The 427,500-nt window shown below is 41.7% G+C and overlaps 5 protein-coding genes and 1 long non-coding RNA gene across 10 annotated transcripts in view; 2 read left to right on the top strand and 4 right to left on the bottom strand.

Annotated features, from left to right (window-relative positions):
• Nucleotides 1-4,184, bottom strand: part of cherp (calcium homeostasis endoplasmic reticulum protein) — a 91,292-nt gene extending 87,108 nt beyond the window's left edge. For all 3 annotated transcript variants that reach the window (XM_063032573.1, XM_063032574.1, XM_063032575.1), the window contains exons 1-2: nt 4,046-4,184; nt 1,391-1,561 (exon numbers count right to left, since the gene is read on the bottom strand). In XM_063032573.1, coding sequence (XP_062888643.1) covers nt 1,391-1,561; nt 4,046-4,070 — 196 coding nt within the window. In that variant the 5' untranslated portion in view covers nt 4,071-4,184. The remainder of the gene's footprint in view (nt 1-1,390; nt 1,562-4,045) is intronic.
• Nucleotides 4,185-24,046: 19,862 nt separating this feature from the next.
• slc35e1 (solute carrier family 35 member E1) lies at nt 24,047-83,964 on the bottom strand. Its single transcript, XM_063032239.1, has 6 exons — nt 83,587-83,964; nt 65,578-65,648; nt 64,574-64,711; nt 44,628-44,753; nt 32,430-32,675; nt 24,047-28,762 (listed from the first exon to the last, which is right to left on the bottom strand). Exons 1-6 carry the CDS (start codon nt 83,915-83,917, stop codon nt 28,517-28,519), a joined length of 1,158 nt encoding a protein of 385 aa, XP_062888309.1. The 5' UTR covers nt 83,918-83,964; the 3' UTR covers nt 24,047-28,516.
• A 24,502-nt stretch (nt 83,965-108,466) lies between these two features.
• crsp7 (cofactor required for Sp1 transcriptional activation, subunit 7) lies at nt 108,467-278,025 on the bottom strand. Of its 2 annotated transcripts, none has more exons than XM_063032571.1 (3): nt 277,609-278,025; nt 157,201-157,275; nt 108,467-111,751 (listed from the first exon to the last, which is right to left on the bottom strand). In XM_063032571.1, the coding sequence occupies exons 1-3, from the start codon at nt 277,669-277,671 to the stop codon at nt 109,961-109,963; spliced, it is 1,929 nt and encodes a 642-aa protein (XP_062888641.1). In that variant the 5' UTR covers nt 277,672-278,025; the 3' UTR covers nt 108,467-109,960. The 2 variants fall into 2 exon arrangements, with proteins under 2 accessions (XP_062888641.1, XP_062888642.1); XM_063032572.1 differs by lacking the exon at nt 277,609-278,025 and adding an exon at nt 262,238-266,790.
• Nucleotides 278,026-278,191: 166 nt separating this feature from the next.
• On the top strand, nt 278,192-292,797 carry LOC134337425 (uncharacterized). Of its 2 annotated transcripts, none has more exons than XR_010015986.1 (3): nt 278,192-278,361; nt 278,822-278,943; nt 290,388-292,797. It is a non-coding gene; the product is annotated as an uncharacterized LOC134337425 (long non-coding RNA). The 2 variants fall into 2 exon arrangements; XR_010015987.1 differs by having other exon boundaries at nt 278,822-279,077.
• A 2,048-nt stretch (nt 292,798-294,845) lies between these two features.
• Nucleotides 294,846-347,686, bottom strand: smim7 (small integral membrane protein 7). Its single transcript, XM_063032414.1, has 5 exons — nt 347,382-347,686; nt 333,285-333,326; nt 322,562-322,614; nt 301,047-301,137; nt 294,846-299,330 (listed from the first exon to the last, which is right to left on the bottom strand). Exons 1-5 carry the CDS (start codon nt 347,405-347,407, stop codon nt 299,315-299,317), a joined length of 228 nt encoding a protein of 75 aa, XP_062888484.1. The 5' UTR covers nt 347,408-347,686; the 3' UTR covers nt 294,846-299,314.
• Nucleotides 347,687-363,426: 15,740 nt separating this feature from the next.
• Nucleotides 363,427-412,293, top strand: tmem38a (transmembrane protein 38A). Its single transcript, XM_063032413.1, has 6 exons — nt 363,427-363,679; nt 385,461-385,617; nt 389,207-389,391; nt 391,902-391,989; nt 392,512-392,629; nt 411,070-412,293. The coding sequence occupies exons 1-6, from the start codon at nt 363,556-363,558 to the stop codon at nt 411,298-411,300; spliced, it is 903 nt and encodes a 300-aa protein (XP_062888483.1). The 5' UTR covers nt 363,427-363,555; the 3' UTR covers nt 411,301-412,293.
• Nucleotides 412,294-427,500: the final 15,207 nt, after the last annotated feature.

Here is a 427,500-nt window from a genome sequence, read left to right as displayed (position 1 = left end):
GTTGCATGCTCCATGGCAAATATTTCCATTCTTACAAAGAGAAATCAGAACAGCATTGAATTATGACGTGATCTTGCCAAGGCCGTGCATAATTGTAGCAAAACATCCTTGCATCCGTACTTAAAAACCTCTTGCAATGAAGGTTTGCTGAACTTGTACATTTGCTTACAAGGACACATATACATGGACACCCAGGATAACTGGAATATGTTGGTCCAGCAACATATACCAATCAACACTCCTAACTTCCTATTTTCCACGTCATACTGTATCTACCTTATGTTCATCGTATCTACGATACATTTATTGTTTGGTAACATTGATCATCAGGTCCCAAAAATCCAATCTTTTTCACACATAACAAGACGACTCATTATTTTGCTTGACATTTCTTCAAATAAGCCAAATCAAATTACCATCAATTCACTGGAGTCCTTAATAGTTTAACAATTAATCTCACTCAAAAATTATTTCTTTCATTTTTTCAAGAGTAAACAGTATTTGGAGGCATATTTCCTTATCAAAAATGACTGCATGGAGGCCATCTGGCCTGAAGGAAACCACAATACTAATAATTAAAGGTTCAAGTACTCAAGTATTGGAAACAAGTACAATTACCAAGAATTAAGGAATATACATTGCACACTGTCATCATCATCAGGTGCCATGCCCAGTTTGAGCTTTTACTGCCATGGCCCACACACTCCTGTTTCGGGTCGAGTGGGTCAAATCATTGGTATTCATTTCCAGTTCTCTGGCTGCTGTCTCCATCCTCATTTGTCTTTGTCTTCCTCTTGCTTTCTTCCCTTCACTTTCCCATAATTACCCTGCATTCTAACTCCTCTTTCCTAATCACATGTCCAATGAAGTTACGTTGCCTTTTCATGATCTCATACATTATTTCTCTTTTTGTGTTTGCTCTGTTCATGACATCCTCATTAGATATTCATTTCGTCCATGATATTCTTTGCATCCTCCTCAAAAACCACATCTCTGCTGCTTCAATTCATTTCCTCATGTTACTAGATATTGTCCAACATTCTGAGCCATATAACATAATTGGATAAACGTAACATTTCAGTACTTTGAGGTGGGTTGTCATGCCTAGCTTAGTGTTGGTCAGTATACTCTTCATTCTCGTAAAGGTGTCTTTTGCCATCCCTATTCTTCTTTTGATGTCCATGTCGCACCCGCCATCTGATGTCATCCAGCTTCCTAAGTAGCAAAAGTTCTGTAATTGTTTTATGTCTTCCCCGTTTATTCTCAGCCTGCAAATAGGATTCTCCTTCTTTTTGGATATCACCATACATTGTCTTTTTGCAATTGACAGATAGACCCATTTTTGCACACTGTACTGTAGTGAAAATGCAAACATAATTTTTATACTTACATTGCTGCTCAATTGCTAGTTTGTACTGGTAATAATTATAATATTCCCCTCCAAACAGAAAGGAAAACTTGGGATTTTCTTTCTGTTTCTCCATTGTCATCTTCTCGAATTCTGGACCATTGCGGGCCACAAACTGTGCCAGTTTGTCGATGACATTTCTTAACTCCTGGTCTGCAACAATAAAAACATTATCAGCTACAAACTGTATCCACATCTTAAATTTAAACCCAACATCTGTGAGCACAAAAAAGACAGACTGCTAGAGGAACTGTGGGTCAGCCATATCTATGGATGGAAATGGACAGTTGATGCTTTGGATTGAGACCCAGCAGGATTTCTGACATAAGACCAAAATCAGGCTTGATTTCCTAACACACCTTTGGTGCCCTTTTTGTATTTGATATTGGTCCAAAGATAATTATCGTGTCTAGTCTATCATGGTCACCAATGCTCCCGGTGCGGCTTCCTCCACATCGGTGAGACCCAACATGGATTGGGGGACTGCTTTGTTGTGCACCTTCGCTACATACTCAACAAGCAGAATTTCCTGGTGGCCAACCATTTTAATTCCAATCCTAATTCACATGTTGGTCCATGACCTCCTCTACTGCCACAATGATGCCACTCTCAGGTTGCAGTAACACCACCTCGCATTCCATCTGGATAGCCTCCAACCCAACAGCATGAACACTGCTTTCTCTATTGTCTGGGAAGTTCACTCCCTCCCCTTTTCTCTTTGTCCGTTCCTCATTCTGAAGACACACATTTTAGGAACAGCTTCTACCCCTCTCCCATCAGATTTCTGAATGGACAATGAACCCACCATGTACACTACCTCACTATTTTTCCCCTTTTGCACTAGTTACTTATATTAATTTTTAAATGTACATTTCTTATTGTAAGTTAGGTTTTTTTAGATTATGAAGACATGTGGTCCTCTTTAATTGTCATTTAGTAATGCATGCATTAAGAAATTATTTTTAAATTATGGATTGCATTATTGTGAATCCAACATATCCATGCAGCGATAAAGGCGGCTACATTTCATTAGGAGTTTGAAGAGATTTGGTGTGTCAACTAAAACACTCAAACACTTCTATAAGTGTACCATGGAGAACATTCTGACAGACTGCATCTTTCTGGAAGGGGAGGAGCTGGCAGGGGGCTACTGTACAGGACTGAAAGAAGCTACAGAAAGTCATATAATTACTCAGCTCCATCTTGGGTACTAGCCTTTGTAGTACCCAAGACATCTTCAAGAAGCAATGGCTTAGAAAGACAAGATCCATTATTAAGGACCCCCATCACTCCCTAGGGCATACCCTTTTCTCATTGTTACCGTCAGGAAGGAGGTACAGAAGCCCGAATACACACACGCAGCAAGTTAGGTTCAGCTTCTTCCCTATGATTCCTAAATGGGCATTGAACCCATGAACACTACCTCATCTTTTCTGTTTTTGCACTATTTTAATCTACTCAATACACATATATACTTACTGTAATTGATCTACTTATTTATTTCCTCTTTCTATATTATCATGTATTGCATTGAACTGATGCTAAGTTAATAAATTTCATGACACATACTGGTTTTGATGTACTGCTGCTGAAAAACATCAATTTTCCCAACATGTGCCAAAAATATTACTGATTCTGATAGTAATCTTAATGCAAATCTAAAAGGTAACTCTGACTTCCTAACAAAACGTTTCTACTAATTTAAAAAAAAACATTTGAAACACCTTTATGCCTTCAAAAGAGGCTGCACAAACTGGAAACAATGATTTTTTTAAAAAAATCTGTGTAGTATGTGAGTTAGGGTCCTGATGAAGGGTCTCATCAGGAAACATCGACTGGTTAGATGCTGCCTGGCATGTTAAGTTCCTCCAGCATTTTGTGTGTATGAGGGCTGCAAATAAATTACATATTTGGATTGATCAATATTAGTTGAATTGTAGATGACTTAACTCAGTGCACCATTCGTACGTTAACAGACTATTGTTTCTTGTAAAATTGAAAATCAGATTGGATAGCACATTTATGGTGAGGCGGGCTAATGGTTTGAAACGAAACTCAAGTACAAGATTAATACAACCTTGGTCCACAAGCTGACATAAACGGAACCAACCGAACTGTCGTACTAACAGATAAGGTTTACATTTCACTAATGCCTACATTAGTAGTTACCCATGAACCAAGCATACACTGGGCTGTGAGTGCGGTAAGTATTTCTGAATGGATTCCTTCCCTACACTTCGATATTTTGTTACTGAACCCACGCCCCACCACCGACCAACACACACACAAAGCTGCAGGAACTCAGCAGGCCAGGCAGCATATATGGAAAAGTCGATGTTTCGGACGGAGACCCTTCATTAGGACTGGAAAAAAAGATGAGGCGTCCACCACCGGGGCACATTTCGATATTCTTATTGTCCCCCACAGAGCAGCACTTGCGCAGGCAAGAGCTCAAAAAAACACAAACATGCGCAGAGCTGGCCGACGGGGCTCTGCACGCATGCGTACTAACAACCACGAACCGCGCTCGGCCAATGAGACGGCCCATGGCAGGGCCCGGACACCACGACAATGAAACTCACCGCGTCCACAAGCAACAGTTCGGTTGGTTGTGAACCAATACGTTTCCACACTTACCCTCTGGAGGGACCGGTATGTCCATGACTGTGGGCCGCCCTCACTGCACGCTCCCACAAACAGTTTTCAAACCACCATCTCACACTTGGAGACCCCGCGCACCTAGCGCAGCGGCGGCTAACCGGAAGGGAAACTGGTTGACGGCAGGGAGCGCGCGACAGCGGCGCGTTCGCCCTGCGCATGCGGTCTATGGCCGCGCGCGCTGGGCGGGTTTCTGCGAGCGGACGGCCCGGCGTACGACGATGGTGGAGAGGTCGGTCGGGAAGCGTGGTAACCCCTTGGATCGCGGCACCACATCCAAATCCCACCGGCTGCTGGGAGTCCGCACCTTCCCTCTCGGGAGCAGGAATAACATCACTTTACAAGTCAGGCTCTTGTCCGCATCACGAACATAACTGATAACGAGCTCTTTAATTCTTCTCGATGTCTGCTACTTCAAGTATGACTAGTGACCTAAATTGGGATTTCAAAATAATGAGAGTTTTTGATCGTGCAGGGAAGACAAGAAATGAAGGAAGCAGATAATAAACAGTCACTGATCAATCTAGTTAGAACTAAAGGAGAAACTTCTCTATCCAGACTATAATAAAAATAATGTGACTGATCGACACAGTGCAGTGGGGGCAGCTCAATGTATCTGTAAAAAATGAGTAGATAAGCTTGTAAGAGAGAGGATTTATGTACAGTATGGAAAGAGGCCCTTAAACCCACCAAGTCCATGCTGACATCAACTACCCATAACATTAATGATACACCAGTCCCATTTTATTTTCCCCATATTCTCATTAACCCTGGCAAGTAATGATCACCTATGCATTGAGGTTAATTTAACATGAGCAATTAATGCACCAACCCAACAGCACAGCTTGTTTGATCCACTGATCAATCACCTTCCGTAAGTCCAGCTCAGCATGTGCTATAAAGCTTCAGAGCCAATTAAATGCATCCGCTGTCGGATTGCAGAGAATATGGGAGTGATTTTGCATGTAACCACAAGATTCCAATTGGAATGGAGCTTCTTTAGGGAACAAATGACAAACTAGTGAACCTCTACTCCAGAAGTAAGATCACTCCAACATCAGTCACTGAGCTGAAGCACAGTCGGCAGTTATGCACAGTCAGAGTCCAGGCTCCAAATTTTCATCGAAGCATTCACAAGATACCCAGATTGGTTTCTGCCAACCTGCCTCCCCTGTACACAGTGTTTCTCAAAAATGAAAATCCATGATTTGATGCTGAGAAGTATGGACCGTTTACCACATATTAGCAGTCACCTCTCAACAAATTCAGTCATCAGTGATGAAGTTCACCTGCACCACAGCACAGGCTCCTATCTCCTGCCTGATGGTAATAGTGAGAAGGCAGCATGGCCTGGATGGTGGGAGTCCTTGATGATGGATGCTGTTTCTTATGGCAGCACTTTTTGTTCAATGTGGGGAGGGCTTTGACTGATAGTCTGGGCTGTATCCACCACTTTTGTAGACTTTTATATTCTTGGGCATTGTTGTTTCCATACCAGGCCATTATGCGACCAGTATAATATTCTCCACTATGCATCTAAAGAAATCTGTCAAAGTTTTAGATGACATGCTGAATCTGCACAAACATCTAAGAAAGAAGAGATGCTGTGCCTTCTTTGTGATGGCACTTATGTGCTGGTCCCAGGACAGGTCCTCTGGTATGATAAGGTCAAGGAATTTAAAGTTTCTGATCCTCTCCACCTCTGATCCCCAAATGAGGACTGACTTATGGGACTCTGGTTTCTTCCTCCTATAGTTATAATAAGTTCTTTGGTTTTGATGAAGTTGCATGAGTTGTTGTTGTGAGTTCAACCAGATTTTCAATCTTCCTCATATATGCTGATATATCACCACCTTTGATTTAGCCAACAACAGTGATGCAAGCAAACTTAAATATGGCACTGAACTTAATTACGTAGTCATAGGAGAAAATGAGTAGAGCACGGGGTGAAGATCCGTTATTTGGTATTCTGGATGAAGTAGTAAATTGGATTCAACATTAGCTTAGCAAGAGAAGCAAGAGAAGCCAGAGACTCGAGTAGATGGTTGTCTCACTGTATGAGGTGTTGCACTTGGGAGGACAAACCAGGATAAGACTTGCACACTGAATGTCAAACAAAGGGATCTGGGAATATAGATCCATAATTCCTTGAGAGTTGAATCACAGGTTGATGGGATCGTAAAGGGAGCTTTTGGCACATTGGCCTTCATAAAGCAGAGTACTTACTGAATACAGGAGTTGGGATGTTATGAAGTTGTATAAGATGTTGGCGAGGCCAAATGTGGAGTATTCTGTTCACTCTGTTTATCCACCTATAGGAAATGTGTAAATAAGACTAAAAGATTGCAGAGAAAATTTACAAGGCTGTTGCCAGAACTTGAAGAACTGGGCTTTAGGAAAAGTTTGAATAGGTAAGGACTGTGTTCCCTGGAATGCAGGATAATGAGGGGTATAGATAGCGTAAATGCAAGCAGGCTAAAGTTGGGCAAGACGAGAACTAGAGGTCTTAAGTTAAGGGTGAAAGATGAAATATTGAAGGGGAACCTGAGGGAGAACTTCACTCAGTGGGTGGTGTGAGTGTGGAACAAGTTGTCAGTGGAAGTGGTGGATGAGGGTTTGATTGTTACATTTAAAAAGAGTTTGGTTAAGTACATAGACAGAAGGGATATGGAGGGCTATAGGCCAGGTGTTGGTCGATGGGACTAGGCAGAATAACAGTTCAGCATGGATTACATGAGCTGAAGTGCTTGTTTCTGTACTGTATGATTATGACCTGACCTGCTGAGTGTTTCTACATTTCCTTGTTTTGTTTTGGGGACAGTTTTCTGAGAGTCAGGATGAGATTACCAAGTTGCGGGGGGGGGGGTGGAATGTGTGAAAGGTAGGTTGATCAAACCAGGAGAGAACTATAAACTTACAATAAACCCACTGACTTACACAGCCAATTTGACTACACCTCTTCACAGCCTGTCACTTGTGAAGATGACATCTTTCTCCCTGTTTCTTGTTCTCTACCACATTTGCTCTCAAGGCGACGCTTAGCATTTCTAGATTTCTGAAATGTCTCTAGTTCTGGGAAACATGGCTTCCCCTCTGTTGCATTTCCTTTGTTTCTCAGAAATCTAGTTTCACCCACCTCCCTTCAAACAGAACACAGATACAGTTCCTCAGTCATCATCTTTGACACTGCCAGCCGCCAGATCTATAACATCATCCTTAGATATTTCCACATGCTGCAACAAAATTCCACCACTAATGACATACTCTCCTCTTAATTCCTTTCCGCCTTCTACAAGAACAAATCCCTCCGTGACTTTCTTGCCTACTGATCCCTCACCACCCACCACTCCCTGTCCCATGGCACTCCCTATAGCCACTGCACCCCCAATCACCATTTCTGTTCCCTTCTCCCTCCTGGTTCCATCCACCTACTACCCATACATTATTCCTGGATCCCTAACCACCAACCACTGCCCCCCCCCCACTACCCTTCACCACTCCCGTAATAATTCCCAATATTACTTTCTTTACTAATCAAAGTCCAGCTCTGATAGACTTTGTGTTCCCGCTTATCTCCCTCCAGCAGCTCTCTCTGCCTCCAGACCAACCTGCCTATGTCTCATCCTCACCCCTCCCCTACCTAGCCCCATCTGCCCATTGTCTTTCAGTTCCTCAGTCAACCTGGTTCCTATTTCAGCCCTCCTTCTCTCCTCTTTATACTGGCTATCTTCCCTCATCATCCTCAATTCTGATGCAGGGTTTCCACCTGAAACATTGACAATCTTTTCCCACCCACCATAGATGCTTGGCAAACTGAAAGCTCATAAGGTGGATAAGTCACCTGGACCAGATGGACGACTTCCCAGGGTCCTGAAAGAGGTTGCTGAAGAGATAATGGATGCATTGGTTATGATCTTTCAAGAATCACTTGATTCTGGCATGGTCCCGGAGGACTGGAAGATTGCAAATGTCACTCCACTCTTTAAGAAGGGCGGAAGGCAAAAAAAGGAAATTATTGGCTAGTTAACCCAACCTCAGTGATTGGGAAAGTATTAGAGTCCATTACTAAGGATGAGGTTTCGGGATACACCCTATCCTCATTATATGCATCTTCAGACAATACGGATTCGCAGTTATGCAAGGCTGTTGGGACAAGAAGCACTGCTTTCCCGCCAATACTAGTCACGTGCGCATGTCTCATAGTCTCATTCCCGCCAGTCTCGCATTGGTTTTGGCAGCGTGATATTGTTAGCTTTAATGCAAGTAGGGGATGGTTTTCTAAGTTTGTTAATGGTCACAGGCTTCACAACTTAACTGTGTGTGGTGAGCAAGCTAGTGCTCACAACGAAACTGCTGAACGCTACCCTTTGCAGTTGCGGGCTATGATAGCTGAGTTAGGCATCACACCAAAGCAGGTGTTTAATGCATACAAGACCGGGCTTTTTTGGAAGCGTATGCCAAAATGCACTTGCATAAGTAAGGATGAAAAGACTGCGTCAGGTTTCAAGACAGTAAAGGATAGGATTCTCATGATGAAGAAATAAGTGTGGATGACCTTCTGCGTTTAACTCAGACTGAAGGTGAGAATGATGAAGAAGAAAGTGTCGAGTTGCAGGTGAAGGATTTTACGGTGAAGCAACTGGCAGAATTTTTTAAGGCTGCAGAACACTTGGCACGAATGGCGATGGGCATAGACCCAAGTTTAGAACGGAGTCAGCATTTCAGCCATTCCCTGCAGTCAATCCTTCTTCCCTACAAGCAAATTTATGCTGAAAAACAAAATGCTGCCAAACAAACAGCCCTCACCACTTTCTTCAAACGGGTGTCATCTCCTGCTGCCGGCAGTTTTGAGAGTTCTGTGAGTCTTCCTTCACCCCTTGCCGTCCTTGATGATCCTGATGACCCACAACCATCCACCTCATCCATGTAAAGCTGTCCGACACCACTGCACAACCACTCATCTCCTGGAGCCAACACACCTGCCACTGTTGGTGAGTACTGTACACCCTAGTATGTTAACTTTCTATGATTTATTACGTTGAATATTACCTTAAATTGATGAAATATAATACAAACATTGCCTTGTGGTACTGCTTTTGTGTCATATTGGTATGAAAATGTGAATAAATTACAGATAAAACATATTTAGGAAGCCCTCCAGAGCACATCCCTATTTTCTCCATTTAAATAATTATTCACATTATGCGTTTTCCATACTATGCATCGACTGCAAGGAACGTATCCCCCGCATATAATGAAGATAGGGTGTACTTGGAGACTCATGATAAAATAAGTCAAAGTCAGCATGGTTTCTGCCAAGGGAAACTTTCTGACAAATCCTGTTAGAATTCTTCAAGGAAGTAACAAGCAGGGTGGACAAAGGAGAGACAGTGGATGTCATTTACTTGGATTTTCAGAAGGCATTTGATAAGGTGCCTCACATGAGACTGCTTAATAAGATAAAATCCTGTGGTGTTACAGGAAATATACTGGAATAGATAGAGGAATGGCTGATCGGCAGGAAGCAGCGAGTGAGAATAAAGGGGGACCTTTTCTGGTTGGCTGCCAGTGACTGCTGGTGTTTCTCAGGAGTCTGTATTGGGACCACTACTTTTCACATTGTTTGTCAATGATTTAGATATTGGAATTGATAGCTTTGTGGCAATGTTTGCAGCTAATACAAAGAGAGTTGAAGGGGTAGGTAATGCTGGGGAAGCAACGTGATTACAGCAGGATTTAGACAAATTGGAAGAATGAGTAAAAAAGGTGGCAGATGGAATATATGTTGGGAAATATAGGATAATGCATTTTGGTAAAAATGGGGAGAAGGTTCAAACATCAGACATTCAGAGGGACTTAGGAATCCATGTGCAAGACTTCCAGAGGTTAATTTACAGTTTGAGTCTGTGATAAAGAAGGCAAATGCAAACAACAGGAATTCTGCAGATGCTGGAAATCAAGCAACACACATCAAAGTTGCTGGTGAACGCAGCAGGCCAAGCAGTATCTGTAGGAAGAGGTACAGTCGACGTTTCAGGCCGAGACCCTTCGTCAGGACTAACTGAAGGAAGAGTGAGTAAGGGATAAGGCAAATGCAATGTCGGCATTTATTTCAAGGGGAATAGAATATTAAAAAAAGGAGATAATGCTGAAGCTTTATAAAAAAATTACTCAGGCCTCACTTAGAGCAATGTCAACAGTTTTGGGACCCTTATCTCAGAGAGGATGTATTGTCATTAGAGAGAGTACAGAGGAGGTTCATGAGGATGATTCTGGAAATGAAGGGGTTAACAGGTGGGGAGCATTTGGCAGCTTTGGCCCTGTACTCATTGGAATTTAGACGAATGCGTGGAGCTCTCATTGAAACCTACCAAATATTGAAAGGACTAGATAGGGTGGACGTAGAGGGGATGTTCCCTCTGGTGGGGGTATCCAGATCTAGTGGTCACAGCCTCAAAATTGAGGGCCATCCTTTTAGAACAGAAATAAGGAGGAATATTTTTAGCCAAAGAGTGGTGAATCTGTGGAATGTACTGCCACAGACTGCAGTGGAGGCCAAGTCCTTGGGTAAAATCAAAGCGGAAGTTGGTAGATTATCGATTGGTCGAGGCATCAAGGGATATGGTGAGAAGGCGAGTGTATGGGGTTGAATGGGATCCAGAATCAGCCATGATGAAATGGCGGAGTGGATGATGGGCTGAATGGCCTTACTCTGCTCCTATGCCTTATTGTCTTATGCTTTTCAATTAAGTTCCTCCGGTTTGTTTTCTGGTACTGAAAAAGTTGGCTACTTATCAGTAGCACAGTAAATAAAGCCCAGCATTTCGTGAGCACTACTGATGTTGCTATTTGAGTTTTTTTATTGCATCTATGCTTTTCATTGACCTTGACCTGACTTGTCAAGCACCTGCTGCAGCAACCTGTGGATTCAGCTACCTCAGAACTGTCAGATTTTAGATGAATTGGCTGGTGGACCTTATGCCGAATGATCATTAATATGGATGAGAGCAATACAAAATATTTGGGGTTAAGAATCTCAATTAGACCTCATATCCCACATAGCCATCTGTTTTTCTTTCAACCACGTGTCTGTCTAAAGCAGGAGTGTCAAACTACCAGTAGGAGGGCTGGACGGCGTGCGGGATGATTTGGGGGAAAAAAGTATATTCACGACCATTTATTATGTATCTGTACGGCAGCCGCTCTCTCTCCCACCGCTGTCTGTGCCATCTGCTGCGCCGGCAGCTCGTTGTGTGTACTTAGAAAACAACAGGCGGCAGTTCACCACCCGCCGTGCATAAGCACCTACCACCCTGCACTGAAGACCACCAGGGCCCCACTTACGTCGTTAGACACAGTATAAACACACAGGGTACTCAGGTAAGTAACACCTGTAGCAAGGCTGAGACCGTTTGCTGCTGTGGTTCAAAATGCTTTCCAAGAAAAGAAAAGTTGACATCGAAGATCGGATATTCAACGATAATTGGAAAGATGGTTTTTTCTTCTGTGAGGTCAACGGCAAACCTGTGTGTCTGATACGCTCACAACAAGTGGCTGTGGCAAAAGAGTACAATATCAAACGACACTATGAGACGTCACACAGAGAAAAATATTACAAGTACGCAGGACGACTCAGAACGCAAAAGGTAAACGAGCTTGAAGCGGCTCTGATAAAACAGCAATCAGTGTTCACCAAAAGTCGAGGGACTCATGATGGAGCTGTCAAGGCCAGCTATATTATTGCCAAAAAATAGCTGCTGCGTTGAAGCCATACTCAGCGGGGGAATTCATCAAAGCATACATGCAGACGGTGGCTGAGCTAGTGTGCCCTAAGAAGAGACAAGCTTTTGGTAATATCAGCTTGTCAAGAAATACTGTGGCTGAGAGAATCGGGGACCTTGCAGGAGATTTGAGGTCAACTAAAAGACAAAGTGAAGTCATTTATTGCCTTCTCTATTGCAATTGCAGGAATTCTGGAATTTTCATTGTATTAAACACCAAGAAGCGTTATGTAGCAGGAGCCTGAAAATGGACTATGTCATAGATGTAGTAATCAAAACGGTTAATTTTATTAGAGCCAAGGGACTCAACCATTGGCAATTTGACACTCTTTTGGCCAAAAGTGATATTGGACACGGCCTACCCTACCACACTGAAGTCCACTGGTTGAGCGGAGGGGTTGTGCTCAAATGTCTTTTTCAATTACGTATGGAAATTGGACTATTCATGAACGAGAAAGGGAAGCCAGTGGCAGAGTTGGATGATCTAGAATGGCTTCATGATCTTGCATTTTTGGTGGGTATAAACGGGCAGATTATTATTTAAATGGGGAAAGAATTCAAAGTTCGGAGATGCAACGGGACTTGGGAGTCCTCGTACATGATACCCTTAAAGTTAACCTCCAGATTGAATCAGTAGTGAAGAAGGCAAATGCAATGTTGGCATTCATTTCTAGAGGAATAGAGTATAGGAGCAGGGATGTGATGTTGAGGCTCTATAAGGCGCTGGTGAGACCTCACTTGGAGTATTGTGGGCAGTTTTGGTCTCCTTATTTAAGAAAGGATGTGCTGACGTTGGAGAGGGTACAGAGAAGAGTCACTAGAATGATTCCGGGAATGAGAAGGTTAACATATGAGGAACGTTTGTCCGCTCTTGGACTGTATTCCTTGGAGTTTCAAAGAATGAGGGGGTACCTCATAGAAACATTTCAAATGTTGAAAGGCATGGACAGAGTGGATGTGGCAAAGTTGTTTCCCATGATGGGGGAGTCTAGTATGAGAGGGCATGACTTAAGGATCGAAGGGTGCCCATTCAGAACAGAAATGCGAAGAAATTTTTTTAGTCAGAGGGTGGTGAATCTATGGAATTTGTTGCCACGGGCAGCAGTGGAGGCCAAGTTATTGGGTGTATTTAAGGCAGAGATTGATAGGTATCTGAGTAGCCAGGGCATCAAAGGTTATGGTGAGAAGGTGGGGGAGTGGGACTAAATGGGAGATCAGCTAATGATAAAATGGCGGAGCAGACTTGATGGGCCGAATGGCCGACTTCTGCTCCTTTGTCTTATGGTCTTATAACAGAGCACATAAATGTGCTTAATGTTAACATGTAAGGCTGCAACAAACTTGTTCCGGAATACTACGACAGCATTCGTGCCTTTCAAATTAAATTAGGCCTATGGGAGAGGCAACTATCCCAGAGCAACCCAGCTCATTTCCCCTCTTTGCAGTCTGTGCATGTCGCTCATGGGAATAATGACAACATGGACAGGTACAAGGACAAAATATCATGGCTGAAAAGTGAGTTTCAGAATCGTTTCCAAGTCTTCACTCAGCTTGAGAAGGAATTCTCACTATTTTGCTCGCCATTTGCCGTCAACGCAGCATCAGATGTGCCAGCGGAACTCCAAATGGAACTAATTGAAATTCAGTGTAACTCGGCTTTGAAATATAAATTTGAGACTGTGGGTCTGGACTTATTCTATCAATACCTGGGACCGATGTACCCCAAGATGACAGACTTTGCCTCAAAGAACCTTTGCATGTTCGGGACAACACATCTCTGTGAGCAGGCGTTCTCCATAATGAACATTAACAAATCCAAACTGCGCTGGCAGCTGACACACAGACATCTAAATGACATTATGCAAATCACAACTGCCCAGAAACTGGTCCCTGATGTTGACAGGCTGGTTAAAGCCGAGAGATGCCAGGTGTCTAGAAGCAGCAAGTGAAAAATGAGTGACACTGTTCAATGCACTGCGACATGTAAGCAAAATGCATTATGAAATATTGAGCGTCGTAATATTGTGATTCATTCATTTTCTGACTATTCTATTATTGTAAATGTGATCACTTCAATAAAAATTAGAGGCTAACTGTGGTCATTTTCTGAGTTTGATTGCTGGAGGCAGGCTAATAAAAATTAGGTGCAGTTGTGTAGCCTACATTTACAATTTATTTCGTTAGGTCTACATTTGTGTCTGCTATTGTTCGATTTCAGATGGTTTATTAATGAAAAGGGTGTGGCTCCCAAAACAATCTTAGCCAAATAGCATTGTTTATTCTCTCTCTCTTCACAACTTTCTTGTAGCCTACGACTGTAAGTTAATACCAATCATAAAAATAATGCTTGCGAGGCAATCTCCTTCATAAGAAACGAAATTCGTAAAGTGAAACACTTTGTGGTTATAGCAGAGACAGAGACACGAGAGCAGGTTGAAAAAACGAAGGCAACGAAAGCTGTGGGAGCATGCATGCGCACTACTGATCCAACCCGCATGAAGTCGCATTTTGCCCAATCTGGCCCGTGATCTAAAATGAGTTTGACACCCCTGGTCTAAAGTATCTATCTCTGATATCTCCAGATTCTTTCCTCCCAATACCTTAAAGTTATGCCCCTCCATGTGTTAGCCATTTCTACCCTGGGGAAAAATCTCTGACTGTTGCTGAATGTGTTGCCCTTAAGGCATTTATTTGACTTTGTTAAATTTCTGCTTTAAGTAATTTGTTTGTAACTATTTTGTAGTTGGGGTTAAAGGTTGATAACTACATTGCAGTTTAACAAAGGTAAAGTTCATTGTCTGTGGTCTGTTGCGGCGTGTGGTGACGTCACCTCCGGTTTTGCTGCATCCTGGGGATAACTTCCGGTTCAGAGAAGGTGGAAAGATGGGGGCCGTGCGTGTAGCGTGATCGTGAAGAGCTCCGTGTCTACCCACAGAGAATCATTATAGAAGCAACGCTGTAAGTTCATATGACAGTATTTGAATTAAAAATATTAACGCGGAATCTGTTAAAGGAAGCGGCGGTTGGAGTGGCGTGCGTGGCAGCTTTTCAATTTCAAACGCGGGGTCAGCTCGAGTCCAGCGGCGGTTGACACGTCCCCTCCCCTGTCCTGGCCGGCTGAAGACACTCGCTAAAAGAAGAGCACGCATGGTCTCAAGAATGAAACAGACACTCTATATCTCCCCCTCCCCCACCCACTTTCAAATCTCTTACTAACTCTTCTTTCAGTTAGTCCTGACGAAGGGTCCCGGCCCGAAACGTCGACTGTACCTCTTCCTAGAGATGCTGCCTGGCCTGCTGTGTTCACCAGCATTTTTTGTATGTGTTTTCTTTCTTTTCCAATCTTTTTATTAATATCAAAATGTTAAACATAATATTAATACAAAGCTATTGGGATTACATTGTTAATAATTAGTATATAAAAATATAAACTCAGTTAATACATGGATATTAAACCTCCCAAAATCTTAGAAAATACGAATATAAGAAAAAATGCAGAAGTAGCATAGAAAAAGAAAAAAAACAAAATACCCCCCCAAAAAAAAACTAAACTAAACAATACTAATCAACTAAACTAAAGAAAAGAAAAAGACATGGCCTGTTATGTTATGTCAAATAGGACCATTAGTGTCGTTAACTCCGCTCCTCTCGACATGTATTAAAAAGAATTAGAATAGGTTTGGAAAAGGTCAAATTACATCATATGGAAGTGATGAATAAATGGCCTCCAAGTCTTTTTGAATTTAATAGAAGGATCATAAATGACACTTCTAATTTTTTCTAAATTTAAACACAACATGGTTTGAGAGAACCAATGAAATGTGGTGGGAGGATTAATCTCTTTCCAATTCAGCAAAATGGATCTTCTAGCCATTAATGTAACAAATGCAATCATCCGACGAGCTGAAGAGGTTAAAGTACGTGTTGCTTGAATTTCCAGCATTTGCAGATTTCCTCGTGACTGTATATGTTTGTATTTTTTTATCAACAGTTTTCACCATACAATGTAAATGTGGAAGAGTGAACAGTAAATGGTTAACCATACTGCGACTCTGTCTTCATTGGCTCCGGTTTAACTTGGTGTTTAGTCAGAGTTTCAACACACTGCTCGAGAACACTACAGTGAAAAGGCGGAATCATTAGATGTTTCGACAAGTGGTACGATGGCTTCACGATCAAGCACCAAGTCGTTTGCATCCAGCGCCAAGAGCAGTAGGATGTGGACAAGTGTGGCTGCCCTCGCAAGAGCTAAAGCAGAAGCTGCCAAGGTGCGAGTGTCATACACTAACCAAGAAGCAAAACTGAAAATGGAAAAGGCTGCCAGAGATGCGGAAAGTATCACAAGAGACGCACAAAACCAGATGGAAAAGGCTGCCAGAGAAGCGGAAAACCAGTTGGAAAAGGCAAGGATAGATACAGAGTTAGAAGTGATGACGCTACAACGAGAAGCTGATGCAGCCGTGGTGGAAGCACAAGTGTTGGAAAACGCTGAAGAAATGCACGTTCTAGATGAAACAGGAAAATCTATATCAGGAAGGGCCAAACTGGAATGCACCAGCGAATATGTCCAATCGCAAATTGACCTGCAGATTCATTCTCCCTCTCCATACTTGCCTGTTGGTGTCCCATCTCATGTGAAGTCACAGGGAAGCTTCGTTGCATCGCGTCCACCTGGGGAAGACAACTCACAATTGCAACCTTGCCACAAACTCAAGTATGAAAGGGCTGACTACAAATACTTCCCAACACCAAACTTACCAGATCCGGCGAGATCAGAGACAAGGGCTGAAGTCAGAACATCAAATCCCATCATGAACGTACATGCCCAGTCATATGTCCCCCAACATATTCCCCCAGCTAGCACGCCAACTGCAGCAGAACCCTTGGCACAGTATTTAGTGCAACGAGACCTCGTCAATTCAGGACTGTACCAGTTTGACGATAAGCCTGATAATTACTGTGAGTGGTACCCCTCATTCACCAGTGCCACCGGCGGAGTCCAGCTCACAGCAACACAAGAGTTGGACCTTATGACTAAATGGCTGGGAAAGGAATCAAGTGAACAGGTGAAAGGCATACGCTCAGCGAATGTCAACAACCCCAAGCTAGCCTTACACAAAGCATGGGAGAGACTTCGGGACCGCCCTGAAATTATTGAAACGGCGCTATTTCAACGGCTGGACAATTTTCCTAGGGTGTCAGCCAAGGACCACACTAAATTACAAGAACTCGAAGATTTACTCATGGAGATTGAAGGTGCTAAAGGAGACGGCTATTTAACTGGCCTGTTGTATCCAGATACTTCACGCGGAATTGGACCAATTGTGGACAAGCTTCCATTTGGGCTGCAGGAAAGGTGGGTGTCTATTGGCTCAGAGTACAAGGAAGAGAACGGTGGTTGATTCCCTCCCTTTGAGTATTTTAGTAGGTTTGTGTGCAATGAGGCGAAGAAGCAAAACAACCCTAGCTTCATGAATCAAGGTAGCACCACACCTCACACCAAGCCAATCAAATACATTTTGAACAACTTTAACATCAATAAACCCGTCTCAGTGCATAAAACCGAAGTCTCCGCAATCAACGATGACCCTAGCAAGAATTGTCCTTTCCCTCAAAAAATGCAGAATGTTTAGAAACAAACCCTTTGATAAAAGAAAGGCCCTTCTCAAGGAAAAAAGAATATGATTTAAGTGCTGTTCCTCTACCTCCCACCTCGCTAAAGAGTGTACGTTCCCCGTAAAGTGCTCGGAATGTAACAGCACTAATCACAATGGGGCCAAGCATCCTGGCCCGTCACCGCAAACTGTCACTCCCACAAGAGGATGGCGAGGAGGGAGAGGATCACTCCAATACAGCTATCATCAGCTCGAGCTGCACAGAAGTTTGCAGTCCACGTCAGTCGAGCCGTTCATACTCAAAGATCTACCTTACTAAGGTAAGCCCTAAGGGAGCAAAAGACAAGGCCATCAAGCCTATGTAATTCTGGACGACCGGAGCAACCGCTCACTAGTCAGACCAGAGTTCTTCGAATTGTTCAGCGTAGAGAGTAATTCATTCCCATACTACCTCAGAACTTGCTCCTGCATCGCAGGAACATATGGCAGGAAGGCAGAAGGCTTCCAGCTCAAGTCGCTGGATGGCAAAGTTGTCATCTGTCTCCCTCCACTCTTAGAGCGCAACAAGATCTTGAATAACCGATCCGAGATTCCGACGCCAAGCGCAGTGCTGTACCAGCCCCATCTCCACCACATTGCCAAGCTCATCCTAGAACTGGATCCGGAAGCAGAAATACTCCTGCTACTCGGAAGAGACATTCTTAGGGTGCACAAAGTCAGGCAGCAGGTCAATGGAGCACACGGTGCCCCCTTCGCCCAGCATCTGGATCTGCGCTGGGTGGTGATAGGGGAGGTGTACCTTGGCAATGTACACAAACCGACAGTTAACACGCTCAAGACTAACGTGCCAGAGAGTGGCCGCCATTCAATTTTTCAGCCCTGCACAAGTGTTATGTGTATCAAGAAAGCATAACAAAAGCACAAGCATGGTGGAGTAACTGAGAAGACACTGAGACAGTCAGTCTTCGCCCAAACTGAGCACGAAAATAAACTTGCTCCATCAGTGGAAGACACCATCTTCTTAAAAATAACGGACACAAAGGTCTTTAGAGACAAAGCAGACAATTGGGTCGCCCCACTACCGTTCAGAGAACCATGCCAGCGTTTGCCAAACAACAAAGAGCAGGCAGCCATGGAGACCTTCCCACCCGATGACTGTGCTCCAGCGATCAAGGACCTAGGTCTAGGCGGAGAAACTATACCCACACAAAGGAGTTTGGGTCTCCTTTGGGAGATCACGACGGACACATTCACGTTCTCCGTGCTGACCACGAACAAACCATTCACCCACCGTGGAGTTCTCTCCACTGTCAACAGTGTTTTCAATCCCCTAGGTCTACTGGCGCTGGTTACGATCCAGGGAAGAGTCCTCCTCAGAGAACTTACCTCTGAGCTCTCTGACTGGGACACTCCACTACCAGAAGATAAGCTAAGCAGGTGAGAAGCTTGGAGAGGTTCACTTCAAGAAACAGCTTCATGTCCCACGTAGGTACACTGTGACCTCACTCACCGAGGCCGCGCACAGAGAATTGTGCGTGTTCTCGGATGCAACAACCAAGGCCATCAATGCTGTGGCCTACCTGAAAGTAGTTCGGAAAGATGGTCAAGATGAAGTTGGATTTGTAACTGGTAAGGCGAAGCTAGCACCTCAGTCTGAGCCTACAATCCCAAGGCTTGAACTGTGCGCACCTGTCCCAGCTGTGGAAATGGCAGATCTTATCCAGGACGAGCTAGACCTAGAGCTAGATGCCACCAAGTTCTACACAGACAGCCAAGTAGTGCTCGGCTATATCTACAATGAATCAAATGTCTCTACGTGTACGTTCACAATAGAGTTCAATGCATCCGCCTGTCCTCAAAGCCCGCACAATGGCATTACAGAGGAAAACCCTACAGACCACGCATCGAGATCCTTACCTGCATCCCGTTTGGCGCAGACTTCCTGGTTCACTGGACCCTCCTTCCTGCATCAGCCACCAGCAGAACAAAACACAAACAAGCGAGACATTTGAGCTGATCGAACCCGAAAGAGACTGGGAAATCCGGTTGCCAATACAAACTTGTGCCACCTACCTGGAAGAATCAATACATACCACTGACCGCCTTCAGCGGTTCTCCACCTTGAACTCCTTAGTGAGGGGAATTGCATTCCTCATCCACATCACCAGATCCCACAAACACTCACCCCAAAATAGAAAATGCAAAGGATGTCACAAATGTGGCTTACCTCATACTATGGACGAATTGGCCCAGGCAAAGGATGTCATCCTTAAAGCAACTCAAAGGGCAGCCTTTGCAAAGGAACTGTTAGCCCTCCAAGCTAATAAACCAATACCAAAGAACAGCCCTTTGAGGAAACTCAGCCCGATCCTGGAGAACGATCTCATTTGCGCTGGAGATCTAGTCCTGCTCAGGGACAAGCAGATCACCCACAACTGCTGGCCAATGGCCAGAATCACTGCCACATTCCCTGGAAGGGATGGACATGTCAGGAAGGTTGAGTTAAAAACTACTGACCAAGGTGATGTGGAAACTTACCGGTTGCAGAGGTCGTTCTACCTAAAGACTGATCTAAAGACTAAAGTTCAATACCATGTTCATAGTGACCTCACAAAGGTCAGGCAGGGAGTGTGTTGCCCTTAAGGCATTTGTTTGACTTTGTTAAATTTCTGCTTTAAATAATTTGTTTGTAACTATTTTCTAGTTGGGGTTGAAAGTTGAGAACTACGTTGCAGTTTAACAAAGGTAAAGTTCATTGTCTGTGGTATGTCGCGGCATGTGGTGATGTCACCTCCGGTTTCGCCGCGTCTTGGGGGTAACTTCCGGTTCAGAGAAAGTGGAAAGTTGGGGGCTGTGCATGCAGCATGAATATGAAGAGCTCCGTGTCTACCCACAAAGAAACATTATAGAAGCAACGCCGTAAGTTCATATGACAGTAGACATGTTGAATTAAAAATATTAACGCGGATTCTGTTAAAGGAAGCGGCGGTTAGAGCAGCGCGCATGGCGGCTTTTCAATTTCAAACGCGGGGTCAGCTCAATCCCAGTGGCAGTTGACACGTCCCCTCCCCTGCCCTGGGCGGCTGAAGACACTCACTAAAAGAAAAAACCACGCGTGGTCTCATGAATGAAACAGACACTATATGTTCGTCTTTTATCAACAGTTTTCATCATACGATGTTAATGTGGAAGAGTGAACAGTAAATGGTTAACCTTACTATGACTCTGTCTTCATTGGCTTCGGTTTAACTTTGTGTTTAGTCAGAGTTTCAACACACTGCATGAGAACACTACACTGAATCAATGCCTCTTGTATCATCTTGTATACCTTTATCAAGTCACCTCTCATCCTATTTAGCTCTAGAGAAAATACTAGCACACTCGACCTATCCTCATAAGGCACGTGCTTTAACCAGGTATCTTCCTGGTTAATCTCTACACCTTCTGTAAAGCTTCCACATCCTTACTATAATGAGGTGATCAGAACTGAACACAATATTCCAAGTGTGGTCTAACTGGAGTTTTATTGAGCTGCAGTATTACCTTGCAGCTCTTGAACTCAAACCCCTGACCAATGAAGGTCAACAAACCATATGCATTCTTGACACTGTATCTACTTGCACTGCAACTTTAAGAGATCAATGGACATGAACCCCAAGATCTCCTTGTACCACTACACTGTTAAAAATCCTGCCATTAACCCTGTATTCTACATTCACATTCAACCTTCCAAAGTGAATTACTTTACATTTCCAGATTGAACTCCCATCTGCCAGCTCTGCATCCTATAAATGTCTCTTATAACTTTCTACTCTATCCACACCACCACCAATCTTCGTATTATCTGCAAACTTACTAACACACCCACCCAAGTTATTTATAAAAATCAGAAAGAGCAGGGGGCCCCAGAACAGATCCCTGCAGAATACCACTGGTCACTGACCTCCTGACAATGAGGCTACCATGAGGAACCTTGTCAAATGCCTTAATAAAATTCATTTACTGTACTCCACATCCACTGCTCATGTTTTGTCACCTCCTCAGGGAATTCAACGAGGCTCGTAAGGCATGACCTGCTCCTCACAAGGCCATGATGACAATCCCCAATCAGACTATGCTTCTCAAAATGCTCAAAAATCCTGTCTAAGAATCCTTTCCAATAGTTGGCCCACCACTGACATAAGACTCATTGATCTATAATTCCCAAGGTTATCCCAATTATCTTTCTCGAACAAAGGAATACCATTTGCCACCCTGCAATTCTTTGACACTTCTCCTGTGGCCAGTGAGGATGCAAAGATTTCCAAAAACATTGCAATCGCTTCCCATAGTAACCTGAGAAATATCCTCTCTGGGTCCAGGGACTTGCCTCTCCAAAAGTTTTTCGTATGTTCCTCTACACCCTCTTTCTAATGTCAACATATTCCAAGATATCAGCCTGTTCTACAATGACTTCACATTTGTCAATGCCCCACTTACTGGTGAATACTGAAGTACTCATTAAGAACCTCTGACTCCAGGAACTCGTTTCCTCTCTTATCCATGATTGGTCCTACACTCACTCTAGTTATCCTCTTCTTCATGTACCAGTAGAGCATCTTGGGGTTTTCCTTAATTGTACTTGCCAAGGTTTTCTCATGTCCCCTCTTGCTTTCCTAACTCCATTCTTGAGCTCCTTCCTGGCTACCTTGTAATGCTAGAGCCCTGTCTGACCTTGCTTCCTAACCTTAAGTATATTCCCTCCCCCCCCCCAACTAGATGTTCCTTCACCCATTCTTTCCCTGCCTCGAATGGAACAAACCTATCCAGAACCTCATGCAAGTGCTTCCTCAACTCATTATTTTCAGTGTGCATTTCCCTGAGTACATCTGTTCCCAAGTTCTTGCATCATAATTTGTCTTCTCCCAAATACTTTCCCATACTATTTGCTCCCATCCTTGTCTACAGTTGATGAGAAATGTTCCAAGGGAAGAAGAGATAAAATAGCTTGTTATTGAGGTAATAGAAATTGAGAAGGTGCCTGAATGCATTTTATATTCCATGACGAAAGGGGAAGCACTGAGGGCATGGCGATTTTATAAGATTGAAAACATGAGGATTAAAACTTGATGATGGCTAATGTTGGGTTATTTCCAGCTAATGCTGAGATGTTACAGAGCTTAAATTCTACTTCTTTTGATGCACTATTCCATATTTTGTCTACCTGGAGTCTGAGGAAAAGTTGGACATGAACATTTGTAAAATTAATTTGGCTGTCCATGATCTATAGTTTTCTTTAAAGTTTGAAGATCATTTTAATTTCAGAGTCACAGTATGGATGTAATGTAGAGTTAATAGAAAATTACAGCACAAACTACAATGCTCGTCTTGCTTCAATTGGTCTATGCTGGTATTTCACAAGCCTCTGTACAGCTGAGTCCATCAATCCTAGCAGCATGTCCTTCTATTCCTTTAAGTATTTATCCAATTTTCAATCATGATACATGTTATTCAATTCAAATACTCAAGAAAACTAAATCTTCATAATACGATAAAACCTTAAATTTATTCATCACCATTTTACATTCATAACACTGGGTTTGAATCCCCATTAGAGCTATCTCATTCCTTACATTCAGCTATTCAAGTTTCATAAGCCCTTTATCAGATCTTTCCTCAGCTTGCCCTTTTAAGAACACGAGCCCATTCTTGACATAACTGTTTGATTATGGTATAACTTGTATAAATACTAGAAATAAAATGTAAATATATAACCTGTTTGTATCTTGGAATCAAGCTGAAAAAATGGAGTTTGAAATTCAGATGATAACTAGTTAGAAACTTTCACAACATATTTTAGATAAATTAAAATCAGAGCAAAGCAAGTGCAGTGTTTTGCCCACAAGCAATAGCACCTATCCAGTGATTCTCCGATGTAACCCCTTCACCACAAATTGCCTGTTGTATTGGATTGAGGGTATTCAAATAAAAGACTCACGGCAGTGCTGACTTCACTTTTCACTTTATTAATTAACACATTTTCTTCCATTAACACTTGTTAAATTAAAAATAGTCTGTAGGCAGACATGATACACTAGTGAGCATTGGCGCGCGCGCGCACACACACACACACACACACACACACACACACACACTTCACTCTCAAGGGCTTCCAGCCACTGAACTTGAGAAACAGTAGGGAAATCTGTTGTAATATTTAGAGCCTTAAATGTCTTTATTATCACACAAAAATAATTAATACAAACTACATCTATTACAGTAAGACTGAAAGCTAAACATGAAATTAAAAAGGGGAATATCATAACAAAATATTTAGTTTCAGATTGGTTGTACTGGTGAGCTGCATTTGGACATGCAGCCTGTAATGAGGGGGATGGTGATCAGTTTGCAGTGGAGAATTAAATCATGCATTTATCTCACTAAATCCCAGGTCAAGCAACACACATCAAAGTTGCTGGTGAACGCAGCAGGCCAGGCAGCATCTCTAGGAAGAGGTACAGTCGACGTTTCAGGCCGAGACCCTACATCAGGGCCGTCCTGACGAAGGATCTCGGCCTGAAACGTCGACTGTACCTCTTCCTAGAGATGCTGCCTGGCCTGCTGCGTTCACCAGCAACTTTGATGTGTGTTGCTTGAATTTCCAGCATCTGCAGAATTCCTGTTATTTGCGTTTTAAAATCCCAGGTCAATTCACTTTCAGGGCAAGACATTCAACACCTTCATTACTAACTGTACTTACTTTGTTTGCTAATTAAGGCAGTTAGTTTAAGGACAAAGATGTCGGAGTGAAAATATACACAATATGGCCAGAGAAGGATAGACGCATTCCATGAGAGAGGGAGAAAAACCTGCATGTCAGAACACTCTGGCATCCTTGGAAGCTTTGTTTCTGTAGTACCGGCATTATATCAGATGCCTATATTGTTATGAATAATTATTTTAATGTAAAATCAACACCTCTGCTAGAAAAACAAGCAAGCAAATCACTGAATTCCCCCCAAAATACATTTTAACTTCATTAGAAATTAACTTAATGCTGCGAGTCTAAACTAGGTCCAAGAGAAAATTCACTTAATTCTGTAATTCACATTAGATTATGAAGCATAATTTTCACTGTGACAAAAGAGAATACGAACACTTTTACCATTGTTTATACTAATGGACAAAAGTAAAATTTTGAACAGCAATGAATTGCACAGCAACACACTGTCCTTAAAACAAATATAATGATTTCCTTTTTAAACAAAGGATGGGTGACTTGTCTAAGGGGAGCAATTTTTCTGTTAATGTTATTTGATTAAAAAGTAAATCTCTAGATAACAGCAAGAAAATGAGTAAGTAGCACACCAGATTCAAACTTTATTCGAATTAACTTGTTACATAGCCTAAATTCATGTACCCCTGAACTCCTTTGTGTTCTATTCTCTCCAAGTTAGCAAGTAACCTATGTTCCCTTTTGCTACTAAGATCCCCAAATTTCTAAATTTCCTATACTCGTTAATTCTTCATCCCATATGTACCTGCACCTCTTAAGATTATTAAACTTCCATTATCCAGCTTCAAAAAACGTTTGCACTTGACTGGCTACATGAAACTTCACAAACCAATTGCTTTCATGTTCAATTAGAAATACCCCAATTTCCTATATGACTTTTTAAATTATAGATTTGCATATCTTATATGTAAAACCCCATTCCAAGAGAAGTAATCTGTCCAATTTTTAAGCTAATTAGTTTTACACATTTCAGTGACACAGCTGTTGAGAATATTAATTACACCTGCATACAACTAGTACACTACCCACAATTAAACCCTGAGAGGTAGATTTAATCTCAAATGTCTACAGTATTTATAAAATAAATATTGCACAACATTTAAAAAAGGCTATTTAAAGCCAGATAAATCAGTCTTATGTGCTCTAAAGAGACAAAAAATGTGGAGATGTGGATGAAATTAAACTACTGTCAGAACATGAACTATGGATGGGCACAATCCACTATCTTTATAGCTGGCAGTGCAGCCATCAGTGGGAGCTGAGCAGATCTTTAAACCATTTTATTCCATCTTTAAACCTTACAGCTGTGTTAAGCTTTTGTGTTAAAACTCAGATGTATTTGTTTTAAAACTGGTAACAGAGGTCATTTTATCAGATCAAATGAATGTTTCTCTAGCATTCAATACAGGCTGCACTATTGAGAACTGCAAGTAGTTGAACATATGGGCATCACTTCAGAACCAAGCCAAATACACTGTAACAATTAATGATATTCTGCAGCTGCAGTATGCATATACTTATAGATCTTGAGTTTGCAGTACACATGTACCTTTTAGATAAAGGCATCTCATGTATTTTCCAAAATACTTTACAATTACTTGAATATTTTTGAAGCAATGGAATTTAGTCAATTTGAGGAATAAACTTCTTCCCCTTTAAGGAATAAGCTGCATAGTTTAAACAAAGAGCACAGTCTTGGCAAGACAGGATAGAAATTTAAACATAGCAATGGAATTCAGCATGAGAATTACCAATAAAAATGTTTCAATGAACTCCCAAAATGAGTTCTACTTCTTAGATATACTGCAAAATAAGATTCTCAGTGACAACCTGGAAGAGTTTCAGTGAATGATGTGTAAAACAGGCTTAAATAGGACATTTTAACTTCAAATGCTCCCCACAGTTTATATTCAGTAAGTTATAATGGGAATTGGTTTAATTATCGTGGTGATGCAGAGCGCTATCACCATCTTTGCTAATGCTGAAGCCATACAAACTTCAGGGCACAAAAAGTGGAATGCAATGCAAAATGTTACCTAGCTGGATTTTAACTAATAACTTAAAAATTATAAAAACAGACCTCTGGACCTCTTCCATTTATAACATTGAGAATTTCGTTACACATTATTGCATGGTCCTCCCCTTTGAGGAATGCACCTGGACCCTGCACCCTGCACATACACTGCAATTACCAATGTTCACTTTTGGCATTAAACTGTTCAGGGTGGGCAGTAATTGGGGGAACAGGAAAGTGTGAACAAATCATTTTCAATTATAAGATGATTTAATATGCAGAAGATACAAAGAAAGGAAGACAGTAACAGTCCAAGAAAAATAGTGACATAATGTGAGCCCCAGTGGAAATGGAAGCTATTCTCAAATCTAAAGGAAACAGGAACCAGTGAAGAAACAAGCACCAAGAGGATTGTATGATGAACAAGTACAGAAAGCACTTCCCTTTTATTTGGTAGTACTGATGTGACTATTTTTCATTCATTAAAGCATTTATCTCTCTCTTTGGGCACAACAAACTGCTGCATGACACAAGTCAATCCAAGACCAGCAATTTAGCCAGCTGATACATATTTAGTTACTGCCAATTTTTTTTAACTGTAACTAATGATTTTGCTTTACAAAAGAGCAAAACAGAATGGATGAATATTTGGGTACATGTAACTCTGACACAGTAGAACCAATTCTTGGGTGATTATGAACAATAGTGTATAAAACTGCATCTGTACAGAAATGACAGGTTCCTGTTCTATGTACGCTATTCACAAGAAGAAATACACTGAAAATAACTTGCAGCTTACTTCTGCACCATCTTCTTGTAAATCCTAATCTATCGAATTTTCAACATTTTAAAGAGATTTGTTCCCATCTTGGAGCCTGCACACTTGTCCTGAACACTGGCTGCCAGCATCAATTGTAGACTGACACCTCACGATTTCACCCGTACAAGCACACATTTCCCAACACAGCTGTCTACAATTTTAAATATTACAAATTACTGGGTTGTCTGAATATAGAAAAGATTTGCATTCACCCAGTGCTTTGTGCCTTTTCAAAGCTCCCCCCCCCGCAAAAAAAAACTTTCCACATTTATTGTTGTGATGTAGGAGCACAATAATCAGCTTGCATACAGCGAGATCCCACGAACAGCTGTCCTAACAAATACAGTAGGTGATATAAAAATCTGTTTTGGTAACTTTGGTTGAGAAACATTGGCCCAGGCATTAGGAACAACTCCCATGCTCTCCTTACATTCAGCAATCAAAATTACAGGGCTTTGCAAAAAAAATGTTTCTGTTCTTGAGCTCTCTTGTCATTGTAGCCAATTGCAGCTCAGATTGTATGCTGAAAATTCTGAAGTGGGCTTGAGCCTATGACCTTCTAACTCAGCTCAGCTAATCTGTTAAAACTTGATTATGGGGGACAACAATATATGATCTGTAGTTCAATCACCATATGCGTCTGTTTATTTGACTTGCTTGCTTAAACTTGGGATGCTAAAGTAGATTATTATGATTTAGAGTTAGCATGATCAGAATCCAACTAATCTATACTGTAAACACCAGCAGCTTATCAAATCAAGTCTGGTTACCAGGGTGTCTATTGTTAACAAACACCAGCCTGGGTATTGAACTAGCATGCACATTACAGAGGTAGACCTTAACAATGATGTCATACCTTCCCTCCTCCCAAAGCACACACATATTTACATACAGCATGGAAGATACTGGAACTAATTGATCAATACTTGCCAATTCACCAATCACTGACAGTCAAAAGATCATTATCTATATAAACGGAATATGATTGACAAAAAGTCACCCCAAAAGTATCATTAGATGAAGATTTGGTCAACTGTATTGCATTTAAACACAATTCTGTCATGCAGAGACTACAATGGATCAGATGGCCAGGGCCATTAATCGTTCATTACCAATCCAACATCTAATCAATAGGCTTTGCGGCAGGGAATCAACATAAGCAGAACCCTTCTTCATGTGAAGTAATCATTTCACACTGGTTTACCATCCCGCTCTTAATCCCCATGATATCCGGCCTGAGTGAATGCTGGAAAAAGAGTAGAATTGCAGAGAATATAACACACATCTTCATCAAATCCAAGTTACAGTCTTCTCTCGAATACCAGAAAATTAAAATAATAGGGCCTCAGATGAGGTCTCTTGATAAAATCTATCGGATAACCAAAGGTTTCCAACAGTGCACAGAATAAGTTACGAATGAAGTTGTACGCCTCCATTCACAAGTCTTAGACATCGAATCGATTGGACACATAGGTGGCTCCAGCGTTGCTCTGTCGGTTGTACTGTGACTGTTCTGCCAGCAGACCAGTCCGTCCGTACTGGTACTCAGAGTGCTGTGGGTACAGTGCCGTCCCATTCAGCTGTACCTTCTGTTCATCAGACAGTTCTTGATACTGATTAAGGGAAATAAGATCCCCTGAAGTTACTGGGAGCAACTTCCTCTTGGCCTCTTGATTGGCATCATATTTAGCCTGTTGAGTAAAGAGACAGAATATGACCAGGTATTGTTTAAGGATACTAAATTTTAGGTAGTTGAGTATTGATTTCTCAGGATAACGAACTATTTCTCTTTAGTAACACAAGGTGACTAAAAAAATTAAAGCAGAACATCCAACATTACAGTCTCTGGTTTACAGAAAGACAAATGTAATCAAGAAATGGGAGGGAGAGGGAAAATTACGATCCAGTCACTGGTAATCCTTAAGTGCTTACATCTTCTTGTGGTTTTCCTCCAAATATGCACAGGACAATACAAGAATCATATTCATTTATCACATGTGCACCAAAGCATACAGTGAAATGCATCATTTGTGTTGACAACGAACACAATCTAAGCCACATATCATGCCCACAATGCTTGGCAAAATAACACAGAACACAAAAGAGAACAGAGAAAGCAATAAAACATCAACTGCACAACAAGCCCCAGTGTACATCGCCACTGGTCTCATCCACAGCACTCATCAATCCATCATCCACAGATGTTCTTGGTCACATGCCCTTCGCACACGGAGTAGAGGCCTCAAACTGGCCTGACCCATAACTCCTCCACCTCCCTGTCACCAAATCCTCACTTGATCCTTAACTCCTCTCTCTGTCCCCAAAACAATCCCTAAAACTTAAAAAAAACAATTAAGTCTAAGTCTGAGCAAAGACCTCAATGGCACCACAGCTCAGTGCCATTTTGACCCGAAGACACCGAAGATGCTGGAATCTAAGCTGGAGCAACACACAAGATGCTGGAGGAACTCAGTGGATCAGGCAACATCAATGGAGAGAAATTTCTGTTTTAGTCCAGAATGAGAATCAGTATCATCACTCTCATATATTATGTAAAATGTGTTGTTTTGCAGCAAGTTTTTACCTGAAACATCGACTAGCCATTTCCCTCCACAGATGTCTGACCCAATGAGTTCTCCAGCACCTTGTCTGCTGTTCAGGTGTGATAATATTGACCTGTCACCCGCTGTCACCCTATATTTGAATAGCTTGGTAGAACTGTGTCTAACTTGCAAGAAAAAGTTTGTGAACCCTTTGCAATTACCAGTTTTTCTGCATTAATTATTTATAAAATCTTCATCTAAGTCACAACAATAGACAAGTACAATCTGCCTAAGCTAATACACATGATCATTCACAGTCCAGGCTGTAAAAGTACATGAAGCCTTGCAGATAATAACTAGTAGAACCTCCTTTAGCGGCAGTAGCCTCTACCAAACTTTTCCTGTAGGTCAGACTTGCAGAAGGAATTTTAGACCATTCCTCCATGCATACAAAAGTGTTTCAATTTATCAATATTTCTGGGCTACCTTGCATGAACAGCCCTCTTCAGGTTATGCCACAGCATCTCAATTGGGTTAAGGTCTGGACTCTGACTTGGCCATTCCAAAAACATATTTTCTTCTTTTTACACCATTCTATTGTTGATTTACTTGCGTTTTGAATCATTGTCTTGTTGCGTCATCCAACTTCTATTAAGCTTCAGGTGACAGACTGCTACCCTGACATTCTCCTACAAAACGTCTCGATACAATTTGGAATTCATTGCTCCCTCAATGATTGCAATCCAGGCCCTGAGGTAGGAAAGCAGCCCCAAATGATGATGTTTTTTCCACCATGCTTCATAGTTGGGATGAGGTGTTGGTGTGTAGTGCCCCTTTTCCTCCAAACATAGCAATGTGCATTTTGACCAGAAAGTTTAACTTTTGTCTCATCTGTCCACAGAATATTGTGGAACATCCAGGTGGTCTTTTGCAAACTTGAGATGTGCAGCAATTTTTTTTTGAGAGCAGTGGTTTCCTCCATGGCGTCCTTCCATGAACACCATTCTTGTTCAGTGGTTTGCTTACAGTGCACAGATGAACAGAGACTTCAACAAGTTCTACAGATTCCTGCAGGTCTCTTACTGTTACCCTCGGATTCTTTTCCACCTCCCAGAAAGCTGGAGGAACTCAGCAGGGCAGGCAGCATCTATGGAAAAGAGTACAGTTGACATTATGGGCCGAGACCCTTCATCGGTACTGGAAAGAAAGATAAGGTACAAACTGGCGGCGAAGACATGTTCCCAGGAAGGATACGTGGCTGTGGTAGTGGGTCTGGGTGAGCACATACTCAAAGAGTCAGAGGGCAGCAGAGATCATGGTAGGGAGCAGTTAGAGCGGGTTTCTGTGAACTACTCAAGGAAAGATTTAAACTTCTTCAGGCTAGGCATCCCTGCAAGGAATTTTTTCCAGTCCTGATGAAGGATCTCAGCTCGAAAAGTCGACTGTACTCTTTTCCATAACTGCTGTCTGGCCTGCTGAGTTCCTCCTGATAGAGTAGAGGGATAAGTAAGTACTAAGAACAATGATTAGCTAATGATCAATCACCTTATAAGCAACTTAGTTTACTGTTGTTGGACAAGTCAGAAAGAAACCTTACCCAGCAACAGGTCCATTGTCTCTGAAAATGTCAGATAAAAGTTCAAATAAGGAATTATCTGCTCATACCAAAGCATCTTGAGGCATAACTAAATATGTGTATAAGAATGATTGAAGGGACATCTCAAGGTATAACTAAATATGGGAAGGATAGCGTAATGCAGTAATAACTAACAAATGATGATTTTACATCTAATGGCATGTGACTGAAATTATTCTAATATTGTCTTAACTTGTAATCATAAGATTTCCTGCATACGTGATCAATGTTATAAATTGTGGAGAATTGTGATTCGGAGGAGGGCAGTGTCCAGACTGGCTCTTTGGGACATCAGTCTGTAACTTCCCCCGTAGCATGCTATGAATAGAAAGTAAAGTTTGATAAAATTTTGCTTGGTTTATTGTGTTCTTGGTATTTGCGCCCTTGCATCAGGCCAATCTGCCATGAGACTCCACTATTGTGTGTGTGTTGCTTGCATTTACAGCATCTGCAGATTTTCTCTTTTGTCCTTTTCACCTCCTTCAGCATGTTGTGATCTTTGCAGGACGCCCACTCCTAGGGAGAGCAGCAACAGTACTGAATTTCCCCATTTGCAGACAATTTCTCTTACTGTGAACTGATGAACACTCAGGTCTTCAGAACTGCTTTTGTAGCCTTTTCCAGCTTCATGCATCTCTACAATTCTTCTAAGGTCCTCTGAAAGTTGTTCCCGCAAGGCATGGTGCACATGAACAGATCTTTCTTGAGAAGAGCAGGCTCTTCTCAAGTCAGTAACGCAACCTTGTGTGTCTTTTTTATAGAGCAGGGCACCTTTACAACCCACACCTCCAATTTCATCTCATTGATTCGAACACCTGACGCCAAATAGCTTTTGTAAAAGGCATTACCCCAGAGGTTCACATCCTTTTTTGACCCTACACTGTGATTGTTTAAATGGTGGACTCGTATTGACAAGGAATAGTACAATGGTTTGTGTGTTATTAGTTCAGGCAGATTGGTGTTTGTTTTTTAATTGTGACTTGGATGAAGATCAGACTGCATTTTAAGAGTAATTAATGCAGAAAATCAAGTGATTGCAAAGAATTCACAAACTTTTTCTTCCATCTATACATGTACCAAAGAGGAAAAAAAGATTAGCTCGTCTAAATAAACAAGAATAGGAATTAGCACAGTAAAGAGGAATCCCATTTTAATAAGGAAAATAGCACAAAGACTGACCTTGTTATAGGCAAACACCCCGACAATAGCAGTCATCATCCCCACGATATTGGTGGCAGTAACTGGGTTTTGCAACATGAGTAGAGACACTGTAATCACCATGATTCTCTTGGTAGCATTGGCCACTGAGTAGCTAAGTGGGCTGATGAGGTTCAGGATACTGAAGGCAACCATGTTCTGAGCAAAGTTACAGAAACCACTGACAATCAGTAATACGAGTGTCCAATGCCAGTGCGAGGTATCTGTCTGGAAAAGAAAGGCAGCAGCTTGATGATCACTAACTCACACAAGTGAAAACTATGCTTGTTAGCTTTCTCCTAACTTCCTAGCTTTAACTTTTAAAATTCATGTTCTTTCCTCTCCCTGCTGTTGCAATATGCAAACTAGATGATAAATGGTGCACATAGGTGGTCCCAGGAAATTCCTCCAAACTTCCAGTGGGTAAAGGTCTGCTCTCCAAGAAGTACCTTGCAGGATTCTAGGAAAGCATACATTGTGTTACAACTACAGCGATCCAGTCTGGCGAGGAACAGACGTACAGAAGTGATACAGATTAGCTGGTTGAGTGGTGCCACAATCACCACCTTGCACTGCATAATCTATCCTGGGCCCAACACATTGATGCAAACACATAGCACTATAGTGGCTATAGTTTGAGAAGATTTGGTATGTCACCAAAGAATTGCAAGATTTCCACAGATATAGAGTGAAAAGCATTCTGACTGGTTGCATCAGTGTCTGGTATGGAAACTCCAATGTGTAAGATTGAAGGAGGCTATGGAGGGTTGTAGACTTAACCAAATCAATTATGAGTATAACCCTCCCTACTCTGAGGACATGTTCAAAAGGCAATGCCTCAAGAAGATGATATCCATCTGGTGAGGGTCAAGTACAACTTGTTCCCCTCTGCCATCAGATTTCTGAATGGTTCATGAACCATGAACATTATCTCAACAGTTTAGGAACAACTTGTTCCCCTCTGCCGTCAGATTTCTGAATGGTTCATGAACATTATCTCATTTTTCCTCTTTTTGCACTATTTATTTACTTGTTTTTTTGAAACTCATAGTAATTTTATGTACTATACTGCTGCCACAAAACAAATTTTATGACTTATGTCAGTGATAATAAATCTGATTTGACTCGGTAGAAAGAAAAGATCTTTTCGCTAACAGCCTGTAAAGAATATAGGGACTGGGGAACAATTTTCAGGAGTGAGGCTGAAGATTTTGGTAAGTAAGCACATCCATGTCATCAGGTGATTTAGGGGATGAGTGATGACTACTAGTAAAATATTTTAAAGAAATGGAATATAATGGGAACATAATGGGAAAAGATGTGAGAAGTTTACCAGGTTAGAAAATTCAATGTCACTCCAGAGGGTGTAAAATATCTCAGTGGAAAATGTCCTCCTAGTTTATGTTGTACTACTCTACTGCAGTGAAAAAGGTCAAAGACAGACAGGACAGAATAGGAATGGTAATAACTAAAGAGAATCGTTTCCCATTACAAGACCATAAGACCACAATATATAGGTCATTCAGCCCATTGAGTCCGCTCTGCCATTCCATCATGGCTGATTTATTAACCCTCAAACAACAGGAATTCTGCAGATGCTGGAAATTCAAGCAACACACATCAAAGTTGCTGGTGAACGCAGCAGGCCAAGCAGCATCTATAGGAAGAGGCGCAGTCGACGTTTCAGGCCGAGACCCTTCGTCAGGACTAACTGAAGGAAGAGTGAGTAAGGGATTTGAAAGCTGGAGGGGGAGGGGGAGATGCAAAATGATAGGAGAAGACAGGAGGGGGAGGGATGGAGCCGAGAGCTGGACAGGTGATAGGCAGAAGGGGATACGAGAGGATCATGGGACAGGAGGTCCGGGAAGAAAGACGGGGGGGGGGTGACCCAGAGGATGGGCAAGAGGTATATTCAGAGGGACAGAGGGAGAAAAAGGAGAGTGAGAGAAAGAATGTGTGCATAAAAAAGAGTAACAGATGGGGTACGAGGGGGAGGTGGGGCCTAGCGGAAGTTAGAGAAGTCAATGTTCATGCCATCAGGTTGGAGGCTACCCATACGGAATATAAGGTGTTGTTCCTCCAACCTGAGTGTGGCTTCATCTTTACAGTAGAGGAGGCCGTGGATAGACATGTCAGAATGGGAATGGGATGTGGAATTAAAATGTGTGGCCACTGGGAGATCATGCTTTCTCTGGCGGACAGAGCGTAGATGTTCAGCAAAGCGGTCTCCCAGTCTGCATCGGGTCTCACCAATATATAAAAGGCCACATCGGGAGCACTGGACGCATATTATTCTCCGTAACTTCCGCCACCTCCAACGGGATCCCACCACTAAGCATATCTTTCCCTCCCCCCCTCTCTCTGCATTCCGCAGGGATCGCTCCCTACACAACTCCCTTGTCCATTCGTCCCCCCCATCCCTCCCCACTGATCTCCCTCCTGGCACTTATCCGTGTAAGCGGAACAAGTGCTACACATGCCCTTACACTTCCTCCCTTACCACCATTCAGGGCCCCAAACAGTCCTTCCAGGTGAGGCATCACTTCACCTGTGAGTCGACTGGGGTGATATACTGCGTCCGGTGCTCCCGATGTGGCCTTTTATATATTGGTGAGACCCGACGCAGACTGGGAGACCGCTTTGCTGAACATCTACGCTCTGTCCGCCAGAGAAAGCAGGATCTCCCAGTGGCCACACATTTTAATTCCACATCCAATTCCCATTCTGACATGTCTATCCACGGCCTCCTCTACTGTAAAGATGAAGCCACACTCAGGTTGGAGGAACAACACCTTATATTCCGTATGGGTAGCCTCCAACCTGATGGCATGAACATTGACTTCTCGAACTTCCGCTAGGCCCCACCTCCCCCTCGTACCCCATCTGTTACTCTTTTTTATGCACACATTCTTTCTCTCACTCTCCTTTTTCTCCCTCTGTCCCTCTGAATATACCTCTTGCCCATCCTCTGGGTCACCCCCCCCCCCCCCGTCTTTCTTCCCGGACCTCCTGTCCCATGATCCTCTCGTATCCCCTTCTGCCTATCACCTGTCCAGCTCTTGGCTCTATCCCTCCCCCTCCTGTCTTCTCCTATCATTTTGCATCTCCCCCTCCCCCTCCAGCTTTCAAATCCCTTACTCACTCTTCCTTCAGTTAGTCCTGACGAAGGGTCTCAGCCTGAAACGTCGACTGCGCCTCTTCCTATAGATGCTGCTTGGCCTGCTGCGTTCACCAGCAACTTTGATGTGTGTTGCGTTTATTAACCCACAACCCCATTTCCTTCTCCCCATAACCTTTGACACCCTGACAAAGCAAGAACCTATCAATCTCTTCTTTACCCAATGACTTAGCCGCCACAGCTTTCTGTGGCAATTCACAGGTTCACTACCCTCTGGCTAAAGGAACTCCTCCTCATCTCTGTTCTAAATGGATGTCTCTCTATTCTAACACCATGTTCTCTGGTCCTAGACTCCCACACTATAGGAAACATACTCTTCACATCCACTCCATCTGGGCCTTTCATTATTCGATAGGTTTCAATAAGATCCCCCCTTCATTCTTCTAAACAACAGCAAGCAGAGGTCCAGAGCCATCAAACACTCCTCATACTTTAACACTTTCATTCCCAGAATTATTCTCGTGAACGTTCTCTGGACTCTGCCTAATGCCAATGCATCTTTTCTTAGATAAGGGGCCTAAAACTGCTCCTAATATTCCAAGTGTGGTCTGACCAATGTGTTATAAAGCTTCAGCATTACACCTTTACTTTTATATTCTAGTACTCTGAAATGAATGCTAACATTGCATTTAACTTCCTTACCACTGACTCAATCTGCAAGTTGGCCTTCAGGGAATCCTGTACGAGTACTCCCTTTGGACCTCTGATTTTTGAATGTTATTCCCATTTAGAAAACAGTCTATGCCTTTACTTCTTCTACCAAAGCGCATGGCCATACAACGATATTCCATCTGCCACTTCTTTGCCCATTCTCCCAATCTAAGTCCTGCAGACTCCCTGCTTTCTGCCCTTCCATTCATCTTCATATCATCTACAAACTTGGCCACAAAGCCATCAGTTAGGTCATCCAACTCATTGACATAAGTATAATTTGAAAAGAAGTGGTCCAAACACCAGTAGTTACTGGCAGCCAGCCAGAAAAGACCCCATTTATTCCCACTCTTTGCCTCCTGCCAGTCAGCCGATCTTCTATCTATACTGCTTTCTTCCCTGTAATACCATTGGCTCTTATCTTGTTAAGCCACCTCATGTGCAGTGCCTTGTCAAAGGGCCTTCTGAATATCCAAGTGTACAATATACAGAGACTCTCCTTTGTCCTGCTTGTTATTTTCTTAAAGAATTCCAACAGATTTGTCAGACAAGATTTCCCCTCAAGGAAACCATGCTGACTTTGGCCTATTTTATCATGTGCCCCCAAGCACCTTGAAATCTCAACCTTAAAGATGGACTCCAACATCTTCCCAACCACTGAAGTCAGGCTAACCGGCAACTGGCAATGACTCACTTCTTTGGACTCTGTCCAAATTTTTCAAATTTTCACTCTCAAATTTTTGGCATCCTGATAGTGTCTTCTCCAGTGAAGATTGGCACAAGATACTTAAATTTGTCAAACATTTCTTTGTCTCCAGTTACTACTTCTCTAGCATCATTTTCTGGTGGTCTGATATCCACTCTCACCTCTCTTTTACTCTTTATATTCTTGAAAAACTTTTGGTGTCCTCTTTCATATTGTCGGCTAGCTTAACTTTATGTACCTTTCTTACCTATTTCCCTTAAAATAGTTTGTCACCAGTCAGCACTCAAACTCAATACTTTATCTCTCTTTAGCAATATCCAAATACAAATCCTCCCATGTTACAGCACAGTTTCACTCCTGTGAGCTGTTTGTAACCTGATTAATACAAGTTTAAGATCAGGCTTTAGGAAGGAAATTAGGAAAGCAAAAAAGGGTATGAGATGGATTTGGCAGGCAAGGTTAAAGATAATCTCAAAAGGTTCTTCAATTAATTAGAGTGACTAGGGAGAGACTTGTTCCTCTTAACAACTACGTATGCAGCCACAGGAGATGCCTGACATTTTTAATATCTATTTCTCCTCAGTGTTTTCTAATGAAAATATCATGGATGGCAAAAAAATGAGGGCAAAAGCAACTGAGCTCTTAGATGATAAGCATATTATAAGGAAGATGTATTTTCAGCTTTGAATTGCGTTAAGCAAATCCCCAAGCCCTGATGAAGTCCACCCCGGGCCTTAAGAGAGGGCCTGTGAAGAAATTGTAGAGGACCTTGCAGAGATATTTATTTCATCATTAGCCATTTGTGAAATTCCAGAAAACTGGAGGGTGGTTAATGTTTTCCACTGTTAAGAAAGGTACAAGGATAGGCCAGGGAACTACAGGTTGGTGAGCCCGACTTCAGTTGTTAAGAAGCTATTGGAGGGAATTCTGACAGACAAGATCACTTGGATAGTCAAGGCCTAATTAGGAACAGTCAAGCATGGTTTGTGCGTGGGAGGTCATATTTGATGAATCTTTCAGAGTTTTCCAAAGAGGTAACTAAGGGGATTGACGAAGGCAGGGCAGTGAATCACAAAGCTGAGAAAATCTGTAGATGCTGGAAATCCAAAGCAACACACAAAATGCTGGAGAAACTCAGCAGGACAGGCTATGGAAAAGAGTAAACCAACGATGCTTCAGGCCAAGACCCTTCTTCAGGTCTTGAAGAAGGGCCTCAGCCCGAAACATCGACTGTACTCTTTTCCATCGTTGCTGCCTGGCCTGCTGAGTTCCTCCAGCATTTTGTGTGTGTTGCACAAAGCACTGAATGTTGTCTGTATGAACTTTGACATGGTGCCGCTTGGCTGGCTGATCTGGAACATTAGGTTGCATGGGATTCAGGGCAGCGAGTGAAGTGGATTCAGAAACAACTTGATGAGAGAAAGCAGAGGGTGGGGCCAGCTGGTGGCGCAATGACATTGGCGCCAGACCCGGGAGCGGAGGTTCCCGGGTTCGGAACCAGCCGGGTCCGCTCCAGAGTACGCTTTCCATCTGTGCCGGGTTGAGTGTCAAAATCGCAACTTGACCTCATAAAAATAAAAGGGAAAAATACTGCGAAAAATGTCTGTGTGGGGAGTGGCACACCACACAGTCTCTCTCTCGCTCTGCGCCTTGTAAAAGCCATGAAAAAGACATCATCACGGATGCACGCACACACAGATGCACAGACTCGCACGCACACAGGCACACACCAAAAAAAAAGAAAGAAAGAAAGCAGAGGATGATGGTTGAAAGTCAATTCTCCAATTGGAAGCCCATGAGGATCTCTGTTATTCATTTTTTATGTAAATGATTTTGATATGAATATACATGGTACAACTAGTAAGTTAAGTTAGGAGGTCTTATTGATAGTAAAACAGGTCACAATGAATTGCAAAGAGATCTTGATCAGTTGGGGAGATGGGCTGAGCAACGGCAAATAGATTTCAACTTAGGCAAGAGTGAGGTGATTTCATTGTACAATAAATGGCAGGGCACTGACAAGTGTTGTGGAACAAGGGATACAAGTGCACTTTTCAATGAGGGTGGCTATGGAAGCATACATAGTGGTGAAGAAGACATTTAGCATGCTGGCCCCCATCTGTCAGGGCGCAGAGTTTACTAGTAGGGACACTATTTTGCAGTTATATAAGTCATTGGTGAGGCTATACTTGGGAGGGTTGTGTACAGTTTTGCTCACCCTGTTAAAGAAAAGACATTGTCAAACTGGAGAGGGTGCAGAATAGATTTACAAGAATGCTGCCCAGCTACAGGGCCTGAGCTATAGGGAGAGGTTGGGCATGTTGGATGTTTATTCCCTGAAGTGTGGGAATGTAAGCAGTAACGTCATAAAAGCGTAGAAAAAACATGAAGAGCATTGAAAAGGTAGACAGTTATGATCTTTTCACCAGGGTTGGAAAGTACAAAACTAGACGACACAGATACAAGGTAAAAGGGGAGAGATTTAATAAAGAACTCAGAGGTAAATTCCTTACACAAAAGGTAGTGAGTATTTGGAATGAGTTGCCAGAGAAAGTGATAAGGCAAGTATAACTGCAATATTTAAGAGCCATTTTGAAATGTATATGGGAGTGTCTTGGAGGTTTATGCACTTAATGCAGGCCACTGAGACCTGCTATAGTCGGCATGGATTATTTGCACTGAAGGCCCATTCCCATGTCACTCCACAACTCCAGGTGGAAATTAGGTGTGGTTAGTCAGGATTCATGATGCAAGAGTTCATGATACAAAAAGGTTCCTTAAGGTTGTTATAGCTGGGGTGATAGTGGGGACAAGCTCTCACTACCTATTAAATGCTCCCAATGGCATGTGTCTCAAATAGCCTCTGACAACCACCAAGTCCGGCTCCTGGCCTTCACATGTGGCTTAGCTACTAAGCCCGGTGGAACCATTTTTACTGTCAGGCAAAGGGGCAATGACGGGTACTAGAGCCTTAAATCCAGTCGATTCACACAGAAGGGGCTCGTCAGCCGTGGTTGGCAACTCAGCAACTCACCAAGGAGAAGAAAAACCCTGATCTCAAACTTCCGCTGCCTTGCAGCTATACCCACTCATGAAGCGGTCTTCAAGAGTAAACCCTGAGGAGAAATATGGACCTGGAGACCTAAGGCAGTCCAACGTTGAACTCAATGCTAATTAGAAACTCATGCAATACCACTGGTGCCATTCCTTCGGATTTAGCAGCTGCCTGGAGAGGGGAGCCTGCTACATGAGCAACAGCTTGCTCTCTGTATCGTACTGCCCTGGTTTGTGTACTGGCTTGCGTATTACATAGATAGCTAAGTCGCAACATCCATGGTTGACTCCAACCAATGGAGGGCCCTTCCTGGGCAATTATAAGATTACTTAATGCAAACCAGTTTAGATATTTTTGCTATGTACACAGTGTGCTCAGTGTTTTAGAATGCAGCACAGAAATGTGATAAGCCCACCAGCAGAGCTATGTTCTCAAATTCCAATTTCTACACTATTTTAAATCTTTCTCCAATTTCCCTTAACACATTGCTACCATCTCTGCCACTTAACCTCTGGTGAATAAAATTTTATAAGCTGTGGTAACTAAAGCAAGCATGAAAATTCTTTCGATTTTGCTTTATATATTTCTCATGATCATTGTCATTCTTGAATATTCACTCAAAGAACTCAAGACTCTGAGAAATTTGCAGGCCAGGCAGCATCTCTAGGAAGAGGTGCAGTCGACGTTTCAGGCCAAGACCCTCCGTCAGGACTAACCAGCAACTTTGATGTGTGTTGCTTGAATTTCCAGCATCTGCAGAATTCCTGTTGTTCTCTGAGAAATTTTATTAGTTTACCCTGACTTTGCTCTCCTCCACCAAAAAGAGCCATAATGCTTTTGTGCCTCCACCATTATTTAGATCATCATTCAAATAACTCCTTGGTGTTCTTTTCACACTCCTCTAACATATTTCCAGTTATGGCTTACACAGAATGGCACTAAACACTCCAGCCATACCCTAATTATTCACTGCAATCTTGTTAAAGCTCTAATGAACTTCTGTACAAATTCCTAACATATTCTTTCTGTAATGGTCTTTTCCACCTGCACTCATTGCTATATCCAGACAAAATTTACACTGTAGGGTGTGTTTGCTGTTTACCTAAGAGCTCATGTCCAGTAATATACAAAGCCAATGTGTACGATGACATGAACGCAGCAGGCCAGGCAGCATCTGTAGGAAGAGATTTTCAGGCCGAGACCCTTCGTCAGGACTAACTGAAGGAAGAGTGAGTAAGAGATTCGAAAGTAGGAGGGGGAGGGGGAGATCCAAAATGATAGGAGAAGACAGGAGGGGGAGGAATGGAGCCAAGAGCTGGACAGGTGATAGGCAAAAGGGGATACGAGAGGATCATGGGACAGGAGGTCAGGGAAGAAAGACAAGGGGGGGGGGACCCAAAGGATGGGCAAGAGGTATATTCAGAGGGTCAGAGGGAGAAAAAGGAGAGTGAGAGGAAGAATGTGTGCATAAAAATAAGTAACAGATGGGGTACGAGGGGGAGGTGGGGCATTAGCGGAAGTTAGAGAAGTCGATGTTCTTGCCATCAGGTTGGAGGCTACCCAGACGGAATATAAGGTGTTGTTCCTCCAACCTGAGTGTGGCTTCATCTCTACAGTAGAGGAGGCCGTGGATAGACATGTCAGAATGGGAATGGGATGTGGAATTAAAATGTGTGGCCACTGGGAGATCCTGCTTTCTCTGGCGGACAGAGCGTAGATGTTCAGCAAAGCAGTCTCCCAGTCTGCGTTGGGTCTCGCCAATATATAAAAGGCCACATCAGGAGCACCGGACGCAGTATATCACCCCAGTTGACTCACAGGTGAAGTGTTGCCTCACCTGGAAGGACTGTTTGGGGCCCTGAATGGTGGTAAGGGAGGAAGTGTAAGGGCATGTGTAGCACTTGTTCCGCTTACACGGATAAGTGCCAGGAGGGAGATCAGTAGGGAGGGATGGGGGGGAAGAATGGACAAGGGAGTTGTGTAGGGAGCGATCCCTGCGGAATGCAGAGAGAGGGGGGGGAAGGAAAGATATGCTTAGTGGTGGGATCCCGTTGGAGGTGGCGGAAGTTACGGAGAATAATATGTTGGACCCGGAGGCTGGTGGGGTGGTAGGTGAGGACCAGGGGAACCCTATTACTAGTGGGGTGGCGGGAGGATGGAGTGAGAGCAGATGTACGTGAAATGGGGGAGATGCGTTTAAGAGCAGAGTTGATAGTGGAAGGGAAACCCCTTCCTTTAAAAAAGGAAGACATCTCCCTCGTCCTAGAATGAAAAGCCTCATCCTGAGACACTTCTCACACTCTTAAACTTTTCGATGATTTTAAGTTCCCTGGCCCCCACCGCTTTATTTTCACCATGGATGTCCAGTCCTTATATACTTTCATCCCCCATCAGGAAGGTCTCAAAGCTCTACGCTTCTTTTTGGATTCCAGACCTAATCAGTTCCCCTCTACTACCACTCTGCTCCGTCTAGCGGAATTAGTCCTTACTCTTAATAATTTCTCCTTTGGCTCCTCCCACTTCCTCCAAACTAAAGGTGTAGCTATGGGCACCCGTATGGGTCCTAGCTATGCCTGCCTTTTTGTTGGGTTTGTGGAACAATCTATGTTCCGTGCCTATTCTGGTATCTGTCCCCCACTTTTCCTTCGCTACATCGACAACTGCATTGGCGCTACTTCCTGCATGCATGCAGAACTCGTTGACTTTATTAACTTTGCCTCCAACTTTCACCCTGCCCTCAAGTTTACCTGGTCCATTTCCGACACCTCCCTCCCCTTTCGAGATCTTTGTCTCTGTCTCTGGAGACAGCTTATCCACTGATGTCTACTATAAGCCTACTGACTCTCACAGCTATCTGGACTATTCCTCTTCTCACCCTGTCTCTTGCAAAAAAAAAAAAAATCCCTCCCCACTGATCTCCCTCCTGGCACTTGTCCGTGTAAGCGGAACAAGTGCTACACATGCCCTTACACTTCCTCCCTTACCACCATTCAGGGCCCCAAACAGTCCTTCCAGGTGAGGCAACACTTCACCTGTGAGTCGACTGGGGTGATATACTGCGTCCGGTGCTCCCGATGTGGCCTTTTATATATTGGTGAGACCCAACGCAGACTGGGAGACCACTTTGCTGAACATCTACGTTCTGTCCGCCAGAGAAAGCAGGATCTCCCAGTGGCCACACATTTTAATTCCACATCCCATTCCCATTCTGACATGTCTATCCACGGCCTCCTCTACTGTAAAGATGAAGCCACACTCAGGTTGGAGGAACAACACCTTATATTCCGTCTGGGTAGCCTCCAACCTGATGGCATGAACATCGACTTCTCTAACTTCCGCTAAGGCCCCACCTCCCCCTTGTACCCCATCTGTTACTTATTTTTATGCACACATTCTTCCTCTCACTCTCCTTTTTCTCCCTTTGACCCTCTGAATATACCTCTTGCCCATCCTCTGGGTCCCCCCCCCCTTGTCTTTCTTCCCTGACCTCCTGTCCCATGATCCTCTCGTATCCCCTTTTGCCTATCACCTGTCCAGCTCTTGGCTCTATCCCTCCCCCTCCTGTCTTCTCCTATCATTTTGGATCTCCCCCTCCCCCTCCTACTTTCAAATCCCTTACTCACTCTTCCTTCAGTTAGTCCTGACGAAGGGTCTCGGCCTGAAACGTCGACTGCAGCTCTTCCTACAGATGCTGCCTGGCCTGCTGCGTTCACCAGCAACTTTGATGTGTGTTGCTTGAATTTCCAGCATCTGCAGAATTCCTGTTGTTTGTGTACTATGACATTACAGCTTGATGCAGTATTGCAATTGTTCAGAACTATATTCTTACCAAAGGATTGAAATGTATTCCAGTGAGAGATCTGGCTTGTACCAGCAGCAGGAATCCACAAGCCTGTTGCCAGGCTGCTGTTCTAACACTCAGGTTTCAGGGGGCAGGGAGAAGATCCAATGGGTGATCTTTCCACAGATGTACATCCTTCACTGGTAAAAATGAAGAGTGAAGATAGAGCAAGAGAATGCCCATCAGTCCTGTGATGTTGAAACACTCTGCAGTTTTACTACTGAAATAAGCTTTTCATTACTTAAGACAACAGAGTGTTGATACAGAACAGTTCTGATATCATCTTTGCTCAAAAAAGGAACGTTTTTCTTTTGCTTTTCAGGGAAAAGATGCAGAAGATCCTGTGCTTCAGTAATGCATTAGCATGCAAAGAATCTGACTTTCTTTCTTACTCAGGTCCAATGTACTGATCTCAATAAGTCTTCCTCTAAATTAAGTTCAATCTCCTGTCAGTCCTAAGCTTGTTATCTTATCCCTGGGGGTCTAATGTCAAGGATTTTCTTTTATCACCTTATTGTGTTTCTTCAAAGTCAAAGGTAGCTAGGGAACTCAGGTTTCTTTAGTCATCTCACATAGGCCTTCACATTTTGAAACAATCTATGGTACCATTGTTCAACAGGAAAAGCTGAAATACAGATCATTTTGCAGCAAATTTTACAGCTACGTAGGCTGATGTTGAATTCTTACATAAACTGGAAACACAACTTGTTGCCAACTGCACAGAGACTTTGCATAAAGATGGCACTCACAACTGAGCTGTTAACAAAAAATGCAGAGAGATCGACAAGGATCCAAGTTGGAATCATAAAGATTACAGCATAGCATCCAAGGATATAGAGAAGTCGAAGGTGATGCATCCGTGTGTCCCTCAGCACCTGTAGGCAGAGCAAAGGTCAAAGACATTAAGTGTGACCTGCAAATGAGCATATAGATTAGGGCAGGGGTTATTTTCAAAATCAGAATTAACCATTACATTAATGCACCTTAATACTTGCGTTACTCTATTCTGTACAAATTTTTGTTTTTTATTACTTTATACACCCTTATTACTAAACGCAAGCTATAGCATTCCATTTCACACCAAGCCAATTTTCCTTGTTTCACTCTCCGTAAACATGAAGTCATTAAAAAAAATCTGCTTAGCCACTTACCACCCAACGCTTGCCAATCTACAAACCCCATTTCAAAAAAAGCTGGGATATTTTCCAAAATGCAATAAAAACAAAAATCTGTGATATGTTAATTCACATGAACCTTTATTTAACTGACAAAAGTACAAAGAAAAGATTTTCAATAGTTTTACTGACCAACTTAATTGTATTTTGTAAACATACAAAAATTTAGAATTTGATGGCTGCAACACACTCAACAAAAGTTGGGACAGAGGCATGTTTACCATTGTGTTACATCACCTTTCCCTTTAATAACACTTTTTAATCGTTTTGGAACTGAGGATACTAATTGTAGCAGATTTGCAATTGGAAATTTTGTCCATTCTTGCTTGATATAAGACTTCAGCTGCTCAACAGTCCATGGTCTCCGTTGTCTGATTCTCCTCTTCATGATGCGCCATTCATTTTCAGAGTCAATGGTACCTTCACATACATGCAACTCACCTATGCCGTGGGCACTGATGCACCCCCATACCATCACAGATGCTGGCTTTTGCATTTTTCACTGATAACAATCTGGATGGTCGTTTTCATCTTTGGCACAGAGAACTTGACGCCCCTTTTTTCCAAAAACTAGCTGAAATGTGGACTCATCTGACTACAGCACATGGTTCCACAGTCTTTCAGTCCATCTGAGATGAGCTCGGGCCCAGGGAACTCGCCAGCGTTTCTGCATAGAGTTGATGTATGGCTTCCTCCTTGTGTAATACAGTTTCAAGTTGCATTTCTGGATGCAGCGATGGACTGTGTTGAGTGACAATGGTTTTCCGAAGTACTCCCGAGCCCAGGTGGCTATAATTGTCACAGTAGCATGACGGTTTCTTAGGCAGTGCCGCCTGAGGGCTCGAAGATCACACACATTCAACAGTGGTTTCCGACCTTGCTCTTTACGCACTGAGATGTCTCTGAATTCTCTGAATCTTTTCACAATATTATATACTGTAGATGTTGAAAGACCTAAATTCTCTGCAATCTTAAGTTGAGAAACGTTCCTTTTCTACTTTTATACCCAGTCATGATACCTCACCTGCTACCAATTAGCCTGCTTAATGTGGAGTCTTCCAAACCGGTGTTACTTGAATATTCTATGCACTTTTCAATCTTATATTAACTCTGTCTTATTTCAACTTTTGTTGAGTTTGTTGCAGCCATCAAATTCTAAATTTGTGTATATTTACAAAATACAATTAAGTTGGTCAGTAAAACTATTGAAAATCTTTTCTCCCGTACTTTTGTCAGTTAAATAAAGGTTCACGTGAATTAACATATCACAGATTTTTGTTTTTATTGCATTTTGGAAAATATCCCAACTTTTCTGGAAATGGGGTTTGTACATATGCCCAGGTAAATATTGCAAAAAACATTTAAACCTAATTTTGGTTTCAAGTCTCTCATTGCGGCCCTTTCCTTTCTCTGTAAAAATCATTAACTTTATAAGCTGAGATATCTGCAGTCTTCTACATGGTCTTTCGTTGACCCCAGAATTAGTTGTTTACCATCAACTCCATGCTTTCACCTTTCAAGACTGTAAACTTATGGAATATCCGAGTTAAAAATTTCCATCGATCTAATTCATTTTACATATTTAAAATGTTTCTTTTCATTCTCTGACCAAGTACCTTCTTTGGAAGGTCAATTCTGTTTAATAATGTTCTGCAAACATTACCTTGCTTTACTAAACAGATTACGTCATATAGAACGCAAACACGAGGAAATCTGTAGATGCTGGAATTTCAAGCAACAGACATAAAAGTTGCTAGGCCAGGCAGCATCTCTAGGAAGAGGTACAGTTGACGTTTCGGGCCCAGACCCTTCGTCCTGACTGACGATCACCTGCAACTTTTATGTGTGTTGCATGTCATTTAGAAGTTGCATTTGTTGTAACACAATGAAGAACAAACATATTTGTACAAAATGTACTTGTGCAATATTTTTGTTTATTTCACCTCTTGGAAACCAATCTAACTAAGCTTGGCCAAGGGACTGCTCCATCAATTAACCAATCAGCAACAAAGAGCTCAAGTATAATATTGTAATATTTTCAACCAGCATGTAATTAATGGAAGGAAAATAAATGTTGCACTGCAGTGACAGCTGAGTACGAATGCTCCCCATTGCGTCAGCAATTTATAGTGCTGCCACAAAAAAACTGCTTGATCTTGAGCTTTAATTGATTAATCATATCATAAATGTGCATCAGACGCAAATCTTCAGGAGTACCACTACACTACTATATGAAATATCTATTATTTAGCAATGGTCAAGAATAGTAGAAAAATAGGAAATAACTGGAAATACTCAGGTCTGACAGAATCAAGACTGGTAGTTTGTTTCCCATAGGGCAGTGACAACTTTCATCCAATGATCACCATTGTACACCTTCCAAAATCCACTACAATAAATATTAAAATCCTTAGTACAACCACCATAAAATTTGAACTAATTCAAAACTCTGTGCATATCCTTTCACTTCTTTGTCTGTATTCCCCTTCACCACTTAACTCCGCTGCAAACTTTACCCTATTTCATGCGATTCAGCTTTGAACTTTCCTTGAAAAATTCTGGAGTTTTGGGATATTTTTGACTGAAGCTGGATGAACTTCGGATCATTCGGGAGGCAGAGGCAGAAATAGGCAAGAGTTTCAGGGAGACAGTCACCACCTAAAAGTCAGGAGGCAGGTAACTGGGTGACTGTCAGGAGAGGCAAGGGGGATAGACAGAGCAGAGCACCCCTGTGGCCATTCCCATCAACAATAAATACACTGTTTTGGATACTGTTGGTGGGGACGACCTACCAGGGACAAGTTGTAGTGGTCGCGTCTCTGGCACCCAGACTGGACTCTCAGCTCAGAAAGGAAGGGGGGAAAAGAGGAGAGCAGTAGTGATAGGGGAGTCAATAGTTAGGGGGACAGATAAGAGGTTCTGTGGGAGAGATTGAGAATCCCCGATGGGTCTGTCACCTCCCTGGTGCCAGGGTCCGCCGATATCTCGGATTGAGGTCTTGGTATTCTCAGGAGAGAGAGTGAGCAGCCAGATGTTGTGGTCCACGTGGGGACCAATGACATAGATAGGAGTAGGGATGAGGTCCTGAAGAAGGAATATAGGGAGTTAGGAAAGAAGTTAAAAAGCAGGACCTCAAGGTGGTAATCTTGGGATTACTGCCTGTGCCACGAGACAGAGAGGGTAGGAACAGGAAGTTATGGCAGATGAATGCATAGCTGAAGAGTTGATGCAGGAGGCAGGGGTTCAGATTTCTGGATCATTGGGATCTCTTCTGGGGAAGGTCTGACCTGTACAAAAAGGGTGGGCTGCACCTGAACTGAAAAGGGACCAATATCCTGGCGGGCAGGATAGAGCTGTTGGGGAGGGTTTAAACTAGTTTGGCATGAGGGTGGGAATCAGAATGTGAGTGCAGAGATTAGGGTAGAAGGACAAGGCCATGATGCTATGTGTTCTGAGTTGGTGAGGAAAGACAGGCAGGAGACAAAACATAAATATGGCCAGTTAGAGGGGTTGAAATGTGTCTATTTCAATGATAGGAGCATTAGGAATAAAGGGGATGAACTTAGAGCATGGATCTGTACGTGGAACTACGATGTTATGGCCATTACTGAAACTTGGCTGGAGGAAGGGCAGGATTGGCTGATGTAGGTACCGGGGTTTAGGTATTTTAAAAGGAATAGGATGGGAGGTAGAAAGGGGGGGGGGGGAGTAGCATTACTGGTTACGGATAGTATCACGGCCATAGAAAGGGAGGACACTGCAGAGGGAGTGTCCACTGAGTCGGTGTGGGTGGAAGTCAGAAATAGGAAGGGATCAATCACTGTACTGGGAGTAGTCTATAGGCCCCCAAATAGCCCTCGGGACACCGAGGAGCAGATAAGCAGGCAGATTTTAGAATGGTGCACGAAATACAGGGTTGTAGTTATGGGTGATTTTTACTTCCCCCATATTGACTGGCACCTCCTGACTGCAAGGGGGATAGATGGGGCTGAATTTGTCAGGTGCGTTCAAGAAGGATTCCTGACACAGTATGTGGACCGGCCGACCAGAGGACAAGCCATACTGGATCTAGTTCTGGGTGGCAGACCTCTTGGTGGGGGAGCATTTTGGTGAGAGTGACCTCAACTCCCTTAGCTTCAGCATAGCTATGGAAAAGGATGAAAACAGACAAAATGGGAAAGTGCTTAACTGGGGAAGGGCTAACTATGAAGGGATGAGGCAGGAATTAGCGAGAGTAAATTGGAAACAGATGTTCAAGGGTGAAAGCACAGAAGTACTGTGGAGGAAGTTTAGGGGCCACTTGTGCTGGGTTCAGGATAGGTTTGTCCCACTGAGACAAGGAAAAAATGGTAGGAAAAGGGAACAGTGGCTGACGAAACACGTGAGGCAACTTGTCAAGAGGAAGAAGGAAGCATATGTTAGATATAAGAAGCAGGAAGCAGGAGGGGCTCATGAGAAATATAGGGTAGCCAGGAAGGAGCTTAAGAAAGGAGTTAGGAGAGCTCGAAGGGGGCATGAGAAGGCCTTGGCATGTAGGATTAAGGAGAACCCCAAGGCGTTCTATGCGTATGTGAAGAACAGAAGGATGACAAGAATGAATAAAGGATAAAGAAGGCAACATGTGCCTGGAGGCAGGGGAGGTTGGGGAGGTCCTAAATGAACTTTGCTTCAGTATTCACAAGTGAAAAGGACTTGTGAAGACTCCGCCTTCCACCTGTGGACATGTAAGACACAGCGTCTTTCTGTCTGCCTTTAATTTCTCCCTTTCCCGCTTACTTTGAAATCTTAACTTTATTCAGTCGGATCTGTCAAAGTGATAATTATAGTTATGGCTACCTTGAGAAGCACTAAAAAGAATCCTGATACAGGTAATGGTAAATCTAAAAAAACTGACCAAGCTCCTGAAGAGCCAGCCTGGGTTAATAGATTAGAGACTCAAATGAGCTCTATCGTCGCTGAACTAACTCAACTAAAAGGAAGTCTTCTCCCTTGGGAGGGAAAAATTGATCCTTTGAGCTTGGATCTTAAAGAAGTAACTCACAATGCAGCTGATATTTCTTCTCATCTGGAAAAGGCTCAACGACGAATTGATTTGGAAGCTTGTTCTCGTCAGAACAATATTTGAATTGTTGGATTGAAAGAGAAATCAGAATCTGCCGACATACTGGACTATGTCGCTAAAATGTTTCAATCTCTATTTCTTGAGGCATTTTCACAATTACCCGACATTGAAATAGCTCATAGGGTTGGAATTCCGGGACAAGGTAAAAACAGACATATTATCGTGCATTTCCTTCGTATTCGAGACAAAGACCGTATTATTAAACTGGCAAGAAAACAAAGACTGTTTAAATTACAAGGCTCTGAAATTCATTTTTTTCAAGATTTTCTGTGTGAAATTGTTCAGAAATGTTCTGGATTGGCGGCCGCAATGCGAATGGCCTTTCAAAAACAGATGCATCCCTTTTTTCTGTATCTGGCTAAATTAAGGCTTTTCGCTAAAGACTCTGGGGTTCGTATCTTTGAGGATCCAGCCGATGCACTGCATTTGATTAATTCTCTCCCGGATGAGTCTGAAGCCTGAAGTTTAAAAGACTTACAATCATTCGATCGTTTTGCGATATAAGGAATGATGAGATTGGAAGAATTGAGAAGTACAGAAAGTCTTGGTATTAAAAAGTAGTTTTATCTTTGAAATAGACTGGTTTGGACGGTTTTAATTTTAGAAGATATCTTATGGGATCTGTTGGAAGACTGTAGAAATTTAAAATCATTTAGCATTTCTTTCTACACACATCAAAGTTGCTGGTGAACGCAGCAGGCCAGGCAGCATCTCTAGGAAGAGGTATAGTCGATGTTTCAGGCCGAGACCCTTCGTCAGGACCCTTCGTCGAGACCCTTCGAAGAGTCTTGGCCTGAAACGTCGACTGTACCTCTTCCTAGAGATGCTGCCTGGCCTGCTGTGTTCACCAGCAACTTTGATGTGCGTTGCTTGAATTTCCAGCATCTGCAGAATTCCTGTTGTTAGAATTTCTTTCTGTTTGCTACATCTATAAATTAATTGTTTTTTTTTGCTTTGTATGTTTTTGTTAAGAACTTTTAACTCACTATTTGGGTTTTTTTTTTAAACGTTTTATAGATAGATGAAATAAATTAAAGATGGCGATGTTTTCTCTTCTGTGCAAATATTTCAAGAATTTGTTTTGGAAGTGTTTTTTCTTATCTAATGTTATGAAGGTTACTTTCTAAATTGAAGGTCGTTTCTGTTAACTGTTTTTTCTAATTTAATTGTAATGGGTTGTATGTCGACTGTAATGAGTTGTATACTCGGGAGAGGGAGACAGATTACCTTTTTTCATCTGTACCTTTTATTTAGGCAGATGGAGTTCAGAATTGCTTCTAATGCATTCCTTGGGGCTTGCGTCGATTGATATCGACTTATTTCTGGGCTTTGTAGGTTGGGTGGGTTTTTTTTCTTTTTCTTTTTTATTCCCATTATGGAATTCCGGAGCGTACACAAATTGTTACCATTGTTGCTCATCACCGTCATTCACGACTACCTTCTCCTGACATGTGTTTAATTGCTTTCGTTAGATATAAAGTTTCATGATGTTATTTAAACAGTTAAATGTTTTAAATTGTAATGTCCATAGTTGGAATCATCCTATTAAGTGTAAGAAAACATTTAAAATTATTAATCTATTCCAACCTGATATAATTTTTGCACAAGAGACACATGTCAGGTTAGGTGATAAAAATTGATTTTTTAAAATTTTGGACGGATCTTCAGATTCACGCAAACTCTCAAAGTAAAATTAAGGGTGTTTCCATTTTATTGATTCTAATATTCCCTTTAATCAGGAGGATATTATATCTGATATTAATGGTAGATTTTTGATTGTTAAAGGAACAATTTACAATAAGAAAATGGATTTGGTTAATATATATGGACCAAATGCTGATGATCCTTCATTTTTTAAAGATATTTTCGCTCTGTTACCTGATCTAAATGAATATATGTTATTAATGGGTGGAGATTTTAATACTTGCTTAAATCCCCTATTAGATAAATCATTATCTAGACATCAACTCCCTAATCACTCTACATCACTTATTAATTCCTTTTTAATTGATTATGGTTTAATTGAAGTCTGGAGACATATGTATCCTACCGATAGAGAATATTCCTTTTTTTCACATGTTCATAATTAAATATTCAAGAATCGACTACAGCTGTCCCCCGCTTTTCGAACGTTCGCTTTATGAAACCTCACTGTTATGAAAGACCTACATTAGTACCCTGTTTTTGCTAACAGAAGGTGTTTTCACTGTTACGAAAAAAGCATCGCGTGATAAAAGGCAGTGCACTGCACGCCCCAAGCAGCCGCTCTCCCCCGGATTCGGAACTGCTTTGCTTTAACATGTGCTTGTGAGCAGCTGTTTGCAAGATGAGTTCTATGGTTTCGGAAAAGCCTGAAAGAGCTCATAAGGGTGTTACACTCAGCGTAAAACTAGACATAATTAAGCGTTTCGATCATGGTGAACAAAGTAAGGACTAAGTGAGTTTGGCTTGTGGAAGTTGACGAAGATGATGTTGAAGGGGTTTTGGCATCCCATGACCAAGAACTGATAGATGAAGAGCTGATGCAATTGGAAGAGGAAAGGATAACAATCGAAACCAAATGAGTAATGGTAAAGTATGACTTTAATTTTGAAAGGGTACGTCGGTTTAGGGGATATTTGCAGGATGGTTTGAGTGCTTATAAAGAACTGTATGAAAGAAAAATGCGTGAGGCTCAGCAGTAAAGCAAGCCTTCCACATCAGCCACAGCAGACGACGAACCTCGACCTTCGCCATCGAGGCGGGCAGTCATAAGAGAAGATGACCTGCCTGCCCTAATGGAAACAGATGACACCCCAGTGTCCCACCACCCCAACACCCAGGCCGCGGACAGATACCGACTCGCAGAGAATGCAGCAGTAGCCGGGAGACACACAGCACATCTTTAAGAAAAAAGCCGAAATAAACATGCTAATTAATTAGGTGCCGCCCGACACCTGACTGTCAGCCCAGATCAGAGGCAATGCAATTGTTCCCTTTAAATGTTCCTGTTTTTATGTATAATGATATTCCATTTAGAATTGTGAACTCTTTTAAATATTTGGGTATTATCATTACAAGGAGGTCAGGCGGGAGGAGAAGATGGCAGCGTCCAGTGAAATGATATCGTATCTGTTAAATAGGGGCCGTGGACAATTCTGATTTGATGAAGATAGACGTGAGAAGCAGAGAAACATCTGGAGAAACTTCTGGTATACCTGGTTCACTGCTGTTGTTACTGTGCGATTGAGAATCTCCGAAGGGTAGGCCCCAAAATCCCGGCTTTGCCTGCTGCTGGCAACCGAGGCTGAGGTCGAAACGCTTGGATAGAGATGGTGCTCGGTACTCGGTGTCAGAGGGCTGATCAGAGCTCGAAGTTTTCTGACGACTCAGAGTTGGACTGTGGTCGAGCATGGCAGGGAGATGTGGGATTTTCGAGAAACTTTGAACTTTTTTACTGTGCCATGGACTGTTCTTCATCAAGTTATGGTATTGTTGCACTGTTGTAACTATATGTTATAATTATGTGGTTTTGCTAGTTTTTCAGTCTTGGTCTGTCCTGTGTTTTTGTGATATCACACCGGAGGAATATTATATCACTTCTTAATGCATGCATTACTAAATGACAAGACTGTGTGTCCTCATAATCTAAATCTAAATCTACAAAAAAAAATAAGGATCTTTATAAAGCTAATGTAGTTCCTATGAAACAATTATTTTCTAGATGGAATCCTCTTACACTTTAATAGGTCGTATTCATGCCATGAAAATGATGATTTAACCTAGATTTTTATATATTTTTCAAAATACACCTATTTTTCTAACTAAAAATTTTTTTGATCAAATTGATTCTACTATTTCGTTCTTTATTTGGAATAACAAAAAACCAAGAGTTAACAAGTTTCATTTACAAAAATCCAAAAAAGATGGTGGACTTGCACTACCTAATTTAAGATTGTATTATTGGGCTGTTGATATTTGACAACTATGTTTTTGGTTATATTGGCTCAATAAGAGCCAAAAACCAGCTTGGAATGGTTTGGAATTTAAAGCTATTAATCAATTTTATATAACTTCATTATTAGGAGCTCCATTATCTTTACAACTTGCTAAAATTTCCAATTTAAATCTCTACCCTGTTATTAAACAGTCCTTACGGATTTGGTTTCAGTTTTGCAACTCTTTCAATTTAAAAACAATTTAAATTGTCTAGCCCTGTATTTCGAAATTTGCTATTTAAACCTTCAATTACTGATCCCATTTTTCTTTTATGGAGAAATAAAGGGATCTGTTCTTTTACAGATTTATTTAGTGATGGTTGATTGATGACTTTTGAAGATTAATTAGCAAATATTCTCTCATACACATTTCTTGCAATATTTTCAGGTTAGACATTTCTTACAAAAATATGTTTCTACGTTTCCACATACGCAAGAATCTTATTTGTTGGATACTATTTTGAATATGAATCCTTTAGTGAGAGGTAATTGGTAGAATTTATAATTTATTTTTACTACAAGAAGATAACCTCTCACTAAAGATTAAACAAGACTGGGAGAGAGTACTTAATATGACTTTTGTTAATGAAGATTGGTTGCGAGTTCTGAAAATGGTTAATTCTTCTTCCATATGTGCCAATCATTGTTTAACTCAATTTAAAATTGTTCACCGTTATTATTTAACAAAGGAGAGACTATCCAAAATATTTTCTAATATAGATAATTATTGTGATAGGTGCAAACATGAAGTAGCTACTTTGTTACATATGTTCTGGTCATGTCCCTCATTGGGGAACCCTCATTGAAATCTTTTTGGAAATCTTTATTTTCTACAATTTCTAAAGCTTTGAAAATTAATTTACAACCTAATACATTGACTGTTCTATTTGGAATAGTTCCGCATCATATTCGGGTATTTCATTTTCAAACCAACATGTAATTGCATTCATTACATTGTTGGCAAGAAGGGCTATTTTATTGAAGTGGAAAAATATATCTGCTTCTACACTAATTCAATGGTTTTCCCAAGTAATGTTATGTCTTAGTTTGGAAAAAATTAGAAGTAGAACTTTTGATCCCCGATTCGATTTTGAGAGAAGGTGGGGCTCTTTTGCTAAATATTATCATTTAATTTGAATTAATTTATATTGTTTCCTTCCAATTTTATGTTATATAAATGTGATTTGGCCATTGTTGTTTTCTTTTTCTTCATTTTTATATATATAAATGATTGTAAGATGTATTGCTCTGGGAGTTGGTTCCTAATGATTTGTTTCTCTTTTTTTTTTGTTTTGTAGTTAGTGGGGTTTTTTTTTCAGTTAGTTGGGGCTCTCTTTTTTCCTTCTTTTTCTTATATAATTTTTTTTTCTTTCATTAGCATGTTTTTTTCTTCAGCTTTATTAATTATATATATACTAATTTGCTGAACTTCTGTATTTTATAGTTGTAGAAAATTATATATCAATAAAAAGATTTTAAAAATGAAATGAAACAAGTGAAAAAGACCTTGATCAGTGTGAGGCTGAAATAGAACAGGCTTGTGTGCTGGACAATGTGGAGATTAAGGAAGAAGTAGTGTTGGATCTTCTTAAAAACATCAAGATTGGTAAGTCCCCAGGGCCGGACGTGATATACCCCAGATTGCTGTGGGAAGTGAGAGAAGAGATCGCTGGAGCAGTAGCTATGATCTTTGAATTCTCTTTGGCTGCAGGGGAGGTGCCTGAGGATTGGAGAATGGCAAATGTAGTTCCCTTGTTTAAAAAAGGTAATAGGGAGAATCCTAGGAACTATAGACCGGTGAGTCTTACGTTGGTGGTCTGCAAACTATTGGAAAGGATTCTTAAGGATAGGATCTACGAGCATTTGGAGAAGTACAGTCTATTCAAGGATAGTCAACATGGCTTTGTGAAGGGAAGGTCGTGCTTCACGAGCCTAATTGAATTTTTTGAAGAGATAACAAACGAAATTGATGAGGGTAGGGCAGTAGATATGGTCTACATGGATTTTAGCAAGGCATTTGACAAGGTCCCCCATGAGAGACTCATCCAGAAAGTCATGAGGCATGGGATCAGTGGAACCTTGGCTGTTTGGATAAAAAATTGGCTCACAGGAAGAAACCAGAGGGTAGTAGTGGAAGGAAAGTATTCTGCCTGGAGGTCAGTGACTAGTGGGAGTGCTGCAAGAGTCTGTCCTGGGACCTCTGCTCTTTGTGATTTTTATAAATGACCTGGATGAAGATCTGAAGGATGGATGAGCAATTTTGCGGATGACATGAAGATTGGAGGAGTTGTGGATGGAGCTATAGGTTGTCGAAGATTACAAGAGGATATAGACAGGATGCACAGTTGGGCAGAAAAGTGGAAGATGGAGTTCAATCTGGATAAGTGTGAGGTGATGCATTTTGGAAGGACAAACCAGAAGGCTGAATACAGAGTTAATGGTTGGTACTTCAGAGTGTGGATGAACAGAGGGACCTTGGGGTTCAAATCCATACATCCCTCAAGGTCGCTGCCCAGGTTGATAGGATAGTTAAGGAGGCTTATGGGATGCTAGGCTTCATTAATAGGGGTATTGAGTCCAACAGTAGGAAGGTCATGTTGCAACTCTACAAATCTCTGGTGAGACCACACTTAGAGTATTGTGTTCAGTTCTGGTCACCTCATTATAGGAAGGATGTGGAAGCTATGGAGAGGGTGCAGAGGAGATTTACCAGGATGTTGCCTGGATTGGAAAACAAGTCTTATGAGGCAAGGTTAGCAGAGCTGGGAGGCTCCTGGTGGAGGCTAAAACATTAGGGGTATTTAAAGAGCCTCTTGGACAGGCACATGGATGAAAGAAAAATAGAGGGTTACAGGGTAGAGTGGGTTTAGTATTTTTTTTAAAGGAATATATGGGTCGGTACAACATCAAGGGCCGAAGGGCCTGTACTGTGCTGTAGAATTTTAGTGTCTAGTGTAAATAAAGCACACAGGAGCAACGTACACAAGTTGTTACTAAGGGAATCTACATTAAAAGCAGAATCAGATGTATTATCACTGACACAATGTGAAATTAGTTTTGCAGCAGCAGTACAGTGCAAGACATAAAAGTTACGACAAATTACAAAAATAAATAAATACTGCAGATGATAAATAAATACTACTGTTGATTAGTACTGATGGTGTGGTGTCAAATACCAAGCTGCAAACAATAAACAGTAGACTAACATATGTTTTGTTGTTGTCTAAGTGCTCCAAAGCCGAGTGGAGAGCCAGAGAGATTGCGTCCATGGCAGATGTTGTGGTGGTGAGCAAACTGAAATGGGTCCAGGACCATGTCCAGGCAGTAGTTAATGCTGGCCATGACCAAAGCACTTCATCACAGTAGAGGTGAGTACTAGAGTGACTGTCATTGAGGAAGCTCACCATGTTCTTCATTGGCAGCAGAACTATTGCTGCCCTTTCGAAGCAGGTGGGAAGCTTTGATTGCAGCAGTGGAAAGTTGAAATCGTCCATGAACATTCTAGCTAGTTGGTTGGTACAGGTTTTGGTACTGCCAGGTATACTATCAGGGTGTGACACCTTGCAAGGGTTCACCCTCTTGAAAGATGTTTGACACTGGCCTCCAAGACAGGAATCACATAGTTGCCTGATATTATGGGGATTCAAAGCAAAAAAGGCATTGAGCTTGTCATGGAGTGAAGCATCACTGTCAATTACGCTGATAGGTTTTGCCATACAGAAAATAATGGCAAGCAAACACTGTCATGGCCATCGCGCATCTAATTGTCTCCAACTTCACATGGATTTGCCTTTTTGCTCTAACGATGGCCTTCCATGGGCTCCTGGACTTCTTGTAGAGTTTTTCTGGGTTGCTGGTCTTGACTGCCATAGATCTTGTCCTCAGTAAACTATGAATCTCCTGGTTCGCTCAGGGCTTCTGGTTTGTAAAAACTTGGTATGTTCTCAAAGGCAGGGGTCCCCAACCTTTTTTGCACCGTGGACCGGTTTAATATTGACAATATTCTTGCGGACCGGCCGACCGGGGGGGTGTTGGGTGTTCAAATAGGGTTAAACTCACCTCAACATGTCTTTTACAGTTAGGGTTGCCAACTTTCTCACTCCCAAATAAGGAACAGAAGTAGCACTCAAATACGGGGCACTTGTGTTTACCCCGAGAAAGACTACCCTGAAGGCTTGCGCGGGCACCTGTGTGCATATACGTGACGTGTGTATGCGCGCACGTGCCGATTTTTTTTTCCACAAATCGGTTTTGGCTTAATCTTCCTGACTACACTGTACATACATTATTTCTACTTTATATAGGCTGTGTATTTATCATATCATTCCTGCTTTTACTATATGTTAGTGTTATTTTAGGTTCTATGTGTTATTTGGTATGATTTGGTAGGTTATTTTTTGGGTCTGGGAACGCTCAAAAATTTTTCCCATATAAATTAACGGTAATTGCTTCTTCGATTTATGCTATTTCGGCACGAAAGGTTTCATAGGAACGCTCCACCTTAGCGGGGGGAAATACGGGACAAGGGCGGTCCCGTATGGGACAAACCAATGTAGCCCAGTATACGGGATGTCCCAGCAAATATGGGACAGTTGGCAACCCTATGTTCAAGTTCAACAGTGTGTGACAGGGAATGAGGAAAGGTGTAGCTGACTCATATCGTTTCCTCGTGGCCCGGTAGCACATGCTTGTCGGCCCGGTGGTTGGGAACTGCTGCTCAAAGGCACACAGTTGTCCATTCACACCTTTATAAAGTTAGTGATGACTGTGGTATATTCATTCAGATCAGAAGATGAATTCCCCAATGTAGAATTCATGCTTTCGTTGTGGAAAAGACGTATATAGGATAGGGGCAAAATAAACAGGTGGATGAGTTATATACATGGAAACAGGCCCTTTGACCTAACTTATCCATATCGACAAAGATGCCCATTTCAGCTCATCCCATTTATTCACTTTTGGTCCATCTCCAAGTCTTTCCTATCCATGTACTCATCGGGGCCTTTTCTATTATTTGGAGATACAGCACAGATCCAATGAGCTGCCACGCCCAACAACCAATTTAACACTAGCCAAATCACAGGAAAATTTACACTGACCAATTAAACTACTAACCAGAAGTGTCTTTGGAATGTAGGAGGAAACAGGAGCACCTAGAGGAAACCCACACGGTTCATGAGAACGTGCAAACTCCTTACAGGCCACAATGGAAATGAAATCTGAACTCTATCTGTAATAGTGTCACACTAACCGCTACACTACAGTAGCACCCCAAACATCGAAACATATAGTGAAATGCATCATTAACGTCAATGTCCAAAGATGTATGGACAGTCTTGGTCATTGACGCATAGAAAAATAGAGGGCTATGGGTAACCCTAGGTAATTTCTAAAGTACATATATGCTCGGCACATATTGTGCGCTGAAGGGCCTGTATTTTTGCTGTATGTTTCCTATGTTTCTATGTGCTGGGGACAGGCCAGAAGTATTGTCGTGCTTCCAATGCCAACACAGCATGCCCACAACTTACTAACTCTAATCCATGCATCTTCGCATGTGGGAGAAAACCAGAGAACCTGGAGGAAACTCATGCAGTCATGGGGAGAGTTCCTTACAGACAGTAGTGGGAACTGAACCCAGGTGTTATTGCTGGCGCTGTAAAATGTTATGCTAACCACTATACACTACTGTAATGGGACAATAATGTTATTGTACCTGCCCAAATTATACTACCTTGCACGAGGTTCTGAATAGGTTTCTTCCTTTGAGGTAGGAAAGGATGGTGGGGTGAAGGAACCGTGGTTGACAATAGAAGTGGAACATTTAGTCAAAGGAAAGAAAGAGCATACTCAAGGTTTAGTAATCAAGGATCAGACAGGGCTCCAGAAAGTTACAAAGCAGCCAGGAAGGAGCTGAATAATGGACTTAGGAGAGCTAGAAAAGAGCACAAAAAGGCTTTGGTGAGTAGAGATTAAGGAAAAATCCAAGACATTTTACAAGTATGTGAAGTACAGGAGTATGAATAGAGTGAGAGTAGAACTGACCAGGAGTAGAAGAGGAATCTTGCCTGAAGTAGGTGGTAGAGGAGGTCTTTAATGAACACTGCGTGAGTATTCACCAGTGAGATGGACATTGACCAATGTGAGGGCAGTGTAGAACAGGCTAATTTGTTGGAACATGTCGACAGCAAGCTAGAGGATGTGCTAGAACTTTTAAAAAACATTAGAACATCATTTTTCCAGTGGCGCCATTAAAAAGGCAACTCGTGCAAGCAACTCCAATATAAATCTTCAAGTATTCCTGATATAAACTGCTACAGCTGAAATCCACAGCTATAGCCATGGACAATACAGTAAGCGACATGGGTATAAAAAATCTATTGCTACTCAATGACGATGAATCTTTGATGGTAATCTCCAATCACAAATGCAGTTCCACTTTAAGACAGCAGAAGAGGATACCGTGCTGGATTAAAAGTTATTTAAAGAGAAGAGGGTTCTGACTGCCACTACAGCCCGTTCAGTTGGCAAACGCACTATCTCAGGGAAATAAAATCAAAGACCTCAGAGCAAGGAAGGACATTCTTGCTGTTGAGGGAGTGCAGCGTAGGTTCACAAGGTTAATTCCTGGGATGGCGGGACTGTCATATGTTGAAAGATTGGAGCGACTAGGCTTGTATACTCTGGAATTTAGAAGGCCGAGAGGGGATCTTATTGAAACATATGAGATTATTACGGGAATGAACTCACTGGAGGCAGGAAGCGTGTTCCCGCTGATGGGTGAGTCCAGAACCAGAGGCCACAGTTTAAGAATAAGGGATAGGCCATTTAGAACGGAGTTGAGGAAAAACTTTTTCACCCAGAGAGTGGTGGATATATGGAATGCTCTGCCCCAGAAGGCTGTGGAGGCCAAGCCTCTGGATGTTTTCAAGAAAGAAATGGATAGAGCTCTTAAAGACAGCGGAATCAAAGGTTATGGGGATAGGGCAGGAACTGGATACTGATTGTGGATGATCAGCCATGATCACAGTGAATGGCGGTGCTAGCTCGAAGGGCTGAATGGCCTACTCCTGCACCTATTGTCTATTGTCTAAGATTGCTGTACCAAAGGGACATCTGGTACTTTTGTGTTTGTTGTTTCGCAGAGTTTTGGCTATCCCTTAGCATTCTGGATGCAGCAATACAGCTCACTGCCTTCGTGATTTACTGCCTAGAGGACTGCTGAGTCTTTCAAAGGCAGAGGAGGTGAGTATGCTTTATGATTAACTCCTCATGGTACACAAACATGGCAGTCCCATCCCAGTCCTGCTCACCTGACCTGGAACATCTAGCGATCAAGTCTTGTCTACTTTAATCTGATAATCAACATTGGCGCACCTCAAAGATGTGTGCTTAGCCCATTGCTTTACTCTCTCTATACCCATGACTGTGTGGCTAGGCACAGATCAAATGTCATCTATAAATTTGCTGACAACACAACTATTGTTGGCAGAATTTCAGATGGTGAGAAGCCGCAGAAGAGCGAGATAAATCAGTTGGTTGAGTGGTGTCGTAGAAACAACCTTGTACTCAGTGTCAGTAAGACCAAAGGATTGATTGTGGACTTCAGAAAGGGTAAAATGTAGGAACACACACCAGTACTCAGAGGGATCAGAGGTGGAGGGAGTGAGCAATTTCAAGTTCCTGAGTATCAATATCTCTGAGGATCTATGCTGGGCCCAACAAATGCAGTTATAAAGAAGGCATGAGAGCGACTATATTTCACTAGGAACTTGAGGAAATTTTGTATGCCACCAAAAACTCTCGCAAATTTCTACAGATGTACCATGGAGAGCATTCTAATGGCTGAATCACCATCTGGTATGGTGTTTGGGGGCAGGGGGAAGAGGGGCACTGCACAGGATGGAAATAAGCTGTAGAAAGTTGTAAACTAAGAAAGAGAAATTATCAATTTACAATTATCTTTGTGTCTTTACTAGCCACAAGAGTAGTATCAAATTTTTGGAGGGAGGCAAATGTTATTCCTTTGTTCAAGAAAGGTAATAGGGAGAACCCTGGGATTTATAGACCAGCGAGCCTTACATCAGTGGTGGACAAACTACTGGAGAAGATTCTTACAGACAGGATTTATGAACATTTGGAGAAGCATAGCCTGGTTAAGAACAGTCAGCATGGCTTTGTGAGGGACATTGTACCTCATGAACCTGATTGAATTTTTCAAGGAAGTGACAAAACAAATTGATGGAAGTAGAGCACTGGATGTGGTATACATAGAGTATAGAAAGGCATTCAGCAAGGATCCCCTGGTAGGCACATTCAGGAAGTCAGGAGGCATAAGATCCAGGAAACTTGGCTGTGTTGATTCAGAATGCAGAAGGTGATAGTAGATAAGACTGTATTCTGCCTGCAGTTCGGTCATCAATGGTGTTCGACAGGGATCTATTCTGGGACCCCTGCTTTTTGTGATTTTTATAAATGACTTCCATGAGGAAGTGGAAGGTTGGATTAGCAAGTGTGCAGGTAACACGAAGGTTGATGGTATTGTTCATAGCATGATAGCGATTGTCATAGGTTATAACAGGATAATGATAGGATGCAAAGCAGGGCTAGGAAGTGAAAGATAGAGTTCAATCTGTACGAATGTGAAGTGATACATTTTGGAGGCAGAATGCAATTCGCAGGCTTAGTGGCAAGATTCTTAGCAGCGCAAAGTAACAGAGGGATCTTGGGCTCCATCTCCATATAACCCTCAAAGCTGCACAAAATGATAGGATGGTTAAGGCAGCATATGGTGTGTTGGCCTTCATTAGTCAGGGAATTGAGTTTAAAAGCCACGAGGTAGTGTTATAGCTCCATATAACTCTGGTTAGACCACACTTGGAGTATTGTGTTCTGTTCTGATCACCTAGTTATAGGAAGGACCTGGAAGTTGAGAGGATGTAGAGGAGATTTACCAGGAAGCTGCCTGGATTAGAGAGCATGTCTGATGAAGAGAGGACAAGTGAGCTAGGGCCTTTTTCTTTGGACTGAAGGAGGATGAAAAATGACTTAGAAGTGTATAAAATGATAAGGAGCATTGATACAGCCATCGTCTTTCTTCCAGGGTGGAAATGGCTAACACGAGAGAACATAATTTTAAGGTGATTAGAGGGAAGTGTATGGAGTAGCAGGGTAGTTTTTTTTTTAAAACACAGAGTGGTGGGTACGATGTTAAGGGTGGTGGTAGAGGCAGATATATTAGGGACATTTAAAAAACTCTTAGATAGGCGCATGGGTGAAAGAAGAAAAATGGAGGTCTATGCTGAAGGGAACCATTAGATTGATCTTGGAAAAGGTTAAAAGATCAGCACAACATCATGGACTGAAAGCCCTATACTATGCAGTACCGTCCTCTGTTCTATTCAAGATGAAGAATCTACATCTCTCATACATTGCAAACTTTTATAAGGTCAATCCTCATCCTATCCAATCTCTCCTTAAAATGTTAGCTCTCCAGCCCCAGCAACATGTACAAACCTTTTCTACACACTCTCCAGCATTGCCTAGCTTACCATCATATAGTGACCAGAACTACACACAAAAAAAAACCCATATGCCTTCTTCACCACCATGTCTAACTAGGTCAACAGTTTCACTTAACTACAGCACTTCCCTGATTTAACTTCCCACAATGCAGCATTTGCACTTGTCAGAGTAAATCTTGTCTGCCACTCTTTTGCTCGCTCTCTCGGTTGATCAGGATCCCGTTGCAAGTCTCCTTCACTGTGCACTATATAACCAATCTAGGTGCCATCCACTAACTTACCTATCATGTCAACTACATCCTCATCCAAATTGTTACATATAGCAAACACAGGGGGCAAGCACCGATCCATACAGCACACCACTGGTCACAGTCCTCCAATCTGAAAAACAACACTCCACTCTTACCCTCTGACTCCTTCCACCAAACCAATTCTATATCTAATTTGTTAGCTTGCCCTATATTCATATTATCTTATGGGCCAGTCTACCATGTAGGACTTTGGTAAAGTTTATATAGACAATACTGTATCTACTGCCTTGTCCTATTCAATCTTCTTGGTCACTCAATAAAATTTGTGAGGCATGATCTTCCACACACTTGTCCTGCCGAAGGGTTTCAGCCCGAAACATTGACTGTACTCTTTCCCATAGATGCTGCCTTGGTCTGCTGAGTTCCTCCAGCATTTTGTGTGTGTCACTGTACTCAACCTAGTTTAATATTTAACCCGCATATGTGAGTGCAATCCAGTTCTTTTACTTGTGGTCATGGGTCTCAAAAGGGAGAAAATGTAAATGTAAAAAGCAGGAATCCAGTCCTCCAAAAATAATTAGAACTATTGTACCTTCACCATAACTGGATAAATGCCAAACAAAAAAATTCAGAGCTTTTTTTTTACCTTTTTAGAGAAGATGTTCTGAAGAGAAAAGCAGAGGGTGGCAGCAAGTGCACTAACTAGTCCCCAAATGTCAAAGGAGAGTTCAGTCACTGTTGCCAAGAAAACTCCAGATATGATTGGGATAAGCGACATGTAGACCTGCCAGAAAGGGAAATTACAGTTAGTACATGTAAAATCAGATTTTTAAGGTTAATTAACCCAAAATTTTTCTCCATTGAGATCTGCATCAGCTTTTGTTTAATGAAACAAAATAATAATGAAACTGCATTAAGGATACAAGGTGGCTAAGAAAACATCAGTTCTGATTGCAAGACAAATTTACACAAATTGGTTTTGTGTAAGCTGGCTGCCGTGTTTCCTTTATCATAGCAATGACTGCATTCAATGTATTTTATTGAAGTTATCAAAGAATCACATTAATATTGGTCTCATCTTCAAAACTTGAACCAAAGAAGAATGGTGGAGCAAATAAAACCAACTAAACTCTGTGCTCTGAGAACTGAAGGTAATTTCTTCCAGGCTGGAAGCATTCCCACAGCATTAGGAAAGACCATCAGACATCGGAGCAGAATTAGGCCATTCGGTCCTTTGGATCTATTCCACTATTTCATCATGGCCGATCCATTTCCCTTTCAGCCCCATTCTCCTGGAAGAATGGATGGGTTCCTGTCACTGTTCGCTTCAGGTTAGCCCCGAAGAAATTTGGACTAGAATGCCTCCCATTCTCTAATGCATGTTAAACCAGTCACATTGTTGTGATTGCCAGAAATGTCAGGCTCTTCTCAGTAAGAGAAGCACAGATTTGAGAAAGGGAAAAGAGATCACGTTTATGAGCAAAGATCTTCCTCCAGAAAACCACAGTTCTGAAAAAAAATTTAAAAATCTAAATTAGGAGCATTTGGAATATGTTTACGATTTGAAGCATAACGTGCAATATATTGTCCCATTTTTAGCTCTTGATTATCCCCCAATGAGGGGAAAATAAAAACACAAAATACACATACCTTCATAGTTTGCTTCTCCTTCATGATGATACGGGACAGAAACACCACCCAAATAGGCATGGTAGCCTTAACTAAGAAGGAAAACAAAGGGAGAAGATTAGAAACAATTCAATGCTACCCCACAATTAAAATATAAGTGAACGATATTAGATATTTGTGCAAACTATCTGAAAAGAGTTTAAGATTACAACACAATACTTACTGAGTCTAGCTCATGGCGCTTTATAAACACGAAAAGTTGAAGATATTCATTTGGTCTGTTCTCTGAAGTTAGCCTTATGATGGTGCCTGGATTACCAGCATGTAATATCTACTTGATGGAGCAGTGAGTTATTTACCTTAACTGTACAAGTCAATAAACTGGTCATACTGCTGTAAAGTCCTCTCCCATTTCTTTCACACACTCCTTCAACAAGTCCATTCCTGCAACTAAGACTGCTACATTAGGTTCCTTAGACTTCCCCTTCCTTCCCCAACACAGTGGCTTAAACTTCCTCTGAAGCTACCCACATCCAACTTGGGCAATATAGAAAAGCAGGAAAATGTGATTGATTGTGGAATCTTTTTGAAGGTGGTCAAAATTACAGAGAATGTGGAGACAAGTGGAAGGCAAGGGAACCCTATCAGAAAATGCATGAGACGTATTCGGGAGCTTTGATAAAACTGATGAAGGGGAAACCACACATAGAAAGAAGGGACACACATCAAAGTTGCTGGTGAACGCAGCAGGCCAGGCAGCATCTCTAGGAAGAGGTACAGTCGACGTTTCGGGCCGAGACCCTTTGTCGGCCCGAAATGTCGACTGTACCTCTTCCTAGTGATGCTGCCTGGCCTGCTGTGTTCACCAGCAACTTTGATGTGTGTTGCTTGAATTTCCAGCATCTGCAGAATTCCTCGTGTTCGCGTTTTTAAATAGAAAGAAGGGACACATTTCAGAGGCACCTGTACAGCAAGTCTCATAATTGGAGCAAATACAACAGAGGAACTGGGAGAATGAAATAGAGGATGCAGGGTAGGATGAAGAGCAGTCAAGGTAGTTGTGGGAGTTGGCAGTCTTTAAATGGCTGTTGGCGGTTAGCCTATTTCCTAAGTGGAGATGGTGAGATCCAGAAAAGGGACGACTCAAGAGTACAGTATGGCCCAATAGGCATTAGCTATGTCAGAAGACATATCTAACATAATACATACCTTCTGTATTGAGACTTATATAATTATACAGCATGGAAAAAGTTCATTCGGTCCACCATATCTATGTGGATGAATGTTCACCCATCCAGCTGGCCCATTGACTTCTGTACTTAGGCAATACAAGTGCTCATCTGGACACTGAGTGCTTCCACCACTTTCTCAGACATTGTATTCTAAGAACTCTCGGGGTGAAAAAGGTCCCCATCAAATCACCTCTAAATTTCTTATCCATTACCTTAAATCCAAGTTCTCAAGTTCTACCTACCTTTTATATGAGGAAATATTTATTGCAGTCCACCTTCCCACTTTCATGATCATGTTTCCTCTGCTCCACAGAAATTAGCCTCTCCACAAAATTGTACCTCTCTTTCTCAGGTAACCAATTTCCCCCGGGATCAATAAAGTATGACTATGACTATGTCTATGACTAACATCCTGGTGGTTTTCACCTTCACCCACTCCAGCACTCTAGTAATCAGAGGTATAGATAGGGCAGACTGCATGGATTAAGTCTGACCAATGTTTTATGATATTGCAGCATAACCTCCTTCTCACTAATGAAGACTAATATCCATATTACCTTCTTAACCTTGATTACCTGTGCTTGCATCTTCAAGGATCTTTGGACTTTTACATCAATGACCCTGTTGTTCATTACTCCATAGGGTCCTACCATTTATGGTCTATTTCCAAGCCTCATTGGTACTCCCAAACTGCATCACCTAACATTTATATAGATTAAATTCTATCTGCCATCTCTCAGCCCATTTCATTAATATCACCTTGTAGTCTAAGACTACCTATCAACAACTCCACCAACCCTAGTGTCAACTGTGAGCTTACTATCATCCCCACTCCCCCCTTCCCCCACACAAGTGACCACGATAACATCTGGAATAAAAAGAGATGAATCCCAAGTGTTATATTTAAATAATGCAGATTGGAACATATACATTGCTGCATTATCCTTACAATTCTCATATCCTAATACAAATGAAAAGAAATGCTATAGATGTCTCAAGGCAAATACATATAAATCTATTTATTAATTTTTGGTAGGATTACTTGGAAAAGCTTTTGCTTGAAGTGATTACATATTAACTTATTATTGATCTATAGTGTCTCTGAAAAGCGGAGGTGGTGGAGTACGTCTCATGATTAACTCTTCTTGGTCCACAAATATATCAATGCTGTCCCAATTCTGCTCACCAGACCTGGAATATCTAGCAATTAAGTGCCGTCCTTTTTACCTACGATGAGGGCACTCAGGGGTCATTTTGGTAGCAGTTTACGTTCCACCTCAGGCCAATGTCAATCAGGCTTTAGATGATCCAAGCGATGGGATCAACACGCTTGAAACAACACACCCTAGCACCTTCACCATCGTTCTGGGAGATTTTAAGCAGCCCAGTCTAAAAAAATCACTAAGCAATTACCATCAACAGATCACTTGCAATACCAGAGGAAACAACATACTGGACCATTGCTACACCACCATCAAAAATGCCTACCGTGTTATTCAACACCCTCACTTCGGGAAGTCTGATCACCTGGCTGTACTTCTACTCCTTGAGTATAGGCAGAGACTGAAGACTGCAGCACCAGCAGTGAGGACCAAGAGGTATGGACAAGGGAAGTACAGGAGCACCTACAGGACTTCTTTGAATCGGTGGACTGGACTGTATTCATGGATTCATCTTCAAACCTGGATGAGTATGCTGCAGTTGTTACCGACTTCATTAAAACCTATGTGGATGAGTGTGTGCCTATGAAGACTCACTGTACATTCCCAAACCAAAAGCCATGGATGAACCAGGAGGTACATCATCTGCTGAAGGTTAGGTCTGTGGCATTCAAGTCTGGCGACCAGGCCTGTACCAGAAAACCAGGTATGATTTGCACAGGGCTATTTCAAGGGTGGGGAAACAATTTCTAATGAGGTTGGAGGCAACATTGGATGCGTGACAACTCTGGCAGGGTTTGCAAGACATTACTTCCTACAAAGCGAAACCAAATAGCATGGATGGCAGCGATGCTTCACTACCAGATGAACTCAGTGCCTTCTATGCACGCTTTGAAAGGGAGAACACAACTACAGCTGTGAAAATCCCTGCTGCACTTAATGACCCTGTGATCTCAGAGGCCAATGTTAGGCTGTCTTTAAAGAGAGTGAACACTCACAGGTGGAAGGTCCCGACTGAGTTCCTGGTTAGGCTCTGAAAACCTGGTGCCAAACAACTGGCGGGAGTATTCAACGACACTTTCTCACTGCTATGGCTGGAGGTTCCCACTTGCTTCAAAAAGGCAACAATTATACCAGTGCCTAGGAATAATAATGTGAGCTGCCTTAATGACTATCACTCAGTAGCACTCACATCGACAATGCTTTGAGAGGTTGGTCATGACTAGAATAAACTCCTGCCTCAGCAAGGACCTGGACCCATTGTAACTTGCCTATCGCCACAATAGGTCAATGGCAGATGCAATCTCAATGGCTCTTCACATGGCTTTAGACCACCCGGACAACACAAACACCTATGAACAGCATCCTGACATTGACTATAGCTCAGCATTTAATACCATCATTCCCACAATTCTGATTGAGAAGTTGCAGAACCTGGGCCTCCGTACCTCCCTCTGCAACTGGATCCTCGACTTCCTAACTGGAAGACCACAATCTGTGCGGATTGGTGATAACATCTCCTCCTCTCTGACAATCAACACTGGCGCACCTCAGGGGTGTGTGCTTAGCCCACTGTTCTACTTTCTATATACACATGGCTAAGCATAGCTCAAATACCATCCATAAATTTGCTGACGATACAACCATTATTGGCAGAATTTCAGGTGGTGACAAGAGGGCATACAGGAGTGAGATATGCCAACTGGTGGAGTTGTATCGCAGCAACAACCTGGCACTCAACGTCAGTAAGACGAAAGAGCTGATTGTGGACTTCAGGAAGGGTAAGACGAAGGAACACATACCAATCCTCATAGAGGGATCAGAAGTGGAGAAAGTGAGCAGTTTCAAGTTCCTGGCTGTCAAGATCTCTTGAGGATCTAACCTGATCCCAACATATCGATACAGTTATAAAGAAGGAAAAGTACCCAGGACGTCTTCAAGGGGCTATGTCAGAAAGGCACCGTCCATATTAAGGACCTCCAGCATCCAGGGCATGCCCTTTTCTCGCTGTTGCCATCAGTTAGGAGGTACAGAAGCCTGAAGGCACACACTCAACATTTCAGGAACAGCTTCTTCCCCTCTGCCATCTGATTCCTAAATGGACATTGAACCCTTGGACATTACCTCACTTTTTTAATATATAGTATTTGTTTTTTTCCACAATTTTTTATCTATTCAGTATACATATACTATAATTTAGTTATTTATTTATTATTATTTTATTTTGAGTTTTTTTCTTCTGTATTGTGTATTGCATTGAACTGCTGCTGATAGGTTAACAAATTTCATAGAAACATAGAAACATAGAAAATAGGTGCAGGAGTAGGCCATTCGGCCCTTCGAGCCTGCACCGCCATTTATTATGATCATGGCTGATCATCCAACTCAGAACCCAGCCTTCCCTCCATACCCCCTGACCCCTGTAGCCACAAGGGCCATATCTAACTTCCTTTTAAACATAGCTAATGAACTGGCCTCAACAGTTTGCTGTGGCAGAGAATTCCACAGATTCACCACTCTCTGTGTGAAGAAGTTTTTCCTAATCTCGGTCCTAAAAGGCTTCCCCTCTATCTTCAAACTGTGACCCCTCGTTCTGGACCTCCCCAACATCGGGAACAATCTTCCCGCATCCAGCCTGTCCAATCCCTTTAGGATCTTATACGTTTCAATCAGATCCCCCCTCAATCTTCTAAATTCCAACGAGTACAAGCCCAGTTCATCCAGTCTTTCTTCATATGAAAGACCTGCCATCCCAGGAATCAATCTGGTGAACCTTCTTTGTACTCCCTCTATGGCAAAGATGTCTTTCCTCAGATTAGGGGACCAAAACTGCACACAATACTCCAGGTGTGGTCTCACCAAGGCCTTGTACAACTGCAGTAGTACCTCCCTGCTCCTGTACTCGAATCCTCTCGCTATAAATGCCAGCATACCGTTCGCCTTTTTCACCGCCTGCTGTACCTGCATGCCCACTTTCAATGACTGGTGTATAATGACACCCAGGTCTCGTTGCACCTCCCCTTTTCCTAATCGGCCACCATTCAGATAATAATCTGTTTTCCTATTTTTGCCACCAAAGTGGATAACTTCACATTTATCCACATTAAATTGCATCTGCCATGAGTTTGCCCACTCACCCAACCTATCCAAGTCACCCTGCATCCTCTTAGCATCCTCCTCACTGCTAACACTGCCACCCAGCTTCGTGTCATCCGCAAACTTGGAGATGCTGCATTTAATTTCCTCATCCAAGTCATTAATATATATTGTAAACAACTGGGGTCCCAGCACTGAGCCTTGCGGTACCCCACTAGTCACCGCCTGCCATTCTGAAAAGGTCCCGTTTATTCCCACTCTTTGCTTCCTGTCTGCTAACCAATTCTCCACCCACACCAATACCTTACCCCCAATACCGTGTGCTTTAAGTTTGCACACTAATCTCCTGTGTGGGACCTTGTCAAAAGCCTTTTGAAAATCCAAATATACCACATCCACTGGTTCTCCCCTATCCACTCTACTAGTTACATCCTCAAAAAATTCTATGAGATTCGTCAGACATGATTTTCCTTTCACAAATCCATGCTGACTTTGTCCAATCATTTCACCGCTTTCGAAATGTGCTGTTATCACATCCTTGATAACTGACTCCAGCAGTTTCCCCACCACCGACGTTAGGCTAACTGGCCTATAATTCCCCGGTTTCTCTCTCCCTCCTTTTTTAAAAAGTGGGGTTACATTAGCCACCCTCCAATCCTCAGGAACTAGTCCAGAATCTAACGAGTTTTGAAAAATTATCACTAATGCATCCACTATTTCTTGGGCTACTTCCTTAAGCACTCTGGGATGCAGACCATCTGGCCCTGGGGATTTATCTGCCTTCAATCCCTTCAATTTACCCAACACCACTTCCCTACTAACATGTATTTCGCTCAGTTCCTCCATCTCACTGGACCCTCTGTCCCTTACTATTTCTGGAAGATTATTTATGTCCTCCTTAGTGAAGACAGAACCAAAGTAATTATTCAATTGGTCTGCCATGTCCTTGCTCCCCATAATCAATTCACCTGTTTCTGTTTGCAGGGGACCTACATTTGTCTTTATCAGTCTTTTCCTTTTTACATATCTATAAAAGCTTTTACAGTCCGTTTTTATGTTCTCTGCCAGTTTTCCCTCATAATCTTTTTTCCCCTTCCTAATTAAGCCCTTTGTCCTCCTCTGCTGAACTCTGAATTTCTCCCAGTCCTCAGGTGAGCCACTTTCTCTGGCTAATTTGTATGCTACTTCTTTGGAATTGATACTATCCCTAATTTCTCTTGTCAGCCACGGGTGCACTACCTTCCTTGATTTATTCTTTTGCCAAACTGGGATGAACAATTGTTGTAGTTCATCCATGCAACCTTTAAATGCCTGCCATTGCATATCCACCGTCAATCCTTTAAGTGTCATTTGCCAGTCTATCTTAGCTAATTCACGACTCATACCTTCAAAGTTACCCCTCTTTAAGTTCAGAACCTTTGTTTCTGAATTAACTACGTCACTCTCCATGTTAATGAAGAATTCCACCATATTATGGTCACTCTTACCCAAGGGGCCTCTCACGACAAGATCGCTAATTAACCCTTCCTCATTGCTCAAAACCCAGTCCAGAATAGCCTGCTCTCTAGTCGGTTCCTCGACATGTTGGTTCAAAAAACCATCCCGCATACATTCCAAGAAATCCTCTTCCTCAGCACCTTTACCAATTTGGTTCACCCAGTCTACATGTAGATTGAAGTCACCCATTATAACTGCTGTTCCTTTATTGCACACATTTCTAATTTCCTGTTTAATACCATCTCCGACCTCACTACTACTGTTAGGTGGCCTGTACACAACTCCCACCAGCGTCTTCTGCCCCTTAGTGTTACGCAGCTCTACCCATATCGATTCCACATCTTCCCGGCTTATGTCCTTCCTTTCTATTGCGTTAATCTCTTTTTTAACCAGCAACGCCACCCCACCTCCCCTTCCTTCATGTCTATCCCTCCTGAATATTGAATATCCCTGAATGTTGAGCTCCCATCCCTGGTCACCCTGGAGCCATGTCTCTGTGATCCCAACTATATCATAATCATTAATAACAATCTGCACTTTCAATTCATCCACCTTATTACGAATGCTCCTTGCATTGACACATAAAGCCTTCAGGCGCTCTTTTACAACTCTCTTAGCCCTTTTTAATGCTTGCCCTGGATTTGTCGGCCTGCCACTTTTACTTTTCCCCTTTGTACTTTTTGCTTCTATGCTCACTTTACACCCCTCTGTCTCTCTGCACTGGTTCCCATCCCTCTGTTGTGAACTAACCTCCTCACACCTAGCCTCTTTAATTTGATTCCCACCCCCCAACCATTCTAGTTTAAAGTCACCTCAGTAGCCCCCGCTAATCTCCCTGCCAGGATATTGGCCCCCTAGGATTTAAGTGTAACCCGTCCTTTTTGTACAGGTCACACCTGCGCCAAAAGAGGTCCCAATGATCCAAAAACTTGAATCCCTGCCCCCTGCTCCAATCCCTCAGCCACGCATTTATCCTCCACCTCATCGCATTCCTACTCTCACTGTCGCGTGGCACAGGCAGTAATCCCGAGATTACTACCTTTGCGGTCCTTTTTCTCAACTCCCTTCCTAGCTCCCTATATTCTTCTTTCAGGACCTCATCCCTTTTCCTACCTATGTCATTGGTACCTATATGTACCAGGACCTCTGTTCTTCACCCTCCCACTTCAGGATATCTTGGACACGATCAGAAATATCCCGGACCCTGGCACCAGGGAGGCAAACTACCATCCGAGTCTCTGGACTGCGTCCACAGAATCACCTATCTGACCCCCTTACTATCGAGTCCCCTATCACAACTGCCCTCCTCTTCCTTGCCCTACCCTTCTGAGCTACAGGGCCAGACTCTGTGCCGGAGGCAGGGCCACTGTCGCTTCCCCCGGGTAAGCTGTCCCCTCCAACAGTACTCAAACAGGAGTACCTGTTGTTAAGGGGCACAGCCGCCAGGGTACTCCCCATCACCTGCCTTTTCCCCTTCCTCCTCCTAACCGTGACCCACTTGTCTGCCTCCCGTGGCCCCGGCGTGACCACCTGCCTTCCACTCCTCTCTATCACCTCCTCGCTCTCCCTGACCAGACGAAGGTCATCGAGCTGCAGCTCCAGTTCCGTAACGCGGTCCCTTAGGAGCTGCATCTCGATGCACTTGGCGCAGATGTAGACGTCCGGGAGGCTTGGAGACTCCAGGGCCTCCCACATCCGACACCGAGAACAGCAAACTGCCCTCACAGTCATAATGCCCCTCTCCTCAAATAGCAACAGAAAATGAATGATACATACCAGTGATACTAAACTTGATTCTGATTCTAAAATGGAAGCAAGCATTTCAAAAGGAGATACAAAGCTATAGTAAAATTAATCAGTGGTCTCTAGTTGCTTAAAATGTGCAGATTTAGTTTTAAGAAAAGCTTGGGAAATATTCTCACAAAACTACAAATAACTTGCCTTGATGGCCCATTCTATCAGGGAGGATGTGGCAAAAAAATATGGAATTACAATTATTTAAACTTATTCCTGATTAGAAGATTTTCTACAAAACTATTCTACCTGGATTATACTTAGTGAGCATAAATTGAGCTTCTGTTAACAGGAAAGCTTCTTCATGTTTTAAAATCAGTGGAACGTATTGGCACTTCATGCCCAAACATTGAAAATAAATATGAATTGTACCTCACTTTTCCAGATTGGTTTGGGGCTTTCCAGGTGGAGGTAGTGGAGTGAGGGAGAAGAGAAAGAAAAGTCTAAATCACCTGATCTTTCAGGCCAAAAGGGTGAACATGACATTACTGGTTACAAGATGAACAGAAGAGTTTTAGATGACCTTCAGTTTACAGAGTGTAGATGAAGGAAGTTGGTCAAGACTGCAATGTAATAGTCATACCTGGAGTTACAGAGCTGTTGGGATTGGTCTTTTTTAATGTTTTTATAAGATATTAGATGAATTAATGCAAGACTAATTTGTATTTTTAACAAACTTTGTATTTTTTTACAATAGGTGGTGTTTTGTCCCCACTTACTGGCAGAAATGTGATATAGCAGTTACATAACGGTTTGTCACCTTTTCATTTTCAATTGGCGAAGTGTTAGCACATGATCCATGCGCTATGATTGTGTAGCCTTTGATTGGATTTTCTTACCCAAGGAATTTGTCTTATATGCAGTATAAGTGTCAATTTTTGGAAAAAAGCGACATCTTTTAAGAGACTCTTAGACAGGTACATGGAGCTTAGAAAAATAGAGGTCTCTGTGGTAGGGAAATTCTCGGCAGCTTCTAGAGTAGGTTACATGATCCGCACAACACTGTGGGCCGAAGGCCTGTAATGTGGTATAGATTTTCTATGTTTATATCTTTGCTCCTTTGTTCTCTGTCAACTCCTCACTTAGTGTCACATTCTTTTTAATCTGTTCCTTTGTTTAAATTTCAATTAAATGATCATGAAGAATAATTTTTCTACACGTACTTGGACTCCTAAACAAACCTGGGGAACAACCTGGAGATCTGACAGAGCCTTCATGAACAATTTGGTCATAGGTTATCTGAGACAGAAGTGGGGTTTGGTGATGTTATGGAGTCATCAATGCTTTGTTAACTATGAATGCACTGGCATGTCTTATGAATGGCAAAGAGGACACATCTTTCCTACTAAAAACACCACTCAGTGATGACACTGAACGACTAAGATTTTGCTTCCTAAATACTTCTGGGTGTATCTTATGGATCTGGGCTACCTATCACAGAAATCACCATAATTCCCCATCACACCACCATTAAAAAAAAAATTACCTATGTTTGTTATTTCAATTCATAATTCAAGTCAATTAAAATCTTGCCCACAATGTAAGCTGAGAAGTTTTCTATCTTGTCCAGGTATGCCTACGTATATTTAGGCAGGGCAAATGCTGCATGGCAGGACAGGGTTTAGAAAAGCTGTAAATTTCTGTGAAGAATTTCAATATTTGAGACAGATATTTACCAGAATAACTGATGCCAAAATTTTAAGGAAGGTATTTTTGTTGGCCCACAAATCAAACAGGTCATCAATGACAGGCACTTCGAAAAACTCCTAATGGGATCGGAGAAATTCACATGAAAAGCATTCAAGGATGCTGAAGGATGTTGAAAATTTTCTTGGCAAATACAGAACACCAAACCATGAGGGCTGGTTGACAACATGCTTCAAGCATAGAAAACCACGAAGTGCAATATGTCAGTAAAGATTCACTTTCTACATTCCCACTTAAACTTCTTCCCTGCAAAGCTTAGCACTGTCAGTGACGAGCATGGTGAAAGGTTTCAGAGCAACTGGAATCCATCCATACTGACTGATTACTGTTGGACATTAAGCAAGAAGCCTTAGACACTGAGCACAAATGAAAATCTTCAATAAAACATTATACAATTAAACACATTATATTCAATAAAAGTTAATTTCTTGTTTCTCCAAATTTCTATGTGATACAAGTAGTCTGAAATTGAATTTGTGCTCAGCTTCAAGTGGTCTCTCATAAACAAAAAAAAAATTCTGAGGAACCAACATTTACAAAAAAAATTGTCGCCTAGTGTGATTTGTTTTTACAGATGGGATGAAAACAAAAGATACTAATTTTTATTAAGCTACTTCTAAGGCACTCATGATATCACTGGGAAATAAGCCCATAGCATACAATATAACGAACAGTGGCTACTGAACAGATGAAACTAAAATAACATATGCAAAATACTGGCCGAGAGCTTTCATCAGGACTGGAAAGAAAGGGGAGAGAAGTGAGAGTAAGAAGCTGGAAGGAAGTAGTACAAAGTGGTAGGTAATAAGTGAAACGAGAAGGGGAGGAGTGAAGTGAAGAGCTGGGAAGTTGATTGGTGAAGAAGAGAAAGGGATGGAGGATAGAAGACCATGGAAGAAAGGGACACAAACATCACTTCCTTGAACTTCTGGTAATTCCACCCCCCCCCCCGGCACTTCAACATTACTATTTCCCTCTCTCACCTTATCTCCCTACCTGCTCATCACCTCTCTGGTGCTCCTCCCCCTTCCCCGGTCTTCTATCCTCTCCCATCGAATTACCCCTCCTCCAGCCCTTTCTCTTTCACCACTCAACTTCCCAGCTCTTTACTTCACCCCCTCCCCCACCTACCACCTGCCACCCTGAGCTTCTTCCTCCCCTGCCCCCACCTTCTTACTCTGACTTCTCCCCTTCCGTTTCAGTCCTGAAGAAGGGACTCAAACCGAAATGTTGACTGTTTACTCTTTTCTATAGATGCCGCCTGGCCTGCTGAGTTCCTCCAGCATTTTGTGTGTGTTACCCTGGATCTCCAGCATCTGCAAATTTTCTCATGTTTGAGATGTAACTAAAAAATCTGCACGCAAACAAATTGAGGACAGCGCAAGGAAAATGTGTGGAGATACCTGGAATTACTTTAATGGTCAGTTAGGCCATTTACTCAGAAAATAAATTACGAAAACAAAGAATTTGTATTTATATAAAACAGGTCACACAGGATTTCCAAACACATATATAGCATGAGCTCACAAACAACAATACAATATTATTTTTATGGTGCTAGTTAAAGACAGTGCATGTTCTTTTATACAACTATCTAATACATCCCATTCTAGCTTTCTTTATGCTCTACGGCATACACTGTGGAAGATAATTTCCTACTGTTAGATTAGGATAATTATAGTCTCAGGGAAACTAGATAACAAACTAATAGTTTTTGCTAATCTCTATGCTCCGAATATAGATGGTCCTGGATTTTTTGAACATTTTTTTTCCTTTTTACCAGACCTGAATTTGTACTCTTTAATCTTGGGAGGGAATTTTAATTGTTGTCTTGACCCAGTTTTAGACCGTTCATTTTTGAAACGATTGAATATTAGAAGATCTGCCTCCTATATTCAATCTTTTCTAATGAAATGTGACATTATTGACGTTTGGCGGTTTTTTATACCCATCAAGTAGAGAATATTCCTTTTTTTCCTCATGTTCATCATACCTATTCCAGGATTGATTTTTTTTTATTCATTTGATACCCTCTGTTCAATTTTGTGATTATAAAGGAATTGCTGTTTCAGATCATGCCCCCATTTTTTTTAACCTTTAAATCTTCTGGGTGTTTCTCGATCGAACAGATTTTGGCGTTTTAATCCAATTTTACTTCGGATAAGGCTTTTTTTTTACAACTTTTAGAGAGTCAAATTTCTTTTTTCTTTGAAGAGAATACACTAGATGGCACTTCTAGCCTTATTATTTGGGGTGCTTTCAAGGCTTATATTAGAGGCCAAGTTATTTCCTATACAGCAAGTATTGAGAAAAAAGCTAATAAGGAGAGAACTGATTTAGCTAATCAACTGAAACATTTAGATCAAAAATATGCTTCTGATCCGGATCCCGTTTTGTATAAAGGACATGTGGAAGATAAAACTAAATATGATCTGTTCTTAACTTACCCTGTTGAAACTCAACTTTTAAAAGAGAAAAGTCAATTTCATGTTCATAGTGATAAAACGGGAAAACTTTTGGCTAATCAACTTAAAACTTTAACAGTTAAATTAACGAAATCTCCAAAGCGAATGGTGATAAAACTTCTGATCAATTAGAAATAAATGATACTTTTAGAGAATTTTACTCTAAACTGTATAGTTCAGATTCCCCTAAAGCCAGTTTTGCTATGACTAATAAATGGGTTTTGGATCAACCTTTTTCTTCCGAGGAAATTGCCCGGTTGTCCATTCTCTGAGTTCAGAAAAGGCTCCCGGTCCTGACGGAATTTCTGAAGAGTTCTACAAGGCTTTTGCTCCTTTGCTTATTCCTCACTTTCTGTTCTTTCTGACTCTTTTAAATTAGGTAGGTTGCCACAATCTTTTTATGATGCCTCTATTTCACTTATTCTCAAAAAGAATAAAGATCCAACTGATTGCTCTTCCGACAGACCTATTTCTTTACTTAATGTTGATGCTAAAATTTTATCTAAACTTTTGGCTCATAGGACGGAAAACATTCTGCCTTATATCATCTCTGATGACCAGGCCGGATTTATTAAAAATCGTTATTCTCTTTTTAACATTCGTTGTTTACTGAATGTTATTTATTCTCCCTCTGAAGAAACTTCGGAATGCGTGATTTCTTTGGATGCTGAGAAAGCCTTTAACTGGGTTGAATGGAATTATCTATACTTCATACTTTATTGTCGCCAAATAATTGATACTAGAACGTACAATCATCACAACGATATTTGATTCTGCACTTCCCGCTCCCTGGATTACAAATCGATAGTAAATATTAAAAATTTAAATTATAAATCATAAGTAGAAAATAGAAAAATGGAAAATAAGGTAGTGCAAAAAAACCGAGAGGCAGGTCCGGATATTTGGAGGGTACGGCCCAGATCCGGGTCAGGATCCGTTCAGTAGTCTTATCACAGTTGGAAAGAAGCTGTTCCCAAATCTGGCCGTACAAGTCTTCAAGCTCCTGAGCCTTCTCTCGGAGGGAAGAGGGACGAAAAGTGTGTTGGCTGGGTGGGTCGTGTCCTTGATTATCCTGGCAGCACTGCTCCTACAGCGTGCAGTGTAAAGTGAGTCCAAGGACGTAAGATTGGTTTGTGTGATGTTCTGCGCCATGTTCACAATCTTCTGCAGCTTCTTCCAGTCTTGGACAGGACAACTTCCATACCAGGTTGTGATGCACCCTAGAAGAATGCTTTCTACGGTGCATCTATAAAAATTAGTGAGGGTTTCAGGGGACAGGCCAAATTTTTTTAGTTTTCTCAGGAAGTAAAGGCGCTGGTGGGCCTTTTTGGCAGTGGACTTTGCTTGTTGGACCAAGTCAGGTCATTTGTGATATTGACCCCGAGGAACTGAAAGCTTTTGACCTGTTCCGCTTGCACACCACCGATGTAAATTGGGTCGTGCGGTCCGCTACTCCTTCTGAAGTCAACAACCAATTCCTTCGTCTTGCTGACGTTGAGGAATAGGTTATTGTCTAAGCACCACGCCACCAGGTTCTTAATTTCCTCTCTGTACTCTCTGTATTTAAAATATTAGAAAAATTTAAATTTGGCTCCAATTTTATTCAATTGATTAAATTACTTTATGCATCTCCCACTGCACAGGTTCTTACTAACTCTCAGAGTTCTAAACCATTTAATCTCCAACGTGGAAACTGACAAGGATGTCCTTTGAGTCCTTTGCTTTTTGATATGGCTTTAGAGCCTTTAGCCATCGCGTTTCGTGAATCTGTTGACATCTCAGGTATTTTAAGGAGGGGTATAAGGTGTCGCTTTATGCTGATGACCTTTTGCTCTACATTTCTAATGTGGAGTCCTCTCTACCCTCAGTACTCTCTTTACTTTCTGAATTTAGTCAGTTCTCAGGATATAAGAGGATGCTGTCCAAGTTGCATGCCATCTTGGACAATGTCTCCCATCCACTACATAATGTACTGGGTGGGCACAAGAGTACATTCAGCCAGAGACTCATTCCACCAAGATGCAACACAGAGCGTCATAGGAAGTCATTCCTGCCTGTGGCCATCAAACTTTACAACTCCTCCCCTGGAGGGTCAGACACCCTGAGCCAATAGGCTGGTCCTGGACTTATTTCCTGGCATAATTTACATATTATTATTTAATTATTTATGGTTTTATTACTATTTAATTACTTATGGTGCAACTGTAATGAAAACCAATTTCCCCCGGGATCAATAAAGTATGACTACTATAAACTTAATCTTCATAAGAGTGAACTTTTTTCCTTTGAATAATTTGGTATCAGTCAACTCTGACCTTCCTTTTAAAATTGTAAGAAATCAATTTACGTACTTGGGTATAACAATTACTAAGAATTATAAATTTCTTTTTAAAGAAAACTTTAACACTCTTTTAGAATATGTTAAGAAGGTACTATCAAATTGGTCTCCCCTTTCTTTATTGCTGATTGGACGTATTAATTCTATTAAAATGAATATTTTGCCTAAATTCGTGTACTTATTTCAAGCCCTACATGTCTTTATTCCTAAATCCTAGTGGGAGGGGGAGATCCAAAATGATAGAAGACAGGAGGGGTTGGGATGGAGCCAAGAGAGGGACAGTTGATTGGCAAAAGGGATACGAGGCTGGAGAAAGGAGAGGATCATGGGACGGGAGGCCTAGGGAGAAAGAAAGTAGGAGGGGAGCTCAGAGGATGGGCAAGGAATTATAGTGAGAGGGACAGAGGGAAAAAAAAGAGGAAAGGGGGGGGAAATAATAAATAAATAAGGGATAGGGTACGAAGGGGAGGTGTGGCATTAACGGAAGTTAGAGAAGTCAATGTTCATCAGGATGGAGGCTAACCAGACGGAATATAAGGTGTTGTTCCTCTAACCTGAATTGGAGGAACCTTCCAATTTCAAATCTTTTACTATCCCTTCTTTCAGTTAGTCCTGACAAAGGATCTCGGCCCGAAACGTCGACAGTACCTCTTTCTATAGATGCTGCCTGGCCTGCTGTGTTCACCAGCACTTTTTGTGTGTGTTGCTTGAATTTCCAGCATCTGCAGATTTCCTCGTGTTGGCCTATAATTTCCTTTCTTTTGCCTTCCTCCCTTCTTAAAGAGTGGAGTGACATTTGCAATCTTCCAGTCCTCTGGGACCATGCCAGGATCAAGTGATTATTTAAAGATCATGACCAATACATCCGTTATCTCTTCAGCAACCTCTCTCGGAACTCTGAGATGTAGTTCATCTGGCCCTGGTGACTTATCCACCTTAAGACCTTTCAGTTTGCCTAGCACTTTTCCCTTTGAAATAGCAATGGCACTCACTCCTACTCTCTGACACTCATGAACCTCTGGTACACAACTAGTGTCTTCCACAGTGAAGACAGATGCAAAGTACCCATTAAGTTCATCTGCCATTTCTTTGTCCCCAATACTACCTCACCAGCATCATTTTCCAGTGGTCAACTCTCACCTCTTTTTTATTCTTTATATAACTGTAAAAATAATTTGGTATCCTGCTTTATATCATTGGCTAGTTTGCCCTCATATTTCATCTTTTCCCTTCTTATAGAATTTTTAGTTGCCTTTTGTTGGATTTCAAAAGCTTCCCAATCATCCAACTTCCCACTCACTTTTGCTAACTTATATGCCCTTTCCTTGTCTTTTATGCAATCCTTAACGTCCCTTGTCAGCCACAGTGGCCTACCCCTGCCATTTGAGAACAACTTCTGTGGGACATATCTATCCTGCGCCTTGTGAACTATTCCCAGAAACTTCAGCCACCTCCGCTCTGCCATCATCCCCACCAGTATCTTCCTCCAATCCACCTGGGCAAGCTCCTCTCTCATGCCTCTGTAATTCCCTTTATTCCATTACGATACTAATATATGTGACTTCTGCTTCTCCCTCTCGAATTGCAGTATGAATTCAATCATATTATGATCACTGCCTCCTAAGGGCTCCTTAATGATGAGCTCCCTCATAAGATCTAGGTTATTACACAACGCGCAATCAATGATAGCCTTTCCCTGAGTAGGCTCAAGCACAAGCTGCTCTGAAAAGCCATCTCATAGGCATTCAACAAATTCCCTCTCTTGCAATCCAACACCAACCTGATTACTCCAATCTCTTTGCATATTGAAATCCCCATTACAATTGTGTCATTACCCTTACTACATGCCTTTTCCAGCTCCCTTTACAATCTCAACCCCACATCTTGGCTACTATTTGGAGGCCTATATATGATTTCCATGATGTTTTTTTCACCTTTGCAGTTTCTTAACTCCATCCACAAAGATCCAACGTTCTCTAACTCAATGTCACCGGTTAACGTCACACCAACCAATCTCTAATTGCACCATGAGTTCACCTACCTTACATCCGAATGTTACACACAGCACCTTCAGTGGTGCATTCTTCGCCCTTTGGAATTTTGCCTGAGGTACAATATAACTGTTTGCTGTGTCTGCATTTGTACCTAATCATCAGCTTGTCCTTCCTTACATCCATATTACACCCATCATCTACTTGTAAACTTGGTGACTCATCCTCAGCTCCATCATACTGGTTCCCACCCCCCTGCCATATTAGTTTAAAATCACAGACAAGTTCATGGTGAAAACAAAGATTGGCTGAACACACCTGCTCATAAGCAGAGCACAGACAGACTGAACACAAACAGAACACAGACAGGGACACAGTGAACACAGTAAGATTGATTGTACACACTGGCAGGCACACAGCAAACACAACTGACAGAACAAAACCTGCTTACACTTACAGACACACAGTGAACGGAGACAGACTGAACATACCTGCTCACAGGCAGGCGAACACAGACAGACTGACTGAAAACACATACTCACAGGCAGAACAGACAGACTGAACATACCTGCTCACAGGCAGGCGAACACAGACAGACTGACTGAAAGCATACAGGCAGAACAGACAGACACACAGTGAACAGAGATGCCGAACACACCGGCTCATGTGTAGGCACACACTGAACAAACACAGGTAAACTCAAGACACACACACCCATTGACATCGACACGCAGGCACCCCGCTCCCTACCTGTATGCGCGTACGACACGGGTACCTTCCAAATGCTGATGTGGGCCGACACCGAAGCGAAGTACTTGCCAAAGGCAAGCGGCAGCACAAGGCGCACGAAGTAGCGAGGCGGCAGCTCGGCGGCCGGCGGGATGTTCCAGGCACGAATCAGCGGTGGCATGAAGACGCAGATGGCGAGGATATGGAACAGCGACACGGTGACCGGGTATGGGAACTTGTTCAGAATCATCTTGTTGATGACGTTGCCGCCGGAGCTGACCGTGTACCAGCACAGGCAGAGGGTAAAGATCCGCACCCCTTCCCGCAACACCGACCTCCGCCGCTCCGCCATGTTGCTCCGCGACGCTGGCGCCGCGTCACCACGTCCGCGCGCGGAGGGGCGGAGCCGAACCGCCGGTTACCACGTCCGCGCGCGGAGGGGCGGAGCCGAACCGCCGCATCACCACGTCCTCGCGCGGAGAGGGCGGAGCCGAACCGCCGGTTACCACGTCCTCGCGCGGAGGGGGCGGAGCCGAGCTGTCGCGTCACCACGTCCGCGCGCGGCGGGGGCGGAGCCGGACCGGCCGGTCAGCTGCTGTCTGCCGAGAGTGAAGTTTGAACGGCCAGCAGCGTAATCGCAGATCAGCAATCAGCGGCTGGCAATCCATATCCGCTGGGTAATTTATATCCAGCAATGTGGAAATAATAACTGCACGAGTGAAGACCGTAATTCATAGGAGCAGAATTAGGCCATTCAGCCCATCAGGTTCCATCATGACTGATCCCGGATCTCTCGCAACCCCCTACACCTCCACCTGCCTTCTCGCCGTATCAGACCGATCAGGAAACGACCAACTTCCGCTTTAAATATACGCGCGGACCTGGCTCCACCGCAGTCTGTGGCACAGATTCACTACTGGCTAAAGAATAAGTTTGATGTTGATCGGGGTGAGCTTGTCTCCGTTCCTCCTGTATTCCACGATCAGCTCTTTTGTGTTTTGGACACTGAGGGAGAGGTTGTTATCTTGGTCCCACTGTGTCAGGGTGTCAACCTCTCCTCTGTAGGTGATCTCGTCACCGCCAGAAGTAAGGCTAATCAATGTCGTGGCTTCTGCAAATGTGATCAGCAGACTGGACTGTGTGGGGCAGCACTGTGATGGGTGTAAACTAGGGAGCAGAGGAGGGGACCCTGGGCGGCTCCTGTGTTCAGGGTGAGAGGGGCAGAGGTGAGGGAGCCCATCCTTACCACCTGTCGGCGATTCGAAAAGTAGTCTGGGATGTACTCAAGTTCTGCACTGACAATGCAATATCTGATAACCTTGTTTCATTCAACATACTATATTCGCCTCCTTCCATCAATCCATTTTTATCATTGTCATAGATTTTTTTTGGGGGGGTGAGCATTCTCAGCTCATTCAAATTTCCAACTTCTTTAACTTTGGTCCATAACTATCGTAGCCATTTCAGCACTACTATCTTGCTTGTTACCCACTTAATTAGAGGTACAAGAAAAATGCAGCTTTCACTCCCTTAAAAATCTTTATTCTTAGGAAATCAATCCAATTCCCTTTATTCCTTCTGATAAAGTCCCCATCCTCAATTCCTCAAGCCAAAAGACCATTTAGTAACATATAAATGTATATTACATTACATTGTTCACTACTAATCAAAACTGTCTATGGTTCAGAATCAGGAGGGGAAAACTATTACCTTTCATGACCAACCGTTCCATTACAAGCTTCTTCATTCATCAAACTCTGATTGACTACTGCTCCACCTTCTGTTCCATAATTCCAAACAAGTTCATCTTCAAACTACTTGACCATACTCAGCATCTCCCTCCATAACTGAGATACTCAGCATCTCCCTCCATAACTGGACTAATAGTCTGCAATCAGTGAACATAGGCTGCAACAGTCCACCACAATTATCATCACACTGGTGTCTCACAGATTATGTCCTTAGACCTTTTCTTTACTCCCATTAAATTCACAATTGTGTAGCCAGACTTTACTCCCTAAAAACTTGCAACTATGTGAATAGATTCTGCTCTAACTCCATCTGCAAGTTCATAGTTATAGAAACATAGAAAATAGGTGCAGGAGTAGGCTATTTGGCCCTTCGAGCCTGCACCGCCATTCAGTATGATCATGGCTGATCATCCAACTCAGAACCCTGTACCAGCCTTCCCTCCATACCCCCGATCCCTTTAGCCACAAGGGCCATATCTAACTCCCTCTTAAAGCCAATGAACTGGCTTCAACTGTTTCCTGTGGCAGAGAATTCCGCAGATTCACCACTCTCTGTGTGAAGAAGTTTTTCCCTCATTTCGGTCCTAAAAGGCTTCCCCTTTATCCTCAAACTGTGACCCGTCATTCTGGACCTCCCCAACATCGGGAACAATCTTCCTGCATCTAGCCTGTCCAATCCCTTTAGAATTTTATATGTTTCAATAAGATCCCCCCTCAATCTACTAAATTCCAAAGAGTATAAGCCTAGTCGATCCAGTCTTTCATCATATGAAAGTCCTGCCATCCCAGGAATCAATCTGGTGAACCTTCTTTGTACTCCCTCTATGGCAAGAATGTCTTTCGTCAGATTAGGGGACCAAAACTGCACACAATACTCCAGGTGTGGTCTCACCAAGGCCTAGTACAACTGCAGTAGTACCTCTCTACTCCTGTACACAAATCCTCTTGCTATGAATGCCAGCATACCGTTCGCCTTTTTCACCACCTGCTGTACCTGCATGCCTACTTTCAATGACTGGTGTACAATGACACCCAGGTCTCGTTGCACCTCCCCTTTTCCTAATCAGTCACCATTCAGATAATAATCTGTTTTCCTGTTCTTGCCACCAAAGTGGATAACCTCACATTTATCCACATTAAATTGCATCTGCCATGAATTTGCCCACTCATCTAACCTATCCAAAGTCACCCTGCATCCTCTTAGCATCCTCCTCACAGCTAACACTGCCGCCCAGCTTCGTGTCATCCACAAACTTGGAGATGCTGAATTTAATTCCCTCGTCTAAGTCATTAATATATATTGTAAACAACTGGGGTCCCAGCACTGAGCCTTGCGGTACCCCACTAGTCACTGCCTGCCACTCTGAAAAGGTCCCGTTTATTCCCACTCTTTGCTTCCTGTCTGCCAACCAATTCTGTATCCACATCAATACCATACCCCCAATACCGTGTGCTTTAAGTTTGCACTCTAATCTCCTGTGTGGGACCTTGTCAAAAGCCTTTTGAAAATCCAAATATACCACATCCACTGGTTCTCCCCTATCCACTCTACTAGTTACATCCTCAAGAAATTCTATGAGATTCGTCAGACATGATTTTCCTTTCACAAATCCATGCTGACTTTGTCCGATGATTTCACCGCTTTCCAAATGTGCTGTTATCACATCTTTGATAACTGACTCTAACATTTTCCCCACCACAGATGTTAGGTATTAGCCTAATTATAATTCCCCGGTTTCTCTCTCCCTCCTTTTTTAAAAAGACCGGTTACATTAGCCACCTCCAATCCTCAGGAACTAGTCCAGAATCTAAAGAGTTTTGAAAAATTATCACTAATGCATCCACTATTTCTTGGGCTACTTCCTTAAGCACTCTGGGATGCTGACTATCTGGCCCTGGGGATTTATCTGCCTTTAATCCCTTCAATTTACCTAACTCTACTTCCCTACTAACATGTATTTCCCTCAGTTCCTCCATCTCACTGGACCCTACAATTTCCGGAAGATTATTTATGTCCTCCTTAGTGAAGACAGAACCAAAGTAGTTATTCAATTGGTCTGCCATATCCTTGTTCCCCATAATCAATTCACCTGTTTCTGTCTGTAAGGGACCTACATTTGTCTTATCCAATCTTTTTCTTTTCACATATCTATAAAAGCTTTTACAGTCAGTTTTTATGTTCCCTGCCAGCTTTCTGTCATAATCTTTTTTCCCTTTCCTAATTAAGCCCTTTGTCCTCCTCTGCTGGACTCTGAATTTCTCCCAGTCCTCAGGTGTGCTGCTTTTTCTGGCTAATTTGTATGTTTCTTCTTTGGAATTGATACTATCCCTAATTTCCCACAGGTGAACTACCTTCCCTGGTTTATTCTTTTGCCAAACTGGGATGAACAATTAATGTAGTTCATCCATGCGATCTTTAAATGCTTGCCATTGCATATCCACCGTCAACCCTTTGGGTATCATTTGCCAGTCTATCTTAGCTAATTCACATCTCATACCTTCAAAGCTACCCTTCTTTTAGTTGACATCACTTAGTAAGTGGGATCTTAAATAATGCTGAAATGGAGCACTGGATGGAGATAGCGAGATCAGTGACAGAGTGTCAAGAAAACATCGCTCCTTCAGTGGCATCAAAACAAAAGTATTTATTATTGACTTCAGGAAATGGTGTGTAGCACATACCAATGCTGCTGAGGTGGAGATGGTTGAAAGCATCAAGTCCAAGGTATAAATATCACCAATAGCTTGTCCTGGCCCAGCCATACAGACGCTAAGGCTAATAAAACACATCAGCACCTCTACTTCCTCATAAAGCTAAGGTAATTTGTGACGGGGTCCTCAATTACCCCGATGAACTGTGCTTTTGAAAAGAGAGAGAGAGTTACTGAACACCGACATCTTGTTTTTAAGAGAGAGAGAGAGAGACAAAGACTGCTCACAGTTTGTTTATACTTTCCCAAGGACATTACCCGCTTGGAAATTCTTACAGACAGAGAAGGGGAGACCTGTTTGAGTGGCAGGTGGTATTCAGCACAGGGAGATAAATAGAGGGTCAGATGATAGACCTCAGACACATGGTTTTGGACACTGAATCAGCTTTGTCGTGCCCACAGTAAAAGTGGGGATCAATCAGGCGGATCGATCAGTGGCTCTCACAGTGTGAACAGGGCGTGACCGGTGGGGAGTTATTTGTGTGTCCAACCCTCGCCTGGGTTGATAGCTCCACCACAGAAGAACGGTCTCCTTTGTTGTGGTCACAGTCGGTGACTTTTAAAGGATTTCAGAGGACAACGGGAAGATCGACAGCGTCAGCTCACCTGAAGACTCAAATCTCTCTCTCTCTCTCTCTATCTCTATCTCTCTCTCTCTCCATCACTACTCAACTCAATACCACGAACTGAACTGAACCTAACTCATAAACAACAGGAATTCTGCAGATGCTGGAAATTCAAGCAACACACATCAAAGTTGCTGGTGAACGCAGCAGGCCAGGCAGCATCTCTAGGAAGAGGTGCAGTCGACGTTTCAGGCCGAGACCCTTCGTCAGGACTTTTATGAACCTAACTCGTCATCGCAAGACTGTATTTAACAGCAGTACCAGACTCCAAGGTGTTTTCCGTTTCTGGCTGCTTCTTTAACCCGTCACGGGTCCCGATCAAAATTGGGGCCTGCGTCTGTGATATGAATAAATTGTGTGGGGGTCTTGTTTGAATTGATTGGGGAAAATCCCTTTTGATTTGCTTGTGTGGAAAAACAGCAGAAATGGACATTAGTTTTGAGAAGTTTCTATTGGAACCAACCCTTGAAGCATTGGATGATGCTAAGAGGGATGTGCTGTTGGGAATCGCTCAGAAGTTAGGACCAAAGGTGAGCAGTAACATGAGGAAAGCTGAGAAGCAGACGGTCACAGCCCAGCATTATAGAGCTCAGGGAACGCTTGATGAGGAGGCGTTAGAGTTATCTGCTGAAGGTAAGGTACTTACTGAGGCTGAGCTTCAGTTGCAATTGAAATTGAAATTAAAACAGCTCAAGGCTGATGAAACAGAAAGGCAGAGGATCCATGAGGCCAGAGAGGCAGAAAGACAGAGGCAGTTCGAGAGGGAGATGTGGCAGCTGAGAAGTTTAGTGTCAGACCCTGATGATTTTCACAGCTCGGAAGGGCTTGATTTGTTTGATGAATTTAAAAGTTGTGTCCCCTATGATGTAAGGGCATACCTAGATGAAGAGGATGCCGCCACCCTGCGGGAGTCTGCTAAGAAAGTAAAGTTGTTTTAACCCACGAGGTTGAGTTTACTCCAGATGAGAGTTACCCAGAGAGTAGCTGGGAGGTTCGGGGTGACTTTGAATTTGAAACTGGGACAAGTGATGAAAGCCCAGAAGAGGCAGCTGTCTCGATTGCATGTGTTCAGGTTGTTGAAGTACCTGTGAGTTCACAGGGTACTGAACCTTGTGTTGAAACTCAGTTAAGGTCTGAGGTGTCTGACTTGGTTGGAAAGGAATGCAGTTCTTTTGTGTCAGATGGTTTTGGTCCAGTGTATAAGGGGTTAACCTTGGTACCAGTGGAAATTGAGGATTCTCAGTCACTTGTATTAGACAGTGATCTAAAAGTTAGTGATGAGATAAAAACTAACAAGGTAAGTGTTACTGGAAATAATGGGATAAGTATTGTTCCTGGACTTTTGAATAACGTACTGTGAAAGGTTGGATTGGTTGCATGACCTTTGACCCTGCTTGCAGGACAAAGGCCTGCTGAGGACGCATGTCCCCCTCTGTTGAATTTTGTTTGGACATTTGGAGGTAAACACCTGCAAGGTTATGATGTTATTCATGATGATTTTGTTTAAGTTTGGGGTGTGGAGAGACAAAACTTGAAGTGTTGTTGTGACCAGGAGGGATCACTGGTAGTTGATGTTATGGAAACAAGTTAGAATGAAGGTCGTAGAAATAGGATAAATGGATTATTTGGCCTCTTCCACAATGTACACATGATAGTTATAAGTCTGGTGATGGTCCTAAGTTTAGTGAACAATGTGGGGAGGTTGACCCCTCTCCAAGGAAAGGGTGATTTAACAATTCGACTAATGAGGAAAGCTGTTGCTAATGAGCCACACAGAAAGGCTGATGTTTATCCCACATGCGCAATTACTCGAAGCATGTTTAGGAAGTCTGCTGAGGCCCATGATAGCAAAACCAGAGGTTTAAATTATGATGATGTGTCACAGACTTTTCTACCTTCCAGATTCCAGCAGGACTTAGAGGGTAGTAAAGCTGATGAGAATAAGGAGGATGAGGAAGGTTGTCCTTATGGAGGAAGGAATTTATAGAGGAGCAGAATAAAGATCCTGAAATTGTGGCTTTAAAGGAGACAGCTCTCACAGAAGAGGAGGTTCAGAGAGAGTCAGTGGGATATTATCTTAAAGACGGGGTGTTAATGAGGAAGTGGAGACCAGCCATTGTGCCTGCAAGTGAGGTTTGGGCTACTGTGCATCAGGTAGTGAGTCCGAAAGTTTACAGGGTTGAAATTTTAAACATGGCTTACAGTATGCCTTTAGGTGGACATTTTGGAGTGAGAAAGGCAGTGTACGGGATTATGAAGGAATGCTACTGGCCTAATTTAAGGGAGGATGTTGTGAATTTTTCAAGTAACACCACTTAAACCAATACCTGCTTTTGCTGAACCTTTTTTCAAAGAATGATCAATTCTGTGATTAGAGGTTTAAAAAACACAGGGACTTATGTTGATGATTTAGTGGTCTGGAATGACATGTGGGAAGAGCATATTGCAGTGGTAGAAAAACTGTTTGAATGGCTGTCCAAGGCTAATCTTACTGTGAACCTCGATAAGAATGAGTCTGGCCATGCCACAGTTACATATCTGGGCTATGTAGTAGGCCAGGGCCAACTGGCTCCTGTACAGGCCAATGTTCAAGCTATTGCTGAGGTTCCCATTCTAATGGGCGAGAAAGCTTTAAGAAGATTTTTGGGAATGGTTGGGTATTATTGTAAGTTTTGTAAGAACTTTGCTGACATCGCTGTCCCCCTAACAAAACTCCTAGGGAAGAGTGAAAGATTTGTATGGAGTGATTTTTGCCAGGAGGCATTTGAATGTCTGAAAACCATCCTGTGTTATCATCCTGTGCTCAAGGCACCTGATTTTTCCCAAGCCATTTTCTATAGCAACAGACGCTATTGACGAAGCTGCTGGGGCAGTACTGTTACAGAAGGGAGTGGATGACATTGAACACCCAGTAGCCTATTGCTTAAAGAAATTTAATGGACACCAGAAAAATTACTCAACTACTGAAAAGGAATTGCTGGCACTTATTCTGGCTTTACAACATTTTGAAGTCTGTACTGTATTTGTCTTGCCCAGAGACCACTTGTGGTTTACACAGATCACAATTTGTTGGTGTTTCTAACTAAGATGAAAGATAAGAATAGAAGGTTATTAAATTGGAGTCTGATATTGCAAGAATCTGACCTGACAATCAAACATGTGAAAGGTACTGACAACATTATAGCTGATTGTTTATCCAGATGTTAAGTTGGAAATCGTACACGTTTTGCTCTGTCTTCTGATGATTATATATGTAACACACATAAAAGTTGCTGGTGAACGCAGCAGGCCAGGCAGCATCTCTAGGAAGAGGTACAGTCGACGTTTCAGGACTAACGAAGTCCTGACGAAGGGTCTCGGCCTGAAACGTCGACTGCACCTCTTCCTAGAGATGCTGCCTGGCCTGCTGTGTTCACCAGCAACTTTTATGTGTGTTGCTTGAATTTCCAGCATCTGCAGAATTCCTGTTGTTTGATGATTATATATGTATTGTTTCAAATTCTGAAATTTCCAGTTAAACAAAAATTTTGCCTTCGTCAAAATTTTTTCTCTGAAGGAAGGGGGTGTGAAGGGGTCCTGAATTACCCTATGAACTGTGCTTTTGAAAATAAAGAGAGTTATTTAACACCGACATCTTCTCTTTAAAAGAGAGAGAGAGAGAGGGCAGGGAGGGAGGGAGGAGGGAAGACTGCTCACAGTTTGTTTATAACTTTCCCAAGGACATTGCCTGCTTGGAAATTCTTACAGAGAAGGGAGGAGCTGTTTGAGTGGCAGGTGGTATTCAGCACGGGGAGATAAATAGAAGGTTAGATGATAGACCTACAGACACATGGTTTTGGACACCGAATAAGCTTTGTTGTGCCCACAGAAAAAGAGGGTTTTGGAGGATTGATCAGGCGGATCGATCAGTGGCTCTCACAGTGTGAACAGGGCGTGACCAGTGGGGAGTTATTTGTGTGTCTAACCCTTGCCTGGGTTGATGGCTCCACCACAGAAGAACGGTCCCCTTAGTTGTGGTCACAGTCAGTGACTATTAAAGGATTTCGGAGGGCAACGGGAAGATCGATGGCGTCAGCTCACCTGAAGACTCAAATATCTCCCTCTCTCTCTCTCCATCACTACTCAACTAAATACATCGATCTGAACGGAACGTTCCTCATCATCGTAAGACTATTTATTTACCCCTAGACTTGAAAAAGCTTGATTTTCATATATTTCCACACTTACTGATATACTTACTTAGATGTAATCATTGCTAATCTGTTTGATTTTTCCGCATTTATTTTACTGTATTGCGCAGTTACTAATAGCAATACTGGACTCCAAAGTGTTTTCCATTTCTGCTGGTTCTTTAACCCGTCATGAAGTACGTGCCAAATTCAACATGTTGATCCTTTCCATTTTTTAAATAGATGTAGCATAGGAAGCATACAATTGAGATGCATCACAGCTTGGTATGGTAACTGCACTGCCCAAGACACAAGAAATTACAAAGCTGTGGACACAACTCAGTCCATCACAAAAACCTAGCCCTTGACTCAGTCCACACTTCCTACTGCTAAGGATCTAACATAATCAAAGATCCCTCCCACCTGGCCATTCTCTCTTTTTCCCCCTTTCCTTCAAAAGAAGATGAATAACACTCCTCCCTGTTTAACATAGAACCCAACTTGAAATAGAATACTTCTCAACTATCTACACAATATACAACTACCACACAGCACAGTAAATTTTAAATTGACCTATTCAGGCCTAAAAATTTAACCTCTGTGAAGCATTTCTTACTCTTGTGGAATAATGTCTTTCATGGCAAGAGGGATCACTCTGGTAGGTAAGACTAGTGGCTATGAAAACAATCTCAGGTTCCAGGGCTTCCACCATAGTGGTTGTAGGAGTTGACCCTGGGACTGTAGGAAGTGCAGGCAAGATGGCACCAGCGAATAACTATTCCTTGGGCGATATCTCCCAGATAACAAATCTCTTCAATTATTTCACTTTTCCAACATCTTTTATTTGTTTTTTTTTGTCTTGTTTGTGTTATGGAAACTGTTTGAGCCTGTGATGTACAGTCTGGAACTTGACCGAAGGATCTAATGCTATGCTGTGTCTGGAGAGCTGCCTTGTGGAGATTAGATGTGGGGCTGAGAAGTACAGGGAACACAAACTGACTTGTGAAAAAGACCAGAGACAAGGCCACTTATAGGAGGTTTGTCAGGCAAGTTTTGTTTTATATAGAGTTGTCTTCCTGACAGAATGAGGAAGATCGAAGCATTGAGGTGAATGTAGAGGGGGTCAGCGATCGCTCCTGATGGGGGCCACTAGGGAAACAACAATCAGCAGCCAAATCGGTGTGTTCTTTTTACAGAAGGACTGAGTTTGTGTGTACGCAGTTGAAAAGACGTTTCTGATAAGCTGAGATTTATGTGATTATTACACTTCTTTATGTTGGTTTCCTTCAGCTTTTAAGTGTTTTCTTTCTTATAGCCAATTGTCAGGTGGGTGAAGAGTTTATTTGTGTGTGTGTGTGTGTGTGTGTGTGTGTGTGTGGTGGGTGTTGAGGGGTCTTGATGCTACTGTCGCTGTACTTTTTGAGTGAGGGAGTTGGAGATTGTTATTGTTGCTGTTTTCTTCCTGCGGGTCACTGGTTTAGGGATTGTTATTGTTGCTGTTTTTTGGCACGTGAGGGGGTCTAGGATGGTTATTGTCATTTTTTTCTGTGGGGAGGGGGAACTTGATGCTATTGTCGCTGTTTTTTTCTGTGGGGAGAGGGGTGTGTGATTTTGGGGTCTGAAAGTTTTGTTTCTTTTTTTTGTGCTGGGGTGGGGGGAAGAGTTGATGTCTTTTCTTTCATAATCTCCATGGTCTTTCTGTATTTCATTGCTATCTGGAAAAGACAAATATCAGAGTTGTATTGTACAGGTATACTTTAACAATAAGAATGAACATTTGAATCTTTGAGGTAGTTCTGACATCTCTGGCCACCTTTCTTCTCGAACAATTGACTCCACTCTCTTCAGCTGATCATGTGTTAACTCCAGATGATAGCAGATGTAATCTCCACTCGATTGGGGAGTGGTCCAGTTCTGTCTCTTTCCGAGTACCCACTTCTGATCACCTCTGTAGTCCCTTGCCAGGACTGCTTGTCCAGGAGTAAAACATCAAATCACCTTGTTTGAGGAGCTCCCAATATGTCTCAGCTGTTTGTCCTGCATACTGCTTCTGAGATTGGGTTTGAGGAGATGCAAGCATGAATGCGAGGAACGACCCAGGAATAGCATAGCTGGTGAGTTGTTGGTTGTGGGATGTGCTGCATTACAATCCGCGAGAAGGAATTTGATGAGCTTTTGGTTCATTGTTAGCATTGTGTGTTCTGCTGACATTGCTCGTTGTGCATTCTTTAGACTCTGGATGAACCTTTCAGTGAAGCCATTTGTAGCTGGGTGCTACAGTGTAGATGAAATATGTCATATTTCATTCATTTTCAGGAATGATTGAAACTGTTCCCCCACAAACTCTAGTCCATTGTCATTTACTAAGTGTTCTGGAACACCACTCTTTGAGAAGAGGCTCTTCAACACAAGTGTGCAAGGCTGTAATGGAGACCATTGGGAACACTTCTTGCCACTTTGTAGCCACATCCACTCATACCAAGAAATTTGAGCCCATGAATGGTCCGGTGAAATCCACATGCATCTTCTGCCAGGGTGCCAGCCATTCCCATGGGCAGAAAAGCGCAGCCCTTGACATCTTCCAGCCATGTTGGTATCCCACACAGTGCATGGCAAGCTGCTCAATTTGCTGATCTCTATTCCAGGCTACCAGTCAAAGCTTCGAGCCTATACTTTCATTTTAACTACCTTGCTCTCAGTGTCAGTAAGACCAAAGAATCGATTGTGGTCTTCAGAAAGGTCTGGTGGGAACACACACCAGACCACAGAGGGATCAGCAATGGAAAGATGAGCAATTTCAAGTTCCTGGGTGTCAACATCTCTGAGGTTCTATCCTGGGCTCAGTATATCGATGCAGTTACAAAAAAGCATGACAATGGCTATATTTGATTAGGAGTTTGAGATGATTTTGTACGTCAGCAAACACACTCACAAATGTCTACAGTTGTACTGTGAAGAGCATTCTAACTGACTACATCACTGTCTAGTACAAGGATGGGCACTGTACAGGATCGAAATAAGTTGCAACGAATTGAGAATTCAGTCAGCTCCATTATGGGCACTAACCTTACCACCAGACCATCTTCAGAGAGCGACGTCTCAAAAGGGCAGCATCGATCATTAAGAACCCCTGCACCCGGAATATGCCCTCTTCTCATTGCTAACATCAGGGAGGAGGTACACGAGTCTGAAGGTACACACAATGATTCAGGAATAGCTTCTTCTCCTCTGCCATCAGATTTCTGAATTGATGTTGAACCCACGAACACTATCTCATTACTTTTTTTTCTCTTTTTGCACTTTAATAAATTTTACAGTATTTTAGTATTTTTATTATGTGTTGTGATGTACTGCTGCCATATAACAACAAATCTCAAATATCATAGCATCGGCCAGTGATATTAAACCTAATTCCCTTCCTTGATGGTAGCAATGAGGAGACTGGGTGATGGGGTTCCTTCTTGAGGTCCCACCTTTTGAAGATGTCCTTGATGCTGGGGAGGCTATTGCCCATGATGGAGCTGGCTGAGTTTACTACTTTCTGCAGCTTTTTTTTCCAACCCTGGCAGTGGCCCCTCCATAGCACGCGGTGAAGCAACCAATTAGAATGCTCTCCGTGGTACACCTATAGAAACTTGTAAGTGCCTTTGGTGACATATCAAGTCTCCTCAACTTGACTTGATGGAGCTTCCCAATCTGTAACTTTATCACGATGAACATTGACTTTTCTAACTTCCGCTAATGCCTCACCTTCCCCTCGTACCCCATCCGCTATTTATTTATATACACGTATTCTTTCTCTCTCTCTCCTTTTTCTCCCTCTGTCCCTCTGACTATACCCCTTGCCCATCCTCTGGGTTTTCCCCCCTCCCCCTTTTCCTTCTCCCCAGGCCTCCTGTCCCATGATCCTCTCGTATCCCCTTTGCCAATCACCTGTCCAGCTCTTGGCTCCATCCCTCCCCCTCCTGTCTTCTCCTGTCATTTTGCATCTCCCCCTCCCCCTCACTTTCAAATCTCTTACTAACTCTTCCTTCAGTTAGTCCTGACGAAGGGTCTCGGCCTGAAATGTTGACTGTACCTCTTCCTAGAGATGCTGCCTGGCCTGCTGCGTTCACCAGCAACTTTGATGTGTGTTGCCTGTAACTTTATACTCATTTTTGGTATATTATGTCTTCACTTTTGTTTTTATAGTGATTTCCCCTTTCAGCCACAGTTGCATCACCCTCCCTTTAGAATAGTTGTTTATCGTTGGAATGTATTTCTCCTGCACCTTCTGCAACTGCTAGAAACTCCTGCAATTGCTCTTCTGCCACCATTGCTGTAGGGATCCCCTTTCAACCAGCTTTGGCCAGCTTCTTTCTCACGTCAACACTCACAACACGCTGCAGGAACTCAGCAGGTCGGGCAGCATCTGTGGAAACGATCGGTCGATGTTTCGGGCCGGAACCCTTCCTCAGGACTGTAGAGGGAAGGGGCAGAGGCCCTATAAAGAAGGTGGGGGGAGGGTGGGAAGGAGAAGGCTGGTAGGTTCCAGGTGAAAAACCAGTAAGGGGAAAGATAAAGGGGTGGGGGAGGGGATAGGCAGGAAAGGTGAAGAAGGAATAGGGGAAAACACAAAGGGTAGTAGGAGGAGGCGGAACCATGAGGGAGGTGGTAGGCAGCTGGGGGAGGGGCAGAGTGACATAGGGATACAGGGAGGGAGGGGGAGGGAATTACCGGAAGTTGGAGAGTTCTATGTTCATACCAAGGGGCTGGAGACTACCTAGATGGTATATGAGATGTTGCTCCTTCTCGCTCATGTCTCTGTAATTCCCTTTACTCCACTTTAATACTGATACATCTGACTTTAAGCTTCTCTCTCTCAAACTGCAGGATGAATTCTATGCAATATGCACACAAAATTCTGGAGGAAACCAGCAGATCTGGCACCATCTATAGAAATGATTAAACAGTTAATATTTCAGGCCAAGACCCTCTACAGGACTGGAAAGGCAGGGGTAAGATACCCCTTTATTGTGCTAAGGAGGACTAGCCAGAAGATGATGAAGGCAGGTAAGTGGGAAAGGGGCTGGAGAAGGAGGAATCTGATAGGGGAGGAGCGTGGATCATGGAAGAAAGGGAAGGAGGAGCATCGGCGAGGAGGGAATAGGCGGGTGAGGAGAAGAGGTAAGAGGCCAAAGTGGGGAATAGAATTGGAGGGAAGGGGAAGGATGGAGAGGAGAAATTGATGTTCATGCTATCAGGTTGGAGGCTAGCCAGATGATCTGTTGCTACTCCACCCTGAGACTAGCCTCCTTGTGGCAGAAGAGGCGGCATTCAGAATGGGAATTGGGATAGGAACTAAAACGGTTGCCTACCGGGAAATTCTGGTCTTGGAGGATGGAGCAGAGGTCCTTGATAAAGCAGTCCCTCAACTTATGGTGTGTTTTGCCAATGCAGAGGAGGCCGCATCCGGGGCATCAAATTCAGTAGACAACCCCAACAGATTAGCACATGAAGTGTTGTCTCACTTAGAAGGATGTTTGGGGCCCTGAATGGAAGTAAATGGCAGGTGTAGCATTTCTGTCACTTGCAGGGGTATGTTCCCGGATGGAGATTTGTGGGGAGGGTTGAATGGACAAGGGAATCATAGAAGGCATGATACCTGCGGAAAGCAGGGAGTGAGGGAGGGGAGGTAAAGATGTGCTTGGTGGTAGGATCCCATTGAAGACACAACTCCATATAAAAAAAACACTTGCCTCACAAACCAACTATAAACTTTCCCCCTCTCATCTTGAAAACTATGCCCTCTGGTGTTTGATATTTCCACTCTGTGGTTGGGGGAGGGGGAGACTACCTACCAAATGTATACCTTTCTTATCAACTATTGATTTACTCATCAATGTCCTACTTGAACTGAGCTTTTCATGTTATATGTCAATGATTTGGATGATGGATTTGATGGCCATGTGGACAAGATTGTGGACAATATGATGATAGGTGGAGGGGTAAGTAGTTTGAGGAAGCAGGGAGACCGCAGAAGGACTTAGATCGGGAGAATGGACAAAGAAGTGGCAGATGGAATACAGTGTCAGGAAGTGTATGGTAATGAACTTCGGTAAAAGGAATAAAAGTGTAGAATATTTTCTAAATGGGGGAGAAAAGTTTAAAACCAGAGGTGCAAAGGAACTTGGGAGTCCTTGTGCAGAATTTCCTAAAGGTTAGCTTGCAAGTTAGGTTGGTGGTAAGGAAGGCAAATGCAACGTTAGCATTCATTTTGAGAGGACTAGAATATTAGAGCATGGATATCATGCTGAGGCTTTATAGGGCATTTGTCAGACCACAGGGAATATTGAGGGCAGTTTTGACCCCCTTATCTAAGAAAAAATTGTGCTTGCATCAAAGTCCAGAGGAGGCTCATGAGCAGTGTTCCCTCTAAGATGTGAACTGAAATGCTCCAGCACATATAGCCTTTGTTGCCATGCAACTGGAGATCCCTTTTATATAATGTTAGTATAATTTTGAAATCTGTTAATATAATTGAGAAATGCCCCATAATTATGTTAACAATTATAATCCATAAATTTTCTAAATAATAAATGTCTAGTCAAAACATAATACTTTTGCCATTGGGCCTGTCAGCTGTTTTGACTACCTGACGTTGTTTACTTGTGTTGTGAGTTGTGGCGTATGATTGACGTGCGCACTACAAAATAAAGTTTAACGTGCTGTGGAGTTTTCAGGCCACGTACACACTTCCTGCTCAGAGTAATGATTGGTCCACCAGCTGTAAAAAAAAATTTGAAGGAACATTGTGCATGGGAGTGGTTCCCAGGAATGAAAGAGTTAACATACGAAGAACATTTGATAGCTCTGGGCCTGTATTCACTCAATCTTTGAAGAATGAGGGGGCAATGACTCATGCCGGTGATAATAAAACTGATTCTGATTCAATCTCATTGAAACCTATCGAATACTGGAAGGCCAAGATAGTGGATGTGTAAGAGGTTGTTCCCTAGTGGATGAGCCTAAGACCAGAGGTACAGCCACAGAATAAATGGATGCCAAATTAGAACATAAGGAGGAATTTCTTTAGCCAAAGGGCAGTGAATCTGTGGAATTCATTGCCACAGATAGCTATGGAGGCCAAGTCATTGAGTAAATTTAATAGGTTCCTGATTAGACAGGGTGTCAAAGGTGATGGGGAGAAGGCAAGAGAATAGGATTGAGGGGGATAATAAATCAGCCACAATGGAATGGCGGAACAGACTCAATGGACCAATTCTGCTTCGACATCTTATGGTCTTAAGAACATAGAATAGTACAGCACAGTACAGGCCCTTTGGCCCACAATGTTGTGCTGACCCTCAAACCCTGCTTCCCATATAACCCCCCACCTTAAACTCCTCCATATTCCTCTAGTAGTCTCTTAAACTTCACGAGTGTATCTGCCTCCACCACTGACTCAGGCAGTGCATTCCACACGCCAACCACTCTCTGAGTAAAAAACCTTCCTCTAATACCCCCCTTGAACTTCCCACCCCTTACCCTAAAGCCATGTCCTCTTGTATTGAGCAGTAGTGCCCTGGGGAAGAGGCTCTGGCTATCCACTCTATCTAGTCCTCTTAATATCTTGTACACCTCTATCATGTCTCCTCTCATCCTCCTCCTCTCCAAAGAGTAAAGCTCTAGCTCTCTTAATCTCTGATCATAATGCATACTCTCTGAAACAGGCAGCATCCTGGTAAACCTCCTCTGTACCCTTTCCAATGCTTCCACATCCTTCCTGTAGTAAGACGACCAGAACTGGACACAGTACTCCAAGTGTGGCCTAACCAGAGTTTTGTTAAGTAGTTACATGTTTGAAAGAACAATTTCACTTAATGGATTCATGACATTTTTTTTGCAGGTATAAAATATCTAACTCATACTGGTCTTGCTGATATGCAAGTGTTACCTACAGTATTGAATTCACTCTCCGCAATATATACCCGTATTTGACATTTTTAACCTACAATTTCTCTTACAGCCTCAAGTGGCCAGTGGTGGTATTCATTTGTTTAATACTTTGTTAGCCCTGTTGATGTATGTAGCACATTCAATCTGAGCAGCTGCCTCGATCACACCTATAGCCACCATCTATCGCATATCCCAGACAACAGAGACCAAAAGACAGAAATTCAGAAAAGCTTTCCACATAACAAGTGAACACTTCATAAACATAATGGTAGTTTCATGTGAAGAAATCAGTAAATTCTTCTAAAATTCATCTTTATTTTCACATGTGGTTAAATAAATGCTGTAAAACATACAAAAGGTAAACGTGTGTGTTGACTATCTCTCACACAGTAAATTTCAGATCTATGCCATATTGCCTTCATTGTATCACAGCAGTAACTAAATTTACAAATATTTTTAAGGCTGTAAAATGCTTTTGGATGTCCTGAGATCACGAAAGAAACCATATAAATGCAAATGATTCTTCCCTTAAGTTTAGCTCGTCATCAACGAGAAATATTTGACTTTGTCTAATATCAAAGCTCTCTTAATGTAAATGCATTTGACCAAATTCTCACAGGTCTGATTACAGTTTGTGTTTGGCCACAGTATTTCTGGCAAGAGGGAGAATGAGAATGTTTTGTCATCTCTGATGACACTCCTGTTCCAAGTATCCTGAAGGGAGTTTGGCTAGCAAAAAAAAACAGGAATTCTGCTCAAAAAGATCATTTCTGAGACAACCCAACAACTTAATAACTCTCAAGTCAAATGCTGTAGTTTCTAAAACAATTTCACTGTTTACAAATATGCCCATTTAGATGTTCCTTCAAAGGCTCTTCTATTACAGGTGGTCTCATACCTCAGAGCAGCAAAGGACCCAAGTGTTTCTTTTTGTGTTCAGGATCTCTAAATGGAGATTTCTTGAAATGAAAATGGGGCCAGAACAGTCTTCCTATTTTATTTTCCTATCTTTATGACATATCGAATAGCATTTTAATATATTGTCGCTGTGAAAAAAATTAGATAACTATGTAGAAATCAAAGAATATCAAACAAATTTCAAGTTTCTACTGGAAACTATCTTTGGAGTTCTTGTAGATAATTTGCAACACAGAAACAGGGCAGTCCTTTCATCTAACATGTGTATTTATGGTCCACACAATGTTATCTTTTTCCTTCATTAAAAAACATCACATCCTTCTGTTTTCTTCTCTAATCAAGTACTTACCTACCTTCAGCTGAAACGTAGAAGCACCTCATCTACACGATGTGGTTCCACATTCTAAGTATATTTCTGGAAGAATTATCTCCTGTACCCCTTGTTGACTTATTAGTGACCACGTTATGCATTAACCAATTTCCCCCGGGATCAATAAAGTATGACTATGACTATATGATCCTTAATTAAACTCTTTTTTAGAACATATTCTAGATTTACCTTTATCAAACTTTTATAAAGACATTATCCTTAGTTTCTAAAACAATTGGGATTGCATCTACAATTTTGTTGTTCTTTCCTCTGTAGCTACAACCCAATTTAGAAGGATCCTGGTAGATCTTGTCAACTGCATTTAAATTGCTTTTGTAACATGGTACCAAGGAAACTTGACAATTAATCACACAGTTATGAAAGATGATACACAGTGCAGTAATGCTTGAGTAACCTCAACAAAAGATATCTAAAAATGCACACTTATTGCTAAATAACCAGTAACTTTATTTTTTCTTCCAATTCTTAATGAATTCCCTGTAATAATTTTCAAAGCCAACTTCACTTTGTCTTGGCCAAGGACTATCAAGACGGGTAGCTTTCTTAATCTTAACTGTGTAAGTCCTGTTGAACACTTACAAATGACTAAATGGAGAACTTTTCTTACAGAAAAATACTTATCTCTGCCTCTAAAGAATGCATGGGAAGACGGAGTACCCTGTTCCGAATAAAATAAAATGCAAAAGCTGGAAATCTGAAAGAAAAACAAAATGCTGGAAGCACTGAGTAGGTCAGGCAACTGTGGAAAGCGTTATTTTATATTTTCAGTTAAGTTTCAGCCTACTGTGAGTACTGAAAACTAGAACTTTAATAAGTGACATTTTGATCCTATCCAAAATTTACATTTGAAAAGGCTGCAAAAAGAAATTTACTCAGCTTTAAAAAAAGCCAGTGAGATACAGGGTGGTATCATTGATATTGTTTAAGTAGCTGATACCTACATTTAAAAATATTACTGCAAATGCTGAAACAAAAACAAATAACACACATAAAAATTGCTGGTGAACGCAGCAGGCCAGGCAGCATCTCTAGGAAGAGGTACAGTCGACGTTTCAGGCCGAGACCCTTCGTCAGGACTAACTGAAGGAAGAGTGAGTAAGGGATTTGAAAGTTGGAGGGGGAGGGGGAGATGCAAAATGATAGGAGAAGACAGGAGGGGGAGGGGAGAAGACAGGAGGGGGAGGGATGGAACCAAGAGCTGGACAGGTGATTGGCAAAAGAGATATGAAAGGATCATGGGACAGGAGGTCCGGGGAGAAAGACAAGGGGGGGGGGACCCAGAGGATGGGTAAGAGGTATATTCAGAGGGACAGAGGGAGAAAAAGGAGAGTACTTGCCCATCCTCTGGGTCCCCCCCCGCCCCTCGTCTTTCTTCCCGGACCTCCTGTCCCATGATCCTCTCGTAATCCCTTTTGCCTATCACCTGTCCAGCTCTTGGCTCTATCCCTCCCCCTCCTGTCTTCTCCTATCATTTTGGAACTCCCCCTCCCAAATCCCTTACTCACTCTTCCTTCAGTTAGTCCTGACGAAGGGTCTCGGCCTGAAACGTCGACTGCACCTCTTCCTAGAGATGCTGCCTGGCCTGCTGCGTTCACCAGCAACTTTGATGTGTGTTGCTTGAATTTCCAGCATCTGCAGAATTCCTGTTGTTTACAAAAACAAATAGATGTTTTAAATAATAAACAAGAGAAACTCCAAATGCTGGAAATCCAGAGCATCACACAGAATTGATGTTGGTTTTGTCCTCCTTGAAACAACAAGGGCTCCCTTCCTCACCATTGTTGCATTCACCCTCATCTCCATTTCCCGAACTTTCCACCTTTACCCAATCTTTCCACCACCTTAACAGGGATAGAGCTCCTCCTGTCCTCACTTACCATTTATGAGTCTGCACATCTCCAGAACTTCTGCCATCTCCAACGGGACCCTATCACCTAAAGTATCTTTACCACCCCCCACCCTCTCCGTAGGGATCAATCCCTCCATGATTTCCTTATTCATTCATCCTTCTCCCTGGCCATATCCCTACAAGCAGAAGTGTTATACCTGCCCATTTACCTTGTCCTTCATCTCCATTCTGGGCCCCGAACAGTCCTTCAAGATGAGGCAGCACTTCACCTGTGAATCTGTTGGGTCGTATGCCATGTCTGGTGCTCCCAATGCAGCTTCCTCTACATTGATGAGACCCGATGTAGACTGAGGGACCATTTTGTCAAACACCTTCTGGGTAGCCTCCAAACTGATGGCATGAAGGTCAATATCTCCTGTTTCTGGTAACCTTTCCCCATCCTGGCAACCCTCTTACCTCTTTTCTGCTCACATGTCCATCACATCCCTTTGCCCCTCACCTTTCCCTTTCTCCTATAGTCCACTCTCCTCTCCTATCAGACAACTTCTCCAATCCTTTATCTTTTCTACCTGTCACCTCCCAGCTAATTACTTCATCCCCTACCTCCTCTCAGGCTTTTCCAACTATCACCTTCCAGCTAGTACTACTCTTCCTCCCCCACCTTCTTCCCCCTTCCTTTCCCGTCCTGATGAGTGGTCCTCGCTGAAGCATCGACTGTTTACTCACTCCCACAGATGCTGCCTGACCTGCTGAGTTCCTACAGCATCTGTAGAGAAAGAATCAGTCTTAACATTTTATGTTAATTATCTTTTATTAGAAACGAGGAAGGTCAGTTTTTTTTTTAAAGATGCAGATATATTGTATTGGATGGAAGGCAGGAGCAACAAAATTCTGAATTTAAATAATCTTAAAACTCCTCTGGACAAAATATATTGTGTCTATCAGAAATTAAGAGAGAAGAACTTGAGAAATTCAGGAATAAAGGCAGACCATTGAGAATGATCCTTGAGAATGTTCTATGAGAAAGGAAATTATACACCAGTTAGCCTGACCATCATGGTTGGGAAGATGTTGGAGTCGATTGTTAAGGATGTGGTTTTAGGATACTTGGAGGCATATGATAAATTAGGTTAAAGTCAGCATGGTCTTCTTAAGGAAAAAACTGACTGATGAATCTATCAGAATTCTTTGAGGAAATATCGAGCAGGATAGACAAAGGGATAGGTGGATTTTGTACATTTGGATTTTTAGACCTTTGACAAGGTGCTGCAAGTGAGGTCCATGGTATTACAGGAAAAATATGAGTATGGGTAAAGCATTGGCTGATTGGCAGGAGGCAAAGAGTGGGAATAAAGGGAACCTTTCCTGATTAGCTGTCGGTGACTAGTGGTGCTCCGCAGGGGCCGGTGTTGGTACTGCTTCTTTTTATGCTACATATCAATGATTTGGATGACAGAATTGATGGCTTTGAGCCAAGTTTGCGGGTGATATGAAGGTAGGTGGAGGGGCAGGTAGCAGGGTGGCTGCAGAAGTACTCAGATAGAATGGGAAGAAAGATGGCAAATGGAATATGGTGTCAGGAAGTGTACGGTCATGCACTTTGGTAGAAGGAATAAAAGCACAGACTTTTCTAAACAGGGAAACAATTCAAAAAATCAGAGTTGCAAAGGGACTTGAGAATCCTCATACAGAATTCCTTTAAGGTTAATTTGCTGGATGAGTCACCAGTGAGGAAGGCATTCATTTCGAGAGGACTAGAATTTAAAAGCAAGGACATAGGTGAGGCCTCACTTGGAGTATTGTAAGCAATTTTTGGCCTCTTATTTAAGAAAGGCTGTGCTGACACTGGAGAGTGTTCAGAGGAAGTACACAAGAATGATTCTGGGAATGACAGGCTTATCGTATGAGGAGCGATTGATGGCTCTGGATCTTTACTCACTGCAATTTAGAAGAATGTGGTGGTGGGGGTAAATCTCATTGAAAGGTATTGAATGTTGAAAGGCTTAGACAGAGTGGATCTGGAGAGGATGGTGGGGGAGTTTAGTACCAGAGGGAACAACCTCAGAACAGACATCCATTTAGAATGGAGATGAGGAGGAATTTCTTTAGCCAGAGTGAATCTGCAGAACTTGTTGCCACAGGTAGCTGTGGAGGCCAAGTCATTGAGTGTATTTAAAGTGGCAGTTGATAGGTTCTTGATTAGTCAGGGTGTGAAAGGTTACAGGAAGGAGGCAGGAGAATAGGGCTGAGAAGGAATTTGTCATTCATGATGAAGATGCACAGCTGACTCGATGGGCCAAATTGAATAATCTGCTCTCAAGGCTCATGGAGATCACAGTTTGTGACCCAGCTCCACAAATAAGTCATTATCCTTCACAGCAAGATCCTCTCTATTTGCCCCATGCTCAACTTAATACCTTAAAATTTTTGAACAATTTATCCTAAATCATCTGAATTCCAGAGACTACAAAACCAGTTTGCATAACCTCTCAAAATTAATCAATTGAAGACAAGATAAAAGAATAGTGAATAGAGGTTACCATATATCCTCATAATAATGTTAATTGGAAACAAGGATTGAAAAGAAAGTAGTTTTGATGAAGAGAAACTGTTTACAAAGAGGCCTGGCAATCATTGAATCAGCTTGGGAGATGTAGTGCTTTAAAATTATATACTCTACCTGAAAGTGAAATGTAGCATTAGCTATATATAAAAAAAGGCTGGAGAGAAAAATTGAATAGATTTTTCAAAAAATGGTTAGGGATTATAGCTAATCTCCTTGTGTGCCATGTAAATTTGTTAATTCACTCTTTCTCAATTCCTCCCCTAAATCCCTATTATTGTCAGCTTCAGTCCTCACAGCTTAAAAAAAACTGCAATATTAATATTTACTTCTCTACTACGTGTCATTGAGTGCTCTTTTGATATTCACTCTATTTCGGACAAAAACCAGTTTGTTAACCAGTAACATCTTCCATCTTCAGTCTTAAGTCAAACAAGAGATGGAAGACCATAAAAGAAACCATCAATATTTGTGTCTATTTTAGGGAAGGGAATCATTATATTGAAATTCAAAACTCAATTGAGACATGCCAATTTACAGTATTTAGTAAATTCAATAGAAAATGAAACTACAGTGTTGGAACAGGCTGCTCTGTATCAAACAGTTTCCTCACAAAGATGCAACAAACCACTCATCACCAAAGGGATCTCCCGTGGCAAAAAAAAACCAAACTGAAACATCTGCTCTGCTGTTTGTGATGTATATAAATGACCTGGAAGAAAAGGGAGATGTGTGGGTTAGTAAGTCTGCAGGTGGAACGAAGATTGGCAGTATTGCAGAAAGATTAGAAGACTGGCAAAAAAACCACACTGGATATAAATAAATTACAGATATGGATGGAGAAATGGCAGATGGAGTTTAATCAGGTCAAATGTGAAGAGACAAAACACTGTTAAGGGCAAGATCTTCAGTCATGTTGATGAGCAAAGGGATCTTGGGGGTTCAATTTCATTGCTCCCTGAAAGTGGTTACACAGGTTGACAGGGTGATTAAAGCGGCATATGGCATGCTTGCATTTATTAGTCAAGGCATGAGTTTAGAAGTCAGGAAGTTATGTTGCAGCTTTATAAAACTAATTAGGCCACATCTGGAGTATTACATACAGTTATGGTCACCCCATTGTAGGAAGGATGTTGAGGTTTTGGAAAGGGTGCTGAAGATTTTTATCAGGATGCTACCAGGATTCAAGGGCATGTGCTATAATTAAAGGATGCACAAACTTGGGTTGCTTTCTCTGAGCAATGGATGCTGAGGAGAGATTTGATAGAGGTTTATAAGATTATGGAAGGCATAGATAGAGTAGACAGACAATATCTTTTCCAAGGGTTGAAATGTCTCTTATCAGAGGGCATGAATGTAACGTGAGAAGGGTAATTTTAAAGGAGATGTGAGGGGCAAGTTTTGTTTGTTTGTTTGTTTTTAAACACAGAGTGGTGGGTACCTGGAATGATAGTAGAGGCAAATACATTAGGGACTTTTAAGAGTTGTTTAGATAGGCACATGAATCTGGGGAAAATGAAAGGATATGGACATCATGTAGGCAGAAGAGATTAGTTAGCTATTTGATTACTAATTTAATTGGTTTGGCACAACAATGGGGGCTGAAGGGCCTGTTCCAGCACTGAACTGTTGTATGTTCAATGAAATGGACATGATTGAGCTCTAACATGACTCAATGCCAACATTTTAAGAAATTATGTAATTAAAGTAATTCCAGGGACAGGACAGTAACAGAATCAAAATGAAAAGCATTGAAGCTTTAAAATATCAGTGGGAAGATGAATAACAAACAAATTTGACTGCTTACCCTATTAAAACTGAAGGACTGAATCAGATTTGTGTCTCGGGTGCCCCATTAGGTTTTGTTTACCACTAAGATAGCTTTATAACTGGAACTAAACCTATTCACAGTTTTAGTATGAATAACTAGATGACTTGTTAACTGATTACCTACCTAGCTCTGGTTGTATAGACCACCAGTAACATATCATTCAAGTACAATGGATGGAATACAGAATTTTACTAAATTACTGTTCAGCACCACTCAGACCTCTAAAACATGAGAACGGGTGCCTTTTAATTAGAGGTTGAAACAGGAACAAGAACAATGCAACTAAAGTTCGGACCAGCAATGTCACAAAAAATTAACTTGACATGTTCACATTCATGTCTATTCAGATGAATCCACTTCAGAATTAAATACAGCATTGATCATCTGTTCGAGAGGTGATTTTTGCAAGTATAATTTCATCAGAGAAGTCATTTTGAATAAAAGGGGGCAAACTTCTGTGCAAATTTTTTTTATTGTTTCCACATTTATATCACAATGTGTCCACTTAAAAGGACCAAATAGCAAAGTCATTCCTTCTGTATTGTGCAGAACACAGAAGTCTAATTTCTGTACATTCACTAAGGCTTCTTGTTTTGCAGTTGTGGTATGATGGATTCCATAAGGCAAACAATATCTAAAGGAATGGTAACAAGTATATCTCCAGCATACAAACGATTCCTTTTGAAATTTTGTGATTTGTAAATCAACTTCTCACAGTACAAAGTTGCAAACTAGTAGCACCCTCTTTATTTTGTCCACTTTGAGATTTGGGGAAGTGAGAACATTTGTAGAGATCAAGCAAGAGAGCAAAGCAGAGAACAAAATTACATTGTTAATGTTTGAATTTTGTAAGGTGGCTAAAAAACTCATTTTTGACTTAGTAAAATAGATTTCTTTTCAAACATTTTTAAACCTAAATTATGAAGACCCAAGGATTTTATTTTAAACAGAAGATGACAGCAACTACCAGCATGTGAAGACCTTTGGAATGTTTGGTATGACATGGTACTGTGCAAACATTCACAGTCTGACTTGATTTTCACGATAAAAATTATGCTCAAAAAATGTGAGTAAATAAGAGAAACCTACAGTTTTTGCACATTTGTCTCACTGCCAAATTAAAGTGTTTTGTTTTTTTTTTAAAAAAGAAATAAAATAAATAGATGTATACTTTTTAAGGTAACATTATTCATTTAGTTTGGATGCCACATAAAGCTCCTGTAACTGCCCCAAAGACCATCTCCAGCCTATTGTCAAGTGCTGGATCCTTTATCAAACCTCAACTTTCTTCCACAAACTGTTCCTCACTAAGCTTGTCGACCACCCATTAAAACCTGTCCCAATCCCTAAGGGGAGTTGCATATACATCAGAACTAACCATTCTTTCCTTTTTCTTTCTCAAACTCCTCCTGTGCTTCTTTCCCTCCTTTGCAATTTTGGTTAAAACACTGATAGCAGCAAACTGCAGAAGAGAGGGTACTGGGGTTGGGTGGGGGCAGGGGTTCTTACACCGATGGGCTGAGAATTAGAACCTTCAGAACTGTATCTTGCAACCCTGATATATTTGCTCATCTTTAGTAAGTGGGAACCACTTGTTTACCATCAGATGATCTTAAACCTTAAAAGCAAGCCAAATGGGCACTAATGCTCAGTCCAGACAGACATATGGCAGTATATGCAGCTGTCCCTGATCACCTTGAGGGTCCAAAGATATGCCCTGCGTCCAATCATACCAATTGCCCTGGTTGTCCCAGCAACCATTCACACCAGCCCAGTGTTGCTCATGTATTCGCTGAACATCTGAGTCTTTGATCGCTCTACTGACCCCAGGAAGTTCTGAGGGAGTGTCTGTAGGTATCAATACATGGACCTCACGGGCCTCTGTGCTAGTGCTATACCTGTGGCTTTCGTGCTGTAGAAATTCAACAATGTGACCTCCGGGTGGCTGCACTCCAGAGGACGAAAGGAGGCAGCTCTGTCTCGATAAGTATGATTGAATAATTTCATTTTTTGATAATTCTTTCCAGTTAGTTTGATCTAAAGTAGTTTGCAAGTTTACTCTCTGTTCTTGGACCACTTCAGTGGTTCGATGGGGCTCAGCTGGAACTGAGCTTTCAGCCTGAGATGAATCCTTATGTATTAAAGGTTTGATCTGTCCTGTAGCAGGATCAAATGTAATTCTACGTTCTTTCAACCGTACAGGCTTTACACTTTCATCCTTAACTTGTCCATCTAAGTTCACCTGATAGTCTCTGGGCCTGTATTTTTTCTTGGATGACTTTTTGTTATCGTGACCAAAGAAGGAACACTCACTAGCAGGCAAGTCTCCCATAACAGCATCCAAGTCAAGATTCTGCAAGGATTCTCCGCGATGTGAAGTTGATGAATTAGGACTATGTGAGGAATACACCAAGTCCTGCGGCTGTGGGGAAGAATGGTGCTGAAGTTGGTTTTCAACAAGAGTCTCTGAACCAGGTGTCTCTACTAGCCGATCTAAGAGGCTTTCAGTCTCTGTTAGGTGTAAGCTTTTTACCTGGGATGGCAGAGGTGGTGTTGCAGCTGCCTGCAATACAGGAGATGACATCTGAACATGTTTCTTGGGCAGGTGAGACACTGTCCTGTCAGAATCAGTACCTGCTTGAGCCAAAGTCCCTGTAAAGCTCTGAGAAGGACTAGCAATAGAGCCCTTGGGTGCATATGTTGAGGAAGGTTTGGCTGGCATTTCCTGTTTAAGAGTCCTTGGGCTAAATGATTGACAGCGTGGGCTACTGGGTCGATAACGCCCCACAGGATCATCAGTTTTTCCATGTTGCTGTAGAATAGCAGTCTTTAGCAACGTGGAAGTGCTAGGGTTTCTTACAAGACCTGGAGAACTGGTATGTGGTTTCACAGCATTGACTGGTATCTTGCTATGCTTGTCATTTTCATAAGGTGCCTGAGGGTCTGTTCGGCTTTTATCTGGGACTGCATGGGTGTTTGAAGGTATTGTGTCAGGAGGGCTTGGGAAGTTTTCAGGACTGCTGCGGATTCCATTGCTTGGTGGTGATGTAGAGTTCTGCAACTGTTCACTATTGTGCTTTGGGACTTTGGATGGTGGCCCCTTCATACCATCCCCTTTCCGTTTCCGAATACCCTGCTTGTCACCAAAGAGAGAGTAGGACTTGTGCACATCGTTCTTATTTTTCAGATCTGGTACCGGCTTGGCCCCTCCGACAGCAGTGCTGGTGGCCAAAGATGGCAAGTCATGCTTGAAAGCATGTGCTCCCCCATTAGCTGAACCAGGGGAATTGGACAGTGCTCTGGGCACAGACTCGATCTGCCCGACAGGCTCAACCAGCAATTTTTGCCAACTCCTTAGCAGTTTCTTGGCACGCTTTGCAAGCTCCTCATTCTTGGTCTTCTTCCGTACATCATTGATGAGTTTCCCCAGCCTCGTTTCCTGGAAGGGCAAAGAACTGGACGTTAGCAAGTAAAGGCTTGAATAACTACGCATACATAATTTAACAAGAATTCTATCATTCCTTTTACTCTCTTTTTCAGACTTCTCATGAAAAGTTAAGAGTAAGCATTTTTTTCTTTAGAAATCAGTAAGCACTCTTTGCAGCCAAAGGTCTCAACCATTCTAGCCTCTTAGCTGCTTATCAACTCCCCTTCTCTATCAGATTCCTTCCTCACCAGCCCTTTATCTTTCCTACCCACCTATCACTTTCTAGCTATCATCCTTCCCGTTCCCCCACTTTTTTTTATTCTGGCATCTTCCCTGCTTCCTTTCCAGTCCTGAAAAAGGGCCTTGGCTTGACATGTTGACTTTTATTCATTTCCATAGAGGCTGTCTGACCTGTTGAGTTCCTCCAGCATTTTGTGTGTGTTAACTTGCAATTATTGTCAAAATGCCATCAGACTCAGTACACTGGTCAAGCCCTTTTAGTTGGTTACTTCAATTTATTTTTGTCTTGAAATTACACATCTTTGAATAATCTGTAACAATTTCATTGTCCATCTTATATTTGAGAAATAGAAATGAAACCTTGTATCCTTTTGTCATCCTTTGCACCTCTTTTCTCTGTCTACATTGAGGAATGTGATATTTTTATGAATAAAGCAGTTTTCTTTTATGTTAAGAAAGCCAATCCTTCACAAACAGTCTCAGACAATGCACAGTATATTTGCTTAGTTATAACTAAAATCATTGGCCCGTCTATATTAATCCCATTTCTCAGCGCTTAGGCATAGATATAGAGAGTCTCTTTCCCAAGTTAGAAATATCAAATACGAGAAAGCATTACTTTACAGTAAGAGGGAAAGAGTTTGAGGGAGGTGTGCGAAGCACAGCTCTTTTTCTTTACACATAGGGTGTGGCTGGGAACACACAGCTGTGGAATGGTAGTGATGTTTAATAGCCAATTAGATAAACACATTCAACTTGAAGGGAATCGAGTTATGGATCATGTACAGGTAAATGGGATTAGTTCCACTTGGCGAATGGTTGGCACAGACATCACAGGTCAAAGGGCCTGTTCCTGCAATGTACTGTTCTATAACTTTTCTGTGCCTTGGTGATTCAAATACTCATCTCATTACTTCCTAAGTGTTTTGAGTGTACCTGCTTCTACCATGTTCAGAGGCAATGCACTGTAGACTCCAACCATCATCTTTACATCCACCCCCATCCCATTTAGATCCCCTTATAATGGCAAAGTTAGAATGTGATTTAACTCCAATAAATAGGATCAGCAAAATACCAGCAATTCCAAACCAAATGTTTTGTCCATGAGCAAAATGCAATGGCTTATTTGCAACTATTTGCATGTACACATCCATGAACATTTTCTCAAATCCTTCGTAAACATCTTTCAAAACTAACAATCACAAAATCTGCAGATGCTGGAAATCCAAGCAACACACACAAAATGCTGGAGGAACTCAGCAGACCAGGCAGCATCTGAAACACCGAGTCCTGAAATGTCGACTGTTTACTCTTTTCCATAGATGCTGCCTGGCCTGAGTTCCTCCAGCATCTTGTATATTGCTTCAAAACTACCAATATGGTTGCAGTAATCAAGAATGTCCTGAGATCTCCATTTATGCACATCAGCTATTGATGTTCTCTGCCCACCCTTCAATTTTTCATCCAAAGATTTTTACTAGTGTTATTCATTTGTGACTTCAAATGTAAGGCATCAGCTTTCATTGTAGTATTTCCAATTAGGGATGAGTAACTTTAAAAGAGGCTTAAATGTGGACCTGTACCCACTGCAATTTGCCTATCGCCACAATAAGTCAACAGCAGACACAATCTCAATGGTTCTTCACACAGCCTTAGACCACCTGGACAATATAAATACCTCTGTCAGGATCCTGTTCATTGACTATAGCTCTGCACTTAACACCATCATTTCTACAATCCTAATTCATAAGTTACAGAATCTGGGCCTCTGTACTTCCCTCTGCAATTGGATCCTTGACTTCCAAACACAAAGACCACAATCTGTGCAGATTGGTGATAACATCTCTTCCTTGCTGACGATCAACACTGGTGCACCTCAGGGGCGTGTGCTTACCCACTATTCTGCTCTCTCTATACCCATGACTTGTATGCTAGGCATAGCTCAAATACAATCTATAAATTTGCTGATGATACAATCATTGTTGGTAGAACCTCAGGTAGTGACGAGAGGGCGTACAGGAGTGAGATATGCCAACCAGTGGAGTGGTGTTGCAACAAAAACCTGGCACATGTCAGTAACACGAAAGAGCTGATTGTGGACTTCAGGAAGAGTGAGATGAAGGAACACATACCAATCCTCAGAGGGATCAGAAATGGAGAGAGTGAGCAGTTTCAAGTTCCTGGGTGTCAAGATCTCTGAGGATCTGACCAGGTCTCAACATATTGATGCAGCTATAAAGGTGGCAAGCCAGCGACTATACTTCATTAGGAGTTTGAAGAGATTTGGTATGTCAACAAAAACACTCAAAAACTTTAGCTCTAAACATATCTGCAGAATCCCTTAGGATTCTCCTTCACCTTATCTGCTAGGGCAGCCTTATACCTTGTTTTAGCCTTTCTGATTTCTTAAGTGTTCTCTTGCATTTCTTATATTCCGTAAGCATCTGCTTTGTTCCTGCTCGCCTATATCTGCTATGCACTTTTGTTCCCTTCCCAGGGCTTCAATATCTCTTGAAAACCAAGATCCCCTACACTTATTATCTTTAGCTTTTATTTTGACAAGCACATTCAAGCTCTGTACTCTCAAAATTTTGTTTTTGAAGGCCTCCCGCTTACTAGGTACACCTTTGCCAGAAAACAGCCTGTCCCAATCCACACTTGCCAGATCACGTCTGATACGATCCAAACTGGACTTTCTCCAATTTAGACTATCAACCTGTGGACCAAACCTATCTTTTTGCACATTTACTTTAAACTAATGGCATTGTGATCACTGGATGCAAAATGTTCCCCTATACAAACTTCTGACACCTACCCAGTCTCATTCCCTACACAGCAGATCCAATATTGCACACTCTTCTTGGGACTTGTGTACTGATGAAGGAGACTTTCCTGAACACATTTGTACTGTCTAGTCCTTTTACAGTAAGGGATTCCCTGTCAATATGTGGAAAGTTAACGTCACCTACTATAACAACCTTATGCTTCTTACAACGGTCTGTGATCTCGTTACAAATTTATTCTAAATTCCTAAGACTTCTGGGTGGTCTGTAACATAGACCTATTAATGTGGTCATATCTTTCTTACTTCTCAGTTCCACCCATAATGTTTCTCTATTCGAGTTCTCCAGTCTATCCTGACGGAGCACTGCTGTGACATTTTCTCTGACTAGTAACGTCACCCCTTCTCCTTTAATCCCTCCCGCTCTGTCATGTCTAAAACAATGGAACCCCGAAATATTGTGCTATCAGTCCTGCCCCGCCTGCAACCAAGTTTCACTAATGGCTACATCACCATAATTTCATGTGTTCAACCATGCCCTGAACTCACCCGCCTTTCCTATGATACTTCTTGCATTGAAATATACACAGCTCAGGAATAGTCACCATGCTCAACCTTTTGATTCCTAACTTTACCAACTTCTGACTCTGCAACTTCTCCACAAACTGTTTTGACATTCTGGTTCCCATGCCCTTTCAACTCTAGTTTAAAACCCAAATGTGCAGCGTTAACAAACCTTCCTACTAGGATATTCGTTCCCCTCCAGATCAGGTGCAAATCACCCCTCTTGTATGGGCCCCACCTTTCCTGGAACAGCACCCAAGAATCCAAAAATCTCATGCCCTCCCTCCTACACCACTCCTTAGCCACATGTTAAACTGCATAATCTTCCTAGTTCTGACCTCACTAGCACGTGGCACAGGCAGTAATCTGGAGATCCTGCTCTTTAACTTAACACCCAACTCCCCAAACTCTCCAAGCAGAACCTCATCACTCATCCTACCCATGTCATTGTTATGTACTTGGACCACGATGTCTGGCTATTCACACTCCCACTAAGAATGCTGAGGACTTGATCCGAGACGTTCTGGACCCTGGCACATGGGAGAAAACATATCATCTGGGAATCTCTATCTAGCCCACAGAACCTCCTGTCTGTTCCCCTAACTAATAAATCCATTTTAAATAATCCATTTCTAATGATCCAGCTTCTGCTACCCACCAGTTCAGAAAATTCCAGACATTCACCACCCTTTGAGAAGAAATTTCTATGTACCTGAGTTTTCTTACCTTGTAGTTACGACCTCTTGATTTCCATATGAAAAATATCTCAACATCTACCCTGTCAAACCTGCTTGATTGAATGATGTTATCCTTCAAGTCTTCTCAATTGCAAGGGACAAAATATTCAGCCTCACCTCTCTTGGCAAGACAATCCTCTCATTCAAGAACTGAGCCTGTGAGTGTCCTTTCACAGCGGTCCCCAACCACCGGGCCGCGAAGAAGCTATATGATTTGGCGATATGAGTCAGCTGCACCTTTCCCCATTCCCTGTCACGCCCGCTGTTGAGCTTGAACGCATGCAAGGTTATTACCCGCGCGTCATCCGTTTCAGCACGGGAAGGAGATCACCTCCTTGAGCTTGCAAATGACGACGGGCTGGAAAATATGTTTTACATAACATCTCTGCCGGCATTCTGGATCAAAGTCAAGGCTAAAAATCCTGAGATAGCCACGAAAGCACTTACAACGTTGCTTCTATTTCCAACATATCTCTGCAATGAATGCAACGAAAACTAAACTGTGGAATAGACTGGACATAAGGAACCCCGTTCGAGTATCGCTGTCTCCCATCACCCTTCGATAGGACCGTGTTGTTGCAGGAAAACAAGCCCAGGGCTCCCACTGATTCAGCGATATTGGTGTGTTGCAATGATTTTATATGTTCATACGGGAAAAACGTGCTGCGTGTTTAATATCCAAACGTTACTTAAAATGTTATGATGCTATTGACTTATAAGTGACTTATATAACCATATAACAATTACAGCACGGAAACAGGCCATCTCTGCCCTTCTAGTCCGTGCCGAACGCTACTCTCACCTAGTCCCACCGACCTGCATTCAGCCCATAAACCTCCATTCCTTTCCTGTCCATATATCTGTGCAATTTTTCTCTGAATGATAATATCGAACCTGCCTCTACCACTTCTACTGGAAGTTTGTTCAACACTTACTTCAAGCTCCCCTGATAATTGACTTATCGCTATATTCACGCGAGGAAAATATGCGCTGTGTGTTTAATATTAAATTTGTTAGATAAACCCCTTTAGAAACGAAATTGAGTGTAATCGCCACTTATCACCGATATTCCGGTCGCGATTAACACCCCCCCCAAACAGAATCGCCAAAAACAATTCGTAGAAAGAAATCGTACACGTATGCCAAATCATGCATGCGCACTGGTGCCCGCGCAAGGCTTCATGGGTCATTGTAGTCTTTCTTGGGGTAAATCCAGAGCATTTGACTGCTACTCTTGTCCGTTGGCAACCCTACTGCCACCCCCCCCCCAACCCAGTCGGCCGGTCCGCAAGAATATTGTCAATATGAAACCGGTCCGCAGTGCGAAAAAGGATGGGGACCCCCGTCCTTTTAGATGAGGGGTCTGAAACTGTACACTGTATTCCAGGTCAAGACTTAAGAATACCCCGTACACTTACCAATGGTTAAACTTCTATCCCCTTGCAATGACATCCAGAATGATGTTAACCTTGTTAACCACCTGTTAACCTGCTTGCTAGCTTTTTTGCAAACATGTATTAGATAACATCTGGATTACTCTGTACTCAACCATTCGTAGTCTCTTTCCATCAAGGTAACAAGCTGCCTTTTAATTTCTGTTACTGAAATGCATGATCTCATGTATTAAAATCCATTTGCCAGTCTTCTGCCCATTCACTCAATTGCAGAATCACAACATCCTTATCATAACATGTCCTTCCACTTATCTTTATTTCATCAACATTCTTGGAAATCTTACATACTCGGTCATACTGACAGCGGTCTACATTCCACCCCCAGGTGGACCTGGAGTATGTTCTGAACATACTGTATACCAACATCAGTGAACTTGAGACCAGGTATCCAGAGGCTTTGCTCATTATAGCCGGGGACATTATTCAGGCCAACCTCAGAAAGGCGCTGCCAAAGTTATACCAACATGTCTCCTGCCCGACTAGAGGCCCGAATATACTTGACCACTGCTACACAGCAATCAAGGATGCCTACCGTTCCGTCCCACAACCGCACTTTGGAAAATTGGACCATCAGGCCATACTCCTCCTCCCAGCTTACAAACAGAAACTGAAGCGGGAGGTCATGGTGTCAAAAGTGGTGTCGCGTTGGACGGAGGAGACGGATGAGGTCCTCCGTGCCTGCTTTGAATCGGTGGACTGGTTAGTATTCAAGGACTCGGCAGATAACCTCGATGGGTATGCCTCAGCTGTCACAGACTTTATTTGGAAATGCACAGAGGACTGTGTGTCTCGCAAGACGATCAGGGTATTCCCTAACTGGAAACCTTGGATGAATTATGAGGTCAAGTCCCTTTTGAAGGCTAGGGCTGCAGCTTTTAGGTCTGGGGATACCAGTCGCTACACGGAATCCAGGCGTGAACTCCGGAAAGCCATTAGGGGAGCCAAAAGGCAATATCGAGCCAAATTGGAAACCCAGGCTAACCAGAGGGATGCCGGTAGACCTCGGCAGTGTCTAAATGAGATCACTGGGCGCAAAGAAAAGGCTGGGAATATCAATAACTGTGGCGCTTCGCTTCCTGACGAACTTAAGGTATTCTATGCAAGATTCGAACAGAAGAGGAGCGTCCTGCTCCCTCCCGATGAACTGGACCTGGTGGCATCGAGATTCATCGTCACCGAGGAGGACGTTAGAAGGGCCTTCGTGGAAATAAATCCAAGGATGGTGTCCCAGGACGGGTTCTCCGGGCCTGTGCAAGCAAGCGAGCTGGAGTGTTTGCTGACATCTTCAACTGTTCCTTGCTTCAGTCTAAGATCCCCTCGTGTTTTAAGAAGGCAACGATAATCCTGGTGCTGAAGAAGAGCAAGATGGCATGCCTGAATGACTATCGACCTGTGGCCCTGACATCAATTGCTATGAAGTGCTTCGAGCGATTGGTTATGGCACACAGCCTACCGGTCAACCTCGACACTTTGCAATTCGCCTACGGAGCAACAGGTCAACAGCAGATGCCATCTCTCTGGCCCTACATTCCTCCTTAGAACACCCGGAGAATAAAGACGTATATGTAAGGCTCCCTTTCCTTGACTACAGCTCTGCCTTTAATACCATCATTCCAAATAAACTGATTCCTAAGCTCCGGAACCTGTGCCTTAGCACTCAGATCTGCAGATGGATCTTCAACTTCCTCACAGACAGGACCCAGGCTGTAAAAATAGGGGACAAGCTCTCTACAATCACTCTGAGCACCGGTGCCCCACAAGGTAGTGTACTCAGCCCCCTGCTGTACTCACTGTACATCCATGATATAGAGCCAAGTTTCCATCAAACTCAATATATAAGTTTGCTGATGACACAACAATTGTAGGCCGTTATTTCAGGTAATGATGAGTTTGAGTACAGAGAGGAAATTAAGAACCTGGTGGCATGGTGCGAAGACAATAACCTATCCCTCAACATCAGCAAGATGGAAGGAATTGGTTGTTGACTTCAGAAGGAGTAGTAGACTGCACGACCCCATTTACATCGGTGGTGTGCAAGTGGAACAGGTCAAAAGATTTAAGTTCCTCGGGGTCAATATCACAAATGACCTGACTTGGTCCAACCAAGCAGAGTCCACTGCCAAGAAGGCCCACCAGCGCCTTTACTTTCTGAGAAAACTAAAGAAATTTGGCCTGTCCCCTAAAACCATCACTAATTTTTATAGATGCACCATAGAAAGCATTCTTCTAGGGTGCATCACAACCTGGTATGGAAGTTGTCCTGTCCAAGACTGAAAGAAGCTGCAGAAGATTGTGAACAAGGTGCAGCACATCACACAAACCAATCTTCCGTCTGTGGACTCACTTTACACCGCACACTGTCGGAGCAGTGCTGCCAGGATAATCAAGGACACGACCCACCCAGCCAACACACTTCTTGTCCCTCTTCCCTCCGGGAGAAGGCTCAGGGGCTTGAAGACTCTTACGGCCAGATTTGGGAACAGCTTCTTTCCAACTGTGATAAGACTGCTGAACGGATCCTGACCTGGATCTGGTCTGTACCCTCCAAATATCTGGACCTGCCTCTGGGTTTTTTTGCACTACCTTACTTTCCATTTTATATTTATGATATATAATTTAATTTTTTAATATTTACTATTGATTTGTACTCCAGGGAGCCGGAAGCGCAGAATCAAATATCGTTGCGATGATTGTACATTTTAGTATCAATTGATTGGCGACAAGTATAAAGTACTGTCATTAATGCACATCAAAAATAATTGCAGACCAAGAACTGCATCACTAGTTACCACTGAAAAGAAGCCATATATTCCAACTCTGTTTTCTATGAGACAGCCTATTTACAATTTATTCTAACATGCTTTCTTTGAATCTGTGTCTTTTTAATTTATGCACCAGTCTCCTGAGTGGCACCTTGTCAAATCGAAAAATATACCACATCTGCAGATTCCCTTCAGATCAACACTGTTACATCCTCAAAGAATTTGAGCAAATTTGTTGACCATGATTTACCTTTCCTAACCAATTAGGCACTTTCTCTCTGACTATTGGCTCTAGCATTTTGTGAATAATACTGTTAAACTAACTGGCCCACAGTTCCTTGCCTTCTGTCTTTCTCCTTGATTGAATGAAAGAGTCACTGGCTATGTTCCAATTTCTGGTACTCTTCTGGAGTTTGGCAATTTATAATAAACTACAACCAATGTCTTCACTATCTTTACAGCCAGTTCCTTTGAAATTGACTGTGCAGTATAGCAGGTCCAGGTGAGTTGGCCATCTTTATCTCTGAATTTCTCTGATATTTTATCCCTTGTAATTGTGATTTTTTGAAGTTCTACCATGTCATTTAAAATTTGCATATCTGATATCTTAATATTCTTCTTCGGTTGTCCATTGAAATCCGATGACGATGTCCACTCCTTTAATGGTGAGATCTTTGATGACTATACAGTCCTATCCTGGACCCACAAGTTCTATTGCAGGTGGGACATGTATATGTGGTACTGGTGGCAACCATGGCTGCATTTTTCCTGACTCTCTTCTGCTGTCTTCTGGTTGTTCTTTCCATCTCCAGAATATGAACCCCGTCCCTACACAGCTGTCGCCAAGTGGTACGGTCAGCAGCAACATCCTCCAGGTCCTCGGATCTGATCTTGCACTTCCTTAAAGCATTCTTCATCTGATCCTTATAGCGCTTCTTTGGCCCTCCAGCTGAGCGTCGACCATGATATAGCTGGCTGTATAGCACTCTGTGGGGTAGCCGACATGGGGCATCCTTATCACGTTGGCGCTGGGTGATCATGGCCTCAATACTTCTGTAGTTGGTCTTTACAAATATTTCAGTGTGAGGCACCCACTCACACCAGGTAATTCCCAGGATGCGCTAGAGGCAGCTTATGTGGAAGCACTCCAAGGACTTGATGTGATGGTTGTAGCTATAAAGGAGCATGGTGACACAGACCACTTGGTATACGGCGACCTTTGTGAAGGGACGAAGGCTCCTGTTCTGAAAGACTCTACGCTGAAGTGTGTGGGTGGGAGTAGCAGTAGCGCAGTAGTGCTTGTAGTTAGTGCATGCTGTAAGCCGCACAGTGCTCCCTGCTTACAGCTACTGCCGCTGGCTAGCCTTCTTAATAGAGGGTGAAAAGAAGAACCAAGTGTGTAAGCCTCCTCCTGCCAGTGCAGAGCCTCTCCACCACCAAAACTCCTGCAGTGCCTCCTCGGGGCCACACACGGAAACTGGGTATCTTACGGTCCCAGGCTAAACTACAGGGGACTCGGAGCAGCAGGGAGCCCCAGAGACGTGGCGTGGAGGCCCACCACTGTGTGGACACACCCTGGCGCCCGTCAACCACTGTCCCAGCTATGGGCAAATAGCCCCACTGCCTTGTGGTAAGTCTGTTGAGACAAGGCTAAGGGAGCACACCCTGACAGAAAAGCAATGCGCTGGCGGTGCGCAATAGACGGGCCTTAACAGACCAAGGACCCAGCAGCCTCCTGCAGCCAAGATGTGGGACCGGTTGTCCTGGGATCACCTTTACCACCAGGATTTACCTCACCATAGTGAAGATAGTACTACCGGGGACGGCGCGCCCCCAGTGGCACTTTAAAATCTTCCTTGCACAGGTCTCCACCTCTGACTACGGTGTACAACACCTGGACCTTACATATGGTTGAGTCTGATGGCGATGGGGCATCTGGCAACGGGAGCAGGTACGAATGGACTGGGAGCTTCTAGTCAGAACCCTGCACGGCAGCGGCACAGGGTATTTGGTCGCTAGTAGCTGGGACTGAGTGGCAGCTGTTTTCGGCAGACCCCTGTGCGACTGAGCAGCCCTACTTTGGGACTGCACTGCTCACCCCAATTGGGGAAGGGCCTAGAAAAGGTGGCCTAAAAATTGCCCATTCAATCACTCACCTGGATAGGTTAGCGCACCTATCGGGTTATTCCATTACTGCGGTCGAAATAAGAAACAATACAACCTAAAACTGGCAACATGGAATGTAAGGACTCTTCTGGACTCGTATGGCTTCTCTGACAGACCTAACCGGAGAACAGCCTTGATGACTGCTGAGCTGAGGCACTACAACATTGACATTGCCGCCCTGAGTGAGACCAGGCTCCTGGATGAAGGCTCTTTAACAGAGGAAGGGGTTACACCTTCTTCTGGAAAGGTTTCCCCCCAGGTGGACACATCTCCACGGAGTAGGATTGGCCATCAAGAACACCTTTCTACCAAGTCTCACAGAAACACCTGTTGGCATTAGTAAAAGACTAATGACCCTCCGTCTCCCCCTGGCAAAGAAACGTTATGCCACGCTTCTCAGTGCCAATGCACAAACTTTCCCATCTGAGAATGAGGCCAAGGAAGGCTTTTATCAGACACTGGACGAAGCTCTTTGCCGGATCCCTAAGAATGATAAGATCCTTTTGCTTGGGGACTTCAACGCTAGGTTGGCACAGAACAACAGGATATGGAGTGGAGTGCTAGGTAGGCATGGTATTGGCAAGGTGAATGCAAATGGCATGAAGCTACTTACTCTTTGCTCTGAGCAAAACCTTACCAAAACCAACACCATCTTCCAGCAGAAGGCAAAATATAAGACCTTGTGGATGCACCCTCGCTCTAAACATTGGCACACGATCAACTTCATCATTGTGAGACGTAGTGACATCAAGGATGTTCTCATCACCCGTGCCATGAGAGGTACAGAGTGCTGGACCGACCACCGTATGATTGTGGCCAAGCTCTATATGAAAGTGCGTCCCCCCTTGCGGCTGCCAAAACCCAATAAAAAGGGGCTAAATTGCAACCGCCTGAGAAACACAGAAGCAAGAAGTGAGTTTCGACGCATCCTAGCTGAGAAACTAAGAGAGCTGGAACCTTGTCTGAGCTCAGAAACTACCATGGAACAACAGTGGACCTATATCAGCTCTGTGCTCCATGAGCCAGCAGCCCAATCCATCGGCCATAAGAACAGGAACCACCAAGACTGGTTTGACGATAACTCAGACATCATCCACAACTTACTTAAGGACATGCACAAAGCACACCAGGCAACTTCAGACAACCCTTCATCCACCAGCATCAGGCAGCATTGGCAGGCAGCTTGGAGGAAAGGGCAAAAGGCAATACGGGCCATGCAAATTGAGTGGTGGACTGAAAAGGCACATGAAATCCAGTCCTTTGCTGATAATAATGACATGCATAATTTTTACAATGCTGTCAAAACAATCTACGGCCCAATAAATTGATAAGTTACTCCCCTGAAAAGAGCAGATGGTGTAACACTTCTGAAGCATCAGAATACCATTCTGCTGAGGTGGGCTGAGCATTTTAACACTCTGCTTAATCAGGACTCTGACGCAGACTCCACCATCCTGGACGAACTGTCTGAACTTCCTCCTATTCACGACCTCAGTCTACCACCAACCTTCCAGGAGGTTCTATCAGCTGTCCATTCCCTTAAGAACAACAAGTCCCCTGGCACTGACAATATCCCTGCTGAGTTACTGAAGAACGGAGGGTCCATGTGTATGCGCACCCTCTACCAGTACATCACCAAGACCTGGACTGATGAGAACATCCCACAGCAATGGAGAAATGCAAACATCATTGTCATTTATAAGAACAAGGGTGACAAGGCCAACTGCGGCGATAGTAGGGCATATCACTTCTTTCTGTTGCTGGAAAAGTCCTGGCTAAGGTGATGCTTCGGAGACTCATCAGCACCACCAAGTCAATGCTGCCTGAATTGCAGTGTGGACTTAGGAGGAACAGGTGCATGGTCGACATGATCTTCACAGCCCGGCAGCTTCAGGAAAAGTGCCGGGAGCAACATCAGGACCTGTTTATGGCCTTTGTCGACTTCTCCAAAGCATTTGACACTGTGCAAACAGAGCTCTTATGGGATGTCCTCCTCAGGTTTGGCTGTCCCTATAAATTTGTTAACAGATTTAACAGGTTCACCAGATTGATTCCTGGGATGGCAGGACTTTCATATGATGAAAGACTGGATTGACTAGGCTTATACTCGCTGGAATTTAGAAGATTGAGGGGGGATCTTATTGAAACGTATAAAATCCTAAAGGGATTCGACAGGCTAGATGCAGGAAGATTGTTCCCGATGTTGGGGAAGTCCAGAACGAAAGGACACAGTTTGAGGATAAAGGGGAAGCCTTTCAGGACCAAGATTAGGAAAAACTTCTTCACACAGAGAGTGGTGAATCTGCGGAATTCTCTGCCACAGGAAACAGTTGAGGCCAGTTCATTGGCTATATTTAGGAGGGAGTTAGATATGGCCCTTGTGGCTACGGGGGTCAGGGGGTATGGAGGGAAGGCTGGGGTGGGGTTCTGAGTTGGATGATCAGCCATGATCATACTGAATGGCAGTGCAGGCTCGAAGGGCCGAATGGCCTACTCCTGCACCTATTTTCTATGTTTCTATCCTCCGCCAGTTCCACGATGGGATGACTGCTCGGGTGACCATAGGAGGACAAGAGTCCGAGCCCTTGTACGCACAGGGGTGAGGCAGGGGTGTGTGCTAGAGCCAGTGCTCTTTAACATCTTCCTCTTGTGTGTTACCAAGCTTCTCCACCACGAGATTGAAGATAGCGGCAGTGTGGCAGTGGACGTCAGATTAGATGGCAACCTCTTTGATATCAGGAGGCTCCACGCAACCACCAAACTCCGCAGAGAGAGGGTCCTGGAGCTGCAGTATGCAGACGACTGTGCTCCTGTGGCCCATACTCCGGAGGATCTTCAGCCTGTCCTTGCTGTGGCGGTGAGAGCGTACAGCAGGATGGGGCTGACTGTCAATACCATCAAGACAGAAGTGGCTTGCCAATGGAGTACCAGTGTCCCACCCACTCTACCTGCCTTCACTGCTGGTGATGAAAAGCTGTCAGTAGTGCCATCTTTCAAATATCTGGGCAGCATCCTCTCTGAGGATAGCGGCATTGACAATGACATCCGGAGCCGCATTAAACAGGCATCAACTTCCTTTGGGAGACTTCAGCATAGAGTCTTCCAGAACAGGAGCCGTCGTCCCTCCACAAAGGTCACCATATATCTTAATATTAGCATGGTGAAGACATGCTAAAAGTTTATTCAGATCTACCATTTCTTTGCTGTTATTAATTCATCAACCTCGCTTGCCAAAGGCCTCACATTTACTTTAGCCTATCTATATATCCATAGAAACTTTCACTATATTCAAGTTTTCTCTCAAAATTAATTTTCGCCCTTGTTATGAGCCCTTTAGACTCTTGCTGCTGGATCCTTCGGATTCCCAGTTCTCTGATCTAGAACTAGCCTTTGATACTTTATTCTTCTTTGTTAAACAGACTGCAACCCCCGTACATGGAATCTTTCATTTTTATTGGAAAACCAGAGCATTATATCTGTTTGAATATCTGTCACTGTTCCCTCTACATGAGATTCAGCTTGGTATCCACACTTTAGACAACTCCTCCCTCAAACCGTCATAACTGCCCTTCCTTAAATTGAAAACACTGATTATGGACCTATGGTTTACATCCTCAAGCTATATGTTCAATTTTAATCACAGCAGTACTGCCAAAGGTTCCTTTAAGCACAAAATCCCTCATTAATCTTTTTCCATTACACAAGACTAAATCTAAAACAGCCAGTGTTGCTGTAAAAAGCAATCCTTGATATTTCAAGATTCTTTCTCTATGATACCCTTGCCAGTTTGGTTCATCCAGTCTCCAAGACTGGGGAGTCAACCCCTCCCTCGCCAACTAGATTCTTGACTTCCCGACCAACCGACCACAATCAGCAAGATCAGGCAGCAACAGATCCATCATAATTACCCTCAACACTGGTGCCCCACAAGGCTACGTCCTTATCCCCTTCTCTGCTCCCTGTGTGGCCAGATTCTGCTCTAAATCCTTCTACAAGTTTGCAGATTATACCACTGCAGAAGACTATCTCAAATAACCATGAGTCAGATTACAGGAAGGAGAAAGGGAGTTTAGTAACATGGTATCATGACAACTTTTTCCCTAATGTCAGCAAAACAAAGGGCTAGTCACTGACTTCAGGAAGGGGATGGTACACATTTCAATCTACAAGATGTCTGTGTTTTGTGTATTTGTGATTTTAGCTACTTGCTTTGTACAGCACTTTGGTCAATGTGGGTTGTTTTTAAATGTGCTATATAAATAAACTTAATTTGACTTGACTTCATAAATAAGAATAACTGGTAATATAATAAGGGCAATAATGGGACAGGCCCTTGATACAGCTGGAAAGGGAACTCCCCTCCGAAGTATGTGTGAAAATTTACCTGAATCAGAGGGCGATTTACGAAGATTAAGTTTTGCACTTACTAAACGTTTGGGATCTGATATTTGGCCCCCCGGGGGGGGGGGGGGACTTGGGATATAGAGTCATGTAAACAAGTGGTTAATTTAATCTGGAAAAGGAACTGGGGAAGAAATGGAAATTCCTGATTAAGGAATGGAAAGATAAAGCGGATGTAAAATGGAATAATACTTTACTGGCCAGTTGGAGGAATAATGTATGGGATAGAGGAATAGAGGTATGTACGGCAGAAGGGACTCCCAAGAGTAGGGAGACACTGAAAGCAGAGTGTGAGTGGGTAGATGGGCGATGAAAGAGAGACCAGGAAAGGCAGCGTAAGCAGGCAAAGGCTGATATAGACAGACAGAAAGGATGAGAACATAGAAACATAGAAAATAGGTGCAGGATTACGCCATTCGGCCCTTCGAGCCTGCACCGCCATTTATTATGATCATGGCTGATCATCCAACTCAGAACCCTGCACCAGCCTTCCCTCCATACCCCCGATCCCCGTAGCCACAAGGGCCATATCTAACTCCCTCTTAAATATAGCAATGAACCGGCCTCAACTGTTTCCTGTGGCAGAGAATTCCACAGATTCACCACTCTCTGTGTGAAGAAGTTTTTCCTAATCTCAGTCCTAAAAGGCTTCCCCTTTATCCTCAAACTGTGACCCCTCGTTCTGGACTCCCCAACATCGGGAACAATCTTCCTGCATCTAGCCTGTCCAATCCCTTTAGGATTTTATACGTTTCAATCAGATCCCCCCTCAATCTTCTAAATTCTAACCAGTACAAGCCTAGTTCATCCAGTCTTTCTTCATATGAAAGTCCTGCCATCCCAGGAATCAATCTGGTGAATCTTCTTTGTACTCCCTCTATGGCAAGGATGTCTTTCCTCAGATTAGGGGACCAAAACTGCACACAATACTCCAGGTGTGGTCTCACCAAGGCCTTGTACAACTGCAGTAGTACCTCCCTGCTCTTGTACTCGAATCCTCTCGCTATAAATGCCAGCATACCATTCGCCTTTTTCACCACCTGCTGTACCTGCATGCCCACTTTCAATGACTGGTGTATAATGACACCCAGGTCTCGTTGCACCTCCCCCTTTCCTAATCGGCCACCATTCAGATAATAATCTGTTTTCCTATTTTTGCCACCAAAGTGGATAACTTCACATTTATCCACATTAAATTGCATCTGCCATGAATTTGCCCACTCACCCAACCTATCCAAGTCACCCTGCATCCTCTTAGCATCCTCCTCACAGCTAACACTGCCGCCCAGCTTCGTGTCATCCGCAAACTTGGAGATGCTGCATTTAATTCCCTCATCCAAGTCATTAATATATATTGTAAACAACTGGGGTCCCAGCACTGAGCCTTGCGGTACCCCACTAGTCACTGCCTGCCATTCTGAAAAGGTCCCGTTTATTCCCACTCTTTGCTTCCTGTCTGCTAACCAATTCTCTATCCACATCAATACCTTACCCCTAATACCGTGTGCTTTAAGTTTGCACACTAATCTCCTGTGTGGGACCTTGTCAAAAGCCTTTTGAAAATCCAAATATACATATCCACTGGTTCTCCCCTATCCACTCTACTAGTTACATCCTCAAAAAATTCTATGAGATTCGTCAGACATGATTTTCCTTTCACAAATCCATGCTGACTTTGTCCGATGATTTCACTGCTTTCCAAATGTGCTGTTATCACATCTTTGATAACTGACTCCAGCAGTTTCCCCACCACCGACGTTAGGCTAATCGGTCTATAATTCCCCGGTTTCTCTCTCCCTCCTTTTTGAAAAAGTGGGGTTACATTAGCCACCCTCCAATCCTCAGGAACTAGTCCAGAATCTAACGAGTTTTGAAAAATTATCACTAATGCATCCACTATTTCTTGGGCTACTTCCTTAAGCACTCTGGGATGCAGACCATCTGGTCCTGGGGATTTATCTGCCTTTAATCCCTTCAATTTACCTAACACCACTTCCCTACTAACATGTATTTCGCTCAGTTTCTCCATCTCACTGGACCCTCTGTCCCCTACTATTTCTGGAAGATTATTTATGTCCTCCTTAGTGAAGACAGAACCAAAGTAATTATTCAATTGGTCTGCCATGTCCTTGCTCCCCATAATCAATTCACCTGTTTCTGTCTGTAGGGGACCTACATTTGTCTTTACCAGTCTTTTCCTTTTTACATATCTATAAAAGCTTTTACAGTCAGCGCTGTGGGAAAACTCCGAGGCCTCATCGGGATCCCGAGCCCATGTCTGGCATACCGACTCTTTTTGATGATTTGGAAGATACTGATAGGGATGAGGAGTGGGGGTGTTACCCTAGACTGCCACTACCCCCCTTACCCCTCTCACAACCAACCGCTCCACCCCCACCACCATACCGGGCCATTGAAGGATTGAATGTGGCAGAGCGAGTAAAGATAAATCCCAGAAAACAAACCCTGAGGGGATCCTGGCCAGGAGATTCTGGAGAGGGGCAGTCTGAACTTTGTGATAGGCTTGGAGGAATCCAACTGAATCCCCAACAGCAGTGCCCTATTAGGCAGTTTCCCAGTCCCCGAGCGGATGAGGGGAGCAACCAACCACCAACAATTGAAGTATATGTCCTGTGGAAGCCTCAGGAAATGATAATGATCATGAATCAGGCCCCAGACAGAAAAGAAAAACCAACATAGTTTGCTCAGTAGGTCTGCAGTACTATACAAATGTATAATGCGACCTTGCAAAATTTATTCAGTCTCTGCTGCATGATGAGGGGTGGAAATGGAAGGCAGGATCAATATACCAAGTCTGTCAGGAGTTACAGGCGGGAATCCATAATAAGAACGAACAGACAGACCAGATTAAACAAATGATATGGATTGGCCTGACAATGATCAAAATTGAATACGACAAGCTTTGACAAATTGTTGAGACCCGGTTTTCGAATCCCGATCGACCCCGGAGGGAACTAATATTAAAGGTGAAAATGTTCAGTGGGAAGGACACGAGCGGGCTATATCTGGGGGGAATCAGAAACGGGAACTGAAGCAAGGAATGCACATATTCACGTCCCCAGCCACTGGGGTGTGATCTAGCAGAATGAGACTTGCTCTGTCCATTGGAAGTTGAGATTCTATGCACGGACAAGGGTGTCACCCTGGGACAAGCGAACAACCGACAGCTTCCCCAGTTACCGACGCCACCCCCCCCCGCCCCCAGTGGTGGGCACTTAATTTGGACTCCACTTCGTTTGAACCTCCTCTGCCAGAGGCAGGCCCTCAGGTGACTCTCTGCTATGATCCTACAAGGTGCTCAACTGAGGAAAGCCAGTATTATGCACCCCTCAAGGGACAAAAGTTCCCAGTCATGGTGATTGGAGAGGTTAAAGGAAGAGAGGGCAGTGTATTACTGGCCAAAGTTCCGGATTTCCTTTGGCGACAGACAGTACTGGTGGTTCCCCATACCACTGTTAGGCTTTGCCCTGGGTTCAAGCCAAAGACCCTGGGTTCCTTGCCTACACCCTGACGAAACAAGCCTCCAGCGCCAAGGGAGACTAGCAAGACTTGGCCACGGGCCAACTCCGATACTGAAAGGAGTCAAAGGTGGGGACGGGACATCTGGTAAGACACTCATTTAATATTGACCGAGCCCAAGAAGTTGTACCCCATCTCTGGGAAATTTCAGGCCATGAAGTCGGCCGCACCAAGTGCCCCCCTTTCCGGATCACCGTGAAAGGAGGACAGACTCTTCCATCCCTTAAGCAATACCCCCTCAAGCCCGAGGCGATGTTTTATGAGGATGGAAGCTCTTTTGTGGATCCAGCAGGGAAACTATTCGATAGTGTCGGACAGTGAAGCAATTGAGCAGGCCTCTTTTGAAACAACACACATAAAAGTTGCTGGTGAACGCAGCAGGCCAGGCAGCATCTATAGGAAGAGGCGCAGTCGACATTTCAGGCCGAGACCCTTCGTCAGGACTAACTGAAGGAAGAGTGAGTAAGGGATTTGAAAGCTGGAGGGGAGGGGGAGATGCAAAAGGATAGGAGAAGACAGGAGGGGGAGGGATAGAGCCGAGAGCTGGACAGGTGATAGGCAAAAGGGGATACGAGAGGATCATGGGACAGGAGGTCCGGGAAGAAAGACGGGGGGGGGGGGAGGTGACCCAGAGGATGGGCAAGAGGTATATTCAGAGGGACAGAGGGAGAAAAAGGAGAGTGAGAGAAAGAATGTGTGCATAAAAATGAGTAACAGATGGGGTGAAACAGCTGTCTCCACCCAGAAAGCTGAGCTGTTTGCTCTGACTCGTGCCTGTATCCTAGCAACAGACCAAAGTGCGAACTTATAGACTCCCATTATGCATGAACTACAGAACTTTGGGGATTTCCTGACTTCTTTTGGCTACCCCATTATAATGCTACCTTTGTAAACAACTTACTCACCGTTCTACAGCTACCTTGAGTTTTGGCTATTATCGAATGTGCAGCCCATACTGGGGAATCTGATGAGATATCTAAGGGCAATGCTAGGGCTGATGCAGCAGCTGGACAGATAGCCTTGAATCCAACACTTTTAGTCCCCTCGGGAACCCAGCAAGCTCCTATTAGACAAAATCTAAGTACAGCGCAAGCTACTGTCCCAAATGGGTTGCCACCTTGAACCTCAGACCAGTTTATGGGTGAACCCTGCAGGACAGGTGTGTGTTCCCTCTGTATTCTTATCTATCTTGATAGAATATATAAATAATTGTACACACTCGGGCAAGGAGGGAATGATTAATATCTTGGTGGTGCCCTGATTTCCAGCAAGCAGCTAAAAAGCAACCCACAGCAAGTAAAAAAAACGAATGCTGGAAAGGGAATGCCTTGTGTTTCTGGAACTACCCCCTTGCCTGGTGGACCTTTTTCTTGTTTACAGCTTGATTTTATAGAACTACCTAGAGTACATTGTCGTAAATATTGCTTGGTAATAGTAGATGTATTTAGCAGATAGACACTATACCCACTACTAATACTGTTGTAAAAGTATTATTAAGAGAAGTGATTCCCTGTAATGGATTACCCGAAGCAATAAGCTCAGACAATGGACCTCATTTTATTGCTAAGATAAATGAGAAAATTTGTAAAGAACTGGCAATAAGACAGCAATTTCACTGTGCTCATCATCCAACAGCAGCTGGTATAGTGGAACGAGCAAATGGAACCTCAAAGAATAAGCTACTGGACTAACCTGCCTTAAGGTTTTACCTCTGGCATTGTTCCATATGAGAGTTACACCCTTGACTAAAACTGGATTATCCCCAGTAGAAATCATCTATGGAAAGCCTACACAGGGGTTAATTTGTCCCTTCACTGTTAAAATAGATATGCATACTCTAGGGGAGAAAATGGGAAAATATTTGTGTAAACTACTAAAATTTTCCAAAGTTTGCATTCACAGATTCGCCAGGCCCACCAAGAGGACGAGGATCAAGCTAACGGGGACTATCCCACTGTTAATCCTGGAGTCTTTGTCTTGATAAAGAATTGGGACAGAAAGAAATTGGACACTCGGTGGAAAGGACCCTATCAGGTGCTGCTGACCACACCCATGGCCGTGAAGGTGGAAGGGCGACCCAGGTGGATTCATCGAACCGCTGTAAACCCGTTGTTAAGGAAGTAGGAGAAACGAAGGGGAATAATATCATTATGACTGTACTAATGTTACTCTTTGTACCACGTACCCCAAGTCTCCAAACAAATACTTTCCTTTCTCTATGCCACACACATGCAGAACAAATAAGGCAGTCGGCTTGTTGGGTACAGTATGTGCTAGGTTACCCCAGCATGCGGAGTCAGGAATGCCCTTGGAAGGAGTACCTTTGAATAGTAGTGAGGTGTTATCTGTGAGATTTACGAATTCTTTGAGTAAATCCTCAGACCGATTTTTGGATCAACGGTGGATATCAGGATGTAAAACAACCCAGAATTGTGGGTGTCTCTGTTTTAAGGTATAGCATTTGCGTATACCTACAGAAGGGGTTGACAGATCTCCTGTAGAACTTGCCCATACCCTGAGTAAGGTAAATGGGACCCGTTATTGCCGTACTGGAGGAATAGAGGAAACGTTTTTGGGAAATAGCTCTTGTACAGAAATTAGGACTGATCCCCCTCTGTACTCTGTTAATGGAACTTATTGGGTATGTGGTAAGAAGGCATATCCATGGCTCTCAGGACCTTATGATGACAAGGGAACTATCACGGCGAGAAATTGGACGGGATGTTGCTACTTAGCTTACGTAGTACCCTCTATATATTCATTAGCCGACATTTCTCATCATACTCAGCTGCAGCAAAATAGGAGAGGAATTACAGAAAGCGAGAGATTTTGGATGATAGCTTTTCCTTTCTATGGGACAGCCCGAAATTTGTGAGATGTCATCAAGTTGGCTGCTGCACTAGAGGAGTTGGTGAATAATACTGCTAAGGTTTTAACTGATGTCCAGACCCAGATTAAAGATTTATCTACTGAAATAGTAGCTCTGAGGATGGGAGTTTTACAGAACAAGATGGCATTGGATTTATTGCTAGCAGGGAAAGGAGGGACATGTGCTGTCATAGGAAAGGAATGCTGTACTTATATTCCAGATGAGGCTTCTAATATTACAGATCTATCTCAGCATATCACTCAGGAAATCCAGAAAATTAAGGGAATTGGAGAAAAGATGCATGGGTTTACCGATGGTAAGGGAACCTGGCCATGGCCTTTTGACATTTTTAGAGACTTCTGGGGAATGCTTCTGCACGTAGCTATGATAATAGTTTTAATTATAACCAGAGTAATTCTTATAAGATATGTTAGTCCCCTTTTTATAGCTTGTTGTAAACGTGATGGGTTACTTTAAATTTTATCATCAAATGCTAAAAAGGAGGAAATGATAAAGTTGTTAAGTTTTCCACAAAGGACATCTCCTGACTTTTCACATCTTTTGGATCCGACGAAAGGCGGTTGCTGATGGTGATAAAACAGGACATTCCTTACATTCCTTTCTTAATTTTGATGGAGTCTCTTACCTAAGTTATTAAGTTTTGGCAACACACATCAAAGTTGCTAGTGAACACAGCAGGCCAGGCAGCATCTCTAGGAAGAGGTACAGTCGACGTTTCAGGCCGAGACCCTTCGTCAGGACTAACTGAAGGAAGAGTTAATAAGAGTTAGTCCTGACGAAGGGTCTCGGCCTGAAACGTCGACTGTACCTCTTCCTAGAGATGCTGCCTGGCCTGCTGCGTTCACCAGCAACTTTGATGTGTGTTGCTTGAATTTCCAGCATCTGCAGAATTCCTGTTGTTTGCGTTATTAAGTTTTGCTCTATTTGAGTAGCTGGAATGTCTATTGAACTGATTGTTCTTTTGTACCGGTGACCTTATAAATTGTAACAATTCTGGAAATCGAGCAGTGGACTTGCTGAACTGCCGGAGGGATGAGAACGCTTCTCTCCTGATTTCACTTGCTAGCTGAGCCCGAAGAAATAAACTGGTGAAAAGATAAGTAATGATCTTTTTGTGCTGTTGTTATTTGGTCCGGCGTTTTTTTAAGTTTACATGCCAAGTTAAATTTTGGACTTCTTTCACTTGTTTCTCTTACCTCACTATTCATAATTGCAACCCAACCAATATCACATCACTACCCACTGCCTGTATATTATGATTTATCACTGCTCATTACCTTCATTGATTCATATGCTTTCCACTTCCTCATCCAAATAATTTATAAAAATCACAAAGAATACAGGTTCCAGTTCAGATCCCTGCAGAACACTGACCTCCATCGACAACCACCCTCTGCCTTCCAAAGGCAAGCTAATTCTGAATCCACACAGCCAAGTTCCCCTGGATCCTATGCCTCCTGATTTTCTAAATAACCCTACCTCAGGGAAGCTTATCAAATTCCTTAATAAAATCCATTTCAACCACATCAACTGTTCTGTCTTCAACAATGTTTTATCACCTCCTGGAAGAATTCAACCAGGTTTGTGAGGCATGACCTACCCCTAACAAAGCCATGATAAGCATCCCTAATCAGACTATGCTTCTCCAAATGCTCATAAATCCTGTCTCTAAGAATCTTCTCTAATAATTTTCCCACCACTGAAATGAGACTCATTGATCTATAATACCTATACTCTTTCTTGAACAGAGGAATAACATGTTCCACTTTCCATTTCTCTGGTACTACACCCATGGCCAGTAAGGATGCAAAGATCATCACCAAAGCGCAGCAATCTCTTCCCTTGCTTCCAGTAGTATCCTAGGGATATCCAATCCTGCCCAAGTTTTATCTATCCTATTGTTCTTCAAAAATTCCAACACAAACTTTTTCTTAACATTGGCATGTTCTAGCATATCAGCCTGTTGTATGCTGTCCTCACAAACATTTAAGGATTCTCTCGCTAGTGAATGCTGAACTATTCATTATGGACCTTCCCTCCTCCACTTAGGATAAGTTTCCTCTTCTATCCCTGATCGGTCCTACTCGCACTCTAGTCATCCACCTGTTCTTCACGTGTGTAGAATGCCTTGGGGTTTTCCTTAATCCTACTTGCCAAGGTCTTCTCATGCTCTCTTCTAGCTCTCCCAAGTCTGTTCTTCATCTCCTTCCTGGCTACCCTGTAACAGCCCTGTCTGATCCTTGCTTCCTAAACCTTCTTTCTGCTTCTTGACTAAACATTCCACAACTCTTGTCAACTATGGTTCAAAGTTCAAAGTAAATTACATACACACACACACATACATATACATATACACACACATATATATATATATATATATATATACACACACACACACATATATATATATATACACGATATATAATTCTGAAATTAATTTTACTGTGGGCATTTCAATAAATCCATAATAGAATCAATGAAAAACCACACTAACTTGGGCTTTTAATCAGTGCGCAAAAGACAACAAACTGGGCAAATACAAGGGAAAGAAATAGTAATAATAAATATGAGAACATGAGATGAAAAGCCCTTGAAAAAGAGTCCATAGGTTGTGGGAACATTTCAAAGATGGGGCAAGTGAAGTTATCTCCTTTGGTTCAAGTGCCTGATGGTTGAGGCATAATAACTGTTCCTGAACTTGATGGTTTCAATCCTGAGGCTCCTGTCCCTTCTTCTTAGTGGCAGCAGCAAAAACAGCATCACCCAGGTGGTAGGGCTCATTGAAGATGGATGCTGCTTTTCTGTGAAAACGCTTTATATAACTGTGCTCACTGGTGAAGAAAGCTTTATCTTTGATGGACTGGACTATATGCACTGTTACAGCAATTTTTGGGTTTAGCACATCTAGCAAATGACTTCAGCCACCAAACTTCAAATCTGAATGTACACCAGATTTAATTTAAAACGCAGCTCTGAACAATGGGTTCCTAAAAGCCTTGAATCACAGACACGACAATACTGATTAAAATTCATTCAGATGTCTGGTATGGGTGCGAATCGGGAGGTGTAAAGCGCATGTGTAGTTTCAAAGAAAGCATTGTGGATGCATTGTAAATATGGAATTGTCCTTTAATGTTTAGGAGATAAAATAGCGGGTAGTGTGGGCCAGCCAGACCTTTCCACTGAAAGTGTCTCAATATGATGTCTGTTGTATCTTGTTTTGTCAAATAAATAAGCTGCTTCATATCTACCAGTACTTATTTCCGGTAACTTAATTCCTGCAACAACATTTGGTGTCGGAACTGGTATACCTTTGTGTGACCCATCATGTGGCCAGCAATCTCAGCAGTCTAAGTGGGTGAGCACTTTTAAAATTAGCACTCCCACTGGAATCTGTTTGGGTTGGTGGTACACAGGAACGCCGGGCATGACATACACAGAGATCTGAAGTGGTGTGTGTATCCATGTCCGTTTATACTTATACTTCATTGTCGCCAAACAATTGATACTAGAACATACGATTCTGGAAGAGACCAAAATCTGTGTGTTAAATTTCATGAGATGGAACCCCCAGTTGAGAAGTGTCATTATTGAAGGTTCAGAATGCCAGTGGCTACATTTTAGCATATGCATTTTGCGAGATTGTGTGAGTGTGATGCAAAGAAATGCAGCAGGCATCATGAGTTCAGGCGCTCAAAAGTGGCAGACTGTGAAGTATATACTCTGCTGTTTTAAGTACGTGTTGTTTAATTGTTAGTCATCATTTATATTTTGCGTAGTGCGAGAATTAGTGCGGCGATATTATGAACCTCCTATGGACCCTCTCCAATGGCAGCATATCTTTTCTTAGATAAGGGGCCCAAAACTGCTCACAATATTTCAAATGTACTCTGACCCATGCTTTATAAAGCCTTATACACAACATCCACCAATTCTACTTTGTCTATCTTGTTATTTCCTCAAAGAATTCCAATAGATTTGTCAGGTGAGGTTTTCCCTTAAGGAAACTTTGCTGACTTTGGCCTGGTTTATCATGTGCCTCCAAGTATCCCAAAACCACATTGGAGAGGGTCCAGAGGAGGTTCATGATTCCGAGAGTGAAACAGTTAATGTATGAGGAACATTTGATAGCTCTGGGCCCCTAGTTGCTGAAGTTCAGAAGAATAAGGGGAGATCTACAGGTACAGAGGAGATGTCAGGGGTAAGTTTTTTTTTTACGTAGAGAGTGGTCAGTGCGTGGAATGGGCTGATGGCGGCAGCGGTGGAGGCGGAAATGATAGGGTCTTTTAAGAGACTCCTGGATGGCTACATGGAGCTTAGAAAAATAGAGGGCTATGGGTAAAGTCTAGGTAGTTCTAAGGTAGGGACATGTTTGGTACAGCTTTGTGGGCCAAAAGGCCTGTATTATGCTGTATGTTTTCTATGTTTCTATCTCATTGAAACCAATTAAATATTGTAAGGTCTAGACAGAGTGGATGTGGAGAGGATGTTTCTGTTAGTGGGTGTGTCTAGACCAGAGGGCATAACCTCAGAATAAAGGGATGTCCATTTAGAACAGAGATGAGGAGAAATCTCTTTAGTCAGAGCATGGTGAATCTGTGGAATTCATTGCCACAGACTGATGTGATGACCAAGTTATTGAGTATATTTAAAGTGGAGATTGACAGGTTCTTGGTTAGTAAGGGCATCAACAGTTATGGGGAGAAAGCAGGAGAATGGGGTTGAGATGGATACTAAATCAGCCATGATGAAATGGCAGAGTAGACTCTGGCCAGGTGGCCTAATTCTATTCCTTTGTCTTATGGTGGGAAACTAATCAATCTCCTGGTATACTCACATTCTTATCTCATAGAATGAGAACAGTTCCAACAGTGCTTAAGTTCTCATCCTCACCATTTTTTTCCAATTATGTTGGCAATGATGTTAAAGCCATCAGTGTGACCAAGCTTCAATAAAATTTGTTGTTTTTTGTTTCTATTTAATTCACTACTCACATCAACTACATGGTTCTACCAAGAGAGGGCACTACTGCACTTTACTAGAATAATTGTTGCAAAGCAAGAAAAACAGAAAAAAAAATACACCTCTATAGTTTCCCTAACCCAAAAAATCCTAACATTACTAAACGGTGACAGATAGCTTCTTCAATGATTAAAGCTAAATGGATGTCACAAAAGAGATGGGTGAAAACATTCATGTGAACTCTGGGTTGCTGGGCTATCTCAGCCCTAAATTCGGACCAAGTGAACAAATATCAACAGATGACCAGTACTGGATGAAATGCAGGAATTGTGGACAGGAAGCACTAATGCATGTGGTTTGTGTTAAATTGCATCATTGACATTTGTTACTAGAAAAGGGAATAATATAGATATATCTGCTGGGAAAAGAGAAAGGGGTAAATGAAGAATTTCAGGAAATAACAGAGCAGTAATAACACAAAGACGAGTACTGGCCTCACTGACTGACAATGCAATCAAAATAATATAGCACAGGAGCAGAGGAACATCACATTTGCTACAAGGTAACTGTTTTAGCATAGCAAAGAATGAATTAAAAATTCAGAAAAGTGAAGCCAAGTTAAATCATAAAAGGAAAAAATGCAGATTGAACATTAATGGAAAAGTAATGACAATCTTATTTCTGAAATAGGAAAAGATGTGGGGTAGAGAATGATTGATCAGTGAAGGGCTTAGTTTCAAAATCAAGTTTATTATCACTGACACAAGTCATAAAATATGTTGCTTTCTGGCAGCTGTAAAGTGCATAGAAATGACTAAAATTACTGTAAGTAAATAGTGCTCATGAAGAATAACAATATCACTGTGGAAAGCTTGCTATTTCCTGCAAGCACATATCCACAACACAAACTTACGTTTGTACATGGGGGAATGTGACTGAGGAAAAAAATGATTGAGCAATAAGATGAGAATGAGGGGAAATGCAATGCTAGAAATACAATAGAAAAAATTCAAGAACAAAAGGGGCAAAGAACTAGAGGAAGACAGATTTGTGGGAAGAGAGGGAGATCGAGTGAACTTTGTCTACTTAAGTCTGTTCACCCATCTCTCCCTTCCTAACCTTCTCTGTGACCTTTTCCCCTTTCCCAATTCTGACAAGGGTCTTTGACATGCAGCATTAACTATTTCTTTCTCCCCGATACTTGCAGTGTTTTTCTAGCATTTTCTGTTATGTCAGATTTCCAGCATCTACAGTTCTTCACATTTGAATATCTAATCATCATTTACAAGGGGAAACAACTGTTCTTGTTTAACGCCTCACCAATCATATAGACTAACTGTTGTGGATAAATACATGCAATGCATCTCTGGCACATCCAGCAGTCAATGAAGTGTTCAATGCAATTCTGTATGTTAATAGATTATCGTGGACTTACAAAAAAAAACCTAAGAAATCCATTGGGATTGGCTTCATGAAAAAGGTTGAGGAAAGAAGTGCCACGACACATCAAACGTGGTCACTGCCTAATCTAAACAATGAGAGATAAATTCCACAGGGGCCAGTCTACCAGAAGAGATGCAGAGCAGAACCCAACTTTATAGACATGCTTGGCTGATGACCCTAGTTCTAATTACAAATAGCTAAGGTACTTGGACACACGAGCGGAACTCAACTATGGATCTGCAGAAGCACACAGCTGTTTTGATGAAGTTGCCCCAAAATTGCAGATCAATAGTTACTATCCCAGTACTTGGCTTCATCAGAGGCATTTTGCCTCAAGATACATGGTTCTCAGTCACATCTGGGGTCAGCTGTCTTGGTCTAATTCAGACCTCAAACAGCGTACCATATGCCAAGAATCCACTACCTCGTCTTGCAACCTGCCAGTCTTCTACTACCTAAAACCACCAATAATTTCCAATTCCTCCACTTCAAATCTTTTTACGAGGAATAACCAGTTTTTAAGTTGAATAAGTACTCTCTCTTCCCTGAGCAACAAATTATCAGTCACTGCACTCTGTGGAGCTCTGATTCAATGCTATAAAACAAAGTTTCAACTGGGTAGCAATGATCCCAGCCTACATGTTTCTGAGCTTGGACTATCAAGAGCAGGCACTTCAAAGCACTTGAGAGGTAGCACAAATACAATCACTGTAAAATCTCTTGGCAGAATAAGCACACCACATCCTTTCCCATGCTAACATTTTCAGCAATGAGGGCCTAATTTCATTAAATTAATTTGTAAGGGCAGGCTACATTCATTGCATCCCTAATATTCAACTGAAACAGACTTAACTCTGAGATCTAGTATGGGAAGATATCATCAGATAAAGGAAAAGATTCAATGACATTATCAAAATCTCTGAAATTCTGCAGTTGCTCTAACTCCAAAGACCTTAACCCATGATCTTTCAAAGTGGAGAAACAGCAACGGAGATGGTACTGATAAACTTGAATGGAGGAACCACAGAAGCCAAACACAAGCAGCAGTAGGTGTCCTCCGCCTCTCAAGCAACCCACCTATCCACAATCCCTCTTGGATTCCTCCTGGCCCACCTACTTGCAAAATCTGTAAGGCCTACATTGCCTTCATTGGTCATCTAAAACTGAAATGGAACCAAGTAATCTAAAAACTTGAAATAGAAACAGGTCTGCCCTGATCTTTGGGAGAAATTAGGGAAAGGGATACCTCAGCCAGAACCAGGATTTGTTTCTTTAATTTTTTTTCAATACAATTACCACATACTTCTAAACTTGACAGCATGTCCTCCCTGATTAATATTTTCCTGAAGGACAATTCTCTCATTCCAGGAATCAATCAGGCCAACCTTCAGTACTCTATTGCAAGTATATCCTTTCATGGGTAGGGAGACCAGGCACGTATACAGGCTTATTTATTATCTTTTTAATATTGTTTCTCAATATACAAAGTATGCACACACCTCTAACCTTCATGGTTTCATTTGTTTGCACATAACCCATTTTATTTTACTGAATTCTATGTCATGAACATCTTCCCTAAAGATCCTTAATTGTTAAGATTATAAATACCCCTTTTGCGTTGTACTAAAGATACACAATAGTCTGTTACCCCATTTGCCCCTCAATACATTGACCTAGAAAACCATTTCATACATGCTGTGTCTACATATAGAATTCGTCAATGATTATTGCGTTACCAGTATTTCATGCATCTCCCATTTCTACAATGCTCTATATTACCACTACTGTTAGGCATCCTACAAAATACCACAAAACTCTTTAAAAAAAAGAGAAAATCTGCAGATGCGGGAAATCCAAGCAACACACACACACAAAATGGTGGAGGAACTTAGCAGGCCTGGCAGCATCCATGGAAAAAAGTACAGTTGACATTTCGGGCCAAGACCCTTTAGCAGGACTTTTTTTTCCATAAATTCTGCCTGGCCTGCCAAGTTCCTCCAGCATTGTGTGTATTACCACTAAACTCTTACTCACTCTATTCCCTCACCACCTCATTTTCTAAGCTATGATCCTTCCTCTCTACTGTCTTTTTTGCAATTTACACCAGTAGGGCTACTATCAACCCGATTACAAATTTTGCATGCTCAGATAGAAAAACTCAATATTTACCTTTGTTTGCTGCTCTGACTTGGCGGTATCTCATGTTTGCATGCTATGCTGCTTTCTGTTATGAATATTCATTTCATTATCCTGCACTATTACCTCATGTTTTGTCTTTAAATTTTCAGTTTCTCCTTACCAGAACTCTCCTCCAACTATGCAATTTAAAACCTAAAACCATGCTATTTTATTTGTTGGTCCTAATCTAGTTCAAGTGAAGACTACCTCAATAGGTAGTTGAGCTAGGGTTGCGCATCTGCTTCCAACGTTCATGGTATTTAGTGCGCATGCGCCGGTTGTGCATGCAGCCTGTTACAGCCGTTCCGACCAGTATTCTTACTTTTTAACTTACATTATTTTTTTTCACGGTAACATGTCAAAGCTGCACCCTCTCTAACATGCTGGTAGAGAGAGTTTTATTTGGGTTTTTAGCGCTGCAAATAGTTACATTCTGACACGTCTCATTAGCGGGACAGAAGCATGGTCGCATTGTGTATTCCAGGGACCAGCTGATTGAGCGTATGCCGGCCAGTTTAGCGAGCAGAGCGGCGGACACCCCTGCTGAAATCTGGAGGAAAACACACAGAGGATGCAGAGGGGGATCACAAAGTCGAGGAAAGAGGACTGGGTCGAGACAACAGAGACTTATGGAGAAGAGGAGTTTGGTGGGTAATAAAATGGATGAGTTCACGGAGCTAGCCAGGCATCAGAGAACATTTCGGGAGTGCAGTGTTATGTGTTTCACTGGAACGGGGCTGCACGAGGACATACCCGATCAAAACTTCTCCATGGAAAGCTTCTAGACCGTTTGGGCTGACTGGAAGTGCACTGAGAGCGGTAAGCGTAAAGGAGTTGGGTGCTTACTGTTCTGGTTAACAACAGATGGTGCAATCTGGGTCATATTACGATCGAGGAACATGTTTGTAGACATGGATATTGAACTTTTTGCTGTTGGACTTCAGCCATATTCCACCGAGATACAACACTGGGCGGCACGGGAGGTCGTTCCTGCCTGTGGCCATCAAACTTGCAGATCCTCCCATGGAGGGTCAGACACCCTGAGCCAATAGGCTGGTCCTGGACTTATTTTCCATCTGGCATAGTTTGCATTTTGTTGTTTGATTGTTTGTGGTTTTTGTATTGCTATATTTATGCTCTATTCTTGGTTGGTGCGGCTGTAACGAAACCCAATTTCCCTCGGGATCAATAAAGTATATCTATCTATTTAATCCTGAGCATTTCAAAAGTTATATTTTATAACAATTACTTCCAGTTGCAAGATGTGCGTTAAACGAACAGTAAAATGTTTTAAACACAAGAGCTTATTTTACATTTCTAATTTGGCTTAATGTTTAATATCGTTACTGTTGTGAAATAGTGTTTATAAAGTTACTTAAGGAACTATCCTGTTTAACTACTTAATACATGTGGTAATGTCATGAAATAGAACATGATTGTCAATCAAATGAAAAATGATACTAACTGCAGAGAATGTGTGGATTATGGTTATGTTACAATTAAAGGTAACACCCGGAGGTTGGAGCAGAACGTTTATCGTGTACAGTGCAGATGAATAGATCTACTTGACTTGTAGTCACCTGGAAACAATGAACACGTTCAAGTACACAAGATTAGTCAAGATGGACAAGCCCACGAAATCGACCAATCATGTGATGTTACAAAGTGGATAGGCCAGGTTACATTCCACGCAGCACAAAAATCAGAAGGCCAGCTACAAGCTGAGTTGGAACCATGTTAAGTTTGAAGCAGACAGATACAGGCACAAAACATTAAATTAATCCAATCACAAATTTACTTTGACCAAAATTTGCCAAAAAATATTAATTAATTCTACGAGAAATGCACTAATGAGGAATGATTTCAAAGAAGGTAAATTTTGCAAAATAATAATGGTCAAAGGAAAGAACAAGAGGAAAACATCACTGAATTAAGTAATATTAAATTGGAGCAGACCCGATGAGCTGAATGGCCTAATGTCTTATGGTCTCATTGGAGTAAGGTACGCTTTGGTAGCAAGGGCAGGACTTATAACACATAGGATATAGGGTTGAATTATTGAGGATAATTGATGAACTAATGCTAAAGATAAAGGAAAAATGGTATAAAAATATGGAGTATGAGAGTAAAAGAAAATGTTAACCAGAAAAGAGAAGCTGCAGTCAACCGCACAGGAAGAGAGCATACCCCAGAGGGCAAGTTTATGTTTTCAAGGAAGACAGTGATGATAATCATTGATAATTATTTTCTACATTGGATGCAGCTTATTTTATAAGTCTATTACACTTATTAACAATATTTCTGTACCGAGTAGTTTGTTGTAGGCGTGAAAGTTTCAAACTAAATTGGTAAAATGGCAAATTGGTACACCCATTTTTTTGCTTCCTACTTGCTTTTATCCACAGACCTGTTTGTTACAGTTTGTATATTAAATATTCCCAACTTTTACTATCACATCAGTCTCTGCTGAAAGCAGTCCCAACACCAACCCCTGTGGAACACCAATAATTACTGGTAGCTATTCAGAAAGGACTCTCTTTATTCTCACTCTTTGCCTCCTGCCGATCAGCTAATGTTCTATCCATGCTTGCATCCTTCCTGCAATTCTATGGGCTCTTATTTTGTTAAGCAGCCTCATGTGCGGCACCTTGTCAAAGGCCTTCTGAAATAGTATACGACATCCATCGATCTCCTTTGCCTATCCTGCTTATTATAATAATCATAAATTAAAAAGTAAAGCAAAAATAGCTGACTACATTGGAAAGATAAATACATTAGAATGCACAAAGATAGCCAATGAAAAGCAAGTACCAGTTTTACTGAGTGCATTGGGTGGAAAGGCATATAGTTTGCCAGAAGTTTGACTGCTCCAACCAAGCTAGCTGAAATGAGTGTTGTTGGTTTTATGAATGTAATGCAGGAACATTCAAAACTGAAACCATCGTTGATTACAGAACACTTCAGGTTTCATAAGCACAAACACAAGGAAGGGGTGTCCATTTCAGCTTACGTGGCTGAACTGAAGAATTGATCTGAGCATTGTCTGTTCAGTGATGGGCTTAATGATGCACTGACAGATTGTTTAGTTTGAGGAATCTTACAAGAAAGCATTTAAAACTGCTGTATCAATGGAAACAGCATCCAGAGACGCAACTGAGTTGCAAACAGAAATTAAAATAAGCACAAACAAAATTGCAACATCTAAACAGAAACCTATTTGGCTGAACAAATTATGTTATCATTGTGGCAGGGGCTCATTTACACCAGACCAATGCGGGCTTAAATGCAAAACTTGCAGCAAATACAGAGAATCTTGCAGAAACTTGCATTCACTTCAAACAAACTAGAATATAAAAGCAAGGATGTAATGCTGAGGCTGTATAAGGCACTGGTGAGGCCTCACTTGGAGTATTGAGAGTAGTTTTGGGCTCCTTATTTAAGGAAGAGTCTTTTAAGAGACTCTTAGATAGGTACATGGAGCTTAGAAAAATAGAGGGCTATGTGGTAGGGTAATTCTAGGCAGATTCTAGAGTAGGTTACATGGTTAGCACAACATTGTGGGCTGAAAGGCCTGTAATCTGCTGTAGATTTCTATGTTCTAAGGATGCACACAAAGAGCATATCAGGCAGACAAAAATAACTGGATTGCACAGGGAAGAAAAAGATAAAAAGTTGCAGTTTCCAAAAGAAAGCCCTAATCTGCATGCTGTTGATGAAAAATCTGATAATGATGACATTGACACAGAACTGAGTAGCCTTGAGATATAAAATGTGAAAACTAATGAGAGACAAGCAATATGGCTTATATCATAAGTGAACGACAAATTAGTTAAAATGGAGTTGGTCACTAGCTTAGCTGTTTCAGTCATTCCACAAAATGAGTTTGAACAACATTTCAAAGATACTGAACTGAAGCCTGCAGATATCTAACTAAAAACTTCTCAAGGACGGTGATCCAGAACACTTAATCAGTGACACTGGACCAGTTATGGAACAGTTTCAGTCATTCCTGAAAATGAATGGAATAAGACATATTACATCTTCAACGTACCACCCAGTTACAAATGGCTCGTCCAGAATCTAAAGAACGCACTGCAAGCCGTGTGAGCAGAACACACTACACTAACATTGAATCTGAAGCTTGCTAATTTTCTCCTTGCACATCTCAAAGCAGGATGGTCTACAATCAACAACTCACCAGCTATGCTGTTTCTGGGCTGTCCCTTCTGTTCACACTTGGATCTCCTCAAACAAGAAGGTTTGGTGTTTCACCCCTGGACAAACAGTCCTGGCAAGGGACTACAGAGGTGATCAAAAGTGGGTACAGAAAGATTAAGCACAGAACCGAATCACCCTCCTACACAGAGATTGTGCCTGATGTTATCTACAGATGACACATTGATCAGTTGAAAAGAACAGAGTCAATTATTAGAGAAAAATGCACCCAGAGCTGTCAGAACCACTTTGTGCAATCCCAGAGGCAACTTGTACTCAGAACCTGAGGATGTTTCACAGACTTTCAGAGACACAAGAATGAAATTTTCCACAGCGATTAAAATCTTTATGTCTGAATGGGACAATTCTGAATTAAATTGACTTTGTTTTTTTACATCCTTCACATACATGAGTAAAAATCTTTACGTTACATCTCTGTCTGAATATTCAATGTGCAAATTACAGTAATTTGCAATGTACAGTCAGATACACAACAGAACAGTCAATATAGTTTAGAAATACAACTGTTTCAGCATGAATTAATCAGTTTGATGGCCCGGTGGAAGAAGCTGTCCTGGAGCCTGTTGGTCCCGGCTTCAATGCTGCAGTACTGCTTCCCAGATGGTAGCAGCTGGAACAGTTTGTGGTTGGATTGACTTGGGTCCCCAGTAATCCTTCGGGCCCTTTTTACACACCTGTCACTGTAAATGTCCTGAATAGTGGGAAGTTCACAATCACAGATGCGCTGGGAAGTCTGCACCACTCTCTGCAGAGTCCTGTGATTGAGGGAAATACAGTTCCCTTACCAGGCAGTGATATAGCCAGTTAGTATACTCTCAATTGTGCCCCTGTAGAAAGTCCTTAGGATTTGGGGACTCACGCCAAACTTCTTCAACTATCTGAGGTGAAACAGGCATTGTTGTGCTTTTTTTAAAAAAAAAACACAAACAGCTAGTATGTACAGACCAAGTGAGATCCTTGATGATATGTATACTGAGGAACTTAAAGCTGTTCACCTTCTCAACTCCAGATCCACTGATGTCAAGAGGGGTGAGCCTGTCTGTTCCTCTTGCAGTCCACAACTAGCTCCTTTGTTTTTGTGACATTGAGGGAGAGGCTGTTTTCTTGACACCACTGTGTCAGGGTGAGGACTTCTTCTCTGTAGGTTGCCTCATTATTATTTGAGATTAGGCCAATCAATGTAGTATCATCTGCAAATTTAATTAGCAGAATGAAGTTGTGGGTGGCAACACAGTCATGGGTGTAGAGAAAATAAAGGAGGGGGCTTAGAACACAACCCTAGGGGGGGGGGTTTCTGTGTCGAGGATCAGAGGGGAGGGAGCGCACTCCGACCACCTGACAGGAAGCCCAGGACTCACCTGCACAAGGCAGGGTGAAGGTCAAGGTCTCTGAGCTTCTTGTCAAGCCTACTATGCTGTTGATGTCTACATAGTATTTGTATTGTAGTGTCCGTGCGTGTGCGTGTTTTTCGTTCAAATAGTTTTATGTTTTGGAATTATAAAACTTTAACACCTACCATGGGAAAAGGATTAACTATTTACTCTATCCATGCCTCTAACAGCTTTATAGACTTTTTATCAGATCATTCTTCAGCCTCCAGGAAAACCAAGCCCATTGTATCCAAACTCTTTCATGGCTTTTGCCCAATATTCCTTCAAGTTTGTTTGATATGAATCTATCTACTAGTTGGCAGCAGAAAGAATAGTCCCAATGTTGCTTCTTAACACTAAGCAGATGGATTCTTGGTCCTGATTGTTTCAGGATATGCTTCTTCAGCACCTTACATTGTTTTTCTTGATCCTGTCACTTTCCCATCTTTATTCCCTTAAATAATTCACAATATATTCCCAATAAACTAAATTGTAAAGGGAGGTTAGACATTTTGAAGTGTATTGAGAAGAATTTTCTTTAGATGTTTCTCATCCAACAAGAAGGCAGCGTTGTTTGGCTGGGTTTCAGAAAATGAGCCAGTGGTGCTAAAAAGATTGTGAACCCTGTAGAATTTTCCCTATTTCTGCATAAATAGATAAATAGATAGATATACTTTATTGATCCCGAGGGAAATTGGGTTTCGTTACAGCCGCACCACCAAGAATAGAGCATAAATATAGCACTACAAAAACCACAAACAATCAAACAACAAAATGCAAACTATGCCAGATGGAAAGTAAGTCCAGGACCAGTCTATTGGCTCAGGGTGTCTGAACCTCCACAGGAGGAGCTGCAAGTTCGATGGCCACAGGCAGGAACGACCTCCCGTGCCGCCCAGTGTTGTATCTTGGTGGAATATGGCCGAAGTCCAACAGTAAAAAGTTCAATATCCGGTCTACAAACACGTTCCTCGATTGTAATATGACCCGGATTGCACCATCTGTTGTTAACCAGAACAGTAAGCACCCAACTCCTTCACACTTACCGCTCTCAGTGCACTTCCGGTCAGCCCGAACGGTCTGGAAGCCTTTCATGGAAAAGTGTTGATCGGATATGTCCTCGTGCAGCCCCGTTCCAGTGAAACACATAACACTGCACTCCTGAAATGTTCTCTGACGCCTGGCTAGCTCCGTGAACTCATCCATTTTATTACCCACCAAACTCCTCTTCTCCATAAGTCTCTGTTGTCGCGACCTGGTCCTCTTTCCTCGCCTTTGTGATCCCCCTCTGCATCCTCTGTGTGTTTTCCTCCAGATTTCAGCAGGGGTGTCCGCCGCTCTGCTCGCTAAACCGGCCGGCATAAGTGCAAGCAGCTGGTCCCTGGAATCAACAATGCGACCATGCTTCTGTCCCGCTAATGAGACGTGTCAGAATGCAACTATTTCCAGCGCTAAAAACCCAAATAAAACTCTCTCTACCAGCATGTTAGAGAGGGTGCAGCTTCGACGTGTTACCGTGAAAAAAAAATACAAAAAATAACGTAAGTTAAAAAGTAAGAAGAAAAAGGTAAGAATACTGATCTGTAACAGTAACAGGCTGTAACATACTGTAATACTGTAACAGGCTGCATGCACAACCGGCGCATGCGCACTGAGATAAGACCTAAAACTAGATGAAGAGAAACCAATTAAATAAATAACACAAACCATAATATTGTTCATTTATTTATTTAAAAAAATCCAATATTACATGTATTTGTTGGTAAAAGTATGTAAACTTCTGGGTAATGCCTTCTACAAAAGGTTATTTGGAGTCAGATGTTCCAATCAATGAGATGAGATTGGAGGTGGGGGTTGTAGAGATGCCCTGCTCTGTAAAAAAACGAGACACACAAAGTCTGCTTTGACCAAAACAACATTCGGAGGACCTTTGAAGAATTGTAGAGACACATGAAGTTACAAAAGGCTACAAAAGCATTTCTAAAGACCCGAGTGCTAATCAGTCCACAGTAAGAGAAACTGTCTACAAATGGAGGAAATTCAGTACTGTTGCTACTCTCCCTAGGACTGGGCGTCCTGCAAAGATCACAACAAGAGCACAACATGCAATGCTGAAGGAGGTGAACAAGAACTCGAAGGCAACAGCAAAAGACCTGCAGAAATCACTAGAACTTGCTAAAGTCTCTGCTCATGAATCCACTATAAGAAAAACACTGAAATGGAATGGTGTTCATGGAAGTTAACCACAGATGACACCACTGCTTTCCAAAAAAAAACATAGTTGCATGTCTTAAGATTGCAAAAGACCACCTGGATATTCTACTACACTTTTGGGACAATGTTCTCTGGACAGATAAGACAAAAGTTGAACTTTCTGGCAGAAATGTACATTGCAATGTTTGGAGGAAAAAATGGCACTGCACATTAATACCAAAACCTCATCCCAACTGTGAAGCATGGTGTAAGGAGCATCATGGTTTGGGGCTGCTTTGCTGCCTCAGGGCTTGGACGGCTTGCAATTGTTGAGGGAACAATAATTCAAACTTGTATCAAGACATTTTACAGGAGCATGTCAAGGTAGCAGTACGCCACCTGAAGCTTAATAGAAATTGGATAGTGCAACAAGAGAATATTCTGAAAGACAACAGTCAATCAACAACAGAATGGTTTAAACAGAAGAAAATTAGTGTTTTGGAATGGGCGTGTCAAAATCCTGACCTTAATCCTACAGAAATGCTGTGTAAGGACTTGAAGCAAGCAGTTCATGCAAAGAAGCCCACCAACATCCCAGAGTTGAAGCAATTTTGTAAGGAGGAATGGCCTAAAATTCCTCCAAGCAGATATGCAGAACTGATAAACAGTTACTGAAACCATTTGGTTAAGGCTATTGCTGTCCAGTGACTGAAAGCAAACGTTCACTAATTTTTTCCAACAAATACATGTAATATTGGATAATTTTCTCAATAAATAAACAAGTATAATGTTTTTATGTTATTTATTTAATTGGGTTCTTTTCAATCTAGTTTTAGGACTTACATGAAGATCTGATCACATTTTGGTCATATTTATGTAGAAATAGAGAACATTCACAGATGTGCTGGGAGGTCCCTAGCACCATTGTATATGTTTCTCATCCAATAAGGAAGGCAATATTGTTGGATTAGGTTTCAGGAAATGAGCCAGGGTAAAAGGAGAAAGTGGGGGAACAATTAGTATAGAACAATCATAATATCACAAGATATAGAATAGCTATGGAAAATAATAACAATCAATTAAAGAGCAGAAATTTTAACAAGATGAGAACAGATCTCACTTAAGTGAACTGTAATTTTAAAAATGGAAAGTTTTTACAAGTGTGAATGGTTTATATACAGGTCAGGGCATATTCCCATAATGGAAAAGGACAGAGAAAGAACTTGCTGGATGGCAAATTAAAATAGAAAACAGAACAATGCATTGACAAAAACCAAAATCAGATTGATTACAGAAAGTGCAGGGGAATGTTAAAGAAAATAGAGGGAGACAGTGTATGAATGGTGACAAACATTAAAATGCATCACAAAATATTGTAGAGATACAACGTAAAACTAAAACCAGATGCAAAGAACACAAGTTATTCAAGAACTTGCTTTAACAAAGGCATGTTATATTTTTCACTGCTATCATGACTTAACCACCCTGATGAGAATCAAGAATGCAGGAAAACATGAAGGAGATAGAGACAGTTAATGCCCACTGGAAAGAACATTCTAAATAATTTCTCAGCAGTTACACATATTCATGACTCCATCCCACAGCAACCTATTGGATTCCAGCTTTACCACCACCATGGGAGAAAGCTATATCAATGTTAAGGTCTAAAACTCAGCAGAGAAGAACTTCAGACCAATTAACAGTCTCCTCTCTCAAAGCAAGACTTGTCAGAAAACGTCAGAGGCTGTAACCTTCACTATCTTTAAGAAAGAAAGAACTTATTAACCAGGGAGGGTTCCCCATTGTCTGCTACTGGGCATGCCATCTTCAGGGTTCTCAACTGTCACCTCTCAGATGATCGAATTTTACTCCCTGAATTGCAGCATGGATTTCATCAGTCAGTGACACAATGAACATAATTTTCACTGCACAAAAAAAAATCAAGTGATCAATGATACACAGCCTTCTCTGATCTCACAATAACTTCTGTCTCTCAATAAAGAAGGCTGCCCTCAGATTTGCACTGAATCTACAACTGCTACATGATGGCACATAAGCTGTGATCTCACCCAGCAAGTCTGTAACACAATATAATTCAGGGTGGCGATGAACGAGGTTGTGTCACTGGGCCCCACTGCTTCTCTCAATATCTACCACAATTTTGTATGTCCCTCTGACAAGATTCTCACTGGAGTAGACACAATTAAAGAATAAATGAGAAACTGTTCAACATGTCACTTCCAGTCCAAAACCAAGGTCATTCTAATCTCAGTCACAGCTGGAGAATACATAATGATGTCTGCGTGCATATAGTTGGAGGCCAAATTATGTCAATGTCGACATATTTACAGAAGCACATGAAAGAATATGCCTTGTTTAAACAAAAACCCACAAAACAAGATTTCCTAACTTGCACAACTTTACATCTCAACAGCAAAATTCATGAACATTTTTGGAAAACGTAGACCAGCCTCACATGCCTCATCACCTTCTTTCTTGCAAGTGGCAGTGACTATTTGGCAAAAGCAGATACTTGAAGATGAAATATACTACTGACTTCATTGCACCAGATGAGTCTTTGGCTGGCTTCATAAAATTGTGTCGATGCGTACCTCAAATCCAACATGATGCTCATAATCTATCAAATGGACGTGACCCTTGTGTGCTTCAGTGACATGTGACTGATGAGGTACTCTCATAGTCATACTTCATTAATCCTGGGGGAAATTGGTTTTCGTTACAGTTGATCCATAAATAAAAAACAGTAATAGAACCATAAATAGTTAAATAGTCATATGTAAATTATGCCAGTAAATTATGAAATAAGTCCAGGACCAGCCTATTGGCTCAGGATGTCTGACCCTCTAAGGGAGGAATTGTAAAGTTTGATGGTCACAGGCAGGAATGACTTCCTATGATGCTTCAGCAGGTGGTAAGAGTGGGCTCCCTCACCTCCACCCCTCTGACTCTCAACACAGGTGTCCCTCAAGGTTGTGTACTAAGTCCCCTCCTTTACTCCTTGTATAACCATGACTGTGTCGCCACCTACAGCTCTAATCTGCTAATTAAATTTGACGATAACACTACACTGATTGGCCTAATCTCAAACAATAATGAGGTAGCCAACAGAGAAGAAATCACCTCCCTGACACAGTGGTGTCAAGAAAACAACCTCTCCCTCAATTTTGCAAAAACAAAGGAACTGGTTGTGGATTACAGGAGGAATGCAGATGGGCTAACCCCTATTGACATCAATGAATCTAGGGTTGAGAGGGTAAACAGCTTCAAGTTCCTTGGCATCCACATTACCGAAGACCTCATGTGGTCTGTACACACCAGCTGTGGAGTGAAAAAGGCAAAACAGCACCTCTTTCACCTCAGACATTTGAAGAAATTTGGTATGGGCATGCAAATTCTAAGAACTTTCTACAGGGGCACAATTGAAAGCATCCTGACTGGTTACATCACTCCCTAGTATGGGAAGTGTACCTTCCTTAATTGCAGGATTCTGCAGAGAGAGGTGCGGACAGCCCAGCACATCTGTGGATGTGAACTTCCCACTATTCAGGACATTTACAGTGACAGATGTGTAAAAAGGACCCGAAGGATCATTGGGGACCCGAGTCACCCCAGCCATAATCTATTCCAGCTGCTACCATCCTGGAAACGGTACTCCAGTATTAAAGCCAAGACCAACAGGCTCTGGGACAGCTTCTTCCAATAGGCCATCAGACTGATTAACTCACACTGACTCCAGTGTATTTCTATGTTAGATTGACTGTTCTATTTATTATAAATGATTAAAAATTACTATGATTGCATAACGTAAAGATTTTTACTCCTCATGTACAAAGCCCATTTCCAGAAAAATATTTTCCAAAATGCAATAAAAACAAAAATCTGTGATAAGTTAATTCACGTGAACCTTTAACTGACAAAAGTACAAAGAAAAGATTTTCAATAGCTTTACTGACCAACTTAATTGTATTTTGTAAATATACACAAATTTAGAATTTGATGGCTGTAACACACTCAACAAAAGTTGGGACAGAGTAAAAATAAGATTGAAAAGTGCACAGAATATTCAAGTAACACCGGTTTGGAAGACTCCACATTAAGCAGGCTAATTGGTAGCAGGTGAGGTATCATGACTGGGTATAAAAGTAGCGTCCATCAAAGGCTCAGTCTTTGCAAGCAAGGATGGGTCGTGGCTCACCCCTTTGTGCCAAAATTCGTGACAGAATTGTTAGTCAGTTCAAAAGGAACATTTCTCAATGCAAGATTGCAGAGAATTTAGGTCTTTCAACATCTACAGTACATAATATTGTGAAAAGATTCAGAGAATTCAGAGACATCTCAGTGCGTAAAGGGCAAGGTCGGAAACCACTGTTGAATGTGCGTGATCTTTGAGCCCTCAGGCGACACTGCCTAAGAAACCGTCATGCTACTGTGACAATTATAGCCACCTGGGCTCGGGAGTACTTCGGAAAACCATTGTCACTCAACACAGTCCGTCACTGCATCCAGAAATGCAACTTGAAACCGTATTATGCAAGGAGGAAGCCATACATCAACTCTATGCAAAAACGCTGGCCAGTTCTCTGGGCCCGAGCTCATCTCAGATAGACTGAGGGACTGTGGAACTGTGTACTGTGGTCAGATGAGTCCACATTTCAGCTAGTTTTCAGAAAAAACGGGCGTCGAGTTCTCTGTGCCAAAGATGAAAACGACCATCCAGATTGTTATCAGCGAAAGGTGTAAAAGCCAGCATATATGATGGTATGGGGGTGCATCAGTGCCCATGGCATGGGTGAGTTGCATGTATGTGAAGGTACCATTGACTTTGAGGCGTATATTAGGATTTTAGAGAGACATATGTTGCCATCAAGGCAACATCTCTTCCCGGGACGTCCATGCTTATTTCAGCAGGACAATGCCAGACCACATTCTGCACGGGCTACAACAGCGTGGCTTTGTAGACACAGAGTGCATGTGCTTGACTGGCCTGCTGCCAGTCCAGATCTATCTCCTATTGAAAATTTATGGCGCATCATGAAAAGGAGAATCAGACAACGGAGACCACGGACTGTTGAACAGCTGAAGTCTTATATCGAGCAAGAATGGACAAAATTTCCAATTGCAAATCTACTACAATTAGTATCCTCAGTTCCAAAATGATTAAAAAGTGTTATTAAAGGGAAAGGTGATGTAACACAATGGTAAGCATGCCTCTGTCCCAACTTTTGTTGAGTGTGTTGCAGCCATCAAATTCTAAATTTCTGTATGTTTACAAAATACAATTAAGTTGGTCAGTAAAACTACTGAAAATCTTTTTTCTGTACTTTTGTCAGTTAAATAGATGTTCACGTGAATTAACATATCACAGATTTTTGTTTTTATTGCATTTTGGAAAATATCCCAACTTTTCTGGAAATGGGGTTTGTATATGAAGGATGTAAGAAATAAATTCAATTCAATTTAAAGGCTAGTCGTCACCTCCGATGAACTGGCTACATTAATTAGATGGCTGACATCACAGTTCTGAAACAGGCATTACCATATAGACAGAAGAAATGATTCAAGGATGTTTTCAGTGCGTTGTTGGATGAGTATAATGTCTCCCCTAAATTCTTCAGCGATGACTGGACAAAATGGTGGGGGTGCATTCAGGATGACACGAAATATTCAGATTCCTGTGGCTGGAGCAAGCAATGTGAACAACAGGAGCACACCACCTGTCTTGCGAACAACAGCAAGCCTCATCACCATGCACCCACCACATACACTCCACCCACAGAAAGCCAAAATCTGGAGCAGATGTAAATAATTCTTGACACTGAAAGACTGCCAGAGAGGAAAGACTGATGAGTTTACATAACTGCTCATGGGGAACATTAGAAGAGGCTATTTAAACAGTAACAATGATGGCAGCAAGTCTAATTTTGGAGTTTTAAAAAAATGCTTCTGACTGGAGATATCAAGTGTACACAACTGCTTCAGTAGTTTATGAAAGCCTTACCTGGTGAAGATCTGGTTACAAATTGACCTCTGTACCAACCTACATAAGCCATCATTACAGTTTTGACAACCATGCCCCTCAGAGAGTTCCCATGAAAAGACATGACAGCATCAACTACACAGCTCCACCATAAACAACTATCTCAAATTGTCACCGACTTGATTCTGTGAACTTTACACGAATGTAAAGTTAGTGGATCCACTAACAAGAACTGTTACTCAGTTTGTTATGAACAAGAGTACAAATCTGTTTTCCATCTTAGCCCACATTTCAGTCAAAGCTGCTTGGGCCAATAAATAGATGCAAGAGCATTTCGGTTTTACACAGGTCTTCATCGGGTTACTAACGAATAAGTATACCATACATATGAGTAAATGTTTGGGAAACTGTAAAATGGACAGGGATATATTTCCTGGTTCTTGCACACATCTTTTGCCAATCGAGAATATGGCATTTCTGTCTTCTCTTCCACCTACCCCTCAACAAAGGTGCTGCGTTTAGCCAAGCAAAGCTGGGAATGCTAAACAGACAAACCACTCAGTGAGGTGGCTGACAGCTGCTCTCCCGCATTTCCTTGCTCTTCTGTCATAACTTTTTCTGTGATCCTCTCCCACACAGCTTTTTGTTCATATCTGACTTATGAACAGAGTTACAAATAGTTCTCAGGAACAGAACCCTGTCATAACCTTGGGACTGCTTGTAAACTGAAACAACCGACTTTAAGAAATTTGAGAAACAATTTTGTGGAAAATTCTGTTCATTTCATTCCTTAACCTTGTTTTAAAGACAAGTGATTAAGCTAGAAGTGTTAAAAGCCAAAGAAATATTAACTTAAATCATACACGCAATAGCACAACAGCTCTGAAAGTGCTCTCCTTTAAAGTCTTCCACCTTCCCATCACTTCTGATCCTATCCAAACATAATTGAGCCACAGTCATTGACAGATACGGCACAGGAACAGGACTTGCAGTGCAAGCTGACCAAGATGCCCCAACCAAGCTCGTCCCATTTGTCAGCTTTTGGCCCATAATCTTCTAAACCTTTCCAATGCTTGTACCTGTCTAACTATCTTTTAAAAGTTGTTATTGCATCTTTCTTAACTACTTCCCCTGGCACCTGATTCCACAGCACAAAAAGGATTTTCCCTCAAATTCCTCTTCTCTTTCCCCTTCACCTTATGCCTATGCCCTCTATTTCTTGATAACCCAACTCTGGGAAAATGACAGTACATTCACCCTTTCTATACCTCTCATGATTTTATACACCTCTGTAAGAATTACTTTTCAGTCTCCTACGCTCGAAGGATTAGAGTCCTAGTTCGTCTAACATCTCCATGCAACTCAGCTTTTCAAGTCCTGGTAGCATCCTGGTAAATCTTCCCTGCGCTCTTAATAACATCTTTTCTTTAGCAGGGTGACCAAACCTGAACACAATAATCCAAGTGTGGCCTCACCAGCATCCTATACAACCACACCATGACCTCCCAATTCAATGCTTTGGACTTATCTGCCAGTACTATTTACCTCGAGGGCTTCTTTGGTAATGGGATACTTCTCCAAACTGGAGATCACATCCAGCACCGCCACCATGTTACGGATCTAGAAGACAAACAAAACAAAAAAATCGTTAGTGGCTTTCCATGTTAAAAACAATTGATATTAATGCTCTAATTTCTCTAAGATTACTAAAGGGTGTAACCATAAAAGCAAACAGAAAGTTATATATGGTTGAGAACCCCCAGTTCCTGGGAGTAAACACCACAATAGCCTTTCATGACCCAACCACATGGATGACATAGCTAAGTAAGCTCACTCAGGAGGCTGAAGAAATCTGTCACGTCCCAAATGAGCCTCAGCAATTCGCATAGATGCGCCAAAGAAACGATTGTACCAGGATTCATCACGATTTGGTACAGCAAATGCTCTGCCTGAGACCGTAAGAAATGGCAAAGTTGTGGACAGTTCAGCACATCACAGAAACCAGCTGCATTTTTGTGTACTCTATACCTCTTAGTGAAGCAGCCAACATAATAAAAAATACCACCCCCCCCCACCCATCCTGGGCATTCTCTCTCCTCCCATCGGGCAGAAGATATAAAAGCTTGAAAGCTTGTACCACCAGGTTCAGGGGCAACTTCTATTACATTGTTTTAAGACTACTGAACAGACATGGATTCATTACTTCACAGCTCACCTTATTGTTTATTTGTAATGCACTCCATGCAGTTGTTAAAATTTATTCTGTATTGTTATTCTCTAACCTTGCTCCACTCAAAAGCACTGTGTAATGATTTGGTCTGTATGAACAGAATGCACTGTATGAACACTGTATGCAAGTTTTTCCAATGTTTCTCAGTACCTGGGACAATTACAAACCAATTCCAAATATTGTCTGCTTGCAGTCCACTTTCGCAAAAATTGTAATGCTGTATTCTGCATTGTTATTGCCTTTCATTAGTATAAACTTGACATACTGATATGATGAAATAACCTGCATGGATGGCATGCAATATCATGTTTCTTACAGTATCTCAGTACATGGAACAATAACACATTTACCAAAATTAACATGCAAATCAGAACTAAGTTAACTGCTTGCCAGATTTCAAATCAAGTGTTCTTAATCACAATGAAGTAAATTGACCACAGCTGAACTTCAATTATTGAGACCTGCTCTTTGCTAGGAGGTAGCAAAGCAGATAACAGCTAATTAGAAATGAAGGTTCACTGATTTGAATCATGGATGACTATTATTAGCCAACTATCATTATTAAGTGGCTATGAAAAAATATCTTCACACTATGAACATCACCTATGTTTCAGAGGATTACCATGCAGCATGCATTCCTGTCAATTCCATTTTTGAATATTTTTTCCAATCATCTAGTAACTCAAATCAAGTAACTTAAGCAAAACAACATGTATTTTTTCATTATTTGAATTAAGAAATTTTAAATTCAGAAGCTATACACAATTTATTTTTGTGTTCATATGACAATGTTGAATGTTCAATCAGTAATTCACCGTAAATTAAGTAATTAAGGCACAGGAATAGCAAACAGCATATATAGCAAGAGTTTATTCTGTGTGTTGACGCGTGGCCAAGTGGTTATGGCATTTGTCTAGTGATCTGAAGGTTGCTAGTTCCAAGCCTTGGCTGAGGCAGCGTGTGCATCCTTGAGCAAGGCACCTAACCACACATTGCTCTGTAACGACACCGGTGCCAAGCTGTATGGGTCCTAATGCCCTTTCCTTGGACAACATCGGTGGCATGGAGAGGGGAGACTTGCAGCATGGGCAACTGCTGGTCTTCCATACAACCTTGCCCAGGCCTGCGCCTTGGAAACCTTCCAAGGCGCAAATCCCCGGTCTCATGAGACAAATGGATGCCTATTACTATTATTATTCTGAGCACATTGGCCAACATAAATGTTTATTCCAAAAATTTAGAAAATCATCAGGTTAGTGTGCAAAGTAGATACTGAAGCAGGCTTAGCCTTGAAGTTGTAAACACACTTCTTAATGATCTCAGTGACACACACCAAGAATGGGAAGGGAGACAGAGAAGTAAAGAGTAGTCTGTCATATGCACACACTTCTCAGGAGGAGGAAGCTACTGGCCTCAACATCATCAAAGCCAACTCGAGCACTGAATGTACATTCTTTCACAACTAGGCCGTTGTTTCTAAAGTGGCTCCATTAATAAATATCCATACGGGTGTGATTTTCTTTCTATGCTCAAATACCAAAGCAGTCTAGATAAAACACTCAGTAAAAAAAACACAAGGAAAACTTTGATGCTCTTGGTACTTGGAATAGTTTAACTTCACCAAACCAATTTAATGATAAGAAATACAAAAATAGCTGGCAGAGCAACTGCACAATTATGCGAGAATAGATACTATGCAATGGTTTCTCAGAAATGTTGATAAAATCATTTTATGATTCAAATTTCACTAAGAGCCAGCTTCACAAGCATTGAAATACATAATTAATGAGAAGATACGATACAACTGATCACCAAAAGCTCAGAAAATCTTTAAACACAACAATCACCAAATATAAAAAGTGCATGCCAATGAATGGTGATCAGGAATGAAAGGTGGTGGTGGTAGTATCACACCCCTCAGTTTAAATATCACAGAACCTATCAGTCAAGAGGGCAAAGGAAGGTGACAATGCACAAGGCAGCTAGAGAGGTTCTGAAACTAGCACTAGAAGAGTCCCTGCCCTAACATTTCATGGCAAAAATCTGAGATATACAGAACAAGCCTCCATGAAAAAGACTTCCTTCATGAACAAAGATGCAGTGTAAGTTCAAACAATAAAAATGCTTAAATCCCTCAGAGGGATCTCTATATCACAGCATCTTAAAGTATTAGATATTGACAAATATTATGACAAGATACACAGTTCTGTGCAACATTCAAATAAATTTATTCCACATGATATACCTGAACAGCTAGGGAGTGGGGAGTGGAGGAGGGAGATAGATATTTGGGCATGGAACAGCAATGTATCTATCCCTGAGTTCTCTAATTCATTCCCAGGGTGCTCTCCCTGGAACAATTATAGGTTGTGGTGAATGGTGTACATAAATGTTCTGTTTACTTAAGCTGCTGTGGGAAATCTGGAGATGCAAGTCTCAACATGGTTTACCTTAGTCTCACTCTTTCACACACATACAATAAATAAAGGGCTCATGTGTTACCTATCAACTATGGAAAATTCTGTCCAAATTACATTTTGTTAGTGTATTGTCCTGGGAGTAAAATGTTTATCTCCATTCTCCAAACCTGCATTTCAGATTGATTCTTTTTATTGTCTCATACCCCTTTATTCTATTCCATAACTAGTAAATGTTGCTGGGGTAACAAAAACATTCACTATTGAACTCAGAGGATATTTTAACAAAGTAAGCTTGATATGATTTGATCATATCTAGAAATATGCCCTGCATCGGGTGAAGATCATAGGCAACGCTTTGCTTGGTGAGCTATGAATCGAGAGAATCAACTTAATATACCATGGCTGAGATTAATAATGGGCCCTTGAATGTCGGGTATATACTAATGCCTGCTGAGATAATTATCCACCCTAGTATTAGGATAAATTTAACTGCTCTGAATTGCATTAACCATACACAATACTTAAAAGGGTGTTAGAAGCAAATTTTTTAAGACTTGCTAAGTATTTAGAGAAGAAACCACAGGTCATTGAGAGAAAAAAAAATTTAATTACTTGAAGGGCTCTAAAAGCAGGCAAAAACTAATAGCAGCTTCCTATATTGAAGGTCAGAACTAAAGCAGGTTGCTGGAGCGTGTACCCTTTGCAGTGCCATTGTGTCGCTCCATTAACCAACATGTCTTTGCGGAGGTGAAAGGAAACCCCAGTTCACTGGGGGGGGGGGCGGGGGCATGAGTATACAAGTGGCTAACACACAGAAAATGTGGCCAGGATAAATGAGTCAGTTTCAGATTGACAACTTCTGGTTACATAGCCCCCTACTTTTACTGTGAATGTATCCAAATTTCCTAATGACAAATGATGAGAACAGAGTCTGCAAAGAAATAGATGGGCTGTGAAAGAACAAGAAATTGGTAAATGGAGCAAAATGTAATGCACCCCAATTTAGACAGAAGAATGAAAAAGCATAATTATTTATATGGACATTGACTACAAATTGGTGTTATACAAAAAGATCTGCAGTCTAGCACGTGAAGCACAGTTTAAAATGTAGCATAAAATTGATAAAAGTCAATGGGATGCTACCCTTTATTGCAAGTAGGAAAGAGCCTAGGGTAAGTTCACCAAGTTAATTCTTGGATCAAAGGGTTGATATATTAAGAAAGTTTAGGTGGATTGAGTTGATAATCATTGGAGGATAGAGAATAAGAGGTGAAAATAAAAACAAAATTGCAGATGTTGGAAATCTAAAACAACAAAAAAAATACTGTTTATACCTAGCAGGTCAGCCTGCACTAGCAGGAATGACACAGTGTTTAAGACTGGAGAAACAAAACTTAATTTGCAGGGAGGGTGGAGGAGGGGAAAGGAACCTTTTCTTTCCATCTTTTCTCTTCTGCCATTTAGGTTCCCAAATGTTCTTTACAGGTGAAGCAGAGATTCATCTAGATAGGTGGATACTTTATTGATCCCAAAGGAAATGAAGTGTAACATTACAAGTTCACAGATATAGAAGAGAAGTAAGAAGAATAAATAAAAATAAGTTATCTTAAACAGTCTAACAGGAGGGGGTCATCACTTCCCCAGCTATAGGTTGACTCATTATGGCCGAGGGCAAGAATGACCTCATATAGTGTTCTTTGGAGCAGTGTCATTGTCTTAGTCTAAAAGTGTTCCTCGTTTCAGCCAAGATGGCATGCAGAGGGTGAGAAACATTGTCCAGAGTTGCCAGGATTTTTCCACAGGGTCCTTTGTTCTACCACAGCCTCCAGTTGTCCAGTTTTACTCCCATAACAGAGCCAGACTTTCTATGGAGGCTGTTCGCACCACCTGCGTTGATGCCATTACCCCAGCACACCACTGCATAGAAGATTGTACTGGCGACAACAGACTGGTAGAATATGTGCAGGAGAGGTCTGCGACGCTGGCCATTCTTGTACACAGCCCCTGTGTTGGTGCTCGAATAAGTTTGTCATCCAGGTGCATCCCCAGGTACTTGTAGATCCTCACCATCAATAGTAACAGGGAGCAGTGCAGGGTTGGTCTTTCTAAAATCAATCACCATCTTTGTCTTACTGATATTGAACTGCACGTCTCAGCTTGCACTATTTGACAAGGTCCTCCACCAGGGTCCTGTATTCTTCCTTCTGTTCTCCCTTTATACACACAAACTACTGTTGAGTCATCAGAGAACTTCTGTAGATAACATGACTCAGTGTTGTATCTAAAGTTGAGGTATACTGCAATGTGGAGACCACATTGGAGAAATCAACCACAGTTTTGGTCATCACAATGGAAATGCAATCCTGAGCTTCCTGTTTTAATCCTCCATCCTACTTTCATTCCGACCTATTGGTTGCAACCACCTGTAGTTCTGCAGTAAGGCCCAATACAAGCTAGAGAAACAATACACCTTATTTTCCATCTGGGCACATTACAGCATTTTGGATTCTATACTGAATTCTAAAATTTCAGCTAACACAATTTCTATTTATGTATCTATTGTCCATCTTTGACATTGCATCGCTTGATTTTAACCCCCTCCCTTTATTTTCTTTTCTTCCAAGAGTAGAGGAAAACCTAACTTGTCAGATGTTTTCCCCATCTGCATTTCACAACTCCTACATTCTTTTAGAACACAGAACATTACAGCACAGTACAGGCCCTTCAACCCATGATGTGTTGACATTTTAAGCTACTCTGAGATCAATCAACCCCTTCCCTTCTACATAATCCTCCATTTTTCTGTCATCCATGTACCTAGGAGTTTCTTAAATACACCTAATGCATCTGTGTCTACCACCACCCTTGCAGGGCATTCCATACACCCACCATTCTTGTATAAAGAGCAGACATCTGCTTAGCCTTTCCACCAATAATAAAATTATATTCCCTTGTATTAGCCATTCCTGCCCTGAGAAAAAGTCCCTGGCTATGCACTCTATCTATACCTCTTATCATTTTCTATGCCTCTCAAGTCACCTCCCCTCCTCCTTTGTTCCGAAGAGAAAAGCCCAACTTATCCTCATAGGACAGGCTGCATCCGGGTACATCTCAGTCAGAATTGAACAGGTGAGGTCTAACTAGGGTTTTAAAGAACTACAATATTACCTCATAGCTCTTAAATTCAATCCACAGATTTATTAAGTTTAACACACCATACGCCTTAACAGCCCTATCAACTTGCACAACTTTGAGGGACCGATGGATGTCAACCCCAAGATCCCTCTGAACTCCCACAGTATCAAGAATCCTGCCATTAGAGTAGGTCTGCACAACATTGTGGTCTGAAGGGCCTATACTGTGCTGTAGTTCTGCCTTCAAATTTGACCTTCCAAAATGAATCACTTCACTGTTTCAGGTGGAACTCCATCTACAATTTATCAGCCCAGCTCTGCATCCTACAACAACTCCCCACACTATCCACAACTCCACTAAACTTTGTCTCATCTGCAAACTTACTAACCCAACCTTTCAGTTTCTCATCCAAATTAATAATAAAATTCACAAACAGCAGGGGTCTCAGAACAAATCTCTATAGAACACCACTGGTCATGAACCTCCAAACAGAATGCTCTCCATCTACTATTACCCCCTGCCTTTGTCGGCAAGCCAGTTCTGTATCCACGCAGCCAAGTTTCCCTGAATATCATACTTTCTGAATGATTCTACCATGGGAAATCTTATCAAATGCCTCAACATATACACCACATCCACTGCTCTACCTTCATCAACGTTCTTTATCACATAATCAAAGAATTAAATCAGGCTCATAAGGCATGACATGCCCCTCAAAAAGACATGCTGACTATCCCTAATCAAAGCATGCTTTTTCAAATACTTGTGAACCCTGTCTCTAAGAACCTTCTCCAATAATTTGCCCAGTGAAGTAAGACTCGCTGGTCTATCATTCCCAGGGTTACCCCAACTCCCCTTTTTGAACAATGGAACAACATTTACCACCCTCCAATCATATGGAACAATGAGGATGCAAAGATCATCGCCATAGACACAGCAATCTCTTTCCATGATTCCTGCAGCAACCTGGGATACATCTGCCTGGCCTTGGGGTCTTATCTATCCCAACGTTTTCCAAAGTTTTATGCGGGCTGGTTTTTTGAACCAACATATCGAGGAACCAACTAGAGAGCTGGCTATTCTAGACTGGGTATTGAGCAATGAGGAAGGGTTAATTAGCAATCTTGTCGAGAGATGGCCCCTTGGGTAAGAGTGACCATAATATGGTGGAATTCTTCATTAAGATGGAGAGTGACATAGTTAATTCAGAAACAAAGGTTCTGAACTTAAAGAAGGGTAACTCTGAAGGTATGAGATGTGAATTAGCTAAGATAGACTGGCAAATGATACTTAAAGGGTTGACGGTGGATATGCAATGGCAAGCATTTAAAGATCGCATGGATAAACTACAACAATTGTTCATCCCAGTTTGGCAAAAGAATAAATCATGGAAGGTAGTGCACCCGTGGCTGACAAGGGAAATTAGGAGTAGTATCAATTCCAAAGAAGAAGCATACAAATTAGCCAGAAAAAGCAGCTCACCTGAGGACTGGGAGAAATTCAGAGTCCAGCAGAGGAGGACAAAGGGCTTAATTAGGAAAGGGAAAAAAGATTATAAGAGAAAACTGGCAGGGAACATAAAAACTGACTGTAAAAGCTTTTATAGATATGTGAAAAGAAAAAGATTGGTTAAGACAAATGTAGGTCCCCTACAGACAGAAACAGGTGAATTGATTATGGGGAACAAGGACATGGCAGACCGATTGAATAACTACTTTGGTTCTGTCTTCACTAAGGAGGACATAAATAATCTTTCAGAAATAGTAGGGGACAGTCGGTCCAGTGAGATGGAGGAACTGAGGGAAATACATCTTAGTAGGGAAGTGGTGTTAGGTAAATTGAAGGGATTAAAGGCAGATAAATCCCCAGGGCCAGATGGTCTGCATCCCAGAGTGCTTAAGGAAGTAGCCCAAGAAATAGTGGATGCATTAGTGATAATTTTTCAAAACTCTTTAGATTCTGGACTAGTTCCTGAGGATTGGAGGGTGGCTAATGTAACCCTGCTTTCTAAAAAAGGGAGAGAGAAACCAGGGAATTATAGACCGGTTAGCCTAACATCGGTGGTGGGGAAAATGCTAGAGTCAGTTATCAAAGATGTGATAACAGCACATTTGGAAAGCGGTGAAATCATCAGACAAAGTCAGCATGGATTTGTGAAAGGAAAATCATGTCTGACAAATCTCATAGAATTTTTTGAGGATGTAACTAGTAGAGTGGATAGGGGAGAACCAGTGGATGTGGTATATTTGGATTTTCAAAAGGATTCCCCTAATCTAAGGAAAAACATTCTTGCCATAGAGAGAGTACAAAGAAGGTTCATCAGATTGATTCCTGGGATGGCAGGACTTTCATATGTTGAAAGACTGGATCGACTAGGCTTATACTCGCTGGAATTTAGAAGATTGAGGGGGGATCTTATTGAAACGTATAAAATCCTAAAGGGATTCGACAGGCTAGATGCAGGAAGATTGTTCCCGATGTTGGGGAAGTCCAGAACGAGGGCTCACAGTTTGAGAATAAAGGGGTAGCCTTTTAGGACCGAGATTAGGAAAAACTTCTTCACACAGATAGTGGTGAATCTGTGGAATTCTCTGCCACAGGAAACAGTTGAGGCCAGTTCATTGGCTATATTTAAGAGGGAGTTAGATATGGCCCTTGGGGCTAAAGGGATCAGGGGGTATGGAAGGAAGGCTGTTACAGGGTTCTGAGTTGGATAATCAGCCATGATCATACTGAATGGTGGTGCAGGCTCGAAGGGCCGAATGGCTTACTCCTGCACCTATTTTCTATGTTTCTATCAACACGCTCAGCTTCTTCCTAACTAACTTGTAACCCTCTATAACCTTATCTGGTCCTTGCTTCCTTAACCATAAGTAAGCTTCTTTCTTCTTCCTGACTAGTTATTCCACATATCTGTCAATCATGGTTACTTCATGCTACCTGCATCAAAGGGGCAAACCTATCCAGAATTCCAGCAAGTGCTCCCTAATGAACCTCCACATTTCTGTTGTGCGTTTCCCCAAGTACATTTGTTCTAATTTATGCTCCCCAGTTCCCACCTAATAGCATAATTTCCCTCCCCTAATTAAATATTTTCTCACACCATCTGCTCCTTCCTCTCTAAGGTCAGGGAGTTGTGGTCACTGTCTCCAAAATCTCCCACTGAGAGACCTGACACCTGACCTGGCTCATTGCCTAGCACCAAATCCAATAGGCATCTTCTTTTGTCAGCTTATCTACATACTGAGTCAGGAATCCTTCCTGGACACACCTACCAAATTTCATCCCATCCAAACCTTTTGCACCAAGGAGGTGCCAATCGATATTAGGGAATTTGAAGTCCCCTATGACAACAAATCCCATCTTTGCACCTTTCCAAAATCTGTCTCCCACCTGTTCCTCAGTGGTTGCTATTGGGAGGTCTATAGATCATTCCCAGTAGATTGTTGCATTCCTGTTTTTGACTTCCAAACACACCAATTCAATAGACGTTTTCTCCACAATGTCCGCCATTTCTGCAGTTGTGATACTATCCCTTATTAGCAATACTACCACCACCCCAGCTCTCATCTGCTTCCCTGTCGCTTTGGAAACATCTAAACCACAGAACATTCTGCAGCCAATCCTGTCCTTGTGATAGTCAAGTCTCCATAATGGCCACAACGTCGTTGTTCCTTGTATTGACCCAAGCTCTAAGTTCATTCCCATTGTTCCTCATACTTGGATTAAAATAGACACTTCAATCCTTCCCACTGACAGCAAATTTTGTAGTATCAACTGCCTAACCTACCTCATAGACTCTTGATTTGATAATTTGTCTATGTTCTTGCACTCTGCTCCTATTCGCTTGGTGACCAGTGGTGTTCTGCAGGGAACTGTTCTGGGACCCCTCCTCTTTGTGATTTTTATAAATGATCTAGATGAAGAAGATGAAGAAGATGGTTTCGCAAGTTTGCTGATGACACAAAAGTTGGGAGTGTTGTTGATAGTCTGGAAGGTTGTCAGAGGTTACAGCGGGACATTGAAAGGATGCAGAACTGGACTGAGAACTGGCAGATGGACTTCAACCCAGATAAGTGTGAGGTGGTTCATTTTGGTAGGTCCAATTTGAAGACAGAATATAAAATAAACGGTAAGATCTTGGCAGTGTAGAGGATCTGAGACATCTTGGGGTCTGTGTCAATAAGACACTCAAAGCTGCTGCGCAGGTTGATAGTGTTCTTAAGAAGGTGTATCGTGTATTGGCATTCATCAGCCGTGGGACTGAGTTCAAGAGCCGTGAGGTAATGTCACAGCTGTACAAGACCTTGGTCAGACCCGACTTGGAATGCTATGTTCAGTTCTGGTCACCTCACTACAGGAAGGATGTGATACTATAGAGAGGGTGCAGATGAGATTTACAAGGAAACTGCATTTCCAACATTTTGCTACTTTGACTTAAGAATGAGAGGTGATCTTAATGAAATAAAGAGGACGTGGTTCCTTAAGGTTGTCATAGATGGGGAGAGGTAGTAGGGATAAGCTCCCAGTACCTATTATATACTCCCAATGGTGTGGAGCTCTAATAGCCTCTGAGAACCAAGTCCAGCTCCTGGCCTTCATGTGTGGCTTAGTTACTAAAGCCAGTGGAATGGTTTCTAACAGGCAAAGGGGCAAATGCAGATAACTGGGACCTTAAAACAAGTCACTTCAGGTAGATGGGGCTTGTCAGCCCTGGTTGTCAACTATTCCAGAAGAAAAACTCTGATTTCAAACCTCTGTTGCCTGGCGGCTATACCCACTCACATGCAAGGCTTCAGGAGTAAACCCTGAGATAATATCCAGAGTTGGGGTCCCTAAGTCAGTTCAACACAAGGCCATAAGACATAAAAGCAGAATTAGGTCATTCAGCCCATCAAGTCCACTCTGCCATTTCATCATGGCTGATCCTGGAACCCATTCAACCCCATACACTTGCCCTCTCACCATATCCCTTGATGCCCAACCAATCAGGAATCCATCAACTTTCTCTTTGAATATACCCATGACTTGGCCTCCACCGCAGTCTATGGCCAAGCATTCCACAGGTTCGCCACTCTGACTAAAAAAATTCATCTATACTTCTGTTCTAAAACTTCACCCCTCAATTTTGAGGCTGTGCCCTCTAGCTCTGGGTACCCCCAACAGAGAAAACATCCTCTCCAGATCCACCTCATCTAGTCCCTTCAACATTCGGTCGGTTTCAATGAGATCCCCCTGCATTCTTCTAAATTCCAGTCAGTACAGGCCCAAAGCTGCCAAATGCTTTGTTAACCCCTTCATTTCCAGAATAATCTCCGTAAACCTCCTCTGGACTCTCTCTGCGATGACAATATATTCCTTCTGAGGTAAGGGACCCAAAACATTAGCACTTCAGCGTTATCTCATTGCGTTTACATTCTATTCCCCTTGAAATAAATGCCAACATTGTATTTGCCTTTCTTTACCACAGACTCAACCTGTAAATTAACCTTCTGGGAGTCATGCACAAGGATTCCCAAGTCCCTTTGCACCTATGATGTTTGAATTTTCTCCCTGTTTAGATAATTATCTGCATTATTCCTTTTACCAAAATGCATTTTCATACATTTCCCAACACTGTATTCCAGCTGCCACATTTTTGCCCATTCTTCCAATTTGTCTAAGTCCTACTGCAATCACATTGCTTCCTCAGCACTACCTGCCACTCCACCCATCTTCTTACCATCCGCAAACTTTGTCTGTCAGTGATTTAGATGGTGGAATTGATGGCTTTGTGGCAATGTGAAAAGTAGCAGTTCCAATACTGACCCCTGAGGAACACTAGTCACTGGAAGCCAAACAGAAAAAAGTCCCTTTATTCCCACTCACTGCCTCTTGCCTGTCAGCCATTCCTCTATTCCACAGCAGTTTCTTTCCTGTAACATCATAGGATTTTATCTTTTTAAGCCGCCTCATTCGTGGCATCTTATCAAATGCCTTCTGAAAATCCAGGTAAATGACATCCACTGCCTCTTTTTTATCCACCCTGAAGAATTCTAACAGATTTGTCGGGGAAGATTTCCCTTGACAGAAACCATACCAACTTCGACTTATTTTGTCATAAGTGTCCAAGAACCCCCAAACCTCGACCTTATTAATAGACTTTAACACTTTCCCAACCACTGAAGTAAGGCTAACTATAATTTCCTCCCCCCGCCCCCACTTTCTGCTTTCCGTAGGGAATCACTCCCTACGTGACTCCCTTGTCCATTTGATCCTCCCCACTGATCTCCCTCCAGGCACTTATCCTTGCAAGCGGAACAAGTGCTACATTTGCCCCTATACCTCCTCCCTCACTACCTTCCAGAGCCCTAAACAGTCCTTCCAGGTGAAGCAACATTCACCCGAGTTTGTTGGGGTCATTTACTGTGTTTGGTGCTCCCGATGTGGCCTTCTGTACATTGGTAAGACCCGATGTAGATTGGCGACCGCTTCGCCAAGCATCTACGCTCTGTCCACCAAAACAAGCAGGATCTTCCATTGCCAACCCATTTTAATTCCACTTCCTATTCCGATATGTCCATCTATTGCCTACTCCACTTTCGTGATGAGGCCACACTTAGGCTGGAGGAACAACACCTTATATTCTGTTTGGGTAGCCTCCAACCTGATGGCATGAATATTGATTTCACAAACTTCCAGTAATGCTCCCCAAATTCTCCATTTCGCAACCCCTTTTCCTTCCCTCACCTCATCTCACCAATTAACTTTCCAGCTCTTTACTTCATCCCCCTCCCTCCAGGTTTCACCTATCACCTGGAGGTTTTTGCTCCCCTCCCCCCACCTTCTAAATCTACTCCTCAGCTTTTTTTTCTCCAATCCTGCCAAAGGGTTTCGGCCTGAAACGTTGACTGTACTTTTTTCCATAGATACTGCCTGGTCTGCTGAGCTCCTCCGCCATTTTGTGTGTGCTGCTTAGATTTCTAGCATCTGCAGATTTTCTCTTGTTTGCAACTGCTCTATATCCTGTTGTATCCTTTGGCAATCTTCTACACTATCCACAACACCAATCTATGTATCACTGCAAATTTACTGACCACCCATTCATGTTTTTATCCAAGTAGTGTATGTATATGTATATACATATAGATACATACATATATACAGGTGTCCCCCGCTTTACCAACGTTCGCTTTACGAAACCTCACTGTTACGAAAGACCTACATTAGTACCCTATTTTCACTTTCAGAAGGTGTTTTCACTGTTACGAAAAAAAAATTCAGCGCGCGATAAAAGGCAGCACGCCCTGAGCAGCCGCTCTCCCCCGGATTCTCGCCGGCATTGCTTAAACACGAGCCTGTGAGCAGCCATTTGCAAGATGAGCTCTATGGTATCGGAAAAGCCTGAAAGAGCTCGTAAGGGTGTTACACTTACGGTAAAACTAGACATAATTAAGCGTGTTGATCGTGGTGAACGAAGTAAGGACTAAGTGAGTTTGGCTTGTGGAAGGTGATGAACATAATGTTGAAGAGGTTTTGGCATCCCATGACCAAGAACTGACAGATGAAGAGCTGATGCAATTGGAAGAAAAAAGGATAACAATCGAAACCAAATGAGTAATGATAAAGTACGACTTTAATTTTGAAAGGGTACGTCGGTTTAGGAGATATTTGCAGGATGGTTTGAGTCCTTATTAAAGAACTGCGTGATAGAAAAATGCGCAAGGCTCAGCAGTCAAGCAAGCCTTCCACATCAGCCACAGCAGACGACGAACCTCGACCTTCGACATCGAGGCAGGCAGTCATAGGAGAAGAGGAGCTGCCTGCTCTCATGGAAACAGGCGATGAGATGACACCCCAGTGTCCCACCACCCCAACTCCCGGGCCACGGACAGATACCGATTTGCGGAGAATGCAAAGGTAGCTGGGAGGCACACAGCACATCTTTAAGGAAAAAAGCCGAAATAAACATGCTAATTAATTAGGTGCCGCCGACATGTAATTGTCGGCCCACATCAGAGACGACACAATCGGAAATTGGCACTGATCTGGGCTGACAATTACGGGTGGCACCTAATTAATTAGCAGGTTTGTTTCGCCTTTTTCCTTAAAGATGTGCTGTGTACCTCCCGGCTACCGCTGGACCCCTGCGTTCTTCGCGACAATGTATTGCTCAGCGGCCTGGAGGGTGGGGGCCACTGCACCACCCAAGCTCCGACGACTCAGTCTAACACACCATCATCAGTGTGCTCGGCGCTGAACCAATTCCCGTAAGTGATACTACATTGTACATACATTATTTCTACTTTATATAGGCTGTGTATTTTTACGTGTTATTTGGTATGATTTGGTAGCTTCATAGCTTAAAGGTTACTGGAGAGCGCTTGCGTGTGTTTTTGCCAACAGCGCTTGCGTGAGATTTTCTGCCGACGGCGCTTGCGTGAGATTTTCGCTCCGGAGAACAGTTCAGTAATGATTGTGGAAAAGTATTTCTACTTTATATAGGCTGTGTATTTATCATATCATTCCTGCTTTTACTATATGTTACTGTTATTTTAGGTTTTATGTGTTATTTGGGATGATTTGGTAGGTTATTTTTGGGTCTGTGAACGCTCACAAAATTTTCCCATATAAATAAATGGTAATTGCTTCTTTGCTTTACGACATTTCGGCTTACAAACTGTTTCATAGGAACGCTCTACCTTTGGATGGCAGGGGAAACCTGTACACACACAAAAACCACAAACAGCAAAGATCCCAATAAAGATCTATGCTAACACTAGTCAAGGACTTCTGGCCAGATTAAATCCCTTTGACCACTGTCCTCTGTCTGCAATGGGTAAGCCAATCCTGAATCCAAATGGCCGAAACAATTTCAATCCCATGCATTTTGATCTATTGGATGACCCTTTCATGAAAGACCTTGTCAAATACTTCATTAAAAATTCATGTAGACAATAACCACAGCTCTCCATCAATCAGCTTTGTCATCTCCTCAAAAATTCAATCACATTATTCTAGTAACTTTTATCTTAGGAACTAGATACAGGAAAATTGTAAAATTCTTTTACGGTTATTTAAGGCAAATTATCAACCCGACCATTGCCTACACCATAATTTTAAAAAGTCAAGCCAAACTTATCTAATCAGTATTTCTTAAGCAAAATATAAGTTGAGCCAAATTGTGCCCAGCTCAAAATTTAATGACTGCAATCTTCTTTGTGGTAGATATTCACTTAAAATATAGAAAAAAAAGGCACTAATTACTTAAAAAAAAGAACCTTTCTCATTATCATTGGCGGTGTAGATAAGTCATCCAAGACAAATATTCCAAAGGATTTAAATAAGGGATGAACTTGAACCAAGTGTCAGCAATCTCAAGAAATGTTCAAATCATCAAAATCTTGACAAAATTTCTAGGAATGAAGGGTTTTGAACAGGTCTTCAGGTCTGAGCAAAAGTAATCCAGTTTTAAATTTCTTTATATAATTCAAGTTTTTATTATTATTTATTCTTATTTTACAAAGCAGCACAGCATATCATAGAGCAGATACAGTACAGCATACGTACACAGCCATCCCATGACAGGAAAACAAATAAAACTTGGAGACAGAAAGAAGTTCTAATTTAAGTTTAAATGAACATACAACCAAAATTGATCCCACACGTCTTGCACTTATCCCTCACTGTTAATTCTTCCCAACATGTGTTCATATGATGAAATCTTAATCATTTCCTCAGTCCATTCCTTCACAGTGGGACATCTGGGTTTTTTCCAGCTTTGCAATATAATTCTTGCAACTGTGATGAGACCCACCTTTAAAATAGTGAACTTGTCATTGTTTACATTCGGTATCATTGTCCTATCACCCAAGAGACAAAGCCGTGGACACAAGGGCAGTGTGGAACCCAACCAATTCCCCAACAAATCAAGAACTTCACACCAAAATGGACGAATCATGGAACACTCCCAAATTATGTGAAAATATGTGTCCACCTCATTTTTACATTTCCAGCATAAATTATCAACAATCCCCAGTTTGTAGAGTCTAGTTGGTGTCCAATAATATGTGTACTATGTTATACTGAATAAATTTCCTTCTCACTTCCCTAATGTCTACCCACATTTGATAAAATATTTGACCATTCATTATTTTCAAGATCGCTTCCAAGATTCTTTTGCCATACTGCTTTGAGATTGTTACACGATTCACCCACAGAGTGCTTGAACTTTTTATAAAACACTGATGCTTTATGAACTTCCTGTGGTAATGTAAAGTTTTCAGTTAGAGTTACTTTAAAGTTACTTAGAGTTACTTGTTGGGTTAGAGTCACTGTTCTTAAATATGCTACTAAATGCAATGTTTTATTTGTAAATACTTCCAAAAATTCCCTTTATCTACAAAGTTATATTTCCTCTGCAAATTGACATATGATATAAAAATCCCATTCTCACAGAGATCACCTACTGTATTTACACCTTTAATCTTCCATTCTTTCCAGGACACCATTCTTTTCCCATGCATATCTCAGGGTTATTCCAGAGCAAGTAGTATAACTGGTTTAAATGTGACGTTCTACAAGCTTTACGAATTGTACTCCACACACTCCTTGAGTGAAGTAATATAGGATTTAGATTAGGCTTGTTTCCCACATGTTGTGAGAAGATGTTAAGGGGAGAATGTGGTCCAGCCAGGCTCCGTTCTATAATTACCCAATCTATATCAACATCAGCCCTGTCCCAATGTTAAGCTAATCTGGTCATTTCAAAGGATAATTTATATGCCCTGACGTCTGGTAGACTGAGCCCACCCATGTCCCTGGACATAAACATCCTACTCATTTTAATTCTGGGCTTCTTCTTATCCCATAGAAAATCACTGATCATTTTGTTGTATTGCTTGTAGATCAAATCTGATATATTTAAAGGAAGCATCATAGAAAGATAGTTGACCGAGGTGCTATGACCATTTTAACTACATTGACTTTACCCCAGAGTGACAGTCTCAGAGCCCCCCACTTATCCAGATTATTTCTTATCCTACTCAATAATGGATCATAATTTAAAGTAATTATTTCATCCAAATTCTGACTGAGTTTGACCCCTAGATACTTCATTCCAACTGGCACCCATCTGAAATTAAACTGAAATACTGAATTTAAATAACACAATTTTGACATTGGCGTAGCCTCAGATTTATTGCAGTTGATTTTATAACCAGATAGCTCAGAATATAATTGAATTGTTTTCATTAGTGGGGGTAAGGAATTAGGAGGGTCACTAATCAGTAATAAAATATCATCAGCTTATGCTCCTTTCTGCCTCCCTTCACCCCTCCAATATTTGGATCTACTCCAATCATGATTGCCAATGGTTCCAAAAAAATCGTAAATAACAGTGGGGAGAGGGGGTAAATTTCTCATCAATCTCCTTTTAAATGTGCCCTTCATCGATTATTAGAACTTCAGTACAAATGTCCCCCGCTTTTCGAACGTTCGCTTTACGAAACCTCACTGTTACGAAAGACCTGCATTAGTACCCTGTTTTCGCTAACAGAAGGTGTTTTCACTGTTATGAAAAAATCAGCGTGCGATAAAAGGCAGCGCGCGCCCCGAGCAGCCGCTCTCCCCCGGATTCGGAACGGCTTTCTCGCCGGCATTGCTTAAACACATGCCTGTGAGCAGCCGTTTGCAAGATGAGTTCTATGGTATCGGAAAAGCCTGAAAGAGCTCATAAGGGTGTTACACTTACGGTAAAACTAGACATAATTAAGTGTTTTGATCGTGGTGAACGAAGTAAGGACAAAGTGAGTTTGGCTTGTGGAACCTGACGAAGATGATGTTGAAGAGGTTTTGGCATCCCATGACCAAGAACTGATAGATGATGAGCTGATGCAATTGGAAGAGGAAAGGATAACAATCGGAACCAAATGAGTCATGATAAAGTACAACTTTAATTTTGAAAGGGTACGTCAGTTTAGGAGATATTTGCAGGATGGTTTGAGTGATTACAAAGAACTGTATGATAGAAAAATGCGCGAGGCTCAGCAGTCAAGCAAGCCTTCCACATCAGCCACAGCAGACGACAAACCTCGACCTTCGACATCGAGGCAGGCAGTCATAGGAGAAGATGAGCTGCCTGCTCTAATGGAAACAGACGACGGAATGACACCCTAGTGTCCCACCACCCCAACCCCCAACCGCGGACAGATACCGATTTGCGGAGAATGAAGCGGTAGCTGGGAGGCACACAGCACATCTTTAGGAAAAAAGCCGAAATAAACATGCTAATTAATTAGGTGCTGCCTGACACGTAATTGTCAGCCCAGATCAGAGGCGATGCAATCGGCTATCGGCTGTGTATTTTTACATGTTATTTGGTATGATTTGGCAGCTTCATAGCTTAAAGGTTACTGGAGAGCGCTTGCGCCATGTTTTTGCCGAGAGTGCTTGCGTGAGATTTTTGCTACGGAGAACAGTTCAGGCAATGACTGTGGAAAAGTATTTCTACTTTATTTCAGCTGTGTATTTATCATATCATTCCTGCTTTTACTATATGTTACTGTTATTTTAGGTTTTATGTGTTATTTGGCATGATTTGGTAGGCTATTTTTGGGTCTGCGAGCACTCACAAAATTTTCCCATATAAATAAATGGTAATTGCTTCTTCGCTTTACAACATTCCAGCTTAGGAACCATTTCATAGGAATGCTCTACCTTCAGATGGCGGGGGAAACCTGTAAATATTGTTTAATAAACCTGAAGGGTTTTGGGACATTTTATCACGGTAATGGCAAGTCCCAACAACAGGAGTTACAGAAGCATTCAAACATGAAAGGGCAATTCCTTTAAATTGCAGATATTGGGAAAGTGAAATCCAGTGCAAGCAGTAAGAATGGAAATGAATGACAAACAGAATCACAACACTGGGATTCTGAACAGAGCTTTATGGCAATAACTTCTGGAAGGGTCACAGCTAGACATGATAAATAAAATGAATAAAAGTTTCTGACGTAACTGGACCAAGGTAACAATTAGGCATAATTAATGGAATCACACACATTTAGCAATTGAGCAAAGAAAGCAAAAATGAATGTGCTAAAAAGAATGCAGAGATTGCAAACACTTGACATTGGTCAGAGAAGTGAATAGAATTAGTGCACAAGCACAAAGTTTGAAATGGAGCAGAACAATGCTCTTCCAGATGTATAGAAGGAAAAAAATGTGAGATTTCAGATATTCATATGTATGGCTATGTAGGACAAATAGAGGGCTATATGCTAGAAAAATTCTAGGCAGTTTCTTGAGTAGGTTACATGGTCAGCACAACATTGTGGGCTGAAGGGCCTGTAATGTGCTGTAAATTTTTATGTTCTATGTAACTCCAGCCATTGCTACTCCACTGTTATCCCTGCTTATGTTTCCTTCCAATCAACTTTGGCCAGCTTTTCCCTCATGCCTCTGCCTCTGTAGTTAGCTTTACTCAACTGTAATACTGACCAAGTTCAAGTTCATTGTCATCCGACTGCACATACATACAACCAAACAAAACATAACACAAATAGCAGTGGTCCCCAACCACCGAGCTGCGAGGGGAGGATATAATTTGGCGATATGAGTCAGCTGCACCTTTCCTCATTCCCTGTCATGTCCACGGTTGAACGCACGCGAGGTCATTACGCACGCATCATCCATGTCAGTGCAGGAAGATAATCAACTCCTCGAGCTTGCAAATGACGACGGGCTGAAAAGTATGTTTGACATAACATCTCTGCTGGCAGTCTGGATCAAAGTCAAGGCTAAATATCCTGAGATAGCCACGAAAGCACTGAAAACGTTGCTTCCATTTCCAACATATCTCTGCGAAGCAGGGTTTCCTGCAATGAATGCAACTAAAACTAATTGCGGAATAGACTGGACATAAGGAACCCCCTTCGAGTATCGCTGTCTCCCATCACCCCTCCATGGGACTGTTTTGTTGCAGGGAAACAAGCCCAGGGCTCCCACTGATTCAGCGATATTGGTGTGTTGCAATGATTTTATATGTTCATATGGGGAAAATATGTGCTGTGTGTTTAATATCCAAATGTTACTTCTTGAAATGTTATGATGCTATTGACTTACAAGTGACTTATAATTGACATCATTATATTCATGCAAGGAAACTATGCAGTGTGTCTAATATTAAATTCGTTAGAGAAACCCTGTTAGAAATGAAATTGAGTGTATTAGCCACTTATAAGTGACTTATAGTTGATTTATCACCTATAGTCCGGTCGTGATTAACACCCCCCCCGCACCCCCAAGGTTGCCAACTGTTCCACATTAGCCAGGACATCCTGTATATTGGGCTAAATTGGTTTGTCCCATACGGGACTGCCCTTGTCCCGTATTTCCCCCCACTAAGATAGAGCATTCCTATGAAACCTTTCGGGCCAAAACAGCGTAAAGCGAAGAAGCAATTACCATTAAAATTATATGGAAACAATTTTTGAGTGTTCCTAGACCCAAAAAAACCTACCAAATAACACATAAAACCTAAAATAACACTAACATATAGTAAAAGCAGGAATGATATGATAAATACACAGCCTATATAAAGGAGAAATAATGTATGTACAGTGTAGTTTCACTGAACAGAATCACCAAAAACGATTTGTAGGAAAAAATCGGCACATACACGCATGCGCGCACAGGTGCCCACGCAAGGCTTCATGGTCATGGTAGTCTTTCTCGGGGTAAACACAATGTATTTGACTGCTACTCTTGTTTGTTGGATATCACTTTCCTGGTTTAAAAGCACATTGTTAAAATATCATTATAGAATTACATCATAGCTTAAAAGCAGTTAGATATTTTAAATTCATCCTGCACAAGAAATTTATAAAGCACTATTTGTAAAATTTATGATGGAAATACAGCTTCACTCTTACAGAGATACAAATGTAGTGCAGAGGTTTGACATTACGTCCAAGTATTGACTGAAGCTTTGTAAAAGCCTAACTTGTTAAATGATAATCAGCAGGGAGGTTAAATAACTTGGAGATTTTCTCAGGTAATTAATAACCTGAAAATATAGCTGCATCATACATTTAATGTTTCAAAAAGACATTTTGACATGACTACATACAGAAAAAAATAATTTGTCAACATTGATTTTATTAATAAAAACTTCAGAGTGGAATGGAGATAACATAATTCCCCAAACTTCAAAAGTTCCCTCAAGTAAAGCAACAGGAATAAAGAAAAATGTTTCAAGCAACGATGGTCAAACTTCATTCTTCTGCAATTATCTGCCTAAGGTTGTAATGTTTCATGCAAAGTTTATAATGCTGAGAGGAGGGCATTGCAGATCAAGACATGAATTATTGTAAGCACAGGTGTAAACAATTAAGTAAATAAGTGCCATGTGAATAAAATGCCAAAATGAAGCATGCGTACAAGATTTTAAATGAATGAGATCATAGGTACATCCCTGAACCTCTTACTAATTAGTGTCAATTGAATGTTAACTTTGGCTCATTATACAAAATACAAATATGCTGTACTATTGCCAGAAAAAAAAATTTATTTGAGTACTACATGCATGACCAGCAATAGTCTTTGAAGACCTTTAAAGCAAGCAACCAAAATAATTCCAGACATCAGGATTCCAAGAAGAGAAAACTCCAAGAAAGGACTTGTTACAGTTATTGACTGGTGATACTTTTATTGACAGAGAGCATGAGAATTTAAAAGCTATCAGTTTGCCCATTTCTGACTTTGCCAGGAAGAGCTTACATCTCCGACATGCCTGCATTGGCCAAGATATTTCTTGGTTTCTTCAGCTTAAGCCAGGTGGTGTTGTATGCCAGTTGGGTTTCTGGCAGCATGAAACAGTAGTTCCATTCCAGAACACCCTTGATAAGCTTTAGAAGTTGGCAGCTATCAAAGCTACCAGGATTTCATGTAAATGGCTGAAAATGAGTCATATTCAAAAATATTTGAATTGAGGCAAGCAGTTAAAATACAGAAGTATATCCAGTAATTGAAAACAATACAAAAAGTCAAATAACAAAATGTCAACCCCCCCCCCCTTACTTTTGTCCTCCTAATCTCCAGTCCATATAGAAATTACTGGGATCTCAGATCCAGTGGCAGGGACAAATAATGAATTAATTCTTCCAAACCTAGCATTTACTCCCTGACACAGAGCAACTACAGGACTGGAATTTTTAACCCAACTACAAGAGGTTCCTGCAAAATCAACTTGCAAATTTGGACCATTATTGCTAAGAGTCAACGTTTAAAAAACAATAAAATCATTAATAGCAGGGGCTGTATAGCAACAGACCAGATATAACTGCCTCTAGAATGATAGATCAAGAAAGTATCAGTGCAAGATCATGAAAGTATCAGTATATAAATCCAATCAGTTAAGCTTGTTAGGATCACACACTTTAAGGAAGCATTCCGTAGTACTTGGAAAAACTGTTTTTCTGGAATTCGAGCTACAAACTTTGCAAACAGGAGCAGTTAACATATTAGGGATCTAGAAGACAGTAGTATCCCTTTAAGTTGGTAGCAGCCTGATTTCAGCATTGGCTGTAGACAGAAGGCTGTGAATGCATACAGGTATATAGCAATGCACAAGCTTATCATTTGATTTTCCTCAAAAATATATGTGGCACTTGCTGAATGATATTTATTCATTTACAGATGCAGAGTGGATACAAGCCATTCTGGTCCAATTAAACCCTCACAGTCATGGGGAAAAAATATAAACTCCTTACGGATAGTGACACAATTGAACCCAGGCCGATGGCGCTGTAATAGTTACGCTAACCGCTACTTTATCATGCTATGAAACAAAAAAGCACTAGGAATACTCAAGCAGGCTGCATCTGTGTAGACAGAAACAGTTCCTTTCCAGGTCTATGAATTTATCAAAATTACTTTTGAAAATTTGCTATCTGTCTGAATGTGGACATGGTTGTGACAAGGAATGCTATATATTTTTACAGAAATATATACAAGCTCTTCGTGACAAAGTCAAAGGAGGCATGCTGCTTGTCCATTAAGGTTAAGGACATGTCCGAACTGCAAAATTAGTTTTGAGTCGGGGCAGGGGAGGAAGAGATCTGGTTGTGTAATGGTAGCGTAGTGGTTGGCATGATGCTATTATAGCTCGAGGCATTCGGAGTTTGGAGCTAATTTCTGTAAGGAGTCTCTGTACGTCTTCCCTGTGGAATGTGTGGAATTCCTCCCACAGTCCAAAGATGTACTGGGTAGGTTAACTGATCACCGTTAATTGTTCCATGATTAGGTTAGGCTTAATCAGGGTTGTGAGGTGGCTGGGGTGGCTTGGCTCAAAGGGCTGGAACGGCCTACTTCGTGTTGCATTGCCAAATAAAGAAATAAGCTCTGAATTAAGTTATGGACAAGGGCATGAGCCAGTGTTCAAATTAAATTACAATACAGTACAAGGTAGAAACATTGTATTATACGAGCCATTCACAAAATGTCACTGGTTTGATGACTGGTTTGAAATTTATAAGACTTGACTAGAAGAACCCTAATCCCTACAGTTTAGTAACACTATTACCACTTTGCCTCTAAATGGACTTCTTGTTCTAATTGTGTTCACTCTTGTAAAAATTATATACAATTTGTTTAATGTGTCTTTCTTGGAAATGCTGTTAATATGATTCTTTGCACCCATGCAGCTGTTGCAAGTTTTACATTGTACCTGTACATACACATACTTATGCATATGACAGTGGACAGGTGTCCTGACAGTTTAGGGCTTTGAATTAATAAATGGGAGCAGGCCTCAGTTAAAGAAAACAGTACATACCAAAAGGAAAGTGCTGAAGACCGAAACAGCAAAGGAGGAGTCTGGATAATTATATTCAACAAGGTACATTAATTACTGGTACACTATTGGTAAACTAGCTCAATTTGAGAAAAAAAACTGAAGTTTTCCTATTAAGAGCTTTACAATTGAATCCACTAATTATTCATTACATAGGGAACAAATTATTGACACAAATCAAGACAAATGAAAATAAGGCTAGGAATTAAAATAAAAATGCTATTCATTGTTTAAAATGATAAGCAACAAACAGGAAAGAGCTACTCTTGCCTTTTTTTACACTTATATATCTGAAGAAACTTTTGCTATCCTCTTTATTATTGGCTAGATTATGCACCTGTGGAATGGTCTGCCGCAGACTGCAGCGGAACCAAAGTGGAAGTTGATAGATTCCTGATTTGATGCCCTGAGAGGCCAGGGGTATGGAGTTGAATGGGATTCGGGATCAGCCATGATGAAATGGCAGAGCAGACTCAACGGGCTGAATGGCCTAATTCTGCTCCTATGTCTTATGGTTTTACTTTCGTATTCTATCTTCACCCTTTTAATGACTTTTTTTAAGTTGCCTTCTGTTGATTTTTAAAAGCTTCTCAATCCTCTAGTTTTCCACTAATTTTTGCTCCATTATAAGCCCTCTCTTTGGCTTTATTGTTGGCTTTGACTTCTCTTGTCAGCTAGTTCTGTCACCTTGCCTTGAGAATACTTCTTCCTCTTTGAGATGTATATATCCTGTGCCCTCCAAATTGCTTCCAGAAATTCGAGCCATTGCTGCTGTGCCATCATCCCTGCCGGTGTTCTTTTCCAATCAACTTGGAGCAAAGCTCAATGCATCAGCAACATATACTTTGGCTATAGTATGAGAGACTGACTCGGTGAAGCAGTCTATTTCTGCATGCAGTATCTGAGGAATTGCAAGTAGAGTTCAATTTAATCTATTTTCTGCATTAATTGACTAACTTAAAAAAATCGATCAACTTGACTGGAATGGACCCAGAAAATGCTAAACACCCCAAACAGAGTATTGTGATGTCTGTAATCGGTACACATTACCTAGTAAACAGAGATAAAAAGATTCAAGGAAGTGCCAAAAAAGTATTAAAAAAAGCAACATTCCTACTAACTCCTAAGAATTCTTGTACTGTGACCACTTAAACAGGAGAAATTAGGAAAACAAAGATGGGGGGGCCAGAGGAAATTTCAGAAAGAAATTAAAATTAATCATGAGCTAAAGTTGTCATGTCCTATGGTCTTATTTATAGGGAGAAGGCAGGGGAGTGGGGCTGAGGAGGGGGAAAAAGGATCAGCCATGACTGAATAGTGGAGCAGACCTGACAGGCCAAATGGCCCAATTCTGCCCCTGAACCTTACAGTCCAATTAAAACTGTAATTGAAGAGCTGCATTGCAAGATGTTCAATACGTACAGGTGGCCCCCATTTTCCGAACGTTCGCTTTATGGCACCTCGCTGTTATGAAAGACTTACATTAGTTACTTGTTTTCGCTAACAGGTGTTTTCACTGTTACAAAAAATGCAGTGCACGCCCGAACAGCCAAGCTCCTCCCCCGGAACTGCGTTCTAGCTGGCATTGCTTAAACACGTGCTTTATCTCTGTTTATTTTGTGCATCCGTTAGCAAGATGAGTTCTAAGGTAATGGAAAAGCCTAAGGGCTCATAAAGGTGTTACACTTAACATAAAACTAGACATAATTAAGCGTTTCGATCGTGGTGAACGAAATAAGGACACTGTCCGCACGTTGAACTTGCCTGCGTCTACCATTCGCACTATTTATATGCAGAGAGAAAGAATTTTGAAAGCTGCCGGTGTTACTGTTGGTTCTTCTTGTAGCAAAGTGGTCTCTCTTAGTCAGCATCCAATAATGGATAAAATGGAAAGTCTATTGCTTGAGTGGATTGATGGATGTACAAAGCGTGGTGTTCCATTAAATTTTCTTATAATTGAGAAATCAGTCAGTCTTTTTAATAAGCTGAAGCAGAAAGCACAGGATGATGGTGATGAAAGTGTTGCGAAAGTGGAATTTAAAGGTAGTCATGGGTGGTTTGATCGGTTTCTGAGGCGAGGGCAGCTTCATAGTTTAAGCAGTGGTCCCCAATCTCCGGGCCGTGGACTGATACATTGCCGTGAAGAATGCAGTGGTGCAGCGGTAGTCAGGACGCACACAGCACATCTTTAAGAAAAAAGCCAAAATAAACAAGCTAATTAATTAGGTGCCACCTGGCATATAAATGTCAGCCCAGATCAGAGTCGATTGCCGATTGCATCAGGTGGTTATTCGTATGAGCAAGTGTTTAACTGTGATGAAACTGCAATTTATTGGAGTCTTCCTGATTCTGGTAAGTGCAACTACACTGTACATACATTATTTCTACTTTATATAGGCTGTGTATTTTTATGTGTTATTTGGTATGATTTGGCAGCTTTGTGTAAGTGAAAAGGGGGTTAGAGTACAGGATAGGAAGGGTTAAATGGTGTATATGACCTGGAAAATATAGCAGGGGCGGGAACGAGACAACAGAACCGGGCACAGTTAAGATGTTGCAACTGCATGCTCATTTCTTAGAATAGAAGCGCTTACTGACCTGTACCTCTGCACGTGAAGCTATTGTGACCATGATGAAATTGCTAACCACAAAGCTTTGAGCATGGACAGGGGAAACAGGTGCTAACTGAAACCTTTTTCTCTGGATATAAATGTAACCTTGTACTCGTGCTAGGCAGTTGATTGCCAGACGCTGCAGATGTGTACAGTGGTTACCTCTCCTCGGATCAAATTAAATAAAGAATTGATCGAGCAAAAACGTGGCCTCTGAGTGTTTTCTCCAACTGAATAACGAATCGGGAAGGACAGCTTCATAGCTTAAAGGTTCCTGGAGAGAGTGTTTCTGCCGAGAGTGCTTCCGCGAGATTTTCACTGCGCTAGACAGTGCTGTAGAAAAGTATTTCTACTTTATATAGGCTGTGTATTTATCATATCATTCCTGCTTTTATTATACATTACTGTTATTTTAGGTTTTATGTGCTATCTGGCATGATTTTGTAGGTTATTTTTTGGGTCTGGGAACGCTCAAAAAATTTTCCCATATTAATAAATGGTAATTGCTTATTCACTTTACGACATTCCGGCTTACAAACCGTTTCATAGGAACGCTCTACCTTTGGATAACGGGGGAAACCTGTATTTGTAATTCCTTCCTGCAGCAGTGCTTTCAATATGAGAAACACATCATTAAGCCATAGATAAGCCACAAAAATAGTCATCTGCAACAATGACTGTGGGTCAAACTGAATGCAAGCACTTTTCTGGGTGTGCCCACAATACTCAAGCTTTTCGTTAAAGTTTGAGTTGGTGTACATAATTTCATTGCTGCACCATTGCAAAACCTTCACGATACTAAGCAGCAGCGTTCTTGCAATCTCCTACTGAAACCTGCTGACAGCATCTACCAAGCCTAAAATTTCTATTACTAAATAATGATCATTGACAGGAGATACACAAAACCAAAAGACGTACAAGTTTCTCTCCAAGTTGTGTACTATCTTGACATGGAAATCAATGTTCTATCATCCTAAAAAGTCTCAACTCAGCAGCACTTTATGACAATGATGCTTTGTCAAGACAACAGTGAACTATCAATCTGTTAAAGCAATGAAAATACAAACGTGTTGTAGGTTTGCCAGTGAAATCCATACCTGTAATTGAAAAGGCAGCTACTTCACAACAAACTATGTACTTAGGTCTTAAATATTTCACTTGTCACTTTTCCTGCAATAGGTCCACACTTTACACCTTAAATCTGTGCAGCACAAGTTTATTCCAACCAGGATATTCTTATTTTAGTTTCAAGTTGCTAAGAACTTTACATTTAGCAGAAATAAATGCATTTAGCCAAAATCTTGCAATCCTAAAATGGAGATTAAATGGAGAGTAAAAGAGTGAAACTACATTTCATTTTGTTGACAGAAACACTAAAATATAAGCTGGTTGTTTTCATTGAATCAAACAACTGAGTTGGATAGAATGTCTGTGTTCTAAATTACATCAACTCTGCTGACTAGGCAGTTGGGTAGCTGGTGACCACTTGCATGCAATTGGTTAAAGATCATTGGGTTGCAACAGTACCTTGTAAGGAATTAGCAAAAGTAGCAACTGTAAATACGCTACAATACCAAGAAGGGAGTGTAAATGTTCTATATACAGCACTGGCTTTCACTAATTTAATCTGTTCCCCACACTATATTTGTGTTTTTGTAATACATGCACTTATTGAGCATTTAATTTTAACCGTAATATTTCATGGCACATTTGATGTACTACAGCACCTCAACCCATCTAGTTCTTGCTGACCTGGACTTCAGCCTAGGCTCAATCATCTGCACCTGGACCATAACCCTTCAAACCCATCTCATCCATGCACCTATCCAAACTTCTATAAAATGCCACAATTGAACCGAATCTACCACTTCTGCTGGCAGTTCATTCTGCACTTGCACCACCCTTTGAGTAAAGAGGTTCACTCTGAATTAATTAGTTCCCCCTCAAATCCCCCCTAAATATTTCATCTTTCACCCCAAATCACTGACCTCTAGTTCTAGGCATAGAGAATTTACCCTATCGATACCCCTCATGAATCAGAATCAGGTTTATTATCACTGGCATATGTCGTGAAATTTGTTAACTTAGTAGAAGCAGTTCAATGCAAGACATAATATAGATGAAAGAAAACACAGAATAAAATAATAAATCAATTACAGTATACTTAAGATTGAATAGATTAAAACTAGTGCAAAAACAGAAATAACACATCAAAAAAGTGAGCTAGTATTCAAGGGTTCAATGTCGATTTAGGAATCGGATGGCAGAGGGGAAGATGCTGCTCCTCCTACCTGATGGTAAGAGCGAGTGCTGGAGGTCCTTAATAATGGAAGCTGTCTTCTGAGACACCGCCCTGAAGATGTCCTGGGTACTTTGTAGACTAGCACCCAAGACAGAGCCGACTAAATTTACAACTCTCTGCAGCTTCTTTCGGTTCAGTGCAGTAGCCCCCCTGCCCCCCCCCCATACCAGACAGTGATGCAGCCTGTCAGAATGCTCTCCACTGTACATCTATAGAAGTTTTTGAGTGTATTTGTTGACATACCAAATCTCTTTAAACTCCTAATGAAGTATAGTCGCTGTCTTGCCTTCTTTATAGCTGCATTGATATGTTGGGATCAGGTTAGGTTCTCAGATCGTGACACCTAGGAACTTGAAACTGCTCACTCTCTCCATTTCTGATCCCTCTGTCAGGATTGGTATTGGTTCCTTTGTCTTACCCTTCCTGAAGTTCACAATCAGCTCTTTCATCTTACTGACATTGAGTGCCAGGTTGTTGCTGTGACACCACTCCACTAGTTGGCATACCTCGCTCCTGCACACTCTCTTGTCACCATCTGAGATTCTACCAGCAACGGTTGTATCACATCAGAAAATTTATAGATGGTATTTGAGCTAAGCCTAGCCACACAGTCATGGGTATAGAGAGAGTAGAGCAGTGGGCGAAGTACACACCTGAGGTGCACCAGTGTTGATCGTCAGCGAGGAGATGTTATCACCAATCCACACAGATTGTGGTCTTCCGATTAGGAAGTCGAATCCAATTGCATTGGGAGGTACAGAGGCCCAGGTTTTGTAACTTCTCAATCAGGATTGTGGGAATGATGGTATTAAATGCTGAGCTATAGTCGACAAACAGTATCCTCACATCCGTCCTGACGAAGGGTCTCGGCCTGAAACGTCGACTGCACCTCTTCCTACAGATGCTGCCTGGCCTGCTGCGTTCACCAGCAACTTTGATGTGTGTTGCTTGAGTATCCTCACATAGGTGTTTGTGTTGTCCAGGTGGTCTAAAGCTGTGTGAAGAGCCATTGAGATTGTGTCTGCCGTTGACCTACTGTGGCAATAGGCAAATTGCAATGGTTCCAGGTCCTTACCAAGGCAGGAGTTCAGTCGGGTCATGACCAACCTCTCAAAGCATTTTATCACTGTAGATGTGAGTGCTACTGGGTGATAATCATTAAGGCAGCTCACATTATTCTTCTTAGGCATAAATCTTATACACTTCTTAGATCCCACCTTTGCACTCCAGAGAATAAAGTCCTAATCAATTCAAACTTTTTCCTGTAACTAAGGTCATCAAGTCCTGGCAACATCCTTGTAAATGCCATACTAGATCTAGTACGAGGTAATGAACTGGGTCAGGTCACAGATCTCTCAGTGGGTGAGCATCTGGGGGACAGTGACCACCGCTCCCTGGCCTTTATAATTATCATGGAAAAGGACAGAATCAAAGAGGATAGGAAAATTTTTAATTGGGGAAAGGCAAATTATGAGGCTATAAGGCTAGAACTTGTGGGTGTGAATTGGGATGATGTTTTTGCAGGGAAATGTACTATGGACATGTGGTCAATATTTAGAGATCTCTTGCGGGATGTAAGGGATAAATTTGTCCCGGTGAGGAAGATAAAGAATGGTAGGGTGAAGGAACCATGGGTGACAAGTGAGGTAGAAAATCTAGTCAGGTGAAAGAAGGCAGCATACATGAGGTTTAGGAAGCAAGGATCAGATGGGTCTATTGAGGAATATAGGGAAGCAAGAAAGGAGCTCAAGAAGGGGGCATGAGAAGGCCTTGGCGAGTAGGGTAAAGGAAAATCCTAAGGCATTCTTCAATTATGTGAAGAAAAAAGGATGACAGGAGTGAAGGTAGGACCGATTAGAGATAAAGGTGGGAAGATGTGCCTGGAGGCTGTGGAAGTGAGCGAGGTCCTCAATGAATACTTCTCTTCAGTATTCACCAATGAGAGGGAATTTGATGATGGTGAGGACAATATGAGTGAGGTTGATGTTCTGAAGCATGTTGATATTAAGGGAGAGGAGGTGTTGGAGTTGTTAAAATACATTAGGACAGATAAGTCCCCGATGCCTGACGGAATATTCCCCAGGCTGCTCCATGAGGGGAGAGAAGAGATTGCTGAGCCTCTGGCTAGGATCTTTATGTCCTCGTTGTCCACGGAAATGGTACCAGAGGATTGGAGGGAGGCGAATGTTGTTCCCTTGTTCAAAAAAGGTAGTAGGGATAGTCCGGGTAATTACAGACCAGTGAGCCTTACAACTGTGGTGGGAAAGCTGTTGGAAAAGATTCTTAGAGATAGGATCTATAGGCATTTAGAGAATCATGGTCTGATCAGGGACAGTCAGCATGGCTTTGTGAAGGGCAGATCGTGTCTAACAAGCCTGATAGAGTTCTTTGAGGAGGTGACCAGGCATATAGATGAGGGTAGTGCAGTGGATGTGATCTATATGGATTTTAGTAAGGCATTTGACAAGGTTCTACATGGTAGACTTATTCAGAAAGTTAGAAGGCATGGGATCGAGGGAAGTTTGGCCAGGTGGATTCAGAATTGGCTTGCCTGCAGAAGGCAGAGGGTGGTGGTGGAGGGAGTACATTCAGATTGGAGGATTGTGACTAGTGGTGTCCCACAAGGATCTGTTCTGGGACCTCTACTTTTTGTGACTTTTATTAACAACCTGGATGTGGAGGTAGAAGGGTGGGTTGGCAAGTTTGCAGACAACACAAAGGTTGGTGGTGTTGTAGATAGTGTAGAGGATTGTCAAAGATTGCAGAGAGACATTGATAGGATGCAGAAGTGGGCTGAGAAGTGGCAGATGGAGTTCAACCCGGAGAAGTGTGAGGTGGTACACTTTGGAAGGACAAACTCCAAGGCAGAGTACAAAGTAAATGGCAGGATACTTGGTAGTGTGGAGGAGCAGAGGGATCTGGGGGTACATGTCCACAGATCCCTGTAAGTTGCCTCACAGGTGGATAGGGTAGTTAAGAAAGCTCATGAGATGTTAGCTTTCATAAGTCGAGGGATAGAGTTTAAGAGTCGCGATGTAATGATGCAGCTCTATAAAACTCTGGTTAGGCCACACTTGGAGTACTGTGTTCCTATAGGAAGGATGTGGAAGCATTGGAAAGGGTACAGAGGAGATTTACCAGGACGCTGCCTGGTTTAGAGAGAATGCAATAAGATCAGAGATTAAAGGAGCTAGGGCTTTACTCTTTGGAGAGAAGGAGGATGAAAGGAGACATGATAGAGGTGTACAAGATAATAAGAGGAATAGACAGAGTGGATAGCTAGCGCCTCTTCCCCAGGGCACCACTGCTCAATACAAGAGGACATGGCTTTAAGGTAAGGGGTGGGAAGTTCAAGGGGGATATTAGAGGAAGGTTTTTTACTCAGAGAGTGGTTGGTGCGTGGAATATACTGCCTGAGTCAGTGGTGGAGGCAGATACACTAGTGAAGTTTAAGATACTACTAGACAGGTATATGGAGGAATCTAAGGTGGGGGCTTATACGGGAGGCAGGGTTTGAGGGTCGGCACAACATTGTGGGCCGAAGGGCCTGTACTGTGCTGTACTTTTCTATGTTCTATGTAAACATGGAATGGGAAAACTGACAATACTTTTCAAAAAATGACTGCCGGAAAGTTGAAAGGCCGAACTGTTGCTTTAAGAGATGAAACTAGGACTGCAACTGATTACAGAGAAGTATCAAAGATTGACACACCAATACAATAACAATTGCACAGTGTCAAAAGTGTAGTCTTTCAAATGAGATGATAAACCTAGGCCAACTGCTCACTTGCATGATACAAAAGGCCTGACAGCATTTCTCAGCTGAAAAGGAAATTCTCGTGTTCAATAATGCTACATAAACTGGCAGCTATATGCCCTCCAAAAATACTGCATCGGCTATGCAGTATTTTGGGACCTCAAGGGAATGGAAGGTGCCATATAAATGCCAGAGAGGTTTTACAAAAAGACGTGTTTTGGAAAAGTGACATACAGTATGTAGATAAAATTTTCTATTCAAATCACTGTTCCAAAAGTACAAAATGTAAGCTAAAATTTCTCAATAACTGATGCTGAAAATTAATTTTTTAAAACAATGCTTCTACATAGCAACAGTACATGCACTAAAAAGTATCAATTTCCATTAGTCATTCAGAACAGCATAACTAACTTCCTTTAGAGTTCACAGCATTCTTACTGGTCACATCATCACCAAGGATATCTTCAAAAGGCAGTGTCTCAAAGTGGCATTCACCATTAAAGACCCTCACCTACCTCTTTTCATTATTACCAGCACGGAAGAGGTACAGCACCCTGAAGACACACATACAATATTTTGGGAACAGCCTCTTGCCCTCTGCCATCAGATTAATGAATGCTCTATGAACACTGAAGAACTGCAAAGTACTGCATAATATGAAAAAGAATCTAGCGCTTTCCCAGCGTATATGAAAAATAAACTCTTCTCATGTTTCCAGCCAAGTACAGGTATCTATTTTAACCGATGTTTTGATGACAAACTCTGCCACCTTCATCAGGGATAATGCCTAGGCATGTCTAGTCCGGTGGTATATACACCCCTGCTCTTCATCTCTCCTGATTGTTTAGCCCTCATCCAATCCGGTTTCTACTGTGCTACCTTGCTTACCATTGAATTCCAGTTCTTACTTAGAAAGAGACCTTCGTCTTTGTTAAAATTCTTTTTTTCTAGTTATATATCAATGGTTTCCTTCACCAGGCAGTCCCAAAAACCATTGGTCAGTGGGTTGAGTTGCAGTGTAGAAGATGGACAAAAATCGATAACTGATAACATGTTGGTCATTAAGTGGCCTTTAAGGTTCCAAAGCATATGGTAACATGGCCCAAGATGACACAATTTCAATAGAAAGGCAGAATATATGTACTTTGATGTTTATGTGTATTGCTATACCATTCAGAAATCAAATTATGACAATATTACTCAAATAGTCTGCAAACCTGCAAGTAATTACTTTAGCGACGCAGCTAATACTTGTTACCTGTGACTTTGCAAGATAAAACTTGGGTCTTTTTTTCTCAATCCAATAGGTTTTAATTTTCCTGTGGGATTTTTCAAACGCCATTTTAAAGTCCAGTGGCTTATAACAAATGTTATTTCCTAAAAAAACCATTAGCCAAACTTCAATTTCCAGAGGTTGTTCGATAAGGTGCCACATAAAAGACTTACCCATAAGATAAGGATGCATAATGTTGGGGGTGATGCATTAGCATGGATAGAAAATTGGTTAACCAATAGAAAGCAGAGAGTTAGGATACATGGGTGTTTCTCTGGTTGGCAATCAATGGTGCACAGTGTGCTGCAAGGGTCGTAGCAAGCCCCACAACTATTCGTGATATACATTAATGATCTGGAAGAGGGGACCGAGTGTAGTGTATCTACGCTTGCTGATGACACTAAATTGAGTGGAAAAGCAGACTGTGCCGAGGATACAGAGAGTCTGCAGAGAGATACAGATAGGTTAAGTGAGTGGGCAAAGGTCTGGCAGATGGTAAATGCGAGGTCATCCACTTTGGAAGGAAAAATGGAACAGCAGATTATTATTTAAATGGTAAAAGATTGCAGCATGCTGCTGTGCATTCGGACTTTGAAGTGCTTGCATGAATCGCAAAAGGTTGGTTTGCAGGTGCAGCAGGCTATCAAGAAGGCAAATGGAATGTTGGCCTTCATTGCTAGAGGGATTGAATTTAACAGCAGGGAGGTTATGCTGCAACTGTATAAGGTACTGGTGAGTACTACATGCAGTTCTGGTCTCCTTACTGGCTTTGGAGGCAGTGCAGGGGAGGTTCACCAGGTTGATTCCAGAGATGAGGGGATTAGACTATGAGGAGAGATTGAGTTGCCTGGGACTGTACTCACTGGAATTCAGAAGGATGAAAGGATGAGAGGAGATCTTATAGAAACATAAAATTATGAAAGGGATGGATAAGATAGAGCCAGGGAAGTTGTTTCTACTGGTAGGTGAGACTAGAACTAGGGGACACAGCTTCAAGATTCGGGGGAGTATATTTAGGATCGAGATGAGGAGGAACTGCTTTTCCCCAAAGAGTAGCGAATCTGTGGAATTCTCTGCCCAATGAAGTAGTGGAGGCTACCTTAGTAAATAAATTTAAGACAAAGCTGGATAGATTTTTGTATAGTTGGGGAAATAAGGGTCATGGGGAAAGGGCAGGCAGGTGGAGATGAGTCTATGGTCAGATCAGCCATAATCTTATTAAATGGTAGAGCAGGCTCAACAGGCTGGATGGCCTACTCCTATTTCTTGTGTTCTATGCCTTCCTAAAGGCTGATTTATGCTCCGATTTGTTCCTCAGAAATCTCCCTTCTAATTTTCCCGCTACATATTTAGCTGTCTGGCCTAAGTTTACTTGGTGTACTCCAGTGCCACATTTGTAGTTTTCCAGTGCTCCAGTACTACATTTATAGCCAAAAGAGAATTTTAAAATTATAGTTAAAGCCCATGCTAATTTTCTTATGTTTCTTTTAAGAGTATGGAACATTTTATGATCTTGTCTGCTGATTAACTGATTCATTATTGTTAATATCCTTAATATGCTTTGTCCATTAATTCTTCCTCAATTTTGTACCATTGTCCAAGAAGACAACTGCCAAGTATTCATTTAGAATTATGAATATCATCCACCTCCACACTACCCTTTGCTTGTTATATTCCCATCTTTATGAAACAAGCTTATCTTGCCTTTGAATGTCAATTATTTTTAAATATGCAATCCTATATGCTTTTTAAATCCATTTTGTAAATTTCACCCAGCACCTTTCTATTGGGCTTCACTTTCTAAATTGCTAAACTCTCAGAAACTGCTTTTATCTCCATTCTACCACTTTACATTACTGGGCTACTTGACTATCCCTACTGTACCTCCACTGAACGCAGCCCACTACCCTGATGAATTCACCTTAAATTAACAGCTTTTACCTTTTGCAAATCACCTCTCAAAATGTAAAGTTGGCTTCATCCCAATTTATAACTTCTAACCTATATCTATTTCCCATAATCATCAAACATTCTGACAAGCTTCTACAAATAAATATTGAAAAGTATTCTGACTGGATGCATCACGGTCAGACCATGTCCTCTTCAACACCACCATCAAGCAGGAGGTACGAGGGCCTGTAGACTAATATTGGGGCAGCAGGTAAAAAGGTTCAAAGCTTTTACCCTACTGTCACCAGGTTCATGAATCAATGTGATAAACTTCAATACAACCTTGCATGATATTTTCTATCCCTCAACTTAATAAGACCATAAGAACATAAGAAATAGGAGCAGGAGTAGGCCATCTACCTGCCCCACCATTCAATAAGATCATGGCTGATCTGTCCGTAAACTCAGCTCCATCTACCTGCCCTTTCCCCATAACCCTTAATTCCCTTATTATGTAAAAACCTGTTTCTTAAATATATTTAGTGAAGAAGCCTCAATTGCTTCAGATAAACTTGCATTATAGTTTATTGTCATGCATAATTTATATTAATTTGTTAACTTGTTTATCATGTACTTTGCTGCTGTTTAAAATGTGGTAATTATACCACACGCATGCTTAAGACAATCTACTTGAAATTTAACTTGATATGCCAACTTTTACAGATTTTGCGCTCTCTCTGCCATCCTCTCTATTTGTCCAGGTTAATACCTTATAACTTTGTTTAGTACTATCCCTCTTATTGGGTTAAATTAAAAATCTCAGGTTCATTTCAAGAATTCTACACCTTCATTCTTATCCTGCTCCAGGTGATATCCTTTCAAATTTGGAGCTCTGGGGCACCACCGTATCTTCAAATTATGGCCTCAGTATTTGGGGAAGGGAAATATGGAGAGAAGAGAAAGTGGGACAATGGCATCTGCAAATAGCAGAAGAGCTATTAAGCAGAAACAGGCTCCGTTACAGTAAGTTTCAATCTGTGTCACAGCTAGTTGGACATCTTGGGTTTTTAACCTAAAAGTGAAAGGTTATACTAGCCAAGGTTAAAAAAAGTACAATGAACAGGCAAAAAGAGAGAGAAAGGAACAGAGTAAGTAAAGAATTCAACGAAGGTACCTGAATCAAAATAGAAGACCAATGGATGGGCTACTCATGAGAATAGGTTGAGTGTACTTGGCCTTTTCTCCTTGCAGCAACAGAGTATGAGATGTGACCTGACAGAGGTGCATAAGATGATGAGGAGCATTGATCGTATGGATAACCAGAGGCTTTTTCCCCAGGGCTAAAATGGCAGACACGAGGGGTCATAGATTTAAGGTGCTTAGAAATAGGTACCAAGGGGATGTAAGGAGGAAGTTTTTCCACACAGAGAGTAGTGGTTGTGTGAAATGCACTGCCGACAGCGGTGGTGGAAGCGAATACATTAGGGTCCTTTAAGGGATTCTTAGATAGGTACACTGATCTTAGAAAAATAGAGGGTTATGCACTAGGGAAATTCTCGGCAATCTCTAGAGTAGGTTACATGGTTGGCACCACATTGTGGGCGGAAGGGCCTGTAATGTGCTGTAAATTTCTATGTTCCATGTCTATGATCATCCTGTCAACAGTGATGAATATGCCAGATCTGAGACTTACATAGAAAAATGCACTGAGGATGCTTCCATGATTAAACACTACACAAATCAGAAACCACAGCTGACTGCAGGGTTTGTGCACTGCTTAAGGATCGGAATGCTGCCTTCAGATCGAGGAATAAGATGTCTCTAAGGTCAGCAAGAGCCACACTCTCCAATACCGATCAGGAGGGCAAAGTGAGAGTACTCACAGAAAATTCGGACACTTTTGTGACATCAGGGACATTTGGCAAAGTATACAAGCCATAACAGATTACGAGTCCACCCTGGGTACTAACAGCAGCGACTTTTCCATTCCTGATATGCTGAATGCCTCCTATGCACAATTTGATGCACTGAATGATGTGATATTGAGGAAAGACCTTTTCCCCGAGGAAAAGACACCCTGAGCTCACAGCTGAGGTGAGGAGGATCCTAAGCCACAGTAAACCCATGCAGAGCAACAAAAACGTACATGGTCCGGTGCTGAAGGATTGTTTGGTCCAACTAACACAGGTCTTAACCGACATCTGTAATATCTTTTGTAACAATCTACTGTCCCTGCAGGGTTCACGGCAGTCACCATCATTGTGGTGTCCAAGTGACAGTAAATGGCCTAAACGATTACTGCTCAGTGGCACTGTCCTTAATCGTGAAGTGCTTCCAGTTACACTGGGCCCTTTCCAGTTCGCCAACAGCTCAAACTGGTCTACTGATGATGCCACAGCCATGTGTCTCCATTCCATCCTGTCCAACCTAGAAAACGATGCCTCATATGCCAGAATGTTGTTAATTGATTTCAGCTTGGCAATTAACACAATCATTCCTCAAGCTGGTGAGTAAACTGAAGCTGGTTGGGATTCAACATCCCTTTGTGTAACTGCATCTTGAACTTCTTGATGGAAAGACCTCAGTCAATCCAAGTTGACAGCAATATCTCAAGCTCCATCAAACAGAGCACTGCCACAAAGCCATCCATTCCATCAACCGGATCATTAACACATAACATGAAAAGTAGCAGACTCAAACCGATCCCTGCAGAGCATCACTAGTCACTGGCACCCACTAAGAAAAGGCCTCCCTTCATTCCCACTTGTTTTTTCCTCTGGCCAGTCAGCCAATCTTCTGTCCATGCTAGGCATCCATTAGTCTTGCGAGGCCATGGATCTGCGCCTGGAAGGTCTCCACTCTCCAGGGCGCAGGCCTGGGCAAGGTTGTATGGAAGACCAGCAGTTGCCCATGCTGCAAGTCTCCCCTCTCCATGACACCAATGTTGTCCAAGGGAAGGGCATTAGGATCCATGCAGCTTGGCACCAGTGTCGTCGCAGAGCAATGTGTGATAAAGTGCCTTGCTCAAGGACACAACACTTTTCCTCGGTTGGGGCTCGAACTCATGACCTTCAGGTCGCTAGTCCAATGCCTTAACCACTTGGCTACATGCCCATGCTAGTATGTTTCCTGTAATACTATAGGCTCTGTTTAAAAGCTTCATGTGTGGCACCTTCTGAAAATTCAATTAAACAGCATCCACTAATTCTCCTCTCTCTATTCTGCCGGTGAATTCCTCAAAGAACTTAACAGATTTGTCAGGCAAGTTTGCCTCTTAAGTACTGGCTTTTTGCTATTTTAATCGTGCATCTCCAAGTACCACAAAACCTCATCCTTGATAATGGACTCGCACATCTTGCCAACCACTGAAGTCAGGCTAACTGGCCTATAATTTCCTATCTCTTGTCTTGTTCCCTTCTTAAAGAGTGGATTAACACTTGCGATTCTCCAGTTCACCAGAACTGCATGATTCTTGAAAGATCACAACTAATTCCTTCACAATCTCTTCAGCTACCTCTTTCAGAACCCTGGGGTGCAGAGACCATTTATCTTGTTCTCTACCCATCATCATTTTATAAATCTCAGCTTCCTTTGTTCCAGGGAAAACAGTTCCAACCTATCCAGTTTCACCTTATCAATCAAGCCATCCACTCTGACAATACTCGTGAATTTTTTCCAGCGATCTTTCTAGCTTAATTACATCCTTCCAATATAGTATGGCAACCAAAAATACACACAATATTCCATGTGCAGTCTCACCAACATTGTGTACAGCTATTAGCATGATGATCCTATCCTTGTACTCAATGCCCTGAGCAAAAAAGGAGCGCAACTTGCCTTCTTCCTCCAAGAGGGCCATAACTTTGTTGTAATTTGGAAGCTACCATGACTTGAACCCAGAGAACTATGTTGGGTTTTATGTCAGAGTTTTATGCTTTGGCTCTTGGTAGGGTCACCCGTGCCAAACAGGTCAAAGGGTAGAGGCCAGGCTAAGAGTGCTCCACCGGTCCTCCAGGTTTGGAGGTTCAGCTCAGAGCTAACAATTCTGACTGGTAAAACATTTCTCTGACATTCAATATACCTTTGAAACTTTAAAAATTTGTTATGAAGACAACAATGAAGAATCTTTCATCACCCAAGTTCGACCATATTCCTGAGTCTCCACCCGGAACTTGCATGACTAACAGTTGTGAAAACTGAGAGGAAACTACTGATACAATGAAGGAAACCTTGAACACTGCCAGAGATGGAGAATCTTGATTGCTGCCTTAAATGCCAGCAGTGTAATGGCAATAAGTATATGCCTTCTTCATCTTCCTGTCTACCTGCATTGCCACTTTGAAAGAACCCACTGGCGAAAGGTTCAAGAACCAGTGGCATAAAATAAAATTATGATGGTCTTGATTAAAAAAAATACATTGAGTGGTCGGTGTCTGATTTGCACTGCTAAGGGTATAGTACAATACATTCAGCACCTACGTGTGCAGCTGTATCAAGCTGTGCATAAGGCATGCACAAGCACAAGACATTAATTGTGCCAAGGCTTTCTCTGCCCCTGGCAATTAAAAGGATGGCCAAAATGATGTGAAATATTTCATACAACTTGACTTTGACATACCACCTTTAAAGAACCTGTCAAAAGTGTGGACTAGTGATCTGCATGGAATAACTGAGACCCTTCTTGAAAGGTTATGGAACACTTGACTAGATATTTTTCCAGCAGAACTGTCAAAGTAATTTGCAAGAATACTCTAATTGGAAGTTCTAATGATAAGCTTTTAGACTTTGTTTCAGCTTGGCAAAAAGACCGTTTTGTCAAATACAGAGTCTAGATTGCAACACTACCCCATGTTGACTGCATGGACATAAAAATTGAGCAAAAAAAATGCAGCAGTATCATCCCATGCAACTACACAATACAGCTCAATGAGCTGCTCCCAAGGATGCAGACAGATAATATTCTAACTGCTGTATTTATGAGTTCAATGAAAGTCACCAACTCATCCAAAACTGGGTATTCCCAAGCCCATGACTGAATGTTGGACACTAGCAAATACCAGGATCCAGGATTATGTTGCAAGATGCATGGGCATTTGATGCAGCTGCTCATAGGCTGAATAAGGAAAAGTTTATTACATGACAAGCAGATGAACCTTTGGACTGGTTACAGTGAAATATATGTGAATAACATAGTACTAATATAAAGTCAATCTACTAAGAATGAAATACATTGCACAGAAAGAATAAAATAGAATGCAAAACAGTACACAGGAACATGTCCTTTGGCCCACAATGTTGTGCCAAAATAATTAAACTAATGATAACTATTTAAAATAATCCTTTCAGTCTGCAGATGGTACATATTCCTCCAATCTCTGCATACTTATGTCCCTAAGAGACTTTTAAATGCCTACCATATCTATCTTCACCACTCTCCCTGGAGGTCATTCCAGGCACCATGTAAAATTTTGCTCCACATATCTTTGAACTTGACCCCTCTCACCTTAAATACATCCACTCTGGTAGTAAACATTTTAACCCTGTGAAAAAGATACTGACTGCATACTCTACTTATGCCAATATCTTATAGACTTCTATCAGGTCTACCCTTAGCCCCCATCACTCCAGAGGGGGAAAAAATACAAGTCTGTCCAACCTTTCCTTATCGCACATGTACTCAAATCTAGCAAAGCGGTAACACTCTTCTGTACTCTCACCAAAGCCTACACATCCTTCCTACTGACCAGAAATGAAGTCAGTGCTCCAAATGTGGAGTAACCAATGTTTTAGAAAGCTGCTCCATCCTGACTCTTGAACTCAATGCCTTGACTAATAAAGGCAAGCACATCATCCATCTTCACCACCATATCGACTTGTTCCACATTTTAATCCAAACTTAATCACACACATGTAATGAATGTTGGTACGTGGCCAAGTTGTTAAGGCGTTGGTCTAGTGATCTGAAGGTTGCTAGTTCGAGCCTCAGCTGAAGCAGCGTGTCGTGTCCTTGAGCAAGGCACTTAACCACACATTGCTCTGCGACGACACCGGTGCCAAGCTGTATCGGCCCTAGTGCCCTTCCCTTGGACAACACTGGTGGCATGGAGAGGGGAGTCTTGCAGTATGGGCAACTGCCGGTCTTCCATACAACCTTGCCCAGGCCTGCGCCCTGGAAAACTTCCAAGGCACAAATCCATGGTTTCACAAGACTAACGGATGCCTATATATAATGAATATTATGCTCTGACAAGCATAAAGCTACGTTTCCTTTGTTAGCATGATTAAATTACGTTGCAAGTGTATTTTTAGTTTCCTTGAGTTATATAGGCTGGGGGCTTTTTCTCAGTAGAGCACAGCTGAAGGATAATGGGATATCAAATCCCTTACTAAAATCCATGTAGACAACATCCACAGCTCTACCTTCATCAATCTCTCTCATCAGCTTATCAAAAAACTCAGTCAAATGGGTATGACACGACTTGTCCTGCATAAAGCCAAGCTGGCTCTCCCTAATTAGGCCATGGGTTTCCAAATGCACATATATCCTATCCCTAAGAATTTTCTTCAGCAATTTCCCTATAACTGTCATGAGATTCACCAGTCTATAGTTCCCAGGATTTTCCCTTGCTCCCTTCTTAAATAGAAGTACATTAGCCACTTGCTGGTCCTCCGGGACCTCACCTGTGCCTGGAGATACTGGTCAAGGTCCCAGCAATCTTGTCTCTTGCTTTCCTCAATAGCCTAGTGTAAAGGCAAGTTTTTCCACACAGAGGATGGTATATTCAATGAGTTGGCAGTGGAAGTGATAGAGGTAGGAACAAATGCTATGCTTAAAAGGAACTCAGACGGGTAACATGGATAGGGAAGGTTTAATGGATTAGTGGGCAATATGAAGGCAAGATGACATGGAGTTCAGCTGATTTTTTTTGTCACAGTCACAGCTCAGAAATGGGGCATTTTCAAATTTTAATTCAGGAAAGGATTACAAAACTACAGCACAGAAACAGGCCCTTCAGCCTACTCTAGTCCATACTATACTATAATTCTGCCTCATCCCAAAATAGCACCTGGACCACGGACCTGCATACCTCTCCCATCTAAGTACTCGTCCAAATTTCTCTTAAATGTTGAAACCCAACCCGCATCCACCACTTCTGCTGGCAGCCCATTCCACACTCTCACCGCCCTATGACTGAAGCTTCTCCTCTGGCTCACCTTTTATCAACCTATCACCTTTGGCTCGAGTCTCACATAACCTCAGTGGAAAAAGCCTGCTTGCATTTACCTCTCATTAATTTTGTATACCTTAACCCACTCTTTCATCATTCTCTTACACTACGAGAAATAATGTCCTAATCTATTTAACTTTTCCCTGTAATTCATGTCCTCAATTCCTACCAACATTCTTGTAAATGTTCTCTGAATTCTTTCATTCTCATAGGTAAATGATCAGAACTGCATATAATACTCCTAATTAGGTCTTATCAATGCTTAATACAACTTCAACATAACAACCCAACTCCTGTACTCAATACTTTGATTTATGAAGGACCATATATCAAATGTTCTCTTAACAACCCTATACACCTGTGATGCCACTTTCAAGGAAGTATGGAGCTGTATTCCCAGATGCCTGTTCTACTAAAACTCACAGTCAGATTTAATATCACGGGCATATGTTGTGAAATTTGTTATTTTACAGCAGCACCATGTAATACATAATAAGTAAAAGAAAACTCTATAAATTACAATCAGAAATATATTTTATAAAATTAAATTAAAAATCAATTTCGTGTACATGGCTTCATTGTTCATTCAGAAATCTTTTGGCAGAGGGGAAGAAGCTCAACCTAATATGCTCAGCGTCTCTCTTCAAGCTTCTGTACCTCCCTCCTTGACAGCAGCAGTGCCCTGGGATGTTCTGGATGACGGAGAGTCCTTTATGATGGATGCCACCTTTTTGAGGCATTATCTTTTGAAGGTGTTCCCAATGGTGGGGAGGCTAGTGCCCATATGGAGCTGACTGAGTTTGCAGCTTTCTGTAACTTTTTCTGATCTTGTGCGGTTGCCCCATCATACCAAACAGTGATGCAACCAGCTAGAGTGCTCTCCACAGAACACCTGTAGAAATTTGCTAGTCTTTGATCATACCAAGTCTACTGAAACTCTGAATGAAATATAGCCACAGGTAAAGCTATTGTTTAGGTGATCCAAGGCAGAGTGGAGAGCCAATGAGATTGCATCTACTGTATACCTGTTGTGGCAATGGGCAAAGTGCAATGGGTCCAGGTCCTTCCTTAGGCAGAAGTTGATTCTGGCCATAACCAACCTCTCAAAGCACTTCACCACATTACGTGGGAGTTTAACAGAGTGAAAGTCATTGAGGCACCTCACCCCTCTCTTCTTGATTGTCATCCTTTTGAACCAGGTGGGAACCTCCAACTACAGAAGTGAGAGATTGAAGATGTCCTTGAACACTCCCGCTCAATTGTTGGTAAAAGTATTCAGTGCCCTACCAGGTACACAATCAGGGTCTGATGCTTTGACAGGGTTCACCCTCTCGAAAGATGTTCTGAAGAGATCACAGGGTCACCACACACTGCAGGAATTCGCAGAGGTATAGCATTATTCTCCTTTTCAAAGTGTGCATTAAAGGCATTGAGGTCATCTGAGAGTGAAGCAACACAACCATTTATAATGGCTTTGAAGGAAGCAATGGCCTGCGAACCCTGCCAGAGCTGATGTGTATCCATTCTGTCTCTAATTTCAATGAGAGTTGTTTTCTCACTCTTAAAATAGCTTTCCATAGGTTATACTTGGACTTCTCGTATAGTTCTGAACCACTAGTTTTGAATGTCATAAATCTAGCCCTCTGCAGACTACGAATCTACTGGTTCATCCAAGGCTCTTGGTTCAGGTATGTCTGATACTTTCTTATCCACACAGATCTTGATGAAGTCAGTGAATATTCATTCAGATGCAAAGATGAATCCTTGAGCACTGTTCAGTCTATCGACTCAAACTGGTCCTGTAAGCATTCTTCCGCACCCCCCGCTGAAAAATACCCCATCCTCACCACTTGTGCTGTGGTCTTTAGTCTCTGCGTGTACACTAGGTGACTGGATTTTCCAAAGTGTGGGCATGGGATGGCATGGTGGTAATGGTCAAGTGTATTAGCTCCTCTGGTTCCATAGGTAATACCGTGGTGGTAGTTGTTTAGAGACTTCAAGCTGGCCTGGTTGGAAACCCCTGTAATGACAGGGAAGTTGCACTGTGTGCACTGTTTCGTGACTGCTCATCGTTGCGCTCAGCTCCTCCAGTGCTTGCCTGAGGTTGGCAAGAGGTGGAATGCAAACGGCCTGCTCACAGGCATGTGTTTAAGCAATGCTGGCGAGAATGCAGTTCCGAATCCGGGAGACAGCAGCTGCTCAGGGCACGCGCTGCCTTTTATCGCGGGCTGCTTTTTTCGTAACAGTGAAAACACCTTCTGTTCGCAAAAACAGAGTACTAATGTAGGTCTTTTGGAACAGTGAGGTTTCATAAAGCGAACGTTCGAAAATCGGGGGACACCTGTATCAATATTAGTAAAAAAATTGTAAATACAACTCCAGATCTAATTGACACCGATCAAACAGGTTTTGTAAAAGGCAAATCCAGGACAATGTGAGATAGGCCCTTCATCTCATTGACCATATGAGCAAAAATAACCTGGAATCTGTAGTTATTAGCCTTGATGCTGAAAAGGCCTTTGACTCGGTACGATGGGAATATCTCTAATTGGTACTCAAGCGGTTTGGCTTTAATAATCAGGTAATTGGATGTTTGAAATCTTTATATTCTTCCCCTACAGCCAGAATTGAAATAAATGGGCATTTATCTAAAACAATATTTCTTGCAAGGGAATGTTGACAAGGGTGCCCCCTAAGCCCCACGCTTTTCGCTCTTTTTAATCGAGCCATTGACCCAGGCGACTAGAGAAGACAAGATTATAACAGGTGTACTGATCAAAGATACAGAATATAAGATTTGTCTACATGCGGACGACATTCTCGTGACTCTTACCAGTCCCAATGCAGGTTTGCCTAAATTATCATCCCCGCTGAAAGAATTCGGTTCCTACTCTGGCTATAAATTAAATTTACATAAAACCCAAACTTTAAATTTTAATTACGAATCACAAGAAAACATTTACAGAATGAATAAATTCCAATGGAAAGGTAATATTATTAAATACCTCGGAGTGCAAATACCTGAAGACTTGTCTACTACCTACGAACATAATTATATTCCCATAACAGCTGATATTAAGGCAGACTTAAACAGATGTTCACTGCTGCCAATGAATATGTATAATCGAATAGAAGCCATAAAGATGAACGTATTACCTAGATTGCTCTTTCTTTTCCAATCATTGCCTGTTGAAGTACCTTTTAAGCAATTTAATGAATGGAAAAGACTGATTCAACATTTATTTGGGGAAAACAGAAACCAATTAGATTTCAGACATTACTGCTGCCTAAGGATAAAGGTGGATTTGCTGCGCCTTGCTTTGAGGACTATTATAGAGCAGCACAGCTGCGCAGTCTGGTCTGTTGGTGTGACCCTAATTGTGAGGTGAAGTGGAAGGATTTAGAGCAAAGTCTAATAAATATTCCTCTCCAATCTTTACTGGGGAATAAAATACTCCAAAAGAAGCATTTAAATAAACTGACTAAGTGGTCAACAGTCCCTCTAAACATCTGGTATAAAGAATTTAAAGACCCAAAATTTGAAAGAAATGTAAGAATACTACGTTGGGTGGCACATGATACAGAATTCCTTCCAGCACAATTAGATGGTAGATTTATACATTGGACAAGGGAATCACCTCATACAGTACAATATCCTCCATTAAGGGTTTGGAGTCCTTTCAACAACTCACAGAAACGTATCACTTAGAGAAACAAGACTTCTTTAGATACCTTCAACTAAGACAATATTTTAATAAAAATATTAAAACTATTGGAGAGAAAGGGGTTAAGTCTGATTAATATATTCATTGATGTGTATAAAGGTAATATTAAAAAGAAACTGATAACTAGGATTTACTCCATTTTACAATCTAACACAATGTATGTTAAATCAAAATGGGAGAAAGAAGCCAACATAAAATTGACGAAAGATGATTGGTTAAACATACGCAGAACACATTCGACTGCTTCAAGCCCAGGTCTGTGTAGGGAATTCACCTGGAAGAATACCTTAAGATTTTTCATAACGCCAAAAATAAAGTTACAAAGAAACAGACCTGAACAAGGTCAATGTTGGAGAATGTGTGATATCATGTTGGCTAATCACTTTCATATTTTCTGGGAGTGTCCAAAGATTTTGTCTTACTGGTTAGATGTGGTAACAGAGATAAGATCAATAATCAGCCCAGAAATTAATTTTAACTTTAACATTATTTATTTGGGTAATGTACCAAATGGGCTCAAAAAGCATGAAAGATATTTGTTACAAATACTACTAGCAGCCAGTAAGAAAGCGATTACCAGGAAATGGCCAAGGAAAGAGTCTCTTACAGTCCTGGAATGGATAGAAATAGTTCCAAGAAATTTATGTTATGGAATGATTGACTTTCTCTCTGAGACATGCCACTAAAAAATTTGAAAGATACTGGGAAAATTGGACATTTTATTTGAACCTGAAATGACTTCTTCACTGTACATTTATTTGAAGAACTTTGTTTTCAAATAAATTTATTTCTTAAATTTTTATTTCTTCCAATGAGGGAACCTGCAGAATGGACCTTAAAGTCATGGATCTTAAGGTCCCCTGAGACTTTGAAGGACAATTACGGACATAAGAGTTTGGTTAACCCAATGTACCCCATTTCTCTATTCATTTTTTCTATTATAAGTTATGGATTTTACTTCACCTATGATGACCCTGTTTGTTTGTTTTTATCCTGTTTGTTCTGTTATTGGCAAAACAATAAAAATAAAGTTTAAACAAAAGACCGAGCTGTCCTGCCTTTGTGGAGAATGGTGACTGCTGCATCCGAATTGGTGGGGTCGAGCCACATTTCCATGAATTACACGGAAATCCCTTATATCTCTTTGCACTGCAATCTTGCTCTGAGGTCTTCAGTTTTATTTTCCAGGACTGTACATTTGCCAGCAGGATAGTTGGGAGAGGGGTTTTTAAGCCCTCTGCATTTCAATCGCACTTGTAGCCCAGCACACGTACTCTGCTTGTTTTCTTGAAGGAGAACTGCGCAAGTAATCTGTCATCCAGCGCCCGCTGATTTTGAGGATCCATGGTTTTTTTTCAAACGTTTTAAAATGATGTTGTTTACTGTAGTATCCATGGCTGTTTGTGAATTTCAGCTGCACTAAATGGGAATATTTGACGATTCCCACTGAGCTGCAAGCAAAGTGTCACCACCTATTGGTGCCACCTAGTTCACCCTTGTCAGTCCCCTACCTTTCACTGTGCAAGTCCTACCCCTATTTTCCTTGCAAAGTGCAACACCTCACACCTGTCTGCATTAAATTCCATCTGCCATTTTTCAGCTCAGGGCTAAGGACATTTTAAGTACCTCTACCAGGGCCCCAGCAATTTCTGTGCTAGCCACCCACAAAGTCTAAGGAAACACCTTGTAAAGCCCTGGAGATTTATCCATTCTAATTTGCTTCAAGACAGCAAATACATCTTCCTCTGTAATGTGTATATCGTCCATGACCTCACTGCTGTTTTGCCTCACTTCTATAGACTCTGTGTCCATCTCGTAAGTAAATGCAGATGCAAATAACGCATTTAAGATCCACTCCATCTCTTCCGGCTCCATGCTTACATGACCATGCTGGTCTTCAAGAGGACCAATTTTGTCCCTTACTTTCTTTTCGTTCTTAACATACCTATAGAAGCCCTTAGGATTTTCCATCATTTTGTCTGCTGGAGGAATTTCATGCCTTATTTTAGTCTTCCTGATTTCTCTTTTAAGTGTTCTCATGCATTTTTTACACTCAAGTTTCTCATTTGTTCCATACTGCCCAAGAACCTCGAAAACCATCAAAATTAAGCTTTCTCTAATTTAGAATCTCAACCAGAAATCCTTCTCCATATTTACCTTGAAACTATTGGAATTTTGATCACTAGATCCAAAATGTCCCACTCCCTAAAAGGAATCCAGTATCGTACTCTCTCTAGTTGGGACATCCAAATATTGATTAAGACAACTTTAACACATTTGACAATATGTTGAAAGTTAAGATCACCTGCTATCACAACCTTGTGTTTCTTGCAACTGTCTACAAATTTGCTCCTTTAAATCCTTCTGACTACTGGGTGGTTTATGGAGAAATTTCAGAGGAATTTAGAATTTTAAAATTGATATTTTGTTAAACTAGACACCAAACATATGAAATTACAATGTAACCTGATTTACTATCCAATTTGCTAGTATTAAATACAAGACAATTGTGGCAATACATTTCATGTCTGTTATATTTCAAAGACTTAAAACATTTTCTTTAGCTGCTATGAAAGAATGATCAAAAACTGAAGGACTTGTTTTGAAGTATCCAAGTTATGGTGCAGTGGCTTACTAAATGGCAGGGACTTGCCTTGGGAGCACTCAACATTGATCCAGACACTGAATTATCAGGGGATCATCAAATCATGGATAATTAAACATTTTAATTATCTTCCAGTACTATTCCTTTGCTGACAAATCAGAGGATCTTCATGCTGAGCAAAACCTCAAAAAGGCACTGGAAAAAAAAATCACAACAGCAGGGAATGCACTCTGTGAGGGAATTTACTTGCCCATTACCAAGAATGGCTTGACAGCACCACCACCAAACAAGCCTAAAGGATACAGGTACCATATTGGCTCTTCAGTATTAATTGAGGGAAGGAATGAAAAAATATACCCTCTTGACCTTCTCTTCACAACTAATCTTGTATATTTATCTGTCCAAAAAAATGAACCAGCCATTGCAGTCCCTTTGCATGACTGGCATGGTGACACAGCAGAATGATCTTTATCTATGTAACAAAATAATAATCTGCCCAGGAATCACCTTCCATTTCTTTTGAAGTATTACCATGAAAAGATTGTGTCACACCTATGCATGGTGTGGACAACAGCCAATAGGAAAGAGCTGCTCCAAGGATATCCTTGTATACATTCAATAATATTGGCACCCAACATACAAGTGCTAAATATGATGCTTAAGATTAATGATTTTAAAATCAAATGTGATGACCTATCTCAGCTTCCTTCTGAGCTATCCAAAGTCAGCCTTAATAATCCAAACCCCTTATAAGCCATTAAACAACAGCTGAAAGCACAGGATATAGCAAAAGCCAAGAGATCAAACATTTCAACTAAATGCAGAATTAGTTGCAGCTGTAGCCAAGTTGTTTCAATAGTTACAATACTAACATATAGATCCAAGTAGTAAATATCCTTAATGTCAAGACAGTATTTTGCAGAGTGAAGCATTAAGAAACCCTAATAAAATTGAATCATTTGAGAAAACACCGTAGTTGTTGTATTCATAATTTTGCAAAAGTTTGCAGTTGTTGGCAATCAATCATCCCAGAACAAGGATATGAATGTACGAGCAATTCAGGGTCCTAAGATCAATCATCAATCTAGTAAGTATATTCTTCAGTCACTTCTCATCTAAAAGACAACCACAATTACAAAGTGAAAAACATTGTAAGTTCGAACATATATCAAAATATTTTTTTAAAAATTAGAGAATTCCAACAGAAGTGTGATGATCACGGACCTCCAAACACTGTCTTGAAAGGGGGAGGGTTAGTCACTGGCCCTCATGACTCATCTGTATGGAACTCTGACTCAGAATTCACTAACCTGGAGATTTCTGGTCTCCTCAGAACCTGATGGCATGACCTCTGGGATCGCTGACCTTCCCCTGGAGAGTGCTTTAACCTGGATTCCGAATACTGTCCCTGCAATTGATTCTTCATTCTCCTTTATCCCTGTCCCTAACCCTAATCTGACCCTAAGCTCCCCATGTTCTCCAAACCATCCCTCTGAACCTAAAAATCAAATAAGTCTGAGCCGTAGCTTTAGACTGGAGAACACAGTATGTGTCATCATACCTGCCAAACTACCCCAAGATAGGTTTAAAGATTAAAGACCAGCTTTATTTGTCACATGGACCAGGATAAGGTGTCTTTCTCAGCAGTGGAGTCGCAGTTGAATCAGTGAAGGAGGCCTCATGCAGGTCTGGGAGAAAGATTTTTTAAAAGGAGCTTTCGTGGGATTTCGGCTTTTTTCAGCGGCGCAGTCACGATTCTTTAGCAAGGGCAAATAAAAATCAGACAGGGATACACCGGGCAGCTATTGTGTGAGTGGACCAAAGTGAGAGTGGGGAGGCTTCGACAAGAACAGGCTTGGGAAAGTATCTGGTAAGTTTCTTCTTCTTCATCTGTTAGTGCATAGTTCAAGAATGGCTCCAAAGGCTGTGTTGTGTTCTTTGTTTGAGATGTGGAAGTTCTGGGAGATTCCCAGCGTCCCTGATAACCACATCTGCATCATGTGCACCGAGCTGCAACTCCTCAGAGAACATGTTAAGGAACTGCAGCTCAGTGACCTTTGGGTCATATGGGAAATTGAGGAGATAAGATGCTACAAGGAGGAGGTCACCCGTAGGTTGCAAGAAACAGGTAAATGGGTGACACTCAGAAGAGGGAAGGGCAATGGGCAGCCAGTAGAGAGTACCCCTGTGCTCATTCCCCTCAGTAATAAAGGGAGCTGCAGCAACTGGGGTTAGTAGAGAAAACAGGACATTCTGTGGATGTGATACACCCAGATGGTATGCTAACTCCCAAGTGCCAGGGTAGGGACATCTTGGATCAGGTCCACGACATTCTAACAGGGAGGGTGAGCAGCCAGAAGTCTTGGTACATAGTGGCACCAATGATATAGGTAGGAAAAGCAAGGAGGTCCTGAAAAGAGAAATTAGGGAGCTAGATAGAAATGTGAAAAGCAGGATCTCCAAGGCAGTAATCTCTGGATTGCTGCCTGTGTCACTCGCCAGTGAGGGTAAAAACAGGATGATTTGGCAGATAAATGTATGGTGAAGAGAAACTGGTGCAGTGGGCAGGGTTTCAGATTTCTGGATCATTGGGATCTCTTCCAGGGAAGGTACAACCTGTACAAAAGGGATGGATTACACATGAACCCAAGGAGGAATAGTCTTGCAGGCAGGTATGCTGGAGCTGTTGGGGATGGGGGCTTTAAACTAATTTGGCAGGGGGATAGGAACCGGAGTGATACGACTGAAGACAGGGTTCTTGATTCACAAGCAGAGGCAGTAGGTATTGAGAATATCAGGAAAGCCAGGCAGATGATAGTGTGAGTTTCGGGAACTAGGCAGAAGGCTGAAGAACAGGACCTCAAGGGTGGCGTTCTCAGGATTGCTGCCAGTGCTACATGATAGTGATGGTAAGAATTGGAGGACATGGCAGCTGAATGCGTGGCTAAGGAGTCGGTGCAGGGGGCAGGGTTTTAGATTTTTGGATCACTGGGATCTCTTCTGGGGAAGGTGGGACCTGTACAGATTGGACGGGTTGCACCTGAACTTGAGGGGGAGCAACAGGTAGGTTTGCTAGCATGGTTCGGGAGAGTTTAAACTAATTTACAAGGGGCTGACGGGGGAGAATGCCATACGAGATCTAGTATTAGGTAACGAACCAGGTCAGGTCACAGATCTCTCAGTGGGTGAGCATCTGGGGGACAGTGACCACCACTCCCTGGCCTTTAGCATTATCATGGAAAAGGACAGAATCAGGGAGGACAGGAAAATTTTTAATTGGGGAAGGGCAAATTATGAGACTATAAGGCTAGAATTTGCGGGTGTGAATTGGGATGATGTTTTTTCAGGGAAATGTACTATGGGCACGTGGTCGATATTTAGAGATTTCTTGCAGGATGTTAGGGATAAATTTGTCCCAGTGAGGAAGATAAAGAATGGTAGGGTGAAGGAACCATGGGTGACAAGTAAGGTGGAAAATCTAGTGAGGTGGAAGAAGGCAGCATACATGAGGTTTAGGAAGCAAGGATCAGATGGGTCTATTGAGGAATATAGGGAAGCAAGAAAGGAGCTTAAGAAGGGGCTGAGAATAGCAAGAAGGGGGCACGAGAAGGCCTTGGCGAGTAGGGTAAAGGAAAATCCCAAGGCATTCTTCAATTATGTGAAGAACAAAAGGATGACAGGAGTGAAGGTAGGACCGATTAGAGATAAAGGTGGGAAGATGTGCCTGGAGGCTGTGGAAGTGAGCGAGGTCCTCAATGAATACTTCTCTTCGGTATTCACCCATGAGAGGGAACTTGATGACAGTGAGGACAATATGAATGAGGTTGATGTTCTGGAGCATGTTGATACTAAGAGAGAGGAGGTGCTGGAGTTATTAAAATACATTAGGACGGATAAGTCCCCGGGACCTGACGGAATATTCCCCAGGCTGCTCCGCGAGGTGAGGGAAGAGATTGCTGAGCCTCTGGCTAGGATCTTTATGTCCTCAGCGTCTACAGGAATGGTACCGGAGGATTGGAGGGAGGCGAATATTGTCCCCTTGTTCAGAAAAGGTAGTAGGGATAGTCCGAGTAATTATAGACCAGCGAGCCTTACGCCTGTGGTGGGAAAGCAGTTGGAAAAGAGTCTTAGAGATAGGATCTATGGGCATTTAGAGAATCATGGTCTGATCAGGGACAGTCAGCATTGCTTTGTGAAGGGCAGATCGTGTCTAACAAGCCTGACAGAGTTCTTTGAGGTGGTGACCAGGCATATAGATGAGGGTAGTGCAGTGGATGTGATCTATATGGATATTAGTAAGGGCATTTGACAAGGTTCCACACGGTAGGTTTATTCAGAAAGTCAGAAGGCATGGAGTCCAGGGAAGTTTGGCCAGGTGGATTCAGAATTGGCTTGCCTGCAGAAGGCCGAGGGTCGTGGTGGAGGGAGTACATTCGGATTGGAGGATTGTGACTAGTGGTGTCCCACAAGGATCGGTTCTGGGACCTCTACTTTTCGTGATTTTTATTAACGACCTGGATGAGGGGGTAGAAGGATGGGTTGGCAAGTTTGCAGATGACACAAAGGTTGGTGGTGTTGTGGATAGTGTAGAGGATTGTCGAAGATTACAGAGAGAGATTGATAGGATGCAGAAGTGGGCTGAGAAGTGGCAGATGGAGTTCAACCTGGAGAAGTGTGAGGTGGTACACTTTGGAAGGACAAACTCCAAGGCAGAGTACAAAATAAATGGCAGGATACTTGGTACTGTGGAGGAGCAGAGGGATCTGGGGGTACATGTCCACAGATCCCTGAAAGTTGCCTCACAGGTAGATTGGGTACTTAAGAAAGCTTATGGGGTGTTAGCTTTCATAAATCGAGGGATAGAGTTTAAGAGTCATGAGGTAATAATGCAGCTATATAAAACTCTGGTTAGGCCACACTTGGAGTACTGTGCCCAGTTCTGGTCGCCTCACTATAAGAAGGATGTGGAAGCACTGGAAAGGGTACAGAGGAGACGTACCAGGATGCTGCCTGGTTTAGAGAGTATGGATTATGATCAGAGATTAAGGGAGCTAGGGCTTTACTCTTTGGAGAGGAGGATGAGAGGAGACATGATAGAGGTATACAAGATATTAAGAGGAATAGATAGAGTGGATAGCCAGCGCCTCTTCCCCAGGGCACCACTGCTCAATACAAGGGCACATGGCTTTAAGGTAAGGGGTGGGAAGTTCATGGGGGATATTAGAGGAAGGTTTTTTACTCAGAGAGTGGTTGGTGTGTGAAATGCACTGCCTGAGTCAGTGGTGGAGGCAAATACACTAGTGAAATTTATATGGGAGGCAGGGTTTGAGGGTCGGCACAACAATGTAGGCCAAAGGGCCTGTACTGTGCTGTACTATTCTGTATGTTCTATGTTTTCTCGTACAAGCCGATGGTCATCCAGCTGCTGCTCCAGGTCCCTAACACTGTCTTCAAGAAGCTGCAGCTAGATGCACTTTCACACAGATGTAGTTCCCCGGAAAGTCTCTGGGTCCCCCAGTTCTCCAACATCCGGCATGAAGAACACACCACTGCCATTTAAATAGTATAGTAAGAGTAAAAAAAACAAAAAGGAAACCTTAACAGATACTTTACTCGAGCCAAAGCCTCTTTTGAGTCAAAGCCTGTCACTTCTAATCTCACCACTGGCCTACTCCTGACAATGGCTGCTCCGCTTATCCCTTCTGTACTTTTATTTACTTTCTACAGCTGTTTTTGCCACCAATAGGCCCTGTACAATAGACAAATGCCTGTGAAACTCTCTTTTTAAATAATGGCCGCCAACCTGCAAGAAACACCTCTTTGTAGAGCCCTGTTGATGCTACCAATAAGCTCCATACAGGACATGATCTTGGGGTACATGAAAAAATAGGTTGTAGTCTCATTCATTACTTCATCTCACATACCATTCTATCACTAACTCGTTCTTTTTCAGCATCCAAACCCTTCACCTTTTTCCCATTCTGATCCAAGGTCAATGAACTGAAATGTTAACCATGTTTCCCCACAAATGCTATCTAGTCTGAAAGCTTCCTGTATTTCAAATTTTATTTCAGATTTTTAATATCTGCAGTCTCTATTTGAGACAGGATTATTGGAACATTTGACATTAAAGTTTATAAATATCTTGTGACAGCAGATTAAATAATGTTAAATCTATTATTTTCCCCCTAATTCTAAGCAAATACAGATTGCCCAATGTTGAAAACATGGCCATACAATACACCTGCAATGGCACATCTGGAAAATTTGTTGTGACTAATTAGGCCAAGGCACCTCAGAGAATACACTGGGCTATAGATTCTGGCAATAAAATAAATGCTAATGGATACCTATTCCATAAACAATTCCAATGAGCTTTGTTTTGAAAGATGCATGCAACCATGAAAGGAATTGCATCTTCTGAAAGTGAAGTCCATCTGTATAATGACTGCTTAAACTTAATTCAAGGAAATTCCAATATTGATGACTACTTTCAAGCATTCTCCACTTTAAACAATGCTAAATTAACAGATGTGATGGTCCAAAGAAACACAGTTGGTTACCACATCTCAATCTGAAGTCTGACACAATGCAAATTATTTTCTGAAAGGCTTAATCACTCCTTTGACCAAAGTGACAAAAGAAACATGTTCATTTATATAATTATAGGCTGTTTTCTTTCTATACCTCTTTCACACAGACAACAAATAGAGTTCAAAGAAAAATTACTACATAGATTAAATAGCCAAAGTTAACTTTAAAATATTCCAAATATAACAAGACTGGATTGTAGGTCAGTCATGCTCAACAATAGAATTACTATAATAAACAAAAACTGTTTTTGTTATAAAAGAAATTCCAGAACCTAATTCATTAGAGGTGAACCCCTGGAAGGGGATCTCCTGGATGGAGGCTCCAGCTGTATTCTCAGATCCTGTACAGATAACCGAAGGATATATTTGCTGACATTTTTTACTTCTGCTCCAGTCTGAGGTTCCACCTGTTTTAAGAACACCATCATCCTGTTGTCAAAAATAAGATGATCTGCATTAACAACTATCACTTGGTGGCATTGGCATCTACAATGAAGTGCTTTGAACAGCTAGTCAAGGCACAAGCAAGCTTCAGCCTCTCAGACAACCTCAACCCACTGCAATTTGCCAACTGCTGAAATAGGCTCAAAGGTTCCACTTCCTGGGCTTTACACTCATCTCTGGAACATCTGGATAACAAGATACTCACAGCAGTGTTCTTCTTATTGACTCCATCTTTGCCTTCAACACAATTCAAATTCCAAACAAACCTATCTCCAAACTCTGAGACCAAGGACTCAGCACCTCCCTCTGTAAATGAATCCCCTACTTACTGATCAACTAATTGCAATCAGTAACGACAGACAGAAACACCACGATTATCCTTCACACTTATCTTGAAAGGCTTAACAGCAAGACCTTTCCCTTGATATCAGCAAATGAAGAGCAAATCACTGACTTCAAGAAATGGGGGAGAACACACGTACCTCTAAGTATTAATAATGCTGAGGTGAAGATGATTGAAATTTTCATGTTTTTAAACACCAATTTGTCTTTGTCTAGTCACATGGAAGATATGGCCAAGGAAGCACACCAATGCCTCTACTTTCTCAGAATACCAATAAAATTTGGCACGTCCCCAAATTTGGCATGTCACTAAAAGATGACATTTTGATCACCCAATCTTACTTGCACTTGCACTTCCACTGCAGTTTTTCTGCAACTGCAACACTGTTGGTTTGTCAACAATTTAAAAAGTTTATTTGTTGCTATTCAAGCTTTTAAACCAAAGATCTTTAAGAACTTATTTAACTTTACAAAATGGAATTGTTTTCCTTTTACTACCTCAATACCAGCATGATCCGTCTGGGTGTATAAGCAAAACTTCTATTGTATCTCAGTATGTGTGGCAAATAATAAACCAATACTGCAACGAATCAAATTTTCCATAAACACCTAAAATAATTCATGTACAGGACAGTAAAATATGTCTACACATTGTCAGGGTTGAGGGAGGAGGGGCAAGGCACTGTTCAGAAGGAAACCCGAAAAGCAGATGCCAGTAGAAGAAGAAAAACCCTGGAACAAAACTGGCATCTGGTTTCAGGAAGGGGATAACTATTCAGTTAAAAGTAGATGCCAGTCACATAATTAGCTGAAAATTTTTGACAGAATTAACAAATCACAGATCATTTCATACAGCATCTCACATCAAGAACACTGAATAGCTAAATAAATGTGAGATTAAGCAAAATTATTAGCTATGCTGAATCAAAAATGCAATGAAGTAGAAGGCCACATTAACAACAGAAAGGAAATGCACAAGAAAATTAAAGAAATTACTGGAATTAAGAAAACCTTCTCTACAGGATGCATAAGATCAGCAGACGGATCCATACTAACAGACCCAGATAAAGTATGTGAGAGGTGGATTCAATATATAGAGCAGCTTTTTGAAGATAATAGAGGGGAACCCCCAGATATTAAACACCCTAATTCTGGCCCACCTATTACCAGAGAAGAAATAACTAAAGCAATGAAAAGCATGAAACATGGTAAAGTCACTGGACCTGATGGAATTTCAGTGGAAATGATACAAGCCCTAGAAGATCCGGGCATAGATACTCTTTTTGAACTGTTTAATGGCATACGAGTCTGGTGTATTGCCTGACGATCTCTTGAAATCAGTATAACTTTGCCAAAAATTCCTGGAACTATTGACTGCGAAAATCATAGATCAATCAGTCTTATGAGTCACATAATAAAGATTTTGTTGAGAATTGTTTTTAATTCAACTCAGAACAAGTTAAGATCAGAAATTTCTAAACTGCAATATGGGTTTGTTAAGGATAGAGGAACTACGAATGTAATTTTCATACTACGAATGCTTTCAGAAAGGGCAAATGAATATCAAAATGATGTCTTTTTATGTTTTATTGATTTCACTAAAGCATTTGACAAAGTGCAACATGAAAAACTATTTCAAATTCTCGCTAAACTAAACATTGACAGAAAGGACCAACAACTGCTTCAAAATTTATATTGGAATCAAACGGCGGCGGTAAAAATTAATTATAACATAAGCAGTTGGAGTAAAATTCAAAGAGTTAGACAGGGATGCGTTGCCTCACCAGAATTATTTAATATCTATAGTGAGATGATTCTCAGAGAAATAGAACACCTAGATGGGATAAAAATTGGAAGTGTTAACTTCAACAATATAAGATATGCAGACAATACCACCCTAATAGCAAGTGCTGCGGAAGACCTACAAATCCTCCTAGATAAAGTAACACACACAAGGGCAGATTTTGGTCTAACCATCAACTGTAAAAAAACCAAATGTATGGTAATATCAAAACAGCAGGATATTCCCAACTGCCAGTTGTACATCGGTAACAAGAGACTGAACAAAAGACCAGCTTTAATTACCTTGGTAGCTTTATATCACAAGATGCTAGAAGTAAAGTGGAAATAAAAAGAAGAACTGCCTTTGCCAAAACCAACTTCCAAAAAATGAACTCCATTTTTACCAACAGACACATTTCTATGACAAGGCTTAGGTTACTAAAATGTTACATCTGGTCAATCTTGCTGTATGCTTCTGAAACATGTACTATAATACCAGAACTCCAAAGAAACTTAGAAGCAACAGAAATGTGGTTTCTTAGAAGAACACTGAAAATATCATATAGAGATAGGGTAACTAATGAGACAGTACTCCAACGTGTCCATATAAAAAGATCTTTAATGAGAACATTAAATGAGAGGAAACTTAAAATTCCTGGGCCATGTCATCAGAAAGGGAGAAATAGAATGCCTTACATTACAAGGCCGTTTGCTTGGGAAACGCGGTAGAGGAAGGCAAAGAAGAAAATATATGGACACTGTGAAAGAACTAACAGATCTAAGTGTGCGAGATATCATTGACGCTGTGAGGAAACGTTGGATGTGGAGAGCCGTGATCGCCTAAACATGTAACGTGCAAGGGGGAGGGGGAGGGAGAGACAGAGAGAGAGAGAGAGAGACAAGCTATGCAGTTAACTTCTATAGCGCTGATGTCTTCAACATTGTTTTTAAATAAAATTATGTTATTTTTCATCTTGCTTGAATAAGAATTGCCACAGAATTTCCTATTTGACATGATACATGGCAGCTCATTCTTAATTTTCCATTCTGGAACATCTAAACAGCATTGTACCACATTCCCTAAGTAACAGCATACTTAGCTGTAATTTCTGTTCTATCTAATTTCTGCCAAGTGCTAAGTGGCAAATGCACCTATAATTTTTTAAAGAGTTAAATTTCACATAACTTATTACTCCTTGAGGTTAGCTATGGTTGTCACTATTTGAAACCAGGAAGAACAAACTGAACTTGTACACTTAGTGACCACTTTATTAGGTACACCTGCTTGTTAATGCAAATCTTTGCTTGAAGCTTATCTTTCACAGAAAAAGATTTTCTTTTTCTAGCAATTTGTTCCATTTTGAGCAAAAAAGAAGTCCAATGACTCACACAAAATGCTGGTGGAATGCAGCAGGCCAGGCAGCATCTGGTCGAGACCCTTCGTCGGGACCAATAGAAAAAAGAGATGGTAAGAGATTTGAAAGTGGGAGGGGGAGGGAGAGACCCAAAATGATAGGCGAAGACAGGAGGGGGAGGGATGAAGCCAAAAACTGGGAAGTTGATTGGCAAAAGGGATACAAGGCTGGAGAAGGGGGAGTATGGCTTGACATGGACATGGATGAACATGGAGTGCAATGACTCATCGAGTTATATCCAAATTCTTGTTAAATTGGGGAGCATAAAATTGGGGTTTCACTGTATCTAATCAGCCAATCATGTTGCAGCAACTCAATGCATAAAAACATGCAGGCATGGTCAAGAGGTTCTGTTGCTGCTCTCTGAAAGGTCTGTTCCACGCAGTATCTCTAAATGTAGGTCAAAATTTGCATTCTCCTGGGTTTCATATCTTATTTAAAGGGTGATCATCATGAAAATAGAAAAATAAACCAAGTTAGCTCAAATGACTACATATTTATACATCTGTATTTACTGACCCTTCCTAACATACATAATTTTGCTATATGATACACTGGTGACTTGAATATAAGCTACATTAAAAACAAAGCTAGTTGATTGAGCAACTTCCTCAAATGAACTACTGAGTGAAGGAAACTGTCACTTCAGTCAAACCTCAAGTATTAAACTGAATACTTAAGATGTTGAAAATCTGAATTTAAAAATGTTAAAATATGCTCAACAGATCAGGTAAAATCTGTGTAGCTAGAAACAGTTAACATTCTCCTAAATAAATTTGCTGACAACACTACATTAGCCTAATCTCCAAAAAATAACAAGGCAGCCTACAGAAGTCATCACCCTGACACAGTGGTGTCAAGAAAACAACCTCTCCTCAATGTCGCAAAAACAAAGAAGCCGGTTGTGGATTACAGGAAGAATGGAAACAGGCTAACCCCTATTGACATCAATGGATCTGGAGTTGAGAGGGTTAACAGCTTTAAATTCCTCAGAATACACATCACCAAGGATCTCACGTGGTCTGTACATACCGGCTGTATGACGAAAAGAGCACAACAGCACCTCTTTCACTTCAGACGGTTGAGGAATTTTGGTATGGGCCCCCAAATCCTAAGAGCTTTCTACAGGGGCACGATTGAGAGCATCCTGACTGGCTGCATCACTGCCTGGTATGGGAACTGTACTTCCCTCAATCACAGGACTCTGCATTGAGTGGTGTGGACAGCCCAGCACATCTGTAGATGTGAACTTTTCATTATTTAGGACATTTACAAAGACAGGTGCATAAAAAGGGCCCAAAGGATCATTGAGGACCCGAGTCATCCTAACCACAAACTGTTGCAGCTGCTACCATTTGGGAGATGATACTGCAGCATAAAAGCCAGGACCAACAGGCTCCAGGACAGCTTCTTCCAACAGGCTGATTAATTCATACTGATACAATTGTATTTCTATGTTACATTGACTGTCCTGTTGAACATACTATTTCCTACAAATTGCACATTTAGACAGATGTAACGTCAAGTTTTTTACTCATTTTAGATCAATGTCCTTTCTCTAGAATTTTCTCAAAACACCATGGTTCTGCACTTTCAAGCCAGCAAAAACACGGTCTCTAAATTTTGCCATGACCCTTTTCAGAATCTTATAAATTTCACTCTTGGTGTCCTGATGAAAATAGCAGCTCACTTCACTCATAGGCCACTTCCTAATTCCTCCCCCCCCACCCCCCGCAACGTTCCAGGGACCCAAACAAAAAGTTCTTTCAGGAAAAGCTGAGATACGCTTGCCCTTCTGACTTCATGTACTACATTTGGGACAGAATGTGCACTTCCAATTGGTTCACAAGGATGATCCTGAGGTAGTTGCTGCTCAGCCCTTTAACTCCATCTCCTCATTCAAAGTAAAATTTATCTGAGTGCATACATGTCACTGAGATTCATTTTTTGCAGGCATACTTATCAAATCTATAGAACAGTAACTGTAAACATCAGAGACTATTAACTGTCAACAAACTGCAAATTGCAGATAAATAAATAGCAATAAATGATGTGCATGAAATAACAATACAACAGAGTCCTTAAATGAGTGTAGCTACCCCCTTTTGTTCAAGAGCATGATAGTTGAGGGGTAGTAACTGTTCTTGAACCTGGTTGTGAGTCCTGAGGCACCTGTACCTTCTACCTGGTGGCAGCAGGAAGAAACGAGCATGGCCAGGGTGGTGAGGATATTTGATGACTGATGCTGCTTTTCTACAGTAGCGTTTCATGTAGACGTGCTCAATGGTTGGGAGGATTTTATCTGTGATGTACTGGGTCGAATCCACTACCTTTTGTAGGCTTTTCTACTCAAAGGCATCGGTGTTCCCATACCAGGCTGTAATGCAGCCAGTCAGCACACTTTCCACCACTCATCTATAGAAGCTTGCCAAGGTTTCTCAATGACGTGCCAAACCTCTGTAGGCTGTTGAGGAAGCAGAGGAGCTGCTATTCTTTTTTCACAATAATATTTATATAATGGTCCAGGACAGGTCCTCTGAGATGGTGAGAACCAGGAATTTAAAATTACTGACCCTCTCCACCACTGATCCTCTTATGATTACTGGCTCATGGACCCCTGGTTTCCCTCTCCTGCAGTCTACACTCAGTTCCTTGGTCTTACTGACATTGACGTTGTTGTTATTACACCACTCAGCCTCCCTCCTGTACGCGGATTCATCACCCCTTTTGATACAGCCCACAACAGTGGTGTCATCAGCAAACCTGTATATAGTTTTTGGAGCTGTACTTAGCCACAGTTATAGGTGTAAAGCGAGTAGAGCAAGGGGCTAAGTACACATTCCCGTGGCGCTCCTGAACTGATGGAGATTGTAGAGATGTTTTTGCCAATCTGAACTGACTCAATCCAGTCTGACTTCCATTGGAACAATATACCATGCTAGAAAACAAAGCACAATTCTAGTTCAAGGAATAGTGTTTGAAGACATTAATTTCAAAAATGTTGACTATCTAGCTTTGCCAATCTCTGGTATAACTGTCCAGTTCCGATGAAAGGTTAACAGCTTCCGACATTAACTCTTTATTCCCTTCAAAGATACTGCCTCATCTGTTGAGCATTTCAATCATTCTCTTTCTGGCAGAGGAAGTTTGGAATAGAGAAAGATCAGTCATGATTTTACAAATACCATAGCATCTGGAAAACCAGTCCATCCTCTAATTCCCATTTCTGTTGTTATCAATCAGACCAAGAATCTGACAATACATTCTTGGTGGACATTAATATGGCCTCAAAATTAGTCACATTTTTTATAGGTACTTCAATTTCTGCCAGATATTTTGTTTCAACTTTTAGAAAAGCAAAGTTCACTACAGAGTGCATTTTGCAATATAGCCTCAGAGGCCACTTTATTCAGTACACCTGTACCCCTTGCTCATTAATACCAATATCTAATCAGCCAATCATGTAGCAGGAACTCAATGCTTAAAAGCACATGCAGACATGCTCAAGAGGTGCCGCTGTTGTTCAGACCAAACATTAGAATGGGTAAGTAATGTGATCTAAATGACTAACTGTGGAATGATTGTTGGTGCCAGACAGGGTGGTTTGAATATTTCAGAAACTGCTGATCTCCTAGGATTTTGAAGCACAACATTCTCTAGAGTTTGGAGAATAGTGCAAAAACAAAAATTTACTTAGTGGCAGTTCAGTGGGTGAAAATACCTTGTTATGAGAGAGGTCATCGGAGAATATCAGATTGGTTCAAGGTGACAGTAACTCAAATAACCATGCAGTTCAACAGTGGTGTGCAAAAGAGCATCTCTGAACGTCCAACCTTGAAGTGAATGGGCTAAAGCAGAAGTCCACAAACACTCAGTGGCCACTTTATTAGGTACAGAAAGCAGTAAGTACCTAATAAAGTGACCATTGAGTGTACATCACATCTTTGTTGATACGTACTTGAACATAGTTGATTTTATTTGAACATGCAAACTAAAAGATGATTATCCAAGCAAAGTCAATCCAAGATCTGTGACAGCCTATATGATAAGCAAATTTAATTAAGTCAAAAAAGACAAGGTAATGAGCTAAAATCATAAATCATTGAATACCCATATCTAGAACAGAGTCAATCTAGAAATGAACAAGAAAGAATTTTTAAACTGAAACCCTTTAGACTTATCTTCTCATATCTTCATCAACTTACATGAGCAGGAAAATTATTTCATGCTCATCTCCAGAGTACTTCGGTGCAACTTCCTCACATTCTTATGATTTTAAATTTTAAGATTATACTTCTCCAGAGGAAACTGCATTCCCCCATTTGTTCCACTCAAGTCTTTCAAGTTTGCTTTCTCCCCCATTTCCAACATAAGCAATCTCAACATTTTCATTAAAATCATCCTGGCAAACCCTGAATGTCATGAATGGTTCTGTAATAATGGGAATCTTCAATAACACCTTGAGACTATTCTGTCTACCTACTTCCTTTTGCACCTTTCTCCCTGATGCCAGAGGATGAGACATCACTGGTTTTTATAAAATGTGTTTTGAAGAGAAGAGGATGCAATCAAAAAGTTGATGTATACATCTGTACCAACATTTATTAAACAACTACACAAGCTCAGGGGCTCACCCTGCCCATGCTGACTATCAAGTTCCTATTTGCACTAATTTCATTTATCAGTATTTGGCTCAGATTAAAATGAATCGCCAGGCAGAGAAGGCTAACATGAGAATATCTGCCTCCACCGTCCATTCAAGAAAGTGCATCAGATTCCAATCAACCTCTGAGTAAAAATAAATTTCTTCCTCAAAACCTCACTAAATCGCTTGTATTTTATCTTGAACCTTTGACCTCTAGTATGGAAAACAGCTTCCCACTATGTATTTTATCTCTTGTTCAAGAGTCTGCCTTCATATTATCATTAGCTTCAAGGGGAAAAAAAAAATACCCTACTACATTTCACCTCAAATGAAAACTCTTTATCCTAAGCAATATCCTGGTGAATCTTCTCCACACTTTTTCCCCAGTGTAATCAATTAGAATTGACATATTATTATTGTTTTATCTTGTTATGTGTGAGAATAGAGTGTGGAATAAAGTGCAACACCGTCTAAAAAAATGAGTGCACATAAACAAGATGCAAGATCATAAGGTAGATTTGTGAGGTCAAGAGCGCATCTTATCATACTAGGGAACAATTTAATACTCTTATAACAGCAGAGTGAAAGGGGTCTTTGAGCCCGGCCGTAAGCGCTTTCAGACTTTTGTATCTTCTGCCTGATGCAAGAGGGAGAAGAGAGAATGTCCAGGGTAGGTAGAATCTTTGATTTAGCTGTCTGCTTTACTGATGCAGCAAGTACAAAGTCCATGGAGAGGATGCTAGTTCCCATAATGTTCTGAGCTGTATCTACAACTCTGCAGTTTCTTGCAGAAACAGGCAGAGCAGCTGCCATACTGCGCCATAATGTAAGTTCATCCTTTAGTGTGGTGAAGCTATTTTTTTTTATTAGCTATCCTCCCTCCCCTCTCAACCCCATCATTTTATTCTGGCATCTTCTCCCTTCTTTTCCAATTCTGAAGAAGGGTCTCACCCCAAAATGTCAACTCTTTGTTCATTTCCATAGATGCTGTCCGACCTCCTGAGTTCCTCCAGAATTTTGTGTGTTGCATATTGAACATCAGCTATGGCTAATCAATATTTATCAAGTTCAGATTCAGATTAACTTATTTATTACATATACATTAAAACATACAGTAAGATGTGATATATGCATTAACTACCAACACAATCCAAAGATGTGCTAGTGGCAGCCCGCAAGTGACGACACACATTCTGGCACCAACATAGCATGCTCACAATGTTTGGCAGAACAACACAGAACACAATAAACAATAACACAACAGCAGCAAAACAAGCCACTTTCCTCCCTCAAACCCAACCATACAGTATGGACAGTCCTCCAACCCCCAGACTCCAGCCACCAAACTTACCCTGTTGATGAAGGCAAGTACCCCAAATGTTTTCTTCAACCCTTTATTCTCTTATACTGCCACGTTCACAGATCCTTGGATCATTCTCCAGGACCTCACCCTTGTGTACATCCTACCCTTATCAGTCCACTGAAACTGCATCACCTTGCATTTATTAGGATTAAATTCCAGTCTACCAATTGATCAATATTCTGTAACCCAAAACCATGTTTGTTATTATTGATAGTAACACAGATATTTGTGATATTGACAAATTTATGAATCAATACCCCTAAAATGCACAAAAGTGCAGGTGAGGCTCTACATGGATGATACCACTTGAAATCCTTCACACAAATTTTTAGAAGCTACATGGGATGTTGAAAATGACTTACAAAAGGTAGTTGTCACTCACTTACTCCCAAGCACCAAACACCAGAGGGAGTAGAACTAGAGAGAAAAGACAAATTAACATGCTGGAGACATATAGCCATATAACAATTACAGCACGGAAACAGGCCATCTCTGCCCTTCTAGTCCGTGCTGAACGCTTACTCTCACCTAGTCCCACCAACCTTCTACGCTCCAAAGAATAAAAACCCAACTTGTTCAACGTTTCTCTGTAACTTAGGTGCTGAAACCCAGGTAACCTTCTAGTAAATCTTCTCTCTATTTTGTTGACATCTTTCCTATAATTTGGTGACCAGAACTGTACACAATACTCCAAATTTGGCCTTACCAATGCCTTGTACAACTTTAACATTACATCCCAACTCCTATATTCAATGCTCTGATTTATAAAGGCCAGCATACCAAAAGTTTTCTTCACCACTGGAACTATGCACCATTATTCCTAGATCCCTCTGTTCGACTGCATTCTTCAATGCCCTACCATTTACCATGTATGTCCTATTTTGGTTAGTCCTACCAAAATGTAGCACCTCACATTTATCAGCATTAAACTCCATCTGCCATCTTTCAGCCCACTCTTCTAAATGGACTAAATCTCTCTGCAAGCTTTGAAAGACTACTTCATTCTCCACAACTCCACCTCTCTTAGTATCATCTGCATACTTACTAATCCAATTTACCACCCCATCATCCAGATCATTAACGTATATGAAAAACAACAATGGACCCAGTACAGATCCCTGAGGCACACCACTAGTCACTGGCCTCCAACCTGACAATTATCCACCACTACTCTCTGGCGTCTCCCATCCAGCCACTGTTGAATCCATTTTAATACCCAACGATTGAACCTTCCTAACTAACCTTCCGTGTGGAACCTTGTCAAAGGCCTTACTGAAGTCCATACAGGCAACATCCATCACTTTACCCTCGTCAACTTTCCTAGTAATCTCTTCAAAAAATTCAACAAGATTTGTCAAACATGACTTTCCATGCACAAATCCATGTTGACTGTTCCTAATCAGACCTTGTCTATCCAGATGATTATAGATACCATCTCTAAGAATACTTTCCATTAATTTACCCACCACTGACGTCAAACTTACAGGCCGATAATTGCCAGGTTTACTCTTAGAACCCTTTTTAAACAATGGAACAACATGAGCAATATGCCAATCCTCTGGCACCATCCCCATTTCTAATGACATTTGAAATATTTCTGTCAGAGCCCCTACTATTTCTACACTGACTTCCCTCAAGGTCCTAGGATATAGCATGTCAGGACCCGGAGACTTATCCACTTTTATATTCCTTAAAAGCGCCAGTACTTCCTCTTCTTTAATCATCATACTTTCCATAACTTCCCTACCTGTTTCCCTTACCTTACACAATTCAATATCCTTCTCCTTAGTGAATACCGAAGAAAAGAAATTGTTCAAAATCTCCCCCATCTCTTTTGGTTCCACACATAGCTGTTCACCCTGATTCTCTAAGGGACCAATTTTATCCCTCACTATCCTTTTGCTATTAATATAACTGTAGAAACCCTTGGATTTATTTTCACCTTACTTGCCAAAGCAACCTCATATCTTCTTTTAGCTTTTCTAATTTCTTTCTCAAGATTCTTTTTACATTCTCTATGTTCCTCGAATACCCCATTTACTCCATGCTGCCTAGATTTATTGTAGATATCTTTTTCCGAACCAAGTTTCCAATACCCTTTCAAAACCATGGCTGTCTCAAACTTTTAACCTTTCCTTTCAACCTAACAGGAACACAAAGATTCTGTACCCTCAAAATTTCACCTTTAAATGACCTCCACTTCTCTATTACATCCTTCCCATAAAACAAATTGTCCCAATCCACTCCTTCTAAATCCTTTCACATCTCCTTAAAGTTAGCCTTTCTCCAATCAAAAATCTCAACCCTGGGTCCAGACCTATCCTTCTCCATAATTATATTGAAACAAATGGCATTGTGATCATTGTACCCGAAGTGCTCCCCAAAACATACCTCTGTCACCTGACCTATCTCATTCCCTAACAGGAGATCCAACACTGCCCCTTCTCTATGTATTGCTGCAAAAAACTATCCTGCACACATTTCACAAACTCCAAACCATAAAGCCTTTTTACAGTATGGGCTTCCCAGTCTATGTGTGGAAAATTAAAATCTCCTACAATCACAACCTTGTGCTTACTACAAGTATCTGCTATCTCCTTACAAATTTGCTCCTCCAATTCTCGCTCCCCATTAGGCAGTCTATAATACACCCCTATAAGTGTTACTACACCTTTCCCATTCCTCACTTGCACCCAAATAGCCTCCCTAGACAAGCCCTCTAATCTATCCTGCCAGAGCACCGCTGTAATATTTTCTCTGACAAACAATGCCACACCTCCCCCTCTTGTCCCTCCGATTCTATCACATATGCTTCATATTCTTGGGGTACTGGGGCTAGCCAGTGTTGAGTGAAAGGTGAGGGAGGGAAGGAGATTTTACAAGGCAGCACTACACCTTAATGGCTGGTGCCAAGCATCTTTTTTTGGGAAATTCACTTGTGTGGTTGTTGAGAATATAAACTAAATTGATAAGAGAAAGACAGAATGCTGTAACAAAGACTTGGAATAATGTAAACAAAAATTGCAGGAATGAACAGACAGATAGATTAGAGTGTTTACTTTTGGATATGATCAGATGAAACAAACACAAGACAAAAATATATCTAAGTCCATAAAAGTACTTGCAGGCCATTGAGGAATATGACAGTGGTGAATGGATTAGATATTTATACTTGGATACAAGGTAAGATAAAGGTGGTAAACTATAGATGCAGGACATCAGTACTGAGAAAAGGAAAATATTAATTGTGCTAGAAAGAACATTATTGAGGGGGCCATGATCAGAATCACACAAAACAGGGATTTTAATAGCCATCAGATAGTGCAAGGGTGTTGGAAGAACTAACCTGAAAGGAAATTTTAAAACAATATGCAAGAACTATTGCTGGGGTGTGTGGGGTGGGGGGAGGAAAACAATGACAATGTTGATTGGTATCTTCTTGGAATAAGTGGAAATGGGAGATTTTTTTTGGAAAAACATTCTTAATTAGAATATTTTCAGTCTAATAAGGAAGGTATTATTACAGCTAGGTTGATGAAATGTCAGGAAATATTGCATCTTAAGTTTTACACTGGTGATGGAGAAGGACATGAAACAATTTAAAACAGAACTTAAATGAAGGACCAGCTTTCATGGAATGAGATGGAATCTGGGCAGAATGAAACAGAACTATACACTGGCAGATTAAAATAAAACACTTTAAGAATAAGTGCTTTGAGAAACTGGTCATCAAGTTTTCCACCTCCTGTTTAAGGAGTAATCTGGGTCCGGTATAATTTGCCTCCTGTCACAACGGATCAACAGCAGATGCCATTTCATTGGACCTCACTGGAACTACTGGACAATGAGAGTTATACACCAGAATTACATCTCAGTATTCAACACTACCATCCCTTTGAAACTAATCACGAACATCCAAGACCTAAGCTTCAATACCTTCCTGTGCAACTGGACTCTTGATTTCCTCAGTATGGATTAGCAACAGCATCTCCTCCACATTCATGATCAGCACAGCTGCACCTTAAGACTAGGTGCTTACCGCACTACTCTACTTGCTTTATACTTATGATTGCGTAGCTAAGTACAGCTAAAATGTCAGATTAAGTTTGTTGATCACACTACTGTTGTTGGCCAAATCAAAGGTGGTGACAAATCGGCACACAGAAAGGGAGGCTGAAAATCTGGTTGAATGGTGTCCCTCACTTAGTATCAGCAAAACTGAAGAGCTGATTATCAACTATCGGAGGAAGCTGCTAGAGGTCCAAGTGCCAGTCCCCATTAGAGGACTGGTTGTTGAGAGAGTGACATTAAATTCCTTGGCATTATCATTTCAGAAGGTCTGTTCTGGGACCTACACATGCCATCACAAGGAAGGCATGACAGCACCTCGACTTTCTTGGAAGTTTGCTTAGATTCCACATGTCATCAAAAACTCTGACAAACTTCTATAGATGCACAGTGGAGAGTATCCCAACTGGTTGCCCGGTATGGAAAAGCCAGTGTCCATAAATGGAGAAATCCATAGAAAATGATGGATTAGATTAGATTAGATTATGAGAACACTCAGTCCTCTTTTTATTGTCATTTAGAAATGCATATATGCATTAAGGAATGATACAATGTTTCTCCAGAGCGATATCACAGAAAACAGGACAAACCAAAGACCAACACTGACAGAACCACATAATTATAACATATAGTTACAGCAGTGCAAAGCAATACCATAATTTGATGAAGAACAAACCATGGGCACGGCAAATAAAGTCTCAAAAGTCCCCGAGTTGATCGACTCCCAAGTCCCTGATAGCAGGTGGCAAAAGGGAGAAACTCCCTGCCATAAACCTCCAGGCACCGTCAACTTGCCGTGCCTTGGAAGCAGCTGACACCGAGTCCATCCGTCCGAAAACTTCGAGCTCTGACCAGCCTCCCGAGCGCCATCCTTTGCCCAGCACCTTCAACCTCGCTCCGGCCGCTGAAACACGCAAAGCCAAGGATTTCGGGGCCTTCTGCTCCGGAGATTCCGGTTACCACACAGTAGCAGCGGCAGCGAAGTGGGCATTCCGGAAGTTTTCCAGATGTTCCTCCGTGCTCTCATGTCTGCCTTCATCAAATCAGAATTGCGTACGGTCCCCTACTTGACAGATAACAGACATCACCACCCTTCTCCTCCCTCATCAGCAAGTCCATCACAGGCAAACCTTCCTCATCACTGAACACATTTACAAGGAGTACTGCGACGAGAAAGCAGCATCTAGCACTAAGGATCCCCACCACCTAGGTCATGCTTTCTTCTCATTTCTACCATTGCCCAGGAAGTAGGTCCCACAGCACCAGATTCAGGAGTAGTTCTTACCAAACAACTATCAAGTTCCTGAACCAGCGTGAATAACTTTACTCACCTGAACTCTGAACTAATTCCACAATTTACAGACTTATTTTCAAGGGCTCTATAAATACATGTTCTTTTCATTAGTTATTTGTTTATTCTGATTTGCACAATTTGTCTTCTTTTGCACTTTCGTTGTTTGTCAGTCTATGAATAGTTTTTCCAGTAAATGCCTGCAAGAAAATGAATCTCAACATAGTATATGGTGACACACCATGCAGGCATGTAGGCATAATAAACTTACTTTGACTCAAAAGGTTCAAGTGCATTCTCACAAAAAGGACAAGCCAAAAGAATAACAGTGGTCAATGGGTAACGAAAAAGTATGATGAAACAGAGGTTGAATGACAAGCTAGATCATTAAGATCAATTAAGAATCAGGCTGAAAATATTAAGCTGAAGTGAAAACTTAAATAAAATAAGATGGACAATAAGACAATAGACACTAAATAACAAATATGATATTGAGCCTGTACAAAATAAAGCTTAGGGCACGAAAGGCCACAACAATTTTATGCCAACAACTATATAGACTTGGGAAAGCAGTTAACATAATCAAAGACTTCTCCAACCCCAATCCTCTCTCTTCTCCCATCAGGCAGAAGATACAAAAGCTTGAGAGCATCTATTGCACTCTTATCAGTCTCTTGGACAGACCTCTCACACACTGAAAGATGAATTCTTGATCTTTCAACCTCCCTTGATGTGACCCTTGCACTTTGTTTACCTGCACTGCAAATTCAGTTATAACTGCAGCACATTGATTTTCTTTTTAATCACCTCAATGTTATTATACATTATAAAAGGCATGATCTGTCTGATCATCAAACAGAAGCCTTTTACCATATCTTGGTACATGTTACAATAATGAACTAACCTCAGTCAAATGTTACCTTTATGTTCAAGATAGCTGATCAATGTTTGGACCACAGCTACGTCGGGTCTGGAGTCAAGATGCCTTGGCAAAATCCAGACCAAGCAGCAGTAAGCAGATTATAGGCAACTGCCACTTCATAAAAAGTCAACAAAACATTCCTCAATTATTTAAATACTAAAATCTAGAAGTAAAGACAAAAGTAAAGCATCCTATTATAATCTATTAGCTCAATAGAATCCAGGTTAGGTTATATACCAAACATAGTAGTAAGTATAACTCATCAGATACTTCAGTGACACAATAGTACAGGACTACAAAGCCAGGATGATGGAACTATGCATTTATATAATTACATACAATTACATACAGAATATGCAATTACACACAGAATATATGTCAGTTTGAAATAATTTCTCAAGTCTCTTGAAGGAACACAATTCTATCTGTACTTACCATATTGTTTGGCAGTCCATCCCATGGTGCAAATACAGTCGATTCGCTTAATTAGGCCAAAAGTATTGGTCACTATGTGTTCCAATTAACTGAAATCCACTGAATATTCGGCGTGCATTTTAAATACACAATTTGAAGGTAACAAAAAAAACTAGTATAATGTCATCAACGCAAACACAAGAGATTTTACAGATGCTGGAAATCTAAAACAACACAGTGCTGGAGGAACTCAGCAAGCTAGGCAGCATCTATGGAAAGGAATAAACAAACAAGCAACATTTTGAGCCACGACCCTTCATCAGAACTGGAAAGGAAGAGTCAGAAGGCAGAATAAAGCGGAGAGGGGGAGAAGGCGGCAAGTGATAGTGACTAGGTGAAGCTGAGTGGGGTAAGAGGAATGAAGTAAGAAGTCAGGAGGTGACAGGTGGAAGAGGTAAAGGGCTGAATCTAACAGGAGAGAACAATGGACCATGGATTAAAGCCACCTCTCTCACCTAACAATACTTATTTAAAAGATCTTGCCCTAAAGGTATTTCAAATTGTTTCTGAACTTTTATTAACAAGTAATTGTCTCCTCCTTGGAGTTCCTTTTTGTTCTTTTATTGAGCACACTACATGCTCAAAATTGGATCTCAGATCCCCTGCAAAGAACACTGTACATCTCAAAATTAAGCACACACCAGTAAGTCTGACACCAGACATTATATTGAGTCCTGTCGTGGAAAACTATTGTCAGGTAGAAGGATACGTTCCTTGAGAAAGTGTAATATACTGACTCTTGGGATGAATTGACCCTTGCCCCTAAATGGAAAAGAAACATTCAGTGTGGCACTTAGAACTCCAGTTCTTTGCACTGGAGCAAAGATAAGCCTGGGATAAAGGCAAAAAGAGCAAACCAGCTTGCCAGCTACCCATCATCCTACTTGTGACACCTCCTGCCTCACCTGTAGAAGAGAGTGGGAGTCCCAAAAGAGTCATTGGTCACCTCAGAACTCAAATATGAATAATGTGGTAGGATATATTGAATATGAAAATTAACCCAAAATTTGTTTCTGCAATATATTGACGTTTCATTCCCCTTTGGGCAGTCAACAATGCAGAGTTAGAAACCTAAGACTGGAACAAAGAACAAACTGCAGGGGGAACTTGGCATTTCGAGCAGAATCTTCAGAGGGAAATAGATTGTAGACATTTCAGGTTGAGGTTTTCATCTGCACTGAAAAGACAATGTAGATGCAATCGAATTTTAAGCTGCAGGACGTAACTTGAGCCAGAAAAGGATACAAATTAAAATTTCCAGAATAAATCACTAATTTCAACAAGTAAATTAGACTTGCACATTGGTATTCTGAAAGCAGATTTTAATTAATTTCTATTAATCATCAACAAATTACTGTTTTTTGCATGTAGCTGCTGCACAAACTCAATCCCATGTCCACCTACAAAAGCTTTTGCACTTGAATTCACTAGCAGCTGACTACCACATTAAAGACGGGTAGGCATTGGCAATATTTGCTGTATCGCATAAATAAAATTTGTAAGAAAACTTTAATAAATTTGATGGATAATATACTAAAAAGACTCCTTTCATATCTCCAGTATTACTGAAGTAATAACTATACGTTTTGTCGTGTTTCTCCTGTTACAGTGGAATTTCCACCTGTGTTCAATTTAATTTTACCCTAAGAGCTATGGAATTTGGTCTTGCTAATATAGAAGTTGTAACATGGGGAAAAGTGAACACATTAGACGAAGCTGGAGGAGGTGCATATGTATCTGCCTATCCAGAAGGAACTATTTAGTACCTGGATAGTGGTGAGGGGGGAAGGATAGCAAGTGTTGTACCTTTTATGGGTACAATGGAATGTGCATTCATAAAGAATGAGGGGGATGAGGGAGAGGGATAAACAAACAAGAGAGTCCCTGTTAAATTCCATCAAAACTATAGAACTTTCATCCTCCATTCCTCCTTATAACAAAGGCCAAATTCCTTTATCTCCTCCTGCTGAATTTGCAAGTTTTATTCTTTCCCAAGGACATCTAGAGATGAATAGTAACCAATAGTCAGATTATTTAAATAGTACACAGTTTTCTTTTTCTTTCTTAGCTCCACATTAGATTTATTCTGCACATCACAGTTCCCTTGGAGACACTGGATTGTGCAGAGGGAGAGAGATTTTAAAAGAAGTGAGTCTGGGCAGTTGGGACATTCGATACACCGCAGTTCCCTTGGATACACCAGATTGGCACTCTCAGCTAACCTAAACTCCCCACTCTCATGTCAAAGGGTGGGAGGAGAAGATGGCGGCGCGACGCAGCGCACGCAGCCTCTCCGGTGAAATGACATTGTATTTGTTAATAGGGTACCGTGCACAATTCTGATTTGATGGAGACAGCCATGATAAGCACGGAGGAACATCTGGAGAAATGCCCGGTTTGCTGCCGCTGCTACTGTGTGATTGAGACTCTCCAGAGGGAAGGCCCCAAATCCTCGGCTTTGCCCGCTGCTGGTGGCCGGGGTTGGTGTCGAAGCGCTTGGCAGAGATGGTGCTTGGTACTTGGTGTTGGAGGGCTGGTCGGAGGCTCCAAGTTTTCGGACAACTCAGAGTCGGACTGTGGTCGGCCATGGCAGGGAGAGTTTTCTTCCTTCTCCCGTCTGCGTGAGATGTTGGGACTTTCGAGAGACTTTGAGACATTTTTTACCGTGCCCATGGCCTGTTCTTCATCAAGTTACGATATTGCTTGCACTGTTGCAACTATATGTTATAACTATGTGGTTTTTGTCAGTTTTTCAATCTTGGTCTGTCCTGTGTTTCTGTGATATCACACCGGAGGAATATTGTATCATTTTTTAATGCATGCATTACTAAATGACAATAAAAAGAGGACTGCGTGTCCTCATAATCTAATCTAATCTAATACTGGCCCCCTCAAACAGTAGCTGCTCCACTTAAACCTAACTTTTTATTGGCCCTTCTTGGTTAGGGCCAATAAAAAGTTAGGTTTAAATGGAACAGCCACTGTTTGAATGGGCCAGTGTCAGAGTGTCAGAGTGGGTAGGTGAGTCAGAAGTTGTAGGTTCTTTTTTCATTTAAAATTTTTCCCTCTTCCTTTCTTATTGCTCAGGAGAGCAATGGGGATACCATGCAGGATACTGCAACGCTCCTCTTGCAGGATGTGGGAAGGTAGGAAGATCTCTAATGTCTCTGATGACTTCGCCTGTAAGAACAGCATACAGCTGCAGCTTCTTTCAGACTATATCAAGGAATTGGGGCTGGATGAACTCCAGATCATCTGGGAGGCTGAGGGGTTGATTTTCAGGCAATACAGAAAGGGAATTACACACAAGGTGCAGGACACATAATTGGGTGACTGTCAGCAGGGGGAAAGGAGATATGCAGCCAGTGCAGAGTACCCCTGTGGCCATTCCCTTCCACAGGTATATCCCTTAGGATACTATTTGGTGGGGGTTGGAGCCACTGCCGTCAGGTTTCTGGCACTGAGTCTTACTCTGACTCAGAAGCAAAAGGAGAGAAGAAGCAAGATCTAGTGATAAGGGATTCATTGGTTAGGTGAACATACAGGAGATTCTGTGGACAACAATGAGAATCCTGGATGATATGTTGCCTCTCATGTACCAGAGTCAGGAACATCTCAGAATCGAGTCCTCAACATTCTTACATGGGAGGGTGAGCAGCCAGAGGTCATGGTCCACATCTGTATCCATGACATGGGTAGAAAGGGTGAGGAGGTCCTGCAAAGCAAGTTCACGGGGTTAGGTGCTAAGTTAAAGACAGGACCTCCAGGTTTGTGATCTCAGGATTGTTGCCCATGCTATATACTAGTGAGGCTAGAAATAGGAAGATCAAACAGCTTAGCACATGGTTAAGGAGATGGTGCAGGAGGGAGGCATCAGATTTCTAGATCATTGAGCTCTCTTCCAGAAAAGGTGGGAGTTGTACAAACAGGACGATCTGCAACTGAACTGGAGAGAGACCAATGTACTTACTAGTAGTGCATGGGGGGTGGGGGGGGGTAGCTTAAACTAGAGTTGCAGGGGGATGAAAACCACTGTACCAGAGCAGGGCGGATGACTGTGGGGAAAGTTGTTGTTAAGCCCAAATACAAAATCAAGAAGATTGAGCATTGTGGGACTAATGTTCTGAGTTGTGTACATTTCAATGCAAGGACTATCGTAGGAAAGGCGGAAGAGCTTAGCGTATGGATCAGCAGGTGGAATTGACATTGCAGACGTGGTTGCAGGAGGGGCAGTACTGGCTCATTGTTTTATACACGATAGAGAGGGAGGGATTAAAGGGGGAGGATGGGCATTACTAGTTGGGAAAAATGTCATAGCAGTGCTCAGACAGGACAGACTAGAGACCTTGTCAAATGAGGTTATATGGGTTATCTGAAGAATAAAAAAGTGATGAACATATTAATTGGATTATATTATAGACCACCCAACAGTTGGTGGGATTTAGAGGAGCAAATCTGTAGAGAGATTGCAGACTGTTGCAAGAAACATAAGGTTGCGATAATAGTTGATTTTAACTATTCACATCTTGACGGGAATCCCATACTGCAAAAGGGCTTGGTGGGATAGAATTTGCGAAATGTGTTCAGGGAAGTTTCCTTAACTGGTACATAGAGTGCGATACTAAATCACCTATTAAGGAATGAGACAGGCAAGTGACAAAGGTTTGTGTAGGGGAACGCTGCATCTTGAATGCAATGCCATTAGTTTCAATATTATGAAGGTCTGCTCATCAGGTTGAGATACTAAGATGGAGAAAGGCCAATTTTGATACGATCAGAAAGGATCTGGCAAGTGTAGATTGGGACAAGTTGTTTTCTGGCAAAGGTATACTTGGTAGTGGGAGACCTTCAAAAGTGAAATTTTGGAAGTATCGCCTTTGCATATTCCTGTAAGAATAAAAGGCAAGGATGACAAGGTTTAGGAAACACTGGTTTCAGAGAGATACTGGTGCCCTGGAAAGAGAACAAATGAGGTACTTGAGCACCGTGGAGGTCCTGAGAGATCTTGTGGTCCGTGTCCATAGGACACTCAAAACTGCTGCGCAGGTTGACAGTGTTGTGAAGGCGTATGGGATTGAGTTCAAGAGCCGTGAGGTAATGTTACTGCTATACAAGACCTTGGTTAGAACCCACTTGGAGTACTGTGTGCAGTTCTGGTCATCTCACTACAGGAAGGATGTGGGTACTATAGGGAGAGGGTGCAGAGGAGATTTACAAGGATGTTGCCTGGATAGGAGGGTGTATTTTATGACAATGGTTTGAGTGAACCTGGTGCGCTGGAGGATGAGAGGCGACCTGATAAAGGTATATAAGATGATGAGGGGCACTGATCACATGGATAGCCAGTGGCTTTTTCCCCAGGGCTGAAATGGCTAACATGAGACAATAGACAATAGGTGCAGGAGTAGGCCATTCAGCCCTTCGAGCTAGCATTCGGTGTGATCATGACTGATCATCCACAATCAGTACCCTGTTCCTGCCTTCTCCCCATATCCTTAACTCTTTCTTGAAAGAATCCAGAGAATTGGCCTCCACTGCCTTCTGAGGCAGAGCATTCCACAGATCCACAACCCTCTGTGTGAAAAAGTTTTTCCTCAACTCCGTTCTACCCCTTATGCTCTACCCCTTATTCTTAAACTGTGGCCTCTGGTTCTGGACTCCCCCAACATCGGGAACATGTTTCCTGCCTCTAACGTGTCCAATCCCTTAATAATCTTATGTGTTTCAATCAGATCCCCTCTCATCCTTCTAAATTCCATTTAGAATCTACGAGGGGGCATAGTTTTAAGGTGCTTGGAAATAGGTACCAAGGAGATGTCAGAAGTAACTTTTTCAGAGTGGTGGGTGCGTGGAATACACTGCCAATGGCGGTGGTGGAAGCGGATACAATAGGGTCTTTTAAGAGCCTTAAATAGGTACATGGAGCTTAGAAAAATAGAGCACTATGTGCTGGGGAAATTCTAGGCAGTTTCTAAACTTACATGGTAGGCACAATATTGTGGGCTAAAGGGCTATAATGTGCTGTAGATTTCCATGTTCTATGAGTATAAGAAATATAAGAGAAAACTTAAGAAAGAAATCAGGAGGGCTAAAAGAAGGCATGGTGAACAGAATCTCTAACATACATGGTGAAGGAGAATTCCAAGGGCTTCTATAAGTACACTAAGAGCAAAAGGACGACAAGGGACAAAATTGGTCGTCAGGAAGATGACAGTGGTCATCTATGCTTGGAGCCAAAAGAGGTAGGAGAGATCTTAAATGGGCATTTTGTGTCTCTATTTAGTCAGGAGACAGACACAGAGTCTATAGAAGTGAGCAAGCAAAGAGCTTCAGAACCCATCCATCTAAACTGAGTTTTGAGCAATCTAAGCACCGGGACGAAACATGCCACAGGGGTGTGGGGGGGGGGGGCGGGGGGGTAAGAGAAGAGAAATAGTCCAGACCCAGCCAGAGTGTATCGATGCAACAAGGCCTGGGTGGTAAGTGTGAGGAGCAAAGCAACACTCGGATGATTTAAACACTGAGCTGATGGATTGAAAAGGCAAAGAGGCGAGGGCCAGGCTGGTTCTGTTTGCTGCTCCATGACATTTACTTGGCTCTTTACTACATTAAGGTGGAGGCTGTAGGCTCCACTAATGTCTGCACTATTTGCTTTGCACAATGAAAATTTTAAAAATTACAGATGCTAGAAATCTAAAATAAATGTTGGAAATTCTTAAGCCAGGGTACATCTGTGGGAAGAGAAACAAGATTCATGGTTCAGGCAAAGACCCTTCATCAGACTGTTCTGACATTGTTACATATTTCCAAAACATCACACCGGTGACTGTTAATTACATACTTTTCCTCAGTATTTTGATTAGTGTGAGAAAAGGAAGGTGGGGGAACTTCCGGTAGAGCTCATGGAGTGAAGTCGTGTTCTTGACTTGCTCCATTACCTCTGAGTTTTCCTTATGATCAGCTATATTTTAATTAACCATTAAGGTATCGACTTTTACAATATTTTGAAATTTGATAATCGGATGCTTTTAAGGTCTGCTATGTCTAAGAATGGAAAAAACGGGAAGGACGGCAAACCTCCGGTTAGACCGAAAAGGTACCGATTTTCCTCCGACTGAACCACCGGTGACTTTGAAAGCTATATTGGAGCTAATTCAAAGGGAAATTTCAATCTCTGTTACAGAGCTAATTCGTGCGGAAATTTCAATTAATTTCCAGGAAGTTGCCGATTCAATCGCTAAGATACAAACATCTATTACGGTACATCAGTCGGCTATATCTGATCTTCAAAAATCCATGCAACAAAATGAACTCAAGATGGAGAAAATCGAAGAAACAATTAATGTAGTGAAGAAGAAACTTGACTTTCTGACCTTTAAAAACTCTGACTTAGAATCCAGAATGCGACGGCAGGATCTTCGAATGATTGGGGTGTGTGAAGCTGTTGAATCTGATAACCCTATGAAGTATTTTTCTCAACTTTTAAAAGATGAATTTCCTACTGTATTTCCTGACCAACCACCGTTATTGGATCGTGTTCACAGAGTTCCATCATACTCGTCTAAGTCAGATAAACCTCGACATGTCATTTTACGGTTTCATTACTTTCAAGACAAGGAGAAACTGTTTCGATTCGTTCGATCTAAAGGTTTCGTACGTTGGATGGAGCCCTCCGTTTTTTTGAATCTCCATCAGATGCCCAGAGTTATCTGGATCAATTTTCACCTTCAACATCTTAATCGTAATTTTTAACTATCTCCGTTTGATCGAAGGTTGTGGATTTGTCAGTCTTAATTTTTTTTTGCCTTATATGGGCAGAAAAGTTTATTTTTGATTAATTAATATGGTTGCTAAACTTTCTTTCTATCTGCATCATTCCTTTCTTTTTCCCAGGGGATTCTGGGTGGTTATTCCCTCACAGTCATTCTACATATTTCCTTTGAGGCCTTAAATTTTGTAGTTTTTAAATCTACTTCTTTTTGTAGGTTTTCATAACTAGTTTATGTTAATAATTTTATTTCTTTTTTTGTTTACTCATAGGGTCTGGGGTTTGTTGCAGTTTTCTTTTATATTTTCTGGTTTTTTCTCTGTTATATTAAGTGTTTGTTTTAATTGATTTACCTTTTTTTATTCTTTTACTGTTTTATAACTAGCTGATCTTTTTTATATTTACACTTTTTTTTTTAGGGAGTGTATACCGGAAGTCATGGGGGTAGTTTTAGTGCTTGCTTCTTTCTGGCTGGTCTGTGTTAGATTTAGCCTTGGAGTCATGGGGTGGGGGGTGGTGGGAGGGGCTTCACGTTTTAGTGTCTTTCTTCTTGGGCTATGTACACTATTGAAGTATTGGTTGCGTTCTCCTTCCCGGTATCTCTTATTTGTTCTGTTCCCTTTCCGGGTTCATGGGTCGAGCCTATCATCAATCCTCCTTGTTGCGGGTTGACTTTAGGGTTTATGGAGTCTATTATTAATTCTGTCTCCTGGAATACTAATGGTCTTAATCATCCTATTAAAAGGAAAAAAGTTTTTAAAGTGTTCCGGAGACTTAAAGCACAAATTTTATTTTTACAAGAGACCCATGTACGGAGGGGGGACAGACTATGTTTTTTTAAATTCTGGAAGGGACAGTTTCATTCGAACTCCAACGCTAAGATTCGAGGCATCTCTATTTTTATAGACTCCTCAGTTACCTTAATACAACATGATATTATTTCTGATCCGAATGGTAGATTTCTACTGGTTAGTGGTCTACTATTTAATAAAAGGGTAGTTTTGGTTAATGTTTATGCTCCTAATATGGACTGTCCGGAATTTTATAAATCATTATTCAATCAGTTCCCGAATTTGAATGAGTTTTCATTGATCTGGGGCGGAGATCTTAATACCTGTTTATCTCCAGCTTTGGACTGTTCGGCTCCTCTACGGACCTTACCTAATAAATCTGCAACTTTGATTAATTCATTCCTCTCTGATTCTGGGTCGACGGACATTTGGCATTTTTTGCATCCTCAGGAAAAAGATTTTTCTTTTTTTTCACATGTTCACCATTCCTATTCAAGAATTGATTATTTCTTTATTGACTCTCGTCTTATTTCTTCAGTGATTAGATGTGATTATGACTCTATAACCATTTCAGATCATGCTCCACTTAAGCTTTCTATTAAAATTCAGGCCAATACACAAAATAATAGACAATGGTGTTTTAATTCGCTGTTGCTTCAGGACTCGGACTTTGTTAACTTTATGAATGAACAGATTGATTTTTTTTTACAATCAACTATACAGAGGATATTTCTGTGAACATTCTTTGGGATACTTTTAAAGCTTATATTCGTGGTCAGATTATCTCGTATTCTGCTGCTTTGAGGAAGAAGCTGAAGCAGGAGGAGTTGGTAATTGTGGACAAGATTAAGGAAATTGATAAGAAATATGTTACAGCTCCTTCTGAGGAGTTATATAAACAAAGAACTGAACTTCAAATGGAACACAGTTTATTACTTTCGTCCTCGATTGTAAACCAATTAAAGAAAACAAGAAGTGAATTTTATGTACACAGTGACAAAATTGGCAAACTGTTGGCTAACCAATTGAAGTCTAATTATGCTAAATCTCAAATTAATCAGATTTATAATCAAAATGACCGACTGATACTTGATCATGCGGGGATTAATCAAACCTTCTGTGATTTTTATTCTTCCTTATATCAATCAGAGTCTCCTCGAGACTCTAAATATATGAATGATTTTTTTAGATAACTTAGATTTCCCTGAGATTTCACAGGATATGTCTTCTATGTTAGATACTCCCATTACCACTGATGAGACTAAGAATGTTATTTCCTCTATGAATTTGGGGAAAGCTCCTGGCCCTGATGGGTTTACCGTAGAATTTTATAAATGTTTTGCACCTTCATTAATCCCTTGGTTCTGTAGGGTTTTCGAGGCTTCATTAAAACTTGGTAAACTTCCCGAATCTTTCAATAGAGCGTCAATCTCTCTAATATTAAAGAAGGATAAAGATCCTGCTCAATGTGCATCTTATAGACCAATATCTTTATTAAATGTTGATTCTAAAGTTTTTTCTAAGTTATTAGCAAACAGATTAGAAAAAGTACTTCCTTTTATTATTTCGGAAGACCAAACGGGTTTTATTAGAGGTCGTTACTCTTTTTATAACATTCGCACACTGTTTAAATATTGTTTATGCCCCCTCACAAAATGTTCCTGAGTGTGTTATCTCTTTAGATGCTGAAAAAGCTTTTGATAGAGTAGAATGGCCGTACTTATTTAAGGTGCTTGAAATGTTTAATTTTAGCTCGAAATTTATATCCTGGATTAAACTGTTATATCATTCTCCTGTGGCCTCGGTCCGTACTAACTCTCTAAGCTCACCTTTTTTCCCTCTTTTTCGAGGTACTCGACAAGGTTGTCCTCTTAGTCCTTTATTATTTATTGCATTAGAACCTCTTGCAATTGCCATTCGAGAATCTCCAAATATTACTGGGATAACTCGGGGCTTAAAGTCCCATAAAATATCACTCTATGCTGATGACTTACTTTTATATATTTCTAATCCTCAAAAATCCATCCCGGCTGTTTTAGAGTTATTAGCACAATTTAGTCTCTTTTCAGGTTATAAATTAAATCTTAGTAAGAGTGAACTTTTCCCGATTAATAAACAACTTCCCTTATATCATAACTTTCCATTTAAATTGATTAATAATTATTTTTCATATCTTGGGATTAAAATTACTTGTAAATACAAAGATTTATTTAAGATTAACTTTTTACCCTTAATTGACCATATTATTCAACTTTCATCGAAATGGTTTCCTTTATATTTAACTTTGATTGGTCGTATTAATGCAGTTAAGATGGTTTTTTTTGCCAAAATTTCTATATATATTTCAGGCATTACCAATCTTTGTTCCAAAATCTTTTTTTGATAAAGTTGACTCAAAAATTTCTTCATTTATTTGGCAAAATAAAAACCCAAGACTGGGTAAAATACATTTACAGAAAGCTAAGAGAGATGGAGGTTTAGCGTTACCTAACTTTAGATTCTATCATTGGGCAATTAATATTCGACGTATGAGATTTTGGTTACTTGACCAGGATATACTATCCATTCCTAAATGGGTAGCATCGGAATTACAATCTGTTCAGGGCTATACACTTGGCTCTATTTTAGGTTCCTCTCTTCCTTTTGATTTGAAGCGCCTCAAACAGGCATCTAACCCGATAGTTAAATATACCTTACGTATTTGGTTTCAATTTAGAAAATTTTTTGATCTTAATCAATTTGGGCTAGCGATTCCTATTTTAGGTAACATTTTTTCCTCCCTCTTTTACGGATCGTGCTTTTCAAATTTGGAAGACTAAGGGTATTTCACGGTTTTTGGACTTATTCTTAGATGGTTCTCTTATGTCTTTTGAACAATTATCTAATAAATATAATTTATCAAGAATACATTTTTTTTAGATATCTACAAGTTAGAAATTTCCTAAGTAATATGCTTTCTTCTTTTCCAATGCTTCCTCCTACATACATTTTAGATACTATAATTAACCTTAATCCATGTCAGAAAGGTGCATCGGCTATGATTTATAATATTATTATGAAACTTAGGAAAGCTCCATTTGATAAGATTAGGGTAGATTGGGAACAGGAATTGGGGTCTATCATTTCTGTGGATGACTGGGGGCAGATTTTACAATTAGTCAATACTTCCTCTATCTGTGCTAAACATTCCCTAATTCAATTTAAAGTTGTTCATAGAGCACATATGTCCAAAGATAAATTAGCGTGCTTTTATTCTCATATTAATCCTTTTTGTGATAGATGTCCGGGGCAGATGGCCTCTTTAACTCATATGTTTTGGTCATGTCCTACTCTGGAAACTTTTTGGAGAGACATTTTTAATATTATCTCCAAGGTATTGAATATAGATATCTCTCCTCACCCTATTACTGCTACCTTTGGACTACCTAAAATTTCCAGTAATCTTTCTCCTTCAGCCCGTAGAATGATTGCATTTCTTACTTTAATGGCGAAAAGATGTATCTTACAACATTGGAAAGAGCTTAATGCTCCAACTACCTTTTTTTGGTTTTCTCAGACGATATTATGCTTGAATTTGGAGAAAATTAGAAGCAATCTTTACGATTCCTCACTTAAATTTGAACAGACCTGGAGATCTTTTATTCAATATTTTAATGTAATTTTTTTTTTCCTTCTCTTTTTTTGCTCCATATTTATATACCCTTCTTGTTTGTTTTTTACTGTTTTTAATGGAGGTCGGGATTGAGGACGTGATTTTAAGTTCTTTAACTCTGCTTGGTTCCAAGTTAGCCCATTGCTTTGCTTTGCTTTTAGTTAGTTGCACAGTGGCTTTTTTTTGGGTTTTTTTTTTCTTTTTCTCTATTGATATATATATATATATATATATATAAAAATTAGTATACTATTATGTTACCTTAGTATGTCATGTTTAAATTACATTGTTTGTATCATTTTTTTTGTATTAATATCTCCTGTAATTTTATTATATTCTAACAGTGTATTAGTGCCTATATGGCTTACCTTTTTGTATTCTTATTCAATAAAAAGATTTAAAAAGAAAGAGAAAAGGAAGGTAAGTTCAATGCCTTCTATGCTCGCTTTGAAAGGGAGAACACAACTACAGCTATGAAGATCCCTGCTGCACCTGATGACCCTGTGATCTCCATCTCAGAGGCTGATGAGGCTGTCTTTAAAGGGAATCAATCCTCACAAATCGGAAGGTGCCGATGGAGTACCTGGTAAGGCTCTGAAAACCTGCACTTACCAAATGGCAGGAGTATTCAAGGACATTTTCAACCTCTCACTACTATGGACGGAAGTTCTCATTTGCTTCCAAAAGGCAACAATTATACCAGTGATTAAGAAGCATAATGTGAGCTACCTTAATGGCTATTGCCCAGCAGCACTCACATCTACAATGAAGAAATGCTTTAAGAGGTTGGTCATGACTAGACTGAACTCCTGCCTCAGCAAGAACCTGGACCCACTGCAATTTGCCCATCGCCAAAATAGGTCAATGGCAGATGCAATCTCAATGGCTCTCCAAATGGCTTTAGATCACCAAGACAACACAAACACCTACGTCAGGATGCGGTTCATCAACAATAGCTCAGCATTTAATACCATCATTCCCACAATCCTGCCTGAGAAGTTGCAGAACCTGGGCCTCTGTACCTCCCTCCGCAATTGGATCCTCTACTTCCTAACTGGAAGACTGTAATCTATGCAGATTGGTGATTACATATCCTCCTTGCTGACAATCAAACTGGTGCACCTCAGGGGTATGTGCTTAGCCCACTGCTCTACTCTCTATATACACATGAATGTGTGGCTTGGCATAGCTTAAATACCATCTATAAATTTGCTGATGATACAACCATTGCTGGTAGAATCTCAGATGGAGATGAGAGGGCATACTGGAGCGAGAAATACCAACTAGTGGAGAGGTGTTGCAGCAAAAACCTTGGCACTCAACGTCAGCAAGACGAAAAAGCTGTTTGTGGACTTCAGGAAGGGTAAGATGAAGCCTCAGAGGGATCCGAAGTGGAGAGAGTGAGCAGTTTCAAGCTCCTGGGTGTCAAGATCTCTGAGGATCCAACCTGGTCCCAATGTATTGATGCAGTTATACAGAAGGCAAGACAGCGACGATACTTCATTAAGAGTTTAAAGAGATTTAGTATGTCAACAAATACACTCAAAAACTGCTATAGATGTGCCATGGAGAGCAGTCTGACAGCTTGCATCACTGTCTAGTGGGGGGGGGCGGGGGGGAGAAGAACCGCATAGGATGGAAAGAAGCTACAGAGGGTTGTAAATTTAGTCAGTTCTACCTTGGGTACTTGCCTACAAAGAACACAGGACAGCTTCAAGGAGCTACTGAAAAGGACCTTGGCGACTGTAGAGATGACTTACAGCGGACTGTAGAGCTTGAGCATATAAACATTAAGAAAGAGGATGTGCTGGAGCATCAAGTTGGATAAGTCACCAGGACTGGACGAGATATACCCCAGGCTACTGTGGGAGGTGAGAGAGAAGATTACTGAGCCTCTGGCAATGATCTTTACATCATCAGTAGGGATGGGAGAAGTTCCGAAGGATTAGAGGGTTGTAGATGTTGTTCCCTTATTCAAGAAAGGGAATAGAGATACTCCAGGAAATTATAGACCAGTGAAGTCTTATTTCAGTGGTTGGTAAGTTGATGGAGAAGATACTGAGAGGCAGGATTTATGAACATTTGGACAGGCATAATATGATTAGGAATAGTCAGCATGGCTTTGTGAAAGGCAGATCTTGCCTTACGAGCCTGATTGAATTTTTTGAGGATGTGACTAAACACATTGATAGAGCAGTAGATGTAGTGTACATGGATTTCAGCCGGCATTTGATAAGGTTCCCCCATGCAAAGCTTATTGAGAAAGTAAGGAGGCATGGGATCCAAGGGGACCTTGCTTTGTGGATCCAGAATTGCTTGCCCACAGAAGGCAAAGAGTGGTTGTAGACAGGTCATATTCTGCATGGAGGTCGGTGACCAGTGGTGTGCCTCAGGGATCTGTTCTGGGACCCCTTCTCTTCGTGATGTTTACAAGTGACCTGGATAAGGAAGTGGAGGGATGGGTTAGTAAATGTGCTGATGACACAAAGGTTGAGGGTTTTATGGATAGTGTGGAAGGTTGTCAGAAGTTACAGCAGGACATCGACAGAATGCAAAACTGGGCAAAAAGTGGCAGATCCAGTTCAACACAGATAAGTGCGAGGTGCTTCATTCTGGTAGATCAAATATGGTGGCAGAATATAGTATTAATGGTAAGACTCTTGGCAGTGTGGAGGATCAGAGGGATCTTGAGGTCCGAGTCCATAGGACACTCAAAGCTGCTGCACAGGTTGACTGCATAGTTAAGAAGGCATATGGTGTACTGGCCTTCATCCACTGTGGGGCTGAGTTTAAGAGCCGAGAGGTAATGTTACAGCTTTAGAGGACCCTGGTCAGACCCCACTTGGAGTACTGTGCTCAGTTCTGGTCACCTCATTCCAGGAAGGCTGTGAAACTATAGAAAGGGTGCAGAGGAGACTTACAAGGATGTTGCTTGGATCAGGGAGCATGTCTTACCAGAATAGGTTGAGTGAACTTGGTCTTTTTCCTTGGAGTCATGGAGGATGAGAGGTGACCTGATAGAGGTACAAGATGATGAGAGGCATTGATCGTATAGATAGTCAGAGGCTTTTTCCCCCAAGGCTGAAATGGCTAGAGCGAGAGGGCACAGTTTTAAAGTGCTTGGAAGTAGGTTCAGAGGAGATGTCAAGGGTAAGTTGTTGTTGTGTGTTTTTTTTTACACAGAGTGGTGAGTGTGTGGAATGGGCTGCTGACGACAGTGGTGGTGGTGGATACAATAGGGTCTCTTAAGAGACTCTTGGATAGTTACATGGAGCTTAGAAAAATAGAGGGCTATGGGTAACCCGAGGTAATTTCCAAAGTAAGTACATGTTCAGCACAGCATTGTGGGCCAAAGGGCCTGTATTGTGCTGTAGGTTTTCTATGAACAATGTCTCAGAAAGACAGCGTTCATTATTAAGGACCTCCAGCACTCGGGGCATGCCCTTTTCTCACTGTTACCAACAGATAGGAGGTACAGAAGCCTGAAGGCACTCACTCAGCGATTCAGGAACAGCTTCTTCCCCTCTGCCATCTGATCCCAAAGTAGACATTGAGCCCTTGGACGCTACCTCATTTTAAATATATAGTAATGTCACTGAATATTAAGAGTAAGTGATTGGACTCTTATTAGACGTGGCCATTATCTGGCACATCTGTGGTGCAAATATTGCTTGCCACTTATTAGTGCATATTAGCTTGGACATGCTGCATTCAGGTATGTTCTAAATAATTTGCAGAGGTGATCTAAATGAATTGAAAATAATCACCTGACTTTAAAAAGGAACGTAGATAACTGATGAAGCAACTGATGAAGCAACTGTAAATCACTAGGTAAAGGATACAGTTCTAAGACACTTCTACAGTAATCCGGGGGCTCAAACAATTGACCTCCAAAAATGGCTATCATCTCCCTTTGTAAGGATGTAACTTAATAATTTCTCCTTTCTCCCCATTGGGCTGCAATTTTACCACAGCTCCCTGATGCTATGCTTGGTCATATGTTGCCTTGCTATTAAAAATCAAGCAATGCAATTCAACTCTTAGGTCCATGTTTAGATTTAGGTTGCGATGAAGTCTTGAGCTGAGCAGCCCAGGCAAATTCCAAACTAGACATCAAGCAGGTTACCAAAGACTAAGTACTGTTTGACAACATCAATGACTACACATTCCATTATATTACTGCTGATTAAGAATATGTTGATAGAGAATGGAGATTACAAAGCACTTAAATAATTGTTTTGAATCGACCAAGTCATAGAAGGCTATGGACCTAACGCAGGTAAATAGAATTTGGGTAGATAGGTACAACAGGGATATGGCTTCTGGGATTATAACTTATGAATATATTGTTTTTACGATAAACATATCTGGGGTCTGGGCAATCTTTTGGATAGATGTCAGTATTGTAGTTATATTGAAAAAAAACTGTCAAAGAGATACAAGTAGTTCTGGATGTCACATCACACATATGAATGAGGAAGAATGCATCTGGATCCTCCAGCCAGCTATACCTTTTAAAAAGATCATGGATGATCCCACTGTAACCATGGTCCTATCAACTGGGATAACCTAAAAACTATCAAGCATCTATCAACATTTATTTTAATGCAAAGGTACTTCTTATACTGCTCTTTGACAAAATTTCTGACAAAACTCTCAAAGAAAAAGTTACACCTCGTTTCAATGACATCTCATTATTTTAAGCAGTTCTAGATTCTATCTTTTCTACATCTGTCAATCTTCTAAACTCTAACAAATACAAGTCTAGTCAGTCCAATTTTCGCTCATTTGATAACACACTTATTCCAGGCATTAATCTAATAATTGTTCTCCAAACTGCTTCCAACATATTAACACGCTTCATTAAGCAAGAACACCACAGTACTCTCAATGTGGCCTCGCTAATTCTCTGTATAACTGAAGCATTTTATATTTGTTAATTTCCCTCGAAAATTGACAATACTGTTAGGTTCCAAAATATTCGCTATACAAACATGGATACTCTTGTGAGTAATGGACTAGACCAATGATTCTGAACTGTTTTTTGGCCACGACCCCCTTAGGAGCTCTTCTCAGGTTCCAGGGCCCCCCTTTCAAACAGGGATACAACACGAACAGATAGACAGAAAATCATTTATTATTGAACACCAAGAAAACTTGAACATTCTGACATACTGGACAAAACTTAAAAAAAAAAGACTGTACGAAATTAAACATCTATCAGGCCTAATGCGATCATTGAGCTTGGTGCTTTTCTGCAAGTTTCATGATATCGGGCTCCAAATTACACAATGACAGTCGGAGGTCACCTCTTGTTGCGATATCAATTCTGTTCCTGGATTTTGTCAAAGAAACTACCTTGCAGAATCCGTTCTCAACCAAATATGTTGAGAGAAAGACAATGGCTTTTTCCCCCACAGTGCTGTAAAATTATTCGGCAGATCACTCTTGATCCAAAAATCTTTTTGAAGCTGACTGAACTGACGACGTGCAGTTATATCACTCTGAAGATCAATCAAACTCTCATTAATTTCTGCCTCAACTTGGGTGGGTTGTACTTCAAATGGATCCAAAATCCAATCCAGGATATCGAGGTTTAACAGGTCATTAAATCTTTCTTGCATATCCTTGTGTATCTGCTTGAGATGTTTCACATAAACGGTAAGGTCATCATCCTTCAGTGCCTCTGCGATCGTCTTCAGGTTTGGAAATTGTAAAAATTCCCAACGTCCCATATTGTGGCAATAGACTTCAAGTTTCTAAAGAAAAGAAACAATGGCTTCCTTGCAATCTACGAGGTTACTGTTTTTTGCCCTGTAACGTCTTGTTTAACAAATTAAGTTTCTGAAAGATATCTGCCAGATAAAATATGTCCGCCTTAGCATCAACGAGTCTTTCTCCATGCTCTTTATCAGACATGAAGGAAACTGTGGTGTAACAAAATGTTGAAGACAGTTTCCCTTGGAAAGCCACCTCAGCTCGGTATGCAGCAGCAGCATCCAGAAGTCTTCATCATTTTCTTCACACAGCTGCCGGAAAAGGCAATCCTGAAGGGCATGGTATTTGATGAAGTTTACAGCCTTTATGAAAGCGAAAGACTGAGATGTCCTCCTAAGATTTTAGCTACCAGGTGCTCCCTGTGAATGACACAATGAATAGTGAAGACAGAAGGTGTAACTCTTTTTAGATGGGCGATGAATCCTCTGTATCAACCAACCATAGAAGTGGCACCATCAGTTGCACAAACAATTATATTCTCCATTGGAATATTGTTCTCGCTTAAGTAATTTTTGACTTCAAAAGTAGACAGTCCCTTAGTATCCATTTTAATCCTCCTGGCAAACAACATCTCTTCCATCAGTTTATTTCCATTCCAGAATCTCACATAAGCCATAAGAAGAGCATCATTATCTTGTAAAGTAGCTTCGTCTAATTGTAAAGAGAATTTCTTGGATTGTAATGAACTGACCAATCCCTCTTCAATGTCCCATGCCATCTCATCAATTCTTCTGGCAACAGTAGAATTACTCAAAAGGAATTGCCTGAATTGTTTCTTTAGCATGCAAATTCATGACATCAGATATTATTATGGACACTGAAGGAAGGATAAGCGACTCACCAATGTTGTGAGCATTTCCAGTTTTAGCAATCAGTTTACTAATTTTGTATGATCCAATAAGACCCTTCTCTAATTTCTGTGACATTTGAGTAAGTATTTGTTTCAGCGTTGGCCTTCTCTCAAAATTATCTCGAAGGTTTTTGAAGAAATTTATCCTTTTTCTCTGGATGCGAGGTATCCAAGTGTTTTTTCAATTTTCTTGGCCTCATGCTTTCACTTGACAATGTAGTCATGCACTTCAAACACATGGGCAAAGATGGGTTTTGTGGAGATGCGATGAAACCATACAATAAGTATTCCACTGAATACTGCTGACGCTTTTCTTTCTGCCAAGGAACTCATGGGTAGAATTATTTCTGAACATAATAAGCACGCGAAATACAGATACATTACTGATAAAAAAAAATGCTGTCACCCAGAGCCAGGGATTTTTTTTTGGTGATTTCATATGCAGTAATAAATATTTTTCACAACCTACCTTAATGTATAATATATCCAAACAAATATAAAGTTTTAAAAATGCAAACACGAGGAAATCTGCAGATGCTGGAATTTCAAGCAACACACAAAGTTGCTGGTGAACGCAGCAGGCCAGGCAGCATCTCTAGGAAGAGGTACAGTCAACGTTTCGGGCCAAGACCCTTCATCAGGACTAACTGAAAGAAAAGCTAGTAAGAGATTTGAAAGTGGGAGGGGGAGGGGAGATCTGAAATAATAGGAGAAGACAGGAGGGGGAGAGATGAAGCCAAGAGCTTGACAGTTGACTGGCAAAAGGAATATGAGAGGATCATGGTACAGGAGGCCTAGGGAGAAAGAAAAGTGGAAGGGGGGAAAACCAGAGGATGGGCAAGGGGTATAGTGAGGGGGACAGAGGGAGAAAAATGAGAAAGAGAAAAAGAATGTGTGTATATAAATAAATAACAGATGGGGTACAAGGGGGAGGTGGGGCATTAGCAGAAGTTTGAGAAGTCAATGTTCATGCCATCAGGTTGGAGGCTACCCAGACGGAATATAAGGTGTTGTTCCTCCAACCCGAGTGTGGCTTCATCTTTACAGTAGAGGAGGCCGTGGATAGACATATCAGAATGGGAATGGGACATGGAATTATAATATGTGGCCACTAGGAGATCCTGCTTTCTCTGGCGGACAGAGCATAGGTGTTCAGCGAAACGATCTCCCACTCTGCATTGGATCTTGCCAATATATAGAAGGCCACATCGGGAGCACCAGACGCAGTGCATCACCCCAGCCGACTCACAGGTGAAGTGTCGCCTCACCTGGAAGGATTGTCTGGGGCCCTGAATGGTAGCGAGGGAGGAAGTGTAAGGGCATGTGTAGCACTTGTTCCGCTTACAAGGATAAGTGCCAGGAGGGAGATCGGTGGGGAGGGATGGGGGCGGGGGGGAACGAATGGACAAGGGAATCGCTTAGGGAGTGATCCCTGCGGAAAGCAGAGGGGGGTGGGGAGGGAAAGATGTGCTTAGTGGCTGGATCCCGTTGGAGGTGGCAGAAGTTACGGAGAATAATATGTTGGACTTGGAGGCTGATGGGGTGGTAGGTGAGGACAAGGGGAACCCTATTTCTAGTGGGGTGACGGGAGGATGGGGTGAGAGCAGATGTGTGTGAAATGGGGGAGATGCGTTTGAGAGCAGAGTTGATGGTGGAGGAAGGGAAGCCCCTTCCTTTAAAAAAGGAGGACATCTCCCTCGTCCTGGAATGAAAAGCCTTATCCTGAGAGCAGATGTGGCGGAGACGGAGGAATTGCGAGAAGGGGATGGCATTTTTGCAAGAGATAGGGTGAGAAGAGGAATAGTCCAGATAGCTGTGAGAGTCAGTAGGCTTATAGTAGACATCAGTAGATAAGCTGTCTCCAGAGATTGAGACAGAAAGATCTAGAAAAGGGAGGGAGGTGTCGGAAATGGACCAGGTAAACTTGAGGGCGGGGTGAAAGTTGGAGGCAAAGTTAATGAAGTCAGCGAGCTCAGCATGCGTGCAGGAAGCAGCGCCAATACAGCCGTTGATGTAGCGAAGGAAAAGTGGGGGACAGATCCTCCACTATCAACTCTGCTCTCAAACGCATCTCCCCCATTTCATGCACATCTGCTCTCACTCCATCCTCCCGCCACCCCACTAGGAATAGGGTTCCCTGGTCCTCACCTACCACCCCACCAGCCTCCGGGTCCAACATATTATTCTCCGTAACTTCTGCCACCTCCAACGGGATCCCACCACTAAGCACATCTTTCCCTGCCCCCCCGCCCCCGCTTTCCACAGGGATCGCTCCCTACGTGACTCCCTTGTCCATTCGTCCCCCCCGATCCCTCCCTACTGATCTCCCTTCTGGCACTTATCCTTGTAAGCGGAACAAGTGCTACACATGCCCTTACACTTTTTCCCTTACCACCATTCAGGGCCCCAGACAGTCCTTCCAGGTGAGGCAACACTTCACCTGTGAGTCGACTGGGGTGATATACTATGTCCGGTGCTCCCGATGTGGCCTTCTATATATTGGCGAGACCCGATGCAGACTGAGAGACCGCTTTGCTGAACACCTATGCTCTGATCGCCAGAGAAAGCAGGATCTCCCAGTGGCCACACATTTTAATTCCACTTTCCATTCCCATTCTGACATGCCTATCCACGGCCTCCTCTACTGTAAAGATGAAGCCACACTCAGGTTGGAGGAACAACACCTTATATTCTGTCTGGGTAGCCTCCAACCTGATGGCATGAACATCGACTTCTCTAACTTCCGCTAATGCCCCACCTCCCCCTCGTACCCCATCCATTATTTATTTTTATACACACCTTCTTTCTCTCACTCTCCTTTTTCTCCCTCTGACTATACCCCTTGCCCATCCTCTGGGTTCCCCCCCCCTTGTCTTTCTCCCCGGACCTCCTGCCCCATGATCCTCTCATATCCCCTTTGCCAATCACCTGTCCAGCTCTTGGCTCCATCCCTCCCCCTCCTGTCTTCTTTCTCCTATCATTTTGGATCCCCCCCTCCCCCTTTCAAATCTCTTACTGACTCTTCCTTCAGTTAGTCCTGACGAAGGGTCTCGGCCTGAAACGTCGACTGTACCTCTTCCTAGAGATGCTGCCTGGCCTGCTGTGTTCACCAGCAACTTTGATGTGTGTTGCTTGAATTTCCAGCATCTGCAGAATTCCTGTTTGCGGACAGATACCAGAATAGGTTTGGAACATAGATTGTTCCACAAAGCCAACAAAAAGGCAGGCATAGCTAGGACCCATACGGGTGCCCATGGCTACACCTTTAGTTTGGAGGAAGTTGGAGGAACCAAAGGAGAAATTATTAAGAGTAAGGACTAATTCTGCTAGATGGAGCAGAGTGGTGGTGGAGGGGAACTGGTTAGGTCTAGAACCCTAAAAGCGGAGAGCTTTGAGACCTTCCTGATGAGGGATGGAAGTATATAGGGACTGGACATCCATGGTGAAAATAAAGCAGTGGGGGCCAGGGAACTTAAAATCATCGAAAAGTTTCAGAGCGTGAGAAGTGTTACGAACATAGGCAGGAAGGGATTGAACAAGGGGGAATAAAACAGCATCGAGGTATGCAGAAATGAGTTCAGTGAGGCAGGAGCAAGCTGAGACAATAGGTCTACCAGGACAGGCAGGTTTGTGGATCTTGGGTAGGAGGTAGAAATGGAAAGTACCGGGTGTGGGAACTATAAGGTTGGTAGCAGTGGATGGGAGATCCCCTGAGCAGATAAAGTCGGTGATGGTGTGGGAGACAATGGCCTGGTGCTCCTTAGTGGGGTCACGATCGAGGGATAAATAAAAGGATGTATCCGCGAGTTGTTGCTGTGCCTCAGCAAGGTAGAGGTCAGTGCGCCAGACTACAACAGCACCCTCCTTATCGGCGAGTTTCAGTGGAGAGCAGAGCATTCAGAAGGAGTGAGGTTGGAATGGGAACAAGGTGTGGTGAAGTCGAGACGGTTGATGCCCCGTCGGCAGTTAGCAATAAAGAGATCCAGAGCAGGCAAAAGACCAGAGCGGGGTGTCCATGAAGAAGAGGAGGGTTGAAGACGGGAGAAGGGGTCATCGGTGGGGGTGGGAGAGTCCTTGCCGAAGAAGTAGGCTCGAAAACGGAGCCGGCGGAAGAAGAGTTCCACGTCATGGCAAACGTGGAACTCGCTGAGGTGTGGGAGAAGGGGTTCAAAGGTGAGGCCCTTACTGAGAACAGAGCGCTCTGCCTCAGAGAGTTGAAGGTCAGAGGGGATGGTAAAGACCTGGCACGGATGAGAGCTGGGATCAGAGGCGGGAGGGAGTGGGAGGCTGGTGGTGTCAGTGGAGAGGGGAGGGTCGGGGTGAGAGGAAGACGGAGCCTACTAGGCTAAAAAAAAAAGGCCTAGCAAGATGCGCTGATCTTCAGAGAATGAAGTATGGCGATAATGGATGCGAGAACCCTTGATTGAATACGCTGACCCAGTGCAGTCTGATTCACAACTGACTCTGAAGTGAGGCTGTGTGGGAGGAGCTTAAGCAACGAATTTACCAGGTGCACCAAATTCAAACGGTGTGTTGAAAAGATATTATAAATAGGAGGGAAACAAATGACTCCAATGAAGGTTGCTGCTTGGGTATTTCATCAGTTCAGTTACCAGGGCCCCCATAAACCCTTGGGGCTCCCCTTCTCACAGTTTTCAGTCAGTGGCCCCCATTGAGAATGGCTGGACAAGACCACACAAATTTCTCTACATCTGAGTTTAAGCTCTCACTTTAAATCTTGCTTACCTTTCCTGAAAATGGGGGAATATCTCTCTACCTCCTTTTGGCAACCTGCTTTCCAACCCGTGAGCATGTCGTAAGTAACTTTAGCAACCATACATTTGTTGCCTTCATCCAAGCAATTCATGAACATTTAAAGATTTGAGGCTCCAAAAATAAATAAATAATTTTGTGGAACATCATTCTCTTCTCAGTAAAAAGGCCTATTTGTGGCTATTCTATTTCCAATTAGCCATCCGACCTTCAATACATGCTAAAATGTTATATCCTACTCCTGAAGTTTTATTTTCTGCAATTAACCTTGTAAGTGGTATCTTATCAAATGCCATCTAGAAATCCCCTTTGGCAACATCACATTACTTGAAAAAAATTATTTTCATTTTGTTTTCTATTTTCCCTCATGACAGATGAAAATTTTGTCTGATCTGTCTCATGTCTCCATTTGGTCCACGACCTCTATGATCGTTCTCAGAGCAGTACACTGAATCCTCACCTATTTCCTTGCAGCCTATTCTTCTTCACGTGCCCATACTCCCTTATTTTCCTACCATCCTTCTGCACTTGAATTCCCAATTGAATTCCCAACCAGCATGCCTTTGGAAAACATAAATAATCATAGGAAGGACGTACAAACTCTATGTAGATATTACCAGAGAACATGATCAAACCCAAATTGCTGGAGCTAGAACACAGACCTTTGCCTGTTGTGTGAATGTACTGCTCTTATAACTGGTCACACAATTGCCTTTTCATAAAATAATTTTTGTTAACTTTGCCAGATTAATTCAATTTTTTGTGTCGTCCATGATAATGCTTTTAGTAATAGCTTATTGCTACAGCATGTTAACTAAATTGGCCTGTTGTTTTCTACTCCCTACATCACTCCTTCTTCTGAATAAAAAGAATTACATATACTGGGGCATCATGGTAGCATAAGGGTTAGTGCTAAGCTATTATATCTCAGGGCATCGGAGTTCAGAGTTCAATTCTGGTATCCTCCATAAGAAAATCTGTATGTTCTTCCCATGTGTGCGTGGGTTTCCTCTGGGTGCTCTGGTGTCCACCCACAGTCCAAAGATGTACCAGTGAGTAGGTTAATTGGTCATTGTAAATTGCCCTGTGATTAGGTTAGGGTTAAATCAGAGAGTTGCTGGGCAGCGTGGCCAGTGGGCTGAAAAAAGCCTGTTTTGCACTGGACCTCTAGAACAAAATAAGTATTTTCCAACTTAATGAAACTTCTCTGAATCCAAGTAATGCTAAGTAGCTATTTCTTTTAAGATCCTCGAATAAAGATCAGAGACCTGTAAAGCCACAACACTAACAATTTGCTCAGCAGGACTTCCCTGGTAATTGCAATTTCCTCCAAGTTTTCTCCACCCAATTACTGACCTGCAACTGTATCTGGGATTAAAAACTAGTATCTTCAATTGCCAATTAACCTACAAGTACATTGGTGGGATGTGGAAGGAAACTTGACAGAAACCCACGTGTCACAGGGAGAACATGCTTAAGGGACATTTATTATTGAAGTATGTATGCTATATATAAAGTATGTAATGGGACGGAACTAAAGATGACACGAGAGGGTGACTTCTCCCAGCCCATCAGTGGAACAGCTTAAATTCTTCTTTCTAAATCCTTTTTTTTCCCTTTTCAAGGTGATTGAGGTCCTGTCGGAGTCCATGGCACCCAAACTATGGTTCCTCATGGCAGCTTGTTCCCATTTTTGGTGATTTCGACTGTGTTTGATATTTCTAAGAGTGGCTTGGAGTGGGTAGGAGTGTCTACCTGCTGGAATAATTGGGTGGAGGGGATGGGAGAGGGTTGATGCTGCTTACTCCTGCTTGTACATAGGGGGAGACGGTAGGTGGCTTTAGAGTTTTTACGTTTTTTTTGCCATTCATTCTTCGGGGCTTTTCTTTTGTTTCAAGAAAGTCTGCATAGAGTAATAATTTCAGGCTGTATATTGTATACATTCTCTGATATTAAATGGAACCGTTGAACCTTGAGATACATCTCCCTACAGGCATCACAAAACAAAAACCCAATAGAACCCAATAAAAAAAGACCATTAAACACCCAATGTGCAAAAACAAAACACAAACAAATCATGAAAACAAAAAAGTTTAAGCAAATAACATACAGAACTAAAGTTCACGGAAGTGAGTTTACAGCTATGAAGGCAGTCATCACTGCAACCAGTCCAGGAGCCCATTAGCTGCAGGCCACAGTCTCAGTTCAGTGCAGAGGTGAGCCAAGTCGTGAGCTGAACACCGGCTTGTCCCTCGACTCCGGCCCCGACATCCTGACCTTTTCAATCTGGTCTAGTGCTTGAAACAGCCAAGCACTGGCTAGTTCCTCGCTCTCGGACTTGGGCCCTGCTGCTTCAATACATCGTTGGACCCGGGCCGCACAGCCTCAAATCCACCTGTACCCAACCTTTCCGATCTGGCCCAGCACTACATCAGCTCATTCCTTGCTCTCCGACCCAGGCCCTGCCAATTCACTAGCTCGCCTTGCATTTGCTGTTTCAAATCAGTACCAAGCGCATTACAGCAATGGCCAAACATTGACTTGCTCCTCGCTCCCAGGCCTGGACCCCAACACCTCAATTCAGCTCCTGATATCCAGTACCTGCTCATCAGGAGCAATAAAGCTGAAGCCTATTATCTTACATGAGTTTTTTTTTAAAAAAGGCCTTGTTTACAAACACTTTGTATAAAGGCAGGATGTTAATCAATTCCAAAGTCTTTGTTGTCAGCCATTCTGGGATATGATTTGGAGTGAGTGGAAGTGGCTGAACAATAGTAATTGGTCACTTCTGTCAGAAAATAACTGCAAGTGCTTCAAACCAATACTTCAGCAATCATGTCCTGGGCTCTGCTGATTTCAGGGGTGCAGATCTACCCGTAAGTGGTTATAGTGTCAAACACTGCTGACAAATTTGTGAAAATTACTGAATACACAGAATGAATTATACCTTGGAGATGGTGAGAAGAAAACTTCACTGATGGAAATTCTAAGGAATAATTCTATAGCACCTGGGTAAATTAACACTAAACAATTGTAAAACTCTTTGCAACTCCATGATTGAGGTGGGTGGGGCTTTAAACTTGTTGAAAAAATTAATTCCACCCAAAACTTGATCCATTGCCTTGCAGATCAGAGTGCAAAGTACATATCCAATTGCCACTTAAATGCAATGAGGATTTCTCTAGCACACAGTTGGGCAATTAGTACAACCATATCCAGGCCTTTCCAGCCCAAGGAGCTGCACTGGCCAGCAACCCACCTATTTAATCCTAGCCGAATCACAGGACAATTTACAATGACCAATTAAATCCATACATCTTTGGAACCCGAGCACCCAGAGGAAACCCATGTGCTCACAGGAAAAAGAGTTCAGACTTTCTTACAGAGGATGCCGGAATTGTACTCTGAACTCCAACACCCATGCTATCATAGCAAAAACAAAATTCTTCTCTTCTCCACTAGCAACTGCTGGAGGAACTCAGCAGGCCAGATAGCCTCTATGGAAAAGAGTAAACAGTCAACATTTCAGGCTAAGACCCTTCATCATGACCCTCTCCTCTAATCTGCTTTAAATCAGCGCTAACTAGTTTTTGATTTTACAGCTAGGCCACAAGTCTTTCCCATTTACTTTAAGCTAGGAGTTCCCAGCCTTTTTTGTGCCATGGACCCCTCCATTAAGCAAGGGGTCCATGGACTCTAGGTTGGGAACCCCTGCTCTAAGCCCTAAATATGATAGATCTCCACTCCTTGTTCCAAGGAAAACTAAAGTTTTCCAGTTCCAGTAACATCTGTAGCAGATGAGCAGCATAGTAGCGCAGCTGTCCTAACTCCCAGGGCAGCAAAGGACAGGGTTGAACCCATCAATGTGATGTTTCATGTTCTCCCAGTGACATATGGGTTTCTACTGAGAGTTCAGACTTCTTTCGAGTGAGAAAAGAATCAAAGGGGAGCTGAGGACAGTGGGGGTCAAGTGGGGGAGTATAGGAAAAGAAGGGTGTCCATTTAAAACAGAGATGCAGAGTGATTTCTTTAACCGGGGGGGGGGGGGTGAAGGGTCAGCCATGACTGCGTGCTGGGGGTGACAATGATGGGTCATTAGCCAAATTCTGCTCTTATGTCTTATGATTGGCATGTGAGAAACATTTGCAAGGCTACCAAGAAATGAGATCAGCAATGATAGGATTGCTCCTCAGACAGTTGAGACAGCTTTAATGTGCTGAATAGCCACCTCCTGTATTGAAATAAATTTGCAAGTGATCTCTCCTGTACTGTCTCCAGTATAATCACATCTTTATTGTAACAGTTACCAGAACTGAACAGATTACTCAAGCTGCCATCCAATTAGTGCTGCAGGTATTTCAAACATAAGCTCCCTCCTCTGAGCTCATAAAGGAAAAGTGCTAGCTTGCCTTTTTAACTTAGCATAAAGATACCAGGAAAATAAAGAATTATTGGATATAAACTCCCAGGTGTTCCTCATACCACTCAATACTGAGCCGTATGGGGTACCTCCTTGCCATTTTGCACCTCCATAAATAAATTCATCCACCAAAGATTCAATTAATTTCATTGTAGTAAGTCCAATAATACAATGACTCAACTTGGGCAGCAAAGAATTTAAGAAATGTGGGCCCTTTTAAACCAAGTCAAAATTTCAATCTCAAAATGTTTAATTACAAAGTGCCTGAAGACTGAATCTAAGCATGATTAGTATGTTTAAGATTTTAATCTGAATATGATTTTACCTAAGTTAACATTCCAGTGTAAACCAAGTCTTTGAAAATGTGAAGTGTTTGCAGCTAGATAAAGAGACTGTATGTTAATTATAGGAAAATGGAAGTTCTCAACCCCTTCATATGGCCAACATCCAACAAATGGATTAAATATGAATTAACACTCAGCAGCTTCAGCAATGGGTCATCTGTAAAAAGGGTAAGCAACTTCAAATTCCTCCGTGTCAACATCTCTGAAGATCTAGCCTGGGCCCAGCATACTGATGCTAATACAAAGAAGGTACACCAGTGACTACAGCTCATTAGGAGGTGAGGAGATTTAGTACAAAGTAAATTTATTCTCAAAGTACTTGTATGTCACCACATACAGCCCTGAGATTCACCTTCTTGCAAGTATACTCAATAAATCCAATAACTACAACACAATCAATGAAAGACCACACCAAATAGGCAAAAGACAAACTGTGCAAATACAGAAAGAAATAATAATAAATAAGCAAAAGATATCTCTAACAAAGACTAGCAAATTTCTACAGATGTACTGTGGAGAGCACTTTGACTGGTTTCATCAGTGCCTGATATGGAGGTGCCAATGCAGAGAATCAGAAACAGCTGTAGGGAGGTGTATACAGCCAGCTCCATTATGGACATCAGCCTTCCACCACTGGGGATATCTTGGGGTGGCACAATAGCATCATGGTTAGCACAATGCTTTACAGAACAGGAGACAAAGGTTCAGTTCCTGCTGCTGCCTGCTAGGAGTTTGTACATTATCCCTTGACTGTGCGAGTTTACTCTGAGTGCTCTGGTTTCCTCCCATAGTCCAAAGACATACCAGCTGTTCATTGTAAATTGTCCCGTAATTAGGTCGGGTTTAAATCAGGGATTTCTGGGTGGTGCAGCTTGAAGGACCGGTAGGACCTATTCCACACTGTATCTCAACACTAAAAGATAAATAAATCTTCAAAAGGTGATACCTCAGAAGGAAGCATCCATCATTAAGAATTCACCATACTGACATGCCTGATTCTCATTACTACTATCAGTTAAGTGGTACACAAGCCTGAACCAGATTAGGAGTTTATTTCTTGGCGTGTAGGAGAATGAGCAGAGATTTGATAGGAGGTATATAAAATTATGAGTGGTATAGATAAGGAAAATGCAAACAGGCTTTTTCCAATAGACAGTAAGAGTTTTGATACATAATTTTAACAATGGAATGTCGTTAGTGTCAGAGGATATGCAAAATATGTCTTTAGAAATGGACTCCATCCAAAGCCCCAAGCAGCAAATGGAATGCATGACAACCCACATTTAATTTCTAAAAATTCCAATCATAGATTGCAAATCTTAATTCAGCTCTGGTTCAACTACCAAAAGGAAAAATGTTGAACCAGAAGACTCTGGATTCAAATCTCACTCTAAACAGCCAAGTGCAATAAAACCAAGCTGATGTCACATAAATGTCATCTATAAATTCTGAGATTTCACTGGCAATGGGACAAGGTGTACAGAAACGAGACAGATCAGTGGCTGAGTGGTGTCATAACAACCTTGCACTTAATGTCAGCAACACCAAGGAATTGATTGTGGAACTTCAGGAAAGGGAAGTCAAGATAACAGCAATCTTCACTGAGGGGTCAGTGCTGGAAAGGGAGAGCTTCAAGTTCGTGGGCATCTACATATCAGAGGATCTATTCTGGGTCCAACGTACTGATGTAATCACAAGGAAGCCATGCCGGTGGCTATGATTTGATAGGAGTTTGAAGAGATTTAGTATGTCAAAGACTTATGGAAATTTTTATAGTTGTACGATGGGGGGCATTTTCACTGGTTCCATCGCAGCCTGACACGGAGGCTCCAATACATAAGATCGCAAGATGCTGAAGTGGGTTCTAGACTTAGCCAGCTCTATCAAGGACACCTTCAGGAGTTGATGTCTCAAGGTGACATCCATCACTGAGCACCCTCACCATCCAGGATACGCCCAATCCTCATTACTACCATAAAGAGCCTGAAGACCCACACTCAATTCAGAAACAGCTTCTTCCCCTCCTTCAGACTGCTGAACAATCCATGAACTCCTTTTCTTGGTATGTTATTTTTGTAATCTGTAACAATTTTATGTCTTTACACTGTACTGGCGACGCAAAACGAATTTCACGTTATGCAAATCAATGAAAATTAATGTGATTCTGATACTATTCGATGAAATGTTAGACCTTGGCCTGGCCACACCACTTTGAAGAGCAAGGGAGTTACTACCTAAAAAAAGCAACTTGCAATAGAGAAAATAAGGAAATTCCTGCGATAACAAGGTAAGAACAGAGGCTAACAAGGACTTTACAGTGATCTTAGATTTGTGCAGGTGGTTAAAATATTTCGCAGACAACCCCATTTAATCAATATCCCTTACAAAGTGAAAATGGGGTCAGTGTTTGGGGGAAGCAGTCAGTGACATAATGTGATTATTAAAATCAAGTATTAATGATGAGGAAAAGTTTCGTTGAGAAGATTGGTAGCTGCAAAAATATTGTCAAAATCAGAATCAAATTTAACAGCATGTGTATATGCTGTGAAATTTGTTGTTTTGAGGCGGCAGTACACAGCAATACAGAATAATAAAAATACATTAGTGCAAAATGAGAGGTAGAAAAAAACTGAGGAAGTGTTCATGGGTTCATTGTCCATTCAGAAATCTGATGGCAGAGGAAAAGAAGCTGTTTCTGAAACATTGAGTGTATGTCTTCAGGCTCCTGTATCTATCTCTTCCTCGCTGGCAGCAGAATGATTTCACCACTATTCTGCTACATGCAGTAGACTACATTTGAATTAAGGCTGTGATAAAGAGCTGAATTTCAGACGTGAGGCAAGAGTGATTCCCTTGATACTGTGGCATTAGAGAGTCCTGATAAAGGTGGTCAAGGTGCATTAAGGGGAGAACACTCAAAAGACTGAAAGCAAACATGGAAAAGAAAAATGCTGTAGCTCCTTAGTGCAGTGAATTTTAAGCTTAAACATATTCTATTTCAATCTTCCTTTACATCAGTGGGGCGCTCTCTGATCATTGCACAGTGTTCAGTTTATGTGCAACTCCTGAACAATGATGGGATTTAGACAATGTTGAGCATGGGCTAATAAGTGACCAAGAGACATTCAGACACAAAAGAAGAGGGCAATGACCATCTGCAAAAAGACCTACAATATTCAATGGCATAACCAATGCAGAGTCACCCACCAGCAACATTCTAGGAGGTAGGGGTGTCATCATTATCTAAAAATTCAACTGTGACTGTGGCTGCCAGAGCTGGGTTCCCTGCAATTAATGATTGCATGTTCCAATACCCCACAGGTTTTGCATTGTTTCCAAAGCACAAGTCAGGAATATAATAGAATACTCACTTTCCTGGTTGAGATCACTTGAAAACAAAGTAAAGGTTCCAGGAAGATCAACCATGGTCTTATTAAATGGCAGAGCAGGCTCAAGGAGCTTAATGTATATGTTAGTATCTAACTTGTAAGCTAGAATTCTGAGAAAGCCATTAACTTATCAGGAAATGTGCATGCAGCTGTGTTTTTCAGTGGATGAATTCAAATTTACTATTTCAACTTTACTTCCAACCCTGAGAGTATTGAACAAAAAAATTACCTTTTGTTTTAAAAAAAAAGGCTCAAGATAATGTCAGCAATTGTCACTAGGCAACTAAAAAATTCATAACCAACATAAAAGTTCTTTCACAAGAAAGGCTAGTAATAGCTATACTGTATGCAGGCAAGTTAAACAAATTAGAGCACACACATAAACAGCGTTTCAGGGAATGGATTATAAACAGTCTAGTTTTAAAACAACAGGAATTCTGCAGATGCTGGAAATTCAAGCAACATACATCAAAGTTGCTGGTGAACGCAGCAGGCCAAGCAGCATCTATAGGAAGAGGTGCAGTCGACGTTTCAGGCCGAGACCCTTCGTCAGGACTAACTGAAGGAAGAGAAATACAAATCTTGTTTCAGTAATTAGTCTTTCATTTGTCACTAGTACTGGAAAGCACCTTGCAAAACTGACAATTAAGGCCTCAGAAACAAAAGCTGGCACATAACAGTCTGCCAGAAATGGACTTTTTTCTTTACAAAATTCTACAACTTCCCTACTTACGGCCAATTTCCCTGTAGATCCACAGGAACATATAGGGAAAGAACCCTAAATCTGGAAAATGCTGCATTTTCCAAGTGGCTTATTTTATCAAATAGTGTAACTGTCACCTGATTAACCACTAGAAAACATACTGTATGTTCAAAGTTTTATTAGAAAGCATTTTGGGTTCCGGCAGGCTACCCTCATTTTCACATTTTATCATACCTGAATTTTATTTTAAAAATTGAACAAAATTCCAAAGTTAGCATTGTGGATGAAAGACAGTTCAAAATACTAATTCTGATTACTTTATTAAATTGGGATAATTCCCAAGTCTAACTTTGCTCCTTTGTAAACCAGAATTACTAAAAACCCATCTCAGCTTTCTCTCAAGATTCCCACAACCACAAATCAAGGAAAAGCTGAGAACAAAAGATACAAAGGCAAGAGTCAGAATCAGACTCAAGACTTGCTTTCTAAACCAAACTGGAAGGTGTTCCAGTATAGTTGCTGCTAGGGTTGTAACCAATGGTGGAAAATTGCATAGTTACAAAAGGAAACACAAATATATTGACTATATTCGCTGCCGCTGCTACTGTGCGATCGAGAATCTCTGGAGAAGGCCCCAAATCCTCGGCTTTGCCTATCGCCTGTTGCCGGGGCCGGGGTCAAAGCGCTTGGCAGAGATGGTGCTCGGTGTCGGAGAGCTGGTTGGAGACTCGGAGTTTTCAGACGGACTCGGAGTCGGACTGTGGTCGGATGCTTCCAGTATGCTGCATCTGCAAGTTGGCAGCGCTGGAGGTTCACCGTCTGCGTGAGATGATGGGACTTTCGAGAGACTTTGAGACTTTTACCGTGCCATGGTATGTGCTTTGCACTGTTGGAACTATCTGTTATAATTATGTGGTTTTTGTTAGTTTTTAAGTCAGTTTGTCATGCATTTCTGTGATATCATTCTGGAAAAACATTGTATAATTTCTTAATGCATGCTTTACTAAATGACAATAAAAGAGGACTGCGTGTCCTCATAATCTAATCTAATTTTTTCCCATCTACCCTCAATCATCAGCAAGAAGTACAGTGTCCTTGAACAGTACTTACTCTCCAAAGTAACCTGATCATAGATTCCTAGTTTGGGTTTCACCAGAACCATTTAGCTCCAGACCTCAATAAAACCATGTTGCAAACACAAACCAAATACCAGCTGGGAGAGATTACTGTGTACATACATATATTGATGCTTCTGAACACATCTTCAGTGATGTTCCTGGAATCATCGGGTGTTTCGGGTCTTTTAACATCATACAACCTCCTCCAGGTGACCCAGCCGGGGTTGATCAGACCCCAGCTTGTGTCCAGATGGCTAGCTACTTATGACTCCATGGCTCCCCTCTTTTGAGCCACAGCCGTCTTGAGGCCCTCTCTGCCGCATCAGTGGTACTGCCGATGGCTCTCCTCTTCCTCTCTCCCTCGATGCCCGAAATGCTGAAGGCTCTAACTAGGGAATGGGCTGTGAATCCCTCACAACCAACCTCCACTGGGAGACACCTTGCTCTCCATCCAGCCTGCTGACAGTTGCTGACCAGTCCTGCATACTTGGAGAGCTTCCTTTCAAAGGCTTCTTCCAAGCTATGAGATCAGCCCAGGTCACTTTCCTCTCATCCGCATTCTCCCATCTTGTCCAAGCTCCCTGTTGCTTCATTCCCACCGCCTTGCAGACTCTCGTCTCCTCCACTACTGCTCTCACCTCCTCCTGAACCAGACAACGCCTTTCCTTCCCTCTGGTGTCCAGCTGGGGAGTTGGAAAGGATCCTAGCCCAGCTCGGTCTCGTATGACCACCCCCACCAGCCTCCTGTGACGCAGCCTCACCTCTGCTTCCTGAACAGCTTCCTCTGCCCTCCACTTCCTGCCAGTCCTCACTTGGATCCCTGCTCTAGCCACCTTTGGGTCACTTGAGTCCCTATAATGTAGCACTTCTCTGGCTCTTGCGACCTTGAACTCTTCCTCCAAGGATTTGAAGGGCAGTTGCAGTTTGTTGTGGTGTCCCTAGAGTGCGATGGATTTGTGAAAGGAAAATCATGTCTGACGAATCTCATAGAATTTTTTTGAGGATGTAACTAGTAGCTTGGATAGGGGAGAACCAGTGGATGTGGTATATTTGGATTTTCAAAAGGTTTTTGACAAAGTCCCACACAGGAGATTAGTGTGCAAACTTAAAGCACATGGTATTGGGGGTATGGTATTGATGTGGATAGAGAATTGGTTGGCAGACAGGAAGCAAAAAGTGGGAATAAACTGGACCTTTACAGAATGGCAGGCAGTGACTAGTGGAGTACCGCAAGGCTCAGTGCTGGGACCCCAGTTGTTTACAATATATATTAATGACTTAGACGAGGGAATTAAATGCAGCATCTCCAAGTTTGCTGATGACACGAAGCTGGGCGGCAGTGTTAGCTGTGAGGAGGATGCTAAGAGGATGCAGGATGACTTGGATAGGTTAGGTGAATGGGCAAATTCATGGCAGATGCAATTTAATGTGGATAAATGTGAGGTTATCCACTTTGGTGGCAAGAACAGGAAAACAGATTATTACAGGTTTCCCCTGCCATCCGAAGGTAGAGCATTCCTATGAAACAGTTCATAAGCCGAAATATTGTAAAGCGAAGAAGCAATTACCATTTATTTATATGGGAAAATTTTGTGAGCGTTCGCAGACCCAAAAATAACCTACCAAATCATGCCAAATAACACATAAAACCTAAAATAACAGTAACATATAGTAAAAGCAGGAATGATATGATAACTACACAGCCTATATAAAGTAGAAGTACTTTTCCACAATCATTGCTGGCACTGTTCTCCGAAGTGAAAATCTTACGCAAGTGCTCTCAGCAGAAAATCTCATACAAGGGCTGTTGGCAAAAACACTCTCTCCAGTAACCTTTAAGCTAAGAAGCTGCCAAATCATACCAAATAACATGTAAAAATACACAGCCGATATAAAGTAGAAATAAGGTACAGTGCAGTATCACTTACCGGAATTGGGACAGCGCCGAGGTGGTGTGTTAGGCTGAGTTGTCGGAGTTTGGCTGGTGCAGTGGCCTCCACCCTCCGGGCTGCCGACTGATACTGATCCGTGAAGCATGCAAGGGTCCAGCGGTAGCCCAGAGGCCACAGCACATCTTTAAGAAAAAAGCCGAAGTAAACATGCTAATTAATTAGGTGTTGCCCGACACGTAATTATCGGCCCAGATCAGTGCCGATTGCAGTGCTGTGTGCCTCCCGGCTACTGCTGCATTCTCCGCGAATCAGTATCTGTCTGCGGCCTGGGTGTTGGGGCGGTGGGACACTGGGGTGTCCTCTGTTTCCATTAGAGCAGGCAGCTCATCTTCTCCTATGACTGCCCGCCTCAATGTTGAAGGTCGAGGTTCGTCGTCTGCTGTGGCTGATGTGGAAGGCTTGCTTGACTGCTGAGCCTTGTGCATTTTTCTATCATACAGTTCTTTGTAAGCACTCAAACCATCCTGCAAATATCCCCTAAACCGACATACCCTTTCAAAATTAAAGTCGTACTTATCATTGCAGCGAAAATCTCACGCAGTTGCTTCACGTTCATTTCGCTACTGCATTCGGTTTCGATTGTTATCCTTTCCTCTTCCAATTGCATCAGCTCATCTACCAGATCTTGGTCATGGGATGCCAAAACCTCTTCAACATCTTCGTCAGCTTCCACAGGTCAAACTCACGTTGTCTTTACTTCGTTCACCACGATTGAAACACTTAATTATGTCTAGTTTTACGCTAAGTGTAACACCCTTACGAGTTCTTTCAGGCTTTTCCGATACCTTAGAACTCATTTTGCAAACGGCTGCTCACAGGCATGTGTTTAAGCAATGCCGGCGAGAATGCCGTTCCGAATCCGGGGGAGAACGGCTGCTCGGGGCACACGCTGCTTTTTATCGAGCACTGATTTTTTATCACGCGCTGATCTTTTTCGTAACAGTGAAAACACCTTCTGAAAGCAAAAACAAGGAACTAATGTAGATCTTTCGTAACAGTGAGGTTTCGTAAAGCGAACGTTCGAAAAACATGGGACAACTGTATCGGAATGGTGGCCGATTAGGAAAAGGGGAGGTACAAGGAGACCTGGGTGTCATTGTACATCAGTCGTTGAAAGTAGGCATGCAGGTACAGCAGGCGGTGAAAAAGGCGAATGGTATGTTAGCATACATAGCACGAGGATTCGAGTACAGGAGCAGGGAGGTTCTATTGCAGTTGTAGAAGGCCTTGGTGAGACCACACCTGGAGTATTGTGTGCAGTTTTGGTCCCCTAATCTGAGGAAAGACATCCTTGCCATAGAGGGAGTACAAAGAAGGTTCACCAGATTGATTCCTGGGATGGCAGGACTTTCAGATGATGAAAGACTGGATCGACTAAGCTTATACTCGCTGGAATTTAGAAGATTGAGGGGGGATCTTACTGAAACGTATAAAATTCTAAAGGGATTGGACAGGCTAGATGCAGGAAGATTGTTCCCGTTGTTGGGGAAGTCCAGAATGAGGGGTCACAGTTTGAGGATAAAGGGGAAGCCTTTCAGGGCCAAGTTGAGGATAAACTTCTTCACACAGTGAGTGGTGAATCTGTGGAATTCTCTGCCACAGGAAACAGTTGAGGCCAGTTCATTGGCTATATTTAAGAGGGAGTTAGATATGGCCCTTGTGACTAAAGGGATCGGGGGTATGCAGAGAAAGCAGGTACAGGGTTCTGAGTTGGATGATCAGCCATGATCATACTGAATGGCGGTGCAGACTCGAAGGGCCGAATGGCCTCATCCTGCACCTATTTTCTATGTTTCTATGTCAATATTCCCAGTGAATACAGGCCCAGAGAATTCAAACACTCCTCAAACATTAACCCTTTCATTACTGGGGTCATTCTTGTGAACCTCCTTTGGACCCTCTGAGGAGAGCTGCCAAAGCTTGGTCATCTTTGAGGCCGAAGTATGCAGGTATTTCCTTTGAATGGACAGTCGCAGGGCTGCGGGACCAGATGGCATCCCAGGGTGGGTACTCAGGATGTGCGTGGCCCAACTGGCAGGTGTGTTTACAGACATTTTTAACCTCTCCCTCTCCCAGTGTAGAGTGCCCTCCTGCTTCAAAACATCCACCATTGTCCCCGTACCTGAAAAGACCAAGATACCATGTCTTAATGACTGGTGTCCTGTCGCACTCACCTCAATAATAAGCAAATGCTTTGAGAGGCTGGTCAAGGACTACATCTGCAGCATACTACCACCGAAACTGGACCCCCTACACAACCGATCGACATATGACGCAACAGCCACAGCTCTACAACCGTCCTTACACATCTGGAGAACAAGGATGCTTATGTGAGAATACTGTTCTTGGACTACAGTTCAGCATTCCACACCATAATTCCCTCCAGGCTTGACAAGAAGCTCAGAGACCTCTGCCTTCACCCTGCCTTTTGCAGCTAGATCCTGGGCTTCCTGCCAGATTGCCAGCAGGTGGCAAGAGTGGGCTCCCTCATCTCTGCCCCTCAAGGCTGTGTCCTAGAGTGGTGTCAAGAAAACAACATCTCCTCAATGTCGCAAAAACAAGGGAGCTGATTGTGGACTACAGGAGGAATGGAGACAAGCTCATGCTTGTTGACACCAATGGATCTGGGGTTGAGAGGGTGAACTCACCAAGGATCTCATGTGGTCTGTACATACCAGCTGTGTGATGAGAAAAGCACAACTGCACCTCTTTCACCTCAGACGGATGAAGAAGTTTGGTATGGGTCCCCAAATCTTAAGGACTTTCTACAGGGGCACAATTGAGAGCATCCTGACTGGCTGCATCACTGCCAGGTATGGGAAATGTACTTCCCTCAATCGCAGAAATCAGCAGAGTGGTGCAGACAGCCTGGCGCACTTGTAGATATGAACTATTCACATTTACAGAGACAGGTGTGTAAAAAGGGCCCGAAGGATTACTGGGGACCCAAGTCATCCCCATAACAAACTGTTCCAGCTGCTACCATCCAGGAAATGGTACCGCAGCATAAAAGCCAAGACCAACAGGCTCTGGGACAGCTTCTTCCACCAGCCACCAGGCTGATTAATTCACAGTGATACAATTGTATTTCTGTACTATATTGGAGGTCCTGTTATACATACTATTTATTACAAAGTACCATAAATTGCACATTGCACATTTAGACAGAAAAGTAATGTAAAAATTTTTGCTCATTTATACGAAGGATGTAGAAATCAGGGCAATTCAATTTACTCAGTCAGCCAATCTTCTATCCATGCTAGTACCTTTCCTATAATACTATGGGATCTTAACTTGTTGATCAGCCTCACGTGTGGCACCTTGTCAAAGGCCTTCTGAAAATCCAAGTTCACAACACCCATCTTTGTCTATCCTGCTTGTTACTTCCTCAAAGAATTCCAACAGATTTGTCAGGAAGGATGCCCCCTTTTGACGTTGACCTATTTTATCATGTGCCTCCAAGTACTCATCCTTCATAATAATAGTGTCCAACATTTTTCCAACCACTGAAGTCAGGCTAACTGACTGATAATCTTCCTTCCCTTCTTACACAGTGGAGTGACATTTGCAATCTTCCATTCATCAGTAAACATTCCAGAATCTAGTGATTTTTTTGAAAGAACATTACTAACACCTCCACAATCTCTTCAGCTACCTCTTTCATACTCTGGTGTGTAATCTATCTGCTCCAGTTTACTTATCTACCTTCAAACTTTTCAGCTTCCCAAGCACCTTCTTCTTAGTAATAATAACAATACTCACTTCTGCCCCTGACACTCAAGGAACCTAGGCTTAAATCCTAGGTCATCTTTGATCCACATAAGCTGTGATGAGCTTCCTTATGGGTTTGTGGATGGTATTAATCCAGTATTTCTTCAGGATCACGGCGATCCTTCCAGAAACTGAGGAAATACAGGGAAGACAAATGCTAGTCCTCCCAACACAGAGCGGTTCTTTCTACTTTTATTAACTGTGTAAAAACTATTTTGGACACAGAGAGTCTCCATGAGGAAATAAGATGATTTTACATGACATTCCTACATAATGGGCACAAGGTGAAAGAAATCAATTGGGCCCTAAAAGGGTCCACGGAAAAACCAGGAAACCTGACAAGGAGAAACCAGTCACTACTGCCCATCTTCCCTATATTTTCAAGGTCTCTAGAAGGATTGCCAGGATCCTGAAGAAATACTGGATGACCTGGGACTCAGGACAGCTGGAGTTTACAGGATTCCCTGTGAAGGCAGAGTAGTATATATTGGCCACATGGAATGCACAGTGGGAACCCACATCAAGGAGCATAGGAGGGTGCATCTGTTTGGGTTACGTGGAGAAATTGGCAGTAGCAAAGCATAGCATTAGCAATTACCATAGAACTGACTTTGACAGCACAAAACTATTGTGCTGTGCCAATGGCTTTTGGGACCATCTGATGAAGGAAGCTATTGAAATAAAACTACAGGAAAAGAATTTTAACGAAGACGAAGGTCTCACTCTAAGAACTGGAATTCAATTGTAAACAAAGTGGGACAGCAGAAACCTGATTGGATGAGGACTAACTAATCAGGAGGGATGGAAGACAGGGGGAATAAATACCACTGGACTTACATGCCCAGGCATCATTCCGAAGGTGGCAGAGTTCACCTTCGAAACATTGGTTAAAATTGATACCTGTACCCAGCTGGAAGCCTAAGAAGAGTTTATTTCTCATATACACCAGGAAAGCACTAGATCCTTTCTCAAGTACCACAATCTTAACCAACTTTGCTACAACAGAATTGGAGGAAACAGAACAAAATTAATTCAAGAATAAAATTCTACAGATTTAACATACATGGAAAATCATAAACCAATGGCAAATTTCAATTGCCTGTTTTGTTGCTCCAAACCTGTTGCACACATTGTATTTTCCATGTTTACTTAGTTCTGTGTTTGCCTTTAAAACAGCATAAAACACAATTAACATTAATTCATCCAAGCTATGAGATTAAAATGTTACACTTTCTCAACAGCTGCTCAGTTCTTCCTGGTGTTTCCCCTGAAAGAAAGATCTCAGTAGCTACTCACATCTTGCCTGATTACATCCCCCCAGGACTGAAAAAGCTGGAAAAAAATGAAATATGGACAAAGCATGAAAGATGTACTATAGATTCTTAAATCAGATATATTCCCGATTTTGTTATTTCAGAACATGATTTCCAGTTATTAAGGCAGAATAAAGTATTATCAAATTTAAAGCCTCTGACAAAATTTACAGAAATTTTACTCTTTAGTTTCATTGGATGGTTTCATTTAACCATCTATTTCAATCCAAAATATATTTTTTAAAGCAAGAGGACAAGCTTTAGATAAGCCTCAAGATATATCACTAGTACAGCAGACCAATAAATCTCTCCAGGTACATGACAGCTCCTCAATATGTAATAACTTCCACAGTTGACAAGCTCAGTTTTGCCTGTTATGCTCTTCCTGAACAAAAGTCAGATCATACTCCTTTTTGAAAAATGCAACTAATAAGGAAGCATCTGAAATGGCCACCCAAACTGGAAGAAGCCCTTTCTGCCAGCAATGAAAGCACGTTAACATCCTATCAGCAGAGTCAAATATGCACTAGAATACTCCATTTCTCTTTCCCACTTTGGAGCACTCCAATAGCAATAAATCTTGCACCTTTGTATTTCTGAAAATAGCATTTTTCAAAGAAAAGCACTTTGACACAAGTATCAAATGAAAACTTGACAATACAGCATCCTTATGAATTTCAGCTTTACAAGCAGAAAGTAAATACATCTGCACTACCGGTCTGATGATATCTTCAAAGTAATTTTGCTACCAAATATTTTCCAAAATTAAAGTAACTTTCAAAATTTCAGTGTACAACTACTTGATGCAACTATTAAAAGCTTGATTAAGAAACCTACTGGAGGAACTCAGCAGGTCAATTAGCATCTGTGGAGGCAAAGTGTTGGGTTGAAATCATGTGGGAAAATTATCCCGATACAGGGTCTAAACCAGAAACATCAAAGATGCCCCTGCCTTCATAGATGCTGCCGAATTGACTGAGTTTTTGTAGCAGTTTGTTTTTAGCTCCAGATTCCAGTATCTTGCAGTCTCCAAAGTTTGTTCAAACTTTTTTTAAAAACACTGATACTGTCCCCTATCATTTGTCTGTTTTTCATTTTATGTATCGTGTCACTTATAAACATCGTGAGATAATTTGTTTCTTGCCAGCAGTCCACAACCAAATCTATTTTCACAAATGCAAATTGACATGCAAAAAGCATATCAAATGGTAGATCTGACTACTTATGGGCAAGGCATTGTTATCGCACCTTAGGTATTTTGACCCCTTAAGCCAATATAGAGAAACAGGCAAGTTCAAGGATATTTCACAGAGCCAAAAACTCCAATTCTAAATTTTCTTTGCAACAATTAGTTATACATAATTGTGTTTTATACGCTGCGTAATTGAATGCTTTTTGTCTCATCCACAAAACAATATGAGCAGCACAAGCATAGCAGTTAGTGTAGCACTATGATAACACCAGCCACCCAGGTTCAATTCAACTGCAGTCTGTAAGTTTACATGTTCTTCCCATGACCATGTGGGTTTCCTCCAGGTGCTCTGGTTTCCTTCCACATTCCCAAAATGTACAGGTTAGAAGGTTAATCAGTTACGGTGATATAACTGGGGCTCGTTGGGCTGGAAGGACCTGTTACTGTGCTGCATCCCTAAATAAATACACTCTTACACATCAGATTTCAAAACTATGGGCACATCAAACAAGATTTCACAACAAGGTGGACTCCATAATCCTACTTATCCAAGATAATAGGAAAAAGCACAGCTGCAACCCAGAACCCACAATCGTGTTCCATTCCATTAAATTATATGTTTTGTTGTGGTCAATTCAGACCTAATCAAGGACATGAGGGACAGCTTGGTAAACTGAACACCAAAGAAATCTGCACTAAGTTTTTGACTAGAAGCCATTTCTGAACAGTATAGAAGACAAATTTAAAACCGGATTTTTCTGCTAGAAGAAGACCCAATTCTGTTTCCACATTTCCACTTCTTACCAAGAAATCTTACAATAGGGGTATGTAATTATGCTATAATTTGTACAGACAGACATGTTTGTATTATCAACTTAATCTGTTTAAAGGCATTCTAGATTCCCCCACAGAAAGATATAATACTCGCACAAATTATGAATCATGTTAAACATTATTGAAATATATTACAAGATAACCAGAACCAATACACTGATAACTCACACTTTAGAAATATACTTATAACAAAAAGCTAAAAGAACAAGTATACAAAAAGTGAAAACATCTACCTTGAAAAGTCTTATTCAAAGCATCAAATATCTGACACCCGAGCGCACCTTGTTGATGGGGTGATGGGGGGGGAAATCACATGAACAATTAACCTGAGTGGCAATCTTCCTTAAATGCTGCTTTGTAATGTCAGAATAGCTTTAGGGTTTCCAATGCTAATATATAGTTTACAAGAGCATTCACTGATTTGTTTTGCCCCAAAGTATTCTACATCTTTTTAGAATTGAGGCCACATTCCAAGCAGCCGCAATATTATTTTCCATTGTAAAAGCAGATTTCTATCTTGTAACCAGGTCAAGAAGTGGATGAAATCAAAGAGGAAGAGATCAAAAACTATTATAACCATTAACAATGGACTAGATTTTGGTCTTGGATCAAGAAGCTTTACAGAATAATTGTGATACTGCTTTGGAAAGAATTTTGAACAATACCTTTTGAAAATACCTCCAATTTATAAAATTTTAGAGACTATTTAGTCACCCTCGGATAAAGTTAAATTATGAGGAAAGGACTAGCGATTAGTGCCCAAAATCAACTGGCCTTAAAGTTATGGTGAACATCTTTCTTGAAGTTCTACAGTACTTTGGTGTAGGTATCCCTATTGTTCCAAGATTGAAACAATAAACCAATTATTTCTAAATCAGGACAATATTTAACCTAGAAAGGAATTTACAGTTGGAGCCCCAAGTACCCAATATTCTCAGTCTTCTCAGTTGAGAGTTTTGGAGCATTGTAGAAATACCCTTGGCAATTAATTGCATTACATTTTGTTGATGAAATGCACTGCATTTAAAGTATTCTGCTTGTGAAGACAGTGTGACAGGCTGAGTGCCAATAAACCCGTCCACTGATCATGCCAAGCTTTAAGTGTTGTAACTGCACTCATCCGAGTCACATGGACAGCATTTCATCATATGCCTAGTGCGCTGTAGGAGGGAAGAGCTGAAGAATTGAATCATGTTACTGAAGATCAGCACGGACAAAGACGAATGACTTCCCCAGAGTCAGTGAGTGGTTGGCAGGTCCCAGTGTCGGAGTTCCATAGCGCAGAAGGAACAAAGGCCAATGCCCCCTGTGGGTTCACAAGTTTCAAGGCCAAGTGTTCAAGTCTGTCATTGGCGAGTCTAGAGTTCAAGGCCTACTGTTCAGTGATCGGCAGGGGGCTGGTGTTAATGAAAAAGATTGAAGACCGGGGGGGGGGGTGGGCAGGGAAGGAGTCAAATTGCAAGTCTGGATGAATCTGGGTGAGTTCACTGGAGTAGTCAAAGGCCCAATACCTGCGCGCTCAAGTCCAAATCCCTGGCTGAGAGGAAGGAACTGTGCTTGTTTTGCTGTTGTCTTGTTGCTTGTGTTTTGTTTTGTGTTCTGTGTTGTTCTACGAGCATTGTAGGCATGCTATGTTGGTGCCAGAATGTGTGGCAAGACTTGCATGCTGCCCCCATTTACTAATTTTCTTTTCAGTGCTGGGAGGGGTGGATGTGATAAAGACTTGAGTATCGAACAGCAGCCCACCAAGATACTCCAGTGGTGATTATTTGGTGATGGTATGCCACTGAGCATCAGGGTAGATATGATATCAAAACTGGATCTAGCACAGATTAGAAGTCATCTCCAGGTAAAGAACAGATTCTGTTTCTATAGGTGGCCATATATTAGGAGAAAAAAAGCACTAGGATTGGAACCATATCTCCACAATATTGTATTGAACGCACGTGCAACTAATGATGATGGGAGTTCATTCACATGCAGGGATGCTCACAAGTTGGGTGTTCATAGCCTGGGGAAGGCGTATACTTATCAATCCATCTCTAAGCATTACTCAGGTCTTGATACAGCCTTTGGCGGCCTACAGCATACTCAACAACTGAGCAATACAAAAATATTTCAGCAAAGCATTATACTCTTTGAACTTCTACGTCACAGAAGAGGTAATTTATCCCATTTATTCAGCCATCTTTGCTTCCAGAGATGCAACAGTACCCTTCAATCTGAAAATCTCAATAAACAAGACATGCTTCTTGTGACATTCCTAGACAACTTATCTGCAGTTTATGAACCCTGCAATCGTAGGGAGGCAAGGGACTTAGGTTGCATTCATAAACAGCAGCTGCTATTGCATAATCTTTGATGGTGGTCCAGAGAAGTAAATAAGACAAATTGCCATATAAAAAGACCGAGATTTATGATTCAACCATTTACCATAAATACGTGAGCAGATGTACTCAAATGGCATAGCAAGGCAGCCTGTTGTTAAAGCCTGTCAGTCATGGGTGCTTGCTCAGCATTGGCTGACACAGCATTCTAACTCTCACACTCTTATAGAGATCCAAACTTGTTATCAACAGGCTGCGGAATGGTTCACACATTCACTTCTCAAGGACAACAAGCATAAGGATGTGGACAAGAGTCCCAGTTCCTTGTTCACATATATGAGATCTTACATAAAAGATGTGACATATGCCAAATAAAGACATAACAGTTAAATTTTTTGTCCACTTCCCAAAAGCAAAAAGTCACAAGGACTCAAAATGACCAAAAGCAGAATATGGAGCTTAATTGCCATCTTGTGTGCCCCTTGAATAAAGATCACAGCCTATATTAAATGTAATCAGCGCTACTGAGTTTGTAACAGCACTCCCAAAACACAAGACCATAAGTAGCATTAAACTCAGCCGTTGTTACCAGTACATCTTCCACACTGAATAATTAATAATTAATTTTACATCCAAGGATCAGACAATAGAAACTTAGTTCTTGCATTGCACATAGTATACAAATTATTTTGTCCATTGTAGTTATGGATTTTATCAATAAAGGAATAGTTTTCAGAGTGATGATTCTTTATGGATTTAGCTTCAGGTGTGGAAAGTTCTAACATTATACTTATGATGCAAAATTTACTAATAGGTTAGAATTTTTAAAGCATTCTAGACCCAAGGATAAATAAAAGCTGAAACGGAAACAAACACAATGAAATTAAATGAAAAGCAAATGAGAAAACTGAAATTTTCAATTAAAACTGAGCATGCTGGAAATATTTGGCAGGTCAGTGAGCATCACTGGAGACAAAGAATTAACATCATGTTCAAAAAACATGAACCCTATTGCCTTTTCCACAGATGTTGCCTGACTTGAAAATATTTCCAATTTTTTTTACTGTAAAACTCAAATATTCTTACGGAAAACCTTATGAAATATTATGAACATTAAAATTACACTAAAAAATTGGAAAGATGACTGCCAGCATATTAAACTGGATATTCGTGGATAACCAGTGAACAAGCATAACAAAACAACAATGCCGAGGTCATACTAAGATGCAGTCAACCAAAAATATCACTGGCATCAAAACAGATTTTATAAAGGGATCATCCCTTGCATTATTTTGTCTGCCTAATATTCCTGGTGCCAAATCTTTCAACCTTTGAGGAGATACAAGAGAAGAACAGGGAGACTTTCAAACACTGAACCTTTGTACCATGCCAGACTAACTCATTGCAAAGCTGAGATGGAATATACAGCAAATTTGTCTGTCACTCAAGGATTAGCAACATGAAAAAATGCTTTATGTACATTGAATAATAAGAAACTTAAACTTTCGATATAATGCTTTTTGATTTTAAAACACTACACAGAAACTCAGTTTCAAAAGAAAAATGCTAATTGCTACATAATGTCTGCATCAAAGTTATCATTTAGTTGCTATCCACCAATTAGTCAGAAATATACTAATTAAAATGTATTGAAACCACTAAAACATTGGCAAGAAAGCAGCAGAATTCCTCTACACAATGAAGTCGCAGTTTTATTTAAAACATCAAAATAATCATCTACGATCCAGCAAAATATTACAGGAAATTCGCTTTTCATTTTACATTAGATCAGAATTACCCTAAAATTTTGTATTTTCAAAGCAGATTTAATCCTGTCGAATACTGTTCGGATGTCTCAAGTTACCCATCATTCCAACAGCTACTTCCTGTTTGCCAGTTTTAGCTTATATCCCGTATGTGTCTGTCTAACGCTAAATAATTACTTAAAACAGTAAATGGTCAGTTCTCCAAATCGAACATATACTATAATTCCTATTTTCAATTCATGTTGGGGGGGCAGAGAAGAGAAGCGGTCTCGAGGCAAATAATCTTACTTTATAACACCTTTCCCTATAATTTTAATGAAACGTTCTTTGGTTTACCGATTTGACTAATTCATTAAATGTCACAAATCCGCTTCACTTTCAATAAGCGTGCTTGCAGCCATCTCACAAGGATTACGGTTAACTTTAAAAAGATGGCAATAAGTACAACAGTTGGTCACCATTTTAAATTAAGACAACTAAAAGCCTTAACAGTTGTTTAAAACTTTATGGACACTTTTGGAAAATCATTGTGCGTGTGATTTGTGGAAAAATTGGAATTACTGTGTTATAAAGAATGTTAATTTTGTAAGCTGCCATGGTTTAGAGGAATTCCGCTGCTTCACACAGCTCACAGAATGGTCATCAAGCTCTGCCAAAGCCACAGATCTCGGGAAATTTCCCATTCGACCAGTCTTAATCGGCCCTGAGTACATTCACTCATCATGGATCTGAGAATCAAAGCCTGCTCGCTAGGCCGCGTTCACTCCGTTCTTTCACATACATACACTTCTCACACTCAGACCTGGGATGGCAGAGGGCCCGATCCCGGGGCCTGCGTGCAAACACACGGCCTGGTTCTTACATTGGCATCCTTGTCTATGGCCTGGAGCAGCTGGTCCTTGATCTGCTGCGGGGTGGGTGTCATTTGGCGGCGGTGCGGCGGCGGCGGCGTGGCGGTGGAGGGGGTGGGGGGAGGAGTAGGTGGGGGGAAAAGGGAAAGGAAAGGGACGGGGAGCTAGGGGAGGGAGGCCCGCTAACAAGAGACGCAGAGTCTGAGGAAGTAGCTGCGAAGAGAGGCGGCTGCAACAAGGCCGGTCGGAACCGTCATATTCCGTCGCGACACAGCCGAGTAACTCCGTGTGTCCAGTGTGCGCCTCACTTTCTCCGGCTGTGTGTCACTGCCTGAAGCGAAGCCGCACCACACGACCAGAGCCGGCCCGTCCCGAACGGAGCAAACACTGAACCGAGTCGGACTGGAGCCGTGCGCTGCACCATGGGAATCCAGCTCTCCGACTTGCGCGCGTCACAATCTACGCGCGAGAACATCACCGGCTCCACGCGTGCGCGCGCGTAAAACAAAATAACGCCTGGGTGCGCCGGCGCGCGCGGGATGAGCGGGTCAATGCCGGTGCGCGCGCGCGCCCACGCGGTAACAGTCGCGCCACGTGGTTGAGCGCGCTGGCCTGGGCGGCACTGTGCCTGGAAGCACCCACGCCAAGGTGCGCACCTCCACGCCGGAGCAGCGTGCTGCGCGGGAACAGGCGCCACGTTACTATGGTAACGGAGCCGTCGTTGGCGAGCAAGGGGCAGCCACTTATTTTCATTTCAACTAATGGTAACCATCGTATTCGGGTCAACTAGAATGTTTATGTATAACATGTTATTGTTGTTATTTGCTGTTAAGAAAATTTATTGTAGACTCGGGGGAGAGACTGGGAGTATCGGCCGAGTTGGGCCGCAGCATACCTGCGTTACGTTGCCACTATTGGCTGGAGGGCCTGACCAGAGTAGCATGTTGAATCAACCGCTTCCACACCCAGACTTTACCTGTCTTTCATAAAAGTCCTGACGAAGGGTCTCGGCCTGAAACGTCGACTGCACCTCTTCCTAGAGATGCTGCCTGGCCTGCTGCGTTCACCAGCAACTTTTATGTGTGTTACCTGTCTTTTGACATTGATTGATGTAACCCATGGACATGCAGTCCATCAGTACATACATGTTGTTTAAAACAGCCAACCAATTAGTTCTACTTACACGTCCTTTAACCTTTGGCCTTTATTTCTTTTTGCCTGCAGTTCCTGGTACCCCCACTTACCTAAACCCATTTGGAGTTATGTGTGGACCCTGAGGAGGATGCAGTGAAGATATGGAACATATTAATCCAGTGGGCAGGACACAGCTAATGGAATGTGAAGAGGTAATCTACTTCGATAGAAAAAACACAATTTTTTAAATGATAACACAAGGAAATCTGCAGATGCTGGAAATTCAAGCAACACATACAAAAAATGCTAGTGAATGCAACAGGCCAGGCAGCGTCTATATGAAGAGGTACAACCCTTTTGGATAAATTTAAGAGTCTTATTGGAACAAATTACTGGAACTCAACTTCCACATAACCCTGTATTATTTCTATTAGGTGATATTGAAGGGATAAAGCCGAAACTTAAATTGAATAAATATCAGAAAGAATTTATAAAAATTGCATTGGCAGTAGCTAAGAAGACTATAGCAGTTACTTGGAAATCTGATTCGTATTTAAGTATGAATCGTTGGAATAATGAAATGGCTAGTTCTATTCCACTCGAAAAAATTACTTATAATTTAAGAGATAAATATGTAACATTTTTGAATATTTGGCGCCCTTATTTACAAAAGATAGGATGGCATATTTAAGTGCTCCGATAAAGATCTTGGTACCTTGGGGAAAGTAACGAATAAGTATAGCAAATTTATTTTGAATTCCATGGAGCATGTGGAAACCTTCCAATACCCAGGCGACTCTTCTTTTTTTTTCTTCTTTTCTTTTTTAGGTAGGACTTTATATGGGGGGGAGGGTTAAGGGGAGGGGGAGGGTAGATATTATCTTTTCATGTATTCTTTTTGAAAACTCAATAAAAATTATATTTAAAAAAAAGAGGTACAGTCGACGTTTCGGGTCAGGAGGCTTTGTCAGGACCAACTGAAAGAAGAGATAATAAGAGATTTGAAAGGGGGAGGGGGAGATCTGAAATGATAGGAGAAGACAGGAGGGGGAGGGATGGAGCTAAGAGCTGGAGAAGGATCGTGGGATGGGAAGCCTGGGGAGAAAGAGAAGGGGAAAGGGGAGCCCAGAGGGTGGAGAACAGGCAAGGAGTTATAGTGAGAGGGACAGAGGGAGAAAAAAGAGAGAGAAAAAGGGGGGGGGGGAATATAATAAATAAATAAATAAAGGATGGGGTATGAAGGGGAGGAGGAGCATTAACGGAAGTTAGAGAAGTCAATATTCATGCCATCAGGTTGGAGCCTACCCAGACAGAATATAAGGTGTTGTTCCTCCAACCCGAGTGTGGCTTCATCTTGACAGTATAAAAGAGTCCGTGGATAGACATATCAGAATGGGAATGGGATGTGGAATTAAAATGTGTGGCCACTGGGAGATCCTGCTTTCTCTGGCGGACAGAGCGTAGGTGTTCAGCGAAACGGTCTCCCAGCCTGCGTCGGGTCTCGCCAATATATAGAAGGCCGCATTGGGAGCACCGGATGCAGTATATCACCCCAGCCGACTCACAGGTGAAGTGTCGCCTCACCTGGAAGGACTGTCTGGGGCCCTGAATGGTGGTGAGGGAGGAAGTGTAAGGGCATGTGTAGCACTTGTTCCGCTTAAAAGAATAAGTGCTGGGAGGGAGATTGCTGGGAAGGGATTCGGGGGGGGGCGGGGAAACGAATGGACAAGAGAGTCGTGTAGGGAGTGATCCCTGCGGAAAGCAGAGGGTGGGGGGAGGAAAAGATGTGCTTAGTGGTGGGATCCCGTTGGAGGTGGCGGAAGTTACGGAGAATTATATGTTGGATCTGGAGGCTGGTGAGGTGGTTGGTGAGGACGAGGGAAACCCTATCCTTAGTGGGGTGGCTGGAGGATGGGGTGAGAGCAGATGTGCGTGAAATGGGGGAGATGCGTTTGAGAGCAGAGTTGATGGTGGAGGAAGGGAAGCCTCTTTCTTTAAAAAAGGAAGACATCTCCTTCGTCCTGGAATGAAAAGCCAATGATGAGAGTTTGAAATTTGTTGGTATTCAGGGGGATCTGTGTATCGTTTAATACATATAATTTTAAATTGACATGGAGAAGAAGTAAGTATTCAGAAAGACAAACAGTATGTATTGGTCTGTATTATAAGAGAATTTGAGTGCAAGAATAGAGACATCTTGCTCTGATTATGTAGAACTTTGGTGAGATTATTTTGTTCCAGATCTGTATTGTGTATTAGACTTTTCGGGCTGTTGGGTGTTATTCCCATTGATACCCCAACACATTTTTTTAAATCGCTACTTTTAACTGTAACAGAGTATGTTAATAAATTTCCCATTGTACCCTTAAAGCTTAAAGAAGGTGTGGAAAATGTGACTCCTGCCAGTTGAAAGAAAATGAGGGCAACAGGACCTCAGTGAGTTGACAGGGAGTATGGGAATTAGGGCCCAATTAAGTTGAAAGGAAGTGTGGGAACCAAACCCAGCAACTTGAAATGGAACATGGGATCTAGAACCCCAGTATGTTGGAATGAATTCAGGACCCTGGTGAGTGGGAAGAGACTATGGGCTCCAGGGCCCTAGTTAGTTAGTATTGAAAGCAGGATCCATGGCCCAAGTGAGATATAAGATCTTATTGAATGGTGGAACAGACTTAAAGGACTGTGTCAGTTTTCCCTATGGATGATACAAGGAGTGAACATTGTGAATTCAAAGAAAGTAAGGAACTCAGGAAAATTACAATCATCAGGAAGTGGAAACTTCAGCCACTGAACTAAACGATTTGATCCTCAGTGGAACCAGTGTTAACTTTGATTATAGATTGAATTGTTTTTGATTATCTATTAAACACATCTACCTATGTTTCATCGACTATACAAAAGCTTTTGACACTGTCAGACACCAAGATCTTCTGGAAATGCTTCAAAATCTTGACGTAGATGGGAAAGATATACGTTTCATAAGAAACTTATACTGGGACCAGACAGCATCCATCAGAATAGAAGGAGAAATGAGTGAGTATGTGAATATCATAAGAGGAGTCAGGCAAGGTTGTGTCTTTTCACCAGACTTATTCAACCTGTATAGTGAAAATATATTGAGAAGCATCAAAGACATCAAAAGATTCACAATTGGAGGCCATAATATAAATAACATCAGATATGCTGATGACATCTTAATAATAGCTGGCTCAGAAACAAAACTTCAAGAACTACTCACTATAGTGGCAGCAGAAAGTAATCGCAGAGGTCAACAAATTCAGATATCTTGGCAGCCTAATAACAAGAGATGGCAGGTGCAATACAGATATCAAATACAGAATAGCAATGGCAAAAGAAGCTTTCCAAAAAATGAAGACCATAATAACAGACAGAAAGATGAGCATGTACACAGAATACTGCAGTGCTACATTTATTCTGTCCTGACTTATGGAAGTGAATGCTGGACCATTACCCCAGCAATGGAAAAGAGACTAGAAGCAGCTGAATTATGGTTCTACAGGAGAATGTTAAAAATATCATGGACCACACACACATCAAATGAAGAAGTTCTCAGAAGAGCCCAGGCAGTTAGATCACTCATACCAGCAATAAGAGAAAGACAATTCAGATTCCTAGGACACGTCATGCGGAAAGATGAACTAGAAAAACTCATACTCTCCGGAAAGATTGAGGGGAGCAAACCTAGAGAAAGACCTTGCCTTATGTACATCAAAAGCCCAGCCAGGTGGCAACACATCGAGAAAATGGAAGTCATCCTAAGAACGAGGGATAGATCTTTATGGAAAACCATGGTCACCAACGTCCATGTTGGATATGGTACCTAGACAGACAGATTAAACACGGATTAAATTGGTTGGGAGGGAGATACCTTAATGTTGACAAAGATTAATTGTAGAAGATCTTAATTACATTAATTTCAAAAAGAACATTTTCCTAGAAGAGAGATATGTTTTTAACTTGTCGATGATCATAAAATCAACAAAGGTCATTGTGAGCAAACCAGCAATGATTGAAGAATAATGTATGAATCCACTGATTCGTCAGACTTCAGATTTGCTGAGATTTCGTAGAAGATGTGTAATGCTGTGAACTGCTGGGGCATTTTGAAGAATGTCCAGACACATTCTGATGAATCCCACCGGCAGGCAGAACTATGAGATAAAGGTGATTGAAAGGAACTACATTTGCTCAGAAATTCAGCTATACACTCAGTTTGCATGGAGCTGGGAAGCAGCCATGGAAACCTAATGGATGTGCAAGAGAGGAAATTGTCTTTGATTCTAGCATCAGAACATAGAACCATACAGCACAGGAACAGGCTTCTTGGCCTGCCTTGTCTGCCCAATCATGTTGCCAACCTAACTTTCCCATCTGCTTGCACACAGTCCTTAACCCTCAGTTCTCTGCCTGATAAGGAGTCTATCTAAATGCCCCTTAATCATTTTACAACTTACCCTAACAGTGCATTCTGTAATGAGAAATCTACGATTTGGTATTTAAAGAGCGTAAATAGTGAACATAATGTGATCTGGTTGAGTGGTGTCGTAGCAACAACCTTGTACTCAATGTCAGTAAGACCAAGGAATTGATTGTGGCCTTCAGGAAGGGTAAATCAAAGAAATACACACCAGTCCTCATCAAGGGATCAGAAGTGGAAAATGTGAACAGTTTCAAGTTCGGATGTTAACATCTCTGAGACCTATCTTGAGCCCAACATATTGATGTAATTACAAAGAAGGCATGACAGTGACTATATTTCATTAGGAGTTTGAGAAGAATTGATATATCACCAAAAGACACTTGCAAGTTTCTACATATGTACCAGGGAGAGCATACTAATTGGTTGCATTATTGTCTGGTTTGGTGGGGCCACTACACAGGATCAGAAAAAAGATCTGGAAAATTGTAAGCTCAACCAGCTCCATCATGGGTACAAAACTCCCCAGCATCGAGGACACCTTCAAAAGGCGATGCATCATTAAGGACTCCCATCACCCAGGACTTGCCCTCTTCTCATTGTTGCCAAAGAGGAGGAGGTACAGGAGCATGAAGGTTTCAGGAACAGCTTCTTCCCCTCTGCCATCATTTATTGTTTATATATTATTGTAATTTATAGTTTTTATTACTATGTATCGCAATGTACTTCAGCTGCAAAGCAACAAATTTCATGGCATATGCCAGTGATGTTAAATCTGACTTTCACAATATTTTCTATATGCAATGGATTTTGATGAATTTGGACACATCAGGGCCAGTACATTTTGGCCCAATTAGCCAAAGTGTCATGGAAATAGTTAAAACGGTATTTATAAAAAAAATAGACAAACTACCATTTAACTGAGTAACCAATTATGTATTCAAATGAAATATAGGACGAATTAGAGCACCACCAATACTACTACGGTACTATATAACTGCGTTATTTCCTAATAGTAATTGATGAAGGAATTCATCCAGTATACGCTGCTGTGTTCATTTGATTGACTGTAAATGAGCAAAATCAGTACAGATACCTAGTGCAGATAGTGGACTGCCTTCTTTGCTTTTTGAATTGGCATCCGTCGGCCCAGATAGATAACAAAACATCAGCACACACAACTGATGCTATTTAAAGGCTGTTCGCTCTAAGCATGGTGTAGTGTCTAACAGTCACACAAGTGCACATGACTGACACTAGTTAGAAGCTGTTCAGCAAGAGTATCCTGTTCCAATTAAGCGGCGTAGTATCCCAAATAGATAAAGGAATACCGGCTAAGTTCTCAATTAGTTTATGTTCCAAATAAGCAGCTGCCCCGATTATCTGATGTTCTAATTAACTAGAATCCTCCGTAGAATGGAAATTTATTTGTTTCAATCAAAAATCAAAGTCTTAAAGTTGAATAATGTAAAACATTAAGATAAGGGACATAGGTTAGCTCTGGTGTACTAGGAAGCTTCAGTAAAAGAGATGATAGCAAACAAACAATAGCTAACATTTAAGTAATCAATATATTTCCAATTAAGGTAAAGTGCAACAGAAAATTTGGTCCAAATATTGTTATCGTGGTTATAGGCAGTATCTATCATCAAGAATCCCCATCATCCACTCTATGCTCTCCTCTAACTGCTGCCATCGTGAAGGAGGAGCCTTGGGTCCCATGCCGCAAGTTCATGAACAGTTATTACCCTTCAATCATCAGGCTCCTGAACCACTGTAGATAACTTCACTTGTCTATAAACTGAACTGTGGAACAACCTGTGGACTTACTTTCAAGGACTCTACAACTTATGTACTCAGTGTTAGTTAGTTAGTTAGTATTTGCAAAGTTGTCTATTTTTTTTGCACATTGATTGTCCGTCTTTGTAGTTTTTTTCATTGGTTCTACTGTATATTGTTCTACTGTGAATGCTTGCAAGAAAATGAATCTGAGGCTAGTACCTTTCTCTACGTCTTATAACAAACAACTATGAACTCAGCGTGGATCAATCATAAACGTTTTTATTTACTTGCAAGGAAAGACCATCACCGCACAAGAGCCGGTGATAGCTCCAATAAAACATTAGTCACTCCTTTATACACAAGTGTTATCTACCTGCACCAGTTTAAGGACAGGGTGCATTCTGTTAGTCTGCTTAATTAGTATACTTGCTATTCTTCCAGTAACCAAATCCGCTTGTCTATCTGCAATTTGTCATATACTCAAGATCCATTGGCATAATGTTGCACTCTGGTACAATACAGGCAACACACATAAAATGCTGAAGGAACTCTGCAGGCGAGGCAACATCTATGGAAAAGAGTAAACGGTCGAAGTTTCAGGCCAAGTCCCTTCATCGGGACTGGAGAAAAAAAGATGAAAAGTCAGAGTGAGGTTGGGGGAGGGGAGGAAGAAATACAAGGTGAAAGGTGAACCTGGAAAAGGGAGGGGGGGGGGATTGCTAAGATAAAGAGCCGAGGAGTTGTTTGGTGAAAGAGATAAAGGACTGGAGAAGGGGGGAATCTGATAGGAGAGGACAGAAGGCCATGGAAGAAAGGGAGGGGAGAGGAACGCCAGAGGGAAGTGATTGGCAGGTAAGGTGATAAGGTGAGAGAGGGAAATTAGAATGGGGAATGATGAAGGAGAAGTGGTGGGGGGGCATTGCCAGAAGTTAGAGAAGTCAATGTTCATGCCATCAGGTTGGAGGTTACCCAAACGGAATATAAGGTGTTGCGCCTCCAACCGGAGTGTGACCTCATTGTGGCAGCAGATAGGCTGACATGTCGGAACAGGAATGGGAAGTGGAATTAAAATTGGGTGGCTCAAATAGTTGACTGTTTGCTCTTTTCCATAGATGCTGACTGGTTTGCTGAGTTTCTCCAGCATTTTGTGTGTTGCTTGGATTTCCAGCATCTCACATTTTCTCTTGTTTGTGACTAGTATAATACAAGTTCCATTTTGTTACAGACAAGATGCCATTTTGTGACTACAAGTAAAGTACATTTCCACAATGGTAACATATACATACTTTGATAATAAATTTACTTTGAACATTGAACTTGAAGAACAGTAGGATTAAGGAAAACCCCAAGGTATTCTACATAGAAAACATAGAAAATAGGTGCAGGAGTAGGCCATTCAGCCCTTCGAGCCTGCACCACCATTCAGTATGATCATGGCTGATCATCCAACTCAGAACCCTGTACCTGCCTTCTTTCCATACCCCCTGATCCCTTTAGCCACAAGGGCCATATCTAACTCCCTCTTAAATATAGCCAATGAACTGGCCTCAACTATTTCCTGTGGCAGAGAATTCCACAGATTCACCACTCTCTGTGTGGAGGTTTTTCCGCATCTCGGTCCTAAAAGGCTTCCCCTTTATCCTCAAACTGTGACCCCTCGTTCTGGACTTCCCCAACATCAGGAACAATCTTCCTACATCTAGCCTGTCCAATCCCTTTAGAATTTTATACGTTTCAATAAGATCCCCCCTCAATCGTCTAAATTCCAGAGTTTATAAGCCTAGTCGATCCAGTCTTTCATCATATGAAAGTCCTGCCATCCCAGGAATCAATCTGGTGAACCTTCTTTGTACTCCCTCTATGGCAAGAATGCCTATCCTCAGATTAGGGGACCAAAACTGCACACATATATGTGAAGAACAGGAGTATGACTACAGAGAAGGCTGGATGAATCAGGGATAGAAGAGGAATGATTGGAGGGTGTGGCGGGTGGCAAATGTTATTCCTTTATTCAACAAAGGGAGTGGGGGTAACCTTGGTAATTATAGACTAGTGAGTCTTCAGTGGTGAGCAAATCATTGGAGGAGAATCTTAGAAACAGGATTCACAATCATTTGGAGAAGCGAATACCTGATTAGGGATAGTCAGTTTGACATTGTGACGGGCAGTTCATGCCGCATGAGTCTAATTGAATTCTTTGAGGATGTTGTCAAAGCACATTGATGAAGATAGGGAAGTGGATATGGTGCATATGGGTTTTAGTAAGGCATTGAATAAGGTTCTCCAATGTAGGCTCATTCAGAAAGTCAGAAGGCATGGAATCCTGGCTTTATGGATTTAGAATTAGCTTGCCCATATAAAGCAGGGGTAGGTCATAGATGAAGTGTTTTATGCTTGGAGGTTGGTGGAGTTGTGAATAGTGTGGAGAGTTACCATAGGTAACAATGTTACATTGACAAGAGCGCAGAACTGGTCTAAGAAGTGGCAGATGGAATTCAATCCAGAAATGTGTGAAGAGATTCATAGAACCATAGAACATTACAGCACAGAAACAGGCCTTTTGGCCCTTCTTGGCTGTGCCAAACCATTTTTCTGCCTAGTCCCACTGACCTGCACTTGGACCATATCCCTCCATACACCTCTTGTACCTGTCCAAGTTTTTCTTAAATGTTAAAAGTGAGCCCGCATTTACCACTTCATCTGGCAGCTCATTCCACACTCCCACCACTCTCTGTGTGAAGAAGCCCCCCCAATGTTCCCTTTAAACTTTTCCCCCTTCACCCTTAACCCATGTCCTCTATTTTTTTTCTCCCCTAGCCTCAGTGGAAAAAGCCAGCTTGCATTCACTCTATCTATACCCATCATAATTTTATATACCTCTATCAAATCTCCCCTCATTCTTCTACGCTCCAGGGAATAAAGTCCTAACCTATTCAACCTTTCTCTGTAACTCAGTTTCTCAAGTCCCGGCAACATCCTTATAAACCTTCTCTGCACTCTTTCAACCTTATTAATATCCTTCCTGTAATTTGGTGACCAAAACTGCACACAATACTCCAAATTTGGCCTCACCAATGCCTTATACTACCTCACCATAACATTCCAACTCTTATACTCAATACTTTGACTTATAAAGGCCAATATACCATAAGCTCTCTTTACAACCCTAGCTACCTGTGACGCCACTTTTAGGGAATTTTGTATCTGTATTCCCAGATCCCTCTGTTCTACTGCACTCCTCAGTGCCTTACCATTTACCCTGTATGTTCTACCTTGGCTAGTCCTTCCAAAGTGCAGTACCTCACACCTTAAACTCCATCTGCCATTTTTCAGCCCATTTTTCCAGCTGGTCCAAATCTCTCTGCAAGCTTTGAAAACCTTCCTCACTGTCCACTACACCTCCAATCTTTGTATCATCAGCAAATTTGCTGATCCAATTTACCACATTATCATCCAGATCGTTGATATAGATGACAAATAACAATGGACCCAGCACTGATCCCTGTGGCACACCACTAGTCACAGGCCTCCACTCAGAGAAGCAATCCTCCACTACCACCCTCTGGCTTCTTCCATTGAGCCAATGTCTAATCCAATTTACTACCTCTCCATGTATACCTAGCGACTGAATCTTCCTAATTAACCTCCCATGCGGGACCACTTTGGAAGGCCAATTTTGAAAGCACAATACAGGGGGAATGGCAGGATTCTTGGCTGAGTGGAGGAACAGAGAGATACTGGGGTCCATATCCATAGATCCCTCAAAGTTGCCACACAGGTTGATAGGACTGTTAAAAAGACTTGTGGTGTATTGGCCTTCATTAGTCAGGGCATTGTGTTCAAGAGCCGTAAGGTAATGCTGGAACTCTATAAAACCTTGGTGAGACCACATTTGGAATATTTTTTCAGTTCTGGTTGCCTCATTATAAGAAGAGTGTGGAAGCTTTAGGGAGGGTACAGAGGAACTTTACCACAATGCTGCCTGGATTAAAGAACATGCCTTATATGGTAGGTTGAGCAAGCTAAGGCTTTTCTCTCTGCAGTGAAGTAGGTGAGGGGTGACTTGATATAGGTGTCAAGATTATAAGAGGCATAGATCGAGCAGACTAGAGACTTTCTCAGAGCAGAAATGGCTAGTAAAAGGGGGCATAATTTTAAGGTAATTGGAGAAAGGTATGGGGTAATGTCAGAGATAAGTGGAATGCCCTGCTAGGGTTGTTGGTAGAGGCAGATACCATAGGTGAATTTAAAGAACTCTTAGAATGGTACATGGATGATAGAAAAAGGGGAAGAAAGAAGAATTAGATTGCTATAATATGCTACATTCTATAACAGCAAATACTTGAGAATACCACTAACTGCACATTCTCCTCCATGTTAGTTACCATCCCGACCTGCAAAATCAAAATCCTGGAGCTCCCTTACCAACGGTACTGTGGTATTTTAATGAGAAGAACTTTGGTGATTCAAGGTGGTGGCTCACCACTATCTTTGAGGATAATTGGAAATGGGCAACAAATCAGAAAAGCCAACATGCTGAATGAATAAATGATACAGAGAGATAGCCATTGAGACAGAGAAAGGGAACATTCCTCTACAAAAGTTGGAGAATAATACATACACATGATCTTTTTGACTTGACACTTATGGTATCTGAGACTTGTTTGTCATTCACACCTTGGCCAGGTCAGTTAGCATCCATAGACTAACCTTCATCAGCATTACTAACAAAAAGAGAGGAAGTAAGATGCAAGGAGGTGGTAATTAGAAAAGGTAAAGGGCTGGAGAAGAAGGAATCTGATAGGAGATGAGGAGCGAGGAGGGGCACCAAGCAGGAAGTGATAGGCAGGTGAGGAGAGGTGGAAGGGAAGCCAGAATGGGTAATGGAAGAAGAGGGGAGGGGGAATAGTACCAAAAGTTAGAGAAATCGATGTTCATGCCATCAGGTTGGAGGCTAACCAAATGGGATATGAGGTGTTGCTCCTCCAACCTGAGAATAATCCCATTGTGCAGCAGAGGGGGCCATGTACCGACATGTCTGAATGGGGACTGGAATTAAGTGGTTGACAAATAGAAAATTCTGCTTTTTGTGGATGGAGCAAAGGTTCTTGACAAAGTGGCCCACCTATCTACGTTGGGTCTCACCAGTGTAGAGGGGGAGCACCGGATACAGTAGATAATCCCAACAGATTCGCAGGTGAAGTGTTGCCTCACCTGGAAGAGCTATTTGAGGCCCTGAATAGAGGTGAGGAAGGAGGTGAATGGGCAGGTGTAGTTCTTCTGTTTACAGGGGTAAGTGCCAGAATGGATATTAGTGGGTAGGGTGTAATGGACAATGAAATCAGAGAGAGTGTGGGGGTGGGGAGGTAAAAATGTGTTTTATTTATTAAACTTGCCTAACCAACCAAGTTTAAGTATTTTCTGTTTTTATTTCAGATTTCTATTATCTGCAATTTGTTACCATGACTTTTTTTTCAAAGATCAAATACAAAGTTAGCAAACTGAGCACCATTTGTTGAAGTTATCTTTATTTTTCAAATAATTCAAATGTTTGATCCAAGCTTTAGCAGCAGTAAACTCTAGTTTCCATTTCAGCAATTACGATTCCTCATGCTGTATATTGCCCACCTCCCTCCGCAATTGAATGCTGGACTTCTTAACAGGAAGGCCACAGTCAGTCCATGTGGGCAGCAACATCTCCTGTCCCATTACACTGAGCTCTAGCGCTCCCCAAGGCTGTGTGCTCAGTCTGCTGCTGTTTGCACTGCTAATGCATGACTATGTCACAGGATCCAACTCAAACCATGTCATCAAGTTTGCAGATGAGACAACAGTGGTTGGCCTTGTCAAGAACAATGATGAGACAGAGTATAGAGAGGAAGTGGAGAGGCTGGTGGATTGGTGTGAGAAGAACAACCTGAACCTGGATGTGGAGAAGACAAAAGAAATTATGGACTTCAGGAAGGTGCAAACAAACCATCCCCCTCTGCGAATACATGGGTCCTCTGTAGAGAGAATTAAATGCACCAAGTTCCTGGGAGATCACATCACATGATCTCACCTGGTCCCTTAATATCAGCTCCCTGAACAAGAAGGTGCAGCAGCCCCTCCACTTCCTATGAAGATTGAGTCAAGCAAGGCTCACAGCCCCTCATCTTAACTGCGTTTTACAGGAGCACCATTGGGAGTACACTGAAAATTGCATCTCCATCTAATGTGGAAGCAGTCGGGTATCGGACTTGAAGTCCTACAAAGGACTGTGAGAACAGCTAAAAGGATCATGGGGTCTCCCTACCATCCACTGGGGACATTTATCAGGAGTGCTGCATACACAGGGCCCTAGGATCCCAACTATCCATCCGGCGTCCTCTGACTTTCTACCATCAGGCAGGAGACTCAGATGCATTGAAAACAAGAACAGTCAGGATGAGAAGTAGTTTCTTCTCGCAGGCCATTAGGCTTCTGAACTCCCAGCTGCATCATAGTCGGTATGTCTCTGGTTAATTTGTTCCACTCCTTACAATATTTAATATTAATGCACCAGCTTGTTATTTATGTGTGATTCATCTGTAGATTTTATCGTCTTCGTAAGTTTTTCTGCATTATGTGTTTTAGACCCTAGTTCGAAGAAACATCTCGTTTCTATATACATTATATATGTTATATACTGTTACATGCCTTAAGGAGATGTGTTTTTTTTGTCAGAATGATGTAATGGTCTTTTGGCGGTCACCTGATGTAATTTTCCCGCCAATGTGAGGTCACGTGATGACATGTGCATCATGGGTATATAAGGGTAGACCCCAGATGATGCAGTTAGTTTTTAGTTTGTAGATTTCCAGGTAGAATGTGCTGTGTCTCCGTTTCTGTTGCGTTTTTTTTTGTGACGCAGTTTCGTTTTTGAAATGGTTGTGCATTCTGTTGCAAGATACAATATTATTGGACTGGAAATTTTTGGCTAGATGTGTTGATTTACCCTATTCCTGTAGTAGAAGGGAGAGTGAAGACTTTATCGAAGTACAGGACCGAAGGATTAAGAGGAGTCAGGATCGGTCGGCAGTTTAATAAAGGATCGACCTTATTGAGTCTTCGTTGAAGGAGTAGCGACCTGCATCGAGATAACTCTTGCCAAAAGAGCAAAGAGTTCATGTAAAGGTTTGCTCTCTCTAAAAGAAATTAAGGTCAGTTGTTTTAAACCGTTTATTTACTGCATCGTGAATCCTTTGGATAGAACCGGCAGGAAAGTTGCGTCTATGAAGAAATCCTTCTCCAGAGAAGTCTCTCCCAATTGAACGTATAAATCTGTTGAACTTTTGAATTTACTATTTTAAGAACTATATCTGACTTTATCGCTTTAAGAACTGTTTTCGCATTTAACGCTTTAAGAACCAGTGCCGAGTGACGATTTGTGGAACGGCTGCATAGAAACATAGAAAATAGGTGCAGGAGTAGGCCATTCGGCCCTTCGAGCCTGCACCGCCATTCAGTATGATCATGGCTGATCATCCAACTCAGAACACTGTACCAGCCTTCCCCCCCCATACCCCCGATCCCTTTAGCCACAAGGGCCATATCTAATTCCCTCTTAAATATAGCCAATGAACTGTTAACGGTTAACTTCCGGTTGAAGTTTTCATTTGTTTTTTCCTTATTGTTTATCCCTGTTTAATAAATGTTTGGTTATTTTTATATAACCTGTCTCGATTGATATTCATTATTGCCGGTTATGTAACAATACATGTAAATAGTTAAATGACAACAAACTTCACTTGACTTGACAATAAGGTTGCTAATTTGTTCTGTAAAGGCTGTGGTATTTTTAACCTGTAATTCCCCTCTCTGTAAACACGAGGAATTCTGCAGATGCTGGAAATTCAAGCAACACACATCAAAGTTGCTGGTGAACGCAGCAGGCCAGGCAGCATCTCTAGGAAGAGGTACAGTCGACGTTTCAGGCCGAGACCCTTCGTCAGGACTAACTGAAGGGTCCTGACGAAGGGTCTCGGCCCGAAACGTCGACTATTCCCCTCTCTGTGCTCTTCACCATCACTATCCCTAACAGCTCTACAAAAATGAAGATAATTGTATTTTTTTTTCTCTCAGTATCTCCTCAATTGGTTTCCTTACACTGCTGTAATTCAACTTGAAAAGGCAGTGATGATCAAGGATAGTCAGCATTGATTTTTTGGTATGTTGGTAGTAGATCTTTTCTGACAACTATAACCAATTTTTTTTGGAGATGTGACTAACTATATTGATGAGGGTAGTATAATTGATTGGTTTACATAGATTTCAGTGAGGCATTTAACAAGGCCTCACATGGAAGGCTGATCCAAAAGGTTAGAGGTCGGGGGATCCAGAATTAACCAGGGCATGAGACAGAGGGTGATGGTGGAGTGTTGCTTTTATAGTGGAAGCTTATGACAAACAATGTATCACAGGTATCAAGTGTTGGTACCCTTATTGTTGTGTGTATTAATGTCTTAAATGTGCAGCTATGATTAGTAAGTTCACAGAAAAAAAGGCGAAGTTTTGATAGGAGTGCAATCTTAGGCTACAGAATGTTATTGATTCGCCGGTAAATTGACACAGCACTAACAGATGCAATTTTAATGGGGTCTGTATTTTCTACAGCCTAATAGATACAGTGTATGAATGGTAGATTCCTAGGAAATACAAGTTCAAAGATCCCCGAAAGTAGCAGTATAGATAGAGTGATGAAAAGGGAATGTTGGATGATTACTTCAGTTAGCTAGGGCTTAGAATATAAAACAGGGAAGTCGTGGTACAATGTAAAGAAAAACATTGTTAGCTCACAGCTTAAAAAATATTGTGTGCTGTGCTGGTTGCCACACTATAGAAAGGATACAATTGTGCTAGAGGGTGCAGAGAAGATGGAGCAGAATGCTGCCTCTGATAGAACGTTTCACCTGTGAGCAGAGACTGGATAGAAATGAGATGCATTGGAAGGGCAGAAAAAAGTAAGAAAGCAAGTAGTATACATCTACGCAAACAACAGGAATTCTGCAGATGCTGGAAATTCAAGCAACACACATCAAAGTTGCTGGTGAACGCAGCAGGCCAAGCAGCATCTGTAATTCTGCAGATGCTGGAAATTCAAGCAACACACATCAAAGTTGCTGGTGAACGCAGCAGGCCAAGCAGCATCTGTAAATTCTGCAGATGCTGGAAATTCAAGCAACACACATCAAAGTTGCAGTCCTGACGAAGGGTCTCGGCCTGAAACGTCGACCGCACCTCTTCCTACAGATGCTGCTTGGCCTGCTGCGTTCACCAGCAACTTTGAAGTATACATCTACGGATTAGGAAACAGTGCTGTGTGGACTGTTACGTGGTGAGCTCAGTTTCAAAACAAAGCATGATGGCTTAAGTTCCAACTGCACTAAACCTGTGCTCCTTTCACATACCAGGGCATTGGTTCCCATGCTTTCTTTAAACTCCTATCTATGTTCCCCATGCTTCCTTGTTTCCTGTGCTCTTTGAAACATAGTAGATTCAATGTTGAATTTATTATTTTACTATGTAACTTCTGGAAAAACAGGAATTAAAAGTCTGTTGGTATATTAAGTACATTAGTAGCATAGCAGTTAGCTCAGGGCATTGGAGTTCAATTCTAGTGTCCTCTGTAAGGAAGTTTATATGTTCTCCCCATGTAGGTGTGGGTTTCTTCTGGGTGCTACGATTCCTCCCACATTCTAAAGACATACCAGTTAGCAGGTTAATTAGTCATTGCAAATTGTACTGTGATTAGGCTAGGGTTAAATAGATCGGTTTTTGGGCAGTGTGGCTCGTTGGGCTGGAAGGGCATGTTCCGTGCTGTATCTGATAAGATAAAATAGCCAGAAAATTTTGCTTATCCAACACAGTCCCAAGCATGCCAGATTAATGGAGTTTTATTGATTGTTCCGTTTTACTCTTTACCCTTTGTACAAAACATGTCTTGAAGTTAATACGTGATAGATTTAATTCATCAACATAGACAAGTTGAAAAAGAGAGCTAGTCACAGATACTTTAGATGCAAAAAATGTTTATACATTTCACTGCATCCAAAGACAAAGCACATAAATGCTTCAGTGCTTCAGTGTATAGTTAGTTTTTGTGAACAAACACCAGATTTTGACACATTGATGGTGTGATAAAAAAAGTATCAGAGCCAAAAGCCCAATCATCAACATATTATTTACAAATTCATAAGAAATCAATGAATTAGGCTGCATAGAAGGGTTATTGTCACCACATTACAATAGTTTGCGATGTTACAATCTATGCTCACTATAGACAGTTAACAATTTCACACCCATACTTGAAGTACTTATTTGTCTCTGCATTCATATACTTGTCATCTCCACAACAAAAAAGCATTACAACAATAACTGTCAGTGGCAGCTGCTTAGAGAAAATACAAAAGGATGTTTTTCCTCTAGATGCTGCGTCTCTAGTAATGAGCATAGACATCCAATACTTAATGGTCAAATATTATCACTGGGCACCAATATAGTGCTGTCGTTCCAGCACATGGTAATGTTGATCATAAGGTATAGGAGCAGAATTAGGCCATTTGGCCTATTTGAATTTGCTCTGTCATTTCATCGTGAATGATCCAATTTTCTTCGCTGCTCCAATTTCCTGCCTTCTCCACGTATCTCCCTATCAATCAAGAATCTATCAACTTCTGCCTTAATATACATAAAGACTTGGCCTCCCCAGCTGCCTGTGACAAATAATTCCAGATTCACCATTCTCTGGTTGAAGGAATTCCTCCTCGGCTCTGTTTGAAGAGGACGCCCCTCTATTATGAGGCTTAGACTCTCCTACTATAGGAAACATCCTCTCTACAAGGCCTTTCACCATTCAATTTGTTTCAATTAGGTCACCCTTCATTTTTCTGAATTGCAGTGAATACAGGCCCAGAGCCATCAAACACTATGACATTCAATCCTGGAATTATTTTCATGACCTTCCTTTGAATCCTGTCCAGTTTCAGCACATCCTTTCTAAGATAAATGACCTAAACCTGCTCACAATTCTCCAAGTGAGATCTCACCAGTGCTTTATAAAGTTTCAACATTACGTCCTTACTTTTATATCCTAGTTGTCTTGAAATTAATGCTAACATTGTAATTGTCTTCCTCACCATAGACTCAACCTGTGAATCAACCTTTAGGGAATCCTGCACAAGGACTCCCAAGTCCCTCTGCGCCTCAGTTTTTTGTATATTCTCTCCATTTAGAAAATAGTCAACCCTTTCATTTCTTCTTCCAATGTACATGACCATACACTTCCCAACACTGTATTCTCCTGCCACTTCTTTGCCCATTCTCCTTATCTGTTTGAGTCCTTCTGTAGCCTATTTCCTCAAAAATACCTGCCCCTCCATCCATCTTCATATTGTCTGCAAAGATTGCAATAAAGCCATCAGTTCCATCATCCAAAACATTGGTATATAACGTAAAAAGAATTGGTCTCAACAGAGACCCCTATGGAACACTAGTCACCAGCAGCCAACAATAAAAGGCTCCCTTTATTCCCACTCTGCCTCCTGCCAATTAGCCATTGCTTTATCCGTGCTGGAATCTGTCCTGTAATACCATGGGTTCATAGCTTGTTAAGCAGCCTCATCTGTGGCACCTTGTCAAAGGCCATCTGAAAATCCAAGTGCACAACATCAAGTAATTCTCCATAGTCTATCCTCTTGTTATGTCTTCAAAGAATTCCAACAGATTTGTCAGGCAAGATTTCCCCTTGAGGAAACCAGGCTGACTATCACCTATTTTATCATGTGCCTCCAAGTACCCTGCTACCTCATCCTTAATAATCGACTCCAATATCTTCCCAGCAACTGAGGTCAGACTAACTGGCCTATAGTTTTCTTTCTTCTGCCTCTCCCCTACTTGAAGAGTGGAGTAAATTTGCAATTTTCCAATCTTCCAGAACCATTCTGGAATCTTGAGTTTCTTGAAAGATCATTACTAATGCCTTCCCAGTCTCTTCAGCCAGATCTTTCAAAACCCTGGGGTGTACACCATCTGGTCCAGGTGACCTGTCTACCTTCAGCCCTTTCAGTTTCCCAAAAATCTTCTCTTCGGTAATGGTAACTTCACACACTTCATTACCCTGACACCTGGAACTTCTGCCATATTGCTAGCGTCTTCCACAGTGAAGACTGATGCAAAGTACTTATAAAATATGTACGCCATTTTCTTGTCCCCTATTACTACTCCAGCATTATTTTCCAAAAGATGTATTTGATTAAACTTTTGATAGCCTCTTTAATATTACTGACCAGCTTACCTTCGTATTCCATCTTTACCTTCATAATTATTTTTTTAGTTGCCCTCTGTTGATTGTTAAATCTTCCCATTCCTCTAATTTCCAACTAATTTTTGCTCTATTATATACCATCTCTTTGGCGTTGACTTCTTGTCAGCCACAATTGTTTCATCCTGCCTCGAGAATACTATTTTTTTGGGATGTACGTATCTTGTGCCTTCCAAATTGCTTCCAGAAATTCCAGCCATTGCTGCTCTGCCATCACCCCTGCCAGTGTTCTTTTCCAATCCATTCTGGCCAACTCCTCTCTCATACCTCAATAATTCCATCTTATTCCACTGTAATACTGGTACACCTGACTTTAGCTTCTCCTTCTCAAATTTCAGGGTGAATTCAATCATATTATGGTCACGTTCACCTAAGGGTTTTTTTTTGTTTTTAAGCTCTAATCAATTCTAGTTTATTGCACAACACCCAATCCAGAATAGCTGATCCCCTGGTGGGCTCAACCACAAGCTGCTCTAAAAAGCCAACTCATAGGCATTCTAGAAATTCCCCCCTTGCAATCCAGCACCAACCTGATTTTCCCAATCTACCTGCATATTGAAATCCCTCATGTTTATTGTAACACTGTATTTTCTATCACCTGTTGTAATGGGTAGATCACATCCTTATTACTGTTTGGGGGTCTTTTTACCCCTACAGTTCCTTAGCTCTGTTCACAATGATTCAACACCTTCTGACCCTATAATCACCTCTTTCTAATGATTTGATTTCATTTGGAGCAACACTTCCCCTTTGCCTTCTTGCCTGTCCTTCTGATATTAGTGTACCCTTGGACATTAACCTCCTAGCTAAAATCTTCTTTCAGCCATGATTCAATAATGCATACAACATCACATATGCCAAACTGCAACTGTGCTAAATGGGATACAAATTTTTAACATAATCAATAATTTGAGACAAATCATGCAGTAAGTGGTGACAATTTTGATCACAATGAATCTACATCTCACAAATGTGCTCATTTGGCTAACTTGTTTAAAAACAAGTTACAAGGGAAAAAAAAACAGGACAAGTTCTGACTGCAAACTAGCAGGTGCATGCAGTACTGTCCCACTTTGGTTATATAATACCCTTGAGAAAATGTACAAAGGGCAGTCAATCATGATTAGAATTTGTGTGAAGTAGATTAACAGAACAGAATTAATTTCAAAATCAAGCTAACATTTATTTTGCATGAATTCACTATTATGATTCACTTTCATCAATCATGTGTTGTTTTTCCTTTTTGTTCTCATTGCACAGAATGTCATAAACAATTGGACTAAATATGGAACTGAGAAAGGATTTATTTTATGTGCAAATTACAGATGAGCATAGATTTAACATTGCATAAAAAGAGAAAAATCTCATCATCTCCAGCATTACAAAGCCCTGTGGGTCAGCTGTTATTTCTGAATGCATATAAAGTCATTGATACTGGTAGGTACAGAACTTTCCACGCTGGTTGACTTATGCTTGTATACAGCCCATGTGAAGTCCAGTTGGATATCAGCTTGAATTGTTGTACTAGTTAACTGCATAAAATGTTCAATCCTAACAATACCATTTTTAAAATTCATTTCTGAAAAAAAATAGCAAGGGGCAATCTTTTATCCATTAAGTAAAATTTTAATATTAAAAATACTTCTGGAAAATTTCAAATGTGTCAGGGCTGACATTTTAGACCTGCATCAGTTTGTCTCTGGCATGAACCCAAAAGAACACAATGTGAATATGATGCAGTAATCTACACTTTCAACTCTGCAGTGTTAAAGTGTCTGGGAATTTCCTGAACACGTGACCTGTCTAAGGAAGGTGGGAAAACTCTGGATAGATATACCTTATGATTGATAACGTCAAACTGGTTTCTGTTGCAGAACTGACCTTGGGATTGTGTAACTGTAAAACATGCCAGAACCTCAGGGTTGATCTAGTGTAAAAATTATAATTTATGAAGTAGAGAAATGACAAAGTATCCAAATACAGAAGGTCCCAGGGTTGCTTCTTTCCACAGCATTAATAAATTTCAAGATCCAAAGAGCCTGGAAGGAAACAAAGGAATAACTTGATCAACTATCTTATTGACAAAATTAATTCCTTTTAAAGCAGCTAGTTTTTACACAGCTACTTACAAAGCTATAAAGTGCCCTGGTGATAAGGCAAAGAATGTGTATAACTTTCATTTTATATTCTCATGAAAGCTCAAATTCACAAGTCACATTTATGTTCTCAGTATTGGTAAATATAGCAATTATCCAGCATAAAACAAGATGCCACAACCAACCACGATGAATGACTGAAAATCTATTTGATGTTGGCTTTGTTCCGAGATTACTAGGACTGCGGTTATTATGAGATACTGAATTCCCATTCTCTATTCTGAGCAGAGCCAGACAATCTTTTATGTCCACCCAAGAAGGAAGATGAATCTTCAGTTCAATGACTGACTTAAACCATGATCTCCTTAGCATTGCACTGAAACGGTGTGAATGGTGGCTCTCAACTCTGAAGTACACTGGTAACTCCATCAGATTTTATTCTAGTTCTCCAATCACTGTGGTTACAATCAACTCAGTCAGAATCTAGGTTGATGTTGAATGAAGACCATCTCAAAGTTATAACTCCCACCCACCCTCTTCATGACTTCAAAGAAGAGTTCGGGAAACCTGAAGGAAAGTTGTCACCATTACCCAATCTCACCTCTATGTGATTGCCCTCCACACCATCTGGTTTGATCTTAACAGCTGAAAGTTGTCAGCAAGCCACTGAGCTGCATTAAACCACTGCAATTAGTTCAATACTGTAGCCCAAAGAAATGAGAGGTATCTAAATGCTGGATGTTCTCAATACTATTATACCTGCCTCAACCACCTCCTCTGGTAGCTCATTCCGTATACTCAGCACCTGCGTGAAAAAGGTCTCTTGTCAGGTTCCTTTTAAATCTTATCCCTCTCATCCTAAGTTTACACCACCTTGCTTTGGCTCCCTTATCCTGGGGAAAACTACACAGGATAGGCAATTCAAAAGTATTTGACTCACACTCCTCATGTTTCTGTGTTCTACCTGGACTGAAAAAAGTTAAACTTATGACATTTAATCTTTTACTGGTCATGGATGAGATGTAGTCCCAGACTCTTCTTCTAGATACACTGAGCCCTGGCTGAGCTGCTGCTAATAAGATGCTAGGCTAAGGTTGTCTTGTTTCATGCTGGTCATTAAGAGTTAGGAATGTAGACTGGGAGCACATGGTTTATGGACTTAAGCATTGTATATCTGTAAACTACAGCATCAACTTATTTGTACTGTATCAATCAAAATACAACATGAATCATGCAAGATGATGTTAGGACAGGTAACTGAAAGACTGGCAGACAGGATATTAAGTGTACCATAACTGTTTTAGAGGGAGTTCCAGATATCAGGGTTGGGCTAGCTGAAGGCACAGTACTAGAGATGCAAGTCTGTACAAAGCTTTCCCATCAGAGATTAGTAAATCAGGATTGGTAACTTACCACACACCCAGTGATTTGGCACATATCCTGTTGGACTTGAATAGATTTTTAAAACTAAAATTTTGACAGGTTGGAACTAAAATTTTGATAGGTTGCAAAGCTTGACCAATTACTCAATTTTATTTGGTAATCTAGGTAAGGTGAAACAAGGTCTTACTGAGCAACTCTAAACATCAGTGACAATAATTATAAGCAATTTCCTTCAAAACAGAATCGCTGAGGGTGAACAGCAGTTTCTGGACTTACACAATCATACAGAACATCATGAAGATATTCCACAGGGCAATGAAGATCCGGAAGTAACGTAGACTCAGCAGAAATTCTCTTATGTTATCACCTGAGAAAAGTCAATCATCATCAATAAATTACAGCAACTTTCAAGCTGGCTCTCATTTACATCTCCAGAAGCATATGAGCATTGGAAAACTTTTCTCAACATTTGATCTGGGAATAATTTCTTTATTTGCATAGACCAGTAGCCCAGCTAGTAGAGTTGCTGCCTCACAGCTCCAATGACTTGGATTCAATCCTGATGTCCAGTAGTACATGGAGTCTGCATGTTGTCATTGTGACTTCTTTCATGACAACAAATTATGACATTCGAATTTGTTGTATGAGGAGGCACAATGCAATACTCTACCCTGGAGGCAGGTGTCAAGAACGTGTATGGGGCCCAGTGCACAGATAACCACGTCACATGGTAAGTGTTCTAATTGTGTACAATACAGTGAAAAGATAGTTTTAATGTGAGCGAAATAAATAATGAATATGTCAAATTAAACACTCGATGAAGGAAGAAAATCAATAGAATTTTTGCAAATGTCAAAGTACAGTGAAGGAGAATGAAAAAGGTTGAGAGAAAACTTATTTGATTGCTCACCAGTTAGTCCTCCGCAACTGTGTTTATCTTACTGGTGAGAGATTGTAGTTCAAAACAACCATGGACATTAGTTCTCCCTTTTAAAGTCCTTAAAATTTATACTCAGTGGCCAGTTTAAGTACAGGACTGGAACCAGGTGTTGTCCTCAACTGCTGTAGCCCAGCTACTTCTAGGTTTGACACACCACATGGTTACTTGCTTTACCTTCTTAGCTTGAACCAGTATGGCCACGCTCCTCTAATCTTTTTCATTAAGAATGCTTTCTACACACAGAACTGCCACTCACTGGATTTTTTTTGTTTTTAGCACCATTCACTAAAGACTGTTGTGAATGAAAATCTCAGGAGATCAGCAGTTTCTGACATACTTAAACCACCCCATCTAGCACCAACAACCATTCCACAGTCAATGTCCATTAATCCATATGTCTTCCGCATTCTGATATCTAGTCTGAACAACTGAACTTCTCAACCATTTCTGCACGCTTTTAGGCATTAAGTAGCTGCCACATGATTGGCTGATTTGGTATTTCCATTAATGAGTAGGTGTATGTATGTAAGTGACCACTGAATCTTAGATCAAGCATCCAGCCAGTTGACTGATCCCTTCAAATATGCTTTGAAGCCAAAGTTTTAAAAAAGCTGCTGTGATCCTCACTGGGGCAGTATTGATGCAAATGGGTACATGGAATTTGTCAAGAAATTTAAGTTCTACAGTCCGTAAGTCAGTGACTGGGCTTCTAGAAACATAGAAAACCTACTGCACAATACAGGCCCTTCGGCCCACAAAGCTGTGCCAAACATGTCCTTACCCTAGAACTACCTAGGCTTACCCATAGTCCTCTATTTTTCTAAGCTCCATGTATTCATCCAGGATAAAAGACCCTATCGTTTCCGCCTCCACCATTGCTGCCAGCAGCCCAGTCCACACACTCACCACTCTCTGCATAAAAAAACATTTCTGTACCTACTTCCAAGCACCTTAAAACTATACCCTCTTGTGTGAGCCATTTCAGCCCTGGGAAAAAGCCTCTGACTATCCACGTGATCAATGCCTCTCATGATCTTATACACCTCTATCAGGTCACCTTTCATCCTCCGTCGCTCCAAGGAGAAAAGGCCAAGTTCACGCAACCTATTCTCATAAGGCATACTCCCCAATCCAGGCAACATCCTTGTAAATCTCCTCCGCACCCTTTCTATGGTTTCCATGTTCTTCCTGTACTGAGGCAACCAGAATTGAACACAGTACTCCAAGTGGGGTCTGACCAAGGTCCTATGTAGCTGCAACATTACCTCTTGGCTCTTAAACTCAATCCCACGATTGATGAAGGCCTTCTTAACCACATAGTCAACCTGTGCAGCAGTTCTGAGTGTCCTCTGGACTCGGACCCCAAGATCCCTTGGATCTTCCACACTGCCAAGAGTCTTACCATTATTCTGCCATCATATTTGACCTACCAAAATGAACCATCTCACACTTATCAGGGTTACTCCATCTGCCACTTCTCAGCCCAGTTTTGCATCCTATTAATGTCCCACTGTAACCTCTGACAGGCCTCCACACTATCCACAACACCCCTAAACTTTGTGTCATCAGCAAATTAACTAACCCATCCCTCCACTTCCTCATCCAGGTCATTTATAAAAATCACAAAGAGTAAGGGCCCCAGAACAGATCCCTGAGGTGCTCCACAGGTGACCAACCTCCATGCAGAATATGACCCATCTACAACCACTCTGCCTTCTGTGGGCAAGCCAGTTCTGGATCCATAAAGCAATGTCCCCTTGGATCCCATGCCTCCTTACTTTCTCAATAAGCCTTGCATGGGGCACCTTATCAAATGCCTGATTTGATATTAACTTTTCACAAATCCTGCCTGACCAGCTGAGTAGTTCCTGCATAATTATACAAGAACAACTTTTTATTACCCTTTGTATATCCCATGTTTGTATAATTGCAAATTTCCCATTCACACTTTAAGAGTTCCTTTTTAACTCTCCTAGTCAGTGGACTAATTCTAGAGGCCAACAGAGAGAATGTTAAAATACACACAAGTTTAGAGCTACAAGAAGAAAGAAAGCCTCAGCAAGTATGCAGGGAAATAAAACAAGGTGTTGCTCAGAATTGAAACTGTACACCAACAAAATATAATTGATACAAATGATATCCAACAATGTGAAATAGAAGCAGATAGGAAAGTGGTATGGTTACTGGTAAGTACAGTTCTTTGGCAAATGTTTGAGAGAAATAGCTTCAGGAGCTATTGGAGACAGCACCAATCACACATAATCAAAAGTCACACAAATTAGCATTTATTTTAAAGTTTAAGCTGAGAGGGTGTATTTAGACTGCAAGACAATCAACCACACAAGCAGTTTGAGGTTTGTAAACAAAACTGCATTCATGGGAAGGTGGGGGGGGGGGGAGAGAGGAGGAAGAAAATCAAAAGTATAGAGAAATAATGATCTGTAGGTTGGAAGACTGTAACTCCTGAGGTCCTGCAGGGAATGGTGCTGAGCAAGAATGCTACTTACAAGCCATGTCAATGTGAAAAGGGCTCAAATTTAATGCATCCATTTTTAATGGCATTACACAGCTGGCTTTCGGTGGGAGTTACAGAAGAATGCAGAGGGACAGACAGCCCAAATGAAAATTCCAGAGCATGGTAAACAGAATATATTATGGATAAGTGTGATCCCATCCACGGTGATATAAAAACAATTACAAGGTGACAGACTGAAAGGTGTTCACTGAAACCTGGGTACCTGTACCAAATCATGCAGATTCAACAAGCAATTATGAAGGTATATTACACAGGCATTTATTGCAAGTGGGTTTTGAGAACAAGAATAAAGGTGGCCTTTTCCTATTACATAGGGTCTAAATAAGACAGCATATGGAACATTATGGTCCACGACAACATCCCTACCCAAGGAAAAAATTTGCAGCACTCCCTAATTGAACGTATATTTTTAAGTTTACTGAATTAATTCCTGGGATAGATGGAATGTTCCATGAGGACAGATTAAGCAGACTACACCTATATTCTCTGGAGTTTAGAAGAATAAGATATGATCTCATTGAAACATAGCATTCTTATGGGGATTGACAGATACATACAAGGATTATATTTCCTCTGAAAATAAAGAAAATCTGGATATTGGATTCTGAAATAAAAACAAAATCTGGAAACATTCAGCAAGTCGGGCAGCATCTGTGGAAAAAGAAATAGTTAACGTTTCAGGACTGAGATCCTTTCACAGAAATGGGAGAGAAACAAGCTCATTTTCAGTCACACAGAGGGATTGATAGAATAATGGGAATATCTCTAATAAGGCAAGGTCAACTGAGTTAAAGTGGCAGTTAGAAGCACAATATGCTTCTTTGTCTTGTGATGCATTGTTGATAGCAAAGCTGTGGAACATGCCCAGCCCACTAGACTATACTAATAGAAAAACGGAGCAAAAACAATGACTGGCAGAAATGGCTTATTTTGATATAGAAAGAGTGAATTACCTAAAGTTGGACCTTTCAAGCTGGAACATGCTCAGTTAAAAATGAGATAAAGCTTGCATTGGGGATTGTACCGGAGGACACAGACAGATTGGTCAGATGTAAATGGAATTAATATTGCAAGGAACGAAAAGCTCAGTCACTTTTGATAACTTAATGAAGATGCTCCACAAAGATATCGCTTTTCTCTGTTTGGCTTCTCTATTATAGGGGAAGCCACATTGTGAACACTGAATACCGTACACTAGATTGGAACGTAGTACACAAGCAAAACTGATTCACATGAAAACTGCGCCCCAGGATGGTGGGAAGAGAGTGAAAGTACAGGAAGTGGTTGGTGGGAACAGAAGGATGGGGTTAGAAGTCACAGAAATCCATTCAAAATGCTGAAAAGGGAGGGGAAGGTATTTATGTCTGATGGTGGGACCTTGTTAAAGCTGACATAAGTTGCGAAGCAAAGACTGATGAGGTGAGGCAGGCCCCGGAGAACTTATTGCCCTACCCATGTGAAGAGGAAATGAGAGGTGAGATGTGGTCAAGGATTCTAGAACCTAAGCGCTTGACCATTGAGGTTTGTTGAGGCAATAAGTCAACTGTGATCTCAGTAAACAGTAATGATGAGAGCTGAATCCTCTGTTTCTCCTGCTCATGGCATCCTTTCCCATAATCAGCAGATGTGGTACCATACAGGCAGCCCTAGGACAGGGTCCCAACTCTGAGCACCATTTGTAACCTCGACAGTTCATAGTACTGTGGGGGAGGATCACAGAAACAGCTGTGATGGGAGACAGAACAGGGGCAGGAAGTGCAGCAGTCCTCACCAGCTCAGAGAATCTGCTTTCTGCTCAGCTCCCTGATTGTTGTGGCTCAGGGGATAAAGGTACAAGGAAATTTTCCCACCCAGCAGATGTCTGGAGCCCTAGAACAGTCGATAAATTTTTTCCCATCCATCCCGCCCTTTTTCCGAATGCTGGTTTGTATGTACGGGATATCCATGTCAGGCATTCATGACCTGGTGTGTACCCTGTATTTAGTTTATTTGTTGCATGAATTTAAGAAACTGCATAACCTAACACGTGATTGAAGACAAAATAACAATCCAAAATGGAGGTAAACTGCAACTGCTTCCTTTCTTCATTGGTGTATAAGAGATTGTGTTGATTAGAAGTCTCTAAGGAATCAGATTTCAACTGTTGCCAGGTAAATTACTCCCCTCCTTCCATTTAGTAGTGACTGAAGCAGGGCAACAGCTGGAGCACAGATTCTAGCAATTCTCTGGAGGTGTAGAAGGAAAAGCAACAGAATGAACAAAGATTTGAGAAAGCAATGGAGGTGGTGGCAAGAAAGTATACTTCAAACAAAATAACAGAGTTAAGATAACAAAACGTGGATTTCCAGAAGTTAAATGGTTGGAATAGACCCAGAAAACAATTAATTCAATCAACTACACCAGCTGTGAAAAGTGCTCTGCTGTGGCGCGAGTGGATTTCTTCCCATACAATGCCTTGAAAATGTATTCATACCGCACAGCTATTTTCACATTTTACTGTCTCATTTTCTAAATTTAAAATATTTTGAAGTAGAATTTTTGAGCTAATCTGCAAAACATTTTGCATCATGTCAAATCAAAAGAAAAATTCCAAAACTTGTCAATTTACTAAAAAAAATCAAAAACCAAAATTGTGAGCTGAAAAAGTATTCATGCCCTGTAGTGTAATTACTACACTAACTTTCCTCAGGTGCAATACCTTACCAACTCACCCAATTTGTTGATATAGAATATTGGAGGATCACCTGTTTTCAATGAATTCAAAGAATAAATACGCCCTCCCTCTGTAAGGTTAGCCTAACGTCGGTGGTGGGGAAACTGCTGGAGTCAGTTATCAAAGATGTGATAACAGCACATTTGGAAAGCGGTGAAATCATCGGACAAAGTCAGCATGGATTTGTGAAAGGAAAATCATGTCTGACGAATCTCATAGAATTTTCTGAGGATGTAACTAGTAGAGTGGATAGGGGAGAGCCAGTAGATGTGGTATATTTGGATTTTCTAAAGGCTTTTGACAAGGTCCCACACAGGAGATTAGTGTGCAAACTTAAAGCACACGGTATTGGGGGTAAGGTATTGATGTGGATAGAGAATTGGTTAGCAGACAGGAAGCAAAGAGTGGGAATAAACGGGACCTTTTCAGAATGGCAGGCGGTGACTAGTGGGGTACCGCAAGGCTCAGTGCTGGGACCCCAGTTGTTTACAATATATATTAATGACTTGGATGAGGGAATTAAATGCAGCATCTCCAAGTTTGCGGATGACACGAAGCTGGGTGGCAGTGTTAGCTGTGAGGAGGATGCTAAGAGGATGCAGAGTGACTTGGATAGGTTGGGTGAGTGGGCAAATTCATGGCAGATGCAATTTAATGTGGATAAATGTGAAGTTATCCACTTTGGTGGCAAAAATAGGAAAACAGATTATTATCTGAATGGTGGCCGATTAGGAAAAGGGGAGGTGCAACAAGACCTGGGTGTGATTATACACCAGTCATTGAAAGTGGGCATGCAGGTACAGCAGGCGGTGAAAAAGGCAAATGGTATGCTGGCATTTATAGCGAGAGGATTCGAGTACAGGAGCAGGGAGGTACTACTGCAGTTGTACAAGGCCTTGGTGAGACCACACCTGGAGTATTGTGTGCAGTTTTGGTCCCCTAATCTGAGGAAAGACATCCTTGCCATAGAGGGAGTACAAAGAAGGTTCACCAGATTGATTCCTGGGATGGCAGGACTTTCATATGAAGAAAGACTGGATGAACTGGGCTTGTACTCGTTGGAATTTAGAAGATTGAGGGGGGATCTGATTGAAACGTATAAAATCCTAAAGGGATTGGACAGGCTAGATGCAGGAAGATTGCTCCCGATGTTGGGGAAGTCCAGAACGAGGGGTCACGGTTTGAGGATAAGGGGGAAGCCTTTTGGGACTGAGATTAGGAAAAACTTCTTCACACAGAGAGTGGTGAATCTGTGGAATTCTCTGCCACAGGAAACAGTTGAGGCCAGTTCATTGGCTATATTTAAGAGGGAGTTAGATATGGCCCTTGTGGCTACGGAGATCAGGGGGTATGGAGGGAAGGCTGGGGCAGGGTTCTGAGTTGGATGATCAGCCATGATCATAATAAATGGCGGTGCAGGCTCGCCTACTCCTGCACCTATTTTCTATGTTTCTATGTATGATAGATTTTCAACAGACCAAATCAAAATGAAGACAAAAGAACATTCAAGACAAGTTGGGGAAATTATAATAGAGAAGAACAAATCTGGGGAAGGGTACAAGACCATCTCAAAGGCACTGAACATACCTCGGAGTTCAATGCAATCCATCATGAAAAAGTGGAAAAATGTGAAACCACGGCCACTCTAAACTCAGTCACCGGAGAAGAACAGCACTTGTAAGAGAGGCAACTGTGATGCCAACACTCACACTGAGTGAGCTGCTAAAGTCAGGAGCTCCAACTGGAGATGAAGTTCATGACTCCACAATCTCTAAAACCTTGCACAAAAAGCGTATTTATGAAAGATTGGTAAGGAAGAAGCCCTGGCTAGAAAATAAAGCGTATATTTGCCTGTAAAGACTTTGCAAAATGTCACTTAGAAGATAAAGAAGTGGAAGAAGGTCTTGTGGTCCAATAAGACTATAGTGGAAATTTTTGGCCTCAACACTAAGCGGTACATGTGGCATAAATCTAATACTATGCATCAGCCAGGTAATGCTATGCCTACTGTAACGTATGTTGGAGGTAGCACTATGCTATAGGGCTGCTTTTCAGCAGCAGGGACTGGAAACCTGGTCAGAATTGATGGGAAGATGAATGCTACCAAATACAGAGAGATCTTGGATAAAAACCTGCTAGCCTGTGTCAGAAAGCTTAAAATGGAGAGGAAGTTCATCTTTCAGCAGGACAACAACCCAAAGCACACTGCCAGAGCAACCATGGAGTGGCTTCAAATGGAAAAAAAATTGATGTCCCTGAGTGGCCCAGTCAGAGTCCTGACCTTAACTTGATCAAACAGCTCTGGCAAGACCTCAAGATTGCTGTCCTCTGCTAGTCCCCAACTAACCCGGCAGTTTGAAAAATTTTGCAAGGAGGAATGGGCAAATCTTTCTCCATTATGTTGTGCAAAGCTAATAGAGATCTATCCAGAATAAAACTACTAGCTGTTATAGCTGGAGAGGTAGTTCAACTAAGTACTGAAGAAAGGGGGATAAATACTTTTGAACTGCTGACATTGAATTTTTAGTTTTTCATGCTTTACAATTTTCCTTTTTTTGGGGGCTCTATTGTGAGAGAAGGAGCATGTGATTCACAATTAAAAGTTCTGTTAATTGACCAAAATCTCTGGTTGTAATACTCATGTGAACAAAGGTTTGGGGGTGAATACTTATACAAGGCATTGTATATTGTTAACCCAGTGCACAATCAATGGCTGAATGTAATGTGCCTACAATCTCCACCAGACATAAAGTGTAGGTCCATTGTTATTAAGTGAATAGATATGTAGAAACCACCTGCTTTATCAACTCATCAAATCAAAAGGGGAGAAGTGAATTGGATGGATTGAACTCGACATCTAAGAATTGTGTTTTCACATACTACCGAAATAAAATTTCCTTTGGGTGTCAAATTAATAAAGCAAATTCGACTGAAATAATTGTAGTTCCCAAACACTTCTTACTCTACGTGGCATAATGTGTCAATTACTGAAGCACAAATCGAGTGATGTCATATGCAGATTAATAAAGCATTAGGCCGGAACAGAATACACCTGCCAACAGCCACAAACAAAGATCTCAAGTACTCTATGAAGCGGTTACATCAGCAGAGAATTTTACTAGTTACTTTATCTTGATCCAGATTTTAAGGAGATAAAGAATATTCTAACATTTAATTCAAACATGGTTGGTTTCAAAATTATTTTTTTGTAATATACATTCTAACCTTTTACGTGTCCCTCCCTGGTAGGAGCATGAAAGAAGGCTAGAACCAACCAAAGAAAGCTAGACCCAAGCACATACATTTGAAATAATGTTATTCTTCCTTCATTAGTTGGTGCCAGGGGACTGGAAAATTGCAAATGTCACTTCATTCTTTAAGAAAGGAAATGATAAATTAAATTCCCAGAATTATATGCCCACTTTGGGAATGACAGCTTGGGATAGGGACATATCTGAATTGGGACAAGACTTAGACTGGGATGCGATTTGGGATAACGCTGTCGGTGCTTCGAAAAACCCAAATCATCAGTATATACACTTGAAATTTTGTCATAGAGCATATTTAACACCGAGAATTAGACATCAAATGGGATTGGTTCCTGACCCACATTGCTCATTTTGCCCCCATGCACCCATTGGCTCTTTTATGTATGTTGTATGGGAATGTCCAGGGGTTTTTGATTTGTGGGGGAAGGTTATCAGCACTCTTACAGAACTAACAGGGGTACAATCACCAATGGACCCCACTGTACATCTTCTAAATGATGACTCCCACCTTTTCCTTACGAAAAAAACATGCAAAATCTGGCTGGCAGGCCTGACTGCAGCTAAGAAGATTGTAGTCCAGCGTTGGAAACCTCCCCATGATATTTCAAATACTCACTGGCTTCGGAGCTTTTTGGACATTTCTTACCTGGAACTTTCATCAGCAAGAGTAAATGATGCACGACCAAACACAATCATAATGTGGACAAATTTAATATCTAACTTAAACAGGAATGCTTTGTCTGTGTATGTACCACCATTCAGTTGATTGGTGGAGGGGATGGTGATGAAGGTTGGGGGGTTCGCTGGGTTAAACAGTCAAATGTAATTGGCAACTGGTTGTATTGAATATAATTTGTTGGTGTTGCAATAAATAATAATAAAAAAAGAAAGGAAATTATAGACCAGTTAGCCTGACCTCAGTGGGTGGGAAGATATTGAAGATACTGTTAAGGATAAAATTATGGAGTACTTGGTGACACAGGACAAGACAGGACAAAGTCAGCATGATTTCCTTAAGCAAACTCGATGAGACAAATGGCCTAATTCTGCTCCTATGTCTTAAGGTCCCTAGATAGAAACACCATCTCATCCTTTAACCGAGCACATTACAATCACCTCAACTCAGTACAAATTCAAGAACTTCAAATCATCACATTCCAACCATTTCACACAGATTTCCAGCAGTCCTTCCTAATTTCTTTGGCAATTTCAGATATTACCCTGAATTTTCACTTGTGATTTAATGATGGGTTCATTAGAATTGCTTTTCTTTTATCCCCCGCCAAACTGTTTTTATCTCAATTAAACCTGATTTGTTAGCTTTTCTATCTTGCAGTCTCTCTTTGCATTAATTCTCTAATTTTGTGTTACTTACTCATTTCAAATGCTATTTGCTATTTTCTAATCCCATTGCTTGTGTAACAGCAGACCCAGCATTGAATCTTGAGGTACACCCCTTTACAGGATAGGGGGGGATAAGCCAAAGTCAGGTGTGATCCAGCACACCAGACCAAGACAAGTAGTATATATACACGGATATACTCAAAGCAAATTCACTAGTTTTGAAATTTTGTCAAGATACTATGGCCCATTTTTCACATGGCAAGACCTCTCATGTAAAATGACGGTGACCAAATAATTTATTTTAAGGTGCTAGTTGAAGAATATGCATTGGCCAGAAAAAAGTGGCATAGAATCTGGTGTTAATCATATTAGTGTGATTTATATCAAGTACTGTTAATTGTTAACTAGTGAAGTGCAGCAGCTGTGGGACTTTTGTATCCGTTTTTATAGGAATAAGCCTCCCCACCCCACCCAGAGAAACTTTTAGAGGGTTAAGACCACTAACTCTGTCTCTATAGATAGAAGTTTTTAGAGAAACAGAATGTGGTGGGTCTGGTATTAACTGTTTCACTGCATTACTCTATGAATTTAACGTCTTTTATGTTTACTCAAGCAAGCAGACATTATCCCTCCCTAACATCTCACCTGAAAGATGTCCTTGCTGCCTGAAAAAAACCCTTATATGATTTGGTGTTATGCTTTTTAGACTTTTAATCCCATGATACTGACTTAATACCTGACTTGAGACTAACCAGCTAAGAAATTTAATTTCAAGGACAAATCAAAGGAGGAAAAGCCCTTAGACTGGGATTACAGTGCATCAGATGGTTCTGGAACTGTTGGTAAAAGATTGGATGCAAACAGGGGAACGTAGGTAGGACAGAAACTGGTTCCTGTTATTAAATGCACATCTTCCCCTCAGTTTCTAAAATCAGAATCAGATTTAACATCACCAGCATATAGCATGAAATTTGTTAACCTTACAGCAGCAGTACAATGAAATACGTGATCAGTAAGAGAGAAAAAACTGAGTTACCTAAGTGTGTGTGGTGTGTAATATACACACACACACACATAGAGTTAAAATAAGTAGTGTAAAATAACAGAAATAAAAAAGTAGTTCATGGGTTCAATATCTTTTTAGAAATCGGATGGCAGAGGGGAAGAAGCCTTTCCTGAATCGTTGAGTGTGTGCCTTCAGGCTTCTGTACGTCCTTCCCCAGAGTAACAGTGTGAAGTATCCATGTCCTGGGTGGTGGGAATCCTTAATGATGGCCGGAATCCACCTTCCTAAAGCACCGCTCCTTGAAGATGTCTTGGATACCATGGAGGCTGGTACCCATGATAAAGTTGACCTATTTTACAAGTTTCTGCAACTTATTTTGATTTTATGCAGTAGCTCCCTGCCCCATACCAGATGGTGATGCAGTCAGTCAGAAGGCTCTCCACAGTACATTTGTAGAAGTTTGAGTGTTTTAGTTGACGAACCAAATCTCCTCAAACTCTGAGTGAAATATAGCTGCTGTTTTGCCTTATTACTGCATCAACATGTTGCGTCCAGGTTAGGTCCTCAGAGATATTGACAGCCAGGAACTTGAAAGTGCCCACTCTCTTCACTTCTGATCCCTCTTTGGGGATCGACTAGTGGTCCCTCATCTTCCCCTTCCTGAAGTCCACAATCAGCTCTTTGGTCTTGCTGACATTGAGTACAAGGTTGCTGCTGCTTCAGCACTCAACAAGCTAGTACACCTTATTCCTGTATGCCCTATCGTCACCATCCGAAATTCTGCCAACAATGGTTGTATCAGCAGCAAATGTACAGATGCTGTTTGAGCTATGCCTAGCCATACAGTCATGAGAGTTAGCTAAGCACACATCCCTGTGGAGTGTCAGCAAGATGGAGCTGTCATTTCCAATCCACACAGATTGTGGTCTTCTGGCTTGGAAGTCAATGATCCAGTCGCAGAGGGAGGTACACAGGCCTAGGCTCTGTAGCTTTTCGATCAGGATTGTAGGAATGATGGTAATAAATGCTGTCTATAAACAGCACCCTGACATAGGTATTTGCATTGTCCATGTGATCCAAGGCTGCATGGAGAGTCATTGAGATCACATCTGTTGTAGACATATTAGGGCAATAGGCAAATTGCAATGGGTCCTGGTCCTAACTGAGGCAAGTGTCAATTCCAGCGATGACCTAACTCTTAAAGTACTTCATCATCATAGATGTGAGGGGTACTAGACAATAGTCGCTAAGCAGCTCAAACTGCTCTTCTGGGGCACGGGTATAATTGTTACCCTTTTAAAGCAGGTAGGAACTTATGACTAACAGTGAGAGATTGAAAATGTCTTTGAATACTCCCAGCAGTTGGTTGGCACAGGTTTTCACAGCCCTACCAGGTACAGTCATTGGATCCTGCTGCCTCGCGAGGTGTCAGCCTTTTGAAAAACAACCTGATGTTGGCCTCTGAGACAGAGATCACAAGGTCATTGGATCCTCATAGCTGCAGTTTTATTTTCCTTTTCAAAACGAGCATAAAAGGCATTGAGCTCATGTGGTATTGAAGCATTCTGCCATTCATGATGTTGGGTTTTGCTTTGTAGGAAGTATTGGCCTGCAAACCCTGCCAGAGTTGATGTGTATCCGATGTCGCCTTCACCTTCTCCCGGAATTGTTTCTTGGCTCTGGGAATAGCCCTCCACAAATCTTAATTGGTTTCCTTAATACAGATCTGGATCACCAGACTTAAATGCCACAGATTTAGCCCTCAGACTATGAACTTTCTGGTTCATCCACAGCTTTTGGTTTGCGAATGTACAGTAAGTTTTCATAGGAACACACTCATCCACACGTTTTAATGATGTAAAATCAACAATACCTAACTTGTGCATCGAATTCAGATTGAGCATCAAGAAAATTTTAAACGCCCTCCCGGGAATTATCTAGCATTGGGATTGCGTTTACATCAAGTTTTAATTTTATACTTTTGCAGACCTTCAGTGAGTGAGGCCTCCATTGGTCCATCAGTGAGGGTCAACTATAGGTGTTGTGTCCCAACTGTCTAGATAAGTATGCATGGGCAGTACAATATAAAGAGAAAGCTGTTGCCCATGCAGCAAGCTCCCCCTCTCCACACACCTGATGAACCTAAAGGAATGGCAGAGACCACTACAATTTGTTACCAATAGCATCGCAGGAATTGCGTTGAACTCAACTTAGGACTACCTTAGGAACTCCAGCTCCAGATTTTTCCCTTGGGGGTTTACTCCCAAAGTCTTCCACATGATTGGGTGTAACTGCAAGGCAGCAGAGGTTTGAGATCAGAGTTTTCCTTTTCCTAGAACTGCCAACCACGGATGATGAGCTCCATCTGCAGACCTTCAGAAGATCTCAATAAAATGGTTTTATCTGAAATTTAAGTATTACTATTGCCTGGCAACGCAAGGCAAACCTTAGGTTGTCAGCCTTCGGCTCATACGGGAGATTGAGGTGATAGATAGGAGCTACGGGGAGGTAGTCACCCCAAGGTTGCAGGAGGCAGGTAATGGGGTGACTGTCAGGAGAAGGGAGATGGACAGCCAGTGCTGAGTACCCCGCATTAGGGTTAGGGTTATTGAAGGGTGGCCATTCCCTTCAATAACAAGAATACCACATAGGATACTGTTGAGGGGGATGACCTTCTGGGAGGAGCCTCAGTGACTGGGTCTCTGGCACTGAGTCTGGTGCTGTGGTTCAGAAGAAAAGGGAGGTTAAGAGGACTGCAGTGGTGATAGAAGATTCCATGGTCAGCGGAACAGAGACCAGATTCTGTGAATGCGATGGAGACACCGAATGGTATGTGCCAGGGTCAGGAATGTCTCTGATCAGGTCCATGGCATTTTAAAGGGAGAAGGTGAGCAGCCAGAAGTCTTGTGACATATTAGCACCAATGACCTAGGTAGGAGAGCTGAGGAGGTACTGAAGAGAGATTTTAGGGAGTTATGTAGAAAGCTGAAAAACAGAACCTCCAGAGTAGTAATCTCTGGACTGCTGCCCATGCCTATGAGATGAGTTTTTAAGAGCAGCTCATAGGTAAGCACACCAGGGGAACAGCTATTCTGGATTAGGTGTTATGCAATGAACTAGAATTGATTAGAGAGCTTAAGGTAACACAGAGGATAGAGGACATTGATCATAACATGTTAGAATTCACCCTGAATTTGAGAAGGAGAATCTAAAGTCAGATGTATCAGTATTGCAGTGGAGTAAAGGGAATTAGTGGCATGAGTGAAGAGCTGGCCAATATTGATTGGAAAAGAACACTGGCAGGGTTGATAGCAGAGCAACAATGGCTGTAATTTCAGGGGAAAATTCGTAAGGCACAAAATGTATACATCCCAAAGAGGAAGAGGTATTCTAAAGGCAAGACAACATAACCGTGGCAAACAAGAGAAATCAAAGTCAATGTAAAGGGCATGTCATAGTGCAAAAATTGGTGGGAAAATAGAGAATTGGGAAGCTTTTAAAAAACCAACAGAAGGCAACTAAAAAGTCATAAGGGAGGAAAAGATGGAATATGAAGTTAAGCTAGCCATAATATTAGAAGAATACTCTTTATTGATGGCTTCATAGCCACGTTTGCAGAGGGTGTGAAAATAATTGGAGTGACAGGTAACTTTGAGGACGTAGAGAGGCTACAGAGGTCTCAGACAGATTAGGACAATGGGCAAATAAGTGGCAGATAGAATATAGTGTCAAGAAGGTTATGGTCAATACAGTTTGGTAGAAGAAATAAATGTGTACACCATTTTCTAAATGGAGAGAAAATTCAAAAATGAGGTGCAAAGGCACTTGGGAGTCCTCTTAAAGGATTCTCTAAGGGTTAATTTGCAGGTTGAGTAGTGGTAAGGAAGGCAATTATGATATTAGCATTCATTTCAAGAGGACTAGAATATAAATGCAAGGATATAATGTTGAGGCTTTATAGAACAGTGGTGAGGTCTCACTTGGAGTATAGTGAGCAGTTTTGGGCCCAAATTCTAAGAAAGTATGTGCTGACATTGAAGAGAGCTCAAAGGAGGTACACAAAAATGATTCTGGATTGAAAGGCCTGTCATACAAGGAGCTCTACTCACTCGAATTCAGAACAATGATGGGTGACCTCAATTAAACTCAATGAAAGGCTTCAACAGAGTGGATGAGATGGTGGGGCAGTCTAAGACCAGAGGACACAGCCTCAGAATGGGTGGGGTGGGTCCTTTTAGAACGGAGATGAGGAGGAATTTCTTTCACCAGAGAGTGATGAATCAATGGAATTCATTGCTACTGGTGGCTGTGGAAGCCAAGTCATTGGGTATATTTAAGGCAGCAGTTGACAGATTTTTGATTGGTCAGGGAATGAAGGCATATGGGGAAAAGGCAGGGGATTGGAACTGAGAGGGAAAATGGGTCAGTAATGATGCAATGGTGGAGCAGACTCAATGGCCAAATGGTCTTAGTCCATGAGCCAGGACCCCAAATTTAAACTATAATCGTGCCATCAGGGTCCACAAGTACATCTATGAAGCACTGATGAGACTTGCATGGGCACAGTTCACACCGTGGGTTGGGGACAATGTTCCAGAGAGGAGTGGGATGATCAAGTCATTCTTAGACCATGTGAACGACATGGCCAGTAACTTAAACCAACAGAAGTTGAACAATCTGCTGCAAGGTCCACTCTTAGCTGAGCTGATAACCCTGTGGACAGACTTTCTGGAACAGCTCCGTCACAACAATGGAGAGCTATCCGCATTCTGGATATCATACATTGACATGGTAGAGAACGTGGTACTTGGGCTTCTGCGCGCCTCTCGTGAGGGGGACTGGGAGTTGCACCTCCATGCTATAAGAACCATGATCCTACGGTGCTTTGCCTATGGTAAGATGAATTATGCCAGGTACCTGTCCCCTTCTTTGTTCAGATGACGAACCTCACAGAGAAGAATCCTTCTGTGTATGAGGCCTTCAAGACAGGCCAATTCTCAGTGCAGCTGTCAAATAACAACCCCTTTGGGCAGATCCCTGCGGACCAGACTACTGAAGCCACAGTGAACAAAGACATACAGACTCCTGGAGGCACATCACAGTTCAGCTTAATCAAGCGTTACTACATAACAGCTGAGCACCGCAGTGCATTCCTGGGACAGTTAAGGGAGATGGTGCAAGGCAACAAATCAGAGCTTCGTCATGCAGAGCTACAGTGGCCAAGAATCTAGAAAGATGAGGAAGCAGTTTCAGCAGTGGTTAGCCTCATACATGAATGGGTCAACCCATTTGCAGAGAAGTGGGTCCTCATTAGCATCTCTACGGCAAAGGCAGCCCCCAAGACATTGCCTCCGACCTGATGAAGGCATATGAGATTGATGAGCAATGCTATGCAACCTTCAAGGATGAGAGACTAGAGGAAGACCCACAAGCAAAGAAATTCCATGACCAAATGAAAACCAAGAAGCTGAAAACATTCAGTGATATGTGTAAGAAGAGAGAAGTGAAATCAAATGGGAGGGCGATCACCTTGAAGCAGACAGGTCTTTGTTTGGACGCATCATAGTGATGGCACAAGGGCGTAGTCTACGTATGGAGGATATACTTTCTCATCCCCTTGGACCATTGCCCTCGGCCCTGTCCACACCAGAAGGTTCGCTGAGAAAGACAAATAAGGCTACTTTAGCCACAACCTTGCAGAAAAATGTAGCAGTAGAAGAGCAACTCCCAGGAAACTGCTACAGTGGTTGATGGGATGAACTTGGCCCAAAGAGTGAAAGGTGATCGAGTTACTTTCAGAGATGTTGCCACAACAATTCTGGGTATGGCTCTGAGTGAAGGCAGTCACAGTAGTAGTATAAACGTTGTGTTCGACACATACAAGGAGAACTCTTATCAAGCACAAATATAGTCTCATTAGCTTCATAGTCCATGAATGGAAGAAGGCCGAGTACAGAGCAAAGCTACAGGAGAAGAATCTGTATGCAACTGTGAATGACAAATGTTACAGAATCACATCTCAAGACAGTGAGGAGGTGTCAGCTCTTCAGTGTCAACAAGGAGAAGCAGATGGCCACCTACTTCTCCAAGCTGCCCATGCCACAAGAGAGGGATACCAATCTGTAGTGATCTACTCAGAAGACACAGATGTCTTTAGCACTTTGTGACAAGATTGTTCCAGAAGTGTGGCACTAGAACCCATACAAGGCTTGTAGACATCAGGAAGGTTGCTGCTACTGTTGTCTTAGAGGTTTGTAGGACTCTCATCGGGTTGCACGCATATACAGGTTGTGACACTGTAAGCGCTTTTGCAGGCAAAGGGAAGACAAGTGCCCTAAAACTTCTGACCAGCAACAGAGAAACTCAGGATACATTCTTAGAGTTGGGTCAGGATTGGGACCTCTCCCCAGAACTGATGGACAAACTGGAGGCATTTATATGTCTCCTGTATGCCCCAAAAGCATCGACCACCAAGGTAAATGAGCTCAGGTATCACCTTTTCTGCGCCAAAAAAGGTGAAATCGAAAGTCATCAACTCCCACCATACAAGGACTGCTTAACAAAACATGCACAGTGAGCCAGGCTGGTATATGGAGAAGATGTTTGGAGAAGGACCAACAAGTGCCAAGCCCTGTTGGCAGAGGATGGAAGATGGAGAGAGAAGAGGAAGCTGAACAGTTGGTGGTGCACTGGCTGGAAGGCCAGCCAGCACCCGATGCCATCCTGGATCCACTGGCCTGTAACTGTCCAAAAAAATGTTCACTCTCAAGATGTATGTGTGTTGCAAATGGCCTCAGGTGTACTGACATGTGTAAACTGGCAGACTGTGAGAACCAGGCATCCACCTCAGAGAATGTGGAAAGTTCAGATGAAGATGTGGAAGACGTGGAAGTCTTGGAAAATTATGATTATTAATAGGTTATGAAAGTATGGAAAACAAAGTATGGAAAGCAGTCTTTGATTAAATATATTCATTTTACAACCAAATGGGGCCCAGGTTATCGCCATGTGGAACCCCACATTTGAATTATTGTACTGTAATTCTATATGCTATGACAAAAGCTTAAGATTGTTTTGATTTGATACAACAATTTGGAAAATATCATGACATTGATAAAACTCCAGAAATCTCTCCAAATGAGGTTTTTTACCTTTTGGGGGGGGGGGGGGTAACATTTTCTGCTGTACTGATGTTAATATGGAATATATACAAAAAATGATTACTTATTTGAAGTAATAAAGCTACCACTGGTGCAATGCTATCACACATTTTCTAACTCTAGAGATGTATACCTTGCCAAAAATCACTACGAGCATTATTCCCCTCAGATGGTATCGACCAACCCTACTGGCTCATGGACTATCTCTTCTGGTCTGAAAGTACCTTCAAATCTCTTATTATCTCTTATTTCAGTTAGTCATGACGAAGGGTCTCAGCCTGAAACGTCGACTGTACCTCTTCCTATAGGTGCTGCCTGGCCTGCTGCGCTCACCAGCACATTTTGTGTGTGTTGTTAGAAATTTGGTCAGGCTTGCCACCTGGTGGCTGAGTATGGTAGGTGCACCATTCTCCATAGTCAATCTATTCACACATTAAATTCTATTTCAGAAACTATTTAAATTTCTATTTAAACCCCTCAACAAATATACACCAGCACTATAAGCATTTAATATCAGGATCAGAGAAAATATGAACATCCATCATCTCCAGATCAGTGGAAAAAGAGCTAAACTCCACCCTCCAGCACTAGTTCTGAAGCTCTTCAAATTCTCCTAAAAAACTTTTCAAATGCACATTGGAGTACTGTGACAAGGAGATGCAAACCCTTATAGCACTCTGTATGAAAACACTTTTCCCCATTCTCCTCTACAAATTACCTTAAGTGCCTGCCTTTGGATTCTCACCTTTTGTTTCCCCCCTCTGGTCTCCCATAATTTTATGCATTTCTTTAAAGGCCCTCCTTCCCCCCTCAGCTTTCATGTCCAGCCCTATCTAATCTTCCCTCTTAGTGAATAGTTTCCAATGCTGGTTACATATCCGTAAGCCACTCCTCTGCAATATATCTTTCCTCTAAAGCGGTGACCTAAGTTGTACACTGCATTAAGAAAGGTCTTTAGGCTCAAGCCACCAATTACCAACCAAGGTGCCTACCCAGGTTAATATCATTTGCCTGTTTGGCCATATCCCTCTAAACTTGCCCTTCACACCTTAACCCATGCCCTATAGTTTCAGATCCCTACACAAGGAAATAGACTGACCCCTCATGATGTTATAAACCTCTATATAGTTACCCCTCAGCCTCCTTCAATCCAGAGAAATTAGTTTCAGGTCAACTAGTCTCTTCTTATAATTCAAATCTTCCAGTCCCAGTAACACCCTTGGTGAATATTGTCTGCACTTTCATAGCTTAATAACATCTTTCCGATTGTATACCAACCAGAACTGTAAATAATAAAATAATAAGGGTGATCTTGGCAACCTCTGATTAGCTATAACATCACGTCCCAACAGTTGTACTCATTGACCCAAATGATGAAAATAAGGTCCCATATCTTTGCATTTTGCCACTCAGAAAATTCTCAATTTGTACCTCCCCCTTGTTTTCTTTCTTTTCTTTTTATTTTCAAATTTTTTTATTATCAATCCAAAATTAACAAGAGTATATCAAAGTAAACATCACTTACAATGCCTCAAAGAGGAAAAGAAGACATATTAGAAGATTGAAAACTTTTTTGTGACAAAAGAAAAAAAAGAAAAAACCCTACTAAAGGAAAAAAAAGGTGAGAGGAAAAAAAAAACCATTGGGTGTTCAACCCCGGAGCCATACAAAAAGCTTCTAAAAAAAGATAAATATCAAACCGTCAGCAAAAAAATATACAAAAATGTACAATTAACTCAAATGATAATAGCAAGCAAATGAACCCCATCTTTTCTCTGAAATCAAACATAGGTTCAAAGTTTTGACTTCTAATTTTCTCCAAACTAAGACATAGCATCACTTGAGAGAACCACTGTGACAAAGTGGGAGCTGACGCATCAACAGAATGGCCCTCCTCGCGATCAATGTAACACATGCAATAACGTGTTGATCAAAGAGATACCGCCCATATTTTGAGGAATTATTCCAAAAAGTCCCCCTTGTTTTGTGAGGAAATTTTACCTTGAACCTTAGTCTCCTTCTGAAATATCTTTTGCCTTAATCTTTTCACCTCTCAGCCAAAAAAAATTGGTCTGACTCCAATTAAGCATTTTTCCCCATTTTATCTTTGCTTTTTCCATTACTTTGTTAAACCTGACTGAATTATGATTAACTATCATCCACACTCTCTCCTTCTGGTATTCCTGCCATCTTCCCCACTTCATTCCCTAAAATGAAATCCAAAATTATTCCCTATCCATTTCATTTTTTGAGTTTTCTACATACTGACCAAAAAGATTCTCCTCAATGGAATTTAGGAATGCTTCTTTTGAGATACGAGTCTAGTTTGCACAATTTGAAAATTCCAGTCTTTTCAAATTAATCCATTGCTTTTGTTCTTAGGCCAGTTGTTCTGAGCTACATACTTCCCTTGTTCTATTGAAAAGTATGTTCATGAATGAAAGTGAGAAATTCAGATTGATATTGTTAAAATCTTCTTTCCAAACCAAAGTGAACAACACAGAACAGTTGATGTGTAAAAATAAACTATGACAGGAAGTTAGAACTTGATTGAAACTACTCAAACTAATGTGGTGGCAGTTTTGCAAACTTACATATTAACAATTGTGTGACATAGATACAAGTGGCATGTGTGTGGTGAGTGAATGCAAGACGGAACAGGTAACATAAGTTGGGACGCTACCAAATGATAATACTCCCACCCCACCCCTTCACATGGAAGTGATCATTCAAGCTCCAATAATATTATACTTTCAGTGGTGTACTGCAGGATCAGATCACAGAAGGAAATTTTAATTTAGAAGCCTTAAGAAATAAAAATACCTGTCGTCAGCTGTCGTCCATCTTCACCAAAACCTTGCAGCTCTTTTCTCTTTCTAAAATACAAAGTGAGGAAAAGTTAATTGGTCATCTCATGCTGTGCAAACAAGAGATCAGTGTAAATAAGCCAGATTGGCCGCTACATTGATCCAGAAATTCTGCTGTGTAGATGAATGTTTTAGTGAGTGACCGTAATGAATTTTAGTTTTAGTATTCATGTCATTTAGCTAGACTGCATTATGTCAGCGTAGAAGGTAATAGACCAGGTGTTGGTAAATTGGTGAGTATAGCTGGTTGGTCTAGAATCTAGATGGAGCGGGCTAAAGGCACTGTTTCAGTGCTACATGACTATAACTCCATTTAAATCAGTGAAGCATCACATCTGTTTCACAGAACCATATTGGACTGTGATAGCCCTGAATTTTCCATAGTGTCTAGCTATGTGTGCGGTTTGTGTGCATGCGCTGGCCGTGCATGCAGCCCATTACAGTTGCTCCGTAGTTTCTTACTTTTAAACTTTTTAACTTAGTTATTTGTTGTATTTTTTTCTTAACCAATTTCCCCCGGGATCAATAAAGTATGACTATGACTATGTCTTAAATAATAGATTCTAAATTTTTCCCTACAACAGTTGGTAAGCTAATTGGACTGTAGTTGTTTTGCTGCATTCCTCCCTCTGTTCTAATTCCTGATTTGTAGATATTACTGACATTTTATTGATATCTACAAAAGACAACTGATAAAATAACTATCTACCCATTTGCTATTACTATTTCTGCAGACTCACTTTCAACAGGACTAATGTTTTTAAACTCTTTATTCTTAAATATCTATAGAAACTTTTACTGTTTTCATACTGTTGGCTAGCTTTATATCATAAATTTTTCCTTATTAATAGTTTAGTCACCCCTTGCTATTCTATCTTTTCTATTCAGTCTTCTAGCCTGCCGCTCTTGTGCAATTACAAACTTGGTCTTTTTGCTTAACAGTGGATAGTGACTGGAAAATCTCTTCCTAACTGGAATGCATCAATTCTGTGTTTTCTGAAGATCCCCTTAAATGATGGCTTGCCCACAGAAGGCAAAGGAAGATTCTAGATGGTGCATATTCTGCATGGAGGTTGGTGACCAGTGATGTTCCACAAGTCTGTTTTGGGACCTCTTCTCTTTGTGATTTTTAGAAATGACCTGGATGAGGAAGTAGTAAGTGTACTGATGACACAAAAGTTGGGGTGTTGTGGATAGACTGGAGGGTTGTCAAAGGTTACAGCAGGACATTGATAGGATACAGGACTGGGCTGAGAGGTGGCAGATGGAATCCAATGCAGATGTGTGAAGTTGTTCATTTTGGTAGGTCAAATTTGAAGACAAGATATAATACTAATGGTAAGACTCTGGGCAGTGTGGATGATCAGGGAGATCTTGGTGTCCGTGTTCACAGGACCCTCAAAGCTGCTATGCAGGTTGACAGTGTTGTTAAGAAGGTGTGTGGTGTGTTGGACTTCATCAACCTCGGGATTGAGGTCAAGAACCATGAGATAATGTTCAAGACCTTAGTTAGACTCCACTTGGAGTACTGTGTTCAGTTCTGATCACCTCACTACAAGAAGGATGTGGATACTATAGAAAAGAGTGCAGAGGAGATTTACAAGGATGTTGCCTGGATTGGAGATTGTGCTTTATGAGAATAGGTTGAGTGAACTTGGCCTTTTCTCCTTGGAGATGAAGATGAGAGGTGAGCTGATAGAGGTGTATAAGATAATGAGAGGCACTGATTGTGTGGATAGCCAGAGGCTTTTTCCCCCAGGGCTAAAATGGCTAACATGAGGGGGCATAGTTTTAAGGTGCTTGGAAGTAGGTTCAAGGGGGATGTCAGAGGCAAGTTTTTCCACACAGAGAGTGGTGGGTGTGTGGAATGCACTGCCAGCGATGATGGTACAGTCGGATACAACAGGGTCTTTTAAGAGACTCTTAGATAGATACATGAAGCTTAGAAAAATCAAGGGCTATGTGGCAAGGAAATTCTCGGCAGTTTTTAAGAGTAGGTTACATGGTCAGCACAGTACTGTGGGCCAAAAGGCCTGTAATGTGCTGTAGATTTCTACGTTCTTTGCTTGCCGCCAACACATCTTGATTAACTGGTCCCTTAGGCCAATATGCCAGTTCACTTCAGCATGCTCTGCTTTTGTTTACTTGTAATAAGCTTAAGATTCTCATCTTAAACCCTTTCTACTCTCCATCAAAACAAATAGTAGAATTTGGTAGTATTATGATCACTGCTACTGAGGGCACCTTCACTGTGAGGTCAATAATTAACCTCAGTGCAGATCTAGCACACCCCACTCTGTTTGCTACAGAACACGCTGCTCTATGAACCCATCTTGAAAACACCACAAATCAATCAAGATTTCCTTTGTCCAATTACCCTTTCCACTGTAGGTACTTTACGATCCACATGATCATTGTCATACTTTTCTGATAAGCTCCCATTATTTCTACCTTTACTCTTGGTTCTACTGTTTGGTTACTGAGGAACTTTACACTTCTTCCATATGAGGTCCTTTGCCTTTAATTTTGGTTGATGTGAACATGGAGGGCTGAAGGACCTGTGTCTAAGCTACAAGACTTCTTAATTACATGTCTAGGGCCTCAGACTGACTGACTTCGAGGAACATGTTTATTTGTCCTACCTATGAAATTGATACATACACCACAATGATTGGATCCTCCCTCTTCCACTGCATGTTCCACAGCAGCCTTGAGCAAGTGTCCTGAACAATTACCAAGCAGGCAGCAGACTTTCTGGACTTTTGCTCTTTGCTATAATGAACCGTTTGTCCCCTTTACTATTTTTCCCCCTTACTACCACTAATTTTTGTTTGGTCCTCCAACTTAAAGGTCTTCTGGTATCACAATGTAATGGTCAGTCAGTTCATCCGAAGAAGCTGATAAAACAACAAATTCTTTGGACAAAAAAGCTCGGAAGTATATTTATTATCATTGTATGTATACTTTATAAAGATTCATCTCTTTACAGGCAGACACTAAACAAAGACACCCAATAGAACCCATTAAAACAAAAGAAGACTGTCAAACATGCAATATACAGAGAAAAAACAAATCGTGCAAACAATAAAAGTAAGCAATAGCTTCAGAACTGACATTCACAAATGTGAGTCACAGACACGAAACCAGGCATCACTGCAGACAATTCAACTGAGGACACTGAGGCTCCTACACTTTTTCCTTCTCAGCCCGCTGATTTCCCTCACTTGAGTCACAAGCTCACCTCTGTCTGAAGCAGAACATCCCATTTTAAGGGAAATGGGAACTTCATGGGACAAAGTATCCATGTAATTGTTCCCTTCCTGATATACTGAGCTCAAACATTTACTGTAGATGTGTTTACCCCAGATCCCATTGCATTAAGACCATAAGACATAGGAGCAGAAATAGGCCATTCAGCCCATCAAGCCTACTCTGCCATTTCATCATGGCTGATCCTGGATGCCATTCAACCCCATACACTTGCCTTCTTGCCATATCCTGTGATACCCCGACCAATCAGGAAACTATCAACTTCCACCTTAAATATAAGCATGGACTTGGCCTCCACCGCAGATTTACTACTCTCGGGCTAAAAAAGTTTGTCCTTGCCTCTGTTCTAAAGGGTCGCCCCTCAATTTTGAGGCTGTGCCCTCTAGTTCTGGATACCCCCACCATTGCAAACATCCTCTCCACATCCACCCTTTCAACATTCGGTAGGTTTCAATGAGATCCCCCATCCCCGCATTCTTCTAAATTCCAGTGAGTACAGGCCTAAAGCCGCCAAAAGCTCCTCGTTATTAACCTCTTCATTTCCGGAATCATCCCCGTGAACCTTCTCTGAACTCTCCCCAATGGCAACACATCCTTTCTGAGATATGGGCCCAAAACTGTTGACAATACTGTAAGTGCAGCCTGACTAGTGTCTTATAAAGGCTCAGCATTATCTCCTTGCGTTTATATTCTATTCTCCTTGAAATAAATGCCAACATTGTATTTGCCTTCTTTACCATAGACTCAACCTGTAAATTAATCTTCCAGGAGTCTCGCACGAGGACTCTTAGGTTCCTCTGCACCTCTGATGTTTCAACCTTCTCCCCTTTCAGATATTAGTCTACACTATTGTTCCTTTTACCAAAATGCATTATCATACATTTCCAAACACTGTATTCCATCTGCCACTTTTTTGCCCATTCTTCCAATTTGTCCAAGACCTGTTGCAATCACATTGCTTCCTCAGCACTACCTACCTCCCCACCCATCTTTGTATCATACACAAACTTTGCCACACAGCCATTAATTCCACTATCTAAATCATTGACAAACAATGTGAAAAGCAGCGATATCTATGCTGACCCATGAGGAACACGACTAGTCACCAGCAGCCAACCAGAGAAGGCCCTTTTCCCATTTGCTGCCTACTGCCTCTCAGCCATTCCGCTATCTTTCCTGTAAAGACATAGGATTTTATCTTGTCATGTACTTGCACCTTATCAAACGCCTTCTGAAAATCCAATTAATGACACCCACTGCCTCTTTGCCCCCGTTTGTTACTTCCTTGAAGAACTAACAGATTCGTCAGGCAAGATTTCCCTTTACAGAAACCATGCTAACTTTGACTTATTTCATTATTAGTCTCCAAGTACCTTGAAACCTCATCCTTAATAAATGACTCCAACACTTTCGCCAACCACTGAGGTTAGGCTAACAGGCCTATAATTTCCTTTCTTCTGCCTTCCTCCCTTCTTAAAGAGTGGAGTGACATTTGCAATCTTCTAGTCCTCTGAGACCATGCCAGGATCAAGTTTCCTCAGCAAACTCTCTCAGGACTCTGGGATGTAATCCATCTACCCCAGGTGACTTATCCAACTGAAGGCCTTTGAGTTTGCCTACCACTTTTTCCTTTGTTATAGCAATAGTACTCACTCCTGCTTCCTGACACTCACAGACCTCTGGCACATAGCTATTGTCTTCTACAGTGAAGACAGATGCAAAGTAACCCATTAAGTTCATCTGCCATTTCTTTGTCCCCTGTTACTACCTCACCAGCATCATTTTCCAGTGGTACATTATCAACTCTCACCTCCCTTTTACTCTTAATATAACTGAAAAAAACTTTAAATATCTTGCTTTATATTGTCTAGTTTGCCCTCACGTTTCATCTTTTCGCTTCTTATACCTTTTTAGTTGCCTTTTGTTGGACTTTCAAAGCTTCCCAATCATCCAACTTCCCACTCAGTTTTGCTACCTTATCTGCCCTTTCCTTGGATTTTATGCAGTCCTTCACTTCCCTCATTAGCCACGGTTGCCTACCCCTGCCATTTGAGAATTACTTCTTCTGTGAGACACATCTATCCTGCACCTTGTAAACTATTCCTAGAAACGTCAGCCACTTCTGCTCTGCTATCATCCCCGCCCATATCCTCCTCCAATCCACCTGGGCAAGCTCCTCTCTCATGCTTCTGTAATTCCCTTTATACCACTGTGATACAAATACATGTGAGTTATGCTCTCTCAAATCGCAGTACGAATTCAATCATTATGATCACTGCCTCCTTAGGGTTCCTTTACATTAAGCTCCCTAATAAGATCTGGGTTATTACACACCACCAAATCTACAATAGCCTCTCCCTGAGTAGGCTCAAGCACAAAGCGTTCTAAAAAGCCATCTCATAGGCATTCAACAAATTCCCTCTCTTACGATCTGATACCAATCTGACATCAACACCAGCTTGCAATCCCGTTGTATACTGGAGTCCCCCATTAGAATTGTGTCATTACCCTTATTACATTCCTTTTCCAGCTCCCTTTGCAATCTCAACCTCACATCTTGGTTACTATTTGCAGGCCTATATATGATTCCCATGTTGGTTTTTCACTCTTGCAATTTTTTAAAACTCCACCCACAAAGATTCAACATTCTCTGACCCTATGTCACCTCTTTCTAAAGATATAATTCCATTTCTTACCAACAGAGCCAGACCACCGCCTATAACTTCCTGCCTGTCCTTTCAATACAAAGTATATCCTTTGATGTTAAGCTTCTAACTATAACCTTCTTTCAGCCACGACTCAGTAATGCCCACAACATCATACTGACCAATCTCTAACTGCGCCACGAGTCCGTCCACCTTATTCCGTATGCTACAGGCGTCCGTTAGTCTCGTGAGACCATAGATTTGCGCCTTGGAAGGTTTTTCCAGGGCGCAGGCCCGGGCAAGGTTGTATGGAAGACCGGCAGTTGCCCATGCTGCAAGTCTCCCTTCTCCACGCCACCGATGTTGTCCAAGGGAAGGGCACTAGGGCTGATACAGCTTGGCACCGGTGTCATCGCAGAGCAATGTGCGGTTAAGTGCCTTGCTCAAGGACACAACACGCTGCCTCAGCTGAGGCTCGAACTAGCAACCTTCAGATCACTAGACCAACGCCTAAACCACTTGGCTACCCATGCTATGCACATTTAAATACAGCACCTTCAGTCCTGCATTCTTCACGCTTTTGAATTTTGTCTCTGTGGTACAATTTAACTCTTTGCTCTCTCTGTATTTGTACCCAATCATTGGCTTGTCCTTCCTTACATTCATGTTACATCCTCCATCTACTAGTAAACCTGCTGGCTCATCCTCAGCTCTACCATACTGGTTCCCATCCCTTCACCATATTGATTTAAGCTACTCCCAACAGCTCTAGTAAATCTGCCCACAAGAATATTGGTCCCTCTCAGAATCAAGTGCAACCCATCCCATTTGTACAGGTCCCACCTGCCCCAGAAGAGGTCCCAATTATCCAGAAATCTGAATCCCTGCCCCCGCTCCAATTCTCCAGCCACGCATTTATCTGCCACTTCATTCTATTCCATGCACAGGCAGCAATCCCAAGATTACTACCCTTAAGATCCTGCTTCTCAGCTTCCTTCCTAACTCCCTTTATTCTTTTTTCAGTACCTCCTCCCTCTTTCTTCCTATGTTGTTGGTACCAGCACGTACCACGGCTTCTGGCTGCTCACCCTCCCTTTTCAGGATGCTGTGGACGCATCCAAAAGCATCTCAGACCCTGGCACCTGGAAGGTAAACTACCATCTGTGGTTCCTTTTTGCGCCCACAGAATCGCCTCTCTTCCTCCTGACTAAAGAGTCCCCTGTAACTGCTGCCACCCTCTTCAGTTCCCTACCCTTCTGGGCTACAGGACCAGACTCAGTGCCAGAGGCACGGCTGCTGTTGTTTCCCCCAGGTAGGTCATTCCCCCCACCCCCAACAGTATTCAAAATGGAATACTTATTGTTGAGGGGGATGGCCACAGGGGTGCTCTCCACTATCTAACACTCCCCTTTTCCTCTCCTGACATTCACCGATTTGTTTGTCTCCTGTAGCCTTGGGGTGACTCCCTCCCTGTAGCTCCTGTCCATCACAGGAAACCCTTTTGTGCACACTCACTATGCGCTACCATCCTTCATGTGTACGAATTCATCACTTAATTATTTTACGAAATTTTCCTCTTTCATATATATTTGCATTACTTTACCACTGGTCTATACTTGGTGTACAACAGACCTTAACTTACTGCCTGTTATGCCACTGGCATTTAAGGCAGCAATGAGATCCTTCAACTCTGGCAGTTTTCATCATGTCAGTAGCTTCCTCTTAGTTTTCACTACTGTCAGTCATGCAAGTCCCAGGTGGAGACTCAGGAATACCGCCATAGTCAGATATAGGAGTCTTCATTGCTGGTTCCAAAACAGTTTTTTAGCCAGTCAGGGTTGCTAGCCCTGAGCTGAACCCTTGAACATGGAGGACTGGTGCAGTCCTGGAGGACTGTCTGGCATGGGTGACCCAACCAAAAGTCAAAGCAACAAGCCCAGACTCCAGCCAACTTAGCTCTCCAGGTCATTGAGATATGCAAGACTCCAAACTACGGCAAGGTTGTGGCCCTCTTAAAGGGGTAGACCTTAAGCAGTTATTAAAAATGCACCAAACAACTGACTTCTTCCCCCTCCAAATTCTTCCAACAGTTTCTAAGCATGTTCAACTTTGTGACTGCTTTTAATGTAGACATTTAGCAGAAATACTCACCTATTAACTACCTGACTTGCACTTTCATATCAATGCCAGTGCTGCGTATGCACCTCTCTGCAAAACTCTCTACTCAGCAAAGCCTTTATTTCAAGGATCTCTTTGATTTACAAGCCTCCCTGTTGAACACCTAGACTACATGATTTCAACTGACCAGTTAGTAAAGTATTGGGCTTTCCAGTTACAATTACAACATTGGCCTATCCGAAAGCCTCTGGTCTACTACTTCAACTGAAACGAAGAGCTCAAAGCAATGTGACTCTAAACTAGATGTTAACTACATTAAAGTAAAATTAACTCAGTCCTTCCTCAGCAAAGCCCACATTTGTAAGATTGTTGTGCTTTACCAGCTACACTAAGTGCTTTTCAAGGCCTTCCTTTTCAGAATCAATCATGTACATTTGATGACAAGTCAATTACACACGACTTTAGAGACTGACAGGGACTCAAAGTCTGGAGAGCTGACTGTTTCTAGCATGGCACAGAAGTAATTTTTGTACTACTCATGCTATTTTTGGAGGAGAACACCTATTCTCCTTGAGTACATACCAGCAGATGTTGTAAACATGTGAACTTATGAGAACTGAATGTTTGGGGAATGTGTTGACCCTACTTATATGGTATCGACTGATATGTTGATCAGAGATTCCAACCAAGGCTCGTATAATTAGATCTTGAGTTATTTAAGCATTACCATTTATGATTACCAGCATCATCATTTGGCAATGACTACCACTGAATTCTAACAAGTTAAGATTTGCTTTAATGTTCCATCTTATTACTTCTGCAAGATTCATGGCTTGGAGTCAACCTACATGAGATGAACTCGCCAGGCTCACTATAATGGGGGTGGCAGTATTCTCTGAGTTCCAAACTTGGTGCTTCCTTATTGCTATGGTTATTCCTGGTGTTAGATCTGGAGATGATTTGTGCAGAAGGTTTTTCAGCAGAATGAGGCAGAAATCTTATGATTACAGCCGTTTTATTAGATTTCGTCGTAGTATAGGTCAGACAGGATCAGGCTTAACCAGCAAGCAAGGTAGAGAGGTCATAAAAGAATTTAACAAACTGTAAGTGGTGGTACCTGGCTGTAACAAAGGAATGTGAGCACATGGCTTCCCTTTATACTGCAAACCGGTTTGAGTAATTTAGATAAGAAAGCAGTTTAGAAGCTACTAACCGAGTCAGACTTCAGCTTAGCAGACAAAGAAATACAGAAGTATAGATCCAAATATACTATAAGTTACTCGAAGTCTAGAAACAGGTGATTATACAAACATTAAGCAAGCATAAAGAAAGCTAAAACTACAAGAAACATAATAAAAACAACAATCTAATCGATATTGCTCTGATGATTTTTACAGCCTTTCTTTCATTTGTTTTTTCTTCTAATCTTCTTGTATTAAATTCTTACAATTCAGTACAAGAGATAAGTGGAACAGTAAATCAAATGTGAACCTTGAGTGCTAATAAAAATTAAGTTGTACTAAACCTTGACTTAGAGTCTCATTGTTTGATATGTTGTAGGGTAATGTAATTGGTGGAAACGTACATAATTCATGACATTGGGTTGGGGTTTTTACTGTAAGAGGCTGGTCTGACATGATGATGTAATTACATAAAGGTCTTTTGGTGTGCTTTGTGTCCAGTTTTTGGTGTTCAATAAATGAGTTGCTACAGTTTTTTTCTTAAATATAATCATCTCCGCTGTTCTATTTGTGAAAACCTACATAAGATAGTTTACATACATAGATTGATTGCAGTAGCTTCCAGTTGTTTATTGTTAAAAAGAAACAACCCCATGCAAAGAACCAAATGGTTATTGCCCCTTGTGACAAAATAAACATTAAAAAATACAGCTTGCAGCGTACAAGTGGTTCTGCTACACAGAACCAAGCACTAATGGTAAGTAGTTTATCCACAGAACTTAGATTATTAATTGAATAAATGGAATAAGTCGGCAACGATGATAGTAACCATGAAGGTAACAATCTAGTTTACAGGTGTCCATAGGGAAGAAAATCCACTAATCTTGACTAATCTAGGACTGGATATCCATCAAGTCTATCAAGGATGTCCATACAGAAGGGTGCCAGAAAAAGGCCGGTAACATCCCTCTCATCCTGTTTAGGGACTGCTTGTCCCTCTCCCATCAGGGAGAAATTATAGCATCCATGTCAGGACTACCACTCAAAAACAGTTATTTTCCTCAAACAATAAGGTTGATCAACACCCCCACCCACCAGCTTATTTCCTGTCAGTCACTCCTGTCCCTATGGACATACATCAATGGATACAAGCCAATTTATGTACTTGTAGTTATTGCTTTATTATTATTATGTTCTTTATCTTAGTGTTTTTGTATTGTGCTGCATCAGAACTGGAGTAACAATTATTTTGTTCTCCTTTAAATATGGACTTTCAATACCAAATTCAACTGAAAAGCTCTTATTGTATATTTTAAGGCTCCTTGTATAATGCCCCATCTTTCCCATTCCTCTGAAAAATCAGGCAACAATATTTTCTAAAATTATTAGGTTCCAACTTTTAACTATTAAATGGAATTCAGCCACAAAAGCCTGTACTCATTCCCGTCTATCATTTCATACTCACAGTTTGAAGTTCAACACAGCTCCTGCGTTCATCAGCAAGGTGCTGCAAGAGAATAAATTAATTGAAAACACAGGAAAGCAAATTTATCCTGTATAATTGCCCACCCTTACCATTTCCCTTTGCCTGCTGCAGTTTATTAATTTGAACATATTTACTACTGTTTGCACAAATGCCTGTGTTTACATTTAGTTTCTGACTGAAAGCTTCGTACCTCTGGAGAAGTAACCTCTTACTGTGGATGCTTCCTGTTGTAGTTACATACAGAATAAAAACACTCCTCAAATATTTAGAACTTTTGTTACATTTGCTACACAGAGTAACATGCACAAAATGCTGAAAGAACTCAGTGAGTCAGGCAGCATGGAGAGTAATAAATAGGTGACATTTAATCAGGTCTGCACAGAGTACAGTCCGTCAAAGTGTGACATGAAGGTTTGACTCACCACATTTCAAGGGTTGTTTAAAATGCATTCATCGATTTTTGTTTAATAAATTAAGTACCATTTTCTTTTTTTTTAATTTTATTTTTATTTGGATAAGGAATTCACAATTATCATGTACTTTTTACACACATATAACCTTTTCCATTTTTTATATGTATAAAACTACAATTATTTATACATTCTTAAGTACACATTGAGATGACATAAAAGGAAAATAAACATTTAAATAGATAATTATGTACTGTGGTAAATCTAACCTATTAGGCTAAGTAATGAAATTAGTTGTTAAGAAAAATGGTAATAATAGTTTCCATACAACCCTTCTGGACCATTTCCACTGGTCCAAAATGTTGCATACAAGCCTATATACCAACCATTGTAGGTGTTTATATCCCAATTTGTTCGTGCTTGTTCCTTCCCGCAGACATAATTATCCAATCCCTATGTACTTATTTACTTAATTTTTTCTTTTTTTTTAATCCCTTTCCCAAATCTTTCCCTTTACTTGTGTTAATTCTCTATTTTCCAAAAAAAAACAACAAACATTTAGACTAGGGGTGCTTACGTTAGCAATATTACTGTGTTGATGAGAAGAGCAATATAAATCATTAGGGGAGTCATCTAAAGTCTGCTTGCATTGGGGTTATATATTCAATCCATTTATTCCAGATTTGATAAAATGTTTCTTTTTGAGTTCTCAGGCAGTAAGTCAACTTTTCCATTTTAAATATTTCCAAGATAATTTCGTACCAATCTTCTAATGTAGGTGGTATTGGATTTAGCCATTTTCTAGTGATTGATTTCTTACTTGCCGCTAAGAGGGCCTGCAGCAACTTTATATCTTCCTTCTGTTCAAGGAACAATACATGCCCCAAATAGAGCGTCTCAAAGTTCAGAGGTATCTGGGACCTAAGTACCTTAACTAATGTTCTATGAATACCTTCCCAAAATAGACTTAATTTAGGGCAATCCCAGAAAATATGAAAATGATTTGCCTCCTTGGAGCCGCACCTTCTCCAACACATCACATTTGTATCTTTATATTTTTCCTGATATGGGGTCTTGAAGTATCTTATAATGTTTTTCCAACAATGTTCTCTCCAAGTCAAAGGATTAGTTGAGGACCATTGAAAGCTGCAGATTTTCCCCCAAGCCTCCTCTGGAAGTACCAACCCCGCTTCTTTCTCCCACTTCTCTTTAATATACAGTGTATTTACATTTTTAGCATGGGAGAGTGCATTATATAGGCGAGAAACTGATTTACTAGGTATTGAACTGCAAGCCGAATTCAGAATCTTGAAAAATTCTAATTCTACTGTTGATAGGTCTGTATATCTACAACTCTGGTTAACATAGTTTCGTATTTGAAGGTACCTAAAAAAATCATTATGTTCTAGGCCATGTTTGTCCTGCAGGATTTGGAAACTTTGTAATACTCTTTTATCTATAAATGAGAGGTAGGTTGTAAGACCTTTCTTTATCCATAGCTCAAATCTTTTATCTCCTCTGTTGGGAAGGAATTCGGTATCATATGCACACCATCTAAAGAGTTTTAGCATGTTATTAATTCCACATGAATTAACCATCTTCTGCCATACTTTTAATGTAAGATTTATCCAAGCATTATTAAATTTTTCCAACTGGGCCATCAATCCTTTGTCAGCTATTGAGGCCTGAAGAGGAAAACTGTCAACTAATCCAAATTCTATTTCCTTCCATCTAGCCTTATATTCCCTATTACACCAATATAACAGAGGGGTTATCTGTGAGGCATAAAAATAATTTCTCAGGCAAGGAAGAACCATACCTCCTCTTTCCTTCCCTAACTGTAAGGTGTTATATCGAATTCTAGGTTTCCTTCCTTGCCAAATGAAGCGGGAAATCCATTTGTCCCATTCCCTGAATTGATTATCATCCACCTCCACTGGTAAAGTACGGAAAAGATATAATAACCGAGGAAGAATATTCATTTTTATAGTATTTATCCTTGAAATTAAACATAAAAAGGGGATAAGATTCCATCTATGCATATCTGCTTTTATCTCTGAGATTAATGGCCCATAATTTACCTGTGACAGTGTTGAAAGATCCTTCGGCAGGGTTATTCCTAAATATTTTAATGATTTAGCTTCCCACTTAAGATTGTATGTATCCTGCAATTTTTTGGATGGTGTATAATTTAGGGACATAACCTGCGTTTTCTTTACATTTATTTTATAACCTGATATTTTCCCAAAGTCATCCAACAGTGTAAACAATCCTATAAATGATTTTTCTGGTTCACTCAGATAGACCAAAACATCATCTGCGAATAACGCCACTTTCTGTTCAATCCCTGCCACCTTGATACCTTTTACGATTTCGCTCTGTCTTATTAGTTGGGCAAGTGGTTCAATATATAGCGCAAAAAGGAGAGGAGAAATTGGGCATCCCTGTCTAGTGCCTCTCTCTAAAATGAAGGAGTCAGAGAGGTCCCCATTTATCCTAATTCGGGCTGTTGGGCTGTCATATAGAGTCTGAATTACTTTAATAAACCTTTCTTGAAAGCCGAATCTTCCTAACACTCTGTATAGGAATGCCCAACTAACCGAATCAAAAGCTTTCTCAGCGTCCAATCCTACTACCATTGTCTCTGTCTCGTTCTTATTAATCTGTTCTAATATGTGCAGAGTTCTCCTTATGTTGTCCTGTGTTTGTCTTTGTTGAATAAATCCAGTCTGGTCTAAATGGATTAGGCCAGGTAAAAGCTTTTCCAATCTGCGCACTAATATAGATGTAAATAGTTTGTAATCTAAATTAAGAACACTAATTGGCCGATAATTGCCACATTCTAGTTTATCTTTACCCTCTTTAGGAATAACTGAAATAATCGCTTCTCTCCAGGAAGGTGGAGTTTCTCCTCTCTGCAAGATCCAATTAAAGGTGTTAAGTAGTAATGGGGCTAACTGTGTCTTCAGGGACTTGTACCACTCTGAGGTAAACCCATCAGAACCCGGGGACTTTCCAGCCTTTAACCTAGAGATGGCCACGTTCAGTTCTTTGACAGTTACTGGTTCTAATAAACTTTCATTTCGTAAATCTGTAAGTTTAGGTAGATCTAAAAAATTCAATACACTGTCTATATAGGGCTCATTGGGGGCCCGGGGTTGGGAGTACAGCTCTCGATAATACGTTTCAAAACTCTCTTGAATTTTCCCTATTGTACTCTCCACAAGCTTTGTCTTTGGATTCTTTATTTTATGAATTGTACTGTCTGCTTGTTGTTTTCGTAATTTATATGCTAATACTCTAGCTGATTTACCTCCTACTTCATAATTCTTTTGTCTCAGGTAAAGAAAATTTCTTTGAGTTTCCAACGTATAAATATCATCAATTTCACTTTGCAATTTCCTAATTTCCTGTTTTCGATTTGAATTACTTTTGTTGCTATCTCCAACTTGAAGTTGTTTTAATTTTCCTTGAAGGTCTGCTAATTTTTGTGCATTGATTTTTTTCATGTGAGTAGTAATGGAAATAATTTTCCCTCTCAGTACAGCTTTCAATGTATCCCATAAAATCACTGGTGATGTTTCTCCTGTGTCATTAAAGTCTAGATATTCTTTGATTTCTCCCCTTAATCTCTCCATTACTTTTGGGTTATTAAGTATATGTGAGTTTAGCCTCCATAGTGTTTTCCTCGTTTTCCTTTCCAGGATTAGAGACATAGAGACTGGGCTATGATCCGACAGATCAATTGTTGCAATATTACAGTTTTTTATCCTGAGTCTATCTGTATTAAAGATAAAGAAATAGTCTATCCTTGAATAGGCTGAATGAGGGAAAGAGTAATATGTATAATCTTTACTAGTAGGGTGTAATTCCCTCCAGACATCTATAATTCCCAACTCCTCCATCAATGAATTCACTTTCCGAGTCAGAGGTTTATTCTGAGTAACTATTCTTGAAGAATCTAAATAGGATTTAATCTAATATTAAAATCCCCTCCACAAATTACTACCCCTCGAGAACTGACCATTAGGTCAAAAATGTGTCTATAAAATGACCATTCACTACCTGGAGGAGCATAAACATTCAGCAATGTTATTTCTGTACCTTCTATTCTTCCTGTGATTTTTACAAACCGTCCTTCTTTGTCTCTAGTCTCTGAAATATGTTCATAATTAAGAGTACTTGATATTAAAGTAGCTACCCCTCTTTTGTGACTCAATTTATATGATGAATAAAATACATGCTGAAAGCCCATTCTTTTTAATTTTCCATGTTCAGATTGACTCATATGTGTTTCCTGGAGGAAAGCTATTTGTGCCCTCTCTTTTTTCAATTTAGACATAATCTTATTTCTTTTAATTGGATTCAAAACCCCATTAACATTATAGGAAATTATTTTTACCAATTCAGTTTGCATTTTTCTCTAGTAGAAAAAAAGCACTCTCCTTTTCTAACCAAACAGTAAGCAATCCCTTCTTGTAAACCAAGACATATAACCACACCCTAGACATTTCTGAACGTATAACATTTGAAAATTTTCCCCGACTTCCCACAGTGAGGCCTGAGCACCGACCCGCCTCAGTTCAGAGGGATAACCTCTATCTTCACCCTGTGTTAGAGGGCCCTCAGCAGTTTGAATAATCATAGAGAATTTTCTCCTATTTATGTCTCGACCATATTGCTATCATTCAAGTTATTCCGCCTAGTTTATTTTCAGTTACCAGTTTTCATTTTACTTTTAAGTCCGATTTACTCTTTTCAGTCATTTCTCTTAATTAATCTGTATTCTCTGTACATTCGCGTCTGAATATTTGCAGCTTTTCCTTGTAGTTTGACACTCTGGTTCGAGTGGAGCGTCCTCGCCCCACTAACTGCCACGACTTCTATCGAATCCTCTCCAGTAGCGACTCCGGTTGGGTGATAACTTTAATAGGTAGTCCCCGGTCCGCCAGGTCCGACGTTGCCTCCTCCACCGTAGCGTAAGTTTTTGTCCCTTCGTCGTAAAAGACTCTCAGCCGAGCTGGATACAGGGTCTGGAATCTGATGTTGTTTTCCTTCAGGACTCTCCGTGTTTCCGTATATTCCTTCCGTCTGGCAAGAATCCCCGGTGCGTAGTCATGGTCTAAACTGATTTTGCAGTTGTTCCACATGAAACCTTTCTTTTGCCATGCTCTTTTAAGCACCTCTTCCTTCGTTCTGTAACTGAGAAATCTGATCAGAATCGATCTGGGCTGGGCGCCTGCTGGAGGCTGTGGTGCCAACGCGCGGTGAGCCCTTTCTATCTGTAGGTCTTTTGCGGCCGGTATATCAAGGTTCTCTCTAAGCAGCTTCTCCACAAAGGGAATCATCAATCCGGGTTTACCTTCGGTTCCTTCGGGAACTCCGTAGATCCTCACATTTTCCCTTCTTGAGCGGCCGCCTTGATCTATTAGTTTCCACTGGAGTTGGTCTTGTAGCTTCAGCATTTCTGCTATCACTTCCTCGGCGTTTTGTAGCTTCTCTTCAATTCCAACAATCCTCGCTTCGGCTTCATCTATCCGCGAGTTAGTTTTTACTATTTCTCCTTTAATATCTTCCAGCTGTTTGCTGTTATCTTGTCGGAACTCGCGAATCTCTCCGAGAATCAAAGACAGAGTCACCGATTCCCCCTCATTATCTCCGTCCTGGCTTGCCGTGGGAGAGCTAGGCCCTTCGCCTTGCTGCATCTCTTTATGTTTATCAGCCTTTGAAGCGGACTTTTTATTCTTGTTCTTAGACATCATCCTTGCCCCTTTTATTAATATAGTTATGCAATATTAAGTAATTGTCTAAATTCGATTTTGGGGCAGTTTACCTTCCTTTTTGTCGACAGACCTTTTCCTTACGCCGCCATTCCCTTGATGACCCGGAAGTCCTCCCTCTAAGTACCATTTTCATCAAAATAAATTTCAAATTAGAATTTAAATACTATTAGCTGATGTGTATACAGTATTACAACATTGAAGTTCTTTACAACTAATCTCGCTGCTGCCATTAGATAGAAAGTACAACAGCCTCAGGATTCACACCACTAGGTTCAGGAACAGTTAATCCCCTCAACTATCAGGCTCTTGAATTGCCCCATCATTGAAATGTTCCTACAGCCAATGATCTCACTTTAAGGACTACTTGTCTCATTATCTCATGTTCTTATTATTTATTGCTATTTATTTATATTTGCATTTGCACAGTTTGTTGTCTGCATTCTGGTTGATCTTTCATTGATCCTGTTATAGTTACTATTCTATAGATTTGCTGAGTATGCCCACAGGAAAATGAATCTCAGAGTTGTATATGGTGACGTATATGTACTTTGAACTTTGAAGTATTATTGAATGTTCAAATATGGGAAATCCAGCAGCTAATTGACAAACGTTGATAATTTTGGGGATTTTGTTTGAGCAATCAACTTTAGGAAAGACACAGCTGAACATCTTTCTCTCCTCAAATATATTATGGCAGATTGAACATCCAGCTTCAATTTCACAGCTCAGCCATAGGCTAGCACCATCTCCCTCCCTGTGTAAACCAAGATTACACTCTCTCTCTTCAAAGCTACTACCCAGAGGCACTGCTGACAGTATTCCTTGTGGTAGATTTGCAGTAATGATGGATCAAACAATCAACCATATTCAGATGTTGTGATACTCAACATCTTATGGTTGATAAAGGGCCGATTCATACTGACTGCGGCCATTTCAAATGACCAGCATTCAGTTCCACTGTGGTAATCATACAGATCTGCATTGATTGACAAACACCAGTGCACTTGTCACTCCACTAAGTTGCTGGAATCCATCAGCCAAGATCAATCATGGTTCATCTCCCTAGAATTACATAGAACAATCTAGTTCTCCAGTCCAATGCCACCTGGAACAGGCAAAGGAACAGAAGTCCCATCTTTTAAAAAGAGATTTCTGGCTCTGTAGATTAATTGAGTAAGACAACTGAAGTATTTCCATTACACTTACTTCACAATGTTAATTTTGGATAGTGTATAAACATATATATTTGCAGCATTCAACAATTGAACTTATTTTAAATGTCTGAATAAAGGTGTGGGAGGAAGTAATTTCTCCCACCCCCACCTGAACTCACATATCATCTGCCAAATCATGCTCTTTCCCCTCCCCAATCCTTTTATTTCTGGGTTCTGTCCTCTTTCATTCAATCCTGATGAAGGGTCTCATTTAAAATTTGTTGCAAAGCCTTTGTTGCTTTGACATGTTTTTGACCATGCCTCTAGTTAAAAAAAAGTCATATTAATAAATATAATATAATAAATGTATTAAATGACTCTAGAAAGTTAAAAGTAGCAAACACAAGGAAATCTGCAGATGCTGGAAATTCAAGCAACACACAAAGTTGCTGGTGAACGCAGCAGGCCAGGCAGCATCTCTAGGAAGAGGTACAGTCGACGTTTCGGGCCAAGACCCTTCGTCAGAACTAACTGAAAGAAGAGCTAGTAAGAGATTTGAAAGTGGGAGGGGGAGGGGGAGATCCAAAATGAAAGAAGACAGGAGGGGGAGGGATGGAGCCAAGAGCTGGACAGTTGATTGGCAAAAGAGAGATGAGATACTTCTCAAACTTCCGCTAATGCCCAACCTCTCCCTCGTACCCCATCCGTTATTTATTTATATATACACACACATTCTTTTTCTCTCTCCTTTTTCTCCCTCTGTCCCTCTGCCTATCTTCTGGGTTTCCCCCCCTCCCCCTTTTCCTACTCCCTGGGTCTCCTGTCCCATGATCCTCTCATATCCCTTTTGCCAATCATCTGTCCAGCTCTTGGCTCCATCCCTCCCCCTCCTGTCTTCTCCTATCATTTCGGATCTCCCCCTCCCACTTTCAAATCTCTTACTAACTCTTCCTTCAGTTAGTCCTGACGAAGGGTCTCAGCCCAAAACGGCGACTGTTCCTCTTCCAAGAGATGTTGCCTGGCCTGCTGCGTTCACCAGCAACTTTGATGTTAAGTTAAAAGTAGATCTATCCTTTAAAAGTGCCTTAGCCTTTTGAGATCATTCAGGTTAGTAATCAATAACAAAACCACTTTTCAGTTATTATTGTCAGAGCTGCAAAGGCTGGTAAAAAGACAAAACTGATGTTGTTTACTCCAAATGCACATACAAGTGGTTACAAGATACATTGTTCAATGACATTGGTTGAAATAAGTGGGTCTGATCTGATAGCCAATGCCAGTCAACGGAAAATGACCTAGGATGGGAATTAAATGTTCCAGGATACAGTAGATAATTTTCAGAAGAAATCTGAAAAACAGAAGAGATGGTGTGATAGCCCTGGAATTAAAAAAGGGGTCAAAGGTAGTCAAGAGGAAGCAACTGACCATTGAGTACAGACAGGAAGCAGCAAAGAGACAAAGAAATGCACATAACAAGGGTAAAGCAATAATCATGGGGCATTTTAGATTTATGTACAGACTGGGCAAACCAAATAAGCAGTGATAGTGTGGGCAATGAATTTATGGGTCAATAAGGAGCTGGTTTTCTGGATCAATCTGTTGACGTCTGATTATCAGTCTTCAACTGGGAGTAGGGAATTTCTGATTTAGCATTGTGCAATAAGAAAGAATTCACTGATGGTCAAGTAAATGTGTCACCTTTAGATAAAAGTAATAACAATATGAAAAAGTTTTAAAGATAAATTGGAAGTGTTTTAGTTTAGTAAACAGACCACAATGGCCAACTAAAAGTTATATTTAACAAAAAGTAGATTAGGAAACCCCATATTAAGAGGTACAACAGGAAACAAGCAATAGATAAAAGTAAAATATTCTTTGAAAACTTTTTATATTTATCATTTTAAATTTGTTCCTGCAATGGTCAGACTGTACAGACAACCTCACATTAGTCATTTGGGTTACAAAAATTTGACCTTACTGAATTCATAAATCACCTAAAAATTTGTGATATGGAATAAAATTTGCTGTTGTGGAATTATGTGAAAATAGGTAAATAAACAAACACAAATGACACAATTTTCTGTATGGATAATTGTGATATGAGCTGTTTTCTAGAGAACTAACTCCCCATCTGTTACCTTGTAATGCAGGGCGTGCCCATATTAGATCAAAGGAAAAGGCACATAATATTGTATAAAGAACTGTAGGGATTATCAAAATTAAACTCAGTAAAGAAGGAACACTGTAGTGATAAGCAATAGCAGAGTATGACAAATGGCTACTAGAAAGGAAACAACTAATAAGAGCTTTTTGGTTAAGTAAAAAAATTAAGATTTGTTTTAATTACTCTGGGTTCTTACAGACTGAGACAGGAAAAAATGCCAAAGAATTTAAACAAATATTTTGCATCAACCTTCACAAGAGATACTGAAACCCTCCCAGAAATAGTAGAGAATTACAGGTCTAGATGGAATAAGACCGTAAGACAAAGGAGCAGAAGTCGGCCATTCGGCCCATCGAGTCTGCTCCGCCATTTTATCATGAGCTGATCCATTCCCCCATTTAGTCCCACTCCCCAGCCTTCTCACCATAACCTTTGATGCCCTCGCTACTCAGATACCTATCAATCTCTGCCTTAAATACACCCAATGACTTGGCCTCCACTGCTGCCCGTGGCAACAAATTCCATAGATTCACCACCCTCTGACTAAAAAAATTTCTTCGCATTTTTGTTCTGAATGGGCGCCCTTCAATCCTTAAGTCATGCCCTCTCGTACTAGACTCCCCCATCATGGGAAACAACTTTGCCACATCCACTCTGTCCATGCCTTTCAACATTCGAAATGTTTCTATGAGGTCTCCCCTCATTTTTCTAAACTCCAAGGAATACAGTCCAAGAGTAGACAAACGTTCCTCATATGTTAACCCTCTCATTCCCGGAATCATTCTAGTGAATCTTCTCTGTACCCTCTCCAACGTCAGTACATCGTTTCTTAAATAAGGAGACCAAAACTGCCCACAGTACTCCAAGTGAGGTCTCACCAGCGCCTTATAGAGCCTCAACATCACATCTCTGCTCCTATACTCTATTCCTCTAGAAATGAATGCCAATATTGCATTCGCCTTCTTCTCTACTGACTCAACCTGGGAGGTTAACCTTAAGCGTATCCTGCACGAGAACTCCCAAGTCCCGTTGCATCTCAGAACTTTGAATTCTTTCCCCATTTAAATAATAGCCTGCCCGTTTATTTTTTCTGCCAAAGTGCATAACCATACACTTTCCAACATTATACTTCATTTGCCACTTCTCTGCCCATTCTTCCAATCTATCCAAGTCTCTCTGCAGACTGTCTGTTTCCTCAGCACTACCGGCCCCTCCATCTATCTTCGTATCGTCAGCAAACTTAGCCACAAAGCCATCTATTCCATAATCCAAATCGTTGATGTACAATGTAGTAAGAAGCGGCCCCAACACGGACCCCTGTGGAACACCACTGGTAACCAGCAGCCAACCAGAATAGGATCCCTTTATTCCCACTCTCTGTTTCCTGCCAATCAGCCAACGCTCTATCCACGTATGTAACTTTCCCGTAATTCCATGGGCTCTTATCTTGTTAAATAGCCTCATGTGTGGCACCTTGTCAAAGGCCTTCTGAAAATCCAAATATACAACATCCACTGCATCTCCCTTGTCTAGCCTACTTGTAATTTCCTCAAAAAATTGTAATAGGTTTGTCAGGCAGGATTTTCCTTTAAGGAATCCATGCTGAGTTCTGCCTATCTTGTCATATGCCTCCAGGTACTCTGTAACCTCATCCTTGACAATCGACTCCAACAACTTCCCAACCACCGATGTCAAGCTAACAGGTCTATAATTTCCTTTTTGTTTCCTTGCCCCCTTCTTAAATAGCGGAGTGACATTTGCAATCTTCCAGTCCTCCCGAACCATGCCAGAATCTATCGAGTTTTGAAAGATCATCGCTAATGCCGCCGCAATCTCCACAGCTACTTCCTTCAGAACACGAGGGTGCATTCCATCTGGTCTGGGAGATTTATCGACCTTTAGCCTATTCAGCTTCCTGAGTACTTTCTCTGTCAAAACTGTGACTGCGCACACTTCTCTTCCCTGCCACCCTTGAGTGTCCGGTATACTGCTGATGTCTTCCTCAGTGAAGAGTGATGCAAAATACTCATTCAGTTCCTCCGCCATCTCCTTATCTCCCATTACAATTTCTCCAGCATCATTGTCTATCGGTCCTATATCTACTCTCACCTGTCTTTTACTCTTTATATACTTGAAAAAGCTTTTAGTATCCTCTTTGATATTATTTGCTAGCTTCCTTTCATAGTTACTCTTTTCCCTTTTAATGACCTTCTTGGTTTCCTTTTGTAAGGTTTTAAAAACTTCCCAATCCTCTGTCTTCCCACTAATTTTTGCTTCCTTGTATGCTCTCTCCTTTGCTTTAACTTTGGCTTTGACTTCTCTTGTCAACCACGGTTGCATCCTTTTTCCACTCGAAAATTTCCTTTTTTTTGGAATATACCTGTCTTGCACCTTCCTCACTTCTCGCATAAACTCCAGCCACTGCTGCTCTGCTGTCTTCCCCGCCAGTGTCCCTTTCCAGTCAACTTTGGGCAGTTCCTCGCTCATGCCACTGTAATTTCCTTTACTCCACTTAAATACCGACACATCAGATTTCAGCTTCTCTTTTGCAAATTTCACAGTGAACTCAATCATGTTATGATCACTGGAGCTCAAGGAAACTAGCATTAGTTTAAAAAATGTGCTGGAGTAATTTTCAGGACCTGATGACCTACAGACTATGTTTTGAAGATGTCTGTGGAGATAGTGGATGCACTACATGCCATCTACCAAAATACCACAAATTCTAGTACAGTTTGTGGGGTAGTCTTTTTGCTTTAAGGAAAGGAGGAAGAGAATGCAGCAAGTGAAATGCCCACTAACCTGATGTCACTAACAGGGAAATGGCTAAGATTTATTATTAAAGAACGAACAACAGGATAATAGAAAACAAAAAGTTTTGGGCCAGAGTGAATGTGGTAAATTGAAAGAGAAATAATCTTTGATGATTAGGTTGTTGAGGTTGTAGTCAGCAGAATAGTGTAGTTACAGAAGGCTACACAAGAGATTAAACAAAATGAAACAATGTGAGAGGGACAATTTACTGGCATGGACTGGGGACTGGTTAATTGACAATAAGTTAGGAATAAATAAGGGTCAAGGGTAACATATCAGGTTTGCTGGTGATACCAAGCAAGGGGGCAGTTTGAGATATGAAGAGAAGGTAGAGTAGCTGCAGGAAGAAACTAGACAGTCAAGACAAATTAAATATAACATGGGAAAATGAAGTCATTTACTCTGATCAAAAAAAGAGAGAGAGAGAGAAAGATATTGGTGTTCGGAAAGAGCTGATTGCCTTTGTACATAAATCACTTAAAGTTAATATACCGATAGTAGCAAGAAACTAGAAAGGCAAACAGCAATTTGGTCCTGATTGAAAGAGGATTTAAATACAGGGATACAGATGTATTGCTCCAATTATGCAAGACCCTGAATAAAGAGTGCCCGGATTATGTACAGGACTTGCTTTCCAACCCAGTAAAGAATATGAAGTGAGTGCACCCAGTTTAATTTTTACAATTCACCAAATGCTAGAGGAACTTAGCAAGTCAAGCAGCATCAATGGAAGGGAATACAGTCACTGAGACCCTTCATCGGGACTGGAAAAGAAGGGGGCAGAACCCAGAATAAGAAGGCAAGGAGGAGGGGAAAGGAGTACAAACTGGCAGGGAAGAGACTGGGTGAGGGAAAAAAAGTGTGATGGGACAGGTAGAAGAGGCAGGGCTGAAGAAGAAATCTAACAAATGAACCTTGGAAGAATGGGATGGAGAGAAACAACAGGGAGGTGATGTGCAAGGCAAGAAGAAAAGGGATCCAGAACAGGGAATGGAAAAAGAGAAAAGGGAGAGGGAGAATAGTAGGTTTGTGGCATGAAAGGAGAATAAGTAGACTGGGCTAATACATTTACAGTTTACATAAATAAGGTGATCTCCTCAAATGTACAAACTTTGAGACTTGACAAGGGTAGATGCAGAGGCTGATGTTTCTCCTGGTCAGGTTATTTGTAACCAGAAGTCTGGCAAAATGCTGAGTAGATTCCAGCAGATCAATAGATTTTTAGTGGTAATCAAAGTATATGGGGCAAGTGCAGGATACTGACATTAAAGTACAATATCAATTGTCGTCTTACTGAAGATTGGAACAGATATAAGGAGTTGAATAGCCTACTCCTGCTTGTTTCTTAGTTCAACAGATCTTCCGTTTAAGGAATAGAACCGAAGTACGGTTTCATCCAAACGAGCCATTCTTTCCTATACAAGTGCAGTCGTATAAAATTCATGAGCATATGCCAGTTAAAATGATGCCAATAATGGAACATTCATGTGGGAAGGAAGGTGGCCTACGTTTCCCTGAAACATACTCCGGCATCACCAGCACCCACTCCACATCTCACTTCACCCTTTCTGCTCATCCTCCCACCCCCCAAAACCTTCCTTCCATCCAATCACCCAAAACAGCAGCCGCCCTTCCACTGCCTGCCGCCGGCCACAGCCTTCAGGCCGGGGACTACACACTCTCCCTACCCCGGGACTGCCGCCGCCCACCTCCGACAGCTCCTCAGCCCCCTCTACCCCCGCGGCCTTTACCCGAACAAGAGAAAGTCTCCGATCATGTCGGTCGGTCTCCAATCGCCGGCCTATCGCGGTACGTGATCGCTTCAGCTGAGCAATGAGGTAATGGCCAGCAAAGCGACACACTCAACACAGGTCAGGCAGCTTCCATGGACAGCGAGCCCCTTCAGTGGGTTTGCAGCACCCACACAATTTCCCCTGTTTTACAGTACCCGGTAAGGCCAGTCACCCCGCGGACCGCGGACCGTGATCACGGCACCCGCCCTCTGCAACCCCGCAAACCGAGCCCGGCGGCCAGGGCACCTGGAGGATTGTGGGGTAGCGTTGGCAGGAAGTGACGACAGAGACGGAAGTAGCGAATGGGAGATGTTGTTGGGTGATTCCAACTCGGCAGTCGGCAGATGCTGGAAATCCGGGGTCGGCGCTGTCTACGGAGATGAGTAAACAGCCGGCGTTTCGGGCCATAAACCCTTCTTCAGGACTAGAAAGAAAAACCATAAGATTTAGGAGCAGAAGTAGGCCATTTAATCATGGCTGAACCTTTCTCCCACTCCCCGGCCTTCTCCCCGTAACCTTTGATTACGTGTCCAATCAAGGTCTGCCTTAAATACACCCAGCAACCCGGTCTCCACAGCTGCCTGCGGTAACAAATTCACCACGCTTTGGCTAAAGAAATTTCTCCACATTTCTGTTTTAAATGGACACCCCTCTATCCTGAGGCTGGCTCTCTCCCGATCTCTCGAAGTCTTTCTACAGCCTACCTGTTTCCTCATACTACCTGCCCCTCCACCAACCTTTGTATCATCTGCAAACTTGGTAAAAAAAAAGTCATCTATTGCATCATCTAAATCATTTATATACAGCATAAAAGGAAGCAGTCCCAACACAGACCCCTGCAGAACACCATTAGTCACTGACAGCTAACCAGAAAAGGATCCTTTTATTCCCACTCACTGCCTCCTACCAATCAGCCAATGATCTAACCATGCCAGTAACTTTCATGTAATACCATGGGCTCTTAACTTGGAAAGCAGCCTCATGTGTGCCACCTTGTCAAAGGCCTTCTGAAAGTCTAAATATACAACATCCACTGCAAACCCCCTTTATCTCAACTATTTGTAATCTCAAAGAATTCCAACAGGTTCTTCAGGCAAGGAGCCTTAAGGAAACCATGCTATCTTGTCCTGTGTCACTAAGTGCTCCATCACATCATCCTTAACAATGGACTCTGACATCTTCCCAACCACTGAGGTCAGACTAACTGCTCAATAATTTCTTTTCTGTTGCCTCTCTGTTTTCTTAAAGAATGGAGTGACATTTGCAAATTTCCAGTCCTGCACAGCCATGCCAGAGTCCAATGATTTTGAAAGATCATTAATGTCTCCACAATCGCTACCACTACCTCTTTCAGAACCCTAGAATGCAGTTCATCTGGTCCAGATGATTTACGTACCCTTAGATCTTTCAGTACCTTCTCCCTTGTAATAGTAACTGCATTCACTTCTCTTCAATCACACCCTTCAAAATCTGGAAGACGCCAGAACAAAATGATGGGAAAGCGAAAGGAGGACTAGCTAAATGTAATAGGTGAAGCAAGAGAGGTGAAGGGAGAGTGGACCATGGGATAAAGGGAAGGAGGAGGAGCACCAGGAGGAGATGGTAGGCAGGTGAGGAGAAGAGGTAAGAGGCCAGAGCGGGAATTCAGGAAATAACATTCCTCTAGGGCTGGGGTGCAAAACACAGAACCAACAGGCAGCACATATAACACATGCAATTTATATAACAGAAAAACAGTTACCAAGAAATTAAAAATAATAACATAGCCCAAGACCCTGAGTGTCATGGTCTGTTGACGGATGTTAACCTAAAGTCACACTTCTGCAGGAAGAGCTTGCGGCAGTTCCTCATATCGCACAACTGCAGTGGCAGGCAAAGGCAATCTCTCTCCAAGCAAACACTTAAGTACAGCACTGATGGGAAGGGCCAGCCTCCAACCCAGCGTGATACCATTGCCCATACCAAGGCGACTTTCCTTCATACCATGCCTCCGTGGAGTCACAGTTAGTAGGACTACATTTACTACAAGCTTGTTGGGACTTTTCTGTTGTATTTCAGACTAAAGTGCCTCTTTACTGCAGACAAATTCTGGACTGTAAACCTCCCCCCCCCAAAAAAAAAGAAAGAAGCCATAAATGATATGCACATCCTTTGGGATGTTCTTCCTTCTGTGGTCTGAACTTACTTGCACCTTCCACAGGGTTTCTGCTGTGGAATCCTATCACCACTAAAATTGTGTTTCTCACATTTGCTGAGGAACTTCAAGTTTTTTCTGCGTACAGGGTAAAGTGAAGAGCACATCAGGACTAAGAGGAGTTATCAACTTTATTTGCTGTCCATCATTTAACCCATGCAGTACTCACCATCTGTGGACGATTTCAAAGAAACCATATGGACTTTGATGCTGCTCAAAAACCAGGATATTGGTATCTCACTAGTGTGTCTGAAAATACATGCTGATAACCTACTGCTTCCTCTCAGTTGTTGGGAAATGTTCAAATCACCTTTAAGGCATTCTGACTGTTGGACCTACTGGGGTTATTGGAATTGCTCTGCACCTACTAGCAACATGGGTGCTGTCGGTTTGGATCTTAGATCACGACCAATAGACAACATTCTAATTACACCCACCCACTTCAAAGTTTAAAGTAAATTTACTGTCAAAGTACATATGCTACCCTAAGATTCATTTTCTTGCGGCCATTCATAGTAGTTACAAAGAAGTACAATAGAATCAATGAAAAAATACACACAAAGATGAAAAAAGACAAAAGACAAAATTTCCAAATACAAAAACCACTCAAATAATAGGTAGATAGATAAATAAGTAAAACATTGAGAACCTGAGTTGTAGGGCCCTTGAAAGTAAGTCCGTAGATTGTGGAATCAGTTCAGTGTTGAGATGAGTGAAGTTATCCAAGCTAGGTCAGATGCCTGATGATTGAAGAGTAATAACTTTCCTGAACCTGGTGGTGTGGAACAGAAGGTACTTGTACCTCCTTCCTGATGGCAGCAGCAAGAAGGGAGCCTGGATGGTAGGGTCCTTGATGATGGATGTTGTTTGTTTATTTAGGGATACAGCATGGAACAGGACCTTCCGGCCCTTCGAGCCACACTGCCCAGCAAATCCCTGATTTAACCCTAGCCAAATCAGGGGACAATTTACAATGACCAATTAACCTACCAACTGGTATGCTGTTGGGCCATGGGAGGAAATCGGAGCACCTGGAGGAAACCCATGCAGTCATGAGGAGAGCATACAAACCCCTTACAGGCGGCGGCGCGGGTCTTTTGAGGCTGTGCTCTTTGTAGATGTGCTCAATAGTAGGGAGGCTTTCCCTGTGATGGGCTGGTCTGTATCCACTACTTTTTGTAAGCTTTACTGTTCACGGGCATTGTTTTTCCATACCAGGCCATGGTATTCTCCACTGTGCATCTATAGAAGATTGTCAAGGTTTTAGATGACATGCCAAATCTGCACACATTTCTAAGAAAGTAGAGGCACTGCCATGCCTTCTTTATAATGGTAGTTAAGTACTGTTCCCAGAACTAGTCCTCTGAAATTATAACATCAAGGCTGATCCTCTCCGCCTCCGATTCCCTGATAAGGACTGACTCGTGTATCTCGAGTTCCTCCTCCTGTAGTCTTTGGTTTTATTGACATTGAGTGTGAAGTTGTCGTTGTGGCAGATTTTCAATCTAGATATGTTGATTTGTCACCACATTTGATTCAGCCAACAGTCAGCAAGCTTGACCTGTTCTTAGCATCACAGTCATAAGTATAAAGTGAATAGAGCAGGGGGCTAAGCACATAGCATTGCGATGTGCCCATGCTGATTGAAATTGTGAGGAGATGTTGCCAATCTGAACTGACTGGGGTCTGCTAGGGAGGAAATCGAGGAAATAGGTACACAAAGAGGTATTGAGGCCTAAGTCTTGGAGCCTATTGATTGGTATTGAGGGCATGATAGTGTTGAGTATGGAGCTGTAGTCAATGATGCACCTTCACTGTCCAGATGTTCCAGAGTTGAGTGAAGAGCCAATGAAATAGCATCTACTTTTGACTATTGTGCAGTAGGCAAATTGGGGTCACTGCTCCGGCAAGAGTTGGTATGTTTCATTACCAACCTCTCAAAACACTTCATCACAGGGGATGTAAGTGTTACTGGATGATAGTCATTGAGGCCAGTCACCACGTTCTTCTGGGGCATCGGAATGATTGAAGCCTAATTGAAGTAAGTGGGTACATCAGATTGCTGAAGCAGGAGCTTAAAGATGTCAGCAAACACTCCAGCCAGTTGATTAACACAGGGCTTCAGTACTTAGCCAGGTACCCCAGAAGACCATAAGGTAGAGGAACAGAAGTAGGCCATTCCACCCATCGAGTCTGCTCCACCATTTAATCATGGGCTGATCCAATTCTTCCAGTCATTCCCACTCCCCCGCCTTCTCCCCATACCCTTTGATGCCCTGGACAATCAAGAACCTATCAATCTCTGCCTTAAATACACCCGCTCACTTGGCCTGAACAACTGATCATGGCAACAAATTCCATAGATCTGCCACCCTCTGACTAAAGTAATTTCTCCGCATCTCCTTTCTAAATGGATGTCCTTCAATCCTGAAGTAGTGCCCACTTGTCCTAGAATCCCCTACCATGGGAAATAACTTTGCCATATCTAATCTATTCAGGCTTTTAACATTCGGAATGTTTCTATGAGACCCCCCCCCCCCCCATTCTGCTGAACTCCAGGGAATACAGCCCAAGAGCTGCCAGACGTTCCTCATACGGTAACCCTTTCATTCCTGGAATCATTCTTGTGAATCTTCTCTGAACCCTTTCCAATGTCAGTATACCATCTGGGCCAGATACTTTCTGTGGGTTCACCTGACGAAGGATGCTCCTATGTCGGCCTCAGGTATTGAAACCGCAGGGTTGGTGGGTGATCTGAGAGTTCATGAAAGTGCCTCCGTGTTCTGTCAGTTAAAGCGAGCATAAAGGCATTGAGCTCACCTAGGAGCAAAACCTTGTTGTCACGTATATCACTTGGCTTTACTTTATAGGAGATGATATGATTCGAACCCTGCCACAGATGTTGAGTATCTTTCTGTGATTCAAGAGCCCCCAGCAGTGCTGCAACGCAACTACAGGTCCAGGCGTCGGAGTTCAGAGATCACTTCCAGTACTCTCTGTAAGGTGTTTGTATGTTCTCTCTGTGAATGCCTGGGTTTCCTCCCCAGTCCAATGATGTACCAGTTAGTGGGCTTATTGGTCATTGTAAATTGTCCTGTGATTAGGCTAGTTTTAAATAGGGGGTTTGCTGGGTGGCACAGCTTGCTGGGCTGGAAGGGCCTGTTTGACACTGTATCTCTAAATAAATAGTGAAGTTATAAAGTTTGTCCTGAATTGTCACTTCATATCTGAGACAGCTTTCCGGAGTTCAGACCTGGACCTCTTGTACTTTCCCTGGTTTCCCGGACCTGAACACCACCCATCTGGCCCTCAGCAGATTGTGAATCTCTCAGATCATCTAAGGCTTCCAGTTGGGGAAGACTGAAATATTTTGTGAGAGCACATTCATCCACGAGTGTCATTATAAAATCTGTGACAACATGGCATATTCATTCAGATCATTCTGATGAGTCCTTGAACATGGTCAAGTCCACCGACTTGAAGCAATCCCATAGCTGCTCCTCTGTCTCCTGCAACCACCCCTTTGTGGTCCTTACTTCTGGCCTTTCTCTTTAGCTGTATATAGGTAGGAGGAGGATGGCCAGATTATCAGATTTCCCAAAATGCATTCTAGGGATGGAACAGTAGGCATTCCTGATGGTGGTGTAGTAGTGGTTGTGTGTGTGTGTGTGTGTTGGGGCCCTAGTGCTGCAGGTGATATGCTGATGATAATTCAACAGAGATTTCTTGAAGCAAGCCTGAATGAAGTCTCTGGCAAGGATTTGAAAGGTGTCAGGGTAGGCTGTTTCTTGTTTGCTAATGGTGGCATTCAATACATCGAGTGTTTGCTTAACATCTGCCTTTGGTAGTATGTAAATTGCAATCAAGATCATGGAGGAGAACTCTCTTAGTAAGTAGAATGGTCGGAACTTAATCATTACAATTTCCAGGCTGCAATAAGACCGCTGCATCTGAGCACCCTGTAGAGTTTATCATGGAGCACAGCCCCCAGGCCTTGCCTTTTTCAAATTGGCAGTTTGGTCTAATTTGGTGGACTGAGAATTTCATGGGCTGGATTTCCAGGTGAAAGACCATAACAATCCCTCATTTTCTTCCAATATGGCACTCTTGCCTTTCGGGTGGAAGTATATAAGGACTGGACATCCATGGTGAAAATAAAGCGGTGGGTGGAAGTATATAAGGACTGCACATCCATGGTGATGGAAGTATATAAGGACTGGACATCCATGTTTTGCTGAACATCTATGCTCTGTCCGCCAGAGAAAGCAGGAACCGCTTTGCTGAACATCTACGCTCTGTCCGCCAGAGAAAGCAGGATCTCCCAGTGGCCACACATTTTAATTCCACATCCCATTCCCATTCTGACATGTCTATCCACGGCCTCCTCTACTGTCAAGATGAAGCCACACTCAGGTTGGAGGAACAACACCTTATATTCCGTCTGGGTAGCCTCCAACCTGATGGCATGAACATCGACTTCTCTAACTTCCGCTAAGGCCCCACCTCCCCCTCGTACCCCATTTGTTACTTATTTTTATGCACACATTCTTTCTCTCACTCTCCTTTTTCTCCCTCTGTCCCTCTGAATATACCTCTTGCCCATCCTCTGGGTCCCCCCGCCCCCCGTCTTTCTTCCCGGACCTCCTGTCCCATGATCCTCTCGTATTCCCTTTTGCCTATCACCCGTCCAGCTCTTGGCTCCATCCCTCCCCCTCCTGTCTTCTCCTATCATTTTGGATCTCCCCCTCCCCCTCCAACTTTCAAATCCCTTACTCACTCTTCCTTCAGTTAGTCCTGACGAAGGGTCTCGGCCTGAAACGTCGACTGCACCTCTTCCTACAGATGCTGCCTGGCCTGCTGCGTTCACCAGCAACTTTGATGTGTGTTGCTTGAATTTCCAGCATCTGCAGAATTCCTGTTGTAGTTGTTTGATTTAATTATTTTGACCTTATTGGCTCAAGGCTATTTTTAGTGCACATCTGCCATGGATCCTATCCCTGACAGATCTTCCTTACTCAAGGCTTCAAACCACCTGTATAATGCCTTGGCTTTGATCATTGTCTGGTGCTCACAGCATGAAGCACCACTGAAAATTTTAATGGGTGGGATAAAATAAAATCAACTCCTGCTGAGCCCATCCAGCAATGCAACTGCTGCCAATTAGATGTGGCACGTGATAAAACACATCAGAGAATGACTGTCTAATAACTGTACTTCTTTAATCACGATTAGTTCAAGCAATTCAAAGGTTTACCATGTAGTTCAAACAATTACCAAATTCTTTAGTTTCACAACTTTAAAACTCATTAACTACTGTAATTACATGACTCTTTAGTCATGTAATTACAACTTCTAAACTTAACAACTTCTGAAACTTGCTGCTTTTATTTAGCTATTACTCCTCTAGATGAACCTGACTAGGGTTGTACCTAACAAGTTCTTGTCCAAATCCCAATGTGGGGTCTTCTTCCATGATGCTGGTTCTCCAGAGTTGTTGCTCCTGTCATTCATTGCATAAAGCATATATTGATGGAGCCCTCTCTTGTGTTTCCCAGACCTCTGATCTCACCACCTTCTCCCCCACCACCACTTCCAACAGAATGAAGATAGGATCTTCCTAGTCTTCACATTTCACCCTTCTAGCCTCCAAATCCAGCACTTCATTCCTTGTCATATCCATCAAATGCAATGATCCCATCACCTCTTGTTTTATGAAAACCAGAAGCTGTGCTATTTAAAGGTCCAATACTCACTGAGACTGCAATCACATGCAGCCTCAATTTAGACAATAGACAATAGGTGCAGGATTAGGCCATTCAGCCCTTCGAGCCAGCACTGCCATTCACTGTGATCATGGCTGATCATCCACAATCAGTATCCAGTTCCTGCCTTATCCCCATAACCTTTGATTCCGCTATCTTTAAGAGCTTTATCCATCTCTTTCTTGAAAGCATCCAGGACTTGGCCTCCACAGCCTTCTGGGGCAGAGCATTCCATATATCCACCACTCTCTGGGTGAAAAAGTTTTTCCTCAACTCCGTTCTAAATGGCCTACCCCTTATCCTTAAACTGTGGCCTCTGGTTCTGGACTCACCCATCAGCAGGAACATGCTTCCTGCCTCCAGCGTGTCCAATCCCTTAATAATTTATATGTTTCAATAAGATCCCCTGTCAACCTTCTAAATTCCAGAGTATACAAGCCCAGTCGCTCCAATCTTTTGACATAAGACAGTCCCGCCATCCCGGGAATTAACCTTGTGAACCTACGCTGCACTCCCTCAATAGCAAGAATGTCCTTCCTCAAATTTGGAGACCAAAACTGCACACAGTACTCCAGGTACTCCAGGTCCAGATTTACATCTTGACATAAACTTGGGAGGTGATCAGGGACACACTCTGCTTTCCTAGCTCAAGACCAATCCAGGCTGTTCAAGGATGTTGCTCCTCATCCCCTCACATCTCCCAGCACCAATGCCTCCCCTTCTCCCTCCACCCCCTTCCAGTTCAACACATGGATAAACAACACAAGCTGCCACTGTACACTCCCTGCTCGCCCTGCACCTATTATCCACACCTCCACATCTACAACTGCTATTGTCCCGGTCTTCACCTCCCACTGTCCCCACTTTCCACCAACTCCCCAGTCATCATGGACTCACCTTCACTACTGAGCAGGTGAGAAGGGCTTTGGCGAAAATCAGACACTGAAAAGCACTGGGACCGGATGCTGTGAAGCCCAAGGTCCTGAAGGAGTGTGCTGAGCAGTTGTGTGGAGTTCTCCAGCGCATTTCCAATCTGAGTCTCAGCCTGGGAATGGTCCTGACTGTGTGGAAAACGTCATGTGTGGTCCCAGTACCCAAGAAGGGCTGAAAGTCTTGAATGACTACTCTCTGGTGGCTCTGACCTCACACATCATGAAAACCCTAGAGAGGCTGGTCTTGGCTCACCTCCGATCCTGGTCAGATCAGCCCTCGGTTTCCTGCAGTTTGCCTGCCAGGAGCACATTGGAGTCAATGATGCTGTCATCCACCCGCTGAACACTACCTACTCCCATTCGATAAGCAGAGCAGCATTGTGAGTGAGGATCATGTTTTTAAAAAATTTTTCTAATGTCTTCAATACCATACCGCCCTCATTGCTGGGGGAAAAGCTCCGTTCAATGCAGGTTGGTACTTCCATTATATCCTGGATAATGGTCTACCTGACTGGCAGACTACAGTTTGTGTGGCTTCAGAGCTGTGTGTCAGACATGGCTTAAAGCATCATTAGGCTCCCTTCCTGTTTACACCGTATGCCTCAGACTTTAGATACAACACTGAGTCATGTCATCTGCAGAAATTCTCTGAAAGCAATAGTTGGGTGTACAAAGGGAGGACGGGGGCCTGGTGGAGGAATGTCAAAAGGTGCAAGCTGAATCATCTGCAGCTCAACATCAATAAGACAAAGGTGATGGTGATGGACTTTAGGAAGACCAAACCAACACTGGTTCCTCTTATTATTAATGGTGAGGGTGTGGATGTGGTGAGGATCTACAAGTACGCGGGGGTGCACCTGGATGACAGACTTGAGTGGAGCACCAACACAGAGGCTGTATACAAGAATGGCCAGCGTCGCCTTTACTTCCTGAGGACACTGAAGTCCTTTGGAATGTGCAGGCCTCTCCTTTACATGTTCTACCAGTCTGTTGTCGCCAGTACAATCTTCTATGCAGTGTATGCTGGGGCAACATGGGTAATGCCAAGAGCCTCAATAAACAGAAAGTCTGGTTCTGCTATAGGAGTCAAACTGGACACATTGGAGGCTGTGATAGAACAAAGGACTCTCTGGAAAATCCTGGCAATTATGGACAATGTTTCTCACCCTCTGCATGCCACCTTGGCTGAACAGAGGAGCACTTTAGTAATAGACTAAGACAATGGCATTGCTCCAAAGAGCACTATATGAGGTCATTCTTACCCTTGGCCATTAGGCTCTATAATAAGTCAACCTATAGCTGGGGAGGTGATGACTCCCTCCTGTTAGACTGTTATTAACCCCTGTTTAAAGGAGTTCCACTTAAGTTCTGTTTACCACACCCTGTTATCTTGGACACTCTGTGCAATGCTGTGCAATACTACCATCACTTCTTATCTGGATGGTGTGAAGGTGCACTCATTACTGTATAATATTACAGTAATTGTTGCACTACCATCTTATCAGTGTGAACTTGGAAATCTTGGAAATCTTATTTTTATGGTAACTTATTTTTTAAATATTTTCTTACTTCTTTTCTAATACTTGTATATCTGTTCACTTGTAATGCAACTGTGGCACTGTAATTTCCTTTGGGATCAATAAAGTATCTATCTATCAGTCTGCTGTTCACTAGAGAAAAGGCATCATCTAGCTTTCTATCAGCCCACATCACAGAGCAGCACAGAAATCTGCCTCACTTCGAGTGTCCCAAAGCATTGTCACTTATAGCCAGCTCACTGACCCTGGCAACTGTATGCAGTCCTGGAGGATTTCCCTGTCCCTCTCCTACAAAGGACCTACCCCCTAATGGTACTGTTCTTCACCAACTTGTGTCATGTGATAGCATTTGCAAGGCTATAATGTCAGCATCTACAATGCCTGGTGGCAGATAAATTGGGAACGGGATAGAAAAACAGACATTTAACTGCGAAGCCTCTTCCAGTGATGCCTACACTGAAGAAGTTTAGATCCTCTCTTCGATGGGAGTTCAGTGAAACCCTCTCTCACTGCTCCCCATCTATAATTTCTTTGGCCCTTCAACTTTTCGACCACATTTTGACTCAGACTCGCTATTACACCTATATATCCTTCCTTGGAAATCCCCAGGCTTCCCGTCCCATGATCCTCTCCCTTCTCCAGCTCTTACAACCATCCCTCCCCTCCTGTCTTCTCCTATCATTTTGGGTCTCCCCCTCCCCCTCCCACTTTCAAATCTCTTACTATCTCTTCTTTCAGTTAGTCCTGACGAAGGGTCCCAGCCTGAAACGTCGACTGTACCTCTTCCCAGAGATGCTGCCTGGCCTGCTGCATTCACCAGCATTTTTTGTGTGTGTTGATTTAGTTTCTGTGAACCTCATAATGAAGATTTTAGACCTCATGTAGTTTTGGTGAATGGCCTTACAGAGATATACAACATTGTTCTGAACCCCTTATGTTTTAGAAAGGCAATTTCTTACCCATTGTTTCTGAGGATACATCTCATCTTTTAACTAAGAATGCCACAAACTTCCTAACTCGAGCAGTAAATTCTGCAAGCTTAGATAAATACAATGTTGGAAAATGCATGGTCATGTACTTTGGTGGTAGAAATAAATGACAAAAACTATTTTCTGAATCCAAAAATCTGAGATGCAAAGGGACTTGGGAGTGCATGTGCAGAACAACCTAAAGGTTAACTTGCAGGTTGAGTCAGTGGTGAGGAAGGCAAATGCAATGTTAGCATTCATTTCAAGAGGCCTGAAATACAAGAGCAGGGATGTGATGCTGAGGCTTTATAAGGCACCAGTGAGGCCTCACCTTGAGTATTGTGAACCATTTTGGTCTCCTCATCTTAGAAAAGATGTGCTGGCATTGGAGAGGGTTCAGAGGAGGTTCACAAGGCTGATTCTGGGAATGAAAGTGATATTGTTATGTTTATTATTTAGTGTTGCGTTTGTTATGTTATGATTGCACTGCCCCTGAGGAACGCTGTCTCATTTTGCCCTGCAGAGCTGATGTATGGTTAGAATGACATTAAAGTTTTTTGAATCTTGAATCTTGAATCTTATCATATGAGGAAGATTTGATAGCTCTGGGTATGTATTCGCTGGAATTTAGAAGAATGAGGGGGATCTCATTGAAACCTTTCGAATATTGAAAGGCTTAGCCAGAGTAGATGTGGAAAGGATGTTTCTCATGGTGGGGAGTCTAGGACAAGGGAACACAGCCTCAAGATAGAGAGGCATCCATTTAAAACAGAGATGAGGAGAAATTTCTTTTGCCAGAGGGCGGTGAATTTGTTACCACAGGCAGCTGTGGAGGGAGGTGTATTTAAGACAGAGCTTGATAGATGCTTGATTTGGACACTGCATCAAAGGTTATGGGGAGAAGGCCGGGGAGTGGGGCTGAGGAGGGGAGAAAAGGATCAGTCATGATTGAATGGTGGAGCAGACTCTATGGGCTAAATCAGGGGTCCCCAACCTTCTTTGCACCACGGACCGGTTTAATATTGACAATATTCTCGCAGACCGACTGGGGGTGGAGGGGGGGTTGTTCAAGTAGGGTTAAACTCACCTCAACATGTCTTTTACAGTTAGGGTTGCCAACTTTCTCACTCCCAAATAAGGGACAAAAGTAGCTGTCAAATCCCGGGACACTTTACCCCTGGAAAGACTACCATGACCATGAAGCCTTGCGTGGGCACCTATGTGCGCACGCATGACGTGTGCGTAGCCGTGCGCATGCATGTACGTGCCGATTATCCCCCCTCAAATTGGTTTTGCCTTCATCTTCCCGACTATATTGTACATACATTATTTCTACTTTATATAGGCTGTGTATTTATCATATCATTCCTGCTTTTACTATATATTAGTGTTATTTTCAGTTTTATGTGTTATTTGGTATGATTCGGTAGGTTATTTTTTGGGTCTGGGAACGCTCAAAAAATTTTCCCATATAAATTAATGGTAATTGCTTCTTCGCTTCACGCCATTTCGGCACGAAAGGTTTTAGAGGAACGCTCTACCTTAGCGGGGGAAATAAGGGACAAACCAATTTAGCCCAATATATGTAAACACGAGGAATTCTGCAGATGCTGGAAATTCAAGCAACACACATCAAAGTTGCTGGTGAACGCAGCATCTCTAGGAAGAGGTACAGTCGACAAGTGTCATACAACAATGGATAATATTAAAAAAGAGTGGGAAAAGGAGTTGGGTACAGAGATAGAGGAGGTTATATAGAATGCGGCTTTGGAGTATGTTAACTCCTTTTCCATCAATGCCAGGCATTGTTTACTACACTTTTAAATCCTACATAGACTACATTACTCAAAAGTAAGGATTCATAAAATATTCCCAGAGGTGTCCCTAATGTGTGAGAAATGCAAGTCCTTGGAGGCAAATTTGTTACATAGTTATGCTTTATGTCCCAGGATACAAGAGTATTGGAAGCAAATATTTGAGGTCTTATCGAAGGTACTAAAGGTTCAGATACTACCAGGCCCCATTTTAATAATTTTTGGAACTTCTGCGAGGTCAAATAAATTCCAGGCTACCCAGCAACAACTCCTGACCTATGGCATACTTAATGGAAAGAAACTCATACTGATGTTCTGGAAAAAGGAGGAAACTCCATCACTCAGACAAAGGCTGGCTGCATTAATGGATACTCTGCATCTAGAGAGGATAAGATACGTTATCAAGGACAGACTCAAGGAATTTGAAAAAATCTGGCAACCATTACTGTTGTATTTAGAAGAGACCGACAGTTGAACTAAGTGTGGAGCAGTAGGACACATACGGGAGGAGTGAGGGGAGGGTAGGTCTGGGAAGGGGAAAGGAGACGGGGTGGTAGGGTTTCCTTTGCTTTTTGCTTGTTTACTACACATACATTCATTTGCTTTTTGCTTGTTTACTACACATACATTCATTTGCTTTTTGCTTGTTTACTACACATACATTCATTTGATTTTCACTATGTTGTTATAAGAAAGAAAAGAAAAAGGAAGCATTAGGACATTGTTGGTTGTGGTTAAGCTGATGTTGCTTCACAATAAAAAACATTTGAAACAGGATAACCAGAGGCTTTTTCCCAGGGCTGAAATGGCTAACCCAAGAGGGCACAGTTTTAAGGTGCTTGGAAGTAGGTATGGAGGGGATGTCAGGGATAAGTTTTTCACACAGAGAGTGGTGGGTGTGTGGAATGCACTACCAGCGATGGTGGTAGAGGCGGATATGATAGGGTCTTTAAAGAGAGTCTTAGGTAGATACATGGAGCTTTGAAAAATAGAGGGCTATGCAGTAGGGAAATTCTAGGCAGTTTCTAGAGTAGGTAACATGGTCAGCACAACATTGTGGGCTGAAGGACCTGTAACGTGCTGTGATATTTTCTATATTCTGTGATATTACACTAGGTGGGTTTGTCAGTACAGAGAAACGTGTAAAACAAAAAAAAAATCAAGTCAAATGAGTGGTAGATGGAGTTCAATGTGAAAAAATGTAAAGTTATTTACTTCGATGCACATAATGGAAAAGCAGACTCTCTGGTAAATGGTAATTTGGGTACAAAGGGACCTAAAGTGTGCCTGGATACAAGGTATTCATTGCCAACATACCAGCAAGTGACAAATGTTAGTATTTATTATGAAAGGACTTGAATGCAGAAAATTTTATTACAATTATATAGGGCCTTGGAAAGATGACAGAATCAAACAGATTTAATATCACTGCCATATGTCGTGAAATTTGTTAACTTCATGGTAGAGGTAGGCCATTTAGGACTGAGATAAGCAGGAATTTATTCACCATAGCGTCATACACATTTTGGAATTCTCTATCTTGAGAGCACAAAATCAGTTGATTTTGTTCAAAACATGTCGAAGGATCTCTGGACATTAAAAGAGTGATGGATATAATGGTGTTTAGATAGATTACATTAACCAAGATCTTAATGGAACTGTCTTGAAAGATTGGTTAATCTACTATTCCCATTTTATATGTTCTTATATTGGCCTTGGAGAGGTGCAGCATAATTTATTCAGAATGATAAGAAGCATATTAGGAAGGATTGCTCAGAGTATGGTTCTCTTTTCTTTGGTACATAACATTAAGAAATGAAGTTTAAGGTGTATAAAGGAGATGAGAAATGATTTTCTCTGGTGGAGGTATTTTCAACAAACTGGACTATTTTCATAAAACACAGTGCACTGGAAATATGGAACTTACCCCCAAAATTTCAAAACCAGGACTGATATTGTTTTCTCAAGCAGTGCTGTTTATGGCATGGTCACTGGCACTGGAGAGAATTTCGGTGCATTTAATTACAAAATGGCTGCAGAATGAATCAGTTGTGCAGAAAGTAATTGTATGGTACAATATACAGTATATCTAAGTTCTCATAGTCCAGAGGGACTGGACTTTAAAGAGAAAAGCACAAAACATCTGGGAAACATTCTGCAGAAGTTAGGGTCTGTAAAGATGATAGATAAGCTTATGTTAAGCTTTCATTTTTTTAAACCCACACTATGCCTGTAATTTTAGTTTTGAGCTTGTGTGCATTCAGGTATGAATACTGATTTTAGTCTGGGTGTGTCTCTAGATATATATCAGGTCAAGTTCTTTTATACTGCATTGCTCATTTTAATACCAGGAAACACGCAGAAAATATGGGTGACGTTCTGTGGGCATACAGTAAATTATCTGTTTAAACAAGGTGCAGGTGGTTTAACACAATCCTGTGACCTGGAATCCTGGGGAATGCCTGTTCCATTTCTTTATATTCCCACTCCTGGTGATTCGGTTTCGAGCAAGGATCAATCCTGATGTTTGTGGCACGAATTATTGTTCTCTGTTTAATTCCGGATATTTAAATCCACGACCTCGCCTGATGACACCTGCCTCTTAAGGTCAAGGCACCTCCAAGGATCCAGTTTCTCTTTGACACTGTGTTTCCCCGCCTGCCTTTTTAGGGTTGTTTATTTTTGTATACGTACGCTGCGGAGATGGTCCTGATTGGCTTTGATCACACATTACAGCGCAATTGTGTGTTGTGTGGCTGACGTCAGGGGCTGTCTGTGACGTCAGGAGCCGCGTTGGGGGGCTTTACACTGTCAGTCGCAGCTGGGAAAAGTCAGACGATTAGACAGAGACAGAGGAGAGGGAGAGACGAGACGTGGCCCTGTAATTATCGGAACCAGAAGCTGCAGAGAACTACTGCTTCAGCATGGATATCCTGGAGGTGTTGAATCTGAGCGAGGTCGCTCTTTATTTTTCTAAAATATCCATGTTCCCGTTGTTTGACCTGGCTTATTACATCGTGTCAATTCTGTACTTGAAGTACGAACCAGGTCTGTGTATTTCAGTTTCGGCGCCGGTGGGGCAGGGGAACGGGGCTGCAATTGGGGTACGAGGCAGATTGCCAGTCCGAGGGACCGGGCGCAGGTTGCTGTGGCTTATCCAGCCGTGTGTGTGTGTGTGTGTGTGGGGATTGGAATCCTGTGCAGGGCAACCCACTTTAACGTGTTGCTGCAGCTGGAAATCTGCTCTGACCAGTGACCGGGAGGGGTTCGGTGGTGACCCAGAATCACCGATAGTAGACGGCCCCGTGTTGTACCGCAGTCCGCGTTCCTTATACCGGCGAAATTGACTTACCTTTGAAACTATTTACGATGATCTTTTTTACTTAACCCCCACCCCCTTAAAAATAACACAATGGAACCCCGTTTTACCCTCAACGGAGGAGTATTTATGACATACCTGGAGGGTGTATGTATGGTGCAAGGGGGACGGCGAGAATCAGCAGGAGCTTCGTTATGTGTCCGGGTGGAGAGAATAAATAGCAGTGTCCAGGAATAACTGCAGCTGTCTGACTGCCATATGCAGAGTATGTGCAGAGAGAGCACACGGACGTTCACCACCGGATTTCCATCAGGTGTCCGTGAAACTTAAACAAACTAGACATACAGCTGGATGTTCAAAACTGAAAAACAATCTTCATGTAATTTCCAGCAGCAGAAAATGGAAAGGATATTTCCTACTTCTTTGTCTGCCCCCGGTATCCCTGTACCAGCTGGCCGAGGTACGAGGCGCATTCTGAGCTCAGGGTCCCAGCAGTGGCACTAACACTAAATACACGCCTGCCCCTAAAACTCAGCACTTGTTCAAACTTAAAACCTGCCTTCTCTGTTTACCAACGATCTTTTATCTTCTATATCCATACTTGTCAATAACGTGATGCCAGCGCCAGACACATTTGCCTTTCCCCCCGCTTCAATATTCTGAAGAGATTATTCTGGCGATAGCAGTCTAGTTCTGTCTCCCACATCCACCAACACACAGTCCTCTTCTCTCTCCTCTCCTCCAGCTCCACCACCACCCACTCTTCAGTGTTCCATGTCGCCGTTTTCTTTTGTCTAGCCACTTTAATTCTCCACCCAACTCCCACTCTGACAGCCTCTTCATCCCAGATGGCAGGAATAACAATGGAATCCAGTTGTGTTACGTTCGTGTACTTTCCATTTCTGTTCTTTCTCCTCTGATAATTTCAAATTTAACTCATTTCCTCCTGCCTACACCTCCCTTGGTGCACCATTTGGGCTCCTCTTTCCACTGGTACCAACCAAACCATCTGTTCTCCACTTTAGCACAAATCTCTCTCTATCACACACACACACACACACACACACACACACACACACACACACACACACACACACCCCTTTCACTATTTTAAATGTGATTTTATTTCTTGCTTTTCCCAGATCTGATGGCTGATTACTAATCAGGATTAGTGACTCTGTCTCTGACTAATCTGATGAAGATTTCCATAATTTTCTATTTATTATTTCAGAGTTCTAATATTTGCATATGTAGTTTTGGCTAAAGCAGCTGGTGACTGACAGTAGTTGGCAGTGCTGGTTGGGTCTGCAATCCCATTCTCCTGATGTGTCATCTTCAACAATGCCCAGAATGATTTTGTTTTGTTACTATGCATGGCAACATTTATTGTTCATATTTAATGGCCTTTGAACTAGGGAACCAGTTTATAGAAACAACAACCTGGTGAGTCCAGGGTCATACAGGCCACAAGAGTTATAATGATAGACTTCCTTCCCTTACAGAAATTAGAATACCACATGTTTTCATAACAATACTTCCATGGTTACAGTTCCTAAATTTGTTCATTCATTTCAGATTCAAGTTATTTGAATTTAATTTTTCTTAGCTGCCACAATCATCCAGACACAAGGGATTCTGGAAATTTTGAGCTACACATACAAAATGCTGGAGGAACTCAGCAGATCAGATACCATTTATGGAAGGGAATAAACAGTCGACACTTCAAGTTGCATTCTGCCCCCTTCCTTTCCAGTCTTGATGAAGGGTCTTGGCCTGAAACATCAACTGTTTATTCCTCTCCATAGATGCTGCCTGACTTGCTGAGTTCCTCCACCATTCTGTGCCTGTTGCAGAATCATCCGGAACTCTGGTTCCGGTCTCGGAATCTTATTACCTGCCAGCACACCAAAAGTAAGCCCAGAGTCCTCTCTACACAAGATCAATATTTACCAAGCAAAGGGCACCAGACATAATTTCTTAATACTGTATGGCTTTCAATACGGGTCAGGTGCTGTCTGGTGCAAAAATTCCACATTGTGAGACATGTTGTATTAGCCTTCTTGCAAAGTACTCTCAACATGTATATCTCAACAGAAGGAGACTGGTACGGACATGCTGACCTCTGTCAGCATTGAGTTAAGCTGACTGAGGTCAGCGTGTTACTTCAGATGGAATTCACTGTCTGATTAAAACACAAGGCTCACAAACAAAACATCACCAAGTAATGTGAAGTCTAAAATACAATTTCACATATTTTCGGTCATCCAAAGAAGCACAATGTTTTGGGGGCCAGCAAAAAAAAAATCAAGAACTTAGATATCCTAGGTTTAAGAAACCACTATTGTACTTTTCTGCTACTTAAAAGCCACAGAGTCTCATAATCATAAAGCACAGGGACTGGTCTTTCAGCTCACTCCATCCATGCTGACTACAAAGCACGTATTTCTTACTAATACCCTTTACCAGCACTTGGTCCCTTGCCTCAGCAGTTCAGTTGTCGAGATTCTTCTTAGTGCACACAAAACGCTGGAGGAACTCAGCAGGTCAGGCAGCATCTATGTGGGACCTGATGGAGGATCTCGGCCTTAAACATTGACTGTTTAATTCCCTCCACAGACGCTACCTGACCTGCTGAGTTCTTACAGCATTTCGTGTGTGTTGCTCAGGGTTTCCAGCATTTGCAGAACCTCTTGTGTCTGAGATTCTTCTTAAATGTTGCGAAAGCACCTGCCTCCATGAACTTGTCTGGTAGTGTGTTCCAGATTCCATCCATCTCTGTGGTTCAAACCTCTAAACCATCTACCCCGTCCCCTAAATATATGCATTTCAGTTTTAGATTCCCGTGTGATAGAAACATAGAAACATAGAAAATAGGTGCAGGAATAGGCCATTCGGCCCTTCGAGCCTGCACCGCCATTTATTATGATCATGGCTGATCATCCAACTCAGAACCCCACCCCAGCCTTCCCTCCATACCCCCTGACCCCCGTAGCCACAAGGGCCATATCTAACTCCCTCTTAAATATAGCCAATGAACTGGCCTCAACTGTTTCCTGTGGCAGAGAATTCCACAGATTCACCACTCTCTGTGTGAAGAAATTTTTCCTAATCTCGGTCCTAAAAGGCTTCCCCTCTATCCTCAAACTGTGGCCCCTCGTTCTGGACTTCCCCAACATCGGGAGCAATCTTCCTGCATCTAGCCTGTCCAATCCCTTTAGGATTTTATACGTTTCAATCAAATCCCCCCTCAATCTTCTAAATTCCAATGAGTACAAGCCCAGTTCATCCAGTCTTTCTTCATATGAAAGTCCTGCCATCCCAGGAATCAATCTGGTGAACCTTCTTTGTACTCCCTCTATGGCAAGGATGTCTTTCCTCAGATTAGGGGACCAAAACTGCACACAATACTCCAGGTGTGGTCTCACCAAGGCCTTGTACAACTGCAGTAGTACCTCCCTGCTCCTGTACTCGAAACCTCTCGCTATAAATGCCAGCATACCATTCGCCTTTTTCACCACCTGCTGTACCTGCATGCCCACTTTCAATGACTGGTGTATAATGACACCCAGGTCTCGTTGCACCTCCCCTTTTCCTAATCGGCACTCCTCATAATTTTGTAAACTTCTATCAGGTCCCTCTCAGCCTCCCCCTCTCCAAGGGAAACAAACCCAGGCTATTCAGTCTCTCCCCACAATTATAATCCTCCTGTAATTCTCATGCAACATCCTGGTGAATCTCTTCCGTATGCTTTCTAGTGTAATCATGTCCTTCCTATAGTGTGCTAATCAGAGCACCACAGCCTAACCAATATTTTATACAGTTGTACCATAATCACCCTGTTCTTACATTCTGTGTTACTGCAAGAATCCCATATTCCAGGGGTAAAGGAATTATTGGTATTTCAGGTCACCATCTTGCCTGCCTGTGGTGTTATCTTTAGGGATCTATAGAATTGTACGCCAAGATCCCTCTGTTGCCCAATACTCCCATGCAGTCCTACCATTATTAGACCTTCTGACATCCAAAGATGTAAACCTGATGTACGTTTACAGATGGAAACTGCTGTCCGAGGTGTCAGCTGCCACCCAGTTAAATGCTGCCTCTGCCATAACTGAGCTGCTGCTGCCACAGCAATAATTAGGGGCTCATATCAATAATTAGGGGCTCATATCACTGTGTCTGGTTGGTGCACATGTCACTACCGCCTACCTGCAAAAAGACAATGCTTATAATTCAGTGGTGGTGGGGGGGGGGGGGTCAGTGAAAAGATAGCTGATATTTCAAGAGAACCTGTAAACCTGCAAGTGGTTGCCGACTTTCTCCATGATGTATTCCTTGTGAAGCACCAGTGAGAGTCACAGGTTAACAACTTTTTGTCTAATTTTGTTGATAATTCAGAAGTAGGCACTGCAGACTCAGGTGATATCATCATGGTTGCTAAATCCCAAGAGGAAATGACTCCTGGTTTTGAGTGGATCACAGTGGGTTTAATTTCTCCTGTGAGTGGGATTTCCACCAGAAATGGGTGCAAGCACCAAGAAACATCTGCAAAAGGCAGGTGTAAAAAAAAAAGCTGCACATGTTCTTTTTCTAACCTGATATCTATGCTTAACTGTTTTCAAAACCTCCTAACAGTGAATGAAATCATTACAATGTGACCTCTCCTTTAATTGTGTACAGGTTTACATCAGGTGAGGTAGGTGTCCTTGGTGAGGAGGGCAGGCAATCCTCCTGAAGTTTTCTTGGGGAATTAAACTCCAGTCTACAGGGAAAAATTCAGTGGATTTTTTGGTGGGCACAGAAGTAAAATATGAAATTCAAGCCAGTCAAGTGAAATATTTAGAAAGGGGTAAAAGCAAGGGAATACGCAATGAGTGGAGCAATGTTACAAAGTGCTTAGGAACAGAAAGATCTTGGACTGCATTTCCACTGATTCCTGGAGATAGTGGGACAGGTAGATGATGAAGTTATATGGAAAAACAGGGAAGTTAAGAGCAGGGAGATTATATTAGACCTGTATAAAAACTTTTAGCTGAAGGAGAGTATGCATTTCTGGTCAGCGCACTACAAGTAGGATGTTAAAATCATTAGAGAAGGTGCAGAGCAGGTTACTAAAAATATTGAAAACCAAACAAATTTCAGAAGCTGACAACTGGAAATAAGTATGGAATATGCTGGAAACCCTAACCATTATCAAAGACCCTACCCACCTTGGAATTCCTTTTTTCTCCCCTCTCCCATCGGGCAGAAGATACAAAAGCTTGAAACCATATACCACCAGGTTCAACAGCTTCTACTCCACTGTTAAAAGTCTATTGAACAGTTCCCTAGCACACTCTTTTATTTTACCCATACTCCCTCTTTTTCTGTAGCTGTAACACTTTATTCTGCATTGTTATTTTACCTTGTATTAACTCAATACACTGAGTAATTAATTGATCTATATGACAGTATACAAGACAAGCCTTCCACTGTACCTGTGACAATATCAAACAAATTCTAATTCTTATTCACCAGAAGTGAGAAACATTTCTTACTTGGAGACACAGAGACTGCAGATGCTGGATTAGAGGGCATCAGTCTGCTGGAGGAACTTAATACGTTAAGTAGCATCTGTGGGGAGGTGCCGTTGGGGGTGGGGAAGGGATTATTGATGTTTCGGGTTGAAGCCTTGCATCGTGGTCAACCCAAAAGATCAAAAGTTCTGAGGATTATGTTCTGATGCAGAGTTTCAACCTGAGATGTAACAATTCCTTCTCCGCTAGAGATGCTGCTTGACTCGCTGAGTTCCTCCAGCAGATTTTGTTGCTCCTGGTCTCTCTCTTTCTCAGTTCCGATGTTGGATCTTTAACCTGAAACATTAGCTCCATTCCTCTTTGGACAGAAATGTAGTACTGTTTCCAGAATAATTTGTGTTATGAGGGTGTAATTCAGCTCTATGTGTTTTCCTTGGAGAATGGAATTTAAAGGGAAATTTTATTCAGATATACAGAATTTTTAGAGGCCTTGAAAGAGAACATAGAGACCTGGGCAAAAGAAGGTCTGTAACTGGGAGGCATAGGTTTAGTTTAATTTGTGCAAAGATTACAGGGCAGTTGAGGAATAATGTTTTCACAGGGCAGCAAAGTTTACAGTGCTAGTGGTAAGATCGGAGTTCAATTCCCACTGCTGTCTGTGAGGAATTTGTATGTTTTCCCTGTGACCATGTGTATTTCCTCCGGGTATTCTGGTTTCTTCCAGCATTCCAAAGACATATTGGTTAGAGTTAAACTGTGGGCATGCTACGTTGACAACAGAAGCATAGCAACACTTGTGGACTACCCCAAGGACATCTCGGACTGTACTGGTTGTTGATACAAATGATACATTTCACTGTATGTTTTGATGTGCATGTGTCAAATAAAACTAATCTAATCTTTCCTAAGTAGCAAGAACCTGAAACTCCTTGACCAAAGGATAGGTGGAGGCATAAACCCTTGGCTCATTAAAATGTAAGCAGGGAGGTACTTGAGATTTAACACCCTCAGGGCTAGAGGAGATCTAAATAGAACATTTGGTTGGGATGAATGGCTCCCTTCAATACTGTAAATGTCTATGATCATTACTTAAGGAAGTCGCAGGGAATCCTGCATGTCACGGGCAGTGCAATGGGAGCTGGAAATAGCTGAGCAGAATTACACTGTGATCTATTGTCTGAGTTGATGAGGCCATAACATTTGAATAAGTCAATGAATTTGTAGCTACTTTGGAACAACCCACAGTAATACAAGTATAAGAAAATTGTTCAGAGTACACTACTTTTAAAAAGAAAGGATGTTGCATTGGTATGGAACATTTCAATATGTCAGTATTTCAATAAGCCAATTTGCTGACAATGTGACAAGGTAGCATATAAGGACAGATAGATACTTTATTGATCCCAAAGGAAATTATAGTGTCACAGTAGCATTACAAATGCACAGATATAAATATCAGAAGAAAAGTAGAACAAATAAAAAAAAGTTACCACAACAATCTAATGGCGGGGTTGGGGGGTCGTGTCCTCACTTCCCTGGCTATAGGTTGACACATTATGGCCGAGGGTATGAAAGACCTCATAGCACTCTTCAGAGCTATGTCTTAGTCTTAGTCTATTAAAAGTACTCCTCTATTCAGCCAAGATGGCATGCAGAGGGTGAGAAACATTGTCCAGAATTGCCAGGATTTTCCATAGGGTCCTTTATTCTACCACAGCTTCCAGTATGTCCAGTTTAACTCCTATAACAGAGCCAGCTTTTCTAATCAGTTTATTGAGCCTGTTGGCCTCACCCATGTTGATGCCTTTGCCCCAGCACACCACCGCACAGAAGATTATGTTGACGACAACAGACTGGTAGAACATGTGAAGGAGAGGCCCCGCATCCTCCAAAGGACCTCAGTCTCCTCAGGAAGTAAGTCAACTCTGGCCCTTCTTGTAGTCAGCCTCTGGGTTGGTACTTCACTCAGGTCTGCCATCCAGGTGCACCCCCAAGAATTTCTGCAGATGTCATGACTCAGTGTTGTATCTAAAGTCCGGTGTACACAGTGTAAACAGGAAAGGAGTCAGTGGGGCCCCAGTGCTGCTTATAGACATGTCTGACACACAGCTCTGAAACTGCACATACAATGGAAGTGCCAGTCTGCACTGAATGGAGCTTTTCCCCCCTGCAGTTAGGGCTCAGTATCATCGACTCCAATGTGCTCCTGGTAGGCAAAGTGCAGGGGATCAAAGCAATTACTTTTATCACTTTTAATGATCTTGATTTGGGAATAAATATTGATCTTTACATAGCACCTCAAGGTGCTCTTTGCAGCATCCCTCAGTGCTGAGCTGGGGTGCAGATCAGTATGGGTACAGTATGTACTTGGATTTGTGAAGTGGAATATGAATTCATGTCTTATTTACCCACAGATAAATGTGTCAACATAGGAATAAGATTGAATTTCAAATTCAAGCATAACTGAAAACACCCTTAATTTAATAAATTAACTTCATGGTTTGAGGGGACATGGGAGTCAATTTCCACATAGGAAACATTGTGAAAGGAACATTGCTTAGATCTAAATATAAGAAATTCCTCTGAGTAGCCACCTGAAATTCACAGCTTCAAAGGGGAGTTACAGAAACAGGGAAGATCTTTGCAAACATAACGCACGAACAGAATTGAGAGTGTGAGATGTTGTTCCCTAGAGAAGATATTTTGAGAGTTCTATGGTCAGAAAATATATATATGTTTGTGGAATTTTTGTTACTGAGATAAAATGAAGGGCTGTTCATCACTTGGGATTACACAGGAGCAGTCTAACCTGTGCTCATTATTTTTCCTCGTTTACAGGAGCTAGGCTTTGCAGCTGAGGGCACAGTATATTACCATCTCTAACTTCACCACAGTAGAACAATGGTTACATTGTGTGACCAGTATAGCGAAGACTGAGTTAGCATCTGAACACCTGAACTCAGATCCCATGTATCAATATTGGTGATCAAGAAGCTAATAGCCTGTGATTAAAAACTTCTGTATTTCACTAATATACTTTGGCAGGGAAATAAGCTAGTCTGACTTATTTGTGACTCCAGAAGCCGACATACAATATGATTGACCCAGTCTAGAGCCAACCACATTACTGTTGTTTTCTGGAGTCACAAACCATTCATAAATTTCTTTGTGATTTGGGCATTGCTGGCAAGGTGGACATTTTTTGCCCTGGAGAAACCGGTGGTGTTCTTTAACTGCTGCAGCCCTTTAGAAACATTGATGAAGAAAGGCGGGTAACATACTTCCAAGTCAGGTGTGCGATTGGAGGGGAACCTGCTCCCATGGGGATCGTTGCTTTGCTGCTGCTTACGTGTGGGAGAGGGAGCTGGGGGGGGGGCTTTGGGGGTCTAACATTTAACTGTCATTCATTCTTTGGGGGCACTCTGTTTTCATGGATGGTTGTGAAGAAAAAAGAATTTTGGGATATATATTGTATACATTTCTCTGACATTAAACGTTCTTTGAAACCATGTACCTGCTACCCTTGTTCTCTTTGATCAATAGAGATCACAGCTTTGGGAGCTGGGTCAGGACAGCTTAGGTGAGTGACTAACAGATGGAGTAATGAAAACCATCCCATTTTGTATATAAAATAAATAGAAACTTTTTTTTAATCAAGTGATGAGGGATTGAAAGGTGTTAGTGCTTGTACAAGAATCACAAACAGCTGATATGCAGGTGTTTATCAAGAGATTAGGATGGCAAACAACGCTTGACAATTTTAAGAGAATTTGAGTTGGTGAGTACTTTATACTTTATTGACGCCAAACAATTGGTACTAGAACATACGATCATCACAGCGATATTTGATTCTGCGCTTCACACTCCCTGGATTACAAATATTAAATAATTAAAATATTAAAAATAGTTAAAATTAGTAAATATTAAAAATTTAAATTATAAATCATAAATAGAAAATAGAAAAATGGGAAGTAAGGTAGTGCAAAAAACCGAGAGGCAGGTCCAGATTGTTGGAGGGTATGACCCAGATCCGGGTCAGGATCCGTTCAGCAGTCTTATCACAGTTGGAAAGAAGCTGTTCCCAAATCTGGCCATATGAGTCTTCAAGCTCCTGAACCTTCTCCCGGAGGGAAGAGGGACGAAAAGTGTGTTGGCTGGGTGGGTTGTGTCCTTGATTATCCTGGAAGCACTGTTCCAACAGTGTGCAGTGTAAAGTGAGTCCACGGACGGAAGATTGGTTTGTGTGATGTGCTGCGCCGTGTTCACGATCTTCTGCAGCTTCTTTCGGTCTTGGACAGGACAAATTCCATACCAGGTTGTGATGCACCCTAGAAGAATGTTTTCCACAGTACATCTAAAAAAATTAGTGATGGTTTTAGGGGACAGGCCAAATTTCTTTAGTTTTCTCAGGAAGTAAAGGTGCTGGTGGGCCTTCTTGGCAGTGAACTCTGCTTGGTTGGACCAAGTCAGGTCATTTGTGATATTGACCCCGAGGAACTTAAAGCTTTTGACCTGTTCCACTTGCACACCACCGATGTAAATTGGGTCGTGCGGTCCACTACTCCTTCTGAAGTCAACAACCAATTCCTTCATCTTGCTGATGTTGAGGGATAGGTTATTGTCTTCGCACCATGCCACCAGGTTCTTAATTTCCTCTCTGTTCTCAAACTCATCATTACCCGAGATACGGCCTACAATTGTTGTGTCATCAGCAAACTTATACATTGAGTTTGATGGAAACTTGGCTACACAATCATGCACAGTGAGTACAGCAGGGGGCTGAGTACACAGCCCTGTGGGGCACCGGTGCTCAGAGTGATTGTAGAGGAGAGCTTGTCCCCTATTTTTACAGCCTGCGTCCTGTCTGTGAGGAAGTTGAAGATCCAGCTGCAGATCTGAGTGCTAAGGCCCAGGTTCTGGAGCTTAGGAATCAGTTTATTTGGAATGATGGTATTAAAGGCAGAGCTGTAGTCAATGAGTAGTTGCCTCCTGTTATATCAAGGGCTGGTAAGAGAGCATATGGAATACTATATGCAGGTCTGGTCATCCTACCTAAGGAGGGATACACTTGATGGAAGGAATGCCACAAAGCATCAGATTGATTCTTGGTATGGTGGGGCTGTCATTAATGGTTCCTGTCAGCTCTTGAGTTCAGAAGAATGAGAAGTGATCTCATTAAAATGTATAGTATTACTGTACCAGATTTGTCAGGGCTGATGTGCAGTTGATGTTTTTTGCAGACAGACTGTTGTTGAAAACCAGACGTCACAGCTTAAAAATAATGACAGATGTTTTTCACCTGCAGGATTGCTAATCTTTGGAATTTACTATTCAAAACATCTGTGGGGACTCACTTAATATTTTTAAGATGGTTAATATATTTTTTCATGTTAAGTGAATCAAAGGATATGGGGCTAGTGCAGGGAAGAGTCACAGAGATAAAAGATCAGGCGTAAATAGCTGATGAGGCACAAATGGACAACTGAATAATTCCTGATTCTATTTATTATGTCCTTATGTATGTAGCCAAGGAAATTGTTGGGTTGGTGACGAAGGGTTGCAGTTTCAGAAGGAAAGCCTTGATTCCACTGTTTTCTGTATTAAGACCATAATACAGTCCTTAACTTCCCTTGTCAGCCACAGTTGCCTACCCCTGTCATTTGTGGGACAAACCTATCCTGCACCTTGCGAACTATTCCCAGAAACTTCAACCGTCTCTGCTCTGCAATCATCCCCACCAGTATCCTCCTCCAATCCACCTGGGCAAGCTCGTCTCTCATGCCTCTGTAATTCCTTTTATTTTATTTTGATACTGATACATGTGAATTATGGTTCTCCCTCTCAAATTGCAGTATGAATTCAATCATTATGATATCTGCCTCTTAAGGGTTCCTTTACATTAAGCTCCCTAATAAAATCTGGGTTATCACACAACACTCAGTCTAAGATAGGGGAAAGGCCCAAGCACAAGCTGCTCTAAAAAGCCATCTCATAGACATTCAACAAATTCCCTTTCTTGCGATCGGACACCAACCTGCTTTTTCCAATCCCTTTGCATATTTAAGTCCCCCATTACAACCCCTCATCTTGGCTACTATTTGGAGGCCTATATCTGATTCCCATAATGGTTTTTTTAACCCTTGCAATTTCTTAACTCCACCCACAAAGATTCAACATCCTCTGACCCTATGTCACCTCTTTCTAAAGATGTAATTCCACCTCTTATCAATAGAGGCACACCATTGCCTATGCCTTCCTGCCTGTACTTTCAGTACAAAATATATCCTTTGATGATAAGCTCCCAACTATAACCTTCTTTCAGCCATGACTCAATGATGCCAACAATGTCACACTGAACGATCTCTAATTGCACCAAGAATTTGTTCACCTTATGCTGAATGCTAAGCACATTTAAATACAGCAACCAGTCTTGCTTTCTTCACCCTTAATTAACTTTGCCTCTGTGGTACAATTTAACTGTTTGCTCTGCTTGCATTTGTACCAAATCATTGTCTTGTCCTTTTTTGCATTCATGTATACCCAAAATCTACTTGTAAACCTGCTGGCTCATCCTCAGCTCTATCGTACTGGTTCCCATCCCTCTGCCATATTAGTTTAAGCCACTCCCAACAGCCCGAGTAAACCTGCCTGCAAGAATATTGGTCCCTCTCGGAATCAAGTGCAACACGTTCCTTTTGTACAGGTCCCACCTGCTCCAGAAATCGTCCCGATTTTCCAGAAATCTGAATCTCTGCCCCCCTGCTCTAATTCTTCAGCCACACAATTATCTGTCACCTCATTCCATTCCAATCCTCACTGTCATGTGGCACAATCCTGAGATTACTACCCTTAAGGTCCTGCTTCTCCGTTTCCAGGACCTTCCTTTTCTAGCTATGTCATTAGTACCATGATCTCTGGCTTCCCACCCTCTCTTTTCAGTACAAAGTAAACCTGCAAATTTTGAGGTTCATACAACCTATTAAATAATTTGAATCAAACTACAATATTGTATAGTCCAGAATGCCAGCCCACCTGGGCAATTGTGGCCTGAGATAGGAGATTCCTGGGAAGTAAAGCTCATATTTTCATAATTAGATGAAATGGAGAACTTCTTACGTAGTTGGTGATTTACCTCAACCTTTCGTGGCTCAGTCTTGTTTCCAGTTGACTTGTGCAGAACCTGGATCAACTTGTTTGGAATGATGTCATCAAATTGTGACTTTCTTTGTAATCGAGACCTGGTCTGACTGGGATGGGTGCCTTTGCCAAGGCCAAAAGTCTCTCAGTTGAAATGCACCCTGAATGATTTGGAAATAGGTTGGTTGCAGTATATTCCTATATCATGTTCCTCCTCCATTGCCTGCTAACAACTTTGATATTTTAGATGTGGTTTTATATCTGGTTTATTTGAAAGAAAATATGAAAGAAGTTGGAAAGTTAAAATAATTCATGAGTTTCCAATTTGGGAAAATTTTTAGTACAGAAACTGCTCACTTGTGGAAGTGAGTCACTAGAATATGACTCTAGAAGGGATGGGAACTATTCATATTCTAGTGACTTTAAACTGATTTTGTTAAAACAAAAATCCATTCAGTCAAAAGAGAAAAAAATGATTAACTAATAATCACAAACTAGTTATAGAGAGCTAACTGTAAACATAATTTTTTGATATTATTCCATAGGAAAAGGAAACTTGTTTTTTTGTTCGCTAAGTAGTATCTAGGATTCTTGTAGCTTTAGAGTCATGAGTATATCCATGAATGGCCATGGATAAAGTCTGAATAAATGTTATAACGTGACGTTTTCACTCCTATGTTTAGAGTCAGAAAAAAGTGTTTCCTTTTGGGATTTCAAGAATGATTCTTAAGCTCTCTGAAGATTGTAAATCCACAATAGAACTCATTGTACAAGGCCTGTGCAAAGATCACTTTTCAAGTTATTCTTTACAATCTCAGATTCATTTATTTATCACACATACATGGGAACAGAGAAATGTGTTATTTGCATTAACAACCATATAAACCTAATGATATGATGGGGGCAGCCTGCAAGTGTCACCATATATTACTGGCGGGAGGAGAGATAGCAGTGTGCCGCGCGTGCGTAGCCCTCTGGTGAAAATGATATCGTATCCGTTAGATAGGGGCCGTGGACAATTCTGATTTGATGGAGACAAACATGAAAGCACAGAGGAACATCTGGAGAAATTTCTGAAACGCAGGTTTGCTGCTGTTGCTACTGCACGATCGAGAATCTTCGGGAGGGAAGGCCTCAAAATCCCCGGCTTTGCCTGCTGTTGGCGACCGAGATTGAGGTCGAATCATTTGGATAGAGATGGTGCTCGGAGGGCTGATCGGAGGCTCGAAGTTTTCGGACGACTCAGAGTCGGACTGTGGTTGGGCATGGCAGGGAGAGTTTTTCTTCCTTCTCCCGTCACCCGTCTGCGTGAGATGTGGGACATTTGAGAGACTTTGAACTTTTTACAGTGCTCATGGACTTCTTCATCAAGTTATGGTATTGTTGAACTGTTGTAACTATATGTTATACGAACGTTTGTAATTATGTGGTTTTGTTAGTTTTTTCAGCCTTAGTCTGTCCTGTTTTGTGATATCACACCGGAGGAAATATTGTATGATTTCTTAATGCATGCATTACTAAATGACAATAAAAGAGGACTGCGTGTCTTCATAATCTAATAATCTAATCTAATATTCTGGTGCCAACATAGTTTGCCCAGAATGCTTGGCAGAACCATAACAAAACAGAATACAACAAAACTCTTATGCAGGTCTATAAAACTCTGGTTAGGCTGCACCTGGAGTACTGTGTCCAGTTCTGGTCGCCTCACTATAGGAAGGATGTGGAAGCATTGGAAAGGGTGCAGAGGAGATTTACCAGGATGCTGCCTGGTTTAGAGAGTATGCATTATGATCAGAGATTAAGGGAGCTGGGGCTTTACTCTTTGGAGAGAAGGAGGATGAGAGAAGACATGATAGCAGTGTACAAGATAATAAGAGGAATAGGTAGAGTGGACAGCCAGCGCCCCTTCCCCAGGGCACCACTGCTCAATACAAGAGGACATGGCTTTAAGGTAAGGAGTGGGAAGTTCAAGGGGGATATTAGAGGAAGGTTTTTGACTCAGAGTGGTTGGTGCGTGGAATGCACTGCCTGAGTCAGTGGTGGAGGCAGATACACGAGTGAAATTTAAGAGACTACTAGACAGGTATATGGAGGAATTTAAGGTGGGGGGTTATATGGGAAGCAGGGTTTAAGGGTTGGCACAACATTGTGGGCCGAAAGGCCTGTACTGTACTGTACTATTCTATGTTCTATGTTAAAACAAAAACAGTGGAATAAGCCCCATTCCTGCCTCCCATCCACACATGGCCCTCCAGTTCCAGGACAGGCCATCTTTACCCTCCAGTGAACCGGTAGATTTGCAGATATTGGCTTCCCCTCAAACTCACAGACTCTCAGACCCAGGCTTCCGCAAACTACCAGGCTTCAGATTGACCTTCAGGCTTCAATATTCGGTATCGACCCCAGGAATCACCAGTGTGGATATACGGGGACCCTGAACACCAGCCCTCAAACTCCGTACTCACAGATGACGGGACCCTGAACACTAGGCCTCAAACTCTGGTCTCGCAAACTCACATACCTAGGGGGTCACCGGCCCTTGTGCTTTTTGTCCACATAGAACTCTGATCCCCAAACCTGCCGAGGACTCTTATAGAAACAAGACAAACATTCACTCTGTTGGCTAATTGCTAGTAAGAAATTATAAATTAAATGTAAAAATTATCCTAATTGCTTTATAGCTACAACGTGAGTTTAGATTAGATCCAAACACAGCAGTAACCCAACTTTGAAACATCAAACATTCCACATTTTACAGAGTTCTGACAGTATAAACAGCCAGAGCTGGCAGATTGGTCACACAGAGGTTAGAGTTCAAGTACCATAGTGGTCACCGTAAAATTAAAAAAAAAAGATTTTGATATGTGAGTTGGCTCAATAAATGTAATGCAAAAGTTGCTGCCTTGACATAACAATCCAGTTTAATCAATAAAGCCCATAAGAGTTTTATTGCTTCTGCTTTGAGCTACTCTAGATTTCATTTAGTGATTGTCCTACACTGCAAACTTGATTCCGTACTGATTCAACATCCTCTCCTGGAACAGTATTTGCAGATTTTGGTCCTCAGATTGACAGTGGGTATGTGGTGCTTACTGTTTGACATAATGATGGATTGGGTGAAGAAGTTAGCAAGTGACATTGGTGGGGGGGTGGGGTGGATGGCGATGTATGGATGAGTCAGTGGAATGGATCTTGCGATATTTTCAGAACCTCAGTATCTTTTACACATGAACTGCAGGCTCATCATTCTGATAAGATCAAATTGACAGCAGCTGCTTGAGAGATTTACTTCTTGGCTTTGAGCATGTAGAGAGCTATTACAATTTGTCTTTAATTAATAGCTTAATATAACCTTCAGAAGATAAAACCAGTCCCATGTTTTAAAAACTTAAAAATAAATCAAATAATAGTAAATATTCATAAATTAGTGATCAATACAGCCTTTTGAACATCAAGATATAAAATAGCAATCTGTTTAAAAAATATATACCTTGATTGCCTCAGACCTGTATACATCTAAAATGCCTCCAGTGAGATTTTCAACCTTACAGATCTTAGTAGTGATTCTTTACATCTGCTTACAGGATTTCCTGTTTATCCTAAAACCACTGTGTCAGGATCCCGGACTTGTTCAGCAGTTTTTGTTGGCCTCAAATACTACCTTATAGGTGTATTTTGCCCAAGGAGGTCAGAGTCATCATAGTCTCCCACAGATTCCTTGAGGCAGGACCATTTTTAGCTGCTGCTAATCTCTGCCACAACTCAGTTGATCGCTCATTTCTGGCGATGGAGATCACTTGAAGTCTATACTCATTGCAGGGAGACTTAATCTTATTTGTATTTCAATCAGAGGAATTTCAGGCTTGCCCAAAGTTGAGGCCTTTGGATAAATTCTTGCCAGGAGCATCTGGTTGTAGCCCTGAAGGGTCTCTATGGTTTTCAGGCTCAGAGATCACATTGCCTTCCAGCATATCCACTGGTGCTTGGCCAACCTATCCAGATGCCTTGAACTGCCCTCTCATCACTTCACCATTCAGTTTACTATTTTAAAGGTAGCACTGTGACATAGTCAGTAGAGCTGCTGCCTCACAGCACACCAGATCCAGGTTTGATCCTGACCTTGGATGCTGTCTGTACCCTGTCCCTGTGCCTGCAGGGATTTCGTCCTGGTGCTCTGGTATCCTTCCACATCTGAAAGACTTGTGCGTTCGTAGGTTAATGGATGACTGTAAACTGCTCCTAGTGTGCAGGTGAGCGTAAGAATCTGTGGGAGATGATGAGAACATGGGGAAAATTAAAAAGTGTGGTTAGTGTATATAATGGTCAGCTTTGACATGATGAGCCAAACAGTCAGCAGATGCCACAAGCTACAATAGATCAGCACAGTATAAACCAAAACTTGTATTTCCCAGGTTACGACATTATTCTGTCAATCTTGCAACTGAAAATAACAGTAATATGGGTTGCACAGGCACTGTTTATAAGATCAAGATCTTCAGTTGCAAACTTCACAAAATAATTTGTTGGGTTTCTAATTTCTAGCCCACTGTATTCATCTTGCACTATAAGTGGGTCATTTCAATGGGCTTCATACATGTATTAACAAACAAAATATGGTACAGACCCATATAGATCAATGTTCAATGTGCATTGGTACTTTTTGTACAAAAGTACGTTGGCCAGAGGTAGGTTTAAGATGCATTTTAGCAGAGGAAGGAAAATCCAGTTTTAGGAGCAGAATTACATAACTTGGACTGTTTGTACTGAAGACATAGATGGCAATAATGACCAGTTAAAATAAAGTTGCTCAGAACTGGAATATTGTGTGACTGTGGGACTGAAGATTAAAGATGTCATGCAAAGAGGCCATGGGTAGATTGAAAACATGAGCATTTTACAATCAACATATTAATTAATCAGGAGAAGACATAGATAAACAGGTCCATGGCCAACTGGAGCATAGCTTAGGGTTAGGGGTGCTGGAGAACTGAATTTCACCCTGTTTCTGTTTGGTTCATAGTATCTTGGGAATGCATAGGGCAGTAATAAATTGATTTGACCACTCGTGTTTAATAAACTTGGTAACATATGCCCTTTTGTATCAAGTCACAGCATGATGCAGCATGAAAACAAGTCCTTCATTTCCAGCTGGTGCAGGCCATCCAAGGTTACCATCTATGCTAGTTCCATTTGCCTGCATTTGGCCCATAGCCCTCCAAACCTTTTCTAACTACGTAAATATTGTGACATACCATCCTCAACCACTTTCTCTGGCAGCTTATTGCATATATAACTACACTCTGGGTGGAAAAAGTTGCACCTTAGGTTCCTCTTAAATCTCTTCTTCCCCCCCCCCCATGTTAAACCTATATCTTTTATTTCTTGATTCCCTTCCAAGGGGAAGAGACTACATATTGACCCTATCTGTGCCCCTCATGATTTTATACCCTCACGCTCCAACTCTCCAGTGGAAACAAAAGTCTCATAAGTCAGTTCCTCAAGTCCCAGCAACGGCCTTCTAAGTCTCCTCTGCACTCTTTAGGGCATCTTCCCTATAGCAGGGTGACCAGAACTGAACACAATATCCCAAATGTGGCCTAACTAACATCTTGTACAACTGCAATGTAACATATACTCAACGTGCTGCCTGATTAGTGCCAGGGTGCCAAAGGCCTTTTTCACCACCCTGAATACTGTTAGAGAACATGCACTTGTACAGGAAAAAAGTTCCAAGTGATACAATAAAGCTTTCCAGCACCATATCTGCATGCCACACAATCCACCCTACAGATATCAAGACTGAAGAAGCAGAAACTACATTAGCATTAGTTGTTTTTAGTTTCTATTGACTACTCTGTGCCAGCCATTAAATTGAATTCAGAGCATGTCTATATTTGGGCTCACAGCGGGCAGGCGCACAGCTAACTGCAAGTTACTCAGAAAATTGAATTGAATTGACTTTATTACTTGCATCCTTCATATACCATACATAAGGATAAAAATATTTACGCTACATCTCTGTCTAAATGTGCAATTTATAGTAATTCATAATAAATAGCATGTACAACAGGACAGTCAAATAACATAGAAATACAGTTGTGTCAGCATGAATTAAGCAGTCTGATGGACTGGTGGAAGAAGCTGTCCCGAAGCCTGTTGGTCCTGGCTTTTATGCTGTGGTACTGTTTCCCGGATGGTAGCAGCTGGAACAGCTTGTGGTTGGGGTGACTTGGGTCCCCAGCGATTGTTCGGACCCTTTTTTCACACCTGTCTTTATAAGTGTACTGAATAGTGGGAAGTTCACATCTACAGATGTGCTAGGCTGTCCGCACCACTCTCTGCAGAGTCCTGTGATTGAGGGAAGTACAGTTCCCATACCAGGCAGTGATACAGCCAGTCAGGATACTCTCAATCGTGCCCCTATAGAAAGTTCTTAGGATTTGGGGCCCATACCAAACTCCTTAAACTGTCTGAGGTGAAAGAGGCGCTGTTTTGCTTTTTTCATCAGACAGCCGGTATGTACAGACCAAATGAGGTCCTTGGCGATGTTTATGCTGAGGGACTTAAAGCTGTTCACCTTCATAACCCCAGATCCATTGATGTCAATAGGAGTTAGCCTGTCTCCATTCCTCCTGTAATCCACAACCAGCTCCTTTGTTTTTGCGACATTGAGGGAGAGGTTTTTTTGACACCACTGTGTCAGGGAGATGACTCCTTCCCTGCAGGCCGCCTTCTTATTGTTTGAGATGAGGCCAATCAATGTAGTGTCATCAGCAAATTTAATTAGCAGATTGGAGTTGTGGGTGGCGACAGTCGTGGGTGTACAAAGAGTAAAGGCGGGAGAGGGTGTGGTTTAGTACACAGTAAGTAAGGAGCAGACACCAAAACATACAGGGAATGGAGGATGTTCTGTACAAATTTTGTGTTTGTTCAATCTTTCTTAGAACTATGCAATCATCAGGCTTGGTTGACAGTGGATGTTATGATCCTGGTCTCCATAACAGAATGGCACAGTAGCTTCTTGTGACTTTGGCAGAGGGAGTACAATTTATAAGTTTGTAGAACATGCAAAACTTTGTAACATTGAAATGCTGGGGCCAGGACAGTGGAGTACATTGGTAAAATTCCAGACACTGAGTAGATACAACTTAATACACGTAAATGTGACATTGGGTGAAACATTTTAGAGAGGTCACAATCATTCTGGATGGGCTAAATGAGTGGACTACAAGAAAGTTAAATGTGGGAAAGCATTTGCACAAATATTTGAAGGTGCTGGGACTATTGAGAAAGCATATGGGATTTTCGGTCTTCAAATAAGGACATTAAATATAGAAAAAGAATGCCATGCTCACCTTTCACAAACAATTGAAGGAGTATTGCTGGAGTATTGTGCAAAGCTCTAGGAACTGAAAAATAGGAAGGCTGTTCGGGTCCAGGGAGGTTATACAGGAGGTTTACCAGGGTTAATGCAGTGATGTGAAGAAATCAGATAAACTGTTATGACCTAATTGGAACAGATTAAGTTAAGATTCTTTATATGAGGAAAACTATTTCCTCGGACTAATAAAGCTGTAACTATAGACCATGCATGTCAAATAACTAGCAGTACTAATGGAACACCTCTGCATCAATATTGAAGGTTTAATATTCTGCAGAAACATTTAAAGAACAGTTGGAAATGGTTTTGAAAAAGGCGTGCAGAGGTATAGGGGTGAGTGGGTGGAAGACGGAGACTGTCTAAATTGCACAGCCTCTTAAAGAAATAGTACAGGCATGATGGACTAAAAGGCCTCCTGCACCATAAGTCAAACCTCGAGGACAAGCTATTTGCAATGAACAGATTAGGGCAGACATGAGATAAAGAGCCATGTGATAAATCTGTATTTCCAAAAGTGAACCGGGATCCCTGTGATTGACATGGGAGAGATGAAGGGAATACACATTAAAGTATTGCCAATATTTTGGAACTCTTAATGGCTGCACAGTTATACTGAGGAGTGAATGAAGCTCACATTTGCCTCCAGGAATAATAGTGGTTTCACTCTTGCCTGTAAGTCAATAGGTTGAACATAGAATCTAGTACAACTGAGGGCTTGTTACCCTCTATGTAAATATCTCATGATAATATTTTTGGAAGGCACTTTGCCTGATGTCATCGCCCATTTTTATTACTGAACCAACACCACTAGGAAGATGGCTTGGCTGTTATCATGTTTGCAGGTTGCTGTACCCAAATTGGCAGTTCTGCTTTCAGTAAATACCCTAAATGTACTTAAGCAGCTGCAGAGCTTGGGCAGATGGGGCTCATCAGCAGTGGTTGGCAGCACAGCTAGGAGATGGAAAACATTGGATTTTTCCTGAAGCTCTCCCTGTGAGTGGGTATAGCTGCTCATGAGATCAGAGTTGGAGCCCCTACGGCAGTCATACATTGAATTCAACACTGACTGGCAACTCCCGCCACTGGTATCAGTCTCTGCCGTTCATTTGGATTCATCAGCTGTGTGGAGAGGGTGAACTTGGGTAACAGCTTGCTCTCCACATCGTACTGACCTGGCTTGCATGTCATGTAGACTGCTGGGATGCGACATCCATGGTCAGCCCCACCCATCAGAGAACCTCGAGATGCAAAGCACTTGGGTGTGTCCAGAGGTCTTGAAAGACACCACAGAAATCCCCTTTTTTTCCCCATGCACCAGAGAAGCCAGAAAAAGAAGATCAGTAAGGTACAGATCACCCACTTACCTTTGTGGCTGCAAATGGGTATAAGGCTTCGGATAGTAAGAGAGGAGTGGAAAATAGTGAAAGGTTAAATAAACGTGCATGCAGCTGATTGGTGTGCCTTTTTTTTCAGGATCGGTGAATGTGTCCCGTCATAATCCAATTGCCTCATGGATGTGTGCAATGCTTTATTGCTTTGCCAGTTACATAATGGCTGATGTGCTGCTTGGAGAATCGCCTCTCCATTACTTTAACAACACTTCTCACATCTTACTGGCAACAGCTGTTTGGTGAGTGGTCACAGACCTTTATTGTTCACAGACTTTATTAAAAACCAGATATTGCAATTTACGTGGGTCCTAATTGGTGGTCAGATGTCACTATAGAAGTGGTAAGATATATTTGCAGGACAATTTGTTATTATATAAGAATTAAGTTAGATCACAGTTAAAAAGAAAACGGTGTCTGAGTGGATGAAATTGAGGAAAAGTTAATTCATTCAACTTCAGTGGCCCCATTACTGAACTGTTCCCACAACTTATGGACTCACTTTCAAGGACACGTCATCTTGTGTTCTTGATTTATTTATTTATTTATTTATTTATTTATTCATTCTTCTTTTGTATTTGCACAGTTTGCTGTCTTTTGCACACAGATTGTCTGCCTTGTTGGTGCAGTCTTTCACTGGTCCTATTATAGTTATTGGATTTATTGAGTATGCCTGCAAGTAAATGGATCTCAGGGTTGTATATGGTGACATATATGAACTTTCATAATAGGTTTACTTTGTACTCCAATCATAAGGTTGTGTAATCATCGCTGTAGACTCAAGAAGTTGCATGTCAGTGTGTAAAAGCAGCAGAAATTGTTGATGTCCACAATGTGCTTATGGTACCAGATTGCAAGTTTAGCATCAACTCTGCATTGCCATTTTCAAGCACAGTATATTTAAATAAGCTTGTGATAAAAGAATCTGCAGAAATAGAAATTTGCTAGCTTGCGTTGGTAAATAATCAACAACTTACCCACTCTATTAGAAACTGAGTGATTTTAATTGCTCAGTAAGCGAACAGCAAAAGATTAGATACCTACTTATGCAAAGAAGGGTGTAGTAAAAGGCTATATTTTATAATGTTGGACTTGGCCAAAGAGCTACAGAAGAAAATATATAACTAAAACGAAACAAGATGAAATAGGGATTAAGGGTCTCAGATTGACCTGCTGTCTCAATTTCAGCTAATTGGACTCAAATTAGCAACAATGCTGTAGTGTGGAATATGCAAGTTCTTTGTGAGCACTAGGCTTCTTGCTGGTACTCCTGTTTCCTCCCATATTCCACGGTCATACTAGGTTAACCCTAGTTATTACTAGGGTTAAGTAATTACTAGGCAAATTATTCCTGGTATATGTAGCTAGTAGGAGGAGAATCAGGATAGTGTCCATGGGCAATAGAGAGAGAGTAGTTAGGGGAATCGGAATGAAGGGATAGACATAATGAGCTGCATCATGAAAAATGAGGAAGAAAGGAATAGGATGTTGATAGAGTGCAATGAATTGAGGTGAGAGGAGCCTCGAGTGGATGGGTCAAATGATCTCTTTCTATGCTGAGAAATTTAATGTCATTACATAAACTGTGGGAAGGGTTTGGTTGTTTTTTTTTCCTATTACAAACTACATCAAAGATGTAAAAGAATCTGATTTCAATAGTTATATTGTGTGTTCACTCACCTTCAAGTAAAGCAAGTGAACAACTGCATGAGGTATTAGATCACAAAGAGCTGCTTCTGCCTGTCTTAGCAGAAACTGAAGAAATACCTTCATAAGGAGGGGACTATAATTGTAGCCATTGTCCCTGATTGCATTCCTGTGCAATGTAGGACAGTGCAAGGTAATCAGTATACTGCCTGCACGTCTGCCTAGTACTTCCTTCTGAACCAGATGCTATGCTGTCAAAGTTAAGGACAGATTGTCATCCAGATTTCTGATTTCTGATGCTCTAGATGGTATTCAGCATGTACCAATAATTGACTCCTTCCCATTACAACTACTGTATTTCAGACCCATTTTTGTTCATAAAAATCCCCAATACAAAATGCCTGGGTCTATTTTCCCTGTGGCAGTCACTTTCCAATTACTTTCACTTGCTTAGTCTTTCCCTTTAGATACACAGTTTTCCAATTCTCAAGTTGCAACTAAGTCTTTAATCACTCCTACCCTTCTTTGGTTCTTATGCGAATTACCTTAGATAGAATTCCCCGGTGAGTTACCCTTCCGCTGACAGTCTGGTCCATTGAAAATACATCATGACTTTCAACTCTTCTTTTATGCTGCCTTTTGCACCTCTCTGCTCTGAAAAGAACTTTACAGGTGTTCACACAAAGAAATGTTTAATAATATAATTCCCAAAGAGTAGAGTTTTTTTTAGAAAATGGATTACAAAAGTTAATGAAAGTCTTGTTAGTGGTAATTTTTACTGATTATAATTCACCTAATTTTATAGAAAAATAAAGATATTTTGAGAGAAGGTAAACTTCAGAAGCCATGAGTACATACAGAAATGACAATAAAGGTGTTCCAGCTCTAGCAATAAGTTTTAACCCTGATCTCCTGTGTTGTCTATGGGGAGGGTGCATGTTCTCCCTTTGGCTCTGTATTGACTTCCTCTAGTGCTCTGTTTCCCTCTCATAAACGTTTCATTGGGCTGGTAGGCCAAATGGTCACTGTAGATTAACACCCAACATACACCCTGTGGGCAAAGTCTGGGGGAATGGATGGGAATGGGGGGAAATGAACTGTGATTAATGTAAAGAGGTGCCTGATGTTGGCATGGATTTGATGACCTAAAGCTTATTTCCATGCTGTTTTGTGATTTTATGCACATGTTGTCCATTAATGATAAAGAATTAAGTTGAATATAGTTCCTTTGCAATGTTTTAAAGCATATTACAACTAATTAAATACTGTGTAATTGTACTCATTTGGCTAACTTGTGAGCAATATGATCACAGCAAAGTAATAACCACCACATTATCGTATTGTCACACTAAACGAGAGATAGACAGGACAGCTGGAAGAATACCCTTACACTTTTTTGAAATAATGCCACAGGATCTTTGACATTCACTCGAAGGAGAAAAGACCTGGCTGCCTGAACTTCATGCAATTGAGAAAGTAAACTTCTGCAGCATTGCACCAGGAGCATTAACTAAGCGATTGTTTCTAAAATGGGGCATCAACCCACAACCGCAGAGAGTTATAAATGCCTGAAAGGCATTAAAAACAAACCCTTTGGCTCACCTGGTAATTCCCCTTTACCCTATATGCTGTATGTATATTTGAGATGAACTGAACAATAAAGTGAAAATTCTGGTCAGGTGCAGCCTTTTAATCACATGATTGGAATTAATGTTCTCTCATTCATTTGATGTCTGTCCTCTATTTAAAGATCAGCACCAGCTCTAAGATCGGGGTTCAGTTCTGCCGTTGTCTGTAAGGAGTTTATATGTTCGCCCTGTGATCACGGGGTTTTGTCCGGGTGCTCCGATTTCCGCCCACATTCTAAACACACACAGGCTAGGGTTAGTAAGCTGCGGGCTTGCTTTGTTGCAGTCTGCCCTTAGTACATCCTTGATGCTAACAGATGCACCCCACTGTATGTTTTGATGTACGTGTGATAAATAAAGCTGAACTTTTATCTTTAAAGATCCATCAATTTAGAATCTCTCAGTCAATGAGTGTCCGAGTCTAGCAGAGGCTCCAGGGAGCAGTGCAGGACAAGAATTCTTCACATTTTAAAACACACCCTTGGTATTGTTGGATTTGCCTGTACGAATTCAGCTTTGAATATCGATCACAATCTGAACAATGCTTTTACCTTAGGTACCTCATCTTTTATTGTCCACTGAACCTTTTCTACAAATGTGTGGCCTTCATGCCTGTGAAGTTAGTCCTCACTGCTATGAAGGAGGTGGTGAGGGTGCGTAAAATCAGTGTGGGTGTTATCCATGCTCACCATGCCTATCACCACGGATGGATCATCATGGCTTTGGTTGGATGGGCCAAAGGTAAGTAGCTTGTTATTTATCTTTGAGATGTTAAATTAGGCACTGCAGAGCTGAATATTCATTTTAGTTTCATTTACTTACAATTGAAGTCAGAAGTTTACATACACCTTAGCCAAATACATTTAAACTCAGTTTTTCACAATTTCTGACATTTACTCCTAGAAAACATTCCCTGTCTTAGGTCAGTTAGGATCACTACTTTATGTTAAGAATGCGAAATGTCAGAATAATAGTAGAGAGAATAATTAATTTCCCCTTTTTTTTTCTTTCATCAATTTCCCAGTGGGTCAGAAGTTTATTACACTTTGTTAGAATTTGGTAGCATTGCCTTTAAATTGTTTAACTTGGGTCAAACATTTTGGGTAGCCTTCCACAAGCTTCTCACAATAAGTTGCTGGAAGTTTGTTCCATTCCTCCAGACAGAACTGTTGTAACTGAGCCAAGTTTGTAGGCCTCCTTGCTCGCACATGCTTTTTCAGTTCTGCCCACAAATTTTCTATCGGATTGAGGTCAGGGCTTTGTGTTGGCCACTCCAATACCTTGACTTTGTTGTCCTTAAGCAAGTTTGCCACAACTTTGGAGGTATGCTTGGGATCATTGTCCATTTGGAAGACCCATTTGCGACCAAGCTTTAACTTCCTGGCTGATGTCTTGAGATGTTGCTTCAATATATCCACTTAATTTTCCTTCCTCATGATGCCATCTATTTTGTGAAGTGCACCAGTCCCTCCTGCAGCAAAGCACCCCCACAACATGATGCTGCCACCCCCATGCTTCACGGTTGGGATGGTGTTCTTCAGCTTGCAAGCTTCACCCTTTTTCCTCCAAACATAACGATGGTCATTATGGCCAAACAGTTCAATTTTTGTTTCATCAGACCAGAGGACATTTCTCCAAAAAGTACAATCTTTGTCCCCATGTGCACTTGCAAACTGTGGTCTGGTTTTTTTATGGTGGTTTTGGAGCAGTGGCTTCTTCCTTGCTGAGCAGCCTTTCAGGTTATGTCGATATAGGACTCGTTTTACTATGGATATAGATACTTGTCTACCTGTTTCCTCCAGCATCTTCACAAGGTCCTTTGCTGTTGTTTTGGGATTGATTTGCACTTTTTGTGCCAAAGTACGTTCATCTCTAGGAGACAGAATGCGTCTCCTTCCTGAGCAGTATGACAGCTGCGTGGTCCCACGGTGTTTATACTTGCGTACTATTGTTTGTGCAGATGAACGTGGTACATTCAGGCATTTGGAAATTGCTCCCAACGATGAACCAGACTTGACATCATTTTCTGACCTCAATCCGACAGAAGATTTGTGGGCAGAACTGAAAAAGCATGTGCGAGCAAGGAGGCCTACAAACCTGACTCAGTTACACCAGTTCTGTCTGGAGGAATGGAACAAAATTCCACCAACTTATTGTGAGAATCTTGTGGAAGACTACTCAAAACGTTTGACCCAAGTTAAACAACTTAAAGGCAATGCTACCGAATACTAACAAAGTGTATGTAAACTTCTGACCCACTGGGAATATGATGAAAGAAATAAAAGCTGAAATAAATCATTCTCTCTACTATTATTCTGACGTTTCACATTCTTAAAATAAAGTAGTGATCCTAACTGACCTCAGACAGGGAATATTTTCTAGGATTAAATGTCAGGGATTGTGAAAAACTGAGTTTAAATGTATTTGGCTAAGGTGTATGTAAACTTCTGACTTCAACTGTAACTTTAACCCAATAAGAATGCCACACAGCCTTCCAGTTGTGTTCTTCTCCAGCAATGTTTACTTTCTGGCTGATCCTGAAATGAGTTGGGTGCCTTGGGGATGGTATTGACATAAAATTATGCCAGATTTTGTGCTATAGAAATCTCGTCAGGCAATCAATGCAAGAGTCGAGCACCTTTGCTCTGTCTGTTGCAGAAGACATGATCTCCCGATGTCCATGCATTTCAATTTGACTTCTCATTCCCATACCTACATGTCTGACCATGGCTTCCTTCATAGCCGTAATGAGGCCAAACTTGGGTTGGAGGAGCAACAGCACATATTCCATCTGGGTAATCTCCAATCTGATGGCATGAATATTAATTTCTCTAACTTCCTGAAATTCTCCCACTCCCAAACCTTTTTTGTTCCCTATTCTGGTTACCCCCTCACCTCTTTGCTTCTCACCTGCCCATCAGCTTCCTCTGGTTCCCCTACTTCCATTTATAGGGGAGAGTCTACTCTCTCCCCTATTAGATACTTCCTCCTTCATCCCTTTATCTTTTCCACCCATCATCTCCCAGTTTTTTAATTAATCTCCCCCTCTCCCACCCATCTTCTCCATCATCTGCTAGCTTTTACTTTTCTCCCCCTCCCCACCTTCTACCCCCTTCCTTTCCAGTCCTGATGAAGGGCCTTGGTCTGAAATGTCATCTGTTTATTCCCCTCCGTAGATGCTGCCTGACTGTGTGGCAAAATTAAAACAAAATTATCTGAATGACTAATGGCAGTTACTCTGTTCTCTACAGGTGCTGGGGTTGCACTAATCTCCAACTTTGAGCAGCTAATTCGTGGTGTTTGGAAACCAGAAACAAACGAGTTTCTCAGCATGTCCTTGTAAGTGACAAAGACCACATCAAGAGGATGAAATTCATCCAAGGCTGTTGAGTAACAGCCACAAAGTAGCTCCTTTTATACCATGTCCAGTTTCGGAAAGGAAAACAAGTTATCAATTTGCAGTTATTTCTGCTGCCACTCATGACTAATTTTAAACTCTCACCCCACCCCACCCCACTCTGCTTATTGTACCCAAGATGTGGCGTTAGGATTAAATCTTAGATACCACAATACATCCAGTTTCAGTGCTAACCTGTCAGCCTCTGTTGTATAGCTATGAGAGTGGCCACTAAGCAGGAACTGAAACCAGATGCCTTCCATAATAGAACGAAGAAGTTGAGAAAGACACTTGCTGAGAAGTTGTTGTTGCCCTACCTGTGGAATCAGAAAGCAGGAAATTCATTTAGTCCTTTCCTGAGCCTAGGAGAATGACAACTTATTTAAAAAGTTCACACTTTTAAAATGCTAAGTATAAAGGGTTGACCACGAAACTAACCACAATTGTATTTTGTCTTTTTGCAGCCCAACAAAAGCTAGCCTTGTGGGATCTGTTATCTTCACTCTACAGCAAGCCCATTGGCTACCCATATCCAAGCATAACATTATCTTCTTGTTTACTATGTTCATGGTTGTTACAAAGGTAAATAGATCTTTTCAGTTCCAAGTTATAATTTTTATGTTTCAGGATTGTGAAATTTCAGGCTTTGTCCGAAACATTTGTTGCTAATTAATTGTATTAATAAATGAATATCTAAAAATGCAAGTAATATATTCAACTTAAGGAGCTGCAATGAGAAGTTCTAATGTTGAAGCAATCTAGTTTGGTATTTAAAGTTTCTTGTCATAGTTTTGACATTCTTTACCTGAATAGCAAGAAATGTTGACATCTTCTGCTTCTTAAACAGTCCCTTGTGGTTGAGGATGAATAATTATATTTCTATATTTCCTCCATGACATGAAAGGAAGCCCATCAATTCCATCTGTTTTCAGAGCAATCCAAATCTCTAACCTCCATATAATTTCCTGTAATCTACTTTCTCAAACTTGCCCAGTAACAACGCACTCCCCTCTCTCCATCCTCCAATTTCACAGCAGTTCTGCAGCTGTTGTGATGGCTCAAGCCAAATAGGAACTGACAGGGCAGGAGGGTGCATTGTTTTGTGATAGTCTCTGCTTCCTTCTATTACAGAGACTCAAGGCCTTCTCAGGTGCTCCTTTCCCAGTTTGGTTGGTCAAGCACAAGGAGTCAGTGAGGGTCCATTTTCTCAATAAGCCTTTGGGTAGGCACAGCATCCTAACTTTAATTAGCAAGGCAGTGAAAAATACAGAACTAAAGTGGACAAATAAGATTAGTGTAGATGGGTAAAGTGGTAGGTACGGACATGGGCTGAAGAGCTTATTTTGTGTGTACAACCCTCTGATTTAACATCCTGAAATATTTTCTCTTTTCTTCCTGTACTTTCTGATGGAGTAGAGTGCATGTTTCAGGGGTCTGGTGTGGCCCACCTTCAGGATGTCTGAGCATAATCTGAGCTTTGATACTGGCAGTGTTGACCTGGGAGAGATGCTGGTATCAGTCATTCGTAGTGCCAATGTGTTTGGAAGATCTTGAAGAGATGGCAGTGACAGTACCTCTCTATATTTTACCTGCTGTTGGCTGACTGTCTTGAATTGTGCTGGGTGGTGAGGATTACATATGCCCTGTGGACTGTGATCTTGGTCTTAATTTTTGAACACCATCTTTTCCCAAGTGGCCAAAAGATGCACTAGAACTTGAGCAGTGACAGTAAACTTCATCTGTGTCTGTTTTTTGCTCTCAAATTATGGAAAGTAATCCATGTTTTCTAAGGTCTCATTGTGTGTATTGATTGTGAGGCACTGTTGTGCAAAATGTGACAACCTATGACAACTTGGAGTATTGCCTCTAAATGTGCATAGAGACAAAAATCATCTGCGTCTGAAAATCATTGGTTGAGATTGGAGTTTACATGGTGCTGGAAGGGACATAATGAAAACAACTTACTGTTCATCTATTCCAGAGGGAGGTTTGTTGAAGCTGAATACAGTATTATCCTGTGGAAAATTGAGAAGAATTTTGTTGCAACGACCCAGCCATGCTTCACTGGGTCTGGATCATTTAGCAGATATGCAATAGTAACATATTTCTGAGAAGTAACAAATTTGAGGAAATATTCTCAATAGCTCTCTCTCAATTAGGAGTGAATTGTGGTCAGGGAAGAGGGGGAAGTGAAAGAAAGGGTAAGGGATTGGAGTAGAGAAGGGGAAGAGAGAGGAGGCACATTAGGCGGGTGTTGACTGGAATTTTCAGACATTATAGAGGGAATATCAAAAGAAGAGCAATACAATGTTACATCAATAAAGAGGGCGGATATCCTGGAAGGGTCCTCAAATGACACTACATAGGTGAATCAAAATGAGTATTCCGTTTTTGTTTTGAAGCCCAACCATGTGGTCTCATGAAAGATGGGATCGACAGGATTTTAAAAGGTGTCCAAGAGGGTGTCTTGAACTAGAGGAGGAATGTTAATGGATCTGATCTTTAGAAATGCAACTGGGCAAGATTAGATACTGTCAGTGTGAAAGCATTTTTGCTGAGAATGATTATAAATTTTTAGGCTGTCAGAAAAAAGCCAAGGATAGACTAGAAATTAAGGTCCTGAACTGGGGAAAAACAAGTTTCAATATGATAAAACAGGATCTGGCAAAAGAGGACTGCAATTGAAAAGCAAAGTCATAAATGAATCATACATCTGGAATGTCAAGAACATAGAATTATCAGTGAAACCACTTCACATCACCATTTTACCATATGACTAAGGAAAAGGAAATAGATTTACATTTATGTAGCATTCTTTATGATCTCACAATCTCCCAGAGAGCTTTACATTTTTGTGCAATTGTTGCTATAGAGTTAGAAGCAAAATGAACAGTGTCATAGTGTGGGATCCTGCAAACAGTAAGCTGATAATGACCAGATATTCTATCCATGCCGTCAACGGGCTACAGTATATGCCATCCCTCATACCTACATGACTGCCTTGGATGTCAACCCGTACCATCAGTGGTACGGCAGAGTTACCAGTAAAGATTGTGAACAGATACTGCATACCTGCATGTTCCACAGTGGGAATGATTGCTTTATTAATCCACAATGCTGCCGTGGGGCCACCAGTTTGCACTTCTCAAAGTATGTCAAAATTACTGTTTCAATTTTATGCCAGATATGAGGGAGAGACATAGACCAGTCAAACAATGGGAAGAGTTTGTTCATTGTGATATACCTCGGTTAATCAAAGATAGCAGTATTTGTTAAGGGGAGGTTATGTCTAAATAACAATTTTTTTTTGTGGAGGTAACAAAAAAGGCTGAGAGACTTTTGATAAAACAGAACGTAGAACAGTACAGCTCAGGAACAGGCCCTTTGGCTCACAGTGTTGTGCTGAATGAATTAGATTAATAATCTAATGGCCAACTCAACCAATCCCTTCTGCCTACACAATGTCCATATCCTTCCATTTCCTCACATTCATGTGCCTATCTAAATGCTGCTTAAAAGTCTTTAATGTATCTGCCTCTATATCACCCCAGGCAGCTACCACTCTCTGTGTAAAATATATTTGCCCCTCATTTCTCCTTTGAAACTACACTTTTCACCTTAAACACATGCCCTCTGGTAAGAGACATTTCAACCCTGGGAAAATGATACTGTCTGTCTCATAATCTTACAATCCTCTATTAGATCTTCACTCAGCGTCTGCCACTCCAGAAAAAGCAATGCAAGCTTGTCCAATCTTATTATAGCACATACCCTGGGATCCAGGCAGCATCCTGGTAATCCTCTTCTGCACCCTCTCCAAACCCTTCCTGTAATGGGATGCTTACAGATGTGGCCTTACTGGAGTTTTATAAAACTCTACATAACTTTCTGACCTTTGACTTCAATGTCTTGACTAATAAAGACAAGCATGCCATATGCTTTCTTAACCACCCTATCAACCCGTGTAGCCACTTTCAGGAAGCTACGAAATTGGGCCCCAAGATCCCTCTGCTCATCAACACCGTTAAGCGTCTTGCACTTCACATTTGGCAGGTTAAATTCCATCTGTTCATCTATACTATCCACAACACCACCAATCTTCATGTTATTATCAAACTTACTAACCTACCTATCTACATTTTCAGTCGGTCATTTATATACATCACAAACAGCAGAGGTTCTAGTACAGATCCCCGCAGAACACAGACTTCCAGCTAGAATAAGTCCCTTCGACTACTACCCTCTGTGCAAAGCTACTTCTGAATTCTGATGGCAAATTCACCATGGATCCCATACATAATCTTCTGGATGAGCCTCCCATGAGGGACCTTGTCAATTGCCTTACTAAAATCCATGTAGACAACAGCCACAGTTCTACCTGCATCAATCACCCTCATCACCTCATCAAAATACTCAATCAAGTTAGTAAGACACCATTTACCACATACAAAGCCCTGATGGCTCTCCCTAATAATTAACCCATGGTGTTCCAAATGCTCATAAACCCTGTCCCTAAGAACTCATTCAATTAACTTAACTACCACTGATGTGAGACTCGCCTGTCTACGGTTTCCAGGATTATCGTGGTTTCCTTCTTGAATAATGGAATAATAGGACACAAATATATTGGTGGAGGCCCCAGCAATCTCTTCTCGTCCTCCCTCAATAACCTGGGGTATATTGTATCAGGCTCTGGGGACATCCACCTTAATGCTCTTTAAGAGACCCAACTCTACCTCCTACTTTGAAATATCCTACCACATTGGTACTCTTGGCACTGATCTACCTGCCCTCCTCATCTTCTTCCTTGGTAAATACTGACGCAGGGTATTCATTAAAGACCTCATCCACACCCTCTGCATCCAGTCAAATGTTCCCCCTGTTGGATCCAAAGCTCTTTCAGAAGTCAAGGCACAAAACTTGTTGCTTTACGATTGTTTTATTAAGTGTTAAGAGAACAAAGACAGTTGAAAACAGACATGTCTACTAAGTGAACGGAGATGGAAGCAAAAAGAAAATGATGGCACCACTGTGCAATCAGCTCTTTTACACTACATAGATGAGAAAAATTCCATTCAAGTTTGCAAATATGAACCAGCCAATCGGAAAGCCCCTGTTCAAATACTGTAATGCAGCACCGGAGAAATTGTCTAGAGTCATACAAATGTAACTACTAAGCAGTTACTTCTATATAAGCAATTAAATAAAATGCAAGCAGACGAATAATTATTAAACTGCGAAGAAAATAATTTGACAGTCAGATCCAACATGCCAATTATCTTTGAGTAGTCCTATCCTCTCCCTAGTTATCCTTTTGCTCCTGATATACGTATAGAATACTTCTGAGATTCTATTTATTCCTACTTGCCAAGGATTTTCATGGCCCCTCCTGGCTTTCCTAATTCCCTTCTTGAGTTCTCTTCTGGCTTCCTTATAATCCTCAAGATCTCTGTATGATTCTATCTTCCCAAGCTTTCAGTACTTTTCCTTTTTCTTGAGTAAATTCATCATCTCCCTCTTGCTGTGCCATCCTTGTTCTTCTTTCTGACTGGAAATACTTGTGTTGTACTCTGTGCAGTTGGTCTTTAAATACCCTCCACATGTTGGATGTGGACTTGCCCAAAAACAACTGCTCTCAATTAACTCTCCCTAGTTCCTGCCAAATACTCTAATAAGGTGCTTCAACTTGATGCTCACCCATGAGATCCATACTTATCCTTATCTATAGCTGTCTTAAAACCTGGGGTAACTTAAGCTCAGCACCCTAAAGACCAGTTTATACTTCTGTGTCAAATCGGCGCCATAGGTATGGCATAACTGCATACCCGGTGCTGTATCCTACGTAGGGTACAATACGCCGTGGGTATGGCATCACTGCGTGCCCGGTGCTGTACCCTACGTAGGGTACGGCACGCCATAGGTATGGCATAACTGCATACCCGGTGCTGTATCCTACGTAGGGTACGATACGCCGTGGGTATGGCATCACTGCGTGCCCGGTGCTGTACCCTACGTAGGGTACGGCACGCCGTGGGTATGGCATCACTGCGTACCCGGTGCTGTACCCTACGTTAGGGTACGGCACGCCGTGGGTATGGCATCACTGCGTACCCGGTGCTGTACCCTATGTTAGGGTACAGCACGCCGTGGGTATGGCATCACTGCGTACCCGGCGCTGTACCCTACGTAGGGTACGGCACGCCATAGCCTGACCCTCACCTCCCCAAAAATGTAACTACGTGTCGCGGCGACGCAGACCACAACAACTGTGATGGTCCGCTTGGTAGCATTGCATTTCCTCCTACGCTGCAATAGCTTCCCATTAGGCGACTGAAGGGCAGGGAAGGAACTCTGGCTGCAATGTTTTCCATAAAGCTTTACAGACCTCCGAAATTATGGAGGACCCTGTGCTTGACGCCAGTTTGTAGCTAGCTGCTGCAGCCTGTTGACTTCCACCTGAAGCTAAAACTCGAATGGTGATTGTCAGTCTCTGAGTATACTGTGCGTACACTGATGCAAAATAAATGGTTGGAGATGATGAACCAAATCGTCAAATCTACCTGCCAACATCTGAAAATATTTGAAATGCATTTCCTCGTCCATGTCTCTCAGTGGCCGGACAAGCACAGAAAATTCACCCTCCTTCAGTTTCAGTCGCCATTGAAACAATGGATCCAGAAAAAAACTGGCAGGTTGCATTAAAAAATTGACACAGTAACTGGAAGCCAAGTAATGATGGTTGAGTGTGTTTTAGTGACGAGAAGCCTGTTTGTGTATTTTTTTTCAGATTTAAACATTTACAAGTATAGTTAAATTTGGCCTATATGGGAAAGAAAGCTTTAGAGTGCAAGAAATTATCTAAGAACTGGCCAAGTGGACAGACAAATGGGAAATCAAATTCATTCTGGATAAGTGTGAACAATGCATTTGAGAAGGGAAAATGAATTTAAGGAACACACATCAAGAAGTGAAGAGAAAGGCAGGGGAATTGGAGAGGTGTCTATAGGTCTGTTTGTTTGCAGCTTCCTCTTCCTCCCTGTGACTGCATGAGTTTTCTCCCACAAAATAGAGGGCTATGTGCTAGGGAAATTCTAGGCAGTCTCTAGAGTTGGTTACATGGTCGGCACAACATTGTGGGGCCAAGGCCTGTAACGTGCTGTGAATTTCTCTCTTCTATTCCAAAGGCCGGTGAATTAGGTTAATTAGTCCCAGTAATTTGCTGCAAAATGCAGGTAAATGGCAGGATCTGGAGGAGTTCATGGCATCCTGAGGAGAACTAAATGGGATTAGTGTAGGATGAGTTTAAAGCTGATCAACACAGACTTGAATGTGAAAGGCCTGTTTCTGTGTTTTATGATTCTAGCTACCTGAAGTAACAGGATGATTATAAGTAATAAGTGATGAAGAAGGTTTATATGATCTTGGCTTTTTTGGCCTAGAAGTAGTAGCTATAGTCCAGGCACTAGAACTGTATAAAACACTCAGTAGACTACAGGTCTAGTAACTAGGGAAGATGTCATCACACTAGGAAGGTACACTCAGTGGCAATTTAAAGTACCTCCATACCCAATAAAGTGGCCACTGAGTTCATGGTCTTCTGCTGCTGTAGCCCATCCCTTCAAGGTTCGATGTGTTGTGTGTTCAGAGATGTTCTTATGGACACCACTGTTGTAATGCGTAGTTATTTGAGTTGTTGTTGCCTTCCTGTTTTTTTTTCAAAATATACTTTATTCAAAAATAAAATTATATACAATAAACCATTCAATAACTTTCCATCCTTTACATGAGTTTCCATCATAGTCTGTACATATCCATACTTATGGCCACCCACGTGGCACTCCAGTTGTTCACCTTACCACCTCATTGTTGAGGGGTATACTCCCCGCCACCCAACCCCTCCCACTCCCGCGGGTGAAGAAACCTATACCGTGGTCCTTCCCCACCGGGCCCTTGTGGTGGCTGCACCGAGTTTCAGCACGTCCCCCAGCACGTACTCCTGCAGCCAAGAATATGCCAGTTGGCAGCATTCTCCCACAGACATCTCCATGTGCTGGTAGATCATCAAGTTTCGGGCAGACCAAAGAGAGTCTTTGATGATCTGCCAGCAGCACCGGATGTTGGTCTCCGTGTGCGTCCCCGGGAACAGCCTGTAGATCAGAGAGTCCTCTGTTACGCAGCTGCTGGGGATGAAACGTGACACTAGCCCGTCCATCCTCCTCCACACCCTCTCTGCGAACTGACAGTGTGCAAAGAGGTGGGTCACAGACTCCTCCTCACTGCAGTCCTCCTGTGGGCAGTGGGGTGCGGAGACGACGTTCTGGGCGTACAGGAGGGATCTGACTGGGAGGGCCCCTCTCACCGCCAGCCAGGCGAGGTTGCCTTCCTGTTTGTTTGATCAAGTCTGACCATTCTTCTCTGACCTCTCTCATTAGCAAGGCAGTTCACCCACAGAACTGGGGCTGACTGGATGTTTCTTCTTGTTTGTCACAGCTTTATCTGTAAACTCTAGAGACTGTTGTGCAACAATTATTCCACGGTCAGAGTCACTTGGATCACATTTTTCTCCGTTCTGATGTTTGGTCAGAACAACAACTGACTCGCTTAACAATGTCTGCATGCCTTCATGCATTGTGTTGCTGCCACATGAGTGGCTGATTAGGTGTTTGCATTAAAAGCAGCATACAGGTGTGTAAAGTGACCACAGTGTCGATTCACTCAGTGTTGTGGTTTGTTTTGGAATGGTAGAGACCAAGGGAATATTTAATGGGAATATTCCCATCCCAATATTTAATGGGAATATTTATAAATTTAATATTTAAATTAAGAGCATCCTAGTCATGGGACAGGATGAACCAATTTGCATTAGCTGTGAGGTCAATAACTAGGAGGGGGTAGCCTCCTTAAATGGTAGCAGGATTAGAAGGAAACTAAGGAAAATGTTTTCTTTTTTTAATATTTCCATAAGATGTATTTCAGATAATGTATGTATCTATCATATATTCATGTTTGCCACAAATCTCCACATAGTATTTATCAGAGGTATACACTAAGAGAGATAAAAGAAAAGAACTAACAAAAGGAAAACTATGTACAAGTAGGGAGTGATCTTTTTTTTGCAACATAATCATTGATTTGTGAGAATAAAATCAGGCCTATGGGGTGTTACATAGTTAAACCATTTTTCCCAGTATGAATCAAATTGATCCAATTTATGATTGACAGATGCTGTTATCTTCTCCATTTTGTAAATGTCCATTGTAATTTCCATCCATGTGTTTAAAGTTGTGCTCTCCTGTGATAACTATTTTCTGGTAAGAGTCTTTTTACCAGCCACCAGCAGTATATTCATTAAATATTTATCTCTTTTCAACCATTCCCAAAATATATGGTCTTACTTTCTAAGGGTATTTCACATTTAAAAATGTCTTGATAATGGGGCAATCCCTGAAAATATGGTAATGGTTTGCATTTTGATTTCCACAATTTCTCCACCAAACAGCGAGGTTACTATCATAATGGGATTTCTGAGAGGGTGTAATAAAATATCTTATCAGGTTTTTCCACCCAAACTCCCTCCATTTCTGTGAACTGGTACACTTCCATTGATACCTCCATATTATTGTCCATTCTTCCTCAGATATAGTTATCCCTCCTTCCTTCTCCCATTTTGTTTTTAATGTATGAAGTCGAGCGTGTTTTAAGATTTGACAGACCCTTATACACACTTGAAATGATTCTACTACCATTATCTGAATTATATGCTTTTCTAAACAGTTCTATCAAATGTACTTGCCTCGGTTACATTTTTCACCCTCCTATTAACATAATGTCGCATCTGCAAATACCGATTTTAAAAAAATCTTGTTTTTCTAATAGATGTTTCTCTTTAAGCATTTCAAAACTGAACAGTGTTCCTTCTTTCATTATATTGCATAGGACCGTTATTCCTTTAGCTGTCCAGTCCTGAAATCTAGCATCCAGTTTATTTGGCGTAAAGTCCGAGTCATATGCACACCATTTAAGAATTACAATATCTCCCTCTAGTTTATATTCTTTTATAATAGTTTTCCATATTTTAAGAGTCCATTTCACCCATGGGTTATCAATAGTATTTATATAACTTTGTAGGTTGTTATCAGCCAAAATTGCCTGTATGGGATTGGAAGGTAACTTCTCCTCAATGTTTTTCCATTGAGTGTCATATGATGGGTTGCACCAGTATATCACAGCTCTCATCTCTGCTGCAAAATAATAATCTCAAAGAGAAAGTAGGCCTCATCACCCCCTTTTCATTGGCTAATTGCAAAGTTTTGAGATGAACTCCAGGTCTTTTACCTTAATAACATTTTGTGCCATTCATTGAATTGCTTTTGGTTAATCTCTATTGGTAGGGTCCGAAAGAGATATAATAATCTGGGCAACATATTCATTTTGATGGATTCAATCCTTGAACTGAGACTAAAGAAAGGAATTGGATTCCATCTTGTTATGTCTTCCTTAATTTTTTTATATACAGTTGAAGTCAGAAGTTTACATACACCTTAGCCAAATACGTTTAAACTCAGTTTTTCACAATTCCTGACATTTAATCCTAGAAAATATTCCCTGTCTGAGGTCAGTTAGGATCACTACTTTATTTTAAGAATGTGAAACATCAGAATAATAGGAGAGAGAATGATTTATTTCAGCTTTTATTTCTTTCATCAATCCCAGTGGGTCAGAAGTTGATATACACTTTGTTAGTATTTGGTAGCATTGCCTTTAAATTGTTTAACTTGGGTCAAACATTTTGGGTAGCCTTCCACAAGCTTCTCACAGTAAGTTGGTGGAATTTTGTTCCATTCCTCCAGACAGAACTGGTGTAAATGAGTCAGGTTTGTAGGCCTCCTTGCTCGCACATGCTTTTTCAGTTCTGCCCACAAATTTTCTATCAGATTGAGGCCAGAAAATGATGTCAAGTCTGGTTCATCCCTGGGAGCAATTTCCAAATGCCTGAATGTACCACGTTCATCTGCACAAACAATAGTACACGAGTATAAACACCGTGGGACCACGCAGCCGTCATACTGCTCAGGAAGGAGACGCATTCTGTCTCCTAGAGATGAACGTACTTTGGCACAAAAAGTGCAAATCAATCCCAGAACAACAGCAAAGGACCTTGTGAAGATGCTGGAGGAAACAGGTAGACAAGTATCTACATCCATGGTAAAACGAGTCCTATATCGACATAACCTGAAAGGCTGCTCAGCAAGGAAGAAGCCACTGCTCCAAAACCACCATAAAAAAAGCCAGACTACAGTTTGCAAGTGCACGTGGGGAGAAAGATTGTACTTTTTGGAGAAATGTCCTCTGGTCTGATGAAACAAAAATTGAACTGTTTGGCCATAATGACCATCGTTATGTTTGGAGGAAAAAGGGAGAGGTTTACAAGCTGAAGAACACCATCCCAACCGTGAAGCATGGGGGGTGGCAGCATCATGTTGTGGGGGTGCTTTGCTGCAGGAGGGGCTGGTGCACTTCACAAAATAGATGGCATCATGAGGAAGGAAAATTAAGTGGATATATTGAAGCAACATCTCAAGACATCAGCCAGGAAGTTAAAGCTCGGTGACAAATGGGTCTTCCAAATGGACAATGATCACAAGCATACCTCCAACGTTGTGGCAAAATTGCTTAAGGACAACAAAGTCAAGGTATTAGAGTGACCATCACAAAGCCCTGACCTCAATCCAATAGAAAATTTGTGGGCAGAACTGAAAAAGCGTGTGCAAGCAAGGAGGCCTACAAACCTGACTCAGTTACACCAGTTCTGTCTGGAGGAATGGAACAAGATTCCAGCAAGTTACTGTGAGAAGTTTGTGGAAAGCTATGCAAAACGTTTGACCCAAGTTAAATAATTTAAAGGCAATGCTTACCAAATATTAACAAAGTCAATGTAAACTTCTCACCCACTGGGAAATTGATGAAAGAAATAAAAGCTGATGTAAGTCATTCTCTCTACTATTCTGACATTTCACATTCTTAAAATAAAGTAGTGATCCTAACTGACCTAAGGCAGGGAATGTTTTCTAGGAGTAAATGTCAGGAATTGTGAAAAACTGAGTTTAAATGAATTTGGCTAAGGTGTATGTAAACTTCCGACTTCAACTGTATAGGCAAATAATTGCATTCTGATAGTTTTGCCAAATCTATTGGCATGATGATGCCCAAATATTTGAAAGACTCTGTTTGCCATGCCAAGAGATATCTACTTTCAATTTCTCTTGATGGGCTATAGTTATATGAAAGTAATTGGGTATTATCTATGTTAATCTTGTATCCTGATAATTGACCATATTGTTCAAAGGATTGCATCAATTTAGGAAAAGAGTATGTTGGCTGCCCTAGATACATCAAAATGTCATCCACGTAACAGGCCAATTTATGCTCGGTCCCTTTAATAGTAATTTCCCTGATATCTTTGTTTTGTCTGATGTATTGAGCTAATTTTTCCAGATATAATGCGAAGAGTAGCGGTGACCATGCACAACCCTGTCTCGAGTCCCTTTCTAGGGTAAAACTATTTGATAAATATCCATTGATTTTAATCCTAGTAGTGGGATTGTCATATAGTGCCTGTATAGTTTTAATAATTGTGTCATGTAAACCAAATCTATGTAAAACTCTGTAAAGAAAATTCCAATTAACCGAATCAAATGCCTTTCAGCGTCCACTCTTATCACTGTTGCTTTAATTTTATTTTCTTGTATATGATCCATAATATGTGGTGTCCTTCGTATATTGTCTTGTGTCTAGCGTTGTTGTATGAAACCTGTCTGATCATTATGTATCAGTATGGGTAGAAACTCTTCTAATCATTTGGCCATGATGGAGGTAAATAATCTATAATCTACATTAAGAACAGATATTGGTCTAAATGACCCACATTCCATTTTATCCTTGCCTTCTTTCGGTGTAGCTGAGATTATCACCTCCTTCCAGTTGGGTGGCATTTGCGCCTTTCTTAGAGCCCAGTTCAGTGTGGGGAGTAAAACAGGAATTAACTCATTTGTAAATTATTTGTACCACTCTGCTGTATATCCATCTGATCCTGGTGACTGACTTAATTTAAGCCTACTAATTGCAGTTTTTAGTTCAGCTTCAGTTATGTCAGCAGTCATCGTTCTATTTTGTTCTTCATTTAAAGTGGGTAACTCTAGAGAATTCAGGTAGGTGTCAATTTGGGTTATGCTTCCCCCTGGAACTTTGGAATATAGAGTTTTGTAAAACATTTCAAAAGCTTCCTGAATTTCACTTAGCTTATTTTTTTTTTATCACTTTTGTTCTTGGATCCCTAATTCTATGAATTGTATTTTCTGCTATCTTTTTTTTTTCAGTTTCCACGCCAGTATTTTCATAGATTTAGATCCACTTTCACAGTGTTTGTGTTTCAAAAACATTACATTTTTCCTGATTTCTTGTGTAGCCAAACTATTGATTTCATTCCTAATTTTTAAAATTTCCTCTAGTGTATCCTGTGCCAAACTCAATTTGTGTTTCTTTTATAGTTCCTTCAGCTTGTTTTGTAATTCCTCTAATGTTTTATTCCTTATTTTTATCACTGTAAGTTTCCCTCTTAAGACAGCCTTCAGAGTATCCCATCGAATGGGAGGTGAAACCTCTCCATTATCATTGAATTTTAAGTAAAGACCAATTTCCTTTTAAATTTGGTCCTTAAAATAGGAATCATTGAGTAGACTTGAATTTAGTTTCCAAATAGTATTCTTTGGTTGCAGGTCAAAATCAACAGATAAATATATAGGTGCATGGTCACTTACATCTATTGTCCCAATTCCACAGGTGATTATTTTGTTTTTATCTTTTCCAAATGTTATGAAATAGTCTATTTTTGTATATATGGAATGGGGGGCAGAATAATGAGTGTAATCCCTTCTGTTGGGGAAAAGATCTCTCCATATATCAATTAGACCAACATCCTCAAAAAGCGTGTGAACTTTCTTATGTAATGACTTTGTTTCATGGGGTTTTCAAGGAAAATATTTTCACTTAAAATAACCATATAACAATTACAGCATGGAAACAGGCCATCTCGACCCTTCTAGTCCATGCTGAACTCTTACTCTCACCTAGTCCCACCGACCTGCACTCAGCCCATAACCCTCCATTCCTTTCCTGTCCATATACCTGTACAATTTAACTTTAAGTGACAACATCGAACCTGCCTCAACCACTTCTGCTGGAAGCTCATTCCACACAGCTACCACTCTCTGAGTAAAGAAGTTCTCCCTCATGCTTCCCCTAAACTTTTGCCCTTTAACTCTCAACTCATGTCCTCTTGTTTGAATGTCCCCCACTCAATGGAAAAAGCCTATCCACGTCAACTCTATCAATCCCCATCATAATTTTAAACACCTCTATCAAGTCCCCCCTCAACCTTCTACGCTGTAAAGAATAAAGACCTAACTTGTTCAACCTTTCTCTGTAACTTAGGAGATGAAACCCAGGCAACATTTTAGTAAACCTCCTCTGTACTCTCTCAATTTTATTGACATCTTTCCTATAATTCAGTGACCAGAACTGTACACAATACTCCAAATTTGGCCTTAACAATGCCTTATACAATTTCAACATTACATCCCAACTCCTGTATTCAATGCTCTGATTAATAAAGGCCAGCATACCAAAAGCTTTCTTCACCACCCTATCCACATGTGATTCCACCTTCAGGGAACTATGCACCATTATTCCTAGATTCCTCTGATCTACAGCATTCTCCAATGCCCTACCATTTACCATGTATGTCCTATTTTGATTAGTCCTACCAAAATGTAGCACCTCACATTTTTCAGCATTAAACTCCATCTGCCATCTTTCAGCCCACTCTTCTAACTGGCCTAAATCTCTCGGCAAGCTTTGAAAACCTACTTCATTATCCACAACGCCACCTATCTTAGTATCATCTGCATACTTACTAATCCAATTTACCACCCCATCATCCAAATCATTAATATATATGATTAACAATATTGGACCCAGTACAGATCCCTGAGGCACACCGCTACACACCGTCCTCCAATCTGACACACAGTTATCCACCACTACTCTCTGGCGTCTCCCATCCAGCCACTGCTGAATCCATTTTACTACTTCGATATTAATGCCTAATGATTGAACCTTCCATGTGGAAACTTGTCAAAGGCCTTACTAAAGTCCATATAGACAACATCCACCGCTTTACCCTCGTCAACTTTCTTAGTAACCTCATCAAAAAATTCAATAAGATTTGTCAAGCATGACCTTCCACGCACAAATCCATGTTGACTGTTCCTAATCAGACTCTGTCTATCCAGATAATTATATATACCATCTCTAAGAATACTTTCCATCAATTTACCCACCACTGACATCAAACTCACAGGCCGATAATTGCTAGGTTTACTCTTCGAACCTTTTTAAACAATGGAACCATATGAGCAATACGCCAATCCTCGTTTCTAATGACATTTGAAATATTTCTGTCAGAGCCCCTGCTATTTCCACACTAACTTCCCTCAAGCTCCTAGGGAATATTTTGTCCGGACCCGGAGACTTATTCACTTTTATATTGCTTAAAAGCGCAAGTACTTCCTCTTCTTTAATCATCATACTTTCCATAACTACTCTTCTTGTTTCCTTTATTTTACACAATTCAATATCCTCCTCCTTAGTGAATACCGAAGAAAAGAAATTGTTCAAAATCTCCCCCATCTCTTTTGGCTCCGCACATAGCCGTCCACTCTGATTCTCTAAGGGACCAATTTTATCCCTCACTATCCTTTTGCTATTAATATAACTGTAGAAACCCTTTGGATTTATTTTCACCTTACTTGCCAAAGCAGCCTCGAATCTTCTTTTAGCTTTTCTAATTTCTTTCTTAAGATTCTTTTTACATTCTTTATATTCCTCGAGCACCTCATTAACTCCAATCTGCCTATATTTATTGAAGATCCCTCTCTTTTTCCAAACCGAGTTTCCAATATCCCTTGAAAACCATGGCTCTTTCAAACTTTTAACCTTTCCTTTCAACCTAACAGGAACATAAAGATCCTGTACCCTCAAAATTTCACCTTTAAATGACCCCCATTTCTCTATTACATCCTTCCCATAAAACAAATTGTCCCAATCCACTCCTTCTAAATCCTTTTGCATCTCCTCAAAGTTAGCCTTTCTCCAATCAAAACTCTCAACCCTGGGTCCAGTCCTATCCTTCTCCATAATTATATTGAAACTAATGGTATTGTGATCACTGGACCCGAAGTGCTCCCCAACACATACCGCCGTCACCTGACCTATCTCATTCCCTAACAGGAGATCCAACACTGCCCCTTCTCTAGTTGGTACCTCTATGTATTGCTGCAAAAATCTATCTTGCACACATTTGACAAACTCCAAACCATTACAGAATGGGCTTTCCAGTCTATGTGTGGAAAATTTAAAATCTCCCACAATCACAGCCTTGTGCTTACTACAAATATCTGCTATCTCCTTACAAATTTGCTCCTCCAGTTCTCGGTCCCCATTAGGTGGTCTATTATACACCCCTATAAGCGTCACAACACCTTTCCCATTCCTCAATTCCACCCAAATAGCCTCCCTAGACAAGTCCACTAATCTATCCTGCCAGAGCACAGCTGTTATATCTTCTCTGACAAGCAATGCAACACCTCCCCCCTTGCCCCTCCTATTCTATCACACCTGAAGCAACAAAATTCAATGACCGCCTAAAACAAGCAACACACATCAAAGTTGCTGGTGAACGCAGCAGGGCGCCTAAAACATTTTGCTTGGAAGAGTGCTGGAGCTCAAAGCACTCCACCATCGTATTTCTGAATGGACATTGAACCCATGTACACTACCTCACTTTTTCGCTCTCTTTTTACACTACTTAATTTAAATTTTTATATATGTACAATATTTCTTATTGTAATTTATAGTTTTTATTATGTATTACAATGTACTGCTGCTGCAAGACAACGAATTTCACAGCATATGCTGGTGATACTGAACCTGATTGAGATTCTGAGAAAATGGGAACAGGAATACAGTGGGTTTAGAGTGGAGAATGGACTTGGATGAGTGCCTGATGTGTTGTAATGTTTAGGTCAGTTAGGATCACTACTTTATTTTAAGAATATGAAATGTCAGAATAATGGTAGAGAGAATGACTTATTTCAACTTTTACTTCTTTCATCACTTTCCCAGTGGGTCAGAAGTTTACATACACTTTGTTAGTATTTGGTAAGCATTCCCTTTAAATTGTTTAACTTCGGTCAAACGTTTTGAGTAGCCTTCCACAAGCTTCTCACAGTAAGTTGATGGAATTTTGTTCCATTCCTCCAGACAGAACTAGTGTAACTGAGTCAGGTTTGTAGGCCTCCTTGCTCGCACATGCTTTTTCAGTTCTGCCCACAAGTTTCTATCGGATTGAGGTCAGGGCTTTGTGATGGCCACTCCAATACCTTGACTTTGTTGTCCTTAAGCAATTTTGCCACAACGTTGGAGGTATGCTTGTGATCATTGTCCATTTGGAAGACCCAGTTGTCACCGAGCTTTAACTTCCTGGCTGATGTCTTGAGATGTTGCTTCAATATATCCACTTAATTTTCCTTCCTCATGATGCCATCTATTTTGTGAAGTGCACCAGTCCCTCCTGCAGCAAAGCACCCCCACAACATGATGCTGCCACCCCCATGCTTCACGGTTGGGATGGTGTTCTTCAGCTTGTAAGCCTCTCCCTTTTTCCTCCAAACATAATGATAGTCATTATGGCCAAACAGTTCAATTTTTGTTTCATCAGACCAGAGGACATTTCTCCAAAACGTACAATCTTTGTCCCCATGTGCACTTGCAAACTGTAGTCTGGCTTTTTTTATGGTGGTTTTGGAGCAGTGGCTCCTTCCTTGCTGAGCAGCCTTTCAGGTTATGTCGATATAGGACTCGTTTTACCATGGATGTAGATACTTGTCTACCTGTTTCCTCCAGCATCTTCACAAGGTCCTTTGCTGTTGTTCTGGGATTGATTTGTACTTTTCGCGCCAAAGTACGTTCATCTCTAGGAGACAGAATGCGTCTCCTTCCTGAGCGGTATGACGGCTGCGTGGTCCCACGGTGTTTATACTCGTGTACTATTGTTTGTGCAGATGAACGTGGCACCTCAGGCATTTGGAAATTGCTCCCAGGGATGAACCAGACTTGACATCATTTTCTGACCTCAATCTGATAGAAAATTTGTGGGCAGAACTGAAAAAAACGTGTGCGAGCAAGGAGGCCTACAAATCTGACTCAGTAACACCAGTTCTGTCTGGAGGAATGGAACAAAATTCCACCAACTTATTGTGAGAATCTTGTGGAAGGCTACCCAAAATGTTTGACCCAAGTTAAACAATTTAAAGGCAATGCTACCAAATACTAACAAAGTGTATGTAAACTTCTGACTCACTGGGATTGATGAAAGAAATAAAAGCTGAAATAAATCATTCTCTCTACTATTATTCTGATATTTCACGTTCTTAATATAAAGTAGTGATCCTAACTGACCTAAGACAGGGAATGTTTTCTAGGAGTAAATGTCAGGAATTGTGAAAAACTGAGTTTAAATGTATTTGGCTAAGGTGTATGTAAACTTCTGACTTCAACTGTATGTCAGATCTTCCATTCTAGTTTATGTATGAGAGTTCAAATTTGTCAGCTTTGGAGGGGGGACATCTTTAACATGGAGGGTGAAATGTGCATCCCTGCTTCTGAAACTGCAAGTCACATCTTTCTTTGAGATAATTATGGGGAATCTGTGTGTCTGCTTGGCTCCTCCTCATGCAAATTCCATGTTTACATTTGCTCTGTGAATGCAGTGTGATCAGCGATTCAGTTCAATTTCAAACCAAAGCAGCTAATATGCAATGATTGAATAATTAGGTCATCATTAAAGTATACCCATATTAACAGTGTGAACTTAATTTTCCTATTATATTCTCCTCACTTTGCAGGTATTCATGACAGCAACACACTCCCATGGATCACCTTTTGCTCCAATTGAAGCTTTCATCTGCCCTATCATCTTTGGGAATGCGTGTGGTACCTACGGTGACCATGACCGTGTTTGTTCTCGTGATAATACACATAGCTGCCCCCCTTGCAATTTGTCTCCCTACGCGGCCAAGACAAAGGAAGAACTTAATGAAGGGACAAGGAAGAAGAAGTGCAAAAAGACCGAATAAGCGATGTAACTGCCAAGATTTATCAAAGTGTGCTGAAAGTGCAATTTTTGGGACTTAGTGTGATCTGGAAACTGTTACTATGAGGAATATCAACATTATTGTACCCATACAGTCTACTAGGGTTTGCATTTGAGCTTGTCTGTCTCATTAAATGGAAAAAATGTGAATGAATGGTACTTGGCCTGTCCTTCCCAGGATTTCTCTACTGGCACTGAAAAAGAATATGTTTCCCAGTTTCACATCCCACCTCGAAAAGATAGACACCTTTGTCATTTTCTTAAGGCCATGTGGATATAGAATGGGAAGCAAATGGAAATATTCATCTGAATAGTCTGCCAAAATTACCAAGGTGTATGGTAGGAACTTTGTAAAGATAAATGCCTTATTTGCATCCAGCTAACATTGTACCAGACCAGAGAGTCTCATTTTATCACTGTATGCCCAAGTCAAAATGGATTGCTATTTTCTAGTATTGGTACCTAATAGGTTTTGGACTGAAGAGGCAAAAGCAAACTAGACGGGTGATAAATCTCTGCTGGCGGTGGTGGGGAATAGTCTCTGATAATTAGAGTAGCTGCATTGTCCTCATCCAGACACAGAGGAAAAGGCAGCCGGTACAGATAATGGAAATGTAAAAATCAGCTGGAAGTTAACAGTTCAAAGTTTCTATTAACAATACAGAGGAATGATGTATGCATGTTTTAAGCATTAATCTACTGATATCTAGGATGACAGGTGAACTGCACCACAGATATCTGAAGTGTCACAAAAGGAAATTTCAAAATTTTAGTTAAATTTAGGTCATTTTGCCAATTTTAACAGCAATACATTCTGTCTCTGTGATTATAATTTCTTCATACATTTTACACACACACATCCATAATTTTCAGATAAATGTACAAAGTAATTTATTATCGCCAAAATTACTGTGTAAGAATTTGTATTATACTTCTGGTCTTCCAAATGACTTAATGTAATAAAGTTTAAATATAAGCGACACAGCTGACTGTTGACTTATCAATACACTGAAAATGAGCAGACAGATCTGCGGGTTCTCTGGTTGGTGAATTCAAAAAAATTACAGCTCCCTTTTCACTATTGATGCAGCTACTGCATGAACATATTATTTCCAGGTTTCCTTTCCAATTAGCATGATTAGAGAGCAAGTGAAAAGTGGGGATTTGAGGAGGGAGGGAAGGAGCAGAGGTGAGGAGGAAATTTCAAGGCCAAATGCAACTTGTGGGATAATGGGTCAAGGTATGCAATCTAGAGCAGTGAAGATGAGGAAATTGCCTAGCAACATCTGGTTTTGGACTAGTCAGAGCTTAAATTATTATTATTGTTATTCTCCTCAAAGCTGCAAACACCGATAGTACCATAATTAGGATCCAAAAACATTTTACATACGTGGTATTAAGGTAGATACGAACTAATAATAGAATTCCTTGTAACATTTTAACAGTAGCCTTAACTTTCTTTCCAGGAGAGACTGAGACATGAAGCAACATTTAGGGGAAATGGAATTCAAGATGAAGGGAAAATAGGGAATCTAAGGGAAGAGGAAAAGTGGTAGTGTTAGGTGGAATGCTATGTGTGACCCATAGGACTTCTAAGCGATACTTCTGAAATCTTCATTAGAGATGTTACCTTTGAAAATTGGGGCAATGGTTGAAACATGGGGTATTATCAGGATGTCCTGACCAAATAGGTTCAGTAACGATATACGTAATTTTAACTCACTTGTTTAAAACTACAACTAAAATTTTCATTTTTGTGGATCCCTGGATCAGCTGCATTATCCAGGAGAGTTAGAACGTATGGGGCATAGACCCAACAAGATTCAGCAACTTCTTCCTGGAAGTCAGGCTGGCAGCAACAGGAAGTAGAAGTCTGATAGCAGCAACAAAATGGTGGAGCTGGTGCTGTCCCTGTAAATCATGGCAGAGGTGTGTCCCATGGTGCAGGTCATTCAATAAGGGTCATGGGATTAATGGAACATTCAACTTCACACTGTTCTCTGAAACCTACTGCAGCATATCACTCTTTACACCACCATAATATTTTACCAAATGATTGAAAATCCACCTTTCCTGGTGTGGTAGTCCTGTTCCCGGGCCTTTTCCTAGGACCACCCCAGTGACCAATGGACTGGTGCCCAATTAACCTTTTAGAATTCATAACATTACAGAAGCCCTCACCAGCTATCTTATCCTGAATCGTTCTGATCACCATCTACCATCAATTCTCTGATCACTCGGACCGTGATCGCTCAACTCTGAATGTCTGTTCAACTCCAACCCTACTGACACTTGACTCAAATTCCTTGACTGCCTGACACCTCAATCCCCGACTCATTGGTCACCCACACCAATTACCAATCTTCTGACCACCACACCATATGAAGAGAGGTCCCAATCTTTATCCCATTTCCAAAATGCTATCTTCTAGTAGCTGAACATTTCACCACTAGGCTTCATCAGTCTTTTTATGTGGTATTCTATACTTCCAGACTAAAATTAAACTGCAGTGCAGTGGCCACCATACAAACCATTCCCTCGAGAACTTAACTGATTCATCCTTCCACTTGTAGGCCCAATTTGAGCTTCTATTCACAATCCTTTCCCAGTACCTACTTGGTCTCAGTGCCAGACCCCTTGAATTTCCCTTCACCTGTTTCACAAAATACAAAGCAAAAGTTCATAGAAACATAGAAAATCCACAGCACAATACAGGCCCTTAATGATGACAGAGGATAGCAAAAGTTTTTTTTTCCAGATATATAAAGAGTAAAAGAGAGGCAAGAGTGGATATTACACCACTGGAAAATAATGCTGTAGAGGTAGTAATGGGGTGGACAAAGAAATGGCAGATGAACTCAACAAGTGTCCTGTGTCAGACTTCACAACAGAAGACACCAGCAACAATGCCAGAAATTTGAGTTCCAGGAAAAGTGAGTGTAGCTGCTATTACTAAGAAGAAGGTGCTTGGTAAGCTAGATATTACCTAGGGTTATCCATAGCCCTCTATTTTTCTAAGCTCCATGACCCTATCGTATCTGCCTCCACCACTGTCACCGGCAACCCAATTTCACACATTAACTGCTCTCTGCGTAAAAAAACTTGCCCCTGACATCTCCTCTGTACCTACTTCCAAGCACCTTAAAACTGTGCCCTCTCGTGCTAGCCATTTCAGCCCTGTGAAAAAGTCTCTGACTATCCACACGATCAATCCCTCTCATCATCTTGTACACCTCTATCAGGTCATCTCTCATCCTCCGCTGCTCCAAAGAGAAAAGGCCAAGTTCACTCAACCTATTCTCATAAGGCATGCTCCCCAATCCAGGCAACATCCTTGTAAATTCAAAGCATTGTTCTCACACAACATTCCTTTACATTCAAGAAGGAGAATACGGTATGTAGAAAGACTAGAGAGGGTCAGAGGAACAACAGTAGGCCATCATTCACCAGGATTCTCACATCTTCAGAGAAGGCAATGATATTTATCTGAGTCAGTCTTGTCACATGTAACGTGTGCCGGGGCAGCAAGTGAAAGCTGATTGTTAATCATGTGATAGTCTTTTAAGAGATGGCTGTAACGATTGCACCTGATGTACACCATGGCAGGAACTGTGGAAACTTGCAACAGCAAAAAGTGCTGAAACCAAGGAGCAGAATATAAAGGCCTTAAAGGAGGTGATAATGATAGATTGAGGAACCATAGATGACAACAAACAGACAATTAAAGAACAGGAACGTAGTTTATAACAAATACGTATCATTTTCAGGAATAAAATCCTAACAAGTGATACAACTGTAACTAACATGATACGTTAAAAATCATATCAAATCAAAGGTAAATTGATATAAGGTTGGGATTGAGGACATTTTAGAATTCAAAGTAAAACCAAGGGATTGAGAAAGGAAAACAGAGTCCAGTGGGTAAAATATTTGGAGAATAGATGGATGGAATCAGGATGGGGAGGGGAATGTTCATGTGTGATGGAGTCTGGAGCAGGTTTTAAGAGAGCAGCCAAAAATGGAGGAGACTTGGGTGGGGGATGAAGGTGTGGGGGGGGGGGTGGTAGAGAAATACCAAAGAGAAGGATTGCCTGAAATTAAAAATTCAAATATTCCTCAGTGCCCCAAAACTTAACCATTATCTCCATTTTTATTAGATTCCAGCACTTGTCGCCTTTGTTCCTTCTTACGTAAATGTGAGGAATGTGAAGGAATGTTGTGTGAGGACAATGACATCTCCAGCAGATGTCTCCACCTTCACACTCTCCACATCCCTCTTGGTTCCATTAGCCTTTTGTCTGCTTCCACCTGCCTCTGGTTGTAAGTAATGTTCTATTATTCCAATTAATAGGTGATTCACAACCCTATTTAAAAATTTGGGACAAAAGATACAATGATTAAAACCTTCACTTATTAATTTTGGCCTGATCTGATTAATTCTTGTGTTTTCTTTTTCTCTCACTCTCTCTCTCTCATTCTCGCTTGGCCATGGCATCAAAGGTAACGGGGAGAAAGTTAGGGAGTGGGGCTGAGGAGGGGAAAAAAGGATCAGACATGATTAAATGGTGGAGCAGACTCAATGGGCCAAATGGCCTAATTCTGATGTGTTTAATCCAAGGTTCTTTCAGAGGTCAGGAAAGAGGCACAAACCTTGTTGCTTCATGATTATTTTATTAAGCATTACTAAGACAAAGACAATTAGAAAATGCACAATAACAGGAGCAGAAGCTTGGAGTAGAAGAAGGCAGAACAAAGACTACCTTCATGGTCTGCTATTTCATAAACAGATAAGGAACATTCTATTCAAATTTTCAGATAAGAGTCAGTCTAGAAAGCTGCTATTCAAATAATGCAGCACCAAAGAAGCTTCCAGAACTTTCCAGAATCATACAGATGTAACCAGTAGGGGACAGACTGAACAACTGTATATATATACTGTGGCCATTAGGGAATATGCTAAACTGTTCCATGTATATATACTTAAAATACCAGCAGACAATTAATTGTTAAACTGCAAGGAAAATAATAATTATGTCTAATCTAAGAACTAAACAGTCTGATCCAACAAGGGATTCCCTTTAGAAGGCTGAATTTGAAGGCAGAATACAGAACTAATAGCAGGATTTTTAGTAGTGTGGAGGAACAGACGGATCTTGGGGTTCACGTTCATAGATCCCTCAAAGTTGCTGCACGAGTTGATAGGGCTACGGTGTTTGGCTTTTATGAGGCAGGGGACTGAGGTCAACAGCCGCGAGGGAATGTTGCAGTTCTACACATGGTGAGACCACACGAGGAATGTCGTGTTCAGTTCTGGTTGCCTCATTATAGGAAGGATGTGGAAGCTTTAGAGAGGATGCAGAGGATTCACCAGGATGTTGCCCAGATAGGAGAGCATGTCTTATCAGGGTAGGCTGAGCACGTTAGGGCTTTTCTCTTTGCAGCAAAGGACTATAACAGGTGACTTGATAGAGGCGTTGAAGGTGATGAAGCAGATATTTAGTGGATAGCCAGAAACTTTTTCCCAGAGTGGAAATGGAAAATATGAGGAAACATAATTTTAAAGTGACTGGTGCTAGTTATAGTGTGGGCCGAGGATATAACTTTTATAGAACATAAAAGGGCCTGTACTGTACAGCACAGTACAGGCCCTTTGGCCCACAATGTTGTGCCAACCCTTAAACCCTGCCTCCCATATAACACCCCACCTTAAATTCCTCCATATATCTGTCCAGTAGACTCTTAAATTTCACTAGTGTACTTGCCTCCACCACTGACTCAGGCAGTGCATTCCACGCACCAACTACTCTCTGAGTAAAAATCCTTCCTCTAATATCCCTCTTGAACTTCCCACCCCTTACCTTAAAGCCATGTCCTCTTGTATTGAACAGAGGTGTCCTGGGGAAGAGGCGCTGGCTATCCACTCTATCTATTCCTCTTAATATCTTGTATACCTCTATCATGTCTCCTCTCATCCTCCTTCTCTCCAAAGAGTAAAGCCCTAGCTCCCTTAATCTCTGATCATAATGCATACTCTCTAAACCAGGCAGCATCCTGGTAAATCTCCTCTGTACTCTTTCCAATGCTTCCACATCCTTTCTATAGCGAGGCAACCAGAACTGGACATAGTACTCCAAGTGTGGCCTAACCAGAGTTTTACAGAGGTGCATCATTATCTCACGACTCTTAAACTCCATCCCTCGACTTATGAAAACTAACACCCCATAAGCTTTCTTAACTACTCTATCTACCTGTGAGGCAATTTTCAGTGATCTATGGACATATACCCCGAGATCCCTCTGCTCCTCCACACTACCAAGTATCCTGCCATTTACTTTGTACTCTGCCTTGGAGTTTGTCCTTCCAAAGTGTACCACCTCACACTTCTCCGGGTTGAACTCCATCTGCCACTTCTTAGCCCACTTCTGCATCCTATCAATGTCTCTCTGCAATCTTCGACAATCCTCTACACTATCCACAACACCACCAACCTTTGTGTCGTCTGCAAACTTGCCAACCCACCCTTCCACTCCCACATCCAGGTCGTTAATAAAAATCAAGAAAAGTAGAGGTCCCAGAACCGATCCTTGTGGGACACCACTAGTCACAATCCTCCAATCCGAATGTACTCCCTCCACCACCACCCTCTGCCTTCTGCAGGCAAGCCAATTCTGAATCCACCTGGCTAATCTTCCCTGGATCCCATGCCTTCTGACTTTCTGAATAAGCCTACTGTGTGGAACCTTGTCAAATGCCTTACTAAAATCCATGTAGATCACATCCACTGCACTACGCTCATCTATATGCCTGGTCACCTCCTCAAAGAACTCTATCAGGCTTGTTAGACACGATCTGCCCTTCGCAAAGCCATGCTGACTGTCCCTGATCAGACCATGATTCTCTAAATGCCCATAGATCCTATCTCTAAGAATCTTTTCCAACAGCTTTCCCACCACAGACGTAAGACTCACTGGTCTATAATTATCCGGGCTATCCCTACTACCTTTTTGAACAAGGGGACAACATTCGCCACCCTCCAATCCTCCGGTACCATTCCCGTGGACAACGAGGACATAAAGATCCTAGCCAGAGGCTCAGCAATCTCTTCCCTCACCTCGTGGAGCAGCCTGGGGAATATTCGATCAGACCCCGGGGATTTATCCGTCCTAATGTATTTTAACAACTCCAACACCTCATCTCCTTAATATCAACATGCTCCAGAACATCAACCTCACTCATATTGTCCTTACCATCATCAAGTTCCCCCTCATTGGTGAACACCGAAGAGAAGTATTCATTGAGGACCTCACACACTTCCACAGCCTCCAGGCGCATCTTCCCACCTTTATCTCTAATCGGTCCTACCTTCACTCCTGTCATCCTTTTTTTCTTCATATAATTGAAGAATGCCTTGGGGTTTTCCTTTACCTTACTCACCAAGGCTTCTCATGCCCCCTTCTTGCTCTTCTCAGCCCCTTCTTAAGCTCCTTTCTTACTACCCTATATTCCTCAATAGACCCATCTGATCCTTGCTTCCTAAACCTCATGTATGCTGCCTTCTTCCACCTGACTAGATTTTCCACCTCACTTGTTACCCATGGTTCCTTCACCCTACCATTCTTTATCTTCCTCACTGGGACAAACTTATCCCTAACATCCTGCAAGAGATCCCTAAACATCGCCCACATGTCCATAGTACATTTCCCTGCAAAAACATCATCCCAATTCACACTCGCAAGTTCTAGCCTTATAGCCTCATAATTTGCCCTTCCCCAATTAAAAATTTTCCTGTCCTCTCTGATTCTATCCTTTTCCATGATAATGCTAAAGGCCAGGGAGCGGTGGTCACTGTCCCCCAGATGCTCACCCACTGAGAGATCTGTGACTTTACCTGGTTCATTATCTAATACTAGATCTAGTATGGCAGTTCCCCCTAGTCGGCCTGTCCACATACTGTGACAGGAATCTGTCCTGAACACGCTTAACAAACTCTGCCCCAACTAAACCCTTGGAACTAATCAGGTGCCAATCAATATTAGGGAAGTTAAAGTCACCCATGATAACAACCCTGTTATTTTTGCTCCTTTCCAAAATCTGCCTCCCAATCTGCTCCTCTGTATCTCTGCTGCTACCAGGGGGCCTATAGAATACTCCCAATAGATTAACTGCTCCCTTCCTGTTCCTGACTTCCACCCATACTGACTCAAAAGAGGATCCTGCTACATTACCCACCCTTTCTGTAGCTGTAATAGTATCCCTGACCAGTAATGCCACCCCTCCTCCTCTCCCCCCCCCATCCCTTTTAAAGCCCTGAAATCCAGGAATATTGAGAATCCATTCCCGCTTCTGTTACACAGGGAGTGGTGGATGCGTGGAACACCCTGCTGGGGTGGTGGTAGAGGCAGATACGTATAAGGCATTTGAGAAACTCTTAGATAGGCACATGGAAGATGGAAAAATGGAGGGCTATGTCAGAGCAATTGATCTTCGAGTAGAATGAAAGATTGCCATATTATGGGCCAAAGGGCCTGTAATGTTCTGAAATATTCTATTTTCTAAGTAAATAACATGCGCTGACTCTTAACAATTAACTCTTAACAGTCTGATCCAACATTCCCCCTCCCCTGATTCTAAATCACATGCAGTCATTACATTTGAAAATTCACTGATAGTAAAGCTTGCAATACCTGGGTTAAATATAAAATAACCATAACATTTCCCTTTTGACACGCCTTTTCTATTTCCTGTTGTATTCTGTAGTCCACATTCCAGCTACTGTTTGGATATATAATCTTGTTTATGTATATATATATATATAGATCAACTGATGATCCCTGGTGATAGCACAGGACAGTTAACATCTTAGTCCATGTGTATTTTGTAACTCTCTCTCTCTCTCTCTCTCTCTCTCTATATATATATATATATATATAGTTTAATTGAGCATTCTTGTTCATTCAAATAATTAATTACAGATTATATGTAAAAATACAAATACATATGTGATATGTGCACATCTCGCTAAAAGTAAAGATGAAGCCAGACCCATATCGGACTCCTCGCGTCTTTCTTTGAATTAATTTAATGTTTCGAAGTTACAAACATAATATTGGTGACAAGCTATTTTTAAAACAAATCTGAGATGGCTATCTACCTGTTAAAGCAGAGTGAGACATTTGAACAAAACAAAATGCTGCAAGGAACAATTAAATCTAAAAAAAAGCAGCCAGCATGTGGAGAGATGGTCGAGTTTAAAACAAAACCAGCCAGGACATGTTCTTCTGAAGGGAAGACATGATCAAGTTTTTTTTTAAAAGGCCGTAAACGGAAGAATTCAGCGTTCATACACAATGAGTAATTGGATCATGTATACTGAACTATTGGAACAGTATTTTGAAGCAAGTGAAACAGGCAATGAGAAATCAGTGCCAATTTTGCTAAGAGCATTGAGTTTAAGGGTATACAGTTTACTTCAAAGTTTGACCTCTCCAACTAAACCATCAGAAATGATCTTTGCTACTATTGTAAAAATGATGCAGGAACAGTTAGAACTGAAGCCATTGTTAAATGCAGAAAGCTTTAGGTCCACAAGTGGAATCAAAAGAAAGGGAGCCCCCTTCAGTCTACATGGCTGAATTGAAGAGATTTTCTGAGCGTTGTCATTTCCGTAATAGATAGATAGATACTTTATTGATCCCAAAGGAAATTATGTGCCACTGTAGCATTACATGATGCACTATGGGATCATTAAACCTTCAAAGAAAGCATTAAAAATGGCTCCTAGATGAAGCATAGCTTATATTTAAAAGAGAAGTGGAAATCGCCATTTCAATGGAAACCGCAGACAGAGACACGATTGATTTGCAGTCAGGAATGAAAGTGAGTGTGAATAAAATTGCAGCATCTAATGAGAAACCAGTTTGACCAAACAAATTGTGTAACCATTGTGGCAGGCAGATTTAAAGGTGAAACTTGTAGAAAATGCAATGAAGTAGGACATATACATAGTCTGCACAGGGACAAAAAAATGGTAAGAGGTCTAGTTGCAGCTTTGAAAAGAGCACAGATCTGTATGCTGTTGATGAAAGATCTGATAATGATGAGAGTGACACAGGACTGTGTAGTGTTGAAATTTACAGAGTGAAAATTAACAATAGACAAACAATATGGCTTATGCCAGAAATATACAGCAGATTAATTAAAATGGATTTGGACACTCATTCTACTGTTCCAGCCATTCCCCAAAATGAGTTTGAATGGCATTTCAAAGATACTAAACTGAAGCCTGCAGATATCTTTTTTTAATTAATATCCAATTAAGAACTTATACTGGAGAAAAGATAACTCCTGTGGAAATGACACCCATAACAGTGAAATACAACAACCACCAAGCCACATTGGGCTTGTGTGTGGTAAAAACAGAAGGACAAGTATTGTAATGGCGTGATTGGCTGAGACAACTACAACTTGATTGGAGATCCTGTCCTGTGGGTGATGTGGCTTATTCTGATTGTTGAAAGTCACTTTGTTATGATTGGTTCGTTTAGAAACTGCAGTTGCTTTTCCCATTGGTTAGATGCCTGGCGTCTAGTTTGAGGTATCCTGGGTAAAAATAGCACATGGAAGGGGCTTGCTCTCTCTCTTCCTTTGCTTAAGGCAAGCTCTTGGGAAGGTATGCTCTGCGTGTGCTTTTAACTAAGTACGTTTGTTGAATGTATGTTGGTTGAATACATACATTTGTAGTTTCTGTAACTTGGGGAACATGAATGTTTGGTTGATTTTTACTGTTTGTAAATAAATGATTAATATACTTATTTGCAGTCAGTGTTTTTTGTCTCACTTGCCAGACCTGTGAACTTGATTCAATTTTATATTTTGGTGCTGCGAGCAAGATTTGGCTATTCCAGCAGAAGTGCATTTCTTTAAAAGGTTATTTAAAAGAGAGGAGCTCCCATTTGAGAGATACAGAGTCCCAGGGTGGGTAGGTAATAGTGAGGGCCATGGAAGTCTCGCTAACTTACTGCTGGGTTATGGGATGCTGGTAGATTGGTCAGACTAATTACATTTCACTGGGGTTGAAATGGAGCATCACGTTATTTCCATACTTGGGTTTTCCCAGGAGAAAGGCAAGCTGGTGGTAAGCTTTCTGGCTGTTTGCAGTAATTGTAAGGCATCAGTATAAAACGATAACATCTCTTAAGAATGAGCTTGAGGACCTTAGTCAGTGCTGTATGTTTCTGAGGGAGTCACTACTGATGGCTCAGAGTAGGGGTGCAAAGTTGGAGGGTAAGAATGTAGAGATAGCTTGTCAGCTATTGAAGCTACAGCACTTGATGCTGCGTGCTGAGCTGGTTGGCAGCTCAGCCCTGTTGAGGTTTGAGCCGTGATGAGTCAGGGTGATGATCCCATTGTGGGGCTGGGGGATGGCATTCTCTGGCTGGATGATGAAAGTGAGGAAGAGAGGAAATGAGAAAGTGTAGACCTCTTGGTTTCTTCCTCGAAATAGTCATCCTCTCCCTTGTGTATCTGAAATAGTACAGACTAGGCTAGTGATTACGTGTTCCCATGCCCGCTGTGGCTTCTTCCTCGGTGGGAAAGGGGGAGAAGGATCAGCAATGTGTGGGGTGAGGAGTAATAGGCTTCTTTGAGACAACAGAGCTCAGAGATTTCTCTGCTAAGGAATTAGGGAGTCTAGGGAACAGATACAGACAAGAGCCTGTGAAGCCTTTGGCTTCATGGTTATTGAGGATATGGGATAAGGGGAGTATGGGAGTGAGGCCATATCATAGAGAGACAGGTGATTAGGGAGCCTATCGTCCCAACACATGATCAATAATGCCTTGAGAATGCTGCTTGTGTAGGGGAATGGAACTGGTGGAAATGTACATAATTCACAATCACTGACATGGAGCTGGGGTTTCGCTTTAAGAGGCTGCTCTGATGTGATGATGTTATTATGAAAAAGATTATTTAGCACACTTATGTTGTGTAGGTTTTGGATTTCAATAAAATGTGTTACGGGTTTCGTTAAACATAAAATGCCTCACTTACTTTTATTTGCATAAACCTACGTAGGTGACCCTGATGCACTAGGATGATTCCGGAGTTATTGAACATGTTGGCCAACACAGTTGCTTTGAAATTGCTGGAGCTTTGGGAGCAAAATGATGCTGTTTGGTCTGTACAAGCCGAGGCACAATTAGCACGGCAGGAAATCACCACCGACAACAGCAGATAGTTTTCTGTAGTAGCATCACTGGGAAACTCCACGGCTGCAAGAGTAGTGAGTCTTCTTGATCGCCTGCCTGAACAGGATAAATACCAATCGCTGAAAACTCATCTTCTACAGACTGATCCAACAAACAGTTGCTCTCCTTGCCTGGGCTCAGTAATGTTAAACCTCTGGAGCCTATGGATGACATGCTGCCTCTCCTGGGAAATCACCATCCTTCAATTATTTTTAAAGAACTCTTTACGCAGCAAATGCCAGCAAATAGCCTTCACTAACGCACCTGTTCTGTGATGGACCATAGGGAGCTGGTTAAAATGGCTGATGGTCTACACTCAATTGGGCAGCGATGCATCATTCCTCCGCCTTTCTCCACCTCAATGAGCCTGGTCAGCAAGTTTCCCAACATAAGGACACCAATGGCTCTGAAAGAGATGACGCCGAGCCTGTGCTTTTGCCATGCTCGTCACTAGGAAGTGCCAACCGCCTTGCAGCTTTGACAGCGCCTGCTCATCGGGTCACCAGAGGCCTGTGAACACAGTGGGTTCCAGCAGCCAGGCTCACCTACTGTTCATTACAGACACCCTTTCAGGGCGACGTTTCCTGTGTGACACAAGTGGACGTGCTGCCGGCGTTGCCTATTCATGAGAAGGCAAAGAGCGACAAAACCTCGTTGGAGGCCACCTGTTGGAACAGGATCCAGATTTACAGCACACAACGGGTGACACTCTGCTTCAGTGGGTGACGTTACACATGGGACTTCATCCTGGCTAAATGGCTAGACCTCTGCTCAGTGCAGATTTCCTGTGCCCAAGGACTGTTAGTCGATCTTCAGAACTGCCAGCTTGTGGATGTCAAGATCTTTGGGTCATTACCCTGCTCCCCCAGTGAGTTCCCCACAACAACTCTGTCAAGCTGATGCACCACCCCACGTGAGTTTACTCGACTGCTGGACAAATTCCGAGACCTCACCAAGCCCACATTCTCCACTAAGTCGCAAACTATGGGGTCGAGCAACAAATTTCCACAACTGGCCCGCCTGTCCATGCCCGCATGAATAGACTGGATCCAGAAAAGCTGGCAACTGCGAAGTCTGAGTTTGCCAACATGGGAAGACTTGGAACTGAATGCTGATCTAATAGCCCCTGGGCTTAACCCCGCCATATGGTCCCTAAGTCCAATGGTGGTTGCCACCCAGCTGGGGATTACCAATGCCTTAACGAGGCCACCACCCTGGTCCCACACATTCAAGACTTTTCAGAATGTTTAGCTGGAAAGTTAACTTTTTCCAAAGTCAATCTAGCTAAGGGCTACCTTCGGGTGCCTGTGTGCTCAGAGGACATTCCCAAAACAGCTGTGATAACCCTGTTTGGCCTTTTTGAGTTTCTGTGCATGCCACTTGGACTGAAAAATGCAGCACAGACTTTCCAAAGGCTGATGGACTCTGTATTAAAAGTCTAAGATTTTCTTTTTTATTACCTGGATGACATACTTGTTGCTAGTGTGTCCAAATCGAAAACGTATCTCATCTCTGCGCACTTTCTGAGTGCTTAAGCCAGCGTGGGTTGATTGTTAACCCTGCCAAATGTCAGCTTGGTTGGTCAACCATTGACTTTCTCAGCTACCTCCAGAAGGTACAGAATCCCTCAAATATAAAGGTATTTGCTATTAAGGATTTCCCACCGCCCTGCACTACTAAAAACTACTGGAGTTATTAGGTACGGTAAACTTCTATCACTGTTTCATTCCACGAGCTGCTGAACTTATGCTCCCCCATATAGTTCGCTCAAAGGCAATACCCCTAATCATGTGCTTGTCTGGTCAAAGGACATGACCAGGGCATTTGATGATATCAAACTCTTTCTAACACCACCCTCTGGGGCACCCACTCCCTAGTGCACCCATAGCCATTACTACTGACGCCTCAGACTATTCTGTGGGTGCTGTGCATGACCAGTTGTCGGAGGTGTGTGGCAGCTGCTCACCTTCTTCAGCTGGCAGCTCCGTCCTCCTGAAAGGAAGTACAGCACATTTGACCGTGAGCTTCTCGGTCTCTATCTGCTGTCCGCCATTTTCACTTTCTTCTAGAGGGTCGTTATTTCACAGTGTTCATTGACCAGAAATCCCTCGTGCACATGACGGCCAAAATATCACGGTAGCAATGCCACCTGGCCTACATATCAGAGTTCACAACTGATATACAACCTATCAAGGGGAAAAATAATCCTGTGGCCGATTGCCTCTCATGGCCAGCGTAGAGGCCGTACACATAGGGGTTGACTCTGCCGGCGTGGCAGCTGACCAAGTTACTGACCCAGAGGTCCAGGCTTACCGAGTAGCAGTCATGGACCTGTGGCTGGCTGACATTGCCTGGTGAGATTGGGGTTTCTCTTGTGCGATGTCTCAGCTGGTTGCCCTTGCCCCATCATGCCCACAAACTGGAGATGGACTGCTTTCAACTCCATACATGGCCTCGCACATCCGGTCCAGAAGACCTCACAGAAACTAGTCGCACTAAAGTTTGCTTGGCTCGGCCTCAGAGAGGACGTGTGTTATTGGACTTCAGCTTGTGTGGAATGCCAAAGGGCAAAAATTAACCATCATCTTCAGGCACCACTGGCACATTCTGAGGTCCCTGAACAATGGCTTGACCATGTCAGTGGGGACCTTATTGGTCCTCTTTCCCCCTCCTGTGGTTTCACACATCTTCTTACCATGATGGACTGCACCACTCGGTGGCCAGAAGTCATCCCCCTAGCAACGACGATGGCCACAGGTGTGGCTGAAGCATTCAAGAGTACCTGAGTTGCTCAGTTTGGCATCCCATCTGAAACTTCCTCTGACCGCGGCCCGTAGTTCATTACAAACCTCTGGGCTGCAATGGCCCAGAACCTCAGCCGCGGCCCAAAGGCCTATGTGAGCCGTATCAGCACTTCAAAGCTGCTCTGAGGGTTTCCCTGATCGATGAGTGTTGGCATGATCATCTCTCATGGGTTGCGTTGGGGATCAGAACAGCTCCAAAAGAGGAACTGCAGTCATCTACGGCTGAGTTGGTATATGGGCAGCCGTTACGTGCCAGGAGATTTCATTCCTGATGTCATAACCACCTGGTCGGCCTCTCAACAGCATTCCACCCTCCTCAGTAAATTCAATTCCTACCCCACCATGGCACACAGCACACTTGGGTTCCTGATCACCTACATTCCACCTCGTTTGTTTTCATCTCCCATGACCCACCCCAACATCCCCTTAGGCCCCTGAATGATGGCCCATTCCATGTTTTGGAACAGAAAGAAAAGACTTTCATCATAGATAAGAGGGGTCAACCTGAACGTATTTCGGTAGGGCTCAAACCAGCCCACCAAGATTTGCTCCTGGCATCACAACATAACCTTGCGTCTGTCAATGCACCCCTGAATGGATCAGCAGGGAGGAGAAGATGGTGGCGTGATGCAACGCGCGCGGCTGCTCGGAATGATATTGTATTTGTAAGTAGGATGCCATGCACAATCCTGATTTGATGGGGACAACCGTGAAAAGCACAGAGGAACATCTGGAGAAACTTCTGAAATGCCCGCTTCGCTGCCGCTGCTACTGTGCAATCGAGAATCTCCGGAGGGGAAGGCCCCAAATCCTCAGCTTTGCCTATTGCCTGTTGCCAGGGCCGGGGTCGAAGCGCTCGGTGTTCGGTGTCAGAGGGCTGGTCGGAGGCACAAAGTTTTCGGATGGACTCAAGAGTTGGCTGTGGTCGGGTGCTTCCAGGGTGCTGCATCAGCAAGTTTGCGGCGCTGGAAGCTCGTGGCAGGAGGAGAGTTTTCTTCCTTCTCCCGTCTGCATGAGATGATGGGACGTTCAAGAGACTTTGAGATTTTTTTTAACCGTGCCCATGGTCTGTTCTTTATCAAATTACAGTATTGCTTGCACTGTTGTAACTATATGTTATAATTATGTGGTTTT

The sequence above is a fragment of the Mobula hypostoma genome, chromosome 24 (genome assembly GCF_963921235.1).
Source record: "Mobula hypostoma chromosome 24, sMobHyp1.1, whole genome shotgun sequence".
Lineage (NCBI taxonomy): Eukaryota > Metazoa > Chordata > Chondrichthyes > Myliobatiformes > Myliobatidae > Mobula > Mobula hypostoma.
The sequence above is the reverse complement of the archived record's forward strand: the minus strand, read 5'-3'. Positions and strand labels throughout refer to the sequence as shown.

Bases quoted from the DNA above. Each gene is read 5' to 3' on its own strand.
- smim7 (XM_063032414.1), bottom strand. From the start codon at position 347,407: ATGATCGGAGACTTTCTCTTGTTCGG. The intron at 333,327-347,381 runs GTAAAGGCCGCG...ATTCTCTTGCAG, and splicing joins GGAGACTTTCTCTTGTTCGG to CACCTTGCTGATGAACGCAG. The intron at 301,138-322,561 runs GTATTTTTATTT...GACTTTTCTCAG, and splicing joins TGGACGACAGCTGACGACAG to GTGATAACATAAGAGAATTT.
- tmem38a (XM_063032413.1), top strand. From the start codon at position 363,556: ATGGATATCCTGGAGGTGTTGAATCTGAGCGAGGTCGCTCTTTATTTT. The intron at 363,680-385,460 runs GTCTGTGTATTT...CTTTTTTTTCAG, and splicing joins GTACTTGAAGTACGAACCAG to GATCGGTGAATGTGTCCCGT. The intron at 389,392-391,901 runs GTAAGTAGCTTG...TGTTCTCTACAG, and splicing joins TTTGGTTGGATGGGCCAAAG to GTGCTGGGGTTGCACTAATC.
- crsp7 (XM_063032571.1), bottom strand. From the start codon at position 277,671: ATGACACCCACCCCGCAGCAGATCAAGGACCAGCTGCTCCAGGCCATA. The intron at 157,276-277,608 runs GTAAGAACCAGG...TTTGTCTTCTAG, and splicing joins CCATAGACAAGGATGCCAAT to ATCCGTAACATGGTGGCGGT. The intron at 111,752-157,200 runs GTAAATAGTACT...TTGCCCTTCCAG, and splicing joins TTACCAAAGAAGCCCTCGAG to GAAACGAGGCTGGGGAAACT.
- slc35e1 (XM_063032239.1), bottom strand. From the start codon at position 83,917: ATGGCGGAGCGGCGGAGGTCGGTGTTGCGGGAAGGGGTGCGGATCTTT. The intron at 65,649-83,586 runs GTAGGGAGCGGG...TTTCCTTCTTAG, and splicing joins CGTGTCGTACGCGCATACAG to TTAAGGCTACCATGCCTATT. The intron at 28,763-32,429 runs GTCAGTCTTTGT...TTTACTCAACAG, and splicing joins GGGTGTTTGCCTATAACAAG to GCTAAATATGATGCCAATCA.